Source organism: Macaca fascicularis, chromosome 14, assembly GCF_037993035.2.
Source record: "Macaca fascicularis isolate 582-1 chromosome 14, T2T-MFA8v1.1".
Taxonomy (NCBI): Eukaryota; Metazoa; Chordata; class Mammalia; order Primates; family Cercopithecidae; genus Macaca; species Macaca fascicularis.
The window spans coordinates 64,062,779-64,639,494 of record NC_088388.1 but is presented as its reverse complement, the minus strand read 5'-3'; positions in this window follow the sequence as shown (position 1 = coordinate 64,639,494).

The following is a 576,716-nucleotide window of genomic DNA, read 5'->3' as shown; positions in this document are numbered from 1 at the left end:
TAGTGAAAGGCTTCTTGAGGGGAAAGCTGTAACTCTGTGAGATGATTTCACAGAACACAAATAAGTTTCTCAGAAAGCTTCTTTCTCTTTGTTATCGGAGGATATTTCCTTTGGCCCTATAGTCTTCAAAGGGATCCGAAATATCTGTTCTCAGATTCCACAGAAATAAGGCTAGCAAAGAGATCCACGAAATACAGATGTAGCTCTGTGAGATGAATTAACAGAACACTAAGCAGTTTCTCAGAAAGCTTCTTTCCAGATTTCATCTGAGGATATTTCCTTTTTCACCATAGCCCTCTATGGGCTTCCAAATATCACTTTGCCAGTTTCAAAAGAACTGTCTTAGCGAAAGGCTCCGTGAGGGGAAAGCTGTAACTCTGTGAGATGTTTTCACAGAACACAACGAAGTTTCTCAGAAAGCTTCTTTCTCTTTGTTATCGGAGGATATTTCCTTTGGCCCTATAGTCTTCAAAGTGATCCGAAATATCTGTTCTCAGATTCCACAGAAATAAGGCTAGCAAAGAGATCCACGAAATACAGATGTAACTCTGTGAGAAAATTAACAGAACACTAAGCAGTTTCTCAGAAAGCTTCTTTCCAGATTTCATTTGAGGATATTTCCTTTTTCACCATAGCCCTCTATGGGCTTCCAAATATCACTTTGCCAATTCCACAAGAACTGTCTTAGCGAAAGGCTTCTTGAGGGGAAAGCTGCAACTCTGTGAGATGATTTCACAGAACACAAAGAAGTTTCTCAGAAATCTTCTTTCTCTTTGTTATCGGAGGATATTTCCTTTGGCCCTATAGTCTTCAAAGGGATCCGAAATATCTGTTCTCAGATTTCACAGAAATAAGGCTAGCAAAGAGATCCACGAAATACAGATGTAACTCTGTGAGATGAATTAACAGAACACTAAGCAGTTTCTCAGAAAGCTTCTTTCCAGATTTCATTTGAGGATATTTCCTTTTTCACCATAGCCCTCTATGGGCTTCCAAATATCACTTTGCCAATTCCACAAGAACTGTCTTAGCGAAAGGCTTCTTGAGGGGAAAGCTGCAACTATGTGAGATGATTTCACAGAACACAAAGAAGTTTCTCAGAAAGCTTCTTTCTCTTTGTTATCCTATGATATTTCCTTTGGCCCTATAGTCTTCAAAGGGATCCGAAATATCTGTTCTCAGATTCCACAGAAATAAGGCTAGCAAAGAGATCCACGAAATACAGATGTAGCTCTGTGAGATGAATTAACAGAACACTAAGCAGTTTCTCAGAAAGCTTCTTTCCAGATTTCATCTGAGGATATTTCCTTTTTCACCATAGCCCTCTATGGGCTTCCAAATATCACTTTGCCAATTCCACAAGAACTGTCTTAGCGAAAGGCTTCTTGAGGAGAAAGCTGTAACTCTGTGAGATTATTTCACAAAACACAAAGAAGTTTCTCAGAAAGCTTCTTTCTCTTTGTTATCGCAGGATATTTCCTTTGGCCCTATAGGCTTCATAGGGATCCGAAATATCTGTTCTCAGATTCCACAGAAATAAGGCTAGCAAAGAGATCCACGAAATACAGATTGAGCTCTGTGAGATGAATTAACAGAACACTAAGCAGTTTCTCAGAAAGCTTCTTTCCAGATTTCATCTGAGGATATTTCCTTTTTCACCATAGCCCTCTATGGGCTTCCAAATATCACTTTCCAGTTTCAAAAGAACTGTCTTAGCGAAAGGCTCCGTGAGGGGAAAGCTGTAACTCTGTGAGATGATTTCACAGAACACAAAGAAGTTTCTCAGAAAGCTTCTTTCTCTTTGTTATCGGAGGATATTTCCTTTGGCCCTATAGTCTTCAAAAGGATCCGAAATATCTGTTCTCAGATTCCACAGAAATAAGGCTAGCAAAGAGATCCACGAAATACAGATGTAACTCTGTGAGATGAATTAACAGAACACTAAGCAGTTTCTCAGAAAGCTTCTTTCCAGATTTCATCTGAGGATATTTCCTTTTTCACCATAGCCCTCTATGGGCTTCCAAATATCACTTTGCCAGTTTCAAAAGAACTGTCTTAGCGAAAGGCTCCGTGAGGGGAAAGCTGTAACTCTGTGAGATGATTTCACAGAACACAACGAAAGTTTCTCAGAAAGCTTCTTTCTCTTTCTTATCGGAGGATATTTCCTTTGGCCCTATAGTCTTCAAAGGGATCCGAAATATCTGTTCTCAGATTCCACAGAAATAAGGCTAGCAAAGAGATCCACGAAATACAGATGTAACTCTGTGAGATGAATTAACAGAACGCTAAGCAGTTTCTCAGAAAGCTTCTTTCCAGATTTCATCTGAGGATATTTCCTTTTTCACCATAGCCCTCTATGGGCTTCCAAATATCACTTTGCCAATTCCGCATAAACTGTCTTAGCGAAAGGCTCCTTGTGGGGAAAGCTGTAACTCTGTGAGATGATTTCACAGAACACAACGAAGTTTCTCAGAAAGCTTCTTTCTCTTTGTTATCGGAGGATATTTCCTTTGGCCCTATAGTCTTCAAAGGGATCCGAAATATCTGTTCTCAGATTCCACAGAAATAAGGCTAGCAAAGAGATCCACGAAATACAGATGTAACTCTGTGAGATGAATTAACAGGACACTAAGCAGTTTCTCAGAAAGCTTCTTTCCAGATTTCATTTGAGGATATTTCCTTTTTCACCGTAGCCCTATATGGGCTTCCAAATATCACTTTGCCAATTCCACAAGAACTGTCTTAGCGAAAGGCTTCTTGAAGGGAAAGCTGCAACTCTGTGAGATGATTTCACAGAACACAAAGAAGTTTCTCAGAAAGCTTCTTTCTCTTTGTTATCCGATGATATTTCCTTTGGCCCTATAGTCTTCAAAGGGATCCGAAATATCTGTTCTCAGATTCCACAGAAATAAGGCTAGCAAAGAGATCCACGAAATACAGATGTAACTCTGTGAGATGAATTAACAGAACACTAAGCAGTTTCTCAGAAAGCTTCTTTCCAGATTTCATCTGAGGATATTTCCTTTTTCACCATAGCCCTCTATGGGCTTCCAAATATCACTTTGCCAATTCCACAAGAACTGTCTTAGCGAAAGGCTTCTTGAGGGGAAAGCTGTAACTCTGTGAGATTATTTCACAAAACACAAAGAAGTTTCTCAGAAAGCTTCTTTCTCTTTGTTATCGCAGGATATTTCCTTTGGCCCTATAGGCTTCATAGGGATCCGAAATATCTGTTCTCAGATTCCACAGAAATAAGGCTAGCAAAGAGATCCACGAAATACAGATTGAACTCTGTGAGATGAATTAACAGAACACTAAGCAGTTTCTCAGAAAGCTTCTTTCCAGATTTCATCTGAGGATATTTCCTTTTTCACCATAGCCCTCTATGGGCTTCCAAATATCATTTTCCAGTTTCAAAAGAACTGTCTTAGCCAAAGGCTCCGTGAGGGGAAAGCTGTAACTCTGTGAGATGATTTCACAGAACACAACGAAAGTTTCTCAGAAAGCTTCTTTCTCTTTGTTATCCGATGATATTTCCTTTGGCCCTATAGTCTTCAAAGGGATCCGAAATATCTGTTCTCAGATTCCACAGAAATAAGGCTAGCAAAGAGATCCACGAAATACAGATGTAACTCTGTGAGATGAATTAACAGAACACTAAGCAGTTTCTCAGAAAGCTTCTTTCCAGATTTCATCTGAGGATATTTCCTTTTTCACCATAGCCCTCTATGGGCTTCCAAATATCACTTTGCCAGTTTCAAAAGAACTGTCTTAGCGAAAGGCTCCGTGAGGGGAAAGCTGTAACTCTGTGAGATGATTTCACAGAACACAACGAAAGTTTCTCAGAAAGCTTCTTTCTCTTTCTTATCGGAGGATATTTCCTTTGGCCCTATAGTCTTCAAAGGGATCCGAAATATCTGTTCTCAGATTCCACAGAAATAAGGCTAGCAAAGAGATCCACGAAATACAGATGTAACTCTGTGAGATGAATTAACAGAACGCTAAGCAGTTTCTCAGAAAGCTTCTTTCCAGATTTCATCTGAGGATATTTCCTTTTTCACCATAGCCCTCTATGGGCTTCCAAATATCACTTTGCCAATTCCACATAAACTGTCTTAGCGAAAGGCTCCTTGTGGGGAAAGCTGTAACTCTGTGAGATGATTTCACAGAACACAACGAAGTTTCTCAGAAAGCTTCTTTCTCTTTGTTATCGGAGGATATTTCCTTTGGCCCTATAGTCTTCAAAGGGATCCGAAATATCTGTTCTCAGATTCCACAGAAATAAGGCTAGCAAAGAGATCCACGAAATACAGATGTAACTCTGTGAGATGAATTAACAGGACACTAAGCAGTTTCTCAGAAAGCTTCTTTCCAGATTTCATTTGAGGATATTTCCTTTTTCACCGTAGCCCTATATGGGCTTCCAAATATCACTTTGCCAATTCCACAAGAACTGTCTTAGCGAAAGGCTTCTTGAAGGGAAAGCTGCAACTCTGTGAGATGATTTCACAGAACACAAAGAAGTTTCTCAGAAAGCTTCTTTCTCTTTGTTTTCGGAGGATATTTCCTTTGGCCCTATAGTCTTCAAAGGGATCTGAAATATCTGTTCTCAGATTCCACAGAAATAAGGCTAGCAAAGAGATCCACGAAATACAGATGTAACTCTGTGACATGAATTAACAGAACACTAAGCAGTTTCTCAGAAAGCTTCTTTCCAGATTTCATTTGAGGATATTTCCTTTTTCAACATAGCCCTCTATGGGCTTCCAAATATCACTTTGCCAATTCCACAAGAACTGTCTTAGTGAAAGGCTTCTTGAGGGGAAAGCTGTAACTCTGTGAGATGATTTCACAGAACACAAATAAGTTTCTCAGAAAGCTTCTTTCTCTTTGTTATCGGAGGATATTTCCTTTGGCCCTATAGTCTTCAAAGGGATCCGAAATATCTGTTCTCAGATTCCACAGAAATAAGGCTAGCAAAGAGATCCACGAAATACAGATGTAGCTCTGTGAGATGAATTAACAGAACACTAAGCAGTTTCTCAGAAAGCTTCTTTCCAGATTTCATCTGAGGATATTTCCTTTTTCACCATAGACCTCTACGGGCTTCCAAATATCACTTTGCCAATTCCACAAGAACTGTCTTAGCGAAAGGCTTCTTGAGGGGAAAGCTGTAACTCTGTGAGATGATTTCACAAAACACAAAGAAGTTTCTCAGAAAGCTTCTTTCTATTTGTTATCGCAGGATATTTCCTTTGGCCCTATAGTCTTCATAGGGATCCGAAATATCTGTTCTCAGATTCCACAGAAATAAGGCTAGCAAAGAGATCCACGAAATACAGATGTAACTCTGTGAGATGAATTAACAGAACACTAAGCAGTTTCTCAGAAAGCTTCTTTCCAGATTTCATCTGAGGATATTTCCTTTTTCACCATAGCCCTCTATGGGCTTCCAAATATCACTTTGCCAGTTTCAAAAGAACTGTCTTAGCGAAAGGCTCCGTGAGGGGAAAGCTGTAACTTTGTGAGATGTTTTCACAGAACACAACGAAGTTTCTCAGAAAGCTTCTTTCTCTTTGTTATCGGAGGATATTTCCTTTGGCCCTATAGTCTTCAAAGGGATCCGAAATATCTGTTCTCAGATTCCACAGAAATAAGGCTAGCAAAGAGATCCACGAAATACAGATGTAACTCTGTGAGAAAATTAACAGAACACTAAGCAGTTTCTCAGAAAGCTTCTTTCCAGATTTCATTTGAGGATATTTCCTTTTTCACCATAGCCCTCTATGGGCTTCCAAATATCACTTTGCCAATTCCACAAGAACTGTCTTAGCGAAAGGCTTCTTGAGGGGAAAGCTGCAACTCTGTGAGATGATTTCACAGAACACAAAGAAGTTTCTCAGAAAGCTTCTTTCTCTATGTTATCGGAGGATATTTCCTTTGGCCCTATAGTCTTCAAAGGGATCCGAAATATCTGTTCTCAGATTTCACAGAAATAAGGCTAGCAAAGAGATCCACGAAATACAGATGTAACTCTGTGAGATGAATTAACAGAACACTAAGCAGTTTCTCAGAAAGCTTCTTTCCAGATTTCATTTGAGGATATTTCCTTTTTCACCATAGCCCTCTATGGGCTTCCAAATATCACTTTGCCAATTCCACAAGAACTGTCTTAGCGAAAGGCTTCTTGAGGGGAAAGCTGCAACTCTGTGAGATGATTTCACAGAACACAAAGAAGTTTCTCAGAAAGCTTCTTTCTCTTTGTTATCCGATGATATTTCCTTTGGCCCTATAGTCTTCAAAGGGATCCGAAATATCTGTTCTCAGATTCCACAGAAATAAGGCTAGCAAAGAGAACCACGAAATACAGATGTAGCTCTGTGAGATGAATTAACAGAACACTAAGCAGTTTCTCAGAAAGCTTCTTTCCAGATTTCATCTGAGGATATTTCCTTTTTCACCGTAGCCCTCTATGGGCTTCCAAATATCACTTTGCCAATTCCACAAGAACTGTCTTAGCGAAAGGCTTCTTGAGGGGAAAGCTGTAACTCTGTGAGATTATTTCACAAAACACAAAGAAGTTTCTCAGAAAGCTTCTTTCTCTTTGTTATCGCAGGATATTTCCTTTGGCCCTATAGGCTTCATAGGGATCCGAAATATCTGTTCTCAGATTCCACAGAAATAAGGCTAGCAAAGAGATCCACGAAATACAGATTGAACTCTATGAGATGAATTAACAGAACACTAAGCAGTTTCTCAGAAAGCTTCTTTCCAGATTTCATCTGAGGATATTTCCTTTTTCACCATAGCCCTCTATGGGCTTCCAAATATCACTTTCCAGTTTCAAAAGAACTGTCTTAGCGAAAGGCTCCGTGAGGGGAAAGCTGTAACTCTGTGAGATGATTTCACAGAACACAACGAAAGTTTCTCAGAAAGCTTCTTTCTCTTTGTTATCGGGGGATATTTCCTTTGGCCCTATAGTCTTCAAAGGGATCCGAAATATCTGTTCTCAGATTCCACAGAAATAAGGCTAGCAAAGAGATCCACGAAATACAGATGTAACTCTGTGAGATGAATTAACAGAACGCTAAGCAGTTTCTCAGAAAGCTTCTTTCCAGATTTCATCTGAGGTTATTTCCTTTTTCACCATAGCCCTCTATGGGCTTCCAAATATCACTTTGCCAATTCCACATAAACTGTCTTAGCGAAAGGCTCCTTGTGGGGAAAGCTGTAACTCTGTGAGATGATTTCACAGAACACAACGAAGTTTCTCAGAAAGCTTCTTTCTCTTTGTTATCGGAGGATATTTCCTTTGGCCCTATAGTCTTCAAAGGGATCCGAAATATCTGTTCTCAGATTCCACAGAAATAAGGCTAGCAAAGAGATCCACGAAATACAGATGTAACTCTGTGAGATGAATTAACAGGACACTAAGCAGTTTCTCATAAAGCTTCTTTCCAGATTTCATTTGAGGATATTTCCTTTTTCACCGTAGCCCTATATGGGCTTCCAAATATCACTTTGCCAATTCCACAAGAACTGTCTTAGCGAAAGGCTTCTTGAAGGGAAAGCTGCAACTCTGTGAGATGATTTCACAGAACACAAAGAAGTTTCTCAGAAAGCTTCTTTCTCTTTGTTATCGGAGGATATTTCCTTTGGCCCTATAGTCTTCAAAGGGATCTGAAGTATCTGTTCTCAGATTCCACAGAAATAAGGCTAGCAAAGAGATCCACGAAATACAGATGTAACTCTGTGACATGAATTAACAGAACACTAAGCAGTTTCTCAGAAAGCTTCTTTCCAGATTTCATTTGAGGATATTTCCTTTTTCACCATAGCCCTCTATGGGCTTCCAAATATCACTTTGCCAATTCCACAAGAACTGTCTTAGTGAAAGGCTTCTTGAGGGGAAAGCTGTAACTCTGTGAGATGATTTCACAGAACACAAATAAGTTTCTCAGAAAGCTTCTTTCTCTTTGTTATCGGAGGATATTTCCTTTGGCCCTATAGTCTTCAAAGGGATCCGAAATATCTGTTCTCAGATTCCACAGAAATAAGGCTAGCAAAGAGATCCACGAAATACAGATGTAGCTCTGTGAGATGAATTAACAGAACACTAAGCAGTTTCTCAGAAAGCTTCTTTCCAGATTTCATCTGAGGATATTTCCTTTTTCACCATAGACCTCTACGGGCTTCCAAATATCACTTTGCCAATTCCACAAGAACTGTCTTAGCGAAAGGCTTCTTGAGGGGAAAGCTGTAACTCTGTGAGATGATTTCACAGAACACAAAGAAGTTTCTCAGAAAGCTTCTTTCTCTTTGTTATCGGAGGATATTTCCTTTGGCCCTATAGTCTTCATATGGATCCGAAATATCTGTTCTCAGATTCCACAGAAATAAGGCTAGCAAAGAGATCCACGAAATACAGATGTAACTCTGTGAGATGAATTAACAGAACACTAAGCAGTTTCTCAGAAAGCTTCTTTCCAGATTTCATCTGAGGATATTTCCTTTTTCACCATAGCCCTCTATGGGCTTCCAAATATCACTTTGCCAGTTTCAAAAGAACTGTCTTAGCGAAAGGCTCCGGGAGGGGAAAGCTGTAACTCTGTGAGATGTTTTCACAGAACACAACGAAGTTTCTCAGAAAGCTTCTTTCTCTTTGTTATCGGAGGATATTTCCTTTGGCCCTATAGTCTTCAAAGGGATCCGAAATATCTGTTCTCAGATTCCACAGAAATAAGGCTAGCAAAGAGATCCACGAAATACAGATGTAACTCTGTGAGAAAATTAACAGAACACTAAGCAGTTTCTCAGAAAGCTTCTTTCCAGATTTCATTTGAGGATATTTCCTTTTTCACCATAGCCCTCTATGGGCTTCCAAATATCACTTTGCCAATTCCACAAGAACTGTCTTAGCGAAAGGCTTCTTGAGGGGAAAGCTGCAACTCTGTGAGATGATTTCACAGAACACAAAGAAGTTTCTCAGAAAGCTTCTTTCTCTTTGTTATCGGAGGATATTTCCTTTGGCCCTATAGTCTTCAAAGGGATCCGAAATATCTGTTCTCAGATTTCACAGAAATAAGGCTAGCAAAGAGATCCACGAAATACAGATGTAACTCTGTGAGATGAATTAACAGAACACTAAGCAGTTTCTCAGAAAGCTTCTTTCCAGATTTCATTTGAGGATATTTCCTTTTTCACCATAGTCCTCTATGGGCTTCCAAATATCACTTTGCCAATTCCACAAGAACTGTCTTATCGAAAGGCTTCTTGAGGGGAAAGCTGCAACTCTGTGAGATGATTTCACAGAACACAAAGAAGTTTCTCAGAAAGCTTCTTTCTCTTTGTTGTCCGATGATATTTCCTTTGGACCTATAGTCTTCTAAGGGATCCGAAATATCTGTTCTCAGATTCCACAGAAATAAGGCTAGCAAAGAGATCCACGAAATACAGATGTAGCTCTGTGAGATGAATTAACAGAACACTAAGTAGTTTCTCAGAAAGCTTCCTTCCAGATTTCATCTGAGGATATTTCCTTTTTCACCATAGCCCTCTATGGGCTTCCAAATATCACTTTGCCAATTCCACAAGAACTGTCTTAGCGAAAGGCTTCTTGAGGGGAAAGCTGCAACTCTGTGAGATGATTTCACAGAACACAAAGAAGTTTCTCAGAAAGCTTCTTTCTCTTTGTTATCGGAGGATATTTCCTTTGGCCCTATAGTCTTCAAAGGGATCCGAAATATCTGTTCTCAGATTCCACAGAAATAAGGCTAGCAAAGAGATCCACGAAATACAGATGTAACTCTGTGAGATGAATTAACAGAACACTAAGCAGTTTCTCAGAAAGCTTCTTTCCAGATTTTATTGAGGATATTTCCTTTTTCACCATAGCCCTCTATGGGCTTCCAAATATCACTTTGCCGATTCCACAAGAACTGTCTTAGCGAAAGGCTTCTTGAGGGGAAAGCTGTAACTCTGTGAGATGATTTCACAGAACACAAAGAAGTTTCTCAGAAAGCTTCTTTCTCTTTGTTATCGGAGGATATTTCCTTTGGCCCTATAGTCTTCATAGGGATCCGAAATATCTGTTCTCAGATTCCACAGAAATAAAGCTAGCAAAGAGATCCACGAAATACAGATGTAACTCTGTGAGATGAATTAACAGAACACTAAGCAGTTTCTCAGAAAGCTTCTTTCCAGATTTCATCTGAGGATATTTCCTTTTTCAACATAGCCCTCTATGGGCTTCCAAATATCACTTTGCCATTTCCACAAGAACTGTCTTAGCGAAAGTCTTCTTGAGTGGAAAGCTGCAACTCTGTGAGATGATTTCACAGAACACAACGAAGTTTCTCAGAAAGCTTCTTTCTCTTTGTTATCGGAGGATATTTCCTTTGGCCCTATAGTCTTCAAAGGGATCCGAAATATCTGTTTTCAGATTCCACAGAAATAAGGCTAGCCAAGAGATCCACGAAATACAGATGTAACTCTGTGAGATGAATTAACAGAACACTAAGCAGTTTCTCAGAAAGCTTCTTTCCAGATTTCATTTGAGGATATTTCCTTTTTCACCATAGCCCTCTATGGGCTTCCAAATATCACTTTGCCAATTCCACAAGAACTGTCTTAGCGAAAGGCTTCTTGAGGGGAAAGCTGCAACTCTGTGAGATGATTTCACAGAACACAAAGAAGTTTCTCAGAAAGCTTCTTTCTCTTTGTTGTCCGATGATATTTCCTTTGGCCCTATAGTCTTCAAAGGGATCCGAAATATCTGTTCTCAGATTCCACAGAAATAAGGCTAGCAAAGAGATCCACGAAATACAGATGTAGCTCTGTGAGATGAATTAACAGAACACTAAGCAGTTTCTCAGAAAGCTTCCTTCCAGATTTCATCTGAGGATATTTCCTTTTTCACCATAGCCCTCTATGGGCTTCCAAATATCACTTTGCCAATTCCACAAGAACTGTCTTAGCGAAAGGCTTCTTGAGGGGAAAGCTGTAACTCTGTGAGATTATTTCACAAAACACAAAGAAGTTTCTCAGAAAGCTTCTTTCTCTTTGTTATCGCAGGATATTTCCTTTGGCCCTATAGGCTTCATAGGGATCCGAAATATCTGTTCTCAGATTCCACAGAAATAAGGCTAGCAAAGAGATCCACGAAATACAGATTGAACTCTGTGAGATGAATTAACAGAACACTAAGCAGTTTCTCAGAAAGCTTCTTTCCAGATTTCATCTGAGGATATTTCCTTTTTCAAAATAGCCCTCTATGGGCTTCCAAATATCACTTTCCAGTTTCAAAAGAACTGTCTTAGCGAAAGGCTCCGTGAGGGGAAAGCTGTAACTCTGTGAGATGATTTCACAGAACACAAAGAAGTTTCTCAGAAAGCTTCTTTCTCTTTGTTATCGGAGGATATTTCCTTTGGCCCTATAGTCTTCAAAGGGATCCGAAATATCTGTTCTCAGATTCCACAGAAATAAGGCTAGCAAAGAGATCCACGAAATACAGATGTAACTCTGTGAGATGAATTAACAGAACACTAAGCAGTTTCTCAGAAAGCTTCTTTCCAGATTTCATCTGAGGATATTTCCTTTTTCACCATAGCCCTCTATGGGCTTCCAAATATCACTTTGCCAGTTTCAAAAGAACTGTCTTAGCGAAAGGCTCCGTGAGGGGAAAGCTGTAACTCTGTGAGATGATTTCACAGAACACAACGAAAGTTTCTCAGAAAGCTTCTTTCTCTTTCTTATCGGAGGATATTTCCTTTGGCCCTATAGTCTTCAAAGGGATCCGAAATATCTGTTCTCAGATTCCACAGAAATAAGACTAGCAAAGAGATCCACGAAATACAGATGTAACTCTGTGAGATGAATTAACAGAACGCTAAGCAGTTTCTCAGAAAGCTTCTTTCCAGATTTCATCTGAGGATATTTCCTTTTTCACCATAGCCCTCTATGGGCTTCCAAATATCACTTTGCCAATTCCACATAAACTCTCTTAGCGAAAGGCTCCTTGTGGGGAAAGCTGTAACTCTGTGAGATGATTTCACAGAACACAACGAAGTTTCTCAGAAAGCTTCTTTCTCTTTGTTATCGGAGGATATTTCCTTTGGCCCTATAGTCTTCAAAGGGATCCGAAATATCTGTTCTCAGATTCCACAGAAATAAGGCTAGCAAAGAGATCCACGAAATACAGATGTAACTCTGTGAGATGAATTAACAGGACACTAAGCAGTTTCTCAGAAAGCTTCTTTCCTGATTTCATCTGAGGATATTTCCTTTTTCACCATAGCCCTCTATGGGCTTCCAAATATCACTTTGCCAATTCCACAAGAACTGTCTTAGCGAAAGGCTTCTTGAGGGGAAAGCTGCAACTCTGTGAGATGATTTCACAGAACACAAAGAAGTTTCTCAGAAAGCTTCTTTCTCTTTGTTATCGGAGGATATTTCCTTTGGCCCTATAGTCTTCAAAGGGATCCGAAATATCTGTTCTCAGATTCCACAGAAATAAGGCTAGCAAAGAGATCCACGAAATACAGATGTAACTCTGTGAGATGAATTAACAGAACACTAAGCAGTTTCTCAGAAAGCTTCTTTCCAGATTTTATTGAGGATATTTCCTTTTTCACCATAGCCCTCTATGGGCTTCCAAATATCACTTTGCCAATTCCACAAGAACTGTCTTAGCGAAAGGCTTCTTGAGGGGAAAGCTGTAACTCTGTGAGATGATTTCACAGAACACAAAGAAGTTTCTCAGAAAGCTTCTTTCTCTTTGTTATCGGAGGATATTTCCTTTGGCCCTATAGTCTTCATAGGGATCCGAAATATCTGTTCTCAGATTCCACAGAAATAAAGCTAGCAAAGAGATCCACGAAATACAGATGTAACTCTGTGAGATGAATTAACAGAACACTAAGCAGTTTCTCAGAAAGCTTCTTTCCAGATTTCATCTGAGGATATTTCCTTTTTCAACATAGCCCTCTATGGGCTTCCAAATATCACTTTGCCATTTCCACAAGAACTGTCTTAGCGAAAGGCTTCTTGAGTGGAAAGCTGCAACTCTGTGAGATGATTTCACAGAACACAACGAAGTTTCTCAGAAAGCTTCTTTCTCTTTGTTATCGGAGGATATTTCCTTTGGCCCTATAGTCTTCAAAGGGATCCGAAATATCTGTTTTCAGATTCCACAGAAATAAGGCTAGCCAAGAGATCCACGAAATACAGATGTAACTCTGTGAGATGAATTAACAGAACACTAAGCAGTTTCTCAGAAAGCTTCTTTCCAGATTTCATTTGAGGATATTTCCTTTTTCACCATAGCCCTCTATGGGCTTCCAAATATCACTTTGCCAATTCCACAAGAACTGTCTTAGCGAAAGGCTTCTTGAGGGGAAAGCTGCAACTCTGTGAGATGATTTCACAGAACACAAAGAAGTTTCTCAGAAAGCTTCTTTCTCTTTGTTGTCCGATGATATTTCCTTTGGCCCTATAGTCTTCAAAGGGATCCGAAATATCTGTTCTCAGATTCCACAGAAATAAGGCTAGCAAAGAGATCCACGAAATACAGATGTAGCTCTGTGAGATGAATTAACAGAACACTAAGCAGTTTCTCAGAAAGCTTCCTTCCAGATTTCATCTGAGGATATTTCCTTTTTCACCATAGCCCTCTATGGGCTTCCAAATATCACTTTGCCAATTCCACAAGAACTGTCTTAGCGAAAGGCTTCTTGAGGGGAAAGCTGTAACTCTGTGAGATTATTTCACAAAACACAAAGAAGTTTCTCAGAAAGCTTCTTTCTCTTTGTTATCGCAGGATATTTCCTTTGGCCCTATAGGCTTCATAGGGTTCCGAAATATCTGTTCTCAGATTCCACAGAAATAAGGCTAGCAAAGAGATCCACGAAATACAGATTGAACTCTGTGAGATGAATTAACAGAACACTAAGCAGTTTCTCAGAAAGCTTCTTTCCAGATTTCATCTGAGGATATTTCCTTTTTCAAAATAGCCCTCTATGGGCTTCCAAATATCACTTTCCAGTTTCAAAAGAACTGTCTTAGCGAAAGGCTCCGTGAGCGGAAAGCTGTAACTCTGTGAGATGATTTCACAGAACACAAAGAAGTTTCTCAGAAAGCTTCTTTCTCTTTGTTATCGGAGGATATTTCCTTTGGCCCTATAGTCTTCAAAGGGATCCGAAATATCTGTTCTCAGATTCCACAGAAATAAGGCTAGCAAAGAGATCCACGAAATACAGATGTAACTCTGTGAGATGAATTAACAGAACACTAAGCAGTTTCTCAGAAAGCTTCTTTCCAGATTTCATCTGAGGATATTTCCTTTTTCACCATAGCCCTCTATGGGCTTCCAAATATCACTTTGCCAGTTTCAAAAGAACTGTCTTAGCGAAAGGCTCCGTGAGGGGAAAGCTGTAACTCTGTGAGATGATTTCACAGAACACAACGAAAGTTTCTCAGAAAGCTTCTTTCTCTTTCTTATCGGAGGATATTTCCTTTGGCCCTATAGTCTTCAAAGGGATCCGAAATATCTGTTCTCAGATTCCACAGAAATAAGGCTAGCAAAGAGATCCACGAAATACAGATGTAACTCTGTGAGATGAATTAACAGAACGCTAAGCAGTTTCTCAGAAAGCTTCTTTCCAGATTTCATCTGAGGATATTTCCTTTTTCACCATAGCCCTCTATGGGCTTCCAAATATCACTTTGCCAATTCCACATAAACTCTCTTAGCGAAAGGCTCCTTGTGGGGAAAGCTGTAACTCTGTGAGATGATTTCACAGAACACAACGAAGTTTCTCAGAAAGCTTCTTTCTCTTTGTTATCGGAGGATATTTCCTTTGGCCCTATAGTCTTCAAAGGGATCCGAAATATCTGTTCTCAGATTCCACAGAAATAAGGCTAGCAAAGAGATCCACGAAATACAGATGTAACTCTGTGAGATGAATTAACAGGACACTAAGCAGTTTCTCAGAAAGCTTCTTTCCTGATTTCATCTGAGGATATTTCCTTTTTCACCATAGCCCTCTATGGGCTTCCAAATATCACTTTGCCAATTCCACAAGAACTGTCTTAGCGAAAGGCTTCTTGAGGGGAAAGCTGCAACTCTGTGAGATGATTTCACAGAACACAAAGAAGTTTCTCAGAAAGCTTCTTTCTCTTTGTTATCGGAGGATATTTCCTTTGGCCCTATAGTCTTCAAAGGGATCCGAAATATCTGTTCTCAGATTCCACAGAAATAAGGCTAGCAAAGAGATCCACGAAATACAGATGTAACTCTGTGAGATGAATTAACAGAACACTAAGCAGTTTCTCAGAAAGCTTCTTTCCAGATTTTATTGAGGATATTTCCTTTTTCACCATAGCCCTCTATGGGCTTCCAAATATCACTTTGCCAATTCCACAAGAACTGTCTTAGCGAAAGGCTTCTTGAGGGGAAAGCTGTAACTCTGTGAGATGATTTCACAGAACACAAAGAAGTTTCTCAGAAAGCTTCTTTCTCTTTGTTATCGGAGGATATTTCCTTTGGCCCTATAGTCTTCATAGGGATCCGAAATATCTGTTCTCAGATTCCACAGAAATAAAGCTAGCAAAGAGATCCACGAAATACAGATGTAACTCTGTGAGATGAATTAACAGAACACTAAGCAGTTTCTCAGAAAGCTTCTTTCCAGATTTCATTTGAGGATATTTCCTTTTTCAACATAGCCCTCTATGGTCTTCCAAATATCACTTTGCCATTTCCACAAGAACTGTCTTAGCGAAAGGCTTCTTGAGTGGAAAGCTGCAACTCTGTGAGATGATTTCACAGAACACAACGAAGTTTCTCAGAAAGCTTCTTTCTCTTTGTTATCGGAGGATATTTCCTTTGGCCCTATAGTATTCAAAGGGATCCGAAATATATGTTTTCAGATTCCACAGAAATAAGGCTAGCCAAGAGATCCACGAAATACAGATGTAACTCTGTGAGATGAATTAACAGAACACTAAGCAGTTTCTCAGAAAGCTTCTTTCCAGATTTCATTTGAGGATATTTCCTTTTTCACCATAGCCCTCTATGGGCTTCCAAATATCACTTTGCCAATTCCACAAGAACTGTCTTAGCGAAAGGCTTCTTGAGGGGAAAGCTGCAACTCTGTGAGATGATTTCACAGAACACAAAGAAGTTTCTCAGAAAGCTTCTTTCTCTTTGTTGTCCGATGATATTTCCTTTGGCCCTATAGTCTTCAAAGGGATCCGAAATATCTGTTCTCAGATTCCACAGAAATAAGGCTAGCAAAGAGATCCACGAAATACAGATGTAGCTCTGTGAGATGAATTAACAGAACACTAAGCAGTTTCTCAGAAAGCTTCCTTCCAGATTTCATCTGAGGATATTTCCTTTTTCACCATAGCCCTCTATGGGCTTCCAAATATCTCTTTGCCAATTCCACAAGAACTGTCTTAGCGAAAGGCTTCTTGAGGGGAAAGCTGTAACTCTGTGAAATTATTTCACAAAACACAAAGAAGTTTCTCAGAAAGCTTCTTTCTCTTTGTTATCGCAGGATATTTCCTTTGGCCCTATAGGCTTCATAGTGATCCGAAATATCTGTTCTCAGATTCCACAGAAATAAGGCTAGCAAAGAGATCCACGAAATACAGATTGAACTCTGTGAGATGAATTAACAGAACACTAAGCAGTTTCTCAGAAAGCTTCTTTCCAGATTTCATCTGAGGATATTTCCTTTTTCAAAATAGCCCTCCCTGGGCTTCCAAATATCACTTTCCAGTTTCAAAAGAACTGTCTTAGCGAAAGGCTCCGTGAGGGGAAAGCTGTAACTCTGTGAGATGATTTCACAGAACACAAAGAAGTTTCTCAGAAAGCTTCTTTCTCTTTGTTATCGGAGGATATTTCCTTTGGCCCTATAGTCTTCAAAGGGATCCGAAATATCTGTTCTCAGATTCCACAGAAATAAGGCTAGCAAAGAGATCCACGAAATACAGATGTAACTCTGTGAGATGAATTAACAGAACACTAAGCAGTTTCTCAGAAAGCTTCTTTCCAGATTTCATCTGAGGATATTTCCTTTTTCACCATAGCCCTCTATGGGCTTCCAAATATCACTTTGCCAGTTTCAAAAGAACTGTCTTAGCGAAAGGCTCCGTGAGGGGAAAGCTGTAACTCTGTGAGATGATTTCACAGAACACAACGAAAGTTTCTCAGAAAGCTTCTTTCTCTTTCTTATCGGAGGATATTTCCTTTGGCCCTATAGTCTTCAAAGGGATCCGAAATATCTGTTCTCAGATTCCACAGAAATAAGGCTAGCAAAGAGATCCACGAAATACAGATGTAACTCTGTGAGATGAATTAACAGAACGCTAAGCAGTTTCTCAGAAAGCTTCTTTCCAGATTTCATCTGAGGATATTTCCTTTTTCACCATAGCCCTCTATGGGCTTCCAAATATCACTTTGCCAATTCCACATAAACTCTCTTAGCGAAAGGCTCCTTGTGGGGAAAGCTGTAACTCTGTGAGATGATTTCACAGAACACAACGAAGTTTCTCAGAAAGCTTCTTTCTCTTTGTTATCGGAGGATATTTCCTTTGGCCCTATAGTCTTCAAAGGGATCCGAAATATCTGTTCTCAGATTCCACAGAAATAAGGCTAGCAAAGAGATCCACGAAATACAGATGTAACTCTGTGAGATGAATTAACAGGACACTAAGCAGTTTCTCAGAAAGCTTCTTTCCAGATTTCATTTGAGGATATTTCCTTTTTCACCGTAGCCCTATATGGGCTTCCAAATATCACTTTGCCAATTCCACAAGAACTGTCTTAGCGAAAGGCTTCTTGAAGGGAAAGCTGCAACTCTGTGAGATGATTTCACAGAACACAAAGAAGTTTCTCAGAAAGCTTCTTTCTCTTTGTTATCCGATGATATTTCCTTTGGCCCTATAGTCTTCAAAGGGATCCGAAATATCTGTTCTCAGATTCCACAGAAATAAGGCTAGCAAAGAGATCCACGAAATACAGATGTAACTCTGTGAGATGAATTAACAGAACACTAAGCAGTTTCTCAGAAAGCTTCTTTCCAGATTTCATCTGAGGATATTTCCTTTTTCACCATAGCCCTCTATGGGCTTCCAAATATCACTTTGCCAATTCCACAAGAACTGTCTTAGCGAAAGGCTTCTTGAGGGGAAAGCTGTAACTCTGTGAGATTATTTCACAAAACACAAAGAAGTTTCTCAGAAAGCTTCTTTCTCTTTGTTATCGCAGGATATTTCCTTTGGCCCTATAGGCTTCATAGGGATCCGAAATATCTGTTCTCAGATTCCACAGAAATAAGGCTAGCAAAGAGATCCACGAAATACAGATTGAACTCTGTGAGATGAATTAACAGAACACTAAGCAGTTTCTCAGAAAGCTTCTTTCCAGATTTCATCTGAGGATATTTCCTTTTTCACCATAGCCCTCTATGGGCTTCCAAATATCACTTTCCAGTTTCAAAAGAACTGTCTTAGCCAAAGGCTCCGTGAGGGGAAAGCTGTAACTCTGTGAGATGATTTCACAGAACACAACGAAAGTTTCTCAGAAAGCTTCTTTCTCTTTGTTATCCGATGATATTTCCTTTGGCCCTATAGTCTTCAAAGGGATCCGAAATATCTGTTCTCAGATTCCACAGAAATAAGGCTAGCAAAGAGATCCACGAAATACAGATGTAACTCTGTGAGATGAATTAACAGAACACTAAGCAGTTTCTCAGAAAGCTTCTTTCCAGATTTCATCTGAGGATATTTCCTTTTTCACCATAGCCCTCTATGGGCTTCCAAATATCACTTTGCCAGTTTCAAAAGAACTGTCTTAGCGAAAGGCTCCGTGAGGGGAAAGCTGTAACTCTGTGAGATGATTTCACAGAACACAACGAAAGTTTCTCAGAAAGCTTCTTTCTCTTTCTTATCGGAGGATATTTCCTTTGGCCCTATAGTCTTCAAAGGGATCCGAAATATCTGTTCTCAGATTCCACAGAAATAAGGCTAGCAAAGAGATCCACGAAATACAGATGTAACTCTGTGAGATGAATTAACAGAACGCTAAGCAGTTTCTCAGAAAGCTTCTTTCCAGATTTCATCTGAGGATATTTCCTTTTTCACCATAGCCCTCTATGGGCTTCCAAATATCACTTTGCCAATTCCACATAAACTGTCTTAGCGAAAGGCTCCTTGTGGGGAAAGCTGTAACTCTGTGAGATGATTTCACAGAACACAACGAAGTTTCTCAGAAAGCTTCTTTCTCTTTGTTATCGGAGGATATTTCCTTTGGCCCTATAGTCTTCAAAGGGATCCGAAATATCTGTTCTCAGATTCCACAGAAATAAGGCTAGCAAAGAGATCCACGAAATACAGATGTAACTCTGTGAGATGAATTAACAGGACACTAAGCAGTTTCTCAGAAAGCTTCTTTCCAGATTTCATTTGAGGATATTTCCTTTTTCACCGTAGCCCTATATGGGCTTCCAAATATCACTTTGCCAATTCCACAAGAACTGTCTTAGCGAAAGGCTTCTTGAAGGGAAAGCTGCAACTCTGTGAGATGATTTCACAGAACACAAAGAAGTTTCTCAGAAAGCTTCTTTCTCTTTGTTTTCGGAGGATATTTCCTTTGGCCCTATAGTCTTCAAAGGGATCTGAAATATCTGTTCTCAGATTCCACAGAAATAAGGCTAGCAAAGAGATCCACGAAATACAGATGTAACTCTGTGACATGAATTAACAGAACACTAAGCAGTTTCTCAGAAAGCTTCTTTCCAGATTTCATTTGAGGATATTTCCTTTTTCAACATAGCCCTCTATGGGCTTCCAAATATCACTTTGCCAATTCCACAAGAACTGTCTTAGTGAAAGGCTTCTTGAGGGGAAAGCTGTAACTCTGTGAGATGATTTCACAGAACACAAATAAGTTTCTCAGAAAGCTTCTTTCTCTTTGTTATCGGAGGATATTTCCTTTGGCCCTATAGTCTTCAAAGGGATCCGAAATATCTGTTCTCAGATTCCACAGAAATAAGGCTAGCAAAGAGATCCACGAAATACAGATGTAGCTCTGTGAGATGAATTAACAGAACACTAAGCAGTTTCTCAGAAAGCTTCTTTCCAGATTTCATCTGAGGATATTTCCTTTTTCACCATAGACCTCTACGGGCTTCCAAATATCACTTTGCCAATTCCACAAGAACTGTCTTAGCGAAAGGCTTCTTGAGGGGAAAGCTGTAACTCTGTGAGATGATTTCACAAAACACAAAGAAGTTTCTCAGAAAGCTTCTTTCTATTTGTTATCGCAGGATATTTCCTTTGGCCCTATAGTCTTCATAGGGATCCGAAATATCTGTTCTCAGATTCCACAGAAATAAGGCTAGCAAAGAGATCCACGAAATACAGATGTAACTCTGTGAGATGAATTAACAGAACACTAAGCAGTTTCTCAGAAAGCTTCTTTCCAGATTTCATCTGAGGATATTTCCTTTTTCACCATAGCCCTCTATGGGCTTCCAAATATCACTTTGCCAGTTTCAAAAGAACTGTCTTAGCGAAAGGCTCCGTGAGGGGAAAGCTGTAACTTTGTGAGATGTTTTCACAGAACACAACGAAGTTTCTCAGAAAGCTTCTTTCTCTTTGTTATCGGAGGATATTTCCTTTGGCCCTATAGTCTTCAAAGGGATCCGAAATATCTGTTCTCAGATTCCACAGAAATAAGGCTAGCAAAGAGATCCACGAAATACAGATGTAACTCTGTGAGAAAATTAACAGAACACTAAGCAGTTTCTCAGAAAGCTTCTTTCCAGATTTCATTTGAGGATATTTCCTTTTTCACCATAGCCCTCTATGGGCTTCCAAATATCACTTTGCCAATTCCACAAGAACTGTCTTAGCGAAAGGCTTCTTGAGGGGAAAGCTGCAACTCTGTGAGATGATTTCACAGAACACAAAGAAGTTTCTCAGAAAGCTTCTTTCTCTATGTTATCGGAGGATATTTCCTTTGGCCCTATAGTCTTCAAAGGGATCCGAAATATCTGTTCTCAGATTTCACAGAAATAAGGCTAGCAAAGAGATCCACGAAATACAGTTGTAACTCTGTGAGATGAATTAACAGAACACTAAGCAGTTTCTCAGAAAGCTTCTTTCCAGATTTCATTTGAGGATATTTCCTTTTTCACCATAGCCCTCTATGGGCTTCCAAATATCACTTTGCCAATTCCACAAGAACTGTCTTAGCGAAAGGCTTCTTGAGGGGAAAGCTGCAACTCTGTGAGATGATTTCACAGAACACAAAGAAGTTTCTCAGAAAGCTTCTTTCTCTTTGTTATCCGATGATATTTCCTTTGGCCCTATAGTCTTCAAAGGGATCCGAAATATCTGTTCTCAGATTCCACAGAAATAAGGCTAGCAAAGAGAACCACGAAATACAGATGTAGCTCTGTGAGATGAATTAACAGAACACTAAGCAGTTTCTCAGAAAGCTTCTTTCCAGATTTCATCTGAGGATATTTCCTTTTTCACCGTAGCCCTCTATGGGCTTCCAAATATCACTTTGCCAATTCCACAAGAACTGTCTTAGCGAAAGGCTTCTTGAGGGGAAAGCTGTAACTCTGTGAGATTATTTCACAAAACACAAAGAAGTTTCTCAGAAAGCTTCTTTCTCTTTGTTATCGCAGGATATTTCCTTTGTCCCTATAGGCTTCATAGGGATCCGAAATATCTGTTCTCAGATTCCACAGAAATAAGGCTAGCAAAGAGATCCACGAAATACAGATTGAACTCTATGAGATGAATTAACAGAACACTAAGCAGTTTCTCAGAAAGCTTCTTTCCAGATTTCATCTGAGGATATTTCCTTTTTCACCATAGCCCTCTATGGGCTTCCAAATATCACTTTCCAGTTTCAAAAGAACTGTCTTAGCGAAAGGCTCCGTGAGGGGAAAGCTGTAACTCTGTGAGATGATTTCACAGAACACAACGAAAGTTTCTCAGAAAGCTTCTTTCTCTTTGTTATCGGGGGATATTTCCTTTGGCCCTATAGTCTTCAAAGGGATCCGAAATATCTGTTCTCAGATTCCACAGAAATAAGGCTAGCAAAGAGATCCACGAAATACAGATGTAACTCTGTGAGATGAATTAACAGAACGCTAAGCAGTTTCTCAGAAAGCTTCTTTCCAGATTTCATCTGAGGTTATTTCCTTTTTCACCATAGCCCTCTATGGGCTTCCAAATATCACTTTGCCAATTCCACATAAACTGTCTTAGCGAAAGGCTCCTTGTGGGGAAAGCTGTAACTCTGTGAGATGATTTCACAGAACACAACGAAGTTTCTCAGAAAGCTTCTTTCTCTTTGTTATCGGAGGATATTTCCTTTGGCCCTATAGTCTTCAAAGGGATCCGAAATATCTGTTCTCAGATTCCACAGAAATAAGGCTAGCAAAGAGATCCACGAAATACAGATGTAACTCTGTGAGATGAATTAACAGGACACTAAGCAGTTTCTCATAAAGCTTCTTTCCAGATTTCATTTGAGGATATTTCCTTTTTCACCGTAGCCCTATATGGGCTTCCAAATATCACTTTGCCAATTCCACAAGAACTGTCTTAGCGAAAGGCTTCTTGAAGGGAAAGCTGCAACTCTGTGAGATGATTTCACAGAACACAAAGAAGTTTCTCAGAAAGCTTCTTTCTCTTTTTTATCGGAGGATATTTCCTTTGGCCCTATAGTCTTCAAAGGGATCTGAAGTATCTGTTCTCAGATTCCACAGAAATAAGGCTAGCAAAGAGATCCACGAAATACAGATGTAACTCTGTGACATGAATTAACAGAACACTAAGCAGTTTCTCAGAAAGCTTCTTTCCAGATTTCATTTGAGGATATTTCCTTTTTCACCATAGCCCTCTATGGGCTTCCAAATATCACTTTGCCAATTCCACAAGAACTGTCTTAGTGAAAGGCTTCTTGAGGGGAAAGCTGTAACTCTGTGAGATGATTTCACAGAACACAAATAAGTTTCTCAGAAAGCTTCTTTCTCTTTGTTATCGGAGGATATTTCCTTTGGCCCTATAGTCTTCAAAGGGATCCGAAATATCTGTTCTCAGATTCCACAGAAATAAGGCTAGCAAAGAGATCCACGAAATACAGATGTAGCTCTGTGAGATGAATTAACAGAACACTAAGCAGTTTCTCAGAAAGCTTCTTTCCAGATTTCATCTGAGGATATTTCCTTTTTCACCATAGACCTCTACGGGCTTCCAAATATCACTTTGCCAATTCCACAAGAACTGTCTTAGCGAAAGGCTTCTTGAGGGGAAAGCTGTAACTCTGTGAGATGATTTCACAGAACACAAAGAAGTTTCTCAGAAAGCTTCTTTCTCTTTGTTATCGGAGGATATTTCCTTTGGCCCTATAGTCTTCATATGGATCCGAAATATCTGTTCTCAGATTCCACAGAAATAAGGCTAGCAAAGAGATCCACGAAATACAGATGTAACTCTGTGAGATGAATTAACAGAACACTAAGCAGTTTCTCAGAAAGCTTCTTTCCAGATTTCATCTGAGGATATTTCCTTTTTCACCATAGCCCTCTATGGGCTTCCAAATATCACTTTGCCAGTTTCAAAAGAACTGTCTTAGCGAAAGGCTCCGGGAGGGGAAAGCTGTAACTCTGTGAGATGTTTTCACAGAACACAACGAAGTTTCTCAGAAAGCTTCTTTCTCTTTGTTATCGGAGGATATTTCCTTTGGCCCTATAGTCTTCAAAGGGATCCGAAATATCTGTTCTCAGATTCCACAGAAATAAGGCTAGCAAAGAGATCCACGAAATACAGATGTAACTCTGTGAGAAAATTAACAGAACACTAAGCAGTTTCTCAGAAAGCTTCTTTCCAGATTTCATTTGAGGATATTTCCTTTTTCACCATAGCCCTCTATGGGCTTCCAAATATCACTTTGCCAATTCCACAAGAACTGTCTTAGCGAAAGGCTTCTTGAGGGGAAAGCTGCAACTCTGTGAGATGATTTCACAGAACACAAAGAAGTTTCTCAGAAAGCTTCTTTCTCTTTGTTATCGGAGGATATTTCCTTTGGCCCTATAGTCTTCAAAGGGATCCGAAATATCTGTTCTCAGATTTCACAGAAATAAGGCTAGCAAAGAGATCCACGAAATACAGATGTAACTCTGTGAGATGAATTAACAGAACACTAAGCAGTTTCTCAGAAAGCTTCTTTCCAGATTTCATTTGAGGATATTTCCTTTTTCACCATAGTCCTCTATGGGCTTCCAAATATCACTTTGCCAATTCCACAAGAACTGTCTTATCGAAAGGCTTCTTGAGGGGAAAGCTGCAACTCTGTGAGATGATTTCACAGAACACAAAGAAGTTTCTCAGAAAGCTTCTTTCTCTTTGTTGTCCGATGATATTTCCTTTGGACCTATAGTCTTCTAAGGGATCCGAAATATCTGTTCTCAGATTCCACAGAAATAAGGCTAGCAAAGAGATCCACGAAATACAGATGTAGCTCTGTGAGATGAATTAACAGAACACTAAGTAGTTTCTCAGAAAGCTTCCTTCCAGATTTCATCTGAGGATATTTCCTTTTTCACCATAGCCCTCTATGGGCTTCCAAATATCACTTTGCCAATTCCACAAGAACTGTCTTAGCGAAAGGCTTCTTGAGGGGAAAGCTGCAACTCTGTGAGATGATTTCACAGAACACAAAGAAGTTTCTCAGAAAGCTTCTTTCTCTTTGTTATCGGAGGATATTTCCTTTGGCCCTATAGTCTTCAAAGGGATCCGAAATATCTGTTCTCAGATTCCACAGAAATAAGGCTAGCAAAGAGATCCACGAAATACAGATGTAACTCTGTGAGATGAATTAACAGAACACTAAGCAGTTTCTCAGAAAGCTTCTTTCCAGATTTTATTGAGGATATTTCCTTTTTCACCATAGCCCTCTATGGGCTTCCAAATATCACTTTGCCGATTCCACAAGAACTGTCTTAGCGAAAGGCTTCTTGAGGGGAAAGCTGTAACTCTGTGAGATGATTTCACAGAACACAAAGAAGTTTCTCAGAAAGCTTCTTTCTCTTTGTTATCGGAGGATATTTCCTTTGGCCCTATAGTCTTCATAGGGATCCGAAATATCTGTTCTCAGATTCCACAGAAATAAAGCTAGCAAAGAGATCCACGAAATACAGATGTAACTCTGTGAGATGAATTAACAGAACACTAAGCAGTTTCTCAGAAAGCTTCTTTCCAGATTTCATCTGAGGATATTTCCTTTTTCAACATAGCCCTCTATGGGCTTCCAAATATCACTTTGCCATTTCCACAAGAACTGTCTTAGCGAAAGTCTTCTTGAGTGGAAAGCTGCAACTCTGTGAGATGATTTCACAGAACACAACGAAGTTTCTCAGAAAGCTTCTTTCTCTTTGTTATCGGAGGATATTTCCTTTGGCCCTATAGTCTTCAAAGGGATCCGAAATATCTGTTTTCAGATTCCACAGAAATAAGGCTAGCCAAGAGATCCACGAAATACAGATGTAACTCTGTGAGATGAATTAACAGAACACTAAGCAGTTTCTCAGAAAGCTTCTTTCCAGATTTCATTTGAGGATATTTCCTTTTTCACCATAGCCCTCTATGGGCTTCCAAATATCACTTTGCCAATTCCACAAGAACTGTCTTAGCGAAAGGCTTCTTGAGGGGAAAGCTGCAACTCTGTGAGATGATTTCACAGAACACAAAGAAGTTTCTCAGAAAGCTTCTTTCTCTTTGTTGTCCGATGATATTTCCTTTGGCCCTATAGTCTTCAAAGGGATCCGAAATATCTGTTCTCAGATTCCACAGAAATAAGGCTAGCAAAGAGATCCACGAAATACAGATGTAGCTCTGTGAGATGAATTAACAGAACACTAAGCAGTTTCTCAGAAAGCTTCCTTCCAGATTTCATCTGAGGATATTTCCTTTTTCACCATAGCCCTCTATGGGCTTCCAAATATCACTTTGCCAATTCCACAAGAACTGTCTTAGCGAAAGGCTTCTTGAGGGGAAAGCTGTAACTCTGTGAGATTATTTCACAAAACACAAAGAAGTTTCTCAGAAAGCTTCTTTCTCTTTGTTATCGCAGGATATTTCCTTTGGCCCTATAGGCTTCATAGGGATCCGAAATATCTGTTCTCAGATTCCACAGAAATAAGGCTAGCAAAGAGATCCACGAAATACAGATTGAACTCTGTGAGATGAATTAACAGAACACTAAGCAGTTTCTCAGAAAGCTTCTTTCCAGATTTCATCTGAGGATATTTCCTTTTTCAAAATAGCCCTCTATGGGCTTCCAAATATCACTTTCCAGTTTCAAAAGAACTGTCTTAGCGAAAGGCTCCGTGAGGGGAAAGCTGTAACTCTGTGAGATGATTTCACAGAACACAAAGAAGTTTCTCAGAAAGCTTCTTTCTCTTTGTTATCGGAGGATATTTCCTTTGGCCCTATAGTCTTCAAAGGGATCCGAAATATCTGTTCTCAGATTTCACAGAAATAAGGCTAGCAAAGAGATCCACGAAATACAGATGTAACTCTGTGAGATGAATTAACAGAACGCTAAGCAGTTTCTCAGAAAGCTTCTTTCCAGATTTCATCTGAGGTTATTTCCTTTTTCACCATAGCCCTCTATGGGCTTCCAAATATCACTTTGCCAATTCCACATAAACTGTCTTAGCGAAAGGCTCCTTGTGGGGAAAGCTGTAACTCTGTGAGATGATTTCACAGAACACAACGAAGTTTCTCAGAAAGCTTCTTTCTCTTTGTTATCGGAGGATATTTCCTTTGGCCCTATAGTCTTCAAAGGGATCCGAAATATCTGTTCTCAGATTCCACAGAAATAAGGCTAGCAAAGAGATCCACGAAATACAGATGTAACTCTGTGAGATGAATTAACAGGACACTAAGCAGTTTCTCATAAAGCTTCTTTCCAGATTTCATTTGAGGATATTTCCTTTTTCACCGTAGCCCTATATGGGCTTCCAAATATCACTTTGCCAATTCCACAAGAACTGTCTTAGCGAAAGGCTTCTTGAAGGGAAAGCTGCAACTCTGTGAGATGATTTCACAGAACACAAAGAAGTTTCTCAGAAAGCTTCTTTCTCTTTTTTATCGGAGGATATTTCCTTTGGCCCTATAGTCTTCAAAGGGATCTGAAGTATCTGTTCTCAGATTCCACAGAAATAAGGCTAGCAAAGAGATCCACGAAATACAGATGTAACTCTGTGACATGAATTAACAGAACACTAAGCAGTTTCTCAGAAAGCTTCTTTCCAGATTTCATTTGAGGATATTTCCTTTTTCACCATAGCCCTCTATGGGCTTCCAAATATCACTTTGCCAATTCCACAAGAACTGTCTTAGTGAAAGGCTTCTTGAGGGGAAAGCTGTAACTCTGTGAGATGATTTCACAGAACACAAATAAGTTTCTCAGAAAGCTTCTTTCTCTTTGTTATCGGAGGATATTTCCTTTGGCCCTATAGTCTTCAAAGGGATCCGAAATATCTGTTCTCAGATTCCACAGAAATAAGGCTAGCAAAGAGATCCACGAAATACAGATGTAGCTCTGTGAGATGAATTAACAGAACACTAAGCAGTTTCTCAGAAAGCTTCTTTCCAGATTTCATCTGAGGATATTTCCTTTTTCACCATAGACCTCTACGGGCTTCCAAATATCACTTTGCCAATTCCACAAGAACTGTCTTAGCGAAAGGCTTCTTGAGGGGAAAGCTGTAACTCTGTGAGATGATTTCACAGAACACAAAGAAGTTTCTCAGAAAGCTTCTTTCTCTTTGTTATCGGAGGATATTTCCTTTGGCCCTATAGTCTTCATATGGATCCGAAATATCTGTTCTCAGATTCCACAGAAATAAGGCTAGCAAAGAGATCCACGAAATACAGATGTAACTCTGTGAGATGAATTAACAGAACACTAAGCAGTTTCTCAGAAAGCTTCTTTCCAGATTTCATCTGAGGATATTTCCTTTTTCACCATAGCCCTCTATGGGCTTCCAAATATCACTTTGCCAGTTTCAAAAGAACTGTCTTAGCGAAAGGCTCCGGGAGGGGAAAGCTGTAACTCTGTGAGATGTTTTCACAGAACACAACGAAGTTTCTCAGAAAGCTTCTTTCTCTTTGTTATCGGAGGATATTTCCTTTGGCCCTATAGTCTTCAAAGGGATCCGAAATATCTGTTCTCAGATTCCACAGAAATAAGGCTAGCAAAGAGATCCACGAAATACAGATGTAACTCTGTGAGAAAATTAACAGAACACTAAGCAGTTTCTCAGAAAGCTTCTTTCCAGATTTCATTTGAGGATATTTCCTTTTTCACCATAGCCCTCTATGGGCTTCCAAATATCACTTTGCCAATTCCACAAGAACTGTCTTAGCGAAAGGCTTCTTGAGGGGAAAGCTGCAACTCTGTGAGATGATTTCACAGAACACAAAGAAGTTTCTCAGAAAGCTTCTTTCTCTTTGTTATCGGAGGATATTTCCTTTGGCCCTATAGTCTTCAAAGGGATCCGAAATATCTGTTCTCAGATTTCACAGAAATAAGGCTAGCAAAGAGATCCACGAAATACAGATGTAACTCTGTGAGATGAATTAACAGAACACTAAGCAGTTTCTCAGAAAGCTTCTTTCCAGATTTCATTTGAGGATATTTCCTTTTTCACCATAGTCCTCTATGGGCTTCCAAATATCACTTTGCCAATTCCACAAGAACTGTCTTATCGAAAGGCTTCTTGAGGGGAAAGCTGCAACTCTGTGAGATGATTTCACAGAACACAAAGAAGTTTCTCAGAAAGCTTCTTTCTCTTTGTTGTCCGATGATATTTCCTTTGGACCTATAGTCTTCTAAGGGATCCGAAATATCTGTTCTCAGATTCCACAGAAATAAGGCTAGCAAAGAGATCCACGAAATACAGATGTAGCTCTGTGAGATGAATTAACAGAACACTAAGTAGTTTCTCAGAAAGCTTCCTTCCAGATTTCATCTGAGGATATTTCCTTTTTCACCATAGCCCTCTATGGGCTTCCAAATATCACTTTGCCAATTCCACAAGAACTGTCTTAGCGAAAGGCTTCTTGAGGGGAAAGCTGCAACTCTGTGAGATGATTTCACAGAACACAAAGAAGTTTCTCAGAAAGCTTCTTTCTCTTTGTTATCGGAGGATATTTCCTTTGGCCCTATAGTCTTCAAAGGGATCCGAAATATCTGTTCTCAGATTCCACAGAAATAAGGCTAGCAAAGAGATCCACGAAATACAGATGTAACTCTGTGAGATGAATTAACAGAACACTAAGCAGTTTCTCAGAAAGCTTCTTTCCAGATTTTATTGAGGATATTTCCTTTTTCACCATAGCCCTCTATGGGCTTCCAAATATCACTTTGCCGATTCCACAAGAACTGTCTTAGCGAAAGGCTTCTTGAGGGGAAAGCTGTAACTCTGTGAGATGATTTCACAGAACACAAAGAAGTTTCTCAGAAAGCTTCTTTCTCTTTGTTATCGGAGGATATTTCCTTTGGCCCTATAGTCTTCATAGGGATCCGAAATATCTGTTCTCAGATTCCACAGAAATAAAGCTAGCAAAGAGATCCACGAAATACAGATGTAACTCTGTGAGATGAATTAACAGAACACTAAGCAGTTTCTCAGAAAGCTTCTTTCCAGATTTCATCTGAGGATATTTCCTTTTTCAACATAGCCCTCTATGGGCTTCCAAATATCACTTTGCCATTTCCACAAGAACTGTCTTAGCGAAAGTCTTCTTGAGTGGAAAGCTGCAACTCTGTGAGATGATTTCACAGAACACAACGAAGTTTCTCAGAAAGCTTCTTTCTCTTTGTTATCGGAGGATATTTCCTTTGGCCCTATAGTCTTCAAAGGGATCCGAAATATCTGTTTTCAGATTCCACAGAAATAAGGCTAGCCAAGAGATCCACGAAATACAGATGTAACTCTGTGAGATGAATTAACAGAACACTAAGCAGTTTCTCAGAAAGCTTCTTTCCAGATTTCATTTGAGGATATTTCCTTTTTCACCATAGCCCTCTATGGGCTTCCAAATATCACTTTGCCAATTCCACAAGAACTGTCTTAGCGAAAGGCTTCTTGAGGGGAAAGCTGCAACTCTGTGAGATGATTTCACAGAACACAAAGAAGTTTCTCAGAAAGCTTCTTTCTCTTTGTTGTCCGATGATATTTCCTTTGGCCCTATAGTCTTCAAAGGGATCCGAAATATCTGTTCTCAGATTCCACAGAAATAAGGCTAGCAAAGAGATCCACGAAATACAGATGTAGCTCTGTGAGATGAATTAACAGAACACTAAGCAGTTTCTCAGAAAGCTTCCTTCAAGATTTCATCTGAGGATATTTCCTTTTTCACCATAGCCCTCTATGGGCTTCCAAATATCACTTTGCCAATTCCACAAGAACTGTCTTAGCGAAAGGCTTCTTGAGGGGAAAGCTGTAACTCTGTGAGATTATTTCACAAAACACAAAGAAGTTTCTCAGAAAGCTTCTTTCTCTTTGTTATCGCAGGATATTTCCTTTGGCCCTATAGGCTTCATAGGGATCCGAAATATCTGTTCTCAGATTCCACAGAAATAAGGCTAGCAAAGAGATCCACGAAATACAGATTGAACTCTGTGAGATGAATTAACAGAACACTAAGCAGTTTCTCAGAAAGCTTCTTTCCAGATTTCATCTGAGGATATTTCCTTTTTCAAAATAGCCCTCTATGGGCTTCCAAATATCACTTTCCAGTTTCAAAAGAACTGTCTTAGCGAAAGGCTCCGTGAGGGGAAAGCTGTAACTCTGTGAGATGATTTCACAGAACACAAAGAAGTTTCTCAGAAAGCTTCTTTCTCTTTGTTATCGGAGGATATTTCCTTTGGCCCTATAGTCTTCAAAGGGATCCGAAATATCTGTTCTCAGATTCCACAGAAATAAGGCTAGCAAAGAGATCCACGAAATACAGATGTAACTCTGTGAGATGAATTAACAGAACACTAAGCAGTTTCTCAGAAAGCTTCTTTCCAGATTTCATCTGAGGATATTTCCTTTTTCACCATAGCCCTCTATGGGCTTCCAAATATCACTTTGCCAGTTTCAAAAGAACTGTCTTAGCGAAAGGCTCCGTGAGGGGAAAGCTGTAACTCTGTGAGATGATTTCACAGAACACAACGAAAGTTTCTCAGAAAGCTTCTTTCTCTTTCTTATCGGAGGATATTTCCTTTGGCCCTATAGTCTTCAAAGGGATCCGAAATATCTGTTCTCAGATTCCACAGAAATAAGACTAGCAAAGAGATCCACGAAATACAGATGTAACTCTGTGAGATGAATTAACAGAACGCTAAGCAGTTTCTCAGAAAGCTTCTTTCCAGATTTCATCTGAGGATATTTCCTTTTTCACCATAGCCCTCTATGGGCTTCCAAATATCACTTTGCCAATTCCACATAAACTCTCTTAGCGAAAGGCTCCTTGTGGGGAAAGCTGTAACTCTGTGAGATGATTTCACAGAACACAACGAAGTTTCTCAGAAAGCTTCTTTCTCTTTGTTATCGGAGGATATTTCCTTTGGCCCTATAGTCTTCAAAGGGATCCGAAATATCTGTTCTCAGATTCCACAGAAATAAGGCTAGCAAAGAGATCCACGAAATACAGATGTAACTCTGTGAGATGAATTAACAGGACACTAAGCAGTTTCTCAGAAAGCTTCTTTCCTGATTTCATCTGAGGATATTTCCTTTTTCACCATAGCCCTCTATGGGCTTCCAAATATCACTTTGCCAATTCCACAAGAACTGTCTTAGCGAAAGGCTTCTTGAGGGGAAAGCTGCAACTCTGTGAGATGATTTCACAGAACACAAAGAAGTTTCTCAGAAAGCTTCTTTCTCTTTGTTATCGGAGGATATTTCCTTTGGCCCTATAGTCTTCAAAGGGATCCGAAATATCTGTTCTCAGATTCCACAGAAATAAGGCTAGCAAAGAGATCCACGAAATACAGATGTAACTCTGTGAGATGAATTAACAGAACACTAAGCAGTTTCTCAGAAAGCTTCTTTCCAGATTTTATTGAGGATATTTCCTTTTTCACCATAGCCCTCTATGGGCTTCCAAATATCACTTTGCCAATTCCACAAGAACTGTCTTAGCGAAAGGCTTCTTGAGGGGAAAGCTGTAACTCTGTGAGATGATTTCACAGAACACAAAGAAGTTTCTCAGAAAGCTTCTTTCTCTTTGTTATCGGAGGATATTTCCTTTGGCCCTATAGTCTTCATAGGGATCCGAAATATCTGTTCTCAGATTCCACAGAAATAAAGCTAGCAAAGAGATCCACGAAATACAGATGTAACTCTGTGAGATGAATTAACAGAACACTAAGCAGTTTCTCAGAAAGCTTCTTTCCAGATTTCATCTGAGGATATTTCCTTTTTCAACATAGCCCTCTATGGGCTTCCAAATATCACTTTGCCATTTCCACAAGAACTGTCTTAGCGAAAGGCTTCTTGAGTGGAAAGCTGCAACTCTGTGAGATGATTTCACAGAACACAACGAAGTTTCTCAGAAAGCTTCTTTCTCTTTGTTATCGGAGGATATTTCCTTTGGCCCTATAGTCTTCAAAGGGATCCGAAATATCTGTTTTCAGATTCCACAGAAATAAGGCTAGCCAAGAGATCCACGAAATACAGATGTAACTCTGTGAGATGAATTAACAGAACACTAAGCAGTTTCTCAGAAAGCTTCTTTCCAGATTTCATTTAAGGATATTTCCTTTTTCACCATAGCCCTCTATGGGCTTCCAAATATCACTTTGCCAATTCCACAAGAACTGTCTTAGCGAAAGGCTTCTTGAGGGGAAAGCTGCAACTCTGTGAGATGATTTCACAGAACACAAAGAAGTTTCTCAGAAAGCTTCTTTCTCTTTGTTGTCCGATGATATTTCCTTTGGCCCTATAGTCTTCAAAGGGATCCGAAATATCTGTTCTCAGATTCCACAGAAATAAGGCTAGCAAAGAGATCCACGAAATACAGATGTAGCTCTGTGAGATGAATTAACAGAACACTAAGCAGTTTCTCAGAAAGCTTCCTTCCAGATTTCATCTGAGGATATTTCCTTTTTCACCATAGCCCTCTATGGGCTTCCAAATATCACTTTGCCAATTCCACAAGAACTGTCTTAGCGAAAGGCTTCTTGAGGGGAAAGCTGTAACTCTGTGAGATTATTTCACAAAACACAAAGAAGTTTCTCAGAAAGCTTCTTTCTCTTTGTTATCGCAGGATATTTCCTTTGGCCCTATAGGCTTCATAGGGTTCCGAAATATCTGTTCTCAGATTCCACAGAAATAAGGCTAGCAAAGAGATCCACGAAATACAGATTGAACTCTGTGAGATGAATTAACAGAACACTAAGCAGTTTCTCAGAAAGCTTCTTTCCAGATTTCATCTGAGGATATTTCCTTTTTCAAAATAGCCCTCTATGGGCTTCCAAATATCACTTTCCAGTTTCAAAAGAACTGTCTTAGCGAAAGGCTCCGTGAGGGGAAAGCTGTAACTCTGTGAGATGATTTCACAGAACACAAAGAAGTTTCTCAGAAAGCTTCTTTCTCTTTGTTATCGGAGGATATTTCCTTTGGCCCTATAGTCTTCAAAGGGATCCGAAATATCTGTTCTCAGATTCCACAGAAATAAGGCTAGCAAAGAGATCCACGAAATACAGATGTAACTCTGTGAGATGAATTAACAGAACACTAAGCAGTTTCTCAGAAAGCTTCTTTCCAGATTTCATCTGAGGATATTTCCTTTTTCACCATAGCCCTCTATGGGCTTCCAAATATCACTTTGCCAGTTTCAAAAGAACTGTCTTAGCGAAAGGCTCCGTGAGGGGAAAGCTGTAACTCTGTGAGATGATTTCACAGAACACAACGAAAGTTTCTCAGAAAGCTTCTTTCTCTTTCTTATCGGAGGATATTTCCTTTGGCCCTATAGTCTTCAAAGGGATCCGAAATATCTGTTCTCAGATTCCACAGAAATAAGGCTAGCAAAGAGATCCACGAAATACAGATGTAACTCTGTGAGATGAATTAACAGAACGCTAAGCAGTTTCTCAGAAAGCTTCTTTCCAGATTTCATCTGAGGATATTTCCTTTTTCACCATAGCCCTCTATGGGCTTCCAAATATCACTTTGCCAATTCCACATAAACTCTCTTAGCGAAAGGCTCCTTGTGGGGAAAGCTGTAACTCTGTGAGATGATTTCACAGAACACAACGAAGTTTCTCAGAAAGCTTCTTTCTCTTTGTTATCGGAGGATATTTCCTTTGGCCCTATAGTCTTCAAAGGGATCCGAAATATCTGTTCTCAGATTCCACAGAAATAAGGCTAGCAAAGAGATCCACGAAATACAGATGTAACTCTGTGAGATGAATTAACAGGACACTAAGCAGTTTCTCAGAAAGCTTCTTTCCTGATTTCATCTGAGGATATTTCCTTTTTCACCATAGCCCTCTATGGGCTTCCAAATATCACTTTGCCAATTCCACAAGAACTGTCTTAGCGAAAGGCTTCTTGAGGGGAAAGCTGCAACTCTGTGAGATGATTTCACAGAACACAAAGAAGTTTCTCAGAAAGCTTCTTTCTCTTTGTTATCGGAGGATATTTCCTTTGGCCCTATAGTCTTCAAAGGGATCCGAAATATCTGTTCTCAGATTCCACAGAAATAAGGCTAGCAAAGAGATCCACGAAATACAGATGTAACTCTGTGAGATGAATTAACAGAACACTAAGCAGTTTCTCAGAAAGCTTCTTTCCAGATTTTATTGAGGATATTTCCTTTTTCACCATAGCCCTCTATGGGCTTCCAAATATCACTTTGCCAATTCCACAAGAACTGTCTTAGCGAAAGGCTTCTTGAGGGGAAAGCTGTAACTCTGTGAGATGATTTCACAGAACACAAAGAAGTTTCTCAGAAAGCTTCTTTCTCTTTGTTATCGGAGGATATTTCCTTTGGCCCTATAGTCTTCATAGGGATCCGAAATATCTGTTCTCAGATTCCACAGAAATAAAGCTAGCAAAGAGATCCACGAAATACAGATGTAACTCTGTGAGATGAATTAACAGAACACTAAGCAGTTTCTCAGAAAGCTTCTTTCCAGATTTCATTTGAGGATATTTCCTTTTTCAACATAGCCCTCTATGGTCTTCCAAATATCACTTTGCCATTTCCACAAGAACTGTCTTAGCGAAAGGCTTCTTGAGTGGAAAGCTGCAACTCTGTGAGATGATTTCACAGAACACAACGAAGTTTCTCAGAAAGCTTCTTTCTCTTTGTTATCGGAGGATATTTCCTTTGGCCCTATAGTATTCAAAGGGATCCGAAATATATGTTTTCAGATTCCACAGAAATAAGGCTAGCCAAGAGATCCACGAAATACAGATGTAACTCTGTGAGATGAATTAACAGAACACTAAGCAGTTTCTCAGAAAGCTTCTTTCCAGATTTCATTTGAGGATATTTCCTTTTTCACCATAGCCCTCTATGGGCTTCCAAATATCACTTTGCCAATTCCACAAGAACTGTCTTAGCGAAAGGCTTCTTGAGGGGAAAGCTGCAACTCTGTGAGATGATTTCACAGAACACAAAGAAGTTTCTCAGAAAGCTTCTTTCTCTTTGTTGTCCGATGATATTTCCTTTGGCCCTATAGTCTTCAAAGGGATCCGAAATATCTGTTCTCAGATTCCACAGAAATAAGGCTAGCAAAGAGATCCACGAAATACAGATGTAGCTCTGTGAGATGAATTAACAGAACACTAAGCAGTTTCTCAGAAAGCTTCCTTCCAGATTTCATCTGAGGATATTTCCTTTTTCACCATAGCCCTCTATGGGCTTCCAAATATCTCTTTGCCAATTCCACAAGAACTGTCTTAGCGAAAGGCTTCTTGAGGGGAAAGCTGTAACTCTGTGAAATTATTTCACAAAACACAAAGAAGTTTCTCAGAAAGCTTCTTTCTCTTTGTTATCGCAGGATATTTCCTTTGGCCCTATAGGCTTCATAGGGATCCGAAATATCTGTTCTCAGATTCCACAGAAATAAGGCTAGCAAAGAGATCCACGAAATACAGATTGAACTCTGTGAGATGAATTAACAGAACACTAAGCAGTTTCTCAGAAAGCTTCTTTCCAGATTTCATCTGAGGATATTTCCTTTTTCAAAATAGCCCTCCCTGGGCTTCCAAATATCACTTTCCAGTTTCAAAAGAACTGTCTTAGCGAAAGGCTCCGTGAGGGGAAAGCTGTAACTCTGTGAGATGATTTCACAGAACACAAAGAAGTTTCTCAGAAAGCTTCTTTCTCTTTGTTATCGGAGGATATTTCCTTTGGCCCTATAGTCTTCAAAGGGATCCGAAATATCTGTTCTCAGATTCCACAGAAATAAGGCTAGCAAAGAGATCCACGAAATACAGATGTAACTCTGTGAGATGAATTAACAGAACACTAAGCAGTTTCTCAGAAAGCTTCTTTCCAGATTTCATCTGAGGATATTTCCTTTTTCACCATAGCCCTCTATGGGCTTCCAAATATCACTTTGCCAGTTTCAAAAGAACTGTCTTAGCGAAAGGCTCCGTGAGGGGAAAGCTGTAACTCTGTGAGATGATTTCACAGAACACAACGAAAGTTTCTCAGAAAGCTTCTTTCTCTTTCTTATCGGAGGATATTTCCTTTGGCCCTATAGTCTTCAAAGGGATCCGAAATATCTGTTCTCAGATTCCACAGAAATAAGGCTAGCAAAGAGATCCACGAAATACAGATGTAACTCTGTGAGATGAATTAACAGAAGGCTAAGCAGTTTCTCAGAAAGCTTCTTTCCAGATTTCATCTGAGGATATTTCCTTTTTCACCATAGCCCTCTATGGGCTTCCAAATATCACTTTGCCAATTCCACATAAACTGTCTTAGCGAAAGGCTCCTTGTGGGGAAAGCTGTAACTCTGTGAGATGATTTCACAGAACACAACGAAGTTTCTCAGAAAGCTTCTTTCTCTTTGTTATCGGAGGATATTTCCTTTGGCCCTATAGTCTTCAAAGGGATCCGAAATATCTGTTCTCAGATTCCACAGAAATAAGGCTAGCAAAGAGATCCACGAAATACAGATGTAACTCTGTGAGATGAATTAACAGAACACTAAGCAGTTTCTCAGAAAGCTTCTTTCCTGATTTCATCTGAGGATATTTCCTTTTTCACCATAGCCCTCTATGGGCTTCCAAATATCACTTTGCCAATTCCACAAGAACTGTCTTAGCGAAAGGCTTCTTGAGGGGAAAGCTGCAACTCTGTGAGATGATTTCACAGAACACAAAGAAGTTTCTCAGAAAGCTTCTTTCTCTTTGTTATCGGAGGATATTTCCTTTGGCCCTATAGTCTTCAAAGGGATCCGAAATATCTGTTCTCAGATTCCACAGAAATAAGGCTAGCAAAGAGATCCACGAAATACAGATGTAACTCTGTGAGATGAATTAACAGAACACTAAGCAGTTTCTCAGAACGCTTCTTTCCAGATTTTATTGAGGATATTTCCTTTTTCACCATAGCCCTCTATGGGCTTCCAAATATCACTTTGCCAATTCCACAAGAACTGTCTTAGCGAAAGGCTTCTTGAGGGGAAAGCTGTAACTCTGTGAGATGATTTCACAGAACACAAAGAAGTTTCTCAGAAAGCTTCTTTCTCTTTGTTATCGGAGGATATTTCCTTTGGCCCTATAGTCTTCATAGGGATCCGAAATATCTGTTCTCAGATTCCACAGAAATAAAGCTAGCAAAGAGATCCACGAAATACAGATGTAACTCTGTGAGATGAATTAACAGAACACTAAGCAGTTTCTCAGAAAGCTTCTTTCCAGATTTCATCTGAGAATATTTCCTTTTTCAACATAGCCCTCTATGGGCTTCCAAATATCACTTTGCCATTTCCACAAGAACTGTCTTAGCGAAAGGCTTCTTGAGGGGAAAGCTGTAACTCTGTGAGATGATTTCACAAAACACAAAGAAGTTTCTCAGAAAGCTTCTTTCTCTTTGTTATCGCAGGATATTTCCTTTGGCCCTATAGTCTTCATAGGGATCCGAAATATCTGTTCTCAGATTCCACAGAAATAAGGCTAGCAAAGAGATCCACGAAATACAGATGTAACTCTGTGAGATGAATTAACAGAACACTAAGCAGTTTCTCAGAAAGCTTCTTTCCAGATTTCATCTGAGGATATTTCCTTTTTCACCATAGCCCTCTTTGGGCTTCCAAATATCACTTTGCCAATTCCCCAAGAACTGTCTTAGTGAAAGGCTTCTTGAGGGGAAAGCTGCAACTCTGTGAGATGATTTCACAGAACACAAAGAAGTTTCTCAGAAAGCTTCTTTCTCTTTGTTATCGGAGGATATTTCCTTTGGCCCTATAGTCTTCAAAGGGATCCGAAATATCTGTTCTCAGATTCCACAGAAATAAGGCTAGCAAAGAGATCCACGAAATACAGATGTAACACTGTGAGATGAATTAAAAGAACACTAAGCAGTTTCTCAAAAGCTTCTTTCCAGTTTTCATCTGAGGATATTTCCTTTTTCACCATAGCCCTCTATGGGCTTCCAAATATCACTTTGCCAATTACACAAGAACTGTCTTAGCGAAAGGCTTCTTGAGGGGAAAGCTGTAACTCTGTGAGATGATTTCACAGAACACAAAGAAGTTTCTCAGAAAGCTTCTTTCTCTTTGTTATCGGAGGATATTTCCTTTGGCCCTATAGTCTTCATAGGGATCCGAAATATCTGTTCTCAGATTCCACAGAAATAAGGCTAGCAAAGAGATCCACGAAATACAGATGTAACTCTGTGAGATGAATTAACAGAACACTAAGCAGTTTCTCAGAAAGCTTCTTTCCAGATTTCATTTGAGGATATTTCCTTTTTCACCATAGCCCTCTATGGGCTTCCAAATATCACTTTGCCAATTCCACAAGAACTGTCTTAGCGAAAGGCTTCTTGAGGGGAAAGCTGAAACTCTGTGAGATGATTTCACAGAACACAAAGAAGTTTCTCAGAAAGCTTCTTTCTCTTTGTTATCGGAGGATATTTCCTTTGGCCCTATAGTCTTCAAAGGGATCTGAAATATCTGTTCTCAGATTCCACAGAAATAAGGGTAGCAAAGAGATCCATGAAATACAGATGTAACACTGTGAGATGAATTAACAGAACACTAAGCAGTTTCTCACAAAGCTTCTTTCCAGATTTCCTCTGAGGATATTTCCTTTTTCACCATAGCCCTCTATGGGCTTCCAAATATCACTTTGCCAATTTCAAAAGAACTGTCTTAGCGAAAGGCTCCGTGAGGGGAAAGCTGTAACTCTGTGAGATGATTTCACAGAACACAACGAAGTTTCTCAGAAAGCTTCTTTCTCTTTGTTATCGGAGGATATTTCCTTTGGCCCTATAGTCTTCAAAGGGATCCGAAATATCTGTTCTCAGATTCCACAGAAATAAGGCTAGCAAAGAGATCCACGAAATACAGATATAACTCTGTGAGATGAATTAACAGAACACTAAGCAGTTTCTCAGAAAGCTTCTTTCCAGATTTCATTTGAGGATATTTCCTTTTTCACCATAGCCGTCTATGGGCTTCCAAATATCACTTTGCCAATTTCAAAAGAACTGTCTTAGCGAAAGGCTCCGTGAGGGGAAAGCTGTAACTCTGTGAGATGATTTTACAGAACACAACGAAGTTTCTCAGAAAGCTTCTTTCTCTTTGTTATCGGAGGATATTTCCTTTGGCCCTATAGTCTTCAAAGGGATCCGAAATATCTGTTCTCAGATTCCACAGAAATAAGGCTAGCAAAGAGATCCACGAAATACAGATGTAACTCTGTGAGATGAATTAACAGAACACTAAGCAGTTTCTCAGAAAGCTTCTTTCCAGATTTTATTGAGGATATTTCCTTTTTCACCATAGCCCTCTATGGGCTTCCAAATATCACTTTGCCAATTCCACAAGAACTGTCTTAGCGAAAGGCTTCTTGAGGGGAAAGCTGTAACTCTGTGAGATGATTTCACAGAACACAAAGAAGTTTCTCAGAAAGCTTCTTTCTCTTTGTTATCGGAGGATATTTCCTTTGGCCCTATAGTCTTCATAGGGATCCGAAATATCTGTTCTCAGATTCCACAGAAATAAAGCTAGCAAAGAGATCCACGAAATACAGATGTAACTCTGTGAGATGAATTAACAGAACACTAAGCAGTTTCTCAGAAAGCTTCTTTCCAGATTTCATCTGAGGATATTTCCTTTTTCAACATAGCCCTCTATGGGCTTCCAAATATCACTTTGCCATTTCCACAAGAACTGTCTTAGCGAAAGGCTTCTTGAGTGGAAAGCTGCAACTCTGTGAGATGATTTCACAGAACACAACGAAGTTTCTCAGAAAGCTTCTTTCTCTTTGTTATCGGAGGATATTTCCTTTGGCCCTATAGTCTTCAAAGGGATCCGAAATATCTGTTCTCAGATTCCACAGAAATAAGGCTAGCCAAGAGATCCACGAAATACAGATGTAACTCTGTGAGATGAATTAACAGAACACTAAGCAGTTTCTCAGAAAGCTTCTTTCCAGATTTCATTTGAGGATATTTCCTTTTTCACCATAGCCCTCTATGGGCTTCCAAATATCACTTTGCCAATTCCACAAGAACTGTCTTAGCGAAAGGCTTCTTGAGGGGAAAGCTGTAACTCTGTGAGATGATTTCACAAAACACAAAGAAGTTTCTCAGAAAGCTTCTTTCTCTTTGTTATCGCAGGATATTTCCTTTGGCCCTATAGTCTTCATAGGGATCCGAAATATCTGTTCTCAGATTCCACAGAAATAAGGCTAGCAAAGAGATCCACGAAATACAGATGTAACTCTGTGAGATGAATTAACAGAACACTAAGCAGTTTCTCAGAAAGCTTCTTTCCAGATTTCATCTGAGGATATTTCCTTTTTCACCATAGCCCTCTTTGGGCTTCCAAATATCACTTTGCCAATTCCCCAAGAACTGTCTTAGTGAAAGGCTTCTTGAGGGGAAAGCTGCAACTCTGTGAGATGATTTCACAGAACACAAAGAAGTTTCTCAGAAAGCTTCTTTCTCTTTGTTATCGGAGGATATTTCCTTTGGCCCTATAGTCTTCAAAGGGATCCGAAATATCTGTTCTCAGATTCCACAGAAATAAGGCTAGAAAAGAGATCCACGAAATACAGATGTAACACTGTGAGATGAATTAAAAGAACACTAAGCAGTTTCTCAAAAGCTTCTTTCCAGATTTCATCTGAGGATATTTCCTTTTTCACCATAGCCCTCTATGGGCTTCCAAATATCACTTTGCCAATTCCACAAGAACTGTCTTAGCGAAAGGCTTCTTGAGGGGAAAGCTGTAACTCTGTGAGATGATTTCACAGAACACAAAGAAGTTTCTCAGAAAGCTTCTTTCTCTTTGTTATCGGAGGATATTTCCTTTGGCCCTATAGTCTTCATAGGGATCAGAAATATCTGTTCTCAGATTCCACAGAAATAAGGCTAGCAAAGAGATCCACGAAATACAGATGTAACTCTGTGAGATGAATTAACAGAACACTAAGCAGTTTCTCAGAAAGCTTCTTTCCAGATTTCATTTGAGGATATTTCCTTTTTCACCATAGCCCTCTATGGGCTTCCAAATATCACTTTGCCAATTCCACAAGAACTGTCTTAGCGAAAGGCTTCTTGAGGGGAAAGCTGAAACTCTGTGAGATGATTTCACAGAACACAAAGAAGTTTCTCAGAAAGCTTCTTTCTCTTTGTTATCGGAGGATATTTCCTTTGGCCCTATAGTCTTCAAAGGGATCTGAAATATCTGTTCTCAGATTCCACAGAAATAAGGGTAGCAAAGAGATCCATGAAATACAGATGTAACACTGTGAGATGAATTAACAGAACACTAAGCAGTTTCTCACAAAGCTTCTTTCCAGATTTCCTCTGAGGATATTTCCTTTTTCACCATAGCCCTCTATGGGCTTCCAAATATCACTTTGCCAATTTCAAAAGAACTGTCTTAGCGAAAGGCTCCGTGAGGGGAAAGCTGTAACTCTGTGAGATGATTTCACAGAACACAACGAAGTTTCTCAGAAAGCTTCTTTCTCTTTGTTATCGGAGGATATTTCCTTTGGCCCTATAGTCTTCAAAGGGATCCGAAATATCTGTTCTCAGATTCCACAGAAATAAGGCTAGCAAAGAGATCCACGAAATACAGATATAACTCTGTGAGATGAATTAACAGAACACTAAGCAGTTTCTCAGAAAGCTTCTTTCCAGATTTCATTTGAGGATATTTCCTTTTTCACCATAGCCGTCTATGAGCTTCCAAATATCACTTTGCCAATTTCAAAAGAACTGTCTTAGCGAAAGGCTCCGTGAGGGGAAAGCTGTAACTCTGTGAGATGATTTTACAGAACACAACGAAGTTTCTCAGAAAGCTTCTTTCTCTTTGTTATCGGAGGATATTTCCTTTGGCCCTATAGTCTTCAAAGGGATCCGAAATATCTGTTCTCAGATTCCACAGAAATAAGGCTAGCAAAGAGATCCACGAAATACAGATGTAACTCTGTGAGATGAATTAACAGAACACTAAGCAGTTTCTCAGAAAGCTTCTTTCCAGATTTCATTTGAGGATATTTCCTTTTTCACCATAGCCCTCTATGGGCTTCCAAATATCACCTTGCCAATTCCACAAGAACTGTCTTAGCGAAAGGCTTCTTGAGGGGAAAGCTGTAACTCTGTGAGATGATTTCACAGAACACAAAGAAGTTTGTCAGAAAGCTTCTTTCTCTTTGTTATCGGAGGATATTTCCTTTGGCCCTATAGTCTTCATATGGATCCGAAATATCTGTTCTCAGATTCCACAGAAATAAGGCTAGCAAAGAGATCCACGAAATACAGATGTAACTCTGTGAGATGAATTAACAGAACACTAAGCAGTTTCTCAGAAAGCTTCTTTCCAGATTTCATCTGAGGATATTTCCTTTTTCACCATAGCCCTCTATGGGCTTCCAAATATCACTTTGCCAATTTCAAAAGAACTGTCTTAGCGAAAGGCTCCGTGAGGGGAAAGCTGTAACTCTGTGAGATGATTTCACAGAACACAACGAAGTTTCTCAGAAAGCTTCTTTCTCTTTGTTATCGGAGGATATTTCCTTTGGCCCTATAGTCTTCAAAGGGATCCGAAATATCTGTTCTCAGATTCCACAGAAATAAGGCTAGCAAAGAGATCCACGAAATACAGATGTAACTCTGTGAGATGAATTAACAGAACACTAAGCAGTTTCTCACAAAGCTTCTTTCCAGATTTCCTCTGAGGATATTTCCTTTTTCACCATAGCCCTCTATGGGCTTCCAAATATCACTTTGCCAATTTCAAAAGAACTGTCTTAGCGAAAGGCTCCATGAGGGGAAAGCTGTAACACTGTGAGATGATTTCACAGAGCACAACGAAGTTTCTCAGAAAGCTTCTTTCTCTTTGTTATCGGAGGATATTTCCTTTGGCCCTATAGTCTTCAAAGGGATCCGAAATATCTGTTCTCAGATTCCACAGAAATAAGGCTAGCAAAGAGATCCACGAAATACAGATATAACTCTGTGAGATGAATTAAAAGAACAGTAAGCAGTTTCTCAGAAAGCTTCTTTCCAGATTTCATTTGAGGATATTTCCTTTTTCACCATAGCCCTCTATGGGCTTCCAAATATCACTTTGCCTATTTCAAAAGAGCTGTCTTAGCGAAAGGCTCCATGAGGGGAAAGCTGTAACTCTGTGAGATGATTTCACAGAACACAACGAAGTTTCTCAGAAAGCTTCTTTCTCTTTGTTATCGGAGGATATTTCCTTTGGCCCTATAGTCTTCAAAGGGATCCGAAATATCTGTTCTCAGATTCCACAGAAATAAGGCTAGCAAAGAGATCCACGAAATACAGATGTAACTCTGTGAGATGAATTAACAGAACACTAAGCAGTTTCTCAGAAAGCTTCTTTCCAGATTTCATTTGAAGATATTTCCTTTTTCACCATAGCCCTCTATGGGCTTCCAAATATCACTTTGCCAATTCCACAAGAACTGTCTTAGCGAAAAGCTTCTTGAAGGGAAAGCTGTAACTCTGTGAGATGATTTCACAGAACACAAAGAAGTTTCTCAGAAAGCTTCTTTCTCTTTGTTATCGGAGGATATTTCCTTTGGCCCTATAGTCTTCAAAGGGATCCGAAATATCTGTTCTCAGATTCCACCGAAATAAGGCTAGCAAAGAGATCCACGAAATACAGATGTAACTCTGTGAGATGAATTAACAGAACACTAAGCAGTTTCTCAGAAAGCTTCTTTCCAGATTTCATCTGAGGATATTTCCTTTTTCACAATAGCCCTCTATGGGCTTCCAAATATCACTTTGAAAATTTCAAAAGAACTGTCTTAGCGAAAGGCTGCGTGAGGGGGAAAGCTGTAACTTTGTGAGATGATTTCACAGAACACAACGAAGTTTCTCAGAAAGCTTCTTTCTCTTTGTTATCGGAGGATATTTCCTTTGGCCCTATAGTTTTCAAAGGGATCCGAAATATCTGTTCTCAGATTCCACAGAAATAAGGCAAGCAAAGAGATCCACGAAATACAGATGTAACTCTGTGAGATGAATTAACAGAACACTAAGCAGTTTCTCAGAAAGCTTCTTTCCAGATTTCATCTGAGGATATTTCCTTTTTCACCATAGCCCTCTATGGGCTTACAAATATCACTTTGCCAATTTCAAAAGAACTGTCTTAGCGAAAGGCTCCGTGAGGGGAAAGCTGTAACTCTGTGAGATGATTTAACAGAACACAACGAAGTTTCTCAGAAAGCTTCTTTCTCTTTGTTATCGGAGGATATTTCCTTTGGCCCTATAGTCTTCAAAGGGATCCGAAATATCTGTTCTCAGGTTCCACAGAAATAAGGCTACCAAAGAGATCCACGAAATACAGATGTAACTCTGTGAGATGAATTAACAGAACACTAAGCAGTTTCTCAGAAAGCTTCTTTCCAGATTTCATTCGAGGATATTTCCTTTTTCACCATAGCCCTCTATGGGCTTCCAAATATCACTTTGCCAATTCCACAAGAACTGTCTTAGCGAAAGGCTTCTTGAGGGGAAAGCTATAACTCTGTGAGATGATTTCACAGAACACAAAGAAGTTTCTCAGAAAGCTTCTTTCTCTTTGTTATCGGAGGATATTTCCTTTGGCCCTATAGTCTTCAAAGGGATCCGAAATATCTGTTCTCAGATTCCACAGAAATAAGGCTAGCAAAGAGATCCACGAAATACAGATGTAACTCTGTGAGATGAATTAACAGAACACTAAGCAGTTTCTCAGAAAGCTTCTTTCCAGATTTCATTCGAGGATATTTCCTTTTTCACCATAGCCCTCTATGGGCTTCCAAATATCACTTTGCCAATTCCACAAGAACTGTCTTAGCGAAAGGCTTCTTGAGGGGAAAGCTATAACTCTGTGAGATGATTTCACAGAACACAAAGAAGTTTCTCAGAAAGCTTCTTTCTCTTTGTTATCGGAGGATATTTCCTTTGGCCCTATAGTCTTCAAAGGGATCCGAAATATCTGTTCTCAGATTCCACAGAAATAAGGCTAGCAAAGAGATCCACGAAATACAGATGTAACTCTGTGAGATGAATTAACAGAACACTAAGCAGTTTCTCAGAAAGGTTCTTTCCAGATTTCATCTGAGGATATTTCCTTTTTCACCATAGCCCTCTATGGGCTTCCAAATATCACTTTGCCAATTCCACAAGAACTGTCTTAGCGAAAGGCTTCTTGAGGGGAAAGCTGTAACTCTGTGAGATGATTTCACAGAACACAAAGAAGTTTCTCAGAAAGCTTCTTTCTCTTTGTTATCGGAGGATATTTCCTTTGGCCCTATAGTCTTCAAAGGGATCCGAAATATCTGTTCTCAGATTCCACAGAAATAAGGCTAGCAAAGAGATCCACGAAATACAGATGTAACTCTGTGAGATGAATTAACAGAACACTAAGCAGTTTCTCAGAAAGCTTCTTTCCAGATTTCATCTGAGGATAATTCCTTTTTCACCATAGCCCTCTATGGGCTTCCAAATATCACTTTGCCAATTTCAAAAGAATGGTCTTAGCGAAAGGCTCCGTGAGGGGAAAGCTGTAATTCTGTGAGATGATTTCACAGAACACAAAGAAGTTTCTCAGAAAGCTTCTTTCTCTTTGTTATCGGAGGATATTTCCTTTGGCCCTATAGTCTTCAAAGGGATCCGAAATATCTGTTCTCAGATTCCACAGAAATAAGGCTAGCAAAGAGATCCACGAAATACAGATGTAACTCTGTGAGATGAATTAACAGAACACTAAGCAGTTTCTCAGAAAGCTTCTTTCCAGATTTCATTGGAGGATATTTCCTTTTTCACCATAGCCCTCTATGGGCTTCCAAATATCACTTTGCCAATTCCACAAGAACTGTCTTAGCGAAAGGCTTCTTGAGGGGAAAGCTGTAACTCTGTGAGATGATTTCACAGAACACAAAGAAGTTTCTCAGAAAGCTTCTTTCTCTTTGTTATCGGAGGATATTTCCTTTGGCCCTATAGTCTTCATAGGGATACGAAATATCTGTTCTCAGATTCCACAGAAATAAGGCTAGCAAAGATATCCACGAAATACAGATGTAACTCTGTGAGATGAATTAACAGAACACTAACCAGTTTCTCAGAAAGCTTCTTTCCAGATTTCATCTGAGGATATTTCCTTTTTCACCATAGCCCTCTATGGGCTTCGAAATATCACTTTGCCATTTACACAAGAACTGTCTTAGCGAAAGGCTTCTTGAGTGGAAAGCTGCAATTCTGTGAGATGATTTCACAGAACACAACGAAGTTTCTCAGAAAGCTTCTTTCTCTTTGTTATCGGAGGATATTTCCTTTGGCCCTATAGTCTTCAAAGGGATCCGAAATATCTGTTCTCAGATTCCACAGAAATAAGGCTAGCCAAGATATCCACGAAATACAGATGTAACTCTGTGAGATGAATTAACAGAACACTAAGCAGTTTCTCAGAAAGCTTCTTTCCAGATTTCATTTGAGGATATTTCCTTTTTCACCATAGCCCTCTACGGGCTTCCAAATATCACTTTGCCAATTCCACAAGAACTGTCTTAGCGAAAGGCTTCTTGAGGGGAAAGCTGTAACTCTGTGGGATGATTTCACAAAACACAAAGAAGTTTCTCAGAAAGCTTCTTTCTCTTTGTTATCGCAGGATATTTCCTTTGGCCCTATAGTCTTCATAGGGATCCGAAATATCTGTTCTCAGATTCCACAGAAATAAGGCTAGCAGAGAGATCCACGCAATACAGATGTAACTCTGTGAGATGAATTAACAGAACACTAAGCAGTTTCTCAGAAAGCTTCTTTCCAGATTTCATCTGAGGATATTTCCTTTTTCAACATAGCCCTCTATGGGCTTCCAAATATCACTTTGCCATTTCCACAAGAACTGCCTTAGCGAAAGGCTTCTTGAGTGGAAAGCTGCAACTCTGTGAGATGATTTCACAGAACACAACGAAGTTTCTCAGAAAGCTTCTTTCTCTTTGTTATCGGAGGATATTTCCTTTGGCCCTATAGTCTTCAAAGGGATCCGCAATATCTGTTCTCAGATTCCACAGAAATAAGGCTAGCAAAGAGATCCACGAAATACAGATGTAACTCTGTGAGATGAATTAACAGAACACTAAGCAGTTTCTCAGAAAGCTTCTTTCCAGATTTCATTTGAGGATATTTCCTTTTTCACCATAGCCCTCTATGGGCTTCCAAATATCACTTTGCCAATTCCACAAGAACTGTCTTAGCGAAAGGCTTCTTGAGGGGAATGCTGTAACTCTGTGAGATGATTTCACAAAACACAAAGAAGTTTCTCAGAAAGCTTCTTTCTTTTTGTTATCGCAGGATATTTCCTTTGGCCCTATAGTCTTCATAGGGATCCGAAATATCTGTTCTCAGATTCCACAGAAATAAGGCTAGCAAAGAGATCCACGAAATACAGATGTAACTCTGTGAGATGAATTAACAGAACACTAAGCAGTTTCTCAGAAAGCTTCTTTCCAGATTTCATCTGAGGATATTTCCTTTTTCACCGTAGCCCTCTATGGGCTTCCAAATATCACTTTGCCAGTTTCAAAAGAACTGTCTTAGCGAAAGGCTCCGTGACGGGAAAGCTGTAACTCTGTGAGATGATTTCACAGAACACAAAGAAGTTTCTCAGAAAGCTTCTTTCTCTTTGTTATCGGAGGATATTTCCTTTGGCCCTATAGTCTTCAAAGGGATCCGAAATATCTGTTCTCAGATTCCACAGAAATAAGGCTAGCAAAGAGATCCACGAAATACAGATGTAACTCTGTGAGATGAATTAACAGAACGCTAAGCAGTTTCTCAGAAAGCTTCTTTCCAGATTTCATCTGAGGATATTTCCTTTTTCACCATAGCCCTCTATGGGCTTCCAAATATCACTTTGCCAATTCCACATGAACTGTCTTAGCGAAAGGCTCCTTGAGAGGAAAGCTGTAACTCTGTGAGATGATTTCACAGAACACAACGAAGTTTCTCAGAAAGCTTCTTTCTCTTTGTTATCGGAGGATATTTCCTTTGGCCCTATAGTCTTCAAAGGGATCCGAAATATCTGTTCTCAGATTCCACAGAAATAAGGCTAGCAAAGAGATCCACGAAATACAGATGTAACTCTGTGAGATGAATTAACAGAACACTCAGCAGTTTCTCAGAAAGCTTCTTTCCAGATTTCATCTGAGGATATTTCCTTTTTCACCATAGCCCTCTATGGGCTTCCAAATATCACTTTGCCAATTCCACAAGAACTATCCTAGAGAAAGGCTTCTTGAGGGGAAAGCTGCAACTCTGTGAGATGATTTCACAGAACACAAAGAAGTTTCTCAGAAAGCTTCTTTCTCTTTGTTATCGGAGGATATTTCCTTTGGCCCTATAGTCTTCAAAGGGATCTGAAATATCTGTTCTCAGATTCCACAGAAATAAGGCTAGCAAAGAGATCCATGAAATACAGATGTAACACTGTGAGATGAATTAACAGAACACTAAGCAGTTTCTCACAAAGCTTCTTTCCAGATTTCCTCTGAGGATATTTCCTTTTTTACCATAGCCCTCTATGGGCTTCAAATATCACTTTGCCAATTTCAAAAGAACTGTCTTAGCGAAAGGCTCCGTGAGGGGAAAGCTGTAACTCTGTGAGATGATTTCACAGAACACAACGAAGTTTCTCAGAAAGCTTCTTTCTCTTTGTTATCGGAGGATATTTCCTTTGGCCCTATACTCTCCAAAGGGATCCGAAATATCTGTTCTCAGATTCCACAGAAATAAGGCTAGCAAAGAGATCCACGAAATACAGATGTAACTCTGTGAGATGAATTAACAGAACACTAAGCAGTTTCTCAGAAAGCTTCTTTCGAGATTTCATTTGAGGATATTTCCTTTTTCACCATAGCCCTCTATGGGCTTCCAAATATCACTTTGCCAATTCCACAAGAACTGTCTTAGCGAAAGGATTCTTGAGGGGAAAGCTCTAACTCTGTGAGATGATTTCACAGAACACAAAGAAGTTTCTCAGAAAGCTTCTTTCTCTTTGTTATCGGAGGATATTTCCTTTGGCCCTATAGTCTTCAAAGGGATCCGAAATATCTGTTCTCAGATTCCACAGAAATAAGGCTAGCAAAGAGATCCACGAAATACAGATGTAACTCTGTGAGATGAATTAACAGAACACTAAGCAGTTTCTCAGAAAGCTTCTTTCCAGATTTCATTTGAGGATATTTCCTTTTTCACCATAGCCCTCTATGGGCTTCCAAATATCACTTTGCCAATTCCACAAGAACTGTCTTAGCGAAAGGCTTCTTGAGGGGAAAGCTGTAACTCTGTGAGATGATTTCACAGAACACAAAGAAGTTTCTCAGAAAGCTTCTTTCTCTTTGTTATCGGAGGATATTTCCTTTGGCCCTATAATCTTCAAAGGGATCCGAAATATCTGTTCTCAGATTCCACAGAAATAAGGCTAGCAAAGAGATCCACGAAATACAGATGTAACTCTGTGAGATGAATTAACAGAACACTAAGCAGTTTCTCAGAAAGCTTCTTTCCAGATTTCATCTGAGGATATTTCCTTTTTCACCATAGCCCTCTATGGGCTTCCAAATATCACTTTGCCAATTCCACAAGAACTGTCTTGGCGAAAGGCTTCTTGAGGGGAAAGCTGCAACTCTGTTAGATGATTTCACAGAACACAAAGAAGTTTCTCAGAAAGCTTCTTTCTCTTTGTTATCGGAGGATATTTCCTTTGGCCCTATAGTCTTCAAAGGGATCTGAAATATCTGTTCACAGATTCCACAGAAATAAGGCTAGAAAAGAGATCCATGAAATACAGATGTAACACTGTGAGATGAATTAACAGAACACTAAGCAGTTTCTCAGAGAGCTTCTTTCCAGATTTCCTCTGAGGATATTTCCTTTTTCACCATAGCCGTCTAAGGGCTTCCAAATATCACTTTGCCAATTTCAAAAGAACTGTCTTAGCGAAAGGCTCCGTGAGGGGAAAGCTGTAACTCTGTGAGATGATTTCACAGAACACAACGAAGTTTCTCAAAAAGCTTCTTTCTCTTTGTTATCGGAGGATATTTCCTTTGGCCCTATAGTCTTCAAAGGGATCCGAAATATCTGTTCTCAGATTCCACAGAAATAAGGCTAGCAAAGAGATCCACGAAATACAGATGTAACTCTGTGAGATGAATTAACAGAACACTAAGCAGTTTCTCAGAAAGCTTCTTTCCAGATTTCATCTGAGGATATTTCCTTTTTCACCATAGCCCTCTATGGGCTTCCAAATATCACTTTGCCAATTCCACAAGAACTGTCTTAGCGAAAGGCTTCTTGAGGGGAAAGCTGTAACTCTGTGAGATGATTTCACAGAACACAAAGAAGTTTCTCAGAAAGCTTCTTTCTCTTTGTTATCGGAGGATATTTCCTTTGGCCCTATAGTCTTCATAGGGATCCGAAATATCTGTTCTCAGATTCCACAGAAATAAGGCTAGCAAAGAGATCCACGAAATACAGATGTAACTCTGTGAGATGAATTAACAGAACACTAAGCAGTTTCTCAGAAAGCTTCCTTCCAGATTTCATTTGAGGATATTTCCTTTTTCACCATAGCCCTCTAAGGGCTTCCATATATCACTTTGCCAATTCCACAAGAACTGTCTTAGCGAAAGGCTTCTTGAGGGGAAAGCTGCAACTCTGTGAGATGATTTCACAGAACACAAAGAAGTTTCTCAGAAAGCTTCTTTCTCTTTGTTATCGGAACATATTTCCTTTGGCCCTATAGTCTTCAAAGGGATCTGAAATATCTGTTCTCAGATTCCACAGAAATAAGGCTAGCAAAGAGATCCATGAAATACAGATGTAACACTGTGAGATGAATTAACAGAACACTAAGCAGTTTCTCACAAAGCTTCTTTCCAGATTTCATTTGAGGATATTTCCTTTTTCACCATAGCCCTCTATGGGCTTCCAAATATCACTTTGCCAATTTTAAAAGAACTGTCTTAGCGAAAGGTTCCGTGAGGGGAAAGTTGTAACTCTGTGAGATGATTTCACAGAACACAACGAAGTTTCTCAGAAAGCTTCTTTCTCTTTGTTATCGGAGGATATTTCCTTTGGCCCTATAGTCTTCAAAGGGATCCGAAATATCTGTTCTCAGATTCCACAGAAATAAGGCTAGCAAAGAGATCCACGAAATACAGATATAACTCTGTGAGATGAATTAACAGAACACTAAGCAGTTTCTCAGAAAGCTTCTTTCCAGATTTCATTTGAGGATATTTCCTTTTTCACCATAGCCGTCTATGGGCTTCAAAATATCACTTTGCCAATTTCAAAAGAACTGTCTTAGCGAAAGGCTCCGTGAGGGGAAAGCTGTAACTCTGTGAGATGATTTCACAGAACACAACGAAGTTTCTCAGAAAGCTTCTTTCTCTTTGTTATCGGAGGATATTTCCTTTGGCCCTATAGTCTTCAAAGGGATCCGAAATATCTGTTCTCAGATTCCACAGAAATAAGGCTAGCAAAGAGATCCACGAAATACAGATGTAACTCTGTGAGATGAATTAACAGAACACTAAGCAGTTTCTCAGAAAGCTTCTTTCCAGATTTCATTTGAGGATATTTCCTTTTTCACCATAGCCCTCTGTGGCTTCCAAATATCACTTTGCCAATTCCACAAGAAATGTCTTAGCGAAAGGCTTCTTGAGGGGAAAGCTGCAACTCTATGAGATGATTTCACAGAACACAACGAAGTTTCTCAGAAAGCTTCTTTCTCTTTGTTATCGGAGGATATTTCCTTTGGCCCTATAGTCTTCAAAGGGATCCGAAATATCTGTTCTCAGATTCCACAGAAATAAGGCTAGCAAAGAGATCCACGAAATACAGATGTAACTCTGTGAGATGAATTAACAGAACACTAAGCAGTTTCTCAGAAAGCTTCTTTCCAGATTTCATTTGAGGATATTTCCTTTTTCACCATAGCCCTCTAAGGGCTTCCAAATATCACTTTGCCAATTCCACAAGAACTGTCTTAGCGAAAGGCTTCTTGAGGGGAAAGCTGTAATTCTGTGAGATGATTTCACAGAACACAAAGAAGTTTCTCAGAAAGCTTCTTTCTCTTTGTTATCGGAGGATATTTCCTTTGGCCCTATAGTCTTCATATGGATCCGAAATATCTGTTCTCAGATTCCACAGAAATAAGGCTAGCAAAGAGATCCACGCAATAAAGATGTAACTCTGTGAGATGAATTAACAGAACACTAAGCAGTTTCTCAGAAAGCTTCTTTGTAGATTTCATCTGAGGATATTTCCTTTTTCACCATAGCCCTCTAGGGGCTTCCAAATATCACTTTGCCAATTTCAAAAGAACTGTCTTAGCGAAAGGCTCCGTGAGGGGAAAGCTGTAACTCTGTGAGATGATTTCACAGAACACAACGAAGTTTCTCAGAAAGCTTCTTTCTCTTGGTTATCGGAGGATATTTCCTTTGGCCCTATAGTCTTCAAAGGGATCCGAAATATCTGTTCTCAGATTCCACAGAAATAAGGCTAGCAAAGAGATCCACGAAATACAGATGTAACTCTGTGAGATGAATTAACAGAACACTAAGCAGTTTCTCAGAAAGCTTCTTTCCAGATTTCATCTGAGGATATTTCCTTTTTCACCATAGCCCTCTATGGGCTTCCAAATATCACTTTGCCAATTTCAAAAGAACTGTCTTAGCGAAAGGCTCCGTGAGGGGAAAGCTGTAACTCTGTGAGATGATTTCACAGAACACAACGAAGTTTCTCAGAAAGCTTCTTTCTCTTTGTTATCGGAGGATATTTCCTTTGGCCCTATAGTCTTCAAAGGGATCCGAAATATCTGTTCTCATATTCCACAGAAATAAGGCTAGCAAAGAGATCCACGAAATACAGATGTAACTCTGTGAGATGAATTAAAAGAACACTAAGCAGTTTCTCAGAAAGCTTCTTTCCAGATTTCATCTGAGGATATTTCCTTTTTCACCATAGCCCTCTATGGGCTTCCAAATATCACTTTGCCAATTCCACAAGAACTGTCTTAGCGAAAGGCTTCTTGAGGGGAAGGCTGTAACTCTGTGAGATGATTTCACAGAACACAACGAAGTTTCTCAGAAAGCTTCTTTCTCTTTGTTATCGGAGGATATTTCCTTTGGCCCTATAGTCTTCATATGGATCCGAAATATCTGTTCTCAGATTCCACAGAAATAAGGCTAGCAAAGAGATCCACGAAATACAGATGTAACTCTGTGAGATGAATTAACAGAACACTAAGCAGTTTCTCAGAAAGCTTCTTTCCAGATTTCATTTGAGGATATTTCCTTTTTCACCAAAGCCCTCTACGGCTTCCAAATATCACTTTGCCAATTCCACAAGAACTGTCTTAGCGAAAGGCTTCTTGAGGGGAAAGCTGCAACTCTGTGAGATGATTTAACAGAACACAACGAAGTTTCTCAGAAAGCTTCTTTCTCTTTGTTATCGGAGGATATTTCCTTTGGCCCTATAGTCTTCAAAGGGATCCGAAATATCTGTTCTCAGATTCCACAGAAATAAGGCTACCAAAGAGATCCACGAAATACAGATGTAACACTGTGAGATAAATTAAAAGAACACTAAGCAGTTTCTCTGAAAGTTTCTTTCCCGATTTCATCTGAGGATATTTCCTTTTTCACCATAGCCCTCTATGGGCTTCCAAATATCACTTTGCCAATTTCAAAAGAACTGTCTTAGCGAAAGGCTCCGTGAGGGGAAAGCTGTAACTCTGTGAGATGATTTCACAGAACACAAAGAAGTTTCTCAGAAAGCTTCTTTCTCTTTTTTATCGGAGGATATTTCCTTTGGCCCTATAGTCTTCAAAGGGATCCGAAATATCTGTTCCCAGATTCGACAGAAATAAGGCTAGCAAAGCGATCCACGAAATACAGATGTAACTCTGTGAGATGAATTAACAGAACACTAAGCAGTTTCTCAGAAAGCTTCCTTCCAGATTTCATCTGAGGATATTTCCTTTTTCACCATAGCAATCTATGGGCTTCCAAATATCACTTTGCCAATTTCAAAAGAACTGTCTTAGCGAAAGGCTCCGTGAGGGGAAAGCTGTAACTCTGTGAGATGATTTCACAGAACACAACGAAATTTCTCAGAAAGCTTCTTTCTCTTTGTTATCGGAGGATATTTCCTTTGGCCCTATAGTCTTCAAAGGGATCCGAAATATCTGTTCTGAGATTCCACAGAAATAAGGCTAGCAAAGAGATCCACGAAATACAGATGTAACTCTGTGAGATGAATTAACAGAACACTAAGCAGTTTCTCAGAAAGCTTCTTTCCAGATTTCATCTGAGGATATTTCCTTTTTCACCATAGCCCTCTATGGGCTTCCAAATATCACTTTGCCAATTTCAAAAGAACTGTCTTAGCGAAAGGCTCCATGAGGGGAAAGCTGTAACTCTGTGAGATGATTTCAGAGAACACAACGAAGTTTCTCAGAAACCTTCTTTCTCTTTGTTATCGGAGGTTATTTCCCTTGGCCCAATAGTCTTCAAAGGGATCCGAAATATCTCTTCTCAGATTCCACAGAAATAAGGCTAGCAAAGAGATCCACGAAATACAGATGTAACTCTGTGAGATGAATTAACAGAACACTAAGCAGTTTCTCAGAAAGCTTCTTTCCAGATTTCATTTGAGGATATTTCCTTTTTCACCATAGCCCTCTATGGGCTTCCAAATATCACTTTGCCAATTCCACAAGAACTGTCTTATCGAAAGGCTTCTTGAGGGGAAAGCTGTAACTCTGTGAGATGATTTCACAGAACACAAAGAAGTTTCTCAGAAAGCTTCTTTCTCTTTGTTATCGGAGGATATTTCCTTTGGCCCTATAGTCTTCAAAGGGATCCGAAATATCTGTTCTCAGATTCCACAGAAAGAAGGCTAGCAAAGAGATCCACGAAATACAGATGTAACTCTGTGAGATGAATTAACAGAACACTAAGCAGTTTCTCAGAAAGCTTCTTTCCAGATTTCATTTGAGGATATTTCCTTTTTCACCATAGCCCTCTACGGCTTCCAAATATCACTTTGCCAATTCCACAAGAACTGTCTTAGCGAAAGGCTTCTTGAGGGGAAAGCTGCAACTCTGTGAGATGATTTAACAGAACACAACGAAGTTTCTCAGAAAGCTTCTTTCTCTTTGTTATCGGAGGATATTTCCTTTGGCCCTATAGTCTTCAAAGGGATCCGAAATATCTGTTCTCAGATTCCACAGAAATAAGGCTAGCAAAGAGATCCACGAAATACAGATGTAACACTGTGAGATGAATTAAAAGAACACTAAGCAGTTTCTCTGAAAGTTTCTTTCCCGATTTCATCTGAGGATATTTCCTTTTTCACCATAGCCCTCTATGGGCTTCCAAATATCACTTTGCCAATTTCAAAAGAACTGTCTTAGCGAAAGGCTCCGTGAGGGGAAAGCTGTAACTCTGTGAGATGATTTCACAGAACACAAAGAAGTTTCTCAGAAAGCTTCTTTCTCTTTGTTATCGGAGGATATTTCCTTTGGCCCTATAGTCTTCAAAGGGATCCGAAATATCTGTTCCCAGATTCGACAGAAATAAGGCTAGCAAAGCGATCCACGAAATACAGATGTAACTCTGTGAGTTGAATTAACAGAACACTAAGCAGTTTCTCAGAAAGCTTCTTTCCAGATTTCATCTGAGGATAATTCCTTTTTCACCATAGCCCTCTATGGGCTTCCAAATATCACTTTGCCAATTCCACAAGAACTGTCTTAGCGAAAGGCTTCTTGAGGGGAAAGCTGCAACTCTGTGAGATGACTTCACAGAAAGCAAAGAAGTTTCTCAGAAAGCTTCTTTCTCTTTGTTATCGGAGGATATTTCCTTTGGCCCTATAGTCTTCAAAGGGATCTGAAATATCTGTTCTCAGATTCCACAGAAAGAAGGCTAGCAAAGAGATCCACGAAATACAGATGTAACTCTGTGAGATGAATTAACAGAACACTAAGCAGTTTCTCAGAAAGCTTCTTTCCAGATTTCATTTGAGGATATTTCCTTTTTCACCATAGCCCTCTACGGCTTCCAAATATCACTTTGCCAATTCCACAAGAACTGTCTTAGCGAAAGGCTTCTTGAGGGGAAAGCTGCAACTCTGTGAGATGATTTAACAGAACACAACGAAGTTTCTCAGAAAGCTTCTTTCTCTTTGTTATCGGAGGATATTTCCTTTGGCCCTATAGTCTTCAAAGGGATCCGAAATATCTGTTCTCAGATTCCACAGAAATAAGGCTAGCAAAGAGATCCACGAAATACAGATGTAACACTGTGAGATGAATTAAAAGAACACTAAGCAGTTTCTCTGAAAGTTTCTTTCCCGATTTCATCTGAGGATATTTCCTTTTTCACCATAGCCCTCTATGGGATTCCAAATATCACTTTGCCAATTTCAAAAGAACTGTCTTAGCGAAAGGCTCCGTGAGGGGAAAGCTGTAACTCTGTGAGATGATTTCACAGAACACAAAGAAGTTTCTCAGAAAGCTTCTTTCTCTTTGTTATCGGAGGATATTTCCTTTGGCCCTATAGTCTTCAAAGGGAACCGAAATATCTGTTCCCAGATTCGACAGAAATAAGGCTAGCAAAGCGATCCACGAAATACAGATGTAACTCTGTGAGATGAATTAACAGAACACTAAGCAGTTTCTCAGAAAGCTTCTTTCCAGATTTCATCTGAGGATATTTCCTTTTTCACCATAGCCCTCTGTGGCTTCCAAATATCACTTTGCCAATTCCACAAGAACTGTCTTAGCGAAAGGCTTCTTGAGGGGAAAGCTGCAACTCTGTGAGATGATTTCACAGAACACAACGAAGTTTCTCAGAAAGCTTCTTTCTCTTTGTTATCGGAGGATATTTCCTTTGGCCCTATAGTCTTCAAAGGGATCCGAAATATCTGTTCTCAGATTCCACAGAAATAAGGCTAGCAAAGAGATCCACGAAATACAGAGGTAACACTGTGAGATGAATTAACAGAACACTAAGCAGTTTCTCAGAAAGCTTCTTTCCAGATTTCATCTGAGGATATTTCCTTTTTCACCATAGCCCTCTATGGGCTTCCAAATATCACTTTGCCAATTCCACAAGAACTGTCTTAGCGAAAGGCTTCTTGAGGGGAAAGCTGTAACTCTGTGAGATGATTTCACAAAACACAAAGAAGTTTCTCAGAAAGCTTCTTTCTCTTTGTTATCGGAGGATATTTCCTTTGGCCCTATAGTCTTCATATGGATCCGAAATATCTGTTCTCAGATTCCACAGAAATAAGGCTAGCAAAGAGATCCACGAAATACAGATGTAACTCTGTGAGATGAATTAACAGAACACTAAGCAGTTTCTCAGAAAGCTTCTTTCCAGATTTCATCTGAGGATATTTCCTTTTTCACAATAGCCCTCTGTGGGCTTCCAAATATCACTTTGCCAATTTCAAAAGAACTGTCTTAGCGAAAGGCTCCGTGAGGGGAAAGCTGTAACTCTGTGAGATGATTTCACAGAACACAACGAAATTTCTCAGAAAGCTTCTTTCTCTTTGTTATCGGAGGATATTTCCTTTGGCCCTATAGTCTTCAAAGGGATCCGAAATATCTGTTCTGAGATTCCACAGAAATAAGGCTAGCAAAGAGATCCACGAAATACAGATGTAACTCTGTGAGATGAATTAACAGAACACTAAGCAGTTTCTCAGAAAGCTTCCTTCCAGATTTCATCTGAGGATATTTCCTTTTTCACCATAGCCCTCTATGGGCTTCCAAATATCACTTTGCCAATTTCAAAAGAACTGTCTTAGCGAAAGGCTCCATGAGGGGAAAGCTGTAACTCTGTGAGATGATATCACAGAACACAACGAAGTTTCTCAGAAACCTTGTTTCTCTTTGTTATCGGAGGTTATTTCCCTTGGCCCTATAGTCTTCAAAGGGATCCGAAATATCTGTTCTCAGATTCCACAGAAATAAGGCTAGCAAAGAGATCCACGAAATACAGATGTAACTCTGTGAGATGAATTAACAGAACACTAAGCAGTTTCTCAGAAAGCTTCTTTCCAGATTTCATTTGAGGATATTTCCTTTTTCACCATAGCCCTCTATGGGCTTCCAAATATCACTTTGCCAATTCCACAAGAACTGTCTTAGCGAAAGGCTTCTTGAGGGGAAAGCTGTAACTCTGTGAGATGATTTCACAGAACACAAAGAAGTTTCTCAGAAAGCTTCTTTCTCTTTGTTATCGGAGGATATTTCCTTTGGCCCTATAGTCTTCAAAGGGATCCGAAATATCTGTTCTCAGATTCCACAGAAAGAAGGCTAGCAAAGAGATCCACGAAATACAGATGTAACTCTGTGAGATGAATTAACAGAACACTAAGCAGTTTCTCAGAAAGCTTCTTTCCAGATTTCATTTGAGGATATTTCCTTTTTCACCATAGCCCTCTACGGCGTCCAAATATCACTTTGCCAATTCCACAAGAACTGTCTTAGCGAAAGGCTTCTTGAGGGGAAAGCTGCAACTCTGTGAGATGATTTAACAGAACACAACGAAGTTTCTCAGAAAGCTTCTTTCTCTTTGTTATCGGAGGATATTTCCTTTGGCCCTATAGTCTTCAAAGGGATCCGAAATATCTGTTCTCAGATTCCACAGAAATAAGGCTAGCAAAGAGATCCACGAAATACAGATGTAACACTGTGAGATGAATTAAGAGAACACTAAGCAGTTTCTCTGAAAGTTTCTTTCCCGATTTCATCTGAGGATATTTCCTTTTTCACCATAGCCCTCTATGGGCTTCCAAATATCACTTTGCCAATTTCAAAAGAACTGTCTTAGCGAAAGGCTCCGTGAGGGGAAAGCTGTAACTCTGTGAGATGATTTCACAGAACACAAAGAAGTTTCTCAGAAAGCTTCTTTCTCTTTTTTATCGGAGGATATTTCCTTTGGCCCTATAGTCTTCAAAGGGATCCGAAATATCTGTTCCCAGATTCGACAGAAATAAGGCTAGCAAAGCGATCCACGAAATACAGATGTAACTCTGTGAGATGAATTAACAGAACACTAAGCAGTTTCTCAGAAAGCTTCTTTCCAGATTTCATCTGAGGATATTTCCTTTTTCACCATAGCCCTCTATGGGCTTCCGAATATCACTTTGCCAATTCCACAAGAACTGTCGTAGCGAAAGGCTTCTTGAGGGGAAAGCTGTAACTCTGTGAGATGATTTCACAGAACACAAAGAAGTTTCTCAGAAAGCTTCTTTCTCTTTGTTATCGGAGGATATTTCTTTGGCCCTATGTTCTTCAAAGGGTTCCGAAATATCTGTACTCAGATTCCACAGAAATAAGGCGAGCAAAGAGATCCACGAAATACAGATGTAACTCTGTGAGATGAATTAACAGAACACTTAGCAGTTTCTCAGAAAGCTTCTTTCCAGATTTCATCTGAGGATAATTCCTTTTTCACCATAGCCCTCTATGGGCTTCCAAATATCACTTTGCCAATTCCACAAGAACTGTCTTAGCGAAAGGCTTCTTGAGGGGAAAGCTGCAACTCTGTGAGATGATTTCACAGAAAACAAAGAAGTTTCTCAGAAAGCTTCTTTCTCTTTGTTATCGGAGGATATTTCCTTTGGCCCTATAGTCTTCAAAGGGATCTGAAATATCTGTTCTCAGATTCCACAGAAATAAGGCTAGCAAAGAGATCCATGAAATACAGATGTAACACTGTGAGATGAATTAACAGAACACTAAGCAGTTTCTCACAAAGCTTCTTTCCAGATTTCCTCTGAGGATATTTCCTTTTTCACCATAGCCGTCTAGGGCTTCCAAATATCACTTTGCCAATTTCAAAAGAACTGTCTTAGCGAAAGGCTCCGTGAGGGGAAAGCTGTAACTCTGTGAGATGATTTCACAGAACACAACGAAGTTTCTCAGAAAGCTTCTTTCTCTTTGTTATCGGAGGATATTTCCTTTGGCCCTACAGTCTTCAAAGGGATCCGAAATATCTGTTCTCAGATTCCACAGAAATAAGGCTAGCAAAGAGATCCACGAAATACAGATATAACTCTGTGAGATGAATTAACAGAACACTAAGCAGTTTCTCAGAAAGCTTCTTTCCAGATTTCATTTGAGGATATTTCCTTTTTCACCATAGCTCTCTATGGGCTTCCAAATATCACTTTGCCAATTTCAAAAGAACTGTCTTAGCGAAAGGCTCCGTGAGGGGAAAGCTGTAACTCTGTGAGATGATTTCACAGAACACAACGAAGTTTCTCAGAAAGCTTCTTTCTCTTTGTTATCGGAGGATATTTCCTTTGGCCCTATAGTCTTCAAAGGGATCCGAAATATCTGTTCTCAGATTCCACAGAAATAAGGCTAGCAAAGAGATCCACGAAATACAGATGTAACTCTGTGAGATGAATTAACAGAACACTAAGCAGTTTCTCAGAAAGCTTCTTTCCAGATTTCATCTGAGGATATTTCCTTTTTCACCATAGTCCTCTATGGGCTTCCAAATATCACTTTGCCAGTTTCAAAAGAACTGTCTTAGCGAAAGGCTCCGTGAGGGGAAAGCTGTAACTCTGTGAGACGATTTCACAGAACACAAAGAAGTTTCTCAGAAAGCTTCTTTCTCTTTGTTATCGGAGGTTATTTCCTTTGGCCCTGTATTCTTCAAAGGGATCCGAAATCTCTGTTCTCAGATTCCACAGAAATAAGGCTAGCAAAGAGATCCACGAAATACAGATGTAACTCTGTGAGATGAATTAACATAACGCTAAGCAGTTTCTCAGAAAGCTTCTTTCCAGATTTCATCTGAGGATATTTCCTTTTTCACCATAGCCCTCTATGGGCTTCCAAATATCACTTTGCCAGTTTCAAAAGAACTGTCTTAGCGAAAGGCTCCGTGAGGGGAAAGCTGTAACTCTGTGAGATGATTTCACAGAACACAAAGAAGTTTCTCAGAAAGCTTCTTTCTCTTTGTTATCGGAGGATATTTCCTTTGGCCCTATAGTCTTCAAAGGGATCCGAAATATCTGTTCTCAGATTCCACAGAAATAAGGCTAGCAAAGAGATCCACGAAATACAGATGTAACTCTGTGAGATGAATTAACAGAACGCTAAGCAGTTTCTCAGAAAGCTTCTTTCCAGATTTCATCTGAGGGTATTTCCTTTTTCACCATAGCCCTCTATGGGCTTCCAAATATCACTTTGCCAATTCCACAAGAACTGTCTTAGCGAAAGGCTTCTTGAGGGGAAAGCTGCAACTCTGTGAGATGATTTCACAGAACACAAAGAAGTTTCTCAGAAAGCTTCTTTCTCTTTGTTATCGGAGGATATTTCCTTTGGCCCTATAGTCTTCAAAGGGATCCGAAATATCTGTTCTCAGATTCCACAGAAATAAGGCTAGCAAAGAGATCCACGAAATACAGATGTAGCTCTGTGAGATGAATTAACAGAACACTAAGCAGTTTCTCAGAAAGCTTCTTTCCAGATTTCATCTGAGGATATTTCCTTTTTCACCATAGCCCTCTATGGGCTTCCAAATATCACTTTGCCAATTCCACAAGAACTGTCTTAGCGAAAGGCTTCTTGAGGGGAAAGCTGTATCTCTGTGAGATGATTTCACAAAACACAAAGAAGTTTCTCAGAAAGCTTCTTTCTCTTTGTTATCGCAGGATATTTCCTTTGGCCCTATAGTCTTCATAGGGATCCGAAATATCTGTTCTCAGATTCCACAGAAATAAGGCTAGCAAAGAGATCCACGAAATACAGATGTAACTCTGTGAGATGAATTAACAGAACACTAAGCAGTTTCTCAGAAAGCTTCTTTCCAGATTTCATCTGAGGATATTTCCTTTTTCACCATAGCCCTCTATGGGCTTCCAAATATCACTTTGCCAATTCCACGTAAACTGTCTTAGCGAAAGGCTCCTTGAGGGGAAAGCTGTAACTCTGTGAGATGATTTCACAGAACACAACGAAGTTTCTCAGAAAGCTTCTTTCTCTTTGTTATCGGAGGATATTTCCTTTGGCCCTATAGTCTTCAAAGGGATCCGAAATATCTGTTCTCAGATTCCACAGAAATAAGGCTAGCAAAGAGATCCACGAAATACAGATGTAACTCTATGAGATGAATTAACAGGACACTAAGCAGTTTCTCAGAAAGCTTCTTTCCAGATTTCATTTGAGGATATTTCCTTTTTCACCATAGCCCTCTATGGGCTTCCAAATATCACTTTGCCAATTCCACAAGAACTGTCTTAGCGAAAGGCTTCTTGAGGGGAAAGCTGCAACTCTGTGAGATGATTTCACAGAACACAAAGAAGTTTCTCAGAAAGCTTCTTTCTCTTTGTTATCGGAGGATATTTCCTTTGGCCCTATAGTCTTCAAAGGGATCCGAAATATCTGTTCTCAGATTTCACAGAAATAAGGCTAGCAAAGAGATCCACGAAATACAGATGTAACTCTGTGAGATGAATTAAGAGAACACTAAGCAGTTTCTCAGAAAGCTTCTTTCCAGATTTCATTTGAGGATATTTCCTTTTTCACCATAGCCCTCTATGGGCTTCCAAATATCACTTTGCCAATTCCACAAGAACTGTCTTAGCGAAAGGCTTCTTGAGGGGAAAGCTGCAACTCTGTGAGATGATTTCACAGAACACAAAGAAGTTTCTCAGAAAGATTCTTTCTCTTTGTTATCGGAGGATATTTCCTTTGGCCCCATAGTCTTCAAAGGGATCCGAAATATCTGTTCTCAGATTCCACAGAAATAAGGCTAGCAAAGAGATCCACGAAATACAGATGTAGCTCTGTGAGATGAATTAACAGAACACTAAGCAGTTTCTCAGAAAGCTTCTTTCCAGATTTCATCTGAGGATATTTCCTTTTTCACCATAGCCCTCTATGGGCTTCCAAATATCACTTTGCCAATTCCACAAGAACTGTCTTAGCGAAAGGCTTCCTGAGGGGAAAGCTGTAACTCTGTGAGATGATTTCAGAAAACACAAAGAAGTTTCTCAGAAAGCTTCTTTCTCTTTGTTATCGCAGGATATTTCCTTTGGCCCTATAGTCTTCATAGGGATCCGAAATATCTGTTCTTAGATTCCACAGAAATAAGGCTAGCAAAGAGATCCACGAAATACAGATGTAACTCTGTGAGATGAATTAACAGAACACTAAGCAGTTTCTCAGAAAGCTTCTTTCCAGATTTCATCTGAGGATATTTCCTTTTTCACCATAGCCCTCTATGGGCTTCCAAATATCACTTTGCCAGTTTCAAAAGAACTGTCTTAGCGAAAGGCTCCGTGAGGGGAAAGCTGTAACTCTGTGAGATGATTTCACAGAACACAAAGAAGTTTCTCAGAAAGCTTCTTTCTCTTTGTTATCGGAGGATATTTCCTTTGGCCCTATAGTCTTCAAAGGGATCCGAAATATCTGTTCTCAGATTCCACAGAAATAAGGCTAGCAAAGAGATCCACGAAATACAGATGTAACTCTGTGAGATGAATTAACAGAACGCTAAGCAGTTTCTCAGAAAGCTTCTTTCCAGATTTCATCTGAGGGTATTTCCTTTTTCACCATAGCCCTCTATGGGCTTCCAAATATCACTTTGCCAATTCCACAAGAACTGTCTTAGCGAAAGGCTTCTTGAGGGGAAAGCTGCAACTCTGTGAGATGATTTCACAGAATACAAAGAAGTTTCTCAGAAAGCTTCTTTCTCTTTGTTATCGGAGGATAGTTCCTTTGGCCCTATAGTCTTCAAAGGGATCCGAAATATCTGTTCTCAGATTCCACAGAAATAAGGCTAGCAAAGAGATCCACGAAATGCAGATGTAGCTCTGTGAGATGAATTAACAGAACACTAAGCAGTTTCTCAGAAAGCTTCTTTCCAGATTTCATCTGAGGATATTTCCTTTTTCACCATAGCCCTCTATGGGCTTCCAAATATCACTTTGCCAATTCCACAAGAACTGTCTTAGCGAAAGGCTTCTTGAGGGGAAAGCTGTATCTCTGTGAGATGATTTCACAGAACACAACGAAGTTTCTCAGAAAGCTTCTTTCTCTTTGTTATCGGAGGATATTTCCTTTGGCCCTATAGTCTTCAAAGGGATCCGAAATATCTGTTCTCAGATTCCACAGAAATAAGGCTAGCAAAGAGATCCACGAAATACAGATGTAACTCTGTGAGATGAATTAACAGAACACTAAGCAGTTTCTCAGAAAGCTTCTTTCCAGATTTCATCTGAGGATATTTCCTTTTTCACCATAGCCCTCTATGGGCTTCCAAATATCACTTTGCCAGTTTCAAAAGAACTGTCTTAGCGAAAGGCTCCGTGAGGGGAAAGCTGTAACTCTGTGAGATGATTTCACAGAACACAACGAAAGTTTCTCAGAAAGCTTCTTTCTCTTTCTTATCGGAGGATATTTCCTTTGGCCCTATAGTCTTCAAAGGGATCCGAAATATCTGTTCTCAGATTCCACAGAAATAAGGCTAGCAAAGAGATCCACGAAATACAGATGTAACTCTGTGAGATGAATTAACAGAACGCTAAGCAGTTTCTCAGAAAGCTTCTTTCCAGATTTCATCTGAGGATATTTCCTTTTTCACCATAGCCCTCTATGGGCTTCCAAATATCACTTTGCCAATTCCACATAAACTGTCTTAGCGAAAGGCTCCTTGAGGGGAAAGCTGTAACTCTGTGAGATGATTTCACAGAACACAACGAAGTTTCTCAGAAAGCTTCTTTCTCTTTGTTATCGCAGGATATTTCCTTTGGCCCTATAGTCTTCAAAGGGATCCGAAATATCTGTTCTCAGATTCCACAGAAATAAGGCTAACAAAGAGATCCACGAAATACAGATGTAACTCTGTGAGATGAATTAACAGAACACTAAGCAGTTTCTCAGAAAGCTTCTTTCCAGATTTCATTTGAGGATATTTCCTTTTTCACCATAGCCCTCTATGGGCTTCCAAATATCACTTTGCCAATTCCACAAGAACTGTCTTAGCGAAAGGCTTCTTGAGGGGAAAGCTGCAACTCTGTGAGATGATTTCACAGAACACAAAGAAGTTTCTCAGAAAGCTTCTTTCTCTTTGTTATCCGAGGATATTTCCTTTGGCCCTATAGTCTTCAAAGGGATCCGAAATATCTGTTCTCAGATTCCACAGAAATAAGGCTAGCAAAGAGATCCACGAAATACAGATGTAGCTCTGTGAGATGAATTAACAGAACACTAAGCAGTTTCTCAGAAAGCTTCTTTCCAGATTTCATCTGAGGATATTTCCTTTTTCACCGTAGCCCTCTATGGGCTTCCAAATATCACTTTGCCAATTCCACAGGAACTGTCTTAGCGAAAGGCTTCTTGAGGGTAAAGCTATAACTCTGTGAGATGATTTCACAAAACACAAAGAAGTTTCTCAGAAAGCTTCTTTCTCTTTGTTATCGCAGGATATTTCCTTTGGCCCTATAGGCTTCATAGGGATCCGAAATATCTGTTCTCAGATTCCACAGAAATAAGGCTAGCAAAGAGATCCACGAAATACAGATGTAACTCTGTGAGATGAATTAACAGAACACTAAGCAGTTTCTCAGAAAGCTTCTTTCCAGATTTCATCTGAGGATATTTCCTTTTTCACCATAGCCCTCTATGGGCTTCCAAATATCACTTTGCCAATTCCACAAGAACTGTCTTAGCGAAAGGCTTCTTGAGGGGAAAGCTGCAACTCTGTGAGATGATTTCACAGAACACAAATAAGTTTCTCAGAAAGCTTCTGTCTCTTTGTTATCGGAGGATATTTCCTTTGGCCCTATAGTCTTCAAAGGGATCCCAAATATCTGTTCTCAGATTCCACAGAAATAAGGCTAGAAAAGAGATCCACGAAATACAGATGTAACTCTGTGAGATGAATTAACAGAACACTAAGCAGTTTCTCAGAAAGCTTCTTTCCAGATTTTATTTGAGGATATTTCCTTTTTCACCATAGCCCTCTATGGGCTTCCAAATATCACTTTGCCAATTCCACAAGAACTGTCCTAGCGAAAGGCTTCTTGAGGGGAAAGCTGTAACTCTGTGAGATGATTTCACAGAACACAAAGAAGTTTCTCAGAAAGCTTCTTTCTCTTTGTTATCGGAGGATATTTCCTTTGGCCCTATAGTCTTCATAGGGATCCGAAATATCTGTTCTCAGATTCCACAGAAATAAGGCTAGCAAAGAGATCCACGAAATACAGATGTAACTCTGTGAGATGAATTAACAGAACACTAAGCAGTTTCTCAGAAAGCTTCTTTCCAGATTTCATCTGAGGATATTTCCTTTTTCAACATAGCCCTCTATGGGCTTCCAAATATCACTTTGCCATTTCCACAAGAACTGTCTTAGCGAAAGGCTTCTTGAGTGGAAAGCTGCAATTCTGTGAGATGATTTCACAGAACACAACGAAGTTTCTCAGAAAGCTTCTTTCTCTTTGTTATCGGAGGATATTTCCTTTGGCCCTATAGTCTTCAAAGGGATCCGAAATATCTGTTCTCAGATTCCACAGAAATAAGGCTAGCCAAGAGATCCACGAAATACAGATGTAACTCTGTGAGATGAATTAACAGAACACTAAGCAGTTTCTCAGAAAGCTTCTTTCCAGATTTCATTTGAGGATATTTCCTTTTTCACCATAGCCCTCTATGGGCTTCCAAATATCACTTTGCCAATTCCACAAGAACTGTCTTAGCGAAAGGCTTCTTGAGGGGAAAGCTGTATCTCTGTGAGATGATTTCACAAAACACAAAGAAGTTTCTCAGAAAGCTTCTTTCTCTTTGTTATCGCAGGATATTTCCTTTGGCCCTATAGTCTTCATAGGGATCCGAAATATCTGTTCTCAGATTCCACAGAAATAAGGCTAGCAAAGAGATCCACGAAATACAGATGTAACTCTGTGAGATGAATTAACAGAACACTAAGCAGTTTCTCAGAAAGCTTCTTTCCAGATTTCATCTGAGGATATTTCCTTTTTCACCATAGCCCTCTATGGGCTTCCAAATATCACTTTGCCAATTCCACGTAAACTGTCTTAGCGAAAGGCTCCTTGAGGGGAAAGCTGTAACTCTGTGAGATGATTTCACAGAACACAACGAAGTTTCTCAGAAAGCTTCTTTCTCTTTGTTATCGGAGGATATTTCCTTTGGCCCTATAGTCTTCAAAGGGATCCGAAATATCTGTTCTCAGATTCCACAGAAATAAGGCTAGCAAAGAGATCCACGAAATACAGATGTAACTCTATGAGATGAATTAACAGGACACTAAGCAGTTTCTCAGAAAGCTTCTTTCCAGATTTCATTTGAGGATATTTCCTTTTTCACCATAGCCCTCTATGGGCTTCCAAATATCACTTTGCCAATTCCACAAGAACTGTCTTAGCGAAAGGCTTCTTGAGGGGAAAGCTGCAACTCTGTGAGATGATTTCACAGAACACAAAGAAGTTTCTCAGAAAGCTTCTTTCTCTTTGTTATCGGAGGATATTTCCTTTGGCCCTATAGTCTTCAAAGGGATCCGAAATATCTGTTCTCAGATTTCACAGAAATAAGGCTAGCAAAGAGATCCACGAAATACAGATGTAACTCTGTGAGATGAATTAAGAGAACACTAAGGAGTTTCTCAGAAAGCTTCTTTCCAGATTTCATTTGAGGATATTTCCTTTTTCACCATAGCCCTCTATGGGCTTCCAAATATCACTTTGCCAATTCCACAAGAACTGTCTTAGCGAAAGGCTTCTTGAGGGGAAAGCTGCAACTCTGTGAGATGATTTCACAGAACACAAAGAAGTTTCTCAGAAAGATTCTTTCTCTTTGTTATCGGAGGATATTTCCTTTGGCCCCATAGTCTTCAAAGGGATCCGAAATATCTGTTCTCAGATTCCACAGAAATAAGGCTAGCAAAGAGATCCACGAAATACAGATGTAGCTCTGTGAGATGAATTAACAGAACACTAAGCAGTTTCTCAGAAAGCTTCTTTCCAGATTTCATCTGAGGATATTTCCTTTTTCACCATAGCCCTCTATGGGCTTCCAAATATCACTTTGCCAATTCCACAAGAACTGTCTTAGCGAAAGGCTTCCTGAGGGGAAAGCTGTAACTCTGTGAGATGATTTCAGAAAACACAAAGAAGTTTCTCAGAAAGCTTCTTTCTCTTTGTTATCGCAGGATATTTCCTTTGGCCCTATAGTCTTCATAGGGATCCGAAATATCTGTTCTTAGATTCCACAGAAATAAGGCTAGCAAAGAGATCCACGAAATACAGATGTAACTCTGTGAGATGAATTAACAGAACACTAAGCAGTTTCTCAGAAAGCTTCTTTCCAGATTTCATCTGAGGATATTTCCTTTTTCACCATAGCCCTCTATGGGCTTCCAAATATCACTTTGCCAGTTTCAAAAGAACTGTCTTAGCGAAAGGCTCCGTGAGGGGAAAGCTGTAACTCTGTGAGATGATTTCACAGAACACAAAGAAGTTTCTCAGAAAGCTTCTTTCTCTTTGTTATCGGAGGATATTTCCTTTGGCCCTATAGTCTTCAAAGGGATCAGAAATATCTGTTCTCAGATTCCACAGAAATAAGGCTAGCAAAGAGATCCACGAAATACAGATGTAACTCTGTGAGATGAATTAACAGAACGCTAAGCAGTTTCTCAGAAAGCTTCTTTCCAGATTTCATCTGAGGGTATTTCCTTTTTCACCATAGCCCTCTATGGGCTTCCAAATATCACTTTGCCAATTCCACAAGAACTGTCTTAGCGAAAGGCTTCTTGAGGGGAAAGCTGCAACTCTGTGAGATGATTTCACAGAATACAAAGAAGTTTCTCAGAAAGCTTCTTTCTCTTTGTTATCGGAGGATAGTTCCTTTGGCCCTATAGTCTTCAAAGGGATCCGAAATATCTGTTCTCAGATTCCACAGAAATAAGGCTAGCAAAGAGATCCACGAAATGCAGATGTAGCTCTGTGAGATGAATTAACAGAACACTAAGCAGTTTCTCAGAAAGCTTCTTTCCAGATTTCATCTGAGGATATTTCCTTTTTCACCATAGCCCTCTATGGGCTTCCAAATATCACTTTGCCAATTCCACAAGAACTGTCTTAGCGAAAGGCTTCTTGAGGGGAAAGCTGTATCTCTGTGAGATGATTTCACAGAACACAACGAAGTTTCTCAGAAAGCTTCTTTCTCTTTGTTATCGGAGGATATTTCCTTTGGCCCTATAGTCTTCAAAGGGATCCGAAATATCTGTTCTCAGATTCCACAGAAATAAGGCTAGCAAAGAGATCCACGAAATACAGATGTAACTCTGTGAGATGAATTAACAGAACACTAAGCAGTTTCTCAGAAAGCTTCTTTCCAGATTTCATCTGAGGATATTTCCTTTTTCACCATAGCCCTCTATGGGCTTCCAAATATCACTTTGCCAGTTTCAAAAGAACTGTCTTAGCGAAAGGCTCCGTGAGGGGAAAGCTGTAACTCTGTGAGATGATTTCACAGAACACAAGGAAAGTTTCTCAGAAAGCTTCTTTCTCTTTCTTATCGGAGGATATTTCCTTTGGCCCTATAGTCTTCAAAGGGATCCGAAATATCTGTTCTCAGATTCCACAGAAATAAGGCTAGCAAAGAGATCCACGAAATACAGATGTAACTCTGTGAGATGAATTAACAGAACGCTAAGCAGTTTCTCAGAAAGCTTCTTTCCAGATTTCATCTGAGGATATTTCCTTTTTCACCATAGCCCTCTATGGGCTTCCAAATATCACTTTGCCAATTCCACATAAACTGTCTTAGCGAAAGGCTCCTTGAGGGGAAAGCTGTAACTCTGTGAGATGATTTCACAGAACACAACGAAGTTTCTCAGAAAGCTTCTTTCTCTTTGTTATCGCAGGATATTTCCTTTGGCCCTATAGTCTTCAAAGGGATCCGAAATATCTGTTCTCAGATTCCACAGAAATAAGGCTAACAAAGAGATCCACGAAATACAGATGTAACTCTGTGAGATGAATTAACAGAACACTAAGCAGTTTCTCAGAAAGCTTCTTTCCAGATTTCATTTGAGGATATTTCCTTTTTCACCATAGCCCTCTATGGGCTTCCAAATATCACTTTGCCAATTCCACAAGAACTGTCTTAGCGAAAGGCTTCTTGAGGGGAAAGCTGCAACTCTGTGAGATGATTTCACAGAACACAAAGAAGTTTCTCAGAAAGCTTCTTTCTCTTTGTTATCCGAGGATATTTCCTTTGGCCCTATAGTCTTCAAAGGGATCCGAAATATCTGTTCTCAGATTCCACAGAAATAAGGCTAGCAAAGAGATCCACGAAATACAGATGTAGCTCTGTGAGATGAATTAACAGAACACTAAGCAGTTTCTCAGAAAGCTTCTTTCCAGATTTCATCTGAGGATATTTCCTTTTTCACCGTAGCCCTCTATGGGCTTCCAAATATCACTTTGCCAATTCCACAGGAACTGTCTTAGCGAAAGGCTTCTTGAGGGTAAAGCTATAACTCTGTGAGATGATTTCACAAAACACAAAGAAGTTTCTCAGAAAGCTTCTTTCTCTTTGTTATCGCAGGATATTTCCTTTGGCCCTATAGGCTTCATAGGGATCCGAAATATCTGTTCTCAGATTCCACAGAAATAAGGCTAGCAAAGAGATCCACGAAATACAGATGTAACTCTGTGAGATGAATTAACAGAACACTAAGCAGTTTCTCAGAAAGCTTCTTTCCAGATTTCATCTGAGGATATTTCCTTTTTCACCATAGCCCTCTATGGGCTTCCAAATATCACTTTGCCAATTCCACAAGAACTGTCTTAGCGAAAGGCTTCTTGAGGGGAAAGCTGCAACTCTGTGAGATGATTTCACAGAACACAAATAAGTTTCTCAGAAAGCTTCTGTCTCTTTGTTATCGGAGGATATTTCCTTTGGCCCTATAGTCTTCAAAGGGATCCGAAATATCTGTTCTCAGATTCCACAGAAATAAGGCTAGAAAAGAGATCCACGAAATACAGATGTAACTCTGTGAGATGAATTAACAGAACACTAAGCAGTTTCTCAGAAAGCTTCTTTCCAGATTTTATTTGAGGATATTTCCTTTTTCACCATAGCCCTCTATGGGCTTCCAAATATCACTTTGCCAATTCCACAAGAACTGTCCTAGCGAAAGGCTTCTTGAGGGGAAAGCTGTAACTCTGTGAGATGATTTCACAGAACACAAAGAAGTTTCTCAGAAAGCTTCTTTCTCTTTGTTATCGGAGGATATTTCCTTTGGCCCTATAGTCTTCATAGGGATCCGAAATATCTGTTCTCAGATTCCACAGAAATAAGGCTAGCAAAGAGATCCACGAAATACAGATGTAACTCTGTGAGATGAATTAACAGAACACTAAGCAGTTTCTCAGAAAGCTTCTTTCCAGATTTCATCTGAGGATATTTCCTTTTTCAACATAGCCCTCTATGGGCTTCCAAATATCACTTTGCCATTTCCACAAGAACTGTCTTAGCGAAAGGCTTCTTGAGTGGAAAGCTGCAATTCTGTGAGATGATTTCACAGAACACAACGAAGTTTCTCAGAAAGCTTCTTTCTCTTTGTTATCGGAGGATATTTCCTTTGGCCCTATAGTCTTCAAAGGGATCCGAAATATCTGTTCTCAGATTCCACAGAAATAAGGCTAGCCAAGAGATCCACGAAATACAGATGTAACTCTGTGAGATGAATTAACAGAACACTAAGCAGTTTCTCAGAAAGCTTCTTTCCAGATTTCATTTGAGGATATTTCCTTTTTCACCATAGCCCTCTATGGGCTTCCAAATATCACTTTGCCAATTCCACAAGAAGTGTCTTAGCGAAAGGCTTCTTGAGGGGAAAGCTGCAACTCTGTGAGATGATTTCACAGAACACAAAGAAGTTTCTCAGAAAGCTTCTTTCTCTTTGTTATCGGAGGATATTTCCTTTGGCCCTATAGTCTTCAAAGGGATCCGAAATATCTGTTCTCAGATTCCACAGAAATAAGGCTAGCAAAGAGATCCACGAAATACAGATGTAGCTCTGTGAGATGAATTAACAGAACACTAAGCAGTTTCTCAGAAAGCTTCTTTCCAGATTTCATCTGGGGATATTTCCTTTTTCACCATAGCCCTCTATGGGCTTCCAAATATCACTTTGCCAATTCCACAAGAACTGTCTTAGCGAAAGGCTTCTTGAGGGGAAAGCTGTATCTCTGTGAGATGATTTCACAAAACACAAAGAAGTTTCTCAGAAAGCTTCTTTCTCTTTGTTATCGCAGGATATTTCCTTTGGCCCTATAGTCTTCATAGGGATCCGAAATATCTGTTCTCAGATTCCACAGAAATAAGGCTAGCAAAGAGATCCACGAAATACAGATGTAACTCTGTGAGATGAATTAACAGAACACTAAGCAGTTTCTCAGAAAGCTTCTTTCCAGATTTCATCTGAGGATATTTCCTTTTTCACCATAGCCCTCTATGGGCTTCCAAATATCACTTTGCCAATTCCACGTAAACTGTCTTAGCGAAAGGCTCCTTGAGGGGAAAGCTGTAACTCTGTGAGATGATTTCACAGAACACAACGAAGTTTCTCAGAAAGCTTCTTTCTCTTTGTTATCGGAGGATATTTCCTTTGGCCCTATAGTCTTCAAAGGGATCCGAAATATCTGTTCTCAGATTCCACAGAAATAAGGCTAGCAAAGAGATCCACGAAATACAGATGTAACTCTATGAGATGAATTAACAGGACACTAAGCAGTTTCTCAGAAAGCTTCTTTCCAGATTTCATTTGAGGATATTTCCTTTTTCACCATAGCCCTCTATGGGCTTCCAAATATCACTTTGCCAATTCCACAAGAACTGTCTTAGCGAAAGGCTTCTTGAGGGGAAAGCTGCAACTCTGTGAGATGATTTCACAGAACACAAAGAAGTTTCTCAGAAAGCTTCTTTCTCTTTGTTATCGGAGGATATTTCCTTTGGCCCTATAGTCTTCAAAGGGATCCGAAATATCTGTTCTCAGATTTCACAGAAATAAGGCTAGCAAAGAGATCCACGAAATACAGATGTAACTCTGTGAGATGAATTAAGAGAACACTAAGCAGTTTCTCAGAAAGCTTCTTTCCAGATTTCATTTGAGGATATTTCCTTTTTCACCATAGCCCTCTATGGGCTTCCAAATATCACTTTGCCAATTCCACAAGAACTGTCTTAGCGAAAGGCTTCTTGAGGGGAAAGCTGCAACTCTGTGAGATGATTTCACAGAACACAAAGAAGTTTCTCAGAAAGCTTCTTTCTCTTTGTTATCGGAGGATAGTTCCTTTGGCCCTATAGTCTTCAAAGGGATCCGAAATATCTGTTCTCAGATTCCACAGAAATAAGGCTAGCAAAGAGATCCACGAAATACAGATGTAGCTCTGTGAGATGAATTAACAGAACACTAAGCAGTTTCTCAGAAAGCTTCTTTCCAGATTTCATCTGAGGATATTTCCTTTTTCACCATAGCCCTCTATGGGCTTCCAAATATCACTTTGCCAATTCCACAAGAACTGTCTTAGCGAAAGGCTTCTTGAGGGGAAAGCTGTATCTCTGTGAGATGATTTCACAAAACACAAAGAAGTTTCTCAGAAAGCTTCTTTCTCTTTGTTATCGGAGGATATTTCCTTTGGCCCTATAGTCTTCATAGGGATCCGAAATATCTGTTCTCAGATTCCACAGAAATAAGGCTAGCAAAGAGATCCACGAAATACAGATGTAACTCTGTGAGATGAATTAACAGAACACTAAGCAGTTTCTCAGAAAGCTTCTTTCCAGATTTCATCTGAGGATATTTCCTTTTTCACCATAGCCCTCTATGGGCTTCCAAATATCACTTTGCCAGTTTCAAAAGAACTGTCTTAGCGAAAGGCTCCGTGAGGGGAAAGCTGTAACTCTGTGAGATGATTTCACAGAACACAACGAAAGTTTCTCAGAAAGCTTCTTTCTCTTTCTTATCGGAGGATATTTCCTTTGGCCCTATAGTCTTCAAAGGGATCCGAAATATCTGTTCTCAGATTCCACAGAAATAAGGCTAGCAAAGAGATCCACGAAATACAGATGTAACTCTGTGAGATGAATTAACAAAACGCTAAGCAGTTTCTCAGAAAGCTTCTTTCCAGATTTCATCTGAGGATATTTCCTTTTTCACCATAGTCCTCTATGGGCTTCCAAATATCACTTTGCCAATTCCACATAAACTGTCTTAGCGAAAGGCTCCTTGAGGGGAAAGCTGTAACTCTGTGAGATGATTTCACAGAACACAACGAAGTTTCTCAGAAAGCTTCTTTCTCTTTGTTATTGGAGGATATTTCCTTTGGCCCTATAGTCTTCAAAGGGATCCGAAATATCTGTTCTCAGATTCCACAGAAATAAGGCTAACAAAGAGATCCACGAAATACAGATGTAACTCTGTGAGATGAATTAACAGAACACTAAGCAGTTTCTCAGAAAGCTTCTTTCCAGATTTCATTTGAGGATATTTCCTTTTTCACCATAGCCCTATATGGGCTTCCAAATATCACTTTGCCAATTCCACAAGAACTGTCTTAGCGAAAGGCTTCTTGAGGGGAAAGCTGCAACTCTGTGAGATGATTTCACAGAACACAAAGAAGTTTCTCAGAAAGCTTCTTTCTCTTTGTTATCGGAGGATATTTCCTTTGGCCCTATAGTCTTCAAAGGGATCCGAAATATCTGTTCTCAGATTTCACAGAAATAAGGCTAGCAAAGAGATCCACGAAATACAGATGTAACTCTGTGAGATGAATTAACAGAACACTAAGCAGTTTCTCAGAAAGCTTCTTTCCAGATTTCATTTGAGGATATTTCCTTTTTCACCATAGCCCACTATGGGCTTCCAAATATCACTTTGCCAATTACACAAGAACTGTCTTAGTGAAAGGCTTCTTGAGGGGAAAGCTGTAACTCTGTGAGATGATTTCACAGAACACAAAGAAGTTTCTCAGAAAGCTTCTTTCTCTTTGTTATCGGAGGATATTTCCTTTGGCCCTATAGTCTTCAAAGGGATCCGAAATATCTGTTCTCAGATTCCACAGAAATAAGGCTAGCAAAGAGATCCACGAAATACAGATGTAGCTCTGTGAGATGAATTAACAGAACACTAAGCAGTTTCTCAGAAAGCTTCTTTCCAGATTTCATCTGAGGATATTTCCTTTTTCACCATAGACCCCTACGGGCTTACAAATATCACTTTGCCAATTCCACAAGAACTGTCTTAGCGAAAGGCTTCTTGAGGGGAAAGCTGTAACTCTGTGAGATGATTTCACAAAACACAAAGAAGTTTCTCAGAAAGCTTCTTTCTATTTGTTATCGCAGGATATTTCCTTTGGCCCTAGAGTCTTCATAGGGATCCGAAATATCTGTTCTCAGATTCCACAGAAATAAGGCTAGCAAAGAGATCCACGAAATACAGATGTAACTCTGTGAGATGAATTAACAGAACACTAAGCAGTTTCTCAGAAAGCTTCTTTCCAGATTTCATCTGAGGATATTTCCTTTTTCACCATAGCCCTCTATGGGCTTCCAAATATCACTTTGCCAGTTTCAAAAGAACTGTCTTAGCGAAGGGCTCCGTGAGGGGAAAGCTGTAACTCTGTGAGATGATTTCACAGAACACAACGGAGTTTCTCAGAAAGATTCTTTCTCTTTGTTATCGGAGGATATTTCCTTTGGCCCTATAGTCTTCAAAGGGATCCGAAATATCTGTACTCAGATTCCACAGAAATAAGGCTAGCAAAGAGATCAACGAAATACAGATGTAACTCTGTGAAATGAATTAACAGAACACTAAGCAGTTTCTCAGAAAGCTTCTTTCCAGATTTCATTTGAGGATATTTCCTTTTTCACCATAGCCCTCTATGGGCTTCCAAATATCACTTTGCCAATTCCACAAGAACTGTCTTAGCGAAAGGCTTCTTGAGGGGAAAGCTGAAACTCTGTGAGATGATTTCACAGAACACAAAGAAGTTTCTCAGAAAGCTTCTTTCTCTTTGTTATCGGAGGATATTTCCTTTGGCCCTATAGTCTTCAAAGGGATCCGAAATATCTGTTCTCAGATTTCACAGAAATAAGGCTAGCAAAGAGATCCACGAAATACAGATGTAACTCTATGAGATGAATTAACAGAACACTAAGCAGTTTCTCAGAAAGCTTCTTTCCAGATTTCATTTGAGGATATTTCCTTTTTCACCATAGCCCTCTATGGGCTTCCAAATATCACTTTGCCAATTCCACAAGAACTGTCTTAGCGAAAGGCTTCTTGAGGGGAAAGCTGCAACTCTGTGAGATGATTTCACAGAACACAAAGAAGTTTCTCAGAAAGCTTCTTTCTCTTTGTTATCGGAGGATATTTCCTTTGGCCCTATAGTCTTCAAAGGGATCCGAAATATCTGTTCTCAGATTCCACAGAAATAAGGCTAGCAAAGAGATCCACGAAATACAGATGTAACTCTGTGAGATGAATTAACAGAACACTAAGCAGTTTCTCAGAAAGCTTCTTTCCAGATTTCATCTGAGGATATTTCCTTTTTCACCATAGCCCTCTATGGGCTTCCAAATATCACTTTGCCAGTTTCAAAAGAACTGTCTTAGCGAAAGGCTCCGTGAGGGGAAAGCTGTAACTCTGTGAGACGATTTCACAGAACACAAAGAAGTTTCTCAGAAAGCTTCTTTCTCTTTGTTATCGGAGGATATTTCCTTTGGCCCTATATTCTTCAAAGGGATCCGAAATATCTGTTCTCAGATTCCACAGAAATAAGGCTAGCAAAGAGATCCACGAAATACAGATGTAACTCTGTGAGATGAATTAACAGAACGCTAAGCAGTTTCTCAGAAAGCTTCTTTGCAGATTTCATCTGAGGATATTTCCTTTTTCACCATAGCCCTCTATGGGCTTCCAAATATCACTTTGCCAATTCCACATAAACTGTCTTAGCGAAAGGCTCCTTGAGGGGAAAGCTGTAACTCTGTGAGATGATTTCACAGAACACAACGAAGTTTCTCAGAAAGCTTCTTTCTCTTTGTTATCGGAGGATATTTCCTTTGGCCCTATAGTCTTCAAAGGGATCCGAAATATCTGTTCTCAGATTCCACAGAAATAAGGCTAGCAAAGAGATCCACGAAATACAGATGTAACTCTGTGAGATGAATTAACAGAACACTAAGCAGTTTCTCAGAAAGCTTCTTTCCAGATTTCATCTGAGGATATTTCCTTTTTCACCATAGCCCTCTATGGGCTTCCAAATATCACTTTGCCAGTTTCAAAAGAACTGTCTTAGCGAAAGGCTCCGTGAGGGGAAAGCTGTAACTCTGTGAGATGATTTCACAGAACACAACGAAAGTTTCTCAGAAAGCTTCTTTCTCTTTCTTATCGGAGGATATTTCCTTTGGCCCTATAGTCTTCAAAGGGATCCGAAATATCTGTTCTCAGATTCCACAGAAATAAGGCTAGCAAAGAGATCCACGAAATACAGATGTAACTCTGTGAGATGAATTAACAGAACGCTAAGCAGTTTCTCAGAAAGCTTCTTTCCAGATTTCATCTGAGGATATTTCCTTTTTCACCATAGCCCTCTATGGGCTTCCAAATATCACTTTGCCAATTCCACATAAACTGTCTTAGCGAAAGGCTCTTTGAGGGGAAAGCTGTAACTCTGTGAGATGATTTCACAGAACACAACGAAGTTTCTCAGAAAGCTTCTTTCTCTTTGTTATCGGAGGATATTTCCTTTGGCCCTATAGTCTTCAAAGGGATCCGAAATATCTGTTCTCAGATTCCACAGAAATAAGGCTAACAAAGAGATCCACGAAATACAGATGTAACTCTGTGAGATGAATTAACAGAACACTAAGCAGTTTCTCAGAAAGCTTCTTTCCAGATTTCATTTGAGGATATTTCCTTTTTCACCATAGCCCTCTATGGGCTTCCAAATATCACTTTGCCAATTCCACAAGAACTGTCTTAGCGAAAGGCTTCTTGAGGGGAAAGCTGCAACTCTGTGAGATGATTTCACAGAACACAAAGAAGTTTCTCAGAAAGCTTCTTTCTCTTTGTTATCCGAGGATATTTCCTTTGGCCCTATAGTCTTCAAAGGGATCCGAAATATCTGTTCTCAGATTCCACAGAAATAAGGCTAGCAAAGAGATCCACGAAATACAGATGTAGCTCTGTGAGATGAATTAACAGAACACTAAGCAGTTTCTCAGAAAGCTTCTTTCCAGATTTCATCTGAGGATATTTCCTTTTTCACCGTAGCCCTCTATGGGCTTCCAAATATCACTTTGCCAATTCCACAGGAACTGTCTTAGCGAAAGGCTTCTTGAGGGTAAAGCTATAACTCTGTGAGATGATTTCACAAAACACAAAGAAGTTTCTCAGAAAGCTTCTTTCTCTTTGTTATCGCAGGATATTTCCTTTGGCCCTATAGGCTTCATAGGGATCCGAAATATCTGTTCTCAGATTCCACAGAAATAAGGCTAGCAAAGAGATCCACGAAATACAGATGTAACTCTGTGAGATGAATTAACAGAACACTAAGCAGTTTCTCAGAAAGCTTCTTTCCAGATTTCATCTGAGGATATTTCCTTTTTCACCATAGCCCTCTATGGGCTTCCAAATATCACTTTGCCAATTCCACAAGAACTGTCTTAGCGAAAGGCTTCTTGCGGGGAAAGCTGCAACTCTGTGAGATGATTTCACAGAACACAAATAAGTTTCTCAGAAAGCTTCTGTCTCTTTGTTATCGGAGGATATTTCCTTTTGCCCTATAGTCTTCAAAGGGATCCGAAATATCTGTTCTCAGATTCCACAGAAATAAGGCTAGAAAAGAGATCCACGAAATACAGATGTAACTCTGTGAGATGAATTAACAGAACACTAAGCAGTTTCTCAGAAAGCTTCTTTCCAGATTTTATTTGAGGATATTTCCTTTTTCACCATAGCCCTCTATGGGCTTCCAAATATCACTTTGCCAATTCCACAAGAACTGTCCTAGCGAAAGGCTTCTTGAGGGGAAAGCTGTAACTCTGTGAGATGATTTCACAGAACACAAAGAAGTTTCTCAGAAAGCTTCTTTCTCTTTGTTATCGGAGGATATTTCCTTTGGCCCTATAGTCTTCATAGGGATCCGAAATATCTGTTCTCAGATTCCACAGAAATAAGGCTAGCAAAGAGATCCACGAAATACAGATGTAACTCTGTGAGATGAATTAACAGAACACTAAGCAGTTTCTCAGAAAGCTTCTTTCCAGATTTCATCTGAGGATATTTCCTTTTTCAACATAGCCCTCTATGGGCTTCCAAATATCACTTTACCATTTCCACAAGAACTGTCTTAGCGAAAGGCTTCTTGAGTGGAAAGCTGCAACTCTGTGAGATGATTTCACAGAACACAACGAAGTTTCTCAGAAAGCTTCTTTCTCTTTGTTATCGGAGGATATTTCCTTTGGCCCTATAGTCTTCAAAGGGATCCGAAATATCTGTTCTCAGATTCCACAGAAATAAGGCTAGCAAAGAGATCCACGAAATACAGATGTAACTCTGTGAGATGAATTAACAGAACACTAAGCAGTTTCTCAGAAAGCTTCTTTCCAGATTTCATTTGAGGATATTTCCTTTTTCACCATAGCCCTCTATGGGCTTCCAAATATCACTTTGCCAATTCCACAAGAAGTGTCTTAGCGAAAGGCTTCTTGAGGGGAAAGCTGTAACTCTGTGAGATGATTTCACAAAACACAAAGAAGTTTCTCAGAAAGCTTCTTTCTCTTTGTTATCGCAGGATATTTCCTTTGGCCCTATAGTCTTCATAGGGATCCGAAATATCTGTTCTCAGATTCTACAGAAATAAGGCTAGCAAAGAGATCCACGAAATACAGATGTAACTCTGTGAGATGAATTAACAGAACACTAAGCAGTTTCTCAGAAAGCTTCTTTCCAGATTTCATCTGAGGATATTTCCTTTTTCACCATAGCCCTCTTTGGGCTTCCAAATATCACTTTGCCAATTCCACAAAAACTGTCTTAGCGAAAGGCCTCTTGAGGGGAAAGCTGCAACTCTGTGAGATGATTTCACAGAACTTAAAGAAGTTTCTCAGAAAGCTTCTTTCTCTTTGTTATCGGAGGATATTTCCTTTGGCCCTATAGTCTTCAAAGGGATCCGAAATATCTGTTCTCAGATTCCACAGAAATAAGGCTAGCAAAGAGATCCACGAAATACAGATGTAACACTGTGAGATGAATTAAAAGAACACTAAGCAGTTTCTCAAAAGCTTCTTTCCAGATTTCATCTGAGGATATTTCCTTTTTCACCATAGCCCTCTATGGGCTTCCAAATATCACTTTGAAAATTCCACAAGAAATGTCTTAGCGAAAGGCTTCTTGAGGGGAAAGCTGTAACTCTGTGAGATGATTTCACAGAACACAAAGAAGTTTCTCAGAAAGCTTCTTTCTCTTTGTTATCGGAGGATATTTCCTTTGGCCCTATAGTCTTCATAGGGATCCGAAATATCTGTTCTCAGATTCCACAGAAATAAGGCTAGCAAAGAGATCCAAGAAATACAGATGTAACTCTGTGAGATGAATTAACAGAACACTAAGCAGTTTCTCAGAAAGCTTCTTTCCAGATTTCATTTGAGGATATTTCCTTTTTCACCATAGCCCTCTATGGGCTTCCATATATCACTTTGCCAATTCCACAAGAACTGTCTTAGCGAAAGGCTTCTTGAGGGGAAAGCTGTAACTCTGTGAGATGATTTCACAGAACACAAAGAAGTTTCTCAGAAAGCTTCTTTCTCTTTGTTATCGGAGGATATTTCCTTTGCCCCTATAGTCTTCAAAGGGATCTGAAATATCTGTTCTCAGATTCCACAGAAATAAGGTTAGCAAAGAGATCCATCAAATACAGATGTAACACTGTGAGATGAATTAACAGAACACTAAGCAGTTTCTCACAAAGCTTCTTTCCAGATTTCCTCTGAGGATATTTCCTTTTTCACCGTAGCCCTCTATGGGCTTCCAAATATCACTTTGCCAATTTCAAAAGAACTGTCTTAGCGAAAGGCTCCGTGAGGGGAAAGCTGTAACTCTGTGAGATGATTTCACAGAACACAACGAAGTTTCTCAGAGAGCTTCTTTCTCTTTGTTATCGGAGGATATTTCCTTTGGCCCTATAGTCTTCAAAGGGATCCGAAATATCTGTTCTCAGATTCCACAGAAATAAGGCTAGCAAAGAGATCCACGAAATACAGATATAACTCTGTGAGATGAATTAACAGAACACTAAGCAGTTTCTCAGAAAGCTTCTTTCCAGATTTCATTTGAGGATATTTCCTTTTTCACCATAGCCCTCTATGGGCTTCCAAATATCACTTTGCCAATTTCAAAAGAACTGTCTTAGCGAAAGGCTCCGTGAGGGGAAAGCTGTAACTCTGTGAGATGATTTCACAGAACACAACGAAGTTTCTCAGAAAGCTTCTTTCTCTTTGTTATCGGAGGATATTTCCTTTGGCCCTATAGTCTTCATATGGATCCGAAATATCTGTTCTCAGATTCCACATAAATAAGGCTAGCAAAGAGATCCACGAAATACAGATATAACTCTGTGAGATGAATTAACAGAACACTAAGCAGTTTCTCAGAAAGCTTCTTTCCAGATTTCATCTGAGGATATTTCCTTTTTCACCATAGCCCTCTATGGGCTTCCAAATATCACTTTGCCAATTTCAAAAGAACTGTCTTAGCGAAAGGCTCCGTGAGGGGAAAGCTGTAACTCTTTGAGATTATTTCACAGAACACAACGAAGTTTCTCAGAAAGCTTCTTTCTCTTTGTTATCGGAGGATGTTTCCTTTGTCCCTATAGTCTTCAAAGGGATCCGAAATATCTGTTCTCAGATTCCACAGAAATAAGGCTAGCAAAGAGATCCACGAAATACAGATGTAACTCTGTGAGATGAATTAACAGAACACTAAGCAGTTTCTCAGAAAGCTTCTTTCCAGATTTCATTTGAGGATATTTCCTTTTTCACCATAGCCCTCTATGGGCTTCCAAATATCACTTTGCCAATTCCACAAGAACTGTCTTAGCGAAAGGCTCCTTGAGGGCAAAGCTGCAACTCTGTGAGATGATTTCACAGAACACAAAGAAGTTTCTCAGAAAGCTTCTTTCTCTTTGTTATCGGAGGATATTTCTTTGGCCCTATGTTCTTCAAAGGGATCCGAAATATATGTACTCAGATTCCACAGAAATAAGGCGAGCAAAGAGATCCACGAAATACAGATGTAACTCTGTGAGATGAATTAACAGAACACTAAGCAGTTTCTCAGAAAGCTTCTTTCCAGATTTCATTTGAGGATATTTCGTTTTTCACCATAGCCCTCTATGGGCTTCCAAATATCACTTTGTCAATTCCACAAGAACTGTCTTAGCGAAAGGCTTCTTGAGGGGAAAGCTGCAACTCTGTGAGATGATTTCACAGAAAACAAAGAAGTTTCTCAGAAAGCTTCTTTCTCTTTGTTATCGGAGGATATTTCCTTTGGCCCTATAGTCTTCAAAGGGATCTGAAATATCTGTTCTCAGATTCCACAGAAATAAGGCTAGCAAAGAGATCCATGAAATACAGATGTAACACTGTGAGATGAGTTAACAGAACACTAAGCAGTTTCTCACAAAGCTTCTTTCCAGATTTCATCTGAGGATATTTCCTTTTTCACCATAGCCCTCTATGGGCTTCCAAATATCACTTTGCCAGTTTCAAAAGAACTGTCTTAGCGAAAGGCTCCGTGAGGGGGAAGCTGTAACTCTGTGAGATGATTTCACAGAACACAAAGAAGTTTCTCAGAAAGCTTCTTTCTCTTTGTTATCGGAGGATATTTCCTTTGGCCCTGTAGTCTTCAAAGGGATCCGAAATATCTGTTCTCAGATTCCACAGAAATAAGGCTAGCAAAGAGATCCACGAAATACAGATGTAACTCTGTGAGATGAATTAACAGAACGCTAAGCAGTTTCTCAGAAAGCTTCTTTCCAGATTTCCTCTGAGGATATTTCCTTTTTCACCATAGCCCTCTATGGGCTTCCAAATATCACTTTGCCAATTCCACAAGAACTGTCTTAGCGAAAGGCTTCTTGAGGGGAAAGCTGCAACTCTGTGAGATGATTTCACAGAACACAAAGAAGTTTCTCAGAAAGCTTCTTTCTCTTTTTTATCGGAGGATATTTCCTTTGGCCCAATAGTCTTCAAAGGGATCCGAAATATCTGTTCTCAGATTCCACAGAAATAAGGCTAGCAAAGAGATCCACGAAATACAGATGTAGCTCTGTGAGATGAATTAACAGAACACTAAGCAGTTTCTCAGAAAGCTTCTTTCCAGATTTCATCTGAGGATATTTCCTTTTTCACCATAGCCCTCTATGGGCTTCCAAATATCACTTTGCCAATTCCACAAGAACTGTCTTAGCGAAAGGCTTCTTGAGGGGAAAGCTGTAACTCTGTGAGATGATTTCACAAAACACAAAGAAGTTTCTCAGAAAGCTTCTTTCTCTTTGTTATCACAGGATATTTCCTTTGGCCCTATACTCTTCATAGGGATCCGAAATATCTGTTCTCAGATTCCACAGAAATAAGGCTAGCAAAGAGATCCACGAAATACAGATGTAACTCTGTGAGATGAATTAACAGAACACTAAGCAGTTTCTCAGAAAGCTTCTTTCCAGATTTCATCTGAGGATATTTCCTTTTTCACCATAGCCCTCTATGGGCTTCCAAATATCACTTTGCCAGTTTCAAAAGAACTGTCTTAGCGAAAGGCTCCCTGAGGGGAAAGCTGTAACTCTGTGAGATGATTTCACAGAACACAACGAAGTTTCTCAGAAAGCTTCTTTCTCTTTCTTATCGGAGGATATTTCCTTTGGCCCTATAGTCTTCAAAGGGATCCGAAATATCTGTTCTCAGATTCCACAGAAATAAGGCTAGCAAAGAGATCCACGAAATACAGATGTAACTCTGTGAGATGAATTAACAGAAGGCTAAGCAGTTTCTCAGAAAGGTTCTTTCCAGATTTCATCTGAGGATATTTCCTTTTTCACCATAGCCCTCTATGGGCTTCCAAATATCACTTTGCCAATTCCACATAAACTGTCTTAGCGAAAGGCTCCTTGAGGGGAAAGCTGTAACTCTGTGAGATGATTTCACAGAACACAACGAAGTTTCTCAGAAAGCTTCTTTCTCTTTGTTATCGGAGGATATTTCCTTTGGCCCTATAGTCTTCAAAGGGATCCGAAATATCTGTTCTCAGATTCCACAGAAATAAGGCTAGCAAAGAGATCCACGAAATACAGATGTAACTCTGTGAGATGAATTAACAGAACACTAAGCAGTTTCTCAGAAAGCTTCTTTCCAGATTTCATCTGAGGATATTTCCTTTTTCACCATAGCCCTATATGGGCTTCCAAATATCACTTTGCCAATTCCACAAGAACTGTCTTAGCGAAAGGCTTCTTGAGGGGAAAGCTGCAACTCTGTGGGATGATTTCACAGAACACAAAAAAGTTTCTCAGAAAGCTTTTTTCTCTTTGTTATCGGAGGATATTTCCTTTGGCCCTATAGTCTTCAAAGGGATCCGAAATATCTGTTCTGAGATTTCACAGAAATAAGGCTAGCAAAGAGATCCACGAAATACAGATGTAACTCTGTGAGATGAATTAACAGAACACTAAGTAGTTTCTCAGAAAGCTTCTTTCCAGATTTCATTTGAGGATATTTCCTTTTTCACCATAGCCCTCTATGGGCTTCCAAATATCACTTTGCCAATTCCACAAGAACTGTCTTAGTGAAAGGCTTCTTGAGGGGAAAGCTGTAACTCTGTGAGATGATTTCACAGAACACAAAGAAGTTTCTCAGAAAGCTTCTTTCTCTTTGTTATCGGAGGATATTTCCTTTGGCCCTATAGTTTTCAAAGGGATCCGAAATATCTGTTCTCAGATTCCACAGAAATAAGGCTAGCAAAGAGATCCACGAAATACAGATGTAGCTCTGTGAGATGAATTAACAGAACACTAAGCAGTTTCTCAGAAAGCTTCTTTCCAGATTTCATCTGAGGATATTTCCTTTTTCACCATAGCCCTCTACGGGTTTCCAAATATCACTTTGCCAATTCCACAAGAACTGTCTTATCGAAAGGCTTCTTGAGGGGAAAGCTGTAACTCTGTGAGATGATTTCACAAAACACAAAGAAGTTTCTCAGAAAGCTTCTTTCTATTTGTTATCGCAGGATATTTCCTTTGGCCCTATAGTCTTCATAGGGATCCGAAATATCTGTTCTCAGATTCCACAGAAATAAGGCTAGCAAAGAGATCCACGAAATACAGATGTAACTCTGTGAGATGAATTAACAGAACACTAAGCAGTTTCTCAGAAAGCTTCTTTCCAGATTTCATCTGAGGATATTTCCTTTTTCACCATAGGCCTCTATGGGCTTCCAAATATCACTTTGCCAGTTTCAAAAGAACTGTCTTAGCGAAAGGCTCCGTGAGGGGAAAGCTGTAACTCTGTGAGATGATTTCACAGAACACAAAGAAGTTTCTCAGAAAGCTTCTTTCTCTTTGTTATCGGAGGATATTTCCTTTGGCCCTATAGTCTTCAAAGGGATCCGAAATATCTGTTCTCAGATTCCACAGAAATAAGGCTAGCAAAGAGATCCACGAAATACAGATGTAACTCTGTGAGATGAATTAACAGAACGCTAAGCAGTTTCTCAGAAAGCTTCTTTCCAGATTTCATCTCAGGATATTTCCTTTTTCACCATAGCCCTCTATGGGCTTCCAAATATCACTTTGCCAATTCCACATAAACTGTCTTAGCGAAAGGCTTCTTGAGGGTAAAGCTGTAACTCTGTGAGATGATTTCACAGAACACAACGAAGTTTCTCAGAAAGCTTCTTTCTCTTTGTTATCGGAGGATATTTCCTTTGGCCCTATAGTCTTCAAAGGGATCCGAAATATCTGTTCTCAGATTCCACAGAAATAAGGCTAGCAAAGAGATCTACGAAATACAGATGTAACTCTGTGAGATGAATTAACAGAACACTAAGCAGTTTCTCAGAAAGCTTCTTTCCAGATTTCATTTGAGGATATTTCCTTTTTCACCATAGCCCTCTATGGGCTTCCAAATATCACTTTGCCAATTCCACAAGAACTGTCTTAGCGAAAGGCTTCTTGAGGGGAAAGCTGCAACTCTGTGAGATGATTTCACAGAACACAAAGAAGTTTCTCAGAAAGCTTCTTTCTCTTTGTTATCGGAGGATATTTCCTTTGGCCCTATAGTCTTCAAAGGGATCCGAAATATCTGTTCTCAGATTCCACAGAAATAAGGCTAGCAAAGAGATCCACGAAATACAGATGTAACTCTGTGAGATGAATTAACAGAACGCTAAGCAGTTTCTCAGAAAGCTTCTTTCCAGATTTCCTCTGAGGATATTTCCTTTTTCACCATAGCCCTCTATGGGCTTCCAAATATCACTTTGCCAATTCCACATAAACTGTCTTAGCGAAAGGCTCCGTGAGGGGAAAGCTGTAACTCTGTGAGATGATTTCACAGAACACAACGAAGTATCTCAGAAAGCTTCTTTCTCTTTGTTATCGGAGGATATTTCCTTTGGCCCTTTAGTCTTCAAAGGGATCCGAAATATCTGTTCTCAGATTCCACAGAAATAAGGCTAGCAAAGAGATCCACGAAATACAGATGTAACTCTGTGAGATGAATTAACAGAACACTAAGCAGTTTCTCAGAAAGCTTCTTTCCATATTTCATTTGAGGATATTTCCTTTTTCACCATAGCCCTCTATGGGCTTCCAAATATCACTTTGCCAATTCCACAAGAACTGTCTTAGCGAAAGGCTTCTTGAGGGGAAAGCTGCAACTCTGTGAGATGATTTCACAGAACACAAAGAAGTTTCTCAGAAAGCTTCTTTCTCTTTGTTATCCGAGGATATTTACTTTGGCCCTATAGTCTTCAAAGGGATCCGAAATATCTGTTCTCAGATTCCACAGAAATAAGGCTAGCAAAGAGATCCACGAAATACAGATGTAGCTCTGTGAGATGAATTAACAGAACACTAAGCAGTTTCTCAGAATGCTTCTTTCCAGATTTCATCTGAGGATATTTCCTTTTTCGCCATAGCCCTCTATGGGCTTCCAAATATCACTTTGCCAATTCCACAAGAACTGTCTTAGCGAAAGGCTTCTTGAGGGGAAAGCTGTAACTCTGTGAGATGATTTCACAAAACACAAAGAAGTTTCTCAGAAAGCTTCTTTCTCTTTGTTATCGCAGGATATTTCCTTTGGCCCTATAGGCTTCATAGGGATCCGAAATATCTGTTCTCAGATTCCACAGAAATAAGGCTAGCAAAGAGATCCACGAAATACAGATGTAACTCTGTGAGATGAATTAACAGAACACTAAGCAGTTTCTCAGAAAGCTTCTTTCCAGATTTCATCTGAGGATATTTCCTTTTTCACCATAGCCCTCTATGGACTTCCAAATATCACTTTGCCAGTTTCAAAAGAACTGTCTTAGCGAAAGGCTCCGTGAGGGGAAAGCTGTAACTCTGTGAGATGATTTCACAAAACACAAAGAAGTTTCTCAGAAAGCTTCTTTCTCTTTGTTATCGCAGGATATTTCCTTTGGCCCTATAGTCTTCATAGGGATCCGAAATATCTGTTCTCAGATTCCACAGAAATAAGGCTAGCAAAGAGATCCACGAAATACAGATGTAACTCTGTGAGATGAATTAACAGAACACTAAGCAGTTTCTCAGAAAGCTTCTTTCCAGATTTCATCTGAGGATATTTCCTTTTTCACCATAGCCCTCTTTGGGCTTCCAAATATCACTTTGCCAATTCCACAAGAACTGTCTTAGCGAAAGGCCTCTTGAGGGGAAAGCTGCAACTCTGTGAGATGATTTCACAGAACACAAAGAAGTTTCTCAGAAAGCTTCTTTCTCTTTGTTATCGGAGGATATTTCCTTTGGCCCTATAGTCTTCAAAGGGATCCGAAATATCTGTTCTCAGATTCCACAGAAATAAGGCTAGCAAAGAGATCCACGAAATACAGATGTAACTCGGTGAGATGAATTAAAAGAACACTAAGCAGTTTCTCAAAAGCTTCTTTCCAGATTTCATCTGAGGATATTTCCTTTTTCACCATAGCCCTCTATGGGCTTCCAAATATCACTTTGCCAATTCCACAAGAACTGTCTTAGCGAAAGGCTTCTTGAGCGGAAAGCTGTAACTCTGTGAGATGATTTCACAGAACACAAAGAAGTTTCTCAGAATGTTTCTTTCTCTTTGTTATCGGAGGATATTTCCTTTGGCCCTATAGTCTTCATAGGGATCCGAAATATCTGTTCTGAGATTCCACAGAATTAAGGCTAGCAAAGAGATCCACGAAATACAGATGTAACTCTGTGAGATGAATTAACAGAACACTAAGCAGTTTCTCAGAAAGCTTCTTTCCAGATTTCATTTGAGGATATTTCCTTTTTCACCATAGCCCTCTATGGGCTTCCATATATCACTTTGCCAATTCCACAAGAACTGTCTTAGCGAAAGGCCTCTTGAGGGGAAAGCTGCAACTCTGTGAGATGATTTCACAGAACACAAAGAAGTTTCTCAGAAAGCTTCTTTCTCTTTGTTATCGGAGGATATTTCCTTTGGCCCTATAGTCTTCAAAGGGATCCGAAATATCTGTTCTCAGATTCCACAGAAATAAGGCTAGCAAAGAGATCCACGAAATACAGATGTAACTCGGTGAGATGAATTAAAAGAACACTAAGCAGTTTCTCAAAAGCTTCTTTCCAGATTTCATCTGAGGATATTTCCTTTTTCACCATAGCCCTCTAAGGGCTTCCAAATATCACTTTGCCAATTCCACAAGAACTGTCTTAGCGAAAGGCTTCTTGAGGGGAAAGCTGTAACTCTGTGAGATGATTTCACAGAACACAAAGAAGTTTCTCAGAAAGTTTCTTTCTCTTTGTTATCGGAGGATATTTCCTTTGGCCCTATAGTCTTCATAGGGATCCGAAATATCTGTTCTGAGATTCCACAGAAATAAGGCTAGCAAAGAGATCCACGAAATACAGATGTAACTCTGTGAGGTGAATTAACAGAACACTAAGCAGTTTCTCAGAAAGCTTCTTTCCAGATTTCATTTGAGGATATTTCCTTTTTCACCATAGCCCTCTATGGGCTTCCATATATCACTTTGCCAATTCCACAAGAACTGTCTTAGCGAAAGGCTTCTTGAGGGGAAAGCTGAAACTCTGTGAGATGATTTCACAGAACACAAAGAAGTTTCTCAGAAAGCTTCTTTCTCTTTGTTATCGGAGGATATTTCCTTTGGCCCTATAGTCTTCAAAGGGATCCGAAATATCTGTTCTCAGATTCCACAGAAATAAGGCTAGCAAAGAGATCCATGAAATACAGATGTAACATTGTGAGATGAATTAACAGAACACTAAGCAGTTTCTCACAAAGCTTCTTTCCAGGTTTCCTCTGAGGATATTTCCTTTTTCACCATAGCCCTCTATGGGCTTCCAAATATCACTTTGCCAATTTCAAAAGAACTGTCTTAGCGAAAGGCTCCGTGAGGGGAAAGCTGTAACTCGGTGAGATGATTTCACAGAACACAACGAAGTTTCTCAGAAAGCTTCTTTCTCTTTGTTATCGGAGGATGTTTCCTTTGTCCCTATAGTCTTCAAAGGGATCCGAAATATCTGTTCTCAGATTCCACAGAAATAAGGCTAGCAAAGAGATCCACGAAATACAGATGTAACTCTGTGAGATGAATTAACAGAACACTAAGCAGTTTCTCAGAAAGCTTCTTTCCAGATTTCATTTGAGGATATTTCCTTTTTCACCATAGCCCTCTTTGGGCTTCCAAATATCACTTTGCCAATTCCACAAGAACTGTCTTAGCGAAAGGCTCCTTGAGGGCAAAGCTGCAACTCTGTGAGATGATTTCACAGAACACAAAGAAGTTTCTCAGAAAGCTTCTTTCTCTTTGTTATCGGAGGATATTTCTTTGGCCCTATGTTCTTCAAAGGGATCCGAAATATCTGTACTCAGATTCCACAGAAATAAGGCGAGCAAAGAGATCCACGAAATACAGATGTAACTCTGTGAGATGAATTAACAGAACACTTAGCAGTTTCTCAGAAAGCTTCTTTCCAGATTTCATCTGAGGATAATTCCTTTTTCACCATAGCCCTCTATGGGCTTCCAAATATCACTTTGCCAATTCCACAAGAACTGTCTTAGCGAAAGGCTTCTTGAGGGGAAAGCTGCAACTCTGTGAGATGATTTCACAGAAAACAAAGAAGTTTCTCAGAAAGCTTCTTTCTCTTTGTTATCGGAGGATATTTCCTTTGGCCCTATAGTCTTCAAAGGGATCTGAAATATCTGTTCTCAGATTCCACAGAAATAAGGCTAGCAAAGAGATCCATGAAATACAGATGTAACACTGTGAGATGAATTAACAGAACACTAAGCAGTTTCTCACAAAGCTTCTTTCCAGATTTCATCTGAGGATATTTCCTTTTTCACCATAGCCCTCTATGGGCTTCCAAATATCACTTTGCCAGTTTCAAAAGAACTGTCTTAGCGAAAGGCTCCGTGAGGGGAAAGCTGTAACTCTGTGAGATGATTTCACAGAACACAAAGAAGTTTCTCAGAAAGCTTCTTTCTCTTTGTTATCGGAGGATATTTCCTTTGGCCCTGTAGTCTTCAAAGGGATCCGAAATATCTGTTCTCAGATTCCACAGAAATAAGGCTAGCAAAGAGATCCACGAAATACAGATGTAACTCTGTGAGATGAATTAACAGAACGTTTAGCAGTTTCTCAGAAAGCTTCTTTCCAGATTTCATCTGAGGATATTTCCTTTTTCACCATAGCCCTCTATGGGCTTCCAAATATCACTTTGCCAATTCCACAAGAACTGTCTTAGCGAAAGGCTTCTTGAGGGGAAAGCTGCAACTCTGTGAGATGATTTCACAGAACACAAAGAAGTTTCTCAGAAAGCTTCTTTCTCTTTTTTATCGGAGGATATTTCCTTTGGCCCTATAGTCTTCAAAGGGATCCGAAATATCTGTTCTCAGATTCCACAGAAATAAGGCTAGCGAAGAGATCCACGAAATACAGATGTAGCTCTGTGAGATGAATTAACAGAACACTAAGCAGTTTCTCAGAAAGCTTCTTTCCAGATTTCATCTGAGGATATTTCCTTTTTCACCATGGCCCTCTATGGGCTTCCAAATATCACTTTGCCAATTCCACAAGAACTGTCTTAGCGAAAGGCTTCTTGAGGGGAAAGCTGTAACTCTGTGAGATGATTTCACAAAACACAAAGAAGTTTCTCAGAAAGCTTCTTTCTCTTTGTTATCACAGGATATTTTCTTTGGCCCTATAGTCTTCATAGGGATCCGAAATATCTGTTCTCAGATTCCACAGAAATAAGGCTAGCAAAGAGATCCACGAAATACAGATGTAACTCTGTGAGATGAATTAACAGAACACTAAGCAGTTTCTCAGAAAGCTTCTTTCCAGATTTCATCTGAGGATATTTCCTTTTTCACCATAGCCCTCTATGGGCTTCCAAATATCACTTTGCCAGTTTCAAAAGAACTGTCTTAGCGAAAGGCTCCGTGAGGGGAAAGCTGTAACTCTGTGAGATGATTTCACAGAACACAACGAAGTTTCTCAGAAAGCTTCTTTCTCTTTCTTATCGGAGGATATTTCCTTTGGCCCTATAGTCTTCAAAGGTATCCGAAATATCTGTTCTCAGATTCCACAGAAATAAGGCTAGCAAAGAGATCCACGAAATACAGATGTAACTCTTTGAGATGAATTAACAGAAGGCTAAGCAGTTTCTCAGAAAGCTTCTTTCCAGATTTCATCTAAGGATATTTCCTTTTTCACCATAGCCCTATATGGGCTTCCAAATATCACTTTGCCAATTCCACAAGAACTGTCTTAGCGAAAGGCTTCTTGAGGGGAAAGCTGCAACTCTGTGAGATGATTTCACAGAACACAAAGAAGTTTCTCAGAAAGCTTCTTTCTCTTTGTTATCGGAGGATATTTCCTTTGGCCCTATAGTCTTCAAAGGGATCCGAAATATCTGTTCTCAGATTCCACAGAAATACGGCTAGCAAAGAGATCCACGAAATACAGATGTAACTCTGTGAGATGAATTAACAGAACGCTAAGCAGTTTCTCAGAAAGCTTCTTTCCAGATTTCATCTGAGGATATTTCCTTTTTCACCATAGCCCTCTATGGGCTTCCAAATATCACTTTGCCAATTCCACATAAACTCTCTTAGCGAAAGGCTCCTTGAGGGGAAAGCTGTAACTCTGTGAGATGATTTCACAGAACACAAAGAAGTTTCTCAGAAAGCTTCTTTCTCTTTGTTATCGGAGGATATTTCCTTTGGCCCTATAGTCTTCAAAGGGATCCGAAATATCTGTTCTCAGATTCCACAGAAATAAGGCTAGCAAAGAGATCCACGAAATACAGATGTAACTCTGTGAGATGAATTAACAGAACACTAAGGAGTTTCTCAGAAAGCTTCTTTCCTGATTTCATTTGAGGATATTTCCTTTTTCACCATAGCCCTCTATGGGCTTCCAAATATCACTTTGCCAATTCCACAAGAACTGTCTTAGCGAAAGGCTTCTTGAGGGGAAAGCTGCAACTCTGTGAGATGATTTCACAGAACACAAAGTAGTTTCTCAGAAAGCTTCTTTCTCTTTGTTATCCGAGGATATTTGCTTTGGCCCTATAGTCTTCAAAGGGATCCGAAATATCTGTTCTCAGATTCCACAGAAATAAGGCTAGCAAAGAGATCCACGAAATACAGATGTAGCTCTGTGAGATGAATTAACAGAACACTAAGCAGTTTCTCAGAAAGCTTCTTTCCAGATTTCATCTGAGGGTATTTCCTTTTTCACCATAGCCCTCTATGGGCTTCCAAATATCACCTTGCCAATTCGACAAGAACTGTCTTAGCGAAAGGCTTCTTGAGGGGAAAGCTGTAACTCTGTGAGATGATTTCACAAAACACAAAGAAGTTTCTCAGAAAGCTTCTTTCTCTTTGTTATCGCAGGATATTTCCTTTGGCCCTATAGGCTTCATAGGGATCCGAAATATCTGTTCTCAGATTCCACAGAAATAAGGCTAGCAAAGAGATCCACGAAATACAGATGTAACTCTGTGAGATGAATTAACAGAACACTAAGCAGTTTCTCAGAAAGCTTCTTTCCAGATTTCATCTGAGGATATTTCCTTTTTCACCATAGCCCTCTATGGGCTTCCAAATATCACTTTGCCAATTTCAAAAGAACTGTCTTAGCGAAAGGCTCCGTGAGGGGAAAGCTGTAACTCTGTGAGATGATTTCTCAGAACACAAAGAAGTTTCTCAGAAAGCTTCTTTCTCTTTGTTATCGGAGGATATTTCCTTTGGCCCTATAGTCTTCAAAGGGATCCGAAATATCTGTTCTCAGATTCCACAGAAATAAGGCTAGCAAAGAGATCCACGAAATACAGATGTAACTCTGTGAGATGAATTAACAGAACGCTAAGAAGTTTCTCAGAAAGCTTCTCTCCAGATTTCCTCTGAGGATATTTCCTTTTTCACCATAGCCCTCTATGGGCTTCCAAATATCACTTTGCCAATTCCACATAAACTGTCTTAGCGAAAGGCTCCGTGAGGGGAAAGCTGTAACTCTGTGAGATGATTTCACAGAACACAACGAAGTATCTCAGAAAGCTTCTTTCTCTTTGTTATCGGAGGATATTTCCTTTGGCCCTATAGTCTTCAAAGGGATCCGAAATATCTGTTCTCAGATTCCACAGAAATAAGGCTAGCAAAGAGATCCACGAAATACAGATGTAACTCTGTGAGATGAATTAACAGAACACTAAGCAGTTTCTCAGAAAGCTTCTTTCCATATTTCATTTGAGGATATTTCCTTTTTCACCATAGCCCTCTATGGGCTTCCAAATATCACTTTGCCAATTCCACAAGAACTGTCTTAGCGAAAGGCTTCTTGAGGGGAAAGCTGCAACTCTGTGAGATGATTTCACAGAACACAAAGAAGTTTCTCAGAAAGCTTCTTTCTCTTTGTTATCCGAGGATATTTACTTTGGCCCTATAGTCTTCAAAGGGATCCGAAATATCTGTTCTCAGATTCCACAGAAATAAGGCTAGCAAAGAGATCCACGAAATACAGATGTAGCTCTGTGAGATGAATTAACAGAACACTAAGCAGTTTCTCAGAATGCTTCTTTCCAGATTTCATCTGAGGATATTTCCTTTTTCGCCATAGCCCTCTATGTGCTTCCAAATATCACTTTGCCAATTCCACAAGAACTGTCTTAGCGAAAGGCTTCTTGAGGGGAAAGCTGTAACTCTGTGAGATGATTTCACAAAACACAAAGAAGTTTCTCAGAAAGCTTCTTTCTCTTTGTTATCGCAGGATATTTCCTTTGGCCCTATAGGCTTCATAGGGATCCGAAATATCTGTTCTCAGATTCCACAGAAATAAGGCTAGCAAAGAGATCCACGAAATACAGATGTAACTCTGTGAGATGAATTAACAGAACACTAAGCAGTTTCTCAGAAAGCTTCTTTCCAGATTTCATCTGAGGATATTTCCTTTTTCACCATAGCCCTCTATGGACTTCCAAATATCACTTTGCCAGTTTCAAAAGAACTGTCTTAGCGAAAGGCTCCGTGAGGGGAAAGCTGTAACTCTGTGAGATGATTTCACAAAACACAAAGAAGTTTCTCAGAAAGCTTCTTTCTCTTTGTTATCGCAGGATATTTCCTTTGGCCCTATAGTCTTCATAGGGATCCGAAATATCTGTTCTCAGATTCCACAGAAATAAGGCTAGCAAAGAGATCCACGAAATACAGATGTAACTCTGTGAGATGAATTAACAGAACACTAAGCAGTTTCTCAGAAAGCTTCTTTCCAGATTTCATCTGAGGATATTTCCTTTTTCACCATAGCCCTCTTTGGGCTTCCAAATATCACTTTGCCAATTCCACAAGAACTGTCTTAGCGAAAGGCCTCTTGAGGGGAAAGCTGCAACTCTGTGAGATGATTTCACAGAACACAAAGAAGTTTCTCAGAAAGCTTCTTTCTCTTTGTTATCGGAGGATATTTCCTTTGGCCCTATAGTCTTCAAAGGGATCCGAAATATCTGTTCTCAGATTCCACAGAAATAAGGCTAGCAAAGAGATCCACGAAATACAGATGTAACTCGGTGAGATGAATTAAAAGAACACTAAGCAGTTTCTCAAAAGCTTCTTTCCAGATTTCATCTGAGGATATTTCCTTTTTCACCATAGCCCTCTATGGGCTTCCAAATATCACTTTTCCAATTCCACAAGAACTGTCTTAGCGAAAGGCTTCTTGAGCGGAAAGCTGTAACTCTGTGAGATGATTTCACAGAACACAAAGAAGTTTCTCAGAATGTTTCTTTCTCTTTGTTATCGGAGGATATTTCCTTTGGCCCTATAGTCTTCATAGGGATCCGAAATATCTGTTCTGAGATTCCACAGAATTAAGGCTAGCAAAGAGATCCACGAAATACAGATGTAACTCTGTGAGATGAATTAACAGAACACTAAGCAGTTTCTCAGAAAGCTTCTTTCCAGATTTCATTTGAGAATATTTCCTTTTTCACCATAGCCCTCTATGGGCTTCCATATATCACTTTGCCAATTCCACAAGAACTGTCTTAGCGAAAGGCCTCTTGAGGGGAAAGCTGCAACTCTGTGAGATGATTTCACAGAACACAAAGAAGTTTCTCAGAAAGCTTCTTTCTCTTTGTTATCGGAGGATATTTCCTTTGGCCCTATAGTCTTCAAAGGGATCCGAAATATCTGTTCTCAGATTCCACAGAAATAAGGCTAGCAAAGAGATCCACGACATACAGATGTAACTCGGTGAGATGAATTAAAAGAACACTAAGCAGTTTCTCAAAAGCTTCTTTCCAGATTTCATCTGAGGATATTTCCTTTTTCACCATAGCCCTCTAAGGGCTTCCAAATATCACTTTGCCAATTCCACAAGAACTGTCTTAGCGAAAGGCTTCTTGAGGGGAAAGCTGTAACTCTGTGAGATGATTTCACAGAACACAAAGAAGTTTCTCAGAAAGTTTCTTTCTCTTTGTTATCGGAGGATATTTCCTTTGGCCCTATAGTCTTCATAGGGATCCGAAATATCTGTTCTGAGATTCCACAGAAATAAGGCTAGCAAAGAGATCCACGAAATACAGATGTAACTCTGTGAGATGAATTAACAGAACACTAAGCAGTTTCTCAGAAAGCTTCTTTCCAGATTTCATTTGAGGATATTTCCTTTTTCACCATAGCCCTCTATGGGCTTCCATATATCACTTTGCCAATTCCACAAGAACTGTCTTAGCGAAAGGCTTCTTGAGGGGAAAGCTGAAACTCTGTGAGATGATTTCACAGAACACAAAGAAGTTTCTCAGAAAGCTTCTTTCTCTTTGTTATCGGAGGATATTTCCTTTGGCCCTATAGTCTTCAAAGGGATCCGAAATATCTGTTCTCAGATTCCACAGAAATAAGGCTAGCAAAGAGATCCATGAAATACAGATGTAACATTGTGAGATGAATTAACAGAACACTAAGCAGTTTCTCACAAAGCTTCTTTCCAGGTTTCCTCTGAGGATATTTCCTTTTTCACCATAGCCCTCTATGGGCTTCCAAATATCACTTTGCCAATTTCAAAAGAACTGTCTTAGCGAAAGGCTCCGTGAGGGGAAAGCTGTAACTCGGTGAGATGATTTCACAGAACACAACGAAGTTTCTCAGAAAGCTTCTTTCTCTTTGTTATCGGAGGATGTTTCCTTTGTCCCTATAGTCTTCAAAGGGATCCGAAATATCTGTTCTCAGATTCCACAGAAATAAGGCTAGCAAAGAGATCCACGAAATACAGATGTAACTCTGTGAGATGAATTAACAGAACACTAAGCAGTTTCTCAGAAAGCTTCTTTCCAGATTTCATTTGAGGATATTTCCTTTTTCACCATAGCCCTCTATGGGCTTCCAAATATCACTTTGCCAATTCCACAAGAACTGTCTTAGCGAAAGGCTTCTTGAGGGGAAAGCTGCAACTCTGTGAGATGATTTCACAGAACACAAAGTAGTTTCTCAGAAAGCTTCTTTCTCTTTGTTATCCGAGGATATTTGCTTTGGCCCTATAGTCTTCAAAGGGATCCGAAATATCTGTTCTCAGATTCCACAGAAATAAGGCTAGCAAAGAGATCCACGAAATACAGATGTAGCTCTGTGAGATGAATTAACAGAACACTAAGCAGTTTCTCAGAAAGCTTCTTTCCAGATTTCATCTGAGGGTATTTCCTTTTTCACCATAGCCCTCTATGGGCTTCCAAATATCACCTTGCCAATTCGACAAGAACTGTCTTAGCGAAAGGCTTCTTGAGGGGAAAGCTGTAACTCTGTGAGATGATTTCACAAAACACAAAGAAGTTTCTCAGAAAGCTTCTTTCTCTTTGTTATCGCAGGATATTTCCTTTGGCCCTATAGGCTTCATAGGGATCCGAAATATCTGTTCTCAGATTCCACAGAAATAAGGCTAGCAAAGAGATCCACGAAATACAGATGTAACTCTGTGAGATGAATTAACAGAACACTAAGCAGTTTCTCAGAAAGCTTCTTTCCAGATTTCATCTGAGGATATTTCCTTTTTCACCATAGCCCTCTATGGGCTTCCAAATATCACTTTGCCAATTTCAAAAGAACTGTCTTAGCGAAAGGCTCCGTGAGGGGAAAGCTGTAACTCTGTGAGATGATTTCTCAGAACACAAAGAAGTTTCTCAGAAAGCTTCTTTCTCTTTGTTATCGGAGGATATTTACTTTGGCCCTATAGTCTTCAAAGGGATCCGAAATATCTGTTCTCAGATTCCACAGAAATAAGGCTAGCAAAGAGATCCACGAAATACAGATGTAACTCTGTGAGATGAATTAACAGAACGCTAAGCAGTTTCTCTGAAAGCTTCTTTCCAGATTTCATCTGAGGATATTTCCTTTTTCACCATAGCCCTCTATGGGCTTCCAAATATCACTTTGCCAATTCCACAAGAACTGTCTTAGCGAAAGGCTTCTTGAGGGGAAAGCTGCAACTCTGTGAGATGATTTCACAGAACACAAAGAAATTTCTCAGAAAGCTTCTTTCTCTTTGTTATCGGAGGATATTTCCTTTGGCCCTATAGTCTTCAAAGGGATCCGAAATATCTGTTCTCAGATTCCACAGAAATAAGGCTAGCAAAGAGATCCACGAAATACAGATGTAACTCTGTGAGATGAATTAACAGAACACTAAGCAGTTTCTCAGAAAACTTCTTTCCAGATTTTATTTGAGGATATTTCCTTTTTCACCATAGCCCTCTATGGGCTTCCAAATATCACTTTGCCAATTCCACAAGAACTGTCTTAGCGAAAGGCTTCTTGAGGGGAAAGCTGTAACTCTGTGAGATGATTTCACAGAACACAAAGAAGTTTCTCAGAAAGCTTCTTTCTCTTTGTTATCGGAGGATATTTCCTTTGGCCCTATAGTCTTCATAGGGATCCGAAATATTTGTTCTCAGATTCCACAGAAATAAGGCTAGCAAAGAGATCCACGAAATACAGATGTAACTCTGTGAGATGAATTTACAGAACACTAAGCAGTTTCTCAGAAAGCTTCTTTCCAGATTTCATCTGGGGATATTTCCTTTTTCAACATAGCCCTCTATGGGCTTCCAAATATCACTTTGCCATTTCCACAAGAACTGTCTTAGCGAAAGGCTTCTTGAGTGGAAAGCTGCAACTCTGTGAGATGATTTCACAGAACACAACGAAGTTTCTCAGAAAGCTTCTTTCTCTTTGTTATCGGAGGATATTTCCTTTGGCCCTATAGACTTCAAAGGGATCCTAAATATCTGTTCTCAGATTCCACAGAAATAAGGCTAGCCAAGAGATCCACGAAATACAGATGTAACTCTGTGAGATGAATTACCAGAACACTAAGCAGTTTCTCAGAAAGCTTCTTTCCAGATTTCATTTGAGGATATTTCCTTTTTCACCATAGCCCTCTATGGGCTTCCAAATATCACTTTGCCAATTCCACAAGAACTGTCTTAGCGAAAGGCTTCTTGAGGGGAAAGCTGTAACTCTGTGAGATGATTTCACAAAACACAAAGAAGTTTCTCAGAAAGCTTCTTTCTCTTTGTTATCGCAGGATATTTCCTTTGGCCCTATAGTCTTCATAGGGATCCGAAATATCTGTTCTCAGATTCCACAGAAATAAGGCTAGCAAAGAGATCCACGAAATACAGATGTAACTCTGTGAGATGAATTAACAGAACACTAAGCAGTTTGTCAGAAAGCTTCTTTCCAGATTTCATCTGAGGATATTTCCTTTTTCACCATAGCCCTCTATGCGCTTCCAAATATCACTTTGCCAGTTTCAAAAGAACTGTCTTAGCGAAAGGCTCCGTGAGGGAAAAGCTGTAACTCTGTGAGATGATTTCACAGAACACAACGAAGTTTCTCAGAAAGCTTCTTTCTCTTTGTTATCGGAGGATATTTCCTTTGGCCCTATAGTCTTCATAGGGATCCGAAATATCTGTTCTCAGATTCCACAGAAATAAGGCTAGCAAAGAGATCCACGTAATACAGATGTAACCCTGTGAGATGAATTAACAGAACACTAAGCAGTTTCTCAGAAAGCTTCTTTCCAGATTTCATCTGAGGATATTTCCTTTTTCACCATAGCCCTCTATGGGCTTCCAAATATCACTTTGCCAATTCCACAAGAACTGTCTTAGCGAAAGGCTTCTTGAGGGGAAAGCTGCAACTCTGTGAGATGATTTCACAGAACACAAAGAAGTTTCTCAGAAAGCTTCTTTCTCTTTGTTATCGGAGGATATTTCCTTTGGCCCTATAGTCTTCAAAGGGATCCGAAATATCTGTTCTCAGATTCCACAGAAATAAGGCTAGCAAAGAGATCCACGAAATACAGATGTAACTCTGTGAGATGAATTAACAGAACACTAAGCAGTTTCTCAGAAATCTTCTTTCCAGATTTCATCTGAGGATATTTCCTTTTTCACCATAGCCCTCTATGGGCTTCCAAATATCACTTTGCCAATTCCACAAGAACTGTCTTAGCGAAAGGCTCCGTGAGGGGAAAGCTGTAACTCTGTGAGATGATTTTACAGAACACAAAGAAGTTTCTCAGAAAGCTTCTTTCTCTTTGTTATCGGAGGATATTTCCTTTGGCCCTATAGTCTTCAAAGGGATCCGAAATATCTGTTCTCAGATTCCACAGAAATAAGGCTAGCAAAGAGATCCACGAAATACAGATGTAACTCTGTGAGATGAATTAACAGAACGCTAAGCAGTTTCTCAGAAAGCTTCTTTCCAGATTTCATTTGAGGATATTTCCTTTTTCACCATAGCCCTCTATGGGCTTCCAAATATCACTTTGCCAATTCCACAAGAACTGTCTTATCGAAAGGCTTCTTGAGGGGAAAGCTGCAGCTCTGTGAGATGATTTCACAGAACACAAAGAAGTTTCTCAGAAAGCTTCTTTCTCTTTGTTATCGGAGGATATTTCCTTTGGCCCTATAGTCTTCAAAGGGATCTGAAATATCTGTTCTCAGATTCCACAGAAATAAGGCTAGCAAAGAGATCCATGAAATACAGATGTAACACTGTGAGATGAATTAACAGAACACTAAGCAGTTTTTCAGAAAGCTTCTTTCCAGATTTCATTTGAGGATATTTCCTTTTTCACCATAGCCCTCTATGGGCTTCCAAATATCACTTTGCCAATTCCACAAGAACAGTCTTAGCAAAAGGCTTCTTGAGGGGAAAGCTGTAACTCTGTGAGATGATTTCACAGAACACAAAGAAGTTTCTCAGAAAGCTTCTTTCTCTTTGTTATCGCAGGATATTTCCTTTGGCCCTATAGTCTTCATATGGATCCGAAATATCTGTTCTCAGATTCCACAGATATAAGGCTAGCAAAGAGATCCACGAAATACAGATGTAACTCTGTGAGATGAATTAACAGAACACTAAGCAGTTTCTCAGAAAGCTTCTTTCCAGATTTCATCTGAGGATATTTCCTTTTTCACAATAGCCCTCTATGGGCTTCCAAATATCACTTTGCCAATTTCAAAAGAACTGTCTTAGCGAAAGGCTCCGTGAGGGGAAAGCTGTAACTCTGTGAGATGATTTCACAGAACACAACGAAGTTTCTCAGAAAGCTTCTTTCTCTTTCTTATCGGAGGATATTTCCTTTGGCCCTACAGTCTTCAAAGGGATCCGAAATATCTGTTCTGAGATTCCACAGAAATAAGGCTAGTAAAGAGATCCACGAAATACAGATATAACTCTGTGAGATGAATTAACAGAGCGCTAAGCAGTTTCTCAGAAAGCTTCTTTCCAGATTTCCTCTGAGGATATTTCCTTTTTCACCATAGCCCTCTATGGGCTTCCAAATATCACTTTGCCAATTCCACATAAACTGTCTTAGCGAAAGGCTCCTTGAGGGGAAAGCTGTAACTCTGTGAGATGATTTCACAGAACACAACGAAGTTTCTCAGAAAGCTCCTTTCTCTTTGTTATCGGAGGATATTTCCTTTGGCCCTATTGTCTTCAAAGGGATCCGAAATATCTGTTCTCAGATTCCACAGAAATAAGGCTAGCTAAGAGATCCACGAAATACAGATGTAACTCTGTGAGATGAATTAACAGAACACTAAGCAGTTTCTCAGAAAGCTTCTTTCCAGATTTCATCTGAGGATATTTCCTTTTTCACCATAGCCCTCTATGGGCTTCCGAATATCACTTTGCCAATTCCACAAGAACTATCCTAGAGAAAGGCTTCTTGAGGGGAAAGCTGCAACTCTGTGAGATGATTTCACAGAACACAAAGAAGTTTCTCAGAAAGCTTCTTTCTCTTTGTTATCGGAGGATATTTCCTTTGGCCCTATAGTCTTCAAAGGGATCTGAAATATCTGTTCTCAGATTCCACAGAAATAAGGCTAGCAAAGAGATCCATGAAATACAGATGTAACACTGTGAGATGAATTAACAGAACACTAAGCAGTTTCTCACAAAGCTTCTTTCCAGATTTCGTCTGAGGATATTTCCTTTTTTACCATAGCCCTCTATGGGCTTCAAATATCACTTTGCCAATTCCACAAGAACTGTCTTAGCGAAAGGCTCCGTGAGGGGAAAGCTGTAACTCTGTGAGATGATTTCACAGAACACAACGACGTTTCTCAGAAAGCTTCTTTCTCTTTGTTATCGGAGGATATTTCCTTTGGCCCTATAGTCTTCAAAGGGATCCGAAATATCTGTTCTCAGATTCCACAGAAATAAGGCTAGCAAAGAGATCCACGAAATACAGATATAACACTGTGAGATGAATTAACAGAACACTAAGCAGTTTCTCAGAAAGCTTCTTTCCAGATTTCATTTGAGGATATTTCCTTTTTCACCATAGCCCTCTAAGGGCTTCCAAATATCACTTTGCCAATTTCAAAAGAACTGTCTTAGCGAAAGGCTCCGTGAGGGGAAAGCTGTAACTCTGTGAGATGATTTCACAGAACACAACGAAGTTTCTCAGAAAGCTTCTTTCTCTTTGTTATCGGAGGATATTTCCTTTGGCCCTATAGTCTTCATAGGGATCCGAAATATCTGTTCTCAGATTCCACAGAAATAAGGCTAGCAAAGAGATCCACGAAATACAGATGTAACCCTGTGAGATGAATTAACAGAACACTAAGCAGTTTCTCAGAAAGCTTCTTTCCAGATTTCATCTGAGGATATTTCCTTTTTCACCATAGCCCTCTATGGGCTTCCAAATATCACTTTGCCAATTCCACAAGAAGTGTCTTAGCGAAAGGCTTCTTGAGGGGAAAGCTGCAACTCTGTGAGATGATTTCACAGAACACAAAGAAGTTTCTCAGAAAGCTTCTTTCTCTTTGTTATCGGAGGATATTTCCTTTGGCCCTATAGTCTTCAAAGGGATCCGAAATATCTGTTCTCAGATTCCACAGAAATAAGGCTAGCAAAGAGATCCACGAAATACAGATGTAACTCTGTGAGATGAATTAACAGAACACTAAGCAGTTTCTCAGAAAGCTTCTTTCCAGATTTCATCTGAGGATATTTCCTTTTTCACCATAGCCCTCTATGGGCTTCCAAATATCACTTTGCGAATTCCACAAGAACTGTCTTAGCGAAAGGCTCCGTGAGGGGAAAGCTGTAACTCTGTGAGATGATTTTACAGAACACAAAGAAGTTTCTCAGAAAGCTTCTTTCTCTTTGTTATCGGAGGATATTTCCTTTGGCCCTATAGTCTTCAAAGGGATCCGAAATATCTGTTCTCAGATTCCACAGAAATAAGGCTAGCAAAGAGATCCACGAAATACAGATGTAACTCTGTGAGATGAATTAACAGAACGCTAAGCAGTTTCTCAGAAAGCTTCTTTCCAGATTTCATTTGAGGATATTTCCTTTTTCACCATAGCCCTCTATGGGCTTCCAAATATCACTTTGCCAATTCCACAAGAACTGTCTTATCGAAAGGCTTCTTGAGGGGAAAGCTGCAGCTCTGTGAGATGATTTCACAGAACACAAAGAAGTTTCTCAGAAAGCTTCTTTCTCTTTGTTATCGGAGGATATTTCCTTTGGCCCTATAGTCTTCAAAGGGATCTGAAATATCTGTTCTCAGATTCCACAGAAATAAGGCTAGCAAAGAGATCCATGAAATACAGATGTAACACTGTGAGATGAATTAACAGAACACTAAGCAGTTTTTCAGAAAGCTTCTTTCCAGATTTCATTTGAGGATATTTCCTTTTTCACCATAGCCCTCTATGGGCTTCCAAATATCACTTTGCCAATTCCACAAGAACAGTCTTAGCAAAAGGCTTCTTGAGGGGAAAGCTGTAACTCTGTGAGATGATTTCACAGAACACAAAGAAGTTTCTCAGAAAGCTTCTTTCTCTTTGTTATCGCAGGATATTTCCTTTGGCCCTATAGTCTTCATATGGATCCGAAATATCTGTTCTCAGATTCCACAGATATAAGGCTAGCAAAGAGATCCACGAAATACAGATGTAACTCTGTGAGATGAATTAACAGAACACTAAGCAGTTTCTCAGAAAGCTTCTTTCCAGATTTCATCTGAGGATATTTCCTTTTTCACAATAGCCCTCTATGGGCTTCCAAATATCACTTTGCCAATTTCAAAAGAACTGTCTTAGCGAAAGGCTCCGTGAGGGGAAAGCTGTAACTCTGTGAGATGATTTCACAGAACACAACGAAGTTTCTCAGAAAGCTTCTTTCTCTTTCTTATCGGAGGATATTTCCTTTGGCCCTATAGTCTTCAAAGGGATCCGAAATATCTGTTCTGAGATTCCACAGAAATAAGGCTAGTAAAGAGATCCACGAAATACAGATATAACTCTGTGAGATGAATTAACAGAGCGCTAAGCAGTTTCTCAGAAAGCTTCTTTCCAGATTTCCTCTGAGGATATTTCCTTTTTCACCATAGCCCTCTATGGGCTTCCAAATATCACTTTGCCAATTCCACATAAACTGTCTTAGCGAAAGGCTCCTTGAGGGGAAAGCTGTAACTCTGTGAGATGATTTCACAGAACACAACGAAGTTTCTCAGAAAGCTCCTTTCTCTTTGTTATCGGAGGATATTTCCTTTGGCCCTATTGTCTTCAAAGGGATCCGAAATATCTGTTCTCAGATTCCACAGAAATAAGGCTAGCTAAGAGATCCACGAAATACAGATGTAACTCTGTGAGATGAATTAACAGAACACTAAGCAGTTTCTCAGAAAGCTTCTTTCCAGATTTCATCTGAGGATATTTCCTTTTTCACCATAGCCCTCTATGGGCTTCCAAATATCACTTTGCCAATTCCACAAGAACTATCCTAGAGAAAGGCTTCTTGAGGGGAAAGCTGCAACTCTGTGAGATGATTTCACAGAACACAAAGAAGTTTCTCAGAAAGCTTCTTTCTCTTTGTTATCGGAGGATATTTCCTTTGGCCCTATAGTCTTCAAAGGGATCTGAAATATCTGTTCTCAGATTCCACAGAAATAAGGCTAGCAAAGAGATCCATGAAATACAGATGTAACACTGTGAGATGAATTAACAGAACACTAAGCAGTTTCTCACAAAGCTTCTTTCCAGATTTCGTCTGAGGATATTTCCTTTTTTACCATAGCCCTCTATGGGCTTCAAATATCACTTTGCCAATTCCACAAGAACTGTCTTAGCGAAAGGCTCCGTGAGGGGAAAGCTGTAACTCTGTGAGATGATTTCACAGAACACAACGACGTTTCTCAGAAAGCTTCTTTCTCTTTGTTATCGGAGGATATTTCCTTTGGCCCCATAGTCTTCAAAGGGATCCGAAATATCTGTTCTCAGATTCCACAGAAATAAGGCTAGCAAAGAGATCCACGAAATACAGATATAACACTGTGAGATGAATTAACAGAACACTAAGCAGTTTCTCAGAAAGCTTCTTTCCAGATTTCATTTGAGGATATTTCCTTTTTCACCATAGCCCTCTAAGGGCTTCCAAATATCACTTTGCCAATTTCAAAAGAACTGTCTTAGCGAAAGGCTCCGTGAGGGGAAAGCTGTAACTCTGTGAGATGATTTCACAGAACACAACGAAGTTTCTCAGAAAGCTTCTTTCTCTTTGTTATCGGAGGATATTTCCTTTGGCCCTATAGTCTTCATAGGGATCCGAAATATCTGTTCTCAGATTCCACAGAAATAAGGCTAGCAAAGAGATCCACGAAATACAGATGTAACCCTGTGAGATGAATTAACAGAACACTAAGCAGTTTCTCAGAAAGCTTCTTTCCAGATTTCATCTGAGGATATTTCCTTTTTCACCATAGCCCTCTATGGGCTTCCAAATATCACTTTGCCAATTCCACAAGAACTGTCTTAGCGAAAGGCTTCTTGAGGGGAAAGCTGCAACTCTGTGAGATGATTTCACAGAACACAAAGAAGTTTCTCAGAAAGCTTCTTTCTCTTTGTTATCGGAGGATATTTCCTTTGGCCCTATAGTCTTCAAAGGGATCCGAAATATCTGTTCTCAGATTCCACAGAAATAAGGCTAGCAAAGAGATCCACGAAATACAGATGTAACTCTGTGAGATGAATAAACAGAACACTAAGCAGTTTCTCAGAAAGCTTCTTTCCAGATTTCATCTGAGGATATTTCCTTTTTCACCATAGCCCTCTATGGGCTTCCAAATATCACTTTGCCAATTCCACAAGAACTGTCTTAGCGAAAGGCTCCGTGAGGGGAAAGCTGTAACTCTGTGAGATGATTTTACAGAACACAAAGAAGTTTCTCAGAAAGCTTCTTTCTCTTTGTTGTCGGAGGATATTTCCTTTGGCCCTATAGTCTTCAAAGGGATCCGAAATATCTGTTCTCAGATTCCACAGAAATAAGGCTAGCAAAGAGATCCACGAAATACAGATGTAACTCTGTGAGATGAATTAACAGAACGCTAAGCAGTTTCTCAGAAAGCTTCTTTCCAGATTTCATTTGAGGATATTTCCTTTTTCACCATAGCCCTCTATGGGCTTCCAAATATCACTTTGCCAATTCCACAAGAACTGTCTTATCGAAAGGCTTCTTGAGGGGAAAGCTGCAGCTCTGTGAGATGATTTCACAGAACACAAAGAAGTTTCTCAGAAAGCTTCTTTCTCTTTGTTATCGGAGGATATTTCCTTTGGCCCTACAGTCTTCAAAGGGATCTGAAATATCTGTTCTCAGATTCCACAGAAATAAGGCTAGCAAAGAGATCCATGAAATACAGATGTAACACTGTGAGATGAATTAACAGAACACTAAGCAGTTTTTCAGAAAGCTTCTTTCCAGATTTCATTTGAGGATATTTCCTTTTTCACCATAGCCCTCTATGGGCTTCCAAATATCACTTTGCCAATTCCACAAGAACAGTCTTAGCAAAAGGCTTCTTGAGGGGAAAGCTGTAACTCTGTGAGATGATTTCACAGAACACAAAGAAGTTTCTCAGAAAGCTTCTTTCTCTTTGTTATCGCAGGATATTTCCTTTGACCCTATAGTCTTCATATGGATCCGAAATATCTGTTCTCAGATTCCACAGAAATAAGGCTAGCAAAGAGATCCACGAAATACAGATGTAACTCTGTGAGATGAATTAACAGAACACTAAGCAGTTTCTCAGAAAGCTTCTTTCCAGATTTCATCTGAGGATATTTCCTTTTTCACAATAGCCCTCTATGGGCTTCCAAATATCACTTTGCCAATTTCAAAAGAACTGTCTTAGCGAAAGGCTCCGTGAGGGGAAAGCTGTAACTCTGTGAGATGATTTCACAGAACACAACGAAGTTTCTCAGAAAGCTTCTTTCTCTTTCTTATCGGAGGATATTTCCTTTGGCCCTATAGTCTTCAAAGGGATCCGAAATATCTGTTCTGAGATTCCACAGAAATAAGGCTAGTAAAGAGATCCACGAAATACAGATATAACTCTGTGAGATGAATTAACAGAACGCTAAGCAGTTTCTCAGAAAGCTTCTTTCCAGATTTCCTCTGAGGATATTTCCTTTTTCACCATAGCCCTCTATGGGCTTCCAAATATCACTTTGCCAATTCCACATAAACTGTCTTAGCGAAAGGCTCCTTGAGGGGAAAGCTGTAACTCTGTGAGATGATTTCACAGAACACAACGAAGTTTCTCAGAAAGCTCCTTTCTCTTTGTTATCGGAGGATATTTCCTTTGGCCCTATTGTCTTCAAAGGGATCCGAAATATCTGTTCTCAGATTCCACAGAAATAAGGCTAGCTAAGAGATCCACGAAATACAGATGTAACTCTGTGAGATGAATTAACAGAACACTAAGCAGTTTCTCAGAAAGCTTCTTTCCAGATTTCATCTGAGGATATTTCCTTTTTCACCATAGCCCTCTATGGGCTTCCAAATATCACTTTGCCAATTCCACAAGAACTATCCTAGAGAAAGGCTTCTTGAGGGGAAAGCTGCAACTCTGTGAGATGATTTCACAGAACACAAAGAAGTTTCTCAGAAAGCTTCTTTCTCTTTGTTATCGGAGGATATTTCCTTTGGCCCTATAGTCTTCAAAGGGATCTGAAATATCTGTTCTCAGATTCCACAGAAATAAGGCTAGCAAAGAGATCCATGAAATACAGATGTAACACTGTGAGATGAATTAACAGAACACTAAGCAGTTTCTCACAAAGCTTCTTTCCAGATTTCGTCTGAGGATATTTCCTTTTTTACCATAGCCCTCTATGGGCTTCAAATATCACTTTGCCAATTCCACAAGAACTGTCTTAGCGAAAGGCTCCGTGAGGGGAAAACTGTAACTCTGTGAGATGATTTCACAGAACACAACGACGTTTCTCAGAAAGCTTCTTTCTCTTTGTTATCGGAGGATATTTCCTTTGGCCCTATAGTCTTCAAAGGGATCCGAAATATCTGTTCTCAGATTCCACAGAAATAAGGCTAGCAAAGAGATCCACGAAATACAGATATAACTCTGTGAGATGAATTAACAGAACACTAAGCAGTTTCTCAGAAAGCTTCTTTCCAGATTTCATTTGAGGATATTTCCTTTTTCAGCATAGTCCTCTATGGGCTTCCAAATATCACTTTGCCAATTTCAAAAGAACTGTCTTAGCGAAAGGCTCCGTGAGGGGAAAGCTGTAACTCTGTGAGATGATTTCACAGAACACAACGAAATTTCTCAGAAAGCTTCTTTCTCTTTGTTATCGGAGGATATTTCCTTTGACCCTATAGTCTTCATAGGGATTCGAAATATCTGTTCTCAGATTCCACAGAAATAAGGCTAGCAAAGAGATCCACGAAATACAGATGTAACCCTGTGAGATGAATTAACAGAACACTAAGCAGTTTCTCAGAAAGCTTCTTTCCAGATTTCATCTGAGGATATTTCCTTTTTCACCATAGCCCTCTATGGGCTTCCAAATATCACTTTGCCAATTCCACATAAACTCTCTTAGCGAAAGGCTTCTTGAGGGGAAAGCTGCAACTCTGTGAGATGATTTCACAGAACACAAAGAAGTTTCTCAGAAAGCTTCTTTCTCTTTGTTATCGGAGGATATTTCCTTTGGCCCTATAGTCTTCAAAGGGATCCGAAATATCTGTTCTCAGATTCCACAGAAATAAGGCTAGCAAAGAGATCCACGAAATACAGATGTAACTCTGTGAGATGAATTAACAGAACACTAAGCAGTTTCTCAGAAAGCTTCTTTCCAGATTTCATCTGAGGATATTTCCTTTTTCACCATAGCCCTCTATGGGCTTCCAAATATCACTTTGCCAATTCCACAAGAACTGTCTTAGCGAAAGGCTCCGTGAGGGGAAAGCTGTAACTCTGTGAGATGATTTTACAGAACACAAAGAAGTTTCTCAGAAAGCTTCTTTCTCTTTGTTATCGGAGGATATTTCCTTTGGCCCTATAGTCTTCAAAGGAATCCGAAATATCTGTTCTCAGATTCCACAGAAATAAGGCTAGCAAAGAGATCCACGAAATACAGATGTAACTCTGTGAGATGAATTAACAGAACGCTAAGCAGTTTCTCAGAAAGCTTCTTTCCAGATTTCATTTGAGGATATTTCCTTTTTCACCATAGCCCTCTATGGGCTTCCAAATATCACTTTGCCAATTCCACAAGAACTGTCTTAGCGAAAGGCTTCTTGAGGGGAAAGCTGCAGCTCTGTGAGATGATTTCACAGAACACAAAGAAGTTTCTCAGAAAGCTTCTTTCTCTTTGTTATCGGAGGATATTTCCTTTGGCCCTATAGTCTTCAAAGGGATCTGAAATATCTGTTCTCAGATTCCACAGAAATAAGGCTAGCAAAGAGATCCATGAAATACAGATGTAACACTGTGAGATGAATTAACAGAACACTAAGCAGTTTTTCAGAAAGCTTCTTTCCAGATTTTATTTGAGGATATTTCCTTTTTCACCATAGCCCTCTATGGGCTTCCAAATATCACTTTGCCAATTCCACAAGAACAGTCTTAGCAAAAGGCTTCTTGAGGGGAAAGCTGTAACTCTGTGAGATGATTTCACAGAACACAAAGAAGTTTCTCAGAAAGCTTCTTTCTCTTTGTTATCGCAGGATATTTCCTTTGGCCCTATAGTCTTCATATGGATCCGAAATATCTGTTCTCAGATTCCACAGAAATAAGGCTAGCAAAGAGATCCACGAAATACAGATGTAACTCTGTGAGATGAATTAACAGAACACTAAGCAGTTTCTCAGAAAGCTTCTTTCCAGATTTCATCTGAGGATATTTCCTTTTTCACAATAGCCCTCTATGGGCTTCCAAATATCACTTTGCCAATTTCAAAAGAACTGTCTTAGCGAAAGGCTCCGTGAGGGGAAAGCTGTAACTCTGTGAGATGATTTCACAGAACACAACGAAGTTTCTCAGAAAGCTTCTTTCTCTTTCTTATCGGAGGATATTTCCTTTGGCCCTATAGTCTTCAAAGGGATCCGAAATATCTGTTCTGAGATTCCACAGAAATAAGGCTAGTAAAGAGATCCACGAAATACAGATATAACTCTGTGAGATGAATTAACAGAACGCTAAGCAGTTTCTCAGAAAGCTTCTTTCCAGATTTCCTCTGAGGATATTTCCTTTTTCACCATAGCCCTCTATGGGCTTCCAAATATCACTTTGCCAATTCCACATAAACTGTCTTAGCGAAAGGCTCCTTGAGGGGAAAGCTGTAACTCTGTGAGATGATTTCACAGAACACAACGAAGTTTCTCAGAAAGCTCCTTTCTCTTTGTTATCGGAGGATATTTCCTTTGGCCCTATTGTCTTCAAAGGGATCCGAAATATCTGTTCTCAGATTCCACAGAAATAAGGCTAGCTAAGAGATCCACGAAATACAGATGTAACTCTGTGAGATGAATTAACAGAACACTAAGCAGTTTCTCAGAAAGCTTCTTTCCAGATTTCATCTGAGGATATTTCCTTTTTCACCATAGCCCTCTATGGGCTTCCAAATATCACTTTGCCAATTCCACAAGAACTATCCTAGAGAAAGGCTTCTTGAGGGGAAAGCTGCAACTCTGTGAGATGATTTCACAGAACACAAAGAAGTTTCTCAGAAAGCTTCTTTCTCTTTGTTATCGGAGGATATTTCCTTTGGCCCTATAGTCTTCAAAGGGATCTGAAATATCTGTTCTCAGATTCCACAGAAATAAGGCTAGCAAAGAGATCCATGAAATACAGATGTAACACTGTGAGATGAATTAACAGAACACTAAGCAGTTTCTCACAAAGCTTCTTTCCAGATTTCGTCTGAGGATATTTCCTTTTTTACCATAGCCCTCTATGGGCTTCAAATATCACTTTGCCAATTCCACAAGAACTGTCTTAGCGAAAGGCTTCTTGAGGGGAAAGCTGCAACTCTGTGAGATGATTTCACAGAACACAAAGAAGTTTCTCAGAAAGCTTCTTTCTCTTTGTTATCGGAGGATATTTCCTTTGGCCCTATAGTCTTCAAAGGGATCCGAAATATCTGTTCTCAGATTCCACAGAAATAAGGCTAGCAAAGAGATCCACGAAATACAGATGTAACTCTGTGAGATGAATTAACAGAACACTAAGCAGTTTCTCAGAAAGCTTCTTTCCAGATTTCATCTGAGGATATTTCCTTTTTCACCATAGCCCTCTATGGGCTTCCAAATATCACTTTGCCAATTCCACAAGAACTGTCTTAGCGAAAGGCTCCGTGAGGGGAAAGCTGTAACTCTGTGAGATGATTTCACAGAACACAAAGAAGTTTCTCAGAAAGCTTCTTTCTCTTTGTTATCGGAGGATATTTCCTTTGGCCCTATAGTCTTCAAAGGGATCCGAAATATCTGTTCTCAGATTCCACAGAAATAAGGCTAGCAAAGACATCCACGAAATACAGATGTAACTCTGTGAGATGAATTAACAGAACACTAAGCAGTTTCTCAGAAAGCTTCTTTCCAGATTTCATTTGAGGATATTTCCTTTTTCACCATAGCCCTCTATGGGCTTCCAAATATCACTTTGCCAATTCCTCAAGAACTGTCTTATCGAAAGGCTTCTTGTGGGGAAAGCTGTAACTCTGTGAGATGATTTCACAGAACACAACGAAGTTTCTCAGAAAGCTTCTTTCTCTTTGTTATCGGAGGATATTTCCTTTGGCCCTATAGTCTTCAAAGGGATCCGAAATATCTGTTCTCAGATTCCACAGAAATAAGGCTAGCAAAGAGATCCACGAAATACAGATGTAACACTGTGAGATGAATTAAAAGAACACTAAGCAGTTTCTCAGAAAGCTTCTTTCCAGATTTCATCTGAGGATATTTCCTTTTTCACCATAGCCCTCTATGGGCTTCCAAATATCACTTTGCCAATTCCAAAAGAACTGTCTTAGCGAAAGGCTTCTTGAGGGGAAAGCTGTAACTCTGTGAGATGATTTCACAGAACACAAAGAAGTTTCTCAGAAAGCTTCTTTCTCTTTGTTATCGGAGGATATTTCCTTTAGCCCTATAGTCTTCATATGGATCCGAAATATCTGTTCTCAGATTCCACAGAAATAAGGCTAGCAAAGAGATCCACGAAATACAGATGTAACTCTGTGAGATGAATTAACAGAACACTAAGCAGTTTCTCAGCAAGCTTCTTTCCAGATTTCATCTGAGGATATTTCCTTTTTCACCATAGCCCTCTATGGGCTTCCCAATATCACTTTGCCAATTTCAAAAGAACTGTCTTAGCGAAAGGCTCCGTGAGGGGAAAGCTGTAACTCTGTGAGATGATTTCACAGAACACAAAGAAGTTTCTCAGAAAGCTTCTTTCTCTTTGTTATCGGAGGATATTTCCTTTGGCCCTATAGTCTTCAAAGGGATCCGAAATATCTGTTCTCAGATTCCACAGAAATAAGGCTAGCAAAGAGATCCACGAAATACAGATGTAACTCTGTGAGATGAATTAACAGAACACTAAGCAGTTTCTCAGAAAGCTTCTTTCCAGATTTCATTTGAGGATATTTCCTTTTTCACCATAGCCCTCTATGGCTTCCAAATATCACTTTGCCAATTCCACAAGAACTGTCTTAGCGAAAGGCTTCTTGAGGGGAAAGCTGCAACTCTGTGAGATGATTTCACAGAACACAAAGAAGTTTCTCAGAAAGCTTCTTTCTCTTTGTTATCGCAGGATATTTCCTTTGGCCCTATAGTCTTCAAAGGGATCCGAAATATCTGTTCTCAGATTCCACAGAAATAAGGCTAGCAAAGAGATCCACGAAATACAGATGTAGCTCTGTGAGATGAATTAACAGGACACTAAGCAGTTTCTCAGAAAGCTTCTTTCCAGATTTCATCTGAGGATATTTCCTTTTTCACCATAGCCCTCTATGGGCTTCCAAATATCACTTTGCCAATTCCACAAGAACTGTCTTAGCGAAAGGCTTCTTGAGGGGAAAGCTGTAACACTGCGAGATGATTTCAAAAAACACAAAGAAGTTTCTCAGAAAGCTTCTTTCTCTTTGTTATCGCAGGATATTTCCTTTGGCCCTATAGTCTTCATAGGGATCCGAAATATCTGTTCTCAGATTCCACAGAAATAAGGCTAGCAAAGAGATCCACGAAATACAGATGTAACTCTGTGAGATGAATTAACAGAACACTAAGGAGTTTCTCAGAAAGCTTCTTTCCAGATTTCATCTGAGGATATTTCCTTTTTCACCATAGCCCTCTAAGGGCTTCCAAATATCACTTTGCCAGTTTCAAAAGAACTGTCTTAGCGAAAGTCTCCGTGAGGGGAAAGCTGTAACTCTGTGAGATGATTTCACAGAACACAACGAAGTTTCTCAGAAAGCTTCTTTCTCTTTGTTATCGGAGGATATTTCCTTTGGCCCTATAGTCTTCAAAGGGATCCGAAGTATCTGTTCTCAGATTCCACAGAAATAAGGCTAGCAAAGAGATCCACGAAATACAGATGTAACTCTGTGAGATGAATTAACAGAACGCTAAGCAGTTTCTCAGAAAGCTTCTTTCCAGATTTCATCTGAGGATATTTCCTTTTTCACCATAGCCCTCTATGGGCTTCCAAATATCACTTTGCCAATTCCACAAGAACTGTCTTAGCGAAAGGCTTCTTGAGGGGAAAGCTGTAACTCTGTGAGATGATTTCACAGAACACAACGAAGTTTCTCAGAAAGCTTCTTTCTCTTTGTTATCGGAGGATATTTCCTTTGACCCTATAGTCTTCAAAGGGATCCGAAATATCTGTTCTCAGATTCCACAGAAATAAGGCTAGCAAAGAGATAAAGGAAATACAGATGTAACTCTGTGAGATGAATTAACAGAACACTAAGCAGTTTCTCAGAAAGCTTCTTTCCAGATTTCCTCTCAGGATATTTCCTTTTTCACCATAGCCCTCTATGGGCTTCCAAATATCACTTTGCCAATTCCACAAGAAGTGTCTTAGCGAAAGGCTTCTTGAGGGGAAAGCTGTAACTCTGTGAGATGATTTCACAAAACACAAACAAGTTTCTCAGAAAGCTTCTTTCTCTTTGTTATCGCAGGATATTTCCTTTGGCCCTATAGTCTTCATAGGGATCCGAAATATCTGTTCTCAGATTCCACAGAAATAAGGCTAGCAAAGAGATCCACGAAATACAGATGTAACACTGTGAGATGAATTAACAGAACACTAAGCAGTTTCTCAGAAAGCTTCTTTCCAGATTTCATCTGAGGATATTTCCTTTTTCACCATAGCCCTCTATGGGCTTCCAAATATCACTTTGCCAGTTTCAAAAGAACTGTCTTAGCGAAAGGCTCCGTGAGGGAAAAGCTGTAACTCTGTGAGATGATTTCACAGAACACAAAGAAGTTTCTCAGAAAGCTTCTTTCTCTTTGTTATCGGAGGATATTTCCTTTGGCCCTATAGTCTTCAAAGGGATCCGAAATATCTGTTCTCAGATTCCACAGAAATAAGGCTAGCAAAGAGATCCACGAAATACAGATGTAACTCTGTGAGATGAATTAACAGAACGCTAAGCAGTTTCTCAGAAAGCTTCTTTCCAGATTTCATCTGAGGATATTTCCTTTTTCACCATAGCCCTCTATGGGCTTCCAAATATCACTTTGCCAATTCCACATAAACTGTCTTAGCGAAAGGCTCCTTGAGGGGAAAGCTGTAACTCTGTGAGATGATTTCACAGAACACAACGAAGTTTCTCAGAAAGCTTCTTTCTCTTTGTTATCGGAGGATATTTCCTTTGGCCCTATAGTCTTCAAAGGGATCCGAAATATCTGTTCTCAGATTCCACAGAAATAAGGCTAGCAAAGAGATCCACGAAATACAGATGTAACTCTGTGAGATGAATTAACAGAACACTAAGCAGTTTCTCAGAAAGCTTCTTTCCAGATTTCATCTGAGGATATTTCCTTTTTCACCATAGCCCTCTATGGGCTTCCAAATATCACTTTGCCAATTCCACAAGAACTATCCTAGAGAAAGGCTTCTTGAGGGGAAAGCTGCAACTCTGTGAGATGATTTCACAGAACACAAAGAAGTTTCTCAGAAAGCTTCTTTCTCTTTGTTATCGGAGGATATTTCCTTTGGCCCTATAGTCTTCAAAGGGATCTGAAATATCTGTTCTCAGATTCCACAGAAATAAGGCTAGCAAAGAGATCCATGAAATACAGATGTAACACTGTGAGATGAATTAACAGAACACTAAGCAGTTTCTCACAAAGCTTCATTCCAGATTTCCTCTGAGGATATTTCCTTTTTTACCATAGCCCTCTATGGGCTTCAAATATCACTTTGCCAATTTCAAAAGAACTGTCTTAGCGAAAGGCTCCGTGAGGGGAAAGCTGTAACTCTGTGAGATGATTTCACAGAACACAACGAAGTTTCTCAGAAAGCTTCTTTCTCTTTGTTATCGGAGGATATTTCCTTTGGCCCTATAGTCTTCAAAGGGATCCGAAATATCTGTTCTCAGATTCCACAGAAATAAGGCTAGCAAAGAGATCCACGAAATACAGATATAACTCTGTGAGATGAATTAAGAGAACACTAAGCAGTTTCTCAGAAAGCTTCTTTCCAGATTTCATTTGAGGATATTTCCTTTTTCACCATAGCCCTCTATGGGCTTCCAAATATCTCTTTGCCAATTTCAAAAGAACTGTCTTAGCGAAAGGCTCCGTGAGGGGAAAGCTGTAACTCTGTGAGATGATTTCACAGAACACAACGAAGTTTCTCAGAAAGCTTCTTTCTCTTTGTTATCGGAGGATATTTCCTTTGGCCCCATAGTCTCCATAGGGATCCGAAATATCTGTTCTCAGATTCCACAGAAATAAGGCTAGCAAAGAGATCCACGAAATACAGATGTAACCCTGTGAGATGAATTAACAGAACACTAAGCAGTTTTTCAGAAAGCTTCTTTCCAGATTTCATTTGACGATATTTCCTTTTTCACCATAGCCCTCTAAGGGCTTACAAATATCACTTTGCCAATTACACAAGAACTGTCTTAGCGAAAGGCTTCTTGAGGGGAAAGCTCTAACTCTGTGAGATGATTTCACAGAACACAAAGAAGTTTCTCAGAAAGCTTCTTTCTCTTTGTTATCGGAGGATAGTTCCTTTGGCCCTATAGTCTTCAAAGGGATCCGAAATATCTGTTCTCAGATTCCACAGAAATAAGGCTAGCAAAGAGATCCACGAAATACAGATGTAACTCTGTGAGATGAATTAACAGAACACTAAGCAGTTTCTCAGAAAGCTTCTTTAAAGATTTCATTTGAGGATATTTCCTTTTTCACCATAGCCCTCTAAGGGCTTCCAAATATCACTTTGCCAATTCCACAAGAACTGTCTTAGCGAAAGGCTTCTTGAGGGGAAAGCTGTAACTCTGTGAGATGATTTCACAGAACACAAAGAAGTTTCTCAGAAGGCTTCTTCCTCTTTGTTATCGGAGGATATTTCCTTTGGCCCTATAGTCTTCAAAGGGATCCGAAATATCTGTTCTCAGATTCCACAGAAATAAGGCTAGCAAAGAGATCCACGAAATACAGATGTAACTCTGTGAGGTGAATTAACAGAACACTAAGCAGTTTTTCAGAAAGCTTCTTTCCAGATTTCATTTGAGGATATTTCCTTTTTCACCATAGCCCTCTATGGGCTTCCAAATATCACTTTGCCAATTCCGCAAGAACTGTCTTAGCGAAAGGCTTCTTGAGGGGAAAGCTGTAACTCTGTGAGATGATTTCACAGAATACAAAGAAGTTTCTCAGAAAGCTTCTTTCTCTTTGTTATCGGAGGATATTTCCTTTGGCCCTATAGTCTTCAAAGGGATCCGAAATATCTGTTCTCAGATTCCACAGAAATAAGGCTAGCAAAGAGATCCACGAAATACAGATGTAACTCTGTGAGATGAATTAACAGAACACTAAGCAGTTTCTCAGAAAGCTTCTTTCCAGATTTCATCTGAGGATATTTCCTTTTTCACCATAGCCCTCTATGGGCTTCCAAATATCACTTTGCCAATTCCACAAGAACTGTCTTAGCGAAAGGCTTCTTGAGGGGAAAGCTGCAACTCTGTGAGATGATTTCACAGAACACAAAGAAGTTTCTCAGAAAGCTTCTTTCTCTTTGTTATCGGAGGATATTTCCTTTGGCCCTATACTCTTCAAAGGGATCCGAAATATCTGTTCACAGATTCCACAGAAATAAGGCTAGCAAAGAGATCCATGAAATACAGATGTAACACTGTGAGATGAATTAACAGAACACTAAGCAGTTTCTCAGAAAGCTTCTTTCCAGATTTCCTCTGAGGATATTTCCTTTTTCACCATAGCCGTCTAAGGGCTTCCAAATATCACTTTGCCAATTTCAAAAGAACTGTCTTAGCGAAAGGCTCCGTGAGGGGAAAGCTGTAACTCTGTGAGATGATTTCACAGAACACAACGAAGTTTCTCAAAAAGCTTCTTTCTCTTTGTTATCGGAGGATATTTCCTTTGGCCCTATAGTCTTCAAAGGGATCCGAAATATCTGTTCTCAGATTCCACAGAAATAAGGCTAGCAAAGAGATCCACGAAATACAGATGTAACTCTGTCAGATGAATTAACAGAACACTAAGCAGTTTCTCAGAAAGCTTCTTTCCAGATTTCATCTGAGGATATTTCCTTTTTCACCATAGACCTCTTTGGGCTTCCAAATATCACTTTGCCAATTCAACAAGAACTGTCTTAGCGAAAGGCTTCTTGAGGGGAAAGCTGCAACTCTGTGAGATGATTTCACAGAACACAAAGAAGTTTCTCAGAAAGCTTCTTTCTCTTTGTTATCGGAGGATATTTCCTTTGGCCCTATAGTCTTCATAGGGATCCGAAATATCTGTTCTCAGATTCCACAGAAATAAGGCTAGCAAAGAGAATCCACGAAATACAGATGTAACTCTGTGAGATGAATTAACAGAACACTAAGCAGTTTCTCAGAAAGCTTCTTTCCAGATTTCATTTGAGGATATTTCCTTTTTCACCATAGCCCTCTATGGGCTTCCATATATCACTTTGCCAATTCCACAAGAACTGTCTTAGCGAAAGGCTTCTTGAGGGGAAAGCTGCAGCTCTGTGAGATGATTTCACAGATCACAAAGAAGTTTCTCAGAAAGCTTCTTTCTCTTTGTTATCGGAGGATATTTCCTTTGGCCCTATAGTCTTCAAAGGGATCTGAAATATCTGTTCTCAGATTCCACAGAAATAAGGCTAGCAAAGAGATCCATGAAATACAGATGTAACACTGTGAGATGAATTAACAGAACACTAAGCAGTTTCTCAGAAAGCTTCTTTCCAGATTTCATCTGAGGATATTTCCTTTTTCACCATAGCCCTCTATGGGCTTCCAAATATCACTTTGCCAATTTCAAAAGAACTGTCTTAGCGAAAGGCTCCGCGAGGGGAAAGCTGTAACTCTATGAGATGATTTCACAGAACACAACGAAGTTTCTCAGAAAGCTTCTTTCTCTTTGTTATCGGAGGATATTTCCTTTGGCCCTATAGTCTTCAAAGGGATCCGAAATATCTGTTCTCAGATTCCACAGAAATAAGGCTAGCAAAGAGATCCACGAAATACAGATGTAACTCTGTGAGATGAATTAACAGAACACTAAGCAGTTTCTCAGAAAGCTTCTTTCCAGATTTCATTTGAGGATATTTCCTTTTTCAAAATAGCCCTCTATGGGCTTCCAAATATCACTTTGCCAATTCCACAAGAACTGTCTTAGCGAAAGGCTTCTTGAGGGGAAAGCTGTAAGTCTGTGAGATGATTTCACAGAACACAAAGAAGTTTCTCAGAAGGCTTCTTCCTCTTTGTTATCGGAGGATATTTCCTTTGGCCCTATAATCTTCAAAGGGATCCGAAATATCTGTTCTCAGATTCCACAGAAATAAGGCTAGCAAAGAGATCCACGAAATACAGATGTAACTCTGTGAGATGAATTAACAGAACACTAAGCAGTTTCTCAGAAAGCTTCTTTCCAGATTTCATTTGAGGATATTTCCTTTTTCACCATAGCCCTCTATGGCTTCCAAATATCACTTTGCCAATTCCACAAGAACTGTCTTAGCGAAAGGCTTCTTGAGGGGAAAGCTGCAACTCTGTGAGATGATTTCACAGAACACAACGAAGTTTCTCCGAAGCTTCTTTCTCTTTGTTATCGGAGGATATTTCCTTTGGCCCTATAGTCTTCAAAGGGATCCGAAATATCTGTTCTGAGATTCCACAGAAATAAGGCTAGCAAAGAGATCCACGAAATATAGATGTAACACTGTGAGATGAATTAAAAGAACACTAAGCAGTTTCTCAGAAAGCTTCTTTCCAGATTTCATCTGAGGATATTTCCTTTTTCACCCTAGCCCTCTATGGGATTCCAAATATCACTTTGCCAATTCCACAAGAACTGTCTTAGCGAAAGGCTTCTTGAGGGGAAAGCTGTAACTCTGTGAGATGATTTCACAGAACACAAAGACGTTTCTCAGAAAGCTTCTTTCTCTTTGTTATCGGAGGATATTTCCTTTGGCCCTATAGTCTTTATATGGATCCGAAATATCTGTTCTCAGATTCCACAGAAATAAGGCTAGCAAAGAGATCCACGAAATACAGATGTAACTCTGTGAGATGAATTAACAGAACACTAAGCAGTTTCTCATAAAGCTTCTTTCCAGATTTCATCTGAGGATATTTCCTTTTTCACCATAGCCCTCTATGGGCTTCCAAATATCACTTTGCCAATTTCAAAAGAACTGTCTTAGCGAAAGGCTCCGTGAGGGGCAAGCTGTAACTCTGTGAGATGATTTCACAGAACACAACGAAGTTTCTCAGAAAGCTTCTTTCTCTTTGTTATCGGAGGATATTTCCTTTGGCCCTATAGTCTTCAAAGGGATCCGAAATATCTGTTCTCAGATTCCACAGAAATAAGGCTAGCAAAGAGATCCACGAAATACAGATGTAACTCTGTGAGATGAATTAACAGAACACTAAGCAGTTTCTCAGAAAACTTCTTTCCAGATTTCATTTGAGGATATTTCCTTTTTCACCATAGCCCTCTATGGGCTTCCAAATATCACTTTGCCAATTCCACAAGAACTGTCTTATCGAAAGGCTTCTTGTGGGGAAAGCTGTAACTCTGTGAGATGATTTCACAGAACACAAAGAAGTTTCTCAGAAAGCTTCTTTCTCTTTGTTATCGGAGGATATTTCCTTTGGCCCTATAGTCTTCAAAGGGATCCGAAATATCTGTTCTCAGATTCCACAGAAATAAGGCTAGCAAAGAGATCCACGAAATACAGATGTAACACTGTGAGATGAATTAAAAGAACACTAAGCAGTGTCTCAGAAAGCTTCTTTCCAGATTTCATCTGAGGATATTTCCTTTTTCACCATAGCCCTCTATGGGCTTCCAAATATCACTTTGCCAATTCCACAAGAACTGTCTTAGCGAAAGGCTTCTTGAGGCGAAAGCTGTAACTCTGTGAGATGATTTCACAGAACACAAAGAAGTTTCTCAGAAAGCTTCTTTCTCTTTGTTATCGGAGGATATTTCCTTTAGCCCTATAGTCTTCATATGGATCCGAAATATCTGTTCTCAGATTCCACAGAAATAAGGCTAGCAAAGAGATCCACGAAATACAGATGTAACTCTGTGAGATGAATTAAGAGAACACTAAGCAGTTTCTCAAAAAGCTTCTTTCCAGATTTCATCTGAGGATATTTCCTTTTTCACCATAGCCCTCTATGGGCTTCCAAATATCACTTTGCCAATTTCAAAAGAACTGTCTTAGCGAAAGGCTCCGTGAGGGGAAAGCTGTAACTCTGTGAGATGATTTCACAGAACACAACGAAGTTTCTCAGAAAGCTTCTTTCTCTTTGTTATCGGAGTATATTTCCTTTGGCCCTATAGTCTTCAAAGGGATCCGAAATATCTGTTCTCAGATTCCACAGAAATAAGGCTAGCAAAGAGATCCACGAAATACAGATGTAACTCTGTGAGATGAATTAACAGAACACTAAGCAGTTTCTCAGAAAGCTTCTTTCCAGATTTCATTTGAGGATATTTCCTTTTTCACCATAGCCCTCTATGGCTTCCAAATATCACTTTGCCAATTCCACAAGAACTGTCTTAGCGAAAGGCTTCTTGAGGGGAAAGCTGCAACTCTGTGAGATGATCTCACAGAACACAAAGAAGTTTCTCAGAAAGCTTCTTTCTCTTTGTTATCGGAGGATATTTCCTTTGGCCCTATAGTCTTCAAAGGGATCCGAAATATCTGTTCTCAGATTCCACAGAAATAAGGCTAGCAAAGAGATCCACGAAATACAGATGTAGCTCTGTGAGATGAATTAACAGAACACTAAGCAGTTTCTCAGAAAGCTTCTTTCCAGATTTCATCTGAGGATATTTCCTTTTTCACCATAGCCCTCTATGGGCTTCCAAATATCACTTTGCCAATTCCACAAGAACTGTCTTAGCGAAAGGCTTCTTGAGGGGAAAGCTGTAACTCTGTGAGATGATTTCACAAAACACAAAGAAGTTTCTCAGAAAGCTTCTTTCAATTTGTTATCGCAGGATATTTCCTTTGGCCCTATAGTCTTCATAGGGATCCGAAATATCTGTTCTCAGATTCCACAGAAATAAGGCTAGCAAAGAGATCCACGAAATACAGATGTAACTCTGTGAGATGAATTAACAGAACACTAAGCAGTTTCTCAGAAAGCTTCTTTCCAGATTTCATCTGAGGATATTTCCTTTTTCACCATAGCCCTCTATGGGCTTCCAAATATCACTTTGCCAGTTTCAAAAGAACTGTCTTAGCGAAAGGCTTCTTGAGGGGAAAGCTCTAACTCTGTGAGATGATTTCACAGAACACAAAGAAGTTTCTCAGAAGGCTTCTTCCTCTTTGTTATCGGAGGATATTTCCTTTGGCCCTATAGTCTTCAAAGGGATCCGAAATATCTGTTCTCAGATTCCACAGAAATAAGGCTAGCAAAGAGATCCACGAAATACAGATGTAACTCTGTGAGGTGAATTAACAGAACATTAAGCAGTTTTTCAGAAAGCTTCTTTCCAGATTTCATTTGAGGATATTTCCTTTTTCACCATAGCCCTCTATGGGCTTCCAAATATCACTTTGCCAATTCCACAAGAACTGTCTTAGCGAAAGGCTTCTTGAGGGGAAAGCTGCAACTCTGTGAGATGATTTCACAGAACACAACGAAGTTTCTCAGAAAGCTTCTTTCTCTTTGTTATCGGAGGATATTTCCTTTGGCCCTATAGTCTTCAAAGGGATCCGAAATATCTGTTCTCAGATTCCACAGAAATAAGGCTAGCAAAGAGATCCACGAAAAACAGATGTAACACTGTGAGATGAATTAAAAGAACACTAAGCAGTTTCTGAGAAAGCTTCTTTCCAGATTTCATCTGAGGATATTTCCTTTTTCACCGTAGCCCTCTATGGGCTTCCAAATATCACTTTGCCAATTTCAAAAGAACTGTCTTAGCGAAAGGCTCTGTGAGGGGAAAGCTGTAACTCTGTGAGATGATTTCACAGAACACAAAGAAGTTTCTCAGAAAGCTTCTTTCTCTTTTTTATCGGAGGATATTTCCTTTGGCACTATAGTCTTCAAAGGGATCCGAAATATCTGTTCCCAGATTCCACAGAAATAAGGCTAGCAAAGAGATCCACGAAATACAGATGTAACTCTGTGAGATGAATTAACAGAACGCTAAGCAGTTTCTCAGAAAGCTTCTTTCCAGATTTCATCTGAGGATATTTCCTTTTTCACCATAGCCCTCTATGGGCTTCCAAATATCACTTTGCCAATTCCACAAGAACTGTCTTAGCGAAAGGCTTCTTGAGGGGAAAGCTGTAACACTGTGAGATAATTTCACAGAACACAAAGAAGTTTCTCAGAAAGCTTCTTTCTCTTTGTTATCGGAGGATATTTCTTTGGCCCTATGTTCTTCAAAGGGATCCGAAATATCTGTACTCAGATTCCACAGAAATAAGGCGAGCAAAGAGATCCACGAAATACAGATGTAACTCTGTGAGATGAATTAACAGAACACTTAGCAGTTTCTCAGAAAGCTTCTTTCCAGATTTCATCTGAGGATATTTCCTTTTTCACCATAGCCCTCTATGGGCTTCCAAATATCACTTTGCCAATTCCACAAGAACTGTCTTAGCGAAAGGCTACTTGAGGGGAAAGCTGCAACTCTGTGAGATGATTTCACAGAAAACAAAGAAGTTTCTCAGAAAGCTTCTTTCTCTTTGTTATCGGAGGATATTTCCTTTGGCCCTATACTCTTCAAAGGGATCCGAAATATCTGTTCTCAGATTCCACAGAAATAAGGCTAGCAAAGAGATCCACGAAATACAGATGTAACTCTGTGAGATGAATTAACAGAACACTAAGCAGTTTCTCAGAAAGCTTCTTTCCAGATTTCATCTGAGGATATTTCCTTTTTCACCATAGCCCTCTATGGGCTTCCAAATATCACTTTGCCAGTTTCAAAAGAACTGTCTTAGCGAAAGGCTCCGTGAGGGGAAAGCTGTAACTCTGTGAGATGATTTCACAGAACACAACGAAGTTTCTCAGAAAGCTTCTTTCTCTTTGTTATCGGAGTATATTTCCTTTGGCCCTATAGTCTTCAAAGGGATCCGAAATATCTGTTCTCAGATTCCACAGAAATAAGGCTAGCAAAGAGATCCACGAAATACAGATGTAACCCTGTGAGATGAATTAACAGAACACTAAGCAGTTTCTCAGAAAGCTTCTTTCCAGATTTCATTTGAGGATATTTCCTTTTTCACCATAGCCCTATATGGGCTTCCAAATATCACTTTGCCAATTCCACAAGAACTGTCTTAGCGAAAGGCTTCTTGAGGGGAAAGCTGCAACTCTGTGAGATGATTTCACAGAACACAAAGAAGTTTCTCAGAAAGCTTCTTTCTCTTTGTTATCGGAGGATATTTCCTTTGGCCCTATAGTCTTCAAAGGAATCCGAAATATCTGTTCTCAGATTCCACAGAAATAAGGCTAGCAAAGAGATCCACGAAATACAGATGTAGCTCTGTGAGATGAATTAACAGAACACTAAGCAGTTTCTCAGAAAGCTTCTTTCCAGATTTCATTTGAGGATATTTCCTTTTTCACCATAGCCCTCTATGGCTTCCAAATATCACTTTGCCAATTCCACAAGAACTGTCTTAGCGAAAGGCTTCTTGAGAGGAAAGCTGTAACTCTGTGAGATGATTTCACAAAACACAAAGAAGTTTCTCAGAAAGCTTCTTTCTCTTTGTTATCGCAGGATATTTCCTTTGGCCCTATAATCTTCATAGGGATCCGAAATATCTGTTCTCAGATTCCACAGAAATAAGGCTAGCAAAGAGATCCACGAAATACAGATGTAACTCTGTGAGATGAATTAACAGAACACTAAGCAGTTTCTCAGAAAGCTTCTTTCCAGATTTCATCTGAGGATATTTCCTTTTTCACCATAGCCCTCGATGGGCTTCCAAATATCACATTGCCAGTTTCAAAAGAACTGTCTTAGCGAAAGGCTCCGTGAGGGGAAAGCTGTAACTCTGTGAGATGATTTCACAGAACACAACGAAGTTTCTCAGAAAGCTTCTTTCTCTTTGTTATCGGAGGATATTTCCTTTGGCCCTATAGTCTTCAAAGGGATCCGAAATATCTGTTCTCAGATTCCACAGAAATAAGGCTAGCAAAGAGATCCACGAAATACAGATGTAACTCTGTGAGATGAATTAACAGAACGCTAAGCAGTTTCTCAGAAAGCTTCTTTCCAGATTTCATGTGAGGATATTTCCTTTTTCACCATAGCCCTCTATGGGCTTCCAAATATCACTTTGCCAATTCCACAAGAACTGTCTTAGCGAAAGGCTTCTTGAGGGGAAAGCTGTAACTCTGTGAGATGATTTCACAGAACACAAAGAAGTTTCTCAGAAAGCTTCTTTCTCTTTGTTATCGGAGGATATTTCCTTTGGCCCTATAGTCTTCATAGGGATCCGAAATATCTGTTCTCAGATTCCACAGAAATAAGGCTAGCAAAGAGATCCACGAAATACAGATGTAACTCTGTGAGATGAATTAACAGAACACTAAGCAGTTTCTCAGAAAGCTTCTTTCCAGATTTCATCTGAGGATATTTCCTTTTTCAACATAGCCCTCTATGGGCTTCCAAATATCACTTTGCCAATTCCACAAGAACTGTCTTAGCGAAAGGCTCCTTGAGGGCAAAGCTGCAACTCTGTGAGATGATTTCACAGAACACAAAGAAGTTTCTCAGAAAGCTTCTTTCTCTTTGTTATCGGAGGATATTTCTTTGGCCCTATGTTCTTCAAAGGGATCCGAAATATCTGTACTCAGATTCCACAGAAATAAGGCGAGCAAAGAGATCCACGAAATACAGATGTAACTCTGTGACATGAATTAACAGAACACTTAGCAGTTTCTCAGAAAGCTTCTTTCCAGATTTCATCTGAGGATATTTCCTTTTTCACCATAGCCCTCTATGGGCTTCCAAATATCACTTTGCCAATTCCACAAGAACTGTCTTAGCGAAAGGCTACTTGAGAGGAAAGCTGCAACTCTGTGAGATGATTTCACAGAAAACAAAGAAGTTTCTCAGAAAGCTTCTTTCTCTTTGTTATCGGAGGATATTTCCTTTGGCCCTATACTCTTCAAAGGGATCCGAAATATCTGTTCTCAGATTCCACAGAAATAAGGCTAGCAAGGAGATCCACGAAATACAGATGTAACTCTGTGAGATGAATTAACAGAACACTAAGCAGTTTCTCAGAAAGCTTCTTTCCAGATTTCATCTGAGGATATTTCCTTTTTCACCATAGCCCTCTATGGGCTTCCAAATATCACTTTGCCAGTTTCAAAAGAACTGTCTTAGCGAAATGCTCCGTGAGGGGAAAGCTGTAACTCTGTGAGATGATTTCACAGAACACAACGAAGTTTCTCAGAAAGCATCTTTCTCTTTGTTATCGGAGGATATTTCCTTTGGCCCTATAGTCTTCAAAGGGATCCGAAATATCTGTTCTCAGATTCCACAGAAATAAGGCTAGCAAAGAGATCCACGAAATACAGATGTAACTCTGTGAGATGAATTAACAGAACACTAAGCAGTTTCTCAGAAAGCTTCTTTCCAGATTTCATTTGAGGATATTTCCTTTTTCACCATAGCCCTCTATGGCTTCCAAATATCACTTTGCCAATTCCACAAGAACTGTCTTAGCGAAAGGCTTCTTGAGGGGAAAGCTGCAACTCTGTGAGATGATTTCACAGAACACAAAGAAGTTTCTCAGAAAGCTTCTTTCTCTTTGTTATCGGAGGATATTTCCTTTGGCCCTATAGTCTTCAAAGGGATCCGAAATATCTGTTCTCAGATTCCACAGAAATAAGGCTAGCAAAGAGATCCACGAAATACAGATGTAGCTCTGTGAGATGAATTAACAGAACACTAAGCAGTTTCTCAGAAAGCTTCTTTCCAGATTTCATCTAAGGATATTTCCTTTTTCACCATAGCCCTCTATGGGCTTCCAAATATCACTTTGCCAATTCCACAAGAACTGTCTTAGCGAAAGGCTTCTTGAGGGGAAAGCTGTAACTCTGTGAGATGATTTCACAGAACACAAAGACGTTTCTCAGAAAGCTTCTTTCTCTTTGTTATCGGAGGATATTTCCTTTGGCCCTATAGTCTTTATATGGATCCGAAATATCTGTTCTCAGATTCCACAGAAATAAGGCTAGCAAAGAGATCCACGAAATACAGATGTAACTCTGTGAGATGAATTAACAGAACACTAAGCAGTTTCTCATAAAGCTTCTTTCCAGATTTCATCTGAGGATATTTCCTTTTTCACCATAGCCCTCTATGGGCTTCCAAATATCACTTTGCCAATTTCAAAAGAACTGTCTTAGCGAAAGGCTCCGTGAGGGGCAAGCTGTAACTCTGTGAGATGATTTCACAGAACACAACGAAGTTTCTCAGAAAGCTTCTTTCTCTTTGTTATCGGAGGATATTTCCTTTGGCCCTATAGTCTTCAAAGGGATCCGAAATATCTGTTCTCAGATTCCACAGAAATAAGGCTAGCAAAGAGATCCACGAAATACAGATGTAACTCTGTGAGATGAATTAACAGAACACTAAGCAGTTTCTCAGAAAACTTCTTTCCAGATTTCATTTGAGGATATTTCCTTTTTCACCATAGCCCTCTATGGGCTTCCAAATATCACTTTGCCAATTCCACAAGAACTGTCTTATCGAAAGGCTTCTTGTGGGGAAAGCTGTAACTCTGTGAGATGATTTCACAGAACACAAAGAAGTTTCTCAGAAAGCTTCTTTCTCTTTGTTATCGGAGGATATTTCCTTTGGCCCTATAGTCTTCAAAGGGATCCGAAATATCTGTTCTCAGATTCCACAGAAATAAGGCTAGCAAAGAGATCCACGAAATACAGATGTAACACTGTGAGATGAATTAAAAGAACACTAAGCAGTGTCTCAGAAAGCTTCTTTCCAGATTTCATCTGAGGATATTTCCTTTTTCACCATAGCCCTCTATGGGCTTCCAAATATCACTTTGCCAATTCCACAAGAACTGTCTTAGCGAAAGGCTTCTTGAGGCGAAAGCTGTAACTCTGTGAGATGATTTCACAGAACACAAAGAAGTTTCTCAGAAAGCTTCTTTCTCTTTGTTATCGGAGGATATTTCCTTTAGCCCTATAGTCTTCATATGGATCCGAAATATCTGTTCTCAGATTCCACAGAAATAAGGCTAGCAAAGAGATCCACGAAATACAGATGTAACTCTGTGAGATGAATTAAGAGAACACTAAGCAGTTTCTCAAAAAGCTTCTTTCCAGATTTCATCTGAGGATATTTCCTTTTTCACCATAGCCCTCTATGGGCTTCCAAATATCACTTTGCCAATTTCAAAAGAACTGTCTTAGCGAAAGGCTCCGTGAGGGGAAAGCTGTAACTCTGTGAGATGATTTCACAGAACACAACGAAGTTTCTCAGAAAGCTTCTTTCTCTTTGTTATCGGAGTATATTTCCTTTGGCCCTATAGTCTTTAAAGGGATCCGAAATATCTGTTCTCAGATTCCACAGAAATAAGGCTAGCAAAGAGATCCACGAAATACAGATGTAACTCTGTGAGATGAATTAACAGAACACTAAGCAGTTTCTCAGAAAGCTTCTTTCCAGATTTCATTTGAGGATATTTCCTTTTTCACCATAGCCCTCTATGGCTTCCAAATATCACTTTGCCAATTCCACAAGAACTGTCTTAGCGAAAGGCTTCTTGAGGGGAAAGCTGCAACTCTGTGAGATGATCTCACAGAACACAAAGAAGTTTCTCAGAAAGCTTCTTTCTCTTTGTTATCGGAGGATATTTCCTTTGGCCCTATAGTCTTCAAAGGGATCCGAAATATCTGTTCTCAGATTCCACAGAAATAAGGCTAGCAAAGAGATCCACGAAATACAGATGTAGCTCTGTGAGATGAATTAACAGAACACTAAGCAGTTTCTCAGATAGCTTCTTTCCAGATTTCATCTGAGGATATTTCCTTTTTCACCATAGCCCTCTATGGGCTTCCAAATATCACTTTGCCAATTCCACAAGAACTGTCTTAGCGAAAGGCTTCTTGAGGGGAAAGCTGTAACTCTGTGAGATGATTTCACAAAACACAAAGAAGTTTCTCAGAAAGCTTCTTTCAATTTGTTATCGCAGGATATTTCCTTTGGCCCTATAGTCTTCATAGGGATCCGAAATATCTGTTCTCAGATTCCACAGAAATAAGGCTAGCAAAGAGATCCACGAAATACAGATGTAACTCTGTGAGATGAATTAACAGAACACTAAGCAGTTTCTCAGAAAGCTTCTTTCCAGATTTCATCTGAGGATATTTCCTTTTTCACCATAGCCCTCTATGGGCTTCCAAATATCACTTTGCCAGTTTCAAAAGAACTGTCTTAGCGAAAGGCTTCTTGAGGGGAAAGCTCTAACTCTGTGAGATGATTTCACAGAACACAAAGAAGTTTCTCAGAAGGCTTCTTCCTCTTTGTTATCGGAGGATATTTCCTTTGGCCCTATAGTCTTCAAAGGGATCCGAAATATCTGTTCTCAGATTCCACAGAAATAAGGCTAGCAAAGAGATCCACGAAATACAGATGTAACTCTGTGAGGTGAATTAACAGAACATTAAGCAGTTTTTCAGAAAGCTTCTTTCCAGATTTCATTTGAGGATATTTCCTTTTTCACCATAGCCCTCTATGGGCTTCCAAATATCACTTTGCCAATTCCACAAGAACTCTCTTAGCGAAAGGCTTCTTGAGGGGAAAGCTGTAACTCTGTGAGATGATTTCACAGAACACAAAGAAGTTTCTCAGAAAGCTTCTTTCTCTTTGTTATCGGAGGATATTTCCTTTGGCCCTATAGTCTTCAAAGGGACCCGAAATATCTGTTCTCAGATTACACAGAAATAAGGCTAGCAAAGAGATCCACGAAATACAGATGTAACTCTGTGAGATGAATTAACAGAACACTAAGCAGTTTCTCAGAAAGCTTCTTTCCAGATTTCATCTGAGGATATTTCCTTTTTCACCATAGCCCTCTATGGGCTTCCAAATATCACTTTGCCAATTTCAAAAGAACTGTCTTAGCGAAAGGCTCCGTGAGGGGAAAGCTGTAACTCTGTGAGATGATTTCACAGAACACAACGAAGTTTCTCAGAAAGCTTCTTTCTCTTTGTTATCGGAGGATATTTCCTTTGGCCCTATAGTCCTCAAAGGGATCCGAAATATCTGTTCTCAGATTCCACAGAAATAAGGCTAGCAAAGAGATCCACGAAATACAGATGTAACTCTGTGAGATGAATTAACAGAACACTAAGTAGTTTCTCAGAAAACTTCTTTCCAGATTTCATCTGAGGATATTTCCTTTTTCACCATAGCCCTATATGGGCTTCCAAATATCACTTTGCCAATTCCACAAGAAATGTCTTATCGAAAGGCTTCTTGAGGAGAAAGCTGTAACTCTGTGAGATGATTTCACAGAACACAACGAAGTTTCTCAGAAAGCTTCTTTCTCTTTGTTATCGGAGGATATTTCCTTTGGCCCTATAGTCTTCAAAGGGATCCGAAATATCTGTTCTCAGATTCCACAGAAATAAGGTTAGCAAAGAGATCCACGAAATACAGATGTAACTCTGTGAGATGAATTAACAGAACACTAAGCAGTTTCTCAGAAAGCTTCTTTCCAGATTTCATTTGAGGATATTTCCTTTTTCACCATAGCCCTCTATGGCTTCCAAATATCACTTTGCCAATTCCACAAGAACTGTCTTAGCGAAAGGCTTCTTGAGGGGAAAGCTGCAACTCTGTGAGATGATTTCACAGAACACAACGAAGTTTCTCAGAAAGCTTCTTTCTCTTTGTTATCGGAGGATATTTCCTTTGGCCCTATAGTCTTCAAAGGGATCCGAAATATCTGTTCTCAGATTCCACAGAAATAAGGCTAGCAAAGAGATCCACGAAAAACAGATGTAACACTGTGAGATGAATTAAAAGAACACTAAGCAGTTTCTGAGAAAGCTTCTTTCCAGATTTCATCTGAGGATATTTCCTTTTTCACCGTAGCCCTCTATGGGCTTCCAAATATCACTTTGCCAATTTCAAAAGAACTGTCTTAGCGAAAGGCTCCGTGAGGGGAAAGCTGTAACTCTGTGAGATGATTTCACAGAACACAAAGAAGTTTCTCAGAAAGCTTCTTTCTCTTTTTTATCGGAGGATATTTCCTTTGGCACTATAGTCTTCAAAGGGATCCGAAATATCTGTTCCCAGATTCCACAGAAATAAGGCTAGCAAAGAGATCCACGAAATACAGATGTAACTCTGTGAGATGAATTAACAGAACGCTAAGCAGTTTCTCAGAAAGCTTCTTTCCAGATTTCATCTGAGGATATTTCCTTTTTCACCATAGCCCTCTATGGGCTTCCAAATATCACTTTGCCAATTCCACAAGAACTGTCTTAGCGAAAGGCTTCTTGAGGGGAAAGCTGTAACACTGTGAGATAATTTCACAGAACACAAAGAAGTTTCTCAGAAAGCTTCTTTCTCTTTGTTATCGGAGGATATTTCTTTGGCCCTATGTTCTTCAAAGGGATCCGAAATATCTGTACTCAGATTCCACAGAAATAAGGCGAGCAAAGAGATCCACGAAATACAGATGTAACTCTGTGAGATGAATTAACAGAACACTTAGCAGTTTCTCAGAAAGCTTCTTTCCAGATTTCATCTGAGGATATTTCCTTTTTCACCATAGCCCTCTATGGGCTTCCAAATATCACTTTGCCAATTCCACAAGAACTGTCTTAGCGAAAGGCTTCTTGAGGCGAAAGCTGTAACTCTGTGAGATGATTTCACAGAACACAAAGAAGTTTCTCAGAAAGCTTCTTTCTCTTTGTTATCGGAGGATATTTCCTTTAGCCCTATAGTCTTCATATGGATCCGAAATATCTGTTCTCAGATTCCACAGAAATAAGGCTAGCAAAGAGATCCACGAAATACAGATGTAACTCTGTGAGATGAATTAAGAGAACACTAAGCAGTTTCTCAAAAAGCTTCTTTCCAGATTTCATCTGAGGATATTTCCTTTTTCACCATAGCCCTCTATGGGCTTCCAAATATCACTTTGCCAATTTCAAAAGAACTGTCTTAGCGAAAGGCTCCGTGAGGGGAAAGCTGTAACTCTGTGAGATGATTTCACAGAACACAACGAAGTTTCTCAGAAAGCTTCTTTCTCTTTGTTATCGGAGTATATTTCCTTTGGCCCTATAGTCTTCAAAGGGATCCGAAATATCTGTTCTCAGATTCCACAGAAATAAGGCTAGCAAAGAGATCCACGAAATACAGATGTAACTCTGTGAGATGAATTAACAGAACACTAAGCAGTTTCTCAGAAAGCTTCTTTCCAGATTTCATTTGAGGATATTTCCTTTTTCACCATAGCCCTCTATGGCTTCCAAATATCACTTTGCCAATTCCACAAGAACTGTCTTAGCGAAAGGCTTCTTGAGGGGAAAGCTGCAACTCTGTGAGATGATCTCACAGAACACAAAGAAGTTTCTCAGAAAGCTTCTTTCTCTTTGTTATCGGAGGATATTTCCTTTGGCCCTATAGTCTTCAAAGGGATCCGAAATATCTGTTCTCAGATTCCACAGAAATAAGGCTAGCAAAGAGATCCACGAAATACAGATGTAGCTCTGTGAGATGAATTAACAGAACACTAAGCAGTTTCTCAGAAAGCTTCTTTCCAGATTTCATCTGAGGATATTTCCTTTTTCACCATAGCCCTCTATGGGCTTCCAAATATCACTTTGCCAATTCCACAAGAACTGTCTTAGCGAAAGGCTTCTTGAGGGGAAAGCTGTAACTCTGTGAGATGATTTCACAAAACACAAAGAAGTTTCTCAGAAAGCTTCTTTCAATTTGTTATCGCAGGATATTTCCTTTGGCCCTATAGTCTTCATAGGGATCCGAAATATCTGTTCTCAGATTCCACAGAAATAAGGCTAGCAAAGAGATCCACGAAATACAGATGTAACTCTGTGAGATGAATTAACAGAACACTAAGCAGTTTCTCAGAAAGCTTCTTTCCAGATTTCATCTGAGGATATTTCCTTTTTCACCATAGCCCTCTATGGGCTTCCAAATATCACTTTGCCAGTTTCAAAAGAACTGTCTTAGCGAAAGGCTTCTTGAGGGGAAAGCTCTAACTCTGTGAGATGATTTCACAGAACACAAAGAAGTTTCTCAGAAGGCTTCTTCCTCTTTGTTATCGGAGGATATTTCCTTTGGCCCTATAGTCTTCAAAGGGATCCGAAATATCTGTTCTCAGATTCCACAGAAATAAGGCTAGCAAAGAGATCCACGAAATACAGATGTAACTCTGTGAGGTGAATTAACAGAACATTAAGCAGTTTTTCAGAAAGCTTCTTTCCAGATTTCATTTGAGGATATTTCCTTTTTCACCATAGCCCTCTATGGGCTTCCAAATATCACTTTGCCAATTCCACAAGAACTCTCTTAGCGAAAGGCTTCTTGAGGGGAAAGCTGTAACTCTGTGAGATGATTTCACAGAACACAAAGAAGTTTCTCAGAAAGCTTCTTTCTCTTTGTTATCGGAGGATATTTCCTTTGGCCCTATAGTCTTCAAAGGGACCCGAAATATCTGTTCTCAGATTACACAGAAATAAGGCTAGCAAAGAGATCCACGAAATACAGATGTAACTCTGTGAGATGAATTAACAGAACACTAAGCAGTTTCTCAGAAAGCTTCTTTCCAGATTTCATCTGAGGATATTTCCTTTTTCACCATAGCCCTCTATGGGCTTCCAAATATCACTTTGCCATTTTCAAAAGAACTGTCTTAGCGAAAGGCTCCGTGAGGGGAAAGCTGTAACTCTGTGAGATGATTTCACAGAACACAACGAAGTTTCTCAGAAAGCTTCTTTCTCTTTGTTATCGGAGGATATTTCCTTTGGCCCTATAGTCCTCAAAGGGATCCGAAATATCTGTTCTCAGATTCCACAGAAATAAGGCTAGCAAAGAGATCCACGAAATACAGATGTAACTCTGTGAGATGAATTAACAGAACACTAAGTAGTTTCTCAGAAAACTTCTTTCCAGATTTCATCTGAGGATATTTCCTTTTTCACCATAGCCCTATATGGGCTTCCAAATATCACTTTGCCAATTCCACAAGAACTGTCTTATCGAAAGGCTTCTTGAGGAGAAAGCTGTAACTCTGTGAGATGATTTCACAGAACACAACGAAGTTTCTCAGAAAGCTTCTTTCTCTTTGTTATCGGAGGATATTTCCTTTGGCCCTATAGTCTTCAAAGGGATCCGAAATATCTGTTCTCAGATTCCACAGAAATAAGGTTAGCAAAGAGATCCACGAAATACAGATGTAACTCTGTGAGATGAATTAACAGAACACTAAGCAGTTTCTCAGAAAGCTTCTTTCCAGATTTCATTTGAGGATATTTCCTTTTTCACCATAGCCCTCTATGGCTTCCAAATATCACTTTGCCAATTCCACAAGAACTGTCTTAGCGAAAGGCTTCTTGAGGGGAAAGCTGCAACTCTGTGAGATGATTTCACAGAACACAACGAAGTTTCTCAGAAAGCTTCTTTCTCTTTGTTATCGGAGGATATTTCCTTTGGCCCTATAGTCTTCAAAGGGATCCGAAATATCTGTTCTCAGATTCCACAGAAATAAGGCTAGCAAAGAGATCCACGAAAAACAGATGTAACACTGTGAGATGAATTAAAAGAACACTAAGCAGTTTCTGAGAAAGCTTCTTTCCAGATTTCATCTGAGGATATTTCCTTTTTCACCGTAGCCCTCTATGGGCTTCCAAATATCACTTTGCCAATTTCAAAAGAACTGTCTTAGCGAAAGGCTCCGTGAGGGGAAAGCTGTAACTCTGTGAGATGATTTCACAGAACACAAAGAAGTTTCTCAGAAAGCTTCTTTCTCTTTTTTATCGGAGGATATTTCCTTTGGCACTATAGTCTTCAAAGGGATCCGAAATATCTGTTCCCAGATTCCACAGAAATAAGGCTAGCAAAGAGATCCACGAAATACAGATGTAACTCTGTGAGATGAATTAACAGAACGCTAAGCAGTTTCTCAGAAAGCTTCTTTCCAGATTTCATCTGAGGATATTTCCTTTTTCACCATAGCCCTCTATGGGCTTCCAAATATCACTTTGCCAATTCCACAAGAACTGTCTTAGCGAAAGGCTTCTTGAGGGGAAAGCTGTAACACTGTGAGATAATTTCACAGAACACAAAGAAGTTTCTCAGAAAGCTTCTTTCTCTTTGTTATCGGAGGATATTTCTTTGGCCCTATGTTCTTCAAAGGGATCCGAAATATCTGTACTCAGATTCCACAGAAATAAGGCGAGCAAAGAGATCCACGAAATACAGATGTAACTCTGTGAGATGAATTAACAGAACACTTAGCAGTTTCTCAGAAAGCTTCTTTCCAGATTTCATCTGAGGATATTTCCTTTTTCACCATAGCCCTCTATGGGCTTCCAAATATCACTTTGCCAATTCCACAAGAACTGTCTTAGCGAAAGGCTACTTGAGGGGAAAGCTGCAACTCTGTGAGATGATTTCACAGAAAACAAAGAAGTTTCTCAGAAAGCTTCTTTCTCTTTGTTATCGGAGGATATTTCCTTTGGCCCTATACTCTTCAAAGGGATCCGAAATATCTGTTCTCAGATTCCACAGAAATAAGGCTAGCAAAGAGATCCACGAAATACAGATGTAACTCTGTGAGATGAATTAACAGAACACTAAGCAGTTTCTCAGAAAGCTTCTTTCCAGATTTCATCTGAGGATATTTCCTTTTTCACCATAGCCCTCTATGGGCTTCCAAATATCACTTTGCCAGTTTCAAAAGAACTGTCTTAGCGAAAGGCTCCGTGAGGGGAAAGCTGTAACTCTGTGAGATGATTTCACAGAACACAACGAAGTTTCTCAGAAAGCTTCTTTCTCTTTGTTATCGGAGTATATTTCCTTTGGCCCTATAGTCTTCAAAGGGATCCGAAATATCTGTTCTCAGATTCCACAGAAATAAGGCTAGCAAAGAGATCCACGAAATACAGATGTAACCCTGTGAGATGAATTAACAGAACACTAAGCAGTTTCTCAGAAAGCTTCTTTCCAGATTTCATTTGAGGATATTTCCTTTTTCACCATAGCCCTATATGGGCTTCCAAATATCACTTTGCCAATTCCACAAGAACTGTCTTAGCGAAAGGCTTCTTGAGGGGAAAGCTGCAACTCTGTGAGATGATTTCACAGAACACAAAGAAGTTTCTCAGAAAGCTTCTTTCTCTTTGTTATCGGAGGATATTTCCTTTGGCCCTATAGTCTTCAAAGGAATCCGAAATATCTGTTCTCAGATTCCACAGAAATAAGGCTAGCAAAGAGATCCACGAAATACAGATGTAGCTCTGTGAGATGAATTAACAGAACACTAAGCAGTTTCTCAGAAAGCTTCTTTCCAGATTTCATTTGAGGATATTTCCTTTTTCACCATAGCCCTCTATGGCTTCCAAATATCACTTTGCCAATTCCACAAGAACTGTCTTAGCGAAAGGCTTCTTGAGAGGAAAGCTGTAACTCTGTGAGATGATTTCACAAAACACAAAGAAGTTTCTCAGAAAGCTTCTTTCTCTTTGTTATCGCAGGATATTTCCTTTGGCCCTATAGTCTTCATAGGGATCCGAAATATCTGTTCTCAGATTCCACAGAAATAAGGCTAGCAAAGAGATCCACGAAATACAGATGTAACTCTGTGAGATGAATTAACAGAACACTAAGCAGTTTCTCAGAAAGCTTCTTTCCAGATTTCATCTGAGGATATTTCCTTTTTCACCATAGCCCTCTATGGGCTTCCAAATATCACATTGCCAGTTTCAAAAGAACTGTCTTAGCGAAAGGCTCCGTGAGGGGAAAGCTGTAACTCTGTGAGATGATTTCACAGAACACAACGAAGTTTCTCAGAAAGCTTCTTTCTCTTTGTTATCGGAGGATATTTCCTTTGGCCCTATAGTCTTCAAAGGGATCCGAAATATCTGTTCTCAGATTCCACAGAAATAAGGCTAGCAAAGAGATCCACGAAATACAGATGTAACTCTGTGAGATGAATTAACAGAACGCTAAGCAGTTTCTCAGAAAGCTTCTTTCCAGATTTCATGTGAGGATATTTCCTTTTTCACCATAGCCCTCTATGGGCTTCCAAATATCACTTTGCCAATTCCACAAGAACTGTCTTAGCGAAAGGCTTCTTGAGGGGAAAGCTGTAACTCTGTGAGATGATTTCACAGAACACAAAGAAGTTTCTCAGAAAGCTTCTTTCTCTTTGTTATCGGAGGATATTTCCTTTGGCCCTATAGTCTTCATAGGGATCCGAAATATCTGTTCTCAGATTCCACAGAAATAAGGCTAGCAAAGAGATCCACGAAATACAGATGTAACTCTGTGAGATGAATTAACAGAACACTAAGCAGTTTCTCAGAAAGCTTCTTTCCAGATTTCATCTGAGGATATTTCCTTTTTCAACATAGCCCTCTATGGGCTTCCAAATATCACTTTGCCAATTCCACAAGAACTGTCTTAGCGAAAGGCTCCTTGAGGGCAAAGCTGCAACTCTGTGAGATGATTTCACAGAACACAAAGAAGTTTCTCAGAAAGCTTCTTTCTCTTTGTTATCGGAGGATATTTCTTTGGCCCTATGTTCTTCAAAGGGATCCGAAATATCTGTACTCAGATTCCACAGAAATAAGGCGAGCAAAGAGATCCACGAAATACAGATGTAACTCTGTGACATGAATTAACAGAACACTTAGCAGTTTCTCAGAAAGCTTCTTTCCAGATTTCATCTGAGGATATTTCCTTTTTCACCATAGCCCTCTATGGGCTTCCAAATATCACTTTGCCAATTCCACAAGAACTGTCTTAGCGAAAGGCTACTTGAGAGGAAAGCTGCAACTCTGTGAGATGATTTCACAGAAAACAAAGAAGTTTCTCAGAAAGCTTCTTTCTCTTTGTTATCGGAGGATATTTCCTTTGGCCCTATACTCTTCAAAGGGATCCGAAATATCTGTTCTCAGATTCCACAGAAATAAGGCTAGCAAAGAGATCCACGAAATACAGATGTAACTCTGTGAGATGAATTAACAGAACACTAAGCAGTTTCTCAGAAAGCTTCTTTCCAGATTTCATCTGAGGATATTTCCTTTTTCACCATAGCCCTCTATGGGCTTCCAAATATCACTTTGCCAGTTTCAAAAGAACTGTCTTAGCGAAATGCTCCGTGAGGGGAAAGCTGTAACTCTGTGAGATGATTTCACAGAACACAACGAAGTTTCTCAGAAAGCATCTTTCTCTTTGTTATCGGAGGATATTTCCTTTGGCCCTATAGTCTTCAAAGGGATCCGAAATATCTGTTCTCAGATTCCACAGAAATAAGGCTAGCAAAGAGATCCACGAAATACAGATGTAACTCTGTGAGATGAATTAACAGAACACTAAGCAGTTTCTCAGAAAGCTTCTTTCCAGATTTCATTTGAGGATATTTCCTTTTTCACCATAGCCCTCTATGGCTTCCAAATATCACTTTGCCAATTCCACAAGAACTGTCTTAGCGAAAGGCTTCTTGAGGGGAAAGCTGCAACTCTGTGAGATGATTTCACAGAACACAGAGAAGTTTCTCAGAAAGCTTCTTTCTCTTTGTTATCGGAGGATATTTCCTTTGGCCCTATAGTCTTCAAAGGGATCCGAAATATCTGTTCTCAGATTCCACAGAAATAAGGCTAGCAAAGAGATCCACGAAATACAGATGTAGCTCTGTGAGATGAATTAACAGAACACTAAGCAGTTTCTCAGAAAGCTTCTTTCCAGATTTCATCTGAGGATATTTCCTTTTTCACCATAGCCCTCTATGGGCTTCCAAATATCACTTTGCCAATTCCACAAGAACTGTCTTAGCGAAAGGCTTCTTGAGGGGAAAGCTGTAACTCTGTGAGATGATTTCACAAAACACAAAGAAGTTTCTCAGAAAGCTTCTTTCTCCTTGTTATCGCAGGATATTTCCTTTGGCCCTATAGTCTTCATAGGGATCCGAAATATCTGTTCTCAGATTCCACAGAAATAAGGCTAGCAAAGAGATCCACGAAATACAGATGTAACTCTGTGAGATGAATTAACAGAACACTAAGCAGTTTCTCAGAAAGCTTCTTTCCAGATTTCATCTGAGGATATTTCCTTTTTCACCATAGCCCTCTATGGGCTTCCAAATATCACATTGCCAGTTTCAAAAGAACTGTCTTAGCGAAAGGCTCCGTGAGGGGAAAGCTGTAACTCTGTGAGATGATTTCACAGAACACAACGAAGTTTCTCAGAAAGCTTCTTTCTCTTTGTTATCGGAGGATATTTCCTTTGGCCCTATAGTCTTCAAAGGGATCCGAAATATCTGTTCTCAGATTCCACAGAAATAAGGCTAGCAAAGAGATCCACGAAATACAGATGTAACTCTGTGAGATGAATTAGCAGAACGCTAAGCAGTTTCTCAGAAAGCTTCTTTCCAGATTTCATCTGAGGATATTTCCTTTTTCACCATAGCCCTCTATGGGCTTCCAAATATCACTTTGCCAATTCCACATAAACTGTCTTAGCGAAAGGCTCCTTGAGGGGAAAGCTGTAACTCTGTGAGATGATTTCACAGAACACAACGAAGTTTCTCAGAAAGCTTCTTTCTCTTTGTTATCGGAGGATATTTCCTTTGGCCCTATAGTCTTCAAAGGGATCCGAAATATCTGTTCTCAGATTCCACAGAAATAAGGCTAGCAAAGAGATCCACGAAATACCGATGTAACTCTGTGAGATGAATTAACAGAACGCTAAGCAGTTTCTCAGAAAGCTTCTTTCCAGATTTCATCTGAGGATATTTCCTTTTTCACCATAGCCCTCTATGGGCTTCCAAATATCACTTTGCCAATTCCACATAAACTGTCTTAGCGAAAGTCTCCTTGAGGGGAAAGCTGTAACTCTGTGAGATGATTTCACAGAACACAAAGAAGTTTCTCAGAAAGCTTCTTTCTCTTTGTTATCGGAGGATATTTCCTTTGGCCCTATAGTCTTCAAAGGGATCCGAAATATCTGTTCTCAGATTCCACAGAAATAAGGCTAGCAAAGAGATCCACGAAATACAGATGTAACTCTGTGAGATGAATTAACAGAACGCTAAGCAGTTTCTCAGAAAGCTTCTTTCCAGATTTCATCTGAGGATATTTCCTTTTTCACCATAGCCCTCTATGGGCTTCCAAATATCACTTTGCCAATTTCAAAAGAACTGTCTTAGCGAAAGGCTCCGTGAGGGGAAAGCTGAAACTCTGTGAGATGATTTCACAGAACACAACGAAGTTTCTCAGAAAGCTTCTTTCTCTTTGTTATCGGAGGATATTTCCTTTGGCCCTATAGTCTTCAAAGGGATCCGAAATATCTGTTCTCAGATTCCACAGAAATAAGGCTAGCAAAGAGATTCACGAAATACAGATGTAACTCTGTGAGGTGAATTAACAGAACACTAAGCAGTTTCTCAGAAAGCTTCTTTCCAGATTTCATTTGAGGATATTTCCTTTTTCACCATAGCCGTCTATGGGCTTCCAAATATCACTTTGCCAATTCCACAAGAACTGTCTTAGCGAAAGGCTTCTTGAGGGGAAAGCTGTAACTCTGTGAGATGATTTCACAGAACACAAAGAAGTTTCTCAGAAGGCTTCTTCCTCTTTGTTATCGGAGGATATTTCCTTTGGCCCTATAGTGTTCAAAGGGATCCGAAATATCTGTTCTCAGATTCCACAGAAATAAGGCTAGCAAAGAGATCCACGAATTACAGATGTAACTCTGCGAGATGAATTAACAGAACACTAAGCAGTTTTTCAGAAAGCTTCTTTCCAGATTTCATTTGAGGATATTTCCTTTTTCACCATAGCCCTCTATGGGCTTCCAAATATCACGTTGCCAATTCCACAAGAACTGTCTTAGCGAAAGGCTTCTTGAGGGGAAAGCTGTAACTCTGTGAGATGATTTCACAGAACACAAAGAAGTTTCTCAGAAAGCTTCTTTCTCTTTGTTATCGGAGGATATTTCCTTTGGCCCTATAGTCTTCATATGGATCCGAAATATCTGTTCTCAGATTCCACAGAAATAAGGCTAGCAAAGAGATCCACGAAATACAGATGTAACTCTGTGAGATGAATTAACAGAACACTAAGCAGTTTCTCAGAAAGCTTCTTTCCAGATTTCATCTGAGGATATTTCCTTTTTCACAATAGCCCTCTATGGGCTTCCAAATATCACTTTGCCAATTTCAAAAGAACTGTCTTAGCGAAAGGCTCCGTGAGGGGAAAGCTGTAACTCTGTGAGATGATTTCACAGAACACAACGAAGTTTCTCAGAAAGCTTCTTTCTCTTTGTTATCGGAGGATATTTCCTTTGGCCCTATAGTCTTCAAAGGGATCCGAAATATCTGTTCTGAGATTCCACAGAAATAAGGCTAGCAAAGAGATCCACGAAATACAGATATAACTCTGTGAGATGAATTAACAGAACACTAAGCAGTTTCTCAGAAAGCTTCTTTCCAGATTTCATCTGAGGATATTTCCTTTTTCACCATAGCCCTCTACGGGCTTCCAAATATCACTTTGCCAATTTCAAAAGAACTGTCTTAGCGAAAGGCTCAGTGAGGGGAAAGCTGTAACTCTGTGAGATGATTTCACAGAACACAACGAAGTTTCTCAGAAAGCTTCTTTCTCTTTGTTATCGGAGGATATTTCCTTTGGCCCTATAGTCTTCAAAGGGATACGAAATATCTGTTCTCAGATTCCACAGAAATAAGGCTAGCAAAGAGATCCACGAAATACAGATGTAACTCTGTGAGATGAATTAACAGAACACTAAGCAGTTTCTCAGAAAGCTTCTTTCCAGATTTCATTTGAGGATATTTCCTTTTTCACCATAGCCCTCTATGGGCTTCCATATATCACTTTGCCAATTCCACAAGAACTGTCTTAGAGAAAGGCTTCTTGAGGGGAAAGCTGCAGCTCTGTTAGATGATTTCACAGAACACAAAGAAGTTTCTCAGAAAGCTTCTTTCTCTTTGTTATCGGAGGATATTTCCTTTGGCCCTATAGTCTTCAAAGGGATCTGAAATATCTGTTCTCAGATTCCACAGAAATAAGGCTAGCAAAGAGATCCATGAAATACAGATGTAACACTGTGAGATGAATTAACAGAACACTAAGCAGTTTCTCACAAAGCTTCTTTCCAGATTTCATCTGAGGATATTTCCTTTTTCACCATAGCTCTCTATGGGCTTCCAAATATCACTTTGCCAATTTCAAAAGAACTGTCTTAGCGAAAGGCTCCGCGAGGGGAAAGCTGTAACTCTGTGAGATGATTTCACAGAACACAACGAAGTTTCTCAGAAAGCTTCTTTCTCTTTGTTATCGGAGGATATTTCCTTTGGCCCTATAGTCTTCAAAGGGATCCGAAATATCTGTTCACAGATTCCACAGAAATAAGGCTAGCAAAGATATCCACGAAATACAGATATAACTCTGTGAGATGAATTAACAGAACACTAAGCAGTTTCTCAGAAAGCTTCTTTCCAGATTTCATTTGAGGATATTTCCTTTTTCACCATAGTCGTCTATGGGCTTCCAAATATCACTTTGCCAATTTCAAAAGAACTGTCTTAGCGAAAGGCTCCGTGAGGGGAAAGCTGTAACTCTGTGAGATGATTTCACAGAACACAACGAAGTTTCTCAGAAAGCTTCTTTCTCTTTGTTATCGGAGGATATTTCCTTTGGACCTATAGTCTTTAAAGGGATCCGAAATATCTGTTCTCAGATTCCACAGAAATAAGGCTAGCAAAGAGATCCACGAAATACAGATGTAACTCTGTGAGATGAATTAACAGAACACTAAGCAGTTTCTCAGAAAGCTTCTTTCCAGATTTCATTTGAGGATATTTCCTTTTTCACCATAGCCCTCTATGGGCTTCCAAATATCACTTTGCCAATTCCACAAGAACTGTCTTAGCGAAAGGCTTCTTGAGGGGAAAGCTGTAACTCTGTGAGATGATTTCACAGAACACAAAGAAGTTTCTCAGAAGGCTTCTTCCTCTTTGTTATCGGAGGATATTTCCTTTGGCCCTATAGTCTTCAAAGGGATCCGAAATATCTGTTCTCAGATTCCACAGAAATAAGGCTAGCAAAGAGATCCACGAAATACAGATGTAACTCTGTGAGATGAATTAACAGAACACTAAGCAGTTTTTCAGAAAGCTTCTTTCCTGATTTCATTTGAGGATATTTCCTTTTTCACCATAGCCCTCTATGGGCTTCCAAATATCACTTTGACAATTCCACAAGAACTGTCTTAGTGAAAGGCTTCTTGAGGGGAAAGCTGTAACTCTGTGAGATGATTTCACAGAACACAAAGAAGTTTCTCAGAAAGCTTCTTTCTCTTTGTTATCGGAGGATATTTCCTTTGGCCCTATAGTCTTCATATGGATCCGAAATATCTGTTCTCAGATTCCACAGAAATAAGGCTAGCGAAGAGATCCGCGAAATACAGATGTAACTCTGTGAGATGAATTAACAGAACACTAAGCAGTTTCTCAGAAAGCTTCTTTCCAGATTTCATCTGAGGATATTTCCTTTTTCACAATAGCCCTCTATGGGCTTCCAAATATCACTTTGCCAATTTCAAAAGAACTGTCTTAGCGAAAGGCTCCGTGAGGGGAAAGCTGTAACTCTGTGAGATGATTTCACAGAACACAAAGAAGTTTCTCAGAAAGCTTCTTTCTCTTTGTTATCGGAGGATATTTCCTTTGGCCCTATAGTCTTCAAAGGGATCCGAAATATCTGTTCTGAGATTCCACAGAAATAAGGCTAGCAAAGAGATCCACGAAATACAGATATAACTCTGTGAGATGAATTAACAGAACACTAAGCAGTTTCTCAGAAAGCTTCTTTCCAGATTTCATCTGAGGATATTTCCTTTTTCACCATAGCCCTCTACGGGCTTCCAAATATCACTTTGCCAATTTCAAAAGAACTGTCTTAGCGAAAGGCTCCGTGAGGGGAAAGCTGTAACTCTGTGAGATGATTTCACAGAACACAACGAAGTTTCTCAGAAAGCTTCTTTCTCTTTGTTATCGGAGGATATTTCCTTTGGCCCTATAGTCTTCAAAGGGATACGAAATATCTGTTCTCAGATTCCACAGAAATAAGGCTAGCAAAGAGATCCACGAAATACAGATGTAACTCTGTGAGATGAATTAACAGAACACTAAGCAGTTTCTCAGAAAGCTTCTTTCCAGATTTCATTTGAGGATATTTCCTTTTTCACCATAGCCCTCTATGGGCTTCCAAATATCACTTTGCCAATTCCACAAGAACTGTCTTATCGAAAGGCTTCTTGAGGGGAAAGCTGTAACTCTGTGAGATGATTTCACAGAACACAAAGAAGTTTCTCAGAAAGCTTCTTTCTCTTTGTTATCGGAGGATATTTCCTTTGGCCCTATAGTCTTCATATGGATCCGAAATATCTGTTCTCAGATTCCACAGAAATAAGGCTAGCAAAGAGATCCACGAAATACAGATGTAACTCTGTGAGATGAATTAACAGAACACTAAGCAGTTTCTCAGAAAGCTTCTTTCCAGATTTCATTTGAGGATATTTCCTTTTTCACCATAGCCCTCTATGGCTTCCAAATATCACTTTGCCAATTCCACAAGAACTGTCTTAGCGAAAGGCTTCTTGAGGGGAAAGCTGCAACTCTGTGAGATGATTTCACAGAACACAAAGAAGTTTCTCAGAAAGCTTCTTTCTCTTTGTTATCGGAGGATATTTCCTTTGGCCCTATAGTCTTCATATGGATCCGAAATATCTGTTCTCAGATTCCACAGAAATAAGGCTAGCGAAGAGATCCGCGAAATACAGATGTAACTCTGTGAGATGAATTAACAGAACACTAAGCAGTTTCTCAGAAAGCTTCTTTCCAGATTTCATCTGAGGATATTTCCTTTTTCACAATAGCCCTCTATGGGCTTCCAAATATCACTTTGCCAATTTCAAAAGAACTGTCTTAGCGAAAGGCTCCGTGAGGGGAAAGCTGTAACTCTGTGAGATGATTTCACAGAACACAAAGAAGTTTCTCAGAAAGCTTCTTTCTCTTTGTTATCGGAGGATATTTCCTTTGGCCCTATATTCTTCAAAGGGATCCGAAATATCTGTTCTGAGATTCCACAGAAATAAGGCTAGCAAAGAGATCCACGAAATACAGATATAACTCTGTGAGATGAATTAACAGAACACTAAGCAGTTTCTCAGAAAGCTTCTTTCCAGATTTCATCTGAGGATATTTCCTTTTTCACCATAGCCCTCTACGGGCTTCCAAATATCACTTTGCCAATTTCAAAAGAACTGTCTTAGCGAAAGGCTCCGTGAGGGGAAAGCTGTAACTCTGTGAGATGATTTCACAGAACACAACGAAGTTTCTCAGAAAGCTTCTTTCTCTTTGTTATCGGAGGATATTTCCTTTGGCCCTATAGTCTTCAAAGGGATACGAAATATCTGTTCTCAGATTCCACAGAAATAAGGCTAGCAAAGAGATCCACGAAATACAGATGTAACTCTGTGAGATGAATTAACAGAACACTAAGCAGTTTCTCAGAAAGCTTCTTTCCAGATTTCATTTGAGGATATTTCCTTTTTCACCATAGCCCTCTATGGGCTTCCAAATATCACTTTGCCAATTCCACAAGAACTGTCTTATCGAAAGGCTTCTTGAGGGGAAAGCTGTAACTCTGTGAGATGATTTCACAGAACACAAAGAAGTTTCTCAGAAAGCTTCTTTCTCTTTGTTATCGGAGGATATTTCCTTTGGCCCTATAGTCTTCATATGGATCCGAAATATCTGTTCTCAGATTCCACAGAAATAAGGCTAGCAAAGAGATCCACGAAATACAGATGTAACTCTGTGAGATGAATTAACAGAACACTAAGCAGTTTCTCAGAAAGCTTCTTTCCAGATTTCATTTGAGGATATTTCCTTTTTCACCATAGCCCTCTATGGCTTCCAAATATCACTTTGCCAATTCCACAAGAACTGTCTTAGCGAAAGGCTTCTTGAGGGGAAAGCTGCAACTCTGTGAGATGATTTCACAGAACACAACGAAGTTTCTCCGAAGCTACTTTCTCTTTGTTATCGGAGGATATTTCCTTTGGCCCTATAGTCTTCAAAGGGATCCGAAATATCTGTTCTCAGATTCCACAGAAATAAGGCTAGCAAAGAGATCCACGAAATACAGGTGTAACACTGTGAGATGAATTAAAAGAACACTAAGCAGTTTCTCAGAAAGCTTCTTTCCAGATTTCATCTGAGGATATTTCCTTTTTCACCCTAGCCCTCTATGGGCTTCCAAATATCACTTTGCCAATTCCACAAGAACTGTTTTAGCGAAAGGCTTCTTGAGGGGAAAGCTGTAACTCTGTGAGATGATTTCACAGAACACAAAGAAGTTTCTCAGAAAGCTTCTTTCTCTTTGTTATCGGAGGATATTTCCTTTGGCCCTATAGTCTTCAAAGGGATCCGAAATATCTGTTCTCAGATTCCACAGAAATAAGGCTAGCAAAGAGATCCACGAAATACAGATGTAACTCTGTGAGATGAATTAACAGAACACTAAGCAGTTACTCAGAAAGCTTCTTTCCAGATTTCATCTGAGGATATTTCCTTTTTCACCATAGCCCTCTATGGGCTTCCAAATATCACTTTGCCAATTTCAAAAGAACTGTCTTAGCGAAAGGCTCCGTGAGGGGAAAGCTGTAACTCTGTGAGATGATTTCACAGAACACAACGAAGTTTCTCAGAAAGCTTCTTTCTCTTTGTTATCGGAGGATATTTCCTTTGGCCCTATAGTCTTCAAAGGGATCCGAAATATCTGTTCTCAGATTCCACAGAAATAAGGCTAGCAAAGAGATCCACGAAATACAGATGTAACTCTGTGAGATGAATTAACAGAACACTAAGCAGTTTCTCAGAAAGCTTCTTTCCAGATTTCATTTGAGGATATTTCCTTTTTCACCATAGCCCTCTATGGGCTTCCAAATATCACTTTGCCAATTCCACAAGAACGGTCTTATCGAAAGGCTCCGTGAGGGGAAAGCTGTAACTCTGTGAGATGATTTCACAGAACACAACGAAGTTTCTCAGAAAGCTTCTTTCTCTTTGTTATCGGAGGATATTTCCTTTGGCCCTATAGTCTTCAAAGGGATCCGAAATATCTGTTCTGAGATTCCACAGAAATAAGGCTAGCAAAGAGATCCACGAAATACAGATATAACTCTGTGAGATGAATTAACAGAACACTAAGCAGTTTCTCAGAAAGCTTCTTTCCAGATTTCATCTGAGGATATTTCCTTTTTCACCATAGCCCTCTACGGGCTTCCAAATATCACTTTGCCAATTTCAAAAGAACTGTCTTAGCGAAAGGCTCCGTGAGGGGAAAGCTGTAACTCTGTGAGATGATTTCACAGAACACAACGAAGTTTCTCAGAAAGCTTCTTTCTCTTTGTTATCGGAGGATATTTCCTTTGGCTCTATAGTCTTCAAAGGGATCCGAAATATCTGTTCTCAGATTCCACAGAAATAAGGCTAGCAAAGAGATCCACGAAATACAGATGTAACTCTGTGAGATGAATTAACAGAACACTAAGCAGTTTCTCAGAAAGCTTCTTTCCAGATTTCATTTGAGGATATTTCCTTTTTCATCATAGCCCTCTATGCTCTTCCAAATATCACTTTGCCAATTCCACAAGAACTGTCTTATCGAAAGGCTTCTTGAGGGGAAAGCTGTAACTCTGTGAGATGATTTCACAGAACACAAAGAAGTTTCTCAGAAAGCTTCTTTCTCTTTGTTATCGGAGGATATTTCCTTTGGCCCTATAGTCTTCATATGGATCCGAAATATCTGTTCTCAGATTCCACAGAAATAAGGCTAGCAAAGAGATCCACGAAATACAGATGTAACTCTGTGAGATGAATTAACAGAACACTAAGCAGTTTCTCAGAAAGCTTCTTTCCAGATTTCATTTGAGGATATTTCCTTTTTCACCATAGCCCTCTATGGCTTCCAAATATCACTTTGCCAATTCCACAAGAACTGTCTTAGCGAAAGGCTTCTTGAGGGGAAAGCTGCAACTCTGTGAGATGATTTCACAGAACACAACGAAGTTTCTCCGAAGCTACTTTCTCTTTGTTATCGGAGGATATTTCCTTTGGCCCTATAGTCTTCAAAGGGATCCGAAATATCTGTTCTCAGATTCCACAGAAATAAGGCTAGCAAAGAGATCCACGAAATACAGGTGTAACACTGTGAGATAAATTAAAAGAACACTAAGCAGTTTCTCAGAAAGCTTCTTTCCAGATTTCATTTGAGGATATTTCCTTTTTCACCATAGCCCTCTATGGGCTTCCAAATATCACTTTGCCAATTTCAAAAGAACTGTCTTAGCGAAAGGCTCCGTGAGGGGAAAGCTGTAACTCTGTGAGATGATTTCACAGAACACAACGAAGTTTCTCAGAAAGCTTCTTTCTCTTTGTTATCGGAGGATATTTCCTTTGGCCCTATAGTCTTCAAAGGGATCCGAAATATCTGTTCTCAGATTCCACAGAAATAAGGCTAGCAAAGAGATCCACGAAATACAGATGTAACTCTGTGAGATGAATTAACAGAACACTAAGCAGTTTCTCAGAAAGCTTCTTTCCAGATTTCATTTGAGGATATTTCCTTTTTCACCATAGCCCTCTATGGGCTTCCAAATATCACTTTGCCAATTCCACAAGAACTGTCTTATCGAAAGGCTCCGTGAGGGGAAAGCTGTAACTCTGTGAGATGATTTCACAGAACACAACGAAGTTTCTCAGAAAGCTTCTTTCTCTTTGTTATCGGAGGATATTTCCTTTGGCCCTATAGTCTTCAAAGGGATCCGAAATATCTGTTCTGAGATTCCACAGAAAAAAGGCTAGCAAAGAGATCCACGAAATACAGATATAACTCTGTGAGATGAATTAACAGAACACTAAGCAGTTTCTCAGAAAGCTTCTTTCCAGATTTCATCTGAGGATATTTCCTTTTTCACCATAGCCCTCTACGGGCTTCCAAATATCACTTTGCCAATTTCAAAAGAACTGTCTTAGCGAAAGGCTCCGTGAGGGAAAAGCTGTAACTCTGTGAGATGATTTCACAGAACACAACGAAGTTTCTCAGAAAGCTTCTTTCTCTTTGTTATCGGAGGATATTTCCTTTGGCCCTATATTCTTCAAAGGGATCCGAAATATCTGTTCTCAGATTCCACAGAAATAAGGCTAGCAAAGAGATCCACGAAATACAGATGTAACTCTGTGAGATGAATTAACAGAACGCTAAGCAGTTTCTCAGAAAGCTTCTTTCCAGATTTCATTTGAGGATATTTCCTTTTTCACCATAGCCCTCTATGGGCTTCCAAATATCACTTTGCCAATTCCACAAGAACTGTCTTATCGAAAGGCTTCTTGAGGGGAAAGCTGCAACTCTGTGAGATGATTTCACAGAACACAAAGAAGTTTCTCAGAAAGCTTCTTTCTCTTTGTTATCGGAGGATATTTCCTTTGGCCCTATAGTCTTCATATGGATCCGAAATATCTGTTCTCAGATTCCACAGAAATAAGGCTAGCAAAGAGATCCACGAAATACAGATGTAACTCTGTGAGATGAATTAACAGAACACTAAGCAGTTTCTCAGAAAGCTTCTTTCCAGATTTCATTTGAGGATATTTCCTTTTTCACCATAGCCCTCTATGGCTTCCAAATATCACTTTGCCAATTCCACAAGAACTGTCTTAGCGAAAGGCTTCTTGAGGGGAAAGCTGCAACTCTGTGAGATGATTTCACAGAACACAACGAAGTTTCTCCGAAGCTACTTTCTCTTTGTTATCGGAGGATATTTCCTTTGGCCCTATAGTCTTCAAAGGGATCCGAAATATCTGTTCTCAGATTCCACAGAAATAAGGCTAGCAAAGAGATCCACGAAATACAGGTGTAACACTGTGAGATGAATTAAAAGAACACTAAGCAGTTTCTCAGAAAGCTTCTTTCCAGATTTCATCTGAGGATATTTCCTTTTTCACCCTAGCCCTCTATGGGCTTCCAAATATCACTTTGCCAATTTCAAAAGAACTGTCTTAGCGAAAGGCTCCGTGAGGGGAAAGCTGTAACTCTGTGAGATGATTTCACAGAACACAACGAAGTTTCTCAGAAAGCTTCTTTCTCTTTGTTATCGGAGGATATTTCCTTTGGCCCTATAGTCTTCAAAGGGATCCGAAATATCTGTTCTCAGATTCCACAGAAATAAGGCTAGCAAAGAGATCCACGAAATACAGATGTAACTCTGTGAGATGAATTAACAGAACACTAAGCAGTTTCTCAGAAAGCTTCTTTCCAGATTTCATTTGAGGATATTTCCTTTTTCACCATAGCCCTCTATGGGCTTCCAAATATCACTTTGCCAATTCCACAAGAACTGTCTTATCGAAAGGCTCCGTGAGGGGAAAGCTGTAACTCTGTGAGATGATTTCACAGAACACAACGAAGTTTCTCAGAAAGCTTCTTTCTCTTTGTTATCGGAGGATATTTCCTTTGGCCCTATAGTCTTCAAAGGGATCCGAAATATCTGTTCTGAGATTCCACAGAAAAAAGGCTAGCAAAGAGATCCACGAAATACAGATATAACTCTGTGAGATGAATTAACAGAACACTAAGCAGTTTCTCAGAAAGCTTCTTTCCAGATTTCATCTGAGGATATTTCCTTTTTCACCATAGCCCTCTACGGGCTTCCAAATATCACTTTGCCAATTTCAAAAGAACTGTCTTAGCGAAAGGCTCCGTGAGGGGAAAGCTGTAACTCTGTGAGATGATTTCACAGAACACAACGAAGTTTCTCAGAAAGCTTCTTTCTCTTTGTTATCGGAGGATATTTCCTTTGGCCCTATAGTCTTCAAAGGGATCCGAAATATCTGTTCTCAGATTCCACAGAAATAAGGCTAGCAAAGAGATCCACGAAATACAGATGTAACTCTGTGAGATGAATTAACAGAACGCTAAGCAGTTTCTCAGAAAGCTTCTTTCCAGATTTCATTTGAGGATATTTCCTTTTTCACCATAGCCCTCTATGGGCTTCCAAATATCACTTTGCCAATTCCACAAGAACTGTCTTATCGAAAGGCTTCTTTAGGGGAAAGCTGCAACTCTGTGAGATGATTTCACAGAACACAAAGAAGTTTCTCAGAAAGCTTCTTTCTCTTTGTTATCGGAGGATATTTCCTTTGGCCCTATAGTATTCATATGGATCCGAAATATCTGTTCTCAGATTCCACAGAAATAAGGCTAGCAAAGAGATCCACGAAATACAGATGTAACTCTGTGAGATGAATTAACAGAACACTAAGCAGTTTCTCAGAAAGCTTCTTTCCAGATTTCATTTGAGGATATTTCCTTTTTCACCATAGCCCTATATGGGCTTCCAAATATCACTTTGCCAATTCCACAAGAACTGTCTTAGCGAAAGGCTTCTTGAGGGGAAAGCTGCAACTCTGTGAGATGATTTCACAGAACACAACGAAGTTTCTCCGAAGCTACTTTCTCTTTGTTATCGGAGGATATTTCCTTTGGCCCTATAGTCTTCAAAGGGATCCGAAATATCTGTTCTCAGATTCCACAGAAATAAGGCTAGCAAAGAGATCCACGAAATACAGGTGTAACACTGTGAGATGAATTAAAAGAACACTAAGCAGTTTCTCAGAAAGCTTCTTTCCAGATTTCATCTGAGGATATTTCCTTTTTCACCCTAGCCCTCTATGGGCTTCCATATATCACTTTGCCAATTCCACAAGAACTGTCTTAGCGAAAGGCTTCTTGAGGGGAAAGCTGTAACTCTGTGAGATGATTTCACAGAACACAAAGAAGTTTCTCAGAAAGCTTCTTTCTCTTTGTTATCGGAGGATATTTCCTTTGGCCCTATAGTCCTCATATGGATCCGAAATATCTGTTCTCAGATTCCACAGAAATAAGGCTAGCAAAGAGATCCACGAAATACAGATGTAACTCTGTGAGATGAATTAACAGAACACTAAGCAGTTACTCAGAAAGCTTCTTTCCAGATTTCATCTGAGGATATTTCCTTTTTCACCATAGCCCTCTATGGGCTTCCAAATATCACTTTGCCAATTCCACAAGAACTGTCTTAGCGAAAGGTTTCTTGAGGGGAAAGCTGCAACTCTGTGAGATGATTTCACAGAACACAACGAAGTTTCTCAGAAAGCTTCTTTCTCTTTGTTATCGGAGGATATTTCCTTTGGCCCTATAGTCTTCAAAGGGATCCGAAATATCTGTTCTCAGATTCCACAGAAATAAGGCTAGCAAAGAGATCCACGAAATACAGATGTTACTCTGTGAGATGAATTAACAGAACACTAAGCAGTTTCTCAGAAAGCTTCTTTCCAGATTTCATTTGAGGATATTTCCTTTTTCACCATAGCCCTATATGGGCTTCCAAATATCACTTTGCCAATTCCACAAGAACTGTCTTAGCGAAAGGCTTCTTGAGGGGAAAGCTGCAACTCTGTGAGATGATTTCACAGAACACAAAGAAGTTTCTCAGAAAGCTTCTTTCTCTTTGTTATCGGAGGATATTTCCTTTCGCCCTATAGTCTTCAAAGGAATCCGAAATATCTGTTCTCAGATTTCACAGAAATAAGGCGAGCAAAGAGATCCACGAAATACAGATGTAACTCTGTGAGATGAATTAACAGAACACTAAGCAGTTTCTCAGAAAGCTTCTTTCCAGATTTCATTTGAGGATATTTCCTTTTTCACCATAGCCCTCTATGGCTTCCAAATATCACTTTGCCAATTCCACAAGAACTGTCTTAGCGAAAGGCTTCTTGAGGGGAAAGCTGCAACTCTGTGAGATGATTTCACAGAACACAACGAAGTTTCTCAGAAAGCTTCTTTCTCTTTGTTATCGGAGGATATTTCCTTTGGCCCTATAGTCTTCAAAGGGATGCGAAATATCTGTTCTCAGATTCCACAGAAATAAGGCTAGCAAAGAGATCCACGAAATACAGATGTAACACTGTGACATGAATTAAAAGAACACTAAGCAGTTTCTCAGAAAGCTTCTTTCCAGATTTCATCTGAGGATATTTCCTTTTTCACCATAGCCCTCTATGGGCTTCCAAATATCACTTTGCCAATTTCAAAAGAACTGTCTTAGCGAAAGGCTCCTTGAGGGCAAAGCTGCAACTCTGTGAGATGATTTCACAGAACACAAAGAAGTTTCTCAGAAAGCTTCTTTCTCTTTGTTATCGGAGGATATTTCTTTGGCCCTATGTTCTTCAAAGGGATCCGAAATATCTGTACTCAGATTCCACAGAAATAAGGCGAGCAAAGAGATCCACGAAATACAGATGTAACTCTGTGAGATGAATTAACAGAACGCTAAGCAGTTTCTCAGAAAGCTTCTTTCCAGATTTCATCTGAGGATATTTCCTTTTTCACCATAGCCCCCTGGGCTTCCAAATATCACTTTGCCAATTCCACATAAACTGTCTTAGCGAAAGGCTCCTTGAGGGGAAAGCTGTAACTCTGTGCGATGATTTCACAGAACACAACGAAGTTTCTCAGAAAGCTTCTTTCTCTTTGTTATCGGAGGATATTTCCTTTGGCCCTATAGTCTTCAAAGGGATCCGAAATATCTGTTCTCAGATTCCACAGAAATAAGGCTAGCAAAGAGATCCACGAAATACAGATGTAACTCTGTGAGATGAATTAACAGAACACTAAACAGTTTCTCAGAAAGCTTCTTTCCAGATTTCATCTGAGGATATTTCCTTTTTCACCATAGCCCTCTATGGGCTTCCAAATATCACTTTGCCAGTTTCAAAAGAACTGTCTTAGCGAAAGGCTCCGTGAGGGGAAAGCTGTAACTCTGTGAGATGATTTCACAGAACACAACGAAGTTTCTCAGAAAGCTTCTTTCTCTTTGTTATCGGAGGATATTTCCTTTGGCCCTATAGTCTTCAAAGGGATCCGAAATATCTGTTCTCAGATTCCACAGAAATAAGGCTAGCAAAGAGATCCACGAAATACAGATGTAACTCTGTGAGATGAATTAACAGAACACTAAGCAGTTTCTCAGAAATCTTCTTTCCAGATTTCATTTGAGGATATTTCCTTTTTCACCATAGCCCTATATGGGCTTCCAAATATCACTTTGCCAATTCCACAAGAACTGTCTTAGCGAAAGGCTTCTTGAGGGGAAAGCTGCAACTCTGTGAGATGATTTCACAGAACACAAAGAAGTTTCTCAGAAAGCTTCTTTCTCTTTGTTATCGGAGGATATTTCCTTTGGCCCTATAGTCTTCAAAGGGATCCGAAATATCTGTTCTCAGATTTCACAGAAATAAGGCTAGCAAAGAGATCCACGAAATACAGATGTAACTCTGTGAGATGAATTAACAGAACACTTAGCAGTTTCTCAGAAAGCTTCTTTCCAGATTTCATCTGAGGATATTTCCTTTTTCACCATAGCCCTCTAAGGGCTTCCAAATATCACTTTGCCAATTCCACAAGAACTGTCTTAGCGAAAGGCTTCTTGAGGGGAAAGCTGCAACTCTGTGAGATGATTTCACAGAACACAACGAAGTTTCTCAGAAAGCTTCTTTCTCTTTGTTATCGGAGGATATTTCCTTTGGCCCTATAGTCTTCAAAGGGATCTGAAATATCTGTTCTCAGATTCCACAGAAATAAGGCTAGCAAAGAGATCCACGAAATACAGATGTAACACTGTGAGATGAATTAAAAGAACACTAAGCAGTTTCTCAGAAAGCTTCTTTCCAGATTTCATCTGAGGATATTTCCTTTTTCACCATAGCCCTCTATGGGCTTCCAAATATCACTTTGCCAATTTCAAAAGAACTGTCTTAGCGAAAGGCTCCGTCAGGGGAAAGCTGTAACTCTGTGAGATGATTTCACAGAACACAAAGAAGTTTCTCAGAAAGCTTCTTTCTCTTTGTTATCGGAGGATATTTCTTTGGCCCTATGTTCTTCAAAGTGATCCGAAATATCTGTACTCAGATTCCACAGAAATAAGGCGAGCAAACAGATCCACGAAATACAGATGTAACTCTGTGAGATGAATTAACAGAACACTTAGCAGTTTCTCAGAAAGCTTCTTTCCAGATTTCATGTGGGGATATTTCCTTTTTCACCATAGCCCTCTATGGGCTTCCAAATATCACTTTGCCAATTCCACAAGAACTGTCTTAGCGAAAGGCTACTTGAGGGGAAAGCTGTAACTCTGTGAGATGATTTCACAGAAAACAAGGAAGTTTCTCAGAAAGCTTCTTTCTCTTTGTTATCGGAGGATATTTCCTTTGGCCCTATAGTCTTCAAAGGGATCCGAAATATCTGTTCTCAGATTCCACAGAAATAAGGCTAGCAAAGAGATCCACGAAATACAGATATAACTCTGTGAGATGAATTAACAGAACACTAAGCAGTTTCTCAGAAAGCTTCTTTCCAGATTTCATCTGAGAATATTTCCTTTTTCACCATAGCCCTCTATGGGCTTCCAAATATCACTTTTCCAGTTTCAAAAGAACTGTCTTAGCGAAAGGCTCCGTGAGGGGAAAGCTGTAACTCTGTGAGATGATTTCACAGAACACAACGAAGTTTCTCAGAAAGCTTCTTTCTCTTTGTTATCGGAGGATATTTCCTTTGGCCCTATAGTCTTCAAAGGGATCCGAAATATCTGTTCTCAGATTCCACAGAAATAAGGCTAGCAAAGAGATCCACGAAATACAGATGTAACTCTGTGAGATGAATTAACAGAGCGCTAAGCAGTTTCTCAGAAAGCTTCTTTCCAGATTTCATCTGAGGATATTTCCTTTTTCACCATAGCCCTCTATGGGCTTCCAAATATCACTTTGCCAACTCCACATAAACTGTCTTAGCGAAACTCTCCTTGAGGGGAAAGCTGTAACTCTGTGAGATGATTTCACAGAACACAACGAAGTTTCTCAGAAAGCTTCTTTCTCTTTGTTATCGGAGGATATTTCCTTTGGCCCTATAGTCTTCAAAGGGATCCGAAATATCTGTTCTCAGATTCCACAGAAATAAGGCTAGCAAAGAGATCCACGAAATACAGATGTAACTCTGTGAGATGAATTAACAGAACGCTAAGCAGTTTGTCAGAAAGCTTGTTTCCAGATTTCATCTGAGGATATTTCCTTTTTCACCATAGCCCTATATGGGCTTCCAAATATCACTTTGCCAATTCCACAAGAACTGTCTTAGCGAAAGGCTTCTTGAGGGGAAAGCTGCATCTCTGTGAGATGATTTCACAGAACACAAAGAAGTTTCTCAGAAAGCTTCTTTCTCTTTGTTATCGGAGGATATTTCCTTTGGCCCTATAGTCTTCAAAGGGATCCGAAATATCTGTTCTCAGATTTCACAGAAATAAGGCTAGCAAAGAGATCCACGAAATACAGATGTAACTCTGTGAGATGAATTAACAGAACACTAAGCAGTTTCTCAGAAAGCTTCTTTCCAGATTTCATTTGAGGATATTTCCTTTTTCACCATAGCCCTCTATGGCTTCCAAATATCACTTTGCCAATTCCACAACAACTGTCTTAGCGAAAGGCTTCTTGAGGGGAAAGCTGCAACTCTGTCAGATGATTTCACAGAACACAACGAAGTTTCTCAGAAAGCTTCTTTCTCTTTGTTATCGGAGGATATTTCCTTTGGCCCTATAGTCTTCAAAGGGATCCGAAATATCTGTTCTCAGATTCCACAGAAATAAGGCTAGCAAAGAGATACACGAAATACAGATGTAACTCTGTGAGATGAATTAACAGAACACTAAGCAGTTTCTCAGAAAGCTTCTTTCCAGATTTCATCTGAGGATATTTCCTTTTTCACCATAGCCCTCTATGGGCTTCCAAATATCACTTTGCCAATTCCACAAGAACTGTCTTAGCGAAAGGCTTCTTGAGGGGAAAGCTGTAACTCTGTGAGATGATTTCACAGAACACAAAGAAGTTTCTCAGAAAGCTTCTTTCTCTTTGTTATCGGAGGATATTTCCTTTGACCCTATAGTCTTCATATGGATCCGAAATATCTGTTCTCAGATTCCACAGAAGTAAGGCTAGCAAAGAGATCCACGAAATACAGATGTAACTCTGTGAGGTGAATTAACAGAACACTAAGCAGTTTCTCAGAAAGCTTCTTTCCAGATTTCATCTGAGGATATTTCCTTTTTCACAATAGCCCTCTATGGGCTTCCATATATCACTTTGCTAATTTCAAAAGAACTGTCTTAGCGAAAGGCTCCGTGAGGGGAAAGCTGTAACTCTGTGAGATGATTTCACAGAACACAACGAAGTTTCTCAGAAAGCTTCTTTCTCTTTGTTATCGGAGGATATTTCCTTTGGCCCTATAGTCTTCATAGGGATCCGAAATATCTGTTCTCAGATTCCACAGAAATAAGGCTAGCAAAGAGATCCACGAAATACAGATGTAACTCTGTGAGATGAATTAACAGAACACTAAGCAGTTTCTCAGAAAGCTTCTTTCCAGATTTCATCTGAGGATATTTCCTTTTTCACCATCGCCCTCTATGGGCTTCCAAATATCACTTTGCCAATTCCACAAGAACTGTCTTAGCGAAAGGCTCCTTGAGGGCAAAGCTGCAACTCTGTGAGATGATTTCACAGAACACAAAGAAGTTTCTCAGAAAGCTTCTTTCTCTTTGTTATCGGAGGATATTTCTTTGGCCCTATGTTCTTCAAAGTGATCCGAAATATCTGTGCTCAGATTCCACAGAAATAAGGCGAGCAAAGAGATCCACGAAATACAGATGTAACTCTGTGAGATGAATTAACAGAACACTTAGCAGTTTCTCAGAAAGCTTCTTTCCAGATTTCATCTGAGCATATTTCCTTTTTCACCATAGCCCTCTATGGGCTTCCAAATATCACTTTGCCAATTCCACAAGAACTGTCTTAGCGAAAGGCTACTTGAGGGGAAAGCTGCAACTCTGTGAGATGATTTCACAGAAAACAAAGAAGTTTCTCAGAAAGCTTCTTTCTCTTTTTTATCGGAGGTAATTTCCTTTGGCCCTATAGTCTTCAAAGGGATCCGAAATATCTGTTCTCAGATTCCACAGAAATAAGGCTAGCAAAGAGATCCACGAAATACAGATGTAACTCTGTGAGATGAATTAACAGAACACTAAGCAGTTTCTCAGAAAGCTTCTTTCCAGATTTCATCTGAGGATATTTCCTTTTTCACCATAGCCCTCTGTGGGCTTCCAAATATCACTTTGCCAATTCCACATAAACTGTCTTAGCGAAAGGCTCCTTGAGGGGAAAGCTGTAACTCTGTGAGATGATTTCACAGAACACAACGAAGTTTCTCAGAAAGCTTCTTTCTCTTTGTTATCGGAGGATATTTCCTTTGGCCCTATAGTCTTCAAAGGGATCCGAAATATCTGTTCTCAGATTCCACAGAAATAAGGCTAGCAAAGAGATCCACGAAATACAGATGTAACTCTGTGAGTTGAATTAACAGAACACTAAGCAGTTTCTCAGAAAGCTTCTTTCCAGATTTCATTTGAGGATATTTCCTTTTTCACCATAGCCCTATATGGGCTTCCAAATATCACTTTGCCAATTCCACAAGAACTGTCTTAGCGAAAGGCTTCTTGAGGGGAAAGCTGCAACTCTGTGAGATGATTTCACAGAACACAAAGAAGTTTCTCAGAAAGCTTCTTTCTCTTTGTTATCGGAGGATATTTCCTTTGGCCCTATAGTCTTCAAAGGGATCCGAAATATCTGTTCTCAGATTTCACAGAAATAAGGCTAGCAAAGAGATCCACGAAATACAGATGTAACTCTGTGAGATGAATTAACAGAACACTAAGCAGTTTCTCAGAAAGCTTCTTTCCAGATTTCATTTGAGGATATTTCCTTTTTCACCATAGCCCTCTATGGCTTCCAAATATCACTTTGCCAATTCCACAAGAACTGTCTTAGCGAAAGGCTTCTTGAGGGGAAAGCTGCAACTCTGTGAGATGATTTCACAGAACACAACGAAGTTTCTCAGAAAGCTTCTTTCTCTTTGTTATCGGAGGATATTTCCTTTGGCCCTATAGTCTTCAAAAGGATCCGAAATATCTGTTCTCAGATTAAACAGAAATAAGGCTAGCAAAGAGATACACGAAATACAGATGTAACACTGTGAGATGAATTAAAAGAACACTAAGCAGTTTCTCAGAAAGCTTCTTTCCAGATTTCATCTGAGGATATTTCCTTTTTCACCATAGCCCTCTATGGGCTTCCAAATATCACTTTGCCAATTCCACAAGAACTGTCTTAGCGAAAGGCTTCTTGAGGGGAAAGCTGTAACGCTGTGAGATGATTTCAAGAACACAAAGAAGTTTCTCAGAAAGCTTCTTTCTCTTTGTTATCGGAGGATATTTCCTTTGGCCCTATAGTCTTCATATGGATCCGAAATATCTGTTCTCAGATTCCACAGAAGTAAGGCTAGCAAAGAGATCCACGAAATACAGATGTAACTCTGTGAGATGAATTAACAGAACACTAAGCAGTTTCTCAGAAAGCTTCTTTCCAGATTTCATCTGAGGATATTTCCTTTTTCACAATAGCCCTCTATGGGCTTCCAAATATCACTTTGCTAATTTCAAAAGAACTGTCTTAGCGAAAGGCTCCGTGAGGGGAAAGCTGTAACTCTGTGAGATGATTTCACAGAACACAACGAAGTTTCTCAGAAAGCTTCTTTCTCTTTGTTATCGGAGGATATTTCCTTTGGCCCTATAGTCTTCAAAGGGATCCGAAATATCTGTTCTCAGATTCCACAGAAATAAGGCTAGCAAAGAGATCCACGAAATACAGATGTAACTCTGTGAGATGAATTAACAGAACGCTAAGCAGTTTCTCAGAAAGCTTCTTTCCAGAATTCATCTGAGGATATTTCCTTTTTCACCATAGCCCTCTATGGGCTTCCAAATATCACTTTGCCAATTCCACATAAACTGTCTTAGCGAAAGGCTCCTTGAGGGGAAAGCTGTAACTCTGTGAGATGATTTCACGGAACACAACGAAGTTTCTCAGAAAGCTTGTTTCTCTTTGTCATCGGAGGATATTTCCTTTGGCCCTATAGTCTACAAAGGGATCGGAAATATCTGTTCTCAGATTCCACAGAAATAAGGCTAGCAAAGAGATCCACGAAATACAGATGTAACTCTGTGAGATGAATTAACAGAACACTAAGCAGTTTCTCAGAAAGCTTCTTTCCAGATTTCCTCTGAGGATATTTCCTTTTTCACCATAGCCCTCTATGGGCTTCCAAATATCACTTTGCCAATTCCACAAGAACTATCCTAGAGAAAGGCTCCGTGAGGGGAAAGCTGTAACTCTGTGAGATGATTTCACAGAACACAACGAAGTTTCTCAGAAAGCTTCTTTCTCTTTGTTATCGGAGGATATTTCCTTTGGCCCTATAGTCTTCAAAGGGATCCGAAATATCTGTTCTCAGATTCCACAGAAATAAGGCTAGCAAAGCGATCCACGAAATACAGATGTAACTCTGTGAGATGAATTAAGAGAACACTAAGCAGTTTCTCAGAAAGCTTCTTTCCAGATTTCATTTGAGGATATTTCCTTTTTCACCATAGCCCTCTATGGGCTTCCAAATATCACTTTGCCAATTTCAAAAGAACTGTCTTAGCGAAAGGCTTCTTGAGGGGAAAGCTGTAACTCTGTGAGATGATTTCACAGAACACAACGAAGTTTCTCAGAAAGCTTCTTTCTCTTTGTTATCGGAGGATATTTCCTTTGGCCCTATAGTCTTCAAAGGGATCCGAAATATCTGTTCTCAGATTCCACAGAAATAAGGCTAGCAAAGAGATCCACGAAATACAGATGTAACTCTGTGAGATGAATTAACAGAACACTAAGCAGTTTTTCAGAAAGCTTCTTTCCAGATTTCATTTGAGGATATTTCCTTTTTCACCATAGCCCTCTATGGGCTTCCAAATATCACTTTGCCAATTCCACAAGAACTGTCTTAGCGAAAGGCTTCTTGAGGGGAAAGCTGCAACTCTGTGAGATGATTTCACAGAACACAAAGAAGTTTCTCAGAAACCTTCTTTCTCTTTGTTATCGGAGGATATTTCCTTTGGCCCTATAGTCTTCAAAGGAATCCGAAATATCTGTTCTCAGATTTCACAGAAATAAGGCTAGCAAAGAGATCCACGAAATACAGATGTAACTCTGTGAGTTGAATTAACAGAACACTAAGCAGTTTCTCAGAAAGCTTCTTTCCAGATTTCATTTGAGGATATTTCCTTTTTCACCATAGCCCTCTATGGGCTTCCAAATATCACTTTGCCAATTCCACAAGAACTGTCTTAGGGAAAGGCTTCTTGAGGGGAAAGCTGTAACTCTGTGAGATGATTTCACAGAACACAAAGAAGTTTCTCAGAAAGCTTCTTTCTCTTTGTTATCGGAGGATATTTCCTTTGGCCCTATAGTCTTCATAGGGATCCGAAATATCTGTTCTCAGATTCCACAGAAATAAGGATAGCAAAGAGATCCACGAAATACAGATGTAACTCTATGACATGATTTAACAGAACACTAAGCAGTTTCTCAGAAAGCTTCTTTCCAGATTTCATCTGAGGATATTTCCTTTTTCACCATAGCCCTCTATGGGCTTCCAAATATCACTTTGCCAATTCCACAAGAACTGTCTTAGCGAAAGGCTTCTTGAGGGGAAAGCTGCAACTCTGTGAGATGATTTCACAGAACACAAAGAAGTTTCTCAGAAAGCTTCTTTCTCTTTGTTATCGGAGGATATTTCCTTTGGCCCTATAGTCTTCAAAGGGATCCGAAATATCTGTTCTCAGATTCCACAGAAATAAGGCTAGCAAAGAGATCCACGAAATACAGATGTAGCTCTGTGAGATGAATTAACAGAACACTAAGCAGTTTCTCAGAAAGCTTCTTTCCAGATTTCATCTGAGGATATTTCCTTTTTCACCATAGCCCTCTATGGGCTTCCAAATATCACTTTGCCAATTCCACAAGAACTGTCTTAGCGAAAGGCTTCTTGAGGGGAAAGCTGTAACTCTGTGAGATGATTTCACAAACCACAAAGAAGTTTCTCAGAAAGCTTCTTTCTCTTTGTTATCGGAGGATATTTTCTTTGGCCCTATAGTATTCATAGGGATCTGAAATATCTGTTCTCAGATTCCACAAAAATAAGGCTAGCAAAGAGATCCATGAAATACAGATGTAACACTGTGAGATGAATTAACAGAACACTAAGCAGTTTCTCAGAAAGCTTCTTTCCAGATTTCCTCTGAGGATATTTCCTTTTTCACCATAGCCCTCTATGGGCTTCCAAATATCACTTTGCCAATTTCAAAAGAACTGTCTTAGCGAAAGGCTCCGTGAGGGGAAAGCTGTAACTCTGTGAGATGATTTCACAGAACACAACGAAGTTTCTCAGAAAGCTTCTTTCTCTTTGTTATCGGAGGATATTTCCTTTGGCCCTATAGTCTTCAAAGGGATCCGAAATATCTGTTCTCAGATTCCACAGAAATAAGGCTAGCAAAGAGATCCACGAAATACAGATGTAACTCTGTGAGATGAATTAACAGAACACTAAGCAGTTTCTCAGAAAGCTTCTTTCCAGATTTCATCTGAGGATATTTCCTTTTTCACCATAGCCCTCTATGGGCTTCCAAATATCACTTTGCCAATTTCAAAAGAACTGTCTTAGCGAAAGGCTACGTGAGGGGAAAGCTGTAACTCTGAGAGATGATTTCACAGAACACAACGAAGTTTCTAAGAAAGCTTCTTTCTCTTTGTTATCGGAGGATATTTCCTTTGGCCCTATAGTCTTCAAAGGGATCCGAAATATCTGTTCTCAGATTCCACAGAAATAAGGCTAGCAAAGAGATCCACGAAATACAGATGTAACTCTGTGAGATGAATTAACAGAACACTAAGCAGTATCTCAGAGAGCTTCTTTCCAGATTTCATTTGAGGATATTTCCTTTTTCACCATAGCCCTCTATGGGCTTCCAAATATCACTTTGCCAATTCCACAAGAACTGTCTTAGCGAAAGGTTTCTTGAGGGGAAAGCTGCAACTCTGTGAGATGATTTCACAGAACACAAAGAAGTTTCTCAGAAAGCTTCTTTCTCTTTGTTATCGGAGGATATTTCCTTTGGCCCTATAGTCGTCAAAGGGATCCGAAATATCTGTTCTCAGATTTCACAGAAATAAGGCTAGCAAAGAGATCCACGAAATACAGATGTAACTCTGTGAGATGAATTAACAGAACACTAAGCAGTTTCTCAGAAAGCTTCTTTCCAGATTTCATTTGAGGATATTTCCTTTTTCACCATAGCAATGGGCTTCCTAATATCACTTTGCCAATTCCACAATAACTGTCTTAGTGAAAGGCTTTTTGTGGGGAAAGCTGTAACTCTGTGAGATGATTTCACAGAACACAAAGAAGTTTCTCAGAAAGCTTCTCTCTCTTTGTTATCGGAGGATATTTCCTTTGGCCCTATAGTCTTCATAGGGATCCGAAATATCTGTTCTCAGAATCCACAGAAATAAGGCTAGCAAAGAGATCCACGAAATACAGATGTAACTCTGTGAGATGAATTAACAGAACACTAAGCAGTTTCTCAGAAAGCTTCTTTCCAGATTTCATCTGAGGATATTTCCTTTTTCACCATAGCCCTCTATGGGCTTCCAAATATCACTTTGCCAATTCCCCAAGAACTGTCTTAGCGAAAGGCTTCTTGAGGGGAAAGCTGCAACTCTGTGAGATGATTTCACAGAACACAAAGAAGTTTCTCAGAAAGCTTCTTTCTCTTTGTTATCGGAGGATATTTCCTTTGGCCCTATAGTCTTCAAAGGGATCCGAAATATCTGTTCTCAGATTCCACAGAAATAAGGCTAGCAAAGAGATCCACGAAATACAGATGTAGCTCTGTGAGATGAATTAACAGAACACTAAGCAGTTTCTCAGAAAGCTTCTTTCCAGATTTCATCTGAGGATATTTCCTTTTTCACCATAGCCCTCTATGGGCTTCCAAATATCACTTTGCCAATTCCACAAGAACTGTCTTAGCGAAAGGCTTCTTGAGGGGAAAGCTGTAACTCTGTGAGATGATTTCACAAAACACAAAGAAGTTTCTCAGAAAGCTTCTTTCTCTTTGTTATCGCAGGATACTTCCTTTGGCCCTATAGTCTTCATAGGGATCCGAAATATCTGTTCTCAGATTCCACAGAAATAAGGCTAGCAAAGAGATCCACGAAATACAGATGTAACTCTGTGAGATGAATTAACAGAACGCTAAGCAGTTTCTCAGAAAGCTTCTTTCCAGATTTCATCTGAGGATATTTCCTTTTTCACCATAGCCCTCTATGGGCTTCCATTTATCACTTTGCCAATTCCACAAGAACTATCCTAGAGAAAGGCTTCTTGAGGGGAAAGCTGCATCTCTGTGAGATGATTTCACAGAACACAAAGAAGTTTCTCAGAAAGCTTCTTTCTCTTTGTTATCGGAGGATATTTCCTTTGGCCCTATGGTCTTCAATGGGATCTGAAATATCTGTTTTCAGATTCCACAGAAATAAGGCTAGCAAAGAGATCCATGAAATACAGATGTAACACTGTGAGATGAATTAACAGAACACTAAGCAGTTTCTCAGAAAGCTTCTTTCCAGATTTCCTCTGAGGATATTTCCTTTTTCACCATAGCCCTCTATGGGCTTCGAAATATCACTTTGCCAATTCCACAAGAACTGTCTTAGCGAAAGGCTCCGTGAGGGGAAAGCTGTAACTCTGTGAGATGATTTCACAGAACACAAAGAAGTTTCTCAGAAAGCTTCTTTCTCTTTGTTATCGGAGGATATTTGTTTTGGCCCTATAGTCTTCAAAGGGATCCGAAATATCTGTTCTCAGATTCCACAGAAATAAGGCTAGCAAAGAGATCCACGAAATACAGATATAACTCTGTGAGATGAATTAAGAGAACACTAAGCAGTTTCTCAGAAAGCTTCTTTCCAGATTTCATTTGAGGATATTTCCTTTTTCACCATAGCCCTCTATGGGCTTCCAAATATCACTTTGCCAATTGCACAAGAACTGTCTTAGCGAAAGGCTTCTTGAGGGGAAAGCTGTAACTCTGTGAGATGATTTCACAGAACAAAAAGAAGTTTCTCAGAAAGCTTCTTTCTCTTTGTTATCGGAGGATATTTCCTTTGGCCCTATAGTCTTCATAGGGATCCGAAATATCTGTTTTCAGATTCCACAGAAATAAGGCTGACAAAGAGATCCACGAAATACAGATGTAACTCTGTGAGATGAATTAACAGAACACTAAGCAGTTTCTCAGAAAGCTTCTTTCCAGATTTCATCTGAGGATATTTCCTTTTCCACCATAGCCCTCTATGGGCTTCCAAATATCACTTTTCCAATTCCACATGAACTGTCTTTGCGAAAGGCTTCTTGAGGGGAAAGCTGCAACTCTGTGAGATGATTTCACAGAACACAACGAAGTTTCTCAGAAAGCTTCTTTCTCTTTGTTATCGGAGGATTTTTCCTTTGGCCCTATAGTATTCATAGGGATCTGAAATATCTGTTCTCAGATTCCACAAAAATAAGGCTAGCAAAGAGATCCATGAAATACAGATGTAACACTGTGAGATGAATTAACAGAACACTAAGCAGTTTCTCAGAAAGCTTCCTTCCAGATTTCCTCTGAGGATATTTCCTTTTTCACCATAGCCCTCTATGGGCTTCCAAATATCACTTTGCCAATTTCAAAGGAACTGTCTTAGCGAAAGGCTCCGTGAGGGGAAAGCTGTAACTCTGTGAGATGATTTCACAGAACACAACGAAGTTTCTCAGAAAGCTTCTTTCTCTTTGTTATCGGAGGATATTTCCTTTGGCCCTATAGTCTTCAAAGGGATCCGAAATATCTGTTCTCAGATTCCACAGAAATAAGGCTAGCAAAGAGATCCACGAAATACAGATGTAACTGTGTGAGATGAATTAACAGAACACTAAGCAGTTTCTCAGAAAGCTTCTTTCCAGATTTCATCTGAGGATATTTCCTTTTTCACCATAGCCCTCTATGGGCTTCCAAATATCACTTTGCCAATTTCAAAAGAACTGTCTTAGCGAAAGGCTCCGTGAGGGGAAAGCTGTAACTCTGAGAGATGATTTCACAGAACACAACGAAGTTTCTCAGAAAGCTTCTTTCTCTTTGTTATCGGAGGATATTTCCTTTGGCCCTATAGTCTTCAAAGGGATCCGAAATATCTGTTCTCAGATTCCACAGAAATAAGGCTAGCAAAGAGATCCACGAAATACAGATGTAACTCTGTGAGATGAATTAACAGAACACTAAGCAGTATCTCAGAAAGCTTCTTTCCAGATTTCATTTGAGGATATTTCCTTTTTCACCATATCCCTGTATGGGCTTCCAAATATCACTTTGCCAATTCCACAAGAACTGTCTTAGTGAAAGGTTTCTTGAGGGGAAAGCTGCAATTCTGTGAGATGATTTCACAGAACACAAAGAAGTTTCTCAGAAAGCTTCTTTCTCTTTGTTATCGGAGGATATTTCCTTTGGCCCTATAGTCTTCAAAGGGATCCGAAATATCTGTTCTCAGATTTCACAGAAATAAGGCTAGCAAAGAGATCCACGAAATACAGATGTAACTCTGTGAGATGAATTAACAGAACACTAAGCAGTTTCTCAGAAAGCTTCTTTCCAGATTTCATCTGAGGATATTTCCTTTTTCACCATAGCCCTCTAAGGGCTTCCAAATATCACTTTGCCAATTCCACAAGAACTGTCTTAGCGAAAGGCTTCTTGAGGGGAAAGCTGCAACTCTGTGAGATGATTTCACAGAACACAAAGAAGTTTCTCAGAAAGCTTCTTTCTCTTTGTTATCGGAGGATATTTCCTTTGGCCCTATAGTCTTCTAAGGGATCCGAAATATCTGTTCTCAGATTCCACAGAAATAAGGCTAGCAAAGAGATCCACGAAATACAGATGTAACTCTGTGAGATGAATTAACAGAACACTAAGCAGTTTCTCAGAAAGCCTCTTTCCAGATTTCATCTGAGGATATTTCCTTTTTCACCATAGCCCTCTATGGGCTTCCAAATATCACTTTGCCAATTTCAAAAGAAGTGTCTTAGCGAAAGGCTCCGTGAGGGGAAAGCTGTAACTCTGTGAGATGATTTCACAGAACACAAAGAAGTTTCTCAGAAAGCTTCTTTCTCTTTGTTATCAGAGGATATTTCCTTTGGCCGTATAGTCTTCTAAGGGATCCGAAATATCTGTTCTCAGATTCCACAGAAATAAGGCTAGCAAAGAGATCCACGAAATACAGATGTAACTCTGTGAGATGAATTAACAGAACACTAAGCAGTTTCTCAGAAAGCTTCTTTCCAGATTTCATCTGAGGATATTTCCTTTTTCAACATAGCCCTCTATGGGCTTCCAAATATCACTTTGCCAATTCCACAAGAACTGTCTTAGCGAAAGGCTTCTTGAGGGGAAAGCTGCAACTCTGTGAGATGATTTCACAGAACACAAAGAAGTTTCTCAGAAAGCTTCTTTCTCTTTGTTATCGGAGGATATTTCCTTTGGCCCCATAGTCTTCAAAGGGATCTAAAATATCTGTTCTCAGATTCCACAGAAATAAGGTTAGCAAAGAGATCCATGAAATACAGATGTAACACTGTGAGATGAATTAACAGAACACTAAGCAGTTTCTCAGAAAGCTTCTTTCCAGATTTCCTCTGAGGATATTTCCTTTTTCACCTTAGCCCTCTATGGGCTTCCAAATATCACTTTGCCAATTTCAAAAGAACTGTCTTAGCGAAAGGCTCCGTGAGGGGAAAGCTGTAACTCTGTGAGATGATTTCACAGAACACAACGAAGTTTCTCAGAAAGCTTCTTTCTCTTTGTTATCAGAGGATATTTCCTTTGGCCCTATAGTCTTCAAAGGGATCCGAAATATCTGTTCTCAGATTCCACAGAAATAAGGCTAGCAAAGAGATCCACGAAATACAGATGTAACTCTGTGAGATGAATTAACAGAACACTAAGCAGTTTCTCAGAAAGCTTCTTTCCAGATTTCATTTGAGGATATTTCCTTTTTCACCATAGCCCTCTATGGGCTTCCAAATATCACTTTGCCAATTCCACAAGAACTGTCTTAGCGAAAGGCTTCTTGAGGGGAAAGCTGCAACTCTGTGAGATGATTTCACAGAACACAAAGAAGTTTCTCAGAAAGCTTCTTTCTCTTTGTTATCGGAGGATATTTCCTTTGGCCCTATAGTCTTCAAAGGGATCCGAAATATCTTTCCTCAGATTCCACAGAAATAAGGCTAGCAAAGAGATCCACGAAATACAGATGTAACTCTGTGAGATGAATTAACAGAACACTAAGCAGTTTCTCAGAAAGCTTCTTTCCAGATTTCATTTGAGGATATTTCCTTTTTCACCATAGCCCTCTATGGGCTTCCAAATATCACTTTGCCAATTCCACAAGAACTGTCTTAGCGAAAGGCTTCTTGAGGGGAAAGCTGCAACTCTGTGAGATGATTTCTCAGAACACAAAGAAGTTTCTCAGAAAGCTTCTTTCTCTTTGTTATCGGAGGATATTTCCTTTGGCCCTATAGTCTTCTAAGGGATCCGAAATATCTGTTCTCAGATTCCACAGAAATAAGGCTAGCAAAGAGATCCACGAAATACAGATGTAACTCTGTGAGATGAATTAACAGAACACTAAGCAATTTCTCAGAAAGATTCTTTCCAGATTTCATTTGAGGATATTTCCTTTTTCACCATAGCCCTCTATGGGCTTCCAAATATCACTTTGCCAATTTCAAAAGAACAGTCTTAGCGAAAGGCTCCGTGAGGGGAAAGCTGTAACTCTGTGAGATGATTTCACAGAACACAAAGAAGTTTCTCAGAAAGCTTCTTTCTCTTTGTTATCGGAGGATATTTCCTTTGGCCCTATAGTCTTCAAAGGGATCCGAAATATCTGTTCTCAGATTCCACAGAAATAAGGCTAGCAAAGAGATCCAAGAAATACAGATGTAACTCTGTGAGATGAATTAACAGAACGCTAAGCAGTTTCTCAGAAAGATTCCTTCCAGATTTCATCTGAGGATATTTCCTTTTTCACCATAGCCCTCTATGGGTTTCCAAATATCTCTTTGCCAATTCCACATAAACTGTCTTAGCGAAAGGCTCCTTGAGGGGAAAGCTGTAACTCTGTGAGATGATTTCACAGAACACAACGAAGTTTCTCAGAAAGCTTCTTTCTCTTTGTTATCGGAGGATATTTCCTTTGGCCCTATAGTCTTCAAAGGGATCCGAAATATCTGTTCTCAGATTCCACAGAAATAAGGCTAGCAAAGAGATCCACGAAATACAGATGTAACTCTGTGAGATGAATTAACAGAACACTAAGCAGTTTCTCAGAAAGCTTCTTTCCAGATTTCATCTGAGGATATTTCCTTTTTCACCATAGCCCTCTATGGGCTTCCAAATATCACTTTGCCAATTCCACAAGAACTGTCTTAGCGAAAGCCTTCTTGAGGGGAAAGCTGCAACTCTGTGAGATGATTTCACAGAACACAAGGAAGTTTCTCAGAAAGCTTCTTTCTCTTTGTTATCAGAGGATATTTCCTTTGGCCCTATAGTCTTCAAAGGGATCTGAAATATCTGTTCTCAGATTCCACAGAAATAAGGCTAGCAAAGAGATCCATGAAATACAGATGTAACTCTGTGAGATGAATTAACAGAACACTAAGCAGTTTCTCAGAAAGCTTCTTTCCAGATTTCATTTGAGGATATTTCCTTTTTCACCATAGCCCTCTATGGGCTTCCAAATATCACTTTGCCAATTCCACAAGAACTGTCTTAGCGAAAGGCTTCTTGAGGGGAAAGCTGTAACTCTGTGAGATGATTTCACAGAACACAAAGAAGTTTCTCAGAAAGCTTCTTTCTCTTTGTTATTGGAGGATATTTCCTTTGGCCCTATAGTCTTCATAGGGATCCGAAATATCTGTTCTCAGATTCCACAGAAATAAGGCTAGCAAAGAGATCCACGAAATACAGATGTAACTCTGTGAGATGAATTAACAGAACACTAAGCAGTTTCTCAGAAAGCTTCTTTCCAGATTTCATCTGAGGATATTTCCTTTTTCACCATAGCCCTCTATGGGCTTCCAAATATCACTTTGCCAATTCCACAAGAACTGTCTTAGCGAAAGGCTTCTTGAGTGGAAAGCTGCAACTCTGTGAGATGATTTCACATAACACAAAGAAGTTTCTCAGAAAGCTTCTTTCTCTTTGTTATTGGAGGATATTTCCTTTGGCCCTATAGTCTTCAAAGGGATCCAAAATATCTGTTCTCAGATTCCACAGAAATAAGGCTAGCAAAGAGATCCACGAAATACAGATGTAACTCTGTGAGGTGAATTAAAAGAACACTAAGCAGTTTCTCAGAAATCTTCTTTCCAGATTTCATTTGAGGATATTTCCTTTTTCACCATAGCCCTCTATGGGCTTCCAAATATCACTTTGCCAATTCCACAAGAACTGTCTTAGCGAAAGGCTTCTTGAGGGGAAAGCTGCACCTCTGTGAGATGATTTCACAGAACACAAAGAAGTTTCTCAGAAAGCTTCTTTCTCTTTGTTATCGGAGGATATTTCCTTTGGCCCCATAGTCTTCAAAGGGATCTAAAATATCTGTTCTCAGATTCCACAGAAATAAGGCTAGCAAAGAGATCCATGAAATACAGATGTAACACTGTGAGATGAATTAACAGAACACTAAGCAGTTTCTCAGAAAACTTCTTTCCAGATTTCCTCTGAGGATATTTCCTTTTTCACCATAGCCCTCTATGGGCTTCCAAATATCACTTTGCTAATTTCAAAAGAACTGTCTTAGCGAAAGGCTCCGTGAGGGGAAAGCTGTAACTCTGTGAGATGATTTCACAGAACACAACGAAGTTTCTCAGAAAGCTTCTTTCTCTTTGTTATCAGAGGATATTTCCTTTGGCCCTATAGTCTTCAAAGGGATCCGAAATATCTGTTCTCAGATTCCACAGAAATAAGGCTAGCAAAGAGATCCACGAAATACAGATGTAACTCTGTGAGATGAATTAACAGAACACTAAGCAGTTTCTCAGAAAGCTTCTTTCCAGATTTCATCTGAGGATATTTCCTTTTTCACCACAGCCCTCTATGGGCTTCCAAATATCACTTTGCCTATTCCACAAGAACTGTCTTAGGGAAAGGCTTCTTGAGGGGAAAGCTGCAACTCTGTGAGATGATTTCACAGAACACAAAGAAGTTTCTCAGAAAGCTTCTTTCTCTTTGTTATCGGAGGATATTTCCTTTGGCCCTATAGTCTTCAAAGGGATCCGAAATATCTGTTCTCAGATTCCACAGAAATAAGGCTAGCAAAGAGATCCACGAAATACAGATGTAACCCTGTGAGATGAATTAAAAGAACACTAAGCAGTTTCTCAAAAGATTCTTTCCAGATTTCATTTGAGGATATTTCCTTTTTCACCATAGCCCTCTATGGGCTTCCAAATATCACTTTGCCAATTCCACAAGAACTGTCTTAGCGAAAGGCTTCTTGAGGGGAAAGCTGTAACTTTGTGAGATGATTTCACAGAACACAAAGAAGTTTCTCAGAAAGCTTCTTTCTCTTTGTTATCGGAGGATATTTCCTTTGGCCCTATAGTCTTCATAGGGATCCGAAATATCTGTTCTCAGATTCCACAGAAATAAGGCTAGCAAAGAGATCCACGAAATACAGATGTAACTCTGTGAGATGAATTAACAGAACACTAAGCAGTTTCTCAGAAAGCTTCTTTCCAGATTTCATCTGAGGATATTTCCTTTTTCACCATAGCCCTCTATGGGCTTCCCAATATCACTTTGCCAATTCCACAAGAACATTCTTAGCGAAAAGCTTCTTGAGGGGAAAGCTGCGACTCTGTGAGATGATTTCACAGAACACAAAGAAGTTTCTCAGAAAGCTTCTTTCTCTTTGTTATCGGAGGATATTTCCTTTGGCCCTATAGTCTTCAAAGGGATCCGAAATATCTGTTTCAGATTCCACAGAAATAAGGCTAGCAAAGACATCCACGAAATACAGATGTAACTCTGTGAGATGAATTAACAGAACACTAAGCAGTTTCTCAGAAAGCTTCTTTCCAGATTTCCTCTGAGGATATTTCCTTTTTCACCATAGCCCTCTATGGGCTTCCAAATATCACTTTGCCAATTCCACAAGAAGTGTCTTAGCGAAAGGCTTCTTGAGGGGAAAGCTGCAACTCTGTGAGATGATTTCACAGAACACAAAGAAGTTTCTCAGAAAGCTTCTTTCTCTTTGTTATCGGAGGATATTTCCTTTGGCCCCATAGTCTTCAAAGGGATCTAAAATATCTATTCTCAGATTCCACAGAAATAAGGCTAGCAAAGAGATCCATGAAATACAGATGTAACACTGTGAGATGAATTAACAGAACACTAAGCAGTTTCTCAGAAAGCTTCTTTCCAGATTTCCTCTCAGGATATTTCCTTTTTCACCATAGCCCTCTATGGGCTTCCAAATATCACTTTGCCAATTTCAAAAGAACTGTCTTAGCGAAAGGCTCCGTGAGGGGAAAGCTGTAACTCTGTGAGATGATTTCACAGAACACAACGAAGTTTCTCAGAAAGCATCTTTCTCTTTGTTATCAGAGGATACTTCCTTTGGCCCTATAGTCTTCAAAGGGATCCGAAATATCTGTTCTCAGATTCCACAGAAATAAGGGTAGCAAAGAGATCCACGAAATACAGATGTAACTCTGTGAGATGAATTAACAGAACACTAAGCAGTTTCTCAGAAAGCTTCTTTCCAGATTTCATTTGAGGATATTTCCTTTTTCACCATAGCCCTCTATGGGCTTCCAAATATCACTTTGCCAATTCCACAAGAACTGTCTTAGCGAAAGGCTTCTTGAGGGGAAAGCTGCAACTCTGTGAGATGATTTCACAGAACACAAAGAAGTTTCTCAGAAAGCTTCTTTCTCTTTGTTATCGGAGGATATTTCCTTTGGCCCTATAGTCTTCAAAGGGATCCAAAGTATCTGTTCTCAGATTCCACAGAAATAAGGCTAGCAAAGAGATCCACGAAATACAGATGTAACTCTGTGAGATGAATTAACAGAACGCTAAGCAGTTTCTCAGAAAGATTCCTTCCAGATTTCATCTGAGGATATTTCCTTTTTCACCATAGCCCTCTATGGGTTTCCAAATATCTCTTTGCCAATTCCACATAAACTGTCTTAGCGAAAGGCTCCTTGAGGGGAAAGCTGTAACTCTGTGAGATGATTTCACAGAACACAACGAAGTTTCTCAGAAAGCTTCTTTCTCTTTGTTATCGGAGGATATTTCCTTTGGCCCTATAGTCTTCAAAGGGATCCGAAATATCTGTTCTCAGATTCCACAGAAATAAGGCTAGCAAAGAGATCCACGAAATACAGATGTAACTCTGTGAGATGAATTAACAGAACACTAAGCAGTTTCTCAGAAAGCTTCTTTCCAGATTTCATCTGAGGATATTTCCTTTTTCACCATAGCCCTCTATGGGCTTCCAAATATCACTTTGCCAATTCCACAAGAACTGTCTTAGCGAAAGCCTTCTTGAGGGGAAAGCTGCAACTCTGTGAGATGATTTCACAGAACACAAGGAAGTTTCTCAGAAAGCTTCTTTCTCTTTGTTATCAGAGGATATTTCCTTTGGCCCTATAGTCTTCAAAGGGATCTGAAATATCTGTTCTCAGATTCCACAGAAATAAGGCTAGCAAAGAGATCCATGAAATACAGATGTAACTCTGTGAGATGAATTAACAGAACACTAAGCAGTTTCTCAGAAAGCTTCTTTCCAGATTTCATTTGAGGATATTTCCTTTTTCACCATAGCCCTCTATGGGCTTCCAAATATCACTTTGCCAATTCCACAAGAACTGTCTTAGCGAAAGGCTTCTTGAGGGGAAAGCTGTAACTCTGTGAGATGATTTCACAGAACACAAAGAAGTTTCTCAGAAAGCTTCTTTCTCTTTGTTATCGGAGGATATTTCCTTTGGCCCTATAGTCTTCATAGGGATCCGAAATATCTGTTCTCAGATTCCACAGAAATAAGGCTAGCAAAGAGATCCACGAAATACAGATGTAACTCTGTGAGATGAATTAACAGAACACTAAGCAGTTTCTCAGAAAGCTTCTTTCCAGATTTCATCTGAGGATATTTCCTTTTTCACCATAGCCCTCTATGGGCTTCCAAATATCACTTTGCCAATTCCACAAGAACTGTCTTAGCGAAAGGCTTCTTGAGTGGAAAGCTGCAACTCTGTGAGATGATTTCACATAACACAAAGAAGTTTCTCAGAAAGCTTCTTTCTCTTTGTTATTGGAGGATATTTCCTTTGGCCCTATAGTCTTCAAAGGGATCCAAAATATCTGTTCTCAGATTCCACAGAAATAAGGCTAGCAAAGAGATCCACGAAATACAGATGTAACTCTGTGAGGTGAATTAAAAGAACACTAAGCAGTTTCTCAGAAATCTTCTTTCCAGATTTCATTTGAGGATATTTCCTTTTTCACCATAGCCCTCTATGGGCTTCCAAATATCACTTTGCCAATTCCACAAGAACTGTCTTAGCGAAAGGCTTCTTGAGGGGAAAGCTGCACCTCTGTGAGATGATTTCACAGAACACAAAGAAGTTTCTCAGAAAGCTTCTTTCTCTTTGTTATCGGAGGATATTTCCTTTGGCCCCATAGTCTTCAAAGGGATCTAAAATATCTGTTCTCAGATTCCACAGAAATAAGGCTAGCAAAGAGATCCATGAAATACAGATGTAACACTGTGAGATGAATTAACAGAACACTAAGCAGTTTCTCAGAAAACTTCTTTCCAGATTTCCTCTGAGGATATTTCCTTTTTCACCATAGCCCTCTATGGGCTTCCAAATATCACTTTGCTAATTTCAAAAGAACTGTCTTAGCGAAAGGCTCCGTGAGGGGAAAGCTGTAACTCTGTGAGATGATTTCACAGAACACAACGAAGTTTCTCAGAAAGCTTCTTTCTCTTTGTTATCAGAGGATATTTCCTTTGGCCCTATAGTCTTCAAAGGGATCCGAAATATCTGTTCTCAGATTCCACAGAAATAAGGCTAGCAAAGAGATCCACGAAATACAGATGTAACTCTGTGAGATGAATTAACAGAACACTAAGCAGTTTCTCAGAAAGCTTCTTTCCAGATTTCATCTGAGGATATTTCCTTTTTCACCACAGCCCTCTATGCGCTTCCAAATATCACTTTGCCTATTCCACAAGAACTGTCTTAGGGAAAGGCTTCTTGAGGGGAAAGCTGCAACTCTGTGAGATGATTTCACAGAACACAAAGAAGTTTCTCAGAAAGCTTCTTTCTCTTTGTTATCGGAGGATATTTCCTTTGGCCCTATAGTCTTCAAAGGGATCCGAAATATCTGTTCTCAGATTCCACAGAAATAAGGCTAGCAAAGAGATCCACGAAATACAGATGTAACCCTGTGAGATGAATTAAAAGAACACTAAGCAGTTTCTCAAAAGATTCTTTCCAGATTTCATTTGAGGATATTTCCTTTTTCACCATAGCCCTCTATGGGCTTCCAAATATCACTTTGCCAATTCCACAAGAACTGTCTTAGCGAAAGGCTTCTTGAGGGGAAAGCTGCGACTCTGTGAGATGATTTCACAGAACACAAAGAAGTTTCTCAGAAAGCTTCTTTCTCTTTGTTATCGGAGGATATTTCCTTTGGCCCTATAGTCTTCATAGGGATCCGAAATATCTGTTCTCAGATTCCACAGAAATAAGGCTAGCAAAGAGATCCACGAAATACAGATGTAACTCTGTGAGATGAATTAACAGAACACTAAGCAGTTTCTCAGAAAGCTTCTTTCCAGATTTCATCTGAGGATATTTCCTTTTTCACCATAGCCCTCTATGGGCTTCCCAATATCACTTTGCCAATTCCACAGGAACATTCTTAGCGAAAAGCTTCTTGAGGGGAAAGCTGCGACTCTGTGAGATGATTTCACAGAACACAAAGAAGTTTCTCAGAAAGCTTCTTTCTCTTTGTTATCGGAGGATATTTCCTTTGGCCCTATAGTCTTCAAAGGGATCCGAAATATCTGTTTCAGATTCCACAGAAATAAGGCTAGCAAAGAGATCCACGAAATACAGATGGAACTCTGTGAGATGAATTAACAGAACACTAAGCAGTTTCTCAGAAAGCTTCTTTCCAGATTTCCTCTGAGGATATTTCCTTTTTCACCATAGCCCTCTATGGGCTTCCAAATATCACTTTGCCAATTCCACAAGAAGTGTCTTAGCGAAAGGCTTCTTGAGGGGAAAGCTGCAACTCTGTGAGATGATTTCACAGAACACAAAGAAGTTTCTCAGAAAGCTTCTTTCTCTTTGTTATCGGAGGATATTTCCTTTGGCCCCATAGTCTTCAAAGGGATCTAAAATATCTATTCTCAGATTCCACAGAAATAAGGCTAGCAAAGAGATCCATGAAATACAGATGTAACACTGTGAGATGTATTAACAGAACACTAAGCAGTTTCTCAGAAAGCTTCTTTCCAGATTTCCTCTCAGGATATTTCCTTTTTCACCATAGCCCTCTATGGGCTTCCAAATATCACTTTGCCAATTTCAAAAGAACTGTCTTAGCGAAAGGCTCCGTGAGGGGAAAGCTGTAACTCTGTGAGATGATTTCACAGAACACAACGAAGTTTCTCAGAAAGCTTCTTTCTCTTTGTTATCAGAGGATACTTCCTTTGGCCCTATAGTCTTCAAAGGGATCCGAAATATCTGTTCTCAGATTCCACAGAAATAAGGGTAGCAAAGAGATCCACGAAATACAGATGTAACTCTGTGAGATGAATTAACAGAACACTAAGCAGTTTCTCAGAAAGCTTCTTTCCAGATTTCATTTGAGGATATTTCCTTTTTCACCATAGCCCTCTATGGGCTTCCAAATATCACTTTGCCAATTCCACAAGAACTGTCTTAGCGAAAGGCTTCTTGAGGGGAAAGCTGCAACTCTGTGAGATGATTTCACAGAACACAAAGAAGTTTCTCAGAAAGCTTCTTTCTCTTTGTTATCGGAGGATATTTCCTTTGGCCCTATAGTCTTCAAAGGGATCCAAAGTATCTGTTCTCAGATTCCACAGAAATAAGGCTAGCAAAGAGATCCACGAAATACAGATGTAACTCTGTGAGATGAATTAAAAGAACACTAAGCAGTTTCTCAGAAAGCTTCTTTCCAGATTTCATTTGAGGATATTTCCTTTTTCACCATAGCCCTCTATGGGCTTCCAAATATCACTTTGCCAATTCCACAAGAACTGTCTTAGCGAAAGGCTTCTTGAGGGGAAAGCTGCAACTCTGTGAGATGATTTCACAGAACACAAAGAAGTTTCTCAGAAAGCTTCTTTCTCTTTGTTATCGGAGGATATTTCCTTTGGCCCTATAGTCTTCAAAGGGATCCGAAATATCTGTTCTCAGATTCCACAGAAATAAGGCTAGCAAAGAGATCCACGAAATACAGATGTAACTCTGTGAGATGAATTAACAGAACACTAAGCAGTTTCTCAGAAAGCTTCTTTCCAGATTTCATTTGAGGATATTTCCTTTTTCACCATAGCCCTCTATGGGCTTCCAAATATCACTTTGCCAATTCCACAAGAACTGTCTTAGCGAAAGGCTTCTTGAGGGGAAAGCTGCAACTCTGTGAGATGATTTCACAGAACACAAAGAAGTTTCTCAGAAAGCTTCTTTCTCTTTGTTATCGGAGGATATTTCCTTTGGCCCTATAGTCTTCAAAGGGATCCGAAATATCTTTCCTCAGATTCCACAGAAATAAGGCTAGCAAAGAGATCCACGAAATACAGATGTAACTCTGTGAGATGAATTAAAAGAACACTAAGCAGTTTCTGAGAAAGATTCTTTCCAGATTTCATTTGAGGATATTTCCTTTTTCACCGTAGCCCTCTATGGGCTTCCAAATATCACTTTGCCAATTCCACAAGAACTGTCTTAGCGAAATGCTACTTGAGGGGAAAGCTGTAACTTTGTGAGATGATTTCACAGAACACTAAGAAGTTTCTCAGAAAGCTTCTTTCTCTTTGTTATTGGAGGATATTTCCTTTAGCCCTATAGTCTTCAAAGGGATCCAAAATATCTGTTCTCAGATTCCACAGAAATAAGGCTAGCAAAGAGATCCACGAAATACAGATGTAACTCTGTGAGGTGAATTAAAAGAACACTAAGCAGTTTCTCAGAAATCTTCTTTCCAGATTTCATTTGAGGATATTTCCTTTTTCACCATAGCCCTCTATGGGCTTCCAAATATCACTTTGCCAATTCCACAAGAACTGTCTTAGCGAAAGGCTTCTTGAGGGGAAAGCTGCACCTCTGTGAGATGATTTCACAGAACACAAAGAAGTTTCTCAGAAAGCTTCTTTCTCTTTGTTATCGGAGGATATTTCCTTTGGCCCCATAGTCTTCAAAGGGATCTAAAATATCTGTTCTCAGATTCCACAGAAATAAGGCTAGCAAAGAGATCCATGAAATACAGATGTAACACTGTGAGATGAATTAACAGAACACTAAGCAGTTTCTCAGAAAACTTCTTTCCAGATTTCCTCTGAGGATATTTCCTTTTTCACCATAGCCCTCTATGGGCTTCCAAATATCACTTTGCTAATTTCAAAAGAACTGTCTTAGCGAAAGGCTCCGTGAGGGGAAAGCTGTAACTCTGTGAGATGATTTCACAGAACACAACGAAGTTTCTCAGAAAGCTTCTTTCTCTTTGTTATCAGAGGATATTTCCTTTGGCCCTATAGTCTTCAAAGGGATCCGAAATATCTGTTCTCAGATTCCACAGAAATAAGGCTAGCAAAGAGATCCACGAAATACAGATGTAACTCTGTGAGATGAATTAACAGAACACTAAGCAGTTTCTCAGAAAGCTTCTTTCCAGATTTCATCTGAGGATATTTCCTTTTTCACCATAGCCCTCTATGGGCTTCCAAATATCACTTTGCCAATTCCACAAGAACATTCTTAGCGAAAAGCTTCTTGAGGGGAAAGCTGCGACTCTGTGAGATGATTTCACAGAACACAAAGAAGTTTCTCAGAAAGCTTCTTTCTCTTTGTTATCGGAGGATATTTCCTTTGGCCCTATAGTCTTCAAAGGGATCCGAAATATCTGTTTCAGATTCCACAGAAATAAGGCTAGCAAAGAGATCCACGAAATACAGATGTAACTCTGTGAGATGAATTAACAGAACACTAAGCAGTTTCTCAGAAAGCTTCTTTCCAGATTTCCTCTGAGGATATTTCCTTTTTCACCATAGCCCTCTATGGGCTTCCAAATATCACTTTGCCAATTCCACAAGAAGTGTCTTAGCGAAAGGCTTCTTGAGGGGAAAGCTGCAACTCTGTGAGATGATTTCACAGAACACAAAGAAGTTTCTCAGAAAGCTTCTTTCTCTTTGTTATCGGAGGATATTTCCTTTGGCCCCATAGTCTTCAAAGGGATCTAAAATATCTATTCTCAGATTCCACAGAAATAAGGCTAGCAAAGAGATCCATGAAATACAGATGTAACACTGTGAGATGAATTAACAGAACACTAAGCAGTTTCTCAGAAAGCTTCTTTCCAGATTTCCTCTCAGGATATTTCCTTTTTCACCATAGCCCTCTATGGGCTTCCAAATATCACTTTGCCAATTTCAAAAGAACTGTCTTAGCGAAAGGCTCCGTGAGGGGAAAGCTGTAACTCTGTGAGATGATTTCACAGAACACAACGAAGTTTCTCAGAAAGCTTCTTTCTCTTTGTTATCGGAGGATATTTCCTTTGGCCCTATAGTCTTCAAAGGGATCCAAAGTATCTGTTCTCAGATTCCACAGAAATAAGGCTAGCAAAGAGATCCACGAAATACAGATGTAACTCTGTGAGATGAATTAAAAGAACACTAAGCAGTTTCTCAGAAAGCTTCTTTCCAGATTTCATTTGAGGATATTTCCTTTTTCACCATAGCCCTCTATGGGCTTCCAAATATCACTTTGCCAATTCCACAAGAACTGTCTTAGCGAAAGGCTTCTTGAGGGGAAAGCTGCAACTCTGTGAGATGATTTCACAGAACACAAAGAAGTTTCTCAGAAAGCTTCTTTCTCTTTGTTATCGGAGGATATTTCCTTTGGCCCTATAGTCTTCAAAGGGATCCGAAATATCTTTCCTCAGATTCCACAGAAATAAGGCTAGCAAAGAGATCCACGAAATACAGATGTAACTCTGTGAGATGAATTAAAAGAACACTAAGCAGTTTCTGAGAAAGATTCTTTCCAGACTTCATTTGAGGATATTTCCTTTTTCACCGTAGCCCTCTATGGGCTTCCAAATATCACTTTGCCAATTCCACAAGAACTGTCTTAGCGAAATGCTACTTGAGGGGAAAGCTGTAACTTTGTGAGATGATTTCACAGAACACTAAGAAGTTTCTCAGAAAGCTTCTTTCTCTTTGTTATCGGAGGATATTTCCTTTGGCCCTATAGTCTTCATAGGGATCCGAAATATCTGTTCTCAGATTCCACAGAAATAAGGCTAGCAAAGAGATCCACGAAATACAGATGTAACTCTGTGAGATGAATTAACAGAACACTAAGCAGTTTCTCAGAAAGCTTCTTTCCAGATTTCATCTGAGGATATTTCCTTTTTCACCATAGCCCTCTATGGGCTTCCAAATATCACTTTGCCAATTCCACAAGAACTGTCTTAGCGAAAGGCTTCTTGAGGGGAAAGCTGCAACTCTGTGAGATGATTTCACAGAACACAAAGAAGTTTCTCAGAAAGCTTCTTTCTCTTTGTTATCGGAGGATATTACCTTTGGCCCTATAGTCTTCAAAGGGATCCGAAATATCTGTTCTCAGATTCCACAGAAATAAGGCTAGCAAAGAGATCCATGAAATACAGATGTAACTCTGTGAGATGAATTAACAGAACACTAAGCAGTTTCTCAGAAAGCTTCTTTCCAGATTTCATCTGAGGATATTTCCTTTTTCACCATAGCCCTCTATGGACTTCCAAATATCACTTTGCCAATTCCACAAGAACTGTCTTAGCGAAAGGCTTCTTGAGGGGAAAGCTGCAACTCTGTGAGATGATTTCACAGAACACAAAGAAGTTTCTCAGAAAGCTTCTTTCTCTTTGTTATCGGAGGATATTTCCTTTGGCCCTATAGTCTTCAAAGGGATCCGAAATATCTGTTCTCAGATTCCACAGAAATAAGGCTAACAAAGAGATCCACGAAATACAGATGGAACTCTGTGAGATGAATTAACAGAACGCTAAGCAGTTTCTCAGAAAGCTTCTTTCCAGATTTCATCTGAGGATATTTCCTTTTTCACCATAGCCCTCTAAGGGCTTCCAAATATCACTTTGCCAATTCCACAAGAACTGTCTTAGCGAAAGGCTTCTTGAGGGGAAAGCTGCAACTCTGTGAGATGATTTTACAGAACACAAAGAAGTTTCTCAGAAAGCTTCTTTCTCTTTGTTATCGGAGGATATTTCCTTTGGCCCTATAGTCTTCTAAGGGATCCGAAATATCTGTTCTCAGATTCCACAGAAATAAGGCTAGCAAAGAGATCCACGAAATACAGATGTAACTCTGTGAGATGAATTAACAGAACACTAAGCAATTTCTCAGAAAGATTCTTTCCAGATTTCATTTGAGGATATTTCCTTTTTCACCATAGCCCTCTATGGGCTTCCAAATATCACTTTGCCAATTTCAAAAGAACAGTCTTAGCGAAAGGCTCCGTGAGGGGAAAGCTGTAACTCTGTGAGATGATTTCACAGAACACAAAGAAGTTTCTCAGAAAGCTTCTTTCTCTTTGTTATCGGAGGATATTTCCTTTGGCCCTATAGTCTTCAAAGGGATCCGAAATATCTGTTCTCAGATTCCACAGAAATAAGGCTAGCAAAGAGATCCACGAAATACAGATGTAACTCTGTGAGATGAATTAACAGAACGCTAAGCAGTTTCTCAGAAAGATTCCTTCCAGATTTCATCTGAGGATATTTCCTTTTTCACCATAGCCCTCTATGGGTTTCCAAATATCTCTTTGCCAATTCCACATAAACTGTCTTAGCGAAAGGCTTCTTGAGGGGAAAGCTGTAACTCTGTGAGATGATTTCACAGAACACAACGAAGTTTCTCAGAAAGCTTCTTTCTCTTTGTTATCGGAGGATATTTCCTTTGGCCCTATAGTCTTCAAAGGGATCCGAAATATCTGTTCTCAGATTCCACAGAAATAAGGCTAGCAAAGAGATCCACGAAATACAGATGTAACTCTGTGAGATGAATTAAAAGAACACTAAGCAGTTTCTCAAAAGATTCTTTCCAGATTTCATTTGAGGATATTTCCTTTTTCACCATAGCCCTCTATGGGCTTCCAAATATCACTTTGCCAATTCCACAAGAACTGTCTTAGCGAAAGGCTTCTTGAGGGGAAAGCTGTAACTTTGTGAGATGATTTCACAGAACACAAAGAAGTTTCTCAGAAAGCTTCTTTCTCTTTGTTATCGGAGGATATTTCCTTTGGCCCTATAGTCTTCATAGGGATCCGAAATATCTGTTCTCAGATTCCACAGAAATAAGGCTAGCAAAGAGATCCACGAAATACAGATGTAACTCTGTGAGATGAATTAACAGAACACTAAGCAGTTTCTCAGAAAGCTTCTTTCCAGATTTCATCTGAGGATATTTCCTTTTTCACCATAGCCCTCTATGGGCTTCCAAATATCACTTTGCCAATTCCACAAGAACATTCTTAGCGAAAAGCTTCTGGAGGGGAAAGCTGCGACTCTGTGAGATGATTTCACAGAACACAAAGAAGTTTCTCAGAAAGCTTCTTTCTCTTTGTTATCGGAGGATATTTCCTTTGGCCCTATAGTCTTCAAAGGGATCCGAAATATCTGTTTCAGATTCCACAGAAATAAGGCTAGCAAAGAGATCCACGAAATACAGATGTAACTCTGTGAGATGAATTAACAGAACACTAAGCAGTTTCTCAGAAAGCTTCTTTCCAGATTTCCTCTGAGGATATTTCCTTTTTCACCATAGCCCTCTATGGGCTTCCAAATATCACTTTGCCAATTCCACAAGAAGTGTCTTAGCGAAAGGCTTCTTGAGGGGAAAGCTGCAACTCTGTGAGATGATTTCACAGAACACAAAGAAGTTTCTCAGAAAGCTTCTTTCTCTTTGTTATCGGAGGATATTTCCATTGGCCCCATAGTCTTCAAAGGGATCTAAAATATCTATTCTCAGATTCCACAGAAATAAGGCTAGCAAAGAGATCCATGAAATACAGATGTAACACTGTGAGATGAATTAACAGAACACTAAGCAGTTTCTCAGAAAGCTTCTTTCCAGATTTCCTCTCAGGATATTTCCTTTTTCACCATAGCCCTCTATGGGCTTCCAAATATCACTTTGCCAATTTCAAAAGAACTGTCTTAGCGAAAGGCTCCGTGAGGGGAAAGCTGTAACTCTGTGAGATGATTTCACAGAACACAACGAAGTTTCTCAGAAAGCTTCTTTCTCTTTGTTATCGGAGGATATTTCCTTTGGCCCTATAGTCTTCAAAGGGATCCAAAGTATCTGTTCTCAGATTCCACAGAAATAAGGCTAGCAAAGAGATCCACGAAATACAGATGTAACTCTGTGAGATGAATTAAAAGAACACTAAGCAGTTTCTCAGAAAGCTTCTTTCCAGATTTCATTTGAGGATATTTCCTTTTTCACCATAGCCCTCTATGGGCTTCCAAATATCACTTTGCCAATTCCACAAGAACTGTCTTAGCGAAAGGCTTCTTGAGGGGAAAGCTGCAACTCTGTGAGATGATTTCACAGAACACAAAGAAGTTTCTCAGAAAGCTTCTTTCTCTTTGTTATCGGAGGATATTTCCTTTGGCCCTATAGTCTTCTAAGGGATCCGAAATATCTGTTCTCAGATTCCACAGAAATAAGGCTAGCAAAGAGATCCACGAAATACAGATGTAACTCTGTGAGATGAATTAACAGAACACTAAGCAATTTCTCAGAAAGATTCTTTCCAGATTTCATTTGAGGATATTTCCTTTTTCACCATAGCCCTCTATGGGCTTCCAAATATCACTTTGCCAATTCCACAAGAACTGTCTTAGCGAAATGCTACTTGAGGGGAAAGCTGTAACTTTGTGAGATGATTTCACAGAACACTAAGAAGTTTCTCAGAAAGCTTCTTTCTCTTTGTTATCGGAGGATATTTCCTTTGGCCCTATAGTCTTCATAGGGATCCGAAATATCTGTTCTCAGATTCCACAGAAATAAGGCTAGCAAAGAGATCCACGAAATACAGATGTAACTCTGTGAGATGAATTAACAGAACACTAAGCAGTTTCTCAGAAAGCTTCTTTCCAGATTTCATCTGAGGATATTTCCTTTTTCACCATAGCCCTCTATGGGCTTCCAAATATCACTTTGCCAATTCCACAAGAACTGTCTTAGCGAAAGGCTTCTTGAGGGGAAAGCTGCAACTCTGTGAGATGATTTCACAGAACACAAAGAAGTTTCTCAGAAAGCTTCTTTCTCTTTGTTATCGGAGGATATTTCCTTTGGCCCTATAGTCTTCAAAGGGATCCGAAATATCTGTTCTCAGATTCCACAGAAATAAGGCTAGCAAAGAGATCCATGAAATACAGATGTAACTCTGTGAGATGAATTAACAGAACACTAAGCAGTTTCTCAGAAAGCTTCTTTCCAGATTTCATCTGAGGATATTTCCTTTTTCACCATAGCCCTCTATGGACTTCCAAATATCACTTTGCCAATTCCACAAGAACTGTCTTAGCGAAAGGCTTCTTGAGGGGAAAGCTGCAACTCTGTGAGATGATTTCACAGAACACAAAGAAGTTTCTCAGAAAGCTTCTTTCTCTTTGTTATCGGAGGATATTTCCTTTGGCCCTATAGTCTTCAAAGGGATCCGAAATATCTGTTCTCAGATTCCACAGAAATAAGGCTAACAAAGAGATCCACGAAATACAGATGGAACTCTGTGAGATGAATTAACAGAACGCTAAGCAGTTTCTCAGAAAGCTTCTTTCCAGATTTCATCTGAGGATATTTCCTTTTTCACCATAGCCCTCTAAGGGCTTCCAAATATCACTTTGCCAATTCCACAAGAACTGTCTTAGCGAAAGGCTTCTTGAGGGGAAAGCTGCAACTCTGTGAGATGATTTTACAGAACACAAAGAAGTTTCTCAGAAAGCTTCTTTCTCTTTGTTATCGGAGGATATTTCCTTTGGCCCTATAGTCTTCTAAGGGATCCGAAATATCTGTTCTCAGATTCCACAGAAATAAGGCTAGCAAAGAGATCCACGAAATACAGATGGAACTCTGTGAGATGAATTAACAGAACGCTAAGCAGTTTCTCAGAAAGCTTCTTTCCAGATTTCATCTGAGGATATTTCCTTTTTCACCATAGCCCTCTAAGGGCTTCCAAATATCACTTTGCCAATTCCACAAGAACTGTCTTAGCGAAAGGCTTCTTGAGGGGAAAGCTGTAACTCTGTGAGATGATTTCACAGAACACAAAGAAGTTTCTCAGAAAGCTTCTTTCTCTTTGTTATCGGAGGATATTTCCTTTGGCCCTATAGTCTTCAAAGGGATCCGAAATATCTGTTCTCAGATTCCACAGAAATAAGGCTAGCAAAGAGATCCACGAAATACAGATGTAACTCTGTGAGATGAATTAACAGAACGCTAAGCAGTTTCTCAGAAAGATTCCTTCCAGATTTCATCTGAGGATATTTCCTTTTTCACCATAGCCCTCTATGGGTTTCCAAATATCTCTTTGCCAATTCCACATAAACTGTCTTAGCGAAAGGCTTCTTGAGGGGAAAGCTGTAACTCTGTGAGATGATTTCACAGAACACAACGAAGTTTCTCAGAAAGCTTCTTTCTCTTTGTTATCGGAGGATATTTCCTTTGGCCCTATAGTCTTCAAAGGGATCCGAAATATCTGTTCTCAGATTCCACAGAAATAAGGCTAGCAAAGAGATCCACGAAATACAGATGTAACTCTGTGAGATGAATTAAAAGAACACTAAGCAGTTTCTCAAAAGATTCTTTCCAGATTTCATTTGAGGATATTTCCTTTTTCACCATAGCCCTCTATGGGCTTCCAAATATCACTTTGCCAATTCCACAAGAACTGTCTTAGCGAAAGGCTTCTTGAGGGGAAAGCTGTAACTTTGTGAGATGATTTCACAGAACACAAAGAAGTTTCTCAGAAAGCTTCTTTCTCTTTGTTATCGGAGGATATTTCCTTTGGCCCTATAGTCTTCATAGGGATCCGAAATATCTGTTCTCAGATTCCACAGAAATAAGGCTAGCAAAGAGATCCACGAAATACAGATGTAACTCTGTGAGATGAATTAACAGAACACTAAGCAGTTTCTCAGAAAGCTTCTTTCCAGATTTCATCTGAGGATATTTCCTTTTTCACCATAGCCCTCTATGGGCTTCCAAATATCACTTTGCCAATTCCACAAGAACATTCTTAGCGAAAAGCTTCTTGAGGGGAAAGCTGCGACTCTGTGAGATGATTTCACAGAACACAAAGAAGTTTCTCAGAAAGCTTCTTTCTCTTTGTTATCGGAGGATATTTCCTTTGGCCCTATAGTCTTCAAAGGGATCCGAAATATCTGTTTCAGATTCCACAGAAATAAGGCTAGCAAAGAGATCCACGAAATACAGATGTAACTCTGTGAGATGAATTAACAGAACACTAAGCAGTTTCTCAGAAAGCTTCTTTCCAGATTTCCTCTGAGGATATTTCCTTTTTCACCATAGCCCTCTATGGGCTTCCAAATATCACTTTGCCAATTCCACAAGAAGTGTCTTAGCGAAAGGCTTCTTGAGGGGAAAGCTGCAACTCTGTGAGATGATTTCACAGAACACAAAGAAGTTTCTCAGAAAGCTTCTTTCTCTTTGTTATCGGAGGATATTTCCTTTGGCCCCATAGTCTTCAAAGGGATCTAAAATATCTATTCTCAGATTCCACAGAAATAAGGCTAGCAAAGAGATCCATGAAATACAGATGTAACACTGTGAGATGAATTAACAGAACACTAAGCAGTTTCTCAGAAAGCTTCTTTCCAGATTTCCTCTCAGGATATTTCCTTTTTCACCATAGCCCTCTATGGGCTTCCAAATATCACTTTGCCAATTTCAAAAGAACTGTCTTAGCGAAAGGCTCCGTGAGGGGAAAGCTGTAACTCTGTGAGATGATTTCACAGAACACAACGAAGTTTCTCAGAAAGCTTCTTTCTCTTTGTTATCAGAGGATACTTCCTTTGGCCCTATAGTCTTCAAAGGGATCCGAAATATCTGTTCTCAGATTCCACAGAAATAAGGGTAGCAAAGAGATCCACGAAATACAGATGTAACTCTGTGAGATGAATTAGCAGAACACTAAGCAGTTTCTCAGAAAGCTTCTTTCCAGATTTCATTTGAGGATATTTCCTTTTTCACCATAGCCCTCTATGGGCTTCCAAATATCACTTTGCCAATTCCACAAGAACTGTCTTAGCGAAAGGCTTCTTGAGGGGAAAGCTGCAACTCTGTGAGATGATTTCACAGAACACAAAGAAGTTTCTCAGAAAGCTTCTTTCTCTTTGTTATCGGAGGATATTTCCTTTGGCCCTATAGTCTTCTAAGGGATCCGAAATATCTGTTCTCAGATTCCACAGAAATAAGGCTAGCAAAGAGATCCACGAAATACAGATGTAACTCTGTGAGATGAATTAACAGAACACTAAGCAATTTCTCAGAAAGATTCTTTCCAGATTTCATTTGAGGATATTTCCTTTTTCACCATAGCCCTCTATGGGCTTCCAAATATCACTTTGCCAATTCCACATAAACTGTCTTAGCGAAAGGCTTCTTGAGGGGAAAGCTGCAACTCTGTGAGATGATTTCACAGAACACAAAGAAGTTTCTCAGAAAGCTTCTTTCTCTTTGTTATCGGAGGATATTTCCTTTGGCCCTATAGTCTTCAAAGGGATCCAAAGTATCTGTTCTCAGATTCCACAGAAATAAGGCTAGCAAAGAGATCCACGAAATACAGATGTAACTCTGTGAGATGAATTAAAAGAACACTAAGCAGTTTCTCAAAAAGCTTCTTTCCAGATTTCATCTTAGGATATTTCCTTTTTCACCATAGCCCTCTATGGGCTTCCAAATATCACTTTGCCAATTCCACAAGAACTGTCTTAGCGAAAGGCTTCTTGAGGGGAAAGCTGCAACTCTGTGAGATGATTTCACAGAACACAAAGAAGTTTCTCAGAAAGCTTCTTTCTCTTTGTTATCGGAGGATATTTCCTTTGGCCCTATAGTCTTCTAAGGGATCCGAAATATCTGTTCTCAGATTCCACAGAAATAAGGCTAGCAAAGAGATCCACGAAATACAGATGTAACTCTGTGAGATGAATTAACAGAACACTAAGCAATTTCTCAGAAAGATTCTTTCCAGATTTCATCTGAGGATATTTCCATTTTCACCATAGCCCTCTAGGGGCTTCCAAATATCACTTTGCCAATTTCAAAAGAAGTGTCTTAGCGAAAGGCTCCGTGAGGGGAAAGCTGTAACTCTGTGAGATGATTTCACAGAAAACAAAGAAGTTTCTCAGAAAGCTTCTTTCTCTTTGTTATCGGAGGATATTTCCTTTGGCCCTATAGTCTTCAAAGGGATCCGAAATATCTGTTCTCAGATTCCACAGAAATAAGGCTAGCAAAGAGATCCACGAAATACAGATGTAACTCTGTGAGATGAATTAACAGAACGCTAAGCAGTTTCTCAGAAAGCTTCTTTCCAGATTTCATCTGAGGATATTACCTTTTTCACCATAGCCCTCTATGGGCTTCCAAATATCTCTTTGCCAATTCCACATAAACTGTCTTAGCGAAAGGCTCCTTGAGGGGAAAGCTGTAACTCTGTGAGATGATTTCACAGAACACAACGAAGTTTCTCAGAAAGCTTCTTTCTCTTTGTTATCGGAGGATATTTCCTTTGGCCCTATAGTCTTCAAAGGGATCCGAAATATCTGTTCTCAGATTCCACAGAAATAAGGCTAGCAAAGAGATCCACGAAATACAGATGTAACTCTGTGAGATGAATTAACAGAACACTAAGCAGTTTCTCAGAAAGCTTCTTTCCAGATTTCATCTGAGGATATTTCCTTTTTCACCATAGCCCTCTATGGGCTTCCAAATATCACTTTGCCAATTCCACAAGAACTGTCTTAGCGAAAGGCTTCTTGAGGGGAAAGCTGCAACTCTGTGAGATGATTTCACAGAACACAAGGAAGTTTCTCAGAAAGCTTCTTTCTCTTTGTTATCGGAGGATATTTCCTTTGGCCCTATAGTCTTCAAAGGGATCCGAAATATCTGTTCTCAGATTCCACAGAAATAAGGCTAGCAAAGAGATCCACGAAATACAGATGTAACTCTGTGAGATGAATTAAAAGAACACTAAGCAGTTTCTCAAAAGATTCTTTCCAGATTTCATTTGAGGATATTTCCTTTTCCACCATAGCCCTCTATGGGCTTCCAAATATCACTTTGCCAATTCCACAAGAACTGTCTTAGCGAAAGGCTTCTTGAGGGGAAAGCTGTAAATTTGTGAGATGATTTCACAGAACACTAAGAAGTTTCTCAGAAAGCTTCTTTCTCTTTGTTATCGGAGGATATTTCCTTTGGCCCTATAGTCTTCATACGGATCCGAAATATCTGTTCTCAGATTCCACAGAAATAAGGCTAGCAAAGAGATCCACGAAATACAGATGTAACTCTGTGAGATGAATTAACAGAACACTAAGCAGTTTCTCAGAAAGCTTCTTTCCAGATTTCATCTGAGGATATTTCCTTTTTCACCATAGCCCTCTATGGGCTTCCAAAATTCACTTTGCCAATTCCACAAGAACATTCTTAGCGAAAAGCTTCTTGAGGGGAAAGCTGCGACTCTGTGAGATGATTTCACAGAACACAAAGAAGTTTCTCAGAAAGCTTCTTTCTCTTTGTTATCGGAGGATATTTCCTTTGGCCCTATAGTCTTCAAAGGGATCCGAAATATCTGTTTCAGATTCCACAGAAATAAGGCTAGCAAAGAGATCCACGAAATACAGATGTAACCCTGTGAGATGAATTAACAGAACACTAAGCAGTTTCTCAGAAAGCTTCTTTCCAGATTTCATCTGAGGATATTTCCTTTTTCACCATAGCCCTCTATGGGCTTCCAAATATCACTTTGCCAATTCCACAAGAAGTGTCTTAGCGAAAGGCTTCTTGAGGGGAAAGCTGCAACTCTGTGAGATGATTTCACAGAACACAAAGAAGTTTCTCAGAAAGCTTCTTTCTCTTTGTTATCGGAGGATATTTCCTTTGGCCCTATAGTCTTCAAAGGGATCCGAAATATCTGTTCTCAGATTCCACAGAAATAAGGCTAGCAAAGAGATCCATGAAATACAGATGTAACACTGTGAGATGAATTAACAGAACACTAAGCAGTTTCTCAGAAAGCTTCTTTCCAGATTTCATCTGAGGATATTTCCTTTTTCACCATAGCCCGCTATGGGCTTCCAAATATCACTTTGCCAATTCCACAAGAACTGTCTTAGCGAAAGTCTTCTTGAGGGGAAAGCTGCAACTCTGTGAGATGATTTCACAGAACACAAAGAAGTTTCTCAGAAAGCTTCTTTCTCTTTGTTATCGGAGGATATTTCCTTTGGCCCCATAGTCTTCAAAGGGATCTAAAATATCTATTCTCAGATTCCACAGAAATAAGGCTAGCAAAGAGATCCATGAAATACAGATGTAACACTGTGAGATGAATTAACAGAACACTAAGCAGTTTCTCAGAAAGCTTCTTTCCAGATTTACTCTCAGGATATTTCCTTTTTCACCATAGCCCTCTATGGGCTTCCAAATATCACTTTGCCAATTTCAAAAGAACTGTCTTAGCGAATGGCTCCGTGAGGGGAAAGCTGTAACTCTGTGAGATGATTTCACAGAACACAACGAAGTTTCTCAGAAAGCTTCTTTCTCTTTGTTATCAGAGGATATTTCCTTTGGCCCTATAGTCTTCAAAGGGATCCGAAATATCTGTTCTCAGATTCCACAGAAATAAGGCTAGCAAAGAGATCCACGAAATACAGATGTAACTCTGTGAGATGAATTAACAGAACACTAAGCAGTTTCTCAGAAAGCTTCTTTCCAGATTTCATTTGAGGATATTTCCTTTTTCACCATAGCCCACTATGGGCTTCCAAATATCACTTTGCCAATTCCACAAGAAGTGTCTTAGCGAAAGGCTTCTTGAGGGGAAAGCTGTAACTCTGTAAGATGATTTCACAGAACACAAAGAAGTTTCTCAGAAAGCTTCTTTCTCTTTGTTATCGGAGGATATTTCCTTTGGCCCTATAGTCTTCATAGGGATCCGAAATATCTGTTCTCAGATTCCACAGAAATAAGGCTAGCAAAGAGATCCACGAAATACAGATGTAACTCTGTGAGATGAATTAACAGAACACTAAGCAGTTTCTCAGAAAGCTTCTTTCCAGATTTCATCTGAGGATATTTCCTTTTTCACCATAGCCCTCTATGGGCTTCCAAATATCACTTTGCCAATTCCAAAAGAACTGTCTTAGCGAAAGGCTTCTTGAGGGGAAAGCTGCAACTCTGTGAGATGGTTTCACAGAACACAAAGAAGTTTCTCAGAAAGCTTCTTTCTCTTTGTTATCGGAGGATATTTCCTTTGGCCCTTTAGTCTTCAAAGGGATCCAAAATATCTGTTCTCAGATTCCACAGAAATAAGGCTAGCAAAGAGATCCACGAAATACAGATGTAACTCTGTGAGATGAATTAACAGAACACTAAGCAGTTTCCCAGAAAGCTTCTTTCCAGATTTCATCTGAGGATATTTCCTTTTTCACCATAGCCCTCTATGGGCTTCCAAATATCACTTTGCCAATTCCACAAGAACTGTCTTAGCGAAAGGCTTCTTGAGGGGAAAGCTGCAATTCTGTGAGATGATTTCACAGAACACAAAGAAGTTTCTCAGAAAGCTTCTTTCTCTTTGTTATCGGAGGATATTTCCTTTGGCCCTATAGTCTTCAAAGGGATCCGAAATATCTGTTCTCAGATTCCACAGAAATAAGGCTAGCAAAGAGATCCACGAAATACAGATGTAACTCTGTGAGATGAATTAACAGAACACTAAGCAATTTCTCAGAAAGATTCTTTCCAGATTTCATCTGAGGATATTTCCTTTTTCACCATAGCCCTCTAGGGGCTTCCAAATATCACTTTGCCAATTTCAAAAGAAGTGTCTTAGCGAAAGGCTCCGTGAGGGGAAAGCTGTAACTCTGTGAGATGATTTCACACAACACAAAGAAGTTTCTCAGAAAGCTTCTTTCTCTTTGTTATCGGAGGATATTTCCTTTGGCCCTATAGTCTTCAAAGGGATCCGAAATATCTGTTCTCAGATTCCACAGAAATAAGGCTAGCAAAGAGATCCACGAAATACAGATGTAACTCTGTGAGATGAATTAACAGAACGCTAAGCAGTTTCTCAGAAAGCTTCTTTCCAGATTTCATCTGAGGATATTTCCTTTTTCACCATAGCCCTTTATGGGCTTCCAAATATCTCTTTGCCAATTCCACATAAACTGTCTTAGCGAAAGGCTCCTTGAGGGGAAAGCTGTAACTCTGTGAGATGATTTCACAGAACACAAGGAAGTTTCTCAGAAAGCTTCTTTCTCATTGTTATCGGAGGATATTTCCTTTGGCCCTATAGTCTTCAAAGGGATCCGAAATATCTGTTCTCAGATTCCACAGAAATAAGGCTAGCAAAGAGATCCACGAAATACAGATGTAACTCTGTGAGATGAATTAACAGAACACTAAGCAGTTTCTCAGAAAGCTTCTTTCCAGATTTCATCTGAGGATATTTCCTTTTTCACCATAGCCCTCTATGGGCTTCCAAATATCACTTTGCCAATTCCACAAGAACTGTCTTAGCGAAAGGCTTCTTGAGGGGAAAGCTGCAACTCTGTGAGATGATTTTACAGAACACAAGGAAGTTTCTCAGAAAGCTTCTTTCTCTTTGTTATCGGAGGATATTTCCTTTGGCCCTATAGTCTTCAAAGGGATCTGAAATATCTGTTCTCAGATTCCACAGAAATAAGGCAAGCAAAGAGATCCATGAAATACAGATGTAACACTGTGAGATGAATTAACAGAACACTAAGCAGTTTCTCAGAAAGCTTCTTTCCAGATTTCCTCTGAGGATATTTCCTTTTTCACCATAGCCCTCTATGGACTTCCAAATATCACTTTGCCAATTTCAAAAGAACTGTCTTAGCGAAAGGCTCCGTGAGGGGAAAGCTGTAACTCGGTGAGATGATTTCACAGAACACAACGAAGTTTCTCAGAAAGCTTCTTTCTCTTTGTTTACAGAGGATATTTCCTTTGGACCTATAGTCTTCAAAGGGATCCGAAATATCTGTTCTCAGATTCCACAGAAATAAGGCTAGCAAAGAGATCCACGAAATACAGATGTAACTCTGTGAGATGAATTAACAGAACACTAAGCAGTTTCTCAGAAAGCTTCTTTCCAGATTTCATTTGAGGATATTTCCTTTTTCACCATAGCCCTCTATGGGCTTCCAAATATCACTTTGCCAATTCCACAAGAACTGTCTTAGCGAAAGGCTTCTTGAGGGGAAAGCTGCAACTCTGTGAGATGATTTCACAGAACACAAAGAAGTTTCTCAGAAAGCTTCTTTCTCTTTGTTATCGGAGGATATTTCCTTTGGCCCTATAGTCTTCAAAGGGATCCGAAATATCTGTTCTCAGATTCCACAGAAATAAGGCTAGCAAAGAGATCCACGAAATACAGATGTAACTCTGTGAGATGAATTAAAAGAACACTAAGCAGTTTCTCAGAAAGATTCTTTCCAGATTTCATTTGAGGATATTTCCTTTTTCACCATTGCCCTCTATGGGCTTCCAAATATCACTTTGCCAATTCCACAAGAACTGTCTTAGCGAAAGGCTTCTTGAGGGGAAAGCTGTAACTGTGTGAGATGATTTCACAGAACACTAAGAAGTTTCTCAGAAAGCTTCTTTCTCTTTGTTATCGGAGGATATTTCCTTTGGCCCTATAGTCTTCATAGGGATCCGAAATATCTGTTCTCAGATTCCACAGAAATAAGGCTAGCAAAGAGATCCACGAAATACAGATGTAACTCTGTGAGATGAATTAACAGAACACTAAGCAGCTTCTCAGAAAGCTTCTTTCCAGATTTCATCTGAGGATATTTCCTTTTTCACCATAGCCCTCTATGGGCTTCCAAATATCACTTTGCCAATTCCACAAGAACTGTCTTAGCGAAAGGCTTCTTGAGGGGAAAGCTGCAACTCTGTGAGATGATTTCACAGAACACAAAGAAGTTTCTCAGAAAGCTTCTTTCTCTTTGTTATCGGAGGATATTTCCTTTGGCCCTATAGTCTTCAAAGGGATCCAAAATATCTGTTCTCAGATTCCACAGAAATAAGGCTAGCAAAGAGATCCACGAAATACAGATGTAACTCTGTGAGATGAATTAACAGAACACTAAGCAGTTTCTCAGAAAGCTTCTTTCCAGATTTCATCTGAGGATATTTCCTTTTTCACCATAGCCCTCTATGGGCTTCCAAATATCACTTTGCCAATTCCACAAGAACTGTCTTAGCGAAAGGCTTCTTGAGGGGAAATCTGCAACTCGGTGAGATGATTTCACAGAACACAAAGAAGTTTCTCAGAAAGCTTCTTTCTCTTTGTTATCGGAGGATATTTCCTTTGGCCCTATAGTCTTCAAAGGGATCCGAAAAATCTGTTCTCAGATTCCACAGAAATAAGGCTAGCAAAGAGATCCACGAAATACAGATGGAACTCTGTGAGATGAATTAACAGAACGCTAAGCAGTTTCTCAGAAAGCTTCTTTCCAGATTTCATCTGAGGATATTTCCTTTTTCACCATAGCCCTCTAAGGGCTTCCAAATATCACTTTGCCAATTCCACAAGAACTGTCTTAGCGAAAGGCTTCTTGAGGGGAAAGCTGCAACTCTGTGAGATGATTTCACAGAACACAAAGAAGTTTCTCAGAAAGCTTCCTTCTCTTTGTTATCGGAGGATATTTCCTTTGGCCCTATAGTCTTCTAAGGGATCCGAAATATCTGTTCTCAGATTCCACAGAAATAAGGCTAGCAAAGAGATCCACGAAATACAGATGTAACTCTGTGAGATGAATTAACAGAACACTAAGCAATTTCTCAGAAAGATTCTTTCCAGATTTCATCTGAGGATATTTCCTTTTTCTCCATAGCCCTCTAGGGGCTTCCAAATATCACTTTGCCAATTTCAAAAGAAGTGTCTTAGCGAAAGGCTCCGTGAGGGAAAGCTGTAACTCTGTGAGATGATTTCACAGAACACAACGAAGTTTCTCAGAAAGCTTCTTTCTCTTTGTTATCGGAGGATATTTCCTTTGGCCCTATAGTCTTCAAAGGGATCCGAAATATCTGTTCTCAGATTCCACAGAAATAAGGCTAGCAAAGAGATCCACGAAATACAGATGTAACTCTGTGAGATGAATTAACAGAACGCTAAGCAGTTTCTCAGAAAGCTTCTTTCCAGATTTCATCTGAGGATATTTCCTTTTTCACCATAGCCCTCTATGGGCTCCCAAATATCTCTTTGCCAATTCCACATAAACTGTCTTAGCGAAAGGCTCCTTGAGGGGAAAGCTGTAACTCTGTGAGATGATTTCACAGAACACAACGAAGTTTCTCAGAAAGCTTCTTTCTCATTGTTATCGGAGGATATTTCCTTTGGCCCTATAGTCTTCAAAGGGATCCGAAATATCTGTTCTCAGATTCCACAGAAATAAGACTAGCAAAGAGATCCACGAAATACAGATGTAACTCTGTGAGATGAATTAACAGAACACTAAGCAGTTTCTCAGAAAGCTTCTTTCCAGATTTCATCTGAGGATATTTCCTTTTTCACCATAGCCCTCTATGGGCTTCCAAATATCACTTTGCCAATTCCACAAGAACTGTCTTAGCGAAAGGCTTCTTGAGGGGAAAGCTGCAACTCTGTGAGACGATTTCACAGAACACAAGGAAGTTTCTCAGAAAGCTTCTTTCTCTTTGTTATCGGAGGATATTTCCTTTGGCCCTATAGTCTTCAAAGGGATCTGAAATATCTGTTCTCAGATTCCACAGAAATAAGGCAAGCAAAGAGATCCATGAAATACAGATGTAACACTGTGAGATGAATTAACAGAACACTAAGCAGTTTCTCAGAAAGCTTCTTTCCAGATTTCCTCTGAGGATATTTCCTTTTTCACCATAGCCCTCTATGGGCTTCCAAATATCACTTTGCCAATTTCAAAAGAACTGTCTTAGCGAAAGGCTCCGTGAGGGGAAAGCTGTAACTCTGTGAGATGATTTCACAGAACACAACGAAGTTTCTCAGAAAGCTTCTTTCTCTTTGTTATCAGAGGATATTTCCTTTGGCCCTATAGTCTTCAAAGGGATCCGAAATATCTGTTCTCAGATTCCACAGAAATAAGGCTAGCAAAGAGATCCACGAAATACAGATGTAACTCTGTGAGATGAATTAACAGAACACTAAGCAGTTTCTCAGAAAGCTTCTTTCCAGATTTCATTTGAGGATATTTCCTTTTTCACCATAGCCCTCTATGGGCTTCCAAATATCACTTTGCCAATTCCACAAGAACTGTCTTAGCGAAAGGCTTCTTGAGGGGAAAGCTGCAACTCTGTGAGATGATTTCACAGAACACAAAGAAGTTTCTCAGAAAGCTTCTTTCTCTTTGTTATCGGAGGATATTTCCTTTGGCCCTATAGTCTTCAAAGGGATCCGAAATATCTGTTCTCAGATTCCACAGTAATAAGGCTAGCAAAGAGATCCACGAAATACAGATGTAACTCTGTGAGATGAATTAAAAGAACACTAAGCAGTTTCTCAGAAAGATTCTTTCCAGATTTCATTTGAGGATATTTCCTTTTTCACCATAGCCCTCTATGGGCTTCCAAATATCACTTTGCCAATTCCACAAGAACTGTCTTAGCGAAAGGCTTCTTGAGGGGAAAGCTGTAACTTTGTGAGATGATTTCACAGAACACTAAGAAGTTTCTCAGAAAGCTTCTTTCTCTTTGTTATCGGAGGATATTTCCTTTGGCCCTATAGTCTTCATAGGGATCCGAAATATCTGTTCTCAGATTCCACAGAAATAAGGCTAGCAAAGAGATCCACGAAATACAGATGTAACTCTGTGAGATGAATTAACAGAACACTAAGCAGCTTCTCAGAAAGCTTCTTTCCAGATTTCATCTGAGGATATTTCCTTTTTCACCATAGCCCTCTATGGGCTTCCAAATATCACTTTGCCAATTCCACAAGAACTGTCTTAGCGAAAGGCTTCTTGAGGGGAAAGCTGCAACTCTGTGAGATGATTTCACAGAACACAAAGAAGTTTCTCAGAAAGCTTCTTTCTCTTTGTTATCGGAGGATATTTCCTTTGGCCCCATAGTCTTCAAAGGGATCTAAAATATCTGTTCACACATTCCACAGAAATAAGGCTAGCAAAGAGATCCATGAAATACAGATGTAACACTGTGAGATGAATTAACAGAACACTAAGCAGTTTCTCAGAAAGCTTCTTTCCAGATTCCCTCTGAGGATATTTCCTTTTTCACCATAGCCCTCTAAGGGCTTCCAAATATCACTTTGCCAATTTCAAAAGAACTGTCTTAGCGAAAGGCTCCGTGAGGGGAAAGCTGTAACTCTGTGAGATGATTTCACAGAACACAACGAAGTTTCTCAAAAAGCATCTTTCTCTTTGTTATCGGAGGATATTTCCTTTGGCCCTATAGTCTTCAAAGGGATCCGAAATATCTGTTCTCAGATTCCACAGAAATAAGGCTAGCAAAGAGATCCACGAAATACAGATGTAATTCTGTGAGATGAATTAACAGAACACTAAGCAGTTTCTCAGAAAGCTTCTTTCCAGATTTCATCTGAGGATATTTCCTTTTTCACCAAAGCCCTCTAGGGGCTTCCAAATATCACTTTGCCAATTCCACAAGAACTGTCTTAGCGAAAGGCTTCTTGAGTGGAAAGCTGCAACTCTGTGAGATGATTTCACAGAACACAAAAAAGTTTCTCAGAAAGCTTCTTTCTCTTTGTTATCGGAGGATATTTCCTTTGGCCCTATAGTCTTCAAAGGGATCCGAAATATCTGTTCTCAGATTCCACAGAAATAAGGCTAGCAAAGAGATCCACGAAATACAGATGTAACCGTGTGAGATGAATTAAAAGAACACTAAGCAGTTTCTCAGAAAGCTTCTTTCCAGATTTCATCTGAGGATATTTCCTTTTTCACCATAGCCGTCTATGGGCTTCCAAATATCACTTTGCCAATTTCAAAAGAACTGTCTTCGCGAAAGGCTCCGTGAGGGGAAAGCTGTAACTCTGTGAGATGATTTCACAGAACACAAAGAAGTTTCTCAGAAAGCTTCTTTCTCTTTGTTATCGGAGGATATTTCCTTTGGCCCTATAGTCTTCAAAGGGATCCGAAATATCTGTTCTCAGATTCCACAGAAATAAGGCTAGCAAAGAGATCCATGAAATACAGATGTAACTCTGTGAGATGAATTAACAGAACACTAAGCAGTTTCTCAGAAAGCTTCTTTCCAGATTTCATCTGAGGATATTTCCTTTTTCACCATAGCCCTCTATGGGCTTCCAAATATCACTTTGCCAATTTCAAAAGAAGTGTCTTAGCGAAAGGCTCCGTGAGGGAAAGCTGTAACTCTGTGAGATGATTTCACAGAACACAACGAAGTTTCTCAGAAAGCTTCTTTCTCTTTGTTATCGGAGGATATTTCCTTTGGCCCTATAGTCTTCAAAGGGATCCGAAATATCTGTTCTCAGATTCCACAGAAATAAGGCTAGCAAAGAGATCCACGAAATACAGATGTAACTCTGTGAGATGAATTAACAGAACGCTAAGCAGTTTCTCAGAAAGCTTCTTTCCAGATTTCATCTGAGGATATTTCCTTTTTCACCATAGCCCTCTATGGGCTCCCAAATATCTCTTTGCCAATTCCACATAAACTGTCTTAGCGAAAGGCTCCTTGAGGGGAAAGCTGTAACTCTGTGAGATGATTTCACAGAACACAACGAAGTTTCTCAGAAAGCTTCTTTCTCATTGTTATCGGAGGATATTTCCTTTGGCCCTATAGTCTTCAAAGGGATCCGAAATATCTGTTCTCAGATTCCACAGAAATAAGACTAGCAAAGAGATCCACGAAATACAGATGTAACTCTGTGAGATGAATTAACAGAACACTAAGCAGTTTCTCAGAAAGCTTCTTTCCAGATTTCATCTGAGGATATTTCCTTTTTCACCATAGCCCTCTATGGGCTTCCAAATATCACTTTGCCAATTCCACAAGAACTGTCTTAGCGAAAGGCTTCTTGAGGGGAAAGCTGCAACTCTGTGAGACGATTTCACAGAACACAAGGAAGTTTCTCAGAAAGCTTCTTTCTCTTTGTTATCGGAGGATATTTCCTTTGGCCCTATAGTCTTCAAAGGGATCTGAAATATCTGTTCTCAGATTCCACAGAAATAAGGCAAGCAAAGAGATCCATGAAATACAGATGTAACACTGTGAGATGAATTAACAGAACACTAAGCAGTTTCTCAGAAAGCTTCTTTCCAGATTTCCTCTGAGGATATTTCCTTTTTCACCATAGCCCTCTATGGGCTTCCAAATATCACTTTGCCAATTTCAAAAGAACTGTCTTAGCGAAAGGCTCCGTGAGGGGAAAGCTGTAACTCTGTGAGATGATTTCACAGAACACAACGAAGTTTCTCAGAAAGCTTCTTTCTCTTTGTTATCAGAGGATATTTCCTTTGGCCCTATAGTCTTCAAAGGGATCCGAAATATCTGTTCTCAGATTCCACAGAAATAAGGCTAGCAAAGAGATCCACGAAATACAGATGTAACTCTGTGAGATGAATTAACAGAACACTAAGCAGTTTCTCAGAAAGCTTCTTTCCAGATTTCATTTGAGGATATTTCCTTTTTCACCATAGCCCTCTATGGGCTTCCAAATATCACTTTGCCAATTCCACAAGAACTGTCTTAGCGAAAGGCTTCTTGAGGGGAAAGCTGCAACTCTGTGAGATGATTTCACAGAACACAAAGAAGTTTCTCAGAAAGCTTCTTTCTCTTTGTTATCGGAGGATATTTCCTTTGGCCCTATAGTCTTCAAAGGGATCCGAAATATCTGTTCTCAGATTCCACAGTAATAAGGCTAGCAAAGAGATCCACGAAATACAGATGTAACTCTGTGAGATGAATTAAAAGAACACTAAGCAGTTTCTCAGAAAGATTCTTTCCAGATTTCATTTGAGGATATTTCCTTTTTCACCATAGCCCTCTATGGGCTTCCAAATATCACTTTGCCAATTCCACAAGAACTGTCTTAGCGAAAGGCTTCTTGAGGGGAAAGCTGTAACTTTGTGAGATGATTTCACAGAACACTAAGAAGTTTCTCAGAAAGCTTCTTTCTCTTTGTTATCGGAGGATATTTCCTTTGGCCCTATAGTCTTCATAGGGATCCGAAATATCTGTTCTCAGATTCCACAGAAATAAGGCTAGCAAAGAGATCCACGAAATACAGATGTAACTCTGTGAGATGAATTAACAGAACACTAAGCAGCTTCTCAGAAAGCTTCTTTCCAGATTTCATCTGAGGATATTTCCTTTTTCACCATAGCCCTCTATGGGCTTCCAAATATCACTTTGCCAATTCCACAAGAACTGTCTTAGCGAAAGGCTTCTTGAGGGGAAAGCTGCAACTCTGTGAGATGATTTCACAGAACACAAAGAAGTTTCTCAGAAAGCTTCTTTCTCTTTGTTATCGGAGGATATTTCCTTTGGCCCCATAGTCTTCAAAGGGATCTAAAATATCTGTTCACACATTCCACAGAAATAAGGCTAGCAAAGAGATCCATGAAATACAGATGTAACACTGTGAGATGAATTAACAGAACACTAAGCAGTTTCTCAGAAAGCTTCTTTCCAGATTCCCTCTGAGGATATTTCCTTTTTCACCATAGCCCTCTAAGGGCTTCCAAATATCACTTTGCCAATTTCAAAAGAACTGTCTTAGCGAAAGGCTCCGTGAGGGGAAAGCTGTAACTCTGTGAGATGATTTCACAGAACACAACGAAGTTTCTCAAAAAGCATCTTTCTCTTTGTTATCGGAGGATATTTCCTTTGGCCCTATAGTCTTCAAAGGGATCCGAAATATCTGTTCTCAGATTCCACAGAAATAAGGCTAGCAAAGAGATCCACGAAATACAGATGTAATTCTGTGAGATGAATTAACAGAACACTAAGCAGTTTCTCAGAAAGCTTCTTTCCAGATTTCATCTGAGGATATTTCCTTTTTCACCAAAGCCCTCTAGGGGCTTCCAAATATCACTTTGCCAATTCCACAAGAACTGTCTTAGCGAAAGGCTTCTTGAGTGGAAAGCTGCAACTCTGTGAGATGATTTCACAGAACACAAAAAAGTTTCTCAGAAAGCTTCTTTCTCTTTGTTATCGGAGGATATTTCCTTTGGCCCTATAGTCTTCAAAGGGATCCGAAATATCTGTTCTCAGATTCCACAGAAATAAGGCTAGCAAAGAGATCCACGAAATACAGATGTAACCGTGTGAGATGAATTAAAAGAACACTAAGCAGTTTCTCAGAAAGCTTCTTTCCAGATTTCATCTGAGGATATTTCCTTTTTCACCATAGCCGTCTATGGGCTTCCAAATATCACTTTGCCAATTTCAAAAGAACTGTCTTCGCGAAAGGCTCCGTGAGGGGAAAGCTGTAACTCTGTGAGATGATTTCACAGAACACAAAGAAGTTTCTCAGAAAGCTTCTTTCTCTTTGTTATCGGAGGATATTTCCTTTGGCCCTATAGTCTTCAAAGGGATCCGAAATATCTGTTCTCAGATTCCACAGAAATAAGGCTAGCAAAGAGATCCATGAAATACAGATGTAACTCTGTGAGATGAATTAACAGAACACTAAGCAGTTTCTCAGAAAGCTTCTTTCCAGATTTCATCTGAGGATATTTCCTTTTTCACCATAGCCCTCTATGGGCTTCCAAATATCACTTTGCCAATTCCACAAGAACTGTCTTAGCGAAAGGCTTCTTGAGGGGAAAGCTGCAACTCTGTGAGATGATTTCACAGAACACAAAGAAGTTTCTCAGAAAGCTTCTTTCTCTTTGTTATCGGAGCATATTTCCTTTGGCCCCATAGTCTTCAAAGGGATCTAAAATATCTGTTCTCAGATTCCACAGAAATAAGGCTAGCAAAGAGATGCATGAAATACAGATGTAATACTGTGAGATGAATTAACAGAACACTAAGCAGTTTCTCAGAAAGCTTCTTTCCAGATTTCCTCTGAGGATATTTCCTTTTTCACCATAGCCCTCTATGGGCTTCCAAATATCACTTTGCCAATTTCAAAAGAACTGTCTTAATGAAAGGCTCCGTGAGGGGAAAGCTGTAACTCTGTGAGATGATTTCACAGAACACAACGAAGTTTCTCAGAAAGCTTCTTTCTCTTTGTTATCAGAGGATATTTCCTTTGGCCCTATAGTCTTCAAAGGGGTCCGAAATATCTGTTCTCAGATTCCACAGAAATAAGGCTAGCAAAGAGATCCACGAAATACAGATGTAACTCTGTGAGATGAATTAACAGAACACTAAGCAGTTTCTCAGAAAGCTTCCTTCCAGATTTCATTTGAGGATATTTCCTTTTTCACCGTAGCCCTCTATGGGCTTCCAAATATCACTTTGCCAATTCCACAAGAACTGTCTTAGCGAAAGGCCTCTTGAGGGGAAAGCTGTAACTCTGTGAGATGATTTCACAGAACACAAAGAATTTTCTCAGAAAGCTTCTTTCTCTTTGTTATCGGAGGATATTTCCTTTGGCCCTATAGTCTTCAAAGGGATCCGAAATATCTGTTCTCAGATTCCACAGAAATAACGCTAGCAAAGAGATCCACGAAATACAGATGTAACTCTGTGAGATGAATTAAGAGAACGCTAAGCAGTTTCTCAGAAAGCTTCTTTCCAGATTTCATCTGAGGATATTTCCTTTTTCACCATAGCCCTCTAAGGGCTTCCAAATATCACTTTGCCAATTCCACAAGAACTGTCTTAGCGAAAGGCTTCTTGAGGGGAAAGCTGCAACTCTGTGAGATGATTTCACAGAACACAAAGAAGTTTCTCAGAAAGCTTCTTTCTCTTTGTTATCGGAGGATATTTCCTTTGGCCCTATAGTCTTCAAAGGGATCCAAAATATCTGTTCTCAGATTCCACAGAAATAAGGCTAGCAAAGAGATCCACGAAATACAGATGTAACTCTGTGAGATGAATTAACAGAACACTAAGCAGTTTCTCAGAAAGCTTCTTTCCAGATTTCATCTGAGGATATTTCCTTTTTCACCATAGCCCTCTATGGGCTTCCAAATATCACTTTGCCAATTCCACAAGAACTGTCTTAGCGAAAGGCTTCTTGAGGGGAAAGCTGCGACTCTGTGAGATGATTTCACAGAACACAAAGAAGTTTCTCAGAAAGCTTCTTTCTCTTTGTTATCGGAGGATATTTCCTTTGGCCCTATAGTCTTCAAAGGGATCCGAAATATCTGTTTCAGATTCCACAGAAATAAGGCTAGCAAAGAGATCCACGAAATACAGATGTAACCCTGTGAGATGAATTAACAGAACACTAAGCAGTTTCTCAGAAAGCTTCTTTCCAGATTTCATCTGAGGATATTTCCTTTTTCACCATAGCCCTCTATGGGCTTCCAAATATCACTTTGCCAATTCCACAAGAAGTGTCTTAGCGAAAGGCTTCTTGAGGGGAAAGCTGCAACTCTGTGAGATGATTTCACAGAACACAAAGAAGTTTCTCAGAAAGCTTCTTTCTCTTTGTTATCGGAGGATATTTCCTTTGGCCCTATAGTCTTCAAAGGGATCCGAAATATCTGTTCTCAGATTCCACAGAAATAAGGCTAGCAAAGAGATCCATGAAATACAGATGTAACACTGTGAGATGAATTAACAGAACACTAAGCAGTTTCTCAGAAAGCTTCTTTCCAGATTTCATCTGAGGATATTTCCTTTTTCACCATAGCCCGCTATGGGCTTCCAAATATCACTTTGCCAATCCCACAAGAACTGTCTTAGCGAAAGTCTTCTTGAGGGGAAAGCTGCAACTCTGTGAGATGATTTCACAGAACACAAAGAAGTTTCTCAGAAAGCTTCTTTCTCTTTGTTATCGGAGGATATTTCCTTTGGCCCCATAGTCTTCAAAGGGATCTAAAATATCTATTCTCAGATTCCACAGAAATAAGGCTAGCAAAGAGATCCATGAAATACAGATGTAACACTGTGAGATGAATTAACAGAACACTAAGCAGTTTCTCAGAAAGCTTCTTTCCAGATTTACTCTCAGGATATTTCCTTTTTCACCATAGCCCTCTATGGGCTTCCAAATATCACTTTGCCAATTTCAAAAGAACTGTCTTAGCGAACGGCTCCGTGAGGGGAAAGCTGTAACTCTGTGAGATGATTTCACAGAACACAACGAAGTTTCTCAGAAAGCTTCTTTCTCTTTGTTATCAGAGGATATTTCCTTTGGCCCTATAGTCTTCAAAGGGATCCGAAATATCTGTTCTCAGATTCCACAGAAATAAGGCTAGCAAAGAGATCCACGAAATACAGATGTAACTCTGTGAGATGAATTAACAGAACACTAAGCAGTTTCTCAGAAAGCTTCTTTCCAGATTTCATTTGAGGATATTTCCTTTTTCACCATAGCCCTCTATGGGCTTCCAAATATCACTTTGCCAATTCCACAAGAAGTGTCTTAGCGAAAGGCTTCTTGAGGGGAAAGCTGTAACTCTGTAAGATGATTTCACAGAACACAAAGAAGTTTCTCAGAAAGCTTCTTTCTCTTTGTTATCGGAGGATATTTCCTTTGGCCCTATAGTCTTCATAGGGATCCGAAATATCTGTTCTCAGATTCCACAGAAATAAGGCTAGCAAAGAGATCCACGAAATACAGATGTAACTCTGTGAGATGAATTAACAGAACACTAAGCAGTTTCTCAGAAAGCTTCTTTCCAGATTTCATCTGAGGATATTTCCTTTTTCACCATAGCCCTCTATGGGCTTCCAAATATCACTTTGCCAATTCCAAAAGAACTGTCTTAGCAAAAGGCTTCTTGAGGGGAAAGCTGCAACTCTGTGAGATGATTTCACAGAACACAAAGAAGTTTCTCAGAAAGCTTCTTTCTCTTTGTTATCGGAGGATATTTCCTTTGGCCCTTTAGTCTTCAAAGGGATCCAAAATATCTGTTCTCAGATTCCACAGAAATAAGGCTAGCAAAGAGATCCACGAAATACAGATGTAACTCTGTGAGATGAATTAACAGAATACTAAGCAGTTTCCCAGAAAGCTTCTTTCCAGATTTCATCTGAGGATATTTCCTTTTTCACCATAGCCCTCTATGGGCTTCCAAATATCACTTTGCCAATTCCACAAGAACTGTCTTAGCGAAAGGCTTCTTGAGGGGAAAGCTGCAATTCTGTGAGATGATTTCACAGAACACAAAGAAGTTTCTCAGAAAGCTTCTTTCTCTTTGTTATCGGAGGATATTTCCTTTGGCCCTATAGTCTTCAAAGGGATCCGAAATATCTGTTCTCAGATTCCACAGAAATAAGGCTAGCAAAGAGATCCACGAAATACAGATGTAACTCTGTGAGATGAATTAACAGAACACTAAGCAATTTCTCAGAAAGATTCTTTCCAGATTTCATCTGAGGATATTTCCTTTTTCACCATAGCCCTCTAGGGGCTTCCAAATATCACTTTGCCAATTTCAAAAGAAGTGTCTTAGCGAAAGGCTCCGTGAGGGGAAAGCTGTAACTCTGTGAGATGATTTCACACAACACAAAGAAGTTTCTCAGAAAGCTTCTTTCTCTTTGTTATCGGAGGATATTTCCTTTGGCCCTATAGTCTTCAAAGGGATCCGAAATATCTGTTCTCAGATTCCACAGAAATAAGGCTAGCAAAGAGATCCACGAAATACAGATGTAACTCTGTGAGATGAATTAACAGAACGCTAAGCAGTTTCTCAGAAAGCTTCTTTCCAGATTTCATCTGAGGATATTTCCTTTTTCACCATAGCCCTTTATGGGCTTCCAAATATCTCTTTGCCAATTCCACATAAACTGTCTTAGCGAAAGGCTCCTTGAGGGGAAAGCTGTAACTCTGTGAGATGATTTCACAGAACACAACGAAGTTTCTCAGAAAGCTTCTTTCTCATTGTTATCGGAGGATATTTCCTTTGGCCCTATAGTCTTCAAAGGGATCCGAAATATCTGTTCTCAGATTCCACAGAAATAAGGCTAGCAAAGAGATCCACGAAATACAGATGTAACTCTGTGAGATGAATTAACAGAACACTAAGCAGTTTCTCAGAAAGCTTCTTTCCAGATTTCATCTGAGGATATTTCCTTTTTCACCATAGCCCTCTATGGGCTTCCAAATATCACTTTGCCAATTCCACAAGAACTGTCTTAGCGAAAGGCTTCTTGAGGGGAAAGCTGCAACTCTGTGAGATGATTTTACAGAACACAAGGAAGTTTCTCAGAAAGCTTCTTTCTCTTTGTTATCGGAGGATATTTCCTTTGGCCCTGTAGTCTTCAAAGGGATCTGAAATATCTGTTCTCAGATTCCACAGAAATAAGGCAAGCAAAGAGATCCATGAAATACAGATGTAACACTGTGAGATGAATTAACAGAACACTAAGCAGTTTCTCAGAAAGCTTCTTTCCAGATTTCCTCTGAGGATATTTCCTTTTTCACCATAGCCCTCTATGGACTTCCAAATATCACTTTGCCAATTTCAAAAGAACTGTCTTAGCGAAAGGCTCCGTGAGGGGAAAGCTGTAACTCGGTGAGATGATTTCACAGAACACAACGAAGTTTCTCAGAAAGCTTCTTTCTCTTTGTTATCAGAGGATATTTCCTTTGGACCTATAGTCTTCAAAGGGATCCGAAATATCTGTTCTCAGATTCCACAGAAATAAGGCTAGCAAAGAGATCCACGAAATACAGATGTAACTCTGTGAGATGAATTAACAGAACACTAAGCAGTTTCTCAGAAAGCTTCTTTCCAGATTTCATTTGAGGATATTTCCTTTTTCACCATAGCCCTCTATGGGCTTCCAAATATCACTTTGCCAATTCCACAAGAACTGTCTTAGCGAAAGGCTTCTTGAGGGGAAAGCTGCAACTCTGTGAGATGATTTCACAGAACACAAAGAAGTTTCTCAGAAAGCTTCTTTCTCTTTGTTATCGGAGGATATTTCCTTTGGCCCTATAGTCTTCAAAGGGATCCGAAATATCTGTTCTCAGATTCCACAGAAATAAGGCTAGCAAAGAGATCCACGAAATACAGATGTAACTCTGTGAGATGAATTAAAAGAACACTAAGCAGTTTCTCAGAAAGATTCTTTCCAGATTTCATTTGAGGATATTTCCTTTTTCACCATTGCCCTCTATGGGCTTCCAAATATCACTTTGCCAATTCCACAAGAACTGTCTTAGCGAAAGGCTTCTTGAGGGGAAAGCTGTAACTGTGTGAGATGATTTCACAGAACACTAAGAAGTTTCTCAGAAAGCTTCTTTCTCTTTGTTATCGGAGGATATTTCCTTTGGCCCTATAGTCTTCATAGGGATCCGAAATATCTGTTCTCAGATTCCACAGAAATAAGGCTAGCAAAGAGATCCACGAAATACAGATGTAACTCTGTGAGATGAATTAACAGAACACTAAGCAGCTTCTCAGAAAACTTCTTTCCAGATTTCATCTGAGGATATTTCCTTTTTCACCATAGCCCTCTATGGGCTTCCAAATATCACTTTGCCAATTCCACAAGAACTGTCTTAGCGAAAGGCTTCTTGAGGGGAAAGCTGCAACTCTGTGAGATGATTTCACAGAACACAAAGAAGTTTCTCAGAAAGCTTCTTTCTCTTTGTTATCGGAGGATATTTCCTTTGGCCCTATAGTCTTCAAAGGGATCCAAAATATCTGTTCTCAGATTCCACAGAAATAAGGCTAGCAAAGAGATCCACGAAATACAGATGTAACTCTGTGAGATGAATTAACAGAACACTAATCAGTTTCTCAGAAAGCTTCTTTCCAGATTTCATCTGAGGATATTTCCTTTTTCACCATAGCCCTCTATGGGCTTCCAAATATCACTTTGCCAATTCCACAAGAACTGTCTTAGCGAAAGGCTTCTTGAGGGGAAATCTGCAACTCGGTGAGATGATTTCACAGAACACAAAGAAGTTTCTCAGAAAGCTTCTTTCTCTTTGTTATCGGAGGATATTTCCTTTGGCCCTATAGTCTTCAAAGGGATCCGAAAAATCTGTTCTCAGATTCCACAGAAATAAGGCTAGCAAAGAGATCCACGAAATACAGATGGAACTCTGTGAGATGAATTAACAGAACGCTAAGCAGTTTCTCAGAAAGCTTCTTTCCAGATTTCATCTGAGGATATTTCCTTTTTCACCATAGCCCTCTAAGGGCTTCCAAATATCACTTTGCCAATTCCACAAGAACTGTCTTAGCGAAAGGCTTCTTGAGGGGAAAGCTGCAACTCTGTGAGATGATTTCACAGAACACAAAGAAGTTTCTCAGAAAGCTTCTTTCTCTTTGTTATCGGAGGATATTTCCTTTGGCCCTATAGTCTTCTAAGGGATCCGAAATATCTGTTCTCAGATTCCACAGAAATAAGGCTAGCAAAGAGATCCACGAAATACAGATGTAACTCTGTGAGATGAATTAACAGAACACTAAGCAATTTCTCAGAAAGATTCTTTCCAGATTTCATCTGAGGATATTTCCTTTTTCTCCATAGCCCTCTAGGGGCTTCCAAATATCACTTTGCCAATTTCAAAAGAAGTGTCTTAGCGAAAGGCTCCGTGAGGGAAAGCTGTAACTCTGTGAGATGATTTCACAGAACACAAAGAAGTTTCTCAGAAAGCTTCTTTCTCTTTGTTATCGGAGGATATTTCCTTTGGCCCTATAGTCTTCAAAGGGATCCGAAATATCTGTTCTCAGATTCCACAGAAATAAGGCTAGCAAAGAGATCCACGAAATACAGATGTAACTCTGTGAGATGAATTAACAGAACACTAAGCAGTTTCTCAGAAAGCTTCTTTCCAGATTTCATCTGAGGATATTTCCTTTTTCACCATAGCCCTCTATGGGCTTCCAAATATCACTTTGCCAATTCCACAAGAACTGTCTTAGCGAAAGGCTCCTTGAGGGGAAAGCTGTAACTCTGTGAGATGACTTCACAGTACACAAAGAAGTTTCTCAGAAAGCTTCTTTCTCTTTGTTATCGGAGGATATTTCCTTTGGCCCTATAGTCTTCAAAGGGATCCGAAATATCTGTTCTCAAATTCCACAGAAATAAGGCTAGCAAAGAGATCCACGAAATACAGATGTAACTCTGTGAGATGAATTAACAGAACGCTAAGCAGTTTCTCAGAAAGCTTCTTTCCAGATTTCATCTGAGGATATTTCCTTTTTCACCATAGCCCTCTAAGGGCTTCCAAATATCACTTTGCCAATTCCACAGGAACTGTCTTAGCGAAAGGCTTCTTGAGGGGAAAGCTGCAACTCTGTGAGATGATTTCACAGAACACAAAGAAGTTTCTCAGAAAGCTTCTTTCTCTTTGTTATCGGAGGATATTTCCTTTGGCCCTATAGTCTTCAAAGGGATCTGAAATATCTGTTCACAGATTCCACAGAAATTAGGCTAGCAAAGAGATCCATGAAATACAGATGTAACACTGTGAGATGAATTAACAGAACACTAAGCAGTTTCTCAGAAAGCTTCTTTCCAGATTCCCTCTGAGGATATTTCCTTTTTCACCATAGCCCTCTAAGGGCTTCCAAGTATCACTTTGCCAATTTCAAAAGAACTGTCTTAGCGAAAGGCTCCGTGAGGGGAAAGCTGTAACTCTGTGAGATGATTTCACAGAACACAACGAAGTTTCTCACAAAGCATCTTTCTCTTTGTTATCGGAGGATATTTCCTTTGGCCCTATAGTCTTCAAAGGGATCCGAAATATCTGTTCTCAGATTCCACAGAAATAAGGCTAGCAAAGAGATCCACGAAATACAGATGTAATTCTGTGAGATGAATTAACAGAACACTAAGCAGTTTCTCAGAAAGCTTCTTTCCAGATTTCATCTGAGGATATTTCCTTTTTCACCAAAGCCCTCTAGGGGCTTCCAAATATCACTTTGCCAATTCCACAAGAACTGTCTTAGCGAAAGGCTTCTTGAGTGGAAAGCTGCAACTCTGTGAGATGATTTCACAGAACACAAAAAAGTTTCTCAGAAAGCTTCTTTCTCTTTGTTATCGGAGGATATTTCCTTTGGCCCTATAGTCTTCAAAGGGATCCGAAATATCTGTTCTCAGATTCCACAGAAATAAGGCTAGCAAAGAGATCCACGAAATACAGATGTAACAGTGTGAGATGAATTAAAAGAACACTAAGCAGTTTCTCAGAAAGCTTCTTTCCAGATTTCATCTGAGGATATTTCCTTTTTCACCATAGCCGTCTATGGGCTTCCAAATATCACTTTGCCAATTTCAAAAGAACTGTCTTCGCGAAAGGCTCCGTGAGGGGAAAGCTGTAACTCTGTGAGATGATTTCACAGAACACAAAGAAGTTTCTCAGAAAGCTTCTTTCTCTTTGTTATCGGAGGATATTTCCTTTGGCCCTATAGTCTTCAAAGGGATCCGAAATATCTGTTCTCAGATTCCACAGAAATAAGGCTAGCAAAGAGATCCATGAAATACAGATGTAACTCTGTGAGATGAATTAACAGAACACTAAGCAGTTTCTCAGAAAGCTTCTTTCCAGATTTCATCTGAGGATATTTCCTTTTTCACCATAGCCCTCTATGGGCTTCCAAATATCACTTTGCCAATTCCACAAGAACTGTCTTAGCGAAAGGCTTCTTGAGGGGAAAGCTGCAACTCTGTGAGATGATTTCACAGAACACAAAGAAGTTTCTCAGAAAGCTTCTTTCTCTTTGTTATCGGAGGATATTTCCTTTGGCCCTATAGTCTTCAAAGGGATCCGAAATATCTGTTCTCAGATTCCACAGAAATAAGGCTAGCAAAGAGATCCACGAAATACAGATGTAACTCTGTGAGATGAATTAAGAGAACGCTAAGCAGTTTCTCAGAAAGCTTCTTTCCAGATTTCATCTGAGGATATTTCCTTTTTCACCATAGCCCTCTATGCTCTTCCAAATATCACTTTGCCAATTCCACATAAACTGTCTTAGCGAAAGGCTTCTTGAGGGGAAAGCTGCAACTCTGTGAGATGATTTCACAGAACACAAAGAAGTTTCTCAGAAAGCTTCTTTCTCTTTGTTATCGGAGGATATTTCCTTTGGCCCTATAGTCTTCAAAGGGATCTGAAATATCTGTTCACAGATTCCACAGAAATAAGGCTAGCAAAGAGATCCATGAAATACAGATGTAACACTGTGAGATGAATTAACAGAACACTAAGCAGTTTCTCAGAAAGCTTCTTTCCAGATTCCCTCTGAGGATATTTCCTTTTTCACCATAGCCCTCTAAGGGCTTCCAAATATCACTTTGCCAATTTCAAAAGAACTGTCTTAGCGAAAGGCTCCGTGAGGGGAAAGCTGTAACTCTGTGAGATGATTTCACAGAACACAACGAAGTTTCTCAAAAAGCATCTTTCTCTTTGTTATCGGAGGATATTTCCTTTGGCCCTATAGTCTTCAAAGGGATCCGAAATATCTGTTCTCAGATTCCACAGAAATAAGGCTAGCAAAGAGATCCACGAAATACAGATGTAATTCTGTGAGATGAATTAACAGAACACTAAGCAGTTTCTCAGAAAGCTTCTTTCCAGATTTCATCTGAGGATATTTCCTTTTTCACCAAAGCCCTCTAGGGGCTTCCAAATATCACTTTGCCAATTCCACAAGAACTGTCTTAGCGAAAGGCTTCTTGAGTGGAAAGCTGCAACTCTGTGAGATGATTTCACAGAACACAAAAAAGTTTCTCAGAAAGCTTCTTTCTCTTTGTTATCGGAGGATATTTCCTTTGGCCCTATAGTCTTCAAAGGGATCCGAAATATCTGTTCTCAGATTCCACAGAAATAAGGCTAGCAAAGAGATCCACGAAATACAGATGTAACAGTGTGAGATGAATTAAAAGAACACTAAGCAGTTTCTCAGAAAGCTTCTTTCCAGATTTCATCTGAGGATATTTCCTTTTTCACCATAGCCGTCTATGGGCTTCCAAATATCACTTTGCCAATTTCAAAAGAACTGTCTTCGCGAAAGGCTCCGTGAGGGGAAAGCTGTAACTCTATGAGATGATTTCACAGAACACAAAGAAGTTTCTCAGAAAGCTTCTTTCTCTTTGTTATCGGAGGATATTTCCTTTGGCCCTATAGTCTTCAAAGGGATCCGAAATATCTGTTCTCAGATTCCACAGAAATAAGGCTAGCCAAGAGATCCATGAAATACAGATGTAACTCTGTGAGATGAATTAACAGAACACTAAGCAGTTTCTCAGAAAGCTTCTTTCCAGATTTCATCTGAGGATATTTCCTTTTTCACCATAGCCCTCTATGGGCTTCCAAATATCACTTTGCCAATTCCACAAGAACTGTCTTAGCGAAAGGCTTCTTGAGGGGAAAGCTGCAACTCTGTGAGATGATTTCACAGAACACAAAGAAGTTTCTCAGAAAGCTTCTTTCTCTTTGTTATCGGAGGATATTTCCTTTGGCCCCATAGTCTTCAAAGGGATCTAAAATATCTGTTCTCAGATTCCACAGAAATAAGGCTAGCAAAGAGATGCATGAAATACAGATGTAACACTGTGAGATGAATTAACAGAACACTAAGCAGTTTCTCAGAAAGCTTCTTTCCAGATTTCCTCTGAGGATATTTCCTTTTTCACCATAGCCCTCTATGGGCTTCCAAATATCACTTTGCCAATTTCAAAAGAACTGTGTTAACGAAAGGCTCCGTGAGGGGAAAGCTGTAACTCTGTGAGATGATTTCACAGAACACAACGAAGTTTCTCAGAAAGCTTCTTTCTCTTTGTTATCAGAGGATATTTCCTTTGGCCCTATAGTCTTCAAAGGGGTCCGAAATATCTGTTCTCAGATTCCACAGAAATAAGGCTAGCAAAGAGATCCACGAAATACAGATGTAACCCTGTGAGATGAATTAACAGAACACTAAGCAGTTTCTCAGAAAGCTTCTTTCCAGATTTCATTTGAGGATATTTCCTTTTTCACCATAGCCCTCTATGGGCTTCCAAATATCACTTTGCCAATTCCACAAGAACTATCTTAGGGAAAGGCTTCTTGAGGGGAAAGCTGTAACTCTGTGAGATGATTTCACAGAACACAAAGAAGTTTCTCAGAAAGCTTCTTTCTCTTTGTTATCGGAGGATATTTCCTTTGGCCCTATAGTCTTCATAGGGATCAGAAATATCTGTTCTCAGATTCCACAGAAATAAGGCTAGCAAAGAGATCCACGAAATACAGATGTAACTCTGTGAGATGAATTAACAGAACACTAAGCAGTTTCTCAGAAAGCTTCTTTCCAGATTTCATCTGAGGATATTTCCTTTTTCACCATAGCCCTCTATGGGCTTCCAAATATCACTTTGCCAATTCCACAAGAACTGTCTTAGCGAAAGGCTTCTTGAGGGGAAAGCTGCAACTCTGTGAGATGATTTCACAGAACACAAAGAAGTTTCTCAGAAAGCTTCTTTCTCTTTGTTATCGGAGGATATTTCCTTTGGCCCTATAGTCTTCAAAGGGATCTGAAATATCTGTTCTCAGATTCCACAGAAATAAGGCTAGCAAAGAGATCCATGAAATACAGAAGTAACACTGTGAGCTGAATTAACAGAACACTAAGCAGTTTCTCAGAAAGCTTCTTTCCAGATTTCATTTGAGGATATTTCCTTTTTCACCATAGCCCTCTATGGGCTTCCAAATATCACTTTGCCAATTCCACAAGAACTGTCTTAGCGAAAGGCTTCTTGAGGGGAAAGCTGCAACTCTGTGAGATGATTTCACAGAACACAACGAAGTTTCTCAGAAAGCTTCTTTCTCTTTGTTATCGGAGGATATTTCCTTTGGCCCTATAGTCTTCATAGGGATCCGAAATATCTGTTCTAAGATTCCACAGAAATAAGGCTAGCAAAGAGATCCACGAAATACAGATGTAACTTTGTGAGATGAATTAACAGAACACTAAGCAGTTTCTCAGAAAGCTTCTTTCCAGATTCCCTCTGAGGATATTTCCTTTTTCACCATAGCCCTCTAAGGGCTTCCAAATATCACTTTGCCAATTTCAAAAGAACTGTCTTAGCGAAAGGCTCCGTGAGGGGAAAGCTGTAACTCTGTGAGATGATTTCACAGAACACAACGAAGTTTCTCAAAAAGCATCTTTCTCTTTGTTATCGGAGGATATTTCCTTTGGCCCTATAGTCTTCAAAGGGATCCGAAATATCTGTTCTCAGATTCCACAGAAATAAGGCTAGCAAAGAGATCCACGAAATACAGATGTAATTCTGTGAGATGAATTAACAGAACACTAAGCAGTTTCTCAGAAAGCTTCTTTCCAGATTTCATCTGAGGATATTTCCTTTTTCACCAAAGCCCTCTAGGGGCTTCCAAATATCACTTTGCCAATTCCACAAGAACTGTCTTAGCGAAAGTCTTCTTGAGTGGAAAGCTGCAACTCTGTGAGATGATTTCACAGAACACAAAAAAGTTTCTCAGAAAGCTTCTTTCTCTTTGTTATCGGAGGATATTTCCTTTGGCCCTATAGTCTTCAAAGGGATCCGAAATATCTGTTCTCAGATTCCACAGAAATAAGGCTAGCAAAGAGATCCACGAAATACAGATGTAACAGTGTGAGATGAATTAAAAGAACACTAAGCAGTTTCTCAGAAAGCTTCTTTCCAGATTTCATCTGAGGATATTTCCTTTTTCACCATAGCCGTCTATGGGCTTCCAAATATCACTTTGCCAATTTCAAAAGAACTGTCTTCGCGAAAGGCTCCGTGAGGGGAAAGCTGTAACTCTATGAGATGATTTCACAGAACACAAAGAAGTTTCTCAGAAAGCTTCTTTCTCTTTGTTATCGGAGGATATTTCCTTTGGCCCTATAGTCTTCAAAGGGATCCGAAATATCTGTTCTCAGATTCCACAGAAATAAGGCTAGCAAAGAGATCCATGAAATACAGATGTAACTCTGTGAGATGAATTAACAGAACACTAAGCAGTTTCTCAGAAAGCTTCTTTCCAGATTTCATCTGAGGATATTTCCTTTTTCACCATAGCCCTCTATGGGCTTCCAAATATCACTTTGCCAATTCCACAAGAACTGTCTTAGCGAAAGGCTTCTTGAGGGGAAAGCTGCAACTCTGTGAGATGATTTCACAGAACACAAAGAAGTTTCTCAGAAAGCTTCTTTCTCTTTGTTATCGGAGGATATTTCCTTTGGCCCCATAGTCTTCAAAGGGATCTAAAATATCTGTTCTCAGATTCCACAGAAATAAGGCTAGCAAAGAGATGCATGAAATACAGATGTAACACTGTGAGATGAATTAAGAGAACACTAAGCAGTTTCTCAGAAAGCTTCTTTCCAGATTTCCTCTGAGGATATTTCCTTTTTCACCATAGCCCTCTATGGGCTTCCAAATATCACTTTGCCAATTTCAAAAGAACTGTGTTAACGAAAGGCTCCGTGAGGGGAAAGCTGTAACTCTGTGAGATGATTTCACAGAACACAACGAAGTTTCTCAGAAAGCTTCTTTCTCTTTGTTATCAGAGGATATTTCCTTTGGCCCTATAGTCTTCAAAGGGGTCCGAAATATCTGTTCTCAGATTCCACAGAAATAAGGCTAGCAAAGAGATCCACGAAATACAGATGTAACCCTGTGAGATGAATTAACAGAACACTAAGCAGTTTCTCAGAAAGCTTCTTTCCAGATTTCATCTGAGGATATTTCCTTTTTCACCAAAGCCCTCTAGGGGCTTCCAAATATCACTTTGCCAATTCCACAAGAACTGTCTTAGCGAAAGGCTTCTTGAGTGGAAAGCTGCAACTCTGTGAGATGATTTCACAGAACACAAAAAAGTTTCTCAGAAAGCTTCTTTCTCTTTGTTATCGGAGGATATTTCCTTTGGCCCTATAGTCTTCAAAGGGATCCGAAATATCTGTTCTCAGATTCCACAGAAATAAGGCTAGCAAAGAGATCCACGAAATACAGATGTAACAGTGTGAGATGAATTAAAAGAACACTAAGCAGTTTCTCAGAAAGCTTCTTTCCAGATTTCATCTGAGGATATTTCCTTTTTCACCATAGCCGTCTATGGGCTTCCAAATATCACTTTGCCAATTTCAAAAGAACTGTCTTCGCGAAAGGCTCCGTGAGGGGAAAGCTGTAACTCTGTGAGATGATTTCACAGAACACAAAGAAGTTTCTCAGAAAGCTTCTTTCTCTTTGTTATCGGAGGATATTTCCTTTGGCCCTATAGTCTTCAAAGGGATCCGAAATATCTGTTCTCAGATTCCACAGAAATAAGGCTAGCAAAGAGATCCATGAAATACAGATGTAACTCTGTGAGATGAATTAACAGAACACTAAGCAGTTTCTCAGAAAGCTTCTTTCCAGATTTCATCTGAGGATATTTCCTTTTTCACCATAGCCCTCTATGGGCTTCCAAATATCACTTTGCCAATTCCACAAGAACTGTCTTAGCGAAAGGCTTCTTGAGGGGAAAGCTGCAACTCTGTGAGATGATTTCACAGAACACAAAGAAGTTTCTCAGAAAGCTTCTTTCTCTTTGTTATCGGAGGATATTTCCTTTGGCCCTATAGTCTTCAAAGGGATCCGAAATATCTGTTCTCAGATTCCACAGAAATAACGCTAGCAAAGAGATCCACGAAATACAGATGTAACTCTGTGAGATGAATTAAGAGAACGCTAAGCAGTTTCTCAGAAAGCTTCTTTCCAGATTTCATCTGAGGATATTTCCTTTTTCACCATAGCCCTCTATGCTCTTCCAAATATCACTTTGCCAATTCCACATAAACTGTCTTAGCGAAAGGCTTCTTGAGGGGAAAGCTGCAACTCTGTGAGATGATTTCACAGAACACAAAGAAGTTTCTCAGAAAGCTTCTTTCTCTTTGTTATCGGAGGATATTTCCTTTGGCCCTATAGTCTTCAAAGGGATCTGAAATATCTGTTCACAGATTCCACAGAAATAAGGCTAGCAAAGAGATCCATGAAATACAGATGTAACACTGTGAGATGAATTAACAGAACACTAAGCAGTTTCTCAGAAAGCTTCTTTCCAGATTCCCTCTGAGGATATTTCCTTTTTCACCATAGCCCTCTAAGGGCTTCCAAATATCACTTTGCCAATTTCAAAAGAACTGTCTTAGCGAAAGGCTCCGTGAGGGGAAAGCTGTAACTCTGTGAGATGATTTCACAGAACACAACGAAGTTTCTCAAAAAGCATCTTTCTCTTTGTTATCGGAGGATATTTCCTTTGGCCCTATAGTCTTCAAAGGGATCCGAAATATCTGTTCTCAGATTCCACAGAAATAAGGCTAGCAAAGAGATCCACGAAATACAGATGTAATTCTGTGAGATGAATTAACAGAACACTAAGCAGTTTCTCAGAAAGCTTCTTTCCAGATTTCATCTGAGGATATTTCCTTTTTCACCAAAGCCCTCTAGGGGCTTCCAAATATCACTTTGCCAATTCCACAAGAACTGTCTTAGCGAAAGGCTTCTTGAGTGGAAAGCTGCAACTCTGTGAGATGATTTCACAGAACACAAAAAAGTTTCTCAGAAAGCTTCTTTCTCTTTGTTATCGGAGGATATTTCCTTTGGCCCTATAGTCTTCAAAGGGATCCGAAATATCTGTTCTCAGATTCCACAGAAATAAGGCTAGCAAAGAGATCCACGAAATACAGATGTAACAGTGTGAGATGAATTAAAAGAACACTAAGCAGTTTCTCAGAAAGCTTCTTTCCAGATTTCATCTGAGGATATTTCCTTTTTCACCATAGCCGTCTATGGGCTTCCAAATATCACTTTGCCAATTTCAAAAGAACTGTCTTCGCGAAAGGCTCCGTGAGGGGAAAGCTGTAACTCTATGAGATGATTTCACAGAACACAAAGAAGTTTCTCAGAAAGCTTCTTTCTCTTTGTTATCGGAGGATATTTCCTTTGGCCCTATAGTCTTCAAAGGGATCCGAAATATCTGTTCTCAGATTCCACAGAAATAAGGCTAGCAAAGAGATCCATGAAATACAGATGTAACTCTGTGAGATGAATTAACAGAACACTAAGCAGTTTCTCAGAAAGCTTCTTTCCAGATTTCATCTGAGGATATTTCCTTTTTCACCATAGCCCTCTATGGGCTTCCAAATATCACTTTGCCAATTCCACAAGAACTGTCTTAGCGAAAGGCTTCTTGAGGGGAAAGCTGCAACTCTGTGAGATGATTTCACAGAACACAAAGAAGTTTCTCAGAAAGCTTCTTTCTCTTTGTTATCGGAGGATATTTCCTTTGGCCCCATAGTCTTCAAAGGGATCTAAAATATCTGTTCTCAGATTCCACAGAAATAAGGCTAGCAAAGAGATGCATGAAATACAGATGTAACACTGTGAGATGAATTAACAGAACACTAAGCAGTTTCTCAGAAAGCTTCTTTCCAGATTTCCTCTGAGGATATTTCCTTTTTCACCATAGCCCTCTATGGGCTTCCAAATATCACTTTGCCAATTTCAAAAGAACTGTGTTAACGAAAGGCTCCGTGAGGGGAAAGCTGTAACTCTGTGAGATGATTTCACAGAACACAACGAAGTTTCTCAGAAAGCTTCTTTCTCTTTGTTATCAGAGGATATTTCCTTTGGCCCTATAGTCTTCAAAGGGGTCCGAAATATCTGTTCTCAGATTCCACAGAAATAAGGCTAGCAAAGAGATCCACGAAATACAGATGTAACTCTGTGAGATGAATTAACAGAACACTAAGCAGTTTCTCAGAAAGCTTCTTTCCAGATTTCATCTGAGGATATTTCCTTTTTCACCATAGCCCTCTATGGGCTTCCAAATATCACTTTGCCAATTCCACAAGAACTGTCTTAGCGAAAGGCTTCTTGAGGGGAAAGCTGCAACTCTGTGAGATGATTTCACAGAACACAAAGAAGTTTCTCAGAAAGCTTCTTTCTCTTTGTTATCGGAGGATATTTCCTTTGGCCCTATAGTCTTCAAAGGGATCTGAAATATCTGTTCTCAGATTCCACAGAAATAAGGCTAGCAAAGAGATCCATGAAATACAGAAGTAACACTGTGAGCTGAATTAACAGAACACTAAGCAGTTTCTCAGAAAGCTTCTTTCCAGATTTCATTTGAGGATATTTCCTTTTTCACCATAGCCCTCTATGGGCTTCCAAATATCACTTTGCCAATTCCACAAGAACTGTCTTAGCGAAAGGCTTCTTGAGGGGAAAGCTGCAACTCTGTGAGATGATTTCACAGAACACAACGAAGTTTCTCAGAAAGCTTCTTTCTCTTTGTTATCGGAGGATATTTCCTTTGGCCCTATAGTCTTCATAGGGATCCGAAATATCTGTTCTAAGATTCCACAGAAATAAGGCTAGCAAAGAGATCCACGAAATACAGATGTAACTTTGTGAGATGAATTAACAGAACACTAAGCAGTTTCTCAGAAAGCTTCTTTCCAGATTCCCTCTGAGGATATTTCCTTTTTCACCATAGCCCTCTAAGGGCTTCCAAATATCACTTTGCCAATTTCAAAAGAACTGTCTTAGCGAAAGGCTCCGTGAGGGGAAAGCTGTAACTCTGTGAGATGATTTCACAGAACACAACGAAGATTCTCAAAAAGCATCTTTCTCTTTGTTATCGGAGGATATTTCCTTTGGCCCTATAGTCTTCAAAGGGATCCGAAATATCTGTTCTCAGATTCCACAGAAATAAGGCTAGCAAAGAGATCCACGAAATACAGATGTAATTCTGTGAGATGAATTAACAGAACACTAAGCAGTTTCTCAGAAAGCTTCTTTCCAGATTTCATCTGAGGATATTTCCTTTTTCACCAAAGCCCTCTAGGGGCTTCCAAATATCACTTTGCCAATTCCACAAGAACTGTCTTAGCGAAAGGCTTCTTGAGTGGAAAGCTGCAACTCTGTGAGATGATTTCACAGAACACAAAAAAGTTTCTCAGAAAGCTTCTTTCTCTTTGTTATCGGAGGATATTTCCTTTGGCCCTATAGTCTTCAAAGGGATCCGAAATATCTGTTCTCAGATTCCACAGAAATAAGGCTAGCAAAGAGATCCACGAAATACAGATGTAACAGTGTGAGATGAATTAAAAGAACACTAAGCAGTTTCTCAGAAAGCTTCTTTCCAGATTTCATCTGAGGATATTTCCTTTTTCACCATAGCCGTCTATGGGCTTCCAAATATCACTTTGCCAATTTCAAAAGAACTGTCTTCGCGAAAGGCTCCGTGAGGGGAAAGCTGTAACTCTATGAGATGATTTCACAGAACACAAAGAAGTTTCTCAGAAAGCTTCTTTCTCTTTGTTATCGGAGGATATTTCCTTTGGCCCTATAGTCTTCAAAGGGATCCGAAATATCTGTTCTCAGATTCCACAGAAATAAGGCTAGCAAAGAGATCCATGAAATACAGATGTAACTCTGTGAGATGAATTAACAGAACACTAAGCAGTTTCTCAGAAAGCTTCTTTCCAGATTTCATCTGAGGATATTTCCTTTTTCACCATAGCCCTCCATGGGCTTCCAAATATCACTTTGCCAATTCCACAAGAACTGTCTTAGCGAAAGGCTTCTTGAGGGGAAAGCTGTAACTCTGTGAGATGATTTCACAGAACACAAAGAAGTTTCTCAGAAAGCTTCTTTCTCTTTGTTATCGGAGGATATTTCCTTTGGCCCTATAGTCTTCAAAGGGATCCGAAATATCTGTTCTCAGATTCCACAGAAATAAGGCTAGCAAAGAGATCCACGAAATACAGATGTAACAGTGTGAGATGAATTAAAAGAACACTAAGCAGTTTTTCAGAAAGCTTCTTTCCAGATTTCATCTGAGGACATTTCCTTTTTCACCATAGCCGTCTATGGGCTTCCAAATATCACTTTGCCAATTTCAAAAGAACTGTCTTCGCGAAAGGCTCCGTGAGGGGAAAGCTGTAACTCTGTGAGATGATTTCACAGAACACAAAGAAGTTTCTCAGAAAGCTTCTTTCTCTTTGTTATCGGAGGATATTTCCTTTGGCCCTATAGTCTTCAAAGGGATCCGAAATATCTGTTCTGAGATTCTACAGAAATAAGGCTAGCAAAGAGATCCACGAAATACAGATGTAACTCTGTGAGATGAATTAACAGAACGCTAAGCAGTTTCTCAGAAAGCTTCTTTCCAGATTTCATCTGAGGATATTTCCTTTTTCACCATAGCCCTCTATGTTCTTCCAAATATCACTTTGCCAATTCCACAAGAACTGTCTTAGCGAAAGGCTTCTTGTAGGGAAAGCTGTAACTTTCTGAGATGATTTCACAGAACACTAAGAAGTTTCTCAGAAAGCTTCTTTCTCTTTGTTATCGGAGGATATTTCCTTTGGCCCTATAGTCTTCATAGGGATCCGAAATATCTGTTCTCAGATTCCACAGAAATAAGGCTAGCAAAGAGATCCATGAAATACAGATGTAACTCTGTGAGATGAATTAACAGAACAATAAGCAGTTTCTCAGAAAACTTCTTTCCAGATTTCATCTGAGGATATTTCCTTTTTCACCATAGCCCTCTATGGGCTTCCAAATATCACTTTGCCAATTCCACAAGAAGTGTCTTAGCGAAAGGCTTCTTGAGGGGAAAGCTACAACTCTGTGAGATGATTTCACAGAACACAAAGAAGTTTCTCAGAAAGCTTCTTTCTCTTTGTTATCGGAGGATATTTCCTTTGGCCCTATAGTCTTCAAAGGGATCCGAAATATCTGTTCTCAGATTCCACAGAAATAAGGCTAGCAAAGAGATCCACGAAATACAGATGTAACTCTGTGAGATGAATTAACAGAACACTAAGCAGTTTCTCAGAAAGCTTCTTTCCAGATTTCATTTGAGGATATTTCCTTTTTCACCATAGCCCTCTATGGGCTTCCAAATATCTCTTTGCCAATTCCACAAGAACTGTCTTAGCGAAAGGCTTCTTGAGGGGAAAGCTGCAACTCTGTGAGATGATTTCACAGAAAACAAAGAAGTTTCTCAGAAAGCTTCTTTCTCTTTGTTATCGGAGGATATTTCCTTTGGCCCTATAGTCTTCAAAGGGATCCGAAATATCTGTTCTCAGATTCCACAGAAATAAGGCTAGCAAAGAGATCCACGAAATACAGATGTAACTCTGTGAGATGAATTAACAGAACACTAAGCAGTTTCTCAGAAAGCTTCTTTCCAGATTTCATCTGAGGATATTTCCTTTTTCACCATAGCCCACTAAGGGCTTCCAAATATCACTTTGCCAATTCCACAAGAACTGTCTTAGCGAAAGGCTTCTTGAGGGGAAAGCTGCAACTCTGTGAGATGATTTCACAGAACACAAAGAAGTTTCTCAGAAAGCTTCTTTCTCTTTGTTATCGGAGGATATTTCCTTTGGCCCTATAGTGTTCAAAGGGATCCGAAATATCTGTTCTCAGATTCCACAGAAATAAGGCTAGCAAAGAGATCCACGAAATACAGATGTAACTCTGTGAGATGAATTAACAGAACACTAAGCAGTTTCTCAGAAAGCTTCTTTCCAGATTTCATCTGAGGATATTTCCTTTTTCACCATAGCCCACTATGGGCTTCCAAATATCACTTTGCCAATTCCACAAGAACTGTCTTAGCGAAAGGCTTCTTGAGGGGAAAGCTGCAACTCTGTGAGATGATTTCACAGAACACAAAGAAGTTTCTCAGAAAGCTTCTTTCTCTTTGTTATCGGAGGATATTTCCTTTGGCCCTATAGTGTTCAAAGGGATCCGAAATATCTGTTCTCAGATTCCACAGAAATAAGGCTAGCAAAGAGATCCACGAAATACAGATGTAACTCTGTGAGATGAATTAACAGAACACTAAGCAGTTTCTCAGAAAGCTTCTTTCCAGATTTCATCTGAGGATATTTCCTTTTTCACCATAGCCCTCTATGGGCTTCCAAATATCACTTTGCCAATTCCACAAGAACATTCTTAGCGAAAAGCTTCTTGAGGGGAAAGCTGCGACTCTGTGAGATGATTTCACAGAACACAACGAAATTTCTAAGAAAGCTTCTTTCTCTTTGTTATCGGAGGATATTTCCTTTGGCCCTATAGTCTTCATAGGGATCCGAAATATCTGTTCTCAGATTCCACAGAAATAAGGCTAGCAAAGAGATCCACGAAATACAGATGTAACCCTGTGAGATGAATTAACAGAACACTAAGCAGTTTCTCAGAAAGCTTCTTTCCAGATTTCATCTGAGGATATTTCCTTTTTCACCATAGCCCACTATGGGCTTCCAAATATCACTTTGCCAATTCCACAAGAACTGTCTTAGCGAAAGGCTTCTTGAGGGGAAAGCTGCAACTCTGAGAGATGATTTCACAGAACACAAAGAAGTTTCTCAGAAAGCTTCTTTCTCTTTGTTATCGGAGGATATTTCCTTTGGCCCTATAGTGTTCAAAGGGATCCGAAATATCTGTTCTCAGATTCCACAGAAATAAGGCTGGCAAAGAGATCCACGAAATACAGATGTAACTCTGTGAGATGAATTAACAGAACACTAAGCAGTTTCTCAGAAAGCTTCTTTCCAGATTTCATCTGAGGATATTTCCTTTTTCACCATAGCCCTCTATGGGCTTCCAAATATCACTTTGCCAATTCCACAAGAACATTCTTAGCGAAAAGCTTCTTGAGGGGAAAGCTGCGATTCTGTGAGATGATTTCACAGAACACAACGAAATTTCTCAGAAAGCTTCTTTCTCTTTGTTATCGGAGGATATTTCCTTTGGCCCTATAGTCTTCAAAGGGATCCGAAATATCTGTTCTCAGATTCCACAGAAATAAGGCTAGCAAAGAGATCCACGAAATACAGATGTAACTCTGTGAGATGAATTAACAGAACACTAAGCAGTTTCTCAGAAAGCTTCTTTCCAGATTTCATTTGAGGATATTTCCTTTTTCACCATAGCCCTCTATGGGCTTCCAAATATCACTTTGCCAATTCCACAAGAACTGTCTTAGCGAAAGGCTTCTTGAGGGGAAAGCTGCAACTCTGTGAGATGATTTCACAGAACACAAAGACGTTTCTCAGAAAGCTTCTTTCTCTTTGTTATCGGAGGATATTTCCTTTGGCCCTATAGTCTTCAAAGGGATCCGAAATATCTGTTCTCAGATTCCACAGAAATAAGGCTAGCAAAGAGATCCACGAAATACAGATGTAACTCTGTGAGATGAATTAACAGAACACTAAGCAGTTTCTCAGAAAGCTTCTTTCCAGATTTCATTTGAGGATATTTCCTTTTTCACCATAGCCCTCTATGGGCTTCCAAATATCTCTTTGCCAATTCCACAAGAACTGTCTTAGCGAAAGGCTTCTTGAGGGGAAATCTGCAACTCTGTGAGATGATTTCACAGAACACAAAGAAGTTTCTCAGAAAGCTTCTTTCTCTTTGTTATCGGAGGATATTTCCTTTGGCCCTATAGTCTTCAAAGGGATCCGAAATATCTGTTCTCAGATTCCACAGAAATAAGGCTAGCAAAGAGATCCAGGAAATACAGATGTAACTCTGTGAGATGAATTAACAGAACACTAAGCAGTTTCTCAGAAAGCTTCTTTCCAGATTTCATCTGAGGATATTTCCTTTTTCACCATAGCCCACTAAGGGCTTCCAAATATCACTTTGCCAATTCCACAAGAACTGTCTTAGCGAAAGGCTTCTTGAGGGGAAAGCTGCAACTCTGTGAGATGATTTCACAGAACACAAAGAAGTTTCTCAGAAAGCTTCTTTCTCTTTGTTATCGGAGGATATTTCCTTTGGCCCTATAGTCTTCAAAGGGATCCGAAATATCTGTTCTCAGATTCCACAGAAATAAGGCTAGCAAAGAGATCCACGAAATACAGATGTAACTCTGTGAGATGAATTAACAGAACACTAAGCAGTTTCTCAGAAAGCTTCTTTCCAGATTTCATCTGAGGATATTTCCTTTTTCACCATAGCCCACTATGGGCTTCCAAATATCACTTTGCCAATTCCACAAGAACTGTCTTAGCGAAAGGCTTCTTGAGGGGAAAGCTGCAACTCTGTGAGATGATTTCACAGAACACAAAGAAGTTTCTCAGAAAGCTTCTTTCTCTTTGTTATCGGAGGATATTTCCTTTGGCCCTATAGTGTTCAAAGGGATCCGAAATATCTGTTCTCAGATTCCACAGAAATAAGGCTAGCAAAGAGATCCACGAAATACAGATGTAACTCTGTGAGATGAATTAACAGAACACTAAGCAGTTTCTCAGAAAGCTTCTTTCCAGATTTCATCTGAGGATATTTCCTTTTTCACCATAGCCCTCTATGGGCTTCCAAATATCACTTTGCCAATTCCACAAGAACATTCTTAGCGAAAAGCTTCTTGAGGGGAAAGCTGCGACTCTGTGAGATGATTTCACAGAACACAACGAAATTTCTCAGAAAGCTTCTTTCTCTTTGTTATCGGAGGATATTTCCTTTGGCCCTATAGTCTTCATAGGGATCCGAAATATCTGTTCTCAGATTCCACAGAAATAAGGCTAGCAAAGAGATCCACGAAATACAGATGTAACCCTGTGAGATGAATTAACAGAACACTAAGCAGTTTCTCAGAAAGCTTCTTTCCAGATTTCATCTGAGGATATTTCCTTTTTCACAATAGCCCACTATGGGCTTCCAAATATCACTTTGCCAATTCCACAAGAACTGTCTTAGCGAAAGGCTTCTTGAGGGGAAAGCTGCAACTCTGAGAGATGATTTCACAGAACACAAAGAAGTTTCTCAGAAAGCTTCTTTCTCTTTGTTATCGGAGGATATTTCCTTTGGCCCTATAGTGTTCAAAGGGATCCGAAATATCTGTTCTCAGATTCCACAGAAATAAGGCTAGCAAAGAGATCCACGAAATACAGATGTAACTCTGTGAGATGAATTAACAGAACACTAAGCAGTTTCTCAGAAAGCTTCTTTCCAGATTTCATCTGAGGATATTTCCTTTTTCACCATAGCCCTCTATGGGCTTCCAAATATCACTTTGCCAATTCCACAAGAACATTCTTAGCGAAAAGCTTCTTGAGGGGAAAGCTGCGATTCTGTGAGATGATTTCACAGAACACAACGAAATTTCTCAGAAAGCTTCTTTCTCTTTGTTATCGGAGGATATTTCCTTTGGCCCTATAGTCTTCAAAGGGATCCGAAATATCTGTTCTCAGATTCCACAGAAATAAGGCTAGCAAAGAGATCCACGAAATACAGATGTAACTCTGTGAGATGAATTAACAGAACACTAAGCAGTTTCTCAGAAAGCTTCTTTCCAGATTTCATTTGAGGATATTTCCTTTTTCACCATAGCCCTCTATGGGCTTCCAAATATCACTTTGCCAATTCCACAAGAACTGTCTTAGCGAAAGGCTTCTTGAAGGGAAAGCTGCAACTCTGTGAGATGATTTCACAGAACACAAAGACGTTTCTCAGAAAGCTTCTTTCTCTTTGTTATCGGAGGATATTTCCTTTGGCCCTATAGTCTTCAAAGGGATCTGAAATATCTGTTCTCAGATTCCACAGAAATAAGGCTAGCAAAGAGATGCATGAAATACAGATGTAACACTGTGAGATGAATTAACAGAACACTAAGCAGTTTCTCACAAAGCTTCTTTCCAGATTTCCTCTGAGGATAATTCCTTTTTCACCATAGCCCTCTAAGGGCTTCCAAATATCACTTTGCCAATTTCAAAAGAACTATCTTAGCGAAAGGCTCCATGAGGGGAAAGCTGTAACTCTGTGAGATGATTTCACAGAACACAACGAAGTTTGTCAGAAAGCTTCTTTCTCTTTGTTATCGGAGGATATTTCCTTTGGCCCTATAGTCTTCAAAGGGATCCGAAATATCTGTTCTCAGATTCCACAGAAATAAGGCTAGCAAAGAGATCCACGAAATACAGATATAACTCTGTGAGATGAATTAACAGAACACTAAGCAGTTTCTCAGAAAGCTTCTTTCCAGATTTCATTTGAGGATATTTCCTTTTTCACCATAGCCCTCTATGGGCTTCCAAATATCACTTTGCCAATTCCAAAAGAACTGTCTTAGCAAAAGGCTTCTTGAGGCGAAAGCTGTAACTCTGTGAGATGATTTCACAGAGCACAAAGAAGTTTCTCAGAGAGCTTCTTTCTCTTTGTTATCGGAGGATATTTCCTTTGGCCCTATAGTCTTCATAGGGATCCGAAATATCTGTTCTCAGATTCCACAGAAATAAGGCTAGCAAAGAGATCCACGAAATACAGATGTAACTCTGTGAGATGAATTAACAGAACACTAAGCAGTTTCTCAGAAAGCTTCTTTCCAGATTTCATCTGAGGATATTTCCTTTTTCACCATAGCCCTCTATGGGCTTCCAAATATCACTTTGCCAATTCCACAAGAACTGTCTTAGCGAAAGGCTTCTTGAGGGGAAAGCTGCAACTCTGTGAGATGATTTCACAGAACACAACGAAGTTTCTCAGAAAGCTTCTTTCTCTTTGTTATCGGAGGATATTTCCTTTGGCCCTATAGTCTTCAAAGGGATCCGAAATATCTGTTCTCAGATTCCACAGAAATAAGGCTAGCCAAGATCCAGGAAATACAGATGTAACTCTGTGAGATGAATTAACAGAACACTAAGCAGTTTCTCAGAAAGCTTCTTTCCAGATTTCATCTGAGGATATTTCCTTTTTCACCATAGCCCTCTATGGGCTTCCAAATATCACTTTGCCAATTTCAAAAGAACTGTCTTAACGAAAGGCTCCGTGAGGGGAAAGCTGTAACTCTGTGAGATGATTTCACAGAACACAACGAAGTTTCTCAGAAAGCTTCTTTCTCTTTGTTATCAGAGGATATTTCCTTTGGCCCTATAGTCTTCAAAGGGATCCGAAATATCTGTTCTCAGATTCCACAGAAATAAGGCTAGCAAAGAGATCCACGAAATACAGATGTAACTCTGTGAGATGAATTAACAGAACACTAAGCAGTTTATCAGAAAGCTTCTTTCCACATTTCATCTGAGGATATTTCCTTTTTCACCATAGCCCTCTTCGGGCTTCCAAATATCACTTTGCCAATTCCACAAGAACTGTCTTAGCGAAAGGCTTCTTGAGGGGAAAGCTGCAACTCTGTGAGATGATTTCACAGAACACAAAGAAGTTTCTCAGAAAGCGTCTTTCTCTTTGTTATCGGAGGATATTTCCTTTGGCCCTATAGTCTTCAAAGGGATCTGAAATATCTGTTCTCAGATTCCACAGAAATAAGGCTAGCAAAGAGATCCATGAAATACAGATGTAACACTGTGAGATGAATTAAGAGAACGCTAAGCAGTTTCTCAGAAAGCTTCTTTCCAGATTTCATCTGAGGATATTTCCTTTTTCACCATAGCCCTCTATGGGCTTCCAAATATCACTTTGCCAATTCCACATAAACTGTCTTAGCGAAATGCTCCTTGAGGGGAAAGCTGTAATTCTGTGAGATGATTTCACAGTACACAAAGAAGTTTCTCAGAAAGCTTCTTTCTCTTTGTTATCGGAGGATATTTCCTTTGGCCCTATAGTCTTCAAAGGGATCCGAAATATCTGTTCTCAGATTCCACAGAAATAAGGCTAGCAAAGAGATCCACGAAATACAGATGTAACTCTGTGAGATGAATTAACGGAACGCTAAGCAGTTTCTCAGAAAGCTTCTTTCCAGATTTCATCTGAGGATATTTCCTTTTTCACCATAGCCCTATAAGGGCTTCCAAATATCACTTTGCCAATTCCACAAGAACTGTCTTAGCGAAAGGCTTCTTGAGGGGAAAGCTGCAACTCTGTGAGATGATTTCACAGAACACAAAGAAGTTTCTCAGAAAGCTTCTTTCTCTTTGTTATCGGAGGATATTTCCTTTGGCCCTATAGTCTTCAAAGGGATCTGAAATATCTGTTCACAGATTCCACAGAAATAAGGCTAGCAAAGAGATCCATGAAATACATATGTAACACTGTGAGATGAATTAACAGAACACTAAGCAGTTTCTCAGAAAGCTTCTTTCCAGATTCCCTCTGAGGATATTTCCTTTTTCACCGTAGCCCTCTAAGGGCTTCCAAATATCACTTTGCCAATTTCAAAAGAACTGTCTTAGCGAAAGGCTCCGTGAGGGGAAAGCTGTAACTCTGTGAGATGATTTCACAGAACACAGTGAAGTTTCTCAAAAAGCATCTTTCTCTTTGTTATCGGAGGATATTTCCTTTGGCCCTATAGTCTTCAAAGGGATCCGAAATATCTGTTCTCAGATTCCACAGAAATAAGGCTAGCAAAGAGATCCACGAAATACAGATGTAATTCTGTGAGATGAATTAACAGAACACTAAGCAGTTTCTCAGAAAGCTTCTTTCCAGATTTCATCTGAGGATATTTCCTTTTTCACCAAAGCCCTCTAGGGGCTTCCAAATATCACTTTGCCAATTCCACAAGAACTGTCTTAGCGAAAGGCTTCTTGAGTGGAAAGCTGCAACTCTGTGAGATGATTTCACAGAACACAAAAAAGTTTCTCAGAAAGCTTCTTTCTCTTTGTTATCGGAGGATATTTCCTTTGGCCCTATAGTCATCAAAGGGATCCGAAATATCTGTTCTGAGATTCCACAGAAATAAGGCTAGCAAAGAGATCCACGAAATACAGATGTAACACTGTGAGATGAATTAAAAGAACACTAAGCAGTTTCTCAGAAAGCTTCTTTCCAGATTTCATCTGAGGATATTTCCTTTTTCACCATAGCCGTCTATGGGCTTCCAAATATCACTTTGCCAATTTCAAAAGAACTGTCTTCGCGAAAGGCTCCGTGAGGGGAAAGCTGTAACTCTGTGAGATGATTTCACAGAACACAACGAAGTTTCTCAGAAAGCTTCTTTCTCTTTGTTATCAGAGGATATTTCCTTTGGCCCTATAGTCTTCAAAGGGATCCGAAATATCTGTTCTCAGATTCCACAGAAATAAGGCTAGCCAAGATCCAGGAAATACAGATGTAACTCTGTGAGATGAATTAACAGAACACTAAGCAGTTTCTCAGAAAGCTTCTTTCCAGATTTCATCTGAGGATATTTCCTTTTTCACCATAGCCCTCTTCGGGCTTCCAAATATCACTTTGCCAATTCCACAAGAACTGTCTTAGAGAAAGGCTTCTTGAGGGGAAAGCTGCAACTCTGTGAGATGATTTCACAGAACACAAAGAAGTTTCTCAGAAAGCGTCTTTCTCTTTGTTATCGGAGGATATTTCCTTTGGCCCTATAGTCTTCAAAGGGATCTGAAATATCTGTTCTCAGATTCCACAGAAATAAGGCTAGCAAAGAGATCCATGAAATACAGATGTAACACTGTGAGATGAATTAAGAGAACGCTAAGCAGTTTCTCAGAAAGCTTCTTTCCAGATTTCATCTGAGGATATTTCCTTTTTCACCATAGCCCTCTATGGGCTTCCAAATATCACTTTGCCAATTCCACATAAACTGTCTTAGCGAAAGGCTCCTTGAGGGGAAAGCTGTAATTCTGTGAGATGATTTCACAGTACACAAAGAAGTTTCTCAGAAAGCTTCTTTCTCTTTGTTATCGGAGGATATTTCCTTTGGCCCTATAGTCTTCAAAGGGATCCGAAATATCTGTTCTCAGATTCCACAGAAATAAGGCTAGCAAAGAGATCCACGAAATACAGATGTAACTCTGTGAGATGAATTAACGGAACGCTAAGCAGTTTCTCAGAAAGCTTCTTTCCAGATTTCATCTGAGGATATTTCCTTTTTCACCATAGCCCTATAAGGGCTTCCAAATATCACTTTGCCAATTCCACAAGAACTGTCTTAGCGAAAGGCTTCTTGAGGGGAAAGCTGCAACTCTGTGAGATGATTTCACAGAACACAAAGAAGTTTCTCAGAAAGCTTCTTTCTCTTTGTTATCGGAGGATATTTCCTTTGGCCCTATAGTCTTCAAAGGGATCTGAAATATCTGTTCACAGATTCCACAGAAATAAGGCTAGCAAAGAGATCCATGAAATACATATGTAACACTGTGAGATGAATTAACAGAACACTAAGCAGTATCTCAGAAAGCTTCTTTCCAGATTCCCTCTGAGGATATTTCCTTTTTCACCGTAGCCCTCTAAGGGCTTCCAAATATCACTTTGCCAATTTCAAAAGAACTGTCTTAGCGAAAGGCTCCGTGAGGGGAAAGCTGTAACTCTGTGAGATGATTTCACAGAACACAGTGAAGTTTCTCAAAAAGCATCTTTCTCTTTGTTATCGGAGGATATTTCCTTTGGCCCTATAGTCTTCAAAGGGATCCGAAATATCTGTTCTCAGATTCCACAGAAATAAGGCTAGCAAAGAGATCCACGAAATACAGATGTAATTCTGTGAGATGAATTAACAGAACACTAAGCAGTTTCTCAGAAAGCTTCTTTCCAGATTTCATCTGAGGATATTTCCTTTTTCACCAAAGCCCTCTATGGGCTTCCAAATATCACTTTGCCAATTCCACAAGAACTGTGTTAGCGAAAGGCTTCTTGAGTGGAAAGCTGCAACTTTGTGAGATGATTTCACAGAACACAAAGAAGTTTCTCAGAAAGCTTCTTTCTCTTTGTTATCGGAGGATATTTCCTTTGGCCCTATAGTCTTCAAAGGGATCCGAAATATCTGTTCTCAGATTCCACAGAAATAAGGCTAGCAAAGAGATCCACGAAATACAGATGTAACTCTGTGAGATGAATTAAAAGAACACTAAGCAGTTTCTCAGAAAGCTTCTTTCCAGATTTCATCTGAGGATATTTCCTTTTTCACCATTGCCCTCTATGGGCTTCCAAATATCACTTTGCCAATTTCAAAAGAACTGTCTTCGCGAAAGGCTCCGTGAGGGGAAAGCTGTAACTCTGTGAGATGATTTCACAGAACACAAAGAAGTTTCTCAGAAAGCTTCTTTCTCTTTGTTATCGGAGGATATTTCCTTTGGCCCTATAGTCTTCAAAGGGATCCGAAATATCTGTTCTCAGATTCCACAGAAATAAGGCTAGCAAAGAGATCCACGAAATACAGATGTAACACTGTGAGATGAATTAACAGAACGCTAAGCAGTTTCTCAGAAAGCTTCTTTCCAGATTTCATCTGAGGATATTTCCTTTTTCACCATAGCCCTCTATGGGCTTCCAAATATCACTTTGCCAATTCCACAAGAACTGTCTTAGCGAAAGGCTTCTTGAGGGGAAAGCTGTAACTCTGTGAGATGATTTCACAGAACACAAAGAAGTTTCTCAGAAAGCTTCTTTCTCTTTGTTATCGGAGGATATTTCCTTTGGCCCTATAGTCTTCATAGGGATCCGAAATATCTGTTCTCAGATTCCACAGAAATAAGGCTAGCAAAGAGATCCACGAAATACAGATGTAACTCTGTGAGATGAATTAACAGAACACTAAGCAGTTTCTCAGAAAGCTTCTTTCCAGATTTCATCTGAGGATATTTCCTTTTTCACCATAGCCCTCTATGGGCTTCCATATATCACTTTGCCAATTCCACAAGAACTGTCTTAGCGAAAGGCTCCTTGAGGGCAAAGCTGCAACTCTGTGAGATGATTTCACAGAACACAAAGAAGTTTCTCAGAAAGCTTCTTTCTCTTTGTTATCGGAGGATATTTCCTTTGGCCCTATGGTCTTCAAAGGGATCCGAAATATCTGTTCTCAGATTCCACAGAAATAAGGCTAGCAAAGAGATCCACGAAATACAGATGTAACTCTGTGAGATGAATTAACAGAACACTTAGCAGTTTCTCAGAAAGCTTCTTTCCAGATTTCATCTGAGGATATTTCCTTTTTCACCATAGCCCTCTATGGGCTTCCAAATATCACTTTGCCAATTCCACAAGAACTGTCTTAGCGAAAGGCTTCTTGAGGGGATAGCTGCAACTCTGTGAGATGATTTCACAGAACACAAAGAAGTTTCTCAGAAAGCTTCTTTCTCTTTGTTATCGGAGGATATTTCATTTGGCCCTATAGTCTTCAAAGGGATCCGAAATATCTGTTCTCAGATTCCACAGAAATAAGGCTAGCAAAGAGATGCATGAAATACAGATGTAACACTGTGAGATGAATTAACAGAACACTAAGCAGTTTCTCACAAAGCTTCTTTCCAGATTTTCTCTGAGGATATTTCCTTTTTCACCATAGCCCTCTATGGGCTTCCAAATATCACTTTGCCAATTTCAAAAGAACTGTCTTAGCGAAAGGCTCCATGAGGGGAAAGCTGTAACTCTGTGAGATGATTTCACAGAGCACAACGAAGTTTCTCAGAAAGCTTCTTTCTCTTTGTTATCGGAGGATATTTCCTTTGGCCCTATAGTCTTCAAAGGGATCCGAAATATCTGTTCTCAGATTCCACAGAAATAAGGCTAGCAAAGAGATACACGAAATACAGATATAACTCTGTGAGATGAATTAACAGAACACTAATCAGTTTCTTAGAAAGCTTCTTTCCAGATTTCATTTGAGGATATTTCCTTTTTCACCATAGCCCTCTATGGGCTTCCAAATATCACTTTGCCAATTTCAAAAGAACTGTCTTAGCGAATGGCTCCGTGAGGGGAAAGCTGTATCTCTGTGAGATGATTTCACAGAACACAACGAAGTTTCTCAGAAAGCTTCTTTCTCTTTGTTATCGGAGGATATTTCCTTTGGCCCTATAGTCTTCAAAGGGATCCGAAATATCTGTTCTCAGATTCCACAGAAATAAGGCTAGCAAAGAGATCCACGAAATACAGATGTAACTCTGTGAGATGAATTAACAGAACACTAAGCAGTTTCTCAGAAAGCTTCTTTCCAGATTTCATCTGAGGATATTTCCTTTTTCACCATAGCCCTCTATGGGCTTCCAAATATCACTTTGCCAATTCCACAAGAACTGTCTTAGCGAAAGGCTTCTTGAGGGGAAAGCTGCAACTCTGTGAGATGATTTCACAGAACACAACGAAGTTTCTCAGAAAGCTTCTTTCTCTTTGTTATCGGAGGATATTTCCTTTGGCCCTATAGTCTTCAAAGGGATCCGAAATATCTGTTCTCAGATTCCACAGAAATAAGGCTAGCAAAGAGATCCACGAAATACAGATGTAACCCTGAGAGATGAATTAACAGAACACTAAGCAGTTTCTCAGAAAGCTTCTTTCCAGATTTCATTTGACGATATTTCCTTTTTCACCATAGCCCTCTATGGGCTTCCAAATATCACTTTGCCAATTCCACAAGAACTGTCTTAGCGAAAGGCTTCTTGAGGGGAAAGCTGCAACTCTGTGAGATGATTTCACAGAACACAAAGAAGTTTCTCAGAAAGCTTCTTTCTCTTTGTTATCGGAGGATATTTCCTTTGGCCCTATAGTCTTCATAGGGATCCGAAATATCTGTTCTCAGATTCCACAGAATTAAGGCTAGCAAAGAGATCCACGAAATACAGATATAACTCTGTGAGATGAAGTAACAGAACACTAAGCAGTTTCTCAGAAAGCTTCTTTCCAGATTTCATCTGAGGATATTTCCTTTTTCACCATAGCCCTCTATGGGCTTCCAAATATCACTTTGCCAATTCCACAAGAACTGTCTTAGCGAAAGGCTTCTTGAGGGGAAAGCTGCAACTCTGTGAGATGATTTCACAGAACACAAAGAAGTTTCTCAGAAAGCTTCTTTCTCTTTGTTATCGGAGGATATTTCCTTTGGCCCTATAGTCTTCAAAGGGATCCGAAATATCTGTTCTCAGATTCCACAGAAATAAGGCTAGCAAAGAGATCCACGAAATACAGATGTAACTCTGTGAGATGAATTAACAGAACACTAAGCAGTTTCTCAGAAAGCTTCTTTCCAGATTTCATTTGAGGATATTTCCTTTTTCACCATAGCCCTCTATGGGCTTCCAAATATCACTTTGCCAATTCCACAAGAACTGTCTTAGCGAAAGGCTTCTTGAGGGGAAAGCTGCAACTCTGTGAGATGATTTCACAGAACACAAAGAAGTTTCCCAGAAAGCTTCTTTCTCTTTGTTATCAGAGGATATTTCCTTTGGCCCTATAGTCTTCAAAGGGATCCGAAATATCTGTTCTCAGATTCCACAGAAATAAGGCTAGCAAAGAGATCCACGAAATACAGATGTAACTCTGTGAGATGAATTAACAGAACACTAAGCAGTTTCTCAGAAAGCTTCTTTCCAGATTTCATTTGAGGATATTTCCTTTTTCACAATAGCCCTCTATGGGCTTCCAAATATCACTTTGCCAATTTCAAAAGAACTGTCTTAGCGAAAGGCTGCGTGAGGTGAAAGCTGTAACTCTGTGAGATGATTTCACAGAACACAACGAAGTTTCTCAGAAAGCTTCTTTCTCTTTGTTATCGGAGGATATTTCCTTTGGCCCTATAGTCTTCAAAGGGATCCGAAATATCTGTTCTCAGATTCCACAGAAATAAGGCTAGCAAAGAGATCCACGAAATACAGATGTAACTCTGTGAGATGAATTAACAGAACACTAAGCAGTTTCTCAGAAAGCTTCTTTCCAGATTTCATCTGAGCATATTTCCTTTTTCACCATAGCCCTCTATGGGCTTCCAAATATCACTTTTCCAATTTCAAAAGAAATGTCTTAGCGAAAGGCTCCGTGAGGGGAAAGCTGTAACTCTGTGAGATGATTTCACAGAACACAACGAAGTTTCTCAGAAAGCTTCTTTCTCTTTGTTATCGGAGGATATTTCCTTTGGCCCTATAGTCTTCAAAGGGATCTGAAATATCTGTTCTCAGATTCCACAGAAATAAGGCTAGCAAAGAGATGCATGAAATACAGATGTAACACTGTGAGATGAATTAACAGAACACTAAGCATTTTCTCACAAAGCTTCTTTCCAGATTTCCTCTGAGGATATTTCCTTTTTCACCATAGCCCTCTATGGGCTTCCAAATATCACTTTGCCAATTTCAAAAGAACTGTCTTAGCGAAAGGCTCCCTGAGGGGAAAGCTGTAACTCTGTGAGATGATTTCACAGAGCACAACGAAGTTTCTCAGAAAGCTTCTTTCTCTTTGTTATCGGAGGATATTTCCTTTGGCCCTATAGTCTTCAAAGGGATCCGAAATATCTGTTCTCAGATTCCACAGAAATAAGGCTAGCAAAGAGATCCACGAAATACAGATGTAACTCTGTGAGATGAATTAACAGAACACTAAGCAGTTTCTCACAAAGCTTCTTTCCAGATTTCATTTGAGGATATTTCCTTTTTCACCATAGCCCTCTATGGGCTTCCAAATATCACTTTGCCAATTTCAAAAGAACTGTCTTAGCGAAAGGCTCCATGAGGGGAAAGCTGTAACTCTGTGAGATGATTTCACAGAACACAACGAAGTTTCTCAGAAAGCTTCTTTCTCTTTGTTATCAGAGGATATTTCCTTTGGCCCTATAGTCTTCATAGGGATCCGAAATATCTGTTCTCAGATTCCACAGAAATAAGGCTAGCAAAGAGATCCACGAAATACAGATGTAACCCTGTGAGATGAATTAACAGAACACTAAGCAGTTTCTCAGAAAGCTTCTTTCCAGATTTCATCTGAGGATATTTCCTTTTTCACCATAGCCCTCTATGGGCTTCCAAATATCACTTTGCCAATTCCACAAGAACTGTCTTAGCGAAAGGCTTCTTGACGGGAAAGCTCTAACTCTGTGAGATGATTTCACAGAACACAAAGAAGTTTCTCAGAAAGCTTCTTTCTCTTTGTTATCGGAGGATATTTCCTTTGGCCCTATAGTCTTCAAAGGCATCCGAAATATCTGTTCTCAGATTCCACAGAAATAAGGCTAGCAAAGAGATCCACGAAATATAGATGTAACTCTGTGAGATGAATTAACAGAACACTAAGCAGTTTCTCAGAAAGCTTCTTTCCAGATTTCATTTGAGGATGTTTCCTGTTTCAGATAGCCCTCTATGGGCTTCCAAATATCACTTTGCCAATTCCACAAGAACTGTCTTAGCGAAAGGCTTCTTGAGGGGAAAGCTGCAACTCTGTGAGATGATTTCACAGAACACAAAGAAGTTTCTCAGAAAGCTTCTTTCTCTTTGTTATCGGAGGATATTTCCTTTGGCCCTATAGTGTTCAAAGGGATCTGAAATATCTGTTCTCAGAATCCACAGAAATAAGGCTAGCAAAGAGATGCATGAAATACAGATGTAACACTGTGAGATGAATTAACAGAACACTAAGCAGTTTCTCACAAAGCTTCTTTCCAGATTTCCTCTGAGGATATTTCCTTTTTCACCATAGCCCTCTATGGGCTTCCAAATATCACTTTGCCAATTTCAAAAGAACTGTCTTAGCGAAAGGCTCCATGAGGGGAAAGCTGTAACTCTGTGAGATGATTTCACAGAGCACAACGAAGTTTCTCAGAAAGCTTCTTTCTCTTTGTTATCGGAGGATATTTCCTTTGGCCCTATAGTCTTCAAAGGGATCCGAAATATCTGTTCTCAGATTCCACAGAAATAAGGCTAGCAAAGAGATCCACGAAATACAGATATAACTCTGTGAGATGAATTAACAGAACACTAAGCAGTTTCTCAGTAAGCTTCTTTCCAGATTTCATTTGAGGATATTTCCTTTTTCACCATAGCCCTCTATGGGCTTCCAAATATCACTTTGCCAATTTCAAAAGAACTGTCTTAGCGAAAGGCTCCGTGAGGGGAAAGCTGTAACTCTGTGAGATGATTTCACAGAACACAATGAAGTTTCTCAGAAAGCTTCTTTCTCTTTGTTATCGGAGGATATTTCCTTTGGCCCTGTAGTCTTCAAAGGGATCCGAAATATCTGTTCTCAGATTCCACAGAAATAAGGCTAGCAAAGAGATCCACGAAATACAGATGTAACTCTGTGAGATGAATTAACAGAACACTAAGCAGTTTCTCAGAAAGCTTCTTTCCAGATTTCATTTGAGGATATTTCCTTTTTCACCATAGCCCTCTATGGGCTTCCAAATATCACTTGCCAATTCCACAAGAACTCTCTTAGCGAAAGGCTTCTTGAAGGGAAAGCTGTAACTCTGTGAGATGATTTCACAGAACACAAAGAAGTTTCTCAGAAAGCTTCTTTCTCTTTGTTATCGGAGGATATTTCCTTTGGCCCTATAGTCTTCAAAGGGATCCGAAATATCTGTTCTCAGATTCCACAGAAATAAGGCTAGCAAAGAGATCCACGAAATACAGATGTAACTCTGTGAGATGAATTAACAGAACACTAAGCAGTTTCTCAGAAAGCTTCTTTCCAGATTTCATTTGAGGATATTTCCTTTTTCAACATAGCCCTCTATGGGCTTCCAAATATCACTTTGCCAATTCCACAGGAACTGTCTTAGCGAAAGGCTTCTTGAGAGGAAAGCTGTAACTCTGTGAGATGATTTCACAGAACACAAAGAAGTTTCTCAGAAAGCTTCTTTCTCTTTGTTATCGGAGGATATTTCCTTTGGCCCTATAGTCTTCAAAGGGATCCGAAATATCTGTTCTCAGATTCCACAGAAATAAGGCTAGCAAAGAGATCCACGAAATACAGATGTAACTCTGTGAGATGAATTAACAGAACACTAAGCAGTTTCTCAGAAAGCTTCTTTCCAGATTTCATCTGAGGATATTTCCTTTTTCACAATAGCCCTCTATGGGCTTCCAAATATCACTTTGCCAATTTCAAAAGAACTGTCTTAGCGAAAGGCTGCGTGAGGTTGAAAGCTGTAACTTTGTGAGATGATTTCACAGAACACAACGAATTTTCTCAGAAAGCCACTTTCTCTTTGTTATCGGAGGATATTTCCTTTGGCCCTATAGTCTTCAAAGGGATCCGAAATATCTGTTCTCAGATTCCACAGAAATAAGGCAAGCAAAGAGATCCACGAAATACAGATGTAACTCTGTGAGATGAATTAACAGAACGCTAAGCAGTTTCTCAGAAAGCTTCTTTCCAGATTTCATCTGAGGATATTTCCTTTTTCACCATAGCCCTCTATGGGCTTCCAAATATCACTTTGCCAATTTCAAAAGAACTGTCTCAGCGAAAGGCTCCGTGAGGGGAAAGCTGTAACTCTGTGAGATGATTTCACAGAACACAAAGAAGTTTCTCAGAAAGCTTCTTTCTCTTTGTTATCGGAGGATATTTCCTTTGGCCCTATAGTCTTCAAAGGGATCTGAAATATCTGTTCTCAGATTCCACAGAAATAAGGCTAGCAAAGAGATCCACGAAATACAGATGTAACTCTGTGAAATGAATTAACAGAACACTAAGCAGTTTCTCAGAAAGCTTCTTTCCAGATTTCATCTGAGGATATTTCCTTTTTCACCATAGCCCTCTATGGGCTTCCAAATATCACTTTGCCAATTTCAAAAGAACTGTCTTAGCGAAAGGCTTCTTGAGGGGAAAGCTGCAACTCTGTGAGATGATTTCACAGAACACAACGAAGTTTCTCAGAAAGCTTCCTTCTCTTTGTATCGGAGGATATTTCCTTTGGCCCTATAGTCTTCAAAGGGATCCGAAATATCTGTTCTCAGATTCCACAGAAATAAGGCTAGCCAAGAGATCCACGAAATACAGATGTAACTCTGTGAGATGAATTAACAGAACACTAAGCAGTTTCTCAGAAAGCTTCTTTCCAGATTTCATCTGAGGATATTTCCTTTTTCACCATAGCCCTCTATGGGCTTCCAAATATCACTTTGCCAATTCCACAAGAACTGTCTTAGCGAAAGGCTTCTTGAGGGGAAAGCTGTAACTCTGTGAGATGATTTCACAGAACACAAAGAAGTTTCTCAGAAAGCTTCTTTCTCTTTTGTTATCGGAGGATATTTCCTTTGGCCCTATAGTCTTCAAAGGGATCCGAAATATCTGTTCTCAGATTCCACAGAAATAAGGCTAGCAAAGAGATCCACGAAATACAGATGTAACTCTGTGAGATGAATTAACAGAACACTAAGCAGTTTCTCAGAAAGCTTCTTTCCAGATTTCATTTGAGGATATTTCCTTTTTCACCATAGCCCTCTATGGGCTTCCAAATATCACTTTGCCAATTCCACAAGAACTGTCTTAGCGAAAGGCTTCTTGAGGGGAAAGCTGTAACTCTGTGAGATGATTTCACAGAACACAAAGAAGTTTCTCAGAAAGCTTCTTTCTCTTTGTTATCGGAGGATATTTCCTTTGGCCCGATAGTCTTCAAAGGGATCCGAAATATCTGTTCTCAGATTCCACAGAAATAAGGCTAGCAAAGAGATCCACGAAATACAGATGTAACTCTGTGAGATGAATTAACAGAACACTAAGCAGTTTCTCACAAAGCTTCTTTCCAGATTTCATTTGAGGATATTTCCTTTTTCACCATAGCCCTCTATGGGCTTCCAAATATCACTTTGCCAATTTCAAAAGAACTGTCTTAGCGAAAGGCTCCATGAGGGGAAAGCTGTAACTCTGTGAGATGATTTCACAGAACACAACGAAGTTTCTCAGAAAGCTTCTTTCTCTTTGTTATCAGAGGATATTTCCTTTGGCCCTATAGTCTTCATAGGGATCCGAAATATCTGTTCTCAGATTCCACAGAAATAAGGCTAGCAAAGAGATCCACGAAATACAGATGTAACCCTGTGAGATGAATTAACAGAACACTAAGCAGTTTCTCAGAAAGCTTCTTTCCAGATTTCATCTGAGGATATTTCCTTTTTCACCATAGCCCTCTATGGGCTTCCAAATATCACTTTGCCAATTCCACAAGAACTGTCTTAGCGAAAGGCTTCTTGAGGGGAAAGCTCTAACTCTGTGAGATGATTTCACAGAACACAAAGAAGTTTCTCAGAAAGCTTCTTTCTCTTTGTTATCGGAGGATATTTCCTTTGGCCCTATAGTCTTCAAAGGCATCCGAAATATCTGTTCTCAGATTCCACAGAAATAAGGCTAGCAAAGAGATCCACGAAATATAGATGTAACTCTGTGAGATGAATTAACAGAACACTAAGCAGTTTCTCAGAAAGCTTCTTTCCAGATTTCATTTGAGGATATTTCCTGTTTCACCATAGCCCTCTATGGGCTTCCAAATATCACTTTGCCAATTCCACAATAACTGTCTTAGCGAAAGGCTTCTTGAGGGGAAAGCTGCAACTCTGTGAGATGATTTCACAGAACACAAAGAAGTTTCTCAGAAAGCTTCTTTCTCTTTGTTATCGGAGGATATTTCCTTTGGCCCTATAGTCTTCAAAGGGATCTGAAATATCTGTTCTCAGAATCCACAGAAATAAGGCTAGCAAAGAGATGCATGAAATACAGATGTAACACTGTGAGATGAATTAACAGAACACTAAGCAGTTTCTCACAAAGCTTCTTTCCAGATTTCCTCTGAGGATATTTCCTTTTTCACCATAGCCCTCTATGGGCTTCCAAATATCACTTTGCCAATTTCAAAAGAACTGTCTTAGCGAAAGGCTCCATGAGGGGAAAGCTGTAACTCTGTGAGATGATTTCACAGAGCACAACGAAGTTTCTCAGAAAGCTTCTTTCTCTTTGTTATCGGAGGATATTTCCTTTGGCCCTATAGTCTTCAAAGGGATCCGAAATATCTGTTCTCAGATTCCACAGAAATAAGGCTAGCAAAGAGATCCACGAAATACAGATATAACTCTGTGAGATGAATTAACAGAACACTAAGCAGTTTCTCAGTAAGCTTCTTTCCAGATTTCATTTGAGGATATTTCCTTTTTCACCATAGCCCTCTATGGGCTTCCAAATATCACTTTGCCAATTTCAAAAGAACTGTCTTAGCGAAAGGCTCCGTGAGGGGAAAGCTGTAACTCTGTGAGATGATTTCACAGAACACAATGAAGTTTCTCAGAAAACTTCTTTCTCTTTGTTATCGGAGGATATTTCCTTTGGCCCTGTAGTCTTCAAAGGGATCCGAAATATCTGTTCTCAGATTCCACAGAAATAAGGCTAGCAAAGAGATCCACGAAATACAGATGTAACTCTGTGAGATGAATTAACAGAACACTAAGCAGTTTCTCAGAAAGCTTCTTTCCAGATTTCATTTGAGGATATTTCCTTTTTCACCATAGCCCTCTATGGGCTTCCAAATATCACTTGCCAATTCCACAAGAACTGTCTTAGCGAAAGGCTTCTTGAAGGGAAAGCTGTAACTCTGTGAGATGATTTCACAGAACACAAAGAAGTTTCTCAGAAAGCTTCTTTCTCTTTGTTATCGGAGGATATTTCCTTTGGCCCTATAGTCTTCAAAGGGATCCGAAATATCTGTTCTCAGATTCCACAGAAATAAGGCTAGCAAAGAGATCCACGAAATACAGATGTAACTCTGTGAGATGAATTAACAGAACACTAAGCAGTTTCTCAGAAAGCTTCTTTCCAGATTTCATTTGTGGATATTTCCTTTTTCAACATAGCCCTCTATGGGCTTCCAAATATCACTTTGCCAATTCCACAGGAACTGTCTTAGCGAAAGGCTTCTTGAGGGGAAAGCTGTAACTCTGTGAGATGATTTCACAGAACACAAAGAAGTTTCTCAGAAAGCTTCTTTCTCTTTGTTATCGGAGGATATTTCCTTTGGCCCTATAGTCTTCAAAGGGATCCGAAATATCTGTTCTCAGATTCCACAGAAATAAGGCTAGCAAAGAGATCCACGAAATACAGATGTAACTCTGTGAGATGAATTAACAGAACACTAAGCAGTTTCTCAGAAAGCTTCTTTCCAGATTTCATCTGAGGATATTTCCTTTTTCACAATAGCCCTCTATGGGCTTCCAAATATCACTTTGCCAATTTCAAAAGAACTGTCTTAGCGAAAGGCTGCGTGAGGTTGAAAGCTGTAACTTTGTGAGATGATTTCACAGAACACAACGAATTTTCTCAGAAAGCCACTTTCTCTTTGTTATCGGAGGATATTTCCTTTGGCCCTATAGTCTTCAAAGGGATCCGAAATATCTGTTCTCAGATTCCACAGAAATAAGGCAAGCAAAGAGATCCACGAAATACAGATGTAACTCTGTGAGATGAATTAACAGAACGCTAAGCAGTTTCTCAGAAAGCTTCTTTCCAGATTTCATCTGAGGATATTTCCTTTTTCACCATAGCCCTGTATGGGCTTCCAAATATCACTTTGCCAATTTCAAAAGAACTGTCTTAGCGAAAGGCTCCGTGAGGGGAAAGCTGTAACTCTGTGAGATGATTTCACAGAACACAACGAAGTTTCTCAGAAAGCTTCTTTCTCTTTGTTATCGGAGGATATTTCCTTTGGCCCTATAGTCTTCAAAGGGATCCGAAATATCTGTTCTCAGATTCCACAGAAATAAGGCTAGCAAAGAGATCCACGAAATACAGATGTAACACTGTGAGATGAATTAACAGAACACTAAGCAGTTTCTCAGAAAGCTTCTTTCCAGATTTCATTTGAGGATATTTCCTTTTTCACCAAAGCCCTCTATGGGCTTCCAAATGTCACTTTGCCAATTCCACAAGAACTGTCTTAGCGAAAGGCTTCTTGAGGGGAAAGCTATAACTCTGTGAGATGATTTCACAGAACACAAAGAAGTTTCTCAGAAAGCTTCTTTCTCTTTGTTATCGGAGGATATTTCCTTTGGCCCTATAGTCTTCAAAGGGATCCGAAATATCTGTTCTCAGATTCCACAGAAATAAGGCTAGCAAAGAGATCCAAGAAATACAGATGTAACTCTGTGAGATGAATTAACAGAACACTAAGCAGTTTCTCAGAAAGGTTCTTTCCAGATTTCATCTGAGGATATTTCCTTTTTCACCATAGCCCTCTATGGGCTTCCAAATATCACTTTGCCAATTCCACAAGACCTGTCTTAGCGAAAGGCTTCTTGAGGGGAAAGCTGTAACTCTGTGAGATGATTTCACAGAACACAAAGAAGTTTCTCAGAATGCTTCTTTCTCTTTGTTATCGGAGGATATTTCCTTTGGCCCTATAGTCTTCAAAGGGATCCGAAATATCTGTTCTCAGATTCCACAGAAATAAGGCTAGCAAAGAGATCCACGAAATACAGATGTAACTCTGTGAGATGAATTAACAGAACACTAAGCAGTTTCTCAGAAAGCTTCTTTCCAGATTTCATTTGAGGATATTTCCTTTTTCACCATAGCCCTGTATGGGCTTCCAAATATCACTTTGCCAATTTCAAAAGAACTGTCTTAGCGAAAGGCTCCGTGAGGGGAAAGCTGTAACTCTGTGAGATGATTTCACAGAACACAACGAAGTTTCTCAGAAAGCTTCTTTCTCTTTGTTATCGGAGGATATTTCCTTTGGCCCTATAGTCTTCAAAGGGATCCGAAATATCTGTTCTCAATTTCCACAGAAATAAGGCTAGCAAAGAGATCCACGAAATACAGATGTAACCCTGTGAGATGAATTAACAGAACACTAAACAGTTTCTCAGAAAGCTTCTTTCCAGATTTCATCTGAGGATATTTCCTTTTTCACCATAGCCCTCTATGGGCTTCCAAATATCACTTTGCCAATTCCACAAGAACTGTCTTAGCGAAAGGCTTCTTGAGGGGAAAGCTCTAACTCTGTGAGATGATTTCACAGAACACAAAGAAGTTTCTCAGAAAGCTTCTTTCTCTTTGTTATCGGAGGATATTTCCTTTGGCCCTATAGTCTTCAAAGGGATCCGAAATATCTGTTCTCAGATTCCACAGAAATAAGGCTAGCAAAGAGATCCACGAAATACAGATGTAACTCTTTGAGATGAATTAACAGAACACTAAGCAGTTTCTCAGAAAGCTTCTTTCCAGATTTCATCTGAGGATATTTCCTTTTTCACCATAGCCCTCTATGGGCTTCCAAATATCACTTTGCCAATTCCACAAGAACTGTCTTAGCGAAAGGCTTCTTGAGGGGAAAGCTGCAACTCTGTGAGATGATTTCACAGAACACAAAGAAGTTTCTCAGAAAGCTTCTTTCTCTTTGTTATCGGAGGATATTTCCTTTGGCCCTATAGTCTTCAAAGGGATCCGAAATATCTGTTCTCAGATTCCAAAGAAATAAGGCTAGCAAAGAGATCCACGAAATACAGATGTAACTCTGTGAGATGAATTAACAGAACACTAAGCAGTTTCTCAGAAAGCTTCTTTCCAGATTTCATCTGAGGATATTTCCTTTTTCACCATAGCCCTCTATGGGCTTCCAAATATCACTTTGCCAATTCCACAAGAACTGTCTTAGCGAAAGGCTTCTTGAGGGGAAAGCTGCAACTCTGTGAGATGATTTCAGAGAACACAAAGAAGTTTCTCAGAAAGCTTCTTTCTCTTTGTTATCGGAGGATATTTCCTTTGGCCCTGTAGTCTTCAAAGGGATCTGAAATATCTGTTCTCAGATTCCACAGAAATAAGGCTAGCAAAGAGATGCATGAAATACAGATGTAACACTGTGAGATGAATTAACAGAACACTAAGCAGTTTCTCACAAAGCTTCTTTCCAGATTTCCTCTGAGGATATTTCCTTTTTCACCATAGCCCTCTATGGGCTTCCAAATATCACTTTGCCAATTCCACAAGAACTGTCTTAGCGAAAGGCTGCATGAGGGGAAAGCTGTAACTCTGTGAGATGATTTCACAGAACACGACGAAGTTTCTCAGAAAGCTTCTTTCTCTTTGTTATCGGAGGATATTTCCTTTGGCCCTATAGTCTTCATATGGATCCGAAATATCTGTTCTCAGATTCCACAGAAATAAGGCTAGCAAAGAGATCCACGAAATACAGATGTAACTCTGTGAGATGAATTAACAGAACACTAAGCAGTTTCTCAGAAAGCTTCTTTCCAGATTTCATTTGAGGATATTTCCTTTTTCACCATAGCCCTCTATGGGCTTCCAAATATCACTTTGCCAATTCCACAAGAACTGTCTTATCGAAAGGCTTCTTGTGGGGAAAGCTGTAACTCTGTGAGATGATTTCACAGAACACAAAGAAGTTTCTCAGAAAGCTTCTTTCTCTTTGTTATCGGAGGATATTTCCTTTGGCCCTATAGTCTTCAAAGGGATCCGAAATATCTGTTCTCAGATTCCACAGAAATAAGGCTAGCAAAGAGATCCACGAAATACAGATGTAACTCTGTGAGATGAATTAACAGAACACTAAGCAGTTTCTCAGAAAACTTCTTTCCAGATTTCATTTGAGGATATTTCCTTATCACCATAGCCCTCTGTGGCTTCCAAATATCACTTTGCCAATTCCACAAGAACTGTCTTAGCGAAAGGCATCTTGAGGGGAAAGCTGCAACTCTGTGAGATGATTTCACAGAACACAACGAAGTTTCTCAGAAAGCTTCTTTCTCTTTGTTATCGGAGGATATTTCCTTTGGCCCTATAGTCTTCAAAGGGATCCGAAATATCTGTTCTCAGATTCCACAGAAATAAGGCTAGCAAAGAGATCCACGAAATACAGATGTAACACTGTGAGATGAATTAAAAGAACACTAAGCAGTTTCTCAGAAAGCTTCTTTCCAGATTTCATCTGAGGATATTTCCTTTTTCACCATAGCCCTCTATGGGCTTCCAAATATCACTTTGCCAATTCCACAAGAACTGTCTTAGCGAAAGGCTTCTTGAGGGGAAAGCTGTAACTCTGTGAGATGATTTCACAAAACACAAAGAAGTTTCTCAGAAAGCTTCTTTCTCTTTGTTATCGGAGGATATTTCCTTTGGCCCTATAGTCTTCATATGGATCCGAAATATCTGTTCTCAGATTCCACAGAAATAAGGCTAGCAAAGAGATCCACGAAATACAGATGTAACTCTGTGAGATGATTTAACAGAACACTAAGCAGTTTCTCAGAAAGCTTCTTTCCAGATTTCATCTGAGGATATTTCCTTTTTCACCATAGCCCTCTATGGGCTTCCAAATATCACTTTGCCAATTTCAAAAGAACTGTCTTAGCGAAAGGCTCCGTGAGGGGAAAGCTGTAACTCTGTGAGATGATTTCACAGAACACAAAGAAGTTTCTCAGAAAGCTTCTTTCTCTTTGTTATCGGAGGATATTTCCTTTGGCCCTATAGTCTTCAAAGGGATCCGAAATATCTGTTCTCAGATTCCACAGAAATAAGGCTAGCAAAGAGATCCACGAAATACAGATGTAACTCTGTGAGATGAATTAACAGAACACTAAGCAGTTTCTCAGAAAGCTTCTTTCCAGATTTCATCTGAGGATATTTCCTTTTTCACAATAGCCCTCTATGGCTTCCAAATATCACTTTGCCAATTTCAAAAGAACTGTCTTAGCGAAAGGCTGCGTGAGGTTGAAAGCTGTAACTTTGTGAGATGATTTCACAGAACACAACGAATTTTCTCAGAAAGCCACTTTCTCTTTGTTATCGGAGGATATTTCCTTTGGCCCTATAGTCTTCAAAGGGATCCGAAATATCTGTTCTCAGATTCCACAGAAATAAGGCAAGCAAAGAGATCCACGAAATACAGATGTAACTCTGTGAGATGAATTAACAGAACGCTAAGCAGTTTCTCAGAAAGCTTCTTTCCAGATTTCATCTGAGGATATTTCCTTTTTCACCATAGCCCTGTATGGGCTTCCAAATATCACTTTGCCAATTTCAAAAGAACTGTCTTAGCGAAAGGCTCCGTGAGGGGAAAGCTGTAACTCTGTGAGATGATTTCACAGAACACAACGAAGTTTCTCAGAAAGCTTCTTTCTCTTTGTTATCGGAGGATATTTCCTTTGGCCCTATAGTCTTCAAAGGGATCCGAAATATCTGTTCTCAGATTCCACAGAAATAAGGCTAGCAAAGAGATCCACGAAATACAGATGTAACACTGTGAGATGAATTAACAGAACACTAAGCAGTTTCTCAGAAAGCTTCTTTCCAGATTTCATTTGAGGATATTTCCTTTTTCACCAAAGCCCTCTATGGGCTTCCAAATGTCACTTTGCCAATTCCAGAAGAACTGTCTTAGCGAAAGGCTTCTTGAGGGGAAAGCTATAACTCTGTGAGATGATTTCACAGAACACAAAGAAGTTTCTCAGAAAGCTTCTTTCTCTTTGTTATCGGAGGATATTTCCTTTGGCCCTATAGTCTTCAAAGGGATCCGAAATATCTGTTCTCAGATTCCACAGAAATAAGGCTAGCAAAGAGATCCAAGAAATACAGATGTAACTCTGTGAGATGAATTAACAGAACACTAAGCAGTTTCTCAGAAAGGTTCTTTCCAGATTTCATCTGAGGATATTTCCTTTTTCACCATAGCCCTCTATGGGCTTCCAAATATCACTTTGCCAATTCCACAAGACCTGTCTTAGCGAAAGGCTTCTTGAGGGGAAAGCTGTAACTCTGTGAGATGATTTCACAGAACACAAAGAAGTTTCTCAGAATGCTTCTTTCTCTTTGTTATCGGAGGATATTTCCTTTGGCCCTATAGTCTTCAAAGGGATCCGAAATATCTGTTCTCAGATTCCACAGAAATAAGGCTAGCAAAGAGATCCACGAAATACAGATGTAACTCTGTGAGATGAATTAACAGAACACTAAGCAGTTTCTCAGAAAGCTTCTTTCCAGATTTCATTTGAGGATATTTCCTTTTTCACCATAGCCCTGTATGGGCTTCCAAATATCACTTTGCCAATTTCAAAAGAACTGTCTTAGCGAAAGGCTCCGTGAGGGGAAAGCTGTAACTCTGTGAGATGATTTCACAGAACACAACGAAGTTTCTCAGAAAGCTTCTTTCTCTTTGTTATCGGAGGATATTTCCTTTGGCCCTATAGTCTTCAAAGGGATCCGAAATATCTGTTCTCAATTTCCACAGAAATAAGGCTAGCAAAGAGATCCACGAAATACAGATGTAACCCTGTGAGATGAATTAACAGAACACTAAACAGTTTCTCAGAAAGCTTCTTTCCAGATTTCATCTGAGGATATTTCCTTTTTCACCATAGCCCTCTATGGGCTTCCAAATATCACTTTGCCAATTCCACAAGAACTGTCTTAGCGAAAGGCTTCTTGAGGGGAAAGCTCTAACTCTGTGAGATGATTTCACAGAACACAAAGAAGTTTCTCAGAAAGCTTCTTTCTCTTTGTTATCGGAGGATATTTCCTTTGGCCCTATAGTCTTCAAAGGGATCCGAAATATCTGTTCTCAGATTCCACAGAAATAAGGCTAGCAAAGAGATCCACGAAATACAGATGTAACTCTTTGAGATGAATTAACAGAACACTAAGCAGTTTCTCAGAAAGCTTCTTTCCAGATTTCATCTGAGGATATTTCCTTTTTCACCATAGCCCTCTATGGGCTTCCAAATATCACTTTGCCAATTCCACAAGAACTGTCTTAGCGAAAGGCTTCTTGAGGGGAAAGCTGCAACTCTGTGAGATGATTTCACAGAACACAAAGAAGTTTCTCAGAAAGCTTCTTTCTCTTTGTTATCGGAGGATATTTCCTTTGGCCCTATAGTCTTCAAAGGGATCCGAAATATCTGTTCTCAGATTCCAAAGAAATAAGGCTAGCAAAGAGATCCACGAAATACAGATGTAACTCTGTGAGATGAATTAACAGAACACTAAGCAGTTTCTCAGAAAGCTTCTTTCCAGATTTCATCTGAGGATATTTCCTTTTTCACCATAGCCCTCTATGGGCTTCCAAATATCACTTTGCCAATTCCACAAGAACTGTCTTAGCGAAAGGCTTCTTGAGGGGAAAGCTGCAACTCTGTGAGATGATTTCAGAGAACACAAAGAAGTTTCTCAGAAAGCTTCTTTCTCTTTGTTATCGGAGGATATTTCCTTTGGCCCTGTAGTCTTCAAAGGGATCTGAAATATCTGTTCTCAGATTCCACAGAAATAAGGCTAGCAAAGAGATGCATGAAATACAGATGTAACACTGTGAGATGAATTAACAGAACACTAAGCAGTTTCTCACAAAGCTTCTTTCCAGATTTCCTCTGAGGATATTTCCTTTTTCACCATAGCCCTCTATGGGCTTCCAAATATCACTTTGCCAATTCCACAAGAACTGTCTTAGCGAAAGGCTGCATGAGGGGAAAGCTGTAACTCTGTGAGATGATTTCACAGAACACGACGAAGTTTCTCAGAAAGCTTCTTTCTCTTTGTTATCGGAGGATATTTCCTTTGGCCCTATAGTCTTCATATGGATCCGAAATATCTGTTCTCAGATTCCACAGAAATAAGGCTAGCAAAGAGATCCACGAAATACAGATGTAACTCTGTGAGATGAATTAACAGAACACTAAGCAGTTTCTCAGAAAGCTTCTTTCCAGATTTCATTTGAGGATATTTCCTTTTTCACCATAGCCCTCTATGGGCTTCCAAATATCACTTTGCCAATTCCACAAGAACTGTCTTATCGAAAGGCTTCTTGTGGGGAAAGCTGTAACTCTGTGAGATGATTTCACAGAACACAAAGAAGTTTCTCAGAAAGCTTCTTTCTCTTTGTTATCGGAGGATATTTCCTTTGGCCCTATAGTCTTCAAAGGGATCCGAAATATCTGTTCTCAGATTCCACAGAAATAAGGCTAGCAAAGAGATCCACGAAATACAGATGTAACTCTGTGAGATGAATTAACAGAACACTAAGCAGTTTCTCAGAAAGCTTCTTTCCAGATTTCATTTGAGGATATTTCCTTATCACCATAGCCCTCTGTGGCTTCCAAATATCACTTTGCCAATTCCACAAGAACTGTCTTAGCGAAAGGCATCTTGAGGGGAAAGCTGCAACTCTGTGAGATGATTTCACAGAACACAACGAAGTTTCTCAGAAAGCTTCTTTCTCTTTGTTATCGGAGGATATTTCCTTTGGCCCTATAGTCTTCAAAGGGATCCGAAATATCTGTTCTCAGATTCCACAGAAATAAGGCTAGCAAAGAGATCCACGAAATACAGATGTAACACTGTGAGATGAATTAAAAGAACACTAAGCAGTTTCTCAGAAAGCTTCTTTCCAGATTTCATCTGAGGATATTTCCTTTTTCACCATAGCCCTCTATGGGCTTCCAAATATCACTTTGCCAATTCCACAAGAACTGTCTTAGCGAAAGGCTTCTTGAGGGGAAAGCTGTAACTCTGTGAGATGATTTCACAAAACACAAAGAAGTTTCTCAGAAAGCTTCTTTCTCTTTGTTATCGGAGGATATTTCCTTTGGCCCTATAGTCTTCATATGGATCCGAAATATCTGTTCTCAGATTCCACAGAAATAAGGCTAGCAAAGAGATCCACGAAATACAGATGTAACTCTGTGAGATGATTTAACAGAACACTAAGCAGTTTCTCAGAAAGCTTCTTTCCAGATTTCATCTGAGGATATTTCCTTTTTCACCATAGCCCTCTATGGGCTTCCAAATATCACTTTGCCAATTTCAAAAGAACTGTCTTAGCGAAAGGCTCCGTGAGGGGAAAGCTGTAACTCTGTGAGATGATTTCACAGAATACAACGAAGTTTCTCAGAAAGCTTCTTTCTCTTTGTTATCGGAGGATATTTCCTTTGGCCCTATAGTCTTCAAAGGGATCCGAAATATCTGTTCTCAGATTCCACAGAAATAAGGCTAGCAAAGAGATCCACGAAATACAGATGTAACTCTGTGAGATGAATTAACAGAACACTAAGCAGTTTCTCAGAAAGCTTCTTTCCAGATTTCATTTGAGGATATTTCCTTTTTCACCATAGCCCTCTATGGGCTTCCAAATATCACTTTGCCAATTCCACAAGAACTGTCTTATCGAAAGGCTTCTTGTGGGGAAAGCTGTAACTCTGTGAGATGATTTCACAGAACACAAAGAAGTTTCTCAGAAAGCTTCTTTCTCTTTGTTATCGGAGGATATTTCCTTTGGCCCTATAGTCTTCAAAGGGATCCAAAATATCTGTTCTCAGATTCCACAGAAATAAGGCTAGCAAAGAGATCCACGAAATACAGATGTAACTCTGTGAGATGAATTAACAGAACACTAAGCAGTTTCTCAGAAAGCTTCTTTCCAGATTTCATTTGAGGATATTTCCTTATCACCATAGCCCTCTGTGGCTTCCAAATATCACTTTGCCAATTCCACAAGAACTGTCTTAGCGAAAGGCATCTTGAGGGGAAAGCTGCAACTCTGTGAGATGATTTCACAGAACACAACGAAGTTTCTCAGAAAGCTTCTTTCTCTTTGTTATCGGAGGATATTTCCTTTGGCCCTATAGTCTTCAAAGGGATCCGAAATATCTGTTCTCAGATTCCACAGAAATAAGGCTAGCAAAGAGATCCACGAAATACAGATGTAACACTGTGAGATGAATTAAAAGAACACTAAGCAGTTTCTCAGAAAGCTTCTTTCCAGATTTCATCTGAGGATATTTCCTTTTTCACCATAGCCCTCTATGGGCTTCCAAATATCACTTTGCCAATTCCACAAGAACTGTCTTAGCGAAAGGCTTCTTGAGGGGAAAGCTGTAACTCTGTGAGATGATTTCACAAAACACAAAGAAGTTTCTCAGAAAGCTTCTTTCTCTTTGTTATCGGAGGATATTTCCTTTGGCCCTATAGTCTTCATATGGATCCGAAATATCTGTTCTCAGATTCCACAGAAATAAGGCTAGCAAAGAGATCCACGAAATACAGATGTAACTCTGTGAGATGAATTAACAGACACTAAGCAGTTTCTCAGAAAGCTTCTTTCCAGATTTCATTTGAGGATATTTCCTTTTTCACCATAGCCCTCTACGGCTTCCAAATATCACTTTGCCAATTCCACAAGAACTGTCTTAGCGAAAGGCTTCTTGAGGGGAAAGCTGCAACTCTGTGAGATGATTTCACAGAACACAAAGAAGTTTCTCAGAAAGCTTCTTTCTCTTTGTTATCGGAGGATATTTCCTTTGGCCCTATAGTCTTCAAAGGGATCCGAAATATCTGTTCTCAGATTTCACAGAAATAGGGCTAGCAAAGAGATCCACGAAACACAGATGTAACTCTGTGAGATGAATTAACAGAACACTAAGCAGTTTCTCAGAAAGCTTCTTTCCAGATTTCATCTGAGGATATTTCCTTTTTCACCATAGCCCTCTATGGGCTTCCAAATATCACTTTGCCAGTTTCAAAAGAACTGTCTTAGCGAAAGGCTCCGTGAGGGGAAAGCTGTAACTCTGTGAGATGATTTCACAGAACACAAAGAAGTTTCTTAGAAAGCTTCTTTCTCTTTGTTATCGGAGGATATTTCCTTTGGCCCTATAGTCTTCAAAGGGATCCGAAATATCTGTTCTCAGATTCCACAGAAATAAGGCTAGCAATGAAATCCACGAAATACAGATGTAACTCTGTGAGATGAATTAACAGTACGCTAAGCAGTTTCTCAGAAAGCTTCTTTCCAGATTTCATCTGAGGATATTTCCTTTTTCACCATAGCCCTCTATGGGCTTCCAAATATCACTTTGCCAATTCCACAAGAACTGTCTTAGCGAAAGGCTTCTTGAGGGGAAAGCTGCAACTCTGTGAGATGATTTCACAGAACACAAAGAAGTTTCTCAGAAAGCTTCTTTCTCTTTGTTATCGGAGGATATTTCCTTTGGCCCTATAGTCTTCAAAGGGATCCGAAATATCTGTTCTCAGATTCCACAGAAATAAGGCTAGCAAAGAGATCCACGAAATACAGATGTAGCTCTGTGAGATGAATTAACAGAACACTAAGCAGTTTCTCAGAAAGCTTCTTTCCAGATTTCATCTGAGGATATTTCCTTTTTCACCATAGCCCTCTATGGGCTTCCAAATATCACTTTGCCAATTCCACAAGAACTGTCTTAGCGAAAGGCTTCTTGAGGGGAAAGCTGTAACTCTGTGAGATGATTTCACAAAACACAAAGAAGTTTCTCAGAAAGCTTCTTTCTCTTTGTTATCGCAGGATATTTCCTTTGGCCCTATAGTCTTCATAGGGATCCGAAATATCTGTTCTCAGATTCCACAGAAATAAGGCGAGCAAAGAGATCCACGAAATACAGATGTAACTCTGTGAGATGAATTAACAGAACACTAAGCAGTTTCTCAGAAGGCTTCTTTCCAGATTTCATCTGAGGATATTTCCTTTTTCACCATAGCCCTCTATGGGCTTCCAAATACACTTTGCCAGTTTCAAAAGAACTGTCTTAGCGAAAGGCTCCGTGAGGGGAAAGCTGTAACTCTGTGAGATGATTTCACAGAACACAACGAAGTTTCTCAGAAAGCTTCTTTCTCTTTCTTATCGGAGGATATTTCCTTTGGCCCTATAGTCTTCAAAGGGATCCGAAATATCTGTTCTCAGATTCCACAGAAATAAGGCTAGCAAAGAGATCCACGAAATACAGATGTAACTCTGTGAGATGAATTAACAGAACGCTAAGCAGTTTCTCAGAAAGCTTCTTTCCAGATATCATCTGAGGATATTTCCTTTTTCACCATAGCCCTCTATGGGCTTCCAAATATCACTTTGCCAATTCCACATAAACTGTCTTAGCGAAAGGCTCCGTGAGGGGAAAGCTGTAACTCTGTGAGATGATTTCACAGAACACAACGAAGTTTCTCAGAAAGCTTCTTTCTCTTTGTTATCGGAGGATATTTCCTTTGGCCCTATAGTCTTCAAAGGGATCCGAAATATCTGTTCTCAGATTCCACAGAAATAAGGCTAGCAAAGAGATCCACGAAATACAGATGTAACTCTGTGAGATGAATTAACAGAACACTAAGCAGTTTCTCAGAAAGCTTCTTTCCAGATTTCATGTGAGGATATTTCCTTTTTCACCATAGCCCTATATGGGCTTCCAAATATCCCTTTGCCAATTCCACAAGAACTGTCTTAGCGAAAGGCTTCTTGAGGGGAAAGCTGTAACTCTGTGAGATGATTTCACAGAACACAAAGAAGTTTCTCAGAAAGCTTCTTTCTCTTTGTTATCGGAGGATATTTCCTTTGGCCCTATAGTCTTCAAAGGGATCAGAAATATCTGTTCTCAGATTTCACAGAAATAAGGCTAGCAAAGAGATCCACGAAATACAGATGTAACTCTGTGAGATGAATTAACAGAACACTAAGCAGTTTCTCAGAAAGCTTCTTTCCAGATTTCATTTGAGGATATTTCCTTTTTCACCATAGCCCTCTATGGGCTTCCAAATATCACTTTGCCAATTCCACAAGAACTGTCTTAGCGAAAGGCTTCTTGAGGGGAAAGCTGCAACTCTGTGAGATGATTTCACAGAACACAAAGAAGTTTCCCAGAAAGCTTCTTTCTCTTTGTTATCAGAGGATATTTCCTTTGGCCCTATAGTCTTCAAAGGGATCCGAAATATCTGTTCTCAGATTCCACAGAAATAAGGCTAGCAAAGAGATCCACGAAATACAGATGTAACTCTGTGAGATGAATTAACAGAACACTAAGCAGTTTCTCAGAAAGCTTCTTTCCAGATTTCATCTGAGGATATTTCCTTTTTCACAATAGCCCTCTATGGGCTTCCAAATATCACTTTGCCAATTTCAAAAGAACTGTCTTAGCGAAAGGCTGCGTGAGGTGAAAGCTGTAACTCTGTGAGATGATTTCACAGAACACAACGAAGTTTCTCAGAAAGCTTCTTTCTCTTTGTTATCGGAGGATATTTCCTTTGGCCCTATAGTCTTCAAAGGGATCCGAAATATCTGTTCTCAGATTCCACAGAAATAAGGCTAGCAAAGAGATCCACGAAATACAGATGTAACTCTGTGAGATGAATTAACAGAACACTAAGCAGTTTCTCAGAAAGCTTCTTTCCAGATTTCATCTGAGGATATTTCCTTTTTCACCATAGCCCTCTATGGGCTTCCAAATATCACTTTGCCAATTTCAAAAGAAATGTCTTAGCGAAAGGCTCCGTGAGGGGAAAGCTGTAACTCTGTGAGATGATTTCACAGAACACAACGAAGTTTCTCAGAAAGCTTCTTTCTCTTTGTTATCGGAGGATATTTCATTTGGCCCTATAGTCTTCAAAGGGATCCGAAATATCTGTTCTCAGATTCCACAGAAATAAGGCTAGCAAAGAGATCCACGAAATACAGATGTAACTCTGTGAGATGAATTAACAGAACACTAAGCAGTTTCTCAGAAAGCTTCTTTCCAGATTTCATTTGAGGATATTTCCTTTTTCACCATAGCCCTCTATGGGCTTCCATATATCACTTTGCCAATTCCACAAGAACTGTCTTAGCGAAAGGCTTCTAGAGGGGAAAGCTGCAACTCTGTGAGATGATTTCACAGAACACAAAGAAGTTTCTCAGAAAGCTTCTTTCTCTTTGTTATCGGAGGATATTTCCTTTGGCCCTATAGTCTTCAAAGGGATCTGAAATATCTGTTCTCAGATTCCACAGAAATAAGGCTAGCAAAGAGATGCATGAAATACAGATGTAACACTGTGAGATGAATTAACAGAACACTAAGCAGTTTCTCACAAAGCTTCTTTCCAGATTTCCTCTGAGGATATTTCCTTTTTCACCATAGCCCTCTATGGGCTTCCAAATATCACTTTGCCAATTTCAAAAGAACTGTCTTAGCGAAAGGCTCCCTGAGGGGAAAGCTGTAACTCTGTGAGATGATTTCACAGAACACAACGAAGTTTCTCAGAAAGCTTCTTTCTCTTTGTTATCGGAGGATATTTCCTTTGGCCCTATAGTCTTCAAAGGGATCCGAAATATCTGTTCTCAATTTCCACAGAAATAAGGCTAGCAAAGAGATCCACGAAATACAGATGTAACCCTGTGAGATGAATTAACAGAACACTAAACAGTTTCTCAGAAAGCTTCTTTCCAGATTTCATCTGAGGATATTTCCTTTTTCACCATAGCCCTCTATGGGCTTCCAAATATCACTTTGCCAATTCCACAAGAACTGTCTTAGCGAAAGGCTTCTTGAGGGGAAAGCTCTAACTCTGTGAGATGATTTCACAGAACACAAAGAAGTTTCTCAGAAAGCTTCTTTCTCTTTGTTATCGGAGGATATTTCCTTTGGCCCTATAGTCTTCAAAGGGATCCGAAATATCTGTTCTCAGATTCCACAGAAATAAGGCTAGCAAAGAGATCCACGAAATACAGATGTAACTCTTTGAGATGAATTAACAGAACACTAAGCAGTTTCTCAGAAAGCTTCTTTCCAGATTTCATCTGAGGATATTTCCTTTTTCACCATAGCCCTCTATGGGCTTCCAAATATCACTTTGCCAATTCCACAAGAACTGTCTTAGCGAAAGGCTTCTTGAGGGGAAAGCTGCAACTCTGTGAGATGATTTCACAGAACACAAAGAAGTTTCTCAGAAAGCTTCTTTCTCTTTGTTATCGGAGGATATTTCCTTTGGCCCTATAGTCTTCAAAGGGATCCGAAATATCTGTTCTCAGATTCCAAAGAAATAAGGCTAGCAAAGAGATCCACGAAATACAGATGTAACTCTGTGAGATGAATTAACAGAACACTAAGCAGTTTCTCAGAAAGCTTCTTTCCAGATTTCATCTGAGGATATTTCCTTTTTCACCATAGCCCTCTATGGGCTTCCAAATATCACTTTGCCAATTCCACAAGAACTGTCTTAGCGAAAGGCTTCTTGAGGGGAAAGCTGCAACTCTGTGAGATGATTTCAGAGAACACAAAGAAGTTTCTCAGAAAGCTTCTTTCTCTTTGTTATCGGAGGATATTTCCTTTGGCCCTGTAGTCTTCAAAGGGATCTGAAATATCTGTTCTCAGATTCCACAGAAATAAGGCTAGCAAAGAGATGCATGAAATACAGATGTAACACTGTGAGATGAATTAACAGAACACTAAGCAGTTTCTCACAAAGCTTCTTTCCAGATTTCCTCTGAGGATATTTCCTTTTTCACCATAGCCCTCTATGGGCTTCCAAATATCACTTTGCCAATTCCACAAGAACTGTCTTAGCGAAAGGCTGCATGAGGGGAAAGCTGTAACTCTGTGAGATGATTTCACAGAACACGACGAAGTTTCTCAGAAAGCTTCTTTCTCTTTGTTATCGGAGGATATTTCCTTTGGCCCTATAGTCTTCATATGGATCCGAAATATCTGTTCTCAGATTCCACAGAAATAAGGCTAGCAAAGAGATCCACGAAATACAGATGTAACTCTGTGAGATGAATTAACAGAACACTAAGCAGTTTCTCAGAAAGCTTCTTTCCAGATTTCATTTGAGGATATTTCCTTTTTCACCATAGCCCTCTATGGGCTTCCAAATATCACTTTGCCAATTCCACAAGAACTGTCTTATCGAAAGGCTTCTTGTGGGGAAAGCTGTAACTCTGTGAGATGATTTCACAGAACACAAAGAAGTTTCTCAGAAAGCTTCTTTCTCTTTGTTATCGGAGGATATTTCCTTTGGCCCTATAGTCTTCAAAGGGATCCGAAATATCTGTTCTCAGATTCCACAGAAATAAGGCTAGCAAAGAGATCCACGAAATACAGATGTAACTCTGTGAGATGAATTAACAGAACACTAAGCAGTTTCTCAGAAAGCTTCTTTCCAGATTTCATTTGAGGATATTTCCTTATCACCATAGCCCTCTGTGGCTTCCAAATATCACTTTGCCAATTCCACAAGAACTGTCTTAGCGAAAGGCATCTTGAGGGGAAAGCTGCAACTCTGTGAGATGATTTCACAGAACACAACGAAGTTTCTCAGAAAGCTTCTTTCTCTTTGTTATCGGAGGATATTTCCTTTGGCCCTATAGTCTTCAAAGGGATCCGAAATATCTGTTCTCAGATTCCACAGAAATAAGGCTAGCAAAGAGATCCACGAAATACAGATGTAACACTGTGAGATGAATTAAAAGAACACTAAGCAGTTTCTCAGAAAGCTTCTTTCCAGATTTCATCTGAGGATATTTCCTTTTTCACCATAGCCCTCTATGGGCTTCCAAATATCACTTTGCCAATTCCACAAGAACTGTCTTAGCGAAAGGCTTCTTGAGGGGAAAGCTGTAACTCTGTGAGATGATTTCACAAAACACAAAGAAGTTTCTCAGAAAGCTTCTTTCTCTTTGTTATCGGAGGATATTTCCTTTGGCCCTATAGTCTTCATATGGATCCGAAATATCTGTTCTCAGATTCCACAGAAATAAGGCTAGCAAAGAGATCCACGAAATACAGATGTAACTCTGTGAGATGATTTAACAGAACACTAAGCAGTTTCTCAGAAAGCTTCTTTCCAGATTTCATCTGAGGATATTTCCTTTTTCACCATAGCCCTCTATGGGCTTCCAAATATCACTTTGCCAATTTCAAAAGAACTGTCTTAGCGAAAGGCTCCGTGAGGGGAAAGCTGTAACTCTGTGAGATGATTTCACAGAATACAACGAAGTTTCTCAGAAAGCTTCTTTCTCTTTGTTATCGGAGGATATTTCCTTTGGCCCTATAGTCTTCAAAGGGATCCGAAATATCTGTTCTCAGATTCCACAGAAATAAGGCTAGCAAAGAGATCCACGAAATACAGATGTAACTCTGTGAGATGAATTAACAGAACACTAAGCAGTTTCTCAGAAAGCTTCTTTCCAGATTTCATTTGAGGATATTTCCTTTTTCACCATAGCCCTCTATGGGCTTCCAAATATCACTTTGCCAATTCCACAAGAACTGTCTTATCGAAAGGCTTCTTGTGGGGAAAGCTGTAACTCTGTGAGATGATTTCACAGAACACAAAGAAGTTTCTCAGAAAGCTTCTTTCTCTTTGTTATCGGAGGATATTTCCTTTGGCCCTATAGTCTTCAAAGGGATCCAAAATATCTGTTCTCAGATTCCACAGAAATAAGGCTAGCAAAGAGATCCACGAAATACAGATGTAACTCTGTGAGATGAATTAACAGAACACTAAGCAGTTTCTCAGAAAGCTTCTTTCCAGATTTCATTTGAGGATATTTCCTTATCACCATAGCCCTCTGTGGCTTCCAAATATCACTTTGCCAATTCCACAAGAACTGTCTTAGCGAAAGGCATCTTGAGGGGAAAGCTGCAACTCTGTGAGATGATTTCACAGAACACAACGAAGTTTCTCAGAAAGCTTCTTTCTCTTTGTTATCGGAGGATATTTCCTTTGGCCCTATAGTCTTCAAAGGGATCCGAAATATCTGTTCTCAGATTCCACAGAAATAAGGCTAGCAAAGAGATCCACGAAATACAGATGTAACACTGTGAGATGAATTAAAAGAACACTAAGCAGTTTCTCAGAAAGCTTCTTTCCAGATTTCATCTGAGGATATTTCCTTTTTCACCATAGCCCTCTATGGGCTTCCAAATATCACTTTGCCAATTCCACAAGAACTGTCTTAGCGAAAGGCTTCTTGAGGGGAAAGCTGTAACTCTGTGAGATGATTTCACAAAACACAAAGAAGTTTCTCAGAAAGCTTCTTTCTCTTTGTTATCGGAGGATATTTCCTTTGGCCCTATAGTCTTCATATGGATCCGAAATATCTGTTCTCAGATTCCACAGAAATAAGGCTAGCAAAGAGATCCACGAAATACAGATGTAACTCTGTGAGATGAATTAACAGACACTAAGCAGTTTCTCAGAAAGCTTCTTTCCAGATTTCATTTGAGGATATTTCCTTTTTCACCATAGCCCTCTACGGCTTCCAAATATCACTTTGCCAATTCCACAAGAACTGTCTTAGCGAAAGGCTTCTTGAGGGGAAAGCTGCAACTCTGTGAGATGATTTCACAGAACACAAAGAAGTTTCTCAGAAAGCTTCTTTCTCTTTGTTATCGGAGGATATTTCCTTTGGCCCTATAGTCTTCAAAGGGATCCGAAATATCTGTTCTCAGATTTCACAGAAATAGGGCTAGCAAAGAGATCCACGAAACACAGATGTAACTCTGTGAGATGAATTAACAGAACACTAAGCAGTTTCTCAGAAAGCTTCTTTCCAGATTTCATCTGAGGATATTTCCTTTTTCACCATAGCCCTCTATGGGCTTCCAAATATCACTTTGCCAGTTTCAAAAGAACTGTCTTAGCGAAAGGCTCCGTGAGGGGAAAGCTGTAACTCTGTGAGATGATTTCACAGAACACAAAGAAGTTTCTTAGAAAGCTTCTTTCTCTTTGTTATCGGAGGATATTTCCTTTGGCCCTATAGTCTTCAAAGGGATCCGAAATATCTGTTCTCAGATTCCACAGAAATAAGGCTAGCAATGAAATCCACGAAATACAGATGTAACTCTGTGAGATGAATTAACAGTACGCTAAGCAGTTTCTCAGAAAGCTTCTTTCCAGATTTCATCTGAGGATATTTCCTTTTTCACCATAGCCCTCTATGGGCTTCCAAATATCACTTTGCCAATTCCACAAGAACTGTCTTAGCGAAAGGCTTCTTGAGGGGAAAGCTGCAACTCTGTGAGATGATTTCACAGAACACAAAGAAGTTTCTCAGAAAGCTTCTTTCTCTTTGTTATCGGAGGATATTTCCTTTGGCCCTATAGTCTTCAAAGGGATCCGAAATATCTGTTCTCAGATTCCACAGAAATAAGGCTAGCAAAGAGATCCACGAAATACAGATGTAGCTCTGTGAGATGAATTAACAGAACACTAAGCAGTTTCTCAGAAAGCTTCTTTCCAGATTTCATCTGAGGATATTTCCTTTTTCACCATAGCCCTCTATGGGCTTCCAAATATCACTTTGCCAATTCCACAAGAACTGTCTTAGCGAAAGGCTTCTTGAGGGGAAAGCTGTAACTCTGTGAGATGATTTCACAAAACACAAAGAAGTTTCTCAGAAAGCTTCTTTCTCTTTGTTATCGCAGGATATTTCCTTTGGCCCTATAGTCTTCATAGGGATCCGAAATATCTGTTCTCAGATTCCACAGAAATAAGGCGAGCAAAGAGATCCACGAAATACAGATGTAACTCTGTGAGATGAATTAACAGAACACTAAGCAGTTTCTCAGAAGGCTTCTTTCCAGATTTCATCTGAGGATATTTCCTTTTTCACCATAGCCCTCTATGGGCTTCCAAATACACTTTGCCAGTTTCAAAAGAACTGTCTTAGCGAAAGGCTCCGTGAGGGGAAAGCTGTAACTCTGTGAGATGATTTCACAGAACACAACGAAGTTTCTCAGAAAGCTTCTTTCTCTTTCTTATCGGAGGATATTTCCTTTGGCCCTATAGTCTTCAAAGGGATCCGAAATATCTGTTCTCAGATTCCACAGAAATAAGGCTAGCAAAGAGATCCACGAAATACAGATGTAACTCTGTGAGATGAATTAACAGAACGCTAAGCAGTTTCTCAGAAAGCTTCTTTCCAGATATCATCTGAGGATATTTCCTTTTTCACCATAGCCCTCTATGGGCTTCCAAATATCACTTTGCCAATTCCACATAAACTGTCTTAGCGAAAGGCTCCGTGAGGGGAAAGCTGTAACTCTGTGAGATGATTTCACAGAACACAACGAAGTTTCTCAGAAAGCTTCTTTCTCTTTGTTATCGGAGGATATTTCCTTTGGCCCTATAGTCTTCAAAGGGATCCGAAATATCTGTTCTCAGATTCCACAGAAATAAGGCTAGCAAAGAGATCCACGAAATACAGATGTAACTCTGTGAGATGAATTAACAGAACACTAAGCAGTTTCTCAGAAAGCTTCTTTCCAGATTTCATGTGAGGATATTTCCTTTTTCACCATAGCCCTATATGGGCTTCCAAATATCCCTTTGCCAATTCCACAAGAACTGTCTTAGCGAAAGGCTTCTTGAGGGGAAAGCTGTAACTCTGTGAGATGATTTCACAGAACACAAAGAAGTTTCTCAGAAAGCTTCTTTCTCTTTGTTATCGGAGGATATTTCCTTTGGCCCTATAGTCTTCAAAGGGATCAGAAATATCTGTTCTCAGATTTCACAGAAATAAGGCTAGCAAAGAGATCCACGAAATACAGATGTAACTCTGTGAGATGAATTAACAGAACACTAAGCAGTTTCTCAGAAAGCTTCTTTCCAGATTTCATTTGAGGATATTTCCTTTTTCACCATAGCCCTCTATGGGCTTCCAAATATCACTTTGCCAATTCCACAAGAACTGTCTTAGCGAAAGGCTTCTTGAGGGGAAAGCTGCAACTCTGTGAGATGATTTCACAGAACACAAAGAAGTTTCCCAGAAAGCTTCTTTCTCTTTGTTATCAGAGGATATTTCCTTTGGCCCTATAGTCTTCAAAGGGATCCGAAATATCTGTTCTCAGATTCCACAGAAATAAGGCTAGCAAAGAGATCCACGAAATACAGATGTAACTCTGTGAGATGAATTAACAGAACACTAAGCAGTTTCTCAGAAAGCTTCTTTCCAGATTTCATCTGAGGATATTTCCTTTTTCACAATAGCCCTCTATGGGCTTCCAAATATCACTTTGCCAATTTCAAAAGAACTGTCTTAGCGAAAGGCTGCGTGAGGTGAAAGCTGTAACTCTGTGAGATGATTTCACAGAACACAACGAAGTTTCTCAGAAAGCTTCTTTCTCTTTGTTATCGGAGGATATTTCCTTTGGCCCTATAGTCTTCAAAGGGATCCGAAATATCTGTTCTCAGATTCCACAGAAATAAGGCTAGCAAAGAGATCCACGAAATACAGATGTAACTCTGTGAGATGAATTAACAGAACACTAAGCAGTTTCTCAGAAAGCTTCTTTCCAGATTTCATCTGAGGATATTTCCTTTTTCACCATAGCCCTCTATGGGCTTCCAAATATCACTTTGCCAATTTCAAAAGAAATGTCTTAGCGAAAGGCTCCGTGAGGGGAAAGCTGTAACTCTGTGAGATGATTTCACAGAACACAACGAAGTTTCTCAGAAAGCTTCTTTCTCTTTGTTATCGGAGGATATTTCATTTGGCCCTATAGTCTTCAAAGGGATCCGAAATATCTGTTCTCAGATTCCACAGAAATAAGGCTAGCAAAGAGATCCACGAAATACAGATGTAACTCTGTGAGATGAATTAACAGAACACTAAGCAGTTTCTCAGAAAGCTTCTTTCCAGATTTCATTTGAGGATATTTCCTTTTTCACCATAGCCCTCTATGGGCTTCCATATATCACTTTGCCAATTCCACAAGAACTGTCTTAGCGAAAGGCTTCTAGAGGGGAAAGCTGCAACTCTGTGAGATGATTTCACAGAACACAAAGAAGTTTCTCAGAAAGCTTCTTTCTCTTTGTTATCGGAGGATATTTCCTTTGGCCCTATAGTCTTCAAAGGGATCTGAAATATCTGTTCTCAGATTCCACAGAAATAAGGCTAGCAAAGAGATGCATGAAATACAGATGTAACACTGTGAGATGAATTAACAGAACACTAAGCAGTTTCTCACAAAGCTTCTTTCCAGATTTCCTCTGAGGATATTTCCTTTTTCACCATAGCCCTCTATGGGCTTCCAAATATCACTTTGCCAATTTCAAAAGAACTGTCTTAGCGAAAGGCTCCCTGAGGGGAAAGCTGTAACTCTGTGAGATGATTTCACAGAGCACAACGAAGTTTCTCAGAAAGCTTCTTTCTCTTTGTTATCGGAGGATATTTCCTTTGGCCCTATAGTCTTCAAAGGGATCCGAAATATCTGTTCTCAGATTCCACAGAAATAAGGCTAGCAAAGAGATCCACGAAATACAGATGTAACTCTGTGAGATGAATTAACAGAACACTAAGCAGTTTCTCACAAAGCTTCTTTCCAGATTTCATTTGAGGATATTTCCTTTTTCACCATAGCCCTCTATGGGCTTCCAAATATCACTTTGCCAATTTCAAAAGAACTGTCTTAGCGAAAGGCTCCATGAGGGGAAAGCTGTAACTCTGTGAGATGATTTCACAGAACACAACGAAGTTTCTCAGAAAGCTTCTTTCTCTTTGTTATCAGAGGATATTTCCTTTGGCCCTATAGTCTTCATAGGGATCCGAAATATCTGTTCTCAGATTCCACAGAAATAAGGCTAGCAAAGAGATCCACGAAATACAGATGTAACCCTGTGAGATGAATTAACAGAACACTAAGCAGTTTCTCAGAAAGCTTCTTTCCAGATTTCATCTGAGGATATTTCCTTTTTCACCATAGCCCTCTATGGGCTTCCAAATATCACTTTGCCAATTCCACAAGAACTGTCTTAGCGAAAGGCTTCTTGACGGGAAAGCTCTAACTCTGTGAGATGATTTCACAGAACACAAAGAAGTTTCTCAGAAAGCTTCTTTCTCTTTGTTATCGGAGGATATTTCCTTTGGCCCTATAGTCTTCAAAGGCATCCGAAATATCTGTTCTCAGATTCCACAGAAATAAGGCTAGCAAAGAGATCCACGAAATATAGATGTAACTCTGTGAGATGAATTAACAGAACACTAAGCAGTTTCTCAGAAAGCTTCTTTCCAGATTTCATTTGAGGATGTTTCCTGTTTCAGATAGCCCTCTATGGGCTTCCAAATATCACTTTGCCAATTCCACAAGAACTGTCTTAGCGAAAGGCTTCTTGAGGGGAAAGCTGCAACTCTGTGAGATGATTTCACAGAACACAAAGAAGTTTCTCAGAAAGCTTCTTTCTCTTTGTTATCGGAGGATATTTCCTTTGGCCCTATAGTCTTCAAAGGGATCTGAAATATCTGTTCTCAGAATCCACAGAAATAAGGCTAGCAAAGAGATGCATGAAATACAGATGTAACACTGTGAGATGAATTAACAGAACACTAAGCAGTTTCTCACAAAGCTTCTTTCCAGATTTCCTCTGAGGATATTTCCTTTTTCACCATAGCCCTCTATGGGCTTCCAAATATCACTTTGCCAATTTCAAAAGAACTGTCTTAGCGAAAGGCTCCATGAGGGGATAGCTGTAACTCTGTGAGATGATTTCACAGAGCACAACGAAGTTTCTCAGAAAGCTTCTTTCTCTTTGTTATCGGAGGATATTTCCTTTGGCCCTATAGTCTTCAAAGGGATCCGAAATATCTGTTCTCAGATTCCACAGAAATAAGGCTAGCAAAGAGATCCACGAAATACAGATATAACTCTGTGAGATGAATTAACAGAACACTAAGCAGTTTCTCAGTAAGCTTCTTTCCAGATTTCATTTGAGGATATTTCCTTTTTCACCATAGCCCTCTATGGGCTTCCAAATATCACTTTGCCAATTTCAAAAGAACTGTCTTAGCGAAAGGCTCCGTGAGGGGAAAGCTGTAACTCTGTGAGATGATTTCACAGAACACAATGAAGTTTCTCAGAAAGCTTCTTTCTCTTTGTTATCGGAGGATATTTCCTTTGGCCCTGTAGTCTTCAAAGGGATCCGAAATATCTGTTCTCAGATTCCACAGAAATAAGGCTAGCAAAGAGATCCACGAAATACAGATGTAACTCTGTGAGATGAATTAACAGAACACTAAGCAGTTTCTCAGAAAGCTTCTTTCCAGATTTCATTTGAGGATATTTCCTTTTTCACCATAGCCCTCTATGGGCTTCCAAATATCACTTGCCAATTCCACAAGAACTGTCTTAGCGAAAGGCTTCTTGAAGGGAAAGCTGTAACTCTGTGAGATGATTTCACAGAACACAAAGAAGTTTCTCAGAAAGCTTCTTTCTCTTTGTTATCGGAGGATATTTCCTTTGGCCCTATAGTCTTCAAAGGGATCCGAAATATCTGTTCTCAGATTCCACAGAAATAAGGCTAGCAAAGAGATCCACGAAATACAGATGTAACTCTGTGAGATGAATTAACAGAACACTAAGCAGTTTCTCAGAAAGCTTCTTTCCAGATTTCATTTGAGGATATTTCCTTTTTCAACATAGCCCTCTATGGGCTTCCAAATATCACTTTGCCAATTCCACAGGAACTGTCTTAGCGAAAGGCTTCTTGAGGGGAAAGCTGTAACTCTGTGAGATGATTTCACAGAACACAAAGAAGTTTCTCAGAAAGCTTCTTTCTCTTTGTTATCGGAGGATATTTCCTTTGGCCCTATAGTCTTCAAAGGGATCCGAAATATCTGTTCTCAGATTCCACAGAAATAAGGCTAGCAAAGAGATCCACGAAATACAGATGTAACTCTGTGAGATGAATTAACAGAACACTAAGCAGTTTCTCAGAAAGCTTCTTTCCAGATTTCATCTGAGGATATTTCCTTTTTCACAATAGCCCTCTATGGGCTTCCAAATATCACTTTGCCAATTTCAAAAGAACTGTCTTAGCGAAAGGCTGCGTGAGGTTGAAAGCTGTAACTTTGTGAGATGATTTCACAGAACACAACGAATTTTCTCAGAAAGCCACTTTCTCTTTGTTATCGGAGGATATTTCCTTTGGCCCTATAGTCTTCAAAGGGATCCGAAATATCTGTTCTCAGATTCCACAGAAATAAGGCAAGCAAAGAGATCCACGAAATACAGATGTAACTCTGTGAGATGAATTAACAGAACGCTAAGCAGTTTCTCAGAAAGCTTCTTTCCAGATTTCATCTGAGGATATTTCCTTTTTCACCATAGCCCTCTATGGGCTTCCAAATATCACTTTGCCAATTTCAAAAGAACTGTCTCAGCGAAAGGCTCCGTGAGGGGAAAGCTGTAACTCTGTGAGATGATTTCACAGAACACAAAGAAGTTTCTCAGAAAGCTTCTTTCTCTTTGTTATCGGAGGATATTTCCTTTGGCCCTATAGTCTTCATAGGGATCTGAAATATCTGTTCTCAGATTCCACAGAAATAAGGCTAGCAAAGAGATCCACGAAATACAGATGTAACTCTGTGAAATGAATTAACAGAACACTAAGCAGTTTCTCAGAAAGCTTCTTTCCAGATTTCATCTGAGGATATTTCCTTTTTCACCATAGCCCTCTATGGGCTTCCAAATATCACTTTGCCAATTTCAAAAGAACTGTCTTAGCGAAAGGCTTCTTGAGGGGAAAGCTGCAACTCTGTGAGATGATTTCACAGAACACAACGAAGTTTCTCAGAAAGCTTCTTTCTCTTTGTATCGGAGGATATTTCCTTTGGCCCTATAGTCTTCAAAGGGATCCGAAATATCTGTTCTCAGATTCCACAGAAATAAGGCTAGCCAAGAGATCCACGAAATACAGATGTAACTCTGTGAGATGAATTAACAGAACACTAAGCAGTTTCTCAGAAAGCTTCTTTCCAGATTTCATCTGAGGATATTTCCTTTTTCACCATAGCCCTCTATGGGCTTCCAAATATCACTTTGCCAATTCCACAAGAACTGTCTTAGCGAAAGGCTTCTTGAGGGGAAAGCTGTAACTCTGTGAGATGATTTCACAGAACACAAAGAAGTTTCTCAGAAAGCTTCTTTCTCTTTTGTTATCGGAGGATATTTCCTTTGGCCCTATAGTCTTCAAAGGGATCCGAAATATCTGTTCTCAGATTCCACAGAAATAAGGCTAGCAAAGAGATCCACGAAATACAGATGTAACTCTGTGAGATGAATTAACAGAACACTAAGCAGTTTCTCAGAAAGCTTCTTTCCAGATTTCATTTGAGGATATTTCCTTTTTCACCATAGCCCTCTATGGGCTTCCAAATATCACTTTGCCAATTCCACAAGAACTGTCTTAGCGAAAGGCTTCTTGAGGGGAAAGCTGTAACTCTGTGAGATGATTTCACAGAACACAAAGAAGTTTCTCAGAAAGCTTCTTTCTCTTTGTTATCGGAGGATATTTCCTTTGGCCCGATAGTCTTCAAAGGGATCCGAAATATCTGTTCTCAGATTCCACAGAAATAAGGCTAGCAAAGAGATCCACGAAATACAGATGTAACTCTGTGAGATGAATTAACAGAACACTAAGCAGTTTCTCACAAAGCTTCTTTCCAGATTTCATTTGAGGATATTTCCTTTTTCACCATAGCCCTCTATGGGCTTCCAAATATCACTTTGCCAATTTCAAAAGAACTGTCTTAGCGAAAGGCTCCATGAGGGGAAAGCTGTAACTCTGTGAGATGATTTCACAGAACAAAACGAAGTTTCTCAGAAAGCTTCTTTCTCTTTGTTATCAGAGGATATTTCCTTTGGCCCTATAGTCTTCATAGGGATCCGAAATATCTGTTCTCAGATTCCACAGAAATAAGGCTAGCAAAGAGATCCACGAAATACAGATGTAACCCTGTGAGATGAATTAACAGAACACTAAGCAGTTTCTCAGAAAGCTTCTTTCCAGATTTCATCTGAGGATATTTCCTTTTTCACCATAGCCCTCTATGGGCTTCCAAATATCACTTTGCCAATTCCACAAGAACTGTCTTAGCGAAAGGCTTCTTGAGGGGAAAGCTCTAACTCTGTGAGATGATTTCACAGAACACAAAGAAGTTTCTCAGAAAGCTTCTTTCTCTTTGTTATCGGAGGATATTTCCTTTGGCCCTATAGTCTTCAAAGGCATCCGAAATATCTGTTCTCAGATTCCACAGAAATAAGGCTAGCAAAGAGATCCACGAAATATAGATGTAACTCTGTGAGATGAATTAACAGAACACTAAGCAGTTTCTCAGAAAGCTTCTTTCCAGATTTCATTTGAGGATATTTCCTGTTTCACCATAGCCCTCTATGGGCTTCCAAATATCACTTTGCCAATTCCACAATAACTGTCTTAGCGAAAGGCTTCTTGAGGGGAAAGCTGCAACTCTGTGAGATGATTTCACAGAACACAAAGAAGTTTCTCAGAAAGCTTCTTTCTCTTTGTTATCGGAGGATATTTCCTTTGGCCCTATAGTCTTCAAAGGGATCTGAAATATCTGTTCTCAGAATCCACAGAAATAAGGCTAGCAAAGAGATGCATGAAATACAGATGTAACACTGTGAGATGAATTAACAGAACACTAAGCAGTTTCTCACAAAGCTTCTTTCCAGATTTCCTCTGAGGATATTTCCTTTTTCACCATAGCCCTCTATGGGCTTCCAAATATCACTTTGCCAATTTCAAAAGAACTGTCTTAGCGAAAGGCTCCATGAGGGGAAAGCTGTAACTCTGTGAGATGATTTCACAGAGCACAACGAAGTTTCTCAGAAAGCTTCTTTCTCTTTGTTATCGGAGGATATTTCCTTTGGCCCTATAGTCTTCAAAGGGATCCGAAATATCTGTTCTCAGATTCCACAGAAATAAGGCTAGCAAAGAGATCCACGAAATACAGATATAACTCTGTGAGATGAATTAACAGAACACTAAGCAGTTTCTCAGTAAGCTTCTTTCCAGATTTCATTTGAGGATATTTCCTTTTTCACCATAGCCCTCTATGGGCTTCCAAATATCACTTTGCCAATTTCAAAAGAACTGTCTTAGCGAAAGGCTCCGGGAGGGGAAAGCTGTAACTCTGTGAGATGATTTCACAGAACACAATGAAGTTTCTCAGAAAACTTCTTTCTCTTTGTTATCGGAGGATATTTCCTTTGGCCCTGTAGTCTTCAAAGGGATCCGAAATATCTGTTCTCAGATTCCACAGAAATAAGGCTAGCAAAGAGATCCACGAAATACAGATGTAACTCTGTGAGATGAATTAACAGAACACTAAGCAGTTTCTCAGAAAGCTTCTTTCCAGATTTCATTTGAGGATATTTCCTTTTTCACCATAGCCCTCTATGGGCTTCCAAATATCACTTGCCAATTCCACAAGAACTGTCTTAGCGAAAGGCTTCTTGAAGGGAAAGCTGTAACTCTGTGAGATGATTTCACAGAACACAAAGAAGTTTCTCAGAAAGCTTCTTTCTCTTTGTTATCGGAGGATATTTCCTTTGGCCCTATAGTCTTCAAAGGGATCCGAAATATCTGTTCTCAGATTCCACAGAAATAAGGCTAGCAAAGAGATCCACGAAATACAGATGTAACTCTGTGAGATGAATTAACAGAACACTAAGCAGTTTCTCAGAAAGCTTCTTTCCAGATTTCATTTGAGGATATTTCCTTTTTCAACATAGCCCTCTATGGGCTTCCAAATATCACTTTGCCAATTCCACAGGAACTGTCTTAGCGAAAGGCTTCTTGAGGGGAAAGCTGTAACTCTGTGAGATGATTTCACAGAACACAAAGAAGTTTCTCAGAAAGCTTCTTTCTCTTTGTTATCGGAGGATATTTCCTTTGGCCCTATAGTCTTCAAAGGGATCCGAAATATCTGTTCTCAGATTCCACAGAAATAAGGCTAGCAAAGAGATCCACGAAATACAGATGTAACTCTGTGAGATGAATTAACAGAACACTAAGCAGTTTCTCAGAAAGCTTCTTTCCAGATTTCATCTGAGGATATTTCCTTTTTCACAATAGCCCTCTATGGGCTTCCAAATATCACTTTGCCAATTTCAAAAGAACTGTCTTAGCGAAAGGCTGCGTGAGGTTGAAAGCTGTAACTTTGTGAGATGATTTCACAGAACACAACGAATTTTCTCAGAAAGCCACTTTCTCTTTGTTATCGGAGGATATTTCCTTTGGCCCTATAGTCTTCAAAGGGATCCGAAATATCTGTTCTCAGATTCCACAGAAATAAGGCAAGCAAAGAGATCCACGAAATACAGATGTAACTCTGTGAGATGAATTAACAGAACGCTAAGCAGTTTCTCAGAAAGCTTCTTTCCAGATTTCATCTGAGGATATTTCCTTTTTCACCATAGCCCTGTATGGGCTTCCAAATATCACTTTGCCAATTTCAAAAGAACTGTCTTAGCGAAAGGCTCCGTGAGGGGAAAGCTGTAACTCTGTGAGATGATTTCACAGAACACAACGAAGTTTCTCAGAAAGCTTCTTTCTCTTTGTTATCGGAGGATATTTCCTTTGGCCCTATAGTCTTCAAAGGGATCCGAAATATCTGTTCTCAGATTCCACAGAAATAAGGCTAGCAAAGAGATCCACGAAATACAGATGTAACACTGTGAGATGAATTAACAGAACACTAAGCAGTTTCTCAGAAAGCTTCTTTCCAGATTTCATTTGAGGATATTTCCTTTTTCACCAAAGCCCTCTATGGGCTTCCAAATGTCACTTTGCCAATTCCACAAGAACTGTCTTAGCGAAAGGCTTCTTGAGGGGAAAGCTATAACTCTGTGAGATGATTTCACAGAACACAAAGAAGTTTCTCAGAAAGCTTCTTTCTCTTTGTTATCGGAGGATATTTCCTTTGGCCCTATAGTCTTCAAAGGGATCCGAAATATCTGTTCTCAGATTCCACAGAAATAAGGCTAGCAAAGAGATCCAAGAAATACAGATGTAACTCTGTGAGATGAATTAACAGAACACTAAGCAGTTTCTCAGAAAGGTTCTTTCCAGATTTCATCTGAGGATATTTCCTTTTTCACCATAGCCCTCTATGGGCTTCCAAATATCACTTTGCCAATTCCACAAGACCTGTCTTAGCGAAAGGCTTCTTGAGGGGAAAGCTGTAACTCTGTGAGATGATTTCACAGAACACAAAGAAGTTTCTCAGAATGCTTCTTTCTCTTTGTTATCGGAGGATATTTCCTTTGGCCCTATAGTCTTCAAAGGGATCCGAAATATCTGTTCTCAGATTCCACAGAAATAAGGCTAGCAAAGAGATCCACGAAATACAGATGTAACTCTGTGAGATGAATTAACAGAACACTAAGCAGTTTCTCAGAAAGCTTCTTTCCAGATTTCATTTGAGGATATTTCCTTTTTCACCATAGCCCTGTATGGGCTTCCAAATATCACTTTGCCAATTTCAAAAGAACTGTCTTAGCGAAAGGCTCCGTGAGGGGAAAGCTGTAACTCTGTGAGATGATTTCACAGAACACAACGAAGTTTCTCAGAAAGCTTCTTTCTCTTTGTTATCGGAGGATATTTCCTTTGGCCCTATAGTCTTCAAAGGGATCCGAAATATCTGTTCTCAATTTCCACAGAAATAAGGCTAGCAAAGAGATCCACGAAATACAGATGTAACCCTGTGAGATGAATTAACAGAACACTAAACAGTTTCTCAGAAAGCTTCTTTCCAGATTTCATCTGAGGATATTTCCTTTTTCACCATAGCCCTCTATGGGCTTCCAAATATCACTTTGCCAATTCCACAAGAACTGTCTTAGCGAAAGGCTTCTTGAGGGGAAAGCTCTAACTCTGTGAGATGATTTCACAGAACACAAAGAAGTTTCTCAGAAAGCTTCTTTCTCTTTGTTATCGGAGGATATTTCCTTTGGCCCTATAGTCTTCAAAGGGATCCGAAATATCTGTTCTCAGATTCCACAGAAATAAGGCTAGCAAAGAGATCCACGAAATACAGATGTAACTCTTTGAGATGAATTAACAGAACACTAAGCAGTTTCTCAGAAAGCTTCTTTCCAGATTTCATCTGAGGATATTTCCTTTTTCACCATAGCCCTCTATGGGCTTCCAAATATCACTTTGCCAATTCCACAAGAACTGTCTTAGCGAAAGGCTTCTTGAGGGGAAAGCTGCAACTCTGTGAGATGATTTCACAGAACACAAAGAAGTTTCTCAGAAAGCTTCTTTCTCTTTGTTATCGGAGGATATTTCCTTTGGCCCTATAGTCTTCAAAGGGATCCGAAATATCTGTTCTCAGATTCCAAAGAAATAAGGCTAGCAAAGAGATCCACGAAATACAGATGTAACTCTGTGAGATGAATTAACAGAACACTAAGCAGTTTCTCAGAAAGCTTCTTTCCAGATTTCATCTGAGGATATTTCCTTTTTCACCATAGCCCTCTATGGGCTTCCAAATATCACTTTGCCAATTCCAGAAGAACTGTCTTAGCGAAAGGCTTCTTGAGGGGAAAGCTGCAACTCTGTGAGATGATTTCAGAGAACACAAAGAAGTTTCTCAGAAAGCTTCTTTCTCTTTGTTATCGGAGGATATTTCCTTTGGCCCTGTAGTCTTCAAAGGGATCTGAAATATCTGTTCTCAGATTCCACAGAAATAAGGCTAGCAAAGAGATGCATGAAATACAGATGTAACACTGTGAGATGAATTAACAGAACACTAAGCAGTTTCTCACAAAGCTTCTTTCCAGATTTCCTCTGAGGATATTTCCTTTTTCACCATAGCCCTCTATGGGCTTCCAAATATCACTTTGCCAATTCCACAAGAACTGTCTTAGCGAAAGGCTGCATGAGGGGAAAGCTGTAACTCTGTGAGATGATTTCACAGAACACGACGAAGTTTCTCAGAAAGCTTCTTTCTCTTTGTTATCGGAGGATATTTCCTTTGGCCCTATAGTCTTCATATGGATCCGAAATATCTGTTCTCAGATTCCACAGAAATAAGGCTAGCAAAGAGATCCACGAAATACAGATGTAACTCTGTGAGATGAATTAACAGAACACTAAGCAGTTTCTCAGAAAGCTTCTTTCCAGATTTCATTTGAGGATATTTCCTTTTTCACCATAGCCCTCTATGGGCTTCCAAATATCACTTTGCCAATTCCACAAGAACTGTCTTATCGAAAGGCTTCTTGTGGGGAAAGCTGTAACTCTGTGAGATGATTTCACAGAACACAAAGAAGTTTCTCAGAAAGCTTCTTTCTCTTTGTTATCGGAGGATATTTCCTTTGGCCCTATAGTCTTCAAAGGGATCCGAAATATCTGTTCTCAGATTCCACAGAAATAAGGCTAGCAAAGAGATCCACGAAATACAGATGTAACTCTGTGAGATGAATTAACAGAACACTAAGCAGTTTCTCAGAAAGCTTCTTTCCAGATTTCATTTGAGGATATTTCCTTATCACCATAGCCCTCTGTGGCTTCCAAATATCACTTTGCCAATTCCACAAGAACTGTCTTAGCGAAAGGCATCTTGAGGGGAAAGCTGCAACTCTGTGAGATGATTTCACAGAACACAACGAAGTTTCTCAGAAAGCTTCTTTCTCTTTGTTATCGGAGGATATTTCCTTTGGCCCTATAGTCTTCAAAGGGATCCGAAATATCTGTTCTCAGATTCCACAGAAATAAGGCTAGCAAAGAGATCCACGAAATACAGATGTAACACTGTGAGATGAATTAAAAGAACACTAAGCAGTTTCTCAGAAAGCTTCTTTCCAGATTTCATCTGAGGATATTTCCTTTTTCACCATAGCCCTCTATGGGCTTCCAAATATCACTTTGCCAATTCCACAAGAACTGTCTTAGCGAAAGGCTTCTTGAGGGGAAAGCTGTAACTCTGTGAGATGATTTCACAAAACACAAAGAAGTTTCTCAGAAAGCTTCTTTCTCTTTGTTATCGGAGGATATTTCCTTTGGCCCTATAGTCTTCATATGGATCCGAAATATCTGTTCTCAGATTCCACAGAAATAAGGCTAGCAAAGAGATCCACAAAATACAGATGTAACTCTGTGAGATGATTTAACAGAACACTAAGCAGTTTCTCAGAAAGCTTCTTTCCAGATTTCATCTGAGGATATTTCCTTTTTCACCATAGCCCTCTATGGGCTTCCAAATATCACTTTGCCAATTTCAAAAGAACTGTCTTAGCGAAAGGCTCCGTGAGGGGAAAGCTGTAACTCTGTGAGATGATTTCACAGAATACAACGAAGTTTCTCAGAAAGCTTCTTTCTCTTTGTTATCGGAGGATATTTCCTTTGGCCCTATAGTCTTCAAAGGGATCCGAAATATCTGTTCTCAGATTCCACAGAAATAAGGCTAGCAAAGAGATCCACGAAATACAGATGTAACTCTGTGAGATGAATTAACAGAACACTAAGCAGTTTCTCAGAAAGCTTCTTTCCAGATTTCATTTGAGGATATTTCCTTTTTCACCATAGCCCTCTATGGGCTTCCAAATATCACTTTGCCAATTCCACAAGAACTGTCTTATCGAAAGGCTTCTTGTGGGGAAAGCTGTAACTCTGTGAGATGATTTCACAGAACACAAAGAAGTTTCTCAGAAAGCTTCTTTCTCTTTGTTATCGGAGGATATTTCCTTTGGCCCTATAGTCTTCAAAGGGATCCAAAATATCTGTTCTCAGATTCCACAGAAATAAGGCTAGCAAAGAGATCCACGAAATACAGATGTAACTCTGTGAGATGAATTAACAGAACACTAAGCAGTTTCTCAGAAAGCTTCTTTCCAGATTTCATTTGAGGATATTTCCTTATCACCATAGCCCTCTGTGGCTTCCAAATATCACTTTGCCAATTCCACAAGAACTGTCTTAGCGAAAGGCATCTTGAGGGGAAAGCTGCAACTCTGTGAGATGATTTCACAGAACACAACGAAGTTTCTCAGAAAGCTTCTTTCTCTTTGTTATCGGAGGATATTTCCTTTGGCCCTATAGTCTTCAAAGGGATCCGAAATATCTGTTCTCAGATTCCACAGAAATAAGGCTAGCAAAGAGATCCACGAAATACAGATGTAACACTGTGAGATGAATTAAAAGAACACTAAGCAGTTTCTCAGAAAGCTTCTTTCCAGATTTCATCTGAGGATATTTCCTTTTTCACCATAGCCCTCTATGGGCTTCCAAATATCACTTTGCCAATTCCACAAGAACTGTCTTAGCGAAAGGCTTCTTGAGGGGAAAGCTGCAACTCTGTGAGATGATTTCACAAAACACAAAGAAGTTTCTCAGAAAGCTTCTTTCTCTTTGTTATCGGAGGATATTTCCTTTGGCCCTATAGTCTTCATATGGATCCGAAATATCTGTTCTCAGATTCCACAGAAATAAGGCTAGCAAAGAGATCCACGAAATACAGATGTAACTCTGTGAGATGAATTAACAGACACTAAGCAGTTTCTCAGAAAGCTTCTTTCCAGATTTCATTTGAGGATATTTCCTTTTTCACCATAGCCCTCTACGGCTTCCAAATATCACTTTGCCAATTCCACAAGAACTGTCTTAGCGAAAGGCTTCTTGAGGGGAAAGCTGCAACTCTGTGAGATGATTTCACAGAACACAAAGAAGTTTCTCAGAAAGCTTCTTTCTCTTTGTTATCGGAGGATATTTCCTTTGGCCCTATAGTCTTCAAAGGGATCCGAAATATCTGTTCTCAGATTTCACAGAAATAGGGCTAGCAAAGAGATCCACGAAACACAGATGTAACTCTGTGAGATGAATTAACAGAACACTAAGCAGTTTCTCAGAAAGCTTCTTTCCAGATTTCATCTGAGGATATTTCCTTTTTCACCATAGCCCTCTATGGGCTTCCAAATATCACTTTGCCAGTTTCAAAAGAACTGTCTTAGCGAAAGGCTCCGTGAGGGGAAAGCTGTAACTCTGTGAGATGATTTCACAGAACACAAAGAAGTTTCTTAGAAAGCTTCTTTCTCTTTGTTATCGGAGGATATTTCCTTTGGCCCTACAGTCTTCAAAGGGATCCGAAATATCTGTTCTCAGATTCCACAGAAATAAGGCTAGCAATGAAATCCACGAAATACAGATGTAACTCTGTGAGATGAATTAACAGTACGCTAAGCAGTTTCTCAGAAAGCTTCTTTCCAGATTTCATCTGAGGATATTTCCTTTTTCACCATAGCCCTCTATGGGCTTCCAAATATCACTTTGCCAATTCCACAAGAACTGTCTTAGCGAAAGGCTTCTTGAGGGGAAAGCTGCAACTCTGTGAGATGATTTCACAGAACACAAAGAAGTTTCTCAGAAAGCTTCTTTCTCTTTGTTATCGGAGGATATTTCCTTTGGCCCTATAGTCTTCAAAGGGATCCGAAATATCTGTTCTCAGATTCCACAGAAATAAGGCTAGCAAAGAGATCCACGAAATACAGATGTAGCTCTGTGAGATGAATTAACAGAACACTAAGCAGTTTCTCAGAAAGCTTCTTTCCAGATTTCATCTGAGGATATTTCCTTTTTCACCATAGCCCTCTATGGGCTTCCAAATATCACTTTGCCAATTCCACAAGAACTGTCTTAGCGAAAGGCTTCTTGAGGGGAAAGCTGTAACTCTGTGAGATGATTTCACAAAACACAAAGAAGTTTCTCAGAAAGCTTCTTTCTCTTTGTTATCGCAGGATATTTCCTTTGGCCCTATAGTCTTCATAGGGATCCGAAATATCTGTTCTCAGATTCCACAGAAATAAGGCGAGCAAAGAGATCCACGAAATACAGATGTAACTCTGTGAGATGAATTAACAGAACACTAAGCAGTTTCTCAGAAGGCTTCTTTCCAGATTTCATCTGAGGATATTTCCTTTTTCACCATAGCCCTCTATGGGCTTCCAAATACACTTTGCCAGTTTCAAAAGAACTGTCTTAGCGAAAGGCTCCGTGAGGGGAAAGCTGTAACTCTGTGAGATGATTTCACAGAACACAACGAAGTTTCTCAGAAAGCTTCTTTCTCTTTCTTATCGGAGGATATTTCCTTTGGCCCTATAGTCTTCAAAGGGATCCGAAATATCTGTTCTCAGATTCCACAGAAATAAGGCTAGCAAAGAGATCCACGAAATACAGATGTAACTCTGTGAGATGAATTAACAGAACGCTAAGCAGTTTCTCAGAAAGCTTCTTTCCAGATATCATCTGAGGATATTTCCTTTTTCACCATAGCCCTCTATGGGCTTCCAAATATCACTTTGCCAATTCCACATAAACTGTCTTAGCGAAAGGCTCCGTGAGGGGAAAGCTGTAACTCTGTGAGATGATTTCACAGAACACAACGAAGTTTCTCAGAAAGCTTCTTTCTCTTTGTTATCGGAGGATATTTCCTTTGGCCCTATAGTCTTCAAAGGGATCCGAAATATCTGTTCTCAGATTCCACAGAAATAAGGCTAGCAAAGAGATCCACGAAATACAGATGTAACTCTGTGAGATGAATTAACAGAACACTAAGCAGTTTCTCAGAAAGCTTCTTTCCAGATTTCATGTGAGGATATTTCCTTTTTCACCATAGCCCTATATGGGCTTCCAAATATCCCTTTGCCAATTCCACAAGAACTGTCTTAGCGAAAGGCTTCTTGAGGGGAAAGCTGTAACTCTGTGAGATGATTTCACAGAACACAAAGAAGTTTCTCAGAAAGCTTCTTTCTCTTTGTTATCGGAGGATATTTCCTTTGGCCCTATAGTCTTCAAAGGGATCCGAAATATCTGTTCTCAGATTTCACAGAAATAAGGCTAGCAAAGAGATCCACGAAATACAGATGTAATTCTGTGAGATGAATTAACAGAACACTAAGCAGTTTCTCAGAAAGCTTCTTTCCAGATTTCATTTGAGGATATTTCCTTTTTCACCATAGCCCTCTATGGGCTTCCAAATATCACTTTGCCAATTCCACAAGAACTGTCTTAGTGAAAGGCTTCTTGAGGGGAAAGCTGTAACTCTGTGAGATGATTTCACAGAACACAAAGAAGTTTCTCAGAAAGCTTCTTTCTCTTTGTTATCGGAGGATATTTCCTTTGGCCCTATAGTCTTCAAAGGGATCCGAAATATCTGTTCTCAGATTCCACAGAAATAAGGCTAGCAAAGAGATCCACGAAATACAGATGTAGCTCTGTGAGATGAATTAACAGAACACTAAGCAGTTTCTCAGAAAGCTTCTTTTCAGATTTCATCTGAGGATATTTCCTTTTTCACCATAGACCTCTACGGGCTTCCAAATATCACTTTGCCAATTCCACAAGAACTGTCTTAGCGAAAGGCTTCTTGAGGGGAAAGCTGTAACTCTGTGAGATGATTTCACAAAACACAAAGAAGTTTCTCAGAAAGCTTCTTTCTATTTGTTATCGCAGGATATTTCCTTTGGCCCTATAGTCTTCATAGGGATCCGAAATATCTGTTCTCAGATTCCACAGAAATAAGGCTAGCAAAGAGATCCACGAAATACAGATGTATATCTGTGAGATGAATTAGCAGAACACTAAGCAGTTTCTCAGAAAGCTTCTTTCCAGATTTCATTTAAGGATATTTCCTTTTTCACCATAGCCCTCTATGGGCTTCCATATATCACTTTGCCAATTACACAGAACTGTCTTAGAGAAAGGCTTCTTGAGGGGAAAGCTGAAACTCTGTGAGATGATTTCACAGAACACAAAGAAGTTTCTCAGAAAGCTTCTTTCTCTTTGTTATCGGAGGATATTTCCTTTGGCCGTATAGTCTTCAAAGGGATCCGAAATATCTGTTCTCAGATTCCACAGAAATAAGGCTAGCAAAGAGATCCACGAAATACAGATGTAGCTCTGTGAGATGAATTAACAGAACACTAAGCAGTTTCTCAGAAAGCTTCTTTTCAGATTTCATCTGAGGATATTTCCTTTTTCACCATAGACCTCTACGGGCTTCCAAATATCACTTTGCCAATTCCACAAGAACTGTCTTAGCGAAAGGCTTCTTGAGGGGAAAGCTGTAACTCTGTGAGATGATTTCACAAAACACAAAGAAGTTTCTCAGAAAGCTTCTTTCTATTTGTTATCGCAGGATATTTCCTTTGGCCCTATAGTCTTCATAGGGATCCGAAATATCTGTTCTCAGATTCCACAGAAATAAGGCTAGCAAAGAGATCCACGAAATACAGATGTATATCTGTGAGATGAATTAGCAGAACACTAAGCAGTTTCTCAGAAAGCTTCTTTCCAGATTTCATTTAAGGATATTTCCTTTTTCACCATAGCCCTCTATGGGCTTCCATATATCACTTTGCCAATTACACAGAACTGTCTTAGAGAAAGGCTTCTAGAGGGGAAAGCTGAAACTCTGTGAGATGATTTCACAGAACACAAAGAAGTTTCTCAGAAAGCTTCTTTCTCTTTGTTATCGGAGGATATTTCCTTTGGCCCTATAGTCTTCAAAGGGATCTGAAATATCTGTTCTCAGATTCCACAGAAATAAGGCTAGCAAAGAGATCCATGAAATACAGATGTAACTCAGTGAGATGAATTAACAGAACACTAAGCAGTTTCTCACAAAGCTTCTTTCCAGATTTCCTCTGAGGATATTTCCTTTTTCACCATAGCCCTCTATGGGCTTCCATATATCACTTTGCCAATTTCAAAAGAACTGTCTTAGCAAAAGGCTCCGTGAGGGGAAAGCTGTAACTCTGTGAGATGATTTCACAGAACACAACGAAGTTTCTCAGAAAGCTTCTTTCTCTTTGTTATCGGAGGATATTTCCTTTGGCCCTATAGTCTTCAAAGGGATCCGAAATATCTGTTCTCAGATTCCACAGAAATAAGGCTAGCAAAGAGATCCACGAAATACAGATATAACTCTGTGAGATGAATTAACAGAACACTAAGCAGTTTCTCAGAAAGCTTCTTTCCAGATTTCATTTGAGGATATTTCCTTTTTCACCATAGCCGTCTATGGGCTTCCAAATATCACTTTGCCAATTTCAAAAGAACTCTCTTAGCGAAAGGCTCCGTGAGGGGAAAGCTGTAACTCTGTGAGATGATTTCACAGAACACAACGAAGTTTCTCAGAAAGCTTCTTTCTCTTTGTTATCGGAGGATATTTCCTTTGGCCCTATAGTCTTCAAAGGGATCCGAAATATCTGTTCTCAGATTCCACAGAAATAAGGCTAGCAAAGAGATCCACGAAATACAGATGTAACTCTGTGAGATGAATTAACAGAACACTAAGCAGTTTCTCAGAAAGCTTCTTTCCAGATTTCATTTGAGGATATTTCCTTTTTCACCATAGCCCTCTATGGGCTTCCAAATATCACTTTGCCAATTCCACAAGAACTGTCTTAGCGAAAGGCTTCTTGAGGGGAAAGCTGTAACTCTGTGAGATGATTTCAGAGAACACAAAGAAGTTTCTCAGAAAGCTTCTTTCTCTTTGGTATCGGAGGATATTTCCTTTGGCCCTATAGTCTTCCTATGGATCCGAAATATCTGTTCTCAGATTCCACAGAAATAAGGCTAGCAAAGAGATCCACGAAATACAGATGTAACTCTGTGAGATGAATTAACAGAACACTAAGCAGTTTCTCAGAAAGCTTCTTTCCAGATTTCATCTGAGGATATTTCCTTTTTCACCATAGCCCTCTATGGGCTTCCAAATATCACTTTGCCAATTTCAAAAGAACAGTCTTAGCGAAAGGCTCCGTGAGGGGAAAGCTGTAACTCTGTGAGATGATTTCACAGAACACAACGAAGTTTCTCAGAAAGCTTCTTTCTCTTTGTTATCGGAGGATATTTCCTTTGGCCCTATAGTCTTCAAAGGGATCCGAAATATCTGTTCTGAGATTCCACAGAAATAAGGCTAGCAAAGAGATCCACGAAATACAGATGTAACTCTGTGAGATGAATTAACAGAACACTAAGCAGTTTCTCAGAAAGCTTCTTTCCAGATTTCATTTGAGGATATTTCGTTTTTCACCATAGCCCTCTATGGGCTTCCAAATATCACTTTGCCAATTCCACAAGAACTGTCTTATCGAAAGGCTTCTTGAGGGGAAAGCTGTAACTCTGTGAGATGATTTCACAGAACACAAAGAAGTTTCTCAGAAAGCTTCTTTCTCTTTGTTATCGGAGGATATTTCCTTTGGCCCTATAGTCTTCAAAGGGATCCGAAATATCTGTTCTCAGATTCCACAGAAATAAGGCTAGCAAAGAGATCCACGAAATACAGATGTAGCTCTGTGAGATGAATTAACAGAACACTAAGCAGTTTCTCAGAAAGCTTCTTTCCAGATTTCATCTGAGGATATTTCCTTTTTCACCATAGCCCTCTATGGGCTTCCAAATATCACTTTGCCAATTCCACAAGAACTGTCTTAGCGAAAGGCTTCTTGAGGGGAAAGCTGTAACTCTGTGAGATGATTTCACAAAACACAAAGAAGTTTCTCAGAAAGCTTCTTTCTCTTTGTTATCGCAGGATATTTCCTTTGGCCCTATAGGCTTCATAGGGATCCGAAATATCTGTTCTCAGATTCCACAGAAATAAGGCTAGCAAAGAGATCCACGAAATACAGATGTAACTCTGTGAGATGAATTAACAGAACACTAAGCAGTTTCTCAGAAAGCTTCTTTCCAGATTTCATCTGAGGATATTTCCTTTTTCACCATAGCCCTCTATGGGCTTCCAAATATCACTTTGCCAGTTTCAAAAGAACTGTCTTAGCGAAAGGCTCCGTGAGGGGAAAGCTGTAACTCTGTGAGATGATTTCACAGAACACAACGAAGTTTCTCAGAAAGCTTCTTTCTCTTTGTTATCGGAGGATATTTCCTTTGGCCCTATAGTCTTCAAAGGGATCCGAAATATCTGTTCTCAGATTCCACAGAAATAAGGCTAGCAAAGAGATCCACGAAATACAGATGTAACTCTGTGAGATGAATTAACAGAACACTAAGCAGTTTCTCAGAAAGCTTCTTTCCAGATTTCATCTGAGGATATTTCCTTTTTCACCATAGCCCTCTATGGGCTTCCAAATATCACTTTGCCAATTTCAAAAGAACTGTCTTAGCGAAAGGCTCCGTGAGGGGAAAGCTGTAACTCTGTGAGATGATTTCACAGAACACAAAGAAGTTTCTCAGAAAGCTTCTTTCTCTTTGTTATCGGAGGATATTTACTTTGGCCCTATAGTCTTCAAAGGGATCCGAAATATCTGTTCCCAGATTCCACAGAAATAAGGCTAGCAAAGAGATCCACGAAATACAGATGTAACTCTGTGAGATGAATTAACAGAACGCTAAGCAGTTTCTCAGAAAGCTTCTTTCCAGATTTCATTTGAGGATATTTCCTTTTTCACCATAGCCCTCTAAGGGCTTCCAAATATCACTTTGCCAATTCCACAAGAACTGTCTTATCGAAAGGCTTCTTGAGGGGAAAGCTGTAACTCTGTGAGATGATTTCACAGAACACAAAGAAGTTTCTCAGAAAGCTTCTTTCTCTTTGTTATCGGAGGATATTTCCTTTGGCCCTATAGTGTTCATAGGGATCAGAAATATCTGTTCTCAGATTCCACAGAAATAAGGCTAGCAAAGAGATCCACGAAATACAGATGTAACTCTGTGAGATGAATTAACAGAACACTAAGCAGTTTCTCAGAAAGCTTCTTTCCAGATTTCATCTGAGGATATTTCCTTTTTCACCATAGCCCTCTATGGGCTTCCAAATATCACTTTGCCAATTCCACAAGAACTGTCTTAGCGAAAGGCTCCTTGAGGGCAAAGCTGCAACTCTGTGAGATGATTTCACAGAACACAAAGAAGTTTCTCAGAAAGCTTCTTTCTCTTTGTTATTGGAGGATATTTCTTTGGCCCAATGTTCTTCAAAGAGATCCGAAATATCTGTAGTCAGATTCCACAGAAATAAGGCGAGCAAAGAGATCCACGAAATACAGATGTAACTCTGTGAGATGAATTAACAGAACACTTAGCAGTTTCTCAGAAAGCTTCTTTCCAGATTTCATCTGAGGATAATTCCTTTTTCACCATAGCCCTCTATGGGCTTCCAAATATCACTTTGCCAATTCCACAAGAGCTGTCTTAGCGAAAGGCTTCTTGAGGGGAAAGCTGCAACCCTGTGAGATGATTTCACAGAAAACAAAGAAGTTTCTCAGAAAGCTTCTTTCTCATTGTTATCGGAGGATATTTCCTTTGGCCCTATAGTCTTCAAAGGGATCTGAAATATCTGTTCTCAGATTCCACAGAAATAAGGCTAGCAAAGAGATCCATGAAATACAGATGTAACACTGTGAGATGAATTAACAGAACACTAAGCAGTTTCTCACAAAGCTTCTTTCCAGATTTCCTCTGAGGATATTTCCTTTTTCACCATAGCCCTCTATGGGCTTCCAAATATCACTTTGCCAATTTCAAAAGAACTGTCTTAGCGAAAGGCTCCGTGAGGGGAAAGCTGTAACTCTGTGAGATGATTTCACAGAACACAACGAAGTTTCTCAGAAAGCTTCTTCCTCTTTGTTATCGGAGGATATTTCCTTTGGCCCTATAGTCTTCAAAGGGATCCGAAATATCTGTTCTCAGATTCCACAGAAATAAGGCTAGCAAAGAGATCCACGAAATACAGATATAACTCTGTGAGATGAATTAACAGAACACTAAGCAGTTTCTCAGAAAGCTTCTTTCCAGATTTCATTTGAGGATATTTACTTTTTCACCATAGCCCTGTATGGGCTTCCAAATATCACTTTGCCAATTTCAAAAGAACTGTCTTAGCGAAAGGCTCCATGAGGGGAAAGCTGTAACTCTGTGAGATGATTTCACAGAACACAACGAAGTTTCTCAGAAAGCTTCTTTCTCTTTGTTATCGGAGGATATTTCCTTTGGCTCTATAGTCTTCAAAGGGATCCGAAATATCTGTTCTCAGATTCCACAGAAATAAGGCTAGCAAAGAGATCCACGAAATACAGATGTAACTCTGTGAGATGAATTAACAGAACACTAAGCAGTTTCTCAGAAAGCTTCTTTCCAGATTTCATCTGAGGATATTTCCTTTTTCACCATAGCCCTCTATGGGCTTCCAAATATCACTTTGCCAGTTTCAAAAGAACTGTCTTAGCGAAAGGCTCCGTGAAGGGAAAGCTGTAACTCTGTGAGATGATTTCACAGAACACAAAGAAGTTTCTCAGAAAGCTTCTTTCTCTTTGTTATCGGAGGATATTTCCTTTGGCCCTATAGTCTTCAAAGGGATCCGAAACATCTGTTCTCAGATTCCACAGAAATAAGGCTAGCAAAGAGATCCACGAAATACAGATGTAACTCTGTGAGATGAATTAACAGAACACTAAGCAGTTTCTCAGAAAGCTTCTTTCCAGATTTCATCTGAGGATATTTCCTTTTTCAGCATAGCCCTCAATGGGCTTCCAAATATCACTTTGCCAATTCCACATAAACTGTCTTAGCGAAAGGCTCCTTGAGGGGAAAGCTGTAACTCTGTGAGATGATTTCACAGAACACAACGAAGTTTCTCAGAAAGCTTCTTTCTCTTTGTTATCGGAGGATATTTCCTTTGGCCCTATAGTCTTCAAAGGGATCCGAAATATCTGTTCTCAGATTCCACAGAAATAAGGCTAGCAAAGAGATCCACGAAATACAGATGTAACTCTGTGAGATGAATTAACAGAACGCTAAGCAGTTTCTCAGAAAGCTTCTTTCCAGATTTCATCTGAGGATATTTCCTTTTTCACCATAGCCCTCTATGGGCTTCCAAATATCACTTTGCCAATTCCACAAGAACTGTCTTAGCGAAAGGCTTCTTGAGGGGAAAGCTGCAACTCTGTGAGATGATTTCACAGAACACAAAGAAGTTTCTCAGAAAGCTTCTTTCTCTTTGTTATCGGAGGATATTTCCTTTGGCCCTATAGTCTTCAAAGGGATCCGAAATATCTGTTCTCAGATTCCACAGAAATAAGGCTAGGAAAGAGATCCACGAAATACAGATGTAACTCTGTGAGATGAATTAACAGAACACTAAGCAGTTTCTCAGAAAGCTTCTTTCCAGATTTCATTTGAGGATATTTCCTTTTTCACCATAGCCCTCTACGGCTTCCAAATATCACTTTGCCAATTCCACAACAACTGCCTTAGCGAAAGGCTTCTTGAGGGGAAAGCTGCAACTCTGTGAGATGATTTCACAGAACACAACGAAGTTTCTCAGAAAGCTTCTTTCTCTTTGTTATCGGAGGATATTTCCTTTGGCCCTATAGTCTTCAAAGGGATCCGAAATATCTGTTCTCAGATTCCACAGAAATAAGGCTAGCAAAGAGATCCACGAAATACAGATGTAACACTGTGAGATGAATTAAAAGAACACTAAGCAGTTTCTCAGAAAGCTTCTTTCCAGATTTCATCTGAGGATATTTCCTTTTTCACCATAGCCCTCTATGGGCTTCCAAATATCACTTTGCCAATTTCAAAAGAACTGTCTTAGCGAAAGGCTCCGTGAGGGGAAAGCTGTAACTCTGTGAGATGATTTCACAGAACACAAAGAAGTTTCTCAGAAAGCTTCTTTCTCTTTGTTATCGGAGGATATTTACTTTGGCCCTATAGTCTTCAAAGGGATCCGAAATATCTGTTCCCAGAATCCACAGAAATAAGGCTAGCAAAGAGATCCACGAAATACAGATGTAACTCTGTGAGATGAATTAACAGAACACTAAGCAGTTTCTCAGAAAGCTTCTTTCCAGATTTCATTTGAGGATATTTCCTTTTTCACCATAGCCCTCTACGGCTTCCAAATATCACTTTGCCAATTCCACAACAACTGCCTTAGCGAAAGGCTTCTTGAGGGGAAAGCTGCAACTCTGTGAGATGATTTCACAGAACACAACGAAGTTTCTCAGAAAGCTTCTTTCTCTTTGTTATCGGAGGATATTTCCTTTGGCCCTATAGTCTTCAAAGGGATCCGAAATATCTGTTCTCAGATTCCACAGAAATAAGGGTAGCAAAGAGATCCACGAAATACAGATGTAACACTGTGAGATGAATTAAAAGAACACTAAGCAGTTTCTCAGAAAGCTTCTTTCCAGATTTCATCTGAGGATATTTCCTTTTTCACCATAGCCCTCTATGGGCTTCCAAATATCACTTTGCCAATTTCAAAAGAACTGTCTTAGCGAAAGGCTCCGTGAGGGGAAAGCTGTAACTCTGTGAGATGATTTCACAGAACACAAAGAAGTTTCTCAGAAAGCTTCTTTCTCTTTGTTATCGGAGGATATTTACTTTGGCCCTATAGTCTTCAAAGGGATCCGAAATATCTGTTCCCAGATTCCACAGAAATAAGGCTAGCAAAGAGATCCACGAAATACAGATGTAACTCTGTGAGATGAATTAACAGAACGCTAAGCAGTTTCTCAGAAAGCTTCTTTCCAGATGTCATTTGAGGATATTTCCTTTTTCACCATAGCCCTCTATGGGCTTCCAAATATCACTTTGCCAATTCCACAAGAACTGTCTTATCGAAAGGCTTCTTGAGGGGAAAGCTGTAACTCTGTGAGATGATTTCACAGAACACAAAGAAGTTTCTCAGAAAGCTTCTTTCTCTTTGTTATCGGAGGATATTTCCTTTGGCCCTATAGTGTTCATAGGGATCAGAAATATCTGTTCTCAGATTCCACAGAAATAAGGCTAGCAAAGAGATCCACGAAATACAGATGTAACTCTGTGAGATGAATTAACAGAACACTAAGCAGTTTCTCAGAAAGCTTCTTTCCAGATTTCATCTGAGGATATTTCCTTTTTCACCATAGCCCTCTATGGGCTTCCAAATATCACTTGCCAATTCCACAAGAACTGTCTTAGCGAAAGGCTCCTTGAGGGCAAAGCTGCAACTCTGTGAGATGATTTCACAGAACACAAAGAAGTTTCTCAGAAAGCTTCTTTCTCTTTGTTATCGGAGGATATTTCTTTGGCCCTATGTTCTTCAAAGAGATCCGAAATATCTGTACTCAGATTCCACAGAAATAAGGCGAGCAAAGAGATCCACGAAATACAGATGTAACTCTGTGAGATGAATTAACAGAACACTTAGCAGTTTCTCAGAAAGCTTCTTTCCAGATTTCATCTGAGGATAATTCCTTTTTCACCATAGCCCTCTATGGGCTTCCAAATATCACTTTGCCAATTCCACAAGAACTGTCTTAGCGAAAGGCTTCTTGAGGGGAAAGCTGTAACTCTGTGAGATGATTTCACAGAACACAACGAAGTTTCTCAGAAAGCTTCTTTCTCTTTGTTATCGGAGGATATTTCCTTTGGCCCTATAGTCTTCAAAGGGATCCGAAATATCTGTTCTCAGATTCCACAGAAATAAGGCTAGCAAAGAGATCCACGAAATACAGATGTAACACTGTGAGATGAATTAAAAGAACACTAAGCAGTTTCTCAAAAGCTTCTTTCCAGATTTCAACTGAGGATATTTCCTTTTTCACCATAGCCCTCTAGGGGCTTCCAAATATCACTTTGCCAATTTCAAAAGAACTGTCTTAGCGAAAGGCTCCGTGAGGGGAAAGCTGTAACTCTGTGAGATGATTTCACAGAACACAAAGTAGTTTCTCAGAAAGCTTCTTTCTCTTTGTTATCGGAGGATATTTCCTTTGCCCTATAGTCTTCAAAGGGATCCGAAATATCTGTTCTCAGATTCCACAGAAATAAGGCTAGCAAAGAGATCCACGAAATACAGATGTAACTCTGTGAGATGAATTAACAGAACACTAAGCAGTTTCTCACAAAGCTTCTTTCCAGATTTCCTCTGTGGATATTTCCTTTTTCACCATAGCCATCTATGGGCTTCCAAATATCACTTTGCCAATTTCAAAAGAACTGTCTTAGCGAAAGGCTCCGTGAGGGGAAAGCTGTAACTCTGTGAGATGATTTCACAGAACACAACGAAGTTTCTCAGAAAGCTTCTTTCTCTTTGTTATCGGAGGATATTTCCTTTGGCCCTATAGTCTTCAAAGGGATCCGAAATATCTGTTCTCAGATTCCACAGAAATAAGGCTAGCAAGGAGATCCACGAAATACAGATATAACTCTGTGAGATGAATTAACAGAACACTAAGCAGTTTCTCAGAAAGCTTCTTTCCAGATTTCATTTGAGGATATTTCCTTTTTCACCATAGCCGTCTATGGGCTTCCAAATATCACTTTGCCAATTTCAAAAGAACTGTCTTAGCGAAAGGCTCCGTGAGGGGAAAGCTGTAACTCTGTGAGATGATTTCACAGAACACAACGAAGTTTCTCAGAAAGCTTCTTTCTCTTTGTTATCGGAGGATATTTCCTTTGGCCCTATAGTCTTCAAAGGGATCCGAAATATCTGTTCTCAGATTCCACAGAAATAAGGCTAGCAAAGAGATCCACGAAATACAGATATAACTCTGTGAGATGAATTAACAGAACACTAAGCAGTTTCTCAGAAAGCTTCTTTCCAGATTTCATTTGAGGATATTTCCTTTTTCACCATAGCCCTCTATGGGCTTCCAAATATCACTTTGCCAATTCCACAAGAACTGTCTTATCGAAAGGCTTCTTGAGGGGAAAGCTGTAACTCTGTGAGATGATTTCACAGAACACAAAGAAGTTTCTCAGAAAGCTTCTTTCTCTTTGTTATCGGAGGATATTTCCTTTGGCCCTATAGTCTTCAAAGGGATCCGAAATATCTGTTCTCAGATTCCACAGAAATAAGGCTAGCAAAGAGATCCACGAAATACAGATGTAACACTGTGAGATGAATTAAAAGAACACTAAGCAGTTTCTCAAAAGCTTCTTTCCAGATTTCATCTGAGGATATTTCCTTTTTCACCATAGCCCTCTATGGGCTTCCAAATATCACTTTGCCAATTTCAAAAGAACTGTCTTAGCGAAAGGCTCCGTGAGGGGAAAGCTGTAACTCTTTGAGATGATTTCACAGAACACAAAGAAGTTTCTCAGAAAGCTTCTTTCTCTTTTTTATCGGAGGATATTTCCTTTGGCCCTATAGTCTTCAAAGGGATCCGAAATATCTGTTCTCAGATTCCACAGAAATAAGGCTAGCAAAGAGATCCACGAAATACAGATGTAACTCTGTGAGATGAATTAACAGAACACTAAGCAGTTTCTCAGAAAGCTTCTTCCCAGATTTCATTTGAGGATATTTCCTTTTTCACCATAGCCCTCTATGGGCTTCCATATATCACTTTGCCAATTCCACAAGAACTGTCTTAGCGAAAGGCTTCTTGAGGGGAAAGCTGCAGCTCTGTGAGATGATTTCACAGAACACAAAGAAGTATCTCAGAAAGCTTCTTTCTCTTTGTTATCGGAGGATATTTCCTTTGGCCCTATAGTCTTCAAAGGGATTTGAAATATCTGTTCTGAGATTCCACAGAAATAAGGCTAGCAAAGAGATCCATGAAATACAGATGTAACACTGTGAGATGAATTAACAGAACACTAAGCAGTTTCTCACAAAGCTTCTTTCCAGATTTCCTCTGAGGATATTTCCTTTTTCACCATAGCCCTCTATGGGCTTCCAAATATCACTTTGCCAATTTCAAAAGAACTGTCTTAGCGAAAGGCTCCGTGAGGGGAAAGCTGTAACTCTGTGAGATGATTTCACAGAACACAACGAAGTTTCTCAGAAAGCTTCTTTCTCTTTGTTATCGGAGGATATTTCCTTTGGCCCTATAGTCTTCAAAGGGATCCGAAATATCTGTTCTCAGATTCCACAGAAATAAGGCTAGCAACGAGATCCACGAAATACAGATATAACTCTGTGAGATGAATTAACAGAACACTAAGCAGTTTCTCAGAAAGCTTCTTTCCAGATTTCATTTGAGGATATTTCCTTTTTCACCATAGCCGTCTATGGGCTTCCAAATATCACTTTGCCAATTTCAAAAGAACTGTCTTAGCGAAAGGCTCCGTGAGGGGAAAGCTGTAACTCTGTGAGATGATTTCACAGAACACAACGAAGTTTCTCAGAAAGCTTCTTTCTCTTTGTTATCGGAGGATATTTCCTTTGGCCCTAAAGTCTTCAAAGGGATCCGAAATATCTGTTCTCAGATTCCACAGAAATAAGGCTAGCAAAGAGATCCACGAAATACAGATATAACTCTGTGAGATGAATTAACAGAACACTAAGCAGTTTCTCAGAAAGCTTCTTTCCAGATTTCATCTGAGGATATTTCCTTTTTCAACATAGCCCTCTACGGGCCTCCAAATATCACTTTCCCAATTTCAAAAGAACTGTCTTAGCGAAAGGCTCCGTGAGGGGAAAGCTGTAACTCTGTGAGATGATTTCACAGAACACAACGAAGTTTCTCAGAAAGCTTCTTTCTCTTTGTTATCGGAGGATATTTCCTTTGGCCCTATAGTCTTCAAAGGGATACTAAATATCTGTTCTCAGATTCCACAGAAATAAGGCTAGCAAAGAGATCCACGAAATACAGATGTAACTCTGTGAGATGAATTAACAGAACACTAAGCAGTTTCTCAGAAAGCTTCTTTCCAGATTTCATTTGAGGATATTTCCTTTTTCACCGTAGCCCTCTATGGCTTCCAAATATCACTTTGCCAATTCCACAAGAACTGTCTTAGCGAAAGGCTTCTTGAGGGGAAAGGTGCAACTCTGTGAGATGATTTCACAGAACACAAAGAAGTTTCTCAGAAAGCTTCTTTCTCTTTGTTATCGGAGGATATTTCCTTTGGCCCTATAGTCTTCAAAGGGATCCGAAATATCTGTTCTCAGATTCCACAGAAATTAGGCTAGCAAAGAGATCCACGAAATACAAATGTAGCTCTGTGAGATGAATTAACAGAACACTAAGCAGTTTCTCAGAAAGCTTCTTTCCAGATTTCATCTGAGGATATTTCCTTTTTCACCATAGCCCTCTATGGGCTTCCAAATATCACTTTGCCAATTCCACAAGAACTGTCTTAGCGAAAGGCTTCTTGAGGGGAAAGCTGTAACTCAGTGAGATGATTTCACAAAACACAAAGAAGTTTCTCAGAAAGCTTCTTTCTCTTTGTTTTCGCAGGCTATTTCCTTTGGCCCTATAGTCTTCATAAGGATCCGAAATATCTGTTCTCAGATTCCACAGAAATAAGGCTAGCAAAGAGATCCACGAAATACAGATGTAACTCTGTGAGATGAATTAACAGAACGCTAAGCAGTTTCTCAGAAAGCTTCTTTCCAGATTTCATCTGAGGATATTTCCTTTTTCACCATAGCCCTCTATGGGCTTCCAAATATCACATTGCCAGTTTCAAAGAACTGTCTTAGCGAAAGGCTCCGTGAGGGGAAAGCTGTAACTCTGTGAGATGATTTCACAGAACACAACGAAGTTTCTCAGAAAGCTTCTTTCTCTTTGTTATCGGAGGATATTTCCTTTGGCCCTATAGTCTTCAAAAGGATCCGAAATATCTGTTCTCAGATTCCACAGAAATAAGGCTAGCAAAGAGATCCACGAAATACAGATGTAACTCTGTGAGATGAATTAACAGAACGCTAAGCAGTTTCTCAGAAAGCTTCTTTCCAGATTTCATCTGAGGATATTTCCTTTTTCACCATAGCCCTCTATGGGCTTCCAAATATCACTTTGCCATTTCCACATAAACTGTCTTAGCGAAAGGCTCCTTGAGGGGAAAGCTGTAACTCCGTGAGATGATTTCACAGAACACAAAGAAGTTTCTCAGAAAGCTTCTTTCTCTTTGTTATCGGAGGATATTTCCTTTGGCCCTATAGTCTTCAAAGGGATCCGAAATATCTGTTCTCAGATTCCACAGAAATAAGGCTAGCAAAGAGATCCACGAAATACAGATGTAACTCTGTGAGATGAATTAACAGAACGCTAAGCAGTTTCTCAGAAAGCTTCTTTCCAGATTTCATCTGAGGATATTTCCTTTTTCACCATAGCCCTCTATGGGCTTCCAAATATCACTTTGCCAATTCCACAAGAACTGTCTTAGCGAAAGGCTTCTTGAGGGGAAAGCTGTAACTCTGAGAGATGATTTCACAGAACACAACGAAGTTTCTCAGAAAGCTTCTTTCTCTTTGTTATCGGAGGATATTTCCTTTGACCCTATAGTCTTCAAAGGGATCCGAAATATCTGTTCTCAGATTCCACAGAAATAAGGCTAGCGAAGAGATAAAGGAAATACAGATGTAACTCTGTGAGATGAATTAACAGAACACTAAGCAGTTTCTCAGAAAGCTTCTTTCCAGATTTCATTTGAGGATATTTCCTTTTTCACCATAGCCCTCTATGGGCTTCCAAATATCACTTTGCCAATTCCACAAGAACTGTCTTAGCGAAAGGCTTCTTGAGGGGAAAGCTGCAACTCTGTGAGATGATTTCACAGAACACAAAGAAGTTTCTCAGAAAGCTTCTTTCTCTTTGTTATCGGAGGATATTTCCTTTGGCCCTATAGTCTTCAAAGGGATCCGAAATATCTGTTCTCAGATTTCCCAGAAATAAGGCTAGCAAAGAGATCCACGAAATACAGATGTAACTCTGTGAGATGAATTAACAGAACACTAAGCAGTTTCTCAGAAAGCTTCTTTCCAGATTTCATTTGAGGATATTTCCTTTTTCACCATAGCCCTATATGGGCTTCCAAATATCACTTTGCCAATTCCACAAGAACTGTCTTAGCGAAAGGCTTCTTGAGGGGAAAGCTGCAACTCTGTGAGATGATTTCACAGAACACAAAGAAGTTTCTCAGAAAGCTTCTTTCTCTTTGTTATCTGAGGATATTTCCTTTGGCCCTAAAGTCTTCAAAGGGTTCCGAATTATCTGTTCTCAGATTCCACAGAAATAAGGCTAGCAAAGAGATCCACGAAATACAGATGTAGCTCTGTGAGATGAATTAACAGAACACTAAGCAGTTTCTCAGAAAGCTTCTTTCCAGATTTCATCTGAGGATATTTCCTTTTTCACCATAGCCCTCTATGGGCTTCCAAATATCACTTTGCCAATTCCACAAGAACTGTCTTAGCGAAAGGCTTCTTGAGGGGAAAGCTGTAACTCTGTGAGATGATTTCACAAAACACAAAGAAGTTTCTCAGAAAGCTTCTTTCTCTTTGTTATCGCAGGATATTTCCTTTGGCCCTATAGTCTTCATAGGGATCCGAAATATCGGTTCTCAGATTCCACAGAAATAAGGCTAGCAAAGAGATCCACGAAATACAGATGTAACTCTGTGAGATGAATTAACAGAACACTAAGCAGTTTCTCAGAAAGCTTCTTTCCAGATTTCATCTGAGGATATTTCCTTTTTCACCATAGCCCTCTATGGGCTTCCAAATATCACTTTGCCAGTTTCAAAAGAACTGTCTTAGCGAAAGGCTCCGTGAGGGGAAAGCTGTAACTCTGTGAGATGATTTCACAGAACACAACGAAGTTTCTCAGAAAGCTTCTTTCTCTTTGTTATCGGAGGATATTTCCTTTGGCCCTATAGTCTTCAAAGGGATCCGAAATATCTGTTCTCAGATTCCACAGAAATAAGGCTAGCAAAGAGATCCACGAAATACAGATGTAACTCTGTGAGATGAATTAACAGAACGCTAAGCAGTTTCTCAGAAAGCTTCTTTCCAGATTTCATCTGAGGATATTTCCTTTTTCACCATAGCCCTCTATGGGCTTCCAAATATCACTTTGCCAATTCCACGTAAACTGTCTTAGCGAAAGGCTCCTTGAGGGGAAAGCTGTAACTCAGTGAGATGATTTCACAGAACACAAAGAAGTTTCTCAGAAAGCTTCTTTCTCTTTGTTATAGGAGGATATTTCCTTTGGCCCTATAGTCTTCAAAGGGATCCGAAATATCTGTTCTCAGATTCCACAGAAATAAGGCTAGCAAAGAGATCCACGAAATACAGATGTAACTCTGTGAGATGAATTAACAGAACGCTAAGCAGTTTCTCAGAAAGCTTCTTTCCAGATTTCATCTGAGGATATTTCCTTTTTCACCATAGCCCTCTATGGGCTTCCAAATATCACTTTGCCAATTCCACAAGAACTGTCTTAGCGAAAGGCTTCTTGAGGGGAAATCTGTAACTCTGTGAGATGATTTCACAGAACACAACGAAGTTTCTCAGAAAGCTTCTTTCTCTTTGTTATCGGAGGATATTTCCTTTGACACTATAGTCTTCAAAGGGATCCGAAATATCGGTTCTCAGATTCCACAGAAATAAGGCAAGCAAAGAGATAAAGGAAATACAGATGTAACTCTGTGAGGTGAATTAACAGAACACTAAGCAGTTTCTCAGAAAGCTTCTTTCCAGATTTCATTTGAGGATATTTCCTTTTTCACCATAGCCCTCTATGGGCTTCCAAATATCACTTTGCCAATTCCACAAGAACTGTCTTAGCGAAAGGCTCCGTGAGGGGAAAGCTGTAACTCTGTGAGATGATTTCACAGAACACAACGAAGTTTCTCAGAAAGCTTCTTTCTCTTTGTTATCGGAGGATATTTCCTTTGGCCCTATAGTCTTCAAAGGGATCCGAAATATCTGTTCTCAGATTCCACAGAAATAAGGCTAGCAAAGAGATCCACGAAATACAGATGTAACTCTGTGAGATGAATTAACAGAACACTAAGCAGTTTCTCAGAAAGCTTCTTTCCAGATTTCATTTGAGGATATTTCCTTTTTCACCATAGCCCTCTATGGGCTTCCAAATATCACTTTGCCAATTCCACAAGAACTGTCTTAGTGAAAGGCTTCTTGAGGGGAAAGCTGTAACTCTGTGAGATGATTTCATAGAACACAAAGAAGTTTCTCAGAAGGCTTCTTCCTCTTTGTTATCGGAGGATATTTCCTTTGGCCCTATAGTCTTCAAAGGGATCCGAAATATCTGTTCTCAGATTCCACAGAAATAAGGCTAGCAAAGAGATCCACGAAATACAGATGTAACTCTGTGAGATGAATTAAGAGAACACTAAGCAGTTTTTCAGAAAGCTTCTTTCCAGGTTTCATTTGAGGATATTTCCTTTTTCACCATAGCCCTCTATGGGCTTCCAAATATCACTTTGCCAATTCCACAAGAACTGTCTTAGCGAAAGGCTTCTTGAGGGGAAAGCTGTAACTCTGTGAGATGATTTCACAGAACACAAAGAAGTTTCTCAGAAAGCTTCTTTCTCTTTGTTATCGGAGGATATTTCCTTTGGCCCTATAGTCTTCATATGGATCCGAAATATCTGTTCTCAGATTCCACAGAAATAAGGCTAGCAAAGAGATCCACGAAATACAGATGTAACACTGTGAGTTGAATTAACAGAACACTAAGCAGTTTCTCAGAAAGCTTCTTTCCAGATTTCATCTGAGGATATTTCCTTTTTCACAATAGCCCTCTATGGGCTTCCAAATATCACTTTGCCAATTTCAAAAGAACTGTCTTAGCGAAAGGCTCCGTGAGGGGAAAGCTGTAACTCTGTGAGATGATTTCACAGAACACAACGAAGTTTCTGAGAAAGCTTCTTTCTCTTTGTTATCGGAGGATATTTCCTTTGGCCCTATAGTCTTCAAAGGGATCCGAAATATCTGTTCTGAGATTCCACAGAAATAAGGCTAGCAAAGAGATCCACGAAATACAGATATAACTCTGTGAGATGAATTAACAGAACACTAAGCAGTTTCTCAGAAAGCTTCTTTCCAGATTTCATCTGAGGATATTTCCTTTTTCACCATAGCCCTCTACGGGCTTCCAAATATCACTTTGCCAATTTCAAAAGAACTGTCTTAGCGAAAGGCTCCGTGAGGGGAAAGCTGTAACTCTGTGAGATGATTTCACAGAACACAACGAAGTTTCTCAGAAAGCTTCTTTCTCTTTGTTATCGGAGGATATTTCCTTTGGCCCTATAGTCTTCAAAGGGATACTAAATATCTGTTCTCAGATTCCACAGAAATAAGGCTAGCAAAGAGATCCGCGAAATACAGATGTAACTCTGTGAGATGAATTAACAGAACACTAAGCAGTTTCTCAGAAAGCTTCTTTCCAGATTTCCTCTGAGGATATTTCCTTTTTCACCATAGCCCTCTATGGGCTTCCAAATATCACTTTGCCAATTCCACAAGAACTGTCTTATCGAAAGGCTGCTTGAGGGGAAAGCTGTAACTCTGTGAGATGATTTCACAGAACACAAAGAAGTTTCTCAGAAAGCTTCTTTCTCTTTGTTATCGGAGGATATTTCATTTGGCCCTATAGTCTTCAAAGGGATCCGAAATATCTGTTCTCAGATTCCACAGAAATAAGGCTAGCAAAGAGATCCACGAAATACAGATGTAACTCTGTGAGATGAATTAACAGAACACTAAGCAGTTTCTCAGAAAGCTTCTTTCCAGATTTCATTTGAAGATATTTCCTTTTTCACCATAGCCCTCTATGGCTTCCAAATATCACTTTGCCAATTCCACAAGAACTGTCTTAGCGAAAGGCTTCTTGAGGGGAAAGCTGCAACTCTGTGAGATGATTTCACAGAACACAACGAAGTTTCTCAGAAGCTTCTTTCTCTTTGTTATCGGAGGATATTTCCTTTGGCCCTATAGTCTTCAAAGGGATCCGAAATATCTGTTCTCAGATTCCACAGAAATAAGGCTAGCAAAGAGATCCACGAAATACAGATGTAACACTGTGAGATGAATTAAAAGAACACTAAGCAGTTTCTCAGAAAGCTTCTATCCAGATTTCATCTGAGGATATTTCCTTTTTCACCCTAGCCCTCTATGGGCTTCCAAATATCACTTTGCCAATTCCACAAGAACTGTCTTAGCGAAAGGCTTCTTGAGGGGAAAGCTGTAACTCTGTGAGATGATTTCACAGAACACAAAGAAGTTTCTCAGAAAGCTTCTTTCTCTTTGTTATCGGAGGATATTTCCTTTGGCCCTATAGTCTTCATATGGATCCGAAATATCTGTTCTCAGATTCCACAGAAATAAGGCTAGCAAAGAGATCCACGAAATACAGATGTAACTCTGTGAGATGAATTAACAGAACACTAAGCAGTTACTCAGAAAGCTTCTTTCCAGATTTCATCTGAGGAAATTTCCTTTTTCACCATAGCCCTCTATGGGCTTCCAAATATCACTTTGCCAATTTCAAAAGAACTGTCTTAGAGAAAGGCTCCGTGAGGGGAAAGCTGTAACTCTGTGAGATGATTTCACAGAACACAACGAAGTTTCTCAGAAAGCTTCTTTCTCTTTGTTATCGGAGGATATTTCCTTTGGCCCTATAGTCTTCAAAGGGATCCGAAATATCTGTTCTCAGATTCCACAGAAATAAGGCTAGCAAAGAGATCCACGAAATACAGATGTAACTCTGTGAGATGAATTAACAGAACACTAATCAGTTTCTCAGAAAGCTTCTTTCCAGATTTCATTTGAGGATATTTCCTTTTTCACCATAGCCCTCTATGGCTTCCAAATATCACTTTGCCAATTCCACAAGAACTGTCTTAGCGAAAGGCTTCTTGAGGGGAAAGCTGCAACTCTGTGAGATGATTTCACAGAACACAAAGAAGTTTCTCAGAAAGCTTCTTTCTCTTTGTTATCGGAGGATATTTCCTTTGGCCCTATAGTCTTCAAAGGGATCCGAAATATCTGTTCTCAGATTCCACAGAAATAAGGCTAGCAAAGAGATCCACGAAATACAAATGTAGCTCTGTGAGATGAATTAACAGAACACTAAGCAGTTTCTCAGAAAGCTTCTTTCCAGATTTCATCTGAGGATATTTCCTTTTTCACCATAGCCCTCTATGGGCTTCCAAATATCACTTTGCCAATTCCACAAGAACTGTCTTAGCGAAAGGCTCTTGAGGGGAAAGCTGTAACTCCGTGAGATGATTTCACAGAACACAAAGAAGTTTCTCAGAAAGCTTCTTTCTCTTTGTTATCGGAGGATATTTCCTTTGGCCCTATAGTCTTCAAAGGGATCCGAAATATCTGTTCTCAGATTCCACAGAAATAAGGCTAGCAAAGAGATCCACGAAATACAGTTGTAACTCTGTGAGATGAATTAACAGAACGCTAAGCAGTTTCTCAGAAAGCTTCTTTCCAGATTTCATCTGAGGATATTTCCTTTTTCACCATAGCCCTCTATGGGCTTCCAAATATCACTTTGCCAATTCCACAAGAACTGTCTTAGCGAAAGGCTTCTTGAGGGGAAAGCTGTAACTCTGAGAGATGATTTCACAGAACACAACGAAGTTTCTCAGAAAGCTTCTTTCTCTTTGTTATCGGAGGATATTTCCTTTGACCCTATAGTCTTCAAAGGGATCCGAAATATCTGTTCTCAGATTACACAGAAATAAGGCTAGCGAAGAGATAAAGGAAATACAGATGTAACTCTGTGAGATGAATTAACAGAACACTAAGCAGTTTCTCAGAAAGCTTCTTTCCAGATTTCATTTGAGGATATTTCCTTTTTCACCATAGCCCTCAATGGGCTTCCAAATATCACTTTGCCAATTCCACAAGAACTGACTTAGCGAAAGGCTTCTTGAGGGGAAAGCTGCAACTCTGTGAGATGATTTCACAGAACACAAAGAAGTTTCTCAGAAAGCTTCTTTCTCTTTGTTATCGGAGGATATTTCCTTTGGCCTTATAGTCTTCAAAGGGATCCGAAATATCTGTTCTCAGATTTCCCAGAAATAAGGCTAGCAAAGAGATCCACGAAATACAGATGTAACTCTGTGAGATGAATTAACAGAACACTAAGCAGTTTCTCAGAAAGCTTCTTTCCAGATTTCCTCTGAGGATATTTCCTTTTTCACCATAGCCCTCTATGGGCTTCCAAATATCACTTTGCCAGTTTCAAAAGAACTGTCTTAGCGAAAGGCTCCGTGAGGGGAAAGCTGTAACTCTGTGAGATGATTTCACAGAACACAACGAAGTTTCTCAGAAAGCTTCTTTCTCTTTGTAATCGGAGGATATTTCCTTTGGCCCTATAGTCTTCAAAGGGATCCGAAATATCTGTTCTCAGATTCCACAGAAATAAGGCTAGCAAAGAGATCCACGAAATACAGATGTAACTCTGTGAGATGAATTAACAGAACGCTAAGCAGTTTCTCATTAAGCTTCTTTCCAGATTTCATCTGAGGATATTTCCTTTTTCACCATAGCCCTCTATGGGCTTCCAAATATCACTTTGCCAATTCCACATAAACTGTCTTAGCGAAAGGCTCCTTGAGGGGAAAGCTGTAACTCAGTGAGATGATTTCACAGAACACAAAGAAGTTTCTCAGAAAGCTTCTTTCTCTTTGTTATAGGAGGATATTTCCTTTGGCCCTATAGTCTTCAAAGGGATCCGAAATATCTGTTCTCAGATTCCACAGAAATAAGGCTAGCAAAGAGATCCACGAAATACAGATGTAACTCTGTGAGATGAATTAACAGAACGCTAAGCAGTTTCTCAGAAAGCTTCTTTCCAGATTTCATCTGAGGATATTTCCTTTTTCACCATAGCCCTCTATGGGCTTCCAAATATCACTTTGCCAATTCCACAAGAACTGTCTTAGCGAAAGGCTTCTTGAGGGGAAAGCTGTTACTCTGTGAGATGATTTCACAGAACACAACGAAGTTTCTCAGAAAGCTTCTTTCTCTTTGTTATCGGAGGATATTTCCTTTGACCCTATAGTCTTCAAAGGGATCCGAAATATCTGTTCTCAGATTCCACAGAAATAAGGCTAGCAAAGAGATAAAGGAAATACAGATGTAACTCTGTGAGATGAATTAACAGAACACTAAGCAGTTTCTCAGAAAGCTTCTTTCCAGATTTCATTTGAGGATATTTCCTTTTTCACCATAGCCCTCAATGGGCTTCCAAATATCACTTTGCCAATTCCACAAGAACTGACTTAGCGAAAGGCTTCTTGAGGGGAAAGCTGCAACTCTGTGAGATGATTTCACAGAACACAAAGAAGTTTCTCAGAAAGCTTCTTTCTCTTTGTTATCGGAGGATATTTCCTTTGGCCTTATAGTCTTCAAAGGGATCCGAAATATCTGTTCTCAGATTTCCCAGAAATAAGGCTAGCAAAGAGATCCACGAAATACAGATGTAACTCTGTGAGATGAATTAACAGAACACTAAGCAGTTTCTCAGAAAGCTTCTTTCCAGATTTCCTCTGAGGATATTTCCTTTTTCACCATAGCCCTCTATGGGCTTCCAAATATCACTTTGCCAGTTTCAAAAGAACTGTCTTAGCGAAAGGCTCCGTGAGGGGAAAGCTGTAACTCTGTGAGATGATTTCACAGAACACAACGAAGTTTCTCAGAAAGCTTCTTTCTCTTTGTAATCGGAGGATATTTCCTTTGGCCCTATAGTCTTCAAAGGGATCCGAAATATCTGTTCTCAGATTCCACAGAAATAAGGCTAGCAAAGAGATCCACGAAATACAGATGTAACTCTGTGAGATGAATTAACAGAACGCTAAGCAGTTTCTCATTAAGCTTCTTTCCAGATTTCATCTGAGGATATTTCCTTTTTCACCATAGCCCTCTATGGGCTTCCAAATATCACTTTGCCAATTCCACATAAACTGTCTTAGCGAAAGGCTCCTTGAGGGGAAAGCTGTAACTCAGTGAGATGATTTCACAGAACACAAAGAAGTTTCTCAGAAAGCTTCTTTCTCTTTGTTATAGGAGGATATTTCCTTTGGCCCTATAGTCTTCAAAGGGATCCGAAATATCTGTTCTCAGATTCCACAGAAATAAGGCTAGCAAAGAGATCCACGAAATACAGATGTAACTCTGTGAGATGAATTAACAGAACGCTAAGCAGTTTCTCAGAAAGCTTCTTTCCAGATTTCATCTGAGGATATTTCCTTTTTCACCATAGCCCTCTATGGGCTTCCAAATATCACTTTGCCAATTCCACAAGAACTGTCTTAGCGAAAGGCTTCTTGAGGGGAAAGCTGTTACTCTGTGAGATGATTTCACAGAACACAACGAAGTTTCTCAGAAAGCTTCTTTCTCTTTGTTATCGGAGGATATTTCCTTTGACCCTATAGTCTTCAAAGGGATCCGAAATATCTGTTCTCAGATTCCACAGAAATAAGGCTAGCAAAGAGATAAAGGAAATACAGATGTAACTCTGTGAGATGAATTAACAGAACACTAAGCTGTTTCTCAGAAAGCTTCTTTCCAGATTTCATTTGAGGATATTTCCTTTTTCACCATAGCCCTCTATGGGCTTCCAAATATCACTTTGCCAATTCCACAAGAACTGTCTTAGCGAAAGGCTTCTTGAGGGGAAAGCTGCAACTCTGTGAGATGATTTCACAGAACACAAAGAAGTTTCTCAGAAGGGTTCTTTCTCTTTGTTATCGGAGGATATTTCCTTTGGCCCTATAGTCTTCAAAGGGATCCGAAATATCTGTTCTCAGATTTCACAGAAATAAGGCTAGCAAAGAGATCCACGAAATACAGATGTAAATCTGTGAGATGAATTAACAGAACACTAAGCAGTTTCTCAGAAAGCTTCTTTCCAGATTTCATTTGAGGATATTTCCTTTTTCACCATAGCCCTCTATGGGCTTCCAAATATCACTTTGCCAATTCCACAAGAACTGTCTTAGCGAAAGGCTTCTTGAGGGGAAAGCTGCAACTCTGTGAGATGATTTCACAGAACACAAAGAAGTTTCTCAGAAAGCTTCTTTCTCTTTGTTATCGGAGGATATTTCCTTTGGCCCTATAGTCTTCAAAGGGATCCGAAATATCTGTTCTCAGATTTCCCAGAAATAAGGCTAGCAAAGAGATCCACGAAATACAGATGTAACTCTGTGAGATGAATTAACAGAACACTAAGCAGTTTCTCAGAAAGCTTCTTTCCAGATTTCCTCTGAGGATATTTCCTTTTTCACCATAGCCCTCTATGGGCTTCCAAATATCACTTTGCCAGTTTCAAAAGAACTGTCTTAGCGAAAGGCTCCGTGAGGGGAAAGCTGTAACTCTGTGAGATGATTTCACAGAACACAACGAAGTTTCTCAGAAAGCTTCTTTCTCTTTGTAATCGGAGGATATTTCCTTTGGCCCTATAGTCTTCAAAGGGATCCCAAATATCTGTTCTCAGATTCCACAGAAATAAGGCTAGCAAAGAGATCCACGAAATACAGATGTAACTCTGTGAGATGAATTAACAGAACGCTAAGCAGTTTCTCAGAAAGCTTCTTTCCAGATTTCATCTGAGGATATTTCCTTTTTCACCATAGCCCTCTATGGGCTTCCAAATATCACTTTGCCAATTCCACATAAACTGTCTTAGCGAAAGGCTCCTTGAGGGGAAAGCTGTAACTCAGTGAGATGATTTCACAGAACACAAAGAAGTTTCTCAGAAAGCTTCTTTCTCTTTGTTATAGGAGGATATTTCCTTTGGCCCTATAGTCTTCAAAGGGATCCGAAATATCTGTTCTCAGATTCCACAGAAATAAGGCTAGCAAAGAGATCCACGAAATACAGATGTAACTCTGTGAGATGAATTAACAGAACGCTAAGCAGTTTCTCAGAAAGCTTCTTTCCAGATTTCATCTGAGGATATTTCCTTTTTCACCATAGCCCTCTATGGGCTTCCAAATATCACTTTGCCAATTCCACAAGAACTGTCTTAGCGAAAGGCTTCTTGAGGGGAAAGCTGTAACTCTGTGAGATGATTTCACAGAACACAACGAAGTTTCTCAGAAAGCTTCTTTCTCTTTGTTATCGGAGGATATTTCCTTTGACCCTATAGTCTTCAAAGGGATCCGAAATATCTGTTCTCAGATTCCACAGAAATAAGGCTAGCAAAGAGATAAAGGAAATACAGATGTAACTCTGTGAGATGAATTAACAGAACACTAAGCAGTTTCTCAGAAAGCTTCTTTCCAGATTTCATTTGAGGATATTTCCTTTTTCACCATAGCCCTCTACGGGCTTCCAAATATCACTTTGCCAATTCCACAAGAACTGTCTTAGCGAAAGGCTTCTTGAGGGGAAAGCTGCAACTCTGTGAGATGATTTCACAGAACACAAAGAAGTTTCTCAGAAAGGTTCTTTCTGTTTGTTATCGGAGGATATTTCCTTTGGCCCTATAGTCTTCAAAGGGATCCGAAATATCTGTTCTCAGATTTCACAGAAATAAGGCTAGCAAAGAGATCCACGAAATACAGATGTAAATCTGTGAGATGAATTAACAGAACACTAAGCAGTTTCTCAGAAAGCTTCTTTCCAGATTTCATTTGAGGATATTTCCTTTTTCACCATAGCCCTATATGGGCTTCCAAATATCACTTTGCCAATTCCACAAGAACTGTCTTAGCGAAAGGCTTCTTGAGGGGAAAGCTGCAACTCCGTGAGATGATTTCACAGAACACAAAGAAGTTTCTCAGAAAGCTTCTTTCTCTTTGTTATCTGAGGATATTTCCTTTGGCCCTATAGTCTTCTAAGGGATCCGAAATATCTGTTCTCAGATTCCACAGAAATAAGGCTAGCAAAGAGATCCACGAAATACAGATGTAGCTCTGTGAGAGGAATTAACAGAACACTAAGCAGTTTCTCAGAAAGCTTCTTTCCAGATTTCATCTGAGGATATTTCCTTTTTCACCATAGCCCTCTCTGGGCTTCCAAATATCACTTTGCCAATTCCACAAGAACTGTCTTAGCGAAAGGCTTCTTGAGGGGAAAGCTGTAACTCTGTGAGATGATTTCACAAAACACAAAGAAGTTTCTCAGAAAGCTTCTTTCTCTTTGTTATCGCAGGATAATTCCTTTGGCCCTATAGTCTTCATAGGGATCCGAAATATCTGTTCTCAGATTCCACAGAAATAAGGCTAGCAAAGAGATCCACGAAATACAGATGTAACTCTGTGAGATGAATTAACAGAACACTAAGCAGTTTCTCAGAAAGCTTCTTTCCAGATTTCATTTGAGGATATTTCCTTTTTCACCATAGCCCTCTATGGGCTTCCAAATATCACTTTGCCAATTCCACAAGAACTGTCTTATCGAAAGGCTTCCTGTGGGGAAAGCTGTAACTCTGTGAGATGATTTCACAGAACACAAAGAAGTTTCTCAGAAAGCTTCTTTCTCTTTGTTATCGGAGGATATTTCCTTTGCCCCTATAGTCTTCATATGGATCCGAAATATCTGTTCTCAGATTCCACAGAAATAAGGCTAGCAAAGAGATCCACGAAATGCAGATGTAACTCTGTGAGATGAATTAACAGAACACTAAGCAATTTCTCAGAAATCTTCTTTCCAGATTTCATCTGAGGATATTTCCTTTTTCACCATAGCCCTCTATGGGCTTCCAAATATCACTTTGCCAATTCCACATAAACTGTCTTTGCGAAAGGCTCCTTGAGGGGAAAGCTGTAACTCAGTGAGATGATTTCACAGAACACAAAGAAGTTTCTCAGAAAGCTTCTTTCTCTTTGTTATAGGAGGATATTTCCTTTGGCCCTATAGTCTTCAAAGGGATCCGAAATATCTGTTCTCAGATTCCACAGAAATAAGGCTAGCAAAGAGATCCACGAAATACAGATGTAACTCTGTGAGATGAATTAACAGAACGCTAAGCAGTTTCTCAGAAAGCTTCTTTCCAGATTTCATCTGAGGATATTTCCTTTTTCACCATAGCCCTCTATGGGCTTCCAAATATCACTTTGCCAATTCCACAAGAACTGTCTTAGCGAAAGGCTTCTTGAGGGGAAAGCTGTAACTCTGTGAGATGATTTCACAGAACACAACGAAGTTTCTCAGAAAGCTTCTTTCTCTTTGTTATCGGAGGATATTTCCTTTGACCCTATAGTCTTCAAAGGGATCCGAAATATCTGTTCTCAGATTCCACAGAAATAAGGCTAGCAAAGAGATAAAGGAAATACAGATGTAACTCTGTGAGATGAATTAACAGAACACTAAGCAGTTTCTCAGAAAGCTTCTTTCCAGATTTCATTTGAGGATATTTCCTTTTTCACCATAGCCCTCTACGGGCTTCCAAATATCACTTTGCCAATTCCACAAGAACTGTCTTAGCGAAAGGCTTCTTGAGGGGAAAGCTGCAACTCTGTGAGATGATTTCACAGAACACAAAGAAGTTTCTCAGAAAGGTTCTTTCTGTTTGTTATCGGAGGATATTTCCTTTGGCCCTATAGTCTTCAAAGGGATCCGAAATATCTGTTCTCAGATTTCACAGAAATAAGGCTAGCAAAGAGATCCACGAAATACAGATGTAAATCTGTGAGATGAATTAACAGAACACTAAGCAGTTTCTCAGAAAGCTTCTTTCCAGATTTCATTTGAGGATATTTCCTTTTTCACCATAGCCCTATATGGGCTTCCAAATATCACTTTGCCAATTCCACAAGAACTGTCTTAGCGAAAGGCTTCTTGAGGGGAAAGCTGCAACTCCGTGAGATGATTTCACAGAACACAAAGAAGTTTCTCAGAAAGCTTCTTTCTCTTTGTTATCTGAGGATATTTCCTTTGGCCCTATAGTCTTCTAAGGGATCCGAAATATCTGTTCTCAGATTCCACAGAAATAAGGCTAGCAAAGAGATCCACGAAATACAGATGTAGCTCTGTGAGAGGAATTAACAGAACACTAAGCAGTTTCTCAGAAAGCTTCTTTCCAGATTTCATCTGAGGATATTTCCTTTTTCACCATAGCCCTCTCTGGGCTTCCAAATATCACTTTGCCAATTCCACAAGAACTGTCTTAGCGAAAGGATTCTTGAGGGGAAAGCTGTAACTCTGTGAGATGATTTCACAAAACACAAAGAAGTTTCTCAGAAAGCTTCTTTCTCTTTGTTATCGTAGGATAATTCCTTTGGCCCTATAGTCTTCATAGGGATCCGAAATATCTGTTCTCAGATTCCACAGAAATAAGGCTAGCAAAGAGATCCACGAAATACAGATGTAACTCTGTGAGATGAATTAACAGAACACTAAGCAGTTTCTCAGAAAGCTTCTTTCCAGATTTCATTTGAGGATATTTCCTTTTTCACCATAGCCCTCTATGGGCTTCCAAATATCACTTTGCCAATTCCACAAGAACTGTCTTATCGAAAGGCTTCCTGTGGGGAAAGCTGTAACTCTGTGAGATGATTTCACAGAACACAAAGAAGTTTCTCAGAAAGCTTCTTTCTCTTTGTTATCGGAGGATATTTCCTTTGCCCCTATAGTCTTCATATGGATCCGAAATATCTGTTCTCAGATTCCACAGAAATAAGGCTAGCAAAGAGATCCACGAAATGCAGATGTAACTCTGTGAGATGAATTAACAGAACACTAAGCAATTTCTCAGAAATCTTCTTTCCAGATTTCATTTGAGGATATTTCCTTTTTCACCATAGCCCTCTAAGGGCTTCCAAATATCACTTTGCCAATTCCACAAGAACTGTCTTAGCGAAAGGCTTCTTGAGGGGAAAGCTGTAACTCTGAGAGATGATTTCACAGAACACAACGAAGTTTCTCAGAAAGCTTCTTTCTCTTTGTTATCGGAGGATATTTCCTTTGACCCTATAGTCTTCAAAGGGATCCGAAATATCTGTTCTCAGATTACACAGAAATAAGGCTAGCGAAGAGATAAAGGAAATACAGATGTAACTCTGTGAGATGAATTAACAGAACACTAAGCAGTTTCTCAGAAAGCTTCTTTCCAGATTTCATTTGAGGATATTTCCTTTTTCACCATAGCCCTCTATGGGCTTCCAAATATCACTTTGCCAGTTTCAAAAGAACTGTCTTAGCGAAAGGCTCCGTGAGGGGAAAGCTGTAACTCTGTGAGATGATTTCACAGAACACAACGAAGTTTCTCAGAAAGCTTCTTTCTCTTTGTAATCGGAGGATATTTCCTTTGGCCCTATAGTCTTCAAAGGGATCCGAAATATCTGTTCTCAGATTCCACAGAAATAAGGCTAGCAAAGAGATCCACGAAATACAGATGTAACTCTGTGAGATGAATTAACAGAACGCTAAGCAGTTTCTCATTAAGCTTCTTTCCAGATTTCATCTGAGGATATTTCCTTTTTCACCATAGCCCTCTATGGGCTTCCAAATATCACTTTGCCAATTCCACATAAACTGTCTTAGCGAAAGGCTCCTTGAGGGGAAAGCTGTAACTCAGTGAGATGATTTCACAGAACACAAAGAAGTTTCTCAGAAAGCTTCTTTCTCTTTGTTATAGGAGGATATTTCCTTTGGCCCTATAGTCTTCAAAGGGATCCGAAATATCTGTTCTCAGATTCCACAGAAATAAGGCTAGCAAAGAGATCCACGAAATACAGATGTAACTCTGTGAGATGAATTAACAGAACGCTAAGCAGTTTCTCAGAAAGCTTCTTTCCAGATTTCATCTGAGGATATTTCCTTTTTCACCATAGCCCTCTATGGGCTTCCAAATATCACTTTGCCAATTCCACAAGAACTGTCTTAGCGAAAGGCTTCTTGAGGGGAAAGCTGTTACTCTGTGAGATGATTTCACAGAACACAACGAAGTTTCTCAGAAAGCTTCTTTCTCTTTGTTATCGGAGGATATTTCCTTTGACCCTATAGTCTTCAAAGGGATCCGAAATATCTGTTCTCAGATTCCACAGAAATAAGGCTAGCAAAGAGATAAAGGAAATACAGATGTAACTCTGTGAGATGAATTAACAGAACACTAAGCAGTTTCTCAGAAAGCTTCTTTCCAGATTTCATTTGAGGATATTTCCTTTTTCACCATAGCCCTCAATGGGCTTCCAAATATCACTTTGCCAATTCCACAAGAACTGACTTAGCGAAAGGCTTCTTGAGGGGAAAGCTGCAACTCTGTGAGATGATTTCACAGAACACAAAGAAGTTTCTCAGAAAGCTTCTTTCTCTTTGTTATCGGAGGATATTTCCTTTGGCCTTATAGTCTTCAAAGGGATCCGAAATATCTGTTCTCAGATTTCCCAGAAATAAGGCTAGCAAAGAGATCCACGAAATACAGATGTAACTCTGTGAGATGAATTAACAGAACACTAAGCAGTTTCTCAGAAAGCTTCTTTCCAGATTTCCTCTGAGGATATTTCCTTTTTCACCATAGCCCTCTATGGGCTTCCAAATATCACTTTGCCAGTTTCAAAAGAACTGTCTTAGCGAAAGGCTCCGTGAGGGGAAAGCTGTAACTCTGTGAGATGATTTCACAGAACACAACGAAGTTTCTCAGAAAGCTTCTTTCTCTTTGTAATCGGAGGATATTTCCTTTGGCCCTATAGTCTTCAAAGGGATCCGAAATATCTGTTCTCAGATTCCACAGAAATAAGGCTAGCAAAGAGATCCACGAAATACAGATGTAACTCTGTGAGATGAATTAACAGAACGCTAAGCAGTTTCTCATTAAGCTTCTTTCCAGATTTCATCTGAGGATATTTCCTTTTTCACCATAGCCCTCTATGGGCTTCCAAATATCACTTTGCCAATTCCACATAAACTGTCTTAGCGAAAGGCTCCTTGAGGGGAAAGCTGTAACTCAGTGAGATGATTTCACAGAACACAAAGAAGTTTCTCAGAAAGCTTCTTTCTCTTTGTTATAGGAGGATATTTCCTTTGGCCCTATAGTCTTCAAAGGGATCCGAAATATCTGTTCTCAGATTCCACAGAAATAAGGCTAGCAAAGAGATCCACGAAATACAGATGTAACTCTGTGAGATGAATTAACAGAACGCTAAGCAGTTTCTCAGAAAGCTTCTTTCCAGATTTCATCTGAGGATATTTCCTTTTTCACCATAGCCCTCTATGGGCTTCCAAATATCACTTTGCCAATTCCACAAGAACTGTCTTAGCGAAAGGCTTCTTGAGGGGAAAGCTGTTACTCTGTGAGATGATTTCACAGAACACAACGAAGTTTCTCAGAAAGCTTCTTTCTCTTTGTTATCGGAGGATATTTCCTTTGACCCTATAGTCTTCAAAGGGATCCGAAATATCTGTTCTCAGATTCCACAGAAATAAGGCTAGCAAAGAGATAAAGGAAATACAGATGTAACTCTGTGAGATGAATTAACAGAACACTAAGCTGTTTCTCAGAAAGCTTCTTTCCAGATTTCATTTGAGGATATTTCCTTTTTCACCATAGCCCTCTATGGGCTTCCAAATATCACTTTGCCAATTCCACAAGAACTGTCTTAGCGAAAGGCTTCTTGAGGGGAAAGCTGCAACTCTGTGAGATGATTTCACAGAACACAAAGAAGTTTCTCAGAAGGGTTCTTTCTCTTTGTTATCGGAGGATATTTCCTTTGGCCCTATAGTCTTCAAAGGGATCCGAAATATCTGTTCTCAGATTTCACAGAAATAAGGCTAGCAAAGAGATCCACGAAATACAGATGTAAATCTGTGAGATGAATTAACAGAACACTAAGCAGTTTCTCAGAAAGCTTCTTTCCAGATTTCATTTGAGGATATTTCCTTTTTCACCATAGCCCTCTATGGGCTTCCAAATATCACTTTGCCAATTCCACAAGAACTGTCTTAGCGAAAGGCTTCTTGAGGGGAAAGCTGCAACTCTGTGAGATGATTTCACAGAACACAAAGAAGTTTCTCAGAAAGCTTCTTTCTCTTTGTTATCGGAGGATATTTCCTTTGGCCCTATAGTCTTCAAAGGGATCCGAAATATCTGTTCTCAGATTTCCCAGAAATAAGGCTAGCAAAGAGATCCACGAAATACAGATGTAACTCTGTGAGATGAATTAACAGAACACTAAGCAGTTTCTCAGAAAGCTTCTTTCCAGATTTCCTCTGAGGATATTTCCTTTTTCACCATAGCCCTCTATGGGCTTCCAAATATCACTTTGCCAGTTTCAAAAGAACTGTCTTAGCGAAAGGCTCCGTGAGGGGAAAGCTGTAACTCTGTGAGATGATTTCACAGAACACAACGAAGTTTCTCAGAAAGCTTCTTTCTCTTTGTAATCGGAGGATATTTCCTTTGGCCCTATAGTCTTCAAAGGGATCCCAAATATCTGTTCTCAGATTCCACAGAAATAAGGCTAGCAAAGAGATCCACGAAATACAGATGTAACTCTGTGAGATGAATTAACAGAACGCTAAGCAGTTTCTCAGAAAGCTTCTTTCCAGATTTCATCTGAGGATATTTCCTTTTTCACCATAGCCCTCTATGGGCTTCCAAATATCACTTTGCCAATTCCACATAAACTGTCTTAGCGAAAGGCTCCTTGAGGGGAAAGCTGTAACTCAGTGAGATGATTTCACAGAACACAAAGAAGTTTCTCAGAAAGCTTCTTTCTCTTTGTTATAGGAGGATATTTCCTTTGGCCCTATAGTCTTCAAAGGGATCCGAAATATCTGTTCTCAGATTCCACAGAAATAAGGCTAGCAAAGAGATCCACGAAATACAGATGTAACTCTGTGAGATGAATTAACAGAACGCTAAGCAGTTTCTCAGAAAGCTTCTTTCCAGATTTCATCTGAGGATATTTCCTTTTTCACCATAGCCCTCTATGGGCTTCCAAATATCACTTTGCCAATTCCACAAGAACTGTCTTAGCGAAAGGCTTCTTGAGGGGAAAGCTGTAACTCTGTGAGATGATTTCACAGAACACAACGAAGTTTCTCAGAAAGCTTCTTTCTCTTTGTTATCGGAGGATATTTCCTTTGACCCTATAGTCTTCAAAGGGATCCGAAATATCTGTTCTCAGATTCCACAGAAATAAGGCTAGCAAAGAGATAAAGGAAATACAGATGTAACTCTGTGAGATGAATTAACAGAACACTAAGCAGTTTCTCAGAAAGCTTCTTTCCAGATTTCATTTGAGGATATTTCCTTTTTCACCATAGCCCTCTACGGGCTTCCAAATATCACTTTGCCAATTCCACAAGAACTGTCTTAGCGAAAGGCTTCTTGAGGGGAAAGCTGCAACTCTGTGAGATGATTTCACAGAACACAAAGAAGTTTCTCAGAAAGGTTCTTTCTGTTTGTTATCGGAGGATATTTCCTTTGGCCCTATAGTCTTCAAAGGGATCCGAAATATCTGTTCTCAGATTTCACAGAAATAAGGCTAGCAAAGAGATCCACGAAATACAGATGTAAATCTGTGAGATGAATTAACAGAACACTAAGCAGTTTCTCAGAAAGCTTCTTTCCAGATTTCATTTGAGGATATTTCCTTTTTCACCATAGCCCTATATGGGCTTCCAAATATCACTTTGCCAATTCCACAAGAACTGTCTTAGCGAAAGGCTTCTTGAGGGGAAAGCTGCAACTCCGTGAGATGATTTCACAGAACACAAAGAAGTTTCTCAGAAAGCTTCTTTCTCTTTGTTATCTGAGGATATTTCCTTTGGCCCTATAGTCTTCTAAGGGATCCGAAATATCTGTTCTCAGATTCCACAGAAATAAGGCTAGCAAAGAGATCCACGAAATACAGATGTAGCTCTGTGAGAGGAATTAACAGAACACTAAGCAGTTTCTCAGAAAGCTTCTTTCCAGATTTCATCTGAGGATATTTCCTTTTTCACCATAGCCCTCTCTGGGCTTCCAAATATCACTTTGCCAATTCCACAAGAACTGTCTTAGCGAAAGGCTTCTTGAGGGGAAAGCTGTAACTCTGTGAGATGATTTCACAAAACACAAAGAAGTTTCTCAGAAAGCTTCTTTCTCTTTGTTATCGCAGGATAATTCCTTTGGCCCTATAGTCTTCATAGGGATCCGAAATATCTGTTCTCAGATTCCACAGAAATAAGGCTAGCAAAGAGATCCACGAAATACAGATGTAACTCTGTGAGATGAATTAACAGAACACTAAGCAGTTTCTCAGAAAGCTTCTTTCCAGATTTCATTTGAGGATATTTCCTTTTTCACCATAGCCCTCTATGGGCTTCCAAATATCACTTTGCCAATTCCACAAGAACTGTCTTATCGAAAGGCTTCCTGTGGGGAAAGCTGTAACTCTGTGAGATGATTTCACAGAACACAAAGAAGTTTCTCAGAAAGCTTCTTTCTCTTTGTTATCGGAGGATATTTCCTTTGCCCCTATAGTCTTCATATGGATCCGAAATATCTGTTCTCAGATTCCACAGAAATAAGGCTAGCAAAGAGATCCACGAAATGCAGATGTAACTCTGTGAGATGAATTAACAGAACACTAAGCAATTTCTCAGAAATCTTCTTTCCAGATTTCATCTGAGGATATTTCCTTTTTCACCATAGCCCTCTATGGGCTTCCAAATATCACTTTGCCAATTCCACATAAACTGTCTTTGCGAAAGGCTCCTTGAGGGGAAAGCTGTAACTCAGTGAGATGATTTCACAGAACACAAAGAAGTTTCTCAGAAAGCTTCTTTCTCTTTGTTATAGGAGGATATTTCCTTTGGCCCTATAGTCTTCAAAGGGATCCGAAATATCTGTTCTCAGATTCCACAGAAATAAGGCTAGCAAAGAGATCCACGAAATACAGATGTAACTCTGTGAGATGAATTAACAGAACGCTAAGCAGTTTCTCAGAAAGCTTCTTTCCAGATTTCATCTGAGGATATTTCCTTTTTCACCATAGCCCTCTATGGGCTTCCAAATATCACTTTGCCAATTCCACAAGAACTGTCTTAGCGAAAGGCTTCTTGAGGGGAAAGCTGTAACTCTGTGAGATGATTTCACAGAACACAACGAAGTTTCTCAGAAAGCTTCTTTCTCTTTGTTATCGGAGGATATTTCCTTTGACCCTATAGTCTTCAAAGGGATCCGAAATATCTGTTCTCAGATTCCACAGAAATAAGGCTAGCAAAGAGATAAAGGAAATACAGATGTAACTCTGTGAGATGAATTAACAGAACACTAAGCAGTTTCTCAGAAAGCTTCTTTCCAGATTTCATTTGAGGATATTTCCTTTTTCACCATAGCCCTCTACGGGCTTCCAAATATCACTTTGCCAATTCCACAAGAACTGTCTTAGCGAAAGGCTTCTTGAGGGGAAAGCTGCAACTCTGTGAGATGATTTCACAGAACACAAAGAAGTTTCTCAGAAAGGTTCTTTCTGTTTGTTATCGGAGGATATTTCCTTTGGCCCTATAGTCTTCAAAGGGATCCGAAATATCTGTTCTCAGATTTCACAGAAATAAGGCTAGCAAAGAGATCCACGAAATACAGATGTAAATCTGTGAGATGAATTAACAGAACACTAAGCAGTTTCTCAGAAAGCTTCTTTCCAGATTTCATTTGAGGATATTTCCTTTTTCACCATAGCCCTATATGGGCTTCCAAATATCACTTTGCCAATTCCACAAGAACTGTCTTAGCGAAAGGCTTCTTGAGGGGAAAGCTGCAACTCCGTGAGATGATTTCACAGAACACAAAGAAGTTTCTCAGAAAGCTTCTTTCTCTTTGTTATCTGAGGATATTTCCTTTGGCCCTATAGTCTTCTAAGGGATCCGAAATATCTGTTCTCAGATTCCACAGAAATAAGGCTAGCAAAGAGATCCACGAAATACAGATGTAGCTCTGTGAGAGGAATTAACAGAACACTAAGCAGTTTCTCAGAAAGCTTCTTTCCAGATTTCATCTGAGGATATTTCCTTTTTCACCATAGCCCTCTCTGGGCTTCCAAATATCACTTTGCCAATTCCACAAGAACTGTCTTAGCGAAAGGATTCTTGAGGGGAAAGCTGTAACTCTGTGAGATGATTTCACAAAACACAAAGAAGTTTCTCAGAAAGCTTCTTTCTCTTTGTTATCGTAGGATAATTCCTTTGGCCCTATAGTCTTCATAGGGATCCGAAATATCTGTTCTCAGATTCCACAGAAATAAGGCTAGCAAAGAGATCCACGAAATACAGATGTAACTCTGTGAGATGAATTAACAGAACACTAAGCAGTTTCTCAGAAAGCTTCTTTCCAGATTTCATTTGAGGATATTTCCTTTTTCACCATAGCCCTCTATGGGCTTCCAAATATCACTTTGCCAATTCCACAAGAACTGTCTTATCGAAAGGCTTCCTGTGGGGAAAGCTGTAACTCTGTGAGATGATTTCACAGAACACAAAGAAGTTTCTCAGAAAGCTTCTTTCTCTTTGTTATCGGAGGATATTTCCTTTGCCCCTATAGTCTTCATATGGATCCGAAATATCTGTTCTCAGATTCCACAGAAATAAGGCTAGCAAAGAGATCCACGAAATGCAGATGTAACTCTGTGAGATGAATTAACAGAACACTAAGCAATTTCTCAGAAATCTTCTTTCCAGATTTCATTTGAGGATATTTCCTTTTTCACCATAGCCCTCTAAGGGCTTCCAAATATCACTTTGCCAATTCCACAAGAACTGTCTTAGCGAAAGGCTTCTTGAGGGGAAAGCTGTAACTCTGTGAGATGATTTCACAGAACACAAAGAAGTTTCTCAGAAGGCTTCTTCCTCTTTGTTATCGGAGGATATTTCCTTTGGCCCTATAGTCTTCAAAGGGATCCGAAATATCTGTTCTCAGATTCCACAGAAATAAGGCTAGCAAAGAGATCCACGAAATACAGATGTAACTCTGTGAGATGAATTAACAGAACACTAAGCAGTTTTTCAGAAAGCTTCTTTCCAGATTTCATTTGAGGATATTTCCTTTTTCACCATAGCCCTCTATGGGCTTCCAAATATCACTTTGCCAATTCCACAAGAACTGTCTTAGCGAAAGGCTTCTTGAGGGGAAAGCTGCAACTCTGTGAGATGATTTCACAGAACACAACGAAGTTTCTCAGAAAGCTTCTTTCTCTTTGTTATCGGAGGATATTTCCTTTGGCCCTATAGTCTTCAAAGGGATCCGAAATATCTGTTCTCAGATTCCACAGAAATAAGGCTAGCAAAGAGATCCACGAAATACAGATGTAACTCTGTGAGATGAATTAACAGAACACTAAGCAGTTTCTCAGAAAGCTTCTTTCCAGATTTCATTTGAGGATATTTCCTTTTTCGCCATTGCCCTCTATGGGCTTCCAAATATCACTTTGCCAATTCCACAAGAACTGTCTTATCGAAAGGCTTCCTGTGGGGAAATTGTAACTCTGTGAGATGATTTCACAGAACACAAAGAAGTTTCTCAGAAAGCTTCTTTCTCTTTGTTATCGGAGGATATTTCCTTTGGCCCTATAGTCTTCTTATGGATCCGAAATATCTGTTCTCAGATTCCACAGAAATAAGGCTAGCAAAGAGATCCACGAAATACAGATGTAACTCTGTGAGATGAATTAACAGAACACTAAGCAGTTTCTCAGAAAGCTTCTTTCCAGATTTCATTTGAGGATATTTCCTTTTTCACCATAGCCCTCTATGGCTTCCAAATATCACTTTGCCTATTCCACAAGAACTGTCTTAGCGAAAGGCTTCTTGAGGGGAAAGCTGTAACTCTGTGAGATGATTTCACAGAACACAACGAAGTTTCTCAGAAAGCTTCTTTCTCTTTGTTATCGGAGGATATTTCCTTTGGCCCTATAGTCTTCAAAGGGATCCGAAATATCTGTTCTCAGATTCCACAGAAATAAGGCTAGCAAAGAGATCCACGAAATACAGATATAACTCTGTGAGATGAATTAAGAGAACACTAAGCAGTTTCTCAGAAAGCTTCTTTCCAGATTTCATTTGAGGATATTTCCTTTTTCACCATAGCCCTCTATGGGCTTACAAATATCTCTTTGCCAATTTCAAAAGAACTGTCTTAGCGAAAGGCTCCGTGAGGGGAAAGCTGTAACTCTGTGAGATGATTTCACAGAACACAACGAAGGTTCTCAGAAAGCTTCTTTCTCTTTGTTATCGGAGGATATTTCCTTTGGCCCCATAGTCTTCATAGGGATCCGAAATATCTGTTCTCAGATTCCACAGAAATAAGGCTAGCAAAGAGATCCACGAAATACAGATGTAACCCTGTGAGATGAATTAACAGAACACTAAGCAGTTTCTCAGAAAGCTTCTTTCCAGATTTCATTTGACGATATTTCCTTTTTCACCATAGCCCTCTATGGGCTTCCAAATATCACTTTGCCAAATCCACAAGAACTGTCTTAGCGAAAGGCTTCTTGAGGGGAAAGCTCTAACTCTGTGAGATGATTTCACAGAACACAAAGAAGTTTCTCAGAAAGCTTCTTTCTCTTTGTTATCGGAGGATAGTTCCTTTGGCCCTATAGTCTTCAAAGGGATCCGAAATATCTGTTCTCAGATTCCACAGAAATAAGGCTAGCAAAGAGATCCACGAAATACAGATGTAACTCTGTGAGATGAATTAACAGAACGCTAAGCAGTTTCTCAGAAAGCTTCTTTCCAGATTTCATTTGAGGATATTTCCTTTTTCACCATAGCCCTCTATGGGCTTCCAAATATCACTTTGCCAATTCCACAAGAACTGTCTTATCGAAAGGCTTCCTGTGGGGAAAGCTGTAACTCTGTGAGATGATTTCACAGAACACAAAGAAGTTTCTCAGAAAGCTTCTTTCTCTTTGTTATCGGAGGATATTTCCTTTGGCCCTATAGTCTTCATATGGATCCGAAATATCTGTTCTCAGATTCCACAGAAATAAGGCTAGCAAAGAGATCCACGAAATACAGATGTAACTCTGTGAGATGAATTAACAGAACACTAAGCAGTTTCTCAGAAAGCTTCTTTCCAGATTTCATTTGAGGATATTTCCTTTTTCACCATAGCCCTCTATGGCTTCCAAATATCACTTTGCCAATTCCACAAGAACTGTCTTAGCGAAAGGCTTCTTGAGGGGAAAGCTGCAACTCTGTGAGATGATTTTACAGAACACAACGAAGTTTCTCAGAAAGCTTCTTTCTCTTTGTTATCGGAGGATATTTCCTTTGGCCCTATAGTCTTCAAAGGGATCCGAAATATCTGTTCTCAGATTCCACAGAAATAAGGCTAGAAAAGAGATCCACGAAATACAGATGTAACACTGTGAGATGAATTAAAAGAACACTAAGCAGTTTCTCAGAAAGCTTCTTTCCAGATTTCATCTGAGGATATTTCCTTTTTCACCATAGCCCTCCATGGGCTTCCAAATATCACTTTGCCAATTTCAAAACAACTGTCTTAGCGAAAGGCTCCGTGAGGGGAAAGCTGTAACTCTGTGAGATGATTTCACAGAACACAAAGAAGTTTATCAGAAAGCTTCTTTCTCTTTTTTATCGGAGGATATTTCCTTTGGCCCTATAGTCTTCAAAGGGATCCGAAATATCTGTTCCCAGATTCCACAGAAATAAGGCTAGCAAAGAGATCCACGAAATACAGATGTAACTCTGTGAGATGAATTAACAGAACGCTAAGCAGTTTCTCAGAAAGCTTCTTTCCAGATTTCATCTGAGAATATTTCCTTTTTCACCATAGCCCTCTATGGGCTTCCAAATATCACTTTGCCAATTCCACAAGAACTGTCTTAGCGAAAGGCTTCTTGAGGGGAAAGCTGTAACTCTGTGAGATGATTTCACAGAACACAAAGAAGTTTCTCAGAAAGCTTCTTTCTCTTTGTTATCGGAGGATATTTCCTTTGGCCCTATAGTCTTCATAGGGATCCGAAATATCTGTTCTCAGATTCCACAGAAATAAGGCTAGCAAAGAGATCCACGAAATACAGATGTAACTCTGTGAGATGAATTAACAGAACACTAAGCAGTTTCTCAGAAAGCTTCTTTCCAGATTTCATCTGAGGATATTTCCTTTTTCACCATAGACCTCTTTGGGCTTCCAAATATCACTTTGCCAATTCCACAAGAACTGTCTTAGCGAAAGGCTTCTTGAGGGGAAAGCTGCAACTCTGTGAGATGATTTCACAGAACACAAAGAAGTTTCTCAGAAAGCTTCTTTCTCTTTGTTATCGGAGGATATTTCCTTTGGCCCTATAGTCTTCAAAGGGATCCGAAATATCTGTTCTCAGATTCCACAGAAATAAGGCTAGCAAAGAGATCCACGAAATACAGATGTAACACTGTGAGATGAATTAAAAGAACACTAAGCAGTTTCTCAAAAGCTTCTTTCCAGATTTCATCTGAGGATATTTCCTTTTTCACCATAGCCCTCTATGGGCTTCCAAATATCACTTTGCAAATTTCAAAAGAACTGTCTTAGCGAAAGGCTCCGTGAGGGGAAAGCTGTAGCTCTGTGAGATGATTTCACAGAACACAAAGAAGTTTCTCAGAAAGCTTCTTTCTCTTTTTTATCGGAGGATATTTCCTTTGGCCCTATAGTCTTCAAAGGGATCCGAAATATCTGTTCTCAGATTCCACAGAAATAAGACTAGCAAAGAGATCCACGAAATACAGATGTAACTCTGTGAGATGAATTAACAGAACGCTAAGCAGTTTCTCAGAAAGTTTCTTTCCAGATTTCATCTGAGGATATTTCCTTTTTCACCATAGCCCTCTATGGGCTTCCAAATATCACTTTGCCAATTTCAAAAGAACTGTCTTAGCGAAAGGCTCCGTGGGGGGAAAGCTGTAACTCTGTGAGATGATTTCAAAGAACACAACGAAGTTTCTCAGAAAGCTTCTTTCTCTTTGTTATCGGAGGATATTTCCTTTGGCCCTATAGTCTTCAAAGGGATCCGAAATATCTGTTCTCAGATTCCACAGAAATAAGGCTAGCAAAGAGATCCACGAAATACAGATGTAACTCTGTGAGATGAATTAACAGAACGCTAAGCAGTTTCTCAGAAAGCTTCTTTCCAGATTTCATCTGAGGATATTTCCTTTTTCACCATAGCCCTCTATGGGCTTCCAAATATCACTTTGCCAATTCCACATAAACTCTCTTAGCGAAAGGCTCCTTGAGGGGAAAGCTGTAAATCAGTGAGTTGATTTCACAGAACACAACGAAGTTTCTCAGAAAGCTTCTTTCTCTTTGTTATCGGAGGATATTTCCTTTGACCCTATAGTCTTCAAAGGGATCCGAAATATCTGTTCTCAGATTCCACAGAAATAAGGCTAGCAAAGAGATCCACGAAATACAGATGTAACTCTGTGAGATGAATTAACAGAACGCTAAGCAGTTTCTCAGAAAGCTTCTTTCCAGATTTCATCTGAGGACATTTCCTTTTTCACCATAGCCCTCTATGGGCTTCCAAATATCACTTTGCCAATTCCACAAGAACTGTCTTAGCGAAAGGCTTCTTGAGGGGAAAGCTGTAACTCTGTGAGATGATTTCACAGAACACAACGAAGTTTCTCAGAAAGCTTCTTTCTCTTTGTTATCGGAGGATATTTCCTTTGACCCTATAGTCTTCAAAGGGATCCGAAATACCTGTTCTCAGATTCCACAGAAATAAGGCTAGCAAAGAGATAAAGGAAATACAGATGTAACTCAGTGAGATGAATTAACAGAACACTAAGCAGTTTCTCAGAAAGCTTCTTTCCAGATTTCATTTGAGGATATTTCCTTTTTCACCATAGCCCTCTATGGGCTTCCAAATATCACTTTGCCAATTCCACAAGAACTGTCTTAGCGAAAGGCTTCTTGAGGGGAAAGCTGCAACTCTGTGAGATGATTTCACAGAACACAAAGAAGTTTCTCAGAAACCTTCTTTCTCTTTGTTATCGGAGGATATTTCCTTTGGCCCCATAGTCTTCATAGGGATCCGAAATATCTGTTCTCAGATTCCACAGAAATAAGGCTAGCAAAGAGATCCACGAAATACAGATGTAACCCTGTGAGATGAATTAACAGAACACTAAGCAGTTTCTCAGAAAGCTTCTTTCCAGATTTCATTTGAGGATATTTCCTTTTTCACCATAGCCCTCTACGGGCTTCCAAATATCACTTTGCCAATTCCACAAGAACTGTCTTATCGAAAGGCTTCCTATGGGGAAAGCTGTAACTCTGTGAGATGATTTCACAGAACACAAAGAAGTTTCTCAGAAAGCTTCTTTCTCTTTGTTATCGGAGGATATTTCCTTTGGCCCTATAGTCTTCATATGGATCCGAAATATCTGTTCTCAGATTCCACAGAAATAAGGCTAGCAAAGAGATCCACGAAATACAGATGTAACTCTGTGAGATGAATTAACAGAACACTAAGCAGTTTCTCAGAAAGCTTCTTTCCAGATTTCATTTGAGGATATTTCCTTTTTCACCATAGCCCTCTATGGCTTCCAAATATCACTTTGCCAATTCCACAAGAACTGTCTTAGCGAAAGGCTTCTTGAGGGGAAAGCTGCAACTCTGTGAGATGATTTCACAGAACACAACGAAGTTTCTCAGAAAGCTTCTTTCTCTTTGTTATCGGAGGATATTTCCTTTGGCCCTATAGTCTTCTAAGGGATCCGAAATATCTGTTCTCAGATTCCACAGAAATAAGGCTAGCAAAGAGATCCACGAAATACAGATGTAACACTGTGAGATGAATTAAAAGAACACTAAGCAGTTTCTCAGAAAGCTTCTTTCCAGATTTCATCTGAGGATATTTCCTTTTTCACCATAGCCCTCTATGGGCTTCCAAATATCACTTTGCCAATTCCACAAGAACTGTCTTAGCGAAAGGCTTCTTGAGGGGAAAGCTGTAACTCTGTGAGATGATTTCACAGGACACAAAGAAGTTTCTCAGAAAGCTTCTTTCTCTTTGTTATCGGAGGATATTTCCTTTGGCCCTATAGTCTTCATATGGATCCGAAATATCTGTTCTCAGATTCCACAGAAGTAAGGCTAGCAAAGAGATCCACGAAATACAGATGTAACTCTGTGAGATGAATTAACAGAACACTAAGCAGTTTCTCACAAAGCTTCTTTCCAGATTTCATCTGAGGATATTTCCTTTTTCACAATAGCCCTCTATGGGCTTCCAAATATCACTTTGCCAATTTCAAAAGAACTGTCTTAGCGAAAGGCTCCGTGAGGGGAAAGCTGTAACTCTGTGAGATGATTTCACAGAACACAACGAAGTTTCTTAGAAAGCTTCTTTCTCTTTGTTATCGGAGGATATTTCCTTTCGCCCTATAGTCTTCAAAGGGATCCGAAATATCTGTTCTGAGATTCCACAGAAATAAGGCTAGCAAAGAGATCCACGAAATACAGATGTAACTCTGTGAGATGAATTAACAGAACACTAAGCAGTTTCTCAGAAAGCTTCTTTCCAGATTTCATCTGAGGATATTTCCTTTTTCACCATAGCCCTCTATGGGCTTCCAAATATCACTTTGCCAATTTCAAAAGAACTGTCTTAGCGAAAGGCTCCGTGAGGGGAAAGCTGTAACTCTGTGAGATGATTTCACAGAACACAACGAAGTTTCTCAGAAAGCTTCTTTCTCTTTGTTATCGGAGGATATTTCCTTTGGCCCTATAGTCTTCAAAGGGATCCGAAATATCTGTTCTCAGATTCCACAGAAATAAGGCTAGCAAAGAGATCCACGAAATACAGATGTAACTCTGTGAGATGAATTAACAGAACACTAAGCAGTTTCTCAGAAAGCTTCTTTCCAGATTTCATTTGAGGATATTTCCTTTTTCACCATAGCCCTCTATGGGCTTCCAAATATCACTTTGCCAATTCCACAAGAACTGTCTTATCGAAAGGCTTCCTGTGGGGAAAGCTGTAACTCTGTGAGATGATTTCACAGAACACAAAGAAGTTTCTCAGAAAGCTTCTTTCTCTTTGTTATCGGAGGATATTTCCTTTGGCCCTATAGTCTTCATATGGATCCGAAATATCTGTTCTCAGATTCCACAGAAAAAAGGCTAGCAAAGAGATCCACGAAAGACAGATGTAACTCTGTGAGATGAATTAACAGAACACTAAGCAGTTTCTCAGAAAGCTTCTTTCCAGATTTCATTTGAGGATATTTCCTTTTTCACCATAGCCCTCTATGGCTTCCAAATATCACTTTGCCAATTCCACAAGAACTGTCTTAGCGAAAGGCTTCTTGAGGGGAAAGCTGCAACTCTGTGAGATGATTTCACAGAACACAAAGAAGTTTCTCAGAAAGCTTCTTTCTCTTTGTTATCGGAGGATATTTCCTTTGGCCCTATAGTCTTCAAAGGGATCCGAAATATCTGTTCTCAGATTCCACAGAAATAAGGCTAGCAAAGAGATCCACGAAATACAGATGTAACTCTGTGAGATGAATTAACAGAACACTAAGCAGTTTCTCAGAAAGCTTCTTTCCAGATTTCATCTGAGGATATTTCCTTTTTCACAATAGCCCTCTATGGGCTTCCAAATATCACTTTGCCAATTTCAAAAGAACTGTCTTAGCGAAAGGCTCAGTGAGGGGAAAGCTGTAACTCTGTGAGATGATTTCACAGAACACAACGAAGTTTCTCAGAAAGCTTCTTTCTCTTTGTTATCGGAGGATATTTCCTTTGGCCCTATAGTCTTCAAAGGGATCCGAAATATCTGTTCTGAGATTCCACTGAAATAAGGCTAGCAAAGAGATCCACGAAATACAGATGTAACTCTGTGAGATGAATTAACAGAACACTAAGCAGTTTCTCAGAAAGCTTCTTTCCAGATTTCATCTGAGGATATTTCCTTTTTCACCATAGCCCTCTATGGGCTTCCAAATATCACTTTGCCAATTTCAAAAGAACTGTCTTAGCGAAAGGCTCCGTGAGGGGAAAGCTGTAACTCTGTGAGATGATTTCACAGAACACAACGAAGTTTCTCAGAAAGCTTCTTTCTCTTTGTTATCGGAGGATATTTCCTTTGGCCCTATAGTCTTCAAAGGGATCCGAAATATCTGTTCTCAGATTCCACAGAAATAAGGCTAGCAAAGAGATACACGAAATACAGATGTAACTCTGTGAGATGAATTAACAGAACACTAAGCAGTTTCTCAGAAAGCTTCTTTCCAGATTTCATTTGAGGATATTTCCTTTTTCACCATAGCCCTCTATGGCTTCCAAATATCACTTTGCCAATTCCACAAGAACTGTCTTAGCGAAAGGCTTCTTGAGGGAAAAGCTGCAACTCTGTGAGATGATTTCACAGAACACAACGAAGTTTCTCAGAAAGCTTCTTTCTCTTTGTTATCGGAGGATATTTCCTTTGGCCCTATAGTCTTCAAAGGGATCAGAAATATCTGTTCTCAGATTCCACAGAAATAAGGCTAGCAAAGAGATCCACGAAATACAGATGTAACTCTGTGAGATGAATTAACAGAACACTAAGCAGTTTCTCAGAAAGCTTCTTTCCAGATTTCATTTGAGGATATTTCCTTTTTCACCATAGCCCTCTATGGGCTTCCAAATATCACTTTGCCAATTCCACAAGAACTGTCTTATCGAAAGGCTTCCTGTGGGGAAAGCTGTAACTCTGTGAGATGATTTCACAGAACACAAAGAAGTTTCTCAGAAAGCTTCTTTCTCTTTGTTATCGGAGGATATTTCCTTTGGCCCTATAGTCTTCATATGGATCCGAAATATCTGTTCTCAGATTCCACAGAAAAAAGGCTAGCAAAGAGATCCACGAAAGACAGATGTAACTCTGTGAGATGAATTAACAGAACACTAAGCAGTTTCTCAGAAAGCTTCTTTCCAGATTTCATTTGAGGATATTTCCTTTTTCACCATAGCCCTCTATGGCTTCCAAATATCACTTTGCCAATTCCACAAGAACTGTCTTAGCGAAAGGCTTCTTGAGGGGAAAGCTGCAACTCTGTGAGATGATTTCACAGAACACAAAGAAGTTTCTCAGAAAGCTTCTTTCTCTTTGATATCGGAGGATATTTCCTTTGGCCCTATAGTCTTCAAAGGGATCCGAAATATCTGTTCTCAGATTCCACAGAAATAAGGCTAGCAAAGAGATCCACGAAATACAGATGTAACACTGTGAGATGAATTAAAAGAACACTAAGCAGTTTCTCAGAAAGCTTCTTTCCAGATTTCATCTGAGGATATTTCCTTTTTCACCATAGCCCTCTATGGGCTTCCAAATATCACTTTGCCAATTCCACAAGAACTGTCTTAGCGAAAGGCTTCTTGAGGGGAAAGCTGTAACTCTGTGAGATGATTTCACAGAACACAAAGAAGTTTCTCAGAAAGCTTCTTTCTCTTTGTTATCGGAGGATATTTCCTTTGGCCCTATAGTCTTCATATGGATCCGAAATATCTGTTCTCAGATTCCACAGAAGTAAGGCTAGCAAAGAGATCCACGAAATACAGATGTAACTCTGTGAGATGAATTAACAGAACACTAAGCAGTTTCTCAGAAAGCTTCTTTCCAGATTTCATCTGAGGATATTTCCTTTTTCACAATAGCCCTCTATGGGCTTCCAAATATCACTTTGCCAATTTCAAAAGAACTGTCTTAGCGAAAGGCTCAGTGAGGGGAAAGCTGTAACTCTGTGAGATGATTTCACAGAACACAACGAAGTTTCTCAGAAAGCTTCTTTCTCTTTGTTATCGGAGGATATTTCCTTTGGCCCTATAGTCTTCAAAGGGATCCGAAATATCTGTTCTGAGATTCCACAGAAATAAGGCTAGCAAAGAGATCCACGAAATACAGATGTAACCCTGTGAGATGAATTAACAGAACACTAAGCAGTTTCTCAGAAAGCTTCTTTCCAGATTTCATCTGAGGATATTTCCTTTTTCACCATAGCCCTCTATGGGCTTCCAAATATCACTTTGCCAATTTCAAAAGAACTGTCTTAGCGAAAGGCTCCGTGAGGGGAAAGCTGTAACTCTGTGAGATGATTTCACAGAACACAACGAAGTTTCTCAGAAAGCTTCTTTCTCTTTGTTATCGGAGGATATTTCCTTTGGCCCTATAGTCTTCAAAGGGATCCGAAATATCTGTTCTCAGATTCCACAGAAATAAGGCTAGCAAAGAGATACACGAAATACAGATGTAACTCTGTGAGATGAATTAACAGAACACTAAGCAGTTTCTCAGAAAGCTTCTTTCCAGATTTCATTTGAGGATATTTCCTTTTTCACCATAGCCCTCTATGGCTTCCAAATATCACTTTGCCAATTCCACAAGAACTGTCTTAGCGAAAGGCTTCTTGAGGGAAAAGCTGCAACTCTGTGAGATGATTTCACAGAACACAACGAAGTTTCTCAGAAAGCTTCTTTCTCTTTGTTATCGGAGGATATTTCCTTTGGCCCTATAGTCTTCAAAGGGATCAGAAATATCTGTTCTCAGATTCCACAGAAATAAGGCTAGCAAAGAGATCCACGAAATACAGATGTAACTCTGTGAGATGAATTAACAGAACACTAAGCAGTTTCTCAGAAAGCTTCTTTCCAGATTTCATTTAAGGATATTTCCTTTTTCACCATAGCCCTCTATGGCTTCCAAATATCACTTTGCCAATTCCACAAGAACTGTCTTAGCGAAAGGCTTCTTGAGGGGAAAGCTGCAACTCTGTGAGATGATTTCACAGAACACAACGAAGTTTCTCAGAAAGCTTCTTTCTCTTTGTTATCGGAGGATATTTCCTTTGGCCCTATAGTCTTCAAAGGGATCCGAAATATCTGTTCTCAGATTCCACAGAAATAAGGCTAGCAAAGAGATACACGAAATACAGATGTAACACTGTGAGATGAATTAAAAGAACACTAAGCAGTTTCTCAGAAAGCTTCTTTCCAGATTTCATCTGAGGATATTTCCTTTTTCACCATAGCCCTCTATGGGCTTCCAAATATCACTTTGCCAATTCCACAAGAACTGTCTTAGCGAAAGGCTTCTTGAGGGGAAAGCTGTAACTCTGTGAGATGATTTCACAGAACACAAAGAAGTTTCTCAGAAAGCTTCTTTCTCTTTGTTATCGGAGGATATTTCCTTTGGCCCTATAGTCTTCATATGGATCCGAAATATCTGTTCTCAGATTCCACAGAAGTAAGGCTAGCAAAGAGATCCACGAAATACAGATGTAACTCTGTGAGATGAATTAACAGAACACTAAGCAGTTTCTCAGAAAGCTTCTTTCCAGATTTCATCTGAGGATATTTCCTTTTTCACCATAGCCCTCTATGGGCTTCCAAATATCAGTTTGCCAATTTCAAAAGAACTGTCTTAGCGAAAGGCTCCGTGAGGGGAAAGCTGTAACTCTGTGAGATGATTTCACAGAACACAACGAAGTTTCTCAGAAAGCTTCTTTCTCTTTGTTATCGGAGGATATTTCCTTTGGCCCTATAGTCTTCAAAGGGATCCGAAATATCTGTTCTCAGATTCCACAGAAATAAGGCTAGCAAAGAGATCCACGAAATACATATGTAACTCTGTGAGATGAATTAACAGAACACTAAGCAGTTTCTCAGAAAGCTTCTTTCCAGATTTCATTTGAGGATATTTCCTTTTTCACCATAGCCCTCTATGGGCTTCCAAATATCACTTTGCCAATTCCACAAGATCTGTCTTATCGAAAGGCTTCTTGAGGGGAAAGCAGTAACTCTGTGAGATGATTTCACAGAACACAAAGAAGTTTCTCAGAAAGCTTCTTTCTCTTTGTTATCGGAGGATATTTCCTTTGGCCCTATAGTCTTCAAAGGGATCCGAAATATCTGTTCTCAGATTCAACAGAAATAAGGCTAGCAAAGAGATCCACGAAATACAGATGTAACTCTGTGAGATGAATTAACAGAACACTAAGCAGTTTCTCAGAAAGCTTCTTTCCAGATTTCATTTGAGGATATTTCCTTTTTCACCATAGCCCTCTATGGCTTCCAAATATCACTTTGCCAATTCCACAAGAACTGTCTTAGCGAAAGGCTTCTTGAGGGGAAAGCTGTAACTCTGTGAGATGATTTCACAGAACACAAAGAAGTTTCTCAGAAAGCTTCTTTCTCTTTGTTATCGGAGGATATTTCCTTTGGCCCTATAGTCTTCATAGGGATCCGAAATATCTGTTCTCAGATTCCACAGAAATAAGGCTAGCAAAAAGATCCACGAAATACAGATGTAACTCTGTGAGATGAATTAACAGAACACTAAGCAGTTTCTCAGAAAGCTTCTTTCCAGATTTCATCTGAGGATATTTCCTTTTTCACCATAGCCCTCTATGGGCTTCCAAATATCACTTTGCCAATTCCACAAGAACTGTCTTAGCGAAAGGCTCCTTGAGGGCAAAGCTGCAACTCTGTGAGATGATTTCACAGAACACAAAGAAGTTTCTCAGAAAGCTTCTTTCTCTTTGTTATCGGAGGATATTTCTTTGGCCCTATGTTCTTCAAAGGGATCCGAAATATCTGTACTCAGATTCCACAGAAATAAGGCGAGCAAAGAGATCCACGAAATACAGATGTAACTCTGTGAGATGAATTAACAGAACACTTAGCAGTTTCTCAGAAAGCTTCTTTCCAGATTTCATCTGAGGATATTTCCTTTTTCACCATAGCCCTCTATGGGCTTCCAAATATCACTTTGCCAATTCAACAAGAACTGTCTTAGCGAAAGGCTACTAGAGGGGAAAGCTGCAACTCTGTGAGATGATTTCACAGAAAACAAAGAAGTTTCTCAGAAAGCTTCTTTCTCTTTGTTATCGGAGGATATTTCCTTTGGCCCTATAGTCTTCAAAGGGATCCGAAATATCTGTTCTCAGATTCCACAGAAATAAGGCTAGCAAAGAGATCCACGAAATACAGATGTAACTCTGTGAGATGAATTAACAGAACACTAAGCAGTTTCTCAGAAAGCTTCTTTCCAGATTTCATCTGAGGATATTTCCTTTTTCACCATAGCCCTCTATGGGCTTCCAAATATCACTTTGCCAGTTTCAAAAGAACTGTCTTAGCGAAAGGCTCCGTGAGGGGAAAGCTGTAACTCTGTGAGATGATTTCACAGAACACAAAGAAGTTTCTCAGAAAGCTTCTTTCTCTTTGTTATCGGAGGATATTTCCTTTGGCCCTATAGTCTTCAAAGGGATCCGAAATATCTGTTCTCAGATTCCACAGAAATAAGGCTAGCAAAGAGATCCACGAAATACAGATGTAACTCTGTGAGATGAATTAACAGAACGCTAAGCAGTTTCTCAGAAAGCTTCTTTCCAGATTTCATCTGAGGATATTTCCTTTTTCACCATAGCCCTCTATGGGCTTCCAAATATCACTTTGCCAATTCCACATAAACTGTCTTAGCGAAAGGCTCCTTGAGGGGAAAGCTGTAACTCTGTGAGATGATTTCACAGAACACAAAGAAGTTTCTCAGAAAGCTTCTTTCTCTTTGTTATCGGAGGATATTTCCTTTGGCCCTATAGTCTTCAAAGGGATCCGAAATATCTGTTCTCAGATTCCACAGAAATAAGGCTAGCAAAGAGATCCACGAAATACAGATGTAACTCTGTGAGATGAATTAACAGAAAACTAAGCAGTTTCTCAGAAAACTTCTTTCCAGATTTCATTTGAGGATATTTCCTTTTTCACCATAGCCCTATATGGGCTTCCAAATATCACTTTGCCAATTCCACAAGAACTGTCTTAGCGAAAGGCTTCTTGAGGGGAAAGCTGCAACTCTGTGAGATGATTTCACAGAACACAAAGAAGTTTCTCAGAAAGCTTCTTTCTCTTTGTTATCGGAGGATATTTCCTTTGGCCCTATAGTCTTCAAAGGGATCCAAATATCTGTTCTCAGATTTCACAGAAATAAGGCTAGCAAAGAGATCCACGAAATACAGATGTAATTCTGTGAGATGAATTAACAGAACACTAAGCAGTTTCTCAGAAAGCTTCTTTCCAGATTTCATTTAAGGATATTTCCTTTTTCACCATAGCCCTCTATGGCTTCCAAATATCACTTTGCCAATTCCACAAGAACTGTCTTAGCGAAAGGCTTCTTGAGGGGAAAGCTGCAACTCTGTGAGATGATTTCACAGAACACAACGAAGTTTCTCAGAAAGCTTCTTTCTCTTTGTTATCGGAGGATATTTCCTTTGGCCCTATAGTCTTCAAAGGGATCCGAAATATCTGTTCTCAGATTCCACAGAAATAAGGCTAGCAAAGAGATACACGAAATACAGATGTAACACTGTGAGATGAATTAAAAGAACACTAAGCAGTTTCTCAGAAAGCTTCTTTCCAGATTTCATCTGAGGATATTTCCTTTTTCACCATAGCCCTCTATGGGCTTCCAAATATCACTTTGCCAATTCCACAAGAACTGTCTTAGCGAAAGGCTTCTTGAGGGGAAAGCTGTAACTCTGTGAGATGATTTCACAGAACACAAAGAAGTTTCTCAGAAAGCTTCTTTCTCTTTGTTATCGGAGGATATTTCCTTTGGCCCTATAGTCTTCATATGGATCCGAAATATCTGTTCTCAGATTCCACAGAAGTAAGGCTAGCAAAGAGATCCACGAAATACAGATGTAACTCTGTGAGATGAATTAACAGAACACTAAGCAGTTTCTCAGAAAGCTTCTTTCCAGATTTCATTTAAGGATATTTCCTTTTTCACCATAGCCCTCTATGGCTTCCAAATATCACTTTGCCAATTCCACAAGACCTGTCTTAGCGAAAGGCTTCTTGAGGGGAAAGCTGCAACTCTGTGAGATGATTTCACAGAACACAACGAAGTTTCTCAGAAAGCTTCTTTCTCTTTGTTATCGGAGGATATTTCCTTTGGCCCTATAGTCTTCAAAGGGATCCGAAATATCTGTTCTCAGATTCCACAGAAATAAGGCTAGCAAAGAGATACACGAAATACAGATGTAACACTGTGAGATGAATTAAAAGAACACTAAGCAGTTTCTCAGAAAGCTTCTTTCCAGATTTCATCTGAGGATATTTCCTTTTTCACCATAGCCCTCTATGGGCTTCCAAATATCACTTTGCCAATTCCACAAGAACTGTCTTAGCGAAAGGCTTCTTGAGGGGAAAGCTGTAACTCTGTGAGATGATTTCACAGAACACAAAGAAGTTTCTCAGAAAGCTTCTTTCTCTTTGTTATCGGAGGATATTTCCTTTGGCCCTATAGTCTTCATATGGATCCGAAATATCTGTTCTCAGATTCCACAGAAGTAAGGCTAGCAAAGAGATCCACGAAATACAGATGTAACTCTGTGAGATGAATTAACAGAACACTAAGCAGTTTCTCAGAAAGCTTCTTTCCAGATTTCATCTGAGGATATTTCCTTTTTCACAATAGCCCTCTATGGTCTTCCAAATATCACTTTTCTAATTTCAAAAGAACTGTCTTAGCGAAAGGCTCCGTGAGGGGAAAGCTGTAACTCGGTGAGATGATTTCACAGAACACAACGAAGTTTCTCAGAAAGCTTCTTTCTCTTTGTTATCGGAGGATATTTCCTTTGGCCCTATAGTCTTCAAAGGGATCCGAAATATCTGTTCTGAGATTCCACAGAAATAAGGCTAGCAAAGAGATCCACGAAATACAGATGTAACTCTGTGAGATGAATTAACAGAACACTAAGCAGTTTCTCAGAAAGCTTCTTTCCAGATTTCATCTGAGGATATTTCCTTTTTCACCATAGCCCTCTATGGGCTTCCAAATATCACTTTGCCAATTTCAAAAGAACTGTCTTAGCGAAAGGCTCCGTGAGGGGAAAGCTGTAACTCTGTGAGATGATTTCACAGAACACAACGAAGTTTCTCAGAAAGCTTCTTTCTCTTTGTTATTGGAGGATATTTCCTTTGGCCCTATAGTCTTCAAAGGGATCCGAAATATCTGTTCTCAGATTCCACAGAAATAAGGCTAGCAAAGAGATCCACGAAATACATATGTAACTCTGTGAGATGAATTAACAGAACACTAAGCAGTTTCTCAGAAAGCTTCTTTCCAGATTTCTTTTGAGGATATTTCCTTTTTCACCATAGCCCTCTATGGGCTTCCAAATATCACTTTGCCAATTCCACAAGATCTGTCTTATCGAAAGGCTTCTTGAGGGGAAAGTTGTAACTCTGTGAGATGATTTCACAGAACACAAAGAAGTTTCTCAGAAAGCTTCTTTCTCTTTGTTATCGGAGGATATTTCCTTTGGCCCTATAGTCTTCAAAGGGATCCGAAATATCTGTTCTCAGATTCCACAGAAATAAGGCTAGCAAAGAGATCCACGAAATACAGATGTAACTCTGTGAGATGAATTAACAGAACACTAAGCAGTTTCTCAGAAAGCTTCTTTCCAGATTTCATTTGAGGATATTTCCTTTTTCACCATAGCCCTCTATGGCTTCCAAATATCACTTTGCCAATTCCACAAGAACTGTCTTAGCGAAAGGCTTCTTGAGGGGAAAGCTGTAACTCTGTGAGATGATTTCACAGAACACAAAGAAGTTTCTCAGAAAGCTTCTTTCTCTTTGTTATCGGAGGATATTTCCTTTGGCCCTATAGTCTTCATAGGGATCCGAAATATCTGTTCTCAGATTCCACAGAAATAAGGCTAGCAAAGAGATCCACGAAATACAGATGTAACTCCGTGAGATGAATTAACAGAACACTAAGCAGTTTCTCAGAAAGCTTCTTTCCAGATTTCATCTGAGGATATTTCCTTTTTCACCATAGCCCTCTATGGGCTTCCAAATATCACTTTGCCAATTCCACAAGAACTGTCTTAGCGAAAGGCTCCTTGAGGGCAAAGCTGCAACTCTGTGAGATGATTTCACAGAACACAAAGAAGTTCCTCAGAAAGCTTCTTTCTCTTTGTTATCGGAGGATATTTCTTTGGCCCTATGTTCTTCAAAGGGATCTGAAATATCTGTACTCAGATTCCACAGAAATAAGGCGAGCAAAGAGATCCACGAAATACAGATGTAACTCTGTGAGATGAATTAACAGAACACTTAGCAGTTTCTCAGAAAGCTTCTTTCCAGATTTCATCTGAGGATATTTCCTTTTTCACCATAGCCCTCTATGGGCTTCCAAATATCACTTTGCCAATTCAACAAGAACTGACTTAGCGAAAGGCTACTAGAGGGGAAAGCTGCAACTCTGTGAGATGATTTCACAGAAAACAAAGAAGTTTCTCAGAAAGCTTCTTTCTCTTTGTTATCGGAGGATATTTCCTTTGGCCCTATAGTCTTCAAAGGGATCCGAAATATCTGTTCTCAGATTCCACAGAAATAAGGCTAGCAAAGAGATACACGAAATACAGATGTAACACTGTGAGATGAATTAAAAGAACACTAAGCAGTTTCTCAGAAAGCTTCTTTCCAGATTTCATCTGAGGATATTTCCTTTTTCACCATAGCCCTCTATGGGCTTCCAAATATCACTTTGCCAATTCCACAAGAACTGTCTTAGCGAAAGGCTTCTTGAGGGGAAAGCTGTAACTCTGTGAGATGATTTCACAGAACACAAAGAAGTTTCTCAGAAAGCTTCTTTCTCTTTGTTATCGGAGGATATTTCCTTTGGCCCTATAGTCTTCATATGGATCCGAAATATCTGTTCTCAGATTCCACAGAAGTAAGGCTAGCAAAGAGATCCACGAAATACAGATGTAACTCTGTGAGATGAATTAACAGAACACTAAGCAGTTTCTCAGAAAGCTTCTTTCCAGATTTCATTTAAGGATATTTCCTTTTTCACCATAGCCCTCTATGGATTCCAAATATCACTTTGCCAATTCCACAAGAACTGTCTTAGCGAAAGGCTTCTTGAGGGGAAAGCTGCAACTCTGTGAGATGATTTCACAGAACACAACGAAGTTTCTCAGAAAGCTTCTTTCTCTTTGTTATCGGAGGATATTTCCTTTGGCCCTATAGTCTTCAAAGGGATCCGAAATATCTGTTCTCAGATTCCACAGAAATAAGGCTAGCAAAGAGATACACGAAATACAGATGTGACACTGTGAGATGAATTAAAAGAACACTAAGCAGTTTCTCAGAAAGCTTCTTTCCAGATTTCATCTGAGGATATTTCCTTTTTCACCATAGCCCTCTATGGGCTTCCAAATATCACTTTGCCAATTCCACAAGAACTGTCTTAGCGAAAGGCTTCTTGAGGGGAAAGCTGTAACTCTGTGAGATGATTTCACAGAACACAAAGAAGTTTCTCAGAAAGCTTCTTTCTCTTTGTTATCGGAGGATATTTCCTTTGGCCCTATAGTCTTCATATGGATCCGAAATATCTGTTCTCAGATTCCACAGAAGTAAGGCTAGCAAAGAGATCCACGAAATACAGATGTAACTCTGTGAGATGAATTAACAGAACACTAAGCAGTTTCTCAGAAAGCTTCTTTCCAGATTTCATCTGAGGATATTTCCTTTTTCACAATAGCCCTCTATGGTCTTCCAAATATCACTTTGCTAATTTCAAAAGAACTGTCTTAGTGAAAGGCTCCGTGAGGGGAAAGCTGTAACTCGGTGAGATGATTTCACAGAACACAACGAAGTTTCTCAGAAAGCTTCTTTCTCTTTGTTATCGGAGGATATTTCCTTTGGCCCTATAGTCTTCAAAGGGATCCGAAATATCTGTTCTGAGATTCTACAGAAATAAGGCTAGCAAAGAGATCCACGAAATACAGATGTAACTCTGTGAGATGAATTAACAGAACACTAAGCAGTTTCTCAGAAAGCTTCTTTCCAGATTTCATCTGAGGATATTTCCTTTTTCACCATAGCCCTCTATGGGCTTCCAAATATCACTTTGCCAATTTCAAAAGAACTGTCTTAGCGAAAGGCTCCGTGAGGGGAAAGCTGTAACTCTGTGAGATGATTTCACAGAACACAACGAAGTTTCTCAGAAAGCTTCTTTCTCTTTGTTATCGGAGGATATTTCCTTTGGCCCTATAGTCTTCAAAGGGATCCGAAATATCTGTTCTCAGATTCCACAGAAATAAGGCTAGCAAAGAGATCCACGAAATACATATGTAACTCTGTGAGATGAATTAACAGAACACTAAGCAGTTTCTCAGAAAGCTTCTTTCCAGATTTCTTTTGAGGATATTTCCTTTTTCACCATAGCCCTCTAAGGGCTTCCAAATATCACTTTGCCAATTCCACAAGATCTGTCTTATCGAAAGGCTTCTTGAGGGGAAAGTTGTAACTCTGTGAGATGATTTCACAGAACACAAAGAAGTTTCTCAGAAAGCTTCTTTCTCTTTGTTATCGGAGGATATTTCCTTTGGCCCTATAGTCTTCAAAGGGATCCGAAATATCTGTTCTCAGATTCCACAGAAATAAGGCTAGCAAAGAGATCCACGAAATACAGATGTAACTCTGTGAGATGAATTAACAGAACACTAAGCAGTTTCTCAGAAAGCTTCTTTCCAGATATCATTTGAGGATATTTCCTTTTTCACCATAGCCCTCTATGGCTTCCAAATATCACTTTGCCAATTCCACAAGAACTGTCTTAGCGAAAGGCTTCTTGAGGGGAAAGCTGTAACTCTGTGAGATGATTTCACAGAACACAAAGAAGTTTCTCAGAAAGCTTCTTTCTCTTTGTTATCGGAGGATATTTCCTTTGGCCCTATAGTCTTCATAGGGATCCGAAATATCTGTTCTCAGATTCCACAGAAATAAGGCTAGCAAAGAGATCCACGAAATACAGATGTAACTCTGTGAGATGAATTAACAGAACACTAAGCAGTTTCTCAGAAAGCTTCTTTCCAGATTTCATCTGAGGATATTTCCTTTTTCACCATAGCCCTCTATGGGCTTCCAAATATCACTTTGCCAATTCCACAAGAACTGTCTTAGCGAAAGGCTCCTTGAGGGCAAAGCTGCAACTCTGTGAGATGATTTCACAGAACACAAAGAAGTTTCTCAGAAAGCTTCTTTCTCTTTGTTATCGGAGGATATTTCTTTGGCCCTATGTTCTTCAAAGGGATCTGAAATATCTGTACTCAGATTCCACAGAAATAAGGCGAGCAAAGAGATCCACGAAATACAGATGTAACTCTGTGAGATGAATTAACAGAACACTTAGCAGTTTCTCAGAAAGCTTCCTTCCAGATTTCATCTGAGGATATTTCCTTTTTCACCATAGCCCTCTATGGGCTTCCAAATATCACTTTGCCAATTCAACAAGAACTGTCTTAGCGAAAGGCTACTAGAGGGGAAAGCTGCAACTCTGTGAGATGATTTCACAGAAAACAAAGAAGTTTCTCAGAAAGCTTCTTTCTCTTTGTTATCGGAGGATATTTCCTTTGGCCCTATAGTCTTCAAAGGGATCCGAAATATCTGTTCTCAGATTCCACAGAAATAAGGCTAGCAAAGAGATCCACGAAATACAGATGTAACTCTGTGAGATGAATTAACAGAACACTAAGCAGTTTCTCAGAAAGCTTCTTTCCAGATTTCATCTGAGGATATTTCCTTTTTCACCATAGCCCTCTATGGGCTTCCAAATATCACTTTGCCAGTTTCAAAAGAACTGTCTTAGCGAAAGGCTCCGTGAAGGGAAAGCTGTAACTCTGTGAGATGATTTCACAGAACACAAAGAAGTTTCTCAGAAAGCTTCTTTCTCTTTGTTATCGGAGGATATTTCCTTTGGCCCTATAGTCTTCAAAGGGATCCGAAATATCTGTTCTCAGATTCCACAGAAATAAGGCTAGCAAAGAGATCCACGAAATACAGATGTAACTCTGTGAGATGAATTAACAGAACGCTAAGCAGTTTCTCAGAAAGCTTCTTTCCAGATTTCATCTGAGGATATTTCCTTTTTCACCATAGCCCTCTATGGGCTTCCAAATATCACTTTGCCAATTCCACATAAACTGTCTTAGCGAAAGGCTCCTTGAGGGGAAAGCTGTAACTCTGTGAGATGATTTCACAGAACACAAAGAAGTTTCTCAGAAAGCTTCTTTCTCTTTGTTATCGGAGGATATTTCCTTTGGCCCTATAGTCTTCAAAGGGATCCGAAATATCTGTTCTCAGATTCCACAGAAATAAGGCTAGCAAAGAGATCCACGAAATACAGATGTAACTCTGTGAGATGAATTAACAGAAAACTAAGCAGTTTCTCAGAAAGCTTCTTTCCAGATTTCATTTGAGGATATTTCCTTTTTCACCATAGCCCTATATGGGCTTCCAAATATCACTTTGCCAATTCCACAAGAACTGTCTTAGCGAAAGGCTTCTTGAGGGGAAAGCTGCAACTCTGTGAGATGATTTCACAGAAAACAAAGAAGTTTCTCAGAAAGCTTCTTTCTCTTTGTTATCGGAGGATATTTCCTTTGGCCCTATAGTCTTCAAAGGGATCCAAATATCTGTTCTCAGATTTCACAGAAATAAGGCTAGCAAAGAGATCCACGAAATACAGATGTAACTCTGTGAGATGAATTAACAGAACACTAAGCAGTTTCTCAGAAAGCTTCTTTCCAGATTTCATTTGAGGATATTTCCTTTTTCACCATAGCCCTCTACGGGCTTCCAAATATCACTTTGCCAATTCCACAAGAACTGTCTTAGTGAAAGGCTTCTTGAGGGGAAAGCTGTAACTCTGTGAGATGATTTCACAGAACACAAAGAAGTTTCTCAGAAAGCTTCTTTCTCTTTGTTATCGGAGGATATTTCCTTTGGCCCTATACTCTTCAAAGGGATCCAAAATATCTGTTCTCAGATTCCACAGAAATAAGGCTAGCAAAGAGATCCACGAAATACAGATGTAGCTCTGTGAGATGAATTAACAGAACACTAAGCAGTTTCTCAGAAAGCTTCTTTCCAGATTTCATCTGAGGATATTTCCTTTTTCACCATAGCCCTCTACGGGCTTCCAAATATCACTTTGCCAATTCCACAAGAACTGTCTTAGCGAAAGGCTTCTTGAGGGGAAAGCTGTAACTCTGTGAGATGATTTCACAAAACACAAAGAAGTTTCTCAGAAAGCTTCTTTCTCTTTGTTATCGGAGGATATTTCCTTTGGCCCTATAGTCTTCAAAGGGATCCGAAATATCTGTTCTCAGATTCCACAGAAATAAGGCTAGCAAAGAGATCCACGAAATACAGATGTAACTCTGTGAGATGAATTAACAGAACACTAAGCAGTTTCTCAGAAAGCTTCTTTCCAGATTTCATTTGAGGATATTTCCTTTTTCACCATAGCCCTCTATGGGCTTCCAAATATCACTTTGCCAATTCCACAAGAACTGTCTTAGCGAAAGGCTTCTTGAGGGGAAAGCTGCAACTCTGTGAGATGATTTCACAGAACACAAAGAAGTTTCTCAGAAAGCTTCTTTCTCTTTGTTATCGGAGGATATTTCCTTTGGCCCTATAGTCTTCAAAGGGATCCGAAATATCTGTTCTCAGATTACACAGAAATAAGGCTAGCAAAGAGATCCACGAAATACAGATGTAACTCTGTGAGATGAATTAACAGAACACTAAGCAGTTTCTCAGAAAGCTTCTTTCCAGATTTCATTTGAGGATATTTCCTTTTTCACCATAGCCCTCTATGGGCTTCCAAATATCACTTTGCCAATTCCACAAGAACTGTCTTAGCGAAAGGCTTCTTGAGGGGAAAGCTGCAACTCTGTGAGATGATTTCACAGAACACAAAGAAGTTTCTCAGAAAGCTTCTTTCTCTTTGTTATCCGAGGATATTTCCTTTGGCCCAACAGTCTTCAAAGGGATCCGAAATATCTGTTCTCAGATTCCACAGAAATAAGGCTAGCAAAGAGATCCACGAAATACAGATGTAGCTCTGTGAGATGAATTAACAGAACACTAAGCAGTTTCTCAGAAAGCTTCTTTCCAGATTTCATCTGAGGATATTTCCTTTTTCAACCTAGCCCTCTATGGGCTTCCAAATATCACTTTGCCAGTTTCAAAAGAACTGTCTTAGCGAAAGGCTCCGTGAGGGGAAAGCTGTAACTCTGTGAGATGATTTCACAGAACACAAAGAAGTTTCTCAGAAAGCTTCTTTCTCTTTGTTATCGGAGGATATTTCCTTTGGCCCTATAGTCTTCAAAGGGATCCGAAATATCTGATCTCAGATTCCACAGAAATAAGGCTAGCAAAGAGATCCACGAAATACAGATGTAACTCTGTGAGATGAATTAACAGAACGCTAAGCAGTTTCTCAGAAAGCTTCTTTCCAGATTTCATCTGAGGATATTTCCTTTTAAACCATAGCCCTCTATGGGCTTCCAAATATCACTTTGCCAATTCCACAAGAACTGTCTTAGCGAAAGGCTTCTTGAGGGGAAAGCTGCAACTCTGTGAGATGATTTCACAGAACACAAAGAAGTTTCTCAGAAAGCTTCTTTCTCTTTGTTATCGGAGGATATTTCCTTTGGCCTTATAGTCTTCAAAGGGATCCGAAATATCTGTTCTCAGAATCCACAGAAATAAGGCTAGCAAAGACATCCACGAAATACAGATGTAGCTCTGTGAGATGAATTAACAGAACACTAAGCAGTTTCTCAGAAAGCTTCTTTCCAGATTTCATCTGAGGATATTTCCTTTTTCACCATAGCCCTCTATGGGCTTCCAAATATCACTTTGCCAATTCCACAAGAACTGTCTTAGCGAAAGGATTCTTGAGGGGAAAGCTGTAACTCTGTGAGATGATTTCACAAAACACAAAGAAGTTTCTCAGAAAGCTTCTTTCTCTTTGTTATCGCAGGATATTTCCTTTGGCCCTATAGTCTTCATAGGGATCCGAAATATCTGTTCTCAGATTCCACAGAAATAAGGCTAGCAAAGAGATCCACGAAATACAGATGTAACTCTGTGAGATGAATTAACAGAACACTAAGCAGTTTCTCAGAAAGCTTCTTTCCAGATTTCATCTGAGGATATTTCCTTTTTCACCATAGCCCTCTATGGGCTTCCAAATATCACTTTGCCAGTTTCAAAAGAACTGTCTTAGCGAAAGGCTCCGTGAGGGGAAAGCTGTAACTCTGTGAGATGATTTCACAGAACACAAAGAAGTTTCTCAGAAAGCTTCTTTCTCTTTGTTATCGGAGGATATTTCCTTTGGCCCTATAGACTTCAAAGGGATCCGAAATATCTGTTCTCAGATTCCACAGAAATAAGGCTAGCAAAGAGATCCACGAAATACAGATGTAACTCTGTGAGATGAATTAACAGAACGCTAAGCAGTTTCTCTGAAAGCTTCTTTCCAGATTTCATTTGAGGATATTTCCTTTTTCACCATAGCCCTCTATGGGCTTCCAAATATCACTTTGCCAATTCCACAAGAACTGTCTTAGTGAAAGGCTTCTTGAGGGGAAAGCTGTAACTCTGTGAGATGATTTCACAGAACACAAAGAAGTTTCTCAGAAAGCTTCTTTCTCTTTGTTATCGGAGGATATTTCCTTTGGCCCTATAGTCTTCATAGGGATCCGAAATATCTGTTCTCAGATACCACAGAAATAAGGCTATCAAAGAGATCCACGAAATACAGATGTAACTCTATGACATGAATTAACAGAACACTAAGCAGTTTCTCAGAAAGCTTCTTTCCAGATTTCATCTGAGGATATTTTCTTTTTCACCATAGCCCTCTATGGGCTTCCAAATATCACTTTGCCAATTCCACAAGAACTGTCTTAGCGAAAGGCTTCTTGAGGGGAAAGCTGCAACTCTGTGAGATGATTTCACAGAACACAAAGAAGTTTCTCAGAAAGCTTCTTTCTCTTTGTTATCGGAGGATATTTCCTTTGGCCCTATAGACTTCAAAGGGATCCGAAATATCTGTTCTCAGATTCCACAGAAATAAGGCTAGCAAAGAGATCCACGAAATACAGATGTAGCTCGGTGAGATGAATTAACAGAACACTAAGCAGTTTCTCAGAAAGCTTCTTTCCAGATTTCATCTGAGGATATTTCCTTTTTCACCATAGCCCTCTATGGGCTTCCAAATATCACTTTGCCAATTCCACAAGAACTGTCTTAGCGAAAGGCTTCTTGAGGGGAAAGCTGTAACTCTGTGAGATGATTTCACAAAACACAAAGAAGTTTCTCAGAAAGCTTCTTTCTCTTTGTTATCGCAGGATACTTCCTTTGGCCCTATAGTCTTCATAGGGATCCGAAATATCTGTTCTCAGATTCCACAGAAATAAGGCTAGCAAAGAGATCCACGAAATACAGATGTAACTCTGTGAGATGAATTAACAGAACACTAAGCAGTTTCTCAGAAAGCTTCTTTCCAGATTTCATCTGAGGATATTTCCTTTTTCACCATAGCCCTCTATGGGCTTCCAAATATCACTTTGCCAATTTCAAAAGAACTGTCTTAGCGAAAGGCTCCGTGAGGGGAAAGCTGTAACTCTGTGAGATGATTTCACAGAACACAAAGAAGTTTCTCAGAAAGCTTCTTTCTCTTTGTTATCGGAGGATATTTCCTTTGGCCCTATAGTCTTCAAAGGGATCCGAAATATCTGTTCTCAGATTCCACAGAAATAAGGCTAGCAAAGAGATCCACGAAATACAGATGTAACTCTGTGAGATGAATTAACAGAACACTAAGCAGTTTCTCAGAAAGCTTCTTTCCAGATATCATCTGAGGATATTTCCTTTTTCACCATAGCCCTCTATGGTCTTCCATATATCACTTTGTCAATTCCACAAGAACTATCCTAGAGAAAGGCTTCTTGAGGGGAAAGCTGCATCTCTGTGAGATGATTTCACAGAACACAAAGAAGTTTCTCAGAAAGCTTCTTTCTCTTTGTTATCGGAGGATATTTCCTTTGGCCCTTTAGTCTTCAAAGGGATCTGAAATATCTGTTCTCAGATTCCACAGAAATAAGGCAAGCAAAGAGATCCATGAAATACAGATGTAACACTGTGAGATGAATTAACAGAACACTAAGCAGTTTCTCAGAAAGCTTCTTTCCAGATTTCCTCTGAGGATATTTCCTTTTTCACCATAGCCCTCTATGGGCTTCCAAATATCACTTTGCCATTTCCACAAGAACTGTCTTAGCGAAAGGCTCCGTGAGGGGAAAGCTGTAACTCTGTGAGATGATTTCACAGAACACAACGAAGTTTCTCAGAAAGCTTCTTTCTCTTTGTTATCGGAGGATATTTCCTTTGGCCCTATAGTCTTCATAGGGATCCGAAATATCTGTTCTCAGATTCCACAGAAATAAGGCTAGCAAAGAGATCCACGAAATACAGATGTAACTCTATGACATGATTTAACAGAACACTAAGCAGTTTCTCAGAAAGCTTCTTTCCAGATTTCATCTGAGGATATTTCCTTTTTCACCATAGCCCTCTATGGGCTTCCAAATATCACTTTGCCAATTCCACAAGAACTGTCTTAGCGAAAGGCTTCTTGAGGGGAAAGCTGCAACTCTGTGAGATGATTTCACAGAACACAAAGAAGTTTCTCAGAAAGCTTCTTTCTCTTTGTTATCGGAGGATATTTCCTTTGGCCTTATAGTCTTCAATGGGATCCGAAATATCTGTTCCCAGATTCCAGAGAAATAAGGCTAGCAAAGAGATCCACGAAATACAGATGTAGCTCTGTGAGATGAATTAACAGAACACTAAGCAGTTTCTCAGAAAGCTTCTTTCCAGATTTCATCTGAGGATATTTCCTTTTTCACCATAGCCCTCTATGGGCTTCCAAATATCACTTTGCCAATTCCACAAGAACTGTCTTAGCGAAAGGCTTCTTGAGGGGAAAGCTGTAACTCTGTGAGATGATTTCACAAAACACAAAGAAGTTTCTCAGAAAGCTTCTTTCTCTTTGTTATCGCTGGATACTTCCTTTGGCCCTATAGTCTTCATAGGGATCCGAAATATCTGTTCTCAGATTCCACAGAAATAAGGCTAGCAAAGAGATCCACGAAATACAGATGTAACTCTGTGAGATGAATTAACAGAACACTAAGCAGTTTCTCAGAAAGCTTCTTTCCAGATTTCATCTGAGGATATTTCCTTTTTCACCATAGCCCTCTATGGGCTTCCAAATATCACTTTGCCAGTTTCAAAAGAACTGTCTTAGCGAACGGCTCCGTGAGGGGAAAGCTGTAACTCTGTGAGATGATTTCACAGAACACAAAGAAGTTTCTCAGAAAGCTTCTTTCTCTTTGTTATCGGAGGATATTTCCTTTGGCCCTATAGTCTTCAAAGGGATCCGAAATATCTGTTCTCAGATTCCACAGAAATAAGGCTAGCAAAGAGATCCACGAATTACAGATGTAACCCTGTGAGATGAATTAACAGAACGCTAAGCAGTTTCTCAGAAAGCTTCTTTCCAGATTTCATCTGAGGATATTTCCTTTTTCACCATAGCCCTCTATGGGCTTCCATATATCACTTTGCCAATTCCACATAAACTGTCTTAGCGAAAGGCTCCTTGAGGGGAAAGCTGTAACTCTGTGAGATGATTTCACAGAACACAACGAAGTTTCTCAGAAAGCTTCTTTCTCTTTGTTATCGGAGGATATTTCCTTTGGCCCTATAGTCTTCAAAGGGATCCGAAATATCTGTTCTCAGATTCCACAGAAATAAGGCTAGCAAAGAGATCCACGAAATACAGATGTAACTCTGTGAGATGAATTAACAGAACACTAAGCAGTTTCTCAGAAAGCTTCTTTCCAGATTTCATCTGAGGATATTTCCTTTTTCACCATAGCCCTCTATAGGCTTCCATTTATCACTTTGCCCATTCCACAAGAACTATCCTAGAGAAAGGCTTCTTGAGGGGAAAGCTGCATCTCTGTGAGATGATTTCACAGAACACAAAGAAGTTTCTCAGAAAGCTTCTTTCTCTTTGTTATCGGAGGATATTTCCTTTGGCCCTATAGTCTTCAAAGGGATCCGAAATATCTGTTCTCAGATTCCACAGAAATAAGGCTAGCAAAGAGATCCACGAAATACAGATGTAACTCTGTGAGATGAATTAACAGAACACTAAACAGTTTCTAAGAAAGCTTCTTTCCAGATTTCATTTGAGGATATTTCCTTTTTCACCATAGCCCTCTACGGGCTTCCAAATATCACTTTGCCAATTCCACAAGAACTGTCTTAGCGAAAGGCTTCTTGAGGGGAAAGCTGTAACTCTGTGAGATGATTTCACAGAACACAAAGAAGTTTCTCAGAAAGCTTCTTTCTCTTTGTTATCGGAGGATATTTCCTTTGGCCCTATAATCTTCAAAGGGATCCGAAATATCTGTTCTCAGATTCCACAGAAATAAGGCTAGCAAAGAGATCCACGAAATACAGATGTAACTCTGTGAGATGAATTAACAGAACACTAAGCAGTTTCTCAGAAAGCTTCTTTCCAGATTTCATCTGAGGATATTTCCTTTTTCACCATAGCCCTCTATGGGCTTCCAAATATCACTTTGCCAATTCCACAAGAACTGTCTTAGCGAAAGGCTTCTTGAGGGGAAAGCTGCAACTCTGTGAGATGATTTCACAGAACACAAAGAAGTTTCTCAGAAAGCTTCTTTCTCTTTGTTATCGGAGGATATTTCCTTTGGCCCTATAGTCTTCAAAGGGATCCGAAATATCTGTTCCCAGATTCCACAGAAATAAGGCTAGCCAAGAGATCCACGAAATACAGATGTAACTCTGTGAGATGAATTAACAGAACACTAAGCTGTTTCTCAGAAAGCTTCTTTCCAGATTTCATCTGAGGATATTTCCTTTTTCACCATAGCCCTCTATGGGCTTCCATTTATCACTTTGCCAATTCCACAAGAACTATCCTATAGAAAGGCTTCTTGAGGGGAAAGCTGCATCTCTGTGAGATGATTTCACAGAACACAAAGAAGTTTCTCAGAAAGCTTCTTTCTCTTTGTTATCGGAGGATATTTCCTTTGGCCCTATAGTCTTCAAAGGGATCTGAAATATCTGTTCTCAGATTCCACAGAAATAAGGCTAGCAAAGAGATCCATGAAATACAGATGTAACACTGTGAGATGAATTAACAGAACACTAAGCAGTTTCTCAGAAAGCTTCTTTCCAGATTTCCTCTGAGGATATTTCCTTTTTCACCATAGCCCTCTATGGGCTTCGAAATATAACTTTGCCAATTCCACAAAAACTGTCTTAGCGAAAGGCTCCGTGAGGGGAAAGCTGTAACTCTGTGAGATGATTTCACAGAACACAACGAAGTTTCTCAGAAAGCTTCTTTCTCTTTGTTATCGGAGGATATTTCTTTTGGCCCTATAGTCTTTAAAGGGATCCGAAATATCTGTTCTCAGATTCCACAGAAATAAGGCTAGCAAAGAGATCCACGAAATACAGATATAACTCTGTGAGATGAATTAAAGAACACTAAGCAGTTTCTCAGAAAGCTTCTTTCCAGATTTCATTTGAGGATATTTCCTTTTTCACCATAGCCCTCTATGGGCTTCCAAATATCACTTTGCCAATTCCACAAGAACTGTCTTAGCGAAAGGCTTCTTGAGGGGAAAGCTGCAACTCTGTGAGATGATTTCACAGAACACAAAGAAGTTTCTCAGAAAGCTTCTTTCTCTTTGTTATCGGAGGATATTTCCTTTGGCCCTATAGTCTTCAAAGGGATCCGAAATATCTGTTCTCAGATTCCACAGAAATAAGGCTAGCAAAGAGATCCACGAAATACAGATGTAACTCTGTGAGATGAATTAACAGAACACTAAACAGTTTCTCAGAAAACTTCTTTCCAGATTTCATTTGAGGATATTTCCTTTTTCACCATAGCCCTCTACGGGCTTCCAAATATCACTTTGCCAATTCCACAAGAACTGTCTTAGCGAAAGGCTTCTTGAGGGGAAAGCTGTAACTCTGTGAGATGATTTCACAGAACACAAAGAAGTTTCTCAGAAAGCTTCTTTCTCTTTGTTATCGGAGGATATTTCCTTTGGCCCTATAGTCTTCAAAGGGATCCGAAATATCTGTTCTCAGATTCCACAGAAATAAGGCTAGCAAAGAGATCCACGAAATACAGATGTAACTCTGTGAGATGAATTAACAGAACACTAAGCAGTTTCTCAGAAAGCTTCTTTCCAGATTTCATCTGAGGATATTTCCTTTTTCACCATAGCCCTCTATGGGCTTTCAAATATCACTTTGTCAATTTCAAAAGAACTGTCTTAGCGAAAGGCTCCGTGAGGGGAAAGCTGTAACTCTGTGAGATGATTTCATAGAACACAACGAAGTTTCTCAGAAAGTTTCTTTCTCTTTGTTATCGGAGGATATTTCCTTTGGCCCTATTGTCTTCAAAGGGATCCGAAATATCTGTTCTCAGATTCCACAGAAATAAGGCTAGCAAAGAGATCCACGAAATACAGATGTAACTCTGTGAGATGAATTAACAGAACACTAAGCAGTTTCTCAGAAAGCTTCTTTCCAGATTTCATTTGAGGATATTTCCTTTTTCACCATAGCCCTCTATGGGCTTCCAAATATCACTTTGCCAATTCCACAAGAACTGTCTTAGCGAAAGGCTTCTTGAGGGGAAAGCTGTAACTCTGTGAGATGATTTCACAGAACACAAAGAAGTTTCTCAGAAAGCTTCTTTCTCTTTGTTATCGGAGGATATTTCCTTTGGCCCTATAGTCTTCAAAGGGATCCGAAATATCTGTTCTCAGATTCCACAGAAATAAGGCTAGCAAAGATATCCACGAAATACAGATGTAACTCTGTGAGATGAATTAACAGAACACTAAGCAGTTTCTCAGAAAGCTTCTTTCCAGATTTCATCTGAGGATATTTCCTTTTTCACCATAGCCCTCTATGGGCTTCCAAATATCACTTTGCCAATTCCACAAGAACTGTCTTAGCGAAAGGCTTCTTGAGGGGAAAGCTGTAACTCTGTGAGATGATTTCACAGAACACAAAGAAGTTTCTCAGAAAGCTTCTTTCTCTTTGTTATCGGAGGATATTTCCTTTGGCCCTATAGTCTTCAAAGGGATCCGAAATATCTGTTCTCAGATTTCACAGAAATAAGGCTAGCAAAGAGATCCACGAAATACAGATGTAACTCTGTGAGATGAATTAACAGAACACTAAGCAGTTTCTCAGAAAGCTTCTTTCCAGATTTCATCTGAGGATATTTCCTTTTTCACCATAGCCCTCTATGGGCTTCCAAATATCACTTTGCCAATTCCACAAGAACTGTCTTAGGGAAAGGCTTCTTGAGGGGAAAGCTGTAACTCTGTGAGATGATTTCACAGAACACAAAGAAGTTTCTCAGAAAGCTTCTTTCTCTTGGTTATCGGAGGATATTTCCTTTGGCCCTATAGTCTTCATAGGGATCCGAAATATCTGTTCTCAGATTTCACAGAAATAAGGCTAGCAAAGAGATCCACGAAATACAGATGTAACTCTGTGAGATGAATTAACAGAACACTAAGCAGTTTCTCAGAAAGCTTCTTTCCAGATTTCATTTGAGGATATTTCCTTTTTCACCATAGCCCTCTATAGGCTTCCAAATATCACTTTGCCAATTCCACAAGAACTGTCTTAGGGAAAGGCTTCTTGAGGGGAAAGCTGTAACTCTGTGAGATGATTTCACAGAACACAAAGAAGTTTCTCAGAAAGCTTCTTTCTCTTTGTTTTCGGAGGATATTTCCTTTGGCCCTATAGTCTTCATAAGGATCCGAAATATCTGTTCTCAGATTCCACAGAAATAAGGCTAGCAAAGAGATCCACGAAATACAGATGTAACTCTATGACATGATTTAACAGAACACTAAGCAGTTTCTCAAAAAGCTTCTTTCCAGATTTCATCTGAGGATATTTCCTTTTTCACCATAGCCCTCTATGGGCTTCCAAATATCACTTTGCCAATTCCACAAGAACTGTCTTAGCGAAAGGCTTCTTGAGGGGAAAGCTGCAACTCTGTGAGATGATTTCACAGAACACAAAGAAGTTTCTCAGAAAGCTTCTTTCTCTTTGTTATCGGAGGATATTTCCTTTGGCCCTATAGTCTTCAAAGGGATCCGAAATATCTGTTCTCAGATTCCAGAGAAATAAGGCTAGCAAAGAGATCCACGAAATACAGATGTAGCTCTGTGAGATGAATTAACAGAACACTAAGCAGTTTCTCAGAAAGCTTCTTTCCAGATTTCATCTGAGGATATTTCCTTTTTCACCATAGCCCTCTATGGGCTTCCAAATATCACTTTGCCAGTTTCAAAAGAAGTGTCTTAGCGAAAGGCTCCGTGAGGGGAAAGCTGTAACTCTGTGAGATGATTTCACAGAACACAAAGAAGTTTCTCAGAAAGCTTCTTTCTCTTTGTTATCGGAGGATATTTCCTTTGGCCCTATAGTCTTCAAAGGGATCCGAAATATCTGTTCTCAGATTCCACAGAAATAAGGCTAGCAAAGAGATCCACGAAATACAGATGTAACCATGTGAGATGAATTAACAGAACGCTAAGCAGTTTCTCAGAAAGCTTCTTTCCAGATTTCATCTGAGGATATTTCCTTTTTCACCATAGCCCTCTATGGGCTTCCATATATCACTTTGCCAATTCCACATAAACTGTCTTAGCGAAAGGCTCCTTGAGGGGAAAGCTGTAACTCTGTGAGATGATTTCACAGAACACAACGAAGTTTCTCAGAAAGCTTCTTTCTCTTTGTTATCGGAGGATATTTCCTTTGGCCCTATAGTCTTCAAAGGGATCCGAAATATCTGTTCTCAGATTCCACAGAAATAAGGCTAGCAAACAGATCCACGAAATACAGATGTAACTCTGTGAGATGAATTAACAGAACACTAAGCAGTTTCTCAGAAAGCTTCTTTCCAGATTTCATCTGAGGATATTTCCTTTTTCACCATAGCCCTCTAAGGGCTTCCAAATATCACTTTGCCAATTCCACAAGAACTGTCTCAGCAAAAGGCTTCTTGAGGGGAAAGCTGTAACTCTGTGAGATGATTTCACAGAACACAAAGAAGTTTCTCAGAAAGCTTCTTTCTCTTTGTTATCGGAGGATATTTCGTTTGGCCCTATAGTCTTCAAAGGGATCCGAAATATCTGTTCTCAGATTCCACAGAAATAAGGCTAGCAAAGAGATCCACGAAATACAGATGTAACTCTGTGAGATGAATTAACAGAACACTAAACAGTTTCTAAGAAAGCTTCTTTCCAGATTTCATTTGAGGATATTTCCTTTTTCACCATAGCCCTCTACGGGCTTCCAAATATCACTTTGCCAATTCCACAAGAACTGTCTTAGCGAAAGGCTTCTTGAGGGGAAAGCTGTAACTCTGTGAGATGATTTCACAGAACACAAAGAAGTTTCTCAGAAAGCTTCTTTCTCTTTGTTATCGGAGGATATTTCCTTTGGCCCTATAGTCTTCAAAGGGATCCGAAATATCTGTTCTCAGATTCCACAGAAATAAGGCTAGCAAAGAGATCCACGAAATACAGATGTAACTCTGTGGGATGAATTAACAGAACACTAAGCAGTTTCTCAGAAAGCTTCTTTCCAGATTTCATCTGAGGATATTTCCTTTTTCACCATAGCCCTCTATGGGCTTCCAAATATCACTTTGCCAATTCCACAAGAACTGTCTTAGCGAAAGGCTTCTTGAGGGGAAAGCTGTAACACTGTGAGATGATTTCACAGAACACAAAGAAGTTTCTCAGAAAGCTTCTTTCTCTTTGTTATCGGAGGATATTTCCTTTGGCCCTATAGTCTTCAAAGGGATCCGAAATATCTGTTCTCAGATTCCACAGAAATAAGGCTAGCAAAGAGATCCACGAAATACAGATGTAACTCTGTGAGATGAATTAACAGAACACTAAGCAGTTTCTCAGAAAGCTTCTTTCCAGATTTCATCTGAGGATATTTCCTTTTTCACCATAGCCCTCTATGGGCTTCCATTTATCACTTTGCCAATTCCACAAGAACTATCCTATAGAAAGGCTTCTTGAGGGGAAAGCTGCATCTCTGTGAGATGATTTCACAGAACACAAAGAAGTTTCTCAGAAAGCTTCTTTCTCTTTGTTATCGGAGGATATTTCCTTTGGAACTATAGTCTTCAAAGGGATCTGAAATATCTGTTCTCAGATTCCACAGAAATAAGGCTAGCAAAGAGATCCATGAAATACAGATGTAACACTGTGAGATGAATTAACAGAACACTAAGCAGTTTCTCAGAAAGCTTCTTTCCAGATTTCCTCTGAGGATATTTCCTTTTTCACCATAGCCCTCTATGGGCTTCGAAATATCACTTTGCCAATTCCACAAAAACTGTCTTAGCGAAAGGCTCCGTGAGGGGAAAGCTGTAACTCTGTGAGATAATTTCACAGAACACAACGAAGTTTCTCAGAAAGCTTCTTTCTCTTTGTTATCGGAGGATATTTCTTTTGGCCCTATAGTCTTTAAAGGGATCCGAAATATCTGTTCTCAGATTCCACAGAAATAAGGCTAGCAAAGAGATCCACGAAATACAGATATAACTCTGTGAGATGAATTAAAGAACACTAAGCAGTTTCTCAGAAAGCTTCTTTCCAGATTTCATTTGAGGATATTTCCTTTTTCACCATAGCCCTCTATGGGCTTCCAAATATCACTTTGCCAATTCCACAAGAACTGTCTTAGCGAAAGGCTTCTTGAGGGGAAAGCTGCAACTCTGTGAGATGATTTCACAGAACACAAAGAAGTTTCTCAGAAAGCTTCTTTCTCTTTGTTATCGGAGGATATTTCCTTTGGCCCTATAGTCTTCAAAGGGATCCGAAATATCTGTTCTCAGATTCCACAGAAATAAGGCTAGCAAAGAGATCCACGAAATACAGATGTAACTCTGTGAGATGAATTAACAGAACACTAAACAGTTTCTCAGAAAACTTCTTTCCAGATTTCATTTGAGGATATTTCCTTTTTCACCATAGCCCTCTACGGGCTTCCAAATATCACTTTGCCAATTCCACAAGAACTGTCTTAGCGAAAGGCTTCTTGAGGGGAAAGCTGTAACTCTGTGAGATGATTTCACAGAACACAAAGAAGTTTCTCAGAAAGCTTCTTTCTCTTTGTTATCGGAGGATATTTCCTTTGGCCCTATAGTCTTCAAAGGGATCCGAAATATCTGTTCTCAGATTCCACAGAAATAAGGCTAGCAAAGAGATCCACGAAATACAGATGTAACTCTGTGAGATGAATTAACAGAACACTAAGCAGTTTCTCAGAAAGCTTCTTTCCAGATTTCATCTGAGGATATTTCCTTTTTCACCATAGCCCTCTATGGGCTTTCAAATATCACTTTGTCAATTTCAAAAGAACTGACTTAGCGAAAGGCTCCGTGAGGGGAAAGCTGTAACTCTGTGAGATGATTTCATAGAACACAACGAAGTTTCTCAGAAAGTTTCTTTCTCTTTGTTATCGGAGGATATTTCCTTTGGCCCTATTGTCTTCAAAGGGATCCGAAATATCTGTTCTCAGATTCCACAGAAATAAGGCTAGCAAAGAGATCCACGAAATACAGATGTAACTCTGTGAGATGAATTAACAGAACACTAAGCAGTTTCTCAGAAAGCTTCTTTCCAGATTTCATTTGAGGATATTTCCTTTTTCACCATAGCCCTCTATGGGCTTCCAAATATCACTTTGCCAATTCCACAAGAACTGTCTTAGCGAAAGGCTTCTTGAGGGGAAAGCTGTAACTCTGTGAGATGATTTCACAGAACACAAAGAAGTTTCTCAGAAAGCTTCTTTCTCTTTGTTATCGGAGGATATTTCCATTGGCCCTATAGTCTTCAAAGGGATCCGAAATATCTGTTCTCAGATTCCACAGAAATAAGGCTAGCAAAGATATCCACGAAATACAGATGTAACTCTGTGAGATGAATTAACAGAACACTAAGCAGTTTCTCAGAAAGCTTCTTTCCAGATTTCATCTGAGGATATTTCCTTTTTCACCATAGCCCTCTATGGGCTTCCAAATATCACTTTGCCAATTCCACAAGAACTGTCTTAGCGAAAGGCTTCTTGAGGGGAAAGCTGTAACTCTGTGAGATGATTTCACAGAACACAAAGAAGTTTCTCAGAAAGCTTCTTTCTCTTTGTTATCGGAGGATATTTCCTTTGGCCCTATAGTCTTCAAAGGGATCCGAAATATCTGTTCTCAGATTTCACAGAAATAAGGCTAGCAAAGAGATCCACGAAATACAGATGTAACTCTGTGAGATGAATTAACAGAACACTAAGCAGTTTCTCAGAAAGCTTCTTTCCAGATTTCATCTGAGGATATTTCCTTTTTCACCATAGCCCTCTATGGGCTTCCAAATATCACTTTGCCAATTCCACAAGAACTGTCTTAGGGAAAGGCTTCTTGAGGGGAAAGCTGTAACTCTGTGAGATGATTTCACAGAACACAAAGAAGTTTCTCAGAAAGCTTCTTTCTCTTGGTTATCGGAGGATATTTCCTTTGGCCCTATAGTCTTCATAGGGATCCGAAATATCTGTTCTCAGATTTCACAGAAATAAGGCTAGCAAAGAGATCCACGAAATACAGATGTAACTCTGTGAGATGAATTAACAGAACACTAAGCAGTTTCTCAGAAAGCTTCTTTCCAGATTTCATTTGAGGATATTTCCTTTTTCACCATAGCCCTCTATAGGCTTCCAAATATCACTTTGCCAATTCCACAAGAACTGTCTTAGGGAAAGGCTTCTTGAGGGGAAAGCTGTAACTCTGTGAGATGATTTCACAGAACACAAAGAAGTTTCTCAGAAAGCTTCTTTCTCTTTGTTTTCGGAGGATATTTCCTTTGGCCCTATAGTCTTCATAAGGATCCGAAATATCTGTTCTCAGATTCCACAGAAATAAGGCTAGCAAAGAGATCCACGAAATACAGATGTAACTCTATGACATGATTTAACAGAACACTAAGCAGTTTCTCAAAAAGCTTCTTTCCAGATTTCATCTGAGGATATTTCCTTTTTCACCATAGCCCTCTATGGGCTTCCAAATATCACTTTGCCAGTTTCAAAAGAAGTGTCTTAGCGAAAGGCTCCGTGAGGGGAAAGCTGTAACTCTGTGAGATGATTTCACAGAACACAAAGAAGTTTCTCAGAAAGCTTCTTTCTCTTTGTTATCGGAGGATATTTCCTTTGGCCCTATAGTCTTCATAGGGATCCGAAATATCTGTTCTCAGATTTCACAGAAATAAGGCTAGCAAAGAGATCCACGAAATACAGATGTAACTCTGTGAGATGAATTAACAGAACACTAAGCAGTTTCTCAGAAAGCTTCTTTCCAGATTTCATCTGAGGATATTTCCTTTTTCACCATAGCCCTCTATGGGCTTCCAAATATCACTTTGCCAGTTTCAAAAGAAGTGTCTTAGCGAAAGGCTCCGTGAGGGGAAAGCTGTAACTCTGTGAGATGATTTCACAGAACACAAAGAAGTTTCTCAGAAAGCTTCTTTCTCTTTGTTATCGGAGGATATTTCCTTTGGCCCTATAGTCTTCAAAGGGATCCGAAATATCTGTTCTCAGATTCCACAGAAATAAGGCTAGCAAAGAGATCCACGAAATACAGATGTAACCCTGTGAGATGAATTAACAGAACGCTAAGCAGTTTCTCAGAAAGCTTCTTTCCAGATTTCATCTGAGGATATTTCCTTTTTCACCATAGCCCTCTATGGGCTTCCATATATCACTTTGCCAATTCCACATAAACTGTCTTAGCGAAAGGCTCCTTGAGGGGAAAGCTGTAACTCTGTGAGATGATTTCACAGAACACAACGAAGTTTCTCAGAAAGCTTCTTTCTCTTTGTTATCGGAGGATATTTCCTTTGGCCCTATAGTCTTCAAAGGGATCCGAAATATCTGTTCTCAGATTCCACAGAAATAAGGCTAGCAAACAGATCCACGAAATACAGATGTAACTCTGTGAGATGAATTAACAGAACACTAAGCAGTTTCTCAGAAAGCTTCTTTCCAGATTTCATCTGAGGATATTTCCTTTTTCACCATAGCCCTCTAAGGGCTTCCAAATATCACTTTGCCAATTCCACAAGAACTGTCTCAGCAAAAGGCTTCTTGAGGGGAAAGCTGTAACTCTGTGAGATGATTTCACAGAACACAAAGAAGTTTCTCAGAAAGCTTCTTTCTCTTTGTTATCGGAGGATATTTCGTTTGGCCCTATAGTCTTCAAAGGGATCCGAAATATCTGTTCTCAGATTCCACAGAAATAAGGCTAGCAAAGAGATCCACGAAATACAGATGTAACTCTGTGAGATGAATTAACAGAACACTAAACAGTTTCTAAGAAAGCTTCTTTCCAGATTTCATTTGAGGATATTTCCTTTTTCACCATAGCCCTCTACGGGCTTCCAAATATCACTTTGCCAATTCCACAAGAACTGTCTTAGCGAAAGGCTTCTTGAGGGGAAAGCTGTAACTCTGTGAGATGATTTCACAGAACACAAAGAAGTTTCTCAGAAAGCTTCTTTCTCTTTGTTATCGGAGGATATTTCCTTTGGCCCTATAGTCTTCAAAGGGATCCGAAATATCTGTTCTCAGATTCCACAGAAATAAGGCTAGCAAAGAGATCCACGAAATACAGATGTAACTCTGTGGGATGAATTAACAGAACACTAAGCAGTTTCTCAGAAAGCTTCTTTCCAGATTTCATCTGAGGATATTTCCTTTTTCACCATAGCCCTCTATGGGCTTCCAAATATCACTTTGCCAATTCCACAAGAACTGTCTTAGCGAAAGGCTTCTTGAGGGGAAAGCTGTAACACTGTGAGATGATTTCACAGAACACAAAGAAGTTTCTCAGAAAGCTTCTTTCTCTTTGTTATCGGAGGATATTTCCTTTGGCCCTATAGTCTTCAAAGGGATCCGAAATATCTGTTCTCAGATTCCACAGAAATAAGGCTAGCAAAGAGATCCACGAAATACAGATGTAACTCTGTGAGATGAATTAACAGAACACTAAGCAGTTTCTCAGAAAGCTTCTTTCCAGATTTCATCTGAGGATATTTCCTTTTTCACCATAGCCCTCTATGGGCTTCCATTTATCACTTTGCCAATTCCACAAGAACTATCCTAGAGAAAGGCTTCTTCAGGGGAAAGCTGCATCTCTGTGAGATGATTTCACAGAACACAAAGAAGTTTCTCAGAAAGCTTCTTTCTCTTTGTTATCGGAGGATATTTCCTTTGGCCCTATAGTCTTCAAAGGGATCTGAAATATCTGTTCTCAGATTCCACAGAAAAAAGGCTAGCAAAGAGATCCATGAAATACAGATGTAACACTGTGAGATGAATTAACAGAACACTAAGCAGTTTCTCAGAAAGCTTCTTTCCAGATTTCATCTGAGGATATTTCCTTTTTCAACATAGCCCTCTATGGGCTTCGAAATATCACTTTGCCAATTCCACAAGAACTGTCTTAGCGAAAGGCTCCGTGAGGGGAAAGCTGTAACTCTGTGAGATGACTTCACAGAACACAACGAAGTTTCTCAGAAAGCTTCTTTCTCTTTGTTATCGGAGGATATTTCTTTTGGCCCTATAGTCTTCAAAGGGATCCGAAATATCTGTTCTCAGATTCCACAGAAATAAGGCTAGCAAAGAGATCCACGAAATACAGATATAACTCTGTGAGATGAATTAAGAGAACACTAAGCAGTTTCTCAGAAAGCTTCTTTCCAGATTTCATTTGAGGATATTTCCTTTTTCACCATAGCCCTCTATGGGCTTCCAAATATCAGTTTGCCAATTCCACAAGAACTGTCTTAGCGAAAGGCTTCTTGAGGGGAAAGCTGTAACTCTGTGAGATGATTTCACAGAACACAAAGAAGTTTCTCAGAAAGCTTCTTTCTCTTTGTTATCGGAGGATATTTCCTTTGGCCCTATAGTCTTCAAAGGGATCCGAAATATCTGTTCTCAGATTCCACAGAAATAAGGCTAGCAAAGAGATCCACGAAATACAGATGTAACTCTGTGAGATGAATTAACAGAACACTAAACAGTTTCACAGAAAGCTTCTTTCCAGATTTCATTTGAGGATATTTCCTTTTTCACCATAGCCCTCTACGGGCTTCCAAATATCACTTTGCCAATTCCACAAGAACTGTCTTAGCGAAAGGCTTCTTGAGGGGAAAGCTGTAACTCTGTGAGATGATTTCACAGAACACAAAGAAGTTTCTCAGAAAGCTTCTTTCTCTTTGTTATCGGAGGATATTTCCTTTGGCCCTATAGTCTTCAAAGGGATCCGAAATATCTGTTCTCAGATTCCACAGAAATAAGGCTAGGAAAGAGATCCACGAAATACAGATGTAACTCTGTGAGATGAATTAACAGAACACTAAGCAGTTTCTCAGAAAGCTTCTTTCCAGATTTCATCTGAGGATATTTCCTTTTTCACCATAGCCCTCAATGGGCTTTCAAATATCACTTTGTCAATTTCAAAAGAACTGTCTTAGCGAAAGGCTCCGTGAGGGGAAAGCTGTAACTCTGTGAGATGATTTCATAGAACACAACGAAGTTTCTCAGAAAGCTTCTTTCTCTTTGTTATCGGAGGATATTTCCTTTGGCCCTATAGTCTTCAAAGGGATCCGAAATATCTGTTCTCAGATTCCACAGAAATAAGGCTAGCAAAGAGATCCACGAAATACAGATGTAACTCTGTGAGATGAATTAACAGAACACTAAGCAGTTTCTCAGAAAGCTTCTTTCCAGATTTCATCTGAGAATATTTCCTTTTTCACCATAGCCCTCTATGGGCTTCCAAATATCACTTTGCCAATTCCACAAGAACTGTCTTAGCGAAAGGCTTCTTGAGGGGAAAGCTGTAACTCTGTGAGATGATTTCACAGAACACAAAGAAGTTTCTCAGAAAGCTTCTTTCCCATTGTTATCGGAGGATATTTCCTTTGGCCCTATAGTCTTCAAAGGGATCCGAAATATCTGTTCTCAGATTCCACAGAAATAAGGCTAGCAAAGAGATCCACGAAATACAGATGTAACTCTGTGACATGAATTAACAGAACACTAAGCAGTTTCTCAGAAAGCTTCTTTCCAGATTTCATTTGAGGATATTTCCTTTTTCACCATAGCCCTCTATGGGCTTCCAAATATCACTTTGCCAATTCCACAAGAACTGTCTTAGCGAAAGGCTTCTTGAGGGGAAAGCTGTAACTATGTGAGATGATTTCACAGAACACAAAGAAGTTTCTCAGAAAGCTTCTTTCTCTTTGTTATCGGAGGATATTTCCTTTGGCCCTATAGTCTTCATAGGGATCCGAAATATCTGTTCTCAGATTTCACAGAAATAAGGTTAGCAAAGAGATCCACGAAATACAGATGTAACTCTGTGAGATGAATTAACAGAACACTAAGCAGTTTCTCAGAAAGCTTCTTTCCAGATTTCATTTGAGGATAATTCCTTTTTCACCATAGCCCTCTATAGGCTTCCAAATATCACTTTGCCAATTCCACAAGAACTTTCTTAGGGAAAGGCTTCTTGAGGGGAAAGCTGTAACTCTGTGAGATGATTTCACAGAACACAAAGAAGTTTCTCAGAAAGCTTCTTTCTCTTTGTTTTCGGAGGATATTTCCTTTGGCCCTATAGTCTTCATAGGGATCCGAAATATCTGTTCTCAGATTCCACAGAAATAAGGCTAGCAAAGAGATCCACGAAATACAGATGTAACTCTATGACATGATTTAACAGAACACTAAGCAGTTTCTCAGAAAGCTTCTTTCCAGATTTCATCTGAGGATATTTCCTTTTTCACCATAGCCCTCTATGGGCTTCCAAATATCACTTTGCCAATTCCACAAGAACTGTCTTAGCGAAAGGCTTCTTGAGGGGAAAGCTGCAACTCTCTGCGATGATTTCACAGAACACAAAGAAGTTTCTCAGAAAGCTTCTTTCTCTTTGTTATCGGAGGATATTTCCTTTGGCCCTATAGTCTTCAAAGGGATCCGAAATATCTGTTCTCAGATTCCACAGAAATAAGGCTAGCAAAGAGATCCACGAAATGCAGATGTAGCTCTGTGAGATGAATTAACAGAACGCTAAGCAGTTTCTCAGAAAGCTTCTTTCCAGATTTCATCTGAGGATATTTCCTTTTTCACCGTAGCCCTCTATGGGCTTCCATATATCACTTTGCCAATTCCACATAAACTGTCTTAGCGAAAGGCTCCTTGAGGGGAAAGCTGTAACTCTGTGAGATGATTTCACAGAACACAACGAAGTTTCTCAGAAAGCTTCTTTCTCTTTGTTATCGGAGGATATTTCCTTTGGCCCTATAGTCTTCAAAGGGATCCGAAATATCTGTTCTCAGATACCACAGAAATAAGGCTAGCAAATAGATCCACGAAATACAGATGTAACTCTGTGAGATGAATTAACAGAACACTAAGCAGTTTCTCAGAAAGCTTCTTTCCAGATTTCATCTGAGGATATTTCCTTTTTCACCATAGCCCTCTATGGGCTTCCATTTATCACTTTGCCAATTCCACAAGAACTATCCTAGAGAAAGGCTTCTTGAGGGGAAAGCTGCATCTCTGTGAGATGATTTCACAGAACACAAAGAAGTTTCTCAGAAAGCTTCTTTCTCTTTGTTATCAGAGGATATTTCCTTTGGCCCTATAGTCTTCAAAGGGATCTGAAATATCTGTTCTCAGATTCCACAGAAATAAGGCTAGCAAAGAGATCCATGAAATACAGATGTAACACTGTGAGATGAATTAACAGAACACTAAGCAGTTTCTCAGAAAGCTTCTTTCCAGATTTCCTCTGAGGATATTTCCTTTTTCACCATAGCCCTCTATGGGCTTCGAAATATCACTTTGCCAATTCCACAAGAACTGTCTTAGCGAAAGGCTCCGTGAGGGGAAAGCTGTAACTCTGTGAGATGATTTCACAGAACACAACGAAGTTTCTCAGAAAGCTTCTTTCTCTTTGTTATCGGAGGATATTTCCTTTGGCCCTATAGTCTTCAAAGGGATCCGAAATATCTGTTCTCAGATTCCACAGAAATAAGGCTAGCAAAGAGATCCACGAAATACAGATATAACTCTGTGAGATGAATTAAGAGAACACTAAGCAGTTTCTCAGAAAGCTTCTTTCCAGATTTCATTTGAGGATATTTCCTTTTTCACCATAGCCCTCTACGGGCTTCCAAATATCACTTTGCCAATTCCACAAGAACTGTCTTAGCGAAAGGCTTCTTGAGGGGAAAGCTGTAACTCTGTGAGATGATTTCACAGAACACAAAGAAGTTTCTCAGAAAGCTTCTTTCTCTTTGTTATCGGAGGATATTTCCTTTGGCCCTATAGTCTTCAAAGGGATCCGAAATATCTGTTCTCAGATTCCACAGAAATAAGGCTAGCAAAGAGATCCACGAAATACAGATGTAACTCTGTGAGATGAATTAACAGAACACTAAGCAGTTTCTCAGAAAGCTTCTTTCCAGATTTCATTTGAGGATATTTCCTTTTTCACCATAGCCCTCTATAGGCTTCCAAATATCACTTTGCCAATTCCACAAGAACTGTCTTAGGGAAAGGCTTCTTGAGGGGAAAGCTGTAACTCTGTGAGATGATTTCACAGAACACAAAGAAGTTTCTCAGAAAGCTTCTTTCTCTTTGTTATCGGAGGATATTTCCTTTGGCCCTATAGTCTTCATAGGGATCCGAAATATCTGTTCTCAGATTCCACAGAAATAAGGCTAGCAAAGAGATCCACGAAATACAGATGTAACTCTATGACATGATTTAACAGAACACTAAGCAGTTTCTCAGAAAGCTTCTTTCCAGATTTCATCTGAGGATATTTCCTTTTTCACCATAGCCCTCTATGGGCTTCCAAATATCACTTTGCCAATTCCACAAGAACTGTCTTAGCGAAAGGCTTCTTGAGGGGAAAGCTTCAACTCTGTGAGATGATTTCACAGAACACAAAGAAGTTTCTCAGAAAGCTTCTTTCTCTTTGTTATCGGAGGATATTTCCTTTGGCCCTATAGTCTTCAAAGGGATCCGAAATATCTGTTCTCAGATTCCAGAGAAATAAGGCTAGCAAAGAGATCCACGAAATACAGATGTAGCTCTGTGAGATGAATTAACAGAACACTAAGCAGTTTCTCAGAAAGCTTCTTTCCAGATTTCATCTGAGGATATTTCCTTTTTCACCATAGCCCTCTATGGGCTTCCAAATATCACTTTGCCAATTCCACAAGAACTGTCTTAGCGAAAGGCTTCTTGAGGGGAAAGCTGTAACTCTGTGAGATGATTTCACAAAACACAAAGAAGTTTCTCAGAAAGCTTCTTTCTCTTTGTTATCGCAGGATATTTCCTTTGGCCCTATAGTCTTCATAGGGATCCGAAATATCTGTTCTCAGATTCCACAGAAATAAGGCTAGCAATGAGATCCACGAAATACAGATGTAACTCTGTGAGATGAATTAACAGAACACTAAGCAGTTTCTCAGAAAGCTTCTTTCCAGATTTCATCTGAGGATATTTCCTTTTTCACCATAGCCCTCTATGGGCTTCCAAATATCACTTTGCCAATTCCACAAGAACTGTCTTAGCGAAAGGCTTCTTGAGGGGAAAGCTGTAACTCTGTGAGATGATTTAACAGAACACAAAGAAGTTTCTCAGAAAGCTTCTTTCTCTTTGTTATCGGAGGATATTTCCTTTGGCCCTATAGTCTTCAAAGGGATCCGAAATATCTGTTCTCAGATTCCACAGAAATAAGGCTAGCAAAGAGATCCACGAAATACAGATGTAGCTCTGTGAGATGAATTAACAGAACACTAAGCAGTTTCTCAGAAAGCTTCTTTCCAGATTTCCTCTGAGGATATTTCCTTTTTCACCATAGCCCTCTATGGGCTTCCAAATATCACTTTGCCAATTCCACAAGAACTGTCTTAGCGAAAGGCTTCTTGAGGGGAAAGCTGTAACTCTGTGAGATGATTTCACAAAACACAAAGAAGTTTCTCAGAAAGCTTCTTTCTCTTTGTTATCGCAGGATACTTCCTTTGGCCCTATAGTCTTCATAGGGATCCGAAATATCTGTTCTCAGATTCCACAGAAATAAGGCTAGCAAAGAGATCCACGAAATACAGATGTAACTCTGTGAGATGAATTAACAGAACACTAAGCAGTTTCTCAGAAAGCTTCTTTCCAGATTTCATCTGATGATATTTCCTTTTTCACCATAGCCCTCTATGGGCTTCCAAATATCACTTTGCCAGTTTCAAAAGAACTGTCTTAGCGAAAGGCTCCGTGAGGGGAAAGCTGTAACTCTGTGAGATGATTTCACAGAACACAAAGAAGTTTCTCAGAAAGCTTCTTTCTCTTTGTTATCGGAGGATATTTCCTTTGGCCCTATAGTCTTCAAAGGGATCCGAAATATCTGTTCTCAGATTCCACAGAAATAAGGCTAGCAAAGAGATCCACGAAATACAGATGTAACCCTGTGAGATGAATTAACAGAACGCTAAGCAGTTTCTCAGAAAGCTTCTTTCCAGATTTCATCTGAGGATATTTCCTTTTTCACCATAGCCCTCTATGGGCTTCCATATATCACTTTGCCAATTCCACATAAACTGTCTTAGCGAAAGGCTCCTTGAGGGGAAAGCTGTAACTCTGTGAGATGATTTCACAGAACACAACGAAGTTTCTCAGAAAGCTTCTTTCTCTTTGTTATCGGAGGATATTTCCTTTGGCCCTATAGTCTTCAAAGGGATCCGAAATATCTGTTCTCAGATTCCACAGAAATAAGGCTAGCAAAGAGATCCACGAAATACAGATGTAACTCTGTGAGATGAATTAACAGAACACTAAGCAGTTTCTCAGAAAGCTTCTTTCCAGATTTCATCTGAGGATATTTCCTTTTTCACCATAGCCCTCTATGGGCTTCCATTTATCACTTTGCCAATTCCACAAGAACTATCCTAGAGAAAGGCTTCTTGAGGGGAAAGCTGCATCTCTGTGAGATGATTTCACAGAACACAAAGAAGTTTCTCAGAAAGCTTCTTTCTCTTTGTTATCGGAGGATATTTCCTTTGGCCCTATAGTCTTCAAAGGGATCTGAAATATCTGTTCTCAGATTCCACAAAAATAAGGCTAGCAAAGAGATCCATGAAATACAGATGTAACACTGTGAGATGAATTAACAGAACACTAAGCAGTTTCTCAGAAAGCTTCTTTCCAGATTTCCTCTGAGGATATTTCCTTTTTCACCATAGCCCTCTATGGGCTTCGAAATATCACTTTGCCAATTCCACAAGAACTGTCTTAGCGAAAGGCTCCGTGAGGGGAAAGCTGTAACTCTGTGAGATGATTTCACAGAACACAACGAAGTTTCTCAGAAAGCTTCTTTCTCTTTGTTATCGGAGGATATTTCCTTTGGCCCTATAGTCTTCAAAGGGATCCGAAATATCTGTTCTCAGATTCCACAGAAATAAGGCTAGCAAAGAGATCCACGAAATACAGATATAACTCTGTGAGATGAATTAAGAGAACACTAAGCAGTTTCTCAGAAAGCTTCTTTCCAGATTTCATCTGAGGATATTTCCTTTTTCACCATAGCCCTCTATGGGCTTCCAAATATCACTTTGCCAATTCCACAAGAACTGTCTTAGCGAAAGGCTTCTTGAGGGGAAAGCTGTAACTCTGTGAGATGATTTCACAGAACACAAAGAAGTTTCTCAGAAAGCTTCTTTCTCTTTGTTATCGGAGGATATTTCCTTTGGCCCTATAATCTTCAAAGGGATCCGAAATATCTGTTCTCAGATTCCACAGAAATAAGGCTAGCAAAGAGATCCACGAAATACAGATGTAACTCTGTGAGATGAATTAACAGAACACTAAGCAGTTTCTCAGAAAGCTTCTTTCCAGATTTCATCTGAGGATATTTCCTTTTTCACCATAGCCCTCTATGGGCTTTCAAATATCACTTTGTCAATTTCAAAAGAACTGTCTTAGCGAAAGGCTCCGTGAGGGGAAAGCTGTAACTCTGTGAGATGATTTCATAGAACACAACGAAGTTTCTCAGAAAGCTTCTTTCTCTTTGTTATCGGAGGATATTTCCTTTGGCCCTATAGTCTTCAAAGGGATCCGAAATATCTGTTCTCAGATTCCACAGAAATAAGGCTAGCAAAGAGATCCACGAAATACAGATGTAACTCTGTGAGATGAATTAACAGAACACTAAGCAGTTTCTCAGAAAGCTTCTTTCCAGATTTCATTTGAGGATATTTCCTTTTTCACCATAGCCCTCTATGGGCTTCCAAATATCACTTTGCCAATTCCACAAGAACTGTCTTAGCGAAAGGCTTCTTGAGGGGAAAGCTGTAACTCTGTGAGATGATTTCACAGAACACAAAGAAGTTTCTCAGAAAGCTTCTTTCCCTTTGTTATCGGAGGATATTTCCTTTGGCCCTATAGTCTTCAAAGGGATCCGAAATATCTGTTCTCAGATTCCACAGAAATAAGGCTAGCAAAGAGATCCACGAAATACAGATGTAACTCTGTGAGATGAATTAACAGAACACTAAGCAGTTTCTCAGAAAGCTTCTTTCCAGATTTCATTTGAGGATATTTCCTTTTTCACCATAGCCCTCTATGGGCTTCCAAATATCACTTTTCCAATTCCACATGAACTGTCTTTGCGAAAGGCTTCTTGAGGGGAAAGCTGCAACTCTGTGAGATGATTTCACAGAACACAACGAAGTTTCTCAGAAAGCTTCTTTCTCTTTGTTATCGGAGGATATTTCCTTTGGCCCTATAGTATTCATAGGGATCTGAAATATCTGTTCTCAGATTCCACAGAAATAAGGCTGGCAAAGAGATCCATGAAATACAGATGTAACACTGTGAGATGAATTAACAGAACACTAAGCAGTTTCTCAGAAACCTTCTTTCCAGATTTCATCTGAGGATATTTCCTTTTTCACCATAGCCCTCTATGGGCTTCCGAATATCACTTTGTCAATTTCAAAAGAACTGTCTTAGCGAAAGGCTCCGTGAGGGGAAAGCTGTAACTCTGTGAGATGATTTCATAGAACACAACGAAGTTTCTCAGAAAGCTTCTTTCTCTTTGTTATCGGAGGATATTTCCTTTGGCCCTATAGTCTTCAAAGGGATCTGAAATATCTGCTCTCAGATTCCACAGAAATAAGGCTAGCAAAGAGATCCATGAAATACAGATGTAACACTGTGAGATGAATTAACAGAACACTAAGCAGTTTCTCACAAAGCTTCTTTCCAGATTTCCTCTGAGGATATTTCCTTTTTCACCATAGCCCTCTATGGGCTTCCAAATATTACTTTGCCAATTTCAAAAGAACTGTCTTAGCGAAAGGCTCCGTGAGGGGAAAGCTGTAACTCTGTGAAATGATTTCACAGAACACAACGAAGTTTCTCAGAAAGCTTCTTTCTCTTTGTTATCGGAGGATATTTCCTTTGGCCCTATAGTCTTCAAAGGGATCCGAAATATCTGTTCTCAGACTCCACAGAAATAAGGCTAGCAAAGCGATCCACGAAATACTGATGTAACTCTGCGAGATGAATTAACAGAACACTAAGCAGTTTCTCAGAAAGCTTCTTTCCAGATTTCATCTGAGGATATTTCCTTTTTCACCATAGCCCTCTATGGGCTTCCAAATATCACTTTGCCAATTTCAAAAGAACTGTCTTAGCGAAAGGCTCCATGAGGGGAAAGCTGTATCTCTGAGAGATGATTTCACAGAACACAACGAAGTTTCTCAGAAAGCTTCTTTCTCTTTGTTATCGGAGGATATTTCCTTTGGCCCTATAGTCTTCAAAGGGATCCGAAATATCTGTTCTCAGATTCCACAGAAATAAGGCTAGCAAAGAGATCCACGAAATACAGATGTAACACTGTGAGATGAATTAACAGAACACTAAGCAGTTTCTCACAAAGCTTCTTTCCAGATTTCCTCTGAGGATATTTCCTTTTTCACCATAGCCCTCTATGGGCTTCCAAATATCACTTTGCCAATTTCAAAAGAACTGTCTTAGCGAAAGGCTCCGTGAGGGGAAAGCTGTAACTCTGTGAGATGATTTCACAGAACACAAAGAAGTTTCTCAGAAAGCTTCTTTCTCTTTGTTATCGGAGGATATTTCCTTTGGCCCTATAGTCTTCAAAGGGATCCGAAATATCTGTTCTCAGATAACACAGAAATAAGGCTAGCAAAGAGATCCACGAAATACAGATGTAAATCTGTGAGATGAATTAACAGAACACTAAGCAGTTTCTCAGAAAGCTTCTTTCCAGATTTCATCTGAGGATATTTCCTTTTTCACCATAGCCCTCTATGGGCTTCCAAATATCACTTTGCCAATTCCACAAGAACTGTCTTAGCGAAAGGCTTCTTGAGGGGAAAGCTGTAACTCTGTGAGATGATTTCAAAAAACACAAAGAAGTTTTTCAGAAAGCTTCTTTCTCTTTGTTATCGCAGGATACTTCCTTTGGCCCTATAGTCTTCATAGGGATCCGAAATATCTGTTCTCAGATTCCACAGAAATAAGGCTAGCAGAGAGATCCACGAAATACAGATGTAACTCTGTGAGATGAATTAACAGAACGCTAAGCAGTTTCTCAGAAAGCTTCTTTCCAGATTTCATCTGAGGATATTTCCTTTTTCACCATAGCCCTCTATGGGCTTCCAAATATCACTTTGCCAATTCCACATAAACTGTCTTAGCGAAAGGCTCCTTGAGGGGAAAGCTGTAACTCTGTGAGATGATTTCACAGAACACAAAGAAGTTTCTCAGAAAGCTTCTTTCTCTTTGTTATCGGAGGATATTTCCTTTGGCCCTATAGTCTTCAAAGGGATCCGAAATATCTGTTCTCAGATTTCACAGAAATAAGGCTAGCAAAGAGATCCACGAAATACAGATGTAACTCTGTGAGATGAATTAACAGAACACTAAGCAGTTTCTCAGAAAGCTTCTTTCCAGATTTCCTCTGAGGATATTTCCTTTTTCACCATAGCCCTCTATGGGCTTCCAAATATCACTTTGCCAATTCCACAAGAACTATCCTAGAGAAAGGCTTCTTGAGGGGAAAGCTGCATCTCTGTGAGATGATTTCACAGAACACAAAGAAGTTTCTCAGAAAGCTTCTTTCTCTTTGTTATCGGAGGATATTTCCTTTGGCCCTTTAGTCTTCAAAGGGATCTGAAATATCTGTTCTCAGATTCCACAGAAATAAGGCTAGCAAAGAGATCCATGAAATACAGATGTAACACTGTGAGATGAATTAACAGAACGCTAAGCAGTTTCTCAGAAAACTTCTTTCCAGATTTCCTCTGAGGATATTTCCTTTTTCACCATAGCCCTCTATGGGCTTCCAAATATCACTTTGCCAATTCCACAAGAACTGTCTTAGCGAAAGGCTCCGTGAGGGGAAAGCTGTAACTCTGTGAGATGATTTCACAGAACACAACGAAGTTTCTCAGAAAGCTTCTTTCTCTTTGTTATCGGAGGATATTTCCTTTGGCCCTATAGTCTTCAAAGGGATCCGAAATATCTGTTCTCAGATTCCACAGAAATAAGGCTAGCAAAGAGATCCACGAAATACAGATATAATTCTGTGAGATGAATTAAGAGAACACTAAGCAGTTTCTCAGAAAGCTTCTTTCCAGATTTCATTTGAGGATATTTCCTTTTTCACCATAGCCCTCTATGGGCTTCCAAATATCACTTTGCCAATTTCAAAAGAACTGTCTTAGCGAAAGGCTCCGTGAGGGGAAAGCTGTAACTCTGTGAGATGATTTCACAGAACACAACGAAGTTTCTCAGAAAGCTTCTTTCTCTTTGTTATCGGAGGATATTTCCTTTGGCCCTATAGTCTTCAAAGGGATCCGAAATATCTGTTCTCAGATTCCACAGAAATAAGGCTAGCAAAGAGATCCACGAAATACAGATGTAACTCTGTGAGATGAATTAACAGAACACTAAGCAGTTTCTCAGAAAGCTTCTTTCCAGATTTCATTTGAGGATATTTCCTTTTTCACCATAGCCCTCTATGGGCTTCCAAATATCACTTTGCCAATTCCACAAGAACTGTCTTAGCGAAAGGCTTCTTGAGGGGAAAGCTGCAACTCTGTGAGATGATTTCACAGAACACAAAGAAGTTTCTCAGAAAGCTTCTTTCTCTTTGTTATCGGAGGATATTTCCTTTGGCCCTATAGTCTTCAAAGGGATCCGAAATATCTGTTCTCAGATTTCACAGAAATAAGGCTAGCAAAGAGATCCACGAAATACAGATGTAACTCTGTGAGATGAATTAAAAGAACACTAAGCAGTTTCTCAGAAAGCTTCTTTCCAGATTTCATTTGAGGATATTTCCTTTTTCACCATAGCCCTCTATGGGCTTCCAAATATCACTTTGCCAATTCCACAAGAACTGTCTTAGGGAAAGGCTTCTTGAGGGGAAAGCTGTAACTCTGTGAGATGATTTCACAGAACACAAAGAAGTTTCTCAGAAAGCTTCTTTCTCTTTGTTATCGGAGGATATTTCCTTTGGCCCTATAGTCTTCATAGGGATCCGAAATATCTGTTCTCAGATTCCACAGAAATAAGGCTAGCAAAGTGATCCACGAAATACAGATGTAACTCTATGACATGATTTAACAGAACACTAAGCAGTTTCTCAGAAAGCTTCTTTCCAGATTTCATCTGAGGATAATTCCTTTTTCACCATAGCCCTCTATGTGCTTCCAAATATCACTTTGCCAATTCCACAAGAACTGTCTTAGCGAAAGGCTTCTTGAGGGGAAAGCAGAAACTCTGTGAGATGATTTCACAGAACACAAAGAAGTTTCTCAGAAAGCTTCTTTCTCTTTGTTATCGGAGGATATTTCCTTTGGCCCTATAGTCTTCAAAGGGATCCGAAATATCTGTTCTCAGATTCCACAGAAATAAGGCTAGCAAAGAGATCCACGAAATACAGATGTAGCTCTGTGAGATGAATTAACAGAACACTAAGCAGTTTCTTAGAAAGCTTCTTTCCAGATTTCATCTGAGGATATTTCCTTTTTCACCATAGCCCTCTATGGGCTTCCAAATATCACTTGGCCAATTCCACAAGAACTGTCTTAGCGTAAGGCTTCTTGAGGAGAAAGCTGTAACTCTGTGAGATGATTTCACAAAACACAAAGAAGTTTCTCAGAAAGCTTCTTTCTCTTTGTTATCGCAGGATACTTCCTTTGGCCCTATAGTCTTCATAGGGATCCGAAATATCTGTTCTCAGATTCCACAGAAATAAGGCTAGCAAAGAGATCCACGAAATACAGATGTAACTCTGTGAGATGAATTAACAGAACACTAAGCAGTTTCTCAGAAAGCTTCTTTCCAGATTTCATCTGAGGATATTTCCTTTTTCACCATAGCCCTCTATGGGCTTCCAAATATCACTTTGCCAGTTTCAAAAGAACTGTCTTAGAGAAAGGCTCCGTGAGGGGAAAGCTGTAACTCTGTGAGATGATTTCACAGAACACAAAGAAGTTTCTCAGAAAGCTTCTTTCTCTTTGTTATCGGAGGATATTTCCTTTGGCCCTATAGTCTTCAAAGGGATCCGAAATATCTGTTCTCAGATTCCACAGAAATAAGGCTAGCAAAGAGATCCACGAAATACAGATGTAACCCTGTGAGATGAATTAACAGAACGCTAAGCAGTTTCTCAGAAAGCTTCTTTCCAGATTTCATCTGAGGATATTTCCTTTTTCACCATAGCCCTCTATGGGCTTCCATATATCACTTTGCGAATTCCACATAAACTGTCTTAGCGAAAGGCTCCTTGAGGGGAAAGCTGTAACTCTGTGAGATGATTTCACAGAACACAACGAAGTTTCTCAGAAAGCTTCTTTCTCTTTGTTATCGGAGGATATTTCCTTTGGACCTATAGTCTTCGAAGGGATCCGAAATATCTGTTCTCAGATTCCACAGAAATAAGGCTAGCAAAGAGATCCACGAAATACAGATGTAACTCTGTGAGATGAATTAACAGAACACTAAGCAGTTTCTCAGAAAGCTTCTTTCCAGATTTCATCTGAGGATATTTCCTTTTTCACCATAACCCTCTATGGGCTTCCATTTATCACTTTGCCAATTCCACAAGAACTATCCTAGAGAAAGGCTTCTTGAGGGGAAAGCTGCATCTCTGTGAGATGATTTCACAGAACACAAAGAAGTTTCTCAGAAAGCTTCTTTCTCTTTGTTATCGGAGGATATTTCCTTTGGCCCTTTAGTCTTCAAAGGGATCTGAAATATCTGTTCTCAGATTCCACAGAAATAAGGCTAGCAAAGAGATCCATGAAATACAGATGTAACACTGTGAGATGAATTAACAGAACGCTAAGCAGTTTCTCAGAAAGCTTCTTTCCAGATTTCCTCTGAGGATATTTCCTTTTTCACCATAGCCCTCTATGGGCTTCCAAATATCACTTTGCCAATTCCACAAGAACTGTCTTAGCGAAAGGCTCCGTGAGGGGAAAGCTGTAACTCTGTGAGATGATTTCACAGAACACAACGAAGTTTCTCAGAAAGCTTCTTTCTCTTGGTTATCGGAGGATATTTCCTTTGGCCCTATAGTCTTCAAAGGGATCCGAAATATCTGTTCTCAGATTCCACAGAAATAAGGCTAGCAAAGAGATCCACGAAATACAGATGTAACTCTGTGAGATGAATTAAGAGAACACTAAGCAGTTTCTCAGAAAGCTTCTTTCCAGATTTCATTTGAGGATATTTCCTTTTTCACCATAGCCCTCTATGGGCTTCCAAATATCACTTTGCCAATTTCAAAAGAACTGTCTTAGCGAAAGGCTCCGTGAGGGGAAAGCTGTAACTCTGTGAGATGATTTCACAGAACACAACGAAGTTTCTCAGAAAGCTTCTTTCTCTTTGTTATCGGAGGATATTTCCTTTGGCCCTATAGTCTTCAAAGGGATCCGAAATATCTGTTCTCAGATTCCACAGAAATAAGGCTAGCAAAGAGATCCACGAAATACAGATGTAACTCTGTGAGATGAATTAACAGAACACTAAGCAGTTTCTCAGAAAGCTTCTTTCCAGATTTCATTTGAGGATATTTCCTTTTTCACCATAGCCCTCTATGGGCTTCCAAATATCACTTTGCCAATTCCAGAAGAACTGTCTTAGCGAAAGGCTTCTTGAGGGGAAAGCTGCAACTCTGTGAGATGATTTCACAGAACACAAAGAAGTTTCTCAGAAAGCTTCTTTCTCTTTGTTATCGGAGGATATTTCCTTTGGCCCTATAGTCTTCAAAGGGATCCGAAATATCTGTTCTCAGATTTCACAGAAATAAGGCTAGCAAAGAGATCCACGAAATACAGATGTAACTCTGTGAGATGAATTAACAGAACACTAAGCAGTTTCTCAGAAAGCTTCTTTCCAGATTTCATTTGAGGATATTTCCTTTTTCACCATAGCCCTCTATGGGCTTCCAAATATCACTTTGCCAATTCCACAAGAACTGTCTTAGGGAAAGGCTTCTTGAGGGGAAAGCTGTAACTCTGTGAGATGATTTCACAGAACACAAAGAAGTTTCTCAGAAAGCTTCTTTCTCTTTGTTATCGGAGGATATTTCCTTTGGCCCTATAGTCTTCATAGGGATCCGAAATATCTGTTCTCAGATTCCACAGAAATAAGGCTAGCAAAGTGATCCACGAAATACAGATGTAACTCTATGACATGATTTAACAGAACACTAAGCAGTTTCTCAGAAAGCTTCTTTCCAGATTTCATCTGAGGATAATTCCTTTTTCACCATAGCCCTCTATGGGCTTCCAAATATCACTTTGCCAATTCCACAAGAACTGTCTTAGCGAAAGGCTTCTTGAGGGGAAAGCAGAAACTCTGTGAGATGATTTCACAGAACACAAAGAAGTTTCTCAGAAAGCTTCTTTCTCTTTGTTATCGGAGGATATTTCCTTTGGCCCTATAGTCTTCAAAGGGATCCGAAATATCTGTTCTCAGATTCCACAGAAATAAGGCTAGCAAAGAGATCCACGAAATACAGATGTAGCTCTGTGAGATGAATTAACAGAACACTAAGCAGTTTCTCAGAAAGCTTCTTTCCAGATTTCATCTGAGGATATTTCCTTTTTCACCATAGCCCTCTATGGGCTTCCAAATATCACTTGGCCAGTTTCAAAAGAACTGTCTTAGAGAAAGGCTCCGTGAGGGGAAAGCTGTAACTCTGTGAGATGATTTCACAGAACACAAAGAAGTTTCTCAGAAAGCTTCTTTCTCTTTGTTATCGGAGGATATTTCCTTTGGCCCTATAGTCTTCAAAAGGATCCGAAATATCTGTTCTCAGATTCCACAGAAATAAGGCTAGCAAAGAGATCCACGAAATACAGATGTAACCCTGTGAGATGAATTAACAGAACGCTAAGCAGTTTCTCAGAAAGCTTCTTTCCAGATTTCATCTGAGGATATTTCCTTTTTCACCATAGCCCTCTATGGGCTTCCATATATCACTTTGCGAATTCCACATAAACTGTCTTAGCGAAAGGCTCCTTGAGGGGAAAGCTGTAACTCTGTGAGATGATTTCACAGAACAGAACGAAGTTTCTCAGAAAGCTTCTTTCTCTTTGTTATCGGAGGATATTTCCTTTGACCCTATAGTCTTCAAAGGGATCCGAAATATCTGTTCTCAGATTCCACAGAAATAAGGCTAGCAAAGAGATCCACGAAATACAGATGTAACTCTGTGAGATGAATTAACAGAACACTAAGCAGTTTCTCAGAAAGCTTCTTTCCAGATTTCATCTGAGGATATTTCCTTTTTCACCATAGCCCTCTATGGGCTTCCAAATATCACTTTGCCAGTTTCAAAAGAACTGTCTTAGAGAAAGGCTCCGTGAGGGGAAAGCTGTAACTCTGTGAGATGATTTCACAGAACACAAAGAAGTTTCTCAGAAAGCTTCTTTCTCTTTGTTATCGGAGGATATTTCCTTTGGCCCTATAGTCTTCAAAGGGATCCGAAATATCTGTTCTCAGATTCCACAGAAATAAGGCTAGCAAAGAGATCCACGAAATACAGATGTAACCCTGTGAGATGAATTAACAGAACGCTAAGCAGTTTCTCAGAAAGCTTCTTTCCAGATTTCATCTGAGGATATTTCCTTTTTCACCATAGCCCTCTATGGGCTTCCATATATCACTTTGCGAATTCCACATAAACTGTCTTAGCGAAAGGCTCCTTGAGGGGAAAGCTGTAACTCTGTGAGATGATTTCACAGAACACAACGAAGTTTCTCAGAAAGCTTCTTTCTCTTTGTTATCGGAGGATATTTCCTTTGGACCTATAGTCTTCGAAGGGATCCGAAATATCTGTTCTCAGATTCCACAGAAATAAGGCTAGCAAAGAGATCCACGAAATACAGATGTAACTCTGTGAGATGAATTAATAGAACACTAAGCAGTTTCTCAGAAAGCTTCTTTCCAGATTTCATCTGAGGATATTTCCTTTTTCACCATAACCCTCTATGGGCTTCCATTTATCACTTTGCCAATTCCACAAGAACTATCCTAGAGAAAGGCTTCTTGAGGGGAAAGCTGCATCTCTGTGAGATGATTTCACAGAACACAAAGAAGTTTCTCAGAAAGCTTCTTTCTCTTTGTTATCGGAGGATATTTCCTTTGGCCCTATAGTCTTCAAAGGGATCTGAAATATCTGTTCTCAGATTCCACAGAAATAAGGCTAGCAAAGAGATCCACGAAATACAGATGTAACACTGTGAGATGAATTAACAGAACACTAAGCAGTTTCTCAGAAAGCTTCTTTCCAGATTTCCTCTGAGGATATTTCCTTTTTCACCATAGCCCTCTATGGGCTTCGAAATATCACTTTGCCAATTCCACAAGAACTGTCTTAGCGAAAGGCTCCGTGAGGGGAAAGCTGTAACTCTCTGAGATGATTTCACAGAACACAACGAAGTTTCTCAGAAAGCTTCTTTCTCTTTGTTATCGGAGGATATTTCTTTTGGCCCTATAGTCTTCAAAGGGATCCGAAATATCTGTTCTCAGATTCCACAGAAATAAGGCTAGCAAAGAGATCCACGAAATACAGATATAACTCTGTGAGATGAATTAAGAGAACACTAAGCAGTTTCTCAGAAAGCTTCTTTCCAGATTTCATTTGAGGATATTTCCTTTTTCACCATAGACCACTATGGGCTTCCAAATATCACTTTGCCAATTCCACAAGAACTGTCTTACCGAAAGGCTTCTTGAGGGGAAAGCTGTAACTCTGTGAGATGATTTCACAGAACACAAAGAAGTTTCTCAGAAAGCTTCTTTCTCTTTGTTATCGGAGGATATTTCCTTTGGCCCTATAGTCTTCAAAGGGATCCGAAATATCTGTTCTCAGATTCCACAGAAATAAGGCTAGCAAAGAGATCCACGAAATACAGATGTAACTCTGTGAGATGAATTAACAGAACACTAAGCAGTTTCTCAGAAAGCTTCTTTCCAGATTTCATCTGAGGATATTTCCTTTTTCACCATAGCCCTCTATGGGCTTCCAAATATCACTTTGCCAATTCCCCAAGAACTGTCTTAGCGAAAGGCTTCTTGAGGGGAAAGCTGCAACTCTGTGAGATGATTTCACAGAACACAAAGAAGTTTCTCAGAAAGCTTCTTTCTCTTTGTTATCGGAGGATATTTCCTTTGGCCCTATAGTCTTCAAAGGGATCCGAAATATCTGTTCTCAGATTCCACAGAAATAAGGCTAGCAAAGAAATCCACGAAATACAGATGTAGCTCTGTGAGATGAATTAACAGAACACTAAGCAGTTTCTCAGAAAGCTTCTTTCCAGATATCATCTGAGGATATTTCCTTTTTCACCATAGCCCTCTATGGGCTTCCAAATATCACTTTGCCAATTCCACAAGAACTGTCTTAGCGAAAGGCTTCTTGAGGGGAAAGCTGTAACTCTGTGAGATGATTTCACAAAACACAAAGAAGTTTTTCAGAAAGCTTCTTTCTCTTTGTTATCGCAGGATACTTCCTTTGGCCCTATAGTCTTCATAGGGATCCGAAATATCTGTTCTCAGATTCCACAGAAATAAGGCTAGCAGAGAGATCCACGAAATACAGATGTAACTCTGTGAGATGAATTAACAGAACGCTAAGCAGTTTCTCAGAAAGCTTCTTTCCAGATTTCATCTGAGGATATTTCCTTTTTCACCATAGCCCTCTATGGGCTTCCAAATATCACTTTGCCAATTCCACATAAACTGTCTTAGCGAAAGGCTCCTTGAGGGGAAAGCTGTAACTCTGTGAGATGATTTCACAGAACACAAAGAAGTTTCTCAGAAAGCTTCTTTCTCTTTGTTATCGGAGGATATTTCCTTTGGCCCTATAGTCTTCAAAGGGATCCGAAATATCTGTTCTCAGATTTCACAGAAATAAGGCTAGCAAAGAGATCCACGAAATACAGATGTAACTCTGTGAGATGAATTAACAGAACACTAAGCAGTTTCTCAGAAAGCTTCTTTCCAGATTTCCTCTGAGGATATTTCCTTTTTCACCATAGCCCTCTATGGGCTTCCAAATATCACTTTGCCAATTCCACAAGAACTATCCTAGAGAAAGGCTTCTTGAGGGGAAAGCTGCATCTCTGTGAGATGATTTCACAGAACACAAAGAAGTTTCTCAGAAAGCTTCTTTCTCTTTGTTATCGGAGGATATTTCCTTTGGCCCTTTAGTCTTCAAAGGGATCTGAAATATCTGTTCTCAGATTCCACAGAAATAAGGCTAGCAAAGAGATCCATGAAATACAGATGTAACACTGTGAGATGAATTAACAGAACGCTAAGCAGTTTCTCAGAAAGCTTCTTTCCAGATTTCCTCTGAGGATATTTCCTTTTTCACCATAGCCCTCTATGGGCTTCCAAATATCACTTTGCCAATTCCACAAGAACTGTCTTAGCGAAAGGCTCCGTGAGGGGAAAGCTGTAACTCTGTGAGATGATTTCACAGAACACAACGAAGTTTCTCAGAAAGCTTCTTTCTCTTGGTTATCGGAGGATATTTCCTTTGGCCCTATAGTCTTCAAAGGGATCCGAAATATCTGTTCTCAGATTCCACAGAAATAAGGCTAGCAAAGAGATCCACGAAATACAGATGTAACTCTGTGAGATGAATTAAGAGAACACTAAGCAGTTTCTCAGAAAGCTTCTTTCCAGATTTCATTTGAGGATATTTCCTTTTTCACCATAGCCCTCTATGGGCTTCCAAATATCACTTTGCCAATTTCAAAAGAACTGTCTTAGCGAAAGGCTCCGTGAGGGGAAAGCTGTAACTCTGTGAGATGATTTCACAGAACACAACGAAGTTTCTCAGAAAGCTTCTTTCTCTTTGTTATCGGAGGATATTTCCTTTGGCCCTATAGTCTTCAAAGGGATCCGAAATATCTGTTCTCAGATTCCACAGAAATAAGGCTAGCAAAGAGATCCACGAAATACAGATGTAACTCTGTGAGATGAATTAACAGAACACTAAGCAGTTTCTCAGAAAGCTTCTTTCCAGATTTCATTTGAGGATATTTCCTTTTTCACCATAGCCCTCTATGGGCTTCCAAATATCACTTTGCCAATTCCACAAGAACTGTCTTAGCGAAAGGCTTCTTGAGGGGAAAGCTGCAACTCTGTGAGATGATTTCACAGAACACAAAGAAGTTTCTCAGAAAGCTTCTTTCTCTTTGTTATCGGAGGATATTTCCTTTGGCCCTATAGTCTTCAAAGGGATCCGAAATATCTGTTCTCAGATTTCACAGAAATAAGGCTAGCAAAGAGATCCACGAAATACAGATGTAACTCTGTGAGATGAATTAACAGAACACTAAGCAGTTTCTCAGAAAGCTTCTTTCCAGATTTCATTTGAGGATATTTCCTTTTTCACCATAGCCCTCTATGGGCTTCCAAATATCACTTTGCCAATTCCACAAGAACTGTCTTAGGGAAAGGCTTCTTGAGGGGAAAGCTGTAACTCTGTGAGATGATTTCACAGAACACAAAGAAGTTTCTCAGAAAGCTTCTTTCTCTTTGTTATCGGAGGATATTTCCTTTGGCCCTATAGTCTTCATAGGGATCCGAAATATCTGTTCTCAGATTCCACAGAAATAAGGCTAGCAAAGTGATCCACGAAATACAGATGTAACTCTATGACATGATTTAACAGAACACTAAGCAGTTTCTCAGAAAGCTTCTTTCCAGATTTCATCTGAGGATAATTCCTTTTTCACCATAGCCCTCTATGGGCTTCCAAATATCACTTTGCCAATTCCACAAGAACTGTCTTAGCGAAAGGCTTCTTGAGGGGAAAGCAGAAACTCTGTGAGATGATTTCACAGAACACAAAGAAGTTTCTCAGAAAGCTTCTTTCTCTTTGTTATCGGAGGATATTTCCTTTGGCCCTATAGTCTTCAAAGGGATCCGAAATATCTGTTCTCAGATTCCACAGAAATAAGGCTAGCAAAGAGATCCACGAAATACAGATGTAGCTCTGTGAGATGAATTAACAGAACACTAAGCAGTTTCTCAGAAAGCTTCTTTCCAGATTTCATCTGAGGATATTTCCTTTTTCACCATAGCCCTCTATGGGCTTCCAAATATCACTTGGCCAGTTTCAAAAGAACTGTCTTAGAGAAAGGCTCCGTGAGGGGAAAGCTGTAACTCTGTGAGATGATTTCACAGAACACAAAGAAGTTTCTCAGAAAGCTTCTTTCTCTTTGTTATCGGAGGATATTTCCTTTGGCCCTATAGTCTTCAAAGGGATCCGAAATATCTGTTCTCAGATTCCACAGAAATAAGGCTAGCAAAGAGATCCACGAAATACAGATGTAACCCTGTGAGATGAATTAACAGAACGCTAAGCAGTTTCTCAGAAAGCTTCTTTCCAGATTTCATTTGAGGATATTTCCTTTTTCACCATAGCCCTCTACGGGCTTCCAAATATCACTTTGCCAATTCCACAAGAACTGTCTTAGCGAAAGGCTTCTTGAGGGGAAAGCTGTAACTCTGTGAGATGATTTCACAGAACACTAAGCAGTTTCTCAGAAAGCTTCTTTCCAGATTTCATCTGAGGATATTTCCTTTTCCACCATAGCCCTCTATGGGCTTCCAAATATCACTTTTCCAATTCCACATGAACTGTCTTTGCGAAAGGCTTCTTGAGGGGAAAGCTGCAACTCTGTGAGATGATTTCACAGAACACAACGAAGTTTCTCAGAAAGCTTCTTTCTCTTTGTTATCGGAGGATATTTCCTTTGGCCCTATAGTATTCATAGGGATCTGAAATATCTGTTCTCAGATTCCACAGAAATAAGGCTAGCAAAGAGATCCATGAAATACAGATGTAACACTGTGAGATGTATTAACAGAACACTAAGCAGTTTCTCAGAAAGCTTCTTTCCAGATTTCCTCTGAGGATATTTCCTTTTTCACCATAGCCCTCTATGGGCTTCCAAATATCACTTTGCCAATTTCAAAAGAACTGTCTTAGCGAAAGGCTCCGTGAGGGGAAAGCTGTAACTCTGTGAGATGATTTCACAGAACACAACGAAGATTCTCAGAAAGCTTCTTTCTCTTTGTTATCGGAGGATATTTCCTTTGGCCCTATAGTCTTCAAAGGGATCCGAAATATCTGTTCTCAGATTCTACAGAAATAAGGCTAGCAAAGAGACCCACGAAATACAGATGTAACTCTGTGAGATGAATTAACAGAACACTAAGCAGTTTCTCAGAAAGCTTCTTTCTAGATTTCATCTGAGGATATTTCCTTTTTCACCATAGCCCTCTATGGGCTTCCAAATATCACTTTGCCAATTTCAAAAGAACTGTCTTAGCGAAAGGCTCCGTGAGGGGAAAGCTGTAACTCTGTGAGATGACTTCACAGAACACAACGAAGTTTCTCAGAAAGCTTCTTTCTCTTTGTTATCGGAGGATATTTCTTTTGGCCCTATAGTCTTCAAAGGGATCCGAAATATCTGTTCTCAGATTCCACAGAAATAAGGCTAGCAAAGAGATCCACGAAATACAGATGTAACTCTATGACATGATTTAACAGAACACTAAGCAGTTTCTCAGAAAGCTTCTTTCCAGATTTCATTTGAGGATATTTCCTTTTTCACCATAGCCCTCTATGGGCTTCCAAATATCACTTTGCCAATTCCACAAGAACTGTCTTAGCGAAAGGCTTCTTGAGGGGAAAGCTGTAACTCTGTGAGATGATTTCACAGAACACAAAGAAGTTTCTCAGAAAGCTTCTTTCTCTTTGTTATCGAAGGATATTTCCTTTGGCCCTATAGTCTTCAAAGGGATCCGAAATATCTGTTCTCAGATTCCACAGAAATAAGGCTAGCAAAGAGATCCACGAAATACAGATGTAACTCTGTGAGATGAATTAACAGAACACTAAACAGTTTCACAGAAAGCTTCTTTCCAGATTTCATTTGAGGATATTTCCTTTTTCACCATAGCCCTCTACGGGCTTCCAAATATCACTTTGCCAATTCCACAAGAACTGTCTTAGCGAAAGGCTTCTTGAGGGGAAAGCTGTAACTCTGTGAGATGATTTCACAGAACAGAAAGAAGTTTCTCAGAAAGCTTCTTTCTCTTTGTTATCGGAGGATATTTCCTTTGGCCCTATAGTCTTCAAAGGGATCCGAAATATCTGTTCTCAGATTCCACAGAAATAAGGCTAGCAAAGAGATCCAAGAAATACAGATGTAACTCTGTGAGATGAATTAACAGAACACTAAGCAGTTTCTCAGAAAGCTTCTTTCCAGATTTCATCTGAGGATATTTCCTTTTTCACCATAGCCCTCTATGGGCTTTCAAATATCACTTTGTCAATTTCAAAAGAACTGTCTTAGCGAAAGGCTCCGTGAGGGGAAAGCTGTAACTCTGTGAGATGATTTCATAGAACACAACGAAGTTTCTCAGAAAGCTTCTTTCTCTTTGTTATCGGAGGATATTTCCTTTGGCCCTATAGTCTTCAAAGGGATCCGAAATATCTGTTCTCAGATTCCACAGAAATAAGGCTAGCAAAGAGATCCACGAAATACAGATGTAACTCTGTGAGATGAATTAACAGAACACTAAGCAGTTTCTCAGAGGGCTTCTTTCCAGATTTCATTTGAGGATATTTCCTTTTTCACCATAGCCCTCTATGGGCTTCCAAATATCACTTTGCCAATTCCACAAGAACTGTCTTAGCGAAAGGCTTCTTGAGGGGAAAGCTGTAACTCTGTGAGATGATTTCACAGAACACAAAGAAGTTTCTCAGAAAGCTTCTTTCTCTTTGTTATCGGAGGATATTTCCTTTGGCCCTATAGTCTTCATAGGGATCCGAAATATCTGTTCTCAGATTTCACAGAAATAAGGCTAGCAAAGAGATCCACGAAATACAGATGTAACTCTGTGAGATGAATTAACAGAACACTAAGCAGTTTCTCTGAAAGCTTCTTTCCAGATTTCATTTGAGGATATTACCTTTTTCACCATAGCCCTCTATAGGCTTCCAAATATCACTTTGCCAATTCCACAAGAACTGTCTTAGGGAAAGGCTTCTTGAGGGGAAAGCTGTAACTCTGTGAGATGATTTCACAGAACACAAAGAAGTTTCTCAGAAAGCTTCTTTCTCTTTGTTTTCGGAGGATATTTCCTTTGGCCCTATAGTCTTCATAAGGATCCGAAATATCTGTTCTCAGATTCCACAGAAATAAGGCTAGCAAAGAGATCCACGAAATACAGATGTAACTCTATGACATGATTTAACAGAACACTAAGCAGTTTCTCAGAAAGCTTCTTTCCAGATTTCATCTGAGGATATTTCCTTTTTCACCATAGCCCTCTATGGGCTTCCAAATATCACTTTGCCAGTTTCAAAAGACCTGTCTTAGCGAAAGGCTCCGTGAGGGAAAAGCTGTAACTCTGTGAGATGATTTCACAGAACACAAAGAAGTTTCTCAGAAAGCTTCTTTCTCTTTGTTATCGGAGGATATTTCCTTTGGCCCTATAGTCTTCAAAGGGATCCGAAATATCTGTTCTCAGATTCCACAGAAATAAGGCTAGCAAAGAGATCCACGAAATACAGATGTAACCCTGTGAGATGAATTAACAGAACGCTAAGCAGTTTCTCAGAAAGCTTCTTTCCAGATTTCATCTGAGGATATTTCCTTTTTCACCATAGCCCTCTATGGGCTTCCATATATCACTTTGCCAATTCCACATAAACTGTCTTAGCGAAAGGCTCCTTGAGGGGAAAGCTGTAACTCTGTGAGATGATTTCACAGAACACAACGAAGTTTCTCAGAAAGCTTCTTTCTCTTTGTTATCGGAGGATATTTCCTTTGACCCTATAGTCTTCAAAGGGATCCGAAATATCTGTTCTCAGATTCCACAGAAATAAGGCTAGCAAAGAGATCCACGAAATACAGATGTAACTCTGTGAGATGAATTAGCAGAACACTAAGCAGTTTCTCAGAAAGCTTCTTTCCAGATTTCATCTGAGGATATTTCCTTTTTCACCATAGCCCTCTATGGGCTTCCAAATATCACTTTGCCAATTCCACAAGAACTGTCTTAGCAAAAGGCTTCTTGAGGGGAAAGCTGTAACTCTGTGAGATGATTTCACAGAACACAAAGAAGTTTCTCAGAAAGCTTCTTTCTCTTTGTTATCGGAGGATATTTCGTTTGGCCCTATAGTCTTCAAAGGGATCCGAAATATCTGTTCTCAGATTCCACAGAAATAAGGCTAGCAAAGAGATCCACGAAATACAGATGTAACTCTGTGAGATGAATTAACAGAACACTAAACAGTTTCTAAGAAAGCTTCTTTCCAGATTTCATTTGAGGATATTTCCTTTTTCACCATAGCCCTCTACGGTCTTCCAAATATCACTTTGCCAATTCCACAAGAACTGTCTTAGCGAAAGGCTTCTTGAGGGGAAAGCTGTAACTCTGTGAGATGATTTCACAGAACACAAAGAAGTTTCTCAGAAAGCTTCTTTCTCTTTGTTATCGGAGGATATTTCCTTTGGCCCTATAGTCTTCAAAGGGATCCGAAATATCTGTTCTCAGATTCCACAGAAATAAGGCTAGCAAAGAGATCCACGAAATACAGATGTAACTCTGTGGGATGAATTAACAGAACACTAAGCAGTTTCTCAGAAAGCTTCTTTCCAGATTTCATCTGAGGATATTTCCTTTTTCACCATAGCCCTCTATGGGCTTCCAAATATCACTTTGCCAATTCCACAAGAACTGTCTTAGCGAAAGGCTTCTTGAGGGGAAAGCTGTAACACTGTGAGATGATTTCACAGAACACAAAGAAGTTTCTCAGAAAGCTTCTTTCTCTTTGTTATCGGAGGATATTTCCTTTGGCCCTATAGTCTTCAAAGGGATCCGAAATATCTGTTCTCAGATTCCACAGAAATAAGGCTAGCAAAGAGATCCACGAAATACAGATGTAACTCTGTGAGATGAATTAACAGAACACTAAGCAGTTTCTCAGAAAGCTTCTTTCCAGATTTCATCTGAGGATATTTCCTTTTTCACCATAGCCCTCTATGGGCTTCCATTTATCACTTTGCCAATTCCACAAGAACTATCCTAGAGAAAGGCTTCTTCAGGGGAAAGCTGCATCTCTGTGAGATGATTTCACAGAACACAAAGAAGTTTCTCAGAAAGCTTCTTTCTCTTTGTTATCGGAGGATATTTCCTTTGGCCCTATAGTCTTCAAAGGGATCCGAAATATCTGTTCTCAGATTCCACAGAAATAAGGCTAGCAAAGAGATCCACGAAATACAGATGTAACTCTGTGAGATGAATTAACAGAACACTAAGCAGTTTCTCAGAAAGCTTCTTTCCAGATTTCATTTGAGAATATTTCCTTTTTCACCATAGCCCTCTATGGGCTTCCAAATATCACTTTGCCAATTCCACAAGAACTGTCTTAGCGAAAGGCTTCTTGAGGGGAAAGCTGTAACTCTGTGAGATGATTTCACAGAACACAAAGAAGTTTCTCAGAAAGCTTCTTTCCCTTTGTTATCGGAGGATATTTCCTTTGGCCCTATAGTCTTCAAAGGGATCCGAAATATCTGTTCTCAGATTCCACAGAAATAAGGCTAGCAAAGAGATCCACGAAATACAGATGTAACTCTGTGAGATGAATTAACAGAACACTAAGCAGTTTCTCAGAAAGCTTCTTTCCAGATTTCATTTGAGGATATTTCCTTTTTCACCATAGCCCTCTATGGGCTTCCAAATATCACTTTGCCAATTCCACAAGAACTGTCTTAGCGAAAGGCTTCTTGAGGGGAAAGCTGTAACTCTGTGAGATGATTTCACAGAACACAAAGAAGTTTCTCAGAAAGCTTCTTTCCCTTTGTTATCGGAGGATATTTCCTTTGGCCCTATAGTCTTCAAAGGGATCCGAAATATCTGTTCTCAGATTCCACAGAAATAAGGCTAGCAAAGAGATCCACGAAATACAGATGTAACTCTGTGAGATGAATTAACAGAACACTAAGCAGTTTCTCAGAGGGCTTCTTTCCAGATTTCATTTGAGGATATTTCCTTTTTCACCATAGCCCTCTATGGGCTTCCAAATATCACTTTGCCAATTCCACAAGAACTGTCTTAGCGAAAGGCTTCTTGTGGGGAAAGCTGTAACTCTGTGAGATGATTTCACAGAACACAAAGAAGTTTCTCAGAAAGCTTCTTTCTCTTTGTTATCGGAGGATATTTCCTTTGGCCCTATAGTCTTCATAGGGATCCGAAATATCTGTTCTCAGATTTCACAGAAATAAGGCTAGCAAAGAGATCCACGAAATACAGATGTAACTCTGTGAGATGAATTAACAGAACACTAAGCAGTTTCTCAGAAAGCTTCTTTCCAGATTTCATTTGAGGATATTTCCTTTTTCACCATAGCCCTCTATAGGCTTCCAAATATCACTTTGCCAATTCCACAAGAACTGTCTTAGGGAAAGGCTTCTTGAGGGGAAAGCTGTAACTCTGTGAGATGATTTCACAGAACACAAAGAAGTTTCTCAGAAAGCTTCTTACTCTTTGTTTTCGGAGGATATTTCCTTTGGCCCTATAGTCTTCATAAGGATCCGAAATATCTGTTCTCAGATTCCACAGAAATAAGGCTAGCAAAGAGATCCACGAAATACAGATGTAACTCTGTGAGATGAATTAACAGAACACTAAGCAGTTTCTCAGAGGGCTTCTTTCCAGATTTCATTTGAGGATATTTCCTTTTTCACCATAGCCCTCTATGGGCTTCCAAATATCACTTTGCCAGTTTCAAAAGACCTGTCTTAGCGAAAGGCTCCGTGAGGGAAAAGCTGTAACTCTGTGAGATGATTTCACAGAACACAAAGAAGTTTCTCAGAAAGCTTCTTTCTCTTTGTTATCGGAGGATATTTCCTTTGGCCCTATAGTCTTCAAAGGGATCCGAAATATCTGTTCTCAGATTCCACAGAAATAAGGCTAGCAAAGAGATCCACGAAATACAGATGTAACCCTGTGAGATGAATTAACAGAACGCTAAGCAGTTTCTCAGAAAGCTTCTTTCCAGATTTCATCTGAGGATATTTCCTTTTTCACCATAGCCCTCTATGGGCTTCCATATATCACTTTGCCAATTCCACATGAACTGTCTTAGCGAAAGGCTCCTTGAGGGGAAAGCTGTAACTCTGTGAGATGATTTCACAGAACACAACGAAGTTTCTCAGAAAGCTTCTTTCTCTTTGTTATCGGAGGATATTTCCTTTGACCCTATAGTCTTCAAAGGGATCCGAAATATCTGTTCTCAGATTCCACAGAAATAAGGCTAGCAAAGAGATCCACGAAATACAGATGTAACTCTGTGAGATGAATTAACAGAACACTAAGCAGTTTCTCAGAAAGCTTCTTTCCAGATTTCATCTGAGGATATTTCCTTTTTCACCATAGCCCTCTATGGGCTTCCAAATATCACTTTGCCAATTCCACAAGAACTGTCTTAGCAAAAGGCTTCTTGAGGGGAAAGCTGTAACTCTGTGAGATGATTTCACAGAACACAAAGAAGTTTCTCAGAAAGCTTCTTTCTCTTTGTTATCGGAGGATATTTCGTTTGGCCCTATAGTCTTCAAAGGGATCCGAAATATCTGTTCTCAGATTCCACAGAAATAAGGCTAGCAAAGAGATCCACGAAATACAGATGTAACTCTGTGAGATGAATTAACAGAACACTAAACAGTTTCTAAGAAAGCTTCTTTCCAGATTTCATTTGAGGATATTTCCTTTTTCACCATAGCCCTCTACGGTCTTCCAAATATCACTTTGCCAATTCCACAAGAACTGTCTTAGCGAAAGGCTTCTTGAGGGGAAAGCTGTAACTCTGTGAGATGATTTCACAGAACACAAAGAAGTTTCTCAGAAAGCTTCTTTCTCTTTGTTATCGGAGGATATTTCCTTTGGCCCTATAGTCTTCAAAGGGATCCGAAATATCTGTTCTCAGATTCCACAGAAATAAGGCTAGCAAAGAGATCCACGAAATACAGATGTAACTCTGTGGGATGAATTAACAGAACACTAAGCAGTTTCTCAGAAAGCTTCTTTCCAGATTTCATCTGAGGATATTTCCTTTTTCACCATAGCCCTCTATGGGCTTCCAAATATCACTTTGCCAATTCCACAAGAACTGTCTTAGCGAAAGGCTTCTTGAGGGGAAAGCTGTAACACTGTGAGATGATTTCACAGAACACAAAGAAGTTTCTCAGAAAGCTTCTTTCTCTTTGTTATCGGAGGATATTTCCTTTGGCCCTATAGTCTTCAAAGGGATCCGAAATATCTGTTCTCAGATTCCACAGAAATAAGGCTAGCAAAGAGATCCACGAAATACAGATGTAACTCTGTGAGATGAATTAACAGAACACTAAGCAGTTTCTCAGAAAGCTTCTTTCCAGATTTCATCTGAGGATATTTCCTTTTTCACCATAGCCCTCTATGGGCTTCCATTTATCACTTTGCCAATTCCACAAGAACTATCCTAGAGAAAGGCTTCTTCAGGGGAAAGCTGCATATCTGTGAGATGATTTCACAGAACACAAAGAAGTTTCTCAGAAAGCTTCTTTCTCTTTGTTATCGGAGGATATTTCCTTTGGCCCTATAGTCTTCAAAGGGATCCGAAATATCTGTTCTCAGATTCCACAGAAATAAGCCTAGCAAAGAGATCCACGAAATACAGATGTAACTCTGTGAGATGAATTAACAGAACACTAAGCAGTTTCTCAGAAAGCTTCTTTCCAGATTTCATTTGAGAATATTTCCTTTTTCACCATAGCCCTCTATGGGCTTCCAAATATCACTTTGCCAATTCCACAAGAACTGTCTTAGCGAAAGGCTTCTTGAGGGGAAAGCTGTAACTCTGTGAGATGATTTCACAGAACACAAAGAAGTTTCTCAGAAAGCTTCTTTCCCTTTGTTATCGGAGGATATTTCCTTTGGCCCTATAATCTTCAAAGGGATCCGAAATATCTGTTCTCAGATTCCACAGAAATAAGGCTAGCAAAGAGATCCACGAAATACAGATGTAACTCTGTGAGATGAATTAACAGAACACTAAGCAGTTTCTCAGAAAGCTTCTTTCCAGATTTCATTTGAGGATATTTCCTTTTTCACCATAGCCCTCTATGGGCTTCCAAATATCACTTTGCCAATTCCACAAGAACTGTCTTAGCGAAAGGCTTCTTGAGGGGAAAGCTGTAACTCTGTGAGATGATTTCACAGAACACAAAGAAGTTTCTCAGAAAGCTTCTTTCCCTTTGTTATCGGAGGATATTTCCTTTGGCCCTATAGTCTTCAAAGGGATCCGAAATATCTGTTCTCAGATTCCACAGAAATAAGGCTAGCAAAGAGATCCACGAAATACAGATGTAACTCTGTGAGATGAATTAACAGAACACTAAGCAGTTTCTCAGAGGGCTTCTTTCCAGATTTCATTTGAGGATATTTCCTTTTTCACCATAGCCCTCTATGGGCTTCCAAATATCACTTTGCCAATTCCACAAGAACTGTCTTAGCGAAAGGCTTCTTGAGGGGAAAGCTGTAACTCTGTGAGATGATTTCACAGAACACAAAGAAGTTTCTCAGAAAGCTTCTTTCTCTTTGTTATCGGAGGATATTTCCTTTGGCCCTATAGTCTTCATAGGGATCCGAAATATCTGTTCTCAGATTTCACAGAAATAAGGCTAGCAAAGAGATCCACGAAATACAGATGTAACTCTGTGAGATGAATTAACAGAACACTAAGCAGTTTCTCAGAAAGCTTCTTTCCAGATTTCATTTGAGGATATTTCCTTTTTCACCATAGCCCTCTATAGGCTTCCAAATATCACTTTGCCAATTCCACAAGAACTGTCTTAGGGAAAGGCTTCTTGAGGGGAAAGCTGTAACTCTGTGAGATGATTTCACAGAACACAAAGAAGTTTCTCAGAAAGCTTCTTACTCTTTGTTTTCGGAGGATATTTCCTTTGGCCCTATAGTCTTCATAAGGATCCGAAATATCTGTTCTCAGATTCCACAGAAATAAGGCTAGCAAAGAGATCCACGAAATACAGATGTAACTCTATGACATGATTTAACAGAACACTAAGCAATTTCTCAGAAAGCTTCTTTCCAGATTTCATCTGAGGATATTTCCTTTTTCACCATAGCCCTCTATGGGCTTCCAAATATCACTTTGCCAGTTTCAAAAGAACTGTCTTAGCGAAAGGCTCCGTGAGGGAAAAGCTGTAACTCTGTGAGATGATTTCACAGAACACAAAGAAGTTTCTCAGAAAGCTTCTTTCTCTTTGTTATCGGAGGATATTTCCTTTGGCCCTATAGTCTTCATAGGGATCCGAAATATCTGTTCTCAGATTTCACAGAAATAAGGCTAGCAAAGAGATCCACGAAATACAGATGTAACTCTGTGAGATGAATTAACAGAACACTAAGCAGTTTCTCAGAAAGCTTCTTTCCAGATTTCATCTGAGGATATTTCCTTTTTCACCATAGCCCTCTATGGGCTTCCAAATATCACTTTGCCAGTTTCAAAAGAACTGTCTTAGCGAAAGGCTCCGTGAGGGGAAAGCTGTAACTCTGTGAGATGATTTTACAGAACACAAAGAAGTTTCTCAGAAAGCTTCTATCTCTTTGTTATCGGAGGATATTTCCTTTGGCCCTATAGTCTTCAAAGGGATCCGAAATATCTGTTCTCAGATTCCACAGAAATAAGGCTAGCAAAGAGATCCACGAAATACAGATGTAACCCTATGAGATGAATTAACAGAACACTAAGCAGTTTCTCAGAAAGCTTCTTTCCAGATTTCATCTGAGGATATTTCCTTTTTCACCATAGCCCTCTATGGGCTTCCATATATCACTTTGCCAATTCCACATAAACTGTCTTAGCGAAAGGCTCCTTGAGGGGAAAGCTGTAACTCTGTGAGATGATTTCACAGAACACAACGAAGTTTCTCAGAAAGCTTCTTTCTCTTTGTTATCGGAGGATATTTCCTTTGGCCCTATAGTCTTCAAAGGGATCCGAAATATCTGTTCTCAGATTCCACAGAAATAAGGCTAGCAAAGAGATCCACGAAATACAGATGTAATTCTGTGAGATGAATTAACAGAACACTAAGCAGTTTGTCAGAAAGCTTCTTTCCAGATTTCATCTGAGGATATTTCCTTTTTCACCATAGCCCTCTATGGGCTTCCATTTATCACTTTGCCAATTCCACAAGAACTATCCTAGAGAAAGGCTTCTTGAGGGGAAAGCTGCATCTCTGTGAGATGATTTCACAGAACACAAAGAAGTTTCTCAGAAAGCTTCTTTCTCTTTGTTATCGGAGGATATTTCCTTTGGCCCTATAGTCTTCAAAGGGATCTGAAATATCTGTTCTCAGATTCCACAGAAATAAGGCTAGCAAAGAGATCCATGAAATACAGATGTAACACTGTGAGATGAATTAACAGAACACTAAGCAGTTTCTCAGAAAGCTTCTTTCCAGATTTCATCTGAGGATATTTCCTTTTTCACCATAGCCCTCTATGGGCTTCGAAATATCACTTTGCCAATTCCACAAGAACTGTCTTAGCGAAAGGCTCCGTGAGGGGAAAGCTGTAACTCTGTGAGATGATTTCACAGAACACAACGAAGTTTCTCAGAAAGCTTCTTTCTCTTTGTTATCGGAGGATATTTCCTTTGGCCCTATAGTCTTCAAAGGGATCCGAAATATCTGTTCTCAGATTCCACAGAAATAAGGCTAGCAAAGAGATCGACGAAATACAGATGTAACTCTGTGAGATGAATTAAGAGAACACTAAGCAGTTTCTCAGAAAGCTTCTTTCCAGATTTCATTTGAGGATATTTCCTTTTTCACCATAGCCCTCTACGGGCTTCCAAATATCACTTTGCCAATTCCACAAGAACTGTCTTAGCGAAAGGCTTCTTGAGGGGAAAGCTGTAACTCTGTGAGATGATTTCACAGAACACAAAGAAGTTTCTCAGAAAGCTTCTTGCTCTTTGTTATCGGAGGATATTTCCTTTGGCCCTATAGTCTTCAAAGGGATCCGAAATATCTGTTCTCAGATTCCACAGAAATAAGGCTAGCAAAGAGATCCACGAAATACAGATGTAACTCTGTGAGATGAATTAACAGAACACTAAGCAGTTTCTCAGAAAGCTTCTTTCCAGATTTCATTTGAGGATATTTCCTTTTTCACCATAGCCCTCTATAGGCTTCCAAATATCACTTTGCCAATTCCACAAGAACTGTCTTAGGGAAAGGCTTCTTGAGGGGAAAGCTGTAACTCTGTGAGATGATTTCACAGAACACAAAGAAGTTTCTCAGAAAGCTTCTTTCTCTTTGTTATCGGAGGATATTTCCTTTGGCCCTATAGTCTTCATAGGGATCCGAAATATCTGTTCTCAGATTCCACAGAAATAAGGCTAGCAAAGAGATCCACGAAATACAGATGTAACTCTATGACATGATTTAACAGAACACTAAGCAGTTTCTCAGAAAGCTTCTTTCCAGATTTCATCTGAGGATATTTCCTTTTTCACCATAGCCCTCTATGGGCTTCCAAATATCACTTTGCCAATTAAACAAGAACTGTCTTAGCGAAAGGCTTCTTGAGGGGAAAGCTGCAACTCTGTGAGATGATTTCACAGAACACAAAGAAGTTTCTCAGAAAGCTTCTTTCTCTTTGTTATCGGAGGATATTTCCTTTGGCCCTATAGTCTTCAAAGGGATCCGAAATATCTGTTCTCAGATTCCAGAGAAATAAGGCTAGCAAAGAGATCCACGAAATACAGATGTAGCTCTGTGAGATGAATTAACAGAACACTAAGCAGTTTCTCAGAAAGCGTCTTTCCAGATTTCATCTGAGGATATTTCCTTTTTCACCATAGCCCTCTATGGGCTTCCAAATATCACTTTGCCAATTCCACAAGAACTGTCTTAGCGAAAGGCTTCTTGAGGGGAAAGCTGTAACTCTGTGAGATGATTTCACAAAACACAAAGAAGTTTCTCAGAAAGCTTCTTTCTCTTTGTTATCGCAGGATACTTCCTTTGGCCCTATAGTCTTCATAGGGATCCGAAATATCTGTTCTCAGATTCCACAGAAATAAGGCTAGCAAAGAGATCCACGAAATACAGATGTAACTCTGTGAGATGAATTAACAGAACACTAAGCAGTTTCTCAGAAAGCTTCTTTCCAGATTTCATCTGAGGATATTTCCTTTTTCACCGTAGCCCTCTATGGGCTTCCAAATATCACTTTGCCAATTCCACAAGAACTGTCTTAGCGAAAGGCTTCTTGAGGGGAAAGCTGCAACTCTGTGAGATGATTTCACAGAACACAAAGAAGTTTCTCAGAAAGCTTCTTTCTCTTTGTTATCGGAGGATATTTCCTTTGGCCCTATAGTCTTCAAAGGGATCCGAAATATCTGTTCTCAGATTCCAGAGAAATAAGGCTAGCAAAGAGATCCACGAAATGCAGATGTAGCTCTGTGAGATGAATTAACAGAACACTAAGCAGTTTCTCAGAAAGCTTCCTTCCAGATTTCATCTGAGGATATTTCCTTTTTCACCATAGCCCTCTATGGGCTTCCAAATATCACTTTGCCAATTCCACAAGAACTGTCTTAGCGAAAGGCTTCTTGAGGGGAAAGCTGCAACTCTGTGCGATGATTTCACAGAACACAAAGAAGTTTCTCAGAAAGCTTCTTTCTCTTTGTTATCGGAGGATATTTCCTTTGGCCCTATAGTCTTCAAAGGGATCCGAAATATCTGTTCTCAGATTCCAGAGAAATAAGGCTAGCAAAGAGATCCACGAAATGCAGATGTAGCTCTGTGAGATGAATTAACAGAACACTAAGCAGTTTCTCAGAAATCTTCTTTCCAGATTTCATCTGAGGATATTTCCTTTTTCACCATAGCCCTCTATGGGCTTCCAAATATCACTTTGCCAATTCCACAAGAACTGTCTTAGCGAAAGGCTTCTTGAGGGGAAAGCTGTAACTCTGTGAGATGATTTCACAAAACACAAAGAAGTTTCTCAGAAAGCTTCTTTCTCTTTGTTATCGCAGGATACTTCCTTTGGCCCTATAGTCTTCATAGGGATCCGAAATATCTGTTCTCAGATTCCACAGAAATAAGGCTAGCAAAGAGATCCACGAAATACAGATGTAACTCTGTGAGATGAATTAACAGAACACTAAGCAGTTTCTCAGAAAGCTTCTTTCCAGATTTCATCTGAGGATATTTCCTTTTTCACCATAGCCCTCTATGGGCTTCCATATATCACTTTGCCAATTCCACATAAACTGTCTTAGCGAAAGGCTCCTTGAGGGGAAAGCTGTAACTCTGTGAGATGATTTCACAGAACACAACGAAGTTTCTCAGAAAGCTTCTTTCTCTTTGTTATCGGAGGATATTTCCTTTGGCCCTATAGTCTTCAAAGGGATCCGAAATATCTGTTCTCAGATTCCAAAGAAATAAGGCTAGCAAAGAGATCCACGAAATACAGATGTAACTCTGTGAGATGAATTAACAGAACACTAAGCAGTTTCTCAGAAAGCTTCTTTCCAGATTTCATCTGAGGATATTTCCTTTTTCACCATAGCCCTCTATGGGCTTCCATTTATCACTTTGCCAATTCCACAAGAACTATCCTAGAGAAAGGCTTCTTGAGGGGAAAGCTGCATCTCTGTGAGATGATTTCACAGAACACAAAGAAGTTTCTCAGAAAGCTTCTTTCTCTTTGTTATCGGAGGATATTTCCTTTGGCCCTATAGTCTTCAAAGGGATCTGAAATATCTGTTCTCAGATTCCACAGAAATAAGGCTAGCAAAGAGATCCATGAAATACAGATGTAACACTGTGAGATGAATTAACAGAACACTAAGCAGTTTCTCAGAAAGCTTCTTTCCAGATTTCCTCTGAGGATATTTCCTTTTTCACCATAGCCCTCTATGGGCTTCGAAATATCACTTTGCCAATTCCACAAGAACTGTCTTAGCGAAAGGCTCCGTGAGGGGAAAGCTGTAACTCTGTGAGATGATTTCACAGAACACAACGAAGTTTCTCAGAAAGCTTCTTTCTCTTTGTTATCGGAGGATATTTCCTTTGGCCCTATAGTCTTCAAAGGGATCCGAAATATCTGTTCTCAGATTCCACAGAAATAAGGCTAGCAAAGAGATCGACGAAATACAGATGTAACTCTGTGAGATGAATTAAGAGAACACTAAGCAGTTTCTCAGAAAGCTTCTTTCCAGATTTCATTTGAGGATATTTCCTTTTTCACCATAGCCCTCTACGGGCTTCCAAATATCACTTTGCCAATTCCACAAGAACTGTCTTAGCGAAAGGCTTCTTGAGGGGAAAGCTGTAACTCTGTGAGATGATTTCACAGAACACAAAGAAGTTTCTCAGAAAGCTTCTTTCTCTTTGTTATCGGAGGATATTTCCTTTGGCCCTATAGTCTTCAAAGGGATCCGAAATATCTGTTCTCAGATTCCACAGAAATAAGGCTAGCAAAGAGATCCACGAAATACAGATGTAACTCTGTGAGATGAATTAACAGAACACTAAGCAGTTTCTCAGAAAGCTTCTTTCCAGATTTCATTTGAGGATATTTCCTTTTTCACCATAGCCCTCTATAGGCTTCCAAATATCACTTTGCCAATTCCACAAGAACTGTCTTAGGGAAAGGCTTCTTGAGGGGAAAGCTGTAACTCTGTGAGATGATTTCACAGAACACAAAGAAGTTTCTCAGAAAGCTTCTTTCTCTTTGTTATCGGAGGATATTTCCTTTGGCCCTATAGTCTTCATAGGGATCCGAAATATCTGTTCTCAGATTCCACAGAAATAAGGCTAGCAAAGAGATCCACGAAATACAGATGTAACTCTATGACATGATTTAACAGAACACTAAGCAGTTTCTCAGAAAGCTTCTTTCCAGATTTCATCTGAGGATATTTCCTTTTTCACCATAGCCCTCTATGGGCTTCCAAATATCACTTTGCCAATTAAACAAGAACTGTCTTAGCGAAAGGCTTCTTGAGGGGAAAGCTGCAACTCTGTGAGATGATTTCACAGAACACAAAGAAGTTTCTCAGAAAGCTTCTTTCTCTTTGTTATCGGAGGATATTTCCTTTGGCCCTATAGTCTTCAAAGGGATCCGAAATATCTGTTCTCAGATTCCAGAGAAATAAGGCTAGCAAAGAGATCCACGAAATACAGATGTAGCTCTGTGAGATGAATTAACAGAACACTAAGCAGTTTCTCAGAAAGCTTCTTTCCAGATTTCATCTGAGGATATTTCCTTTTTCACCATAGCCCTCTATGGGCTTCCAAATATCACTTTGCCAATTCCACAAGAACTGTCTTAGCGAAAGGCTTCTTGAGGGGAAAGCTGTAACTCTGTGAGATGATTTCACAAAACACAAAGAAGTTTCTCAGAAAGCTTCTTTCTCTTTGTTATCGCAGGATACTTCCTTTGGCCCTATAGTCTTCATAGGGATCCGAAATATCTGTTCTCAGATTCCACAGAAAGAAGGCTAGCAAAGAGATCCACGAAATACAGATGTAACTCTGTGAGATGAATTAACAGAACACTAAGCAGTTTCTCAGAAAGCTTCTTTCCAGATTTCATCTGAGGATATTTCCTTTTTCACCGTAGCCCTCTATGGGCTTCCAAATATCACTTTGCCAATTCCACAAGAACTGTCTTAGCGAAAGGCTTCTTGAGGGGAAAGCTGCAACTCTGTGAGATGATTTCACAGAACACAAAGAAGTTTCTCAGAAAGCTTCTTTCTCTTTGTTATCGGAGGATATTTCCTTTGGCCCTATAGTCTTCAAAGGGATCCGAAATATCTGTTCTCAGATTCCAGAGAAATAAGGCTAGCAAAGAGATCCACGAAATGCAGATGTAGCTCTGTGAGATGAATTAACAGAACACTAAGCAGTTTCTCAGAAAGCTTCTTTCCAGATTTCATCTGAGGATATTTCCTTTTTCACCATAGCCCTCTATGGGCTTCCAAATATCACTTTGCCAATTCCACAAGAACTGTCTTAGCGAAAGGCTTCTTGAGGGGAAAGCTGTAACTCTGTGAGATGATTTCACAAAACACAAAGAAGTTTCTCAGAAAGCTTCTTTCTCTTTGTTATCGCAGGATACTTCCTTTGGCCCTATAGTCTTCAAAGGGATCCGAAATATCTGTTCTCAGATTCCACAGAAATAAGGCTAGCAAAGAGATCCACGAAATACAGATGTAACCCTGTGAGATGAATTAACAGAACGCTAAGCAGTTTCTCAGAAAGCTTCTTTCCAGATTTCATCTGAGGATATTTCCTTTTTCACCATATCCCTCTAAGGGCTTCCATATATCACTTTTCCAATTCCACATAAACTGTCTTAGCGAAAGGCTCCTTGAGGGGAAAGCTGTAACTCTGTGAGATGATTTCACAGAACACAACGAAGTTTCTCAGAAAGCTTCTTTCTCTTTGTTATCGGAGGATATTTCCTTTGGCCCTATAGTCTTCAAAGGGATCCGAAATATCTGTTCTCACATTCCACAGAAATAAGGCTAGCAAAGAGATCCACGAAATACAGATGTAACTCTGTGAGATGAATTAACAGAACACTAAGCAGTTTCTCAGAAAGCTTCTTTCCAGATTTCATCTGAGGATATTTCCTTTTTCACCATAGCCCTCTATGGGCTTCCATTTATCACTTTGCCAATTCCACAAGAACTATCCTAGAGAAAGGCTTCTTGAGGGGAAAGCTGCATCTCTGTGAGGTGATTTCACAGAACACAAAGAAGTTTCTCAGAAAGCTTCTTTCTCTTTGTTATCGGAGGATATTTCCTTTGGCCCTATAGTTTTCAAAGGGATCTGAAATATCTGTTCTCAGATTCCACAGAAATAAGGCTAGCAAAGAGATCCATGAAATACAGATGTAACACTGTGAGATGAATTAACAGAACGCTAAGCAGTTTCTCAGAAAGCTTCTTTCCAGATTTCCTCTGAGGATATTTCCTTTTTCACCATAGCCCTCTATGGGCTTCGAAATATCACTTTGCCAATTCCACAAGAACTGTCTTAGCGAAAGGCTCCGTGAGGGGAAAGCTGTAACTCTGTGAGATGATTTCACAGAACACAACGAAGTTTCTCAGAAAGCTTCTTTCTCTTTGTTATCGGAGGTTATTTCCTTTGGCCCTATAGTCTTCAAAGGGATCCGAAATATCTGTTCTCAGATTCCACAGAAATAAGGCTAGCAAAGAGATCCACGAAATACAGATATAACTCTGTGAGATGAATTAAGAGAACACTAAGCAGTTTCTCAGAAAGCTTCTTTCCAGATTTCATCTGAGGATATTTCCTTTTTCACCATAGCCCTCTATGGGCTTCCGAATATCACTTTGTCAATTTCAAAAGAACTGTCTTAGCGAAAGGCTCCGTGAGGGGAAAGCTGTAACTCTGTGAGATGATTTCATAGAACACAACGAAGTTTCTCAGAAAGCTTCTTTCTCTTTGTTATCGGAGGATATTTCCTTTGGCCCTTTAGTCTTCAAAGGGATCCGAAATATCTGTTCTCAGACTCCACAGAAATAAGGCTAGCAAAGAGATCCACGAAATACTGATGTAACTCTGCGAGATGAATTAACAGAACACTAAGCAGTTTCTCAGAAAGCTTCTTTCCAGATTTCATCTGAGGATATTTCCTTTTTCACCATAGCCCTCTATGGGCTTCCAAATATCACTTTGCCAATTTCAAAAGAACTGTCTTAGCGAAAGGCTCCTTGAGGGGAAAGCTGTATCTCTGAGAGATGATTTCACAGAACACAACGAAGTTTCTCAGAAAGCTTCTTTCTCTTTGTTATCGGAGGATATTTCCTTTGGCCCTATAGTCTTCAAAGGGATCCGAAATATCTGTTCTCAGATTCCACAGAAATAAGGCTAGCAAAGAGATCCACGAAATACAGATGTAACACTGTGAGATGAATTAACAGAACACTAAGCAGTTTCTCACAAAGCTTCTTTCCAGATTTCCTCTGAGGATATTTCCTTTTTCACCATAGCCCTCTATGGGCTTCCAAATATCACTTTGCCAATTTCAAAAGAACTGTCTTAGCGAACGGCTCCGTGAGGGGAAAGCTGTAACTCTGTGAGATGATTTCACAGAACACAAAGAAGTTTCTCAGAAAGCTTCTTTCTCTTTGTTATCGGAGGATATTTCCTTTGGCCCTATAGTCTTCAAAGGGATCCGAAATATCTGTTCTCAGATTCCACAGAAATAAGGCTAGCAAAGAGATCCACGAAATACAGATGTAACTCTGTGAGATGAATTAACAGAACACTAAGCAGTTTCTCAGGAAGCTTCTTTCCAGATTTCATCTGAGGATATTTCCTTTTTCACCATAGCCCTCTATGGGCTTCCAAATATCACTTTGCCAATTTCAAAAGAACTGTCTTAGCGAAAGGCTCCGTGAGGGGAAAGCTGCAACTCTGAGAGATGATTTAACAGAACACAACGAAGTTTCTCAGAAAGCTTCTTTCTCTTTGTTATCGGAGGATATTTCCTTTCGCCCTATAGTCTTCAAAGGGATCCGAAATATCTGTTCTCAGATTCCACAGAAATAAGGCTAGCAAAGAGATCCACGAAATACAGATGTAACTCTGTGAGATGAATTAACAGAACACTAAGCAGTTTCTCAGAAAGCTTCTTTCCAGATTTCATCTGAGGATATTTCCTTTTTCACCATAGCCCTCTATGGGCTTCCAAATATCACTTTGCCAATTCCCCAAGAACTGTCTTAGCGAAAGGCTTCTTGAGGGGAAAGCTGCAACTCTGTGAGATGATTTCACAGAACACAAAGAAGTTTCTCAGAAAGCTTCTTTCTCTTTGTTATCGGAGGATATTTCCTTTGGCCCTATAGTCTTCAAAGGGATCCGAAATATCTGTTCTCAGATTCCACAGAAATAAGGCTAGCAAAGAGATCCACGAAATACAGATGTAGCTCTGTGAGATGAATTAACAGAACACTAAGCAGTTTCTCAGAAAGCTTCTTTCCAGATTTCATCTGAGGATATTTCCTTTTTCACCATAGCCCTCTATGGGCTTCCAAATATCACTTTGCCAATTCCACAAGAACTGTCTTAGCGAAAGGCTTCTTGAGGGGAAAGCTGTAACTCTGTGAGATGATTTCACAAAACACAAAGAAGTTTTTCAGAAAGCTTCTTTCTCTTTGTTATCGCAGGATACTTCCTTTGGCCCTATAGTCTTCATAGGGATCCGAAATATCTGTTCTCAGATTCCACAGAAATAAGGCTAGCAGAGAGATCCACGAAATACAGATGTAACTCTGTGAGATGAATTAACAGAACGCTAAGCAGTTTCTCAGAAAGCTTCTTTCCAGATTTCATCTGAGGATATTTCCTTTTTCACCATAGCCCTCTATGTGCTTGCAAATATCACTTTGCCAATTCCACATAAACTGTCTTAGCGAAAGGCTCCTTGAGGGGAAAGCTGTAACTCTGTGAGATGATTTCACAGAACACAAAGAAGTTTCTCAGAAAGATTCTTTCTCTTTGTTATCGGAGGATATTTCCTTTGGCCCTATAGTCTTCAAAGGGATCCGAAATATCTGTTCTCAGATTTCACAGAAATAAGGCTAGGAAAGAGATCCACGAAATACAGATGTAACTCTGTGAGATGAATTAACAGAACACTAAGCAGTTTCTCAGAAAGCTTCTTTCCAGATTTCCTCTGAGGATATTTCCTTTTTCACCATAGCCCTCTATGGGCTTCCAAATATCACTTTGCCAATTCCACAAGAACTGTCTTAGCGAAAGGCTCCGTGAGGGGAAAGCTGTAATTCTGTGAGATGATTTCACAGAACACAACGAAGTTTCTCAGAAAGCTTCTTTCTCTTTGTTATCGGAGGATATTTCCTTTGGCCCTATAGTCTTCAAAGGGATCCGAAATATCTGTTCTCAGATTCCACAGAAATAAGGCTAGCAAAGAGATCCACGAAATACAGATGTAACTCTGTGAAATGAATTAACAGAACACTAAGCAGTTTCTCAGAAAGCTTCTTTCCAGATTTCATTTGAGGATATTTCCTTTTTCACCATAGCCCTCTATGGGCTTCCAAATATCACTTTGCCAATTCCACAAGAACTGTCTTAGCGAAAGGCTTCTTGAGGGGAAAGCTGCAACTCTGTGAGATGATTTCACAGAACACAAAGAAGTTTCTCAGAAAGCTTCTTTCTCTTTGTTATCGGAGGATATTTCCTTTGGCCCTATAGTCTTCTAAGGGATCCGAAATATCTGTTCTCAGATTTCACAGAAATAAGGCTAGCAAAGAGATCCACGAAATACAGATGTAACTCTGTGAGATGAATTAACAGAACACTAAGCAGTTTCTCAGAAAGCTTCTTTCCAGATTTCATTTGAGGATATTTCCTTTTTCACCATAGCCCTCTATGGGCTTCCAAATATCACTTTTCCAATTCCACAAGACCTGTCTTAGGGAAAGGCTTCTTGAGGGGAAAGCTGTAACTCTGTGAGATGATTTCACAGAACACAAAGAAGTTTCTCAGAAAGCTTCTTTCTCTTTGTTATAGGAGGATATTTCCTTTGGCCCTATAGTCTTCATAGGGATCCGAAATATCTGTTCTCAGATTCCACAGAAATAAGGCTAGCAAAGAGATCCACGAAATACAGATGTAACTCTATGACATGATTTAACAGAACACTAAGCAGTTTCTCAGAAAGCTTCTTTCCAGATTTCATCTGAGGATAATTCCTTTTTCACCATAGCCCTCTATGGGCTTCCAAATATCACTTTGCCAATTCCACAAGAACTGTCTTAGCGAAAGGCTTCTTGAGGGGAAAGCTCTAACTCTGTGAGATGATTTCACAGAACACAAAGAAGTTTCTCAGAAAGCTTCTTTCTCTTTGTTATCGGAGGATATTTCCTTTGGCCCTATAGTCTTCAAAGGTATCCGAAATATCTGTTCTCAGATTCCACAGAAATAAGGCTAGCAAAGAGATCCACGAAATACAGATGTAGCTCTGTGAGATGAATTAACAGAACATTAAGCAGTTTCTCAGAAAGCTTCTTTCCAGATTTCATCTGAGGATATTTCCTTTTTCACCATAGCCCTCTATGGGCTTCCAAATATCACTTGGCCAATTCCACAAGAACTGTCTTAGCGTAAGGCTTCTTGAGGGGAAAGCTGTAACTCTGTGAGATGATTTCACAAAACACAAAGAAGTTTCTCAGAAAGCTTCTTTCTCTTTGTTATCGCAGGATACTTCCTTTGGCCTTATAGTCTTCATAGGGATCCGAAATATCTGTTCTCAGATTCCACAGAAATAAGGCTAACAAAGAGATCCACGAAATACAGATGTAACTCTGTGAGATGAATTAACAGAACACTAAGCAGTTTCTCAGAAAGCTTCTTTCCAGATTTCATCTGAGGATATTTCCTTTTTCACCATAGCCCTCTATGGGCTTCCAAATATCACTTTGCCAGTTTCAAAAGAACTGTCTTAGAGAAAGGCTCCGTGAGGGGAAAGCTGTAACTCTGTGAGATGATTTCACAGAACACAAAGAAGTTTCTCAGAAAGCTTCTTTCTCTTTGTTATCGGAGGATATTTCCTTTGGCCCTATAGTCTTCAAAGGGATCCGAAATATCTGTTCTCAGATTCCACAGAAATAAGGCTAGCAAAGAGATCCACGAAATACAGATGTAACCCTGTGACATGAATTAACAGAACGCTAAGCAGTTTCTCAGAAAGCTTCTTTCCAGATTTCATCTGAGGATATTTCCTTTTTCACCATAGCCCTCTATGGGCTTCCATATATCACTTTACGAATTCCACATAAACTGTCTTAGCGAAAGGCTCCTTGAGGGGAAAGCTGTAACTCTGTGAGATGATTTCACAGAACACAACGAAGTTTCTCAGAAAGCTTCTTTCTCTTTGTTATCGGAGGATATTTCCTTTGGACCTATAGTCTTCAAAGGGATCCGAAATATCTGTTCTCAGATTCCACAGAAATAAGGCTAGCAAAGAGATCCACGAAATACAGATGTAACTCTGTGAGATGAATTAACAGAACACTAAGCAGTTTCTCAGAAAGCTTCTTTCCAGATTTCATCTGAGGATATTTCCTTTTTCACCATAGCCCTCTATGGGCTTCCATTTATCACTTTGCCAATTCCACAAGAACTATCCTAGAGAAAGGCTTCTTGAGGGGAAAGCTGCATCTCTGTGAGATGATTTCACAGAACACAAAGAAGTTTCTCAGAAAGCTTCTTTCTCTTTGTTATCGGAGGATATTTCCTTTGGCCCTATAGTCTTCAAAGGGATCTGAAATATCTGTTCTCAGATTCCACAGAAATAAGGCTAGCAAAGAGATCCATGAAATACAGATGTAACACTGTGAGATGAATTAACAGAACACTAAGCAGTTTCTCAGAAAGCTTCTTTCCAGATTTCATCTGAGGATATTTCCTTTTTCACCATAGCCCTCTATGGGCTTCGAAATATCACTTTGCCAATTCCACAAGAACTGTCTTAGCGAAAGGCTCCGTGAGGGGAAAGCTGTAACTCTGTGAGATGATTTCACAGAACACAACGAAGTTTCTCAGAAAGCTTCTTTCTCTTTGTTATCGGAGGATATTTCTTTTGGCCCTATAGTCTTCAAAGGGATCCGAAATATCTGTTCTCAGATTCCACAGAAATAAGGCTAGCAAAGAGATCCACGAAATACAGATATAACTCTGTGAGATGAATTAAGAGAACACTAAGCAGTTTCTCAGAAAGCTTCTTTCCAGATTTCATTTGAGGATATTTCCTTTTTCACCATAGCCCTCTATGGGCTTCCAAATATCACTTTGCCAATTCCACAAGAACTGTCTTACCGAAAGGCTTCTTGAGGGGAAAGCTGTAACTCTGTGAGATGATTTCACAGAACACAAAGAAGTTTCTCAGAAAGCTTCTTTCTCTTTGTTATCGGAGGATATTTCCTTTGGCCCTATAGTCTTCAAAGGGATCCGAAATATCTGTTCTCAGATTCCACAGAAATAAGGCTAGCAAAGAGATCCACGAAATACAGATGTAACTCTGTGAGATGAATTAACAGAACACTAAACAGTTTCTCAGAAAGCTTCTTTCCAGATTTCATTTGAGGATATTTCCTTTTTCACCATAGCCCTCTACGGGCTTCCAAATATCACTTTGCCAATTCCACATAAACTGTCTTAGCGAAAGTCTCCTTGAGGGGAAAGCTGTAACTCTGTGAGATGATTTCACAGAACACAACGAAGTTTCTCAGAAAGCTTCTTTCTCTTTGTTATCGGAGGATATTTCCTTTGGCCCTATAGTCTTCAAAGGGATCCGAAATATCTGTTCTCAGATTCCACAGAAATAAGGCTAGCAAAGAGATGCACGAAATACAGATGTAACTCTGTGAGATGAATTAACAGAACACTAAGCAGTTTCTCAGAAAGCTTCTTTCCAGATTTCATCTGAGGATATTTCCTTTTTCAACATAGCCCTCTATGGGCTTCCAAATATCACTTTGCCAATTCCACAAGAACTATCCTAGAGAAAGGCTTCTTGAGGGGAAAGCTGCATCTCTGTGAGATGATTTCACAGAACACAAGGAAGCTTCTCAGAAAGCTTCTTTCTCTTTGTTTTCGGAGGATATTTCCTTTGGCCCTATAGTCTTCAAAGGGATCTGAAATATCTGTTCTCAGATTCCACAGAAATAAGGCCAGCAAAGAGATCCATGAAATACAGATGTAACACTGTGAGATGAATTAACAGAACACTAAGCAGTTTCTCAGAAAGCTTCTTTCCAGATTTCCTCTGAGGATATTTCCTTTTTCACCATAGCCCTCTATGGGCTTCCAAATATCACTTTGCCAATTTCAAAAGAACTGTCTTAGCGAAAGGCTCCGTGAGGGGAAAGCTGTAACTCTGTGAGATGATTTCACAGAACACAACGAAGTTTCTCAGAAAGCTTCATTCTCTTTGTTATCGGAGGATATTTCCTTTGACCCTATAGTCTTCATAGGGATCCGAAATATCTGTTCTCAGATTCCACAGAAATAAGGCTAGCAAAGAGATCCACGAAATACAGATGAAACTCTGTGAGATGAATTAACAGAACACTAAGCAGTTTCTCAGAAAGCTTCTTTCCTGATTTCATCTGAGGATATTTCCTTTTCCACCATAGCCCTCTATGGGCTTCCAAATATCACTTTTCCAATTCCACATGAACTGTCTTTGCGAAAGGCTTCTTGAGGGGAAAGCTGCAACTCTGTGAGATGATTTCACAGAACACAACGAAGTTTCTCAGAAAGCTTCTTTCTCTTTGTTATCGGAGGATATTTCCTTTGGCCCTATAGTCTTCAAAGGGATCTGAAATATCTGTTCTCAGATTCCATAGAAATAAGGCTAGCAAAGAGATCCATGAAATACAGATGTAACACTGTGAGATGAATTAACAGAACACTAAGCAGTTTCTCAGAAAGCTTCTTTCCAGATTTCATTTGAGGATATTTCCTTTTTCACCATAGCCCTCTATGGGCTTCCAAATATCACTTTGCCAATTTCAAAAGAACTGTCTTAGCGAAAGGCTCCGTGCGGGGAAAGCTGTAACTCTGAGAGATGATTTCACAGAACACAACGAAGTTTCTCAGAAAGCTTCTTTCTCTTTGTTATCGGAGGATATTTCCTTTGGCCCTATAGTCTTCAAAGGGATCCGAAATATCTGTTCTCAGATTCCACAGAAATAAGGCTAGCAAAGAGATCCACGAAATACAGATGTAACTCTATGACATGATTTAACAGAACACTAAGCAGTTTCTCAGAAAGCTTCTTTCCAGATTTCATTTGAGGATATTTCCTTTTTCACCATAGCCCTCTATGGGCTTCCAAATATCACTTTGCCAATTCCACAAGAACTGTCTTAGTGAAAGGCTTCTTGAGGGGAAAGCTGTAACTCTGTGAGATGATTTCACAGAACACAAAGAAGTTTCTCAGAAAGCTTCTTTCTCTTTGTTATCGGAGGATATTTCCTTTGGCCCTATAGTCTTCAAAGGGATCCGAAATATCTGTTCTCAGATTCCACAGAAATAAGGCTAGCAAAGAGATCCACGAAATACAGATGTAACTCTGTGAGATGAATTAACAGAACACTAAGCAGTTTCTCAGAAAGCTTCTTTCCAGATTTCATCTGAGGATATTTCCTTTTTCACCATAGCCCTCTATGGGCTTCCAAATATCACTTTGGCAATTCCACAAGAGCTGTCTTAGCGAAAGGCTTCTTGAGGGGAAAGCTGTAACTCTGTGAGATGATTTCACAGAACACAAAGAAGTTTCTCAGAAAGCTTCTTTCTCTTTGTTATCGGAGGATATTTCCTTTGGCCCTATAGTCTTCAAAGGGATCCGAAATATCTGTTCTCAGATTCCACAGAAATAAGGCTAGCAAAGAGATCCACGAATTACAGATGTAACTCTGTGAGATGAATTAACAGAACACTAAGCAGTTTCTCAGAAAGCTTCTTTCCAGATTTCATCTGAGGATATTTCCTTTTTCACCATAGCCCTGTATGGGCTTCCAAATATCACTTTGCCAATTCCACAAGAACTGTCTTAGCGAAAGGCTCCGTGAGGGGAAAGCTGTAACTCTGTGAGATGATTTCACAGAACACAAAGAAGTTTCTCCGAAAGCTTCTTTCTCTTTGTTATCGGAGGATATTTCCTTTGGCCCTATAGTCTTCAAAGGTATCCGAAATATCTGTTCTCAGATTCCACAGAAATAAGGCTAGCAAAGAGATGCACGAAATACAGATGTAACTCTGTGAGATGAATTAACAGAACACTAAGCAGTTTCTCAGAAAGCTTCTTTCCAGATTTCATCTGAGGATATTTCCTTTTAACCACAGCCCTCTATGGGCTTCCAAATATCACTTTGCCAATTCCACAAGAACTGTCATAGCGAAAGGCTTCTTGAGGGGAAAGCTGCAACTCTGTGAGATGATTTCACAGAACACAAAGAAGTTTCTCAGAAAGCTTCTTTCTCTTTGTTATCGGAGGATATTTCCTTTGGCCCTATAGTCTTCAAAGGGATCCGAAATATCTGTTCTCAGATTCCACAGAAATAAGGCTAGCAAAGAGATCCACGAAATACAGATGTTACTCTGTGAGATGAATTAACAGAACACTAAGCAGTTTCCCAGAAAGCTTCTTTCCAGATTTCATCTGAGGGTATTTCCTTTTTCACCATAGCCCTCTATGGGCTTCCAAATATCACTTTGCCAATTCCACAAGAACTGTCTTAGAGAAAGGCTTCTTGAGGGGAAAGCTGCAACTCTGTGAGATGATTTCACAGAACACAAAGAAGTTTCTCAGAAAGCTTCTTTCTCTTTGTTATCGGAGGATATTTCCTTTGGCCCTATAGTCTTCAAAGGGATCTGAAATATCTGTTCTCAGATTCCACAGAAATAAGGCTAGCAAAGAGATCCATGAAATACAGATGTAACACTGTGAGATGAATTAACAGAACACTAAGCAGTTTCTCAGAAAGCTTCTTTCCAGATTTCCTCTGAGGATATTTCCTTTTTCACCATAGCCCTCTATGGGCTTCCAAATATCACTTTGCCAATTTCAAAAGAACTGTCTTAGCGAAAGGCTCCGTGAGGGGAAAGCTGTAACTCTGTGAGATGATTTCACAGAACACAAAGAAGTTTCTCAGAAAGCTTCTTTCTCTTTGTTATCGGAGGATATTTCCTTTGGCCCTATAGTCTTCAAAGGGATCCGAAATATCTGTTCTCAGATTCCACAGAAATAAGGCTAGCAAAGAGATCTACGAAATACAGATGTAACTCTGTGAGATGAATTAACAGAACACTAAGCAGTTTCTCAGAAAGCTTCTTTCCAGATTTCATCTGAGGATATTCCCTTTTTCACCATAGCCCTCTATGGGCTTCCAAATATCACTTTTCCAATTCCACAAGAACTGTCTAAGCGAAAGGCTTCTTGAGGGGAAAGCTGTAACTCTGTGAGATGATTTCACAGAACACAAAGAAGTTTCTCAGAAAGCTTCTTTCTCTTTGTTATCGGAGGATATTTCCTTTGGCCCTATAGTCTTCATAGGGATCCGAAATATCTGTTCTCAGATTCCACAGAAATAAGGCTAGCAAAGAGATCCACGAAATACAGATGTAACTCTCTGAGATGAATTAACAGAACACGAAGCAGTTTCTCAGAAAGCTTCTTTCCAGATTTCATCTGAGGATATTTCCTTTTTCACCATAGCCCTCTAGGGGTTCCAAATATCACTTTGCCAATTCCACAAGAACAGTCTTAGCGAAAGGCTTCTTGAGGGGAAAGCTGTAACTCTGTGAGATGATTTCACAGAACACAAAGAAGTTTCTCAGAAAGCTTCTTTCTCTTTGTTATCGGAGGATATTTCCTTTGACCCCATAGTCTTCAAAGGGATCCGAAATATCTGTTCTCAGATTCCACAGAAATAAGGCTAGCAAAGAGATCCACGAAATACAGATGTAACTCTGTGAGATGAATTAACAGAACACTAAGCAGTTTCTCAGAAAGCTTCTTTCCAGATTTCATTTGAGGATATTTCCTTTTTCACCATAGCCCTCTAAGGGCTTCGAAATATCACTTTGCCAATTCCACAAGAAGTGTCTTAGCGAAAGGCTTCTTGAGGGGAATGCTGCAACTCTGTGAGATGATTTCACAGAACACAAAGAAGTTTCTCAGAAAGCTTCTTTCTCTTTGTTATCGGAGGATATTTCCTTTGGCCCTATAGTCTTCAAAGGGATCCGAAATATCTGTTCTCAGATTTCACAGAAATAAGGCTAGCAAAGAGATCCACGAAATACAGATGTAACTCTGTGAGATGAATTAACAGAACACTAAGCAGTTTCTCAGAAAGCTTCTTTCCAGATTTCATTTGAGGATATTTCCTTTTTCACCATAGCCCTCTATGGGCTTCCAAATATCACTTTGTCAATTCCACAAGAACTGTCTTAGTGAAAGGCTTCTTGAGGGGAAAGCTGTAACTCTGTGAGATGATTTCACAGAACACAAAGAAGTTTCTCAGAAAGCTTCTTTCTCTTTGTTATCGGAGGATATTTCCTTTGGCCCTATAGTCTTCAAAGGGATCCGAAATATCTGTTCTCAGATTCCACAGAAATAAGGCTAGCAAAGAGATCCACGAAATACAGATGTAACTCTGTGAGATGAATTAACAGAACACTAAGCAGTTTCTCAGAAAGCTTCTTTCCAGATTTCATCTGAGGATATTTCCTTTTTCACCATAGCCCTCTATGGGCTTCCAAATATCACTTTGCCAATTCCACAAGAACTGTCTTAGCGAAAGGCTTCTTGAGGGGAGAGCTGCAACTCTGTGAGATGATTTCACAGAACACAAAGAAGTTTCTCAGAAAGCTTCTTTCTCTTTGTTATCGGAGGATATTTCCTTTGGCCCTATAGTCTTCAAAGGGATCTGAAATATCTGTTCTCAGATTCCACAGAAATAAGGCTAGCAAAGAGATCCACGAAATACAGATGTAACTCTGTGAAATGAATTTACAGAACACTAAGCAGTTTCTCAGAAAGCTTCTTTCCAGATTTCATCTGAGGATATTTCCTTTTTCACCATAGCCCTCTATGGGCTTCCAAATATCAATTTGCCAGTTTCAAAAGAACTGTCTTAGCGAAAGGCTCCTTGAGAGGAAAGCTGTAACTCTGTGAGATGATTTCACAGAACACAACGAAGTTTCTCAGAATGCTTCTTTCTCTTTGTTATCGGAGGATATTTCCTTTGGCCCTATAGTCTTCAAAGGGATCCGAAATATCTGTTCTCAGATTCCACAGAAATAAGGCTAGCAAAGAGATCCACGAAATACAGATGTAACCCTGTGACATGAATTAACAGAACGCTAAGCAGTTTCTCAGAAAGCTTCTTTCCAGATTTCATCTGAGGATATTTCCTTTTTCACCATAGCCCTCTATGGGCTTCCATATATCACTTTGCGAATTCCACATAAACTGTCTTAGCGAAAGGCTCCTTGAGGGGAAAGCTGTAACTCTGTGAGATGATTTCACAGAACACAACGAAGTTTCTCAGAAAGCTTCTTTCTCTTTGTTATCGGAGGATATTTCCTTTGGACCTATAGTCTTCAAAGGGATCCGAAATATCTGTTCTCAGATTCCACAGAAATAAGGCTAGCAAAGAGATCCACGAAATACAGATGTAACTCTGTGAGATGAATTAACAGAACACTAAGCAGTTTCTCAGAAAGCTTCTTTCCAGATTTCATCTGAGGATATTTCCTTTTTCACCATAGCCCTCTATGGGCTTCCAATTATCACTTTGCCAATTCCACAAGAACTATCCTAGAGAAAGGCTTCTTGAGGGGAAAGCTGCATCTCTGTGAGATGATTTCACAGAACACAAAGAAGTTTCTCAGAAAGCTTCTTTCTCTTTGTTATCGGAGGATATTTCCTTAGGCCCTATAGTCTTCAAAGGGATCTGAAATATCTGTTCTCAGATTCCACAGAAATAAGGCTAGCAAAGAGATCCATGAAATACAGATGTAACACTGTGAGATGAATTAACAGAACACTAAGAAGTTTCTCAGAAAGCTTCTTTCCAGATTTCCTCTGAGGATATTTCCTTTTTCACCATAGCCCTCTATGGGCTTCGAAATATCACTTTGCCAATTCCACAAGAACTGTCTTAGCGAAAGGCTCCGTGAGGGGAAAGCTGTAACTCTGTGAGATGATTTCACAGAACACAACGAAGTTTCTCAGAAAGCTTCTTTCTCTTTGTTATCGGAGGATATTTCTTTTGGCCCTATAGTCTTCAAAGGGATCCGAAATATCTGTTCTCAGATTCCACAGAAATAAGGCTAGCAAAGAGATCCACGAAATACAGATATAACTCTGTGAGATGAATTAAGAGAACACTAAGCAGTTTCTCAGAAAGCTTCTTTCCAGATTTCATTTGAGGATATTTCCTTTTTCACCATAGCCCTCTATGGGCTTCCAAATATCACTTTGCCAATTCCACAAGAACTGTCTTACCGAAAGGCTTCTTGAGGGGAAAGCTGTAACTCTGTGAGATGATTTCACAGAACACAAAGAAGTTTCTCAGAAAGCTTCTTTCTCTTTGTTATCGGAGGATATTTCCTTTGGCCCTATAGTCTTCAAAGGGATCCGAAATATCTGTTCTCAGATTCCCCAGAAATAAGGCTAGCAAAGAGATCCACGAAATACAGATGTAACTCTGTGAGATGAATTAACAGAACACTAAACAGTTTCTCAGAAAGCTTCTTTCCAGATTTCATTTGAGGATATTTCCTTTTTCACCATAGCCCTCTACGGGCTTCCAAATATCACTTTGCCAATTCCACATAAACTGTCTTAGCGAAAGTCTCCTTGAGGGGAAAGCTGTAACTCTGTGAGATGATTTCACAGAACACAACGAAGTTTCTCAGAAAGCTTCTTTCTCTTTGTTATCGGAGGATATTTCCTTTGGCCCTATAGTCTTCAAAGGGATCCGAAATATCTGTTCTCAGATTCCACAGAAATAAGGCTAGCAAAGAGATGCACGAAATACAGATGTAACTCTGTGAGATGAATTAACAGAACACTAAGCAGTTTCTCAGAAAGCTTCTTTCCAGATTTCATCTGAGGATATTTCCTTTTTCAACATAGCCCTCTATGGGCTTCCAAATATCACTTTGCCAATTCCACAAGAACTATCCTAGAGAAAGGCTTCTTGAGGGGAAAGCTGCATCTCTGTGAGATGATTTCACAGAACACAAGGAAGTTTCTCAGAAAGCTTCTTTCTCTTTGTTTTCGGAGGATATTTCCTTTGGCCCTATAGTCTTCAAAGGGATCTGAAATATCTGTTCTCAGATTCCACAGAAATAAGGCCAGCAAAGAGATCCATGAAATACAGATGTAACACTGTGAGATGAATTAACAGAACACTAAGCAGTTTCTCAGAAAGCTTCTTTCCAGATTTCCTCTGAGGATATTTCCTTTTTCACCATAGCCCTCTATGGGCTTCCAAATATCACTTTGCCAATTTCAAAAGAACTGTCTTAGCGAAAGGCTCCGTGAGGGGAAAGCTGTAACTCTGTGAGATGATTTCACAGAACACAACGAAGTTTCTCAGAAAGCTTCATTCTCTTTGTTATCGGAGGATATTTCCTTTGACCCTATAGTCTTCATAGGGATCCGAAATATCTGTTCTCAGATTCCACAGAAATAAGGCTAGCAAAGAGATCCACGAAATACAGATGAAACTCTGTGAGATGAATTAACAGAACACTAAGCAGTTTCTCAAAAAGCTTCTTTCCTGATTTCATCTGAGGATATTTCCTTTTCCACCATAGCCCTCTAAGGGCTTCCAAATATCACTTTTCCAATTCCACATGAACTGACTTTGCGAAAGGCTTCTTGAGGGGAAAGCTGCAACTCTGTGAGATGATTTCACAGAACACAACGAAGTTTCTCAGAAAGCTTCTTTCTCTTTGTTATGGGAGGATATTTCCTTTGGCCCTATAGTCTTCAAAGGGATCCGAAATATCTGTTCTCAGATTCCACAGAAATAAGGCTAGCAAAGAGATCCACGAAATACAGATGTAACTCTGTGAGATGAATTAACAGAACACTAAGCAGTTTCTCAGAAAGCTTCTTTCCAGATTTCATCTGAGGATATTTCCTTTTTCACCATAGCCCTCTATGGGCTTCCAAATATCACTTTGGCAATTCCACAAGAACTGTCTTAGCGAAAGGCTTCTTGAGGGGAAAGCTCTAACTCTGTGAGATGATTTCACAGAACACAAAGAAGTTTCTCAGAAAGCTTCTTTCTCTTTGTTATCGGAGGATATTTCCTTTGGCCCTATAGTCTTCAAAGGGATCCGAAATATCTGTTCTCAGATTCCACAGAAATAAGGCTAGCAAAGAGATCCACGAATTACAGATGTAACTCTGTGAGATGAATTAACAGAACACTAAGCAGTTTCTCAGAAAGCTTCTTTCCAGATTTCATCTGAGGATATTTCCTTTTTCACCATAGCCCTGTATGGGCTTCCAAATATCACTTTGCCAATTCCACAAGAACTGTCTTAGCGAAAGGCTCCGTGAGGGGAAAGCTGTAACTCTGTGAGATGATTTCACAGAACACAAAGAAGTTTCTCAGAAAGCTTCTTTCTCTTTGTTATCGGAGGATATTTCCTTTGGCCCTATAGTCTTCAAAGGGATCCGAAATATCTGTTCTCAGATTCCACAGAAATAAGGCTAGCAAAGAGATCCACGAAATACAGATGTAACTCTGTGAGATGAATTAACAGAACGCTAAGCAGTTTCTCAGCAAGCTTCTTTCCAGATTTCATCTGAGGATATTTCCTTTTTCACCATAGCCCTCTATGGGCTTCCAAATATCACTTTGCCAATTCCAAAAGAACTGTCTTAGCGAAAGGCTCCGTGAGGGGAAAGCTGTAACTCTGTGAGATGATTTCACAGAACACAACGAAGTTTCTCAGAAAGCTTCTTTCTCTTTGTTATCGGAGGATATTTCCTTTGGCCCTATAGTCTTGAAAGGGATCCGAAATATCTGTTCTCAGATTCCACAGAAATAAGGCTAGCAAAGAGATGCACGAAATACAGATGTAACTCTGTGAGATGAATTAACAGAACACTAAGCAGTTTCTCAGAAAGCTTCTTTCCAGATTTCATCTGAGGATATTTCCTTTTAACCACAGCCCTCTATGGGCTTCCAAATATCACTTTGCCAATTCCACAAGAACTGTCTTAGCGAAAGGCTTCTTGAGGGGAAAGCTGCAACTCTGTGAGATGATTTCACAGAACACAAAGAAGTTTCTCAGAAAGCTTCTTTCTCTTTGTTATCAGAGGATATTTCCTTTGGCCCTATAGTCTTCAAAGGGATCCGAAATATCTGTTCTCAGATTCCAAAGAAATAAGGCTAGCAAAGAGATCCACGAAATACAGATGTTACTCTGTGAGATGAATTAACAGAACACTAAGCAGTTTCCCAGAAAGCTTCTTTCCAGATTTCATCTGAGGGTATTTCCTTTTTCACCATAGCCCTCTATGGGCTTCCAAATATCACTTTGCCAATTCCACAAGAACTGTCTTAGAGAAAGGCTTCCTGAGGGGAAAGCTGCAACTCTGTGAGATGATTTCACAGAACACAAAGAAGTTTCTCAGAAAGCTTCTTTCTCTTTGTTATCGGAGGATATTTCCTTTGGCCCTATAGTCTTCAAAGGGATCTGAAATATCTCTTCTCAGATTCCACAGAAATAAGGCTAGCAAAGAGATCCATGAAATACAGATGTAACACTGTGAGATGAATTAACAGAACACTAAGCAGTTTCTCAGAAAGCTTCTTTCCAGATTTCCTCTGAGGATATTTCCTTTTTCACCATAGCCCTCTATGGGCTTCCAAATATCACTTTGCCAATTTCAAAAGAACTGTCTTAGCGAAAGGCTCCGTGAGGGGAAAGCTGTAACTCTGTGAGAACATTTCACAGAACACAACGAAGTTTCTCAGATAGCTTCTTTCTCTTTGTTATCGGAGGATATTTCCTTTGGCCCTATAGTCTTCAAAGGGATCCGAAATATCTGTTCTCAGATTCCACAGAAATAAGGCTAGCAAAGAGATCTACGAAATACAGATGTAACTCTGTGAGATGAATTAACAGAACACTAAGCAGTTTCTCAGAAAGCTTCTTTCCAGATTTCATCTGAGGATATTCCCTTTTTCACCATAGCCCTCTATGGGCTTCCAAATATCACTTTGCCAATTCCACAAGAACTGTCTTAGCGAAAGGCTTCTTGAGGGGAAAGCTGTAACTCTGTGAGATGATTTCACAGAACACAAAGAAGTTTCTCAGAAAGCTTCTTTCTCTTTGTTATCGGAGGATATTTCCTTTGGCCCTATAGTCTTCATAGGGATCCGAAATATCTGTTCTCAGATTCCACAGAAATAAGGCTAGCAAAGAGATCCACGAAATACAGATGTAACTCTCTGAGATGAATTAACAGAACACTAAGCAGTTTCTCAGAAAGCTTCTTTCCAGATTTCATCTGAGGATATTTCCTTTTTCACCATAGCCCTCTAGGGGTTCCAAATATCACTTTGCCAATTCCACAAGAACAGTCTTAGCGAAAGGCTTCTTGAGGGGAAAGCTGTAACTCTGTGAGATGATTTCACAGAACACAAAGAAGTTTCTCAGAAAGCTTCTTTCTCTTTGTTATCGGAGGATATTTCCTTTGACCCCATAGTCTTCAAAGGGATCCGAAATATCTGTTCTCAGATTCCACAGAAATAAGGCTAGCAAAGAGATCCACGAAATACAGATGTAACTCTGTGAGATGAATTAACAGAACACTAAGCAGTTTCTCAGAAAGCTTCTTTCCAGATTTCATTTGAGGATATTTCCTTTTTCACCATAGCCCTCTAAGGGCTTCCAAATATCACTTTGCCAATTCCACAAGAAGTGTCTTAGCGAAAGGCTTCTTGAGGGGAAAGCTGCAACTCTGTGAGATGATTTCACAAAACACAAAGAAGTTTCTCAGAAAGCTTCTTTCTCTTTGTTATCGGAGGATATTTCCTTTGGCCCTATAGTCTTCAAAGGGATCCGAAATATCTGTTCTCAGATTTCACAGAAATAAGGCTAGCAAAGAGATCCACGAAATACAGATGTAACTCTGTGAGATGAATTAACAGAACACTAAGCAGTTTCTCAGAAAGCTTCTTTCCAGATTTCATTTGAGGATATTTCCTTTTTCACCATAGCCCTCTATGGGCTTCCAAATATCACTTTGTCAATTCCACAAGAACTGTCTTAGTGAAAGGCTTCTTGAGGGGAAAGCTGTAACTCTGTGAGATGATTTCACAGAACACAAAGAAGTTTCTCAGAAAGCTTCTTTCTCTTTGTTATCGGAGGATATTTCCTTTGGCCCTATAGTCTTCAAAGGGATCCGAAATATCTGTTCTCAGATTCCACAGAAATAAGGCTAGCAAAGAGATCCACGAAATACAGATGTAACTCTGTGAGATGAATTAACAGAACACTAAGCAGTTTCTCAGAAAGCTTCTTTCCAGATTTCATCTGAGGATATTTCCTTTTTCACCATAGCCCTCTATGGGCTTCCAAATATCACTTTGCCAATTCCACAAGAACTGTCTTAGCGAAAGGCTTCTTGAGGGGAGAGCTGCAACTCTGTGAGATGATTTCACAGAACACAAAGAAGTTTCTCAGAAAGCTTTTTTCTCTTTGTTATCGGAGGATATTTCCTTTGGCCCTATAGTCTTCAAAGGGATCTGAAATATCTGTTCTCAGATTCCACAGAAATAAGGCTAGCAAAGAGATCCACGAAATACAGATGTAACTCTGTGAAATGAATTTACAGAACACTAAGCAGTTTCTCAGAAAGCTTCTTTCCAGATTTCATCTGAGGATATTTCCTTTTTCACCATAGCCCTCTATGGGCTTCCAAATATCAATTTGCCAGTTTCAAAAGAACTGTCTTAGCGAAAGGCTCCTTGAGGGGAAAGCTGTAACTCTGTGAGATGATTTCACAGAACACAACGAAGTTTCTCAGAATGCTTCTTTCTCTTTGTTATCGGAGGATATTTCCTTTGGCCCTATAGTCTTCAAAGGGATCCGAAATATCTGTTCTCAGATTCCACAGAAATAAGGCTAGCAAAGAGATCCACGAAATACAGATGTAACTCTGTGAGATGAATTAACAGAACGCTAAGCAGTTTCTCAGCAAGCTTCTTTCCAGATTTCATCTGAGGATATTTCCTTTTTCACCATAGCCCTCTATGGTCTTCCAAATATCACTTTGCCAATTCCACATAAACTGTCTTAGCGAAAGGCTCCTTGAGGGGAAAGCTGTAACTCTGTGAGATGATTTCACAGAACACAACGAAGTTTCTCAGAAAGCTTCTTTCTCTTTGTTATCGGAGGATATTTCCTTTCGCCCTATAGTCTTCAAAGGGATCCGAAATATCTGTTCTCAGATTCCACAGAAATAAGGCTAGCAAAGAGATCCACGAAATACAGATGTAACTCTGTGAGATGAATTAACAGAACACTAAGCAGTTTCTCACAAAGCTTCTTTCCAGATTTCATCTGAGGATATTTCCTTTTTCACCATAGCCCTCTATGGGCTTCCAAATATCACTTTGCCAATTCCACAAGGACTGACTTAGCGAAAGGCTTCTTGAGGGGAAAGCTGCAACTCTGTGAGATGATTTCACAGAACACAAAGAAGTTTCTCAGAAAGCTTCTTTCTCTTTGTTATCGGAGGATATTTCCTTTGGCCCTATAGTCTTCAAAGGGATCGGAAATCACTGTTCTCAGATTCCACAGAAAAAAGGCTAGCAAAGAGACCCATGAAATACAGATGTAACACTGTGAGATGAATTAACAGAACACTAAGCAGTTTCTCACAAAGCTTCTTTCCAGATTTCATCTGAGGATATTTCCTTTTTCACCATAGTCCTCTATGGGCTTCCAAATATCACTTTGCCAATTTCAAAAGAACTGTCTTAACGAAAGGCTCCGTGAGGGGAAAGCTGTAACTCTGTGAGATGATTTCACAGAACACAACGAAGTTTCTCAGAAAGCTTCTTTCTCTTTGTTATCGGAGGATATTTCCTTTGGCCCTATAGTCTTCAAAGGGATCCGAAATATCTGTTCTCAGATTCCACAGAAATAAGGCTAGCAAAGAGATCCACGAAATACAGATATAACTCTGTGAGATGAATTAACAGAACACTAAGCAGTTTCTCAGAAAACTTCATTCCAGATTTCATTTGAGGATATTTCCTTTTTCACCATAGCCCTCTATGGGCTTCCAAATATCACTTTGCCAATTTCAAAAGAAGTGTCTTAGCGAAAGGATCCGTGAGTGGAAAGCTGTAACTCGGTGATGTGATTTCACAGAACACAACGAAGTTTCTCAGAAAGCTTCTTTCTCTTTGTTATCGGAGGATATTTCCTTTGGCCCTATAGTCTTCAAAGGGATACGAAATATCTGTTCTCAGATTTCACAGAAATAAGGCTAGCAAAGAGATCCACGAAATACAGATGTAACTCTGTGAGATGAATTAACAGAACACTAAGCAGTTTCTCAGAAAGCTTCTTTCCAGATTTCATTTGAGGATATTTCCTTTTTCACCATAGCCCTCTATGGGCTTCCAAATATCACTTTGTCAATTCCACAAGAACTGTCTTAGTGAAAGGCTTCTTGAGGGGAAAGCTGTAACTCTGTGAGATGATTTCACAGAACACAAAGAAGTTTCTCAGAAAGCTTCTTTCTCTTTGTTATCGGAGGATATTTCCTTTGGCCCTATAGTCTTCAAAGGGATCCGAAATATCTGTTCTCAGATTCCACAGAAATAAGGCTAGCAAAGAGATCCACGAAATACAGATGTAACTCTGTGAGATGAATTAACAGAACACTAAGCAGTTTCTCAGAAAGCTTCTTTCCAGATTTCATCTGAGGATATTTCCTTTTTCACCATAGCCCTCTATGGGCTTCCAAATATCACTTTGCCAATTCCACAAGAACTGTCTTAGCGAAAGGCTTCTTGAGGGGAGAGCTGCAACTCTGTGAGATGATTTCACAGAACACAAAGAAGTTTCTCAGAAAGCTTTTTTCTCTTTGTTATCGGAGGATATTTCCTTTGGCCCTATAGTCTTCAAAGGGATCTGAAATATCTGTTCTCAGATTCCACAGAAATAAGGCTAGCAAAGAGATCCACGAAATACAGATGTAACTCTGTGAAATGAATTTACAGAACACTAAGCAGTTTCTCAGAAAGCTTCTTTCCAGATTTCATCTGAGGATATTTCCTTTTTCACCATAGCCCTCTATGGGCTTCCAAATATCAATTTGCCAGTTTCAAAAGAACTGTCTTAGCGAAAGGCTCCTTGAGGGGAAAGCTGTAACTCTGTGAGATGATTTCACAGAACACAACGAAGTTTCTCAGAATGCTTCTTTCTCTTTGTTATCGGAGGATATTTCCTTTGGCCCTATAGTCTTCAAAGGGATCCGAAATATCTGTTCTCAGATTCCACAGAAATAAGGCTAGCAAAGAGATCCACGAAATACAGATGTAACTCTGTGAGATGAATTAACAGAACGCTAAGCAGTTTCTCAGCAAGCTTCTTTCCAGATTTCATCTGAGGATATTTCCTTTTTCACCATAGCCCTCTATGGTCTTCCAAATATCACTTTGCCAATTCCACATAAACTGTCTTAGCGAAAGGCTCCTTGAGGGGAAAGCTGTAACTCTGTGAGATGATTTCACAGAACACAACGAAGTTTCTCAGAAAGCTTCTTTCTCTTTGTTATCGGAGGATATTTCCTTTCGCCCTATAGTCTTCAAAGGGATCCGAAATATCTGTTCTCAGATTCCACAGAAATAAGGCTAGCAAAGAGATCCACGAAATACAGATGTAACTCTGTGAGATGAATTAACAGAACACTAAGCAGTTTCTCACAAAGCTTCTTTCCAGATTTCATCTGAGGATATTTCCTTTTTCACCATAGCCCTCTATGGGCTTCCAAATATCACTTTGCCAATTCCACAAGGACTGACTTAGCGAAAGGCTTCTTGAGGGGAAAGCTGCAACTCTGTGAGATGATTTCACAGAACACAAAGAAGTTTCTCAGAAAGCTTCTTTCTCTTTGTTATCGGAGGATATTTCCTTTGGCCCTATAGTCTTCAAAGGGATCGGAAATCACTGTTCTCAGATTCCACAGAAAAAAGGCTAGCAAAGAGACCCATGAAATACAGATGTAACACTGTGAGATGAATTAACAGAACACTAAGCAGTTTCTCACAAAGCTTCTTTCCAGATTTCATCTGAGGATATTTCCTTTTTCACCATAGTCCTCTATGGGCTTCCAAATATCACTTTGCCAATTTCAAAAGAACTGTCTTAACGAAAGGCTCCGTGAGGGGAAAGCTGTAACTCTGTGAGATGATTTCACAGAACACAACGAAGTTTCTCAGAAAGCTTCTTTCTCTTTGTTATCGGAGGATATTTCCTTTGGCCCTATAGTCTTCAAAGGGATCCGAAATATCTGTTCTCAGATTCCACAGAAATAAGGCTAGCAAAGAGATCCACGAAATACAGATATAACTCTGTGAGATGAATTAACAGAACACTAAGCAGTTTCTCAGAAAACTTCATTCCAGATTTCATTTGAGGATATTTCCTTTTTCACCATAGCCCTCTATGGGCTTCCAAATATCACTTTGCCAATTTCAAAAGAAGTGTCTTAGCGAAAGGATCCGTGAGTGGAAAGCTGTAACTCGGTGATGTGATTTCACAGAACACAACGAAGTTTCTCAGAAAGCTTCTTTCTCTTTGTTATCGGAGGATATTTCCTTTGGCCCTATAGTCTTCAAAGGGATACGAAATATCTGTTCTCAGATCCCACAGAAATAAGGCTAGCAAAGAGATCCACGAAATACAGATGTAACTCTGTGAGATGAATTAACAGAACACTAAGCAGTTTCTCAGAAAGCTTCTTTCCAGATTTCATTTGAGGATATTTCCTTTTTCACCATAGCCCTCTATGGGCTTCCAAATATCACTTTGTCAATTCCACAAGAACTGTCTTAGCGAAAGGCTTCTTGAGGGGTAAGCTGTAACTCTGTGAGATGATTTCACAGAACACAAAGAAGTTTCTCAGAAAGCTTCTTTCTCTTTGTTATCGGAGGATATTTCCTTTGGCCCTATAGTCTTCAAAGGGATCCGAAATATCTGTTCTCAGATTCCACAGAAATAAGGCTAGCAAAGAGATCCACGAATTACAGATGTAACTCTGTGAGATGAATTAACAGAACACTAAGCAGTTTCTCAGAAAGCTTCTTTCCAGATTTCATCTGAGGATATTTCCTTTTTCACCATAGCCCTGTATGGGCTTCCAAATATCACTTTGCCAATTCCACAAGAACTGTCTTAGCGAAAGGCTCCGTGAGGGGAAAGCTGTAACTCTGTGAGATGATTTCACAGAACACAAAGAAGTTTCTCAGAAAGCTTCTTTCTCTTTGTTATCGGAGGATATTTCCTTTGGCCCTATAGTCTTGAAAGGGATCCGAAATATCTGTTCTCAGATTCCACAGAAATAAGGCTAGCAAAGAGATCCACGAAATACAGATGTAACTCTGTGAGATGAATTAACAGAACGCTAAGCAGTTTCTCAGCAAGCTTCTTTCCAGATTTCATCTGAGGATATTTCCTTTTTCACCATAGCCCTCTATGGGCTTCCAAATATCACTTTGCCAATTCCAAAAGAACTGTCTTAGCGAAAGGCTCCGTGAGGGGAAAGCTGTAACTCTGTGAGATGATTTCACAGAACACAACGAAGTTTCTCAGAAAGCTTCTTTCTCTTTGTTATCGGAGGATATTTCCTTTGGCCCTATAGTCTTCAAAGGGATCCGAAATATCTGTTCTCAGATTCCACAGAAATAAGGCTAGCAAAGAGATCCACGAAATACAGATGTAACTCTGTGAGATGAATTAACAGAACACTAAGCAGTTTCTCAGAAAGCTTCTTTCCAGATTTCATCTGAGGATATTTCCTGTTAACCACAGCCCTCTATGGGCTTCCAAATATCACTTTGCCAATTCCACAAGAACTGTCTTAGCGAAAGGCTTCTTGAGGGGAAAGCTGCAACTCTGTGAGATGATTTCACAGAACACAAAGAAGTTTCTCAGAAAGCTTCTTTCTCTTTGTTATCGGAGGATATTTCCTTTGGCCCTATAGTCTTCAAAGGGATCCGAAATATCTGTTCTCAGATTCCACAGAAATAAGGCTAGCAAAGAGATCCACGAAATACAGATGTTACTCTGTGAGATGAATTAACAGAACACTAAGCAGTTTCCCAGAAAGCTTCTTTCCAGATTTCATCTGAGGGTATTTCCTTTTTCACCATAGCCCTCTATGGGCTTCCAAATATCACTTTGCCAATTCCACAAGAACTGTCTTAGAGAAAGGCTTCTTGAGGGGAAAGCTGCAACTCTGTGAGATGATTTCACAGAACACAAAGAAGTTTCTCAGAAAGCTTCTTTCTCTTTGTTATCGGAGGATATTTCCTTTGGCCCTATAGTCTTCAAAGGGATCTGAAATATCTGTTCTCAGATTCCACAGAAATAAGGCTAGCAAAGAGATCCATGAAATACAGATGTAACACTGTGAGATGAATTAACAGAACACTAAGAAGTTTCTCAGAAAGCTTCTTTCCAGATTTCCTCTGAGGATATTTCCTTTTTCACCATAGCCCTCTATGGGCTTCCAAATATCACTTTGCCAATTTCAAAAGAACTGTCTTAGCGAAAGGCTCCGTGAGGGGAAAGCTGTAACTCTGTGAGATGATTTCACAGAACACAACGAAGTTTCTCAGAAAGCTTCTTTCTCTTTGTTATCGGAGGATATTTCCTTTGGCCCTATAGTCTTCAAAGGGATCCGAAATATCTGTTCTCAGATTCCACAGAAATAAGGCTAGCAAAGAGATCTACGAAATACAGATGTAACTCTGTGAGATGAATTAACAGAACACGAAGCAGTTTCTCAGAAAGCTTCTTTCCAGATTTCTTCTGAGGATATTCCCTTTTTCACCATAGCCCTCTATGGGCTTCCAAATATCACTTTGCCAATTCCACAAGAACTGTCTTAGCGAAAGGCTTCTTGAGGGGAAAGCTGTAACTCTGTGAGATGATTTCACAGAACACAAAGAAGTTTCTCAGAAAGCTTCTTTCTCTTTGTTATCGGAGGATATTTCCTTTGGCCCTATAGTCTTCATAGGGATCCGAAATATCTGTTCTCAGATTCCACAGAAATAATGCTAGCAAAGAGATCCACGAAATACAGATGTAACTCTGTGAGATGAATTAACAGAACACTAAGCAGTTTCTCAGAAAGCTTCTTTCCAGATTTCATCTGAGGATATTTCCTTTTTCACCATAGCCCTCTAGGGGTTCCAAATATCACTTTGCCAATTCCACAAGAACTGTCTTAGCGAAAGGCTTCTTGAGGGGAAAGCTGTAACTCTGTGAGATGATTTCACAGAACACAAAGAAGTTTCTCAGAAAGCTTCTTTCTCTTTGTTATCGGAGGATATTTCCTTTGGCCCCATAGTCTTCAAAGGGATCCGAAATATCTGTTCTCAGATTCCACAGAAATAAGGCTAGCAAAGAGATCCGTGAAATACAGATGTAACTCTGTGAGATGAATTAACAGAACACTAAGCAGTTTCTCAGAAAGGTTCTTTACAGATTTCATTTGAGGATATTTCCTTTTTCACCATAGCCCTCTATGGGCTTCCAAATATCACTTTGCCAATTCCACAAGAACTGTCTTTGCGAAAGGCTCCTTGAGGGGAAAGCTGTAATTCTGTGAGATGATTTCACAGAACACAACGAAGTTTCTCAGAAAGCTTCTTTCTCTTTGTTATCGGAGGATATTTCCTTTGGCCCTATAGTCTTCAAAGGGATCCGAAATATCTGTTCTCAGATTCCACAGAAATAAGGCTAGCAAAGAGATCCACGAAATGCAGATGTAACTCTGTGAGATGAATTAACAGAACACTAAGCAGTTTCTCAGAAAGCTTCTTTCCTGTTTTCATCTGAGGATATTTCCTTTTTCACCATAGCCCTCTAGGGGTTCCAAATAACACTTTGCAAATTCCACAAGAACAGTCTTAGCGAAAGGCTTCTTGAGGGGAAAGCTGCAACTCTGTGAGATGATTTCACAGAACACAAAGAAGTTTCTCAGAAAGCTTCTTTCTCTTTGTTATCGGAGGATATTTCCTTTGGCCCTATAGTCTTCAAAGGGATCCGAAATATCTGTTCTCAGATTTCACAGAAATAAGGCTAGCAAAGAGATCCACGAAATACAGATGTAACTCTGTGAGATGAATTAACAGAACACTAAGCAGTTTCTCAGAAAGCTTCTTTCCAGATTTCATTTGAGGATATTTCCTTTTTCACCATAGCCCTCTATGGGCTTCCAAATATCACTTTGTCAATTCCACAAGAACTGTCTTAGTGAAAGGCTTCTTGAGGGGAAAGCTGTAACTCTGTGAGATGATTTCACAGAACACAAAGAAGTTTCTCAGAAAGCTTCTTTCTCTTTGTTATCGGAGGATATTTCCTTTGGCCCTATAGTCTTCAAAGGGATCCGAAATATCTGTTCTCAGATTCCACAGAAATAAGGCTAGCAAAGAGATCCACGAAATACAGATGTAACTCTGTGAGATGAATTAACAGAACACTAAGCAGTTTCTCAGAAAGCTTCTTTCCAGATTTCATCTGAGGATATTTCCTTTTTCACCATAGCCCTCTATGGGCTTCCAAATATCACTTTGCCAATTCCACAAGAACTGTCTTAGCGAAAGGCTTCTTGAGGGGAGAGCTGCAACTCTGTGAGATGATTTCACAGAACACAAAGAAGTTTCTCAGAAAGCTTTTTTCTCTTTGTTATCGGAGGATATCTCCTTTGGCCCTATAGTCTTCAAAGGGATCTGAAATATCTGTTCTCAGATTCCACAGAAATAAGGCTAGCAAAGAGATCCACGAAATACAGATGTAACTCTGTGAGATGAATTAACAGAACACTAAGCAGTTTCTCAGAAAGCTTCTTTCCAGATTTCATTTGAGGATATTTCCTTTTTCACCATAGCCCTCTAAGGGCTTCCAAATATCACTTTGCCAATTCCACAAGAAGTGTCTTAGCGAAAGGCTTCTTGAGGGGAAAGCTGCAACTCTGTGAGATGATTTCACAGAACACAAAGAAGTTTCTCAGAAAGCTTCTTTCTCTTTGTTATCGGAGGATATTTCCTTTGGCCCTATAGTCTTCAAAGGGATCCGAAATATCTGTTCTCAGATTTCACAGAAATAAGGCTAGCAAAGAGATCCACGAAATACAGATGTAACTCTGTGAGATGAATTAACAGAACACTAAGCAGTTTCTCAGAAAGCTTCTTTCCAGATTTCATTTGAGGATATTTCCTTTTTCACCATAGCCCTCTATGGGCTTCCAAATATCACTTTGTCAATTCCACAAGAACTGTCTTAGTGAAAGGCTTCTTGAGGGGAAAGCTGTAACTCTGTGAGATGATTTCACAGAACACAAAGAAGTTTCTCAGAAAGCTTCTTTCTCTTTGTTATCGGAGGATATTTCCTTTGGCCCTATAGTCTTCAAAGGGATCCGAAATATCTGTTCTCAGATTCCACAGAAATAAGGCTAGCAAAGAGATCCACGAAATACAGATGTAACTCTGTGAGATGAATTAACAGAACACTAAGCAGTTTCTCAGAAAGCTTCTTTCCAGATTTCATCTGAGGATATTTCCTTTTTCACCATAGCCCTCTATGGGCTTCCAAATATCACTTTGCCAATTCCACAAGAACTGTCTTAGCGAAAGGCTTCTTGAGGGGAGAGCTGCAACTCTGTGAGATGATTTCACAGAACACAAAGAAGTTTCTCAGAAAGCTTTTTTCTCTTTGTTATCGGAGGATATTTCCTTTGGCCCTATAGTCTTCAAAGGGATCTGAAATATCTGTTCTCAGATTCCACAGAAATAAGGCTAGCAAAGAGATCCACGAAATACAGATGTAACTCTGTGAAATGAATTTACAGAACACTAAGCAGTTTCTCAGAAAGCTTCTTTCCAGATTTCATCTGAGGATATTTCCTTTTTCACCATAGCCCTCTATGGGCTTCCAAATATCACTTTGCCAGTTTCAAAAGAACTGTCTTAGCGAAAGGCTCCTTGAGGGGAAAGCTGTAACTCTGTGAGATGATTTCACAGAACACAACGAAGTTTCTCAGAATGCTTCTTTCTCTTTGTTATCGGAGGATATTTCCTTTGGCCCTATAGTCTTCAAAGGGATCCGAAATATCTGTTCTCAGATTCCACAGAAATAAGGCTAGCAAAGAGATCCACGAAATACAGATGTAACTCTGTGAGATGAATTAACAGAACACTAAGCAGTTTCTCACAAAGCTTCTTTCCAGATTTCATCTGAGGATATTTCCTTTTTCACCATAGCCCTCTATGGGCTTCCAAATATCACTTTGCCAATTCCACAAGGACTGACTTAGCGAAAGGCTTCTTGAGGGGAAAGCTGCAACTCTGTGAGATGATTTCACAGAACACAAAGAAGTTTCTCAGAAAGCTTCTTTCTCTTTGTTATCGGAGGATATTTCCTTTGGCCCTATAGTCTTCAAAGGGATCGGAAATCACTGTTCTCAGATTCCACAGAAAAAAGGCTAGCAAAGAGATCCATGAAATACAGATGTAACACTGTGAGATGAATTAACAGAACACTAAGCAGTTTCTCACAAAGCTTCTTTCCAGATTTCATCTGAGGATATTTCCTTTTTCACCATAGTCCTCTATGGGCTTCCAAATATCACTTTGCCAATTTCAAAAGAACTGTCTTAACGAAAGGCTCCGTGAGGGGAAAGCTGTAACTCTGTGAGATGATTTCACAGAACACAACGAAGTTTCTCAGAAAGCTTCTTTCTCTTTGTTATCGGAGGATATTTCCTTTGGCCCTATAGTCTTCAAAGGGATCCGAAATATCTGTTCTCAGATTCCACAGAAATAAGGCTAGCAAAGAGATCCACGAAATACAGATATAACTCTGTGAGATGAATTAACAGAACACTAAGCAGTTTCTCAGAAAACTTCATTCCAGATTTCATTTGAGGATATTTCCTTTTTCACCATAGCCCTCTATGGGCTTCCAAATATCACTTTGCCAATTTCAAAAGAAGTGTCTTAGCGAAAGGATCCGTGAGTGGAAAGCTGTAACTCTGTGATGTGATTTCACAGAACACAACGAAGTTTCTCAGAAAGCTTCTTTCTCTTTGTTATCGGAGGATATTTCCTTTGGCCCTATAGTCTTCAAAGGGATACGAAATATCTGTTCTCAGATCCCACAGAAATAAGGCTAGCAAAGAGATCCACGAAATACAGATGTAACTCTGTGAGATGAATTAACAGAACACTAAGCAGTTTCTCAGAAAGCTTCTTTCCAGATTTCATTTGAGGATATTTCCTTTTTCACCATAGCCCTCTATGGGCTTCCAAATATCACTTTGCCAATTCCACAAGAACTGTCTTAGCGAAAGGCTTCTTGAGGGGTAAGCTGTAACTCTGTGAGATGATTTCACAGAACACAAAGAAGTTTCTCAGAAAGCTTCTTTCTCTTTGTTATCGGAGGATATTTCCTTTGGCCCTATAGTCTTCAAAGGGATCCGAAATATCTGTTCTCAGATTCCACAGAAATAAGGCTAGCAAAGAGATCCACGAATTACAGATGTAACTCTGTGAGATGAATTAACAGAACACTAAGCAGTTTCTCAGAAAGCTTCTTTCCAGATTTCATCTGAGGATATTTCCTTTTTCACCATAGCCCTGTATGGGCTTCCAAATATCACTTTGCCAATTCCACAAGAACTGTCTTAGCGAAAGGCTCCGTGAGGGGAAAGCTGTAACTCTGTGAGATGATTTCACAGAACACAAAGAAGTTTCTCAGAAAGCTTCTTTCTCTTTGTTATCGGAGGATATTTCCTTTGGCCCTATAGTCTTGAAAGGGATCCGAAATATCTGTTCTCAGATTCCACAGAAATAAGGCTAGCAAAGAGATCCACGAAATACAGATGTAACTCTGTGAGATGAATTAACAGAACGCTAAGCAGTTTCTCAGCAAGCTTCTTTCCAGATTTCATCTGAGGATATTTCCTTTTTCACCATAGCCCTCTATGGGCTTCCAAATATCACTTTGCCAATTCCAAAAGAACTGTCTTAGCGAAAGGCTCCGTGAGGGGAAAGCTGTAACTCTGTGAGATGATTTCACAGAACACAACGAAGTTTCTCAGAAAGCTTCTTTCTCTTTGTTATCGGAGGATATTTCCTTTGGCCCTATAGTCTTCAAAGGGATCCGAAATATCTGTTCTCAGATTCCACAGAAATAAGGCTAGCAAAGAGATCCACGAAATACAGATGTAACTCTGTGAGATGAATTAACAGAACACTAAGCAGTTTCTCAGAAAGCTTCTTTCCAGATTTCATCTGAGGATATTTCCTGTTAACCACAGCCCTCTATGGGCTTCCCAATATCACTTTGCCAATTCCACAAGAACTGTCTTAGCGAAAGGCTTCTTGAGGGGAAAGCTGCAACTCTGTGAGATGATTTCACAGAACACAAAGAAGTTTCTCAGAAAGCTTCTTTCTCTTTGTTATCGGAGGATATTTCCTTTGGCCCTATAGTCTTCAAAGGGATCCGAAATATCTGTTCTCAGATTCCACAGAAATAAGGCTAGCAAAGAGATCCACGAAATACAGATGTTACTCTGTGAGATGAATTAACAGAACACTAAGCAGTTTCCCAGAAAGCTTCTTTCCAGATTTCATCTGAGGGTATTTCCTTTTTCACCATAGCCCTCTATGGGCTTCCAAATATCACTTTGCCAATTCCACAAGAACTGTCTTAGAGAAAGGCTTCTTGAGGGGAAAGCTGCAACTCTGTGAGATGATTTCACAGAACACAAAGAAGTTTCTCAGAAAGCTTCTTTCTCTTTGTTATCGGAGGATATTTCCTTTGGCCCTATAGTCTTCAAAGGGATCTGAAATATCTGTTCTCAGATTCCACAGAAATAAGGCTAGCAAAGAGATCCATGAAATACAGATGTAACACTGTGAGATGAATTAACAGAACACTAAGAAGTTTCTCAGAAAGCTTCTTTCCAGATTTCCTCTGAGGATATTTCCTTTTTCACCATAGCCCTCTATGGGCTTCCAAATATCACTTTGCCAATTTCAAAAGAACTGTCTTAGCGAAAGGCTCCGTGAGGGGAAAGCTGTAACTCTGTGAGATCATTTCACAGAACACAACGAAGTTTCTCAGAAAGCTTCTTTCTCTTTGTTATCGGAGGATATTTCCTTTGGCCCTATAGTCTTCAAAGGGATCCGAAATATCTGTTCTCAGATTCCACAGAAATAAGGCTAGCAAAGAGATCTACGAAATACAGATGTAACTCTGTGAGATGAATTAACAGAACACGAAGCAGTTTCTCAGAAAGCTTCTTTCCAGATTTCATCTGAGGATATTCCCTTTTTCACCATAGCCCTCTATGGGCTTCCAAATATCACTTTGCCAATTCCACAAGAACTGTCTTAGCGAAAGGCTTCTTGAGGGGAAAGCTGTAACTCTGTGAGATGATTTCACAGAACACAAAGAAGTTTCTCAGAAAGCTTCTTTCTCTTTGTTATCGGAGGATATTTCCTTTGGCCCTATAGTCTTCATAGGGATCCGAAATATCTGTTCTCAGATTCCACAGAAATAATGCTAGCAAAGAGATCCACGAAATACAGATGTAACTCTGTGAGATGAATTAACAGAACACTAAGCAGTTTCTCAGAAAGCTTCTTTCCAGATTTCATCTGAGGATATTTCCTTTTTCACCATAGCCCTCTAGGGGTTCCAAATATCACTTTGCCAATTCCACAAGAACTGTCTTAGCGAAAGGCTTCTTGAGGGGAAAGCTGTAACTCTGTGAGATGATTTCACAGAACACAAAGAAGTTTCTCAGAAAGCTTCTTTCTCTTTGTTATCGGAGGATATTTCCTTTGGCCCCATAGTCTTCAAAGGGATCCGAAATATCTGTTCTCAGATTCCACAGAAATAAGGCTAGCAAAGAGATCCGTGAAATACAGATGTAACTCTGTGAGATGAATTAACAGAACACTAAGCAGTTTCTCAGAAAGGTTCTTTACAGATTTCATTTGAGGATATTTCCTTTTTCACCATAGCCCTCTATGGGCTTCCAAATATCACTTTGCCAATTCCACAAGAACTGTCTTTGCGAAAGGCTCCTTGAGGGGAAAGCTGTAATTCTGTGAGATGATTTCACAGAACACAACGAAGTTTCTCAGAAAGCTTCTTTCTCTTTGTTATCGGAGGATATTTCCTTTGGCCCTATAGTCTTCAAAGGGATCCGAAATATCTGTTCTCAGATTCCACAGAAATAAGGCTAGCAAAGAGATCCACGAAATGCAGATGTAACTCTGTGAGATGAATTAACAGAACACTAAGCAGTTTCTCAGAAAGCTTCTTTCCAGATTTCATCTGAGGATATTTCCTTTTTCACCATAGCCCTCTAGGGGTTCCAAATAACACTTTGCAAATTCCACAAGAACAGTCTTAGCGAAAGGCTTCTTGAGGGGAAAGCTGTAACTCTGTGAGATGATTTCACAGAACACAAAGAAGTTTCTCAGAAAGCTTCTTTCTCTTTGTTATCAGAGGATATTTCCTTTGGCCCTATAGTCTTCAAAGGGATCCGAAATATCTGTTCTCAGATTCCACAGAAATAAGGCTAGCAAAGAGATCCACGAAATACAGATGTAACCCTGTGAGATGAATTAACAGAACACTAAGCAGTTTCTCAGAAAGCTTCTTTCCAGATTTCATTTGAGGATATTTCCTTTTTCACCATAGCCCTCTATGGGCTTCCAAATATCACTTTGCCAATTCCACAAGAACTGTCTTAGCGAAAGGCTTCTTGAGGGGAAAGCTGTAACTCTGTGAGATGATTTCACAGAACACAAAGAAGTTTCTCAGAAAGCTTCTTTCTCTTTGTTATCGGAGGATATTTCCTTTGGCCCTATAGTCTTCAAAGGGATCCGAAATATCTGTTCTCAGATTCCACAGAAATAAGGCTAGCAAAGAGATCCACGAAATACAGATGTAACTCTGTGAGATGAATTAACAGAACACTAAGCAGTTTCTCAGAAAGCTTCTTTCCAGATTTCTTCTGAGGATATTTCCTTTTTCACCATAGCCCTCTATGGGCTTCCAAATATCACTTTGCCAATTTCAAAAGAACTGTCTTAGCGAAAGGCTCCGTGAGGGGAAAGCTGTAACTCTGAGAGATGATTTCACAGAACACAACGAAGTTTCTCAGAAAGCTTCTTTCTCTTTGTTATCGGAGGATATTTCCTTTGGCCCTATAGTCTTCAAAGGGATCCGAAATATCTGTTCTCAGATTCCACAGAAATAAGGCTAGCAAAGAGATCCACGAAATACAGATGTAACTCTGTGAGATGAATTAACAGAACACTAAGCAGTTTCTCAGAAAGCTTCTTTCCAGATTTCATTTGAGGATATTTCCTTTTTCACCATAGCCCTCTATGTGCTTCCAAATATCACTTTGCCAATTCCACAAGAACTGTCTTAGCGAAAGGCTTCTTGAGGGGAAAGCTGCAACTCTGTGAGATGATTTCACAGAACACAAAGAAGTTTCTCAGAAAGCTGCTTTCTCTTTGTTATCGGAGGATATTTCCTTTGGCCCTATAGTGTTCAAAGGGATCCGAAATATCTGTTCACAGATTCCACAGAAATAAGGCTAGCAAAGAGATCCACGAAATACAGATGTAACTCTGTGAGATGAATTAACAGAACACTAAGCAGTTTCTCAGAAAGCTTCTTTCCAGATTTCATCTGAGGATATTTCCTTTTTCACCATAGCCCTCTAGGGGCTTCCAAATATCACTTTGCCAATTCCACAAGAACTGACTTAGCGAAAGGCTTCTTGAGGGGAAAGCTGCAACTCTGTGAGATGATTTCACAGAACACAACGAAGTTTCTCAGAAAGCTTCTTTCTCTTTGTTATCGGAGGATATTTCCTTTGGCCCTATAGTCTTCAAAGGGATCTGAATTATCTGTTCTCAGATTCCACAGAAATAAGGCTAGCAAAGAGATCCACGAAATACAGATGTAACTCTGTGAGATGAATTAACAGAACACTAAGCAGTTACTCAGAAAGCTTCTTTCCAGATTTCATCTGAGGATATTTCCTTTTTCACCATAGCCCTCTATGGGCTTCCAAATATCAATTTGCCAGTTTCAAAAGAACTGTCTTAGCGAAAGGCTCCGTGAGGGGAAAGCTGTAACTCTGTGAGATGATTTCACAGAACAAAACGAAGTTTCTCAGAAAGCTTCTTTCTCTTTGTTATCGGAGGATATTTCCTTTGGCCCTATAGTCTTCAAAGGGATCCGAAATATCTGTTCTCAGATTCCACAGAAATAAGGCTAGCAAAGAGATCCACGAAATACAGATGTAACTCTGTGAGATGAATTAACAGAACGCTAAGCAGTTTCTCAGCAAGCTTCTTTCAAGATTTCATCTGAGGATATTTCCTTTTTCACCATAGCCCTCTATGGTCTTCCAAATATCACTTTGCCAATTCCACATAAACTGTCTTAGCGAAAGGCTCCTTGAGGGGAAAGCTGAAACTCTGTGAGATGATTTCACAGAACACAACGAAGTTTCTCAGAAAGCTTCTTTCTCTTTGTTATCGGAGGATATTTCCTTTGGCCCTATAGTCTTCAAAGGGATCCGAAATATCTGTTCTCAGATTCCACAGAAATAAGGCTAGCAAAGAGATCCACGAAATACAGATGTAACTCTGTGAGATGAATTAACAGAACACTAAGCAGTTTCTCAGAAAGCTTCTTTCCAGATTTCATCTGAGGATATTTCCTTTTTCACCATAGCCCTCTATGGGCTTCCAAATATCACTTTGCCAATTCCACAAGAACTGTCTTAGCGAAAGGCTTCTTGAGGGGAAAGCTGCAACTCTGTGAGATGATTTCACAGAACAAAAAGAAGTTTCTCAGAAAGCTTCATTCTCTTTGTTATCGGAGGATGTTTCCTTTGGCCCTATAGTCTTCAAAGGGATCTGAAATATAGGTTCTCAGATTCCACAGAAATAAGGCTAGCAAAGAGATCCATGAAATACAGATGTAACACTGTGAGATGAATTAACAGAACACTAAGCAGTTTCTCACAAAGCTTCTTTCCAGATTTCCTCTGAGGATATTTCCTTTTTCACCATAGCCCTCTATGGGCTTCCAAATATCACTTTGCCAATTTCAAAAGAACTGTCTTAGCGAAAGGCTCCGTGAGGGGAAAGCTGTAACTCTGTGAGATGCTTTCACAGAACACAACGAAGTTTCTCAGAAAGCTTCTTTCTCTTTGTTATCGGAGGATATTTCCTTTGGCCCTATAGTCTTCAAAGGGATCCGAAATATCTGTTCTCAGATTCCACAGAAATAAGGCTAGCAAAGAGATCCACGAAATACAGATGTAACTCTGTGAGATGAATTAACAGAACACTAAGCAGTTTCTCAGAAAGCTTCTTTCCAGATTTCATCTGAGGATATTTCCTTTTTCACCACAGCCCTCTATGGGCTTCCAAATATCACTTTGCCAATTCCACAAGAACTGTCTTAGCGAAAGGCTTCTTGAGGGGAAAGCTGCAACTCTGTGAGATGATTTCACAGAACACAAAGAAGTTTCTCAGAAAGCTTCTTTCTCTTTGTTATCGGAGGATATTTCCTTTGGCCCTATAGTGTTCAAAGGGATCCGAAATATCTGTTCACAGATTCCACAGAAATAAGGCTAGCAAAGAGATCCACGAAATACAGATGTAACTCTGTGAGATGAATTAACAGAACACTAAGCAGTTTCTCAGAAAGCTTCTTTCCAGATTTCATCTGAGGATATTTCCTTTTTCACCATAGCCCTCTATGGGCTTCCAAATATCACTTTGCCAATTCCACAAGAACTGACTTAGCGAAAGGCTTCTTGAGGGGAAAGCTGCAACTCTGTGAGATGATTTCACAGAACAAAAAGAAGTTTCTCAGAAAGCTTCTTTCTCTTTGTTATCGGAAGATATTTCCTTTGGCCCTATAGTCTTCAAAGGGATCGGAAATATCTGTTCTCAGATTCCACAGAAATAAGGCTAGCAAAGAGATCCATGAAATACAGATGTAACACTGTGAGATGAATTAACAGAACACTAAGCAGTTTCTCACAAAGCTTCTTTCCAGATTTCATCTGAGGATATTTCCTTTTTCACCATAGCCCTCTATGGGCTTCCAAATATCAATTTGCCAGTTTCAAAAGAACTGTCTTAGCGAAAGGCTCCGTGAGGGGAAAGCTGTAACTCTGTGAGATGATTTCACAGAACAAAACGAAGTTTCTCAGAAAGCTTCTTTCTCTTTGTTATCGGAGGATATTTCCTTTGGCCCTATAGTCTTCAAAGGGATCCGAAATATCTGTTCTCAGATTCCACAGAAATAAGGCTAGCAAAGAGATCCACGAAATACAGATGTAACTCTGTGAGATGAATTAACAGAACGCTAAGCAGTTTCTCAGCAAGCTTCTTTCAAGATTTCATCTGAGGATATTTCCTTTTTCACCATAGCCCTCTATGGTCTTCCAAATATCACTTTGCCAATTCCACATAAACTGTCTTAGCGAAAGGCTCCTTGAGGGGAAAGCTGAAACTCTGTGAGATGATTTCACAGAACACAACGAAGTTTCTCAGAAAGCTTCTTTCTCTTTGTTATCGGAGGATATTTCCTTTGGCCCTATAGTGTTCAAAGGGATCCGAAATATCTGTTCTCAGATTCCACAGAAATAAGGCTAGCAAAGAGATCCACGAAATACAGATGTAACTCTGTGAGATGAATTAACAGAACACTAAGCAGTTTCTCAGAAAGCTTCTTTCCAGATTTCATCTGAGGATATTTCCTTTTTCACCATAGCCCTCTATGGGCTTCCAAATATCACTTTGCCAATTCCACAAGAACTGTCTTAGCGAAAGGCTTCTTGAGGGGAAAGCTGCAACTCTGTGAGATGATTTCACAGAACAAAAAGAAGTTTCTCAGAAAGCTTCATTCTCTTTGTTATCGGAGGATGTTTCCTTTGGCCCTATAGTCTTCAAAGGGATCTGAAATATAGGTTCTCAGATTCCACAGAAATAAGGCTAGCAAAGAGATCCATGAAATACAGATGTAACACTGTGAGATGAATTAACAGAACACTAAGCAGTTTCTCACAAAGCTTCTTTCCAGATTTCCTCTGAGGATATTTCCTTTTTCACCATAGCCCTCTATGGGCTTCCAAATATCACTTTGCCAATTTCAAAAGAACTGTCTTAGCGAAAGGCTCCGTGAGGGGAAAGCTGTAACTCTGTGAGATGCTTTCACAGAACACAACGAAGTTTCTCAGAAAGCTTCTTTCTCTTTGTTATCGGAGGATATTTCCTTTGGCCCTATAGTCTTCAAAGGGATCCGAAATATCTGTTCTCAGATTCCACAGAAATAAGGCTAGCAAAGAGATCCACGAAATACAGATGTAACTCTGTGAGATGAATTAACAGAACACTAAGCAGTTTCTCAGAAAGCTTCTTTCCAGATTTCATCTGAGGATATTTCCTTTTTCACCATAGCCCTCTATGGGCTTCCAAATATCACTTTGCCAATTCCACAAGAACTGTCTTAGCGAAAGGCTTCTTGAGGGGAAAGCTGCAACTCTGTGAGATGATTTCACAGAACACAAAGAAGTTTCTCAGAAAGCTTCTTTCTCTTTGTTATCGGAGGATATTTCCTTTGGCCCTATAGTGTTCAAAGGGATCCGAAATATCTGTTCACAGATTCCACAGAAATAAGGCTAGCAAAGAGATCCACGAAATACAGATGTAACTCTGTGAGATGAATTAACAGAACACTAAGCAGTTTCTCAGAAAGCTTCTTTCCAGATTTCATCTGAGGATATTTCCTTTTTCACCATAGCCCTCTATGGGCTTCCAAATATCACTTTGCCAATTCCACAAGAACTGACTTAGCGAAAGGCTTCTTGAGGGGAAAGCTGCAACTCTGTGAGATGATTTCACAGAACAAAAAGAAGTTTCTCAGAAAGCTTCTTTCTCTTTGTTATCGGAAGATATTTCCTTTGGCCCTATAGTCTTCAAAGGGATCGGAAATATCTGTTCTCAGATTCCACAGAAATAAGGCTAGCAAAGAGATCCATGAAATACAGATGTAACACTGTGAGATGAATTAACAGAACACTAAGCAGTTTCTCACAAAGCTTCTTTCCAGATTTCATCTGAGGATATTTCCTTTTTCACCATAGCCCTCTATGGGCTTCCAAATATCACTTTGCCAATTTCAAAAGAACTGTCTTAGCGAAAGTCTCCGTGAGGGGAAGCTGTAACTCTGTGAGATGATTTCACAGAACACAACGAAGTTTCTCAGAAAGCTTCTTTCTCTTTGTTATCGGAGGATATTTCCTTTGGCCCTATAGTCTTCAAAGGGATCCGAAATATCTGTTCTCAGATTATACAGAAATAGGGCTAGCAAGGAGATCCACGAAATACAGATATAACTCTGTGAGATGAATTAACAGAACACTAAGCAGTTTCTCAGAAAACTTCATTCCAGATTTCATAAGAGGATATTTCCTTTTTCACCATAGCCCTCTATGGGCTTCCAAATATCACTTTGCCAATTTCAGAAGAAGAGTCTTAGCGAAAGGATCCGTGAGTGGAAAGCTGTAACTCTGTGATGTGATTTCACAGAACACAACGAAGTTTCTCAGAAAGCTTCTTTCTCTTTGTTATCGGAGGATATTTCCTTTGGCCCTATAGTCTTCAAAGGGATCCGAAATATCTGTTCTCAGATCTTACAGAAATAAGGCTAGCAAAGAGATCCACGAAATACAGATGTAACTCTGTGAGATGAATTAACGGAACACTAAGCAGTTTCTCAGAAAGCTTCTTTCCAGATTTCATTTGAGGATATTTCCTTTTTCACCATAGCCCTCTATGGGCTTCCAAATATCACTTTGCCAATTCCACAAGAAGTGTCTTAGCGAAAGGCTTCTTGAGGGGAAAGCTGTAACTCTGTGAGATGATTTCACAGAACACAAAGAAGTTTTTCAGAAAGCTTCTTTCTCTTTGTTATCGGAGGATATTTCCTTTGGCCCTATAGTCTTCAAAGGGATCTGAAATATCTGTTCTCAGATTCCACAGAAATAAGGCTAGCAAAGAGATCCATGAAATACAGATGTAACACTGTGAGATGAATTAACAGAACACTAAGCAGTTTCTCAGAAAGCTTCTTTCCAGATTTCATCTGAGGATATTTCCTTTTTCACCATAGCCCTCTATGGGCTTCCAAATATCACTTTGCCAATTTCAAAAGAACTGTCTTAGCGAAAGGCTCCGGGAGGGGAAAGCTGTAACTCTGTGAGATGATTTCACAGAACACAACGAAATTTCTCAGAAAGCTTCTTTCTCTTTGTTATCGGAGGTTATTTCCTTTGGCCCTATAGTCTTCAAAGGGATCCGAAATATCTGTTCTCAGATTATACAGAAATAGGCTAGCAAAGAGATCCACGAAATACAGATGTAACTCTGTGAGATGAATTAACAGAACACTAAGCAGTTTCTCAGAAAGCTTCTTTCCAGATTTCCTCTGAGGATATTTCCTTTTTCACCATAGCCCTCTATGGGCTTCCAAATATCACTTTGCCAATTTCAAAAGAACTGTCTTAGCGAAAGGCTCCGTGAGGGGAAAGCTGTAACTCTGTGAGATGATTTCACAGAACACAACGAAGTTTCTCAGAAAGCTTCTTTCTCTTTGTTATCGGAGGATATTTCCTTTGGCCCTATAGTCTTCAAAGGTTTCGGAAATATCTGTTCTCAGATTCCACAGAAATAAGGCTAGCAAAGAGATCCACGAAATACAGATGTAACTCTGTGAGATGAATTAACAGAACACTAAGCAGTTTCTCAGAAAGCTTCTTTCCAGATTTCATTTGAGGATATTTCCTTTTTCACCATAGCCCTCTATGGGCTTCCAAATATCACTTTGCCAATTCCACAAGAACGGTCTTAGCGAAAGGCTTCTTGAGGGGAAAGCTGTAGCTCTGTGAGATGATTTCACAGAACACAAAGAAGTTTCTCAGAAAGCTTCTTTCTCTTTGTTATCGGAAGATATTTCCTTTGGCCCTATAGTCTTCATAGGGATCCGAAATATCTGTTCTCGATTCCACAGAAATAAGGCTAGCAAAGAGATCCACGAAATACAGATGTAACTCTGTGAGATGAATTAACAGAACACTAAGCAGTTTCTCAGAAAGCTTCTTTCCAGATTTCATCTGAGGATATTTCCTTTTTCACCATAGCCCTCTATGGGCTTCCAAATATCACTTTGCCAATTCCACAAGAACTGTCTTAGCGAAAGGCTCCGTGAGGGGAAAGCTGTAACTCTGTGAGATGATTTCACAGAACACAACGAAGTTTCTCAGAAAGCTTCTTTCTCTTTGTTATCGGAGGATATTTCCTTTGGCCCTACAGTCTTCATAGGGATCCGAAATATCTGTTCTCAGATTCCACAGAAATAAGGCTAGCAAAGAGATCCACGAAATGCACATGTAACTCTGTGAGATGAATTAACAGAACACTAAGCAGTTTCTGAGAAAGCTTCTTTCCAGATTTCATCTGAGGATATTTCCTTTTTCACCATAGCCCTCTAGGGGTTCCAAATATCACTTTGCCAATTCCACAAGAACAGTCTTAGCGAAAGACTTCTTGAGGGGAAAGCTGTAACTCTGTGAGATGATTTCACAGAACACAAAGAAGTTTCTCAGAAAGCTCCTTTCTCTTTGTTATCAGAGGATATTTCCTTTGGCCCTATAGTCTTCAAAGGGATCCGAAATATCTGTTCTCAGATTCCACAGAAATAAGGCTAGCAAAGAGATCCACGAAATACAGATGTAACCTTGTGAGATGAATTAACAGAACACTAAGCAGTTTCTCAGAAAGCTTCTTTCCAGATTTCATTTGAGGATATTTCCTTTTTCACCATAGCCCTCTATGGGCTTCCAAATATCACTTTGCCAATTCCACAAGAACTGTCTTAGCGAAAGGCTTCTTGAGGGGAAAGCTGTAACTCTGTGAGATGATTTCACAGAACAAAAAGAAGTTTCTCAGAAAGCTTCTTTCTCTTTGTTATCGGAGGATATTTCCTTTGGCCCCATAGTCTTCAAAGGGATCCGAAATATCTGTTCTCAGATTCCACAGAAATAAGGCTAGCAAAGAGATCCATGAAATACAGATGTAACTCTGTGAGATGAATTAACAGAACACTAAGCAGTTTCTCAGAAAGCTTCTTTCCAGATTTCATCTGAGGATATTTCCTTTTTCACCATAGCCCTCTATGGGCTTCCAAATATCACTTTTCCAATTCCACATGAACTGTCTTTGCGAAAGGCTTCTTGAGGGGAAAGCTGCAACTCTGTGAGATGATTTCACAGAACACAACGAAGTTTCTCAGAAAGCTTCTTTCTCTTTGTTATCGGAGGATATTTCCTTTGGCCCTATAGTCTTCAAAGGGATCTGAAATATCTGTTCTCAGATTCCACAGAAATAAGGCTAGCAAAGAGATCCATGAAATACAGATGTAACACTGTGAGATGAATTTACAGAACACTAAGCAGTTTCTCACAAAGCTTCTTTCCAGATTTCCTCTGAGGATATTCCCTTTTTCACCATAGCCCTCTATGGGCTTCCAAATATCACTTTGCCAATTTCAAAAGAACTGTCTTAGCGAAAGGCTCCGTGAGGGGAAAGCTGTAACTCTGTGAGATGATTTCACAGAACACAACGAAGTTTCTCAGAAAGCTTCTTTCTCTTTGTTATCGGAGGATATTTCCTTTGGCCCTATAGTCTTCAAAGGGATCCGAAATATCTGTTCTCAGATTCCACAGAAATAAAGCTAGCAAAGAGATCCACGAAATACAGATGTAACTCTGTGAGATGAATTAACAGAACACTAAGCAGTTTCTCAGAAAGCTTCTTTCCAGATTTCATCTGAGGATATTTCCTTTTTCAACATAGCCCTCTATGGGCTTCCAAATATCACTTTGCCAATTTCAAAAGAACGCTCTTAGCGAAAGGCTCCGTGAGGGGAAAGCTGTAACTCTGTGAGATGATTTCACAGAACACAAAGAAGTTTCTCAGAAATCTTCTTTCTCTTTGTTATCGGAGGATATTTCCTTTGGCCCTATAGTCTTCAAAGGGATCCGAAATATCTGTTCTCAGATTCCACAGAAATAAGGCTAGCAAAGAGATCCACGAAATACAGATGTAACTCTGTGAGATGAATTAACAGAACACTAAGCAGTTTCTCAGAAAGCTTCTTTCCAGATTTCATTTGAGGATATTTCCTTTTTCACCATAGCCCTCTATGGCTTCCAAATATCACTTTGCCAATTCCACAAGAACTGTCTTAGCGAAAGGCTTCTTGAGGGGAAAGCTGTAACTCTGTGAGATGATTTCACAGAACACAAAGAAGTTTCTCAGAAAGCTTCTTTCTCTTTGTTATCGGAGGATATTTCCTTTGGCCCTATAGTCTTCATAGGGATCCGAAATATCTGTTCTCAGATTCCACAGAAATAAGGCTAGCAAAGAGATCCACGAAATACAGATGTAACTCTGTGAGATGAATTAACAGAACACTAAGCAGTTTCTCAGAAAGCTTCTTTCCAGATTTCATCTGAGGATATTTCCTTTTTCACCATAGCCCTCTATGGGCTTCCAAATATCACTTTGCCAATTCCACAAGAACTGTCTTAGGGAAAGGCTCCTTGAGGGCAAAGCTGCAACTCTGTGAGATGATTTCACAGAACACAAAGAAGTTTCTCAGAAAGCTTCTTTCTCTTTGTTATCGGAGGATATTTCTTTGGCCCTATGTTCTTCAAAGGGATCCGAAATATCTGTACTCAGATTCCACAGAAATAAGGCGAGCAAAGAGATCCACGAAATACAGATGTAACTCTGTGAGATGAATTAACAGAACACTTAGCAGTTTCTCAGAAAGCTTCTTTCCAGATTTCATCTGAGGATATTTCCTTTTTCACCATAGCCCTCTATGGGCTTCCAAATATCACTTTGCCAATTCCACAAGAACTGTCTTAGCGAAAGGCTACTTGAGGGGAAAGCTGCAACTCTGTGAGATGATTTCACAGAAAACAAAGAAGTTTCTCAGAAAGCTTCTTTCTCTTTGTTATCGGAGGATATTTCCTTTGGCCCTATAGTCTTCAAAGGGATCCGAAATATCTGTTCTCAGATTCCACAGAAATAAGGCTAGCAAAGAGATCCACGAAATACAGATGTAACTCTGTGAGATGAATTAACAGAACGCTAAGCAGTTTCTCAGAAAGCTTCTTTCCAGATTTCATCTGAGGATATTTCCTTTTTCACCATAGCCCTATATGGGCTTCCAAATATCACTTTGCCAATTCCACAAGAACTGTCTTAGCGAAAGGCTTCTTGAGGGGAAAGCTGTAACTCTGTGAGATGATTTCACAAAACACAAAGAAGTTTCTCAGAAAGCTTCTTTCTCTTTGTTATCGCAGGATATTTCCTTTGGCCCTATAGTCTTCATAGGGATCCGAAATATCTGTTCTCAGATTCCACAGAAATAAGGCTAGCAAAGAGATCCACGAAATACAGATGTAACTCTGTGAGATGAATTAACAGAACACTAAGCAGTTTCTCAGAAAGCTTCTTTCCAGATTTCATCTGAGGATATTTCCTTTTTCACCATAGCCCTCTATGGGCTTCCAAATATCACTTTGCCAATTCCACAAGAACTGTCTTAGCGAAAGGCTCCGTGAGGGGAAAGCTGTAAATCTGTGAGATGATTTCACAGAACACAAAGAAGTTTCTCAGAAAGCTTCTTTCTCTTTGTTATCGGAGGATATTTCCTTTGGCCCTATAGTCTTCATAGGGATCCGAAATATCTGTTCTCAGATTCCACAGAAATAAGGCTAGCAAAGAGATCCACGAAATACAGATGTAACTCTGTGAGATGAATTAACAGAACGCTAAGCAGTTTCTCAGAAAGCTTCTTTCCAGATTTCATCTGAGGATATTTCCTTTTTCACCATAGCCCTCTATGGGCTTCCAAATATCACTTTGCCAATTCCACATAAACTCTCCTAGCGAAAGGCTCCTTGAGGGGAAAGCTGTAACTCTGTGAGATGATTTCACAGAACACAACGAAGTTTCTCAGAAAGCTTCTTTCTCTTTGTTATCGGAGGATATTTCCTTTGGCGCTATAGTCTTCAAAGGGATCCGAAATATCTGTTCTCAGATTCCACAGAAATAAGGCTAGCAAAGAGATCCACGAAATACAGATGTAACTCTGTGAGATGAATTAACAGAACACTAAGCAGTTTCTCAGAAAGCTTCTTTCCAGATTTCATTTGAGGATATTTCCTTTTTCACCATAGCCCTCTATGGGCTTCCAAATATCACTTTGCCAATTACACAAAAACTGTCTTAGTGAAAGGCTTCTTGAGGGGAAAGCTGTAACTCTGTGAGATGATTTCACAGAACACAAAGAAGTTTCTCAGAAAGCTTCTTTCTCTTTGTTATCGGAGGATATTTCCTTTGGCCCTATAGTCTTCAAAGGGATCCAAAATATCTGTTCTCAGATACCACAGAAATTAGGCTAGCAAAGAGATCCACGAAATACAGATGTAGCTCTGTGAGATGAATTAACAGAACACTAAGCAGTTTCTCAGAAAGCTTCTTTCCAGATTTCATCTGAGGATATTTCCTTTTTCACCATAGCCCTCTACGGGCTTCCAAATATGACTTTGCCAATTCCACAAGAACTGTCTTAGCGAAAGGCTTCTTGAGGGGAAAGCTGTAACTCTGTGAGATGATTTCACAAAACACAAAGAAGTTTCTCAGAAAGCTTCTTTCTCTTTGTTATCGCAGGATATTTCCATTGGCCCTATAGTCTTCATAGGAATCCGAAATATCTGTTCTCAGATTCCACAGAAATAAGGCTAGCAAAGAGATCCACGAAATACAGATGTAACTCTGTGAGATGAATTAACAGAACACTAAGCAGTTTCTCAGAATGCTTCTTTCCAGATTTCATCTGAGGATATTTCCTTTTTCACCATAGCCCTCTATGGGCTTCCAAATATCACTTTGCCAATTTCAAAAGAACTGTCTTAGCGAAAGGCTCCGTGAGGGGAAAGCTGTAACTCTGTGAGATGATTTCAGAGAACACAAAGAAGTTTCTCAGAAAGCTTCTTTCTCTTTGTTATCCCAGGATATTTCCTTTGGCCCTATAGTCTTCAAAGGGATCCGAAATATCTGTTCTCAGATTCCACAGAAATAAGGCTAGCAAAGAGATCCACGAAATACAGATGTAACTCTGTGAGATGAATTAACAGAACGCTAAGCAGTTTCTCAGAAAGCTTCTTTCCAGATTTCATCTGAGGATATTTCCTTTTTCACCATAGCCCTCTAAGGGCTTCCAAATATCACTTTGCCAATTCCACATAAACTGTCTTAGCGAAAGGCTCCTTGAGGGGAAAGCTGTAACTCTGTGAGATGATTTCACAGAACACAACGAAGTTTCTCAGAAAGCTTCTTTCTCTTTGTTATCGGAGGATATTTCCTTTGGCCCTATAGTCTTCAAAGGGATCCGAAATATCTGTTCTCAGATTCCACAGAAATAAGGCTAGCAAAGAGATCAACGAAATACAGATGTAACTCTGTGAGATGAATTAACAGAACACTAAGCAGTTTCTCAGAAAGCTTCTTTCCAGATTTCATTTGAGGATATTTCCTTTTTCACCATAGCCCTCTATGGGCTTCCAAATATCACTTTGCCAATTCCACAAGAACTGTCTTAGCGAAAGGCTTCTTGAGGGGAAAGCTGCAACTCTGTGAGATGATTTCACAGAACACAAAGAAGTTTCTCAGAAAGCTTCTTTCTCTTTGTTATCGGAGGATATTTCCTTTGGCCCTATAGTCTTCAAAGGGATCCGAAATATCTGTTCTCAGATTTCACAGAAATAAGACTAGCAAAGAGATCCACGAAATACAGATGTAACTCTGTGAGATGAATTAACAGAACACTAAGCAGTTTCTCAGAAAGCTTCTTTCCAGATTTCATCTGAGGATATTTCCTTTTTCACCATAGCCCTCTATGGGCTTCCAAATATCACTTTGCCAATTCAACAAGAACTGTCTTAGCGAAAGGCTTCTTGAGGGGAAAGCTGCAACTCTGTGAGATGATTTCACAGAACACAAAGAAGTTTCTCAGAAAGCTTCTTTCTCTTTGTTATCCGAGGATATTTCCTTTGGCCCTATAGTCTTCAAAGGGATCCGAAATATCTGTTCTCAGATTCCACAGAAATAAGGCTAGCACAGAGATCCACGAAATACAGATGTAGCTCTGTGAGATGAATTAACAGAACACTAAGCAGTTTCTCAGAAAGCTTCTTTCCAGATTTCATCTGAGGATATTTCCTTTTTCACCATAGCCCTCTATGGGCTTCCAAATATCACTTTGCCAATTCCACAAGAACTGTCTTAGCGAAAGGCTTCTTGAGGGGAAAGCTGTAACTCTGTGAGATGATTTCACAAAACACAAAGAAGTTTCTCAGAAAGCTTCTTTCTCTTTGTTATCGCAGGATATTTCCTTTGGCCCTATAGTCTTCATAGGGATCCGAAATATCTGTTCTCAGATTCCACAGAAATAAGGCTAGCAAAGAGATCCACGAAATACAGATGTAACTCTGTGAGATGAATTAACAGAACACTAAGCAGTTTCTCAGAAAGCTTCTTTCCAGATTTCATCTGAGGATATTTCCTTTTTCACCATAGCCCTCTATGGGCTTCCAAATATCACTTTGCCAGTTTCAAAAGAACTGTCTCAGCGAAAGGCTCCGTGAGGGGAAAGCTGTAACTCTGTGAGATGATTTCACAGAACACAAAGAAGTTTCTCAGAAAGCTTCTTTCTCTTTGTTATCGGAGGATATTTCCTTTGGCCCTATAGTGTTCAAAGGGATCCGAAATATCTGTTCTCAGATTCCACAGAAATAAGGCTAGCAAAGAGATCCACGAAATACAGATGTAACTCTGTGAGATGAATTAACAGAACGCTAAGCAGTTTCTCAGAAAGCTTCTTTCCCGATTTCATCTGAGGATATTTCCTTTTAAACCATAGCCCTCTATGGGCTTCCAAATATCACTTTGCCAATTCCACAAGAACTGTCTTAGCGAAAGGCTTCTTGAGGGGAAAGCTGCAACTCTGTGAGATGATTTCACAGAACACAAAGAAGTTTCTCAGAAAGCTTCTTTCTCTTTGTTATCGGAGAATATTTCCTTTGGCCCTATAGTCTTAAAAGGGATCCGAAATATCTGTTCTCAGATTCCACAGAAATAAGGCTAGCAAAGAGATCCACGAAATACAGATGTAGCTCTGTGAGATGAATTAACAGAACACTAAGCAGTTTCTCAGAAAGCTTCTTTCCAGATTTCATCTGAGGATATTTCCTTTTTCACCATAGCCCTCTATGGGCTTCCAAATATCACTTTGCCAATTCCACAAGAACTGTCTTAGCGAAAGGCTCCGTGAGGGGAAAGCTGTAACTCTGTGAGATGATTTCACAGAACACAAAGAAGTTTCTCATAAAGCTTCTTTCTCTTTGTTATCGGAGGATATTTCCTTTGGCCCTATAGTCTTCAAAGGGATCCGAAATATCTGTTCTCAGATTCCACAGAAATAAGGCTAGCAAAGAGATCCACGAAATACAGATGTAACTCTGTGAGATGAATTAACAGAACACTAAGCAGTTTCTCAGAAAGCTTCTTTCCAGATTTCATTTGAGGATATTTCCTTTTTCACCATAGCCCTCTATGGGCTTCCAAATATCACTTTGCCAATTTCAAAAGAACTGTCTTAGCGAAAGGCTCCGTGAGGGGAAAGCTGTAACTCTGTGAGATGATTTCAGAGAACACAAAGAAGTTTCTCAGAAAGCTTCTTTCTCTTTGTTATCCCAGGATATTTCCTTTGGCCCTATAGTCTTCAAAGGGATCCGAAATATCTGTTCTCAGATTCCACAGAAATAAGGCTAGCAAAGAGATCCACGAAATACAGATGTAACTCTGTGAGATGAATTAACAGAACGCTAAGCAGTTTCTCAGAAAGCTTCTTTCCAGATTTCATCTGAGGATATTTCCTTTTTCACCATAGCCCTCTAAGGGCTTCCAAATATCACTTTGCCAATTCCACATAAACTGTCTTAGCGAAAGGCTCCTTGAGGGGAAAGCTGTAACTCTGTGAGATGATTTCACAGAACACAACGAAGTTTCTCAGAAAGCTTCTTTCTCTTTGTTATCGGAGGATATTTCCTTTGGCCCTATAGTCTTCAAAGGGATCCGAAATATCTGTTCTCAGATTCCACAGAAATAAGGCTAGCAAAGAGATCAACGAAATACAGATGTAACTCTGTGAGATGAATTAACAGAACACTAAGCAGTTTCTCAGAAAGCTTCTTTCCAGATTTCATTTGAGGATATTTCCTTTTTCACCATAGCCCTCTATGGGCTTCCAAATATCACTTTGCCAATTCCACAAGAACTGTCTTAGCGAAAGGCTTCTTGAGGGGAAAGCTGCAACTCTGTGAGATGATTTCACAGAACACAAAGAAGTTTCTCAGAAAGCTTCTTTCTCTTTGTTATCGGAGGATATTTCCTTTGGCCCTATAGTCTTCAAAGGGATCCGAAATATCTGTTCTCAGATTTCACAGAAATAAGACTAGCAAAGAGATCCACGAAATACAGATGTAACTCTGTGAGATGAATTAACAGAACACTAAGCAGTTTCTCAGAAAGCTTCTTTCCAGATTTCATCTGAGGATATTTCCTTTTTCACCATAGCCCTCTATGGGCTTCCAAATATCACTTTGCCAATTCAACAAGAACTGTCTTAGCGAAAGGCTTCTTGAGGGGAAAGCTGCAACTCTGTGAGATGATTTCACAGAACACAAAGAAGTTTCTCAGAAAGCTTCTTTCTCTTTGTTATCCGAGGATATTTCCTTTGGCCCTATAGTCTTCTAAGGGATCCGAAATATCTGTTCTCAGATTCCACAGAAATAAGGCTAGCACAGAGATCCACGAAATACAGATGTAGCTCTGTGAGATGAATTAACAGAACACTAAGCAGTTTCTCAGAAAGCTTCTTTCCAGATTTCATCTGAGGATATTTCCTTTTTCACCATAGCCCTCTATGGGCTTCCAAATATCACTTTGCCAATTCCACAAGAACTGTCTTAGCGAAAGGCTTCTTGAGGGGAAAGCTGTAACTCTGTGAGATGATTTCACAAAACACAAAGAAGTTTCTCAGAAAGCTTCTTTCTCTTTGTTATCGCAGGATATTTCCTTTGGCCCTATAGTCTTCATAGGGATCCGAAATATCTGTTCTCAGATTCCACAGAAATAAGGCTAGCAAAGAGATCCACGAAATACAGATGTAACTCTGTGAGATGAATTAACAGAACACTAAGCAGTTTCTCAGAAAGCTTCTTTCCAGATTTCATCTGAGGATATTTCCTTTTTCACCATAGCCCTCTATGGGCTTCCAAATATCACTTTGCCAGTTTCAAAAGAACTGTCTCAGCGAAAGGCTCCGTGAGGGGAAAGCTGTAACTGTGTGAGATGATTTCACAGAACACAAAGAAGTTTCTCAGAAAGCTTCTTTCTCTTTGTTATCGGAGGATATTTCCTTTGGCCCTATAGTGTTCAAAGGGATCCGAAATATCTGTTCTCAGATTCCACAGAAATAAGGCTAGCAAAGAGATCCACGAAATACAGATGTAACTCTGTGAGATGAATTAACAGAACGCTAAGCAGTTTCTCAGAAAGCTTCTTTCCCGATTTCATCTGAGGATATTTCCTTTTAAACCATAGCCCTCTATGGGCTTCCAAATATCACTTTGCCAATTCCACAAGAACTGTCTTAGCGAAAGGCTTCTTGAGGGGAAAGCTGCAACTCTGTGAGATGATTTCACAGAACACAAAGAAGTTTCTCAGAAAGCTTCTTTCTCTTTGTTATCGGAGGATATTTCCTTTGGCCCTATAGTCTTAAAAGGGATCCGAAATATCTGTTCTCAGATTCCACAGAAATAAGGCTAGCAAAGAGATCCACGAAATACAGATGTAGCTCTGTGAGATGAATTAACAGAACACTAAGCAGTTTCTCAGAAAGCTTCTTTCCAGATTTCATCTGAGGATATTTCCTTTTTCACCATAGCCCTCTATGGGCTTCCAAATATCACTTTGCCAATTCCACAAGAACTGTCTTAGCGAAAGGCTCCGTGAGGGGAAAGCTGTAACTCTGTGAGATGATTTCACAGAACACAAAGATGTTTCTCAGAAAGCTTCTTTCTCTTTGTTATCGGAGGATATTTCCTTTGGCCCTATAGTCTTCAAAGGGATCCGAAATATCTGTTCTCAGATTCCACAGAAATAAGGCTAGCAAAGAGATCCACGAAATACAGATGTAACCCTGTGAGATGAATTAACAGAACACTAAGCAGTTTCTCAGAAAGCTTCTTTCCAGATTTCATTTGAGGATATTTCCTTTTTCACCATAGCCCTCTATGGGCTTCCAAATATCACTTTGCCAATTCCACAAGAACTGTCTTAGCGAAAGGCTTCTTGAGGGGAAAGCTGTAACTCTGTGAGATGATTTCACAGAACAAAAAGAAGTTTCTCAGAAAGCTTCTTTCTCTTTGTTATCGGAGGATATTTCCTTTGGCCCCATAGTCTTCAAAGGGATCCGAAATATCTGTTCTCAGATTCCACAGAAATAAGGCTAGCAAAGAGATCCATGAAATACAGATGTAACTCTGTGAGATGAATTAACAGAACACTAAGCAGTTTCTCAGAAAGCTTCTTTCCAGATTTCATCTGAGGATATTTCCTTTTTCACCATAGCCCTCTATGGGCTTCCAAATATCACTTTTCCAATTCCACATGAACTGTCTTTGCGAAAGGCTTCTTGAGGGGAAAGCTGCAACTCTGTGAGATGATTTCACAGAACACAACGAAGTTTCTCAGAAAGCTTCTTTCTCTTTGTTATCGGAGGATATTTCCTTTGGCCCTATAGTCTTCAAAGGGATCTGAAATATCTGTTCTCAGATTCCACAGAAATAAGGCTAGCAAAGAGATCCATGAAATACAGATGTAACACTGTGAGATGAATTTACAGAACACTAAGCAGTTTCTCACAAAGCTTCTTTCCAGATTTCCTCTGAGGATATTCCCTTTTTCACCATAGCCCTCTATGGGCTTCCAAATATCACTTTGCCAATTTCAAAAGAACTGTCTTAGCGAAAGGCTCCGTGAGGGGAAAGCTGTAACTCTGTGAGATGATTTCACAGAACACAACGAAGTTTCTCAGAAAGCTTCTTTCTCTTTGTTATCGGAGGATATTTCCTTTGGCCCTATAGTCTTCAAAGGGATCCGAAATATCTGTTCTCAGATTCCACAGAAATAAAGCTAGCAAAGAGATCCACGAAATACAGATGTAACTCTGTGAGATGAATTAACAGAACACTAAGCAGTTTCTCAGAAAGCTTCTTTCCAGATTTCATCTGAGGATATTTCCTTTTTCAACATAGCCCTCTATGGGCTTCCAAATATCACTTTGCCAATTTCAAAAGAACGCTCTTAGCGAAAGGCTCCGTGAGGGGAAAGCTGTAACTCTGTGAGATGATTTCACAGAACACAAAGAAGTTTCTCAGAAATCTTCTTTCTCTTTGTTATCGGAGGATATTTCCTTTGGCCCTATAGTCTTCAAAGGGATCCGAAATATCTGTTCTCAGATTCCACAGAAATAAGGCTAGCAAAGAGATCCACGAAATACAGATGTAACTCTGTGAGATGAATTAACAGAACACTAAGCAGTTTCTCAGAAAGCTTCTTTCCAGATTTCATTTGAGGATATTTCCTTTTTCACCATAGCCCTCTATGGCTTCCAAATATCACTTTGCCAATTCCACAAGAACTGTCTTAGCGAAAGGCTTCTTGAGGGGAAAGCTGTAACTCTGTGAGATGATTTCACAGAACACAAAGAAGTTTCTCAGAAAGCTTCTTTCTCTTTGTTATCGGAGGATATTTCCTTTGGCCCTATAGTCTTCATAGGGATCCGAAATATCTGTTCTCAGATTCCACAGAAATAAGGCTAGCAAAGAGATCCACGAAATACAGATGTAACTCTGTGAGATGAATTAACAGAACACTAAGCAGTTTCTCAGAAAGCTTCTTTCCAGATTTCATCTGAGGATATTTCCTTTTTCACCATAGCCCTCTATGGGCTTCCAAATATCACTTTGCCAATTCCACAAGAACTGTCTTAGGGAAAGGCTCCTTGAGGGCAAAGCTGCAACTCTGTGAGATGATTTCACAGAACACAAAGAAGTTTCTCAGAAAGCTTCTTTCTCTTTGTTATCGGAGGATATTTCTTTGGCCCTATGTTCTTCAAAGGGATCCGAAATATCTGTACTCAGATTCCACAGAAATAAGGCGAGCAAAGAGATCCACGAAATACAGATGTAACTCTGTGAGATGAATTAACAGAACACTTAGCAGTTTCTCAGAAAGCTTCTTTCCAGATTTCATCTGAGGATATTTCCTTTTTCACCATAGCCCTCTATGGGCTTCCAAATATCACTTTGCCAATTCCACAAGAACTGTCTTAGCGAAAGGCTACTTGAGGGGAAAGCTGCAACTCTGTGAGATGATTTCACAGAAAACAAAGAAGTTTCTCAGAAAGCTTCTTTCTCTTTGTTATCGGAGGATATTTCCTTTGGCCCTATAGTCTTCAAAGGGATCCGAAATATCTGTTCTCAGATTCCACAGAAATAAGGCTAGCAAAGAGATCCACGAAATACAGATGTAACTCTGTGAGATGAATTAACAGAACGCTAAGCAGTTTCTCAGAAAGCTTCTTTCCAGATTTCATCTGAGGATATTTCCTTTTTCACCATAGCCCTATATGGGCTTCCAAATATCACTTTGCCAATTCCACAAGAACTGTCTTAGCGAAAGGCTTCTTGAGGGGAAAGCTGTAACTCTGTGAGATGATTTCACAAAACACAAAGAAGTTTCTCAGAAAGCTTCTTTCTCTTTGTTATCGCAGGATATTTCCTTTGGCCCTATAGTCTTCATAGGGATCCGAAATATCTGTTCTCAGATTCCACAGAAATAAGGCTAGCAAAGAGATCCACGAAATACAGATGTAACTCTGTGAGATGAATTAACAGAACACTAAGCAGTTTCTCAGAAAGCTTCTTTCCAGATTTCATCTGAGGATATTTCCTTTTTCACCATAGCCCTCTATGGGCTTCCAAATATCACTTTGCAAATTCCACAAGAACTGTCTTAGCGAAAGGCTCCGTGAGGGGAAAGCTGTAAATCTGTGAGATGATTTCACAGAACACAAAGAAGTTTCTCAGAAAGCTTCTTTCTCTTTGTTATCGGAGGATATTTCCTTTGGCCCTATAGTCTTCATAGGGATCCGAAATATCTGTTCTCAGATTCCACAGAAATAAGGCTAGCAAAGAGATCCACGAAATACAGATGTAACTCTGTGAGATGAATTAACAGAACGCTAAGCAGTTTCTCAGAAAGCTTCTTTCCAGATTTCATCTGAGGATATTTCCTTTTTCACCATAGCCCTCTATGGGCTTCCAAATATCACTTTGCCAATTCCACATAAACTCTCCTAGCGAAAGGCTCCTTGAGGGGAAAGCTGTAACTCTGTGAGATGATTTCACAGAACACAACGAAGTTTCTCAGAAAGCTTCTTTCTCTTTGTTATCGGAGGATATTTCCTTTGGCGCTATAGTCTTCAAAGGGATCCGAAATATCTGTTCTCAGATTCCACAGAAATAAGGCTAGCAAAGAGATCCACGAAATACAGATGTAACTCTGTGAGATGAATTAACAGAACACTAAGCAGTTTCTCAGAAAGCTTCTTTCCAGATTTCATTTGAGGATATTTCCTTTTTCACCATAGCCCTCTATGGGCTTCCAAATATCACTTTGCCAATTACACAAAAACTGTCTTAGTGAAAGGCTTCTTGAGGGGAAAGCTGTAACTCTGTGAGATGATTTCACAGAACACAAAGAAGTTTCTCAGAAAGCTTCTTTCTCTTTGTTATCGGAGGATATTTCCTTTGGCCCTATAGTCTTCAAAGGGATCCAAAATATCTGTTCTCAGATACCACAGAAATTAGGCTAGCAAAGAGATCCACGAAATACAGATGTAGCTCTGTGAGATGAATTAACAGAACACTAAGCAGTTTCTCAGAAAGCTTCTTTCCAGATTTCATCTGAGGATATTTCCTTTTTCACCATAGCCCTCTACGGGCTTCCAAATATGACTTTGCCAATTCCACAAGAACTGTCTTAGCGAAAGGCTTCTTGAGGGGAAAGCTGTAACTCTGTGAGATGATTTCACAAAACACAAAGAAGTTTCTCAGAAAGCTTCTTTCTCTTTGTTATCGCAGGATATTTCCATTGGCCCTATAGTCTTCATAGGAATCCGAAATATCTGTTCTCAGATTCCACAGAAATAAGGCTAGCAAAGAGATCCACGAAATACAGATGTAACTCTGTGAGATGAATTAACAGAACACTAAGCAGTTTCTCAGAATGCTTCTTTCCAGATTTCATCTGAGGATATTTCCTTTTTCACCATAGCCCTCTATGGGCTTCCAAATATCACTTTGCCAATTTCAAAAGAACTGTCTTAGCGAAAGGCTCCGTGAGGGGAAAGCTGTAACTCTGTGAGATGATTTCAGAGAACACAAAGAAGTTTCTCAGAAAGCTTCTTTCTCTTTGTTATCCCAGGATATTTCCTTTGGCCCTATAGTCTTCAAAGGGATCCGAAATATCTGTTCTCAGATTCCACAGAAATAAGGCTAGCAAAGAGATCCACGAAATACAGATGTAACTCTGTGAGATGAATTAACAGAACGCTAAGCAGTTTCTCAGAAAGCTTCTTTCCAGATTTCATCTGAGGATATTTCCTTTTTCACCATAGCCCTCTAAGGGCTTCCAAATATCACTTTGCCAATTCCACATAAACTGTCTTAGCGAAAGGCTCCTTGAGGGGAAAGCTGTAACTCTGTGAGATGATTTCACAGAACACAACGAAGTTTCTCAGAAAGCTTCTTTCTCTTTGTTATCGGAGGATATTTCCTTTGGCCCTATAGTCTTCAAAGGGATCCGAAATATCTGTTCTCAGATTCCACAGAAATAAGGCTAGCAAAGAGATCAACGAAATACAGATGTAACTCTGTGAGATGAATTAACAGAACACTAAGCAGTTTCTCAGAAAGCTTCTTTCCAGATTTCATTTGAGGATATTTCCTTTTTCACCATAGCCCTCTATGGGCTTCCAAATATCACTTTGCCAATTCCACAAGAACTGTCTTAGCGAAAGGCTTCTTGAGGGGAAAGCTGCAACTCTGTGAGATGATTTCACAGAACACAAAGAAGTTTCTCAGAAAGCTTCTTTCTCTTTGTTATCGGAGGATATTTCCTTTGGCCCTATAGTCTTCAAAGGGATCCGAAATATCTGTTCTCAGATTTCACAGAAATAAGACTAGCAAAGAGATCCACGAAATACAGATGTAACTCTGTGAGATGAATTAACAGAACACTAAGCAGTTTCTCAGAAAGCTTCTTTCCAGATTTCATCTGAGGATATTTCCTTTTTCACCATAGCCCTCTATGGGCTTCCAAATATCACTTTGCCAATTCAACAAGAACTGTCTTAGCGAAAGGCTTCTTGAGGGGAAAGCTGCAACTCTGTGAGATGATTTCACAGAACACAAAGAAGTTTCTCAGAAAGCTTCTTTCTCTTTGTTATCCGAGGATATTTCCTTTGGCCCTATAGTCTTCTAAGGGATCCGAAATATCTGTTCTCAGATTCCACAGAAATAAGGCTAGCACAGAGATCCACGAAATACAGATGTAGCTCTGTGAGATGAATTAACAGAACACTAAGCAGTTTCTCAGAAAGCTTCTTTCCAGATTTCATCTGAGGATATTTCCTTTTTCACCATAGCCCTCTATGGGCTTCCAAATATCACTTTGCCAATTCCACAAGAACTGTCTTAGCGAAAGGCTTCTTGAGGGGAAAGCTGTAACTCTGTGAGATGATTTCACAAAACACAAAGAAGTTTCTCAGAAAGCTTCTTTCTCTTTGTTATCGGAGGATATTTCCTTTGGCCCTATAGTCTTCAAAGGGATCCGAAATATCTGTTCTCAGATTCCACAGAAATAAAGCTAGCAAAGAGATCCACGAAATACAGATGTAACTCTGTGAGATGAATTAACAGAACACTAAGCAGTTTCTCAGAAAGCTTCTTTCCAGATTTCATCTGAGGATATTTCCTTTTTCAACATAGCCCTCTATGGGCTTCCAAATATCACTTTGCCAATTTCAAAAGAACGCTCTTAGCGAAAGGCTCCGTGAGGGGAAAGCTGTAACTCTGTGAGATGATTTCACAGAACACAAAGAAGTTTCTCAGAAATCTTCTTTCTCTTTGTTATCGGAGGATATTTCCTTTGGCCCTATAGTCTTCAAAGGGATCCGAAATATCTGTTCTCAGATTCCACAGAAATAAGGCTAGCAAAGAGATCCACGAAATACAGATGTAACTCTGTGAGATGAATTAACAGAACACTAAGCAGTTTCTCAGAAAGCTTCTTTCCAGATTTCATTTTAGGATATTTCCTTTTTCACCATAGCCCTCTATGGCTTCCAAATATCACTTTGCCAATTCCACAAGAACTGTCTTAGCGAAAGGCTTCTTGAGGGGAAAGCTGTAACTCTGTGAGATGATTTCACAGAACACAAAGAAGTTTCTCAGAAAGCTTCTTTCTCTTTGTTATCGGAGGATATTTCCTTTGGCCCTATAGTCTTCATAGGGATCCGAAATATCTGTTCTCAGATTCCACAGAAATAAGGCTAGCAAAGAGATCCACGAAATACAGATGTAACTCTGTGAGATGAATTAACAGAACACTAAGCAGTTTCTCAGAAAGCTTCTTTCCAGATTTCATCTGAGGATATTTCCTTTTTCACCATAGCCCTCTATGGGCTTCCAAATATCACTTTGCCAATTCCACAAGAACTGTCTTAGGGAAAGGCTCCTTGAGGGCAAAGCTGCAACTCTGTGAGATGATTTCACAGAACACAAAGAAGTTTCTCAGAAAGCTTCTTTCTCTTTGTTATCGGAGGATATTTCTTTGGCCCTATGTTCTTCAAAGGGATCCGAAATATCTGTACTCAGATTCCACAGAAATAAGGCGAGCAAAGAGATCCACGAAATACAGATGTAACTCTGTGAGATGAATTAACAGAACACTTAGCAGTTTCTCAGAAAGCTTCTTTCCAGATTTCATCTGAGGATATTTCCTTTTTCACCATAGCCCTCTATGGGCTTCCAAATATCACTTTGCCAATTCCACAAGAACTGTCTTAGCGAAAGGCTACTTGAGGGGAAAGCTGCAACTCTGTGAGATGATTTCACAGAAAACAAAGAAGTTTCTCAGAAAGCTTCTTTCTCTTTGTTATCGGAGGATATTTCCTTTGGCCCTATAGTCTTCAAAGGGATCCGAAATATCTGTTCTCAGATTCCACAGAAATAAGGCTAGCAAAGAGATCCACGAAATACAGATGTAACTCTGTGAGATGAATTAACAGAACGCTAAGCAGTTTCTCAGAAAGCTTCTTTCCAGATTTCATCTGAGGATATTTCCTTTTTCACCATAGCCCTATATGGGCTTCCAAATATCACTTTGCCAATTCCACAAGAACTGTCTTAGCGAAAGGCTTCTTGAGGGGAAAGCTGTAACTCTGTGAGATGATTTCACAAAACACAAAGAAGTTTCTCAGAAAGCTTCTTTCTCTTTGTTATCGCAGGATATTTCCTTTGGCCCTATAGTCTTCATAGGGATCCGAAATATCTGTTCTCAGATTCCACAGAAATAAGGCTAGCAAAGAGATCCACGAAATACAGATGTAACTCTGTGAGATGAATTAACAGAACACTAAGCAGTTTCTCAGAAAGCTTCTTTCCAGATTTCATCTGAGGATATTTCCTTTTTCACCATAGCCCTCTATGGGCTTCCAAATATCACTTTGCAAATTCCACAAGAACTGTCTTAGCGAAAGGCTCCGTGAGGGGAAAGCTGTAAATCTGTGAGATGATTTCACAGAACACAAAGAAGTTTCTCAGAAAGCTTCTTTCTCTTTGTTATCGGAGGATATTTCCTTTGGCCCTATAGTCTTCATAGGGATCCGAAATATCTGTTCTCAGATTCCACAGAAATAAGGCTAGCAAAGAGATCCACGAAATACAGATGTAACTCTGTGAGATGAATTAACAGAACGCTAAGCAGTTTCTCAGAAAGCTTCTTTCCAGATTTCATCTGAGGATATTTCCTTTTTCACCATAGCCCTCTATGGGCTTCCAAATATCACTTTGCCAATTCCACATAAACTCTCCTAGCGAAAGGCTCCTTGAGGGGAAAGCTGTAACTCTGTGAGATGATTTCACAGAACACAACGAAGTTTCTCAGAAAGCTTCTTTCTCTTTGTTATCGGAGGATATTTCCTTTGGCGCTATAGTCTTCAAAGGGATCCGAAATATCTGTTCTCAGATTCCACAGAAATAAGGCTAGCAAAGAGATCCACGAAATACAGATGTAACTCTGTGAGATGAATTAACAGAACACTAAGCAGTTTCTCAGAAAGCTTCTTTCCAGATTTCATTTGAGGATATTTCCTTTTTCACCATAGCCCTCTATGGGCTTCCAAATATCACTTTGCCAATTACACAAAAACTGTCTTAGTGAAAGGCTTCTTGAGGGGAAAGCTGTAACTCTGTGAGATGATTTCACAGAACACAAAGAAGTTTCTCAGAAAGCTTCTTTCTCTTTGTTATCGGAGGATATTTCCTTTGGCCCTATAGTCTTCAAAGGGATCCAAAATATCTGTTCTCAGATACCACAGAAATTAGGCTAGCAAAGAGATCCACGAAATACAGATGTAGCTCTGTGAGATGAATTAACAGAACACTAAGCAGTTTCTCAGAAAGCTTCTTTCCAGATTTCATCTGAGGATATTTCCTTTTTCACCATAGCCCTCTACGGGCTTCCAAATATGACTTTGCCAATTCCACAAGAACTGTCTTAGCGAAAGGCTTCTTGAGGGGAAAGCTGTAACTCTGTGAGATGATTTCACAAAACACAAAGAAGTTTCTCAGAAAGCTTCTTTCTCTTTGTTATCGCAGGATATTTCCATTGGCCCTATAGTCTTCATAGGAATCCGAAATATCTGTTCTCAGATTCCACAGAAATAAGGCTAGCAAAGAGATCCACGAAATACAGATGTAACTCTGTGAGATGAATTAACAGAACACTAAGCAGTTTCTCAGAATGCTTCTTTCCAGATTTCATCTGAGGATATTTCCTTTTTCACCATAGCCCTCTATGGGCTTCCAAATATCACTTTGCCAATTTCAAAAGAACTGTCTTAGCGAAAGGCTCCGTGAGGGGAAAGCTGTAACTCTGTGAGATGATTTCAGAGAACACAAAGAAGTTTCTCAGAAAGCTTCTTTCTCTTTGTTATCCCAGGATATTTCCTTTGGCCCTATAGTCTTCAAAGGGATCCGAAATATCTGTTCTCAGATTCCACAGAAATAAGGCTAGCAAAGAGATCCACGAAATACAGATGTAACTCTGTGAGATGAATTAACAGAACGCTAAGCAGTTTCTCAGAAAGCTTCTTTCCAGATTTCATCTGAGGATATTTCCTTTTTCACCATAGCCCTCTAAGGGCTTCCAAATATCACTTTGCCAATTCCACATAAACTGTCTTAGCGAAAGGCTCCTTGAGGGGAAAGCTGTAACTCTGTGAGATGATTTCACAGAACACAACGAAGTTTCTCAGAAAGCTTCTTTCTCTTTGTTATCGGAGGATATTTCCTTTGGCCCTATAGTCTTCAAAGGGATCCGAAATATCTGTTCTCAGATTCCACAGAAATAAGGCTAGCAAAGAGATCAACGAAATACAGATGTAACTCTGTGAGATGAATTAACAGAACACTAAGCAGTTTCTCAGAAAGCTTCTTTCCAGATTTCATTTGAGGATATTTCCTTTTTCACCATAGCCCTCTATGGGCTTCCAAATATCACTTTGCCAATTCCACAAGAACTGTCTTAGCGAAAGGCTTCTTGAGGGGAAAGCTGCAACTCTGTGAGATGATTTCACAGAACACAAAGAAGTTTCTCAGAAAGCTTCTTTCTCTTTGTTATCGGAGGATATTTCCTTTGGCCCTATAGTCTTCAAAGGGATCCGAAATATCTGTTCTCAGATTTCACAGAAATAAGACTAGCAAAGAGATCCACGAAATACAGATGTAACTCTGTGAGATGAATTAACAGAACACTAAGCAGTTTCTCAGAAAGCTTCTTTCCAGATTTCATCTGAGGATATTTCCTTTTTCACCATAGCCCTCTATGGGCTTCCAAATATCACTTTGCCAATTCAACAAGAACTGTTTTAGCGAAAGGCTTCTTGAGGGGAAAGCTGCAACTCTGTGAGATGATTTCACAGAACACAAAGAAGTTTCTCAGAAAGCTTCTTTCTCTTTGTTATCGGAGGATATTTCCTTTGGCCCTATAGTCTTCTAAGGGATCCGAAATATCTGTTCTCAGATTCCACAGAAATAAGGCTAGCACAGAGATCCACGAAATACAGATGTAGCTCTGTGAGATGAATTAACAGAACACTAAGCAGTTTCTCAGAAAGCTTCTTTCCAGATTTCATCTGAGGATATTTCCTTTTTCACCATAGCCCTCTATGGGCTTCCAAATATCACTTTGCCAATTCCACAAGAACTGTCTTAGCGAAAGGCTTCTTGAGGGGAAAGCTGTAACTCTGTGAGATGATTTCACAAAACACAAAGAAGTTTCTCAGAAAGCTTCTTTCTCTTTGTTATCGCAGGATATTTCCTTTGGCCCTATAGTCTTCATAGGGATCCGAAATATCTGTTCTCAGATTCCACAGAAATAAGGCTAGCAAAGAGATCCACGAAATACAGATGTAACTCTGTGAGATGAATTAACAGAACACTAAGCAGTTTCTCAGAAAGCTTCTTTCCAGATTTCATCTGAGGATATTTCCTTTTTCACCATAGCCCTCTATGGGCTTCCAAATATCACTTTGCCAGTTTCAAAAGAACTGTCTCAGCGAAAGGCTCCGTGAGGGGAAAGCTGTAACTCTGTGAGATGATTTCACAGAACACAAAGAAGTTTCTCAGAAAGCTTCTTTCTCTTTGTTATCGGAGGATATTTCCTTTGGCCCTATAGTGTTCAAAGGGATCCGAAATATCTGTTCTCAGATTCCACAGAAATAAGGCTAGCAAAGAGATCCACGAAATACAGATGTAACTCTGTGAGATGAATTAACAGAACGCTAAGCAGTTTCTCAGAAAGCTTCTTTCCCGATTTCATCTGAGGATATTTCCTTTTAAACCATAGCCCTCTATGGGCTTCCAAATATCACTTTGCCAATTCCACAAGAACTGTCTTAGCGAAAGGCTTCTTGAGGGGAAAGCTGCAACTCTGTGAGATGATTTCACAGAACACAAAGAAGTTTCTCAGAAAGCTTCTTTCTCTTTGTTATCGGAGGATATTTCCTTTGGCCCTATAGTCTTAAAAGGGATCCGAAATATCTGTTCTCCGATTCCACAGAAATAAGGCTAGCAAAGAGATCCACGAAATACAGATGTAGCTCTGTGAGATGAATTAACAGAACACTAAGCAGTTTCTCAGAAAGCTTCTTTCCAGATTTCATCTGAGGATATTTCCTTTTTCACCATAGCCCTCTATGGGCTTCCAAATATCACTTTGCCAATTCCACAAGAACTGTCTTAGCGAAAGGCTCCGTGAGGGGAAAGCTGTAACTCTGTGAGATGATTTCACAGAACACAAAGAAGTTTCTCATAAAGCTTCTTTCTCTTTGTTATCGGAGGATATTTCCTTTGGCCCTATAGTCTTCAAAGGGATCCGAAATATCTGTTCTCAGATTCCACAGAAATAAGGCTAGCAAAGAGATCCACGAAATACAGATGTAACTCTGTGAGATGAATTAACAGAACACTAAGCAGTTTCTCAGAAAGCTTCTTTCCAGATTTCATTTGAGGATATTTCCTTTTTCACCATAGCCCTCTATGGGCTTCCAAATATCACTTTGCCAATTTCAAAAGAACTGTCTTAGCGAAAGGCTCCGTGAGGGGAAAGCTGTAACTCTGTGAGATGATTTCAGAGAACACAAAGAAGTTTCTCAGAAAGCTTCTTTCTCTTTGTTATCGGAGGATATTTCCTTTGGCCCTATAGTCTTCAAAGGGATCCGAAATATCTGTTCTCAGATTCCACAGAAATAAGGCTAGCAAAGAGATCCACGAAATACAGATGTAACTCTGTGAGATGAATTAACAGAACGCTAAGCAGTTTCTCAGAAAGCTTCTTTCCAGATTTCATCTGAGGATATTTCCTTTTTCACCATAGCCCTCTAAGGGCTTCCAAATATCACTTTGCCAATTCCACATAAACTGTCTTAGCGAAAGGCTCCTTGAGGGGAAAGCTGTAACTCTGTGAGATGATTTCACAGAACACAACGAAGTTTCTCAGAAAGCTTCTTTCTCTTTGTTATCGGAGGATATTTCCTTTGGCCCTATAGTCTTCAAAGGGATCCGAAATATCTGTTCTCAGATTCCACAGAAATAAGGCTAGCAAAGAGATCAACGAAATACAGATGTAACTCTGTGAGATGAATTAACAGAACACTAAGCAGTTTCTCAGAAAGCTTCTTTCCAGATTTCATTTGAGGATATTTCCTTTTTCACCATAGCCCTCTATGGGCTTCCAAATATCACTTTGCCAATTCCACAAGAACTGTCTTAGCGAAAGGCTTCTTGAGGGGAAAGCTGCAACTCTGTGAGATGATTTCACAGAACACAAAGAAGTTTCTCAGAAAGCTTCTTTCTCTTTGTTATCGGAGGATATTTCCTTTGGCCCTATAGTCTTCAAAGGGATCCGAAATATCTGTTCTCAGATTTCACAGAAATAAGACTAGCAAAGAGATCCACGAAATACAGATGTAACTCTGTGAGATGAATTAACAGAACACTAAGCAGTTTCTCAGAAAGCTTCTTTCCAGATTTCATCTGAGGATATTTCCTTTTTCACCATAGCCCTCTATGGGCTTCCAAATATCACTTTGCCAATTCAACAAGAACTGTCTTAGCGAAAGGCTTCTTGAGGGGAAAGCTGCAACTCTGTGAGATGATTTCACAGAACACAAAGAAGTTTCTCAGAAAGCTTCTTTCTCTTTGTTATCCGAGGATATTTCCTTTGGCCCTATAGTCTTCTAAGGGATCCGAAATATCTGTTCTCAGATTCCACAGAAATAAGGCTAGCACAGAGATCCACGAAATACAGATGTAGCTCTGTGAGATGAATTAACAGAACACTAAGCAGTTTCTCAGAAAGCTTCTTTCCAGATTTCATCTGAGGATATTTCCTTTTTCACCATAGCCCTCTATGGGCTTCCAAATATCACTTTGCCAATTCCACAAGAACTGTCTTAGCGAAAGGCTTCTTGAGGGGAAAGCTGTAACTCTGTGAGATGATTTCACAAAACACAAAGAAGTTTCTCAGAAAGCTTCTTTCTCTTTGTTATCGCAGGATATTTCCTTTGGCCCTATAGTCTTCATAGGGATCCGAAATATCTGTTCTCAGATTCCACAGAAATAAGGCTAGCAAAGAGATCCACGAAATACAGATGTAACTCTGTGAGATGAATTAACAGAACACTAAGCAGTTTCTCAGAAAGCTTCTTTCCAGATTTCATCTGAGGATATTTCCTTTTTCACCATAGCCCTCTATGGGCTTCCAAATATCACTTTGCCAGTTTCAAAAGAACTGTCTCAGCGAAAGGCTCCGTGAGGGGAAAGCTGTAACTGTGTGAGATGATTTCACAGAACACAAAGAAGTTTCTCAGAAAGCTTCTTTCTCTTTGTTATCGGAGGATATTTCCTTTGGCCCTATAGTGTTCAAAGGGATCCGAAATATCTGTTCTCAGATTCCACAGAAATAAGGCTAGCAAAGAGATCCACGAAATACAGATGTAACTCTGTGAGATGAATTAACAGAACGCTAAGCAGTTTCTCAGAAAGCTTCTTTCCCGATTTCATCTGAGGATATTTCCTTTTAAACCATAGCCCTCTATGGGCTTCCAAATATCACTTTGCCAATTCCACAAGAACTGTCTTAGCGAAAGGCTTCTTGAGGGGAAAGCTGCAACTCTGTGAGATGATTTCACAGAACACAAAGAAGTTTCTCAGAAAGCTTCTTTCTCTTTGTTATCGGAGGATATTTCCTTTGGCCCTATAGTCTTAAAAGGGATCCGAAATATCTGTTCTCAGATTCCACAGAAATAAGGCTAGCAAAGAGATCCACGAAATACAGATGTAGCTCTGTGAGATGAATTAACAGAACACTAAGCAGTTTCTCAGAAAGCTTCTTTCCAGATTTCATCTGAGGATATTTCCTTTTTCACCATAGCCCTCTATGGGCTTCCAAATATCACTTTGCCAATTCCACAAGAACTGTCTTAGCGAAAGGCTCCGTGAGGGGAAAGCTGTAACTCTGTGAGATGATTTCACAGAACACAAAGAAGTTTCTCAGAAAGCTTCTTTCTCTTTGTTATCGGAGGATATTTCCTTTGGCCCTATAGTCTTCAAAGGGATCCGAAATATCTGTTCTCAGATTCCACAGAAATAAGGCTAGCAAAGAGATCCACGAAATACAGATGTAACTCTGTGAGATGAATTAACAGAACACTAAGCAGTTTCTCAGAAAGCTTCTTTCCAGATTTCATTTGAGGATATTTCCTTTTTCACCATAGCCCTCTATGGGCTTCCAAATATTAATTTTCCAATTACACAAAAACTGTCTTAGTGAAAGGCTTCTTGAGGGGAAAGCTGTAACTCTGTGAGATGATTTCACAGAACACAAAGAAGTTTCTCAGAAAGCTTCTTTCTCTTTGTTATCGGAGGATATTTCCTTTGGCCCTATAGTCTTCAAAGGGATCCAAAATATCTGTTCTCAGATACCACAGAAATAAGGCTAGCAAAGAGATCCACGAAATACAGATGTAGCTCTGTGAGATGAATTAACAGAACACTAAGCAGTTTCTCAGAAAGCTTCTTTCCAGATTTCATCTGAGGATATTTCCTTTTTCACCATAGCCCTCTACGGGCTTCCAAATATGACTTTGCCAATTCCACAAGAACTGTCTTAGCGAAAGGCTCCTTGAAGGGAAAGCTGTAACTCTGTGAGATGATTTCACAGAACACAACGAAGTTTCTCAGAAAGCTTCTTTCTCTTTGTTATCGGAGGATATTTCCTTTGGCCCTATAGTCTTCAAAGGGATCCGAAATATCTGTTCTCAGATTCCACAGAAATAAGGCTAGCAAAGAGATCCACGAAATACAGATGAAACTCTGTGAGATGAATTAACAGAACACTAAGCAGTTTCTCAGAAAGCTTCTTTCCAGATTTCATTTGAGGATATTTCCTTTTTCACCATAGCCCTCTATGGGCTTCCAAATATCACTTTGCCAATTCCACAAGAACTGTCTTAGCGAAAGGCTTCTTGAGGGGAAAGCTGCAACTCTGTGAGATGATTTCACAGAACACAAAGAAGTTTCTCAGAAAGCTTCTTTCTCTTTGTTATCGGAGGATATTTCCTTTGGCCCTATAGTCTTCAAAGGGATCCGAAATATCTGTTCTCAGATTTCACAGAAATAAGACTAGCAAAGAGATCCACGAAATACAGATGTAACTCTGTGAGATGAATTAACAGAACACTAAGCAGTTTCTCAGAAAGCTTCTTTCCAGATTTCATCTGAGGATATTTCCTTTTTCACCATAGCCCTCTATGGGCTTCCAAATATCACTTTGCCAATTCAACAAGAACTGTCTTAGCGAAAGGCTTCTTGAGGGGAAAGCTGCAACTCTGTGAGATGATTTCACAGAACACAAAGAAGTTTCTCAGAAAGCTTCTTTCTCTTTGTTATCCGAGGATATTTCCTTTGGCCCTATAGTCTTCAAAGGGATCCGAAATATCTGTTCTCAGATTCCACAGAAATAAGGCTAGCACAGAGATCCACGAAATACAGATGTAGCTCTGTGAGATGAATTAACAGAACACTAAGCAGTTTCTCAGAAAGCTTCTTTCCAGATTTCATCTGAGGATATTTCCTTTTTCACCATAGCCCTCTATGGGCTTCCAAATATCACTTTGCCAATTCCACAAGAACTGTCTTAGCGAAAGGCTTCTTGAGGGGAAAGCTGTAACTCTGTGAGATGATTTCACAAAACACAAAGAAGTTTCTCAGAAAGCTTCTTTCTCTTTGTTATCGCAGGATATTTCCTTTGGCCCTATAGTCTTCATAGGGATCCGAAATATCTGTTCTCAGATTCCACAGAAATAAGGCTAGCAAAGAGATCCACGAAATACAGATGTAACTCTGTGAGATGAATTAACAGAACACTAAGCAGTTTCTCAGAAAGCTTCTTTCCAGATTTCATCTGAGGATATTTCCTTTTTCACCATAGCCCTCTATGGGCTTCCAAATATCACTTTGCCAGTTTCAAAAGAACTGTCTCAGCGAAAGGCTCCGTGAGGGGAAAGCTGTAACTCTGTGAGATGATTTCACAGAACACAAAGAAGTTTCTCAGAAAGCTTCTTTCTCTTTGTTATCGGAGGATATTTCCTTTGGCTCTATAGTGTTCAAAGGGATCCGAAATATCTGTTCTCAGATTCCACAGAAATAAGGCTAGCAAAGAGATCCACGAAATACAGATGTAACTCTGTGAGATGAATTAACAGAACGCTAAGCAGTTTCTCAGAAAGCTTCTTTCCCGATTTCATCTGAGGATATTTCCTTTTAAACCATAGCCCTCTATGGGCTTCCAAATATCACTTTGCCAATTCCACAAGAACTGTCTTAGCGAAAGGCTTCTTGAGGGGAAAGCTGCAACTCTATGAGATGATTTCACAGAACACAAAGAAGTTTCTCAGAAAGCTTCTTTCTCTTTGTTATCGGAGGATATTTCCTTTGGCCCTATAGTCTTAAAAGGGATCCGAAATATCTGTTCTCAGATTCCACAGAAATAAGGCTAGCAAAGAGATCCACGAAATGCAGATGTAGCTCTGTGAGATGAATTAACAGAACACTAAGCAGTTTCTCAGAAAGCTTCTTTCCAGATTTCATCTGAGGATATTTCCTTTTTCACCATAGCCCTCTATGGGCTTCCAAATATCACTTTGCCAATTCCACAAGAACTGTCTTAGCGAAAGGCTTCTTGAGGGGAAAGCTGTAACTCTGTGGGATGATTTCACAAAACACAAAGAAGTTTCTCAGAAAGCTTCTTTCTCTTTGTTATCGCAGGATATTTCCTTTGGCCCTATAGTCTTCATAGGGATCCGAAATATCTGTTCTCAGATTCCACAGAAATAAGGCTAGCAAAGAGATCCACGAAATACAGATGTAACTCTGTGAGATGAATTAACAGAGCACTAAGCAGTTTCTCAGAAAGCTTCTTTCCAGATTTCATCTGAGGATATTTCCTTTTTCACCATAGCCCTCTATGGGCTTCCAAATATCACTTTGCCAATTCCACAAGAACTGTCTTAGCGAAAGGCTCCTTGAGGGCAAAGCTGCAACTCGGTGAGATGATTTCACAGAACACAAAGAAGTTTCTCAGAAAGCTTCTTTCTCTTTGTTATCGGAGGATATTTCTTTGGCCCTATGTTCTTCAAAGGGATCCGAAATATCTGTACTCAGATTCCACAGAAATAAGGCGAGCAAAGAGATCCACGAAATACAGATGTAACTCTGTGAGATGAATTAACAGAACACTTAGCAGTTTCTCAGAAAGCTTCTTTCCAGATTTCATCTGATGATATTTCCTTTTTCACCATAGCCCTCTACGGGCTTCCAAATATCACTTTGCCAATTTCAAAAGAACTGTCTTAGCGAAAGGCTCCGTGAGGGGAAAGCTGTAACTCTGTGAGATGATTTCACAGAACACAAAGAAGTTTCTCAGAAAGCTTCTTTCTCTTTGTTATCATAGGATATTTCCTTTGGCCCTATAGTCTTCAAAGGGATCCGAAATATCTGTTCTCAGATTCCACAGAAATAAGGCTAGCAAAGAGATCCACGAAATACAGATGTAACTCTGTGAGATGAATTAACAGAACGCTAAGCAGTTTCTCAGAAAGCTTCTTTCCAGATTTCATCTGAGGATATTTCCTTTTTCACCATAGCCCTCTATGGGCTTCCAAATATCACTTTGCCAATTCCACATAAACTGTCTTAGCGAAAGGCTCCTTGAGGGGAAAGCTGTAACTCTGTGAGATGATTTCACAGAACACAACGAAGTTTCTCAGAAAGCTTCTTTCTCTTTGTTATCGGAGGATATTTCCTTTGGCCCTATAGTCTTCAAAGGGATCCGAAATATCTGTTCTCAGATTCCACAGAAATAAGGCTAGCAAAGAGATCCACGAAATACAGATGTAACTCTGTGAGATGAATTAACAGAACACTAAGCAGTTTCTCAGAAAGCTTCTTTCCAGATTTCATTTGAGGATATTTCCTTTTTCACCATAGCCCTCTATGGGCTTCCAAATATCACTTTGCCAATTCCACAAGAACTGTCTTAGTGAAAGGCTTCTTGAGGGGAAAGCTGCAACTCTGTGAGATGATTTCACAGAACACAAAGAAGTTTCTCAGAAAGCTTCTTTTCTTTGTTATCCGAGGATATTTCCTTTGGCCCTATAGTCTTCAAAGGGATCCGAAATATCTGTTCTCAGATTCCACAGAAATAAGGCAAGCAAAGAGATCCACGAAATACAGATGTAACTCTGTGAGATGAATTAACAGAACACTAAGCAGTTTCTCAGAAAGCTTCTTTCCAGATTTCATCTGAGGATATTTCCTTTTAAACCATAGCCCTCTATGGGCTTCCAAATATCACTTTGCCAATTCCACAAGAACTGTCTTAGCGAAAGGCTTCTTGAGGGGAAAGCTGCAACTCTGTGAGATGATTTCACAGAACACAAAGAAGTTTCTCAGAAAGCTTCTTTCTCTTTGTTATCGGAGGATATTTCCTTTGGCCCTATAGTCTTCAAAGGGATCCGAAATATCGGTTCTCAGATTCCACAGAAATAAGGCTAGCAAAGAGATCCACGAAATACAGATGTAGCTCTGTGAGATGAATTAACAGAACACTAAGCAGTTTCTCAGAAAGCTTCTTTCCAGATTTCATCTGAGGATATTTCCTTTTTCACCATAGCCCTCTATGGGCTTCCAAATATCACTTTGCCAATTCCACAAGAACTGTCTTAGCGAAAGGCTCCGTGAGGGGAAAGCTGTAACTCTGTGAGATGATTTCACAGAACACAAAGAAGTTTCTCAGAAAGCTTCTTTCTCTTTGTTATCGGAGGATATTTCCTTTGGCCCTATAGTCTTCAAAGGGATCCGAAATATCTGTTCTCAGATTCCACAGAAATAAGGCTAGCAAAGAGATCCACGAAATACAGATGTAACTCTGTGAGATGAATTAACAGAACGCTAAGCAGTTTCTCAGAAAGCTTCTTTCCAGATTTCATCTGAGGATATTTCCTTTTTCACCATAGCCCTCTATGGGCTTCCAAATATCACTTTGCCAATTCCACATAAACTGTCCTAGCGAAAGGCTCCTTGAGGGGAAAGCTGTAACTCTGTGAGATGATTTCACAGAACACAAAGAAGTTTCTCAGAAAGCTTCTTTCTCTTTTTTATCGGAGGATATTTCCTTTGGCGCTATAGTCTTCAAAGGGATCCGAAATATCTGTTCTCAGATTCCACAGAAATAAGGCTAGCAAAGAGATCCACGAAATACAGATGTAACTCTGTGAGATGAATTAACAGAACACTAAGCAGTTTCTCAGAAAGCTTCTTTCCAGATTTCATTTGAGGATATTTCCTTTTTCACCATAGCCCTCTATGGGCTTCCAAATATCACTTTGCCAATTACACAAAAACTGTCTTAGTGAAAGGCTTCTTGAGGGGAAAGCTGTAACTCTGTGAGATGATTTCACAGAACACAAAGAAGTTTCTCAGAAAGCTTCTTTCTCTTTGTTATCGGAGGATATTTCCTTTGGCCCTATAGTCTTCAAAGGGATCCAAAATATCTGTTCTCAGATACCACAGAAATAAGGCTAGCAAAGAGATCCACGAAATACAGATGTAGCTCTGTGAGATGAATTAACAGAACACTAAGCAGTTTCTCAGAAAGCTTCTTTCCAGATTTCATCTGAGGATATTTCCTTTTTCACCATAGCCCTCTACGGGCTTCCAAATATGACTTTGCCAATTCCACAAGAACTGTCTTAGCGAAAGGCTTCTTGAGGGGAAAGCTGTAACTCTGTGAGATGATTTCACAAAACACAAAGAAGTTTCTCAGAAAGCTTCTTTCTCTTTGTTATCGCAGGATATTTCCATTGGCCCTATAGTCTTCATAGGAATCCGAAATATCTGTTCTCAGATTCCACAGAAATAAGGCTAGCAAAGAGATCCACGAAATACAGATGTAGCTCTGTGAGATGAATTAACAGAACACTAAGCAGTTTCTCAGAAAGCTTCTTTCCAGATTTCATCTGAGGATATTTCCTTTTTCACCATAGCCCTCTATGGGCTTCCAAATATCACTTTGCCAATTTCAAAAGAACTGTCTTAGCGAAAGGCTCCGTGAGGGGAAAGCTGTAACTCTGTGAGATGATTTCAGAGAACACAAAGAAGTTTCTCAGAAAGCTTCTTTCTCTTTGTTATCCCAGGATATTTCCTTTGGCCCTATAGTCTTCAAAGGGATCCGAAATATCTGTTCTCAGATTCCACAGAAATAAGGCTAGCAAAGAGATCCACGAAATACAGATGTAACTCTGTGAGATGAATTAACAGAACGCTAAGCAGTTTCTCAGAAAGCTTCTTTCCAGATTTCATCTGAGGATATTTCCTTTTTCACCATAGCCCTCTAAGGGCTTCCAAATATCACTTTGCCAATTCCACATAAACTGTCTTAGCGAAAGGCTCCTTGAGGGGAAAGCTGTAACTCTGTGAGATGATTTCACAGAACACAACGAAGTTTCTCAGAAAGCTTCTTTCTCTTTGTTATCGGAGGATATTTCCTTTGGCCCTATAGTCTTCAAAGGGATCCGAAATATCTGTTCTCAGATTCCACAGAAATAAGGCTAGCAAAGAGATCAACGAAATACAGATGTAACTTTGTGAGATGAATTAACAGAACACTAAGCAGTTTCTCAGAAAGCTTCTTTCCAGAATTCATTTGAGGATATTTCCTTTTTCACCATAGCCCTCTATGGGCTTCCAAATATCACTTTGCCAATTCCACAAGAACTGTCTTAGCGAAAGGCTTCTTGAGGGGAAAGCTGCAACTCTGTGAGATGATTTCACAGAACACAAAGAAGTTTCTCAGAAAGCTTCTTTCTCTTTGTTATCGGAGGATATTTCCTTTGGCCCTATAGTCTTCAAAGGGATCCGAAATATCTGTTCTCAGATTTCACAGAAATAAGACTAGCAAAGAGATCCACGAAATACAGATGTAACTCTGTGAGATGAATTAACAGAACACTAAGCAGTTTCTCAGAAAGCTTCTTTCCAGATTTCATCTGAGGATATTTCCTTTTTCACCATAGCCCTCTATGGGCTTCCAAATATCACTTTGCCAATTCAACAAGAACTGTCTTAGCGAAAGGCTTCTTGAGGGGAAAGCTGCAACTCTGTGAGATGATTTCACAGAACACAAAGAAGTTTCTCAGAAAGCTTCTTTCTCTTTGTTATCCGAGGATATTTCCTTTGGCCCTATAGTCTTCAAAGGGATCCGAAATATCTGTTCTCAGATTTCACAGAAATAAGGCTAGCACAGAGATCCACGAAATACAGATGTAGCTCTGTGAGATGAATTAACAGAACACTAAGCAGTTTCTCAGAAAGCTTCTTTCCAGATTTCATCTGAGGATATTTCCTTTTTCACCATAGCCCTCTATGGGCTTCCAAATATCACTTTGCCAATTCCACAAGAACTGTCTTAGCGAAAGGCTTCTTGAGGGGAAAGCTGTAACTCTGTGAGATGATTTCACAAAACACAAAGAAGTTTCTCAGAAAGCTTCTTTCTCTTTGTTATCGCAGGATATTTCCTTTGGCCCTATAGTCTTCATAGGGATCCGAAATATCTGTTCTCAGATTCCACAAAATTAAGCCTAGCAAAGAGATCCACGAAATACAGATGTAACTCTGTGAGATGAATTAACAGAACACTAAGCAGTTTCTCAGAAAGCTTCTTTCCAGATTTCATCTGAGGATATTTCCTTTTTCACCATAGCCCTCTATGGGCTTCCAAATATCACTTTGCCAGTTTCAAAAGAACTGTCTCAGCGAAAGGCTCCGTGAGGGGAAAGCTGTAACTCTGTGAGATGATTTCACAGAACACAAAGAAGTTTCTCAGAAAGCTTCTTTCTCTTTGTTATCGGAGGATATTTCCTTTGGCCCTATAGTGTTCAAAGGGATCCGAAATATCTGTTCTCAGATTCCACAGAAAAAAGGCTAGCAAAGAGATCCACGAAATACAGATGTAACTCTGTGAGATGAATTAACAGAACGCTAAGCAGTTTCTCAGAAAGCTTCTTTCCCGATTTCATCTGAGGATATTTCCTTTTAAACCATAGCCCTCTATGGGCTTCCAAATATCACTTTGCCAATTCCACAAGAACTGTCTTAGCGAAAGGCTTCTTGAGGGGAAAGCTGCAACTCTGTGAGATGATTTCACAGAACACAAAGAAGTTTCTCAGAAAGCTTCTTTCTCTTTGTTATCGGAGGATATTTCCTTTGGCCCTATAGTCTTAAAAGGGATCCGAAATATCTGTTCTCAGATTCCACAGAAATAAGGCTAGCAAAGAGATCCACGAAATACAGATGTAGCTCTGTGAGATGAATTAACAGAACACTAAGCAGTTTCTCAGAAAGCTTCTTTCCAGATTTCATCTGAGGATATTTCCTTTTTCACCATAGCCCTCTATGGGCTTCCAAATATCACTTTGCCAATTCCACAAGAACTGTCTTAGCGAAAGGCTTCTTGAGGGGAAAGCTGTAACTCTGTGAGATGATTTCACAAAACACAAAGAAGTTTCTCAGAAAGCTTCTTTCTCTTTGTTATCGCAGGATATTTCCTTTGGCCCTATAGTCTTCATAGGGATCCGAAATATCTGTTCTCAGATTCCACAGAAATAAGGCTAGCAAAGAGATCCACGAAATACAGATGTAACTCTGTGAGATGAATTAACAGAGCACTAAGCAGTTTCTCAGAAAGCTTCTTTCCAGATTTCATCTGAGGATATTTCCTTTTTCACCATAGCCCTCTATGGGCTTCCAAATATCACTTTGCCAATTCCACATAAACTGTCTTAGCGAAAGGCTCCTTGAGGGGAAAGCTGTAACTCTGTGAGATGATTTCACAGAACACAAAGAAGTTTCTCAGAAAGCTTCTTTCTCTTTGTTATCGGAGGATATTTCCTTTGGCCCTATAGTCTTCAAAGGGATCCGAAATATCTGTTCTCAGATTCCACAGAAATAAGGCTAGCAAAGAGATCCACGAAATACAGATGTAACTCTGTGAGATGAATTAACAGAAAACTAAGCAGTTTCTCAGAAAGCTTCTTTCCAGATTTCATTTGAGGATATTTCCTTTTTCACCATAGCCCTATATGGGCTTCCAAATATCACTTTGCCAATTCCACAAGAACTGTCTTAGCGAAAGGCTTCTTGAGGGGAAAGCTGCAACTCTGTGAGATGATTTCACAGAACACAAAGAAGTTTCTCAGAAAGCTTCTTTCTCTTTGTTATCGGAGGATATTTCCTTTGGCCCTATAGTCTTCAAAGGGATCCGAAATATCTGTTCTCAGATTTCACAGAAATAAGGCTAGCAAAGAGATCCACGAAATACAGATGTAACTCTGTGAGATGAATTAACAGAACACTAAGCAGTTTCTCAGAAAGCTTCCTTCCAGATTTCATTTGAGGATATTTCCTTTTTCACCATAGCCCTCTATGGGCTTCCAAATATCACTTTGCCAATTCCACAAGAACTGTCTTAGTGAAAGGCTTCTTGAGGGGAAAGCTGTAACTCTGTGAGATGATTTCACAGAACACAAAGAAGTTTCTCAGAAAGCTTCTTTCTCTTTGTTATCGGAGGATATTTCCTTTGGCCCTATAGTCTTCAAAGGGATCCAAAATATCTGTTCTCAGATTCCACAGAAATAAGGCTAGCAAAGAGATCCACGAAATACAGATGTAGCTCTGTGAGATGAATTAACAGAACACTAAGCAGTTTCTCAGAAAGCTTCTTTCCAGATTTCATCTGAGGATATTTCCTTTTTCACCATAGCCCTCTACGGGCTTCCAAATATCACTTTGCCAATTCCACAAGAACTGTCTTAGCGAAAGGCTTCTTGAGGGGAAAGCTGTAACTCTGTGAGATGATTTCACAAAACACAAAGAAGTTTCTCAGAAAGCTTCTTTCTCTTTGTTATCGCAGGATATTTCCTTTGGCCCTATAGTCTTCATAGGGATCCGAAATATCTGTTCTCAGATTCCACAGAAATAAGGCTAGCAAAGAGATCCACGAAATACAGATGTAACTCTGTGAGATGAATTAACAGAACACTAAGCAGTTTCTCAGAAAGCTTCTTTCCAGATTTCATCTGAGGATATTTCCTTTTTCACCATAGCCCTCTATGGGCTTCCAAATATCACTTTGCCAATTTCAAAAGAACTGTCTTAGCGAAAGGCTCCGTGAGGGGAAAGCTGTAACTCTGTGAGATGATTTCACAGAACACAAAGAAGTTTCTCAGAAAGCTTCTTTCTCTTTGTTATCATAGGATATTTCCTTTGGCCCTATAGTCTTCAAAGGGATCCGAAATATCTGTTCTCAGATTCCACAGAAATAAGGCTAGCAAAGAGATCCACGAAATACAGATGTAACTCTGTGAGATGAATTAACAGAACGCTAAGCAGTTTCTCAGAAAGCTTCTTTCCAGATTTCATCTGAGGATATTTCCTTTTTCACCATAGCCCTCTATGGGCTTCCAAATATCACTTTGCCAATTCCACATAAACTGTCTTAGCGAAAGGCTCCTTGAGGGGAAAGTTGTAACTCTGTGAGATGATTTCACAGAACACAACGAAGTTTCTCAGAAAGCTTCTTTCTCTTTGTTATCGGAGGATATTTCCTTTGGCCCTATAGTCTTCAAAGGGATCCGAAATATCTGTTCTCAGATTCCACAGAAATAAGGCTAGCAAAGAGATCCACGAAATACAGATGTAACTCTGTGAGATGAATTAACAGAACACTAAGCAGTTTCTCAGAAAGCTTCTTTCCAGATTTCATTTGAGGATATTTCCTTTTTCACCATAGCCCTCTATGGGCTTCCAAATATCACTTTGCCAATTCCACAAGAACTGTCTTAGTGAAAGGCTTCTTGAGAGGAAAGCTGTAACTCTGTGAGATGATTTCACAGAACACAACGAAGTTTCTCAGAAAGCTTCTTTCTCTTTGTTATCGGAGGATATTTCCTTTGGCCCTATAGTCTTCAAAGGGATCCAAAATATCTGTTCTCAGATTCCACAGAAATAAGGCAAGCAAAGTGGTCCACGAAATACAGATGTAACTCTGTGAGATGAATTAACAGAACACTAAGCAGTTTCACAGAAAGCTTCTTTCCAGATTTCATCTGAGGATATTTCCTTTTTCACCATAGCCCTCTATGGGCTTCCAAATATCACTTTGCCAATTTCAAAAGAACTGTCTTAGCGAAAGGCTCCGTGAGGGGAAAGCTGTAACTCTGTGAGATGATTTCACAGAACACAAAGAAGTTTCTCAGAAAGCTTCTTTCTCTTTGTTATCAGAGGATATTTCCTTTGGCCCTATAGTCTTCAAAGGGATCCGAAATATCTGTTCTCAGATTCCACAGAAATAAGGCTAGCAAAGAGATCCACGAAATACAGATGTAACTCTGTGAGATGAATTAACAGAACGCTAAGCAGTTTCTCAGAAAGCTTCTTTCCAGATTTCATCTGAGGATATTTCCTTTTTCACCATAGCCCTCTATGGGCTTCCAAATATCACTTTGCCAATTCCACATAAACTGTCTTAGCGAAAGGCTACTTGAGGGGAAAGCTGTAACTCTGTGAGATGATTTCACAGAACACAACGAAGTTTCTCAGAAAGCTTCTTTCTCTTTGTTATCGGAGGATATTTCCTTTGGCCCTATAGTCTTCAAAGGGATCCGAAATATCTGTTCTCAGATTCCACAGAAATAAGGCTAGCAAAGAGATCAACGAAATACAGATGTAACTCTGTGAGATGAATTAACAGAACACTAAGCAGTTTCTCAGAAAGCTTCTTTCCAGATTTCATTTGAGGATATTTCCTTTTTCACCATAGCCCTCTATGGGCTTCCAAATATCACTTTGCCAATTCCACAAGAACTGTCTTAGCGAAAGGCTTCTTGAGGGGAAAGCTGCAACTCTGTGAGATGATTTCACAGAACACAAAGAAGTTTCTCAGAAAGCTTCTTTCTCTTTGTTATCGGAGGATATTTCCTTTGGCCCTATAGTCTTCAAAGGGATCCGAAATATCTGTTCTCAGATTTCACAGAAATAAGACTAGCAAAGAGAATCACGAAATACAGATGTAACTCTGTGAGATGAATTAACAGAACACTAAGCAGTTTCTCAGAAAGCTTCTTTCCAGATTTCATTTGAGGATATTTCCTTTTTCACCATAGCCCTCTATGGGCTTCCAAATATCACTTTGCCAATTCAACAAGAACTGTCTTAGCGAAAGGCTTCTTGAGGGGAAAGCTGCAACTCTGTGAGATGATTTCACAGAACACAAAGAAGTTTCTCAGAAAGCTTCTTTTCTTTGTTATCCGAGGATATTTCCTTTGGCCCTATAGTCTTCAAAGGGATCCGAAATATCTGTTCTCAGATTCCACAGAAATAAGGCAAGCAAAGAGATCCACGAAATACAGATGTAACTCTGTGAGATGAATTAACAGAACACTAAGCAGTTTCTCAGAAAGCTTCTTTCCAGATTTCATCTGAGGATATTTCCTTTTAAACCATAGCCCTCTATGGGCTTCCAAATATCACTTTGCCAATTCCACAAGAACTGTCTTAGCGAAAGGCTTCTTGAGGGGAAAGCTGCAACTCTGTGAGATGATTTCACAGAACACAAAGAAGTTTCTCAGAAAGCTTCTTTCTCTTTGTTATCGGAGGATATTTCCTTTGGCCCTATAGTCTTCAAAGGGATCCGAAATATCGGTTCTCAGATTCCACAGAAATAAGGCTAGCAAAGAGATCCACGAAATACAGATGTAGCTCTGTGAGATGAATTAACAGAACACTAAGCAGTTTCTCAGAAAGCTTCTTTCCAGATTTCATCTGAGGATATTTCCTTTTTCACCATAGCCCTCTATGGGCTTCCAAATATCACTTTGCCAATTCCACAAGAACTGTCTTAGCGAAAGGCTTCTTGAGGGGAAAGCTGTAACTCTGTGAGATGATTTCACAAAACACAAAGAAGTTTCTCAGAAAGCTTCTTTCTCTTTGTTATCGCAGGATATTTCCTTTGGCCCTATAGTCTTCATAGGGATCCGAAATATCTGTTCTCAGATTCCACAGAAATAAGGCTAGCAAAGAGATCCACGAAATACAGATGTAACTCTTTGAGATGAATTAACAGAACACTAAGCAGTTTCTCAGAAAGCTTCTTTCCAGATTTCATCTGAGGATATTTCATTTTTCACCATAGCCCTCTATGGGCTTCCAAATATCACTTTGCCAGTTTCAAAAGAACTGTCTTAGCGAAAGGCTCCGTGAGGGGAAAGCTGTAACTCTGTGAGATGATTTCACAGAACACAAAGAAGTTTCTCAGAAAGCTTCTTTCTCTTTGTTATCGGAGGATATTTCCTTTGGCCCTATAGTCTTCAAAGGGATCCGAAATATCTGTTCTGAGATTCCACAGAAATAAAGCTAGCAAAGAGATCCACGAAATACAGATGTAACTCTGTGAGATGAATTAACAGAACGCTAAGCAGTTTCTCAGAAAGCTTCTTTCCATATTTCATCTGAGGATATTTCCTTTTTCACCATAGCCCTCTATGGGCTTCCAAACATCACTTTGCCAATTCCACATAAACTGTCTTAGCGAAAGGCTCCTTGAGGGGAAAGCTGTAACTCTGTGAGATGATTTCACAGAACACAACGAAGTTTCTCAGAAAGCTTCTTTCTCTTTGTTATCGGAGGATATTTCCTTTGGCCCTATAGTCTTCAAAGGGATCCGAAATATCTGTTCTCAGATTCCACAGAAATAAGGCTAGCAAAGAGACCCACGAAATACAGATGTAACTCTGTGAGATGAATTAACAGAACACTAAGCAGTTTCTCAGAAAGCTTCTTTCCAGATTTCATTTGAGGATATTTCCTTTTTCACCATAGCCCTCTATGGGCTTCCAAATATCACTTTGCCAATTCCACAAGAACTGTCTTAGTGAAAGGTTTCTTGAGGGGAAAGCTGTAACTCTGTGAGATGATTTCACAGAACACAAAGAAGTTTCTCAGAAAGCTTCTTTCTCTTTGTTATCGGAGGATATTTCCTTTGGCCCTATAGTCTTCATAGGGATCCGAAATATCTGTTCTCAGATACCACAGAAATAAGGCTAGCAAAGAGATCCACGAAATACAGATGTAACTCTATGACATGAATTAACAGAACACTAAGCAGTTTCTCAGAAAGCTTCTTTCCAGATTTCATCTGAGGATATTTCCTTTTTCACCATAGCCCTCTATGGGCTTCCAAGTATCACTTTGCCAATTCCACAAGAACTGTCTTAGCGAAAGGCTTCTTGAGGGGAAAGCTGCAACTCTGTGAGATGATTTCACAGAACACAAAGAAGTTTCTCAGAAAGCTTCTTTCTCTTTTTTATCGGAGGATATTTCCTTTGGCCCTATAGTCTTCAAAGGGATCGGAAATATCTGTTCTCAGATTCCACAGAAATAAGGCTAGCAAAGAGATCCACGAAATACTGATGTAGCTCTGTGAGATGAATTAACAGAACACTAAGCAGTTTCTCAGAAAGCTTCTTTCCAGATTTCATCTGAGGATATTTCCTCTTTCACCATAGCCCTCTATGGGCTTCCAAATATCACTTTGCCAATTCCACAAGAACTGTCTTAGCGAAAGGCTTCTTGAGGGGAAAGCTGTAACTCTGTGAGATGATTTCACAAAACACAAAGAAGTTTCTCAGAAAGCTTCTTTCTCTTTGTTATCGCAGGATACTTCCTTTGGCCCTATAGTCTTCATAGGGATCCGAAATATCTGTTCTCAGATTCCACAGAAATAAGGCTAGCAAAGAGATCCACGAAATACAGATGTAATTCTGTGAGATGAATTAACAGAACGCTAAGCAGTTTCTCAGAAAGCTTCTTTCCAGATTTCATCTGAGGATATTTCCTTTTTCACCATAGCCCTCTATGGGCTTCCAAATATCACTTTGCCAATTCCACATAAACTGTCTTAGCGAAAGGCTCCTTGAGGAGAAAGCTGTAACTCTGTGAGATGATTTCACAGAACACAACGAAGTTTCTCAGAAAGCTTCTTTCTCTTTGTTATCGGAGGATATTTCCTTTGGCCCTATAGTCTTCATAGGGATCCGAAATATCTGTTCTCAGATACCACAGAAATAAGGCTAGCAAAGAGATCCACGAAATACAGATGTAACTCTATGACATGAATTAACAGAACACTAAGCAGTTTCTCAGAAAGCTTCTTTCCAGATTTCATCTGAGGATATTTCCTTTTTCACCATAGCCCTCTATGGGCTTCCAAATATCACTTTGCCAATTCCACAAGAACTGTCTTAGCGAAAGGCTTCTTGAGGGGAAAGCTGCAACTCTGTAAGATGATTTCACAGAACAAAAAGAAGTTTCTCAGAAAGCTTCTTTCTCTTTGTTATCGGAGGATATTTCCTTTGGCCCTATAGTCTTCAAAGGGATCGGAAATATCTGTTCTCAGATTCCACAGAAATAAGGCTAGCAAAGAGATCCACGAAATACAGATGTAGCTCTGTGAGATGAATTAACAGAACACTAAGCAGTTTCTCAGAAAGCTTCTTTCCAGATTTCATCTGAGGATATTTCCTCTTTCACCATAGCCCTCTATGGGCTTCCAAATATGACTTTGCCAATTCCACAAGAACTGTCTTAGCGAAAGGCTTCTTGAGGGGAAAGCTGTAACTCTGTGAGATGATTTCACAGAACACAAAGAAGTTTCTCAGAAAGCTTCTTTCTCTTTGTTATCGGAGGATATTTCCTTTGGCCCTATAGTCTTCAAAGGGATCCGAAATATCTGTTCTCAGATTCCACAGAAATAAGGCTAGCAAAGAGATCCACGAAATACAGATGTAGCTCTGTGAGATGAATTAACAGAACACTAAGCAGTTTCTCAGAAAGCTTCTTTCCAGATTTCATCTGAGGATATTTCCTTTTTCACCGTAGCCCTCTATGGGCTTCCAAATATCACTTTGCCAATTCCACAAGAACTGTCTTAGCGAAAGGCTTCTTGAGGGGAAAGCTGTAACTCTGTGAGATGATTTCACAAAACACAAAGAAGTTTCTCAGAAAGCTTCTTTCTCTTTGTTATCGCAGGATACTTCCTTTGGCCCTATAGTCTTCATAGGGATCCGAAATATCTGTTCTCAGATTCCACAGAAATAAGGCTAGCAAAGAGATCCACGAAATACAGATGTAACTCTGTGAGATGAATTAACAGAACACTAAGCAGTTTCTCAGAAAGCTTCTTTCCAGATTTCATCTGAGGATATTTCCTTTTTCACCGTAGCCCTCTATGGGCTTCCAAATATCACTTTGCCAGTTTCAAAAGAACTGTCTTAGCGAAAGGCTCTGTGAGGGGAAAGCTGTAACTCTGTGAGATGATTTCAAAGAACACAAAGAAGTTTCTCAGAAAGCTTCTTTCTCTTTGTTATCGGAGGATATTTCCTTTGGCCCTATAGTCTTCAAAGGGATCCGAAATATCTGTTCTCAGATTCCACAGAAATAAGGCTAGCAAAGAGATCCACGAAATACAGATGTAACTCTGTGAGAGGAATTAACAGAACGCTAAGCAGTTTCTCAGAAAGCTTCTTTCCAGATTTCATCTGAGGATATTTCCTTTTTCACCATAGCCCTCTATGGTCTTCCAAATATCACTTTGCCAATTCCACATAAACTGTCTTAGCGAAAGGCTCCTTGAGGGGAAAGCTGTAACTCTGTGAGATGATTTCACAGAACATAACGAAGTTTCTCAGAAAGCTTCTTTCTCTTTGTTATCGGAGGATATTTCCTTTGGCCCTATAGTCTTCAAAGGGATCCGAAATATCTGTTCTCAGATTCCACAGAAATAAGGCTAGCAAAGAGATCCACGAAATACAGATGTAACTCTGTGAGATGAATTAACAGAACACTAAGCAGTTTCTCAGAAAGCTTCTTTCCAGATTTCATTTGAGGATATTTCCTTTTTCACCATAGCCCTCTATGGGCTTCCAAACATCACTTTGCCAATTCCACAAGAACTATCCTAGAGAAAGGCTTCTTGAGGGGAAAGCTGCATCTCTGTGAGATGATTTCACAGAACACAAAGAAGTTTCTCAGAAAGCTTCTTTCTCTTTGTTATCGGAGGATATTTCCTTTGGCCCTATAGTCTTCATAGGGATCCGAAATATCTGTTCTCAGAATCCACAGAAATAAGGCTAGCAAGGAGATCCACGAAATACAGATGTAACTCTGTGAGATGAATTAACAGAACACTAAGCAGTTTCTCAGAGAGCTTCTTTCCAGATTTCATCTGAGGATATTTCCTTTTTCACCATAGCCCTCTATGGGCTTGCAAATATCACTTTGCCAATTCCCCAAGAACTGTCTTAGCGAAAGGCTTCTTGAGGGGAAAGCTGCAACTCTGTGAGATGATTTCACAGAACACAAAGAAGTTTCTCAGAAAGCTTCTTTCTCTTTGTTATCGGAGGATATTTCCTTTGGCCCTATAGTCTTCAAAGGGATCCGAAATATCTGTTCTCAGATTCCACAGAAATAAGGCTAGCAAAGAGATCCACGAAATACAGATGTAGCTCTGTGAGATGAATTAACAGAACACTAAGCAGTTTCTCAGAAAGCTTCTTTCCAGATTTCATCTGAGGATATTTCCTTTTTCACCATAGCCCTCTATGGGCTTCCAAATATCACTTTGCCAATTCCACAAGAACTGTCTTAGCGAAAGGCTTCTTGAGGGGAAAGCTGTAACTCTGTGAGATGATTTCACAGAACACAAAGAAGTTTCTCAGAAAGCTTCTTTCTCTTTGTTATCGCAGGATATTTCCTTTGGCCCTATAGTCTTCATAGGGATCCGAAATATCTGTTCTCAGATTCCAGAGAAATAAGGCTAGCAAAGAGATCCACGAAATACAGATGTAACTCTTTGAGATGAATTAACAGAACACTAAGCAGTTTCTCAGAAAGCTTCTTTCCAGATTTCATCTGAGGATATTTCATTTTTCACCATAGCCCTCTATGGGCTTCCAAATATCACTTTGCCAGTTTCAAAAGAACTGTCTTAGCGAAAGGCTCCGTGAGGGGAAATCTGTAACTCTGTGAGATGATTTCACAGAACACAAAGAAGTTTCTCAGAAAGCTTCTTTCTCTTTGTTATCGGAGGATATTTCCTTTGGCCCTATAGACTTCAAAGGGATCCGAAATATCTGTTCTGAGATTCCACAGAAATAAAGCTAGCAAAGAGATCCACGAAATACAGATGTAACTCTGTGAGATGAATTAACAGAACGCTAAGCAGTTTCTCAGAAAGCTTCTTTCCATATTTCATCTGAGGATATTTCCTTTTTCACCATAGCCCTCTATGGGCTTCCAAACATCACTTTGCCAATTCCACATAAACTGTCTTAGCGAAAGGCTCCTTGAGGGGAAAGCTGTAACTCTGTGAGATGATTTCACAGAACACAACGAAGTTTCTCAGAAAGCTTCTTTCTCTTTGTTATCGGAGGATTTTTCCTTTGGCCCTATAGTCTTCAAAGGGATCCGAAATATCTGTTCTCAGATTCCACAGAAATAAGGCTAGCAAAGAGATCCACGAAATACAGATGTAACTCTGTGAGATGAATTAACAGAACACTAAGCAGTTTCTCAGAAAGCTTCTTTCCAGATTTCATTTGAGGATATTTCCTTTTTCACCATAGCCCTCTATGGGCTTCCAAATATCACTTTGCCAATTCCACAAGAACTGTCTTAGTGAAAGGTTTCTTGAGGGGAAAGCTGTAACTCTGTGAGATGATTTCACAGAACACAAAGAAGTTTCTCAGAAAGCTTCTTTCTCTTTGTTATCGGAGGATATTTCCTTTGGCCCTATAGTCTTCATAGGGATCCGAAATATCTGTTCTCAGATACCACAGAAATAAGGCTAGCAAAGAGATCCACGAAATACAGATGTAACTCTATGACATGAATTAACAGAACACTAAGCAGTTTCTCAGAAAGCTTCTTTCCAGATTTCATCTGAGGATATTTCCTTTTTCACCATAGCCCTCTATGGGCTTCCAAGTATCACTTTGCCAATTCCACAAGAACTGTCTTAGCGAAAGGCTTCTTGAGGGGAAAGCTGCAACTCTGTGAGATGATTTCACAGAACACAAAGAAATTTCTCAGAAAGCTTCTTTCTCTTTTTTATCGGAGGATATTTCCTTTGGCCCTATAGTCTTCAAAGGGATCGGAAATATCTGTTCTCAGATTCCACAGAAATAAGGCTAGCAAAGAGATCCACGAAATACTGATGTAGCTCTGTGAGATGAATTAACAGAACACTAAGCAGTTTCTCAGAAAGCTTCTTTCCAGATTTCATCTGAGGATATTTCCTCTTTCACCATAGCCCTCTATGGGCTTCCAAATATCACTTTGCCAATTCCACAAGAACTGTCTTAGCGAAAGGCTTCTTGAGGGGAAAGCTGTAACTCTGTGAGATGATTTCACAAAACACAAAGAAGTTTCTCAGAAAGCTTCTTTCTCTTTGTTATCGCAGGATACTTCCTTTGGCCCTATAGTCTTCATAGGGATCCGAAATATCTGTTCTCAGATTCCACAGAAATAAGGCTAGCAAAGAGATCCACGAAATACAGATGTAATTCTGTGAGATGAATTAACAGAACGCTAAGCAGTTTCTCAGAAAGCTTCTTTCCAGATTTCATCTGAGGATATTTCCTTTTTCACCATAGCCCTCTATGGGCTTCCAAATATCACTTTGCCAATTCCACATAAACTGTCTTAGCGAAAGGCTCCTTGAGGAGAAAGCTGTAACTCTGTGAGATGATTTCACAGAACACAACGAAGTTTCTCAGAAAGCTTCTTTCTCTTTGTTATCGGAGGATATTTCCTTTGGCCCTATAGTCTTCAAAGGGATCCGAAATATCTGTTCTCAGATTCCACAGAAATAAGGCTAGCAAAGAGATGCACGAAATACAGATGTAACTCTGTGAGATGAATTAACAGAACACTAAGCAATTTCTCAGAAAGCTTCTTTCCAGATTTCCTCTGATGATATTTCCTTTTTCACCATAGCCCTCTATGGGCTTCCAAATATCACTTTGCCAATTCCACAAGAACTGTCTTAGCGAAAGGCTCCGTGAGGGGAAAGCTGTAACTCTGTGAGATGATTTCACAGAACACAAAGAAGTTTCTCAGAAAGCTTCTTTCTCTTTGTTATCGGAGGATATTTCCTTTGGCCCTTTAGTCTTCATAGGGATCCGAAATATCTGTTCTCAGATACCACAGAAATAAGGCTAGCAAAGAGATCCACGAAATACAGATGTAACTCTATGACATGAATTAACAGAACACTAAGCAGTTTCTCAGAAAGCTTCTTTCCAGATTTCATCTGAGGATATTTCCTTTTTCAAGATAGCCCTCTATGGGCTTCCAAATATCACTTTGCCAATTCCACAAGAACTGTCTTAGCGAAAGGCTTATTGAGGGGAAAGCTGCAACTCTGTAAGATGATTTCACAGAACACAAAGAAGTTTCTCAGAAAGCTTCTTTCTCTTTGTTATCGGAGGATATTTCCTTTGGCCCTATAGTCTTCAAAGGGATCGGAAATATCTGTTCTCAGATTCCACAGAAATAAGGCTAGCAAAGAGATCCACGAAATACAGATGTAGCTCTGTGAGATGAATTAACAGAACACTAAGCAGTTTCTCAGAAAGCTTCTTTCCAGATTTCATCTGAGGATATTTCCTCTTTCACCATAGCCCTCTATGGGCTTCCAAATATGACTTTGCCAATTCCACAAGAACTGTCTTAGCGAAAGGCTTCTTGAGGGGAAAGCTGTAACTCTGTGAGATGATTTCACAGAACACAAAGAAGTTTCTCAGAAAGCTTCTTTCTCTTTGTTATCGGAGGATATTTCCTTTGGCCCTATAGTCTTCAAAGGGATCCGAAATATCTGTTCTCAGATTCCACAGAAATAAGGCTAGCAAAGAGATCCACGAAGTACAGATGTAGCTCTGTGAGATGAATTAACAGAACACTAAGCAGTTTCTCAGAAAGCTTCTTTCCAGATTTCATCTGAGGATATTTCCTTTTTCACCATAGCCCCCTATGGGCTTGCAAATATCACTTTGCCAATTCCCCAAGAACTGTCTTAGCGAAAGGCTTCCTGAGGGGAAAGCTGCAACTCTGTGAGATGATTTCACAGAACACAAAGAAGTTTCTCAGAAAGCTTCTTTCTCTTTGTTATCGGAGGATATTTCCTTTGGCCCTATAGTCTTCAAAGGGATCCGAAATATCTGTTCTAAGATTCCACAGAAATAAGGCTAGCAAAGAGATCCACGAAATACAGATGTAGCTCTGTGAGATGAATTAACAGAACACTAAGCAGTTTCTCAGAAAGCTTCTTTCCAGATTTCATCTGAGGATATTTCCTTTTTCACCATAGCCCTCTATGGGCTTCCAAATATCACTTTGCCAATTCCACATAAACTGTCTTAGCGAAAGGCTCCTTGAGGGGAAAGCTGTAACTCTGTGAGATGATTTCAGAGAACACAACGAAGTTTCTCAGAAAGCTTCTTTCTCTTTGTTATCGGAGGATATTTCCTTTGGCCCTATAGTCTTCAAAGGGGTCCGAAATATCTGTTCTCAGATTCCACAGAAATAAGGCTAGCAAAGAGATGCACGAAATACAGATGTAACTCTGTGAGATGAATTAACAGAACACTAAGCAGTTTCTCAGAAAGCTTCTTTCCAGATTTCATCTGAGGATATTTCCTTTTTCACCATAGCCCTCTATGGGCTTCCAAATATCACTTTGCCAATTCCACAAGAACTATCCTAGAGAAAGGCTTCTTGAGGGGAAAGCTGCATCTCTGTGACATGATTTCACAGAACACAAAGAAGTTTCTCAGAAAGCTTCTTTCTCTTTGTTATCGGAGGATATTTCCTTTGGCCCTATAGTCTTCAATGGGATCTGAAATATCTGTTCTCAGATTCCACAGAAATAAGGCTAGCAAAGAGATCCATGAAATACAGATGAAACACTGTGAGATGAATTAACAGAACACTAAGCAGTTTCTCAGAAAGCTTCTTTCCAGGTTTCCTCTGAGGATATTTCCTTTTTCACCATAGCCCTCTATGGGCTTCCAAATATCACTTTGCCAATTCCACAAGAACTGTCTTAGCGAAAGGCTTCTTGAGGGGAAAGCTGCAACTCAGTGAGATGATTTCACAGAACACAAAGAAGTTTCTCAGAAAGCTTCTTTCTCTTTGTTATCGGAGGATATTTCCTTTGGCCCTATAGTCTTCAAAGGGATCCGAAATATCTGTTCTCAGATTCCACAGAAATAAGGCTAGCAAAGAGATCCACGAAATACAGATGTAGCTCTGTGAGATGAATTAACAGAACACTAAGCAGTTTCTCAGAAAGCTTCTTTCCAGATTTCATCTGAGGATATTTCCTTTTTCACCATAGCCCTCTATGGGCTTCCAAATATCACTTTGCCAATTCCACAAGAACTGTCTTAGCGAAAGGCTTCTTGAGGGGAAAGCTGTAACTCTGTGAGATGATTTCACAAAACACAAAGAAGTTTCTCAGAAAGCTTCTTTCTCTTTGTTATCGCAGGATATTTCCTTTGGCCCTATAGTCTTCATAGGGATCCGAAATATCTGTTCTGAGATTCCACAGAAATAAGGCTAGCAAAGAGATCCACGAAATACAGATGTAACTCTTTGAGATGAATTAACAGAACACTAAGCAGTTTCTCAGAAAGCTTCTTTCCAGATTTCATCTGAGGATATTTCATTTTTCACCATAGCCCTCTATGGGCTTCCAAATATCACTTTGCCAGTTTCAAAAGAACTGTCTTAGCGAAAGGCTCCGTGAGGGGAAAGCTGTAACTCTGTGAGATGATTTCACAGAACACAAAGAAGTTTCTCAGAAAGCTTCTTTCTCTTTGTTATCGGAGGATATTTCCTTTGGCCCTATAGACTTCAAAGGGATCCGAAATATCTGTTCTGAGATTCCACAGAAATAAAGCTAGCAAAGAGATCCACGAAATACAGATGTAACTCTGTGAGATGAATTAACAGAACGCTAAGCAGTTTCTCAGAAAGCTTCTTTCCATATTTCATCTGAGGATATTTCCTTTTTCACCATAGCCCTCTATGGGCTTCCAAACATCACTTTGCCAATTCCACATAAACTGTCTTAGCGAAAGGCTCCTTGAGGGGAAAGCTGTAACTCTGTGAGATGATTTCACAGAACACAACGAAGTTTCTCAGAAAGCTTCTTTCTCTTTGTTATCGGAGGATATTTCCTTTGGCCCTATAGTCTTCAAAGGGATCCGAAATATCTGTTCTCAGATTCCACAGAAATAAGGCTAGCAAAGAGATCCACGAAATACAGATGTAACTCTGTGAGATGAATTAACAGAATACTAAGCAGTTTCTCAGAAAGCTTCTTTCCAGATTTCATTTGAGGATATTTCCTTTTTCACCATAGCCCTCTATGGGCTTCCAAATATCACTTTGCCAATTCCACAAGAACTGTCTTAGTGAAAGGTTTCTTGAGGGGAAAGCTGTAACTCTGTGAGATGATTTCACAGAACACAAAGAAGTTTCTCAGAAAGCTTCTTTCTCTTTGTTATCGGAGGATATTTCCTTTGGCCCTATAGTCTTCATAGGGATCCGAAATATCTGTTCTCAGATACCACAGAAATAAGGCTAGCAAAGAGATCCACGAAATACAGATGTAACTCTATGACATGAATTAACAGAACACTAAGCAGTTTCTCAGAAAGCTTCTTTCCAGATTTCATCTGAGGATATTTCCTTTTTCACCATAGCCCTCTATGGGCTTCCAAGTATCACTTTGCCAATTCCACAAGAACTGTCTTAGCGAAAGGCTTCTTGAGGGGAAAGCTGCAACTCTGTGAGATGATTTCACAGAACACAAAGAAGTTTCTCAGAAAGCTTCTTTCTCTTTTTTATCAGAGGATATTTCCTTTGGCCCTATAGTCTTCAAAGGGATCGGAAATATCTGTTCTCAGATTCCACAGAAATAAGGCTAGCAAAGAGATCCACGAAATACTGATGTAGCTCTGTGAGATGAATTAACAGAACACTAAGCAGTTTCTCAGAAAGCTTCTTTCCAGATTTCATCTGAGGATATTTCCTCTTTCACCATAGCCCTCTATGGGCTTCCAAATATCACTTTGCCAATTCCACAAGAACTGTCTTAGCGAAAGGCTTCTTGAGGGGAAAGCTGTAACTCTGTGAGATGATTTCACAAAACACAAAGAAGTTTCTCAGAAAGCTTCTTTCTCTTTGTTATCGCAGGATACTTCCTTTGGCCCTATAGTCTTCATAGGGATCCGAAATATCTGTTCTCAGATTCCACAGAAATAAGGCTAGCAAAGAGATCCACGAAATACAGATGTAATTCTGTGAGATGAATTAACAGAACGCTAAGCAGTTTCTCAGAAAGCTTCTTTCCAGATTTCATCTGAGGATATTTCCTTTTTCACCATAGCCCTCTATGGGCTTCCAAATATCACTTTGCCAATTCCACATAAACTGTCTTAGCGAAAGGCTCCTTGAGGAGAAAGCTGTAACTCTGTGAGATGATTTCACAGAACACAACGAAGTTTCTCAGAAAGCTTCTTTCTCTTTGTTATCGGAGGATATTTCCTTTGGCCCTATAGTCTTCAAAGGGATCCGAAATATCTGTTCTCAGATTCCACAGAAATAAGGCTAGCAAAGAGATGCACGAAATACAGATGTAACTCTGTGAGATGAATTAACAGAACACTAAGCAATTTCTCAGAAAGCTTCTTTCCAGATTTCCTCTGATGATATTTCCTTTTTCACCATAGCCCTCTATGGGCTTCCAAATATCACTTTGCCAATTCCACAAGAACTGTCTTAGCGAAAGGCTCCGTGAGGGGAAAGCTGTAACTCTGTGAGATGATTTCACAGAACACAAAGAAGTTTCTCAGAAAGCTTCTTTCTCTTTGTTATCGGAGGATATTTCCTTTGGCCCTTTAGTCTTCATAGGGATCCGAAATATCTGTTCTCAGATACCACAGAAATAAGGCTAGCAAAGAGATCCACGAAATACAGATGTAACTCTATGACATGAATTAACAGAACACTAAGCAGTTTCTCAGAAAGCTTCTTTCCAGATTGCATCTGAGGATATTTCCTTTTTCACCATAGCCCTCTATGGGCTTCCAAATATCACTTTGCCAATTCCACAAGAACTGTCTTAGCGAAAGGCTTCTTGAGGGGAAAGCTGCAACTCTGTAAGATGATTTCACAGAACACAAAGAAGTTTCTCAGAAAGCTTCTTTCTCTTTGTTATCGGAGGATATTTCCTTTGGCCCTATAGTCTTCAAAGGGATCGGAAATATCTGTTCTCAGATTCCACAGAAATAAGGCTAGCAAAGAGATCCACGAAATACAGATGTAGCTCTGTGAGATGAATTAACAGAACACTAAGCAGTTTCTCAGAAAGCTTCTTTCCAGATTTCATCTGAGGATATTTCCTCTTTCACCATAGCCCTCTATGGGCTTCCAAATATGACTTTGCCAATTCCTCAAGAACTGTCTTAGCGAAAGGCTTCTTGAGGGGAAAGCTGTAACTCTGTGAGATGATTTCACAGAACACAAAGAAGTTTCTCAGAAAGCTTCTTTCTCTTTGTTATCGGAGGATATTTCCTTTGGCCCTATAGTCTTCAAAGGGATCCGAAATATCTGTTCTCAGATTCCACAGAAATAAGGCTAGCAAAGAGATCCACGAAATACAGATGTAGCTCTGTGAGATGAATTAACAGAACACTAAGCAGTTTCTCAGAAAGCTTCTTTCCAGATTTCATCTGAGGATATTTCCTTTTTCACCGTAGCCCTCTATGGGCTTCCAAATATCACTTTGCCAATTCCACAAGAACTGTCTTAGCGAAAGGCTTCTTGAGGGGAAAGCTGTAACTCTGTGAGATGATTTCACAAAACACAAAGAAGTTTCTCAGAAAGCTTCTTTCTCTTTGTTATCGCAGGATACTTCCTTTGGCCCTATAGTCTTCATAGGGATCCGAAATATCTGTTCTCAGATTCCACAGAAATAAGGCTAGCAAAGAGATCCACGAAATACAGATGTAACTCTGTGAGATGAATTAACAGAACACTAAGCAGTTTCTCAGAAAGCTTCTTTCCAGATTTCATCTGAGGATATTTCCTTTTTCACCGTAGCCCTCTATGGGCTTCCAAATATCACTTTGCCAGTTTCAAAAGAACTGTCTTAGCGAAAGGCTCTGTGAGGGGAAAGCTGTAACTCTGTGAGATGATTTCAAAGAACACAAAGAAGTTTCTCAGAAAGCTTCTTTCTCTTTGTTATCGGAGGATATTTCCTTTGGCCCTATAGTCTTCAAAGGGATCCGAAATATCTGTTCTCAGATTCCACAGAAATAAGGCTAGCAAAGAGATCCACGAAATACAGATGTAACTCTGTGAGATGAATTAACAGAACGCTAAGCAGTTTCTCAGAAAGCTTCTTTCCAGATTTCATCTGAGGATATTTCCTTTTTCACCATAGCCCTCAATGGGCTTCCAAATATCACTTTGCCAATTCCACATAAACTGTCTTAGCGAAAGGCTCCTTGAGGGGAAAGCTGTAACTCTGTGAGATGATTTCACAGAACATAACGAAGTGTCTCAGAAAGCTTCTTTCTCTTTGTTATCGGAGGATATTTCCTTTGGCCCTATAGTCTTCAAAGGGATCCGAAATATCTGTTCTCAGATTCCACAGAAATAAGGCTAGCAAAGAGATCCACGAAATACAGATGTAACTCTGTGAGATGAATTAACAGAACACTAAGCAGTTTCTCAGAAAGCTTCTTTCCAGATTTCATCTGAGGATATTTCCTTTTTCACCATAGCCCTCTATGGGCTTCCAAACATCACTTTGCCAATTCCACAAGAACTATCCTAGAGAAAGGCTTCTTGAGGGGAAAGCTGCATCTCTGTGAGATGATTTCACAGAACACAAAGAAGTTTCTCAGAAAGCTTCTTTCTCTTTGTTATCGGAGGATATTTCCTTTGGCCCTATAGTCTTCATAGGGATTCGAAATATCTGTTCTCAGAATCCACAGAAATAAGGCTAGCAAGGAGATCCACGAAATACAGATGTAACTCTGTGAGATGAATTAACAGAACACTAAGCAGTTTCTCAGAGAGCTTCTTTCCAGATTTCATCTGAGGATATTTCCTTTTTCACCATAGCCCTCTATGGGCTTCCAAATATCACTTTGCCAATTTCAAAAGAACTGTCTTAGCGAAAGGCTCCGTGAGGGGAAAGCTGTAACTCTGAGAGATGATTTCACAGAACACAACGAAGTTTCTCAGAAAGCTTCTTCTCTTTGTTATCGGAGGATATTTCCTTTGGCCCTATAGTCTTCAAAGGGATCCGAAATATCTGTTCTCAGATTCCACAGAAATAAGGCTAGCAAAGAGATCCACGAAATACAGATGTAACTCTGTGAGATGAATTAACAGAACACTAAGCAGTTTCTCAGAAAGCTTCTTTCCAGATTTCATTTGAGGATATTTCCTTTTTCACCATAGCCCTCTATGGGCTTCCAAATATCACTTTGCCAATTCCACAAGAAGTGTCTTAGCGAAAGGCTTCCTGAGGGGAAATCTGCAACTCTGTGAGATGATTTCACTGAACACAAAGAAGTTTCTCAGAAAGCTTCTTTCTCTTTGTTATCGGAGGATATTTCTTTGGCCCTATAGTCTTCAAAGGGATCCGAAATATCTGTTCTCAGATTTCACAGAAATAAGGCTAGCAAAGAGATCCACGAAATACAGATGTAACTCTGTGAGATGAATTAACAGAACACTAAGCAGTTTCTCAGAAAGCTTCTTTCCAGATTTCATTTGAGGATATTTCCTTTTTCACCATAGCCCTCTATGGGCTTCCAAATATCACTTTGCCAATTCCACAAGAACTGTCTTAGTGAAAGGCTTCTTGAGGGGAAAGCTGTAACTCTGTGAGATGATTTCACAGAACACAAAGCAGTTTCTCAGAAAGCTTCTTTCTCTTTGTTATCGGAGGATATTTCCTTTGGCCCTATAGTCTTCATAGGGATCCGAAATATCTGTTCTCAGATTCCACAGAAATAAGGCTAGCAAAGAGATCCAGGAAATACAGATGTAACTCTGTGAGATGAATTAACAGAACACTAAGCAGTTTCTCAGAAAGCTTCTTTCCAGATTTCATCTGAGGATATTTCCTTTTTCACCATAGCCCTCTATGGGCTTCCAAATATCACTTTGCCAATTCCACAAGAACTGTCTTAGCTAAAGGCTTCTTGAGGGGAAAGCTGCAACTCTGTGAGATGATTTCACAGAACACAAAGAAGTTTCTCAGAAAGCTTCTTTCTCTTTGTTATCGGAGGATATTTCCTTTGGCCCTATAGTCTTCAAAGGGATCCGAAATATGTGTTCTCAGATTCCACAGAAATAAGGCTAGCAAAGAGATCCACGAAATACAGATGTAACTCTGTGAGATGAATTAACAGCACACTAAGCAGTTTCTCAGAAAGCTTCTTTCCAGATTTCATCTGAGGATATTTCCTTTTTCACCACAGCCCTCTATGGGCTTCCAAATATCACTTTGCCAATTCCACAAGAACTGTCTTAGCGAAAGGCTTCTTGAGGGGAAATCTGCAACTCTGTGAGATGATTTCACAGAACACAAAGAAGTTTCTCAGAAAGCTTCTTTCTCTTTGTTATCAGAGGATATTTCCTTTGGCCCTATAGTCTTCAAAGGGATCCGAAATATCTGTTCTCAGATTCCACAGAAATAAGGCTAGCAAAGAGATCCACGAAATACAGATGTTACTCTGTGAGATGAATTAACAGAACACTAAGCAGTTTCCCAGAAAGCTTCTTTCCAGATTTCATCTGAGGGTATTTCCTTTTTCACCATAGCCCTCTATGGGCTTCCAAATATCACTTTGCCAATTCCACAAGAACTGTCTTAGAGAAAGGCTTCTTGAGGGGAAAGCTGCAATTCTGTGAGATGATTTCACAGAACACAAAGAAGTTTCTCAGAAAGCTTCTTTCTCTTTGTTATCGGAGGATATTTCCTTTGGCCCTATAGTCTTCAAAGGGATCTGAAATATCTGTTCTCAGATTCCACAGAAATAAGGCTAGCAAAGAGATCCATGAAATACAGATGTAACACTGTGAGATGAATTAACAGAACACTAAGCAGTTTCTCAGAAAGCTTCTTTCCAGATTTCCTCTGAGGATATTTCCTTTTTCACCATAGCCCTCTATGGGCTTCCAAATATCACTTTGCCAATTTCAAAAAAACTGTCTTAGCGAAAGGCTCCGTGAGGGGAAAGCTGTAACTCTGTGAGATCATTTCACAGAACACAACGAAGTTTCTCAGAAAGCTTCTTTCTCTTTGTTATCGGAGGATATTTCCTTTGGCCCTATAGTCATCAAAGGGATCCGAAATATCTGTTCTCAGATTCCACAGAAATAAGGCTAGCAAAGAGATCTACGAAATACAGATGTAACTCTGTGAGATGAATTAACAGAACACTAAGCAGTTTCTCAGAAAGCTTCTTTCCAGATTTCATCTGAGGATATTCCCTTTTTCACCATAGCCCTCTATGGGCTTCCAGATATCACTTTGCCAATTCCACAAGAACTGTCTTAGCGAAAGGCGTCTTGAGGGGAAAGCTGTAACTCTGTGAGATGATTTCACAGAACACAAAGAAGTTTCTCAGAAAGCTTCTTTCTCTTTGTTATCGGAGAATATTTCCTTTGGCCCTATAGTCTTCATAGGGATCCGAAATATCTGTTCTCAGATTCCACAGAAATAAGGCTAGCAAAGAGATCCACGAAATACAGATGTAACTCTGTGAGATGAATTAACAGAACACTAAGCAGTTTCTCAGAAAGCTTCTTTCCAGATTTCATCTGAGGATATTTCCTTTTTCACCATAGCCCTCTAGGGGTTCCAAATATCACTTTGCTAATTCCACAAGAACAGTCTTAGCGAAAGGCTTCTTGAGGGGAAAGCTGTAACTCTGTGAGATGATTTCACAGAACACAAAGAATTTCTCAAAAAGCTTCTTTCTCTTTGTTATCAGAGGATATTTCCTTTGGCCCTATAGTCTTCAAAGGGATCCGAAATATCTGTTCTCAGATTCCACAGAAATAAGGCTAGCAAAGACATCCACGAAATACAGATGTAACCCTGTGAGATGAATTAACAGAACACTAAGCAGTTTCTCAGAAAGCTTCTTTCCAGATTTCATTTGAGGATATTTCCTTTTTCACCATAGCCCTCTATGGGCTTCCAAATATCAGTTTGCCAATTCCACAAGAACTGTCTTAGCGAAAGGCTTCTTGAGGGGAAAGCTGTAACTCTGTGAGATGATTTCACAGAACACAAAGAAGTTTCTCAGAAAGCTTCTTTCTCTTTGTTATCGGAGGATATTTCCTTTGGCCCCATAGTCTTCAAAGGGATCCGAAATATCTGTTCTCAGATTCCACAGAAATAAGGCTAGCAAAGAGATCCGTGAAATACAAATGTAACTCTGTGAGATGAATTAACAGAACACTAAGCAGTTTCTCAGAAAGGTTCTTTACAGATTTCATTTGAGGATATTTCCTTTTTCACCATAGCCCTCTATGGGCTTCCAAATATCACTTTGCCAATTCCACAAGAACTGTCTTAGCGAAAGGCTCCGTGAGGGGAAAGCTGTAACTCTGTGAGATGATTTCACAGAACACAACGAAGTTTCTCAGAAAGCTTCTTTCTCTTTGTTATCGGAGGATATTTCCTTTGGCCCTATAGTCTTCATAGGGATCCGAAATATCTGTTCTCAGATTCCACAGAAATAAGGCTAGCAAAGAGATCCACGAAATGCAGATGTAACTCTGTGAGATGAATTAACAGAACACTAAGCAGTTTCTCAGAAAGCTTCTTTCCAGATTTCATCTGAGGATATTTCCTTTTTCACCATAGCCCTCTAGGGGTTCCAAATATCACTTTGCCATTTCCACAAGAACAGTCTTAGCGAAAGGCTTCTAAAGGGGAAAGCTGTAACTCTGTGAGATGATTTCACAGAACACCAAGAAGTTTCTCAGAAAGCTTCTTTCTCTTTGTTATCAGAGGATATTTCCTTTGGCCCTATAGTCTTCAAAGGGATCCGAAATATCTGTTCTCAGATTCCACAGAAATAAGGCTAGCAAAGAGATCCACGAAATACAGATGTAACCCTGTGAGATGAATTAACAGAACACTAAGCAGTTTCTCAGAAAGCTTCTTTCCAGATTTCATTTGAGGATATTTCCTTTTTCACCATAGCCCTCTATGGGCTTCCAAATATCACTTTGCCAATTCCACAAGAACTGTCTTAGCGAAAGGCTTCTTGAGGGGAAAGCTGTAACTCTGTGAGATGATTTCACAGAACACAAAGAAGTTTCTCAGAAAGCTTCTTTCTCTTTGTTATTGGAGGATATTTCCTTTGGCCCCATAGTCTTCAAAGGGATCCGAAATATCTGTTCTCAGATTCCACAGAAATAATGCTAGCAAAGAGATCCGTGAAACACAGATGTAACTCTGTGAGATGAATTAACAGAACACTAAGCAGTTTCTCAGAAAGCTTCTTTACAGATTTCATTTGAGGATATTTCCTTTTTCACCATAGCCCTCTATGGGCTTCCAAATATCACTTTGCCAATTCCACAAGAACTGTCTTAGCGAAAGGCTCCGTGAGGGGAAAGCTGTAACTCTGTGAGATGATTTCACAGAACACAAAGAAGTTTCTCAGAAAGCTTCTTTCTCTTTGTTATCGGAGGATATTTCCTTTGGCCCTATAGTCTTCATAGGGATCCGAAATATCTGTTCTCAGATTCCACAGAAATAAGGCTAGCAAAGAGATACACGAAATGCAGATGTAACTCTGTGAGATGAATTAAGAGAACACTAAGCAGTTTCTCAGAAAGCTTCTTTCCAGATTTCATCTGAGGATATTTCCTTTTCCACCATAGCCCTCTATGGGCTTCCAAATATCACTTTTCCAATTCCACATGAACTGTCTTTGCGAAAGGCTTCTTGAGGGGAAAGCTGCAACTCTGTGAGATGATTTCACAGAACACAACGAAGTTTCTCAGAAAGCTTCTTTCTCTTTGTTATCGGAGGATATTTCCTTTGGCCCTATAGTCTTCAAAGGGATCTGAAATATCTGTTCTCAGATTCCACAGAAATAAGGCTAGCAAAGAGATCAACGAAATACAGATGTAACTCTGTGAGATGAATTAACAGAACACTAAGCAGTTTCCCAGAAGGCTTCTTTCCAGATTTCATTTGAGGATATTTCCTTTTTCACCATAGCCCTCTATGGGCTTCCAAATATCACTTTGCCAATTCCACAAGAACTGTCTTAGCGAAAGACTTCTTGAGGGGAAAGCTGCAACTCTGTGAGATGATTTCACAGAACACAAAGAAGTTTCTCAGAAAGCTTCTTTCTCTTTGTTATCGGAGGATATTTCCTTTGGCCCTATAGTCTTCAAAGGGATCCGAAATATCTGTTCTCAGATTTCACAGAAATAAGACTAGCAAAGAGATCCAAGAAATACAGATGTAACTCTGTGCGATGAATTAACAGAACACTAAGCAGTTTCCCAGAAAGCTTCTTTCCAGATTTCATTTGAGGATATTTCCTTTTTCACCATAGCCCTCTATGGGCTTCCAAATATCACTTTGCCAATTCAACAAGAACTGTCTTAGCGAAAGGCTTCTTGAGGGGAAAGCTGCCACTCTGTGAGATGATTTCACAGAACACAATGAAGTTTCTCAGAAAGCTTCTTTCTCTTTGTTATCCGAGGATATTTCCTTTGGCCCTATAGTCTTCAAAGGGATCCGAAATATCTGTTCTCAGATTCCACAGAAATAAGGCTAGCAAAGAGATGCACGAAATACAGATGTAACTCTGTGAGATGAATTAACAGAACACTAAGCAGTTTCTCAGAAAGCTTCTTTCCAGATTTCATCTGAGGATATTTCCTTTTTCACCATAGCCCTCTATGGGCTTCCATATATCACTTTGCCAATTCCACAAGAACTATCCTAGAGAAAGGCTTCTTGAGGGGAAAGCTGCATCTCTGTGAGATGATTTCACAGAACACAAAGAAGTTTCTCAGAAAGCTTCTTTCTCTTTGTTATCGGAGGATATTTCCTTTGGCCCTTTAGTCTTCAAAGGGATCTGAAATATCTGTTCTCAGATTCCACAGAAATAAGGCTAGCAAAGAGATCCATGAAATACAGATGTAACACTGTGAGATGAATTAACAGAACACTAAGCAGTTTCTCAGAAAACTTCTTTCCAGATTTCCTCTGAGGATATTTCCTTTTTCACCATAGCCCTCTATGGGCTTCCAAATATCACTTTGCCAATTCCACAAGAACTGTCTTAGCGAAAGGCTCCGTGAGGGGAAAGCTGTAACTCTGTGAGATGATTTCCCAGAACACAACGAAGTTTCTCAGAAAGCTTCTTTCTCTTTGTTATCGGAGGATATTTCCTTTGGCCCTATAGTCTTCAAAGGGATCCGAAATATCTGTTCTCAGATTCCACAGAAATAAGGCTAGCAAAGAGATCCACGAAATACAGATGTAACTCTGTGAGATGAATTAACAGAACACTAAGCAGTTTCTCAGAAAGCTTCTTTCCAGATTTCATCTGAGGATATTTCCTTTTTCACCATAGCCCTCTATGGGCTTCCAAATATCACTTTGCCAGTTTCAAAAGAACTGTCTTAGCGAAAGGCTCCGTGAGGGGAAAGCTGTAACTCTGTGAGATGATTTCAAAGAACACAAAGAAGTTTCTCAGAAAGCTTCTTTCTCTTTGTTATCGGAGGATATTTCCTTTGGCCCTATAGTCTTCAAAGGGATCCGAAATATCTGTTCTCAGATTCCACAGAAATAAGGCTAGCAAAGAGATCCACGAAATACAGATGTAACTCTGTGACATGAATTAACAGAACACTAAGCAGTTTCTCAGAAAGCTTCTTTCCAGATTTCATTTGAGGATATTTCCTTTTTCACCGTAGCCCTCTATGGGCTTCCAAATATCACTTTGCCAATTCCACAAGAACTGTCTTAGCGAAAGGCTTCTTGAGGGGAAAGCTGCAACTCTGTGAGATGATTTCACAGAACACAAAGAAGTTTCTCAGAAACCTTCTTTCTCTTTGTTATCGGAGGATATTTCCTTTGGCCCTATAGTCTTCAAAGGGATCCGAAATATCTGTTCTCAGATTTCACAGAAATAAGGCTAGCAAAGAGATCCACGAAATACAGATGTAACTCTGTGAGATGAATTAACAGAACACTAAGCAGTTTCTCAGAAAGCTTCTTTCCAGATTTCATTTGAGGATATTTCCTTTTTCACCGTAGCCCTCTATGGGCTTCCAAATATCACTTTGCCAATTCCACAAGAACTGTCTTAGTGAAAGGCTTCTTGAGGGGAAAGCTGTAACTCTGTGAGATGATTTCACAGAACACAAAGAAGTTTCTCAGAAAGCTTCTTTCTCTTTGTTATCGGAGGATATTTCCTTTGGCCCTATAGTCTTCATAGGGATCCGAAATATCTGTTCTCAGATTCCACAGAAATAAGGCTAGCAAAGAGATCCACGAAATACAGATGTAACTCTATGACATGATTTAACAGAACACTAAGCAGTTTCTCAGAAAGCTTCTTTCCAGATTTCATCTGAGGATATTTCCTTTTTCACCATAGCCCTCTATGGGCTTCCAAATATCACTTTGCCAATTCCACAAGAACTGTCTTAGCGAAAGGCTCCGTGAGGGGAAAGCTGTAACTCTGTGAGATGATTTCACAGAACACAACGAAGTTTCTCAGAAAGCTTCTTTCTCTTTGTTATCGGAGGATATTTCTTTTGGCCCTATAGTCTTCAAAGGGATCCGAAATATCTGTTCTCAGATTCCACAGAAATAAGGCTAGCAAAGAGATCCACGAAATACAGATATAACTCTGTGAGATGAATTAAGAGAACACTAAGCAGTTTCTCAGAAAGCTTCTTTCCAGATTTCATTTGAGGATATTTCCTTTTTCACCATAGCCCTCTACGGGCTTCCAAATATCACTTTGCCAATTCCACAAGAACTGTCTTAGCGAAAGGCTTCTTGAGGGGAAAGCTGTAACTCTGTGAGATGATTTCACAGAACACAAAGAAGTTTCTCAGAAAGCTTCTTTCTCTTTGTTATCGGAGGATATTTCCTTTGGCCCTATAGTCTTCAAAGGGATCGGAAATATCTGTTCTCAGATTCCACAGAAATAAGGCTAGTAAAGAGATCCACGAAATACAGATGTAACTCTGTGAGATGAATTAACAGAACACTAAACAGTTTCTCAGAAAGCTTCTTTCCAGATTTCATTTGAGGATATTTCCTTTTTCACCATAGCCCTCTACGGGCTTCCAAATATCACTTTGCCAATTCCACAAGAACTGTCTTAGCGAAAGGCTTCTTGAGGGGAAAGCTGTAACTCTGTGAGATGATTTCACAGAACAGAAAGAAGTTTCTCAGAAAGCTTCTTTCTCTTTGTTATCGGAGGATATTTCCTTTGGCCCTATAGTCTTCAAAGGGATCCGAAATATCTGTTCTCAGATTCCACAGAAATAAGGCTAGCAAAGAGATCCACGAAATACAGATGTAACTCTGTGAGATGAATTAACAGAACACTAAGCAGTTTCTCAGAAAGCTTCTTTCCAGATTTCATCTGAGGATATTTCCTTTTTCACCATAGCCCTCTAGGGGTTTCCAAATATCACTTTGCCAGTTTCAAAAGAACTGTCTTAGCGAAAGGCTCCGTGAGGGGAAAGCTGTAACTCTGTGAAGCGATTTCGAAGAACACAAAGAAGTTTCTCAGAAAGCTTCTTTCTCTTTGTTATCGGAGGATATTTCCTTTGGCCCTATAGTCTTCAAAGGGATCCGAAATATCTGTTCTCAGATTCCACAGAAATAAGGCTAGCAAAGAGATCCACGAAATACAGATGTAACTCTGTGAGATGAATTAACAGAACGCTAAGTAGTTTCTCAGAAAGCTTCTTTCCAGATTTCATCTGAGGATATTTCCTTTTTCACCTTAGCCCTCTATGGGCTTCCAAATATCACTTTGCCAATTCCACATAAACTGTCTTAGCGAAAGGCTCCTTGAGGGGAAAGCTGTAACTCTGTGAGATGATTTCACAGAACACAAAGAAGTTTCTCAGAAAGCTTCTTTCTCTTTGTTATCGGAGGATATTTCCTTTGGCCCTATAGTCTTCAAAGGGATCCGAAATATCTGTTCTCAGATTCCACAGAAATAAGGCTTGCAAAGAGATGCACGAAATACAGATGTAACTCTGTGAGATGAATTAACAGAACACTAAGCAGTTTCTCAGAAAGCTTCTTTCCAGATTTCATCTGAGGATATTTCCTTTTTCACCGTAGCCCTCTATGGGCTTCCATTTATCACTTTGCCAATTCCACAAGAACTATCCTAGAGAAAGGCTTCTTGAGGGGAAAGCTGCATCTCTGTGAGATGATTTCACAGAACACAAAGAAGTTTCTCAGAAAGCTTTTTTCTCTTTGTTATCGGAGGATATTTCCTTTGGCCCTATAGTCTTCAAAGGGATCTGAAATATCTGTTCTCAGATTCCACAGAAATAAGGCTAGCAAAGAGATCCATGAAATACAGATGTAACACTGTGAGATGAATTAACAGAACACTAAGCAGTTTCTCAGAAAGCTTCTTTCCAGATTTCCTCTGAGGATATTTCCTTTTTCACCATAGCCCTCTATGGGCTTCCAAATATCACTTTGCCAATTCCACAAGAACTGTCTTAGCGAAAGGCTCCGTGAGGGGAAAGCTGTAACTCTGTGAGATGATTTCACAGAACATAACGAAGATTCTCAGAAAGCTTCTTTCTCTTTGTTATCGGAGGATATTTCCTTTGGCCCTATAGCCTTCAAAGGGATCCGAAATATCTGTTCTCAGATTTCACAGAAATAAGGCTAGCAAAGAGATCCACGAAATACAGATATAACTCTGTGAGATGAATTAAGAGAACACTAAGCAGTTTCTCAGAAAGCTTCTTTCCAGATTTCATTTGAGGATATTTCCTTTTTCACCATAGCACTCTATGGGCTTCCAAATATCACTTTGCCAATTTCAAAAGAACTGTCTTAGCGAAAGGCTCCGTGAGTGCAAAGCTGTAACTCTGTGAGATGATTTCACAGAACACAACGAAGTTTCTCAGAAAGCCTCTTTCTCTTTGTTATCGGAGGATATTTCCTTTGGCCCTATAGTCTACAAAGGGATCCGAAATATCGGTTCTCAGATTCCACAGAAATAAGGCTAGCAAAGAGATCCGTGAAATACAGATGTAACTCTGTGAGATGAATTAACAGAACACTAAGCAGTTTCTCAGAAAGCTTCTTTCCAGATTTCATTTGAGGATATTTCCTTTTTCACCATAGCCCTCCAGGGCTTCCAAATATCACTTTGCCAATTCCACAAGAACCGTCTTAGCGAAAGGCTCCGTGAGGGGAAAGCTGTAACTTTGTGAGATGATTTCATAGAACACAACGAAGTTTCTCAGAATGCTTCTTTCTCTTTGTTATCGGAGGATATTTCCTTTGGCCCTATAGTCTTCAAAGGGATCCGAAATATCTGTTCTCAGATTCCACAGAAATAAGGCTAGCAAAGAGATCCACGAAATACAGATGTAACTCTGTGAGATGAATTAACAGAACACTAAGCAGTTTCTCAGAAAGCTTCTTTCCAGATTTTATTGAGCATATTTCCTTTTTCACCATAGCCCTCTATGGGCTTCCAAATATCACTTTGCCAATTCCACAAGAACTGTCTTAGCGAAAGGCTTCTTGAGGGGAAAGCTGTAACTCTGTGAGATGATTTCACAGAACACAAAGAAGTTTCTCAGAAAGCTTCTTTCTCTTTGTTATCGGAGGATATTTCCTTTGGCCCTATAGTCTTCAAAGGGATCCGAAATATCTGTTCTCAGATTCCACAGAAATAAGGCTAGCAAAGAGATCCACGAAATACAGATGTAACTCTGTGAGATGAATTAACAGAACACTAAGCAGTTTCTCAGAAAGCTTCTTTCCAGATTTCATCTGAGGATATTTCCTTTTTCACCATAGCCCTCTATGGGCTTCCAAATATCACTTTGCCAATTTCAAAAGAACTGTCTTAGCGAAAGGCTCCGTGAGGGGAAAGCTGTAACTCTGAGAGATGATTTCACAGAACACAAAGAAGTTTCTCAGAAAGCTTCTTTGTCTTTGTTATCGGAGGATATTTCCTTTGGCCCTATAGTCTTCAAAGGGAATCGAAATATCTGTTCTCAGATTCCACAGAAATAAGGCTAGCAAAGAGATCCACGAAATACAGATGTAACACTGTGAGATGAATTAACAGAACACTAAGCAGTTTCTCACAAAGCTTCTTTCCAGATTTCCTCTGAGGATATTTCCTTTTTCACCATAGCCCTCTATGGGCTTCCAAATATCACTTTGCCAATTTCAAAAGAACTGTCTTAGCGAAAGGCTCCGTGAGGGGAAAGCTGTAACTCTGAGAGATGATTTCACAGAACACAACGAAGTTTCTCAGAAAGCTTCTTTCTCTTTGTTATCGGAGGATATTTCCTTTGGCCCTATAGTCTTCAAAGGGATCCGAAATATCTGTTCTCAGATTCCACAGAAATAAGGCTAGCAAAGAGATCCACGAAATACAGATGTAACACTGTGAGATGAATTAACAGAACACTAAGCAGTTTCTCACAAAGCTTCTTTCCAGATTTCCTCTGAGGATATTTCCTTTTTCACCATAGCCCTCTATGGGCTTCCAAATATCACTTTGCCAATTTCAAAAGAACTGTCTTAGCGAAAGGCTCCGTGAGGGGAAAGCTGTAACTCTGTGAGATGATTTCACAGAACACAAAGAAGTTTCTCAGAAAGCTTCTTTCTCTTTGTTATCGGAGGATATTTAATTTGGCCCTATAGACTTCAAAGGGATCCGAAATATCTGTTCTCAGATTCCACAGAAATAAGGCTAGCAAAGCATCCACGAAATACAGATGTAACTCTGTGAGATGAATTAACAGAACACTAAGCAGTTTCTCAGAAAGCTTCTTTCCAGATTTCATCTGAGGATATTTCCTTTTTCACCATAGCCCTCTATGGGCTTCCAAATATCACTTTGCCAATTTCAAAAGAACTGTCTTAGCGAAAGGCTCCGTGAGGGGAAAGCTGGAACTCTGAGAGATGATTTAACAGAACACAACGAAGTTTCTCAGAAAGCTTCTTTCTCTTTGTTATCGGAGGATATTTCCTTTGGCCCTATAGTCTTCAAAGGGATCCGAAATATCTGTTCTCAGATTCCACAGAAATAAGGCTAGCAAAGAGATCCACGAAATACAGATGTAACTCTGTGAGATGAATTAACAGAACACTAAGCAGTTTCTCAGAAAGCTTCTTTCCAGATTTCATCTGAGGATATTTCCTTTTTCACCATAGCCCTCTATGGGCTTCCATATATCACTTTGCCAATTCCACAAGAACTATCCTAGAGAAAGGCTTCTTGAGGGGAAAGCTGCATCTCTGTGAGATGATTTCACAGAACACAAAGAAGTTTCTCAGAAAGCTTCTTTCTCTTTGTTATCGGAGGATATTTCCTTTGGCCCTTTAGTCTTCAAAGGGATCTGAAATATCTGTTCTCAGATTCCACAGAAATAAGGCTAGCAAAGAGATCCATGAAATACAGATGTAACACTGTGAGATGAATTAACAGAACACTAAGCAGTTTCTCAGAAAACTTCTTTCCAGATTTCCTCTGAGGATATTTCCTTTTTCACCATAGCCCTCTATGGGCTTCCAAATATCACTTTGCCAATTCCACAAGAACTGTCTTAGCGAAAGGCTCCGTGAGGGGAAAGCTGTAACTCTGTGAGATGATTTCACAGAACACAACGAAGTTTCTCAGAAAGCTTCTTTCTCTTTGTTATCGGAGGATATTTCCTTTGGCCCTATAGTCTTCAAAGGGATCCGAAATATCTGTTCTCAGATTCCACAGAAATAAGGCTAGCAAAGAGATCCACGAAATACAGATGTAACTCTGTGAGATGAATTAACAGAACACTAAGCAGTTTCTCAGAAAGCTTCTTTCCAGATTTCATCTGAGGATATTTCCTTTTTCACCATAGCCCTCTATGGGCTTCCAAATATCACTTTGCCAGTTTCAAAAGAACTGTCTTAGCGAAAGGCTCCGTGAGGGGAAAGCTGTAACTCTGTGAGGTGATTTCGAAGAACACAAAGAAGTTTCTCAGAAAGCTTCTTTCTCTTTGTTATCGGAGGATATTTCCTTTGGCCCTATAGTCTTCAAAGGGATCCGAAATATCTGTTCTCAGATTCCACAGAAATAAGGCTAGCAAAGAGATCCACGAAATACAGATGTAACTCTGTGACATGAATTAACAGAACACTAAGCAGTTTCTCAGAAAGCTTCTTTCCAGATTTCATTTGAGGATATTTCCTTTTTCACCGTAGCCCTCTATGGGCTTCCAAATATCACTTTGCCAATTCCACAAGAACTGTCTTAGCGAAAGGCTTCTTGAGGGGAAAGCTGCAACTCTGTGAGATGATTTCACAGAACACAAAGAAGTTTCTCAGAAACCTTCTTTCTCTTTGTTATCGGAGGATATTTCCTTTCGCCCTATAGTCTTCAAAGGGATCCGAAATATCTGTTCTCAGATTTCACAGAAATAAGGCTAGCAAAGAGATCCACGAAATACAGATGTAACTCTGTGAGATGAATTAACAGAACACTAAGCAGTTTCTCAGAAAGCTTCTTTCCAGATTTCATTTGAGGATATTTCCTTTTTCAACATAGCCCTCTATGGGCTTCCAAATATCACTTTGCCAATTCCACAAGAACTGTCTTAGTGAAAGGCTTCTTGAGGGGAAAGCTGTAACTCTGTGAGATGATTTCACAGAACACAAAGAAGTTTCTCAGAAAGCTTCTTTCTCTTTGTTATCGGAGGATATTTCCTTTGGCCCTATAGTCTTCATAGGGATCCGAAATATCTGTTCTCAGATTCCACAGAAATAAGGCTAGCAAAGAGATCCACGAAATACAGATGTAACTCTATGACATGATTTAACAGAACACTAAGCAGTTTCTCAGAAAGCTTCTTTCCAGATTTCATCTGAGGATATTTCCTTTTTCACCATAGCCCTCTATGGGCTTCCAAATATCACTTTGCCAATTCCACAAGAACTGTCTTAGCGAAAGGCTCCGTGAGGGGAAAGCTGTAACTCTGTGAGATGATTTCACAGAACACAACGAAGTTTCTCAGAAAGCTTCTTTCTCTTTGTTATCGGAGGATATTTCTTTTGGCCCTATAGTCTTCAAAGGGATCCGAAATATCTGTTCTCAGATTCCACAGAAATAAGGCTAGCAAAGAGATCCACGAAATACAGATATAACTCTGTGAGATGAATTAAGAGAACACTAAGCAGTTTCTCAGAAAGCTTCTTTCCAGATTTCATTTGAGGATATTTCCTTTTTCACCATAGCCCTCTATGGGCTTCCAAATATCACTTTGCCAATTCCACAAGAACTGTCTTAGCGAAAGGCTTCTTGAGGGGAAAGCTGTAACTCTGTGAGATGATTTCACAGAACACAAAGAAGTTTCTCAGAAAGCTTCTTTCTCTTTGTTATCGGAGGATATTTCCTTTGGCCCTATAGTCTTCAAAGGGATCCGAAATATCTGTTCTCAGATTCCATAGAAATAAGGCTAGTAAAGAGATCCACGAAATACAGATGTAACTCTTTGAGATGAATTAACAGAACACTAAACAGTTTCTCAGAAAGCTTCTTTCCAGATTTCATTTGAGGATATTTCCTTTTTCACCATAGCCCTCTACGGGCTTCCAAATATCACTTTGCCAATTCCACAAGAACTGTCTTAGCGAAAGGCTTCTTGAGGGGAAAGCTGTAACTCTGTGAGATGATTTCACAGAACAGAAAGAAGTTTCTCAGAAAGCTTCTTTCTCTTTGTTATCGGAGGATATTTCCTTTGGCCCTATAGTCTTCAAAGGGATCCGAAATATCTGTTCTCAGATTCCACAGAAATAAGGCTAGCAAAGAGATCCACGAAATACAGATGTAACTCTGTGAGATGAATTAACAGAACACTAAGCAGTTTCTCAGAAAGCTTCTTTCCAGATTTCATCTGAGGATATTTCCTTTTTCACCATAGCCCTCTAGGGGTTTCCAAATATCACTTTGCCAGTTTCAAAAGAACTGTCTTAGCGAAAGGCTCCGTGAGGGGAAAGCTGTAACTCTGTGAGGTGATTTCGAAGAACACAAAGAAGTTTCTCAGAAAGCTTCTTTCTCTTTGTTATCGGAGGATATTTCCTTTGGCCCTATAGTCTTCAAAGGGATCCGAAATATCTGTTCTCAGATTCCACAGAAATAAGGCTAGCAAAGAGATCCACGAAATACAGATGTAACTCTGTGAGATGAATTAACAGAACGCTAAGCAGTTTCTCAGAAAGCTTCTTTCCAGATTTCATCTGAGGATATTTCCTTTTTCACCTTAGCCCTCTATGGGCTTCCAAATATCACTTTGCCAATTCCACATAAACTGTCTTAGCGAAAGGCTCCTTGAGGGGAAAGCTGTAACTCTGTGAGATGATTTCACAGAACACAACGAAGTTTCTCAGAAAGCTTCTTTCTCTTTGTTATCGGAGGATATTTCCTTTGGCCCTATAGTCTTCAAAGGGATCCGAAATATCTGTTCTCAGATTCCACAGAAATAAGGCTTGCAAAGAGATCCACGAAATACAGATGTAACTCTGTGAGATGAATTAACAGAACACTAAGCAGTTTCTCAGAAAGCTTCTTTCCAGATTTCATCTGAGGATATTTCCTTTTTCACCGTAGCCCTCTATGGGCTTCCATTTATCACTTTGCCAATTCCACAAGAACTATCCTAGAGAAAGGCTTCTTGAGGGGAAAGCTGCATCTCTGTGAGATGATTTCACAGAACACAAAGAAGTTTCTCAGAAAGCTTTTTTCTCTTTGTTATCGGAGGATATTTCCTTTGGCCCTATAGTCTTCAAAGGGATCTGAAATATCTGTTCTCAGATTCCACAGAAATAAGGCTAGCAAAGAGATCCATGAAATACAGATGTAACACTGTGAGATGAATTAACAGAACACTAAGCAGTTTCTCAGAAAGCTTCTTTCCAGATTTCCTCTGAGGATATTTCCTTTTTCACCATAGCCCTCTATGGGCTTCCAAATATCACTTTGCCAATTCCACAAGAACTGTCTTAGCGAAAGGCTCCGTGAGTGGAAAGCTGTAACTCTGTGAGATGATTTCACAGAACATAACGAAGATTCTCAGAAAGCTTCTTTCTCTTTGTTATCGGAGGATATTTCCTTTGGCCCTATAGCCTTCAAAGGGATCCGAAATATCTGTTCTCAGATTCCACAGAAATAAGGCTAGCAAAGAGATCCACGAAATACAGATATAACTCTGTGAGATGAATTAAGAGAACACTAAGCAGTTTCTCAGAAAGCTTCTTTCCAGATTTCATTTGAGGATATTTCCTTTTTCACCATAGCCCTCTATGGGCTTCCAAATATCACTTTGCCAATTTCAAAAGAACTGTCTTAGCGAAAGGCTCCGTGAGTGCAAAGCTGTAACTCTGTGAGATGATTTCACAGAACACAACGAAGTTTCTCAGAAAGCTTCTTTCTCTTTGTTATCGGAGGATATTTCCTTTGGCCCTATAGTCTACAAAGGGATCCGAAATATCGGTTCTCAGATTCCACAGAAATAAGGCTAGCAAAGAGATCCGTGAAATACAGATGTAACTCTGTGAGATGAATTAACAGAACACTAAGCAGTTTCTCAGAAAGCTTCTTTCCAGATTTCATTTGAGGATATTTCCTTTTTCACCATAGCCCTCTATGGGCTTCCAAATATCACTTTGCCAATTCCACAAGAACTGTCTTAGCGAAAGGCTACTTGAGGGGTAAGCTGTAACTCTGTGAGATGATTTCACAGAACACAAAGAAGTTTCTCAGAATGCTTCTTTCTCTTTGTTATCGGAGGATATTTCCTTTGGCCCTATAGTCTTCAAAGGGATCCGAAATATCTGTTCTCAGATTCCACAGAAATAAGGCTAGCAAAGAGATCCACGAAATACAGATGTAACTCTGTGAGATGAATTAACAGAACACTAAGCAGTTTCTCAGAAAGCTTCTTTCCAGATTTTATTGAGGATATTTCCTTTTTCACCGTAGCCCTCTATGGGCTTCCAAATATCACTTTGCCAATTCCACAAGAACTGTCTTAGCGAAAGGCTTCTTGAGGGGAAAGCTGTAACTCTGTGAGATGATTTCACAGAACACAAAGAAGTTTCTCAGAAAGCTTCTTTCTCTTTGTTATCGGAGGATATTTCCTTTGGCCCTATAGTCTTCAAAGGGATCCGAAATATCTGTTCTCAGATTCCACAGAAATAAGGCTAGCAAAGAGATCCACGAAATACAGATGTAACTCTGTGAGATGAATTAACAGAACACTAAGCAGTTTCTCAGAAAGCTTCTTTCCAGATTTCATCTGAGGATATTTCCTTTTTCACCATAGCCCTCTATGGGCTTCCAAATATCACTTTGCCAATTTCAAAAGAACTATCTTAGCGAAAGGCTCCGTGAGGGGAAAGCTGTATCTCTGAGAGATGATTTCACAGAACACAAAGAAGTTTCTCAGAAAGCTTCTTTGTCTTTGTTATCGGAGGATATTTCCTTTGGCCCTATAGTCTTCAAAGGGATGCGAAATATCTGTTCTCAGATTCCACAGAAATAAGGCTAGCAAAGAGATCCACGAAATACAGATGTAACACTGTGAGATGAATTAACAGAACACTAAGCAGTTTCTCACAAAGCTTCTTTCCAGATTTCCTCTGAGGATATTTCCTTTTTCACCATAGCCCTCTATGGGCTTCCAAATATCACTTTGCCAATTTCAAAAGAACTGTCTTAGCGAAAGGCTCCGTGAGGGGAAAGCTGTAACTCTGAGAGATGATTTCACAGAACACAACGAAGTTTCTCAGAAAGCTTCTTTCTCTTTGTTATCGGAGGATATTTCCTTTGGCCCTATAGTCTTCAAAGGGATCCGAAATATCTGTTCTCAGATTCCACAGAAATAAGGCTAGCAAAGAGATCCACGAAATACAGATGTAACACTGTGAGATGAATTAACAGAACACTAAGCAGTTTCTCACAAAGCTTCTTTCCAGATTTCCTCTGAGGATATTTCCTTTTTCACCATAGCCCTCTATGGGCTTCCAAATATCACTTTGCCAATTTCAAAAGAACTGTCTTAGCGAAAGGCTCCGTGAGGGGAAAGCTGTAACTCTGTGAGATGATTTCACAGAACACAAAGAAGTTTCTCAGAAAGCTTCTTTCTCTTTGTTATCGGAGGATATTTAATTTGGCCCTATAGACTTCAAAGGGATCCGAAATATCTGTTCTCAGATTCCACAGAAATAAGGCTAGCAAAGCATCCACGAAATACAGATGTAACTCTGTGAGATGAATTAACAGAACACTAAGCAGTTTCTCAGAAAGCTTCTTTCCAGATTTCATCTGAGGATATTTCCTTTTTCACCATAGCCCTCTATGGGCTTCCAAATATCACTTTGCCAATTTCAAAAGAACTGTCTTAACGAAAGGCTCCGTGAGGGGAAAGCTGTAACTCTGAGAGATGATTTAACAGAACACAACGAAGTTTCTCAGAAAGCTTCTTTCTCTTTGTTATCGGAGGATATTTCCTTTGGCCCTATAGTCTTCAAAGGGATCCGAAATATCTGTTCTCAGATTCCACAGAAATAAGGCTAGCAAAGAGATCCACGAAATACAGATGTAACTCTGTGAGATGAATTAACAGAACACTAAGCAGTTTCTCAGAAAGCTTCTTTCCAGATTTCATTTGAGGATATTTCCTTTTTCACCATAGCCCTCTATGGGCTTCCTAATATCACTTTGCCAATTCCACAATAACTGTCTTAGTGAAAGGCTTTTTGAGGGGAAAGCTGTAACTCTGTGAGATGATTTCACAGAACACAAAGAAGTTTCTCAGAAAGCTTCTTTCTCTTTGTTATCGGAGGATATGTCCTTTGGCCCTATAGTCTTCATAGGGATCCGAAATATCTGTTCTCAGAATCCACAGAAATAAGGCTAGCAAAGAGATCCACGAAATGCAGATGTAACTCTGTGAGATGAATTAACAGAACACTAAGCAGTTTCTCAGAAAGCTTCTTTCCAGATTTCATCTGAGGATATTTCCATTTTCACCATAGCCCTCTATGGGCTTCCAAATATCACTTTGCCAATTCCCCAAGAACTGTCTTAGCGAAAGGCTTCTTGAGGGGAAAGCTGCAACTCTGTGAGATGATTTCACAGAACACAAAGAAGTTTCTCAGAAAGCTTCTTTCTCTTTGTTATCGGAGGATATTTCCTTTGGCCCTATAGTCTTCAAAGGGATCCGAAATATCTGTTCTCAGATTCCACAGAAATAAGGCTAGCAAAGAGATCCACGAAATACAGATGTAGCTCTGTGAGATGAATTAACAGAACACTAAGCAGTTTCTCAGAAAGCTTCTTTCCAGATTTCATTTGAGGATATTTCCTTTTTCACCATAGCCCTCTATGGGCTTCCAAATATCACTTTGCCAATTTCAAAAGAACTGTCTTAGCGAAAGGCTCCGTGAGGGGAAAGCTGTAACTCTGAGAGATGATTTCACAGAACACAACGAAGTTTCTCAGAAAGCTTCTTTCTCTTTGTTATCGGAGGGTATTTCCTTTGGCCCTATAGTCTTCAAAGGGATCCGAAATATCTGTTCTCAGATTTCCCAGAAATAAGGCTAGCAAAGAGATCCACGAAATACAGATGTAACTCTGTGAGATGAATTAACAGAACACTAAGCAGTTTCTCAGAAAGCTTCTTTCCAGATTTCATTTGAGGATATTTCCTTTTTCACCATAGCCCTCTATGGGCTTCCAAATATCACTTTGCCAATTCCACAAGAAGTGTCTTAGCGAAAGGCTTCTTGAGGTGAAAGCTGCAACTCTGTGAGATGATTTCACAGAACACAAAGAAGTTTCTCAGAAAGCTTCTTTCTCTTTGTTATCGGAGGATATTTCCTTTGGCCCTATAGTCTTCAAAGGGATCCGAAATATCTGTTCTCAGATTTCACAGAAATAAGGCTAGCAAAGAGATCCACGAAATACAGATGTAACTCTGTGAGATGAATTAACAGAACACTAAGCAGTTTCTCAGAAAGCTTCTTTCCAGATTTCATTTGAGGATATTTCCTTTTTCACCATAGCCCTCTATGGGCTTCCAAATATCACTTTGCAAATTCCACAAGAACTGTCTTAGTGACAGGCTTCTTGAGGGGAAAGCTGTAACTCTGTGAGATGATTTCACAGAACACAAAGAAGTTTCTCAGAAAGCTTCTTTCTCTTTGTTATCGGAGGATATTTCCTTTGGCCCTATAGTCTTCATAGGGATCCGAAATATCTGTTCTCAGATTCCACAGAAATAAGGCTAGCAAAGAGATCCACGAAATACAGATGTAACTCTGTGAGATGAATTAACAGAACACTAAGCAGGTTCTCAGAAAGCTTCTTTCCAGATTTCCTCTGAGGATATTTCCTTTTTCACCATAGCCCTCTATGGGCTTCCAAATATCACTTTTCCAATTCCACAAGAACTGTCTTAGCGAAAGGCTTCTTGAGGGGAAAGCTGCAACTCTGTGAGATGATTTCACAGAACACAAAGAAGTTTCTCAGAAAGCTTCTTTCTCTTTGTTATCGGAGGATATTTCCTTTGGCCCTATAGTCTTCAAAGGGATCTGAAATATCTGTTCTCAGATTCCACAAAAATAAGCCTAGCAAAGAGATCCACGAAATACAGATGTAACTCTGTGAAATGAATTAACAGAACACTAAGCAGTTTCTCAGAAAGCTTCTTTCCAGATTTCCTCTGAGGATATTTCCTTTTTCACCATAACCCTCTATGGGCTTCCAAATATCACTTTGCCAATTTCAAAAGAACTGTCTTAGCGAAAGGCTCCGTGAGGGGAAAGGTGTAACTCTGAGAGATGATTTCACAGAACACAACGAAGTTTCTCAGAAAGCTTCTTTCTCTTTGTTATCGGAGGATATTTCCTTTGGCCCTATAGTCTTCAAAGGGATCCGAAATATCTGTTCTCAGATTCCACAGAAATAAGGCTAGCAAAGAGATCCACGAAATACAGATGTAACTCTGTGAGATGAATTAACAGAACACTAAGCAGTTTCTCAGAAAGCTTCTTTCCAGATTTCATTTGAGGATATTTCCTTTTTAACCATAGCCCTATATGGGCTTCCAAATATCACTTTGCCAATTCCACAAGAACTGTCTTAGCGAAAGGCTTCTTGAGGGGAAAGCTGCAAATCTGTGAGATGATTTCACAGAACACAAAGAAGTTTCTCAGAAAGCTTCTTTCTCTTTGTTATCGGAGGATATTTCCTTTGGCCCTATAGTCTTCAAAGGGATCCGAAATATCTGTTCTCAGATTTCACAGAAATAAGGCTAGCAAAGAGATCCACGAAATACAGATGTAACTCTGTGAGATGAATTAACAGAACACTAAGCAGTTTCTCAGAAAGCTTCTTTCCAGATTTCATTTGAGGATATTTCCTTTTTCACCATAGCCCTCTATGGGCTTCCAAATATCACTTTGCCAATTCCACAAGAATTGTCTTAGTGAAAGGCTTCTTGAGGGGAAAGCTGTAACTCTGTGAGATGATTTCACAGAACAAAAAGAAGTTTCTCAGAAAGCTTCTTTCTCTTTATTATCGGAGGATATTTCCTTTGGCCCTATAGTCTTCATAGGGATCCGAAATATCTGTTCTCAGATTCCACAGAAATAAGGCTAGCAAAGAGATCCACGAAATACAGATGTATCTCTGTGAGATGAATTAACAGAACACTAAGCAGTTTCTCAGAAAGCTTCTTTCCACATTTCCTCTGAGGATATTTCCTTTTTCACCATAGCCCTCTATGGGCTTCCAAATATCACTTTGCCAATTTCAAAAGAACTGTCTTAGCGAAAGGCTCCGTGAGTGCAAAGCTGTAACTCTGTGAGATGATTTCACAGAACACAACGAAGTTTCTCAGAAAGCTTCTTTCTCTTTGTTATCGGAGGATATTTCCTTTGGCCCTATAGTCTACAAAGGGATCCGAAATATCGGTTCTCAGATTCCACAGAAATAAGGCTAGCAAAGAGATCCGTGAAATACAGATGTAACTCTGTGAGATGAATTAACAGAACACTAAGAAGTTTCTCAGAAAGCTTCTTTCCAGATTTCATTTGAGGATATTTCCTTTTTCACCATAGCCCTCCAGGGCTTCCAAATATCACTTTGCCAATTCCACAAGAACCGTCTTAGCGAAAGGCTCCGTGAGGGGAAAGCTGTAACTCTGTGAGATGATTTCATAGAACACAACGAAGTTTCTCAGAATGCTTCTTTCTCTTTGTTATCGGAGGATATTTCCTTTGGCCCTATAGTCTTCAAAGGGATCCGAAATATCTGTTCTCAGATTCCACAGAAATAAGGCTAGCAAAGAGATCCACGAAATACAGATGTAACTCTGTGAGATGAATTAACAGAACACTAAGCAGTTTCTCAGAAAGCTTCTTTCCAGATTTTATTGAGGATATTTCCTTTTTCACCATAGCCCTCTATGGGCTTCCAAATATCACTTTGCCAATTCCACAAGAACTGTCTTAGCGAAAGGCTTCTTGAGGGGAAAGCTGTAACTCTGTGAGATGATTTCACAGAACACAAAGAAGTTTCTCAGAAAGCTTCTTTCTCTTTGTTATCGGAGGATATTTCCTTTGGCCCTATAGTCTTCAAAGGGATCCGAAATATCTGTTCTCAGATTCCACAGAAATAAGGCTAGCAAAGAGATCCACGAAATACAGATGTAACTCTGTGAGATGAATTAACAGAACACTAAGCAGTTTCTCAGAAAGCTTCTTTCCAGATTTCATCTGAGCATATTTCCTTTTTCACCATAGCCCTCTATGGGCTTCCAAATATCACTTTGCCAATTTCAAAAGAACTGTCTTAGCGACAGGCTCCGTGAGGGGAAAGCTGTAACTCTGAGAGATGATTTCACAGAACACAAAGAAGTTTCTCAGAAAGCTTCTTTGTCTTTGTTATCGGAGGATATTTCCTTTGGCCCTATAGTCTTCAAAGGGATCCGAAATATCTGTTCTCAGATTCCACAGAAATAAGGCTAGCAAAGAGATCCACGAAATACAGATGTAACACTGTGAGATGAATTAACAGAACACTAAGCGGTTTCTCACAAAGCTTCTTTCCAGATTTCCTCTGAGGATATTTCCTTTTTCACCATAGCCCTCTATGGGCTTCCAAATATCACTTTGCCAATTTCAAAAGAGCTGTCTTAGCGAAAGGCTCCGTGAGGGGAAAGCTGTAACTCTGAGAGATGATTTCACAGAACACAACGAAGTTTCTCAGAAAGCTTCTTTCTCTTTGTTATCGGAGGATATTTCCTTTGGCCCTATAGTCTTCAAAGGGATCCGAAATATCTGTTCTCAGATTCCACAGAAATAAGGCTAGCAAAGAGATCCACGAAATACAGATGTAACACTGTGAGATGAATTAACAGAACACTAAGCAGTTTCTCACAAAGCTTCTTTCCAGATTTCCTCTGAGGATATTTCCTTTTTCACCATAGCCCTCTATGGGCTTCCAAATATCACTTTGCCAATTTCAAAAGAACTGTCTTAGCGAAAGGCTCCGTGAGGGGAAAGCTGTAACTCTGTGAGATGATTTCACAGAACACAAAGAAGTTTCTCAGAAAGCTTCTTTCTCTTTGTTATCGGAGGATATTTAATTTGGCCCTATAGACTTCAAAGGGATCCGAAATATCTGTTCTCAGATTCCACAGAAATAAGGCTAGCAAAGCATCCACGAAATACAGATGTAACTCTGTGAGATGAATTAACAGAACACTAAGCAGTTTCTCAGAAAGCTTCTTTCCAGATTTCATCTGAGGATATTTCCTTTTTCACCATAGCCCTCTATGGGCTTCCAAATATCACTTTGCCAATTTCAAAAGAACTGTCTTAGCGAAAGGCTCCGTGAGGGGAAAGCTGTAACTCTGAGAGATGATTTAACAGAACACAACGAAGTTTCTCAGAAAGCTTCTTTCTCTTTGTTATCGGAGGATATTTCCTTTGGCCCTATAGTCTTCAAAGGGATCCGAAATATCTGTTCTCAGATTCCACAGAAATAAGGCTAGCAAAGAGATCCACGAAATACAGATGTAACTCTGTGAGATGAATTAACAGAACACTAAGCAGTTTCTCAGAAAGCTTCTTTCCAGATTTCATTTGAGGATATTTCCTTTTTCACCATAGCCCTCTATGGGCTTCCTAATATCACTTTGCCAATTCCACAATAACTGTCTTAGTGAAAGGCTTTTTGAGGGGAAAGCTGTAACTCTGTGAGATGATTTCACAGAACACAAAGAAGTTTCTCAGAAAGCTTCTTTCTCTTTGTTATCGGAGGATATGTCCTTTGGCCCTATAGTCTTCATAGGGATCCGAAATATCTGTTCTCAGAATCCACAGAAATAAGGCTAGCAAAGAGATCCACGAAATACAGATGTAACTCTGTGAGATGAATTAACAGAACACTAAGCAGTTTCTCAGAAAGCTTCTTTCCAGATTTCATCTGAGGATATTTCCATTTTCACCATAGCCCTCTATGGGCTTCCAAATATCACTTTGCCAATTCCCCAAGAACTGTCTTAGCGAAAGGCTTCTTGAGGGGAAAGCTGCAACTCTGTGAGATGATTTCACAGAACACAAAGAAGTTTCTCAGAAAGCTTCTTTCTCTTTGTTATCGGAGGATATTTCCTTTGGCCCTATAGTCTTCAAAGGGATCGGAAATATCTGTTCTCAGATTCCACAGAAATAAGGCTAGCAAAGAGATCCACGAAATACAGATGTAGCTCTGTGAGATGAATTAACAGAACACTAAGCAGTTTCTCAGAAAGCTTCTTTCCAGATTTCATTTGAGGATATTTCCTTTTTCACCATAGCCCTCTATGGGCTTCCAAATATCACTTTGCCAATTTCAAAAGAACTGTCTTAGCGAAAGGCTCCGTGAGGGGAAAGCTGTAACTCTGAGAGATGATTTCACAGAACACAACGAAGTTTCTCAGAAAGCTTCTTTCTCTTTGTTATCGGAGGGTATTTCCTTTGGCCCTATAGTCTTCAAAGGGATCCGAAATATCTGTTCTCAGATTCCACAGAAATAAGGCTAGCAAAGAGATCCACGAAATACAGATGTAACTCTGTGAGATGAATTAACAGAACACTAAGCAGTTTCTCAGAAAGCTTCTTTCCAGATTTCATTTGAGGATATTTCCTTTTTCACCATAGCCCTCTATGGGCTTCCAAATATCACTTTGCCAATTCCACAAGAAGTGTCTTAGCGAAAGGCTTCTTGAGGTGAAAGCTGCAACTCTGTGAGATGATTTCACAGAACACAAAGAAGTTTCTCAGAAAGCTTCTTTCTCTTTGTTATCGGAGGATATTTCCTTTGGCCCTATAGTCTTCAAAGGGATCCGAAATATCTGTTCTCAGATTTCACAGAAATAAGGCTCGCAAAGAGATCCACGAAATACAGATGTAACTCTGTGAGATGAATTAACAGAACACTAAGCAGTTTCTCAGAAAGCTTCTTTCCAGATTTCATTTGAGGATATTTCCTTTTTCACCATAGCCCTCTATGGGCTTCCAAATATCACTTTGCCAATTCCACAAGAACTGTCTTAGTGACAGGCTTCTTGAGGGGAAAGCTGTAACTCTGTGAGATGATTTCACAGAACACAAAGAAGTTTCTCATAAAGCTTCTTTCTCTTTGTTATCGGAGGATATTTCCTTTGGCCCTATAGTCTTCATAGGGATCCGAAATATCTGTTCTCAGATTCCACAGAAATAAGGCTAGCAAAGAGATCCACGAAATACAGATATAACTCTGTGAGATGAATTAACAGAACACTAAGCAGGTTCTCAGAAAGCTTCTTTCCAGATTTCCTCTGAGGATATTTCCTTTTTCACCATAGCCCTCTATGGGCTTCCAAATATCACTTTGTCAATTCCACAAGAACTGTCTTAGCGAAAGGCTTCTTGAGGGGAAAGCTGCAACTCTGTGAGATGATTTCACAGAACACAAAGAAGTTTCTCAGAAAGCTTCTTTCTCTTTGTTATCGGAGGATATTTCCTTTGGCCCTATAGTCTTCAAAGGGATCTGAAATATCTGTTCTCAGATTCCACAAAAATAAGGCTAGCAAAGAGATCCACGAAATACAGATGTAACTCTGTGAAATGAATTAACAGAACACTAAGCAGTTTCTCAGAAAGCTTCTTTCCAGATTTCCTCTGAGGATATTTCCTTTTTCACCATAACCCTCTATGGGCTTCCAAATATCACTTTGCCAATTTCAAAAGAACTGTCTTAGCGAAAGGCTCCGTGAGGGGAAAGCTGTAACTCTGAGAGATGATTTCACAGAACACAAAGAAGTTTCTCAGAAAGCTTCTTTCTCTTTGTTATCGGAGGATATTTCCTTGGGCCCTATAGTCTTCAAAGGGATCCGAAATATCTGTTCTCAGATTCCACAGAAATAAGGCTAGCAAAGAGATCCACGAAATACAGATGTAACTCTGTGAGATGAATTAACAGAACACTAAGCAGTTTCTCAGAAAGCTTCTTTCCAGATTTCATTTGAGGATATTTCCTTTTTCACCATAGCCCTATATGGGCTTCCAAATATCACTTTGCCAATTCCACAAGAACTGTCTTAGCGAAAGGCTTCTTGAGGGGAAAGCTGCAAATGTGTGAGATGATTTCACAGAACACAAAGAAGTTTCTCAGAAAGCTTCTTTCTCTTTGTTATCGGAGGATATTTCCTTTGGCCCTATAGTCTTCAAAGGGATCCGAAATATCTGTTCTCAGATTTCACAGAAATAAGGCTAGCAAAGAGATCCACGAAATACAGATGTAACTCTGTGAGATGAATTAACAGAACACTAAGCAGTTTCTCAGAAAGCTTCTTTCCAGATTTCATTTGAGGATATTTCCTTTTTCACCATAGCCCTCTATGGGCTTCCAAATATCACTTTGCCAATTCCACAAGAATTGTCTTAGTGAAAGGCTTCTTGAGGGGAAAGCTGTAACTCTGTGAGATGATTTCACAGAACAAAAAGAAGTTTCTCAGAAAGCTTCTTTCTCTTTGTTATCGGAGGATATTTCCTTTGGCCCTATAGTCTTCATAGGGATCCGAAATATCTGTTCTCAGATTCCACAGAAATAAGGCTAGCAAAGAGATCCACGAAATACAGATGTAACTCTGTGAGATGAATTAACAGAACACTAAGCAGTTTCTCAGAAAGCTTCTTTCCACATTTCCTCTGAGGATATTTCCTTTTTCACCATAGCCCTCTATGGGCTTCCAAATATCACTTTGGCAATTCCACAAGAACTGTCTTAGCGAAAGGCTTCTTGAGGGGAAAGCTGCAACTCTGTGAGATGATTTCACAGAACACAAAGAAGTTTCTCAGAAAGCTTCTTTCTCTTTGTTATCGGAGGATATTTCCTTTGGCCCTAAAGTCTTCAAAGGGATCTGAAATATCTGTTCTCAGATTCCACAGAAATAAGGCTAGCAAAGAGATCCACGAAATACAGATGTAACTCTGTGAGATGAATTAACAGAACACTAAGCAGTTTCTCAGAAAGCTTCTTTCCAGATTTCCTCTGAGGATATTTCCTTTTTCACCATAGCCCTCTATGGGCTTCCAAATATCAATTTGCCAGTTTCAAAAAAACTGTCTTAGCGAAAGGCTCCGTGAGGGGAAAGCTGTAACTCTGTGAGATGATTTCACAGAACACAACGAAGTTTCTCAGAAAGCTTCTTTCTCTTTGTTATCGGAGGATATTTCCTTTGGCCCTATAGTCTTCAAAGGGATCTGAAATATCTGTTCTCAGATTCCACAGAAATAAGGCTAGCAAAGAGATCCACGAAATACAGATGTAACTCTGTGAGATGAATTAACAGAACGCTAAGCAGTTTCTCAGCAAGCTTCTTTCCAGATTTCATCTGAGGATATTTCCTTTTTCACCATAGCATTCTATGGTCTTCCAAATATCACTTTGCCAATTCCACATAAACTGTCTTAGCGAAAGGCTCCTTGAGGGGAAAGCTGTAACTCTGTGAGATGATTTCACAGAACACAACGAAGTTTCTCAGAAAGCTTCTTTCTCTTTGTTATCGGAGGATATTTCCTTTGGCCCTATAGTCTTCAAAGGGATCCGAAATATCTGTTCTCAGATTCCACAGAAATAAGGCTAGCAAAGAGATCCACGAAATACAGATGTAACTCTGTGAGATGAATTAACAGAACACTAAGCAGTTTCTCAGAAAGCTTCTTTCCAGATTTCATCTGAGGATATTTCCTTTTTCACCATAGCCCTCTATGGGCTTCCAAATATCACTTTGCCAATTTCACAAGAACTGTCTTAGCGAAAGGCTTCTTGAGGGGAAAGCTGCAACTCTGTGAGATGATTTCACAGTACACAAAGAAGTTTCTCAGAAAGCTTCTTTCTCTTTGTTATCGGAGGATGTTTCCTTTGGCCCTATAGTCTTCAAAGGGATCTGAAATATAGGTTCTCAGATTCCACAGAAATAAGGTTAGCAAAGAGATCCATGAAATACAGATGTAACACTGTGAGATGAATTAACAGAACACTAAGCAGTTTCTCAGAAAGCTTCTTTCCAGATTTCCTCTGAGGATATTTCCTTTTTCACCATAGCCCTCTATGGGCTTCCAAATATCACTTTGCCAATTTCAAAAGAACTGTCTTAGCGAAAGGCTCCGTGAGGGGAAAGCTGTAACTCTGTGAGATGATTTCACAGAACACAACGAAGTTTCTCAGAAAGCTTCTTTCTCTTTGTTATCCGAGGATATTTCCTTTGGCCCTATAGTCTTCAAAGGGATCCGAAATATCTGTTCTCAGATTCCACAGAAATAAGGCTAGCAAAGAGATCCACGAAATACAGATGTAACTCTGTGAGATTAATTAACAGAACACTAAGCAGTTTCTCAGAAAGCTTCTTTCCAGATTTCATCTGAGGATATTTCCTTTTTCACCATAGCCCTCTACGGGCTTCCAAATATCACTTTGCCAATTCCACAAAACTGTCTTAGCGAAAGGCTTCTTGAGGGGAAAGCTGCAACTCTGTGAGATGATTTCACAGACCACAAAGAACTTTCTCAGAAAGCTTCTTTCTCTTTGTTATCGGAGGATATTTCCTTTGGCCCTATAGTGTTCAAAGGGATCCGAAATATCTGTTCACAGATTCCACAGAAATAAGGCTAGCAAAGAGATCCACGAAATACAGATGTAACTCTGTGAGATGAATTAACAGAACACTAAGCAGTTTCTCAGAAAGCTTCTTTCCAGATTTCATCTGAGGATATTTCCTTTTTCACCATAGCCCTCTATGGGCTTCCAAATATCACTTTGCCAATTCCACAAGAACTGACTTAGCGAAAGGCTTCTTGAGGGGAAAGCTGCAACTCTGTGAGATGATTTCACAGAACACAAAGAAGTTTCTCAGAAAGCTTCTTTCTCTTTGTTATCGGAGGATATTTCCTTTGGCCCTATAGTCTTCAAAGGGATCGGAAATATCTGTTCTCAGATTCCACAGAAATAAGGCTAGCAAAGAGATCCATGAAATACAGATGTAACACTGTGAGATGAATTAACAGAACACTAAGTAGTTTCTCACAAAGCTTCTTTCCAGATTTCATCTGTGGATATTTCCTTTTTCACCATAGCCCTCTATGGGCTTCCAAATATCACTTTGCCAATTTCAAAAGAACTGTCTTAGCGAAAGGCTCCGTGAGGGGAAGCTGTAACTCTGTGAGATGATTTCACAGAACACAACGAAGTTTCTCAGAAAGCTTCTTTCTCTTTGTTATCTGAGGATATTTCCTTTGGCCCTATAGTCTTCAAAGGGATCCGAAATATCTGTTCTCAGATTATACAGAAATAAGGCTAGCAAAGAGATCCACGAAATACAGATATAACTCTGTGAGGTGAATTAACAGAACACTAAGCAGTTTCTCAGAAAACTTCATTCCAGATTTCATTTGAGGATATTTCCTTTTTCACCATAGCCCTCTATGGGCTTCCAAATATCACTTTGCCAATTTCAAAAGAACTGTCTTAGCGAAAGGCTCCGTGAGGGGAAAGCTGTAACTCTGAGAGATGATTTCACAGAACACAACGAAGTTTCTCAGAAAGCTTCTTTCTCTTTGTTATCGGAGGATATTTCCTTTGGCCCTATAGTCTTCAAAGGGATCCGAAATATCTGTTCTCAGATTCCACAGAAATAAGGCTAGCAAAGAGATCCACGAAATACAGATGTAACTCTGTGAGATGAATTAACAGAACACTAAGCAGTTTCTCAGAAAGCTTCTTTCCAGATTTCATTTGAGGATATTTCCTTTTTAACCATAGCCCTATATGGGCTTCCAAATATCACTTTGCCAATTCCACAAGAACTGTCTTAGCGAAAGGCTTCTTGAGGGGAAAGCTGCAAATCTGTGAGATGATTTCACAGAACACAAAGAAGTTTCTCAGAAAGCTTCTTTCTCTTTGTTATCGGAGGATATTTCCTTTGGCCCTATAGTCTTCAAAGGGATCCGAAATATCTGTTCTCAGATTTCACAGAAATAAGGCTAGCAAAGAGATCCACGAAATACAGATGTAACTCTGTGAGATGAATTAACAGAACACTAAGCAGTTTCTCAGAAAGCTTCTTTCCAGATTTCATTTGAGGATATTTCCTTTTTCACCATAGCCCTCTATGGGCTTCCAAATATCACTTTGCCAATTCCACAAGAATTGTCTTAGTGAAAGGCTTCTTGAGGGGAAAGCTGTAACTCTGTGAGATGATTTCACAGAACAAAAAGAAGTTTCTCAGAAAGCTTCTTTCTCTTTATTATCGGAGGATATTTCCTTTGGCCCTATAGTCTTCATAGGGATCCGAAATATCTGTTCTCAGATTCCACAGAAATAAGGCTAGCAAAGAGATCCACGAAATACAGATGTATCTCTGTGAGATGAATTAACAGAACACTAAGCAGTTTCTCAGAAAGCTTCTTTCCACATTTCCTCTGAGGATATTTCCTTTTTCACCATAGCCCTCTATGGGCTTCCAAATATCACTTTGCCAATTTCAAAAGAACTGTCTTAGCGAAAGGCTCCGTGAGTGCAAAGCTGTAACTCTGTGAGATGATTTCACAGAACATAACGAAGTTTCTCAGAAAGCTTCTTTCTCTTTGTTATCGGAGGATATTTCCTTTGGCCCTATAGTCTACAAAGGGATCCGAAATATCGGTTCTCAGATTCCACAGAAATAAGGCTAGCAAAGAGATCCGTGAAATACAGATGTAACTCTGTGAGATGAATTAACAGAACACTAAGCAGTTTCTCAGAAAGCTTCTTTCCAGATTTCATTTGAGGATATTTCCTTTTTCACCATAGCCCTCCAGGGCTTCCAAATATCACTTTGCCAATTCCACAAGAACCGTCTTAGCGAAAGGCTCCGTGAGGGGAAAGCTGTAACTCTGTGAGATGATTTCATAGAACACAACGAAGTTTCTCAGAATGCTTCTTTCTCTTTGTTATCGGAGGATATTTCCTTTGGCCCTATAGTCTTCAAAGGGATCCGAAATATCTGTTCTCAGATTCCACAGAAATAAGGCTAGCAAAGAGATCCACGAAATACAGATGTAACTCTGTGAGATGAATTAACAGAACACTAAGCAGTTTCTCAGAAAGCTTCTTTCCAGATTTTATTGAGGATATTTCCTTTTTCACCATAGCCCTCTATGGGCTTCCAAATATCACTTTGCCAATTCCACAAGAACTGTCTTAGCGAAAGGCTTCTTGAGGGGAAAGCTGTAACTCTGTGAGATGATTTCACAGAACACAAAGAAGTTTCTCAGAAAGCTTCTTTCTCTTTGTTATCGGAGGATATTTCCTTTGGCCCTATAGTCTTCAAAGGGATCCGAAATATCTGTTCTCAGATTCCACAGAAATAAGGCTAGCAAAGAGATCCACGAAATACAGATGTAACTCTGTGAGATGAATTAACAGAACACTAAGCAGTTTCTCAGAAAGCTTCTTTCCAGATTTCATCTGAGCATATTTCCTTTTTCACCATAGCCCTCTATGGGCTTCCAAATATCACTTTGCCAATTTCAAAAGAACTGTCTTAGCGACAGGCTCCGTGAGGGGAAAGCTGTAACTCTGAGAGATGATTTCACAGAACACAAAGAAGTTTCTCAGAAAGCTTCTTTGTCTTTGTTATCGGAGGATATTTCCTTTGGCCCTATAGTCTTCAAAGGGATCCGAAATATCTGTTCTCAGATTCCACAGAAATAAGGCTAGCAAAGAGATCCACGAAATACAGATGTAACACTGTGAGATGAATTAACAGAACACTAAGCGGTTTCTCACAAAGCTTCTTTCCAGATTTCCTCTGAGGATATTTCCTTTTTCACCATAGCCCTCTATGGGCTTCCAAATATCACTTTGCCAATTTCAAAAGAGCTGTCTTAGCGAAAGGCTCCGTGAGGGGAAAGCTGTAACTCTGAGAGATGATTTCACAGAACACAACGAAGTTTCTCAGAAAGCTTCTTTCTCTTTGTTATCGGAGGATATTTCCTTTGGCCCTATAGTCTTCAAAGGGATCCGAAATATCTGTTCTCAGATTCCACAGAAATAAGGCTAGCAAAGAGATCCACGAAATACAGATGTAACACTGTGAGATGAATTAACAGAACACTAAGCAGTTTCTCACAAAGCTTCTTTCCAGATTTCCTCTGAGGATATTTCCTTTTTCACCATAGCCCTCTATGGGCTTCCAAATATCACTTTGCCAATTTCAAAAGAACTGTCTTAGCGAAAGGCTCCGTGAGGGGAAAGCTGTAACTCTGTGAGATGATTTCACAGAACACAAAGAAGTTTCTCAGAAAGCTTCTTTCTCTTTGTTATCGGAGGATATTTAATTTGGCCCTATAGACTTCAAAGGGATCCGAAATATCTGTTCTCAGATTCCACAGAAATAAGGCTAGCAAAGCATCCACGAAATACAGATGTAACTCTGTGAGATGAATTAACAGAACACTAAGCAGTTTCTCAGAAAGCTTCTTTCCAGATTTCATCTGAGGATATTTCCTTTTTCACCATAGCCCTCTATGGGCTTCCAAATATCACTTTGCCAATTTCAAAAGAACTGTCTTAGCGAAAGGCTCCGTGAGGGGAAAGCTGTAACTCTGAGAGATGATTTAACAGAACACAACGAAGTTTCTCAGAAAGCTTCTTTCTCTTTGTTATCGGAGGATATTTCCTTTGGCCCTATAGTCTTCAAAGGGATCCGAAATATCTGTTCTCAGATTCCACAGAAATAAGGCTAGCAAAGAGATCCACGAAATACAGATGTAACTCTGTGAGATGAATTAACAGAACACTAAGCAGTTTCTCAGAAAGCTTCTTTCCAGATTTCATTTGAGGATATTTCCTTTTTCACCATAGCCCTCTATGGGCTTCCTAATATCACTTTGCCAATTCCACAATAACTGTCTTAGTGAAAGGCTTTTTGAGGGGAAAGCTGTAACTCTGTGAGATGATTTCACAGAACACAAAGAAGTTTCTCAGAAAGCTTCTTTCTCTTTGTTATCGGAGGATATGTCCTTTGGCCCTATAGTCTTCATAGGGATCCGAAATATCTGTTCTCAGAATCCACAGAAATAAGGCTAGCAAAGAGATCCACGAAATACAGATGTAACTCTGTGAGATGAATTAACAGAACACTAAGCAGTTTCTCAGAAAGCTTCTTTCCAGATTTCATCTGAGGATATTTCCATTTTCACCATAGCCCTCTATGGGCTTCCAAATATCACTTTGCCAATTCCCCAAGAACTGTCTTAGCGAAAGGCTTCTTGAGGGGAAAGCTGCAACTCTGTGAGATGATTTCACAGAACACAAAGAAGTTTCTCAGAAAGCTTCTTTCTCTTTGTTATCGGAGGATATTTCCTTTGGCCCTATAGTCTTCAAAGGGATCGGAAATATCTGTTCTCAGATTCCACAGAAATAAGGCTAGCAAAGAGATCCACGAAATACAGATGTAGCTCTGTGAGATGAATTAACAGAACACTAAGCAGTTTCTCAGAAAGCTTCTTTCCAGATTTCATTTGAGGATATTTCCTTTTTCACCATAGCCCTCTATGGGCTTCCAAATATCACTTTGCCAATTTCAAAAGAACTGTCTTAGCGAAAGGCTCCGTGAGGGGAAAGCTGTAACTCTGAGAGATGATTTCACAGAACACAACGAAGTTTCTCAGAAAGCTTCTTTCTCTTTGTTATCGGAGGGTATTTCCTTTGGCCCTATAGTCTTCAAAGGGATCCGAAATATCTGTTCTCAGATTCCACAGAAATAAGGCTAGCAAAGAGATCCACGAAATACAGATGTAACTCTGTGAGATGAATTAACAGAACACTAAGCAGTTTCTCAGAAAGCTTCTTTCCAGATTTCATTTGAGGATATTTCCTTTTTCACCATAGCCCTCTATGGGCTTCCAAATATCACTTTGCCAATTCCACAAGAAGTGTCTTAGCGAAAGGCTTCTTGAGGTGAAAGCTGCAACTCTGTGAGATGATTTCACAGAACACAAAGAAGTTTCTCAGAAAGCTTCTTTCTCTTTGTTATCGGAGGATATTTCCTTTGGCCCTATAGTCTTCAAAGGGATCCGAAATATCTGTTCTCAGATTTCACAGAAATAAGGCTCGCAAAGAGATCCACGAAATACAGATGTAACTCTGTGAGATGAATTAACAGAACACTAAGCAGTTTCTCAGAAAGCTTCTTTCCAGATTTCATTTGAGGATATTTCCTTTTTCACCATAGCCCTCTATGGGCTTCCAAATATCACTTTGCCAATTCCACAAGAACTGTCTTAGTGACAGGCTTCTTGAGGGGAAAGCTGTAACTCTGTGAGATGATTTCACAGAACACAAAGAAGTTTCTCATAAAGCTTCTTTCTCTTTGTTATCGGAGGATATTTCCTTTGGCCCTATAGTCTTCATAGGGATCCGAAATATCTGTTCTCAGATTCCACAGAAATAAGGCTAGCAAAGAGATCCACGAAATACAGATGTAACTCTGTGAGATGAATTAACAGAACACTAAGCAGGTTCTCAGAAAGCTTCTTTCCAGATTTCCTCTGAGGATATTTCCTTTTTCACCATAGCCCTCTATGGGCTTCCAAATATCACTTTGTCAATTCCACAAGAACTGTCTTAGCGAAAGGCTTCTTGAGGGGAAAGCTGCAACTCTGTGAGATGATTTCACAGAACACAAAGAAGTTTCTCAGAAAGCTTCTTTCTCTTTGTTATCGGAGGATATTTCCTTTGGCCCTATAGTCTTCAAAGGGATCTGAAATATCTGTTCTCAGATTCCACAAAAATAAGGCTAGCAAAGAGATCCACGAAATACAGATGTAACTCTGTGAAATGAATTAACAGAACACTAAGCAGTTTCTCAGAAAGCTTCTTTCCAGATTTCCTCTGAGGATATTTCCTTTTTCACCATAACCCTCTATGGGCTTCCAAATATCACTTTGCCAATTTCAAAAGAACTGTCTTAGCGAAAGGCTCCGTGAGGGGAAAGCTGTAACTCTGAGAGATGATTTCACAGAACACAAAGAAGTTTCTCAGAAAGCTTCTTTCTCTTTGTTATCGGAGGATATTTCCTTGGGCCCTATAGTCTTCAAAGGGATCCGAAATATCTGTTCTCAGATTCCACAGAAATAAGGCTAGCAAAGAGATCCACGAAATACAGATGTAACTCTGTGAGATGAATTAACAGAACACTAAGCAGTTTCTCAGAAAGCTTCTTTCCAGATTTCATTTGAGGATATTTCCTTTTTCACCATAGCCCTATATGGGCTTCCAAATATCACTTTGCCAATTCCACAAGAACTGTCTTAGCGAAAGGCTTCTTGAGGGGAAAGCTGCAAATGTGTGAGATGATTTCACAGAACACAAAGAAGTTTCTCAGAAAGCTTCTTTCTCTTTGTTATCGGAGGATATTTCCTTTGGCCCTATAGTCTTCAAAGGGATCCGAAATATCTGTTCTCAGATTTCACAGAAATAAGGCTAGCAAAGAGATCCACGAAATACAGATGTAACTCTGTGAGATGAATTAACAGAACACTAAGCAGTTTCTCAGAAAGCTTCTTTCCAGATTTCATTTGAGGATATTTCCTTTTTCACCATAGCCCTCTATGGGCTTCCAAATATCACTTTGCCAATTCCCCAAGAACTGTCTTAGCGAAAGGCTTCTTGAGGGGAAAGCTGCAACTCTGTGAGATGATTTCACAGAACACAAAGAAGTTTCTCAGAAAGCTTCTTTCTCTTTGTTATCGGAGGATATTTCCTTTGGCCCTATAGTCTTCAAAGGGATCGGAAATATCTGTTCTCAGATTCCACAGAAATAAGGCTAGCAAAGAGATCCACGAAATACAGATGTAGCTCTGTGAGATGAATTAACAGAACACTAAGCAGTTTCTCAGAAAGCTTCTTTCCAGATTTCATTTGAGGATATTTCCTTTTTCACCATAGCCCTCTATGGGCTTCCAAATATCACTTTGCCAATTTCAAAAGAACTGTCTTAGCGAAAGGCTCCGTGAGGGGAAAGCTGTAACTCTGAGAGATGATTTCACAGAACACAACGAAGTTTCTCAGAAAGCTTCTTTCTCTTTGTTATCGGAGGGTATTTCCTTTGGCCCTATAGTCTTCAAAGGGATCCGAAATATCTGTTCTCAGATTCCACAGAAATAAGGCTAGCAAAGAGATCCACGAAATACAGATGTAACTCTGTGAGATGAATTAACAGAACACTAAGCAGTTTCTCAGAAAGCTTCTTTCCAGATTTCATTTGAGGATATTTCCTTTTTCACCATAGCCCTCTATGGGCTTCCAAATATCACTTTGCCAATTCCACAAGAAGTGTCTTAGCGAAAGGCTTCTTGAGGTGAAAGCTGCAACTCTGTGAGATGATTTCACAGAACACAAAGAAGTTTCTCAGAAAGCTTCTTTCTCTTTGTTATCGGAGGATATTTCCTTTGGCCCTATAGTCTTCAAAGGGATCCGAAATATCTGTTCTCAGATTTCACAGAAATAAGGCTCGCAAAGAGATCCACGAAATACAGATGTAACTCTGTGAGATGAATTAACAGAACACTAAGCAGTTTCTCAGAAAGCTTCTTTCCAGATTTCATTTGAGGATATTTCCTTTTTCACCATAGCCCTCTATGGGCTTCCAAATATCACTTTGCCAATTCCACAAGAACTGTCTTAGTGACAGGCTTCTTGAGGGGAAAGCTGTAACTCTGTGAGATGATTTCACAGAACACAAAGAAGTTTCTCATAAAGCTTCTTTCTCTTTGTTATCGGAGGATATTTCCTTTGGCCCTATAGTCTTCATAGGGATCCGAAATATCTGTTCTCAGATTCCACAGAAATAAGGCTAGCAAAGAGATCCACGAAATACAGATGTAACTCTGTGAGATGAATTAACAGAACACTAAGCAGGTTCTCAGAAAGCTTCTTTCCAGATTTCCTCTGAGGATATTTCCTTTTTCACCATAGCCCTCTATGGGCTTCCAAATATCACTTTGTCAATTCCACAAGAACTGTCTTAGCGAAAGGCTTCTTGAGGGGAAAGCTGCAACTCTGTGAGATGATTTCACAGAACACAAAGAAGTTTCTCAGAAAGCTTCTTTCTCTTTGTTATCGGAGGATATTTCCTTTGGCCCTATAGTCTTCAAAGGGATCTGAAATATCTGTTCTCAGATTCCACAAAAATAAGGCTAGCAAAGAGATCCACGAAATACAGATGTAACTCTGTGAAATGAATTAACAGAACACTAAGCAGTTTCTCAGAAAGCTTCTTTCCAGATTTCCTCTGAGGATATTTCCTTTTTCACCATAACCCTCTATGGGCTTCCAAATATCACTTTGCCAATTTCAAAAGAACTGTCTTAGCGAAAGGCTCCGTGAGGGGAAAGCTGTAACTCTGAGAGATGATTTCACAGAACACAAAGAAGTTTCTCAGAAAGCTTCTTTCTCTTTGTTATCGGAGGATATTTCCTTTGGCCCTATAGTCTTCAAAGGGATCTGAAATATCTGTTCTCAGATTCCACAGAAATAAGGCTAGCAAAGAGATCCACGAAATACAGATGTAACTCTGTGAGATGAATTAACAGAACACTAAGCAGTTTCTCAGAAAGCTTCTTTCCAGATTTCATTTGAGGATATTTCCTTTTTCACCATAGCCCTATATGGGCTTCCAAATATCACTTTGCCAATTCCACAAGAACTGTCTTAGCGAAAGGCTTCTTGAGGGGAAAGCTGCAAATGTGTGAGATGATTTCACAGAACACAAAGAAGTTTCTCAGAAAGCTTCTTTCTCTTTGTTATCGGAGGATATTTCCTTTGGCCCTATAGTCTTCAAAGGGATCCGAAATATCTGTTCTCAGATTTCACAGAAATAAGGCTAGCAAAGAGATCCACGAAATACAGATGTAACTCTGTGAGATGAATTAACAGAACACTAAGCAGTTTCTCAGAAAGCTTCTTTCCAGATTTCATTTGAGGATATTTCCTTTTTCACCATAGCCCTCTATGGGCTTCCAAATATCACTTTGCCAATTCCACAAGAATTGTCTTAGTGAAAGGCTTCTTGAGGGGAAAGCTGTAACTCTGTGAGATGATTTCACAGAACAAAAAGAAGTTTCTCAGAAAGCTTCTTTCTCTTTGTTATCGGAGGATATTTCCTTTGGCCCTATAGTCTTCATAGGGATCCGAAATATCTGTTCTCAGATTCCACAGAAATAAGGCTAGCAAAGAGATCCACGAAATACAGATGTAACTCTGTGAGATGAATTAACAGAACACTAAGCAGTTTCTCAGAAAGCTTCTTTCCACATTTCCTCTGAGGATATTTCCTTTTTCACCATAGCCCTCTATGGGCTTCCAAATATCACTTTGGCAATTCCACAAGAACTGTCTTAGCGAAAGGCTTCTTGAGGGGAAAGCTGCAACTCTGTGAGATGATTTCACAGAACACAAAGAAGTTTCTCAGAAAGCTTCTTTCTCTTTGTTATCGGAGGATATTTCCTTTGGCCCTAAAGTCTTCAAAGGGATCTGAAATATCTGTTCTCAGATTCCACAGAAATAAGGCTAGCAAAGAGATCCACGAAATACAGATGTAACTCTGTGAGATGAATTAACAGAACACTAAGCAGTTTCTCAGAAAGCTTCTTTCCAGATTTCCTCTGAGGATATTTCCTTTTTCACCATAGCCCTCTATGGGCTTCCAAATATCAATTTGCCAGTTTCAAAAAAACTGTCTTAGCGAAAGGCTCCGTGAGGGGAAAGCTGTAACTCTGTGAGATGATTTCACAGAACACAACGAAGTTTCTCAGAAAGCTTCTTTCTCTTTGTTATCGGAGGATATTTCCTTTGGCCCTATAGTCTTCAAAGGGATCTGAAATATCTGTTCTCAGATTCCACAGAAATAAGGCTAGCAAAGAGATCCACGAAATACAGATGTAACTCTGTGAGATGAATTAACAGAACGCTAAGCAGTTTCTCAGCAAGCTTCTTTCCAGATTTCATCTGAGGATATTTCCTTTTTCACCATAGCATTCTATGGTCTTCCAAATATCACTTTGCCAATTTCACAAGAACTGTCTTAGCGAAAGGCTTCTTGAGGGGAAAGCTGCAACTCTGTGAGATGATTTCACAGTACACAAAGAAGTTTCTCAGAAAGCTTCTTTCTCTTTGTTATCGGAGGATGTTTCCTTTGGCCCTATAGTCTTCAAAGGGATCTGAAATATAGGTTCTCAGATTCCACAGAAATAAGGTTAGCAAAGAGATCCATGAAATACAGATGTAACACTGTGAGATGAATTAACAGAACACTAAGCAGTTTCTCAGAAAGCTTCTTTCCAGATTTCCTCTGAGGATATTTCCTTTTTCACCATAGCCCTCTATGGGCTTCCAAATATCACTTTGCCAATTTCAAAAGAACTGTCTTAGCGAAAGGCTCCGTGAGGGGAAAGCTGTAACTCTGTGAGATGATTTCACAGAACACAACGAAGTTTCTCAGAAAGCTTCTTTCTCTTTGTTATCCGAGGATATTTCCTTTGGCCCTATAGTCTTCAAAGGGATCCGAAATATCTGTTCTCAGATTCCACAGAAATAAGGCTAGCAAAGAGATCCACGAAATACAGATGTAACTCTGTGAGATTAATTAACAGAACACTAAGCAGTTTCTCAGAAAGCTTCTTTCCAGATTTCATCTGAGGATATTTCCTTTTTCACCATAGCCCTCTACGGGCTTCCAAATATCACTTTGCCAATTCCACAAAACTGTCTTAGCGAAAGGCTTCTTGAGGGGAAAGCTGCAACTCTGTGAGATGATTTCACAGACCACAAAGAACTTTCTCAGTAAGCTTCTTTCTCTTTGTTATCGGAGGATATTTCCTTTGGCCCTATAGTGTTCAAAGGGATCCGAAATATCTGTTCACAGATTCCACAGAAATAAGGCTAGCAAAGAGATCCACGAAATACAGATGTAACTCTGTGAGATGAATTAACAGAACACTAAGCAGTTTCTCAGAAAGCTTCTTTCCAGATTTCATCTGAGGATATTTCCTTTTTCACCATAGCCCTCTATGGGCTTCCAAATATCACTTTGCCAATTCCACAAGAACTGACTTAGCGAAAGGCTTCTTGAGGGGAAAGCTGCAACTCTGTGAGATGATTTCACAGAACACAAAGAAGTTTCTCAGAAAGCTTCTTTCTCTTTGTTATCGGAGGATATTTCCTTTGGCCCTATAGTCTTCAAAGGGATCGGAAATATCTGTTCTCAGATTCCACAGAAATAAGGCTAGCAAAGAGATCCATGAAATACAGATGTAACACTGTGAGATGAATTAACAGAACACTAAGTAGTTTCTCACAAAGCTTCTTTCCAGATTTCATCTGTGGATATTTCCTTTTTCACCATAGCCCTCTATGGGCTTCCAAATATCACTTTGCCAATTTCAAAAGAACTGTCTTAGCGAAAGGCTCCGTGAGGGGAAGCTGTAACTCTGTGAGATGATTTCACAGAACACAACGAAGTTTCTCAGAAAGCTTCTTTCTCTTTGTTATCTGAGGATATTTCCTTTGGCCCTATAGTCTTCAAAGGGATCCGAAATATCTGTTCTCAGATTATACAGAAATAAGGCTAGCAAAGAGATCCACGAAATACAGATATAACTCTGTGAGGTGAATTAACAGAACACTAAGCAGTTTCTCAGAAAACTTCATTCCAGATTTCATTTGAGGATATTTCCTTTTTCACCATAGCCCTCTATGGGCTTCCAAATATCACTTTGCCAATTTCAAAAGAACTGTCTTAGCGAAAGGCTCCGTGAGGGGAAAGCTGTAACTCTGAGAGATGATTTCACAGAACACAACGCAGTTTCTCAGAAAGCTTCTTTCTCTTTGTTATCGGAGGGTATTTCCTTTGGCCCTATAGTCTTCAAAGGGATCCGAAATATCTGTTCTCAGATTCCACAGAAATAAGGCTAGCAAAGAGATCCACGAAATACAGATGTAACTCTGTGAGATGAATTAACAGAACACTAAGCAGTTTCTCAGAAAGCTTCTTTCCAGATTTCATTTGAGGATATTTCCTTTTTCACCATAGCCCTCTATGGGCTTCCAAATATCACTTTGCCAATTCCACAAGAAGTGTCTTAGCGAAAGGCTTCTTGAGGTGAAAGCTGCAACTCTGTGAGATGATTTCACAGAACACAAAGAAGTTTCTCAGAAAGTTTCTTTCTCTTTGTTATCGGAGGATATTTCCTTTGGCCCTATAGTCTTCAAAGGGATCCGAAATATCTGTTCTCAGATTTCACAGAAATAAGGCTAGCAAAGAGATCCACGAAATACAGATGTAACTCTGTGAGATGAATTAACAGAACACTAAGCAGTTTCTCAGAAAGCTTCTTTCCAGATTTCATTTGAGGATATTTCCTTTTTCACCATAGCCCTCTATGGGCTTCCAAATATCACTTTGCCAATTCCACAAGAACTGTCTTAGTGACAGGCTTCTTGAGGGGAAAGCTGTAACTCTGTGAGATGATTTCACAGAACACAAAGAAGTTTCTCATAAAGCTTCTTTCTCTTTGTTATCGGAGGATATTTCCTTTGGCCCTATAGTCTTCATAGGGATCCGAAATATCTGTTCTCAGATTCCACAGAAATAAGGCTAGCAAAGAGATCCACGAAATACAGATGTAACTCTGTGAGATGAATTAACAGAACACTAAGCAGTTTCTCAGAAAGCTTCTTTCCAGATTTCCTCTGAGGATATTTCCTTTTTCACCATAGTCCTCTATGGGCTTCCAAATATCACTTTGCCAATTCCACAAGAACTGTCTTAGCGAAAGGCTTCTTGAGGGGAAAGCTGCAACTCTGTGAGATGATTTCACAGAACACAAAGAAGTTTCTCAGAAAGCTTCTTTCTCTTTGTTATCGGAGGATATTTCCTTTGGCCCTATAGTCTTCAAAGGGATCTGAAATATCTGTTCTCAGATTCCACAAAAATAAGGCTAGCAAAGAGATCCACGAAATACAGATGTAACTCTGTGAAATGAATTAACAGAACACTAAGCAGTTTCTCAGAAAGCTTCTTTCCAGATTTCCTCTGAGGATATTTCCTTTTTCACCATAACCCTCTATGGGCTTCCAAATATCACTTTGCCAATTTCAAAATAACTGTCTTAGCGAAAGGCTCCGTGAGGGGAAAGCTGTAACTCTGAGAGATGATTTCACAGAACACAACGAAGTTTCTCAGAAAGCTTCTTTCTCTTTGTTATCGGAGGATATTTCCTTTGGCCCTATAGTCTTCAAAGGGATCCGAAATATCTGTTCTCAGATTCCACAGAAATAAGGCTAGCAAAGAGATCCACGAAATACAGATGTAACTCTGTGAGATGAATTAACAGAACACTAAGCAGTTTCTCAGAAAGCTTCTTTCCAGATTTCATTTGAGGATATTTCCTTTTTCACCATAGCCCTATATGGGCTTCCAAATATCACTTTGCCAATTCCACAAGAACTGTCTTAGCGAAAGGCTTCTTGAGGGGAAAGCTGCAAATCTGTGAGATGATTTCACAGAACACAAAGAAGTTTCTCAGAAAGCTTCTTTCTCTTTGTTATCGGAGGATATTTCCTTTGGCCCTATAGTCTTCAAAGGGATATGAAATATCTGTTCTCAGATTTCACAGAAATAAGGCTAGCAAAGAGATCCACGAAATACAGATGTAACTCTGTGAGATGAATTAACAGAACACTAAGCAGTTTCTCAGAAAGCTTCTTTCCAGATTTCATTTGAGGATATTTCCTTTTTCACCATAGCCCTCTATGGGCTTCCAAATATCACTTTGCCAATTTCAGAAGAACTGTCTTAGCGAAAGGCTCCGTGAGGGGAAAGCTGTAACTCTGTGAGATGATTTCACAGAACACAACGAAGTTTCTCAGAAAGCTTCTTTCTCTTTGTTATCCGAGGATATTTCCTTTGGCCCTATAGTCTTCAAAGGGATCCGAAATATCTGTTCTCAGATTCCACAGAAATAAGGCTAGCAAAGTGATCCACGAAATACAGATGTAACTCTGTGAGATTAATTAACAGAACACTAAGCAGTTTCTCAGAAAGCTTCTTTCCAGATTTCATCTGAGGATATTTCCTTTTTCACCATAGCCCTCTACGGGCTTCCAAATATCACTTTGCCAATTCCACAAAACTGTCTTAGCGAAAGGCTTCTTGAGGGGAAAGCTGCAACTCTGTGAGATGATTTCACAGACCACAAAGAACTTTCTCAGAAAGCTTCTTTCTCTTTGTTATCGGAGGATATTTCCTTTGGCCCTATAGTGTTCAAAGGGATCCGAAATATCTGTTCACAGATTCCACAGAAATAAGGCTAGCAAAGAGATCCACGAAATACAGATGTAACTCTGTGAGATGAATTAACAGAACACTAAGCAGTTTCTCAGAAAGCTTCTTTCCAGATTTCATCTGAGGATATTTCCTTTTTCACCATAGCCCTCTATGGGCTTCCAAATATCACTTTGCCAATTCCACAAGAACTGACTTAGCGAAAGGCTTCTTGAGGGGAAAGCTGCAACTCTGTGAGATGATTTCACAGAACACAAAGAAGTTTCTCAGAAAGCTTCTTTCTCTTTGTTATCGGAGGATATTTCCTTTGGCCCTATAGTCTTCAAAGGGATCGGAAATATCTGTTCTCAGATTCCACAGAAATAAGGCTAGCAAAGAGATCCATGAAATACAGATGTAACACTGTGAGATGAATTAACAGAACACTAAGTAGTTTCTCACAAAGCTTCTTTCCAGATTTCATCTGTGGATATTTCCTTTTTCACCATAGCCCTCTATGGGCTTCCAAATATCACTTTGCCAATTTCAAAAGAACTGTCTTAGCGAAAGGCTCCGTGAGGGGAAGCTGTAACTCTGTGAGATGATTTCACAGAACACAACGAAGTTTCTCAGAAAGCTTCTTTCTCTTTGTTATCTGAGGATATTTCCTTTGGCCCTATAGTCTTCAAAGGGATCCGAAATATCTGTTCTCAGATTATACAGAAATAAGGCTAGCAAAGAGATCCACGAAATACAGATATAACTCTGTGAGATGAATTAACAGAACACTAAGCAGTTTCTCAGAAAACTTCATTCCAGATTTCATTTGAGGATATTTCCTTTTTCACCATAGCCCTCTATGGGCTTCCAAATATCACTTTGCCAATTTCAAAAGAACTGTCTTAGCGAAAGGCTCCTTGAGGGGAAAGCTGTAACTCTGTGAGATGACTTCACAGAACACAACGAAGTTTCTCAGAAAGCTTCTTTCTCTTTGTTATCGGAGGATATTTTCTTTGACCCTATAGTCTTCAAAGGGATCCGAAATATCTGTTCTCAGATTCCACAGAAATAAGGCTAGCAAAGAGATCCACGAAATACAGATGTAACTCTGTGAGATGAATTAACAGAACACTAAGCAGTTTCTCAGAAAGCTTCTTTCCAGATTTCATCTGAGGATATTTCCTTTTTCACCATAGCCCTCTATGGGCTTCCAAATATCACTTTGCCAATTCCACAAGAACTGTCTTAGCGAAAGGCTTCTTGAGGGGAAAGCTGCAACTCTGTGAGATGATTTCACAGTACACAAAGAAGTTTCTCAGAAAGCTTCTTTCTCTTTGTTATCGGAGGATGTTTCCTTTGGCCCTATAGTCTTCAAAGGGATCTGAAATATAGGTTCTCAGATTCCACAGAAACAAGGCTAGCAAAGAGATCCATGAAATAGAGATGTAACACTGTGAGATGAATTAACAGAACACTAAGCAGTTTCTCAGAAAGCTTCTTTCCAGATTTCATCTGAGGATATTTCCTTTTTCACCATAGCCCTCTACGGGCTTCCAAATATCACTTTGCCAATTCCACAAAACTGTCTTAGCGAAAGGCTTCTTGAGGGGAAAGCTGCAACTCTGTGAGATGATTTCACAGACCACAAAGAACTTTCTCAGAAAGCTTCTTTCTCTTTGTTATCGGAGGATATTTCCTTTGGCCCTATAGTGTTCAAAGGGATCCGAAATATCTGTTCACAGATTCCACAGAAATAAGGCTAGCAAAGAGATCCACGAAATACAGATGTAACTCTGTGAGATGAATTAACAGAACACTAAGCAGTTTCTCAGAAAGCTTCTTTCCAGATTTCATCTGAGGATATTTCCTTTTTCACCATAGCCCTCTATGGGCTTCCAAATATCACTTTGCCAATTCCACAAGAACTGACTTAGCGAAAGGCTTCTTGAGGGGAAAGCTGCAACTCTGTGAGATGATTTCACAGAACACAAAGAAGTTTCTCAGAAAGCTTCTTTCTCTTTGTTATCGGAGGATATTTCCTTTGGCCCTATAGTCTTCAAAGGGATCGGAAATATCTGTTCTCAGATTCCACAGAAATAAGGCTAGCAAAGAGATCCATGAAATACAGATGTAACACTGTGAGATGAATTAACAGAACACTAAGTAGTTTCTCACAAAGCTTCTTTCCAGATTTCATCTGTGGATATTTCCTTTTTCACCATAGCCCTCTATGGGCTTCCAAATATCACTTTGCCAATTTCAAAAGAACTGTCTTAGCGAAAGGCTCCGTGAGGGGAAAGCTGTAACTCTGAGAGATGATTTCACAGAACACAACGAAGTTTCTCAGAAAGCTTCTTTCTCTTTGTTATCGGAGGGTATTTCCTTTGGCCCTATAGTCTTCAAAGGGATCCGAAATATCTGTTCTCAGATTCCACAGAAATAAGGCTAGCAAAGAGATCCACGAAATACAGATGTAACTCTGTGAGATGAATTAACAGAACACTAAGCAGTTTCTCAGAAAGCTTCTTTCCAGATTTCATTTGAGGATATTTCCTTTTTCACCATAGCCCTCTATGGGCTTCCAAATATCACTTTGCCAATTCCACAAGAACTGTCTTAGTGACAGGCTTCTTGAGGGGAAAGCTGTAACTCTGTGAGATGATTTCACTGAACACAAAGAAGTTTCTCATAAAGCTTCTTTCTCTTTGTTATCGGAGGATATTTCCTTTGGCCCTATAGTCTTCATAGGGATCCGAAATATCTGTTCTCAGATTCCACAGAAATAAGGCTAGCAAAGAGATCCACGAAATACAGATGTAACTCTGTGAGATGAATTAACAGAACACTAAGCAGTTTCTCAGAAAGCTTCTTTCCAGATTTCCTCTGAGGATATTTCCTTTTTCACCATAGCCCTCTATGGGCTTCCAAATATCACTTTGCCAATTCCACAAGAACTGTCTTAGCGAAAGGCTTCTTGAGGGGAAAGCTGCAACTCTGTGAGATGATTTCACAGAACACAAAGAAGTTTCTCAGAAAGCTTCTTTCTCTTTGTTATCGGAGGATATTTCCTTTGGCCCTATAGTCTTCAAAGAGATCTGAAATATCTGTTCTCAGATTCCACAAAAATAAGGCTAGCAAAGAGATCCACGAAATACAGATGTAACTCTGTGAAATGAATTAACAGAACACTAAGCAGTTTCTCAGAAAGCTTCTTTCCAGATTTCCTCTGAGGATATTTCCTTTTTCACCATAACCCTCTATGGGCTTCCAAATATCACTTTGCCAATTTCAAAAGAACTGTCTTAGCGAAAGGCTCCTTGAGGGGAAAGCTGTAACTCTGAGAGATGATTTCACAGAACACAACGAAGTTTCTCAGAAAGCTTCTTTCTCTTTGTTATCGGAGGATATTTCCTTTGGCCCTATAGTCTTCAAAGGGATCCGAAATATCTGTTCTCAGATTCCACAGAAATAAGGCTAGCAAAGAGATCCACGAAATACAGATGTAACTCTGTGAGATGAATTAACAGAACACTAAGCAGTTTCTCAGAAAGCTTCTTTCCAGATTTCATTTGAGGATATTTCCTTTTTCACCATAGCCCTATATGGGCTTCCAAATATCACTTTGCCAATTCCACAAGAACTGTCTTAGCGAAAGGCTTCTTGAGGGGAAAGCTGCAAATCTGTGAGATGATTTCACAGAACACAAAGAAGTTTCTCAGAAAGCTTCTTTCTCTTTGTTATCGGAGGATATTTCCTTTGGCCCTATAGTCTTCAAAGGGATCCGAAATATCTGTTCTCAGATTTCACAGAAATAAGGCTAGCAAAGAGATCCACGAAATACAGATGTAACTCTGTGAGATGAATTAACAGAACACTAAGCAGTTTCTCAGAAAGCTTCTTTCCAGATTTCATTTGAGGATATTTCCTTTTTCACCACAGCCCTCTATGGGCTTCCAAATATCACTTTCCCAATTCCACAAGAATTGTCTTAGTGAAAGGCTTCTTGAGGGGAAAGCTGTAACTCTGTGAGATGATTTCACAGAACACAAAGAAGTGTCTCAGAAAGCTTCTTTCTCTTTGTTATCGGAGGATATTTCCTTTGGCCCTATAGTCATCATAGGGATCCGAAATATCTGTTCTCAGATTCCACAGAAATAAGGCTAGCCAAGAGATCCACGAAATACAGATGTAACTCTGTGAGATGAATTAACAGAACACTAAGCAGTTTCTCAGAAAGCTTCTTTCCACATTTCCTCTGAGGATATTTCCTTTTTCACCATAGCCCTCTATGGGCTTCCAAATATCACTTTGGCAATTCCACAAGAACTGTCTTAGCGAAAGGCTTCTTGAGGGGAAAGCTGCAACTCTGTGAGATGATTTCACAGAACACAAAGAAGTTTCTCAGAAAGCTTCTTTCTCTTTGTTATCGGAGGATATTTCCTTTGGCCCTATAGTCTTCAAAGGGATCTGAAATATCTGTTCTCAGATTCCACAGAAATAAGGCTAGCAAAGAGATCCACGAAATACAGATGTAACTCTGTGAGATGAATTAACAGAACACTAAGCAGTTTCTCAGAAAGCTTCTTTCCAGATTTCCTCTGAGGATATTTCCTTTTTCACCATAGCCCTCTATGGGCTTCCAAATATCAATTTGCCAGTTTCAAAAGAACTGTCTTAGCGAAAGGCTCCGTGAGGGGAAAGCTGTAACTCTGTGAGATGATTTCACAGAACACAACGAAGTTTCTCAGAAAGCTTCTTTCTCTTTGTTATCGGAGGATATTTCCTTTGGCCCTATAGTCTTCAAAGGGATCTGAAATATCTGTTCTCATATTCCACAGAAATAAGGCTAGCAAAGAGATCCACGAAATACAGATGTAACTCTGTGAGATGAATTAACAGAACGCTAAGCAGTTTCTCAGCAAGCTTCTTTCCAGATTTCATCTGAGGATATTTCCTTTTTCACCATAGCATTCTATGGTCTTCCAAATATCACTTTGCCAATTCCACATAAACTGTCTTAGCGAAAGGCTCCTTGAGGGGAAAGCTGTAACTCTGTGAGATGATTTCACAGAACACAACGAAGTTTCTCAGAAAGCTTCTTTCTCTTTGTTATCGGAGGATATTTCTTTTGGCCCTATAGTCTTCAAAGGGATCCGAAATATCTGTTCTCAGATTCCACAGAAATAAGGCTAGCAAAGAGATCCACGAAATACAGATGTAACTCTGTGAGATGAATTAACAGAACACTAAGCAGTTTCTCAGAAAGCTTCTTTCCAGATTTCATCTGAGGATATTTCCTTTTTCACCATAGCCCTCTATGGGCTTCCAAATATCACTTTGCCAATTCCACAAGAACTGTCTTAGCGAAAGGCTTCTTGAGGGGAAAGCTGCAACTCTGTGAGATGATTTCACAGTACACAAAGAAGTTTCTCAGAAAGCTTCTTTCTCTTTGTTATCGGAGGATGTTTCCTTTGGCCCTATAGTCTTCAAAGGGATCTGAAATATAGGTTCTCAGATTCCACAGAAATAAGGCTAGCAAAGAGATCCATGAAATACAGATGTAACACTGTGAGATGAATTAACAGAACACTAAGCAGTTTCTCAGAAAGCTTCTTTCCAGATTTCCTCTGAGGATATTTCCTTTTTCACCCTAGCCCTCTATGGGCTTCCAAATATCACTTTGCCAATTTCAAAAGAACTGTCTTAGCGAAAGGCTCCGTGAGGGGAAAGCTGTAACTCTGTGAGATGATTTCACAGAACACAACGAAGTTTCTCAGAAAGCTTCTTTCTCTTTGTTATCCGAGGATATTTCCTTTGGCCCTATAGTCTTCAAAGGGATCCGAAATATCTGTTCTCAGATTCCACAGAAATAAGGCTAGCAAAGAGATCCACGAAATACAGATGTAACTCTGTGAGATTAATTAACAGAACACTAAGCAGTTTCTCAGAAAGCTTCTTTCCAGATTTCATCTGAGGATATTTCCTTTTTCACCATAGCCCTCTACGGGCTTCCAAATATCACTTTGCCAATTCCACAAAACTGTCTTATCGAAAGGCTTCCTGAGGGGAAAGCTGCAACTCTGTGAGATGATTTCACAGACCACAAAGAACTTTCTCAGAAAGCTTCTTTCTCTTTGTTATCGGAGGATATTTCCTTTGGCCCTATAGTGTTCAAAGGGATCCGAAATATCTGTTCACAGATTCCACAGAAATAAGGCTAGCAAAGAGATCCACGAAATACAGATGTAACTCTGTGAGATGAATTAACAGAACACTAAGCAGTTTCTCAGAAAGCTTCTTTCCAGATTTCATCTGAGGATATTTCCTTTTTCACCATAGCCCTCTATGGGCTTCCAAATATCACTTTGCCAATTCCACAAGAACTGACTTAGCGAAAGGCTTCTTGAGGGGAAAGCTGCAACTCTGTGAGATGATTTCACAGAACACAAAGAAGTTTCTCAGAAAGCTTCTTTCTCTTTGTTATCGGAGGATATTTCCTTTGGCCCTATAGTCTTCAAAGGGATCGGAAATATCTGTTCTCAGATTCCACAGAAATAAGGCTAGCAAAGAGATCCATGAAATACAGATGTAACACTGTGAGATGAATTAACAGAACACTAAGTAGTTTCTCACAAAGCTTCTTTCCAGATTTCATCTGTGGATATTTCCTTTTTCACCATAGCCCTCTAAGGGCTTCCAAATATCACTTTGCCAATTTCAAAAGAACTGTCTTAGCGAAAGGCTCCGTGATGGGAAGCTGTAACTCTGTGAGATGATTTCACAGAACACAACGAAGTTTCTCAGAAAGCTTCTTTCTCTTTGTTATCGGAGGATATTTCCTTTGGCCCTATAGTCTTCAAAGGGATCCGAAATATCTGTTCTCAGATTATACAGAAATAAGGCTAGCAAAGAGATCCACGAAATACAGATATAACTCTGTGAGATGAATTAACAGAACACTAAGCAGTTTCTCAGAAAACTTCATTCCAGATTTCATTTGAGGATATTTCCTTTTTCACCATAGCCCTCTATGGGCTTCCAAATATCACTTTGCCAATTTCAAAAGAAGAGTCTTAGCGCAAGGATCCGTGATTGGAAAGCTGTAACTCTGTGATGTGATTTCACAGAACACAACGAAGTTTCTCAGAAAGCTTCTTTCTCTTTGTTATCGGAGGATATTTCCTTTGGTCCTATAGTCTTCAAAGGGATCCGAAATATCTGTTCTCAGATCCCACAGAAATAAGGCTAGCAAAGAGATCCACGAAATACAGATGTAACTCTGTGAGATGAATTAACAGAACACTAAGCAGTTTCTCAGAAAGCTTCTTTCCAGATTTTATTTGAGGATATTTCCTTTTTCTCCATAGCCCTCTATGGGCTTCCAAATATCACTTTGCCAATTCCACAAGAACTGTCTTAGCGAAAGGCTTCTTGAGGGGAAAGCTGTAACTCTGTGAGATGATTTCACAGAACACAAAAAAGTTTCTCAGAAAGCTTCTTTCTCTTTGTTATCGGAGGATATTTCCTTTGGCCCTATAGTCTTCAAAGGGATCTGAAATATCTGTTCTCAGATTCCACAGAAATAAGGCTAGCAAAGAGATCCATGAAATACAGATGTAACACTGTGAGATGAATTAACAGAACACTAAGCAGTTTCTCAGAAAGCTTCTTTCCAGATTTCATCTGAGGATATTTCCTTTTTCACCATAGCCCTCTATGGGCTTCCAAATATCACTTTGCCAATTTCAAAAGAACTGTCTTAGCGAAAGGCTCCGTGAGGGGAAAGCTGTAACTCTGTGAGATGATTTCACAGAACACAACGAAATTTCTCAGAAAGCTTCTTTCTCTTTGTTATCGGAGGATATTTCCTTTGGCCCTATAGTTTTCAAAGGGATCCGAAATATCTGTTCTCAGATTATACAGAAATAGGCTAGCAAAGAGTCCACGAAATACAGATGTAACTCTGTGAGATGAATTAACAGAACACTAAGCAGTTTCTCAGAAAGCTTCTTTCCAGATTTCCTCTGAGGATATTTCCTTTTTCACCATAGCCCTCTATGGGCTAACAAATATCACTTAGCCAATTTCAAAAGAACTGTCTTAGCGAAAGGCTCCATGAGGGGAAAGCTGTAACTCTGTGAGATGATTTCACAGAACACAACGAAGTTTCTCAGAAAGCTTCTTTCTCTTTGTTATCGGAGGATATTTCCTTTGGCCCTATAGTCTTCAAAGGGATCCGAAATATCTGTTCTCAGATTCCACAGAAATAAGGCTAGCAAAGAGATCCACGAAATACAGATGTAACTCTGTGAGATGAATTAACAGAACACTAAGCAGTTTCTCAGAAAGCTTCTTTCCAGATTTCATTTGAGGATATTTCCTTTTTCACCATAGCCCTCTATGGGCTTCCAAATATCACTTTGCCAATTCCACAAGAACGGTCTTAGCGAAAGGCTTCTTGAGGGGAAAGCTGTAGCTCTGTGAGATGATTTCACAGAACACAAAGAAGTTTCTCAGAAAGCTTCTTTCTCTTTGTTATCGGAAGATATTTCCTTTGGCCCTATAGTCTTCATAGGGATCCGAAATATCTGTTCTCGATTCCACAGAAATAAGGCTAGCAAAGAGATCCATGACATACAGATGTAACTCTGTGAGATGAATTAACAGAACACTAAGCAGTTTCTCAGAAAGGTTCTTTACAGATTTCATTTGAGGATATTTCGTTTTTCACCATAGCCCTCTATGGGCTTCCAAATATCACTTTGCCAATTCCACAAGAACTGTCTTAGCGAAAGGCTCCGTGAGGGGAAAGCTGTAACTCCGTGAGATGATTTCACAGAACACAACGAAGTTTCTCAGAAAGCTTCTTTCTCTTTGTTATCGGAGGATATTTCCTTTGGCCCTATAGTCTTCAAAGGGATCCGAAATATCTGTTCTCAGATTCCACAGAAATAAGGCTAGCAAAGAGATCCACGAAATGCAGATGTAACTCTGTGAGATGAATTAACAGAACACTAAGCAGTTTCTCAGAAAGCTTCTTTCCAGATTTCATCTGAGGATATTTCCTTTTTCACCATAGCCCTCTATGGGCTTCCAAATATCACTTTGCCAATTTCACAAGAACTGTCTTAGCGAAAGGCTTCTTGAGGGGAAAGCTGCAACTCTGTGAGATGATTTCACAGAACACAAAGAAGTTTCTCAGAAAGCTTCTTTCTCTTTGTTATCGGAAGATATTTCTTTTGGCCCTATAGTCTTCATAGGGATCCGAAATATCTGTTCTCGATTCCACAGAAATAAGGCTAGCAAAGAGATCCACGAAATACAGATGTAACTCTGTGAGATGAATTAACAGAACACTAAGCAGTTTCTCAGAAAGCTTCTTTCCAGATTTCATCTGAGGATATTTCCTTTTTCACCATAGCCCTCTATGGGCTTCCAAATATCACTTTGCCAATTCCACAAGAACAGTCTTAGCGACAGGCTTCTTGAGGGGAAAGCTGCAAATCTGTGAGATGATTTCACAGAACACAAAGAAGTTTCTCAGAAAGCTTCTTTCTCTTTGTTATCGGAGGATATTTCCTTTGGCCCTATAGTCTTCATAGGGATCCGAAATATCTGTTCTCAGATTCCACAGAAATAAGGCTAGCAAAGAGATCCACGAAATACAGATGTAACTCTGTGAGATGAATTAACAGATCACTAAGCAGTTTCTCAGAAAGCTTCTTTCCAGATTTCATCTGAGGATATTTCCTTTTTCACCATAGCCCTCTATGGGCTTCCAAATATCACTTTGCCAATTCCACAAGAACTGTCTTAGCGAAAGGCTTCTTGAGGGGAAAGCTGCAACTCTGTGAGATGATTTCACAGAACACAAAGAAGTTTCTCAGAAAGCTTCTTTCTCTTTGTTATCGGAGGATATTTCCATTGGCCCAATAGTCTTCAAAGGGATCTGAAATATAGGTTCTCAGATTCCACAGAAATAAGGCTAGCAAAGAGATCCATGAAAAGCAGATGTAACACTGTGAGATGAATTAACAGAACACTAAGCAGTTTCTCAGAAAGCTTCTTTCCAGATTTCCTCTGAGGATATTTCCTTTTTCACCATACCCCTCTATGGGCTTCCAAATATCACTTTGCCAATTTCAAAAGAACTGTCTTAGCGAAAGGCTCCGTGAGGGGAAAACTGTTACTCTGTGAGATCATTTCACAGAACACAACGAAGTTTCTCAGAAAGCTTCTTTCCTTTGTTATCGGAGGATATTTCCTTTGGCCCTATAGTCTTCAAAGGGATCCGAAATATCTGTTCTCAGATTCCACAGAAATAAGGCTAGCAAAGAGATCCACGAAATACAGATGTAACTCTGTGAGATGAATTAACAGAACACTAAGCAGTTTCTCAGAAAGCTTCTTTCCAGATTTCATCTGAGGATATTCTTTTTTTCACCATAGCCCTCTATGGGCTTCCAAATATCACTTTGCCAATTCCACAAGAACTGTCTTAGCGAAAGGCTTCTTGAGGGGAAAGCTGTAACTCTGTGAGATGATTTCACAGAACACAAAGAAGTTTCTCAGAAAGCTTCTTTCTCTTTGTTATCGGAGGATATTTCCTTTGGCCCTATAGTCTTCAAAGGGATCCGAAATATCTGTTCTCAGATTCCACAGAAATAAGGCTAGCAAAGAGATCCACGAAATACAGATGTAACTCTGTGAGATGAATTAACAGAACACTAAGCAGTTTCTCAGAAAGCTTCTTTCCAGATTTCATCTGAGGATATTTCCTTTTTCACCATAGCCCTCTAGGGGTTCCCAATATCACTTTGCCAATTCCACAAGAACAGTCTTAGCGAAAGGCTTCTTGAGGGGAAAGCTGTAACTCTGTGAGATGATTTCACAGAACACAAAGATGTTTCTCAGAAAGCTTCTTTCTCTTTGTTATCAGAGAATATTTCCTTTGGCCCTATAGTCTTCAAAGGGATCAGAAATATCTGTTCTCAGATTCCACAGAAATAAGGCTAGCAAAGAGATCCACGAAATACAGATGTAACCCTGTGAGATGAATTAACAGAACACTAAGCAGTTTCTCAGAAAGCTTCTTTCTAGATTTCATTTGAGGATATTTCCTTTTTCACCGTAGCCCTTTATGGGCTTCCAAATATCACTGTGCCAATTCCACAAGAACTGTCTTAGCGAAAGGCTTCTTGAGGGGAAAGCTGTAACTCTCTGAGATGATTTCACAGAACACAAAGAAGTTTCTCAGAAAGCTTCTTTCTCTTTGTTATCGGAGGATATTTCCTTTGGCCCCATAGTCTTCAAAGGGATCCGAAATATCTGTTCTCAGATTCCACAGAAATAAGGCTAGCAAAGAGATCCGTGAAATACAGATGTAACTCTGTGAGATGAATTAACAGAACACTAAGCAGTTTCTCAGAAAGCTTCTTTACAGATTTCATTTGAGGATATTTCCTTTTTCACCATAGCCCTCTAAGGGCTACCAAATATCACTTTGCCAATTCCACAAGAACTGTCTTAGCGAAAGGCTCCGTGAGGGGAAAGCTGTAACTCTGTGAGATGATTTCACAGAACACAACGAAGTTTCTCAGAAAGCTTCTTTCTCTTTGTTATCGGAGGATATTTCCTTTGGCCCTATACTCTTCAAAGGGATCCGAAATATCTGTTCTCAGATTCCACAGAAATAAGGCTAGCAAAGAGATCCACGAAATTCAGATGTAACTCTGTGAGATGAATTAACAGAACACTAAGCAGTTTCTCAGAAAGCTTCTTTCCAGATTTCATTTGAGGATATTTCCTTTTTCACCATAGCCCTCTATGGGCTTCCAAATATCACTTTGCCAATTCCACAAGAACTGTCTTAGCGAAACGCTTCTTGAGGGGAAAGCTGTAACTCTGTGAGATGATTTCACAGAACACAAAGAAGTTTCTCAGAAAGCTTCTTTGTCTTTGTTATCGGAGGATATTTCCTTTGGCCCTATAGTCTTCATAGGGATCCGAAATATCTGTTCTCAGATTCCTCAGAAATAAGGCTAGCAAAGAGATCCACGAAATACAGATGTAACTCTGTGAGATGAATTAACAGAACACTAAGCAGTTTCTCAGAAAGCTTCTTTCCAGATTTCATCTGAGGATATTTCCTTTTTCACCATAGCCCTCTAGGGGTTCCAAATATCACTTTGCCAATTCCACAAGAACTGTCTTAGCGAAAGGCTTCTTGAGGGGAAAGCTGTAACTCTGTGAGATGATTTCCCAGAACACAAAGAAGTTTCTCAGAAAGCTTCTTTCTCTTTGTTATCGGAGGATATTTCCTTTGGCCCTATAGTCTTCATAGGGATCCGAAATATCTGTTCTCAGATTCCACAGAAATAAGGCTAGCAAAGAGATCCACGAAATACAGATGTAACTCTGTGAGATGAATTAAAAGAACACTAAGCAGTTTCTCAGAAAGCTTCTTTCCAGATTTCATCTGAGGATATTTCCTTTTTCACCATAGCCCTCTATGGGCTTCCAAATATCACTTTGCCAATTCCACAAGAACTGTCTTAGCGAAAGGCTTCTTGAGGGGAAAGCTGTAACTCTGTGAGATGATTTCACAGAACACAAAGAAGTTTCTCAGAAAGCTTCTTTCTCTTTGTTATCGGAGGATATTTCCATTGGCCCTATAGTCTTCATAGAGATCCGAAATATCTGTTCTCAGATTCCACAGAAATAAGGCTAGCAAAGAGATCCACGAAATACAGATGTAACTCTGTGAGATGAATTAACAGAACACTAAACAGTTTCTCAGAAAGCTTCTTTCCAGATTTCATTTGAGGATATTTCCTTTTTCACCATAGCCCTCTATGGGCTTCCAAATATCACTTTGCCAATTCCACAAGAACTGTCTTAGCGAAAGGCTCCTTGAGGGGAAAGCTGTAACTCGGTGAGATGATTTCATAGAACACAACGAAGTTTCTCAGAAAGCTTCTTTCTCTTTGTTATCGGAGGATATTTCCTTTGGCCCTATAGTCTTCAAAGGGATCCGAAATATCTGTTCTCAGATTCCACAGAAATAAGGCTAGCAAAGAGATCCACGAAATACAGATGTAACTCTGTGAGATGAATTAACAGAACACTAAGCAGTTTCTCAGAAATCATCTTTCCAGATTTCATTTGAGGATATTTCCTTTTTCACCATAGCCCTCTATGGGCTTCCAAATATCACTTTGCCAATTCCACAAGAACTGTCTTAGAGAAAGGATTCTTGTGGGGAAAGCTGTAACTCTGTGAGATGATTTCACAGAACACAACGAAGTTTCTCAGAAAGCTTCTTTCTCTTTGTTATCGGAGGATATTTCCTTTGGCCCTATAGTCTTCAAAGGGATCCGAAATATCTGTTCTCAGATTCCACAGAAATAAGGCTAGCAAAGATATCCACGAAATACAGATGTAACTCTGTGAGATGAATTAACAGAACACTAAGCAGTTTCTCAGAAAGCTTCTTTCCAGATTTCATCTGAGGATATTTCCTTTTCCACCATAGACCTATATGGGCTTCCAAATATCACTTTCCCAATTCCACATGAACTGTCTTTCCGAAAGGCTTCTTGAGGGGAAAGCTGCAACTCTGTGAGATGATTTCACAGAACACAACGAAGTTTCTCAGAAAGCTTCTTTCTCTTTGTTATCGGAGGATATTTCCTTTGGCCCTATAGTCTTCAAAGGGATCTGAAATATCTGTTTTCAGATTCCACAGAAATAAGGCTAGCAAAGAGATCCATGAAATACAGATGTAACACTGTGAGATGAATTAACAGAACACTAAGCAGTTTCTCACAAAGCTTCTTTCCAGATTTCCTCTGAGGATATTTCCTTTTTCACCATAGCCCTCTATGGGCTTCCAAATATCACTTTGCCAACTTCAAAAGAACTGTCTTAGCGAAAGGCTCCGTGAGGGGAAAGCTGTAACTCTGTGAGATGATTTCACAGAACACAACGAAGTTTCTCAGAAAGCTTCTTTCTCTTTGTTATCGGAGAATATTTCCTTTGGCCCTATAGTCTTCAAAGGGATCCGAAATATCTGTTCTCAGATTCAACAGAAATAATGCTAGCAAAGAGATCCACGAAATACAGATGTAACTCTGTGAGATGAATTAACAGAAGGCTAAGCAGTTTCTCAGAAAGCTTCTTTCCAGATTTCATCTGAGGATATTTCCTTTTTCACCATAGCCCTCTAAGGGCTTCCAAATATCACTTTGCCAATTCCACAAGAACTGTCTTAGCGAAAGGCTTCTTGAGGGGAAAGCTGCAACTCTGTGAGATGATTTCACAGAACACAAAGAAGTTTCTCAGAAAGCTTCTTTCTCTTTGTTATCGGAGGATATTTCCTTTGGCCCTATAGTCTTCAAAGGGATATCAAATATCTGTTCTCAGATTCCACAGACATAAGGCTAGCAAAGAGATCCATGAAATACAGATGTAACACTGTGAGATGAATTAACAGAACACTAAGCAGTTTCTCACAAAGCTTCTTTCCAGATTTCCTCTGAGGATATTTCCTTTTTCACCATAGCCCTCTATGGGCTTCCAAATATCACTTTGCCAATTCCACAAGAACTGTCTTAGCGAAAGGCTCCGTGAGGGGAAAGCTGTAACTCTGTGAGATGATTTCACAGAACACAACGAAGTTTCTCAGAAAGCTTCTTTCTCTTTGTTATCGGAGGATATTTCCTTTGGCCCTATAGTCTTCAAAGGGATCCGAAATATCTGTTCTCAGATTCCACAGAAATAAGGCTAGCAAAGAGATCCACGAAATACAGATATAACTCTGTGAGATGAATTAAGAGAACACTAAGCAGTTTCTCAGAAAGCTTCTTTCCAGATTTCATTTGAGGATATTTCCTTTTTCACCATAGCCCTCTATGGGCTTCCAAATATCACTTTGCCAATTTCAAAAGAACTGTCTTAGCGAAAGGCTCCGTGAGGGGAAAGCTGTAACTCTGTGAGATGATTTCACAGAACACAACGAAGTTTCTCAGAAAGCTTCTTTCTCTTTGTTATCGGAGGATATTTCTTTTGGCCCTATAGTCTTCAAAGGGATTCGAAATATCTGTTCTCAGATTCCACAGAAATAAGGCTAGCAAAGAGATCCACGAAATACAGATGTAACTCTGTGAGATGAATTAACAGAACACTAAGCAGTTTCTCAGAAAGCTTCTTTCCAGAGTTCATATGAGGATATTTCCTTTTTCACCATAGCCCTCTATGGGCTTCCAAATATCACTTTGTCAATTCCAAAACAACTGTCTTAGCGAAAGGCTCCGTGAGGGGAAAGCTGTAACTCTGTAAGATGATTTCACAGAACACAAAGAAGTTTCTCAGAAAGCTTCTTTCTCTTTGTTATCGGAGGATATTTCCTTTGGCCCTATAGTCTTCAAAGGGATCTGAAATATCTGTTCTCAGATTCCACAGAAATAAGGCTAGCAAAGAGATCCATGAAATACAGATGTAACAATGTGAGATGAATTAACAGAACACTAAGCAGTTTCTCAGAAAGCTTCTTTCCAGATTTCATCTGAGGATATTTCCTTTTTCACCATAGCCCTCTAGGGGCTTCCAAATATCACTTTGCCAATTTCAAAAGAACTGTCTTAGCGAAGGCTCCGTGAGGGGAAAGCTGTAACTCTGTGAGTTGATTTCACAGAACACAACGAAGTTTCTCAGAAAGCTTCTTTCTCTTTGTTATCGCAGGATATTTCCTTTGGCCCTATAGTCTTCAAAGGGATCCGAAATATCTGTTCTCAGATTCCACAGAAATAAGGCTAGCAAAGAAATCCATGAAATACGGATGTAACACTGTGAGATGAATTAACAGAACACTAAGCAGTTTCTCAGAAAGCTTCTTTCCAGATTTCCTCTGAGGATATTTCCTTTTTCACCATAGCCCTCTATGGGCTTCCAAATATCACTTTGCCAATTTCAAAAGAACTGTCTTAGCGAAAGGCTCCGTGAGGGGAAAGCTGTAACTCTGTGAGATGATTTCACAGAACACAACGAAGTTTCTCAGAAAGCTTCTTTCTCTTTGTTATCGGAGGATATTTCCTTTGGCCCTATAGTCTTCAAAGGGATCCGAAATATCTGTTCTCAGATTCCACAGAAATAAGGCTAGCAAAGAGATCCACGAAATACAGATGTAACTCTGTGAGATGAATTAAAAGAACACTAAGCAGTTTCTCAGAAAGCTTCTTTCCAGATTTCATCTGAGGATATTTCCTTTTTCACCATAGCCCTCTATGGGCTTCCAAATATCACTTTGCCAATTCCACAAGAACTGTCTTAGCGAAAGGCTTCTTGAGGGGAAAGCTGTAACTCTGTGAGACGATTTCACAGAACACAAAGAAGTTTCTCAGAAAGCTTCTTTCCTTTTGTTATCGGAGGATATTTCCTTTGGCCCTATACTCTTCATAGGGATCCGAAATATCTGTTCTCAGATTCCACAGAAATAAGGCTAGCAAAGAGATCCACGAAATACAGATGTAACTCTGTGAGATGAATTAACAGAACACTAAGCAGTTTCTCAGAAAGCTTCTTTCCAGATTTTATCTGATTATATTTCCTTTTTCACCATAGCCCTCTATGGGCTTCCAAATATCACTTGCCAATTCCACAAGAACTGTCTTAGCGAAAGGCTTCTTGAGGGGAAAGCTGCAACTCTGTGAGATGATTTCACAGAACACAAAGAAGTTTCTCAGAAAGCTTCTTTCTCTTTGTTATCGGAGGATATTTCCTTTGGCCCTATAGTCTTCAAAGGGATCCGAAATATCTGTTCTCAGATTCCACAGAAATAAGTCTAGCAAAGAGATCCACGAAACACAAATGTAACTCTGTGAGGTGAATTAACAGAACACTAAGCAGTTTCTCAGAAAGCTTCTTTCCAGATTTTATCTGAGGATATTTCCTTTTTCACCATAGCCCTCTATGGGCTTCCAAATATCACTTTGCCAATTCGACAAGAACTGTCTTAGCGAAAGGCTTCTTGAGGGGAAAGCTGCACCTCTGTGAGATGATTTCACAGAACACAAAGAAGTTTCTCAGAAAGCTTCTTTCTCTTTGTTATCGGAGGATATTTCCTTTGGCCCTACAGTGTACAAAGGGATCCGAAATATCTGTTCACAGATTCCACAGAAATAAGGCTAGCAAAGAGATCCACGAAATACAGATGTAACTCTGTGAGATGAATTAACAGAACACTAAGCAGTTTCTCAGAAAGCTTCTTTCCAGATTTCATCGGAGGATATTTCCTTTTTCACCATAGCCCTCTATGGGCTTCCAAATATCACTTTGCCAATTCCACAAGAACTGAGTTAGCGAAAGGCTTCTTGAGGGGAAAGCTGCAACTCTGTGAGATGATTTCACAGAACACAAAGAAGTTTCTCAGAATGCTTCTTTCTCTTTGTTATCGGAGGATATTTCCTTTGGCCCTATAGTCTTCAAAGGGATCTGAAATATCTGTTCTCAGATTCCACAGAAATAAGGCTAGCAAAGAGATCCATGAAATACAGATGTAACACTGTGAGATGAATTAACAGAACACTAAGCAGTTTCTCACAAAGCTTCTTTCCTGATTTCATCTGAGGATATTTCCTTTTTCACCATAGCCCTTTTTGGGCTTCCAAATATCACTTTGCCAATTTCAAAAGAACTGTCTTAGCGAAAGGCTCCGTGAGGGGAAAGCTGTAACTCTGTGAGATGATTTCACAGAACACAACGAAGTTTCTCAGAAAGCTTCTTTCTCTTTGTTATCGGAGGATATTTCCTTTGGCCCTATAGTCTTCAAAGGGATCCGAAATATCTGTTCTCAGATTATACAGAAATAAGGCTAGCAAAGAGATCCACGAAATACAGATATAACTCTGTGAGATGAATTAACAGAACACTAAGCAGTTTCTCAGAAAGCTTCATTCCAGATTTCATGTGAGGATATTTCCTTTTTCAACATAGACCTCTATGGGCTTCCAAATATCACTTTGCCAATTCCAAAAGAACTGTCTTAGCGAAAGGCTCCGTGAGGGGAAAGCTGTAACTCTGTGAGATGATTTCACAGAACACAACGAAGTTTCTCAGAAAGCTTCTTTCTCTTTGTTATCGGAGGATATTTCCTTTGGCCCTATTCTTGAAAGGGATCCGAAATATCTGTTCTCAGATTCCACAGAAATAAGGCTAGCAAAGAGATCCACGAAATACAGATGTAACTCTGTGAGATGAATTAACAGAACACTAAGCAGTTTCTCAGAAAGCTTCCTTCCAGATTTCATCTGAGGATATTTCCTTTTTCACCACAGCCCTCTATGGGCTTCCAAATATCACTTTGCCAATTCCACAAGAACTGTCTTAGCGAAAGGCTTCTTGAGGGGAAAGCTGCAACTCTGTGAGATGATTTCACAGAACACAAAGAAGTTTCTCAGAAAGCTTCTTTCTCTTTGTTATCGGAGGATATTTCCTTTGGCCCTATAGTCTTCAAAGGGATCCGAAATATCTGTTCTCAGATTCCACAGAAATAAGGCTAGCAAAGAGATCCACGAAATACGGATGTTACTCTGTGAGATGAATTAACAGAACACTAAGCAGTTTCCCAGAAAGCTTCTTTCCAGATTTCATCTGAGGATATTTCCTTTTTCACCATAGCCCTCTATGGGCTTCCAAATATCACTTTGCCAATTCCACAAGAACTGTCTTAGAGAAAGGCTTCTTGAGGGGAAAGCTGCAACTCTGTGAGATGATTTCACAGAACACAAAGAAGTTTCTCAGAAAGCTTCTTTCTCTTTGTTATCGGAGGATATTTGCTTTGGCCCTATAGTCTTCAAAGGGATCCGAAATATCTGTTCTCAGATTCCACAGAAATAAGGCTAGCAAAGAGATCCATGAAATACAGATGTAACACTGTGAGATGAATTAACAGAACACTAAGAGGTTTCTCAGAAAGCTTCTTTCTAGATTTCCTCTGAGGATATTTCCTTTTTCACCATAGCCCTCTATGGGCTTCCAAATATCACTTTGCCAATTCCACAAGAACTGTCTTAGCGAAAGGCTTCTTGAGGGGAAAGCTGCAACTCTGTGAGATGATTTCACAGAACACAAAGAAGTTTCTCAGAAAGCTTCTTTCTCTTTGTTATCGGAGGATATTTCCTTTGGCCCTATAGTCTTCAAAGGGATCTGAAATATCTGTTCTCAGATTCCACAGAAATAAGGCTAGCAAAGAGATCCATGAAATACAGATGTAACACTGTGAGATGAATTAACAGAACACTAAGCAGTTTCTCACAAAGCTTCTTTCCAGATTTCATTTGAGGATATTTCCTTTTTCACCATAGCCCTCTATGGGCTTCCAAATATCACTTTGCCAATTTCAAAAGAACTGTCTTAGCGAAAGGCTCCGTGAGGGGAAAGCTGTAACTCTGTTAGATGATTTCACAGAACACAACGAAGTTTCTCAGAAAGCTTCTTTCTCTTTGTTATCGGAGGATATTTCCTTTGGCCCTATAGTCTTCAAAGGGATCCGAAATATCTGTTCTCAGATTCCACAGAAATAAAGCTAGCAAAGAGATCCACGAAATACAGATGTAACTCTGTGAGATGAATTAACAGAACACTAAGCAGTTTCTCAGAAAGCTTCTGTCCAGATTTCATTTGAGGATATTTCCTTTTTCACCATAGCCCTCTATGGGCTTCCAAATATCACTTTGCCAATTCCACAAGAACTGTCTTAGCGAAAGGCTTCTTGAGGGGAAAGCTGTAACTCTGTGAGATGATTTCACAGAACACAAAGAAGTTTCTCAGAAAGCTTCTTTCTCGTTGTTATCGGAGGATATTTCCTTTGGCCCTATAGTCTTCATAGGGATCCGAAGTATCTGTTCTCAGATTCCACAGAAATAAGGCTAGCAAAGAGATCCACGAAATACAGATGTAACTCTGTGAGATGAATTAACAGAACACTAAGCAGTTTCTCAGAAAGCTTCTTTCCAGATTTCATCTGAGGATATTTCCTTTTTCACCATTGCCCTCTATGGGCTTCCAAATATCACTTTGCCAATTACACAAGAAGAGTCTTAGCGAAAGGCTTCTTGAGGGGAGAGCTGCAACTCTGTGAGATGATTTCACAGAACACAACGAAGTTTCTCAGAAAGCTTCTTTCTCTTTGTTATCGGGGGATATTTCCTTTGGCCCTATAGTCTTCAAAGGGATCCGAATATCTGTTCTCAGCTTATACAGAAATAAGGCTAGCAAAGAGATCCACGAAATACAGATGTAACTCTGTGAGATGAATTAACGGAACACTAAGCAGTTTCTCAGAAAGCTTCTTTCCAGATTTCATTTGAGGATATTTCCTTTTTCACCATAGCCCTCTATGGGCTTCCAAATATCACTTTGCCAATTTCAAAAGAAGTGTCTTAGCGAAAGGCTCCGTGAGGGGAAAGCTGTAACTCTGTGAGATGATTTCACAGAACACAACGAAGTTTCTCAGAAAGCTTCTTTCTCTTTGTTATCGGAGGATATTTCCTTTGGCCCTATAGTCTTCAAAGGGATCCGAAATATCTGTTCTCAGATTCCACAGAAATAAGGCTAGCAAAGAGATCCAAGAAATACAGATGTAACTCTGTGAGATGAATTAACAGAACACTAAGCAGTTTCTCAGAAAGCTTCTTTCCATATTTCATCTGAGGATATTTCCTTTTTCACCATAGCCCTCTATGGGCTTCCAAATATCACTTTGCCAATTCCACAAGAACTGTCTTAGAGAAAGGCTTCTTGAGGGGAAAGCTGCAACTCTGTGAGATGATTTCACAGAACACAAAGAAGTTTCTCAGAAAGCTTCTTTCTCTTTGTTATCGGAGGATATTCCCTTTGGCCCTATAGTCTTCATAGGGATCCGAAATATCTGTTCTCGATTCCACAGAAATAAGGCTAGCAAAGAGATCCACGAAATACAGATGTAACTCTGTGAGATGAATTAACAGAACACTAAGCAGTTTCTCAGAAAGCTTCTTTCCAGATTTCATCTGAGGATATTTCCTTTTTCACCATAGCCCTCTATGGGCTTCCAAATATCACTTTGCCAATTCCACAAGAACTGTCTTAGCGAAAGGCTTCTTGAGGGGAAAGCTGAAACTCTGGGAGATGATTTCACAGAACACAAAGAAGTTTCTCAGAAAGCTTCTTTGTCTTTGTTATCGGAGGATATTTCCTTTCGCCCTATAGTCTTCAAAGGGATCTGAAATATATGTTCTCAGATTCCACAGAAATAAGGCTAGCAAAGAGATCCATGAAATACAGATGTAACCCTGTGAGATGAATTAACAGAACACTAAGCAGTTTCTCAGAAAGCTTCTTTCCAGATTTCCTCTGAGGATATTTCCTTTTTCACCATAGCCCTCTATGGGCTTCCAAATATCACTTTGTCAATTTCAAAGAACTGTCTTAGCGAAAGGCTCCGTGAGGGGAGAGCTGTAACTCTGTGAGATGATTTCACAGAACACAACGAAGTTTCTCAGAAAGCTTCTTTCTCTTTGTTATCGGAGGATATTTCCTTTGGCCCTATAGTCTTCAAAGGGGTAAGAAATATCTGTTCTCAGATTCCACAAAATAAGGCTAGCAAAGAGATCTAGGAAATACAGATGTAACTCTGTGAGATGAATTAACAGAACACTAAGCAGTTTCTCAGAAAGCTTCTTTCCAGATTTCATCTGAGGATATTTCCTTTTTCACCATAGCCCTCTATGGGCTTCCAAATATCACTTTGCCAATTCCACAAGAACTGTCTTAGCGAAAGGCTTCTTGAGGGGAAAGCTGTAACTCTGTGAGATGATTTCACAGAACACAAAGAAGTTTCTCAGAAAGCTTCTTTCTCTTTGTTTTCAGAGGATATTTCCTTTTTCCCTATAGTCTTCATAGGGATTAGAAATATATGTTCTCAGATTCCACAAAAATAAGGCTAGCAAAAAGATCCACGAAATACAGATGTAATTCTGTGAGATGAATTAACAGAACATAAGCAATTTCTCAGAAAGCTTCTTTCGAGATTTCATCTGAGGATATTTCCTTTTTCAACATAGCCCTCTATGGGCTTCCAAATATCACTTTGCCAATTCCACAAGAACTGTCTTAGCGAAAGGCTTCTTGAGGGGAAAGCTGCAACTCTGTGAGATGATTTCACAGAACACAAAGAAGTTTCTCAGAAAGCTTCTTTCTCTTTGTTATCGGAGGATATTTCCTTTGGCCCTATAGTCTTCAAAGGGATCCGAAATATCTGTTCTCGGATTCCACAGAAATAAGGCTAGCAAAGAGATCCACGAAATACAGATGTAACTCTGTGAGATGAATTAACAGAACACTAAGCAGTTTCTCAGAAAGCTTCTTTCCAGATTTCATGTGAGGATATTTCCTTTTTCACCATAGCCCTCTATGGGCTTCCAAATATCACTTTGCCAAGTCCACAAGAACTGTCTTAGCGAAAGGCTTCTTGAAGGGAAAGCTTTAACTCTGTGAGATGATTTCACAGAACACAAAGAAGTTTCTCAGAAAGTTTCTTTCTCTTTGTTATCGGAGGATATTTCCTTTGGCCCTATAGTCTTCAAAGGGATCCGAAATATCTGTTCTCAGATTCCACAGAAATAAGGCTAGCAAAGAGATCCACGAAATACAGATGTAACTCTGTGAGATGAATTTACAGAACACGAAGCAGTTCCTCAGAAAGCTTCTTTCCAGATTTCATCTGAGGATATTTCCTTTTTCACCATAGCCCTCTATGGGCTTCCAAATATCACTTTGCCAATTCCACAAGAACTGTCTTAGCGAAACGCTTCTTGAGGGGAAAGCTGCAACTCTGTGAGATGATTTCACAGAACACAAAGAAGTTTCTCAGAAATCTTCTTTCTCTTTGTTATCGGAGGATATTTCCTTTGGCCCTATAGTCTTCAACGGGATCCGAAATATCTGTTCTCAGATTCCACAGAAATAAGGCTAGCAAAAGGATCCATGAAATACAGATGTAGCACTGTGAGATGAATTAACAGAACACTAAGCAGTTTCTCAGAAAGCTTCTTTCCAGATTTCCTCTGAGGATAATTCCTTTTTCACCATAGCCCTCTAAGGGTTTCCAAATATCACTTTGCCAATTTCAAAAGAACTGTCTTAGCGAAAGGCTCCGTGAGGGGAAAGCTGTAACTCTGTGAGATGATTTCACAGAACACAACGAAGTTTCTCAGAAAGCTTCTTTCTCTTTGTTATCGGAGGATAGTTCCTTTGGCCCTATAGTCTTCAAAGGGATCCGAAATATCTGTTCTCAGATTCCACAGAAATAAGGCTAGCAAAGAGATCCACGAAATACAGATGTAACTCTGTGAGATGAATTAACAGAACTCTGAGCAGTTTCTCAGAAAGCTTCTTTCCAGATTTCATCTGAGGATATTTCCTTTTTCACCATAGCCCTCTATGGGCTTCCAAATATCACTTTGCCAATTCCACAAGAACTGTCTTAGCGAAAGGCTTCTTGAGGGGAAAGCTGCAACTCTGTGAGATGATTTCACAGAACACAAAGAAGTTTCTCAGAAAGCTTCTTTCTCTTTGTTATCGGAGGATATTTCCTTTGGCCCTATAGTCTTCAAAGGGATCCGAAATATCTGTTCTCAGATTCCACAGAAATAAGGCTAGCAAAGAGATCCACGAAATACAGATGTAACACTGTGAGAAGAATTAACAGAACACTAAGCAGTTTCTCAGAAAGCTTCTTTCCAGATTTCATCTGAGGATATTTCCTTTTTCACCATAGCCCTCTATGGGCTTCCAAATATCACTTTGCCAATTTCAAAAGAACTGTCTTAGCGAAAGGCTCCGTGAGGGGAAAGCTGTAACTCTGTGAGATGATTTCACAGAACACAAAGAAGTTTCTCAGAAAGCTTCTTTCTCTTTGTTATCGGAGGATATTTCCTTTGGCCCTATAGTCTTCAAAGGGATCCGAAATATCTGTTCTCAGATTCCACAGAAATAAGGCTAGCAAAGAGATCCACGAAATACAGATGTAACTCTGTGAGATGAATTAACAGAACGCTAAGCAGTTTCTCAGAAAGCTTCTTTCCAGATTTCATCTGAGGATATTTCCTTTTTCACCATAGCCCTCTATGGGCTTCCAAATATCACTTTGCCAATTCCACATAAACTGTCTTAGCGAAAGGCTCCTTGAGGGGAAAGCTGTAACTCTGTGAGATGATTTCACAGAACACAACGAAGTTTCTCAGAAAGCTTCTTTCTCTTTGTTATCGGAGGATATTTCCTTTGGCCCTAGAGTCTTCAAAGGGATCCGAAATATCGGTTCTCAGATTCCACAGAAATAAGGCTAGCAAAGAGATCCACGAAATACAGATGTAACTCTGTGAGATGAATTAACAGAACACTAAGCAGTTTCTCAGAAAGCTTCTTTCCAGATTTCATCTGAGGATATTTCCTTTTTCACCATAGCCCTCTATGGGCTTCTAAATATCACTTTGCCAATTCCACAAGAACTGTCTTAGCGAAAGACTTCTTGAGGGGAAAGCTGAAACTCTGTGAGATGATTTCACAGAACACAAAGAAGTTTCTCAGAAAGCTTCTTTCTCTTTGTTATCGGAGGATATTTCCTTTGACCCTATAGTCTTCAAAGGGATCCGAAATATCTGTTCTCAGTTTCCACAGAATTAAGGCTAGCAAAGAGATCCACGAAATACAGATGTAACACTGTGAGATGAATTATCAGAACACTAAGCAGTTTCTCAGAAAGCTTCTTTCCAGATTTCACCTGAGGATATTTCCTTTTTCACCATAGCCCTCTATGGGCTTCCAAATATCACTTTGCCAATTCCACAAGAACTGTCTTAGAGAAAGGCTGCTTGAGGGGAAAGCTGCAACTCTGTGAGATGATTTCACAGAACACAAAGAAGTTTCTCAGAAAGCTTCTTTCTCTTTGTTATCGGAGGATATTTCCTTTGGCCCTATAGTCTTCAAAGGGATCTGAAATATCTGTTCTCAGATTCCACAGAAATAAGGCTAGCAAAGAGATCCATGAAATACAGATGTAACACTGTGAGATGAATTAACAGAACATTAAGCAGTTTCTCAGAAAGCTTCTTTCCAGATTTCCTCTGAGGATATTTCCTTTTTCACCATGGCCCTCTATGGGCTTCCAAATATCACTTTGCCAATTTCAAAAGAACTGTCTTAGCGAAAGGCTCCGTGAGGGGAAAGCTGTAACTCTGTGAGATGATTTCACAGAACACAACGAAGTTTCTCAGAAAGCTTCTTTCTCTTTGTTATCGGAGGATATTTCCTTTGGCCCTATAGTCTTCAAAGGGATCCGAAATATCTGTTCTCAGATTCCACAGAAGTAAGGCTAGAAAAGAGATCCACGAAATACAGATGTAACTCTGTGAGATGAATTAACAGAACACTAAGCAGTTTCTCAGAAAGCTTCTTTCCAGATTTCATCTGAGGATATTTCCTTTTTCACCATAGGCCCCTATGGGCTTCCAAATATCCCTTTGCCAATTCCACAAGAACTGTCTTAGCGAAAGGCTTCTTGAGGGGATAGCTGTAACTCTGTGAGATGATTTCACAGAACACAACGAAGTTTCTCAGAAAGCTTCTTTCTCTTTGTTATCGGAGGATATTTCCTTTGGCCCTATAGTCTTCATAAGGATCCGAAATATCTGTTCTCAGATTCCACAGAAATAAGGCTAGCAAAGAGATCCACGAAATAGAGATGTAACTCTGTGAGATGAATTAACAGAACACTAAGCAGTTTCTCAGAAAGCTTCTTTCCAGATTTCATCTGAGGATATTTCCTTTTTCACCATAGCCCTCTATGGGCTTCCAAATATCACTTTGCCAATTCCACATGAACAGTCTTAGCGTAAGGCTTCTTGAGGCGAAAGCTGCAACTCTGTGAGATGATTTCACAGAACACAAAGAAGTTTCTCAGAAAGCTTCTTTCTCTTTGTTATCGGAGGATATTTCCTTTGGCCCTATAGTCTTCAAAGGGATCCGAAATATCTGTTCTCAGATTCCACAGAAATAAGGCTAGCAAAGATATCCATGAAATACAGATGTAACTCTGTGAGATGAATTAACAGAACACTAAGCAGTTTCTCAGAAAGCTTCTTTCCAGATTTCATCTGAGGATATTTCCTTTTTCACCATAGCCCTCTATGGGCTTCCAAATATCACTTTGCCAATTCCACAAGAACTGTCTTAGCGAAAGGCTCCTTGAGGGGAAAGCTGCAACTCTGTGAGATGATTTCACAGAACACAAAGAAGTTTCTCAGAAAGCTTCTTTCTCTTTGTTATCGGAGGATATTTCCTTTGGCCCTATGGTCTTCAAAGGGATCCGAAATATCTGTTCTCAGATTCCACAGAAATAAGGCTAGCAAAGAGATCCACGAAATACAGATGTAACTCTGTGAGATGAATTAACAGAACACTAAGCAGTTTCTCAGAAAGCTTCTTTCCAGATTTCATCTGAGGATATTTCCTTTTTTACCATAGCCCTCTATGGGCTTCCAAATATCACTTTGCCAATTCCACAAGAACTGTCTTAGCGAAAGGCTTCTTGAGGGGAAAGCTGCAACTCTGTGAGATGATTTCACAGAACACAAAGAAGTTTCTCAGAAAGCTTCTTTCTCTTTGTTATCGTAGGATATTTCCTTTGGCCCTATAGTCTTCAAAGGGATCTGAATTATCTGTTCTCAGATTCCACAGAAATAAGGCTAGCAAAGAGATCCATGAAATACAGATGTAACACTGTGAGATGAATTAACAGAACACTAAGCAGTTTCTCAGAAAGCTTCTTTCCAGATTTCCTCTGAGGATATTTCCTTTTTCACCATAGCCCTCTAGGGGCTTCCAAATATCACTTTGCCAATTCCACAAGAACTGTCTTAGCGAAAGGCTCCGTGAGGGGAAAGCTGTAACTCTGTGAGATGTTTTCACAGAACACAAAGAAGTTTCTCAGAAAGCTTCTTTCTCTTTGTTATCGGAGGATATTTCCTTTGGCCGTATAGTCTTCAAAAGGATCCGAAATATCTGTTCTCAGATTCCACAGAAATAAGGCTAGCAAAGAGATCCACGAATTACAGATATAACTCTGTGAGATGAATTAACAGAACGCTAAGCAGTTTCTCAGAAAGCTTCTTTCCAGATTTCATCTGAGGATATTTCCTTTTTCACCATAGCCCTCTATGGGCTTCCAAATATCACTTTGTCAATTCCAAAAGAACTGTCTTAGCGAAAGGCTCCGTGAGGGGAAAGCTGTATCTCTGTGAGATGATTTCACAGAACACAACGAAGTTTCCCAGAAAGCTTCTTTCTCTTTGTTATCGGAGGATATTTCCTTTGGCCCTATTCTTGAAAGGGATCCGAAATATCTGTTCTCAGATTCCACAGAAATAAGGCTAGCAAAGAGATCCACGAAATACAGATGTAACTCTGTGAGATGAATTAACAGAACACTAAGCAGTTTCTCAGAAAGCTTCCTTCCAGATTTCATCTGAGGATATTTCCTTTTTCACCACAGCCCTCTATGGGCTTCCAAATATCACTTTGCCAATTCCACAAGAACTGTCTTAGCGAAAGGCTTCTTGAGGGGAAAGCTGCAACTCTGTGAGATGATTTCACAGAACACAAAGAAGTTTCTCAGAAAGCTTCTTTCTCTTTGTTATCGGAGGATATTTCCTTTGGCCCTATAGTCTTCAAAGGGATCCGAAATATCTGTTCTCAGATTCCACAGAAATAAGGCTAGCAAAGAGATCCACGAAATACGGATGTTACTCTGTGAGATGAATTAACAGAACACTAAGCAGTTTCCCAGAAAGCTTCTTTCCAGATTTCATCTGAGGATATTTCCTTTTTCACCATAGCCCTCTATGGGCTTCCAAATATCACTTTGCCAATTCCACAAGAACTGTCTTAGAGAAAGGCTTCTTGAGGGGAAAGCTGCAACTCTATGAGATGATTTCACAGAACACAAAGAAGTTTCTCAGAAAGCTTCTTTCTCTTTGTTATCGGAGGATATTTCCTTTGGCCCTATAGTCTTCAAAGGGATCTGAAATATCTGTTCTCAGATTCCACAGAAATAAGGCTAGCAAAGAGATCCATGAAATACAGATGTAACACTGTGAGATGAATTAACAGAACACTAAGAGGTTTCTCAGAAAGCTTCTTTCTAGATTTCCTCTGAGGATATTTCCTTTTTCACCATAGCCCTCTATGGGCTTCCAAATATCACTTTGCCAATTCCACAAGAACTGTCTTAGAGAAAGGCTTCTTGAGGGGAAAGCTGCAACTCTGTGAGATGATTTCACAGAACACAACGAAGTTTCTCAGAAAGCTTCTTTCCCTTTGTTATCGGAGGATATTTCCTTTGGCCCTATAGTGTTCAAAGGGATCCGAAATATCTGTTCTCAGATTCCACAGAAATAAAGCTAGCAAAGAGATCCACGAAATACAGATGTAACTCTGTGAGATGAATTAACAGAACACTAAGCAGTTTCTCAGAAAGCTTCTTTCCAGATTTCATTTGAGGATATTTCCTTTTTCACCATAGCCCTCTATGGGCTTCCAAATATCACTTTGCCAATTCCACAAGAACTGTCTTAGCGAAAGGCTTCTTGAGGGGAAAGCTGCAACTCTGTGAGATGATTTCACAGAACACAAAGAAGTTTCTCAGAAAGCTTCTTTCTCTTTGTTATCGGAGGATATTTCCTTTGGCCCTATAGTCTTCAAAGGGATCCGAAATATCTGTTCTCAGATTCCACAAAAATAAGGCTAGCAAAGAGATCCACGAAATACAGATGTAACACTGTGAGAAGAATTAACAGAACACTAAGCAGTTTCTCAGAAAGCTTCTTTCCAGATTTCATCTGAGGATATTTCCTTTTTCACCATAGCCCTCTATGGGCTTCCAAATATCACTTTGCCAATTTCAAAAGAACTGTCTTAGCGAAAGGCTCCGTGAGGGGAAAGCTGTAACTCTGTGAGATGATTTCACAGAACACAAAGAAGTTTCTCAGAAAGCTTCTTTCTCTTTGTTATCGGAGGATATTTCCTTTGGCCCTATAGTCTTCAAAGGGATCCGAAATATCTGTTCTCAGATTCCACAGAAATAAGGCTAGCAAAGAGATCCACGAAATACAGATGTAACTCTGTGAGATGAATTAACAGAACGCTAAGCAGTTTCTCAGAAAGCTTCTTTCCAGATTTCATCTGAGGATATTTCCTTTTTCACCATAGCCCTCTATGGGCTTCCAAATATCACTTTGCCAATTCCACATAAACTGTCTTAGCGAAAGGCTCCTTGAGGGGAAAGCTGTAACTCTGTGAGATGATTTCACAGAACACAACGAAGTTTCTCAGAAAGCTTCTTTCTCTTTGTTATCGGAGGATATTTCCTTTGGCCCTAGAGTCTTCAAAGGGATCCGAAATATCGGTTCTCAGATTCCACAGAAATAAGGCTAGCAAAGAGATCCACGAAATACAGATGTAACTCTGTGAGATGAATTAACAGAACACTAAGCAGTTTCTCAGAAAGCTTCTTTCCAGATTTCATCTGAGGATATTTCCTTTTTCACCATAGCCCTCTATGGGCTTCTAAATATCACTTTGCCAATTCCACAAGAACTGTCTTAGCGAAAGACTTCTTGAGGGGAAAGCTGAAACTCTGTGAGATGATTTCACAGAACACAAAGAAGTTTCTCAGAAAGCTTCTTTCTCTTTGTTATCGGAGGATATTTCCTTTGACCCTATAGTCTTCAAAGGGATCCGAAATATCTGTTCTCAGTTTCCACAGAATTAAGGCTAGCAAAGAGATCCACGAAATACAGATGTAACACTGTGAGATGAATTATCAGAACACTAAGCAGTTTCTCAGAAAGCTTCTTTCCAGATTTCACCTGAGGATATTTCCTTTTTCACCATAGCCCTCTATGGGCTTCCAAATATCACTTTGCCAATTCCACAAGAACTGTCTTAGAGAAAGGCTGCTTGAGGGGAAAGCTGCAACTCTGTGAGATGATTTCACAGAACACAAAGAAGTTTCTCAGAAAGCTTCTTTCTCTTTGTTATCGGAGGATATTTCCTTTGGCCCTATAGTCTTCAAAGGGATCTGAAATATCTGTTCTCAGATTCCACAGAAATAAGGCTAGCAAAGAGATCCATGAAATACAGATGTAACACTGTGAGATGAATTAACAGAACATTAAGCAGTTTCTCAGAAAGCTTCTTTCCAGATTTCCTCTGAGGATATTTCCTTTTTCACCATGGCCCTCTATGGGCTTCCAAATATCACTTTGCCAATTTCAAAAGAACTGTCTTAGCGAAAGGCTCAGTGAGGGGAAAGCTGTAACTCTGTGAGATGATTTCACAGAACACAACGAAGTTTCTCAGAAAGCTTCTTTCTCTTTGTTATCGGAGGATATTTCCTTTGGCCCTATAGTCTTCAAAGGGATCCGAAATATCTGTTCTCAGATTCCACAGAAGTAAGGCTAGAAAAGAGATCCACGAAATACAGATGTAACTCTGTGAGATGAATTAACAGAACACTAAGCAGTTTCTCAGAAAGCTTCTTTCCAGATTTCATCTGAGGATATTTCCTTTTTCACCATAGGCCCCTATGGGCTTCCAAATATCCCTTTGCCAATTCCACAAGAACTGTCTTAGCGAAAGGCTTCTTGAGGGGATAGCTGTAACTCTGTGAGATGATTTCACAGAACACAACGAAGTTTCTCAGAAAGCTTCTTTCTCTTTGTTATCGGAGGATATTTCCTTTGGCCCTATAGTCTTCATAAGGATCCGAAATATCTGTTCTCAGATTCCACAGAAATAAGGCTAGCAAAGAGATCCACGAAATAGAGATGTAACTCTGTGAGATGAATTAACAGAACACTAAGCAGTTTCTCAGAAAGCTTCTTTCCAGATTTCATCTGAGGATATTTCCTTTTTCACCATAGCCCTCTATGGGCTTCCAAATATCACTTTGCCAATTCCACATGAACAGTCTTAGCGTAAGGCTTCTTGAGGCGAAAGCTGCAACTCTGTGAGATGATTTCACAGAACACAAAGAAGTTTCTCAGAAAGCTTCTTTCTCTTTGTTATCGGAGGATATTTCCTTTGGCCCTATAGTCTTCAAAGGGATCCGAAATATCTGTTCTCAGATTCCACAGAAATAAGGCTAGCAAAGATATCCATGAAATACAGATGTAACTCTGTGAGATGAATTAACAGAACACTAAGCAGTTTCTCAGAAAGCTTCTTTCCAGATTTCATCTGAGGATATTTCCTTTTTCACCATAGCCCTCTATGGGCTTCCAAATATCACTTTGCCAATTCCACAAGAACTGTCTTAGCGAAAGGCTCCTTGAGGGGAAAGCTGCAACTCTGTGAGATGATTTCACAGAACACAAAGAAGTTTCTCAGAAAGCTTCTTTCTCTTTGTTATCGGAGGATATTTCCTTTGGCCCTATGGTCTTCAAAGGGATCCGAAATATCTGTTCTCAGATTCCACAGAAATAAGGCTAGCAAAGAGATCCACGAAATACAGATGTAACTCTGTGAGATGAATTAACAGAACACTAAGCAGTTTCTCAGAAAGCTTCTTTCCAGATTTCATCTGAGGATATTTCCTTTTTTACCATAGCCCTCTATGGGCTTCCAAATATCACTTTGCCAATTCCACAAGAACTGTCTTAGCGAAAGGCTTCTTGAGGGGAAAGCTGCAACTCTGTGAGATGATTTCACAGAACACAAAGAAGTTTCTCAGAAAGCTTCTTTCTCTTTGTTATCGTAGGATATTTCCTTTGGCCCTATAGTCTTCAAAGGGATCTGAATTATCTGTTCTCAGATTCCACAGAAATAAGGCTAGCAAAGAGATCCATGAAATACAGATGTAACACTGTGAGATGAATTAACAGAACACTAAGCAGTTTCTCAGAAAGCTTCTTTCCAGATTTCCTCTGAGGATATTTCCTTTTTCACCATAGCCCTCTAGGGGCTTCCAAATATCACTTTGCCAATTCCACAAGAACTGTCTTAGCGAAAGGCTCCGTGAGGGGAAAGCTGTAACTCTGTGAGATGTTTTCACAGAACACAAAGAAGTTTCTCAGAAAGCTTCTTTCTCTTTGTTATCGGAGGATATTTCCTTTGGCCGTATAGTCTTCAAAAGGATCCGAAATATCTGTTCTCAGATTCCACAGAAATAAGGCTAGCAAAGAGATCCACGAATTACAGATATAACTCTGTGAGATGAATTAACAGAACGCTAAGCAGTTTCTCAGAAAGCTTCTTTCCAGATTTCATCTGAGGATATTTCCTTTTTCACCATAGCCCTCTATGGGCTTCCAAATATCACTTTGTCAATTCCAAAAGAACTGTCTTAGCGAAAGGCTCCGTGAGGGGAAAGCTGTATCTCTGTGAGATGATTTCACAGAACACAACGAAGTTTCCCAGAAAGCTTCTTTCTCTTTGTTATCGGAGGATATTTCCTTTGGCCCTATTCTTGAAAGGGATCCGAAATATCTGTTCTCAGATTCCACAGAAATAAGGCTAGCAAAGAGATCCACGAAATACAGATGTAACTCTGTGAGATGAATTAACAGAACACTAAGCAGTTTCTCAGAAAGCTTCCTTCCAGATTTCATCTGAGGATATTTCCTTTTTCACCACAGCCCTCTATGGGCTTCCAAATATCACTTTGCCAATTCCACAAGAACTGTCTTAGCGAAAGGCTTCTTGAGGGGAAAGCTGCAACTCTGTGAGATGATTTCACAGAACACAAAGAAGTTTCTCAGAAAGCTTCTTTCTCTTTGTTATCGGAGGATATTTCCTTTGGCCCTATAGTCTTCAAAGGGATCCGAAATATCTGTTCTCAGATTCCACAGAAATAAGGCTAGCAAAGAGATCCACGAAATACGGATGTTACTCTGTGAGATGAATTAACAGAACACTAAGCAGTTTCCCAGAAAGCTTCTTTCCAGATTTCATCTGAGGATATTTCCTTTTTCACCATAGCCCTCTATGGGCTTCCAAATATCACTTTGCCAATTCCACAAGAACTGTCTTAGAGAAAGGCTTCTTGAGGGGAAAGCTGCAACTCTATGAGATGATTTCACAGAACACAAAGAAGTTTCTCAGAAAGCTTCTTTCTCTTTGTTATCGGAGGATATTTCCTTTGGCCCTATAGTCTTCAAAGGGATCTGAAATATCTGTTCTCAGATTCCACAGAAATAAGGCTAGCAAAGAGATCCATGAAATACAGATGTAACACTGTGAGATGAATTAACAGAACACTAAGAGGTTTCTCAGAAAGCTTCTTTCTAGATTTCCTCTGAGGATATTTCCTTTTTCACCATAGCCCTCTATGGGCTTCCAAATATCACTTTGCCAATTCCACAAGAACTGTCTTAGAGAAAGGCTTCTTGAGGGGAAAGCTGCAACTCTGTGAGATGATTTCACAGAACACAAAGAAGTTTCTCAGAAAGCTTCTTTCTCTTTGTTATCGGAGGATATTTCCTTTGGCCCTATAGTGTTCAAAGGGATCCGAAATATCTGTTCTCAGATTCCACAGAAATAAAGCTAGCAAAGAGATCCACGAAATACAGATGTAACTCTGTGAGATGAATTAACAGAACACTAAGCAGTTTCTCAGAAAGCTTCTTTCCAGATTTCATTTGAGGATATTTCCTTTTTCACCATAGCCCTCTATGGGCTTCCAAATATCACTTTGCCAATTCCACAAGAACTGTCTTAGCGAAAGGCTTCTTGAGGGGAATGCTGTAACTCTGTGTGATGATTTCACAGAACACAAAGAAGTTTCTCAGAAAGCTTCTTTCTCTTTGTTATCGGAGGATATTTCCTTTGGCCCTATAGTCTTCAAAGGGATCTGAAATATATGTTCTCAGATTCCACAGAAATAAGGCTAGCAAAGAGGTCCATGAAATACAGATGTTACACTGTGAGATGAATTAACAGAACACTAAGCAGTTTCTCAGAAAGCTTCTTTCCAGATTTCCTCTGAGGATATTTCCTTTTTCACCATAGCTCTCAATGGGCTTCCAAATATCACTTTGCCAATTTCAAAAGAACTGTCTTAGCGAAAGGCTCCGTGAGGGGAAAGCTGTAACTCTGTGAGATGATTTCACAGAACACAACGAAGTTTCTCAGAAAGCTTCTTTCTCTTTGTTATCGGAGGATATATGCTTTGGCCCTATAGTCTTCAAAGGGATCCGAAATATCTGTTCTCAGATTCCACAGAAATAAGGCTAGCAAAGAGATCTACGAAATACAGATGTATCTCTGTGAGATGAATTAACAGAACACTAAGCAGTTTCTCAGAAAGCTTTTTTCCAGATTTCATCTAAGGATATTTCCTTTTTCACCATAGCCCTCTATGGGCTTCCAAATATCACTTTGCCAATTCCACAAGAACTGTCTTAGCGAAAGGCTTCTTGAGGGGAAAGCTGTAACTCTGTGAGATGATTTCACAGAACACAAAGAAGTTTCTCAGAAAGCTTCTTTCTCTTTGTTATCGGAGGATATTTCCTTTGGCCCTATAGTCTTCATAGGGATCCGAAGTATCTGTTCTCAGATTCCACAGAAATAAGGCTAGCAAAGAGATCCACGAAATACAGATGTAACTCTGTGAGATGAATTAACAGAACACTAAGCAGTTTCTCAGAAAGCTTCTTTCCAGATTTCATCTGAGGATATTTCCTTTTTCACCATAGCCCTTTATGGGCTTCCAAATATCACTTTGCCAATTCCACAAGAAGTGTCTTAGCGAAAGGCTCCGTGAGGGGAAAGCTGTAACTCTGTGAGATGATTTCACAGAACACAACGAAGTTTCTCAGAAAGCTTCTTTCTCTTTGTTATCGGAGGATATTTCCTTTGGCCCTATAGTCTTCAAAGGGATCCGAATATCTGTTCTCAGCTTATACAGAAATAAGGCTAGCAAAGAGATCCACGAAATACAGATGTAACTCTGTGAGATGAATTAACGGAACACTAAGCAGTTTCTCAGAAAGCTTCTTTCCAGATTTCATTTGAGGATATTTCCTTTTTCACCATAGCCCTCTATGGGCTTCCAAATATCACTTTGCCAATTTCAAAAGAAGTGTCTTAGCGAAAAGCTCCGTGAGGGGAAAGCTGTAACTCTGTGAGATGATTTCACAGAACACAACGAAGTTTCTCAGAAAGCTTCTTTCTCTTTGTTATCGGAGGATATTTCCTTTGGCCCTATAGTCTTCAAAGGGATCCGAAATATCTGTTCTCAGATTCCACAGAAATAAGGCTAGCAAAGAGATCCACGAAATACAGATGTAACTCTGTGAGATGAATTAACAGAACACTAAGCAGTTTCTCAGAAAGCTTCTTTCCAGATTTCATCTGAGGATATTTCCTTTTTCACCATAACCCTCTATGGGCTTCCAAATATCACTTTGCCAATTCCACAAGAACTGTCTTAGAGAAAGGCTTCTTGAGGGGAAAGCTGCAACTCTGTGAGATGATTTCACAGAACACAAAGAAGTTTCTCAGAAAGCTTCTTTCTCTTTGTTATCGGAGGATATTTCCTTTGGCCCTATAGTCTTCATAGGGATCCGAAATATCTGTTCTCGATTCCACAGAAATAAGGCTAGCAAAGAGATCCACGAAATACAGATGTAACTTTGTGAGATGAATTAACAGAACACTAAGCAGTTTCTCAGAAAGCTTCTTTCCAGATTTCATCTGAGGATATTTCCTTTTTCACCATCGCCCTCTATGGGCTTCCAAATGTCACTTTGCCAATTCCACAAAAACAGTTTTAGCGAAAGGCTTCTTGAGGGGAAAGCTGCAACTCCGTGAGATGATTTCACAGAACACAAAGAAGTTTCTCAGAAAGCTTCTTTCTCTTTGTTATCGGAGGATATTTCCTTTGGCCCTATAGTCTTCAAAGGGATCCGAAATATCTGTTCTCAGATTCCACAGAAATAAAGCTAGCAAAGAGATCCACGAAATACAGATGTAACTCTGTGAGATGAATTAACAGAACACAAAGCAGTTTCTCAGAAAGCTTCTTTCCAGATTTCATCTGAGGATATTTCCTTTTTCACCATAGCCCTCTATGGGCTTCCAAATATCACTTTGCCAATTCCACAAGAACTGTCTTAGCGAAAGGCTTCTTGAGGGCAAAGCTGAAACTCTGGGAGATGATTTCACAGAACACAAAGAAGTTTCTCAGAAAGCTTCTTTGTCCTTGTTATCGGAGGATATTTCCTTTCGCCCTATAGTCTTCAAAGGGATCTGAAATATATGTTCTCAGATTCCACAGAAATAAGGCTAGCAAAGAGATCCATGAAATACAGATGTAACCCTGTGAGATGAATTAACAAAACACTAAGCAGTTTCTCAAAAAGCTTCTTTCCAGATTTCCTCTGAGGATATTTCCTTTTTCACCATAGCCCTCCATGGGCTTCCAAATATCACTTTGCCAATTTCAAAAGAACTGTCTTAGCGAAAGGCTCCGTGAGGGGAGAGCTGTAACTCTGTGAGATGATTTCACAGAACACAACGAAGTTTCTCAGAAAGCTTCTTTCTCTTTGTTATCGGAGGATATTTCCTTTGGCCCTATGGTCTTCAAAGGGATCCGAAATATCTGTTCTCAGATTCCACAGAAATAAGGCTAGCAAAGAGATCCACGAAATACAGATGTAACTCTGTGAGATGAATTAACAGAACACTAAGCAGTTTCTCAGAAAGCTTCTTTCCAGATTTCATCTGAGGATATTTCCTTTTTTACCATAGCCCTCTATGGGCTTCCAAATATCACTTTGCCAATTCCACAAGAACTGTCTTAGCGAAAGGCTTCTTGAGGGGAAAGCTGCAACTCTGTGAGATGATTTCACAGAACACAAAGAAGTTTCTCAGAAAGCTTCTTTCTCTTTGTTATCGTAGGATATTTCCTTTGGCCCTATAGTCTTCAAAGGGATCTGAATTATCTGTTCTCAGATTCCACAGAAATAAGGCTAGCAAAGAGATCCATGAAATACAGATGTAACACTGTGAGATGAATTAACAGAACACTAAGCAGTTTCTCAGAAAGCTTCTTTCCAGATTTCCTCTGAGGATATTTCCTTTTTCACCATAGCCCTCTAGGGGCTTCCAAATATCACTTTGCCAATTCCACAAGAACTGTCTTAGCGAAAGGCTCCGTGAGGGGAAAGCTGTAACTCTGTGAGATGTTTTCACAGAACACAAAGAAGTTTCTCAGAAAGCTTCTTTCTCTTTGTTATCGGAGGATATTTCCTTTGGCCGTATAGTCTTCAAAAGGATCCGAAATATCTGTTCTCAGATTCCACAGAAATAAGGCTAGCAAAGAGATCCACGAATTACAGATATAACTCTGTGAGATGAATTAACAGAACGCTAAGCAGTTTCTCAGAAAGCTTCTTTCCAGATTTCATCTGAGGATATTTCCTTTTTCACCATAGCCCTCTATGGGCTTCCAAATATCACTTTGTCAATTCCAAAAGAACTGTCTTAGCGAAAGGCTCCGTGAGGGGAAAGCTGTATCTCTGTGAGATGATTTCACAGAACACAACGAAGTTTCCCAGAAAGCTTCTTTCTCTTTGTTATCGGAGGATATTTCCTTTGGCCCTATTCTTGAAAGGGATCCGAAATATCTGTTCTCAGATTCCACAGAAATAAGGCTAGCAAAGAGATCCACGAAATACAGATGTAACTCTGTGAGATGAATTAACAGAACACTAAGCAGTTTCTCAGAAAGCTTCCTTCCAGATTTCATCTGAGGATATTTCCTTTTTCACCACAGCCCTCTATGGGCTTCCAAATATCACTTTGCCAATTCCACAAGAACTGTCTTAGCGAAAGGCTTCTTGAGGGGAAAGCTGCAACTCTGTGAGATGATTTCACAGAACACAAAGAAGTTTCTCAGAAAGCTTCTTTCTCTTTGTTATCGGAGGATATTTCCTTTGGCCCTATAGTCTTCAAAGGGATCCGAAATATCTGTTCTCAGATTCCACAGAAATAAGGCTAGCAAAGAGATCCACGAAATACGGATGTTACTCTGTGAGATGAATTAACAGAACACTAAGCAGTTTCCCAGAAAGCTTCTTTCCAGATTTCATCTGAGGATATTTCCTTTTTCACCATAGCCCTCTATGGGCTTCCAAATATCACTTTGCCAATTCCACAAGAACTGTCTTAGAGAAAGGCTTCTTGAGGGGAAAGCTGCAACTCTATGAGATGATTTCACAGAACAAAAAGAAGTTTCTCAGAAAGCTTCTTTCTCTTTGTTATCGGAGGATATTTCCTTTGGCCCTATAGTCTTCAAAGGGATCTGAAATATCTGTTCTCAGATTCCACAGAAATAAGGCTAGCAAAGAGATCCATGAAATACAGATGTAACACTGTGAGATGAATTAACAGAACACTAAGAGGTTTCTCAGAAAGCTTCTTTCTAGATTTCCTCTGAGGATATTTCCTTTTTCACCATAGCCCTCTATGGGCTTCCAAATATCACTTTGCCAATTCCACAAGAACTGTCTTAGAGAAAGGCTTCTTGAGGGGAAAGCTGCAACTCTGTGAGATGATTTCACAGAACACAACGAAGTTTCTCAGAAAGCTTCTTTCTCTTTGTTATCGGAGGATATTTCCTTTGGCCCTATAGTGTTCAAAGGGATCCGAAATATCTGTTCTCAGATTCCACAGAAATAAAGCTAGCAAAGAGATCCACGAAATACAGATGTAACTCTGTGAGATGAATTAACAGAACACTAAGCAGTTTCTCAGAAAGCTTCTTTCCAGATTTCATTTGAGGATATTTCCTTTTTCACCATAGCCCTCTATGGGCTTCCAAATATCACTTTGCCAATTCCACAAGAACTGTCTTAGCGAAAGGCTTCTTGAGGGGAATGCTGTAACTCTGTGTGATGATTTCACAGAACACAAAGAAGTTTCTCAGTAAGCTTCTTTCTCTTTGTTATCGGAGGATATTTCCTTTGGCCCTATAGTCTTCAAAGGGATCTGAAATATATGTTCTCAGATTCCACAGAAATAAGGCTAGCAAAGAGGTCCATGAAATACAGATGTTACACTGTGAGATGAATTAACAGAACACTAAGCAGTTTCTCAGAAAGCTTCTTTCCAGATTTCCTCTGAGGATATTTCCTTTTTCACCATAGCTCTCAATGGGCTTCCAAATATCACTTTGCCAATTTCAAAAGAACTGTCTTAGCGAAAGGCTCCGTGAGGGGAAAGCTGTAACTCTGTGAGATGATTTCACAGAACACAACGAAGTTTCTCAGAAAGCTTCTTTCTCTTTGTTATCGGAGGATATATGCTTTGGCCCTATAGTCTTCAAAGGGATCCGAAATATCTGTTCTCAGATTCCACAGAAATAAGGCTAGCAAAGAGATCTACGAAATACAGATGTATCTCTGTGAGATGAATTAACAGAACACTAAGCAGTTTCTCAGAAAGCTTTTTTCCAGATTTCATCTAAGGATATTTCCTTTTTCACCATAGCCCTCTATGGGCTTCCAAATATCACTTTGCCAATTCCACAAGAACTGTCTTAGCGAAAGGCTTCTTGAGGGGAAAGCTGTAACTCTGTGAGATGATTTCACAGAACACAAAGAAGTTTCTCAGAAAGCTTCTTTCTCTTTGTTATCGGAGGATATTTCCTTTGGCCCTATAGTCTTCATAGGGATCCGAAGTATCTGTTCTCAGATTCCACAGAAATAAGGCTAGCAAAGAGATCCACGAAATACAGATGTAACTCTGTGAGATGAATTAACAGAACACTAAGCAGTTTCTCAGAAAGCTTCTTTCCAGATTTCATCTGAGGATATTTCCTTTTTCACCATAGCCCTTTATGGGCTTCCAAATATCACTTTGCCAATTCCACAAGAAGTGTCTTAGCGAAAGGCTCCGTGAGGGGAAAGCTGTAACTCTGTGAGATGATTTCACAGAACACAACGAAGTTTCTCAGAAAGCTTCTTTCTCTTTGTTATCGGAGGATATTTCCTTTGGCCCTATAGTCTTCAAAGGGATCCGAATATCTGTTCTCAGCTTATACAGAAATAAGGCTAGCAAAGAGATCCACGAAATACAGATGTAACTCTGTGAGATGAATTAACGGAACACTAAGCAGTTTCTCAGAAAGCTTCTTTCCAGATTTCATTTGAGGATATTTCCTTTTTCACCATAGCCCTCTATGGGCTTCCAAATATCACTTTGCCAATTTCAAAAGAAGTGTCTTAGCGAAAAGCTCCGTGAGGGGAAAGCTGTAACTCTGTGAGATGATTTCACAGAACACAACGAAGTTTCTCAGAAAGCTTCTTTCTCTTTGTTATCGGAGGATATTTCCTTTGGCCCTATAGTCTTCAAAGGGATCCGAAATATCTGTTCTCAGATTCCACAGAAATAAGGCTAGCAAAGAGATCCACGAAATACAGATGTAACTCTGTGAGATGAATTAACAGAACACTAAGCAGTTTCTCAGAAAGCTTCTTTCCAGATTTCATCTGAGGATATTTCCTTTTTCACCATAGCCCTCTATGGGCTTCCAAATATCACTTTGCCAATTCCACAAGAACTGTCTTAGAGAAAGGCTTCTTGAGGGGAAAGCTGCAACTCTGTGAGATGATTTCACAGAACACAAAGAAGTTTCTCAGAAAGCTTCTTTCTCTTTGTTATCGGAGGATATTTCCTTTGGCCCTATAGTCTTCATAGGGATCCGAAATATCTGTTCTCGATTCCACAGAAATAAGGCTAGCAAAGAGATCCACGAAATACAGATGTAACTTTGTGAGATGAATTAACAGAACACTAAGCAGTTTCTCAGAAAGCTTCTTTCCAGATTTCATCTGAGGATATTTCCTTTTTCACCATCGCCCTCTATGGGCTTCCAAATGTCACTTTGCCAATTCCACAAAAACAGTTTTAGCGAAAGGCTTCTTGAGGGGAAAGCTGCAACTCCGTGAGATGATTTCACAGAACACAAAGAAGTTTCTCAGAAAGCTTCTTTCTCTTTGTTATCGGAGGATATTTCCTTTGGCCCTATAGTCTTCATAGGGATCCGAAGTATCTGTTCTCAGATTCCACAGAAATAAGGCTAGCAAAGAGATCCACGAAATACAGATGTAACTCTGTGAGATGAATTAACAGAACACTAAGCAGTTTCTCAGAAAGCTTCTTTCCAGATTTCATCTGAGGATATTTCCTTTTTCACCATAGCCCTTTATGGGCTTCCAAATATCACTTTGCCAATTCCACAAGAAGTGTCTTAGCGAAAGGCTCCGTGAGGGGAAAGCTGTAACTCTGTGAGATGATTTCACAGAACACAACGAAGTTTCTCAGAAAGCTTCTTTCTCTTTGTTATCGGAGGATATTTCCTTTGGCCCTATAGTCTTCAAAGGGATCCGAATATCTGTTCTCAGCTTATACAGAAATAAGGCTAGCAAAGAGATCCACGAAATACAGATGTAACTCTGTGAGATGAATTAACGGAACACTAAGCAGTTTCTCAGAAAGCTTCTTTCCAGATTTCATTTGAGGATATTTCCTTTTTCACCATAGCCCTCTATGGGCTTCCAAATATCACTTTGCCAATTTCAAAAGAAGTGTCTTAGCGAAAAGCTCCGTGAGGGGAAAGCTGTAACTCTGTGAGATGATTTCACAGAACACAACGAAGTTTCTCAGAAAGCTTCTTTCTCTTTGTTATCGGAGGATATTTCCTTTGGCCCTATAGTCTTCAAAGGGATCCGAAATATCTGTTCTCAGATTCCACAGAAATAAGGCTAGCAAAGAGATCCACGAAATACAGATGTAACTCTGTGAGATGAATTAACAGAACACTAAGCAGTTTCTCAGAAAGCTTCTTTCCAGATTTCATCTGAGGATATTTCCTTTTTCACCATAACCCTCTATGGGCTTCCAAATATCACTTTGCCAATTCCACAAGAACTGTCTTAGAGAAAGGCTTCTTGAGGGGAAAGCTGCAACTCTGTGAGATGATTTCACAGAACACAAAGAAGTTTCTCAGAAAGCTTCTTTCTCTTTGTTATCGGAGGATATTTCCTTTGGCCCTATAGTCTTCATAGGGATCCGAAATATCTGTTCTCGATTCCACAGAAATAAGGCTAGCAAAGAGATCCACGAAATACAGATGTAACTTTGTGAGATGAATTAACAGAACACTAAGCAGTTTCTCAGAAAGCTTCTTTCCAGATTTCATCTGAGGATATTTCCTTTTTCACCATCGCCCTCTATGGGCTTCCAAATGTCACTTTGCCAATTCCACAAAAACAGTTTTAGCGAAAGGCTTCTTGAGGGGAAAGCTGCAACTCCGTGAGATGATTTCACAGAACACAAAGAAGTTTCTCAGAAAGCTTCTTTCTCTTTGTTATCGGAGGATATTTCCTTTGGCCCTATAGTCTTCAAAGGGATCCGAAATATCTGTTCTCAGATTCCACAGAAATAAAGCTAGCAAAGAGATCCACGAAATACAGATGTAACTCTGTGAGATGAATTAACAGAACACAAAGCAGTTTCTCAGAAAGCTTCTTTCCAGATTTCATCTGAGGATATTTCCTTTTTCACCATAGCCCTCTATGGGCTTCCAAATATCACTTTGCCAATTCCACAAGAACTGTCTTAGCGAAAGGCTTCTTGAGGGCAAAGCTGAAACTCTGGGAGATGATTTCACAGAACACAAAGAAGTTTCTCAGAAAGCTTCTTTGTCCTTGTTATCGGAGGATATTTCCTTTCGCCCTATAGTCTTCAAAGGGATCTGAAATATATGTTCTCAGATTCCACAGAAATAAGGCTAGCAAAGAGATCCATGAAATACAGATGTAACCCTGTGAGATGAATTAACAGAACACTAAGCAGTTTCTCAGAAAGCTTCTTTCCAGATTTCCTCTGAGGATATTTCCTTTTTCACCATAGCCCTCTATGGGCTTCCAAATATCACTTTGCCAATTCCACAAGAACTGTCTTAGCGAAAGGCTCCTTGAGGGGAAAGCTGCAACTCTGTGAGATGATTTCACAGAACACAAAGAAGTTTCTCAGAAAGCTTCTTTCTCTTTGTTATCGGAGGATATTTCCTTTGGCCCTATGGTCTTCAAAGGGATCCGAAATATCTGTTCTCAGATTCCACAGAAATAAGGCTAGCAAAGAGATCCACGAAATACAGATGTAACTCTGTGAGATGAATTAACAGAACACTAAGCAGTTTCTCAGAAAGCTTCTTTCCAGATTTCATCTGAGGATATTTCCTTTTTTACCATAGCCCTCTATGGGCTTCCAAATATCACTTTGCCAATTCCACAAGAACTGTCTTAGCGAAAGGCTTCTTGAGGGGAAAGCTGCAACTCTGTGAGATGATTTCACAGAACACAAAGAAGTTTCTCAGAAAGCTTCTTTCTCTTTGTTATCGTAGGATATTTCCTTTGGCCCTATAGTCTTCAAAGGGATCTGAATTATCTGTTCTCAGATTCCACAGAAATAAGGCTAGCAAAGAGATCCATGAAATACAGATGTAACACTGTGAGATGAATTAACAGAACACTAAGCAGTTTCTCAGAAAGCTTCTTTCCAGATTTCCTCTGAGGATATTTCCTTTTTCACCATAGCCCTCTAGGGGCTTCCAAATATCACTTTGCCAATTCCACAAGAACTGTCTTAGCGAAAGGCTCCGTGAGGGGAAAGCTGTAACTCTGTGAGATGTTTTCACAGAACACAAAGAAGTTTCTCAGAAAGCTTCTTTCTCTTTGTTATCGGAGGATATTTCCTTTGGCCGTATAGTCTTCAAAAGGATCCGAAATATCTGTTCTCAGATTCCACAGAAATAAGGCTAGCAAAGAGATCCACG